This window comes from Botryllus schlosseri, chromosome 11 (genome assembly GCF_051294905.1).
Source record: "Botryllus schlosseri isolate E-star chromosome 11, Bs_hap1, whole genome shotgun sequence".
Classification (NCBI taxonomy): Eukaryota; Metazoa; Chordata; class Ascidiacea; order Stolidobranchia; family Styelidae; genus Botryllus; species Botryllus schlosseri.
The window spans coordinates 16,280,355-16,829,338 of record NC_137246.1 but is presented as its reverse complement, the minus strand read 5'-3'; the positions used below and the strand labels follow the sequence as shown (position 1 = coordinate 16,829,338).

The 548,984-nt window shown below is 40.9% G+C and overlaps 39 protein-coding genes and 8 long non-coding RNA genes across 53 annotated transcripts; 34 read left to right on the top strand and 13 right to left on the bottom strand.

Moving 5' to 3' along the window:
• Positions 1 to 17,539: 17,539 nt before the first annotated feature.
• On the top strand, positions 17,540 to 34,211 carry LOC145449565 (uncharacterized). The gene is made up of 8 exons (XM_080327957.1): positions 17,540 to 19,598; positions 21,468 to 21,608; positions 21,670 to 21,907; positions 21,965 to 22,115; positions 22,181 to 22,341; positions 23,539 to 24,163; positions 24,841 to 25,112; positions 30,813 to 34,211. Exons 1-8 carry the CDS (start codon positions 19,365 to 19,367, stop codon positions 32,198 to 32,200), a joined length of 3,210 nt encoding a protein of 1,069 aa, XP_080184083.1. The 5' UTR covers positions 17,540 to 19,364; the 3' UTR covers positions 32,201 to 34,211.
• A 2,092-nt stretch (positions 34,212 to 36,303) lies between these two features.
• On the bottom strand, positions 36,304 to 39,417 carry LOC145450273 (uncharacterized). The gene is made up of 9 exons (XM_080328784.1): positions 39,277 to 39,417; positions 39,109 to 39,209; positions 38,946 to 39,037; positions 38,702 to 38,886; positions 38,458 to 38,601; positions 38,327 to 38,397; positions 38,128 to 38,254; positions 37,747 to 37,859; positions 36,304 to 37,046 (listed from the first exon to the last, which is right to left on the bottom strand). Exons 1-9 carry the CDS (start codon positions 39,415 to 39,417, stop codon positions 36,596 to 36,598), a joined length of 1,425 nt encoding a protein of 474 aa, XP_080184910.1. The 3' UTR covers positions 36,304 to 36,595.
• LOC145450274 (isocitrate dehydrogenase [NAD] subunit gamma, mitochondrial-like) lies at positions 39,371 to 40,699 on the bottom strand. The gene has a single exon (XM_080328785.1). It carries the CDS (start codon positions 40,697 to 40,699, stop codon positions 39,584 to 39,586), a length of 1,116 nt encoding a protein of 371 aa, XP_080184911.1. The 3' UTR covers positions 39,371 to 39,583.
• A 45-nt stretch (positions 40,700 to 40,744) lies between these two features.
• LOC145450275 (pyruvate dehydrogenase E1 component subunit beta, mitochondrial-like) lies at positions 40,745 to 42,574 on the bottom strand. The gene has a single exon (XM_080328786.1). It carries the CDS (start codon positions 42,487 to 42,489, stop codon positions 41,383 to 41,385), a length of 1,107 nt encoding a protein of 368 aa, XP_080184912.1. The 5' UTR covers positions 42,490 to 42,574; the 3' UTR covers positions 40,745 to 41,382.
• Positions 42,575 to 45,815: 3,241 nt separating this feature from the next.
• Positions 45,816 to 48,425, top strand: LOC145450698 (MAP kinase-activated protein kinase 2-like). The gene has a single exon (XM_080329200.1). The coding sequence runs from the start codon at positions 46,038 to 46,040 to the stop codon at positions 47,079 to 47,081; it is 1,044 nt and encodes a 347-aa protein (XP_080185326.1). The 5' UTR covers positions 45,816 to 46,037; the 3' UTR covers positions 47,082 to 48,425.
• Position 48,426: 1 nt separating this feature from the next.
• LOC145450696 (WD repeat and HMG-box DNA-binding protein 1-like) lies at positions 48,427 to 75,417 on the top strand. The gene is made up of 26 exons (XM_080329199.1): positions 48,427 to 48,567; positions 49,188 to 49,302; positions 49,363 to 49,514; positions 49,934 to 50,042; positions 50,102 to 50,152; positions 50,216 to 50,283; positions 50,899 to 51,013; positions 51,094 to 51,200; positions 53,344 to 53,476; positions 53,560 to 53,667; positions 54,134 to 54,191; positions 56,139 to 56,368; positions 56,738 to 56,937; positions 57,002 to 57,096; positions 57,528 to 57,680; positions 60,065 to 60,306; positions 60,410 to 60,586; positions 62,849 to 62,980; positions 63,042 to 63,176; positions 64,395 to 64,528; positions 65,046 to 65,158; positions 68,789 to 68,850; positions 68,922 to 69,122; positions 69,946 to 70,055; positions 70,454 to 70,595; positions 74,966 to 75,417. The coding sequence occupies exons 1-26, from the start codon at positions 48,491 to 48,493 to the stop codon at positions 75,140 to 75,142; spliced, it is 3,396 nt and encodes a 1,131-aa protein (XP_080185325.1). The 5' UTR covers positions 48,427 to 48,490; the 3' UTR covers positions 75,143 to 75,417.
• A 17,576-nt stretch (positions 75,418 to 92,993) lies between these two features.
• On the top strand, positions 92,994 to 100,173 carry LOC145450699 (uncharacterized). The gene is made up of 4 exons (XM_080329201.1): positions 92,994 to 93,657; positions 98,284 to 98,561; positions 99,150 to 99,286; positions 99,351 to 100,173. Exons 1-4 carry the CDS (start codon positions 93,444 to 93,446, stop codon positions 99,520 to 99,522), a joined length of 801 nt encoding a protein of 266 aa, XP_080185327.1. The 5' UTR covers positions 92,994 to 93,443; the 3' UTR covers positions 99,523 to 100,173.
• LOC145450700 (uncharacterized) lies at positions 98,424 to 99,006 on the bottom strand. The gene is made up of 2 exons (XR_013918568.1): positions 98,821 to 99,006; positions 98,424 to 98,680 (listed from the first exon to the last, which is right to left on the bottom strand). It is a non-coding gene; the product is annotated as an uncharacterized LOC145450700 (long non-coding RNA).
• Positions 100,174 to 114,995: 14,822 nt separating the features above from the next.
• Positions 114,996 to 123,461, top strand: LOC145449979 (uncharacterized). Its single transcript, XR_013918390.1, has 2 exons — positions 114,996 to 116,396; positions 116,590 to 123,461. It is a non-coding gene; the product is annotated as an uncharacterized LOC145449979 (long non-coding RNA).
• A 10,752-nt stretch (positions 123,462 to 134,213) lies between these two features.
• On the top strand, positions 134,214 to 137,539 carry LOC145449980 (uncharacterized). Its single transcript, XR_013918391.1, has 3 exons — positions 134,214 to 135,042; positions 135,113 to 135,291; positions 137,207 to 137,539. It is a non-coding gene; the product is annotated as an uncharacterized LOC145449980 (long non-coding RNA).
• LOC145449981 (uncharacterized) lies at positions 135,364 to 138,831 on the bottom strand. Its single transcript, XR_013918392.1, has 2 exons — positions 137,549 to 138,831; positions 135,364 to 137,173 (listed from the first exon to the last, which is right to left on the bottom strand). It is a non-coding gene; the product is annotated as an uncharacterized LOC145449981 (long non-coding RNA).
• Positions 138,832 to 139,936: 1,105 nt separating this feature from the next.
• LOC145449982 (uncharacterized) lies at positions 139,937 to 477,502 on the bottom strand. The gene is made up of 2 exons (XR_013918393.1): positions 477,449 to 477,502; positions 139,937 to 140,080 (listed from the first exon to the last, which is right to left on the bottom strand). It is a non-coding gene; the product is annotated as an uncharacterized LOC145449982 (long non-coding RNA).
• LOC145451017 (NAD(P)H oxidoreductase RTN4IP1, mitochondrial-like) lies at positions 150,985 to 154,521 on the top strand. The gene has a single exon (XM_080329504.1). The coding sequence runs from the start codon at positions 153,061 to 153,063 to the stop codon at positions 154,399 to 154,401; it is 1,341 nt and encodes a 446-aa protein (XP_080185630.1). The 5' UTR covers positions 150,985 to 153,060; the 3' UTR covers positions 154,402 to 154,521.
• LOC145451021 (uncharacterized) lies at positions 154,809 to 244,114 on the bottom strand. The gene is made up of 2 exons (XR_013918673.1): positions 243,068 to 244,114; positions 154,809 to 155,264 (listed from the first exon to the last, which is right to left on the bottom strand). It is a non-coding gene; the product is annotated as an uncharacterized LOC145451021 (long non-coding RNA).
• Positions 157,655 to 158,939, top strand: LOC145451018 (lysophosphatidylserine lipase ABHD12-like). Its single transcript, XM_080329505.1, has one exon. It carries the CDS (start codon positions 157,655 to 157,657, stop codon positions 158,807 to 158,809), a length of 1,155 nt encoding a protein of 384 aa, XP_080185631.1. The 3' UTR covers positions 158,810 to 158,939.
• On the top strand, positions 159,062 to 163,054 carry LOC145451016 (GATOR1 complex protein NPRL3-like). Its single transcript, XM_080329503.1, has 2 exons — positions 159,062 to 160,769; positions 162,786 to 163,054. The coding sequence occupies exon 1, from the start codon at positions 159,062 to 159,064 to the stop codon at positions 160,763 to 160,765; it is 1,704 nt and encodes a 567-aa protein (XP_080185629.1). The 3' UTR covers positions 160,766 to 160,769; positions 162,786 to 163,054.
• LOC145451020 (uncharacterized) lies at positions 161,256 to 162,916 on the bottom strand. The gene has a single exon (XM_080329506.1). It carries the CDS (start codon positions 162,914 to 162,916, stop codon positions 162,068 to 162,070), a length of 849 nt encoding a protein of 282 aa, XP_080185632.1. The 3' UTR covers positions 161,256 to 162,067.
• On the top strand, positions 165,732 to 170,542 carry LOC145450159 (uncharacterized). Its single transcript, XM_080328658.1, has 8 exons — positions 165,732 to 165,936; positions 166,061 to 166,199; positions 168,116 to 168,231; positions 168,290 to 168,411; positions 169,622 to 169,709; positions 169,771 to 170,030; positions 170,108 to 170,202; positions 170,266 to 170,542. Exons 1-8 carry the CDS (start codon positions 165,853 to 165,855, stop codon positions 170,343 to 170,345), a joined length of 984 nt encoding a protein of 327 aa, XP_080184784.1. The 5' UTR covers positions 165,732 to 165,852; the 3' UTR covers positions 170,346 to 170,542.
• LOC145450160 (ras-related protein Rab-4B-like) lies at positions 170,551 to 172,684 on the bottom strand. The gene is made up of 8 exons (XM_080328659.1): positions 172,535 to 172,684; positions 172,394 to 172,474; positions 172,217 to 172,331; positions 171,441 to 171,503; positions 171,230 to 171,384; positions 171,070 to 171,165; positions 170,726 to 170,929; positions 170,551 to 170,670 (listed from the first exon to the last, which is right to left on the bottom strand). The coding sequence occupies exons 1-7, from the start codon at positions 172,548 to 172,550 to the stop codon at positions 170,814 to 170,816; spliced, it is 642 nt and encodes a 213-aa protein (XP_080184785.1). The 5' UTR covers positions 172,551 to 172,684; the 3' UTR covers positions 170,551 to 170,670; positions 170,726 to 170,813.
• On the top strand, positions 180,075 to 186,744 carry LOC145451188 (cytochrome P450 4V2-like). Its single transcript, XM_080329681.1, has 7 exons — positions 180,075 to 181,720; positions 181,797 to 182,003; positions 182,066 to 182,361; positions 183,021 to 183,068; positions 183,229 to 183,418; positions 184,164 to 184,256; positions 184,313 to 186,744. The coding sequence occupies exons 1-7, from the start codon at positions 181,233 to 181,235 to the stop codon at positions 184,560 to 184,562; spliced, it is 1,572 nt and encodes a 523-aa protein (XP_080185807.1). The 5' UTR covers positions 180,075 to 181,232; the 3' UTR covers positions 184,563 to 186,744.
• LOC145451190 (uncharacterized) lies at positions 186,688 to 188,684 on the bottom strand. The gene is made up of 2 exons (XR_013918713.1): positions 187,869 to 188,684; positions 186,688 to 187,322 (listed from the first exon to the last, which is right to left on the bottom strand). It is a non-coding gene; the product is annotated as an uncharacterized LOC145451190 (long non-coding RNA).
• LOC145451199 (mitochondrial disaggregase-like) lies at positions 214,755 to 217,573 on the top strand. Its single transcript, XM_080329689.1, has one exon. The coding sequence runs from the start codon at positions 215,457 to 215,459 to the stop codon at positions 217,371 to 217,373; it is 1,917 nt and encodes a 638-aa protein (XP_080185815.1). The 5' UTR covers positions 214,755 to 215,456; the 3' UTR covers positions 217,374 to 217,573.
• On the top strand, positions 217,631 to 220,078 carry LOC145451200 (uncharacterized). The gene has a single exon (XM_080329690.1). The coding sequence runs from the start codon at positions 217,631 to 217,633 to the stop codon at positions 219,374 to 219,376; it is 1,746 nt and encodes a 581-aa protein (XP_080185816.1). The 3' UTR covers positions 219,377 to 220,078.
• Positions 220,136 to 226,516, top strand: LOC145451198 (uncharacterized). Of its 2 annotated transcripts, XM_080329687.1 has the most exons (9): positions 220,136 to 220,476; positions 220,660 to 221,897; positions 221,966 to 222,117; positions 223,859 to 223,982; positions 224,425 to 224,481; positions 224,553 to 224,648; positions 224,715 to 224,763; positions 224,972 to 225,151; positions 225,427 to 226,516. In XM_080329687.1, the coding sequence occupies exons 1-9, from the start codon at positions 220,143 to 220,145 to the stop codon at positions 225,735 to 225,737; spliced, it is 2,541 nt and encodes an 846-aa protein (XP_080185813.1). In that variant the 5' UTR covers positions 220,136 to 220,142; the 3' UTR covers positions 225,738 to 226,516. The 2 variants fall into 2 exon arrangements, with proteins under 2 accessions (XP_080185813.1, XP_080185814.1); XM_080329688.1 differs by lacking the exon at positions 224,972 to 225,151.
• On the top strand, positions 228,758 to 235,816 carry LOC145451195 (trehalase-like). The gene is made up of 15 exons (XM_080329686.1): positions 228,758 to 229,046; positions 229,270 to 229,406; positions 229,674 to 229,774; positions 230,566 to 230,710; positions 230,771 to 230,959; positions 231,335 to 231,525; positions 231,586 to 231,786; positions 231,857 to 231,931; positions 232,328 to 232,453; positions 233,003 to 233,132; positions 234,368 to 234,482; positions 234,540 to 234,635; positions 235,051 to 235,188; positions 235,263 to 235,386; positions 235,445 to 235,816. The coding sequence occupies exons 1-15, from the start codon at positions 228,897 to 228,899 to the stop codon at positions 235,564 to 235,566; spliced, it is 2,040 nt and encodes a 679-aa protein (XP_080185812.1). The 5' UTR covers positions 228,758 to 228,896; the 3' UTR covers positions 235,567 to 235,816.
• On the top strand, positions 251,344 to 252,506 carry LOC145450593 (uncharacterized). The gene is made up of 2 exons (XR_013918536.1): positions 251,344 to 251,689; positions 251,750 to 252,506. It is a non-coding gene; the product is annotated as an uncharacterized LOC145450593 (long non-coding RNA).
• LOC145449657 (bcl-2-like protein 2) lies at positions 259,467 to 262,231 on the top strand. The gene has a single exon (XM_080328055.1). It carries the CDS (start codon positions 259,583 to 259,585, stop codon positions 260,345 to 260,347), a length of 765 nt encoding a protein of 254 aa, XP_080184181.1. The 5' UTR covers positions 259,467 to 259,582; the 3' UTR covers positions 260,348 to 262,231.
• LOC145449656 (transmembrane protein 177-like) lies at positions 262,259 to 263,544 on the top strand. The gene has a single exon (XM_080328054.1). The coding sequence runs from the start codon at positions 262,259 to 262,261 to the stop codon at positions 263,255 to 263,257; it is 999 nt and encodes a 332-aa protein (XP_080184180.1). The 3' UTR covers positions 263,258 to 263,544.
• LOC145449655 (endoplasmic reticulum membrane-associated RNA degradation protein-like) lies at positions 263,539 to 275,163 on the top strand. Of its 3 annotated transcripts, none has more exons than XM_080328051.1 (9): positions 263,539 to 263,913; positions 263,971 to 264,158; positions 264,954 to 265,078; positions 265,637 to 265,736; positions 267,279 to 267,411; positions 268,493 to 268,558; positions 270,016 to 270,599; positions 271,539 to 271,649; positions 274,958 to 275,163. In XM_080328051.1, the coding sequence occupies exons 1-9, from the start codon at positions 263,539 to 263,541 to the stop codon at positions 275,046 to 275,048; spliced, it is 1,773 nt and encodes a 590-aa protein (XP_080184177.1). In that variant the 3' UTR covers positions 275,049 to 275,163. The 3 variants fall into 3 exon arrangements, with proteins under 3 accessions (XP_080184177.1, XP_080184176.1, XP_080184178.1); XM_080328050.1 differs by having other exon boundaries at positions 265,634 to 265,736; XM_080328052.1 differs by lacking the exon at positions 274,958 to 275,163 and adding an exon at positions 271,946 to 274,947 and having other exon boundaries at positions 265,634 to 265,736; positions 271,539 to 271,653.
• Positions 282,087 to 284,031, bottom strand: LOC145450616 (uncharacterized). Of its 2 annotated transcripts, none has more exons than XM_080329127.1 (6): positions 283,832 to 284,031; positions 283,621 to 283,717; positions 283,431 to 283,553; positions 283,146 to 283,255; positions 282,908 to 283,073; positions 282,087 to 282,319 (listed from the first exon to the last, which is right to left on the bottom strand). In XM_080329127.1, the coding sequence occupies exons 1-6, from the start codon at positions 283,908 to 283,910 to the stop codon at positions 282,187 to 282,189; spliced, it is 708 nt and encodes a 235-aa protein (XP_080185253.1). In that variant the 5' UTR covers positions 283,911 to 284,031; the 3' UTR covers positions 282,087 to 282,186. The 2 variants fall into 2 exon arrangements, with proteins under 2 accessions (XP_080185253.1, XP_080185254.1); XM_080329128.1 differs by having other exon boundaries at positions 283,146 to 283,252.
• Positions 297,954 to 317,100, top strand: LOC145449977 (uncharacterized). Its single transcript, XM_080328419.1, has 7 exons — positions 297,954 to 298,109; positions 298,183 to 298,282; positions 298,354 to 298,476; positions 301,084 to 301,196; positions 314,003 to 314,180; positions 316,752 to 316,829; positions 316,886 to 317,100. The coding sequence occupies exons 1-7, from the start codon at positions 298,019 to 298,021 to the stop codon at positions 316,926 to 316,928; spliced, it is 726 nt and encodes a 241-aa protein (XP_080184545.1). The 5' UTR covers positions 297,954 to 298,018; the 3' UTR covers positions 316,929 to 317,100.
• On the top strand, positions 322,272 to 324,595 carry LOC145449978 (zinc finger CCHC-type and RNA-binding motif-containing protein 1-like). The gene is made up of 2 exons (XM_080328420.1): positions 322,272 to 322,571; positions 323,510 to 324,595. Exon 2 carries the CDS (start codon positions 323,529 to 323,531, stop codon positions 324,165 to 324,167), a length of 639 nt encoding a protein of 212 aa, XP_080184546.1. The 5' UTR covers positions 322,272 to 322,571; positions 323,510 to 323,528; the 3' UTR covers positions 324,168 to 324,595.
• On the top strand, positions 324,198 to 346,747 carry LOC145449969 (uncharacterized). Of its 2 annotated transcripts, XM_080328409.1 has the most exons (17): positions 324,199 to 324,898; positions 325,296 to 325,408; positions 325,467 to 326,292; positions 326,356 to 326,407; positions 326,470 to 326,612; positions 328,160 to 328,409; positions 329,541 to 329,706; positions 335,002 to 336,201; positions 337,445 to 337,582; positions 338,107 to 338,205; positions 338,274 to 338,471; positions 339,334 to 339,447; positions 340,226 to 340,401; positions 340,896 to 341,034; positions 342,890 to 343,127; positions 344,022 to 344,275; positions 345,527 to 346,747. In XM_080328409.1, the coding sequence occupies exons 1-17, from the start codon at positions 324,661 to 324,663 to the stop codon at positions 345,602 to 345,604; spliced, it is 4,422 nt and encodes a 1,473-aa protein (XP_080184535.1). In that variant the 5' UTR covers positions 324,199 to 324,660; the 3' UTR covers positions 345,605 to 346,747. The 2 variants fall into 2 exon arrangements, with proteins under 2 accessions (XP_080184536.1, XP_080184535.1); XM_080328410.1 differs by lacking the exon at positions 339,334 to 339,447 and having other exon boundaries at positions 324,198 to 324,898.
• Positions 347,370 to 374,207, top strand: LOC145449970 (inositol hexakisphosphate and diphosphoinositol-pentakisphosphate kinase 2-like). 2 transcript variants are annotated; one of them, XM_080328411.1, is made up of 31 exons: positions 347,370 to 347,476; positions 348,491 to 348,731; positions 350,391 to 350,586; positions 351,679 to 351,849; positions 351,912 to 352,069; positions 352,862 to 352,963; positions 354,209 to 354,370; positions 355,350 to 355,471; positions 355,555 to 355,653; positions 356,198 to 356,284; positions 356,352 to 356,525; positions 356,590 to 356,681; positions 357,575 to 357,703; positions 357,773 to 357,790; positions 358,856 to 358,977; positions 360,547 to 360,662; positions 360,784 to 360,843; positions 362,897 to 362,954; positions 365,798 to 365,939; positions 366,021 to 366,150; positions 366,704 to 366,797; positions 366,886 to 367,010; positions 367,403 to 367,517; positions 367,592 to 367,666; positions 368,608 to 368,769; positions 368,834 to 368,878; positions 370,537 to 370,780; positions 373,139 to 373,255; positions 373,324 to 373,427; positions 373,938 to 374,037; positions 374,092 to 374,207. In XM_080328411.1, the coding sequence occupies exons 2-31, from the start codon at positions 348,585 to 348,587 to the stop codon at positions 374,109 to 374,111; spliced, it is 3,486 nt and encodes a 1,161-aa protein (XP_080184537.1). In that variant the 5' UTR covers positions 347,370 to 347,476; positions 348,491 to 348,584; the 3' UTR covers positions 374,112 to 374,207. The 2 variants fall into 2 exon arrangements, with proteins under 2 accessions (XP_080184537.1, XP_080184538.1); XM_080328412.1 differs by lacking the exon at positions 357,773 to 357,790.
• Positions 381,764 to 391,612, top strand: LOC145449445 (organic cation transporter protein-like). Its single transcript, XM_080327803.1, has 12 exons — positions 381,764 to 382,133; positions 382,500 to 382,549; positions 383,861 to 383,950; positions 384,619 to 384,722; positions 384,782 to 384,936; positions 385,608 to 385,776; positions 386,007 to 386,148; positions 386,314 to 386,468; positions 387,616 to 387,830; positions 388,999 to 389,181; positions 389,556 to 389,682; positions 390,685 to 391,612. Exons 1-12 carry the CDS (start codon positions 381,923 to 381,925, stop codon positions 390,779 to 390,781), a joined length of 1,698 nt encoding a protein of 565 aa, XP_080183929.1. The 5' UTR covers positions 381,764 to 381,922; the 3' UTR covers positions 390,782 to 391,612.
• LOC145449447 (uncharacterized) lies at positions 402,720 to 408,010 on the top strand. Its single transcript, XM_080327805.1, has 2 exons — positions 402,720 to 403,289; positions 406,353 to 408,010. The coding sequence occupies exon 2, from the start codon at positions 406,618 to 406,620 to the stop codon at positions 407,323 to 407,325; it is 708 nt and encodes a 235-aa protein (XP_080183931.1). The 5' UTR covers positions 402,720 to 403,289; positions 406,353 to 406,617; the 3' UTR covers positions 407,326 to 408,010.
• Positions 408,012 to 410,385, top strand: LOC145449446 (E2F-associated phosphoprotein-like). Its single transcript, XM_080327804.1, has 7 exons — positions 408,012 to 408,157; positions 408,508 to 408,593; positions 408,738 to 408,845; positions 408,900 to 408,998; positions 409,690 to 409,786; positions 409,858 to 409,965; positions 410,033 to 410,385. The coding sequence occupies exons 1-7, from the start codon at positions 408,081 to 408,083 to the stop codon at positions 410,328 to 410,330; spliced, it is 873 nt and encodes a 290-aa protein (XP_080183930.1). The 5' UTR covers positions 408,012 to 408,080; the 3' UTR covers positions 410,331 to 410,385.
• Positions 413,303 to 414,398, top strand: LOC145449398 (uncharacterized). Its single transcript, XM_080327747.1, has one exon. It carries the CDS (start codon positions 413,424 to 413,426, stop codon positions 414,000 to 414,002), a length of 579 nt encoding a protein of 192 aa, XP_080183873.1. The 5' UTR covers positions 413,303 to 413,423; the 3' UTR covers positions 414,003 to 414,398.
• On the bottom strand, positions 414,868 to 415,791 carry LOC145449399 (coatomer subunit zeta-1-like). Its single transcript, XM_080327748.1, has one exon. It carries the CDS (start codon positions 415,650 to 415,652, stop codon positions 415,122 to 415,124), a length of 531 nt encoding a protein of 176 aa, XP_080183874.1. The 5' UTR covers positions 415,653 to 415,791; the 3' UTR covers positions 414,868 to 415,121.
• On the top strand, positions 421,802 to 423,159 carry LOC145449397 (dehydrodolichyl diphosphate synthase complex subunit DHDDS-like). Its single transcript, XM_080327746.1, has one exon. It carries the CDS (start codon positions 421,954 to 421,956, stop codon positions 422,863 to 422,865), a length of 912 nt encoding a protein of 303 aa, XP_080183872.1. The 5' UTR covers positions 421,802 to 421,953; the 3' UTR covers positions 422,866 to 423,159.
• On the top strand, positions 423,169 to 425,108 carry LOC145449396 (elongator complex protein 3). Its single transcript, XM_080327744.1, has one exon. The coding sequence runs from the start codon at positions 423,173 to 423,175 to the stop codon at positions 424,814 to 424,816; it is 1,644 nt and encodes a 547-aa protein (XP_080183870.1). The 5' UTR covers positions 423,169 to 423,172; the 3' UTR covers positions 424,817 to 425,108.
• LOC145449976 (arylsulfatase-like) lies at positions 430,671 to 446,316 on the top strand. The gene is made up of 7 exons (XM_080328418.1): positions 430,671 to 432,116; positions 437,340 to 437,489; positions 438,783 to 438,895; positions 439,223 to 439,442; positions 442,378 to 442,680; positions 442,750 to 442,935; positions 445,918 to 446,316. The coding sequence occupies exons 1-7, from the start codon at positions 431,807 to 431,809 to the stop codon at positions 446,235 to 446,237; spliced, it is 1,602 nt and encodes a 533-aa protein (XP_080184544.1). The 5' UTR covers positions 430,671 to 431,806; the 3' UTR covers positions 446,238 to 446,316.
• Positions 468,999 to 476,455, top strand: LOC145450900 (arylsulfatase-like). Its single transcript, XM_080329398.1, has 7 exons — positions 468,999 to 469,378; positions 470,340 to 470,492; positions 470,562 to 470,674; positions 470,736 to 470,955; positions 475,115 to 475,417; positions 475,491 to 475,679; positions 475,772 to 476,455. The coding sequence occupies exons 1-7, from the start codon at positions 469,000 to 469,002 to the stop codon at positions 476,098 to 476,100; spliced, it is 1,686 nt and encodes a 561-aa protein (XP_080185524.1). The 5' UTR covers position 468,999; the 3' UTR covers positions 476,101 to 476,455.
• A 7,890-nt stretch (positions 477,503 to 485,392) lies between the features above and the next one.
• Positions 485,393 to 486,474, top strand: LOC145449478 (uncharacterized). Its single transcript, XM_080327837.1, has 2 exons — positions 485,393 to 485,545; positions 485,639 to 486,474. The coding sequence occupies exon 2, from the start codon at positions 485,662 to 485,664 to the stop codon at positions 485,965 to 485,967; it is 306 nt and encodes a 101-aa protein (XP_080183963.1). The 5' UTR covers positions 485,393 to 485,545; positions 485,639 to 485,661; the 3' UTR covers positions 485,968 to 486,474.
• A 4,425-nt stretch (positions 486,475 to 490,899) lies between these two features.
• Positions 490,900 to 504,050, top strand: LOC145450609 (arylsulfatase-like). Its single transcript, XM_080329123.1, has 7 exons — positions 490,900 to 494,764; positions 499,509 to 499,661; positions 499,892 to 500,004; positions 500,068 to 500,287; positions 502,198 to 502,500; positions 502,569 to 502,760; positions 502,850 to 504,050. The coding sequence occupies exons 1-7, from the start codon at positions 494,419 to 494,421 to the stop codon at positions 503,176 to 503,178; spliced, it is 1,656 nt and encodes a 551-aa protein (XP_080185249.1). The 5' UTR covers positions 490,900 to 494,418; the 3' UTR covers positions 503,179 to 504,050.
• A 6,596-nt stretch (positions 504,051 to 510,646) lies between these two features.
• Positions 510,647 to 520,163, top strand: LOC145449974 (arylsulfatase-like). Its single transcript, XM_080328415.1, has 7 exons — positions 510,647 to 511,124; positions 512,004 to 512,153; positions 512,227 to 512,339; positions 512,407 to 512,626; positions 517,358 to 517,660; positions 518,295 to 518,480; positions 518,540 to 520,163. Exons 1-7 carry the CDS (start codon positions 510,788 to 510,790, stop codon positions 518,866 to 518,868), a joined length of 1,638 nt encoding a protein of 545 aa, XP_080184541.1. The 5' UTR covers positions 510,647 to 510,787; the 3' UTR covers positions 518,869 to 520,163.
• A 2,645-nt stretch (positions 520,164 to 522,808) lies between these two features.
• On the bottom strand, positions 522,809 to 541,015 carry LOC145449973 (arylsulfatase-like). Its single transcript, XM_080328414.1, has 7 exons — positions 540,409 to 541,015; positions 536,341 to 536,490; positions 536,154 to 536,266; positions 535,864 to 536,083; positions 529,750 to 530,052; positions 525,765 to 525,947; positions 522,809 to 524,527 (listed from the first exon to the last, which is right to left on the bottom strand). The coding sequence occupies exons 1-7, from the start codon at positions 540,764 to 540,766 to the stop codon at positions 524,199 to 524,201; spliced, it is 1,656 nt and encodes a 551-aa protein (XP_080184540.1). The 5' UTR covers positions 540,767 to 541,015; the 3' UTR covers positions 522,809 to 524,198.
• Positions 541,016 to 548,984: the final 7,969 nt, after the last annotated feature.

The following is a 548,984-nucleotide window of genomic DNA, read 5'->3' as shown; positions in this document are numbered from 1 at the left end:
GTATATTTCAGTGCCACATATCTGTTTTAGTTATAAGAATTTGAAGTTCAACCTAAAACTGCTATAGAAACACTGAAATTCCAACAAACTACACTATCACATCACTTTTAAAAGCTACCATGCGGTAGAAGATCAGCTATGACGTCACATTTCTAGTTCATGATGATAAAACATGACCCGTTGATTATTCGTGACTGAAAATATTGTGATTTAGTTTGGTGCGATCTTTCGTGAAATTACTCGATTTCGGATTGACTGGGTGATTAAATGAAAATGACTCGAGTTGAATCGACTCAAACGTTAAAATCGGAGAAGGACTTGCGATGCGGAACGGTGACTTGGCAATCCTACGGACGTAACAATCTATGAAACTGTCATGAGGAATAGCAATATATCACAAGGTGGTAGGTTGCGTTGCCTAGAGTATATATATAGCTATCTAATCAGGTCAGTATGGCATCCATTGGCATTATGTGACCCCCGTGACGTATAGTTGGTTACATGCTAGGTGTTGTCTGATCTCTTTATCCATGTTATTATCGGTGGCGAGTAAGGTATACTAGTACGCTGCACAGCTGTAACACCAATGAATTCCTCGGCGATTGGACATTTCTATTCTTAACCAGGGTCCGTAGACCCCTTCGGGGTACGGAGCACCACATCACGGGCAATGTTCCCTCTAAGCTGCGCACGTGCGCAAATGCGCAGTGCTTTCACGGTCTCTGCGCACAGAAAATCTACGTTGCGCACGAAAAATCCGTAGTGATGACCTTTTTTTTAGTCGTTACGCACTGTTTTCCAAGGATCTGCGCAGTGAGTTGGTCAGTGTGCGTAGACCCGTCACAAATTAGAGGGAACATTGATCACGGGGTGCGAGATGCATTGTGGAATTAGACCTATATGCTGGGGAATATTTTCTTGACCAATTTACTCAACTGGAAAATGGTCTTTGCACTACGCGCGATTTAACGTGTAGTGGCTTTCTAATTTTAATAGGTAGTCAGAAATTGTGTTGAAAATGAACAGGGGCCACAAGAAATCTTATTGAAAGCACGAGGGGTACGATCGCTAAAGTCAAGAAACAATGCTATTACTATGGCTCAATAATGATTATATTCAAGTTGTTATTGATATGTTCCAATAATAATCGAAGGCAAAATCTGATGCTGATTTAATTTGACTTTGGCAATGACATAGTAACAATAGCCTACTTATCACGACTATATCAAAATCCGAATTAGGCTACACCGCTCAAATGCTCTGATATCAGATCAATCTTCAGTAGATTTTAAAATATTATAGGCTACATAAAATTGTGGCACGTCAAAGGTCCACTAGCTGCAATATTATAACCCGGCAGTTTGGCGATGTCATGATCAATGCTCCCTCTAATTTTTGACACATCTGCCCAGACTCATCAACTCACTGCGCAGACCCTGGGACTACAGTGCGTAACGACTAAAAAAAAAGGTCATCACTTCGGATTTTTTGTGCGCAACTTAGATTTTCTGTGCGCAGAGACCTTGTCAGCACTGGGCATTTGTGAACGTGCGCAGTTTAGAGGGAGCATTGGTCATGATGCATCCTCTCGCATGATGTCTATTACTCGCATTATTTGAACAAATAATGCCCGGCATAAAATCAATTTTATTCAAATATTTGAAAATATGATTTTTTCCGTGTCAAGCGTGAATAGTACAATAGTAAATTACATATTCATGATGTTTCTGGAATGGCTGCTGTCTTCAAGCTCCCGTCAAATAAGGCCTACTTGGAAATTCTGCGTTGAACATCCCTATTATTAGTGGTGCGGCCCGCGGCGTCATCCAAACTAAGAAATTGGCCCGCGCGCCCGTTTGAGTTTAAGACCTCTGGCCTAGGCGATGTAAAGAGGAGGCATGCACACTGAATGAAAGTAAAGAAGATAGTATAGAAAATGGAAGCGACAAGAAATAGGGCGGCACGTCAGGGGAAGCGAGATCGATAGGTCAGTCGTGGTCCGGTAATCTTGACGATGGACTGTATTTATTTAGTAGTAATTGCTTGTATTTCACCATCATCATCATTGGTTTATTATTATTATTTCGACTTGAATGTGGACATGCTCGTCGACTGCCTGATGGCCGGCGGGACATGGACACTTTAACCTGGGTATTTGGCGTCCAGCTCGTTCATTACGACTACGCCCTGGAATGCGGCCGTAGGCTACACGAGTAGTCGAAATGTGAATGGCAAAAAGGTTGGCCACCCCTGCTTTAGTCATAATCTGGCGTTATCGCTGCGTATGCGTTGTGATGAATACAAGATATTAAACTGCGAACGCGGACTTGGTAATTTGGTTTATTACTGTGGATGTGATGGATAATATAATCTTTGTTCAATGTACTCAGTATTGCTATGCGGGCCGGATCCGGCCCACGGGCCGTATGTTTGACATCCCTGGCCTAGTTTGACATCCCTGGCCTAGGCCTCGCATAGGTCAAATACGTGAGTATGATGTCATAAATGGTGGAAACGCGCGTAACTTATATACGTGGTACGCGAGCACTGCACAAAACCTCAAAATGGTACGTGGGTGGGAAAAGGTTGGGAACCACTGCACTAGTGGTACTCGTACCACAGGTTGGGAACCACCGGGCTAGAGGGACTTCAGGGTACAAACAGGCAAGAGTAGCGTGTTTGATCATAGAATATTAACCTACGGTAGGTTAGTATTAATAGGTAGGTTGGTAATCTACAGTTCGATGAGAATGCCGACTTGCACTATAGATATAAGATAACTAACCTCCGTATGCACAGTTGCACACCTGTAACGACATCATGTGGTCAAATTATAGCTTGTTGCATGAAATTTATGGCTCGCTTACCTTAATCCAGAATCCTACAGTCATTTCCCATTCCAATTCCAATCGTAACTAACGAGGAGGGTTGGTTCGATTATGTTCACAATAAGAGCAATTCTGTTCACAATAAGAGCAGTCTCATGTTCACAATAAGAGCAGTCATGTTCACAATAAGAGCAGTCTCATGTTCACAATAAGAGCAGTCGTTGTATTCACAATAACATCAGCCGCAGCACCACCATATCCCCCGGACACGATATCCGAGTGGCAACATAGTCCGAACACAACCCAGACAGGATGTCCGAACACCCCCAGACACGATGTCCGAGTGTCAACGCAGTTCGAACACACTCCTGACATGATGCCCGAACACCCGCAGACACGATGTCCGAGTGTCAACGCAGTCCGAACACACCCCAGACACGATGTCCGAACCCCCCCAGACACGATGTCCGGGTGTACACGCAGTCCGAACACACCCCAGACACGATGTCCGAACGCCCCTTCCCCAGACACACCCCAGACATGATGTCCGAATACCCCCCAGACATCCTCCAGACACGATGTCCGAACTCGCCACGCCCCAGACATGATGTCCGAGTGTCAACGCAGTCCGAAGACACCCCAAACATGATTTTATGAACACACCCTAGACTTGATATTTGAACACAGGCCGCGGGGCGTGATGTCCGAACACGATTTCCGATTGGCAACGCAGTGCGGACACACCTCAGTCATGATATCCAAACACCCCCAGACATTTTGTCCAGAGTGTCAATGCAGTCCGAAGATACCCCAGACATGATGATACAATAAGAACAGCCATGTTCACAATAAGAACAGTCTCATGTTCACAATAAGAGCAGTCATGTTCACAATAAGAACAGTCTCATGTTCACAATAAGAGCAGTCATGTTCACAATAAGAACAGTCTCATGTTCACAATAAGAGCAGTCATGTTCACAATAAGAACAGTCTCACGTTCACAATAAGAACAGTCATGTTCACAATAAGAACAGTCTCATGTTCACAATAAGAGCAGTCATGTTCACAATAAGAGCAGTCTCATGTTCACAATAAGAGCAGTCGTTGTATTCACAATAACATCAGTCGCAGCACCACCATATCCCCCGGACACGATGTCCGAGTGGCAACATAGTCCGAACACAACCCAGACATGATGTCCGAACACCCCCAGACACGATGTCCGAGTGTCAACGCAGTCCGAACACACTCCTGACACGATGCCCGAACACCCCCAGACACGATGTCCGAGTGTCAACGCAGTCCGAACACACCCCAGACACGATGTCCGAGTGTCAACGCAGTCCGAATACACTCCTGACATGATGTCCGAACATCCCCAGACACGATGTCCGAGTGTCAACGCAGTCCGAACACACCCCAGACACGATGTCCGAGTGTCAACGCAGTCCGAATACACTCCTGACATGATGTCCGAACATCCCCCCCAGACACGATGTCCGAGTGTCAACGCAGTCCGAACACACCCCAGACACGATGTCCGAGTGTCAACGCAGTCCGACAACACTCCTGACATGATGTCCGAACACCCCCAGACACGATGTCCGAGTGTCAGCGCAGTCCGAACACAACCCAGACAGTCCGCTTCTCGCCATTGAAAGGTAATTTATCCCTGAGAATTATAGTTTCTATACTAATTTTCACTGTTGAAGCCTTGAAACCTTGATTGACTGTATTTTTACATACGAATCATATAGTGCAAAGCTACGAACGTTACTGGAAATAGCACATTGCCGAAGTCATGATCATCTCACAACATCGTGAACAAGTCTAAGGAAATCGGTATGGTCAAAAAATTCCAACGCATCATTAATGTGATGGAAAACAGGCATTATATTATTTCTGGGTGCATAAAAGGCACATATTTGAACTTTGACATATTGCATTCTGTTATGACGTCATAATGAGTGTTACTCGATTACTCGACTCGACTCAAAGCTTAATACGTGATTCAGAATCGAATCACTCAGGTACTCGATTTTGCCCAGCCCTATTTATAACTCCGCTGGGTGGCGACCAGAGGTGGTCAGTAACGAAGTACTCCTACTTTTTCGAAGTACTCAAGTAGTTTTCCTCTACTTCTGGTACTTACTCAAGTAGATCTGATTTTAGCTACTTCTACTTCTACTTCTTAATTTTCTGTGATCTACTTACTTACTTTTCGCTATTTTCAGTTTGTCAAGTAGAAGTAGTTCAATCTTCCAATCAGGAAGATAGCCTGAGGAATTTCGGAGCTGTTTTCACGGAGTATTAAAATTTAATTTTCATAAAAATTTAGTAAAGCCCAGAATTTTCGTCGCGCTTCGCGCGCAGTGCATACGGAGTGACCAGTATGGTTTCACGAAAGTATTGGTGAATATAATTTAGGTGGAGGGTTGGCGTGGTTCCGTTCACGCCACATTGTCGCCCTTCGCCCATATGAAATAATTAATCACAGTATATATTGGGCTACTCATCATAATGTCTGAAACTGATGTTTCGCAATCTAGCATTTTCTTGTCATATCGTAATTTAGCATGTCCATGGCGTGTCCTAATCTGGAAGAGTGGACTTTGACTTTTTTTAGCTTTAGAGCTGATTTAGCATACCACCTTTGAAACTTTCTGGACTAAAAACATTAAATACATATTCTGCTTTTAGAAGTAGTATTTATGTTTCACTTTCAATTCCCAGTATCATATACTTTGAGTTATAATTTTTATCAGTTCTTTTGTCTGGATAACATACATGTTGAAGTATAAAAGCAAGTGCAGTAATGCCTTTAATTTCTGGAAATAAAGTTACACAATATGGCATTTTACGGTCCACCATATTTTTTATTAACGTTTACTAATCGCGCAAAGTGTTTACACCGTATCCTATACAACTTCTCCGTATTGCTCTTCGACTAAACTACGGGCCTTATGAAATGGGGGATAGCGCCATACCATGCTATTTTCCAAAACGTGCTGTTCGAGAAAACAGAGGATTAGCATCGCATTTCCTTATCAATACTATCATTGTCATTCCATGATGTGGACGAATGCCTATGCTATCGAAAATTGGATACCGACTGGTATGCATCAATATGAATCAAGCTCGTCACCTATCATATAGCTCAATTTGCACCTTTTTATAATCCATCCAATCAAGATCGTTTTCACAACTACTTACTTACTTGAGTACTTTTAAACTCAGCTAATTCTACTTCTACTTCAAGTAGTTTCAGGTTGCTCATGAAAGAAGTACTTCTACTTGTACCTGAGTAGATGTTTTCGTCGCTACTTCTACTTCTACTTGAGTAGCTTTCTTGACTACTTTGACCACCTCTGGTGGCGACTGAATCTAAGACCTCCCGGTCCCCCGTCGTCTCCCAATCCATACCAATTTACACGTTGTGTTTGTTGGTGAGATGAATAAGAGCATATTGACTGACTGCATGACTGACACCACAAGTATTAGCTTTGCTCTCATTGAGTAACGAATTATCTACACTACACGTAGTAAATAGATCCGAGGTTCTTGACCGGTGTTTCAACTCAAAACTAATAATATAATCCTTCACGACACCCGGTACGTGTGGTGTGGTACATCGTGTGCAGTGCATACGCAGCGGAGGATGGAAATGGAAATCGAAACCCAATTCTTATGAAATGCACCCCATACATAAGCTCATTTGCAATTCGATAATTGATATCAAGCTGTTGCGCTTCGACCGATCAACCCCTTGACACGATGTCCGAGTGGAAACGTCCCACATTATGCCACGTTCACAAAAGTGTCTCATGTCAGTCTTAAGTTTACAATGACGTTAGTCATGTTTAAAATATTTGAAAGGTTTTCCTTGCTTTAATCGTGATGCGTCTTTGACCCCGCGCATTAGTGGTGAGGAATGAATTAATTAAGAGATTGTAAACGAGGGCGCTGGAACTTTGTTCATCATTTTTATATCAACAATTCATCATTCGATTTCTATGGAAACCGGGGCTTTGCGCCTTTTGGGTCAGAGTAATATAAGCAGCAGTGCGGCCAGATATATTTAAATTCTATTATTTTGGTAGCTATTCCTCCATGTATAGAGAGAGAGAGAGAGAGAGAGAGAGATGATATTATTTTTCGCCTGCACCATCGAGATGCTTTGACGACGGAGTTGCGATACGGCCCCATGAGGTCATCTAATCTGCGCCCCCGTTTTTTTTCTCCTCCATGCTATCCGTGATTGCTGAGCGCCTATAGCAGGATAGCTGCGGATACCAATTTTCGAGGATCGAACCCACGACCTACCGCTCGAGAAGCCTATTATATCGCAATCTAGCAGCCCATGACGTGTCCTAATCTGGAAAAGAGGACTCTGGCTCTATTGAACGTTACACCTGTTTTAGCAGACCATCTTTCTGGACAAAAGACGGGAAATAATTTCAACTTTTTTGTATTTCTCTTTCAATTCCAGGTATCATACTTTGAGTTTTAATAAATGTCAGTTCTTTTGTCTTCAGAACATACATGTTGAAGAATAAAAGAAAGTTTAGTAATGCCTCAATTTTCCGATAATAAATCTTCACAATATGGCATTTTAACGATCAGCCATATTTTTTATTTACGTCTACTAATCGTGTGAAGTGTTATTACCGTATCCGACACAACGTCTCCGTATTGCTCTTCGACCAACCATGCGCCACACCATGATATTCTTGAAGTCAGGGTTTTCGCGTAAACAGCTGAACTAGTATCGCATTACCATATCAATGCAGACACTTTATTCCCATGATACGGACTAATGCTTTTGCATTTGCTTTTGCAACTTATGCTGTTGAAAATTTAAACCTCCTGTGATGCATCAATATGAATCAAGCTCTACACCTTTCGCATAGCTCAATTTGTAGCTTTTAACCATGCGAACGAATTACGACCGTTTTCAAAACTACTTACTTACTTGAGTAGATTTAAAATCATTCAATTCTACTTATACTGCGAGTAGTTTTAGGTTGCTTATAACAGTTCTTCTACTCGAATTTGAGTAGATTTTTTTCGTCGCTACTTTTACTTCTACTTGAGTAGCGTTCTTGACTACTTTGACCACCCCTGAATTTTAACCTAATTTGGAGATAAACTGTGTAGCTTTAATTCTAATTCTAATCTATAATTAGGAAAAGCTGGAAATTTTCTAGTTGTTTCTACAGCTGCGACTTACTTATAGCTGATTGCACACAACCGACTCAACAAGCAGGCTTTTCTTCAAAATTTTAACGAAACAAAAGGTGAGATAACTTATTTACAATGTGTATAGGAACAAAATGCATGAAGTTAATGTTACAGCAGCTGATAAGAATGTGATGGTTATGATAAGGCACTTGAAACATTGCAGGTGAGCAAGTTTTTCATTAAAATTTCAACGAAGCAAAAAGTCAGATATAACGGTTAAAGAATAGGTATGTACATCGGGTACAGGCACACAAAGTTAATGTTAAAGCAACTGATAAGAATGTGATGGTTATGATAAGGCACTTGAAACATTGCAGGTGAGCAAGTTTTTCATTAAAATTTCAACGAAGCAAAAAGTCAGATATAACGGTTAAAGAATAGTTATGTACATCGGGTACAGGCACACAAAGTTAATGTTAAAGCAACTGATAAGACTCCAAAGGTTATGAAATACTTGAAACATTGCAGGTTAGATTAAAAAATAAAACCAAGAGCAAGGCGACTTCTCCAAAATGTAATATGCTCAGTGAAAATAATGTTTGAAAAATCACACGCATTTTGCAGTTAATACTAGCCTTTTGTTTATTTCCAATTTTGCAAAAGCTGTTGGAAGGAGATGTCTATTTTTAGACACTAAGCTGATGACGCGTCTGCCAATTTTTTTGAAGCCACTGCCGTGGGACGTTCCATAGTCCTTCTCCACATGCTGAATGACATGTGATAACTCATGCAAGAATGTGGAGAGTAGAGTAGATGTGTCACTGCAAGATTCCGAGAACACAATGAGAAAACACATACGGAACTTGGGATGCCGGTGAGTGATTCCCATTAAATTCCTTTTTTTGTGGCTATCAATATTTCTCCAGTATTCCTCCAGCGACAGAATTCCCACTGAAATAGCATCATCACTTGGCAATGATAACTTTGGTGTCATCTTTCGTACAGCTTGGTAAAGTTCAGCAATACGATTGTCTGCTGAGTTTTTCAACAACTCGCATACAGTCTGGATTTCTTCGTATTCCTTACGTACCGCGTACGTCACCGATCGTGGGCCTACTATCTTTTTCAAGCAAAGGTCGCATATCCATTTCGGATGGTGGACATTGCCTGACACACAGCGAAAATGATACCAGTCTTTGCATATCGTACATAATGCCATGGGGGACCCATCATCAACTTTCTTGCACGCGCAATATATTCGAAAGCGCCAAGACGTTAAAGACGTTGTATTTGTATCATTCACTGTCCAGGTGGCAGTTTGTAGAAACATACCGATGTCAACGTTTTCCAGCGATTGCAATAACGCCAATCTTAAAGAACTTTGCTGAAAGTTCATCGTTGTTGGACAGATGCCTGAACAAAGGCACACAGCATTAGCAATGGCAAATAGGCCACAATCATTCCCTCCCTCTTGCTGTTGAACTTTTGCAATTTCAATATTGGCAATATCGTCACTCTCCTGAAGCTGAAAAGCCGCTTCATCCACTGTTGTTTCATAAGATACAATTCCCTTTGAATTTTGTTTCACCATAGAGTCATACACTATAGTATTTCCACATGATGAAAAACGATTGGAAATCGTAACCCAGTGACTATGTCTAAGGTTCATAATTTGTACAAAGAAACCCAATGTACGCTGGTATCCGGTGGCGGCAGCAATGATGACGTCCTGTAAGCCTCCGATGTCCGGATGTTTTTTTTTCATCAATTGCATTGATGCATTCACATGCCTGTCGGACAGCCATCCATCACCTGACAGTATGTGTCGGTCATCTGCAGTTAAATCCAATTCCTCCAGCCAAGTGTCATGATCGACTTCTTCGTTAACATTGTCTTCAACTTCAGAATCAATATTTATTGTAACGACAGGAGATCCCACATCAGGCAAATCGACACTGACAGCAGCTGCATCTCCTTCAATCGAAAGAGAGCATCTCTCGTTCTGGCTCGTGTTATTTATTGTAACGACAGGAGATCCAACATCAGGCAAATCGGCACTGACTGCAGTGACATCTTCTTCATTCGCAAGAGAACATCTCTCGTCCTGGCTCGTGTTATTTATTGTAACGACAGGAGATCCAACATCAGGCAAATCGGCGGTGACTGCAGCGGCATCTCCTTCATTCGCAAGAGAGCATCTCTCGTCCTGGCTCGTGTTATTTATTGTAACGACAGGAGATCCAACATCAGGCAAATCGGCGGTGACTGCAGCGGCATCTCCTTCATTCGCAAGAGAGCATCTCTCGTCCTGGCTCGTGTTATTTATTGTAACGACAGGAGATTCAACATCAGGCAAATCGGCACTGACTGTAGCGGCATCTCCTTCATTCGAAAGAGAGCATCTCTCGTCTTGGTTAGTAGACCAGGAAGAGTGTCTCGCTCGCAGTCTTCCAGTCTCATCGTAATAAAGGTCGATACCTTTGTTGACCGAAAATCTGGCCCTGACAGCAGAGTTCAATTCTATGTTGTAGTAGTCCATATTTGACCTGAAGAGGTATACATGATTGACTGGAATCATTTGATTGAGAAAACGATCAGATCTTTTATAATATCCATTCAATTGTTCAGCCACCTGGGTGTTGATGTTGTTCCTGAGCTCCTTTATATTACAGACGCGGCGTAACACCTCCTTCTTTTTGGTCACATTCCTTTCGTGAAAACGGTCATACAAGCAAAGACGGATGCTCTGTTGACTTACTGGATGTGCTTCGCCACTGGATAGACTGTCTGGGTTTGAACTGCTTTCATTCAGTATCCAAGGCATCGATATGGACAATTTTTGTTTAGAGGCATTCTCGATATTTTCTTCAGTCGGTGCACAAACCATCCCAGAGTGCGGAGAGAACATTCCGTGACATCTTTTGTTGCCATGAGCAACTACCATATTTGCCATGTCCACAATTACTATGTTCGGAAGATGCTTGAAAGACAACAATAAATCGACAAAATCTCTTGGGCTCTCAGCCCTCAAAACAAATTTCATCGCATATACCACACCGTGAGGACAGATGCATGACGCCCAGCCACCTGAGCAACCCGCTAATTTGGAGAATGCTTTCTTGAACTTCTCATGACTTGTTGAAATCGCGTCTCTGACAGCCATCAATTTATCAAGTTTACAAGTCAATTTTGACGCGGCCTTCCCAAGAATTGATTTGACCAGTTGATCAAATTCTTTTGCATTCAAATTATTCATAGCTTCCACCAGTCGCTCTTCTGTCATCTCACGACAGTCTTCTTCCAACGACCCATCAATTTTCGAGACCTTGCGGTGCTCAGTGTTGTACAGATTTGGTCCCCGTCTTGTGTTTTTACCAACGAAGGGTGACCACTGTGATAGCCTTGGAGTGATTTCCCATTCAGGAATTGATCTTTGTGGAAATCCGCGTAATATCATGTTGTTTTCAACTTTTCCCCAATATTCATCACTATCCACTTCATCCACCTCCTCTAATTGAGAAGGGCTTAAGTATGATGCCTTACACCGGAAATGAATCTTCTTACAAAGGTCCATGATCACAATTGTTGGGAAATGTCCACAAATATCACAATTGAATGAATAATCGTGTGCGTCAAAAAGTGTATCGAAATGCAGATAAGCATTTACCAATTGTTGTTCTTGAACACTTTTGCCAATACGCTGAGAGAGCACTTTAGCAGTACTTCCTATCGGGATAAAAAGCCTCAGAGAGTCTTTGATGTGGCAACATAAATCAATAGAAACCAGGAAGACATCAGAGAAGTTGTGAATTCCTAAATCATGTTCTTGATACCGATAACATATGTTGCAGTTTGGACACTTTCGATAAAACGTGGATATGTTTTCTATCATCATATCCATTGTGAGAATCTTTGCGTTGCGGGTAATCAATAAAGAACCTGAAAGTTTGGTGTTACACTCTGCACATTCAGTTTCGGTAGGATGAAGTTCATTAGGAATGTGCTTTGCCAATGTCCTGATCTGTGACGAATTGGGAATACGCTTCTTTGACGAAATGTAGGTGCACATTTTCTTCAATACTGCAGACTCTTTCGGTGGATATACCAATTGCTGGCCAATGTTCTCTTGCTCGCGTTGATAAGGTACGGAAAAGATTTCTCCTTGCTGTTCATCGAGTTCATCTATGACTATCTCCTGTCGATAAAAACAGTCGATAAGTCCCTTTTCGGCCAAGTACCACAGGGTAATGCACTTATGTATGCAATACAACTTTGCATCACAGCAACGACAGGATAAATGTCCTACCTTCATATCCACCGTAACCAATATCCTTCCAAGACGGGAGTAATAATGCTCTTCAGTAGTAAACACCGAAATGAATATGTATCTACCATGGTGAATGGCTTGAACAAGTGGAGATAGTGCATTGCTTGATTTTTGGGCCAATTCCCGACAGCCATCGATTTTGCTATCCTTCAGAATTTTGTGAGAACCACTCGACGAAATACTTATCAAACTGGCATCTGTTAACTCCACACTACTGGGATACACGATATTTGTTGGCACTGTACATAGGTGCTTGCACTGAGCTGCAGGAAAGCCGCTTAGCCACATAATCCGCATGTAATCCATGCAGTATAAAGTATAGAATGCATTTCCCTTCTGTTGTAAGTGTTATATTTCGTTAACTACTTCACGCGGAAGGGTAAATACTGGACAGGACAGTCGCCAAACGGAGGCTTCGTCCTGTGATCTTTCCCCCACTAATTCAATTCATGTCGTGGTAGATTTTCATTGCGTTACGCGCTTTCTGACAGATTATTAAACGTCTATGTGAGTAGCAACGGATTTAGAATCTTCCTTGAAAACGTGTTCACAGAACTCAATTAGTAAAATGTTGACTTCACGCTCAATATATCTGGGAATAGGCCTACTTTGACGCGTAACGTCAACTTTATATTGTTTCCCGATTAATTTCAAATAATTCAACTAGCTAGATACCTTCTAAATATTGATAAATCGTATATATATGCTGTGTGAGAGAGCACATAGTTACGATAACATCTGCCCTTTCGTTTTATTGATTCTTTTCAAAATCAAGTGTGTGGCCAATGATAAAGCTCCATCTTGATGAAGTAACCTATCATGATGCATTTTTGTTTTGAAATTTACTGGAGTTGTGTATAATCTTCAAACGCGTGTACTGTGCATGGAGTTAATAATTTGGCATTAGATCGCTGCCTTGTTTTTCAGCCACTGCAAACAATCGAGACGTCAAGATAGCTGGGAAGACACTCAAATGAATTTGCCGTCAAGCAATAATGCGTGACCGATAAGTGCCTGCGTATAGGCTCCATTATAACCAGACGCAAATGTGAATATCACTCCCTAGTCTGCCATAATGATCAACGATGATGACGTTACGCTCTGATCACTTAAACATCAGACTGTCAACGTCAATTGTAATTGTGACATTAACCTGAAGACAATGTCCCCTCTAAGCTGCGCATGTGCGCAAATGCGCAGTGCTGACACGGTCTCTGCGCACAGAAAATGTAAGTTGCGCAGAGAAAATTCGAAGTGATGACCTTTTTTTTAGTCGTTACGCACTGTTGTCCAAGGGTGTGCGCAGTAAGTTGGTGAGTGTGCGCAGACACGTCAAAAATTAGAGGGAACATTGTCTGGAGGCCATAGGAAAGACCGTTATTGCAACTCACATTGATACCCCAAAACATGAGAAGTGTGTCATATAATGATTGATTCGAGCCAGCCGATTAATAATCTTTTCACAAGTCGATCATTACCAACGACCAAAGACTATGGCAGCTGCTGCTGAGGGTACCTGGGCATTTCATACTGTCAAACACCTGCAATCATTCCTCTACAACGATTGCACATCACAATTGTTCAAAGCAATATTCCCCGATTCCAACATCGCCAAGAAGTTTGCTTCGGACAGGACCAAGACTACAAGCATCGTTGTTGGAATTCTTGCTCCATACGCTCAAAAAACGATTTTGTCTAAACTGGATGTAGCCTACAGCCTTTTCCCGTCTGGGTTGACGCCTCTAATCAGAACGAGGTGAAGAAGTTTGGTTCATCACCCTATGGGGGACCCAAGACCCCCGTGCTTTTCGGGGGTGGGGCTGATGGACGAAGCGCTGTTTCGGCCCTAAGTAAAGGTAAACCTAGACCTGCGCTATCGTGAGATCTATGAAGCATTTTCCAATAACAAGGAGTTGTAAGAGCAGGTTGTATATTGCGAAAAGTATGTAATGTGATATGCGACGGCTCACATAAATTCAAAGTAGGCCTATCTACAAAATAGCTGTTAATGGTAATCTAATTTTTCGACTGTCCTTATTTTTGGGTATATGTCGATGGCAACCCTGACTATACCACTACACGTTTCAATACTAACAACTATATTTTTACGAAATTTTCACTAAAGCCAAACTTAGACGCCCTTATTGTTGTCTTTCAATTTGCCAGTATGCGCAACGCAATATATGATCCGCACTACTACAAAATAAATGGGACTTGCCTAGCACTATACTAAACTACATTCGGCTCTGTTATTCATAATCACTAATGGTTACCATGATATCACAGTAGGGATGGTGTGTTTTAAGTGAAACGAAATATATATACAATTTCGCAAAAATATATGTTAGCCTAAATTCATATTTACGTTTGAAAATACTTCAGTTCACCTTTATAACTATATAATAAACGTCAATATTGAATTACCCGCTAAAAATCGGCAAATTACCCCTTTGGGGGTCATTACATCCGGTTAAGAACCACTGAACTAAAGCGCTAATAGAGAAGGGAGGCACAGACGAGGCACAGACGGGTCCAGTATCACCTGTCATTGCGCAATTCATGATGATGATGATGATGATGATAATTCATCATAATCTGCTGAGAATTTAAAATGACTGGAAATTTATCGATCGCTATTGTCGCACCGATTCCGAATATTTAAAAATAAATATGTCAGATCACCAGAACCCCTTTAAATCGCAAAGTAGTGTGAAATTTGGCTTTGTTGCGTAAAATGACCACGAGAAACAATATCAAGGTGATACAATATGCATCAATATTTATCCAATAATAAAACATGCCCTCTTACAGTTGCTCATCATCATCATTGGTTTGTTAGCAATTTCTATCAGTTCGATACGCCACAAAATGCGATACAATGAAAAGATAGGAAGTAGGTGTCGAAGCTATACTTGGAGTAGTCTAAGGAATCAGGCACCCACAATGGCCTGAGCGATGTAAAGACGAGGCATGCACAGTGCACACTCAATGAGAAGTAAATAAGATAGTATAGTGTGTAGTTTAGATTTTTTTGTAGCGTTACGTCGAAAAATGTCAAAATTGTTCATTTTTGCAACCTGCATTTCGTTTGTCGTAGATTTTGTACTGTCTGTGAACGTGACATTTTACAGCTTGTACCCTACTTAATAGGCTTGCCGTTGTAGACGGCCCATATTGTCTGCAAGTCATAAACAACAAATATTGGTTGACATGATGTTATATGCTCAACGTACCGCAATATCCCAACTTAAGCAAGACTGCGTCGGCATATTGCGTGGTTCTTATATCAAGACGCGCATGAGGAAAAATTGTGATGTAGACTCAATTGCCAGAACGAAGCAACACAGTTTGTCACCAGCAGTGTATACGCACAACTTCAGTGCCTTCCGTCAACAGCTGCTGCTGTTGAACGTTCTGTCTCCATTCTTCATAAGCTACTTAGTAAGGACAGAATTGTCTACCCGAGAATGTAAGAACGTATCCCTCGCTGCACCAGTGTTGGGTTGACTCGAGTCACCTTTTTCGTATGACTTGACTTGACTCGAGTCATACTTTGCTTAAAATGACTTGACTTGACTTGACTATCGGCGTATCAGAAATGTGGATTGACTCGTGACTCGAAGCAAAATTCACGAGTCAATTTCAAGTCATCAAGCAATCGATGTCGACAAAAATCACTGTATCTTGCATATGGTCGAATTGTTCGCGAAACGATGGTGTCACCCGTGAGAGCGACCGATCATTTATTGATCGCGTGCGTTTTACTGAGCCTCCATTGTTCTCTCACAAATAAATCGACCGCAAACGAAGTGATCGAAGCTTGCAGCTTCCGCTGTAGTAAACTAGTATTGTGAAGTAATTTACTAGCAAAATGTCTATTTCTGTTCCCTATTCTTACCTTAACCAAATCTCTTATATCTTATTGAAATTTAATTCGAAAATCGAGTGCCTTGACTTGACTCGAATCACCTTCGAATATAGATTGACTTGACTTGACTCGATGAGTCTAAAGGTGCAATAACTCGAAATGACTCGTGACTCGAAGGTAGTGACTTGATTCCAACACTGCGTTGCACTACGAACATTTTGAATTATTTATACCATGATGCGTGATGTAACCTCCAGAATTCCTCATCGTGCCAGATTTCGTTAAAATATAGTTTTTTCATGTAAAAATTTGTCAGTTTTTGGTGATCATGTCTGGGTGTGTTTGGAGTTTCGGACAGCGATGACTCTCGGACATCGTGTCTTATTCGGACACACCATGTCTGGTAGGCTATGTGTATTGTGAATACTATTGTGAACATGACTGCTCTTATTGTGAACATGAGACTGTTCTTATTGTGAACATGACTGCTCTTATTGTGAACATGAGACTGTTCTTATTGTGAACATGACTGCTCTTATTGTGAACATGAGACTGCTCTTATTGTGAACATGAGACTGTTCTTATTGTGAACATGAGACTGTTCTTATTGTGAACATGACTGCTCTTATTGTGAACATGAGACTGTTCTTATTGTGAACATGACTGCTCTTATTGTGAACATGAGACTGTTCTTATTGTGAACATGACTGCTCTTATTGTGAACATGAGACTGTTCTTATTGTGAACATGACTGCTCTTATTGTGAACATGAGACTGTTCTTATTGTGAACATGACTGCTCTTATTGTGAACATGAGACTGTTCTTATTGTGAACATGACTGCTCTTATTGTGAACATGAGACTGTTCTTATTGTGAACATGGCTGTTCTTATTGTATTATCATGTTTGGGGTGTCTTCGGACTGCGTTGACACTCGGACATCATGTCTGGGGCGTTCGGACATCGTGTCTGGGGTGTGTTCGGACTGCGTTGACACTCGGACATCGTGTCTGCGGGTGTTCGGGCATCATGTCAGGAGTGTGTTCGAACTGCGTTGACACTCGGACATCGTGTCTGGGGGTGTTCGGACATCATGTCTGGGTTGTGTTCGGACTATGTTGCCACTCGGACATCGTGTCCGGGGGATATGGTGGTGCTGCGGCTGATGTTATTGTGAATACAACGACTGCTCTTATTGTGAACATGAGACTGCTCTTATTGTGAACATGACTGCTCTTATTGTGAACATGAGACTGCTCTTATTGTGAACAGAATTGCTCTTATTGTGAACATAATCGAACCAACCCTGTAGTAACTAACTGCAGTGGCCCGAGGCGTCGCGTTACGTTACCGTTGTTAGATTGCGTATGTGTTAATTGTTCTATTCCATGTAGTAGAAATTGAGCGAAGACAAATTTGCAGCATTGAACCAAAAGCCTGTACAAAAGTTACGGTTTGCGTGTAGTTTGTACAGCCGTACTCGTATACTGGTACGGTCTCTATACGATATAGTGGTGACTGGTGTGAGTATTAATTGTATAGCAAGAGCAGTCTCTAGCTGTGTAAAGGTGTCCAGGCTCAGTTGAGAACGAACGGTAGGGTAGCTGACGATGATAGACGGAATCCAATGCTCCATCCCAATGTTGTATTTCGCGATTGTACGTTGATTTTGAATAATAACTCATAAAGCCAATCTTTGAATGGGTGCTACACTGCTTCCTATATATAGGCTCTACGTGCATGTATGCTATGTGTTGATGTGCTTACGAACTTCATAACCGGTCCCAGCTACTACATTTAGATGGAAAGTGAAATGATCCCAGACGTTGAAAAATATGTTCAGGGTTAACACAGATTCCTTGATTTCATTTGAGTAATGTCATATTGTTCTAATACCGTAATATTATTTTAGAGTGGTGACTCGGCAAATATGTTAGTTTTAAAATCATGAATGACGAAAAGCCAATGCTCCAGTGTTCTGACCCAATTGGAAATGTTCTAGTTCATTACTTAATAATGACTTTATCATCAGTGTGAACTTCTGTAAGCTCGTTTGAAATTTGAGAAATTAATATTTCTATAGGTAACTGTAACAAGGCAATAAATCAGTAATATGTGATATATAGGGCTATTTTTTACCTAAAAAATCAAAATTTTGATCAAATTGCGACCTAGCGTATGTAAATTACGTGTTTCCCACAAAATCTTAGAATTTTACTACTTATTTTAATTTCTGGTTGGAAATGTCTGTCAGTATGAAGTAGTTAGGCCTGAGCAAACTTTTTGACTTGAAAACTGTCAAATTTTTACATGAAAAAACTTTATTTCAACTAAATCTGGACCTATGAAGAATTACAGTAAGTTACATCATCCATTGTGGGAGAACTAATTGAAATTCATTGTAGTACAGCGAAAGATACTTTCCTACATTCTCGGGCCTGTCGTGTCCTGTAGATTGCCAAGAATGGAGAAAGAACGTCCAACAGTGCAGTTGTTGACTGGCAACACTGAAGTTGTGTGTACAGTACACGGCTGGTGACACACGGTATTGCTTCATTCTGTCAATTTTGTCTATTATGTCCATTGCCCACTCAGACTAGCTTCAGTTGGGATATTGCGGTACGTTGCGCATAACTCCATGCCAACCTATTTGTTTCATTAGGGCGTTTATGATTAATACTGAGCAGGCAATGGACCGTCTACAACGGTAGGTCAATAAGCTTATTGAATATCAATAAGTTCACCCACAGTGCAAACATCTACGATACAAACGAAATGCAGGTTGCCGAAATATTTTAACTTTTACCTAAAGCTACAATTTTGACAAAATTTTGACAGGTTAAAAAAAATGATATATGATATGCAATCGGTATGGCGTACGTGGCTTTAACAGTTTTGAACGTAAATCGAATTTAATGTTCAGCTGGACTGTATTTGAAGTTGTTTAGCATTTATAACAATTTAGAAATTTCTATTGTGACATTGCGTTCAATTTTAGTTTGATAAAGAAATTGAAATTGAAGTGTGTTAATCGCAATGCTTGATTTACAAGATACAATTCATGACTTTATTTTTTCCGTAGGGTGTTTGCAATATATTTATTATGGCAGAGTGGTAGTGGCATGACCACATGCACTCAAAACTATAGACATAAAAAAACATGGCAGATCGATCATGGCTACATTCCAGTAGCCACCACAAGCTTGCAGGATTATACGAGTTGAAAAAGACCCTCGGCCGGGGTCACTTTGCTGTCGTTCGCCTGGCGCAGCATGTCTTCACAGGAGAAAATGTTGCGATTAAAGTCATCGACAAAACAAAGCTGGATAAAACCTCCATGGATCATCTTTATCATGAAGTAACGTGTATGAAGCTGGTGCAGCATCCAAACGTTGTAAGTTGGTTTGGAAATGTGTTACTAGCGGGTCACGAGTAGGGCTGGGCAAAATCGAGTACCTGAGTGATTCGATTCTGAATCACGCAATATGCTTCGAGTCGAGTAATCGAGTATCACTCATTATGACGTCATAACAGAGTGCAATACGTTAATGTTCAAATATGTACCGTATATGCCACCACAAAGAATACAGTGCCTGTTATCCATCCCATAAAAGATACTTCGGTATTTTTTCGACCATACCGATTTCATTCCACTTGGTGACAATGTTGAGGGATCATCATGACTTCGGAAATGTGCCACGTCCAGTACCCTTCGTAGCTTGTACGATGTGTTTCGTATGCTGCGATACCGCCAAGCAAGGTTTCAAGGCTTCAACGGTGAAAATTAGTATCGAAACTATAATTCTCGTTGATAAATTAACTTTCGGGGGTAAGAAGCGTATAATTTCAGTACTCGAAAAAATCGCCTTTTACTACTCGACTCGAATCATTGAAATTAATACTCGATTCAGATTCGAGTACTCGAATCATTGTGCCCAGCCCTAGTCACGAGACTTGTTTCTTGAATAACGTTTAGTTTCCTTGCAGTTGTATCACTAAGTATTATTTTATATAATATCATCGTAATGTTCTTGAACACTTCACGCTTGGCTTAGATACGGGATTATTAAAAAGGTACCGACTACATAGCTATATAAAGTAAATAATTGCTGTGCTTTCAAGCCACTTTTAGCTGATAGGCATAGATTTACGTGTGCTAAAGCCACTGAAGATAGGTCACATCAGTCAGATTAGCTGTTTGATATGCATTACTACCATGCTATACTTACAAGCAATGAAGAAAGTCATTGAGAACCGAAAATTTACTCCCTCACTCCATTACGGGCTACAGAATTTATATAATTTTTTGCAAATATATATATGTATCACAAATAGCTACTTACTCTGAGACTTACAATCTGTTTCAATACTCTTTATTGATATGTTGGAATTCCGATTGCTTTTTATGATGCGATATAAAGTTTATGGTCTGGTATGATTTGTCTTCTCTATGTGATAACTCCATGCAAAGAAACCAAGTAAAACTATGAGTACCATTCGTACTTTTTTACCTGCAACTTTTAAACTGATCCCCAGATTCCCCACATTTTCCTTATGTTTTTGAGAATTTGTAATGTACATTGTACATGAAAGATGATTTCATATATGTTTACGTTAAGTCATTGCATTTTAGTATACACAATGCAGTCTGGTCCTACTTGCTGTCGGGCTATGAGTTGACATTTAGGTTGAACCTATAATGCGGTACCTACCGTAGTTGAAAGTTTTTAGTAAATGCTATCCCTTATCCGAGCCCGGAGTGCTTTTTCCATCTTGTAACTATTCAAATTCACAATTTGTATGTACCGTAACTTTTATTCAGGTTTAATTTGACTCTTGTCAATATTTGTAAAGATTACTCTCATTGACTTTTGACTATGTTATCAACTTCATGCGTAGTAAGCAGCTAAATGGAGTGTCTGGCCATTACTGTAAGATGTGATGTGGTTTGAATTTGTAGTGGCAGACTGTTTCTGCGTCGTTACTTACAGTCATGACGATTGAATGTAGGATATATCGATTCACTCAAATACCTGTGTAACGCGAGTAGACACTGTGTCTAATATGACATCTCTGTTTTCGAATTTGCGTGAATCACTGAACTATTTTTATCACGCGAATGTTTACAGTCAACTTGTCTGTAAACACAATCCCCTTTTGTCAAAAGTAGAGATTCCGATCTCACATCGAGCTTATTCTTTGTTGAGGTATTTTTCACTTGACCTCCTTCCATATTGACGATGACCTTTTTGAATTCTTTCAGGTACGTCTTTACGAAGTGATTGAAACCTCTTCAAAGCTCTACCTAATCCTAGAACTGGGCGATGGGGGTGATATGTACGATTACATCATGAAACACGAACAAGGACTTGATGATGATCAGGCTAAGGAATATTTTGCTCAAGTATGCTGTGCCGTTTTAAATTTCACAAAATCACTTCTTCAATTAGGCGCCCTTGTTTCAGATCTTATGTGCAATATCATATTGCCATAAAATGCATGTCGTACACAGAGATTTGAAACCGGAGAATATAGTGTTTTTCGAGAGTCAGGGCCTCGTGAAACTAACAGACTTCGGATTCAGCAATAAGTATGACCCGGGAAAGAAATTGTCCACATCGTGTGGATCGCTGGCTTATTCCGCTCCGGAAATTCTTCTTGGCGAAGACTATGACGCGCAAGCCGTGGATGTATGGAGCCTAGGTAGGTGCGATTAGTTGATGTAAGTGATGATGTTTATCAATTTTGCGTTCTTTTCAGGGGTCATTCTGTACATGCTCGTGTGTGGCGATGCTCCGTTCAATGAAGCCAACGATAGTGAAACGCTCACTAAAATCATGGACTGCAAGTACAAGGTGCTTGATCACGTCAATCGAGATTGCAGTGATTTGATAAGGCGCATGATAATCAGGTAAGTCCAGCTTGTCCGTGGTTTTTAGGACCAATTATTATCAATCGTTTCGTTAAAAAATTCAGGGAACCCAGCGAGAGGTTGGAACTCGAAGATATTCGAAGTCATCCCTGGCTGGCGGACTGCACCACGCTACGCGACGATGTTTATAACTACACTCCAGTTTTAACGCGAGACTTGATATCCGACTCGTTGCATACGGATATCGTTCGAAGGATGACGATTGGTCAGTAGTGCTCGCGTATTTGCCAGTGTCGCACTGAACTGAACGAGATAAGCAAATGATTATTTCAGCTGAATTATTAATAATTGAATACGAAGCAGCTCTAGATGTTAAGATATTGTTTTGATTGGAGATTTCTCTATGGTAATAACTAGGTCGATTTTTTTAACCTTTAAACGGAAGGTTTTGACCTAAAAAAACTAAATTTCGACATTTTTTGACCTTGAAAAAACTTAATGTTGACAAAATTTTGCCCTGTATATAAATTAGGTGTTTTTACACATAATATTAGAATTGTAATACATATTTTCATTTCTACTTGGAATTGTCTGTCATTCAGAAGTAGTCAGGCATGAAAAAACTTTTTTAACTTGAAAACTGACAAATTTTTACATAAAAAACTTGATTGTACCGAAATCTGGACCTTTGAAGACTTCAAGTATAGTTACATCACGCATTATGGTAGCTAAGTAGCTTGCCAAGAATGGAGAAAGAAAGTTCAACAGAAGCAGTTGTTGGCGGGCAACACTGAAGTTGCACGTACACTGCTGGTGACACACCGTGCTACTTCATTCCGACAATGTTGTCTGCATCACAATCATCATGCACATCTTGATATAAGAACCAATGCCCACGCAGTCTTGCTTCAGTTGATACGTTGCGGCACGTTGAGCATAACACCATGTCAACCATATGTTTCATTTGACCGTTTTTTATTTGCAATGAGCAGACAATGTGCCGTCTACGATGGTAGGCCTATAAAGTAGGCTAAAAGCTGTAAAATATCAACTGATAAGTTCACCGACAGTGCAAACATCTACGATAATAACGAAATGCAGGTTACAAAAAATGTTGACTCTGTAAACAATTTTGACAATGATGGAATGGCAAGTATTACATGATATGAAATAGCTTCCTTCAATCGTTCAATACGTCTCGCTAGTTAGCTATAACTGTCGGCATATTTGACACATAAATTCCGTCTCACAATTATTAAACCAGCGTGCACTTTTTCTTGTGGTAATTTCAGTATAGTTCCCGCGACATAAAGTACGCTTAAACATCCGTGTTTATTATAATAACCTCGCGTTATCATCGGCATACAATAAACCCGATCATTTCGCACGCCGGTTTTCGGGAACTTATCCAATCATGTCATTAGTTGATATACATTATGAGTGATTATGTTTTGCGTTCTAGGTAAATTAGCGGATCACGGAGAGATCGAGGAGGCCATCAACGAAAATAAGTACAACCACATCACGTCGACGTATTACCTGCTGGCACACCGCGGCCTGCAAGCGCAACGCAAGCTCTCTGACGCCAGCCAGGCGGACGCGCAAATGGACGCGACGCCCGTCGAATTCGCGTCTAACGCGCCGCCTGCAAGCAACACACGCCTACCTCAAATACCTATCGAATGTTTACATGCGAAGACCAAAGTGGAGTATTCTTCGTCACCACCCGGTCATGCTAATATAATACCTGTCTCGCAAACCGGTCTCTTGACTCATGTAGAGGAAATGAATGAAGACTCGTCGCCAGCGTCTTCCAACTCTAGTCTGTACTTCTCTTCGCACAATATGGCCCACTTGAAGGGCGACAGGAAGATGAGCCCGCCTTTTCCAAGGGAACATCTCACCATCACGCCCAGGCATGGGTTTAGTGTAGCCGCCAAGGGCGGGATCGATACCTTGATTGAAGAAGAGGAAAGGTGTAGGTCACAGACCACCACCGACGATGAGGACGATACGATGATGGCGGGGCAAACAGAAGAGGATATTACAAGCGCAAGAATCATCAATCCGGCGCAGCTGGCCTCGCAGTAAGTATCCGAGTCTGTGATCTATATAGGGGGGTTAAAGTAGTCATCGTTGGAGACCGAGAGGGAGTAAAAGGTACGCTGTATATTTCTACTCTATTACAAGTAGAATTAAGTCTTATTAAGTCTTGTGCCGAGCGGGGAAGTCGTGGATACCCGTGTTACTAATCAGGTCTTTGGTCTGTCCCGGCCAGTGATTTATATTGGTTTTGTTGTGTCGTGCGAGAGAGTCGGAGGTATTCCATCGCACGTTCTTGGTTGTGACTGCCTAAATTGATATTTGAAACGCTGTAAGATAAGCCATTACGATGTCTCATCTAGATTTTAAGGATTCGCGTTGGGACACGGAAATCGCGTTGGTTTATTTTTAGAAATTCGCGATCGATAACGTTTTTAAAAATTTTGGATCAATAACACGCATTTGGTCCCTGATATCCGTTGTGTAATGCCTGCGTTCCCGCAGAATTGAATCCATATTCTACAAACATTTATGTTTTACCAGGCTCGCAGCTTGTCGTGTATTTCTGCGTTGAAGTTTTTTGATGTCTTTGCGGCGTTATCATGAAATCATGAAACAGCATTGCGTCTCGAATGTATTTGATTATTTTCTAACAGCAAGAAGTTCTGCTTCCCATATAGATTCAAAGTCATCATACCCTCATAAGTCGTGTCGTTCACAGATTGCAACGAACTACTATTCAAAAACGGCTGAAAAAGCGTAAAAGCGCGCCGGTGTTGAACGAAATATGTGAGGAAAACGAGAACGAAGGTGTCGACGCGGCGCAGCGGCCCCACGTGTACCGTGGGGCACGCGGCGCTGCTAGATCGACCGAGGCACGAGAAGTGGACATGATGGACGCCGATGTTTTCCGATCGTCTGGAGCGGCTTCGATGCGAGACACCTTGTCCGAATTGGATATGGACGCGGTTTCGAATTTTGCAGCCCTTACAGGTGAGAAGCATTGTTATCACGGTGCGGACTGGTATTTTGTATTTGAGTATGCCTTGCGCTTAATATTTTGACTTGAATTTAAAATCCTCTAACATTGATTCATGGAGGTTACGCACACAACAGATTGATGCCTGACCTAAAGTAGAGATGTTTCGTAGAATGCTTATGGGGCACTTGAAAGGCATTCCTGTTCGACTTCTCTGCTGAGATCTTGCTATTAAATAGGGCTGCCTTCTGGGAACAATTGTAATTTATGTTTAGCTGCTTCGTCTGTAATGTTAGCCAAGTTGCTGTAGAAACATGGTGTTGACTCGACGCTTTCAGGTCATGGCTGGATTCATTGCCATTTTAAAATCTCCGAAGCGTATGTTCTCAACAAAGGAATCTGCTGTAATAAGTTGAATAGTTTGTATTTCTTGTTGTGGAATGACGCGTGTGTGTATGTGTGTTTCGATCTTGCGAGCACTTACCTTGTGTACACTTGCTTGTGTGGCGACGCTAGGGAATTATTACAAATTGCGTGACAGAGAGTGACGTTTACACCACGGTGTCCTGACGCTATGTCAATATTGGATAGGATGATCTGCCGTTTCGCGAAAATTCATTTCTCGACCGTCGTTACTGTAATATTTCCGCGGCGAATGATTTTGACCCGGGTGTATTTCAAATATTATCTCTCAAAGTAATCCCTCGTTATCTCCCCCTTCATAGGCATTGGGTTTTCTGTAAATATTTGTGTAGGCACTTGTCGATCAGCTGGTGTTTGGAATTTTTCTCTTGTTACTGAAATTTTGCTTGCGATATTACACCTCTCATTAGTTGTGTAAAGTTAGATTGCGTCATCCCACAAAGCTAATAGAAAATGCTGGTTTTATCGAGTTTGTATCGACTGAAAATTCCAATGATTGCAAAATTGTCGTCTTGACGCACCACAATCTAATAAAGCTTCATGCCCATTTTCAATCATATTTTGAGACCAATCTCTCCGAACTAAGGCGTCGTAACCTTTCTTTCTACGTATATTTCGTAATATCACCATAAATCTTGGTTACATGTCAAAATCTCTGAATATAACCCATCGGCTTCTCATTGACACCAGGCGAATATTGCTGCATAAAGTGGTTACCTATATATTCAGGGTAATTCAGCATAGCGCCAAGGTTCCTCACAAGTCACAGGTGTTGTTCATTGATGTATACCATTATTTTCTGAAGGCAACGGAACATTACAATAATAACTGCATACTTTAGGCTTAAGTTTGGTCGAAGTGGAATGCAGCTGGGTATCTCCTTGAAAAATTGACAGCTTATATTGATCAACTCGGCTCACAGGTGTCTAGGGTTGTTTGTTATTCACCAAGTAGTACAATACTGTATACAACCAAACCAACGGCCATCCATAGTGCTTGGATGTGGACAGGGTGATTACAGTGGGGTTCGGCTTATTCTTGCAATTCCTTCAAGTTCTGGTGAAGATTTGCAGTCGAAGACATTGTTAGAAATTCCTCGGTGTTACAATCATGGTTTTATATGTTGTAGTTGATAGCTCGTCCGTGAGCTACAATAGTGAATTTACTACAGGCATCAGGTTAATATCTGCGAACACGTTTTATTAATGAGCATTAATTTCCTTTCAAAATGTGGCCTCGGGTTATACAAATCACTTATCTGTTTTGGGCTTTCAATCCTATCGCAGAACCAAATACTAGGAAATGAGCAGTGTGTAGCAACTGAAATAGCAGCCCGGCACTACCCAGTTTTTTACCGTGTATAAGTGTGATTGGGAAAAATTTCGTTAAAAAAATGTGTAGGTTGTAAACATATCAAGATGTTATCATCACCTCAGCTACTTTGAATGTACTCTGCCTACCTATTCCAATTGTTGCATTTAAGGGTATGACTCGATCTGTGATATTCTAATTCAGTCATATGCATCAATGCTTTTATGTATAGACCTAATGACCGTCATCAAATGCGAATCCATTATTAAGATTTAAACACCCTGCTGCATTAACGTCATTTGTGTCATCGTCGGTGAATCATAATGTGGGAGGAGGCATGAAATGATTGTGCAAAATGTGTCTGAAGATTGTTGGTAGTGTATTAAATTCCTTCATGTGCTTTGGATTTCTGCGTTTACAAATGTTTTTCACAGCAGCTCATAAGTTCTGCTCTCATAGTGCCGTCTTACAAACGAATCATTGTAGACACCTAATATTCTATTCATGGCTGACAGGCCTGGGGCATTTTTTGCTGAAAAAATCTCAAATCTATCTCTGACATTACTATAATTCAGGGAAATGATAATTTGTTCAGTTTCAAAGGCAATCCCCGGCTCGCTAAGCTTGTTTGAAGCAACCAACTCAGGCCCAGTGCTGATGTATGTTGTTTCGAGTATATAGGGCCCAGAGCAGCGGAGCATGCTCTCACTGATATGAGTGAATTGTCTTCTAGTAGGCTATGTGTAAGTTCTCTTAACACAATCATGACGAAAAGCACATTTTTATTGACTGACGTGACTGAGAGTTGTCTCAGTAGTAAACCTGATGCTATTTTTTTAATCACTTATCTTATAGCTGGTAGCCTATATTGTTAACGAAATAGGTAAATTCTTTGATGGCAGTAGGTTCAGTGAATCATGATGATTATCATACATTGACAAATGTGGAGTGCAGTCCTATTGAATCTCCTATCGAACACAGTTAATTCAATTTTCAGATTATGAGCATATATTAGAATATTCATGAGAAGGTGCTTTGATGTGACCATAAAAAATGACCAATTTTGAAGTAATATGCCAAAATCCTGGCGGCTGAAAAATGTCCTAATCACAACCTTACACTTATTCAACCTCTCTTAGTGAATTTTGAAGCAGTATCTTTTGTACAAAGCCGGTGATAGCAGAATGTTAGGAACAGTAAAATTATCAATATTATCAATGAAAATCACGGGTGCATGGTCCCAACCGTAGGCCGACTTTTTTTCTCTGTCCTAGACAATGCCCGTCGCGTTTTTGAACAAAGTGGTTTCTTCGCACTTTGTTTCGAGATGCCAGCAAACCATAACATGTGATGTGATTCTTTATGTGTCTGATCGCGCGTACGTCCTCCGTTTCAAACGCCACCGATTGTATTGAAATTTAATCCCTTGGGTTGAACAACTATTTGAAACACTTGTTGGATATACTATGAATAGGGTATGGTATGTAGCTTTCTCTTTGATCTCGCTCTAATGTTGTAATTAGCGGCTAAACAATTTGGAGGTTGTAAAGTAACAACTGTATAGAGGTGTGAATTGGTGTGTGGTTACTATTTATTTTCTATATAACTAACGTCATATCTTGATATTTGTAATAATCCCGTATTTGTGACTCAATCATTCGGTTTTTGCAATAGCTCAGTTTGTCACCAAATTAGCCGTGTCGAATTGTAGAGTCATAGCTTCCAAATGTCATGTTGGTATTGATTGAAAGTATTTCTATCCGAAGTCCACATGTTTTGCTTCACCTGTCGTGCCATTTTATGTCTGGTCATTGGCGTGACCTTGCGCTGAAAATAGCGCCAGTACCATACTTTGAATGGAGTGTATGATAGCCCAGCAGGTATAATCCCAGAAGCACATTCTCTTTTCATACATGGGTACAATGGATGTTGTACTTGTCAGCTCAAGGGCTATTATGTGAATGACCTTAAAGGATAACTATTACAAGAGTCGGTGAAACGTGAAATGGCATTATTGCTCTTGACTGTGATTTGCTCAACTCTTACCGAGGAATTTTATTGTTAACACTGTGTTCTGCGATATTGTTGTCCTTTATATGCTATGTTTCCTGGTAAAGAATGTCAAATTTTGATGAATGAATGCGAATTTCTATGCTCAATCATTGAATTATGTTCGCACATACAAACATATGGTTATTTTGCCTACATTCAATTGGTGAATTGGGCTAAGTGTATAGAGCAGCATGGTACTAGGGATAATGGTATCACTAGTGCTGGGATGGCAGCGGGGATCTATTTTCTTCTAAATGCCCACAATGAGCCTTAGATGTAGGAATTTGGCAGAGTTTTGAAAATAATCAATAACGCCATGTCCCGTCACAATTGTAAGATGTCGGAACTTGGAAGATCGATTTTGACATTGCCTAGCAGATTTGGGTGAACGTACGAAAAAGTTACTTATTGAATTAATGTAATCTTTATCCGTATTCGAATTGAACGGAAATGAGGGTGGATAAGAAATTCTATCTCGAATTCCTACTTATAGATATTGAACTGACCTCAAAACTTTGCTGGCATTAAGTTGGCTAATGTTTCTTTTTTCGTTTCATTTGACGTTCTCACAGCATCCCAAACATTTCAGAATTTGTGATTGAAATACCATTTGAGCAGATGTGACACAGGTGAAATTACATTATTCCCATGTGTGTATATTTGATTTAGCAGTTATCTTAGTATGACATGGAATTCATTAATTTCAACATGCATCTGGTTGATCCTTGCGTGCTACTGCATTATTCATAATGTGTGCTCCTATAATTGCGCCATTTACGACTGCGGTTTCTCTGGCAATATTCCTCATTGGTTTCGTAGTGCGAAATTCATAGTTTAAGTCTCGTAAACGTAATTGGCCGATATTGGCACATAATTCCAAGCATTTATAGATACTTCCTGGATGCTTCGTGCTATGATTATTACTTCATAGCTAGTTGAGTCGGATAATTAAGGTTTGAAATATAACGCAACATGAAAGGCATTCGATGGCGGCCTGCAGGCTAACTTTCGCTGTAGTAAATCCATTTTGCTTTAAGATGCAACAATTCAGCCGCCGCTGATATTGTACAAGCATGAAATGGTCATCCGTATGTTTGTTTTTACCATCTGCAAGTTTGATTTTATTACCTCATCAGCTGATGTTGAGTCAAAACACATAGATATATATGTGCTTGAAAAATTGCGGTACCTCTAACCTGTGTAGGGCGCGAATATATAGGCAGCATACAAATTATTTTGACACAATACAGTCGTGCTCCTGTATATTTCTAGCCCTTGGAAATAGTTTCCTGCTGCTGGACATTATCCCTGCCATCAGTCATTTTGATAATACATGTAAGTTGCCGACTGACTTTTTCTAGAGAATTTGAGCTGAAATATGTGAAAGAATTGCGGGCTTGAATTCAATCGAGCAACATATCGGAAGCTCATGCTTATAAAACGCAGATCCGACGACTCCTAGCAGCTATATCACGCGATTACTGTGCCTAGGCGCTAGGCACATATCAGTGGTGTTCAATATTTTTCTATCACAACCAAATTTTCCCATTCGAAACTCCCCCTCCGATTACACTAAAGAAGGTCAGCGCCTATGCCTAAACGTGCTTACAGCTTATTTGGGTGAAATAAAATAGATCAGCACTAATTCACAGCCTCTTTATTTCGTAATCAAATTACTAGAGAAAAAGGTCAGCCTCGAAGACCTATCTTTGCGAACCATAGGTTGAAAGCCGGTGGTGTGTGTCTACCAATATTAATTTTATATCACAATAGTTTTATTTGCCGCATTTTGCGTACTGCATCCCATCAATCTCTCCATGTTTAAATTTTGATGCGATGATCAATAAATTATCTGTCTCGCTCAATTTAACATCTTCGCAGCTCTGGTTATCAAAGGCCACGCTTACTATGATCTTTGACGTTTCCAGGTTTGGGCGCGCGGAAAAGCAGTTTGAAATCCAGCGGTTCGGAAACCAGCGACGATGAGAACGAAAATCGGCGTGCAGGTCGATCCGGTCCCGGAACGGCCACGTGCAATTTAAACAGACCTCGTCGGGACTCGAGTGGCGATCGTGACCCGAGCAATGGCAACGGGGGCGGAGGCTTTCGGTTTTGTAACAGGGAACTCGGCAGTTTAGGCCCGAGCGGCTCGAACGAGGCTAATGCTTCGCAGACCCAAGCGAGCCAAAACTCAAACGGCAGCGCTCAGGATGGCGGCACCGGGCCGGACAACGATAATTTCAACAATACGGTCCGGCGTGAGTCGGCGCACGGGGAGAAGGTGTTCGGGTGGAACACCTCATCCCGCACGGCGCCCGTTGAAAAAGTGTTCGAACGAAACGCCTCGTCGCACTCGCCAGGATATTTCGTCTGCGGCATTCCCGAGAAAAGAAGCAGGAGCGCGGAATCTCACTGCTGCGGTAGCCGGTCGAGCAGCGCACGGAGCAGCTGTTCCAGCCTGGGATATCGCCGGGGCAGGGTCGCGACCGGGCGGCGCGCGCGCAGGAACAGCCGTTCCACAGCGTCGGACACCAGACTTGTGCTGAGACTGAGTACCTTGCGCAATGTCTCGGTGGCGACCACTTTAGCGTCGTCATGTTCCTCGTCGTCGATGGCGACTCGACGATTTTGCCGGAATATTACAGCCCGTAGCGAGGGTAACGTGTCTGAAAAAACGCGGGACCCGGTCCGGAAGAAACCCGCCCGGCGTCAGTACAGGTCCACGTCGCTGCCCAGGCCGAGTTGGTATGCTTGCGGGAATTTGAACGGGCCTAGAGCGGCTTCCTGCGGTCCCGGGGTGAAAAGGCAGTGGTCCGCTACGCACTTGTCCACAGTGTCAATACAGCCGCGCATTCCTGAGTCGGGACCGGTGTCGCGCGAAAACTCAGAGTCCAACGTGAAACGCAGCAACGTGAGCCTGGCGTCTTCGACGTGCAGCGCTAGCAAGTACGCGGTCGAGCCTGTCAACGACACGTTGTCTCCTATGGAAGAAGAGGACTCGTGGTATGATGCGAGAGAAAAATCGAAAATCCGCGCGGGCTCGCTGTCGTCCGACGGCTTTGGGCGCGTCGGCGACAGCGACCCGCCGACTCCGGATAAAGTCGAACGGATCAAAATGACCTTTTTCTCGCACGTTACGCCGGACGGAATATTCCGGCGTAAATCTGCTCGGAAAAACTCGTCCGGAGGCGGAAAACATTGGTTCGGCGAGGGTAACGCGAAAACAAAATCGTTTCCCGGTGACGCCGGTGTCTACGCGATGGACCGGCCTTTGCTGATGCGTAAAACGAAGCCCGATTGTTGTGTCCTGATGTAGAGAAGGATTAGATTCACGATTGTAATCGACGAGACCGTGGGTCTGCCGCGTTGTGTGTTAGTCGCCGGATGCGGTCGAGTGAGCCGCGTGTTGCAAACTGGTTAATGTTGTCCCGTAACTTTGCATCGAGCGGAATATAGTGCGTTCGGTACTTGATTTCCAGTGGCGCTTGATTCCGAATCGTACTTCGGCATTCGAGTATTCATCCAAACACACTGACGGTGTCTTCGAAACTGGGTTTTTACGCCTCGTTAACCCCCATACGGAGAAAATTATACCTTAATTTCTTGCCAGAAAAATTACCATTGTAGGCATATTGCTGTCGATATCATATGCATATGCGCTATGTGGTAGCGCTAAATTGGCACAGCCGAAATAAATTGTAGGTCCCAAAGCGCACACTCCTAGTAGATTTCAATGAATCGATGCCAATTTGTACTCGGCTCAGTTTCAAATGCTAGGGTCACTGCACCTGGCCCGTCTCTAAATATTGGGATACCGATACCATTTTTCCAAGATCGATATGTTTTGTAAGCAACCGTGTCACCCGTGCCATTACGGTCTTCAAATCCATTCAGATAGCCTATTCGCATATTTGGAACCCTTAAAGATGACATTCTTATCAAAAGTAAACTCCTAGATTACTTGTATATCGCCTCTTCATCAAATCTATTCACATTGAAGACGCGTGCTTCTCGCACGCATGAAATGGTGGTATGGAAAATACTCGCCGTCATCCAAGCCGCAAATCCTGGATGAGAACTTGTACACAACCTTCTGTTCTGATGATGAAGGCCAAATATGTTTTCGTCGCCACTGTACTGAGTGTTGTGAATTACCTTTACTTGGATTATGAATTCATATAGTTTTTTTGCGAAAAGAATAGCCATCTATTGAATGAGCTACAAAGTCGGCTTACAGCTGTTTTGGTTTGGATCTTGGAAGGCTGTGTTCAGGCTTGAAATTTGCTTTATTTATTGGGAAATGTCCCGTGATTTGGAATGTCTTTTGTAAAGATAAAGCAATATTAGTTATATCACTGACGTGGTAAAGTGAAATTTATTCAATAAGCTGCAGTTGGCACTAATTTCGTGATTTATCGACTCTATGTTGGCATAATAATAACAATCCCAGCGGTAAAATAAATTACAGTATTGCCCAATGTTGCTGTTATTTGTGCTTTTCATTGTGATTTTCAAACATGTTGATGCAACCGGCAAAATGTGATCAGAATTTTCGGTCCGCTACATCCAGTTACCACATCCGTGTTGCAAAACCTTGATTCGGTTGGGAAGGGGTATCGACGAAACCAGTATGGTTGAACTATGTGTTGCGTGTCTGGGTACGTTTAACTCATTAATTGTCTGTTGCAAATGTTACGTTCAATATACTGTTCACCTTGTACATAAAAAACATATATAACCGTGTCTTGTCATTTGTTTCCTATGGAGCATTTTACTTTTTACGAGCGTGTGAAAGATTTTTCGTGCATATCGTGTTTTTTTGCCACTAGATGGAGTTCCGCGGCTACTTCTGTGATTCCTATTCGCTTCCTATCATTTCAATTTTAGTCTGTTGTCGATTGCGGTTTTCGCGTTCTACGCATATTTGTATAATATTATTTTTGTATGAATATCCGGGAGCGGCTGTGGCTGTCCGCCTGTCCCTGTCATTGATGTAAGGTGTGATTTGAACTTGTAATGTTTTCGCGAGTGCCCCGCCGTATGCTGGTACATCCCCGCGTGTGACGGTAGTGTGTAGAACCGTATTTACCGATATTTTCATCTGCGTTTAGCATCGTTAACTTGTGTCAGACCAAAGTAATTCTGTATTGAGAAAACTTGGATGTAACCTTTCGGTAAAGATATGCTCTTCTCACACCTTTGGTGTAAGTACAAACGGTTGGGAACTGCTTACGATCGAACTACTGCCTTAGATATGATTCTCAATTCCTCATTGTAACCTTCTTTCACGATACATATTGGTAACAATACACTCCTGTATATCATGAGCTTTGGTGGTGGATCGGTCAAGTCATGAAAGTGTCTCGACATAATTGTGTGGTTTTGAGATTGGAGACATAGAACTGGGGTCGCAATTTGAAACTACATGGAGCCAGACTCGTGATGGTAAATCCTACAGCAATCGGGACCTGCCTCTTATCAAACTTTGCATACCTCTGGTTCTGGGAAAGAGTTAGCCAGTCGAGCACATCTTGAAGCAGCTCTTCAAGCAACTAGGACTATGATTTGGCTTACGTGACTTATGACTGGAAAGGATAGAATACTTTGACATGGTTCAGATTTAGGACCTGGTCGGGTTTGGTATTGTCATGTGAGTTCCAACAAATTTGAGTCATTTCTACAACAACAATAAATCCGTTCACCATTAGTATTAGTTTTTCACTGAAAGTATAATATCTGTTTACGAAGGCTGATGTGATCTGTCAGCACGCTGGGTTCAAAATAGCGTTTGCACGATTGCAATTTGAAGGTCAGTGATCTAAGTAAGTACACAAACGTAGCCTACGTGTCACTGTCATAAATATTATATTCCACCAGTTTACCTAGTATTTTAGCATTTCCGACTCCTGCTTACCGTGTGACACCACCTAGCTATATTGCATCTGGTGATAGTACTCACCGTTGCTACTTCAATGAATGTAATTTCTACTCAATTACAAGTAGAAGTGATGATTTCCGAGACATTCCATGACTATTTCAAGAGGAAGTAGAAAATGGGAGGCCGATAAGTGCAATTTACTAAAAAACATTCAGTTTCCATGACACAGGTGATATTTCAACTGGTTTCTAAGACAATTTTATTGAGAAAAGGGATCTGGACATAAAAAATGGAGTCTAAAAGCAACGACTTGAATAAGTAGTGGAAATAGACAAGACCTAGTTGAGTACTCCGAAAAAGTATTGGCGACGATAAGCGCCTGGTGACCCGGGCCCGATTCCACGAGGAAGGTTATTCTGGGCTCCTCTTACCCCGCGTCGCTGTTTTTACGGCTACAAAAAAGTCCAGAAAAATACCCGATGAACGCACTTACAAGGAATGGAAAGAGTCACGGAAAAAAGACTGAACATCGAAGAAAAAACTGCGACATCGGGCACTAGGCGGAGGCCAGTTTCAGACACCACAACTGAGTGATCGTTCGGCATCCTCCTATCACTGTCTCTTCAGTAGGCCTACATCACATTGTGTTTCATCGGATCGCATTGTACATTGTGTGTCTTGTTCAGATACAATATAATCTGACCATTATCTTATCTTAATTAATGACCTGCTCTTATGTAACGGCACTGTCATATCGGTTGCTATGTTAATAAGGTTGCAATTTGTAGGCTACTACGACCGCATTTAGAGCAAAGCAATTAAGAGATACCATCCCAAACAGATACCGCTTGAAGATGTTGGCTATAGGGCTACCATACGTCCTCTTTTGAGAGGATTTGTCCTCTTTTTTACTTTTTTGAAAGTGTCCTCGGAGGACGCCCAAATGTCCTCTTTTTGAGATTTTGTCCCTTTTTTAAAAAAAATTAGTGAAATTTACGGTCAAATACGACTGAAATACCGTAAATGAGTACCGAAGTAACGCTCTTGCGGGTATTTCAGGAGCTGATCCGGAAAGCTGACCTTTTTTTAGTCAACCACCTAATAAAGTGAAAGAAAAAAATGAATTTTGGGCGCTGACGGAGAAAGTTGACCTTTTTACATTTTTTAGTCAACCACCTCATGATATGAAAGAAGAGTCTTTTTCGGGAGATGAGTCAGAAAGTTGACCTTTTTTTTCTCCGGTTTTGCAAGTTTGAAAATTTTGAAGAAGTGTCCTATTTTCAGATTTCCAGAATATGGTAACCATAACATTGGCACCCAAGCCATCTGCAACCAGCATGTAACGCGGCCTAGTAGTTCTATATCTTTTTACTTTTCGTCGGGCCTACCAACCGGCTTTTATATAATAAAATTTCATCTCACCTAAGGCTAACCTGAGTGCCTCTGTAGTCTGTATTCAAGACTTATATACAATATACATCACAGACATCGTCTGTTCAGTGTTCACTCATTCAAATCCTCGTCCAATGAGACACCCACCATAGTTCAATTAAATGTTATATTACACAATTCGATGATCATGCTGATAATATGAAAGTGCATGCGGGAGATGTACAAACGAGGTAAAATACTGCAGAAATAAAAGCCATGCAAGGGCACGCACCGATCTAAAGAAGCAATGTATAATACGCACGAATAGCCGAGAATATGAAAAATATATGATTGTTTATAAAATCGGGGCAAACCACCGACTAATTGGGAATGCTGATTTTGTAAACATCATTTGATTGGTCTCAATACTTCAAAATCAATCTGCAAGACACAATTTGTGGCCTACCCAGTGAACACGTTTTTCTTTTTGCTGCTATCAATCTGGGCATACGGAGGCACTGGCATTTTTGCTACATTACTGCCTTCGGACGCAGCTACCATTTCCTTTTCCATTCGGTCATTATCAGGTTGATTTGAAGCGCCGAGGTTCTCATTACCCGCTACATTTCCTTTGCTCGATTTCGCCCCACCTTCCAAGTTGCTCAAGAGCTTGTCAAGTTCATATATGCAACGATCCTTTGGCTTGCCTTTCACCTCATTGCTTCCGGGAGGGTTTTTACTTTTAGCAGGTAAAATCGGAGATTCGTCAAACGACATTTGCGATACCGGCCCTCTCGACACTGGTAGCGGCGGCTTTTTGGGGGGATCGTCGTATTCCGAGCTGGCGCCTGGAGATAGAGGTATCAGAGGCAATCGGTCCGAGTCTTGTCTGGCGACGTCCTTCTGGCCTTTTCTGTCATGAAAAAATAACAAGTTATTTCACGGCTAATGTCAAAAGCAGCAATTATCTTATGATGATAGCAACATTATTGCAATTAACTACTGCACGAACCAAGAAATAAGTTCAAATGTTTAAAGTAGTCGGTGTTGCTACTCAAGTAGAAGTAATGTATTTACTATACATTTCTATTCAATTACGGGTACGAGCAGCCATTTCCAAGACACGCCAAAACTATTTTGAGTGGAATTAAAAACCGAACGATGTGCAAAGTAGTTTAAACAAAAATATTTGGTCACGTTGTCGAATTGAGTAGTTAACCGTAGGTGACCACTTTCAAAATTGTCGTGCACGTCTTCCAGACCATGATACAATAGTTGTTTTGCATAATTGTCATGACAATTTCACCCTCATAAATGATGCAATTACAAATCCCAAAACTAGTTTGTACTACTACTACAAAAACAAAGTCCAGAAAGTAATTTTGTTTATAAAACTGTCAAGTAGAAGTGATAATCTAAGACCACAACCTACTTGAGTACTCTGTTCACAACTGAGTACCTTTGCTCTGCAGCTATATGTGATGCTATTAGTCTGGAAGCATTTGTTTTGACAAGTCCAGTTGAAACTAACACAAACATACAAAAAAGGTTCGCAAAGACCGAAAATTTAATATGAATCTGCATAGCCTATTATCTTTCAGCTACAGCCATACCTTGGGCCGGGTGTCGTTTTACGTTGACGAGAGATCGGCTCCGATACAGTCTGAGAGGTCAAGTCCCCAGTCCCAAATGAGCCTTCTCTGGTGCCTGCACTGAATTTCGGAGGCTGTGGGAGCAGAAATAAAGAACTTTACTTCAAGCGTCAATATCCATTACCCACGGAGAATGACATCTTCCGGCGATGGGCCATCTAATTTCAAAGCATTAAGCTCAAGTCAGGTTTCGTTAGAAGCCCATTATAATTCATCTCAGCAATTCGTCAAATGCGATCGAGAGCTGAAGAGATCGTGACACTTTGATATGTAAAAAACTGAATCTAGCCTTGCAAAATGAAAAGCGATATTGATACTATTGATCACATAGGATTTACATACCTCCACAGTTGCGGTAGTCGTGTAATGATCGAACAAATCGAACAGCACATTGTCGTCGTTTTCTCTTGTCCTGAATGAATAAACACCTTCTCCCAGCGGCGCGCATCTGCCCGCCTCGATGACAAGTCTAAAATTTGAAGTGACAATCATCCCAAGTCAAGGACACACGAATAAACCCAGATTAAACCCAACAAGATACCTTCTATCGTCGTCGCTTGCATAGCTTCTAATTGTTTCAAAAGGCCACACACAAACCACAGATCGATCCGTCTAAAAATCGGTACTGACAATATATCACATATTGTAGATCTACAATGGTAATACACGAACTTTGTGAGCAAGGATAACCTGCGAAGGACTCACAAACAGCAAGCAATGCTTCCCGGCGACCCCTATGCGCGCAGTGGCAGAACATTCTTCAGCAACCACACCAAAACTGTGTCCTTGTATTCCAGATGTTAGTTTTGTTTGATTCTGGAAAATCAAATTGTTCCCGAACATTACTCAATGTGTGTACTATGGTTATTTATGCTTCAACACGGTACTTTCACAACATTGAAATCCACGAGGATACCTGAATACACCTCATCCAAGCCGTGGCTTCCTCCGAAGACTGGTAGGCAATTTGCAGTTGGAAATGCTGCCCGGACACCACGCTTTCCGGGAGTAATCGCAGCCTCAACACGTGCGGCCTTCCCTTGTCCACAATCCAGCTGGGAATATCGACGATGTACTGCCACGGTTGAAGTTTGATGATATCTAACAGTGAAAAGTTCTAATGCTGTCTCTATTCAATTCTTAAATCAGAAATGCCGTACCATCCGTTATTTCCGTACACGACCTTGGTTTCTTCTGATAGAACCTAACCTCACTTAGCTTTGTCTCTGAAGAAACCACAAGCATGGCGTATCTACATGCAAATACAGATGAGATCCGATTGTTACTAATTCTTCAAGAGAGAAATCGTTACTGAAAACAGACCTGGTTTTCCATTTTACAGTATGCTTTGAGGAAGATGTACCGTGCACGGTGACATAATTGACTTCCGGACGCTTTTCAATCCAACTTTCACACAGAAGCCTCTGCTCAAACCACAAATGATTCAAAATTGAAACCAACGCTAATTCACAACGATTAGGCTATACTTACATGCGTTTTATTCATAATGATGAGGCTTCGTCTATACGGGGCGGACGGAATTCCCAGACTCAAGCCATTTATGGATGCGCGGAATATTATCAAACTATGCACAGTGAAAGAAAAATAAAATTGGATTATGATGTGTAACATGCGACAGTCAGAATGAATATATACTGCATCCTTTAGTATGTATATGAATTTAGGCTACCACAGAGGCCTAAATATTAAGCAGCGGGTGTACGACGATCAGTTATATTAGTAATTATCATCAACGAGTTCGATCGCGTCATACATCGGAACACCTTACGCAATGGTATTATGAAGAGCATGCGACTCTAGACCTACTCACTAATTTTTCACAAATCGAATCCGTAACCTGTTCTGTGGTAGAGCTACCACCAATGTCCGGAGTTCGAATTCTATCCGTAAGGATCGTATCGATAATTGCATGATTAATATCACTAGAAAAAGATTTCAGACCGATGTATTTCAACATCAAAGTGCTCGCGAACAGCATCGCAGTTGGGTTGGCCACACCAAGCCCGGCGATTTGACTGCCGGTGTTTCTCGTGGCAGTCTCAAAAACACGATATTCGTGCCCTATGTTAGATCCCGCGACCATACCAGGTCCGCCTACCAGTCCACAGCATATGTTACCGACGATATTGCCGTACAAATTCGGCAGCACCATCACATCAAACTGTTCCGGACGAGATACCAACTGCATCGTCGTATTGTCGATGATCATGTCGTTGAATTCAATGTCAGGAAATTCTTTGGCGGTCTCACGGCAACACTCGAGAAAAAGCCCGTCCGCCAATTTCATGATATTCGCCTTGTGAATGGCAGTGACTCTCTTGCGCTTATTCCTTCTCGCGTATTCGAAAGCGAATTTAGCGATTCGAAGGGACTTCTCGGCCGTGATCACTTTCAAGCTTTCGACCACCCCCGGCACACCTTCGTGCTCTAAATTAGTGTACTCTCCTTCTGTATTCTCTCGTATGATGCGAATGTCCACTTTGTGATCCCGCGGAGATATAGTCGGAACAGACTTGACTTTGAGAACGTTGGCGAATAAATCGAGGCTGGTTCTGATAACGACATTGGCCGATTTCTGATCAATATCCATCTTTTCAAACTTGGTATCGATATTTCCTTTGATAGCCACCCCGTTTCTTTTGATAGCCGTTATCGCTTCGTTTGTTTCTTCCTCTGTTCCGTTGGTGGAAACGTAGACTTTTTCAAAATCGACCGGGACACAAGCCGCTTTGAACACCCTTTCAACGGACTTCATCAAATCAGGACCGATACCGTCCCCTGGAATCATAGCGACAGTGTGTCGACCACCATACTTTGAATATTTCCGACCGCTACCTGGAGCAGTACAAGGCAGATAGAGTATTCTCCGAGCGGACAAGCTCCGCGCCAGCATGATGAAATTATATCAAGCAACTAATTACGTTAAAACCTGAATAAATCTAAGGTAGAACATTAAACAATATGCAATACATTTTAAGACGCCTCAAAAGACCATGCTAGATGTTAGCATATATGTAAATGGTACCATAAACAAAATCACCTTCACTTCAAAAATATTGATCGTTAGGCAACTCCGGGCAGTCAATGAAAATGAATAATAGTCATTACGGAAGGAGTAGTATTTTAGCAATGCCTCAAGACTTCTGTAAAGACGTGCAATCATTTCAAAACTCAACTATAGGTCATTTGGTGTGTGGACCTGCTATACTGAGCAGATGAGATGAAAAGTCGACGGGTCACTTGTAAATGAAATGCAACCAAGTAAGTCTACTATAAGAACAGGAGATCAAGAAAAGTCAATAATATTAGTGTATAGTGTTCACCAATTCACCATGTAAAAGCACACAGTCACCAATTGCTACTTAATATTCAAGAGAATTAGAACTGTCAAAATCACCCTGTTGACAACGTGCGCAAAGCATCCCAATGATACATACCATAAATGGAACTCGGCCAAGTGAACATGGTTTGAAAAATAAAATATTGTCGAGCTATTGGAATAGTGTAAACGAAACTATTTCATAGGCTAGTTATAATTTAGCATTGAAAGAAGGTGCAAAGATACACGGGCCAAACTTACATTGATGCAACTTTATCGGATAAATGCAAAGACTTCCTAACAGAAATAACAACATCATTCACATTAGGCAAAGTATTGTCTTCAAGGACTTTGGCGTACGGCATGGGGATATCGGCACCAGTTACTCTGATCACAGGCGCGTCCAAATAATCAAACGCTGGACTTTCCATCACTTGGGCTGATATCTCGGCTCCAACACCAAACATTGGCCATCCAGATTCCACCGTGATCAAATGATTGGTTTTCATGACACTGTTTTGTACTGTTTCAATATCCAAGGGACGTATGCTTCTCAGGTTAATCACTTCACATTCGATTCCTTGCGATGCAAGCTGCTCTGCTGCCTCGAGACACAGTCCGACCGGTTTTGAGTGAGCGACTAGTGTGATGTGTTTGCCTTCGCGTTCCACTTTCGCTTTGCCAATAGGAATAGTGAAGTCTTCCGAAAGCGCTTCATCAGATACAGGAAATGATACACCGTACATCAACTCATTTTCAAGAAAAACAACAGGATTTGGATCACGGATAGCTGCTTTCAATAGACCACGGCAATCTTCAGAGCTGAATGGCGAAACCACTTTCAATCCAGGACAGTGACCGTACCAGGCGGCAAAACATTGTGAATGCTGGGCTGCCACACCTGCTGCAGACCCATTTGGGCCACGGAAAACCATGGACACCGGAACAGCGCCTCCAGACATGTACAACGTCTTGGCTGCTGAATTTATCACGTGATCTATAGCTTGCATCGAGAAATTGAAGGTCATGAACTCACAAATCGGTTTTAGTCCAGCCATGGCCGCCCCCACAGCTATACCGGCAAATCCTGATTCCGTGATAGGCGTATCAATGACTCGTTTGTCCCCGTGTTCCCTCCAAAGGCCTCGACTCACTTTGTAGGCGCCATCGTACTGTGCAACTTCTTCCCCCATCAAAAAGACTTTATCATCCCGTTTCATTTCTTCGTTCATCGCTGAATTTAGGGCATCACGCACGTACATTTCGCTGGCCGACCTTTGTGATAATTTCACCATATTTCCTCTGCTACCGACAAGCAGTTTTGCAAACCTAGTTCTGCTCATTGCAACACAACGGGATGCCATATTGCTCACTTTCTTCCACACGTATAAAGAAGGGCAGACTTTCAGAGACAACTGAGTCAATGACGGGAAATGAACAACAAGAGCATCGTAACGCTCGTACGACAGCTAGTGATGACTGCATTCACACTTCACTACTTCGGCTCATCAGTATTCACAAACAATCACAGATGAAACATATATGCGTAAATCTAAATATCATTAGCCACTAGTTCGAAAACATTTTAGAGTTCCGTTCAGTTCACTTTATTCACCATTGCATCATTTCAAAGCATCACAAGCTCGCGATGACGCGACCTAAATCTAAAAGTCGCACGACCCGGGGGAGTTAGCGTACTGGCGACGACAAGCACCCGGGCGGCCCGGGTTTGATTGCACGGCGGAAGTTTATCTGGGCCGCGCTCGCCGTTCCCCCTCGCCGTTCCCCCGCCTCGCCGTTCTTGTGGCGACAAAAAGCCCAGAAAAGGGCCGATGAAAGAATGCACTCACAAGAAACGGAAAAATAGTATATATTTTATCCATTTGTAGTTAGTATAACTTCGGGAGGAGGCAATGGTGCCATTAGTTTTAAACTTCCCGACAAAAGACCTCAGACTAATTACAGAAGATCTATCTGTAACGATACCGTGCATGAAGAGATATACAACTATAATTTTTTAAAGTAGGGCATATGTTTCATGTATTTTGTCCATACATGAGTTTCAGCGGTGGTTGACGCTCAACGGTCTAAGGCTTAAAAGTCAAGCAGGCTATATCACTTTCTCCATATTTGAATACACCCTGTGCGGCAAGAATGCTAGATTACGATGAGCGATAGTTAAAGGCAAGATTGCGATACGATAGTTCCGAACATTCTGAGTCATATTGGCTGTGATAAACATATGTCATATGGAGCGGCAATACCGTATGAGGAACCACGCAACCAGCAACCCAAATATATCGACAGATCATCATCATCATTGGTTTATTAGCAATTTTATCAGTTCAATATACCACAAAATGTGATACAATGAAAAGATAGGAAGGTGTATAGAAGCGACTTGGAGTAGTCTATGAAATCAGACACCCACCTTGGCCCAGGCGATGTAAAGAGGAGGCATGCACCGGGGCCTACGATAACTTATCGTAGGCCCCGCATGCACACAGAATGAAAAGTAAGGAAGATAGTATAGGGTAGGCTTACCATACGTCCTCTTTTAAGAGGATTTGTCCTCTTTTTTGACTTTTTTGAAAGTGTCCTCGGAGGACGCCCTTTTGTCCTCTTTTTTGAGATTTTGTCTTCTTTTTTGAAAATTTAGGTCAGATTTAGAGCAAATTGCGAGTGATATGCCACAAATTAGCACAGAAGTGAAGCTCCGGCGGGTATTTAGGAGTGAAAAAGGGTGATTTTAGCTCTGAGCGGAAAGATTACCTTTTTTTTTTAGTCATCTACCTGGCATAGCGGGGAGAAAAACGGTATTTTGAGCTCTGAGCGGAAAGATGACCTTTTTTTTTTAGTCAGCGATCACAAAGTGGGAAAAATTTACCAGTTTTTGAGAATTCTTGTCCGGTTTTGCAAGTCTGAAATTTCTGAAAAAGTGTCCTCTTTTTAGATTTCCAAAATATGGTGAGCCTAGTATAGGGAAAAAGAAAGCAACAAGAAATGGGGTGGCATGTCATGGAAGGCGAGATCGATAGGTCAGGGTACGTGTTGATTGAGAGTCATTTCGACTCCTTCTTATATTTTCATTGTGCCGCAATCTTGTGGTGTTTTGGAATGATAAAGTTGCTAAAGTGAGCTGAACTGAACGGCCGTCTTTCAATATCTTTTTCGGATTTTATTTCTCTCTATAGACAAGATGAGTGGTTGTTGGATTGATACACTTCAGATTCGTATCGTATCGCAAGCGTGCATTCTTTCAATCGATGACAATCTGATATTAATCACCAGCTCCACGCTTCTCTGCTTCTGGAAATGTGTGACGTCATTGGACGAAAGAACGCCTAGCGCGGTTGTAGCTGGTTTATTTGTGTTCCTTTTCCCCTATTCGCGCCGTTGCTCTTGGTGAGCTTGGTACATATCAAGGGTCGCATGACGAAATCTTACTGTAGTGATATGAAAATGTCTCTAATGAAGTAAGGACTGACAAGGCAGAATGTAGGAATTTTATCTTGATTAATTAATATATTAGAGTGAAAACGTACCGTACGGTAACGTGCATATTAACTTGTGGGTATTTGTATTTTACGTACCGACGTACGCCAGTTGCTAAATTGTAGCCTACAGTACATACTTGACTACTTATTTCGTACTATTGTTGTAGGAAGTATTGTACGGTATCGTTGTGAAACTTGAACTTTTTTCATGTTCACACTGTGTTTTATTTTTTATTAATTTTTATTTAATTACTTTAACTTGGAAATCATCGCTGCTCACCTGATATATCAGGCAAAACGGCCAGCGATTCCAGTTAGGGCAGGCGATAAGCTTACCACGCAGAGTGCTTGATTTTGTTCTGTGTACAGCTGATTGTCAACATAATCGGACATTGGTTTAAAGTTTAGGCTCTTAATTTATATATGTACCGACTAGTGGAATAGAAAATAGTCGCAGTTGCACCCAGAGGCCAGAACTCTGCCAGGGAAGATTTTAAGGATTGCGTTTCTTACCATTACCACACCACACAATGTTTGTTATTGATGTTCCGAGTATTTCCTAGGCGATGTAATCATTGATATAGCTAGGGGCACTAGTCCTAGTGTTTATCAGTTTTTTATATAGTAGTTTTTTTGTATAATCGGCAAATATATTGCGTTAATGTTATTTAGGGGGGGGGGGGGGTCGGGTCGAAAACTCCTTGAAAAATGGTGAAATTACGCAATCTTCTGTGCGATGGTGAATTATATCGCCGATGTGGCAATGTATAGTGAAAAAACAATCCTTGAGTGAAAGTAGTGACGCGCACCTCAAAGTCAATATTTCGACGTCATCAGGACAAAATTTGTTACCCTAGTTGAACCCCCCCCTTTGATCTCGGTTGGATACACCATTGGTTACGGTATGCTATGAGTATCAAATTTGTGTATGAATGGCTTTGAAAGTGTGAATAAAAATATTTGGTTGCTATTATCCATCATATCAAATATATATAAGTTATTAATGAACCATCTGTGGATTGTTGGTCTATCTTTTAAGGAATCTGATCTTAACGGAAACATTGACCAGTGTTCATCTGGAAAATTTATGAAATCATCTTAACTTTCTCGTAACCAATGGCGGGATTGCAATGTTGATAGATTTATCTTTCATATTTTATTGATATTATATAAACATTAATATTTTATTCACATTATCATGTTATACAATCAGACTAAGTCCTGTTTCTATTCAGTCCCGGACATCTTGAGCATGCATCAGACTTTTATTACTCTTTCTACCAACGTTAAAACTGAGACCTGTATATTTTCAGCACGAGTAAAATCAACTGATTGTCGATAGTGACAGCGTGTCCGGGTTGCCATAAGCATCCTTAGGTACATTTACTTCGGTGAATTATCCTTGAACTATAGTCATGACTGCAATACTGGATATCAAGAAGTATTCTTTGGACCAAGAGTATGAACTCATCCCGGGAGAGGTCCTGGGTATGGGCATAAATGGAAAGGTTTTCGCTTGCAAACACAAAGTCACCGGTCAGAAGCGTGCCATGAAGATTCTCCAGGACTCGCCCAAAGCCAGAAGAGAAGTGGAGATACACTACAGGGCATCCCAATGCAAACACATCGTTAAGATTGTCGATGTGTTCGAAAATATATATCGTGAAAAATTCTGCTTGCTAATCATCATGGAATGCATGACCGGTGGTGAACTGTTCAACCGTATTCAACAACGGGCTGAAACTGCGTTCACCGAGCGCGAAGCCGCTATTATCATGTGCGATATTGGAAAAGCCATTGAGTTTCTGCACAAATTCAACATTGCCCACCGAGACGTGAAACCAGAGAACCTGCTATATACCTCGCCCAAGGATACAGCTGTGTTGAAGCTGACTGATTTTGGATTCGCGAAAGTCGTAAGCACAACCAATTCCCTCGCTACGCCTTGCTATACGCCGTATTACGTTGCTCCTGAGGTTCTCGGCAGTGAAAATTACGACAAGTCGTGTGATATGTGGTCTTTAGGAGTGATCATGTACATTTTGCTGTGCGGGTTTCCGCCATTCTACAGCTACAGAGGACTGGCCTTGTCGCCGGGAATGAAGAAAAGGATAAGGAGCGGACAGTACACGTTTCCTTCACCCGAATGGAGCGCAGTATCCGAGAAAGCAAAGACTCTGATCCGCAAATTGCTGACCACAGATCCGGCGAAACGATTGAGCATAACCGAATTCATGTCGGACCCTTGGATACAAACCGTCGACACTGTACCGCAGACGCCGTTGTATTCGGCCAGGGTACTGAAGGAGGAAGAGGAACAGTGGGTGGAGGTTCAAAACGAAATGGCCCACGCTCTCAGCGAGATGAGAGTGGAACACGTCAAACAGATTAAGACTTTGGATCATGTTAACAATAAGCTGTTGAAAAAAAGGAAGAAAAGGCAGCAATCCCAAGAGTAGGGCTGCCTCTTGCTGGACATTTTTTGACTGTATTCTGTTTAGTGCCTTTTCGTAAAATGGAATTTTGTGATTTGTTTAATTCTTGATAATTCCACAGTGAATTTCATTTTATTATTCAAGACAAATTCTATCCTTCATTGCAAGTGAGTGCGTTACGCCTTACGTTTTCAGATGCCTCAGTTAGACGGTATGGAATGAGATCTGTTCTGATAGATTCTGTTGCCTGATATGATGTTGAGTTACAGTCAGTTGACTAGTGTGATTCCTACTAGCAAAGATGCTATTCTCTACGTCGTGAATTTTTTCTTACTTATTCCTAGTACCTAGATCTGGTTGAAGACGCATAACTTCATCCTGTTGGCAATCCAGCGGTAGCTCCCTGTGATTCAAAGTTACACTGACACTGGTATATAGGGCATAGGCTATGTCATCATTTAAAATCTGTACATGGATGTAAAATGTACGTTTTCACTAATCTTGTCTTTAAAACTTTACGATTCCACAACCCAAAGGAGGGATTCTACCCAGGTCTTTGTTACAATGTCATGTATGTCAACTTGATAAGATTTTACTTTCTCCCAGTTTGAAGGCCCTCCTGCAGAATATTGTGCTGCACTGCCAACTGAAATACTGTGCAATCAGTAACCCAAATGTCTCTCCCAACATTCAATCGAATCTTTGAACAAGATTATGCATGGTGTGGGGGCAAATATTTTGTATATTCAGGTTATATATCATCCACTCTAAGATCCGCTAACTATGCTGTACTAGTGCATCGCAACTTATTGGCAACTGATTCGATTTAGTGACATTCATTACTTACCACAAGCACTAACCCGCGAAATAACTGGATTTTCCTTACTGAACGTGAAAACATTTCGCGGAAATAAATTGCTGATATTGTGATAAGTATGCGATAACAAATCCTCCAATATCATTTTAAAATATTGTAGTTCGTCTTGTTTCAGTTGTTTTCTGGTGGGAATTGGTACAGTCCATGTAACTAAATTTAGGTTACAGTAAGCTAATTCTACTCCACCAATGACATAATTAGCAATTTACTATGATCTCCCCTTTTCCAATGACATAAATCGGTGTCAGCCCTCAGCCGTATTTGCATTCCATATTATTTAGTCCAGTTAAATTTGATTGACATCGTGTATGTTATGCTTTCAATCAAGTCCAGACATGTTAGTGTTGCGGTCTTTTAGAATTATAGCGTTATACTATTTCTTCTTCCTTTTAGAATCATTTCTGTCCGACCGCATTGGTGTAGATCTGTAGAAACGCGTGGTCCTATAATTTGAAATTTTCGCTTTGACGTTATTATGATTTTATTGCAGATGTAATATATTGCCGAGTTTGCTAGAATTTATTATTATTAGCACAGGGAGTCGATTGTTAATGTGATGGCATTGGAGAATTTATCCATCTGGGATGCAAACGGAGATGGAATAGCAGATGTATGTTTTAATGCACCTGGAGAGTAAGATTTCACATTATTAGCTATTGTATTAATATCGATGTTTGTGTGTGGATGTTGAGCGTCTTCATCTCGGAGATTAGAGAGGGTTGAATTGAACATGGACATTTCTTCGGACCAGAAACATCGCAATGTATATTCTGTCATACGAACCCAAACCCACCTGACTAGTCACACATATAGATACATATTATTTCCAATAGATAATTTTGTATCTTGTTGGTACGTTATATTGGCTGATATTTAACGTTATTCTAATACGAAAGTATTAAGCAACGATGATTTTCCATAGGATCATTAGGCGATAAATCTCACATGACTCGTAGATACTTCACATCTTTTTTGCTGGGATGATGGTGGCTACTGGCTGTGTCTGAGCCAATTAAAGGCTTGGGTGTCGTGATAGAACGTGTTTGCAATGACAAATGGATATAGTATTCGGATTCTGTGTGGAACTAATTTTATTTTTGTCCATCGAACTGCAATTGATATTTCGAATATTATGTTTTTGCCCAAGAAAGCATTGCCTGTAGAGAAATATATATGGTCCAATATATTATTTACCAGACATCTTGCCGTAATACAAAATTCCTATTGCTGAATTAGTAAATTAACTATTTCAGCACCTTTTTCACGGCTGGCGCAGATGGTAATATCAAAACATGGTCTAATTTGAAGGAGACTTCAACTCCCAAGACCATCAAAGTCGGTGAAACCATTTATGGTCTTGTTGTGAAAGTATGTAGACATTATCATTCCTGTGCCTAAATTTCTAATGATATTTTCTGGGTGTTACAGGATGAATCTGTCTATGTGGCATCGGACAATAATGCCGTTGACGAATACTCGTTATCGGACAGTTCTCACAGTGGCGTATTATTCAGATTCACTGCAAACCCTACCCATGTAGCACTGTCTGAATCTCAAAACTTGATAGCTGCTGGTTCAAGGTATTGATCCTATCATGGTTTTTGAGCTTTTGTCATGGTTGTATTTGCTGTGATCAGACGATGCAATTGATAGATACCGGTAGCTATTTTCCCTGGTGGCAAAATCATATAATTCCAAATCTATGTCTTCATGAAGGTGAAGAAGGTGGTATGTTCATGTATATTTTGTTACTACAGATACAGATACTCGCTTTCAATAAACTTTAGGTCTGCATTATAACAGGCTTAGTATTATAATGGTTGATAGGTTATTGCATGCTGTTCCTCCGATTTTGGAATATATTATAGACTTTCTGATCTTCCTTACTGTCAAAACAATACCTGTCTTTCGTTATGGTGATTAGATACACATAATGCATTTGGGAGAATTTCCTTCTGGAGGTGTTGTGTTTGGTTTATACGCTTGAATTACTTTCCAGCGATTTCACAGCGAAACTTGTCGATTTGGATACAAATGAACAGAAAGATTTTGTCGGTCACAAAGCCCCTATCCTATCTGTGGCCATTGATCCTGTTAATGAGTACCTGGTATGTGCTGTATGTTTTAAACGTTGTGTTATTCCTAAATTAATTGTTCTCTTTCTCAGGCTACGACCAGCTGTGACGGAAATTTTCGCTTATGGAATCTAATGGACTCCGTTAGTATCTATAATTATGTTGTGACGTTGGTTTGGTGTGAAATTTGATATGTTTCCTTTCAGTCTGTGGTTGAAACCATTGGCATTGTGAAACCGTCTAATGATATTGGCAATTCCGAATCTCTATGTAGGTGAGATATTATGCACATTTTTCTTTAGAATTTCTTGGCATCGATGTCGCCTGTTGCTTTGGCAGATCACTAGAATCTGTTATCACGATAACTGAGAAGATTTGTTATACAACATAAAAACAAGCTACCATAATCATCGAAAACATGTATTACTTGCAGTTTCTAGTCATTGAATGTGTGCTTACTATTATATTACATTTTTATTTCTACCTTGAAGTGAAGTGACTAGTATGATATATCCTGCTTGCTCACCGGTGGCATTTCCTTGCTATTGAACTGTTTACCTTTAGTGACCTAACCACGATATATGATTTGAGAATGCTATGTCATGCCTTTGTATACCACATTCACAGTCGCATATGAAACAGAATTTGGTTATCTCAAAAGGGTTCAAATCAAATGTTTTTCGACTTTTGATTTCAGTCCGTCCACTTGAGCAGCAAAATTTATATCTGTGCATCGGAGAATGTCACCAGAAAGTTTACCTGCATCTTATGCATGCTCGCATCTGACAGGAAAATAATTACAGAATTTGTGTTATTATTTTTCTTCCTTGTCAACGATGTACATTTCAGGGTGTGTTTCCATAATTTTAAAATGGCTCAATATATTCAGGATGTCATGGCGGCCAGCGACTGGCGAGGATATTGCAGTTCCAAGCGGCAATTGCATAAATGTTTATTCGAGAGATACATGGATTCTGACACACTCCTTTCAAACTCCCAGCAAGGTAATACCTCGAGTGGATCACGATTGTTGGTGTATTTTGTACGTTTGGATTATTGTAATAAATATATATATTCTTTTTAGCCATTCAACTGTTGCAATTACTCTCCTTGTGGTCGCTTCCTTGCCGGCGCCACTGTTGACGGTTTTATTTGCATTTGGGACACAGAAACACAAGAGTGTTTGCAAACGTATGTACTCATTTCCTTTCGGTACATAGTTGAATAACGCGCAAGCTGTTGTGAAGGACGCGTCGTGAAACTAGTCACTAATTTGCGGAGAGCCGCAAAACCAATGTCATAATACTGCATTAGGGGATATTGGACATGTCTTGCTGGTCTGGTGACAAGGAATAGAAGGCTTGTTATTGCTTGATAGGGCCTACTACCTGCATGTAACTAATCGTTTTTGTGCTGCCTTAATACAGTAGTTCACTAAAAGCTACTTTGTAAACAGCATCTAAACATTGTAAAGAACAATTCTGATGTCATTTTGTTACAGCAAATTATGTTCAATTTTACTGTTAAACTTTGCCTTTACCGGAAAAATCCGAAATTACTATCAATAGTACCGTACGGTGTTGGACCTGAACGAAAGTTGAAGTAATTCTTCGAAATTCTGCAAGTACACGTAGAAACCAGTTCACTTATAACTACAAATGAACACAATGAATGCTGCTATTTAGTTTAAGGCAGGATTCCAGTACGATGATTTTGTAAGTTTTGAACAATGTGCGTTATGTACTATGAGTATTTTCTTGAGTATCCCTTGGCTAGGTACTAGGATAACTTTTGGAATTGCTAATTCTCCGTCATTGCTAATCAAAAATGGTTGACATCTTGACAATGGTAAGGTGTAATTTCAGAGCAAATTTCTATGAATATGATATGATGTATGGTCTCAAGTGCCCAGCTATTATCACGAATCCACACCTTAAATTGATGCAAATCCATAAGTGTTGTTGACTTGCTGTATAAGTAAAGAGACAGACGATGAAGTCGTTACTTTGTTGTCAGAATTTTCATTATCGGCAAAGAAACCTCATCGTTTATCGCCAACACCCCACTGCTTCTAATCTATTACCTGCACTGGCTGCACATATGTACAGCATAACGAACAAACAATTTTTGGCATATAACCAGTAATATCCCACCAACAGGCCACCAACCCTACTTTCTCTTACGAATACCCCCAATTTTTGTACTGAATCTACTTGTCACTTGCTAGCTAGCATTGCAGAAATGTTGATAATTAGAGCTGGAAAATCATGAATTATAAATATCTAAAATGTTTGTTTTATTAGCGGATGCACTTGGTTACAATTGACCGCATTGTGTTTGTCAATAAATGGTGACTTGACTTAACACTTTCGGCGTATGGCATTTGTTTATCCAGCTTCAATCATAATCTGGAACTCGCAATTGTTTTATAAAGTTAACTTTGCTCAAAGGGGAATACCATGCCTCTTTCCTCCAGACTTGATTCCCTATTATGAAACACTACTCTGTATTGATTGGGAAGAATAAATGTGGCGATACCAATAAACCATGTCTGTTGCGGGTTTTGGTGTTTCTTTGTTTGCTTACGACATTCACCTGTTGACCTTGCGAAAATTCTTAAGAATTAGCAGTGTTTTACATGATATACTCCTCTCGAAGCTAATTGTATTGTCACTCAAAAAATAAACATGACATTCAGCGAATTACAAGCTGATCCCTTTGTAGACAGATTGTGAATATTAATGACCAGGATTAGCTGCTTTACTCTTGCGTCGACAGATTTAGGATATGAATAATAACTGAGTATGACATCAGCCTGTACAGCAACATGGTAGTTGCAACATAATAGATCATTGTTAAAGATCTGACTCCTTTATTTATCATTATTTCGTCAACTATGAATTAAGACTGCTTCTTGCGCGTGGAGTCACCTGATCTTTCATTTGTGTTTTATAAAAAGGCTCGGGGCTATGACGCATCCCAATGCCTAATGCTATTCTAAGGTAATCGTTACAGACATGGTGTTAATAAACTTTTCAAGAGCACATTTTGTAGTTGTACTGAGGATTTGTGTCAAGACACTTGTCTAACAAGTATCATTTTGACCTGCGGTATTGATAATTCCCCTAATTTATTTATTAGTCATATCAGTGTGTTCTGCGATGCAATATGCTTGATCATTTGGTCATCAGTAAACCTACCAAAATGAGTCAATGGCCTGTTTCAGACACGATTACTAGTTCTAAATTGTTTTGTCCATGTATTTTTAGCGTATTTTTATAACCTAACATGATAAACCGCTATAAATACAATGCCGCTTATTTCTTTCTTACAGATTGCAACACAGCTCAAAGGCGAGCATATGCTCCGTAGTTTGGAATCCAAAAGAAGACAACACGCTAGCGATTACTAACGTCAAAGGACAAGTCGGTTTGCTTCAAAACGCAGTTCCTGCAAACCCAGTACAGGTTGACTAAACGGACACTCGTGCTGACAGTGTCTAACATGGGCGTTGTGTAAGCTAACATCTGAAAGATGTTTTGCTCTATAGAAATCGGTTCCCGACGATTTGGAAGCGCTATTTGAAAATGAGGATGGAAAGTTGGATGAATTCTTCGACGATGACGCCGTTGAAAGTAATACCAGCCAGCCAAGCCAGGTGATTTATACCCTGTATGCATTAAGGCTGAGCTCGAGATCGTTTACGGATCTTGAAATCCAGATATAGTAACATAAATATCCGTCCTACTAATGATGTATTGTATGCTTGATGACAAAATGTTAATTACCCGATAGCTATCTCCAGGGTGATTTAAGCACGATGCTTGATCAACTTTGATGCTTTAAAAATTCAAACATGCGGAATCTATCAATGGTCGCACTAGTCTCCCTCTCATTGGCTCAACTAGGTATGGTGGACCATCCTTTTGTTTTTTCGTTGGATTTTTGTTTGGAAATATTGATGTCATTTGAAATGCCACTCTGTCTGCTTATTAGTGTGTCTTCTGTTCGATTTGCATCAGCTATGAATTTTGTGGAAGCATATGCAATAGATCAAACTCGGAATGGTTTAATTTGTGTTATTTTGATTTCTATAAATAATGCTCATTTTATAACATACACAGCCGAATGCAGAACCTGCACCAGATGCGCCGCAAGAAAATCCATTCGATGATGATTTCGGTAAGGGTTGTTCCATGTACTTTAGGCCTTTCTGTGTCAGCTTATTTCGCTGTCTATAAATTCCCCTTCATACACTTGGTTTATGGTAGTAGCGCCTCAATTAATTGCCACGTGAATAGCGCGAAATACAAATAGCATTTGCTTTCACTTTTTAACGACATACGTTATCGTGAGTCGGCTCATCTGTGATTGTCATATTGTAGAAGTAAGATATATTTATAAAACTTGGCAATATATCTTCATCTTGGCATGTGAATTGATGTCTGACATTGATAATCGAAATTTGACTTCCCCAGGCGCTGTTGTGTTCAATAAAAACAATGCCTATTCAATTTCACTCATGTTGCCTGCTGTTTGCCATTGTGACTAGGACTTTCGTCAACAATTCATTCACCAACGCCCGGGTACGTTTCACCATAGCGTGCATTGTACCATGCATTCAATTATATCGATAAGATATTTCCACCGGCCGGCTGCTGTTTTGGAAATTTTTGTTATTTAGTTTCATTGAACCGCTTGTTGCGCGTGGCTGCACTTGATCTCTTGAATTATTAATATACTTTTGTTCATGAAGCCGGATATGTCACAGATTTCCGATTGCACCACTAACTGCGCGGGTTGTCAGTTGTTGCATTATGAATGGGGGCTTTTTCCACTGTAAAATTGATTGCGGTAGTCAAAAACTATCTTGTGCAATGGCGTATGGAGTTGGAGCCTGTGGTGGTGATTGATTATCCTCCGTATTTGATCAGTTCATTGTAGCAATGTTTTCAGGGCAATAAACATAGTGGTTATGACTCATTTTGTGGTTTCAGGTCTGGCATGAGTGCAATCTGAATAAGCTGCCCTGCTGTTATTTACATCATGCTATTTCTCCAGCCTTGGTTTCCATTCTCCTCACATGACATAGAGCAATGGTTCTCATCCTTTTTACACTTGACACAATTTCAAAACAAACTTTGCTGAGCAGTGAATCTTTAAAAATCAAAATCACCCAAAAATGTAATTACGACAACTCAAAAGCAAGTATATTGGAAATTTCATATGATGCTGCCTTTTTGTTATTTAGGATTTTATTGAAGTGTAATTCTACTGCCAAATGTTGCTAAATTGTACCGTCGAAACCTAACTCATTCTGTTTGAAAAGTTTAAACTTTTGGTGTTTCACTTCTAATCAACGGACAAGCATCCAATTTTTTACATTCCAGAATTGAGATGTAAAATTATTATATAATTGGCAGACCCTGCCCAGAAATCTGACACTTATGCCGCTTGTGGCAGAAACAGTTATTTTTCTGTCACGCTCGAGTCATCTGCACAAACAGTGATTATGTCATTTTTTATTAATACCAATGTGACATCACAGATGCCTGGATTATTTCACATGTCAAATAGCTGATAGGAAAGCAGACTGGAAGACACAAAGTCATCTGCCACCATGCAATTCATGACGGAATTATGACAAATTGTCAATCTATTATTACAGATTACTAACCTATAGATAGATAAGCTACTCCTTACGTTATGCTTGGTCAATCATAAAGCAGCATAATTGGTAGTCCTATAGCTGGTGACCCGAAACAGTCTGAAAATCTGCATTGTGCCGAACATGCACAATGGTCATTGTGTTGTGGTGCCTCTATTGTTGGAACCGTGCCTATTTTCAGACTTTGAGGACTGTTTTGGGGTGGTTGCATTGCCCTGGCCGGATTTTAATTTGTATTTTCGGAATCAGTGCGAAACTAGCTTTCGATTAAGACCTGTTATATTAGCTGCTAGCTTCCAGGTCGCCAGCTATAGCACTACCGACTACCCTGCTTTTAGATTGCTCAGCAGTAAAAGACACTTCTTGACCAAGCTTAACGACGAGAGTTGCGTATCTATCCGTAGGTTAGTTATCTATACCATCGCTGGCTCACTACATCTAGTTCCTGTTTCCATCGACAGATATCCCAAGCACAAATCAATTACTGGCAGCTAACGACGATTTGGCCCCACCCACGATCCCTACTATCGCCAAACTACAAGAAGACGACGCCACGTCATCGGTTTCGGAATTGCTGGGCGACAAACCCGCTCAGGACCCCAAACGAGTTTACGAAGGACCGGCCCCCACTCCCATGCAACCCCCTTTTCAGTCTAGCGCGACGCCGGAGCATTTGTCGCATCGATTTATGGTGAGTCTGGGTACTGTCGTATGTAGATGTGGCTGGTGAAGGAGTACTTCTATTTTTCACAAGCACTCTACTAACTTCTACTTGACAGTTTTCGATTTCCTAAGCTAAACCAGGCCTAAAAATTTACATTGGATTCTACTTTTACTGAGTACCAATGATGATTACTTTGACCATCTCTGGAATACTTGGTTGGAAATCATTAACTGCACTCGAATGGAAATTTACGATGATACTTCTTCTGCTCGAGTACTTGGAGATGTACTCGAGTAGAAATATATATGTCGATACTCAGTACCAATGATGATTAGTCTGACCGCCTCTGGTCCTATGTGCTGCTATATCGGTATATCACCACCGGTTGTGTTACAGGTGTGGAACTCAGTCGGTGTTATTCGTTCGTATACCGACGAGACGGAAAGCGCTATCGACGTTGAATTTCACGACAAGCAGCACCATTACGCCTTGCACTTCAACAACGAGTCGCCCGAGGGTGGGTCGTACCATACTCTGGCAGACTTATCGATGAACGCAGTCGCGTTTGCGGCCGAATCGCTGGAAGATGTGCCGAGGTTTGTGTGCCCGCTTCGATATTTTGATTCGATTCCGTACCATACTGCTTTCTGTCTCTTATAGTAAACTGACCGTTACGTACTATGCAACTTGGGAAGGGAATAAAGAGTGGAACATTTACATGCCTGACGGCGAAGAGATCAAAGCTATTACGATAGGTGAACTATATTTTATGTATTTCGCTATCTCTGTCTCCTTTATACAGAAATGGTCACTGTGCCTTTTGTAGTATCAATTCCTCACCGATCTAATGACTGGTACTAATGAAGGTACTAATGGACAAAATAGATTTATCTTTTTGCTGCCGCCTAGAAAATAACTCGTCAGACTTCGTCAGAATTATTTAATAGCATATTGTGGTCATAGTATGCTGCAGAAATGTCGTTACATGAATGTTTGTAAGCTCGTGCAAGATGTTTTTTGCGTCCGATTGATGTTTAGAGACTCTAACGCTGAGAAGGAAGTTTCGAAACTATATTCCAGATACCTATATAACTCATAGTGTGAAGGGTTTGAATGATTTCAATTGATACTTAACTCTGAGTCGAGCGCTCGAACTGTTTTCATAATTTGCATCACATTTTATCAGGAGAAAGCTGGGTGGCGGTCTGCACCGACGCTAGGCTCGTTCGAATGTTTTCTTTGGCCGGAATGCAACGATTTATATTCAGCATCCCGGGCCCGGTCGTGTCAATGGCGGCGCACACCGACCAACTCATGGTGGTGTACCATTCGTCACAAGGTATGAAACACGTCCCGTTTTGATTATATTCTATTATAAACTAAGTCTTGAAGGGTTGTCTCGTTAGTCGATGTACTGTAATTTTCCATGTGTAATGCGCAAAATTTTACTGATTTGTTGTCCTAAAATCGGGGGTGCGCATTATGCATGGCTACAGCAAGTTTTGAAAAAAATCTCCATTGAAATAAAACTTTAAATCGTACCTTTCTTCATGTTTGTTTTCAATCGCGCATCACATTCAGCCATCGTGCCCAATAATTCGTATTATCAGTGTTAGGCTCTGCCAATTAGCGAGAAGCGCGTATTGTTGCGGTCGCTGAACTGCCTATATGATTCTGTGTAAGCTGTCTTCCCTTCAACTTACAGCGCCGCAAAGTCCTATAAGTTTCCCGATGTAAATATGCGCGATCTTGAAGTACGGTAGAAACCAGAGGTGGTCAAAGTAGTCACCGTCGCTACTCAAGTAGAAGTAACGCCGGAATTTCTACTCAAGTAGAAGTAGGAGTGGTGGTTCACAAGTAAGTAAGTAAGTAGGGATTCTGCGCTTATTTTTGCCTACAAAACTGAAAACTGTCAAGTAGAAGTAGAAGTAGTCTAAAATCATAACTACTTAGTAGGAAGTGTGAGTAGGCAAAATCTACTTCAAGTACTTCAAGAAGTAGGATTACTTCGTTACTGACCACCTCTGGTAGAAACAGTATATTGCTTGAAGTTCCAATTGATCGAATTTCCTTATATCCAAATTATAATACGTCACAGTTGTAGCACGAATAAGATCGGTAGATACAGTGGGGGAACGTCTGGTGGGCCGATTACTATTGACAAATTGTACCCTTGTCACAGCTATATCCAGAATATTCCCTTAGACCAGACCAGGAAGTGTCGTCAAGCATACGCCATCTAGCGAATACAAGTATGGCTCCTAAATTATTGAACCCCTTAAAATTAATATGAAATGCCCACAGTAACACGTATTCCCAATTTGCGAGAGTCGTCTGCGCTGCACAACGGCAAGCGATCTCCTGCTGAGTTGGTTTGCCGTGTGTATGCGAGTGAAATTAGGTCATTGATTGCTGCACTCGCGCTCAGCAATCCTCGCTAATGGTAATTTATCTCGTCAACGACAGGCCTGAACAATCGCATGTACAAGAGGCTATATGCGCAAGATATAGTCGCTGGCCCAAACAGCCGCATCTCCAACAGGCCTGATGCGCACGATATAATCGTTGGCCTTAGCAATCGCATCTGTAATAGGCCTCGTGCGCAAGATATCGTCGCTGGCTTGAACTATCGCATCACGGGCCTCACAGGCTTTGTCTGCTATCTACAATCGTTTAGAGACAATGCCGTTGGGTGTATAACAATAACATCATTTGATTAGCGATCGCTATGTCATGATTGTTCAACAGTGACATCGCAAAACAGAATGAAATCAAATACTAAAACATAACTATTCATGTACTGCCAATGCAGGGTGCGTACTATACATGGGTACAGGCTTTTTCCCAGAATTCACATGCCATTTTAAGGGTGCGTATTATACTTGGAAAATTACGGTAGTCTGTGATAATGTGTTTGAGAAGAAGAAGGCGATTAAATTCTCTAACGTTTTGCGAGTAAAATAGTTGCAACCACCATGCAGTATACCCAAATGAAGCCAGTAATGTACTTTTTGAAACTTCTGGAGTACTTTCAAATTTTCATTTTCTACTTCCCTTGAAGTAGTATTGGACTGTATTGGAAATTGTTATTTCTGCTTGTGTGCTACCGATGACTGTTCACCCCTGTTTTGGTCGATGGAAACCCGAAAGTGTCAAGTCGTTTAGGGTTGTAAGTCACAAGGCTCCGAGTCACAAGTTAATTTCGTAGTTTTGACTCGAGTAGAGCCATTTTCACTTCCTCAAAGAGTCGAGTCCGAGTCCAAGTCAGGAAGCAACCGGTTGAGTCCGAGTCCTCGTGTTTGACTGCAGTCCAAGTCGAATCCATCATTGAGATCAAGATGGGTTCAACTCACTTCTGTGACACTCTCGGGTGATATTGAAGGCCTTGCATTCAGAAGATACTCATTTTTCTCACTCTCTACATGTTTATTCAAAAAGATAAAATATGGTTTATCAACTATTGTTCAAGTATTGGTCCTGATATGCGAGTATTGAATCAAGGAATATTGAATGTCTTAAGTCATATGACTTAGTCGAGTCGTGCACAATGACTCGAGTACAAGTCGAGTCAATGCGCAAATCGACTCGGAAAGTCGAATCGAGTAATTTTTTATTTTTAACAAAATGACTCGAGTGAACAAAAAAACGGGACTTAAGCCAAGTCAACAAGCAGGAATGTTTATAAATATTCTCGTTCGTTTACATGACCGTTTTCATTATCAGGTTTCAACGGGAATCAGAGCCTCGGCTATATGCTGTTGGAGGTCGGGCTGGGCACCGGTGCAAACCGTGCCAGGAAGATAGTCGGCGGCGAACCGCTGTCCGTCAGTAAGAAGTCCACGTTGCAGTGGCTGGGTTTCTCGGCGGAAGGCACGCCGGTCACCGTGGACTCGTCGGGAGTGGTCAGGATGATGAATAGAGGGTTTTGTAACTCCTGGATTCCGGTGCTCTACCTCGATAAATTAGTGAGTATGCTGACCCAACATCGCCAAGTAGTTTACAGTTCACACTCATGCTAATCAGCAGCTTCCGATACGTGATTGATGAAATTGCGATGATGTATTTCAGACTAAAAGCCGATACGACCATTATTGGGTTATCGCTTTGCACGAAAACCCGCAGGATGTACGAGCGGTCCTGTGCAAAGGGTCGCGCTATCCTTCTACAATACCGAGGCCGTTTCCGTCGGTGTTGCAGTACAAGCTGCCGTTATGTGAAGACGATTCGGAAAAATCAAAATTGGAGGTCAGTATTTTTCGTGGTAACCCTTCTCGGTAAACGATGTTGCCACTTCGTGGATGTACGCTTTTGAGTTGGTTAGTCGCTTGGAATTTGATTCCATTTTTGTTTACTCGAGCACATCGGTATGCAATCTTTATTCATGAGTTGTAATCCGCCCGTTTTCTAATCTCCTGATGTAGTCAAAGAATTCATCTTTATTAATCAAGTAGAAGTAGAAATAAATTTAATTTCTGACGGAGTAGATGTTGTAAGTAAAGAGTAAATGTAAGTATTCTAGGCCTATTTTGCCAACTAGAGTAACGCGGTGTTGTGATTGTCGAAATTTAAGCGTATACTTATGGCAATGCCATCAAAATTGACGGTCTACAGCTACTGGATTGAAGTAAAAGTCATCAACAAATGCAGACTGTCTGATCTGCTTTGTCGTACTTTGAGAAGTCGGTTGTGCTATGTGTTTCAGTGTTGCATTTTTTGGGTTGTTGGTATTGAGCCCATGACGTATTCACACGTTTAACACAGTGATTTTTGTTTGATTTGCGGTCACTTGACTTGTTTGATGTTGAGCAAGCGGTTCTTATCGAAAATCTCTGAGCACGGATGGCTTTGATTATATCGATTCGCACTAAGAACGATTGTTTGTCTTCTCTGTCTACGATATTTGCCTGCTCTGTTATCTATCGCACGATTTTTATCAGTTTCAATAAGGTTTTACGGGAACAGAGTGACACTACGTAATTCTGTAATCGAAAACATTTTGGCTTAGAAGGTTGTTCGGTTGAATTCGATTAACTGTAGTGAGGATGGATGATTCGTGCGGCTATGGTTACTTTTGTTGTTTGCCTTTGACTACCACTATCCCGTCATCGTAAAATCGGAACAGATTAGTTTATTTCATTCGAATATAGAGTATGTCACGCGGTGTGGTCTGATTAGGAGTGAACCCTGCAGAGTTAGCTGCAAGCTGGACTTGAAAGGGAGTTTCCTAAATTTTTTACATATTACCACGGGTCTAAGTATGAAATATTAGCTGAAGAGCTTTTTGGAGGCACAGAACTTCAATATACAATTGAATAGTATATTCATATTGAAATGAACCCGAATATTTTCGGCTGACACTCGTCACGATTACCCCTGACGAGTGTCAGCCGAAAATATTCGGGTTCATTTCAATATGAATATACTATTCAAATATTAGCTGGTGTAAGGCCACCGCTTTGAATCATGTTTATGTTTCGGTGGTGTCTTTTTTACTGAACTCTGGAAACCGTGCATTAGGGCTCTTCAAAAATGACTTTTTTTCTCAAATCGTGCTGGCTACTTGATAAAACTGTTAGGTTACCTAATTTAAGCCTACACACAAAATTTGGTTCAATTCCAGCCAGTAACCGCTTTGCTACAGGAGACGAAAGTTTCTATTTATTATATAAAAATAAATAATAAAAAAAATTGAAAATTTTCTGTTCACCTCACGGAAGTGTTAGGCTGTCTATAGAAACGATGCTCACCAAATTTGGTTCAATTCCAACCAGTGGAAGCGGAGTTATTGCCGTCAGAAAATTTAGATTTGAATAAAACAGTGTTTACGGTGACCGATTCTTTGTTTATTTATTATAGCTGTGCTCACCGTAAATACTATTTTATTCAAATCAAAATTTTTCGACGGCAATAACTTCGCTTCCACTGGTTGGAATTGAATCAAATTTGGTGAGGATCGTTTCTATAGACAGCCTAACACTTTCATAGGGTGAACAGAAAATTTTCAAATTTTCTATTATTTATTTTTATATAATAAATAGAAACGTTCTTCTGTAGCAAAGCGGTTACTGGGTGGAATTGAACCAAATTTTGTGTGTATGCTTAAATTAGGTAACCTAACAATTTTATCAAGTAGCCAGTACGATTTGAGAAAAAAAGTCATTTTTGAAGAGCCCTACTGTGCATTCATGCAGTTAATAACTTGTCCACTGTTATTGGTTTGTTTTCCTTCGATATTGGAGGGAAATTCCAATCGTAGCAAGATTGTGTAATGCCATTTTGTTCACGACAATCATAAGCGGTCTATCGTTATGCCTTTCGACTCATGATACGCTACTACATCATCTCACCAATTATTATCACCGTACCGGATATCAAAATATAATATTCCGTAGTCATCGAGTAGTAACACACAATCTACAAAACCAAATCTTAAGAATTGAAATAACTGACTTATGTCCGCCGCGGGGGCATTGAACGTGTCTGAATTAACATGAATCTCGTTCTCAGGAAGAATATTGGAGAACCCGCCTTTTCTCTTCGCACACCGATTTTCTAGAGGCTCACGGCTTCGAGATGGACGAAGCGCACAAACGCGAGGCCAAAGTTCTTATGCAACACTCTCTCATGAAGATGTTCGCCGTGAGTCGCTCGAAGTCTACGGCGTCTCGTAATCTCTCGTTACCTTTTTCGCTCGTCGCAGCTGGCGTGCAAATCCGACAAAGAATCCCGGGCGTTGGAGATCGGGGATTTGATGCCGACGTCGTCCGCGGTCAATCTCACCATCAAGTACGCTTCCAGGGTGAAGAAAATGGTGCTAGCCCAGAAACTTGGGGAGGTAATCTGATTTTCGCGAAAGTTGAAAAGATTCGACGTGCCAACTTCTGTCGAATGCCCCGGTATTTCGGTTTTGGTCAAAGTAATTGTGTGTTACGAACTGATCTAATAAGGAATGTTGGCAGCTGCTATCGGGTGCGGAGAGGTCGTCAAAGTACTCGAATGGGTTTTCTCTACTCGCACCACTTACTCTTAAACTGAAGTTTTTAGATCACTATTGATGCCTCAAATTAGTTGCTTTTTACGTTTTCAAAGTGCTCATGGAAGGCACTTGAGATCAAGTAGAAGTAATGCCATAATTTTCTAGTCAATTACAAATAGGCATGCTTTAACGAAGAGTAAAACTATCTGCAATAGTCTCCGAAATCATCGGAGAAGATGGGACTAACAGTGGCGGTTATCGGCAAAATCCTCCGCTATGTTCATGACAATCAAGGTTTCCTAAACCTTTTTGCCTGTCGCATGGACTTGATGTGTTGATCTAATTCATTGGCTGCACGGCATTCGTTATGTACGCAAGTTCGGCAACACAATTTTGTACGACTTCTAGGACAGACACAATCAGTGAAAACTATCGTACAGGGCAATTTCTCTTCCACATCATCGAACTGCAATTTGGTGCTAGACGCGCGTAAGAGCCTCACTGCCCCTGTTGTAAATGCGCTTGAATGCGTGCTCATAACTTATGCTCAATGAGTGCCGCGAACGACATGACCACATATTCATAAATTGGATTTTACTGCACAGAGAGAGCTATTAATTTAAGGATTCTGTCAAACGGTTACCCATAGTCGATAGTCCATAGCGCCCACGTTTACTCTCAGCGCCCCCCAGATCACAAACGCCCCCAGGGGGATTACTTTGGGAACCACTGCTGATGTGATTTGTTGTCTACATTTCATATTTTATGTTGCTACATGAGCACCAGAAAATAAGGTAGTGGCAGTGATATTTTACGATAATCTTTCTGTCAGTATGGTATATGTTTGAACTGGAATTACTTTTATGCGTCAATGTATGTAACCTGATGGTGTAATTATGTGATAAAAACATGAGGCATGGAAACTGCAGAGTATCGGTAAAACTCTCTACGAGGAAATTAAAGAATGTGCTTGGTCAGTGTAGATTGGTCGTACCAATCTCTGACGACCTGACACAACGAAGTGTGATTTAGTCGCTATTGTTTACGTTGTGAATAAATTTGACGCCTTTCTCGCAGATCGCGCAGGAGAAAACGCAAGAAGAAATGCTGGCCGTTATGAAAATGCAAAGGTCACAGCAACAAATCGACAGCGACGACGGCGAGGAAGAAGACCAGGACGTCGACGACTTCAGACAAAAAATTCAAGCGGGGTGAGTTGCGATAAGTGTGTAGAATGCATTTTGTGCTCTGGGACGGCTTCCAATTCCGTATTTTTCCCCTCTCCTGCCCATGTTTTTCATTCTCAATGGAAAAGACTGGGACGTATTTCATCATAACGTAACCCAGGGGTGTGTGTGTCCAGTTTGAGGAGCGCACGTGGTGTGAATAACCCAGTGAAGTTCCGTGTCGTACTGCACTTACTATTCGTAGATAGCTGAAGGAAATTCGTTTCATATGCCCAAAATGTTTTCAGGTTGTTGAACAAATTTTGTCAAAAGCAATTGCACTCCAAGCCTGCATTTGTGCACTTCAGTGTTTTTATGCCTTTCTGTCAGTCCGCTCGAAGGTGTCAGGTCCAAATTAGAAGAACGTAAGACGATAGATTAGAAACCCAGTTCACTGGCCATGGCCATATACCGTTCAATATCCATGGCACAAGCCATGAGATTTATCTACGTGCTGCACGCTGCACACCCCCCAAGTCACACCGAGTTTGGTATGTGACAGCTACAGCCACACAAGCACAGAATGGGCCGACCACAAAAAAGCAACTGCAAGCACTCAGCAGCAAGATGCGAATGCGGTCTCGAGCACGTCAACCCAAGCAACCGATGCAGACGGTGAGAATTTTTCGCGGGCCGTAGCACCGTTTTTCAAATTATTCCACACTTCTCACTCGCTTCTGACTGTTGGCGCATTCAGTATTTGCGTTTCTCGGCATTCTCCACCCAAACTTGATCTGATTACTAGGGTTGGTTTCTACTCGTGCTGCTTCATTTGTATTTCCTTCTCGTCGTGTTACTGGAATGCTCACTGCCGATGAGCTCTTCGCTATTTCCTCAAAGTTTTAACCTTTTGTAGGAATATTCAGCCTCGTACCTTTAGAGGACAGATTTCGTTAAATTCGTCATGTTACCGGAAAAAATGCGGCCGTGGTACGCACGGTTGCGAACCACTCATTCACGCCAGACATGGGGTAATCGCGATTAGTAATCGTAATCGATTACGACGATTACAGCATTTTGAAGTAATCGTAATCGTAATCGACTACTTCCCATATTTAATCGATTTTTTTTGTGAAAGAACGATTACTTTTTGTTTGTACAAGGACTATGACATAAACTGAATATTCGTGAACAAGAATGAGATAATATACCAGGCTAGCGGTAGCACAAACGTCTGTTTTCAAACGCCACTGACTCATTATTACGTCAGAAGTATTAGCTCCGCTCGCCGAGCGAGATAGTGTAATGGGTATGCGTCCGGCTTCTCGAGCGGTAGGTCGTGGGTTCGATCCCCGGCCGGGTCATACCAAAGACTCGAAAATTGGTATTCGCAGTTATCCTGCTCGGCGCTCAGCAATCACGGATAGCATGGAGGAGAAAAAAAAACGGGGGCGCAGACTAGATGACCTCATGGGGCCGTATCGCAACTCCGTCGCCAAACCATCTCGATAGTGCAGGCGAGAAAGAATATCGTATCTCTCTCTCTCTCTCATTGCGTAAGAAGTATCCACACATAGTAAACAGACATGCGATGGACATTGTAATGTGATTGTAAGAACAACCCCCGTGGTGTATATCAGGTTATCAATACACTAGAGAAGCCCCTACCTCGCAGCAGGATATTGATCACCACTCTGCCTATAGTTTCAAATAGTAACTTATATATTGATGTTTGGTTGTGCTTAGTTAAACGCAGTGTACCGTTGCTTGGCGAGCAGGAGGCCTACGTACGCACGTGCACCTGACGAAGATTCGGAATTTTGTACTCGTCGAATAAAACATTGCAGTTTCCACAACGAAGCATTACAAATAAACAGCTGCTGATATATATCATAACCGAGCCGTGATTAGCCGTTTCTCGTAATGGCAGCTCGCTGTATATGTATTAAGTTGAAGGCAGAATTTTTATGTTCACTATATCTTATTCTCATATAACTACTTGAAACGGGCGTAAATCGTTATTTCACAGTTCATTACTCAGCATTTGGACCTGCCGCCATAACCATCCGCTTAAATAGCTTGACATGTTAGCGTGGGTTTTAGCTAGAATCAGCAATTCAGCCAATTCAGCCACAACAGCAATTCGTCCCCCTGTCCAACCGTTGGTCAATTTTCAAAACTGAATTTCGTCAATAATATTGGTAATTGCATTATATTAATATTCATTTATAACCTCTCTCAGCCCCGAGTGTCAGATTTACCTGCGTAGAGCTGAGGCACGTAATTCATAATCATAGCATCTGGTATGTTGTTATAATTACTTTATTGTATGTTGCTAATTCGCGACCTCCAGTCTGTTGTATAATCAAAAGATATTGTACTCGCCCAAACGTAGCAGACTAAAAGAATATCTCTCGTGAGACGCACACAAAAATTGTCATGACTTTATTCCTTTGTGGGTGCGCCGGGTGGCATTTGCATTTTGGGCCCAGATTGGAAGGACAGGAGTTATAAGTCACGCCCACCCCGCGCGACTATTGCCAATGGACGAATACCCTAAGTTTCGGCCATGGTATTTCTTTGGTATCACATCCCGTGGAGTTGCGTGTTGGCCAAAACCGCATATGTCTTTTGGTGTGTTGTGGGATCGTGGCGCGGTAATAACCGGATCCGAAATGCCTGTTCCCATAAAATAGCCCATGCATGTTTTTCTTGAGGGGAAGAGGTATGCATTTCAAACCCAGCTATCTACTGGAGCAGGGGTCACCAACCGTTTTGAAACGAAAAGCTACTTATTGTGTAGTGTGTAGGCCTACTGATTATTGCGACGACCGATGGGTTACCACTTAGTCCTGCCGTTTATCCGGGTTCAGTTAGATTTCTTCACTTAGAGTAAGACAATCAGAGCACTGGGCCGGGTTTCCGCCCCTTACCAAGAACAAAAAATCTCACTCGCCGGGACTCACACCAGCTCCTGCGGGTTCAGTTGCGTTGCTGCAGTGCGCGCCGAAGCGCCAATCTCCGCGCCGAGACTCGGGAATATTAACTATAGATTCCCGTTGAGCCGCCGCGTGGGCGAAGACAAGCAATGCCCCGAGTGACTGCGATCGTATGTTCCTTGGGGTCGGCCGACCCATGTTCAACTGCTGCTCATATGAAATCAGCTTCAACTTTCAAATCTCTTATTTGGATATTTGCTACAGCGACCGCGGGCGACTCATTTGGTCCGCGTTGGTGACCCCTGTACAAGAGACATTTGAATCGCAAAGCTCGAAGAACATTTTCAAAAATTAATTAAATTCTCGAAAATACTTTATAATTTATGTTGGTTTACGAAAAACGTTTGAGTCCCCTTCGAGCACGCTCCCCACCCTATTAAGGAATTTGGGATGCGGCAGGTAAAGACCTGGCAATAATGCAAATCGTTGGGTGCAATAAATCATCCACTATAAAGTTGGGCATCAATTGGTATATTATGACGTAATAAGCAAATGACGCATGATGTATGAAGAGAGTTGATATCTCATTAGGCTTTTTCATCGCAATCCTTGTATTGTCTACCAATATATCATTTAAGAAGCAAAACAAATGTAATCGTGAGTAATCGTGATTACTTTTCTAATGTAATCGTAATCGTAATCGACTACTTCCTGATTTTGCTGTAATCGTAATCGTAATCGCGTGATTCCGAAGTAATCGTAATCGCAATCGATTACATTCATGAAGTAATCACCCCATGTCTGATTCACGCTACCTAATTTCGCCGCAATTTTTACCTCACAAAGCGAAATCGTTAACAGTCAACCTTTAACTATGCCGACATCGTGTGAATCTATGAAAATGTGCGTCCTAAATTAACAAACATAAGGCTGCCATTGCAGTCCATCGTAGGTGCTTAAAGCCGTCATCGTTAGTACTCAAATAGAAGTAATATAAATTTTTACTCGACGATATCCAAGAAAAGTAAAAAAGTAAGTACCTTAGGCCTAGTGTTGCCTAAAAAACCGAACTACAAGCAGTCTGGACTCATAACCACTCAAGTACGTAGTGCGAGTACGCAAAATCTACTTGGGTACTCTAAACAGGTAGAAGTAGTTCCTCACTGACCACCTCTGGTGAAAACACATTGTGGGCACGGACATTTGACTCAGTCATTCGCGTTCAAATTAATAGTCCAACTTTATAAGCTAAATACTTTTGCGCCAAAGACTGTCAACTAGAAGTGGCAGTAGTCTAAAATTAAAGCAACTTGGTTAAGAGTGGTGACGTCGAAAAAATTGCAACCCCGGCTTGATTTTTTTGCAGATCTGCCCGATCTACCGAGAAAACCTTCGCTGGGTACGGCGACGACCAGAAATCCGTTCAAAGTGCGTGAAATCTTGTGCAATTTCGTTCATTTAGTTTCATTCATTTCACCTTGTCATTTCATCTCGCGCAGGCGGTCAAACCCAGTACCTCAGCCGCGACAACGTCATCGTCACCAGGAAGCGCTAAAAGTGATTCTGCCTCTGGGTCAAAGGTCACCAGCGTGCTCGACAGCATACCTAGAAAATCGGCGGTGCCGAAGCAGAGAGGCGTTATTCCGAAGTCGCACTCGGTATCGAAGAAACCGCGTCCAAAAGACGGTAAAAAGCAACAGGTCAGTCGGCCGAAATGCTTCCATGATTCTCTCGTAAAGTGTGATATGAATACTCAGTGACTGGATTCGACTGCTGCAAATGTGTGGCGTTCTCGCATCCGAAATTGTACAGTCGTAATGAGATAGGATGTCGGCATGGTGCACACGCCACAGACAGCTTGATCCATCCTTCATATTTGAAGGCGAGCTTGCTTCAAAATTGCTCTTCCCTGTGATGCAAGCGCAGTTTGCGTTTCTGCAGTGTTTTATAATTTTAGTTCATCTTTCTGAAAGAGGTCGACGTTTGAATGTACTGTGTCTAAAAGCGCTGCTTGCTTAGTTCCTTTGTCCCGCTGTAAAAATTTAGAATCTCGTGTTTAGATGGCATGATCATTGCTCGTGTGTGGTGCATTCCATACAGCTGACAAATTACCGATTCAGCAGGACAGCAGCGAGCACTGTAGCCAAGCGAAATACTTTGGAAATCCAGACGACTTGTGGCTTTCCTTACTAATTATTTTTTCACTTTAAATTTTAAAGATTGTCATTAATCATTTCACGTTAGTTGCGTGCATGTATCTCGCAATTTTGAAAGTAGCCATCTCCGATGAACTGCTAAAAGTATGCGACCGCTCCACCAAACCTACTTTTCGAAGGTACTCACTTGAGTGCTTTTCATACCTTCCATTTTCTACATCAGCTCAAATTAGTTTCAACATATCTTGGAAATCGCTGCTTCTTGTAATTGTGCGGATATTTACGGCGTTACTTTTGCTTTTGTGCCCTCCACTCTCAAGCTCAATCCTGAAATTGCTGTTACTGTAAACACGCGCATCGATTTCAGACTTTGCTCGGAAGCAAATCAAAGTTTCGACTGACTTCCACCCCGAAAGGCAAAGCGACCACTGTTGAAGATCCGCCCTCCGTCAACCAGCAGGTTTTAAAAGACATCAGGTGACGCTGGAGTTTAACCATTATATAATTTTTAGCTTTTACGAATTAGATTAGAACTATAGTATCGCTGAATTCGCAAATACTTGGAAATAGAATTAAATTCCGTATAAGAAATTCAACAAAAAGTAAGTTCGGCCCATATCAAATCATAAGCATAAGAATGGCATATGTCTGAACACCATGCTTGGCTCATTTCGGACTATATAGTTTTCCTGTAGAATTTTCAGGAAAACCAGAAATTGGATTAGAACAAAAATTAGAAACATAGAAATATCTAACAGATTGCGAGAATTAGATTACCGAAATTTCGCTCTTACTAGAATTATATAATTGTCCGATTCTGGGTGACGCCACCATACCGCGCAACTTTACGACGTACTAACCGCGGTTTCGCGCAGGAATGAGTTTTCAAGCGGCGTCATGCTCTACGTCTCCGAAACGCGGGAGGGCCTGGCCGATGAAAATCCAGATCTCGACGGCATGGAAGTGCGGAAATTAGCGATATCCAACTTCAAGAAATTGACTCCTGATGAACGGCAGGTGAGATTCTTACGAGATGAAGAGACGAGGTATCTTTTTTGCGTACGTATGGGACATCAGCTTCGTTACATCGCGATTCATCGTTGACATCACCCCAGTGTTGACAAAATTTTCGACTGCCTCCCCTACCTTTTCATCCTTCCGCCAAAGTATCAGCCAAGTCCTTGAATCCTTTGTATCTAGATACATATGATTAATTCTATATTCATGTGGTTGCGTGAACAACGCATAATATACATCGTTAAATGCTATCCTGATTTGTTGTCCTAGTGCAGGGATTCTTACCTCCTATTTGCCGCGGACCCCCTAAAAATTTGGGAAACTGACGACTAAAAACGGATCATCATTTGTCACCGCTTGATTGGCGCCAAAAAACTAACTGATGACTGAAAAACTGTCATAAAAGGTCGTCACTTTCTCTCGGCCCCCGTAGCAGATCTTATAAATATGGACAAAGGAGTTTTATAGTTGTAATTTGAACATTGGCCTTCTATGAACCCCTTTAGAGTAGTCCGACGAACCCCATGAACCCCTGTCCTAGTGGGAAGGAAGCAAAATTGACTATTTCAATATTGCAGTGTCCACGACTCATACGGGTTTAACTTATGTTGCAATCAGAGAAAGGGTATCCAACGTGACCGTAACGGCATTCAACTCGTTAATAGTTAAAAAAGCTAAAAGAAGCTGTTCTATTTCAATTATTTCGAAAAGGCAATTGGACTGTAGAAGGTCCTACGGACGATAACAACATGTGACGTTTGAAACAGACATTCTCTACCGATTCCATTACAGTCAACGCAAGACTGTGCCGTAACTTGATACCGTCTATTGTTGGTTTATATTTGTCGCGAGTTTCGTATTCGTGATCACGCTTAACAATTAAGTATGAGATATAGGAATCCGACGGATTTGAATAAACTATTTCTTATTTCTTAACAATTTCTAATTTTACTCGGAAAGCCACCGGATTTGATAGGCGGGATTGCTCTAGTGCTGTTTTTCTGTCAAACGGCCGGTACCAACTTGAGAAGCGTTAAGCAGTAAAGTTATAATTAACATCGTTGTTCGGTGATGTCATAGTAAACTAATACCGTTATTCAATTACTGGAAATCACGTCATACCCAGGCTTGTTCAATTCTATAAAATTTCCATCTTTTCCAAATTAAATTAGAACTAGAATTGCCGCTACAAAGTTTTTTCCAGACTAGAGTAGAATTATCGCAACACTGTCATTTCCAAATTAGATTATAATTAGAATGGCTGAATTCGCGAAAACTTGGTACATTGAATCAAGTTCCGTTACCGTCTAAATCAGGGCTGGCCAACCTTTTCAGCCAAAGGGCCACATTCGATTGACGAAATATTGCGCGGGCCACCTGCCGCGCGAAGCGCGAAAATTTTTTGAAGTTCATAGGTCAATAATATTGTCACTTGACTATATTGCGGGCCTGCCGTATATCGCTGGGCTAAGTTTGCGAGGACTGGGCTATTCGGCGCATGGACATATCGATATCGAAAGCTGCGACCAACATGCGTCAATCTTTCCGTGCCTAGGTTTCATAGTCAACGATCTTACTGCGAGCGCAAACGCAAGGTCGCATATGTTGAATGACACTTTGTCCCGTAATCGCGAATATAGTTAGACTCAATCTGATACATAAGGCGTTCTTCCATTTTCACAAAAAGGGCAACAATATTAAAAACAAGGAATCGAGTGACAACATGTTGCGCTAAGCTTGTAGAAAATTTTTTACTTTTGATAAATCTATCGCAAATTATTCTGCTTTATTGTAGTGTATGAAGATATACCAATATGTGACTGGCTGATGGATCTGTCAATGCGTCGGAACTGATATTTTAGTCATCACATCTCAAGTGTTGCGGCCAAACTAATCAAATTTTTGGTTGGTCTTGCAAGTTCACAATCTGTGCAATCCATTTTTGATATTAGAAATTTCGGAAATTACCTCGCGAGCCACTCAAAACCTTCTCGCGGGCCACGGGTTGGCCGGCCCTGGTCTAAATATAGTTCATTCTTATGAGCGTGAGAATAGCAAATGGCTGTTCAGCAAGCTTGGCTCGTTTCACATTATGCGGTTCTCTTGTAGCGTTTACACTGGAAAACCAGGGCTTCGATTAGAAAGATTTGTGTGTATCGTCCCGTTGTGCGTCATGCACGTAAAATTTGGTCAAGCCGGCGTGGCGAACTCATGTCGAAGCATGTTTGAATGCTGCTTGCAAAATTTGTAATCTGTTTCCGTTGTGTTAAAACGATGTGCCTTTTTCATATATGCTCATTGCTCATGCTCAGCCGACCTTCGTCCGAGTTTTTCACGGCGTGTTTATTATTACAAATTAACCCACGGCGTAACTGTCTATACGGTTGAGGTTGTCTATCTCACCGGCTCGTTATTACCTTTATTGCCTAGATTTGCTGCAATTGCTTCTCGATTCGGTCAACTATAGTGGATCCAAACGGCATCAACTAGTGAAATAGCGCGAACTGAAATTGCGATATGACGTCAGCGTAAATGCATTCACGTATCGCTGCGCGTCGCGCGAAAGTGCCCGATTTAATCCGCGTCGATATCAGAATAGCTATTTCGTCCACGGCTTTGGCTCTGCTTGTTACGTCGTAAACAGCACGCAATTCCAAACTGATACCTGAGCTTTGCGCGTCTTGCATTTTCCCGGGTCGCGTTGTGTACGGAGGAGCTTCCAATCTCCGCGACTAACGAAAAATAACGAACTACACCGCGAATACGTGCAATGTTCGAAAATCGCTTCAATTACGACGATTCGTGGTTATTTCTCGCTGTTCTTATGGCAATATCACGTGTAAGGGTAATGCAAACATATCACAGATCTGAAATTCTGAAATTTGCAATATCCATAAGTAAATAGTTTTGCGTCAAAAGTTGTTTTGAGTAGAAGCGGGAGCAGTCGAGAAATACACTTGAGTAAGTAATGAAAATAGGCAAAATCTTATTGATTGTTACGAAAAAGTAGAACTGCTTCGTTACTGACCACGTCAGGGGCAAGGTTACGTCATACGCGATATGACGTTTTCCACAAAAGCCGGTAATGGATCGGTTTGTAAACTCAATCTCTATATATTGCGATGGTCGTAAATGTCTGGGGGTCGTGATGGAGCGAGGCTCGCCCACCCATGCTAGCACGCCAACACTCATCGCTCGCCGCGCTTTTATCCCGAACAAACCGATTTTTTTCGCGCTGCGCATCCAGCCTAGTAACGGATACCTCCATCGCAACGCATCGAACGCACGGCCGCCCCAGTAATACCGGAGTTAATGCGATTAGTCGGCGGTGATATTCGGCTATCTCGCGCTGCCGCCCTAATCCGCGGCCTTTTCCCGGGCGGCGGGCGCTCGTTTGTAGGCGGCGCATCAAAGGCCGGGGCCGCGCGTTGCGCGATTGAAATTGGTTTATCGCGCTAATCACGTTCGGCGTTACATTAAAAAGATGCGAGCGCCCGATAACCGTGACTAGTTATGTTCTAATGCGGCACGGCGCGATTGTTTTACGGAGGTGAAGTGAGCTCTCGATGATCGTACACGTACGAGTACATAGTGTACACGGCCTCGCCTTAGTTTATCGTTGGTGTTTATCGCTCTCTTTTGATACAGGCAGAGGTTAATGACTTTGCGCGGTGTTTAATCCCTGCGTTCCGTCCTGAGAGAGATAGAGAGAGAGACTTGTATTTTCATCCAACTTAATACACAAGCACATAACAAATAAACAGAGATGGCCATCAGTAACGTGGATAACTTCTACCTTTTCGAAGTACTGGAGTGGGTTTCGCCTACTCTGCTTTTAAACTTACTTTGAAATCGCTAATTCTACATGAACTCGAGTAGAAGTTTACGACGTGTAGCGTCTACTTCTACTGCCAACAGAGACCAAACAGGCAACGGTAATGATACACAAAAACAACCGGAAGTACGGCATCCGGTATCGAATAGGAATGACCGAAACGACCCTAAGGTGTCAACTAGTCTGATCGCGCCCGTATCAAACAAGTATACGGTACATTGTCTCGAAGTAATAGTAATTTACGAATTGAATGATACATTCATATCGAAGTATACTCTAATATTTTCGGAGGTAATCGTCGGCAACTAGCAGAGAATTCAGGAGTACTTTGTAAATCAACAGCCGTGTGATCACGTGTCACGTCAGAAGCATAAGAATTCGGATTCTAGATAACAAAGTCAAGGATGGTAACAGTGTTACTATGGCAGCAGCACATGATCGATTAAATCTTCTTTAAATCTATCACGCGACTAATCACGAATGTGTCGTGATATTTCGATATCGACGACATTGACGCGGCTTTTGTTTTGCGTAGGCGTGGAACGCGCGCGCTAAAACCGCGCCCGCGGGCGGCGCGAAACGCAAGCTGCAGGACGAGGAGAACGGCGAGGAAGCGGAAAACTTCCCGGCCGCGAAATCCAAGAAGTCCGAGTCCCAGGCCGCGGACCCGTCGGCGAGATTAGCGGCTTTCGCCTACGAGAGCGAGGGATGAACGTCGACGGCGAAGAACGCGGATCCGTTCCGGTGCTGTGTGACGTCATGCGTTTCCGGATTCTCCGGTTTGCCGCCGATATCGCGACAAGAGCTTCGCGCCTTTGATTTACGACTTTGCGTGTTTGTAGTTTGTCTCGCTGTGTAGATAACGACATTACAGTTAGCGATAGTGTGCTGCCTACTTTTGATACGATTCAATCATACCGCAAAGCTGCCAATAAATACTCGCAACTGTTTTTTTACTGCAAAACTGCCAATAAAGGTTTCCGACTAGTTTTGTTTTACTGCAATGCTGCATATGAAGGCTTCCGAATAGGGAGCGATGATTTTTTTCGAGTAATGATATTATACGGTACTTGTCACTAAGAGTTAATTTATCAGCAAGAATTATAGTTGCGACACTTTTTTCCTCTGCAAGACTGTAAACCTCGACTTATCGTAACGTAGCGCACGAACCAATTAGGACAAAGCGTTAGTGGAAATGACATATCCGTGGAGTGATCAAAAAGCAGCTTGTCATAAAGGGCAATGATATAGAACGGGCTCGATTCAGATTCAAATCATTCCTATAGCCTAGCTACTCTGTTTTGCGCAGCCCTATTTCCGAGTAGTTTTTTTTTGCTGCAATGTGTGTTCCGATGAAAGCTGATTCATTTCTAGGTGGTCCTAGTGCGCGTTGCCTGTGTTTACACAAACGATTTGGCGAGACGAGATGTTTATTTTCCAAGATTGGCGAAAGTTAGAGAAACACGAGATTGAGACGGAGGATTTGGCGGTCGGTTGTGCGCGCCGAGGCTTGGGCTTGTCGAATTACGATATTACACCGCTGCTAATCTTCGCGGCGAGGCTTAGCCGTGCGGGATTTCGACCAATTAGAAAGTTGTTATCTGAAGACGTGATCCGTTTTGTACGGCGGAAAGACAGCTCTTCCCACGACCTTTGTAGAGCGGAGATACCGCGATTTGAGTTTGGACTAAAATGTCGGCTTGCACGCTGGACTGACGCAGGCTGCTTTTTTTGCCGGCGGTGGGTTTTCTCCTATCGACCTCAAGTTACGACTGCACTGCGTTGGCGATTTCGGATTCCGCTGCCGAAATGTCACCGACTGCTCTTTCGGCTCTGTGTTATAACCTCTTCGATATGCTGATGGCGCTTAGCTGTCGAATATTATGGGACTGCTGAAGATGGCCCGAGTATATCGATTCATTTTGCGGCTAACCCAACTTGGCTGATGACACTGGGATTGTGGTTCATAATCTGGCGAACCCTTACGCTCATCTGCGAGCCTCCGACGAACCCCGCATCTTCGCCTTGTCACGAAAACAAAAGTCGACCACATTACAAATCTAATTCATTAGCCTGCTATAGAGTACGGCTGCACAAAATTATTGGAGTGGTGGTCATCAAAAAGAGTAAGCTTTGTGTCATTTGAACCATGTCAGGCTACTGGGGCGAAATTTACTATCCTAATGTTATCATTATCCTCATGACGTCCTATCATTGACCTTGTTGGTTAAAATTCTATTGAGATCCAGGGCTGGTATTCTGTCCACAAATCTCACTTATTAGCACGTAATATTGCTGAGCTGCTAGAAGTACCTTCTGTTCCCGGGAAAAGTTTTGCACGGTGGGTCCGAAATATCATTTGTAGATTCACCAGGAATTACTAACCCATCCACTGCGCGGGAATAAAAGCTCATGATCGCTTGCTCGTCCGTTTTCAGGTCAAGCACGTAGTGGTGGCGGAAGCGTGTCATATTATTTACAAATCACAAATTGTGAAATCCCGAGAATCAATAAAATTTTCGACTATGCTAGGTATCGTATTCATGTTCTATTGTAGCACCCACCGTCATGCAGAGGGCGATATGAAGTATTACAATTCAAGGAATTTCGATAAAAAATTAATATATTACTGTTATATTATGCTATTTCCCAGAAAAATGTTCACAGTGTAGGACTGTAGGTGTGGAACCTCGTTCGTTCGCGTACATAAATCTCTGAAAGAGACTGAAACCTCGAGACGACCCATCCCAGGATCATATTTGTCAGTCATCCGTGAAAAGACTCCTAATTGCAAGATCTGTCTCAATGATTAACTCGGAAACCATATACGGTACTACAAATATCACATGCGCTACTTCTAAGACATTTTCATTCAGCAAAGTGACTTTTCAAAGACAGATATTCACGGCCGCATTTGGATTACACATGTAGCAAGGGCTGGATTTAAAACAAATGGTGCTTCAAAATACTCTGTTTAATGCATGTTTTAAATATTGCTGCAAAAATTAGGCCTTTTAAAAAAAATTCGTAGTTCTTATGGAACACATCATTTTCCGCTGCGGTTTGTATTTGCATTTGTATAATGGGGCTAGTTTGGAAGTACACTAGTATATTAAAAAAAATAAAAAAATAAATAGAGGCACCCTTAATCGGGCGAAGCGCGAAGAAAATTTTCAAGTTGAGTTGAAATCTCTCAGAATTTGTGATCCAATTCTTTAATTCAAATTGCATGATGACGGCCGCCAACACGCTACATTATTTATGTGTCGACGGCTGCATAATTTTGATCTACGTCCGCAGGTTGGCAACCCCCTACCCTAGGTAGACGATGCTTAGTAGAAGGAAAAAACTATTGTACATAGTAGGCGCTATAAGTAATAGTAACAAAACTTCTCCCTGATTCGAGAAGGAAAATTGTTGCTTTTCAACGACACACTATGTGTACCGATATGAAAATTTTTCTACACCTACAGCTACGCAAGTATAGATTTCATTAAAAAAACGTGTTTGAAACAAACCTGACCTGGTAATAGAAGGCGTGTATGATATGGAGCCCATGACGTCCTTAGCGGCAATTGCATCACTGAGAATCAATGCAACCGAGAATCCCAACTTCTGGTTGATGTGGATAAATGAAGTATTTGACGGACTGGATCACTGGGCGTAATGTTCTTTTTTAAACAATGACGCGGCATCACGGTTTCATTTTACGTAGCGGGTACTCGTGACATCATAAGATACATTTGAGGGATGTGGGTAGTTTCAACTGAGCCAGCTAAATACAGTCATGTATTATGGAATAGAATGTGGGAAAGATCAAGCGCTAGTTAGTATAGGTATACTACTATATTGGGCAGATCAGTCTGCCCTGGACTCCCGTTAGTGATTTTGTCGTGCTAAACTATTTGTTGACAACTAGTACAAAAGAAATTGTTTATATGCAGGTAGTACCTTTAAAGCATTTTAAGTCGTGTTCTCTAGTGCATCTAAATATCGCAATCTCATATTTGTTATTTCCATCGGTAGGATAAAGGCCTTGTTTTAAACATCCGTGTTTTAAATTTATTTTCATTTTAAACACAGGCCTAAGTATTGTGTAATACTTTATCTACCCGATCGGGTCACCGCTTCAGTGTTGTGATTGCGATCTCACACGAAAAAAATCAGGATATATTTGGCAATCTTTTTCTTTTCGATTTTCTTTGGATTGACAGAAAATTGGGGACAATTTTCTTACTGGTATGAAATTTCCCTTACTAGTAATAATCTTTCATATCTTATTGGTTACTACGTCAAAGGATCAAAGTCTTTACATGCGTGTCGAACACGATGAAATGATGTGGAAAATACTCCAATACCAATTTGAACCAATGTAATGTACAATTATGTCAGAGCGGCAATTACTAAAATGAAATCGTGTTGTTTCGGTAAGGACATAAATATTTGATGCCTCTTTATGTAGGGGTTTGAACGATATATTTCATAAGATAGGGTCACTTGAGGATTATTACACAACTTTCAATGGATGATGCAGCGAATCGTGATTGCGGCGTATTGAGTTAAAAGACGGCATTGCACTTTGGAGTTTCTATACATATTGTTTCGATATATATTGTTTCGTGCACTTCATGCCAAGACGAAAAACTGCGTGTGTGAATATCTATATTACCTTCACTTTCCTTTTACTGTTGTGTCCGGTGTCATGCGTATCATATTTTCATCGTAGAGCATGCTATGCAGGAAATGTTGACCTTACGCAGCCTTTAACCGTGACTTTTAAGGTTTGAAAACCGAATTTTTATGGTTGTAGCGCAAATGCACTTTACAGAATTTTTAATATTTTCGCTTATAAAAGTGATGCAATCCACGTAAGAACGGCTACGTAAAGAGCTGAGTCATCGAAAACTGTAGAAGTAGAAGTGGAACTAGCATGAAAACACATTTTCTTGGGTAATTAGTACAAGTAAACAAGGCTACTTGAGTAACCCAAAAAAGAAGAAGTAAGTAATGATATCCTTTGGGAAAGCGATACACCGATAAGCACGTGTCGAGTTTGAAAGGGGGATAAGACCAAAAAAATTGGGAACCATTGTAGTCTTAGTGGCGATATAAGGTGACATGTGATGCCGGATAATTAAACCGATGGATGTAACTGATAAACTAGATTTTGTTCCGTTAACTTTGTAGGCAAAAATATTTGTGATAAACATCACGTCCTGACGCGTCCAAATTTCGTCGTGACAATTTAAAATATAGAAAATTGCATCACCTGCCTTAAATGTGATCACATATTGCATTTAATTGTGAAAGTATTCAAAGGATATCCCAAAATGCACCGCGTGTTTATTGGTCAATCATTTCGTGGTATGATAAGACCTGAGTTATCTCCGTGAACACGTTTCCGAATAGAGGCTTGAATGGATCGAGTCGAGAGCCTTCCGTGTACTGCATTCCAAGGCAAGTAAGCTAAGCGCGACCTTTCTGTGGTTATAAACTGCTTTAAGGCGGTTCCACCCAGTGATTAAATAGTGCATGCAGGTGCGGCGGACAGGAATTTCCGGATTAAGACGTAATCCAGCACTTCAGCACATTGAACACGATAGGCAACGGGCACTAAAGAAACAAGGGTTGCTTGCTAGGATCATACCAACTCGGGTTGGGGTAGGTTTCCTGTTATTCAGTTACGGACCGGGTCAAATTAACAAAAATCCAAACCCTGTATATACTAATCATGAATATTGGATTACCTCATGGAGTATTCGTAGGATGATTCAAAGATTCTAAGGATTAAAGACTTAACGGTCGCTCGCCGTTGTATAGAGTGATGAAAGCAAAGGAGAATCACGCTCGGTCGCAAACGACAGAAAACAGCGGTAAGCGATAAAGAACCCGTGACGCGACGGACCGTTGATATATTTGCATCGTTTGACGTAAAACGAATTAATTACGGACATCTAGCGAGCTCATCCGTCAACTTTCTCATGTAATCTGTATGAAGTGCTCGGGAATTCTGATCCCGATTAAATTGACCAGAACTGTCAAAAACACAATTCAATACTATACACGAAAGTCGTCGTCATTCTTTTGGCCTTGAAATTAGAGACTTCGAAATGATATCTTGAATGACTGGCTAATAGAATTTGCCTTTCTGCTCAGGTTGGCAGATCATGGGCTACACAACCTTGTGGGACATTGACAGGACAGTCAAATGATATCGCGACATATCAATATCATTGTGGATCCATGTATATCGAGTTCTGTTGCAATAAATTCATGGATTTGTCAAAGCGTACGCTAGATTGTCATATCATAAATGTATCATGAATTAGTAATTGTGTATAATGAGCCTGTAAGTCATACAAAACTTGTAGATCTCAATAAGCCGAAGAATATATTTATGATTCATAAATCGACCTAAACGCTCATTCTGGAAACATTGTCATTATGCAGCTTACGTCCGAGTTTACATAGAGATCCGATGTCACGATATTTAATTGATATTACAAGGTATTACACTTAGCTTATCTTGTTTCGCTAATTATACTGCGAACTGCCGTTCATACCACGGACAATTATTGACAAGGACAGACTACAATGGAAATAGAAAATCATGATGTTTTATGTCCATTACCTATATGTTGCATAAACCAAATGCCTGACACTTTGTGTTGAGTGAAGGCGATTAAAGCACAACCTTTTCTCCGCATGATTTATAATATATAACACATATGGACTATATAGTATAGGCGCCCCGAGCAGATACGTGTATGCTACATGTTGTTTTTTCATCATCCTACGCCGTAATTACAATATCCGCTTGAATCATGACCAGGGCTAGTTTTTGCAACTTTTGCAACTATTTTACAGCTTCCGGCAACTTCCTCAATACTCAGAAGTTATGTAGTATGATGTTTTAAGCTGTTTGTACTAGTATTCTTATACTCCAACTTTTTGCAATTTTTCATGCAACTAACTTTTTACTGGAAATATTTGGCACTATATGTAAATAGATCGCTTGATTATTGCATTGCCGTTAAAATATGAGGTCCTTTCTGATTCGACGTACATTCAGGCTAGACCGCTGAAAATTATATTTTCGCTGGATCAATTTTTTCAGGCTATTGAATTTGTTGAAGTCGCCAACACTGAGTTTAGCTGCAGTACCTTGGATATGCACCTATTCTAGTATCTCAGACCTTAATAATTTCAACGAACTTGTCCATAAATGCAACATTTTACTGCAACTTTGTCATAAAATAAATGCAACTTTTTACTGCAACTTTTGTGAAAAATAAATGTAACTTTCCACTGATTTTGCTGCAACAAAAACTTGCCCATATCATGATCTATGCAAGAAAAGCACCACCAAACGTTTCACATCACATTCAGGGCACGATTATTACCGTAGGGTCGTGATGAAAAATTGACTGCGACCGCTTTCTATCCACGATTATTCCTCGATACTATTCGACGATTTCATTCTCCTCAAGGTGCTTACAGCATTCATGGAGGCCGTTGTCATGTTCGCTACGAAAGTTTCTGCAGTTAACAGGTTTCGGAAACATTACTTCCTTTCAATCTTGCGGCAGGCCTGTCCACTTATATAGTTTCCGACATTACGTAATGATGTGAGTGCTGACAATATTTGTATCCTAATGAAACATGCTCGAAATGATGCATCAACATCCCAAAACTGCCTCTCTCCCGCAAGAATGCAATGGCGGAACATTTGTGAACGTGCCTCTGTGGTCGGTATCCACATAAATTTCGAAAATCACCGGGCTTGGGCCGGATCAATGAAGATAACGGAAATCGACATGATCGAATCGGCTCTATTGACGGCCAAGTTATCATTTATTCTCGTCAGGGTATCGTTTCTAAACTCAAATAATATTACTATCAAATTAATCAATTGTATTGAAAAATAATAATTCATGTTCTGGTCTAACACACACTATATGTGTCAATTTTTAAAATTTAATTTTGGGGACTAACCAATAAAATCCATTTAGAGATCTATATTCATAATAGTGAAGTTTTGATAATGTTGAAAAAAAGACTCGCTTTTCGGCTAGAAATAATAAAATGAGTCCAGGCATATAGATTTCACCAAATGATCATTTTGTGTCGATAGGTTATATAAGAAGTTGATGTTGAAATTATTTTATCATAGATTTGAAAACAAGTGAGATTCATTTGTCTCTTCATTCATTCATTGACATCATTCGGAATTCTTGCGAGGAGCAGTCTTTTGACACTGTTTTGTTGTTTACGCCCTTTTGATTCCTAAACCAGGCGCCAAGCTGACATTGACTTATCGGCCATTATCTTCATTTATCCAATCTTTTGTTTTTTTTTATATTTATGGTGTTTCGACTACATCGGTCATTTTACACGAGGCCGATACTCTTTATTTTTTATTCCGTATTTACCGACTTTTAGCACGGCCCACTGATAGGATTTCTATAAGACACCGCTTACGCTGATCCGAGGCGGGGCCTAGAAAAACCTCCAACATTTAGGCAGGAATTCTGGAGTCGGCCTCGAACCCGCAACCTATTAGTGTTGCAGCTGTGGATCATACCACTATACTACGCTGTATCTCTCCACTGTCGGTAGTGGTTCATGACCGTTGAATTACTATACACGATTATTCGTTGCATCTCAAAATGCAATCGCTCAGCTTTTTCAAATCAAGAAAATATACACGGCCTTTGTGATAATACATATGTAGTATACCAACAGGTCGTGTAACTTGGGATTTCCAGTCGTGATGAGATAATCAGTTTCAGTGGAATCACTAGCATTTCAGTGCCCCCGGCACCGCTCAGGGAAAATTCAGGTCATTCCCACCAGTGACATAACGCTTTAGAATAGAAAGGCTCTATCGATAATTGCGCATTTCGATACCCTTATTGCAAAAGCGAAACTGCATCCCAACTAACATCTCAAAGTATGCTACGTGTTCGACTGTTCGTTAATTGACATATGAGTAAATAAGTTTCAACGATTTCGAGCGTCCTATACTTACTCAGTTACTACGTTTGTGTTTAATTTCTTGCGAAAAGCAAAACTATGCATCGGTGATCATAAATATGAGTTATAAATACTCAACTACTATATTCAGAGTTTTGCGTGAAAGCACTCTAAACCAATGTTTTAAAAATCGACTGGCACCAACATTAACCCGATGGGACCTCGTGAATCGTTATTCTAGACACATTCACCCTAGCCCACGACCTAAATTGATCATTTTTCAAGTAACTGAATGGTAGGTTGATCGTATGAGCCAATCAGCAGCGACTGGAGAATAATGAGACCGTAATACAATTGTACTGATGATAATGGATATGATACGTTTCCATAATTTCCGCCGTACACTGCATTCCTTACTAGCCTATTATAACTTACACTGGAAACTGTGAGAATAATACATCTCAAACCTATCAATCAGTTGAGCTTTCATTACATATCGTTATCAGTAGGGCAAGTTGCTGCAACTTTAGCAACTTTTTTACAGCTTCCGACAGCTTTCTAAATACTCAGAATACATAGCATGATATTTTAAGCCGTTTGTAGGAATTTTATATTACAACTTTTGCAACTTTTCTCTATTTTCCCTGCAAGTTTTATCAAGTAATGCTCAAAATGTGAATAAGTGAATTGAAAAACATGCTATAAAACTATTTCTGATATGGTTCTATTCTCTATGATTTACATAACTAAGAGCTATGTGATGGATTAGTTACATCTCAATGTTATCTATGACGCAGTGCCCGAACTAAATTAGAAGTACATGGACGTATGACTTGGCTTTTGGTCAACCCCGCACAAACGGAAACTAATGTGTTTATGAAAGTACATTCATCATTTTGCAAGAAAGAAGCGATAACCTTGATATCAGTTAAGGCGACAGTCTAGGGTAGAGATGTCCGTCCAACCTGTGGCTCACCTGAGATTTTTGTGCGGCCAGCTGGTCATTTTCCCTCTAAATAGCATTTGAAACTTTGAATTTTTGCCTAATTAAAGTGTTCCAGCCAGCTTTAAGGGGCGATGCCGCTGCTGCTGGGTTATACAACGGAACCTTTCGAATAGCTCATACCCTATTAATTGCGAATAAATGCAACTTTTTACTGCAACTTTTGTTAAAATTAAGTGCAACTTTCCCACGATTTTAGTGCAACAAATACTTGGCCTACTTATCAGACATCCTATATTATCGAGTATGCAAAGAAAACTGAGAATTGTTATTATTTATGACACGATATGGTAGAATCGAAAAGCTCCTCACCTCGCATGTAAGCTACTATATATAGATGTCTTCAATTAATGCCATCAATAACAAAATGAGTTTAGGTACCATCATCATGGGTCCGGTCAAGGTCAACGAAAGACACTTTATTTTATGGTATGGTGTCACTTTCAATTACCGTACTTCGACTTCATCGTCATTATGACGTCACGGCTGCATTTTATATGTGCTTGTTACGAAATTATCTGCGACCGCTAGATCACAATCCTAATGAATTGTAACTCATTTCGTTGGGCGCGTGATCGTTGCGCGCATCACCTCCCGTTACAATGTTTGCCTGCCCTAATCCGGACGCTTGAACCAGACAATAGTAAGAATATTGCGTTCCATTAGTTGAAAACCGTTCAAAACATCACGCGATATCTTAATATAATCCTAGAAGTGGTCATCCCAATTTTCGTCTTAGCGAGAATAATTTGTTTTAATGTAGCCTGACAAATTCTCATAGATGTTTCCAACGACCTTTCAAACGCACATCTCGACGTAACCGATATGTCATCATTATCGTATTTCATACGTTATTTATTATATGATCCTAATAACTTCGAAAATATGACGAAACTGTTGGTTTGGTGTAGCCCACTAATCTGGGTAAGCTACGGAAGATGAAATTCATTTTAACAATCGATGAGGTCATGGAAGTTAAACTATATTGCGGGTGTCACTGCAAAGCCCGATTCAGGAATGCAAATATGCGGAATGGTGCACTAAATTCCCCCTCTTTTCCAATTATCATTACCTCCCATATCAACGGATACATTATTTGATCTTAGTATGACTTTTCATTTAATTCTAGATCAACTGTAGCATTTCGCTATCCAAGTACATGGAAGTATTTTGTGCAGCTATAGTTCCCGTTCCCGATGTTTAAGGATATGGTATATTATCGATAAGCATTCACGCAATTACAAATTTTATTGATGCAATCTGTCTATGGCACCATTGACACGCGACCAAACCACTCCCATAATCAGATGCCATCAGTATGAATGCCACACAATCACGACATTTACTGTCGTTCTGAAGATCCGGGTACACTAGACGGTAGAGTCGAGTTGAACATTTTGAAGCTATAATAACTTGAAATATACCCGATCGACGCTGGGCAGAAAGAAAGGGTAAGGAAAATGAAGCCCCGGTAATAGTTGAGTGCCTGCGAAATGTCCATAACATGTACATTCTAATTTCCAAATACAAACTTTACATGCTATGCTAATTTAAAACTATCTACCGTTGCAGTGGATGATAGCAATGTATCGCGTAAAAAGACTTCAATGTCCGTCCGTTCGATCTGCCCTTATTGCGGTATCTCGCTATCCAAACAAGCATTTTCTTCTTACGATATCATCACAGCATCTCTCAAGAGGCTGGGGTCAATAGTATTCACGTATTTTGTGTCATTCCTGTCCAAAACGGTGGCGCTACACTATCAGGTGCACTGAAAGTGGATGTAGGTTGCGTGTGATCATAATGTTGTTTGCTCATGCCATATATTATCTTCAGATTAAATGAATAGTGTATTAAGTCGCGGTGACTCAAGAGCATACAACTCTTCACGAGATATTAAATTTGTGTCTAAAGCAACAAATCTCACCTAATTTTCTCACTCGTCAGGACCACCCGCTTCTACGTTAATTCTCCAAATCTGGAATTTTGTTTAAATCAGTAATCCAAATCACCCGACGAAATAGACCGAGGATAACTTTTTGTTCCTTACTGAAGATGTCACTTGATTTCAGCAAATACGCTTTTCGATTGGAAGAAGTATTGTTGGATTTATTTCAAAATTACTGGAATAGCCACCCCAATATCCCGTTGTGCCGTAGAAGTAGAGTGCTTTTCCCCGGTAAGTGGCTCTTTAAGTATTGTTATGCCGTGAGTTCCCAGGCGCGAAGATAGTCTTTGGTGATTTTACAGCTGGTGTAGCTTCGAAACCTCAAGTTGACGGAATCACAACACAAGAACCATTGAAAAGGTTTGTATTATACGTGCAGAACAGTTTCAAGAGATTGAAAAATATTATGCCCGGATGGTGTGCTTCCATCGATAACTTCACATCTTGGGATAATTCGATTATTCCACTTGTAGGGCAACTCCCATCTCCTTTTCATTGAATCGTGGATGGGTAATATGTATCGATACGTATTATTAGCTATTCTGTCGTGAAGAGACGGGTCGCTCGCGTTGTTTTCAGCTATCAATTGGAATAAAAGGGATTGTGTATTGTATTGGTCGGTTCAGGACTGTCCTTACATCAAACCGGTTGTCACTACAAACGTTCGGTACGTGAAAATGTAAGTCTCCTTAATGTGTTAAGCATCGAGGCCTCATTTAGGAGTGTCGGGTTTCCCGTGTGCATTTATGACAATGTATCTTTACCATTATTAACTGTTCGGTTGTAATTCCAACCTTTTCACACGCTAATGTCCCTAAGGTAGCACTGGCTTGAGACTCCAATTCAAATTTCAACGTCGGAACGTAGAAGGACGGCGTTACGAAAGATATAGCAGCATTTTAGCATTTTTCCGTCATCATGGTATTTCCACGCATCTGCAAAATGATGTGGTGCTGGGGAGACGGTATATGCGACGGCAGTAATGCAAGCAATTACCATCATAAAAAGCATCGAAAACCACAGTGAAACAGACGTCGAGTGCACCATTATACGTAAAGAAGAAAGATAACTAAGTGCAAAGATTTATTGGATATATTAATACAAATACCAATTGAAGAACTCCAAATATTCCGGTCCCATCACTATAGGCATGATTCATTTTGCTCGATTTTAGACCGATATTGTACAATGTACTGTACATATGTCGATTATAATGTTATTATAATCAGGGCTTATGAATTTTCATGCGCACGATTGCTATTGCACGATTATACGATGATGACGAATATTTTCTACGATATTATATGTCCAAATTGGTTTATCGTTTCAATAAAAATGGTTTTAACGAATTATATATATAATATACGGTTAATTTCAAAAACAGCATTTTGGCGACTTTAGACAATTGAGAAAACCTCTATGTCAAGATCAGATCATTCGAAATCTTAGAATGCACTTTAGTAGTTTGCATATATAAAATATACTGATGTATGCCACATTGTATTGGCTACTTGAAACTGATGTAGAATAAGTTTATAGTTTTCGTCATGTTTAGATTCTAAAACTCTGCGGTAATACATTCATTTTCGACCGTGGGATATTGTTGCCCGAGAGGCTGGCCAATGGTCATGGTCATGCTCAAAGTGCAGCCACTGACGCTGCTCTCACGAAAGTTGAAATGACGTAGGAAATTATAATGAAGAACATGTAGAAGTTGTTACTGTTATGCATATACATACGATAAAACAATCAGCGACAATATAATTCCATTATGCATATTCCGAAATGACCAGTTAAGCTATATACACTATACAGGTGCGAGTGATTACGGAATTGCTTTGTGATCACATAGTACATACGCACATCTTATCAGGTGGTTGTGCTGCATGTAGAGAAAACCGACATGTATACACGAGTATCCAAAACAGTATAATTACTTCGTTACTGATATGACCACCCTAACCACCAGGCAGATTATGTTCAGCTTGGTCATTGAATATGAGGATTGCAATGTCCTATTTTTAGTCGCAAACATCCTCTCGATCACGTCGTTCCAAATGAGCATGGACCTGTAAGTCGATAACCTAGTAACATGCCCCACTTTTTCATCAGGTGGTGTTCATATGTATTTCAAGGGATACGAATTCGGCAAAGTCTCCGATTGGTGCTAATCTTATACCTTAGGAACTATAGAGATAGATATTTTGCAGACAGTAACAATATAGATCGTTCCAAAACCGCAGATCGTAAAAAATATATAGATAATTGCATGTTTCTATGACTAACTTTCGAGCGTTTAGGCTAATCAAAGAAATGTTTCGTAAATCGAATTTTTAACGTTTCATTATTCACTCCATGCTCCATATTAGGAAAGAATGGGTCAAGCACGAGAACGAAGCCTTAATGAGTCACATAAACCCAATACACCCACATTGTCACTGATATAAGTTTTTATTCGTCTGCGGTACATAATCTCAAATCACCAGTCAGGTATAAATTGCAGATATATTATTCATGACGTGCCTGCCATTTAGTCGGCACGCTATACTCATGTTTGTCCCGTATTAATTTTGGGCTTCGCGCGTGGGGTGTAACTAAATCGTACGTCCTCAAAACAGACATTCATTTACTAGTTCCTTTCGTCGATCAGGCATCAGTATCGGAAAGATACACCATGCACCTGCCGCTTCTTGTCAGGATATACATTCATTTACAAATAATTATATCCACAAAATTCCGGCTAGTTATGGTCACCTTTATATAGCCCCGTGCCGTTGCATTCGATCAATTACCGTATGCACTGCAATTTCATTGATGTAATTGGTCCAGAACAGGGATATTGAATCTGAATATATGTTGTATTTGTATCCCAGTATTAGTGCAAGCTGGACTTCGCAACATTTTGCTGTGTACGACCATGGCCATTGCACGATCCGAAACATATACATATACACCTGGTTCGAATGATTGATCATGATCAAGCATGATATAGGTTCTCGTAACACATTATAATCGACACGAGATTACGGCACCTGTCTCTAGAATTTATAGAATGATAGCAACCCGCCAATATGCATACTGCATAGGCATATGTGCTATAGTTATGTTATAATTGAACAAATGACACGTCATTGCATTGCATGCGTTCCATCCTGCAATACTAACTAGAATTTATGCCATTTATGACTTCCAATCCCGAAATTCCAAATTCTAGGATTTCCAGCGAAATGCTGTTTTCCATGTGCAGAGTCATCTCAACATGTCATTTGCAATATCCATCAAGCGACTGTACAGTACAGTGTACAGTAACTTCCGTCTTAACGGGGCTTAGATATAGTGTGTTGGAGATGAAATCAACCGCTTATAATAATCGTAACATTTCACATTTCAAATGTTAAGACATTCCACATAAGCGTTAGTGCATCGATTTATGGTAATGTGACCTTCTGTAGCGTCAATGGGGGCTGCAGTCGCGTCATCGTGATAGGTTACTCCCTGGAATCGTAAGTCGGTCAATTCGGTCATGCATACACGTATACTTCAACAATTTCTGGATCGATAATGAAGTGTATGCTATTTCGAAAAGATGTCGATCGTGTTTTTGAGCTTGCTGATAATCCAAACTGGTACCTATCTAAACTCAACTTATACTGATATTCGATTTTTTTATACTTCACATCGGGACTGCGGTTATTTCGTTCGCTGAGTCATGAAAAATACGTAAATTCGCTCCAAAGGCATGGTTCTGCATCGTCGGTTCTTCTGATCTCAATGTGTGCATGAGGTGATGCATATCAGTGGTTGATGCAAACATCATGCTAGACCGTGCATTTAAATACCTCAAAATCAATTCCGTGAAGTAATGTGATGATGGTATACTCATTTAATGGAGGTACCCATACACCAACGTATAAGGACACAGGAATTACATCGTACATACACGATAATCGACATTATACGGAAATGGCACGTTAACGAATCTGACCAGATTTCCAGGAAGATACACCCATTTGTGTGTAATAATTACTCTCCTGGATCAATGATATACTGCACACCGCGCAGTCGGAAGTACCTATACTCGTGTGAACACAATGGTCTTAAAAATAGAACTTTCGGCGCACAGTAATTGCATCTGAAGACTACACCGCTGTGCGTCGTCTTCGGTATTTATCAGTAAAGATATGAGTCAACTGACCAATCTGACCATGTTATAAACATCTGTGTTAAATATGAAAGATTTTCAGTGGACAAATGTATACATGCCACCATTCCACTTATCCTGTCCAGCATATGGTGTATCCTCTAACTCATTACACGGCAATATAATGTATCATTCAAAACAATCATGTCTAGGGTTGCATTCAAAACAAAGAATCAAATTAAAACATGTTTTTTTAAGCTATGACGTCGCGAACATTCGATTGTGACGTCATAGTAAATTACCATTGACAATTGAAAATATAGGGTAAATATAGCTCCTCTGACGAAATATCTGCACTATTGCTGTTGGACCGACTATTTTGAGGGTTCCAACCACCCTATATAGATATACGTCGGCTATATCGGGTGGTAATTGTCCGTAGGCTCATACAACATGTTTTTTAATGCCTTTGTTTGAAACACTGTTTAAAACACGTTTTCAACAAAGCGTTTTAAAACACCGGTTGTTTTAAATGCAAGCCTAATCATGTCGATACCGGTAATTATATTTCTACGAGTGTCAGGCCCACAGCGCAACGACAAACCAACATTGTCGATTATACCGCAATCGATAGCGTAATATAGGTGAACTGTTTTCAGCAAGATTGATCAGATGTTTCAAAATATCTGTATGAAACTGTGCATTTAGCTTGACAAAACTTGAATCTTGGATTATGTTTCAAGCAAGCCTGCGTTTGTGTTGGTGCTATTCAATCATTAGTGATATAATAGTCGTGAGACTATATGCGGTTGTGTAAATTAGACGCTATGAGGGACGTCAGAAATTATGGTGCAAATGGAAAATATCAGTGTCATCCCAACCCGTATTACTTCGGTCAATAATGAGATCGCATCACATAATTACGGAGAACGCGCGCGCATTCATCGCATTTTCCACTCACTTAGCTACCAAGCTAGAATATCCTCCATTGGTTAATCCACCTGATCTGGTAAATACTATTAGCATTGTGTACATCGTTTTACTTCGTTGTACGGACTAAAAGTTCTGCTGCGTAGACATTAATGGCTCACCTTGTTTATTATTTGTAAGGTGGTTAACCGATACGGTGTCTCAAAGAACAAAACGGTTTTCATTAAGGGACTTCAAAATAAACAGTAAATCAATATGCCCCTTTGTCGTTACGGTGTAGAGTCCCCACCCTGAGTAACAAATCGCCAAAACACCAGAAGAATTACACAATGTTAACTAATCAGCGCCGTTGGTATTGAATAGTTCGGATTAGGGGCATTTTCTTTTATAGCCGCTGTTCGCTTCCAATTACTCTTGACTTTTTGGTGTTACAAGACGTCTATCTACAATAGATTTCTATTCCAGCAATTTATGTCCCTCTATACGCCCGTCGTATGATGTAGCAAACGGGTTTGTGATCACTTATATGTTTTGCTACTAATTATCGAATTAGGCAGCTGTCTCGATTTTGTCAGACAACCTATAACTTACGGATTCAATCCGATAAATAGCATGTGGGATTATACGCGGAACACGGCTTTCCGAAAGAGTACTTTGTTTGCGCCGACTTGGAATTTGGCTAATCGCCCGTTCCCAGGCTTTCTGTGTCAAACAGTCATTCGCTTTTTGTGACGTAAACCTTGTAAATGAAAACACCGGAATTTATCTAATCCTATGATCCAGTTCATTCAGCGGGATTATCTCGTAATGGTCAGTGTCTTATATTGTATTGGCTGTGCCCTCTACGAAATGGAATTACATTATGAACTCGCTCCGTGCTATAGCAAAGATCGCTGTCCACCGTCTTGGCGGTCGTACTGGATTTTTGTTATCCTAATATTCTTAGGATCGCACTGTCTCGCTATTCGACTGGCAGACACATAACAATCTCTCTATCAACGACCTGGCCGAGACGATTATGTTTACCGAATGCTACCTTTTGACCGGCTGCTATTTACCGGGTTCGTTCCTGTGAAGTAGCATACAATCAACCGACGAAAAGTAAAAAATACCCAATATGCTAAATATCTGAGGTTCTGAACATGCCGTGGTCATTATCTACTTATTTCATTTCTGCTGCAGATATGCAAGCACAAGAAAAAGAGTATGCAAATAGTGTTAACCGCAATCTTAATTGTGTGATTCACGATATGCGATTCTCCAATATTCTCGATTTCTGCAGTTTGTTGTCTTCTGTGTTTATCACCACGGTTTTTCGCATTCAGCGTTTTTCCATATTAGGAGAAATGACAAAACCCTGAACTATATCCAGTGCCGTTTTCATCAGTCGGAACAATACCATTCCGATGAATGCATTAAAGTGGAAAAGACTTCTTGTATCTCGATCCATTTCGCGAAAAAAGCGCACAATAAAGAATTCACTGCGAAAAGACAATTTCTCCCACTTCGCATAACGTGAACGGCCACGCTTGGGTAGATTCTCTCTCCGCGGTATATTGTAGACGGACCGGACCTCGTGGATTTCATTCGTGAAAGATATGAGCTGCAGATAGCAGGCGAGTAAAGAGCGTTCCGTTCCCTTCCGTACTTTCAGAGCAGGACTCTCCCCCGCGTATATTATTTCAGTGGCTGGTTCACTGGAAGCGGGTAAAATCAGTGATAAAAAATTTCTAACTACGTGAAGAAACCTAAACCATCAAGCTGATAACTTCATCGTCCGAGACGACATCTCTACTACCATCGGCGGGCCGACACATTGACGTTGTAGAACAACGCTTTGCCGAATTTTGATAAAAGAACTACAATTACGAGACCCGGAGTCTTGACTATCGACCTGGTTGTCGAATATTGAGTACCTACGATTTCGAATACAATCTGTTCTACTGTGACCCACAGTCAAGATACGCCGAAAACAAAGATAAGAAGCAAGCACTGCCATTGAAAGAAGCGAAATTATGTCTCTCCAGTTCAGCATCGACAACATATTGTCCAAGCACACACCGGCCGTAACAGCGAGCCCGGAGCAATTGGGCCTAACGTCAACTTCAGCGCCAATGACGCCATACCTACGTGCCACTCTCACGGCAGCTGCGGCCGCGGCGTGCGCCCCTTACCAGTCAGCCTATTCCTACTTGTATCCGTACGGAGCTGGGATTTACTCTTCCAACGGTAAGATTGCATGAAATCTTTAATATTAATTCCTATTCCCATGGTTGCGCGCTACCCGACATTTTCGACAACCGTTAGCGCCATATCGTAACCTGATAACGCGTGACTCATTGTGAGTGTGCCCATCTAAAGGAATGTCGAGCGATTTTCTAGTGATTGGAAACACTTGAGACGCATTGTTGGCTGGACGATTCACTTCATACGGGTTCACTTCTGCTTGGTGGTCGAATAAGGAAATGCCAACGGTCGGATAAGTCTTCTCGAATTGGCATAAAAGAGCTCATACTGCCCCATAATTTTGGCTCTTAATATTGAATCGATAAGCAACTAATGAGAAACATATTCGATTTGTTTCGCGATCATCATCTGAGTTAGCACATTCGTCCGTTACATACGTCCGTTCTGGAGTTAATCGTGATTTTCAAAGTATTTTACAAACACTGTGGAAGTCTGTCAAAATACTCTCTTCTAAACGCAGCCCCGGGGCAATAAAACGGTAATTTCGATTGCGATAAGGCGAAGTTTATTTGAAAAGCTTTTGAAAAGATCTTCGTGCCGCCCATAACTTCTAAGCCGATTACGATTGCGGATTTATGAAAGAGTGCATGATGATAATCTTTTCAAAACGTTTTCATATTCACATGAGAATTTCGCTACGATATACATGATTCATACTTAATCCCCTTCATACCATCGAACGACGAACTCGTTCGTAAGCTGAAGTTAATACTTGAAAGAACTTTACGCCTCCGCTTTTGTTACGTCATTCTCATTTTCTTACGGCTGAGAACACAAAGGAGAATAACAAATAAAAAGCTTAGCCGAGTTGAAGTTGACTACTCAGCACGAGTGATTTGGTGAAAAAAGGCATTGTTAAGACTCGGAGAGTGTTAAGAATAGATTTATGGTGATACGTGTGATACTGAGTAACTCATCGCTATGCGTGATAATAAGATGACCGAATTTATACCTGACTTGATTTATGCGCACACCTACAGAGTGAGATCACAAATACCCATTTAAGCCAAATTGAATACTTTTCGGTTAAAACTTTATAACTTTTACACGATATGCGGTAATTGGGGCTAATCTGAGAAACGACTGTCTTAATATATAGGTTTTCCACTAATAATGTTGATACCAAAGTTATCTTCCGCGTAGCAAGGGATTTATCTTGACCCTTTCGAAACCGATTATATCATACCTCTTATTGATTTTAACTTCTGATGTAGAAAATTTTCGTGGGAACGTGTGTACTGTGTAAACTCAACCGGTTTTGAGTAATTTCACTCCACTAAAATCGAAGAATTACTGATAAAAAGTCGTGCCAATAGTATTTGTCATAGTTCCTTTGCAAATATTTACACGTACGCTTTCCTAACGCTGGCTCGTCGCGCGAAACATCACGACCAGAAGTGGCAGTGCGTTCTGGGGTCTATTTTTCATCGTTATGGCGAGCGTGGCGTAACATACTTCCCGGTATGGCTCCGTACTACGTGTTAGGAATCAGTCAGAACTATATACAATGGTGACAGTGCCGCTGAGTTTGGATAATGAAATTAAAATTTGTTAACCTAATGTATATGGTGGTATTTTCCGGAATCACGGAGCGCCATTTTGTTTTCGTTTTATTTAGTTCTCGAAATGCGACTCATCCGTAATGCCTTTATTTTGTTATTGACCTCACTGCTCGCGTCCGGACGCTCTGCGCATCTTTAATCATAATCACAAAATCGTGGTGTTTGCGCGTTGCAATTAATAGCTGTAGCGTATCTCCCATCAGTTGATATCGGGGATTTAAAATATTTTGCGCAAAATTTTAATCGTTCGCTTTCAACCGCCGGCAAAGATACTCATCAAGGTTCACAGTACCGCTAATGTTGTCTATTTTGAAATCATATAATTTCCACGAGATTATGTCAATTGCTCCGTTTATGTCACGAGCCTTTGACCGAAATACCCGGACAAATACCGCGTAGTTTATTTTTCTACGGCTATTAACCGTACTTACTATTAAAAAGTCTCTTCCCGTTCAGACATCGAAGGGTAAAATCGGTGCCGTCATCAATCGTATAATACCTTCTTACCAATCTTGATTGAAAACTTTGTTTTATTATATTTCACGGCGGGGATTTAGTTATCTCCGCTTTTCTTGTATTGCGTTCTACCGTGACCCGAGCAGACGGGGCGGCGCCACTTCGCTTGTTAACCACGTTTTTTAGGGTAAAGCACCCGGAAATGATGCCATAACCCCTTAAAAAGTGCAGGAATGCCTGCTAGATTTTTCCTCCTCCATTGTTAACATTTCCTGTGGAAAAATAACTCGGCAATGGTAATGATTCTCAAAGACGTCGGCCAAGTTCTTAATCCTTTATCACTTCACGGCGTACTTTCGTTGTAGCGACTTCTCCTTGTAGCTAGAAGATGTCCTGCGTTCTCTTTATTAATTCGCGAAAAATCTTGCGTTTAGAATTCTGATCGCCTTTGCTCGCTCATTGTTGACAAGTAGGCTTAAATAAGCTCTGTTGGTGGTTCTGGATGAACCTCCTATCGGGATACGTGTTGAAACGTATTAACCATGAGTAATACATTTATCGTTGTGTATTTTAGCGTCTGTCAGCTAAAGGCCTGTGCGAAACCGCACGAATCCAGGCAGGCGTTTTTCCGATTCTGTTTATTGTCGCCAATTTTCGATTCGTACCAAGCGATACCTCATTCCCGGGAGATAATCCACAACAGATACTTAACGCGATAATAAAGCACGATAATAAAGCACGATAATACGGCTAAGTCACTTGCGCATGCTCTAACGCAGTGAATTAACAGGTTTTGTGCGAAACCGTTATGGTTCAACTAGTTCAAGTCCGATGCAGAATCGTGATCTCGACTGTTTAACCATAGTTATAAATAAATATAACTAAATTAAGTCATCCGGCACAACGCTGTAGAAAGCTCCGGGCCAAGATATTCAATTCGTAATATGTTAAACAAACATCGCATTGAGGACCAATCCGCGTACGGAAAGAGGCTTTATCGCGCGATCATAATTTCGGAAGTTGATGATGGTCTAAAACCACAGAAATCCCATCAGTACTTCCTGAATTTTGTCAATGCGTGATTCAATTTAGAGATAGCTAACGCCTTGTTTAGGTAATCAAACCGTTCAATTACCAATTTTAATTGGTGATTATCCATTCAGTTTTCCGTTTAGCCTTTCATTGGCAAGACATCGCACGCAGTTCGATGGAATTATAGCGGCATAGACTGTTCTTGGTCAAGCGCGAATTTCCACCGACTTTTGTCACGAGCAGATAGTTTAATCCGGGGTCGACTGATCGTGAAGGCCTTTAGTTAACGTGGGAAACTGTCCGTCTTTGAATCATCCGGTGAATGTAATTGGATAGCTTTGTTTCTTTTACAATTTCATCGCAATGTCAGACGGCATGTTGCGAGCGTATTTACAGCACTCCGCGCGTTATCTCGCGCATGTCTGTTGGTGATAGGGTCACTTTTACCATATTAGTATGAATCCAAAGTGGGATATTTCAATGTATACGTGACGCGTTCCAGGCTATTTGTCTTATCGTAACACCACATACGGCTATATTCCATTGAATTACGATCTCAAAACGCACAATCAGCCGTCTTCTTAAGCTGCAAGATATACCCCAGTCTCGAAGCCGTCTTCGGCATTCTATGACGTCATCGATAAGGTGCAATCTTTCGTAGTGTACACCAAGTGACCCTCGCAAGTATAATATCAACACGCCGGAATCTCTGAAACCATACGAAACTCCGTGTAGTATTACTTCCAATATTTCCTCAATTCGTTGTTATCGTCAAAATCAGCGGACCGCGTTAATTCGTGATATTTTAATCCACAAGTCGCATCGCGACATTACGACATTATTTTGCGGGCTTGGAAGCGTAATCTGGCCTGTCGATCGAAATGATATTGTGTTCTGTCGGTTTTCTCGTAGCGGCACACCTCGCCAGGAACATGGTCGATCCGTACGCGCCACTAATAAATGTTTATAGAACATCTTAACGATTGCCGTGCTAAATGTCAGTAATCGCTGGTCGTGGTGATTTGCAGTGAAATCAGAGGCGACGAGCAATAAATTACTTAGCAACACTGGTATTCCAGCTAGTAACCGCTCAAGCTGATCTGAACTTGGTTTCCGTTGCGCGACTGTTTTTCTCTCGTTTCTGTCTCTGATTACGAGACGTCTGCTGCGGGATTATAAATAAGACGGGCGTCTCGATTGCAGGTGCCGCTCTTGAATACGTTTTTAGCGGATTTTCAAGCCCGTCCGAACCTCTCGAGTGGCGCTATATTATCGTTTTCTTTTCCCGCAATAGTGACACTGTAAACCTGGAAATAAAGAGCGGGTCGTTTGCGAGAGCTTGCCGCTCGTCATCACAACAGCTTTACTGATATCGTGTTTGCAGTACGTAGTGCGTGAAACGAATTCCAGTACCATTCTTTTCTGCGCCTTTTCGAACGATGTCTGGATAGGACTGCTGTCATAAGTTTCAGTCTGCTATCCTACCGTTTCTATCGTCCTGAATGATATAATCGTGTAGGCGTGTCAATAGTATTTCATTCATCCACTTTATTTTCAGTGGTCCCACCGACCTTCCTGAATCCATACGCTTTCGCGGCGGCGGCAGCGGCCGCTACGGGATCCACGGTGACCCCGGCCGGAGTCGCGCCGATGACCGCAGGACCTCCCGGGTTTTTCTACCGGCTTCCCGCCAAGCGCAAGCGCAGGCATCGCACCATATTCTCGGAGGAGCAGCTGGAGTCTCTGGAGAATATGTTCCAGAAGACGCACTACCCGGATGTTGTGATGAGGGAGCAGCTCGCGGAGAAGGTGGATCTGAAAGAGGAGCGTGTTGAGGTGATTACTGATCATTTACATATACACTAAACTGAATGGATAATCTAAGTTATCCACGAAAGATAATGTGTACGACCCGGTATAGATGAAGGATATTTATAAATCCTTTTGTAGAGTTTCTTGGAGGTACAGAACTTCAATATATATAGTATATTCATATTGAAATGAACCCGAATATTTTCGGCTGACACTCGTCAGGGGTAATCGTCAGCAACTAGTAGAGAATTGGAAAGAACATTGATATCCTTTTGTAGTCAACCTGCCAATTATATGAATTGCGTAGCATCTTGACCGAAACTTCAACTTGAAATTGTTACGTTTCATGTTGATATCGCATTCACACCGGCCTGTAACTACAGATAACTTACCTACATTGTAACGAGCTAATAACGGAGTTTGCTTCAAAAGCATGGAATTGGCAAAGTGCAGTAACGATCGCTGGAAGTCATTTCAAGAAAACCTATTTGATTCCTAACAATCTAATATCCAATGCTCTGATATTGTGTATGTATAGTGTATACAGTACCCGCGACATTACGTGTTTTGAGTGCTAGTTTGCATTTGTTAACGATAACACGTTCGCCGCAGGTCTGGTTCAAGAACCGTCGGGCAAAGTGGCGCAAGCAGAAACGCGAACGCGAGCTGATGTCCGCCGAGACTGCGAGCAACGGGTCGGCTGGAAACGACCACCCGCCTTCCAGCCCAGAAGACCACCACGACAAAAGGTAACCATTCACACTTAACTTCGCGCGCATACTTCGTGAAAATCAACCCGATTTCGATGTTTAGATCGCATTCTCCGTCTGAAAGATCCGACGCCAGCTTCAGCCCCGGACCGCACTACCACAGCCCGTCTAGTATGTGCGAGGGAAGCAGCGCCGACGAGTTGGATTACGTTTCCCACGGCCACGCCGCGAGATCGGTCATAGTGTCAGCCCCCGAAGTGCGTGTGGCGGAGTAGAGGGATAAATGTGGACTTTACACCATCGATTTGGAGAAGTGATGACTTGGCGCGAACATTTGTTGCTAGACTGCAACAGCTTGAAACGTAAAACCGAAGCATCGTTAATACCACCGTGTTGCGCACCGGCCTGATACATCTCGCGGGTTAAAGCGTTTCATTTTGTGGTCTCGATTCATCTGTATATATATAGCCATCGCACTGCCGGCCGTGGGTCTTCTGACTACTTTCACAGGAAGCTCCGTGCTGCTTGGCGCGTTCGCGCTATATGAAAACTGTTGTTACCATCTGAAAATGTAGTACTAACTTTGTTACTGTTGATCGTGCGCCAAATCGCATTGTAATTTGCTTTTCCATTGGTGGCATTGAATGCCGCGTTTTTATCCCTTTTTTTATAAAGTCTATACATACTCCCCGCTGGTAGGGTAAATTAGATGACGCGTCCGGGTTGACGCTTTTTTCTACTTTCTTCACGCAGTACAGAAAATCATCCGAATGGCTGCAGGCTCGATACGAGATGTCGAACATCATCTACACAGCGTTGGGGAACCGCGGTTGAATCATTGTATTTTGATTATCGCCCATTTGCCATCCGTTTAATAACATTTGTGTATGATATCCAAGAATGCGAATAAATCGGCTTGAGTTCCATTGAGCGGTCTGATTCGAATTTCTGGAGGAACGGGTTTAGTCTGTTGAGAGCCTTATACGATGAAAACAGTGTTGTAATTTGCTTTTTTATATCGAAGTCAAACTGTAACGGCCATTGTGATAAACGAGCTCGATAAGTGGCCGCGGTGCGTCCTTTTATAGCTATTACAGTGATTCGTCCATTTTCCCTGTATTGAGACAGTAAATAATTTAGTCTAAGGGGAATAGCGCTGATCTGGTGGATTTGCGTATATGCCTCGCCAAACTGTTGAATCAATCAAAGGGCTCCATCGGTTTCGGTAGAGAATGATAGATCCAGTCAGATGAATCCATGGCTCTGGAGCGATGTCCAGCATATATAATACATATAGTATTGTTGAACACTTTTTGAAATGCATTCATCATCTATAAGATTTCAGTGCACAGCAAAAAATGGGATGATGTTGGTAACGATGATGCATAGATATTCATTATTCGTACATCCTTTTTCATAGAGTCTATATATCGTGTATTCTGCTCAAATTCTTAAAATGGTGTTGTACTAAATCCAAGATATTGGGATTAGGTATATTTCCAACCGCGTCAATCCGACACTTTTCATAGCATACATCAAAAAATAAGCTCGCTTTACACATCGTCGTACTAGTGCAAGCTAAATACTATTTTAGCAGCGAATCTGGTGATCCATAAAACGTACTTGCTCGCACAGATCGGATGAGAGAGTTACTGTTTCTTTATGTTACTGTACGAGAATAAGCTATAGCACGCACATAGCTTTAATCTCTTGTCTAAACCTATTTAGCTGGTGAGGAATTCCCGAAATCCTACCGCGAAGCTTTTTCGGGAGTGGCGGCTTCGTAGAACATTCTGGATTGAGCCAGCTTTACGTTAGCAACATGCTTGGTTAAAATGAATCATCCGGGCTGATGATGGACTATACTAGCCCAAAACCCGTAGATTCTAATCGCATCTGTGCGGTAACAACTATTGCGAATGGCTTAATATTCTTCACAAATCTACACTCCCACGCGTTTTCGAATGGTCACCGACAACCTTTCAAATATTTACTCGTCATATTTATGGTTATGTCATTCTCGTGGAACGCTAAATGGAGATTTTCCTGTCGACATAGATAACATATTACCTACGATGGCGTGATATGACTTGCCCACTTAGCGGAGAAGGAAATATTGCTTCGTCGATTCACATACTTCCCTATGACCATACATAGTAAAGATTACCATTATTTGTAACTTCTCCAAGTTATTCGAGAATATGTCAAGTTTGTGTTACTTGTCGTAAGTAAAACACGTCTAATAAACTTGGCGAAACTCACATCTGCATTAAATTATAATCATAATCAGCGGTGCGATTATTTTTATCTGCTCAAGACGCACAATTAATGTACAATAAATATGATACACAAGACACAATAAGATGTAATGAACATATAGAAGAAGATCGAAACGACTATGTGTCCGACGTAGCCTACATTGTACACTCTCTCAATCTAACATCCACCTCGGCCTATCACCCCATGTAATAGTGTTCTATTTCAATACCCGTGCATTGTGTTATACCGCGCTGGACTGAATTCAGAAGTACAACTGGTACATCCTATATACAACATGAAATAATGTAGGGAAAGTGAATTGAAATACCCTCCCTAACGAGATTCTCTGCTGAATTTGTGATGGGATATGGTAAATCGCTTATGTCGGTATTGCGAAGGGGAGTTAGATGTTATGCCCCTTACAATTTCGATAAACTTATTTCCACATATAATAAAACTACTGTAAAAATTAATCCTGAATATTTTACTTCATAAGTATGCCAAATGATAACAGTGTTAATATGACGATACCAATAAGGGATCAATAAAGTCTCTTTGCAATCTATCACGTATATATGCTAAAAATGTCCACTCCCATTACACGAGATCCTCGTCTAAAGGAAATATCTACTTACCCCCACCCAATAGCAACTTAACTAAGAGGTCCATCGACTACTCGGGACCTATCATCTGGAATGCATTGCCACCACATATCCGTGAATTGCCCTATAATAGATTCAAAAAAGCCCTACTTGATCACCTCTTATCGTTACACTAACACTGTTGCCCTACCTCGCCCAGACATTGCTTCATTGATCATTTGCTACCATCGTTTAATTTTTCTTCTATTTTATTTTTTTAACTACTGTAACTTTTTTTTACAGCCAGACTGTTTAGAGTCAAGTGTACCTGTTTGATGCTGGTGTGATCAGACTAGATGACCCTCACGGTCTTATCGATCATTCCTATCTAATACCGAATACTGTGCATGCATATTTTCTGTACCACCACCACTGCCGTGTGTTATGTATTTTGGTTTGATGAAAAATAAAGACTCTCTCTCTCTCTATGTTGCGGTAATACATTCCAAATGTTAGGTCACTGCAGATCTGACTTTATAAACCCAAAACCTGCCCTAACCCCAACCGTAATCCCAACCTAACCCGAAATTCAACCCACGTGTTCACTGTTCATGTGTCGCATGCCCATTGCCCAGTTGTCGCATGTTATTATGTCGAATGCCCATTTGTTCACCGACCATGTCCTAAGTATAGTTAATAAATCTCTAATGTTACTATTTGGCGAGAGAGAGAGAGAGAGAGAGAGAGAGAGTAAGCAAGCAGATATTTCCCTTGGGCGAGGTTTTGGTATCACTATATAGTGAACATTTTTAACAGGTATCAAAATAAGCTAGGACAAACTATTCGAACAATACTTGTGCATATATTCTGATAAGTCGAAGCGTTATAGATGGTCATTGGTCAACTTTCAAACGGCGGCGTTCGTGATACTCGTCGGTGATGAACTAACAACGCTACAAAAGTGATTCTGAAATTTCCATTTAACAGACTCAACTTGACACAAGTCATCGTCAAAGGTGTGATTAGATTTGCCCATACATTATATGTCTTCTAAGCTTAATCCTGATGAATAATAGCCTCGGCGGTGATATGAGTTCATACATCCAAACTGATAATTTCAAGACCTTCATTGCGATAACGATGCGATGTATAACGTTGTAATCTCAACATCGCACTGTGATTTTCGCTTACCGGGTTACGGAGGAAAATGCAGTTTATAACATTTTACAAAGTGTGATTTTGTCGCGATTTTGACGGTAACGATTTGACATTTAAAAAATCAAAAACATTAATCACTTTTCGTACATCTATGCGTGGATTGGAATCTATGTTCATAAACTTCCAATGAGCCATATTTGCTATAACTGACACGACTACCATCATATACCAGCTTAAATTCACAAGTTCATCGCTGCGATTTTCTATAGACCAATCTACCCCGTCCTTTTCACAAAATATTTCCGGTCAATGGTCTGGTCATAGACGCGGAATAAGCCTAATCATTTTACGAACGCAGGTTACACAGGAAATACGAGAATTTAGAGTGTTTTCACGGTGCAATCTTAGCTCCCATATCTTGTTTCTGGAATCTTTGATTAGGCGGCCAGTTCTCTGTGTTGTTTTCGCGCGATCGATTGCGCAACCAAAGCGACAGAATCAATCTGAATTATTTCCAATAAAACTTCCTTGGCACCTGCAGCAATAGCTCCGAACACGCAATAGAGTTGGCATTGTAATGTTAAAGTTTTAGTCATTTTATCACTCGTGTCGTCATGTTATGATCATGATAATTATGATTAAGGCATAATTATGCCGAACCTATATCTTACTAATATTATGGGCCATTTGGGTTGGTAGGCCTTTACATATACCCTTGTCCTTTCCCATTAATGAAGCTATGACCAAGATTACACGCATCGCCAACTAACGTCTAGACTCTAGACTCTATAGACCAGTGATTCCCAACCGCGGCCCTGAGGGCCGCATGCGGCCCCCAACTAGTCTTCTTGCGGCCCCCACAAAAATATTGAGAAATCGATTTATGAAAAAAAATTATATTGATAAAATACTCTTGCTTGGCTTGGAGTCTGGAGCTTTGAATTAGGATTGCAGGAAAGTTGTGAGTAGACTGCTAAGATTACGTCACTGCTGTTTCAATGCAATGTGCCCTAACTTTCCAGTTGAACGGGCAGTACCTATAGATATAGGTATAGACATAGGTATTGACAGGAACGTAACTCCCGCACCCCAAGCCCCCCAATTGGGGGGAGCGAGCACGAATGGGGCCCAAAATTATTTAGTGAATTAGCATAAATTATAGAGTATTTTATGAAATTTTATGCAACTTTTTCAAAGATTTTTCGCGCTGCGCGCGATTTCAAGTTTTCAAGTACCTTACTTATTGGGTACTCTTCGACCAAATTAAATACGCAAGATTTATAGAAGTGGGCATATCGGCGTTGGCCATTACCGCGCCGCGACGCACGAAGACATATAAAGTTTTAGGCCATGTAACATATTACTCCACGAAGTGTGCCAGAACAATCGGCAGCGAGAAAAACTTGGCCGAAAAGGACTGCTCTTACGCTGACCGAAAACTTCGTTATGTATATTCAAAATTCATACAGGTATAATTGACCATAGGCGCCTAAATGACTGGCGCCGAATGTTCCTGTGTTGGCAATCTGAACGTCACGAGACAAATAGGCTACCATCCCGCAGGGAAGAATTATATGCCAGTGAAGAACTACCAATTTGAAATCGTGTGCATCTTTTAGTTTAGTATGCTTGGGCGATTCTATATTTCTTGATATAGCAGACTGGAGGTCACGAAATAACAAATAACATCATGTAACGAAGTCGTACCAACGGATCCACCCGTCTGAATATGTTTAATTATTATTTACGGGCCCTACAGTTTCCAAGACACCTCACTCAGCTCTACCGGTAAATCTGATTACGTGAGCAGAGAGGACAAGTAATCGATAGCAATATATATGCAATTCCCGATCTTATTGGCAGATTTTATTTTGAATTATCGAAAATTTTCGCGCTCCACGCTGGCTCACTAAACGGGGATCCTGATTTCGTGGCAGAAGCGAGCAACGGCACGGGGGGTCGGTTTATCACCCCATGGGAGCTCAAGACCTAAGTGTTTTGGGGGCCGGACGAAGTGCTGTTTCGTTCCTGCCAACGGGTATACGCCCGAAGATGTTTAATTATTATTGAGTGGTCCTATCTTTTCAAACACAACTCGCTCGGCTCAACCGGTCAATCTGATTACGTGAGCAGAGAGGGGATAAAAATTGATACCAATATATCTGCAATTCCCGATTATATTGACCGATTCAGTCATGAATTATAGAAAATTTTGCGCGATCGTGCGATTAGTCGAGAGAAGCTGCCTAAAACGGACACCCGAATTAGATGATAAATAACGGTAAACAGCCATCTAGCCTGGGGGGTTTGGGGGCTTCGAAGTTCTGTTTATCACCCTATGGGGGGCCCAAGAGAAACGAAGTGCTGTTACGGCCCTGGGTATTAATAACTAATTTACGGATAGATGTGCAACAAGTGACTCGCGATTGAATACGCCGAGATGCGTATTGCTTAGCCGCCAAAAAGCAGCATAATTGGTAGTCCTACAGCTCGCAACCCAAGCGTCCGAATAATTTGATATGTCGGTGTTTATCGAAAGCAAGTGTCGCACTGATTCCAAAAATACGAATTGAAATCTCGCCAGGGCAATAAAACTACTCTGAAATAGCCAGCAAAGGCAACACAATGGCCAATGGCGTCAAGCGAATGATCGGATTCGGAACAATGCCAATTTTCATATTTTGGTGACTATTTTGGGTTCCTTTCATTGCCTTGGTATTCGTGCGGCCCCGGCCGTACTCTGAAATTCTAAATTTGGCCCTGACCCCGATAAAGTTTGGGAACCACTGCTATAGACTGTATCGCTAGTGGAGCCCGATCGGTCATTATCGATTCGCCGATAATATCGAGTCGAAATCATATTTTACAGGAAGTATCGGCCATTGGAGGTGAAAATATATCGGCAATTCTTGTGACGTCACAACATGGTGATAGGAAGTCAAAAAACTATAATCCTTTACCGATAGACTGGAAATATTGCTGTATTACATACAGATTACACTTTCACGGTGTCCTGATGATGCAGCCTTTCTAGTATATTTCATGTTCAAGTATGACAATGGCTGTAAAGCTGCTGAATTAAATGCTCTGGAGTTTTGAAAACGCGCCGTTTTGGGTAGATTCCACCGTATTTGAACATCGGCTGAATATATCGGTGTTATCGGTGAAGGTGTTAGATATCGGTCTTATCGGTACCGGCCCAAAAATCCAATATCGGTCGGACTCTAATCACGAGTAGAAGGCAATGATTTTTTTTCTTGTATAGTTGACTAATCTACTATAAGATCATAACAATTATATGATATTGCTTTGATCGCAATATCCAGTCTTAAAATACATTTATTCTTTATTTTCGTGAACTGCGCATCACCAGAGGATTTTCAAGTTCTGCGCCAATAACAACCTATCAAATTATATAATCTTGATTTGAAGTTGAATATTTCACTACAGCAGTGGTTCCTAACTGGTTTTCCACGGAACAGCAAGGGAACCGCAAGTGGTCAAGACACATAAAATTCATATATGTGATTTGTGACGACAATCCATTATTTGCTGCATGCAATTATAGGCGCGATCAGTAGCCGAATTTTGAATGCCGTGGTTTCAGGTCGTTTGCAGTGCCGTACGCAGGGGGGTTTGAATTCAAAACCGAAACCGTGTCCTTTTGTAATGCCAATTGTATCTCCAATATTTATTGCACTGGTTCTTGATCGATGTTTTATGAAACACTAGACGCTGCCTGAAACAGTCTCAGGGTTTCCCTGTAGGTCAACACACGCACTCGACTCATACATATGATCTGAGATGATACGTCGGTCTTGGCCATCGTTGGTTGCAGGCAATTGGACCCGATAACTAATCGAATCGCGACTGTTGTTTTTGTACGTAGTGTGCAATATGGTGTACGTAAGGGATGTCGGGATTTGAAATCGTAGCCCAGTCTTTCTGAAATGCCAGATCAATCTTCAATATTTACAAGATCTCTGTAGTCAATCAATTGGTATGACGCTTAGGTACGATAACATTTTCCATTTTCCTGCCATTTCTGAACTGGTATCTGATATGGATCAGCAGATTTGCAACGAATATTTATCATAATGTTTTGTTTTGTGTTGAAATCATATTTTAATGGTTTTGTTCTTTTTAACAGTATGTTGATGGACAGTTTATGTTGTGCAACAGCAATCTATAGTAATGTTTTAGATGTGAAGTTAAATGCGTAGTGGGGTAGATTTTTGCTTTTATGACTCAGGTAAAATTTTGGGTTCCGCAAATGCTCCCTGATTAGCGTAAGTGTTCCGCGGGTTAGTTAAGGTTAAGAAGCACTGCACTAGAGACAGCCTATATTATCTTCCCTTTGCTGGAGCGCCTTGGTGTGAACTATGTATTGTGATGTCATTTTAAAATGGAAATACAGACATCACTTGATTGCTCGAAGGCGATAGTAAACTGTATGGTAAAATGGTCTTTCGTTAGGTTACAAGTGTATATATCAGACCTGGGCAAAGTGCGGCCCGCGAAAGGTTGCTTGGAATTCAAAACATAAAACTTGACTAAAACCATATAGGCTGTATCAACTCGACAGAAAATTCGTTTACTTTGAAGTCTGTTCATGAATATGCCACTATTACGCTGCCTACGTACCTCGCATGCGTAATCCATATTCAAAATAAAGGCAATGTGGTGAAGTATGAGTAGCAATTAAAGTTACAAGAAATCACTCTTTCCGTATAGTTTAGTTCAAACCTTCTTTGTTGACATTGTCACATTACGCATTATACGTTATGTGTCTCAAATTGCTACGTGAGACCTTGATATAGCTTTCACACTCTGTTTAACGTCCACTTGCGAATGAATATTACTTTATTAGATACATGAGCTTTCGGAGCGGCGCTACCAAGGTCTATCGACAAAGCATTCAAATTGTTACGTGATACGTTTCCAAATCCCTAATTCGTAAAACAAGTCAATCAATGCTCGCGATTGCTATACGACTCATCATATCTATCACCCATAAAGGTTTAACGGGCATGACAAAAAAAAAGAAAGCCGAATACTGAAATTCAAAGAAGATTTATATATCGGAGTCAGGGGTAAACCCGTCCTTGGTTATCGTAGGCCCCGCTAGAGCCCAGCCGATAATATCGAGACGATATCACACTTTGAAAGAATCATCGGTATCGGCCATTGGAGCTGAAAAATTATCGACAATTTTCGTGACGTCACAACATGGCGGTAGGAAGTCAGAAAACTATAATCTTTGACCGCTAGACTGAGAATATTGATATATTTCATATAGCTTGCACTTTACAGGTGTCCAGATGCAGCCTTTCTAGTTTATTTCATGTTCAAGTATAATGATGGCTGTAAATATGTTCAAATAAATGCCCTGAAGCTTTGAAAATGTTCTTATCTATATCCAACTTCTTTTGAATATCGGCTGAATGTATTGGGATTATCGGACAAGGTGTGAGATATCGGTTTTCAATCGTTATCGACCCAAAAATCCAATATCGGTCGGGCTCTAGAATATAATAAAGATTATATTGCTGCTATCTTTGCGCTCGAATGTCCTGCAGCGATAAAGTGCCGTAAAACCCCATTGGAAGTCGGATATGTCTGTTACAGTTATCCCTGGCACTAACATAATAACAGAAAGGGAAGTCAAATTGATGGATGAATTTTACCAGAAGTGCAAAAGGACATATATTTGAAGATTAAATTTGTAGCAAAGAATACCATTGAATTGTATTTTTTTCTATATTTGGACCAATGTCGAAAATTGAAGTTAGTTTGTGCGGGATATTTTTATCGATTTGAACAAAATGATTATAATTTTATTAATTTATACCAAAATGCTCATTAATTCCAGCTACAGGCAATTTTTTTTCAAGTCATAACCCTGTGCACGAGGCTCTGAAGGCAGCGATCTAGAAAATACGCTCTGTACTATTGCATAGACATTTAAGTGCAGTGGTTCTCGAACTGGAGGCGTGAAAGCATCAGAAAAGAGGCGCGAAGCCCAAGTTAAATGAATTTTTTTTCGCGATCCGCGCGATTTACCCGAAGCTTACAGGTATTGCTCTGTGTATTGTCGGACTGTGATATTTCAGAATTCACTCATTAACAGCCATAAACTTCCATGCCATCAAATTATATCCGCTGGGATTGCTAGCATCAATGTAATTTGGAAGTAAAATTAAAATACGCTGGAGAATATAGCTAAAAGGTTTTACTCGGCCCGCCAATGGATTTTCTACTTCTCATTTGGCCCGCGGAAGAAAATAAATGCCCACCCATATACTCCATATTCACGCTGCCAACAATATGTGCGGTTTTGCGTCGGTGAACTCGTCACGGATTCTGTCTACACGTAGTTTTCTACGGGAAATGGAAATGATAACGCTGTCCGATACAATTTCTCTTACGATCAATCGTTAAATTTGACCCAGAAAAACAAACTTCCCTCTCTCATTATCGCTTTTATAACATCATCAGAAGTTTAAGTTGAAGATATCAGTAGGATCAAACAAAGTTCTTCATCGACGAAACCCCGTCTGATGTCTCCTCTCGACACCAAATTCGGATGTGTTACGATGCATCACAGGTAATCGCTTCGCGATTTCGCTACTGATTGTACAATAAGACTGGAGGTCGTGTTAAAATTGATCACACATGGATGTGATTGATTTCATGTGATCAATATGATACCGGTAAATTTTGTAAAATATCTTGTTAGATTACGCAGCGGGGTTTTTGTGCTTGCGTGCCACTATGTACTCGGCGGTTTAAGCTTCATTTCCATCCGCTTGGGGTGTTGTGTCCAATTGTCAAATTCTTGAACAATTTTTTTTCTACACTTGCGAGTCGTGGCATAGCTATAAATGTTGTTTATATTCTTATTTGTCTTTGTTATTTTTTGAAAAGGCAGATATTCATCGTCGAAATAACAGATAGTGGCGGAGTGTCAGCCTCCCGGTCTGTAGGTCGTGGGTTCAATGCCAGAACCGGTCGGACCAAAGACTTCCTTGTAAAACTACACTCTGATTGTACAGAGGGAAATGATGATGCTGACTCGATAATTAGGGTTACCATATTTTGTGGCTCCAATTACGGACACTCTTTAGCGCCTACTAGCGGGTTTCACAAGGAGGTATGAACACATTGTCTGTCTATATGACGTCACACTAGCAAAGTTTTGCCTATCGACTGTATACAGAAGTAGAGAGAAACATCGGTCTTGAATTGGGCCATCTCTAATGTGAGCTCTGGTGATTGTTAGGGTCTGCAACAGATTTCTTCACGGGTCCGAGGAGATCGTCTGTTTGACAGCTGTACTGTTAGGTCGGTGCGGTTATCTGATTGTGTATTGTAACCAGGTCCCAAACAACATTTTTCAGCCTCTTTCCTCCCAAAAAAACACTGATCTTGGGCCGACCATTGGGTAATCGATGTAAATTCTTGGAGGCTTAGTATATGCATCTGGCTTTTAAATTTTGTGAATGTATTGTGTCAATAATATTAGTTCTTCCATATATTCATATATATATATCGACTTTTCAATTATATAAAAAGGGCAAAAGAAAACAGGAAAGAAAAGAACATCAAGAGAATCAGTTTTCGGCTCTTGTTAAGCGCCTCCAGCCTTCGCGGTCGTGGGCGTCTTAGAGCGACAGTCCGCGTTCGGAGATTTCGATGAGATTTCGATCCGTCCGCATTGAGATTTCGATGCACAGAGGTAGCTGCACTGGCGTAGCCAGCGAGGGGCGAAAGGGGCGATCGCTTCCCCCCCCCCCCCCCCAATTTTTGGAAAATTTTTCGTAAAATCAATAAATATGACATTATTTTAGGGCAGATGAATGCAACCTAAAAAATTTCTTCGCGCTTCGCGCGATTTAGTGTCCATGATCATAACAGTATTGCTTTTAATATCGGTGTCCCGAAAAAAATCTTCCGCAAATACCCACAATTGATTTTAGCTGCATTCTTAATTATGAGAATACAACAGTACCAGTAGACACACGAGAGTAACTCAAGGTCGTTGGGTTGATTGAGTTTAGGGTTGTCAGTTTAGTATGGGGATTGGGGTCTGTTAGCTCCGACAATTCCCGTTACGGGACACACGAAGACATATAAAGTAGGTTTCATGCAACTCCGCAAAGTGCGCTCCCAAAATGATTGACGGCCATAAAACCGACGCATGTATTCGATATAGATTTTCGGGTACTTAAATGGCTGGCGCCTAATGATCCTGTCCCTGCAATCAGACTTCTCCGACATGAATGCGACTGGCACAGGAAAATATCGCCACCTCCCTTTAAAAAGTGCTAATTTGAAATCGCACGAGTCTGATCAAAGGAGTTTTGTAATTTGGTCTGGTATATATATCAGCAATTCCAATCTCTAAACTAGCATCAATCTTTACCAGAGGTCACTAAATATCCGTGCTTCAACGAAGTAATTATTAGGAATGGAATCCACTTGCTCATATACACACACCAATATTATTGATCAAATACTTTCATTTACTCAAAAACATGTACGCTCCGCGCGACTATAGGTCCGAAATGCACACTGCTTTTCAACTGGAAGCAACTGGAAGCTTCCATAGGGTATGTGTGTGCGTGCGTCTAAGAATCGTCTGAATAAAGGGTAGTGATGAAATTGCCCATGGCAGGATGTACGGTCCTGCGAGGTGTTCCCACGGGAGAGCTTTCCTAAACTCATAAAAATCCCCCCCCCCCCCCACAATAAAAAAAAATGTAATTCTGGCTACGACCTTGTGTGTGAGCGATCACTTGAGTGGTGACAGCTTTCTCCGCAAGCCATGAAGTAACAGCAATAAATGACAACTGTCCCGTCCAGCGTCCACCTTATACAAACTCTAAATCAGTGGTTCTAAACCTTTTTGTTGTCGCGGACCCTCTGTGCACCTTCACGTACCCCGGCGGACCCCCAGTTCTTATTTAAAATTTGCCTCTATTATCATGCCACCTCCATCTGTCTTGTGCAATTATTATCTGTAGGCTAGTGATAAACAACAGCGTAATGACCTTTCTTGACAATAACACCGGCTTTTTATTACTTTAAAGCGAATTCTGTAGCTGCATTTCTTGAAATACAGGGCTATGTCTTGAAAATCCACGTCGTCGATTTGATATGAACGAGTGCCGAGAATCCATTTCCACGGAGATAGGTGGTGGCGAATGTAATAATAACGCGTAACCCCTCCGACGACACATTTGGCTATGATGGCAACATTCATGGATCAATATATCCTCCAGCCTAGTCATTTCTATCTAGCAGCTCATCGTGAAGTTATTCTGGAATAGCGGTCGGTGTATTTCATAGGAGAAAATGGATCTCTGCATACAATTATTTCCAAAACCCCCTGCAAAACATCCCTAAACAGCAATGTGTTCGTATATGTAGGCTATTGGCAATTAAAATGACTTTGCACGGTGGAATATTTCATCTCAGACGGCCATTCTCTGTTTATGTGAGTCCTGAACTTTCAGCAGTTATGAAGCGAAAGTGCTTCATCATCTCTCTAATTTAAAACAAACCAAAAATAGTTTATTATTATTAGGTTATCAACCATTTTGCAAATTTGGAGTTTTCGTGGATCCCTTGAAAAGGCTTTGCGGATCACCGGTTGAGAACCACTGCTCTAAATATAGTCTTGCCGTGTGTTATGAACATAGTTCAAGTGTACTTGCCCTGAATGTTCGATGACACCACTTCTATCAGCTTTGCCGGTAAATCTGATAATGAAAACGTATTTGCAATATGCAAGTAACAATATAATGAACAATTTTCATTCTTTAACCAAAAAATTTTCGCGCTTCGCGCGAAAGTATTGACTTCAGAGTTTGCTACAATCACACATCACTTTATATGAGCGGAATATATGCATAAAGATCGCCTCAAATGTTGTGTTAATCATCCAATAAGGGCCCAAGACCATCGTTTAGCCCATTTTCCTTATCTTTAGGTGGGAGGGGCTCATTTACGTCATCGAATTTTTCGCCCCTCCCCCCAAATATTTTTTCTGGCTACGCCCTTGGGTAGCTGTACAAATCCTAGTCGCAACACTCTTTAGTAGAGTATCATTCGGGTATTGTGCAGAGTGAGCCGTGTTCAACTGTTCGTTGATTCGTTGGACTGCTATTCTAGCACTAGTGTCGTTTCATGATTTCGAAACAACGATTACGATACTAATTTTATTTACATAATATCCATCGTAACGTTAAGTAGTTGTTTAGGCTTATGATGTCCCAGTAGCGTTGGGACCCCGGGAAATCCCGATCCCGGGATCCCGGGATTTGAAGCAATTCCGATCCCGTTATTGGTCCCGATGAAATCCCGGGATTTGTGAACAGCATCTACCAAGGCTTATGTAGCGCCATATCTCTTATTTTGGTAATAAAGCAGTGTCACAAACTCGGCTGATTGTCTAGAGCAGTGGCCTCAAACACGCGGCCCGCCAGAACTGTTTTTGCGACCCACGTCGGCGTTTTGACTTTTCAAGCATTCGACAATATTAAACTCGAAAATTTCAGATTTCGGATTGGAGAACTTGAAATTTCATTCTGAAACCACTCCAAAAACCTGAATCGCTATCACACATCAAACGTCCACTAGCTGCTAAATTACAATGCGACAGCTTTTACGATGACACGATGCATTTGTCGTCTCGCATGGTTTCTAACTGTCTATATAACTAGGCTTACCATACGTCCTCTTTTAAGAGGATTTGTCCTCTTTTTTGACTTTTTTGAAAGTGTCCTCGGAGGACGCCCTTTTGTCCTCTTTTTTGAGATTTTGTCCTCTTTTTTAGGATTTAGAGCAGATTTAGAGCAAATTGCGAGTGGTATGCCATATATTAGCACAGACGTGAAGCTCCGACGGGTGAAAAACGGTGAATTTAGCTCTGAGCGAAAAGATGACCTTTTTTTTTTTTTTTTTTTTTAGTCATCCACCTAGCAATGTGGGGAGAAAAACGGTATTTTGAGTTCTGAGCGGAAAAGATGACCTTTTTTTTTTTTTTTAGTTAACCAGTCACAAAGTGGGACAAATTAACCGGTTTTTGAGAATTCTACTCCGGTTTTGAAAGTTGGAAATTTATGAAAAAGTGTCCTCTTTTTAGATTTCCAAAATATGGTAAGCCTATATGTAACCCCTTATGTCGCCAAATTATGCCAAGCACAACAATATTTTTTAAAAATACTGAAAAATATGACTTTTTCGTGGCAACCGTGAATATTACAATAGTGTATTACATTTTCACAATGTGTATGGAATGCCAATCTGCAAGGTCCGACAAAAAAGGCGTACTGGGAAATACATATTATACCCCTATTTGATGCTGCTGCCCGTCGCGTCATCAAAGACTACGAAATTGGCCCGCGATAAAATTGGAGTTTGGGACCCCTGATATAAACGATGATACTCTTGATGCTCCTATGTTTTGCGTCAATTCAATATCACAAGGACTAAATGTTATTTGTGTAACTTGTATGTCTATTTTACTACTTTTCTAATCCCGGGGAATCCCGGGATTGAGGAGCGAAAATCCCGGGAAATCCCGATCCCGGGATTTCAAATTTGATCCCGAAGTCCCAACCCTACGTCCCACCCTTAAAGGCGTTATGTGTCTTTCATACCTAAACTGAAATCTAGTGCATGGAAATAAATAAAAGAGCTTCTTGGAGGTACAGAACTTCAATATACAATTGAATAGTAAATAAATAAAACCATGCGGAAGATATCAATACAAGCACCAGTTATTATCCAATATCGACATCTAGCGGTACGTCTCCGACTAGTCTCCGCACACCGCATCGGCGTATATACCTCCGAAACTATTCAAGCGTAGGTCGTATCGAAATATCTAGGGGCGTGACGCCTACGTACATTGTTATTTCAGTTTATTACGAATGTCAAGTCTAAATACAAACCGTTTCTGCATGATAAATACAGGTCAGGTCGATTTTCCACTCAGCGACTTCGCCTAGGTCTATACCACGTGCACTTGCACTTTTGATAATTCTGAAGGCTATTTCTCGTTGAATGTGCTGAGCAAAAAGTTAAGGCGTCTATCTAACACGTTTATCCGGTTTTGTTACTAACTTTTAGGCCAATATTGAATTCGCCTAGTGTCTTCCTTTCTTCTCAGCTCATCGTGTCCATTCTTGTAGTACTTGAATTGATGAAAACGGGAAAATTATACTGATATTTGCAATCGTCTTTCAATGAACTCCGGCCTTAGCCTATAAATAATAATAAAAATAGAACATGTAGATATGAGGCATGTACTGTACAGTATAGGTACACTGAATTTCGGAAGCTATTGAAGATAACGCCTGTACGAGTGTACGACTGTACGTACAAGAAAAAACGCAACATAGCGACACACCATATGGTCACGATTAAACCCTCAAGACAGCCTCGCTTTCCGTATTCTTACGGAGTGCGTAGCGTGACGATGTAAGCTCTCATCGGTAAAAATAGCAGTAGCGGTTAAAAATACCGCAGTCGTTATAGTGTGCTGCTATTGAATTAGGATGAAAGTAGATCTACATTGATTGTAATCAATGATATATTAATCGATATTTCACGAATTGGCTAATTGAATAATGTATAACGACAGTAGGCCTACTAAACTTCGTACATCGTAGCATCGTTTTGTTTGCCAACCGTTGAATGAAGAATCATTGTGGTGATCGAGTTCCATTGTGTGAACTGTAGCAGTCGGCCTTCGTTGTATAACGAGCTGGCAAAGGAGATCCATTCTATTGTTCCAACTGTATTTTCCGATAAGGCGATGTTTATGAATGGAATGGAAACCACAGAAGAATCGGCGCCCGTTGACTCGCCTATTTATGCCAGTCGATTGCTGATTTTCTAGATCTTGATCACCCAGCTAGACGTAGGCTGTCTTTCTATCAGATTAATTCGATAACCGTGCTTGTTTCAGGCTCGTTGTTGACTTTCTTACCCTCAAGCGTTCTCTGCATTAGTAGTAATGGATTCAATACCAGTAAAAAGGTCTCCGACTACGATAATTGAGTATATTCATTGGATATATTACGTATATTGCTACAGTTTCGGGCTTAACATGCTCAATCCGTGGGAGAGGAAATCGTTCAGTAAGTACCGAACTACATGGTTGTTTCTAATTGCGAGTGGTTTATTTTTCCATATCAGATATTGTGTGTTTTATTGAAGGCCGCTGACGTGACTTACAAATCCTATGTAGGCCGTGTAAACATGCGTGGAAGCAATCCTACGTTTCGTTGTTGATCAATACGGCTAAATGATTAACGAAATTATTATTTGCAGACGTTGCCATGATGATATCATTAGTGATGTCGGGCTACACAACTTATTGGTACCTGCCTGCATTGATAGACTCGACGAGAAGCTACTTCGCTGCAATGCCCAACAGCAATCAATCGCCGTAGGCCACGTTTCTTCTCCAGTTCATTCATATTTTAAAGAGTTGGCCAGGACTATCTTCTGCCAGAAAAGGATGAACAGTAGAGTTTGTTAAACTTCAAGCTTGCAGTGTCATCATTTCCTTTTACCGTAACATGAATATGGAAAGTATAATGTCGATGCAGCACGCTTGAGCTGTTCCCCAATGCAATACGGCCTCGAAAGTATTTCCAATGAGATGACTGACAAGAGTATATCTGGTAGAGAGAGAGACTACTTTAATAACTTCCCCAAAATGTTAGCGTGGTCGTTGAGCCGTGTCTTTATGTGATGTTCGTGATCTTCAGAAGTAAAATTGTTCGTGCAATCAGGGAATTGATATTGTACGTGACAACATTTTTCTCAGCATGTTTTGATACAAATAAATTCATAGAGTCAAAAAGTCTGATTTCTTTTTTAATTATTTACCCTTTTTACGAGAGTCTGAAGTGGTGACTATATAGTAAATATACCCCACACCCGCCCGATAGTAGAAATGAAAAAATATAACGAATCACTTCAGTTTTATTAATTTAATGCGAGTATTGTCATTATTATTGCGCTATAATAGGCCTTTCATCTCCTGGTTGAGTAGTAGATAATGCGCATCTATTGATAGATTCAGTATCGAAGTCGTATTCGTGCAACAATCGAACAAGGTAGCATCAGCTCCGCAACTGGCGCACTTAAAATCCCCCATCACTGGGGAAGTGGGGATCAACATTTGAAGGGCATATTTTTTTAACTTGAAAATTTTTCTTCGCGCTTCACTCGATGTACTGTCACGAGATTATTTGATTTCCGTATGGGGACGCTTGGGATTTCGTTTAAAAAAATAATAATTTAGATTTTCAAAACATGTTTTCCATTGCGTTAAATGCGTTTGCAAGGTTGTAACTGCTACACCCCGAGCCCCAAATTGGAGGGTTGCCGAGGTCGAAGGAGGGCCAAAATTATTCGTAAATCAACATAATTTTAGAATACTTTTGAGAGATTTCTACGTGAATATTTTCTTCGCGCGAATTAATGTCGCTAGATGTATTGAATAATATCGGTATTGACATATTTATTCTTCAAAAATATAGCGTGAAAGGAGAGGTGAGGCACAGGTGAGTTACAGACTGGTCACGCCTCACCTATGATGCACAATTCATCAAAAATACCTCAAAATTTGTAATCTCTGGTATGAATCGAATATTCTTGTCGCATTGATTCCGAAAATCTAAATATTAATAACGTGACACCAGGACCTCTCACAATCGCAAAGAAATGTGAAATTCGGCATTGTCACGTGCAATGACTCCGCAGAGAAACGATGACCAGGTGAGGCTAAGATGAATTTGCCTCACCTACTGTTAGCTAACAATCCGACAATGAAGGGCGTAGCCAGAAAAAATATTTGGGGGGGGGCGATAAATTCGATGACGTAAATGAGCCCCTCCAACCTAAAGATAAGGAAAAATGGGCTAAACGATGGTCTTGGGCCCTTATTGGATGATTAACACAACATCTGAGGCGATCTTTATGCATATATTCCGCTCATATAAAGTGATGTGTGATTGTAGAAAACTCTGACGTCAATACTTTCGCGCTAAGCGCGAAAATTTTTTGGTTGAAGAATGAAAATTGTTCATTATATTGTTACTTGCATATTGCAAATATGTTTTCATTATCAGATTTACCGGCAAAGCTGATTGAAGTGGTGTCATCGAACATTCAGGGCAAGTACACCTTAACTATGTTCATAACACACGGCAAGACTATTTAGAGCAGTGGTTCTCAACTGGTGATCCGCAAAGCCTTTTCAAGGGATCCACGAAAACTCCAAATTTGCAAAATGGTTGATAACCTAATAATAATAAACTATTTTTGGTTTGTTTTAAATTAGAGAGATGATGAAGCACTTTCGCTTCATAACTGCTGAAAGTTCAGGACTCACATAAACAGATAATGGCCGTCTGAGATGAAATATTCCACCGTGCAAAGTCATTTTAATTGCCAATAGCCTACTTATACGAACACATTGCTGTTTGGGGATGTTTTGCAGGGGGTTTTGGAAATAATTGTATGCAGAGATCCATTTTCTCCTATGAAATACACCGACCGCTATTCCAGAATAACTTCACGATGAGCTGCTAGATAGAAATGACTATAGGCTGGAGGATATATTGATCCATGAATGTTGCCATCATAGCCAAATGTGTCGTCGGACGGGTTACGCGTTATTATTACATTCGCCACCACCTATCTCCGTGGAAATGGATTCTCGGCACTCGTTCATATCAAATCGACGACGTGGATTTTCAAGACATAGCCCTGTATTTCAAGAAATGCAGCTACAGAATTCGCTTTAAAATAATAAAAAGTCGGTGTTATTGTCAAGAAAGATCATTACGCTGTTGTTTATCACTAGCCTACAGATAATAATTGCACAAGACAGATGGAGGTTGCATGATAATAGAGGCAAATTTTAAATAAGAACTGGGGGTCCGCCGGGGTACGTGAAGGTGCACAGAGGGTCCGCGACAAAAAAAAGGTTTAGAACCACTGATTTAGAGTTTGTATAGGGTGGACGCTGGACGGGACAGTTGTCATTTATTGCTGTTACTTCATGGCTTGCGGAGAAAGCTGTCACCACTCAAGTGATCGCTCACACACAAGGTCGTAGCCAGAATTACATTTTTTTTATTGTGGGGGAGGGGGATTTTTATGAGTTTAGGAAAGCTCTCCCGTGGGAACACCTCGCAGAACCGTACATCCTGCCATGGGAAATTTCATCACTACCCTTTATTCAGACGATTCTTAGACGCACGCACACACATACCCTATGGAAGCTTCCAGTTGCTTCCAGTTGAAAAGCAGTGTGCATTTCGGACCTATAGTCGCGCGGAGCGTACATGTTTTTGAGTAAATGAAAGTATTTGATCAATAATATTGGTGCGTGTATAATGGCCAACCTTGTCGGCCATAGGACCACATGAGATTTACGAACCATTGCGCGGGCCATTTGAATGTTGATGACCATTTTTAGTCGTCCGGTAGGAGCGAACCGAATTAGGTAACGTTGAAAGCAATAGGCTACTTACTTGAAATTTATAACAATTATGTCATGAAAAGACTGTGTGCAAATGTACAGTGTGCATTCGTGTCCAGGTAGCGTGAAATTATTTCAAAGGTGATGAATGAATTCGATCAATAATATACTTGCATAAATTGGGCGTCGCCTCTGTATACCACTAAGCTCATTTGGCAAGGACAGCATTATTCGGCGTTTAGACATACCAATATCGAAGGTTTCGGTGAACACGCCTCTATCATTTTGTGCAAATGTTTCATCGCTGATGATCTCGCTGAGAGCGCACAAGCGAAGTCGAATGTTGGACGAGGTCAAATCTGTAAATTACGCGTATTTATAATTTTCAGGAGGAACTCTAATACTAAATGCAAAAAATCAAGTGATAATATATCATGCAAAGTGCTAAGAGAAATTTCAAGTCAAATAAATCAGGTACGAAATATTCTACTTCATGGTGGTCATATACGAAAATCTGCGATAAATGTGACTGGACCCTGGTTACGCCAATGTGTCGGAACTGATGCTTTAGTCATCATCAAATTTTGCGGTCAGGCTAATCAAATTTTGGTTGGCCTTGCAATTTTACTTGATGTTATAACTAATTTTGAGAATTACCTCGCGGGTCATACAAAACCTTCTCGCGGGCCACGGGTTTGGCCACCTCTATCCATATCTTTACTATAATACCAGTGATTGGTGGTATAGGGCCTGAATAAAAGTCCTATTTTAGTAATTATTTGTAATTTAAAGGTACCATTGCAAGCAATTGTATCCATAATAAAGAAGTTGGAGTCGAAGTCGAAATCAAGGTCATTTTCACAAACTCCGATTCCGACTCCGACTCCTGTCCCTATAGTTTTCACGACTCCGATTCCGACTCCATTAAGCGAAAATTAGCCAAACTCCGACTCCACAGCCCTGCTGCTAACAGTAGGTGGACACTGGACAGTATTATGACTTCTTGGAGAAACGAAGTATGGGGTGAAGCATTTTTCTTGATCCACAAAAGCGTTTAACGGTATTATCCTCTCGAAGTTGGGATGCTACGGGTTCCGGAGTCCACAACTAGAGCTCATGAAAAGCTATACCTGTCTGGACGACAACAAATGGTTTCGATATCTAACACCTTGTCTTCAACCCACTTTGTATTATGCGGTGTTCGACAATGCTCAGTTCTTGGCCGGTCCTTTTTACTTTATATGTCAACCATATCTTTAAAACCTCCTCCGTGAGTAACACACTGTTCGCTGACGATACTCACCACCTATCCCACGCGTCTACTACCGCAAAATTGAATGCTGTCTCCAGTGACCAAATGCCCGAGGTACATGAGTGGACGAGGATCGACGTCCAATTGCCTCCTCGTTAACGCCGCGACATCCAAATTATTGGTTGCGAACTCCTGGGACAACCTAACCGTTGTAATCGCTAGCCAACCCAAAACAAGTAATTTTTCCAATTTGATTCCCGAAATACAAGCTTTCGCCGTATATAGTCAGTGTTGACTCCCGCGTAATCAGTTGTCTATCTTTTACGCCAAAATTTAACGTCTTTCGTGGTCTTTTGGGCATTGTAGGCTAAAAATGAAGACAAATTGTCAAAAAGGAGGACATTGGGGCGAAGGGAGGCAATTTTTTCAAAAAGGAGGACAAATCCTTCGAAAGGAGAGCGTATGGTAACCTTGCCATATGATCAGGAAGAGGGCTGTGAAGTCGGTAAATTTTACCACCGAATCCAACTATACGACTCCGACTCCAGACATTTTCATTATACCGTGGCAACCCGGGGTTTCTAGAATGTTCTGTATTTGCCGTTTAGAAATTACGTTGCACGTGGTATGGTTGGAGACTTCGTGTTGGGAGTTGGCTGAGAGCGTGGCTGGAGCTGGATGTGAGTGAGTATTAGGCAGAGGTGGTCAAAGTAGTCAAGAGAGCTACTCAAGTAGAAGTAGAAGTAGTGACGAAAAAATCTACTCAAGTACGAGTAGAAGTACTTTTTCCGTAAGCAACCTAAAACTACTTGAAGTAGAAGTAGAATTCACTGACTTCAAATCTACTCAAGTAAGTAAGTAGTTGTGAAAAAGACCGTAATTCGTTCACATGGATTGTCAAAAGGTGCAGATTGAGCTATGCGAAAGGTGCAGAGCTTGATTCATATTGATGCATACCAGGAGGAATCCAATTTTCGACAGCATAAGCATTCGTCCTCATCATGGGATGAAAATGCCAGTATTGATATGGAAATGCGATACTAATCCTCTGTATACTCGAACAGCATGTTTTAGAAAATATCATGGTATCGCGCCCTCCCCCATAAGGCCCGCAGTTTTGTCAAAGAGCAATACGGAGAAGTTGTATAGGATACGGTGTAAACACCATGCGCGATTAGAAAACGTTACTGAAAAATATGATGGATCGTAAAAATGCCATATTGTGTAGCTTTATATCCGGAAATTAAAGGCATTATTACACTTGCTTTTATACTTCAACATGTATGTTATCCAGACAAAAGAACTTAAATTAATTAGAACTAAAAGTATATGATACTGGGAATTGAAAGTGAAATATAAATACTACTTCTAAAAGCGGAAATGTATTTCGTGTCTTTAGTCCAGAAAGTTTCAAAGGTTGTATGCTAAAACAGCTATAAAACTAAAAAAGTCAGAGCTCACTTTTCCAGATTAGGACACGCCATGGACTGCTGTAGATTACGATATGATAAGTAAATGCTAGATTGCGAAACATCAGTTTCAAACGTTATGATGAACCATATATACTGTGATGAAATATTTCATATGGGTGAAGGGCGACAATGCGGTGTGAACGGAACCACGCCAACCCGCTACCTAAATTATATTCACCTATACTTTCGTGAAATCATACTGTTTATTCCATATCCACTGCGCGCCAAGCGCGACAAAAATTCTGGGCTTTACTTTACTTTTATGTAAATTAGATGTTGATACTGCGTGAAAACAGCCCCGAAACTCCTCAGGCTATCTTCCTGATTGCGGGAATAAACTACTTCTACTTGACTAACTGAAAATAGCGAAAAGTAAGTAAGTAGATCACAAAATATTACGAAGTAGAAGTAGAAGTAGTGAAAATCAGATCTACTTGAGTAAGTACCAGAAGTAGAGGAAAACTACTTGAGTACTTCAAAAAAGTAGAAGTACTTCGTTACTGACCACCTCTGGTACTGAGTATGTCTCTGTGTTTGGTAGCGTGAAGTAATGAGTAGTCGGGAACAGCAGCAGGAAGTAGTTGCAGTATTAGACAGTTAGGGTGTGAAGTAGCAGGTAGTTGGCATTGTATTTGTAGGCTTGAGGTGGATGTATCCTGTCGGAATCTATGTTCAGATAGATTGACTGCGGCATGGAAAGATCACGGACGATGCTGTGCTAGCATCTGGGGAGTTATATTGTCCCGTAGTTAGTCCCTCGCCTGTAGATGGAAACGCTGCTGCTGGTGTAGGTTTAGGCCTAGCTGTCGCAATACGGTTTGTGTGAACTTGTGTGCTGTGTAGGCCTGTGTCTCGTCTTGTTAGATCGCATGTTCCGTTATCAGTTTGTATGTGTGCTGTGTATATTGTGTAATATGAGTCTAGTGTGAAACGCTGTTTTGAGTACTGTGTCGTGGAATATAATCTTATTATAACCGTATATGGACTGGTGTACAGTGTTAGGCGTTTCGTGTAGCGAGCGCGCAGCAGGCGGCGATCGCAGAGAGACGAGGTCCGGAGCCCAGGAACACACCGGCTTCCCTGTTAGGTACGTGACGCCGTATCAGGGTCGCTACAATACCGACTCCAACTCCGACTCGCGAGTCTTTAACCGTACCGACTCCGACTCCGGCTATTTTCTTAAGAGAACTCCGCTTCCGACTCAAACAGTATTACCAATTTACTTCGAAAATTCTACACCACATTGACGTTGATCATCATATAACCACTAAACATATGCAAACATGTGATTAACGATGGCATACAAGATTGTTTTATTGAGGCACAGCTCGAATTATTCACTATATAATTAGCTTGAAAGAATAATGCCTTTCTTAATATCCTTCCCTTATATGTTTTTATAACATGGACTCTGTAATATCCGAATACGTATGAATCATTCAAACATGACATATATCAAATCTTATTCAGTTAAAATGTAGATAAAAACAATTGAATTGTAGCTCTTGTGCATGAGTGAGCAACTAATACAGAGATTTTTCTCATTACACACTATAGTAATTACAAGTACACACACTTTCGTAAACATTGGTCAGAAACGAAATTTGAGAAGTAATGAAATAGCATATATTTAATCTACATGCACTTACTCGAGTATTCAAGGATTAGGACAAGCAGTCTTTCTTAATCATTTGTTCCGCCCAAGCAGCTAAGCTGCACTACAAATATTATATTATTTAGACAAGTGTCATCAATTTTACAAAACCAGACGATGCATTTACTGTTACAGTATCATGGTATAATTCCAAAAAATGCATCAACTTGTGACTGCATTGCAAAGATGCATATTGCGATTTTCTTCCTCCATGCAACTGAATGGTAATATGCAAATAATGTCCAATTTTATGTATCTATATTGTTACTAATAACAGTGATTGATGGTACATGAATATCCTATTCTATTTATTATTAGTAATTTAAAGATACCTTTGAAAGCAATTTTGTTCATAGTAAAGAAGTTATAGTCGGAGTCCAAATCAGGTCATTTTCACAAATTCCGACTCCATGCCGCTATAGTGTAGAACAGGGGTGGGCAATTATTTCCTCCGCGGGCCAAATGAGAAATAGAAAACACGTTTGCGGGCCGAGTGAAAAATCTTAGCTATATTTTACAGCGTATTTTAATTTTATTTCGAATCTACATTGCTATTAATGCTGCTCAGTTAATTTGTTGATGTTTCGTAATGAGAAAGTGGCGGTTAATTAAAAAATATCTATTTGTCGTCATGACAAACAACAATGTTGAACATGTTAGATTTTAACTCTATTTAAACCCCTCTCCGCGTTCCTCTATTAAGACACTAAAAATGTGGTTCTCAAACTTTTTTGGGCATGCTTCCCTTTTCTGATAGTGAAAACTTTCGACCCCCTTGTCATGACATCACAAAATATTAAAACGAGCAGCGAGAATGCTAGCAATCCCGGCGGACGGTTTGTTGGCATGGATGGTTATGGCTGATGATGAGAGAATTCTGAAATATCAAGGTGGGACAATGTACAGATCCGAGCCATAACTATAACACCATAATCTCTAATCAAATCGCGCGGAGCGCGAAACACATTTTTATTCAACTTCGGCTTCGCGCCCCTCTTCAGATGCTTTCACGCCCAGTTCGAGAACCACTGCACTGAAATGTATAAGTATATGACATATAGTACAATGTTTATTGTGTCGGTCGCTGCCTTCCGAGCAGTGTTCAGCTCTAATAGATTTGATGTTGATCGAACTTTGCAGTTTTTCTGAAATTCGCCCTCCCTTGACCGAGTGTTTCGTGTTTTGTCGTAATTAAAATCCTTAATCTTGGCGACATGCTCGGCAAAAACTGAAAGAACGCGTCAACCCCTAACTCCAGCATGCAAAACCTTCTTCGAGTTACAGCTATCGGCTATTTTTTTCGACAAGCAATTTCATTCTATATGGGTGATATGCTTGATGAGAGATGAGTCATATCGGTGTCCCAAATGGTGTCGACACAAGCAAATCTCACGGCTCAGTGAAATAGTATCACGTCACAATTTCCATTTGGCTACAGGCAATTTGACGGTCATTTTTGACCGGCTTGCCGAGCATTAAATTTGGTAAAACGGGTATCAATTGAAAGCTGACTCTGCGCTGATTACGAAAATATAAATTTTATTCCTCTCGCGGCCCTGGAACCCCCACAATCAGCCTCGAATTTTTCATTGTTATGGAGATTGGCATTGGGACACAACAATGCTGTCTGGCGAAACGAGAGAGTAGCTCAAGAGAAAAAGAGCGGACAGCATTGTTGCTGTCGGATTCGGCCCGCGACGCACTTTGATCGGCCCGCACAGAGCTTCTACCACGTGAAATCCTAATCTAATAGTATCGACAAATCTTATGTGCCAAAGAATGGAATCAAGTTTTCCGTCCTGAGAAAGACTGTCATGAAACGACTTGTTCTGTTCGGGTTTACATCTATATTTACGAGCAAACAATGTCGACCATGAACAATTGAACATTGACAAGACAAGGCTGCCTGCATACCAATATAACTGGTGATATAAATTTCAGGGTTGGAGCGTAATGGTTTGATAGCAACGAAATACTCCTGCTTCATCAAAATATCAGCTTTGTCGATAGGGCATCCGCAACAAGAATGCGCCAAATCTGATAGCCGAGCTGAGCAGGTATATCATCGTCCGATTTATGACGAGTGTCAGCCGAAAATATTCGGATTCATTTCAATATGAATATACTATTCAATCGTATATTGAAGTTGTGTACCTCCAAGACGCTGTTCAAATAGTGGTTATGTATATCACAGGATAAAGTGGATTTCATGGCGAGGTTTCAATCCCTGCATTGGGACAAATTAAGGAAATACTTCGGAAATGTTTATTTCAAACGACTGTTCACTAATCTGATGAGACTGACAACTTCAAATCGAGAAGACATTACGAAGTCACCCTGATTGATGTTACTATCTCCATATTTTTATTTTATCAACAAACCCCAACAAAACGTCTCTAAACAGTAATATGTTTGTATCAGCAGGTTATTGGAAAATTGGCAATGAAAATGAATTTTCACACTACGATAGTTCATGTCAGACGATTATTATCATGATATGAGTCATGAGGTTTCATCAGTTGTGGTGCGAAATTGCCTCATGCTTTCTCAAATTAAAAAATAAAATAAAAATTACGTTATCAACCATTTAAAAAATTTAGTGGTCTCGCGGACCCCCTGAAATTGCTTCGCGGACCCCTAGGAGAGAACCACTGATCTTTATGGAAAGAGTGACTTCTTGTGACTTTAATTGCTACTCGTACTTTGTTACTTAGCTACATTGTCATTATTTTGAATCTGGATTGTGCATGCGAGATACGTAGGTAGCGTAACAGTGGTTTATTAATGAACAGGCTTCACAAAGTCAACGAATTTCCTGTTCAGTGGATACTGTTATATTCGTGCATTTACGTTTAGTGTTGTTCAACTCCTAATTTCTATAGGACTAGTAATTACCGCCAATCATTATTTCCTCGTGTGTCGCGCTTGTATTTATACCCTGTGTTCTGTTGTCTACTGGTCTTTCGTTTAACTGAACTCTGGGTCGTGTCGCTTGTCTATAGTTATTCTGCTGTACCATATACTGATTTCATATTGCAACCTCGTCGTATGAGTTATTGTTCAAACAAGATCAAGAACATGTATCATCCTATGCTTTTATAGTCCACGCGTCAACGTTCAAAAAGCAGGTTTTATGTTACGAATTCCAAGCAACCTTGCGCGGGCCGCACTTTTCCCAGGTCTGGTGTAGAACCATATTGTCATAAATGGTGTGGACACAGCGAGATTAAACAGCTCACTGCATTTGGGTTACGTCATACTTTCTATTTGGCCAAAGGCAATTTTACGGCTAGATTTTACCGGCTTGCCGAGCACAAAATTTGATAAACGGGCATCAATGGAAAAAGCTTCTGAGGTACTGATTAAGAAAATATAAATTTTATTCGGCTCATGGCCCTGGAACCCCGCAAAATAAGACTCGATTTTCGCATTGGGATGGACTTTTGTATATTTAAATCTGTGCCCAATCCTAATCCGATTCCATCTTGAAATTCAGAAAAAATGCTAATTTATGCAAGGCAGGAATTGGAAATTTTTCTTTGACAACCAACAATTATCTTTTAATTTAAGATAACATAGCATAGGGCCGCATCTCTCATGTTCATTGGCTCCTAGTCGTTGACTATCATCATCATCATTGGTTTATTAGCAATTTTATCAGTTCAATACACCACAAAAATGCGATACAATGAAAAGATATGAAGGCGTCAAAGCGACTTGAAGTAGTCTATGGAATCAGACACCCACCTTTTGGCCTAGGCGATGTAAAGAGGAGGCATGCACACTAAATGAAAAGTAAAGAAGATAGTATAGAAAAAAGCAAGCAACAAGAAATGGATGGCATGTCATGGAAGGCAAGATCGATAGGTCAGTCGTGTTCCGGCAAACTTGAGGATGGACTAATATTCGTTTAGTAGTAATTGCTTGTATTTCGACTTGAATGTGGACATGCTCATCGACTGTCGGATGACCGGCGGGATACTGTCCCACACATCGGGTCCGGCATATTTGATGGAGCGATGATCTTTTCGGTCTAGTGTAAAATTAGGGTTACCATCAGACATGGGGTGATTACATCATGAATGTAATCGATTGCGATTACGATTACTTCGGAATCACGCGATTACGATTACGATTACAGCAAAATCAGGATGTAGTCGATTACGATTACGATTACATTGGAAAACTAATCACGATTACTCCCGATTTTTGCTTCTTAGAACTACTCTTAGAAGCTATATTGGAAGATAATATAAGGATTGCGATGCAAAGACCTAATGAGAAAACAGCTTTCTTTATGAATGATACTTCATTTGATCGTTATGTCATAATGTACCCATTGTCAAACTTTACAGGGGACGATTTATTGCATCCGACAATTTACACTCTTGCCACACCCGTTACTGCCGCAGCCAAACTCCCCAGTAGGGTTGGCAGCGAGCTCGAAGGGGACTGAAAAAAGTATGTCGTAAATCAACATAAATTATAGAGTATTTTCGAGAGATTCGATTAACTTGAAAATTTTCTTCGAGCTTCGCGATTTACTGATCAAGATCAGTGGTTCTTAAACCGGGGGCGTGAAATCCCTCTGAAGGGAGGCGCGAAGCCGCAGTAACCTTTAGAAAATTTCGCGCTGTGAGCTATTTACCCTCATTTCATGGTTATTGCTTGGAATATTGTCTAAATTTCGTATTTAGGAATTCTCTCATCCACGCCCACTGCCTTCAATGCCATCCAACTATCCGTTGGGATTGCTAGCATACTGATTGCTATTTTTATTATTTTTTGATATCACGATTCGGGGGTGCGAAATTTTTGTCTGTCATAAAGGAGGGCGTGTCGAAAAAAGTTTTAGAAACATTGCTCTAGATAGCTTGATTTTGAAATGCATACTTCTCCCCTAAAAAAAGCGTGCATAATTTATAAGAATATAGAATACATTTCGGTGTCGGTCATCACCGCGACATGACACACCAAAAGATATATGCAGTTTCGGCCAACGCGGAACTCCACGAACAGTGCTACTAAAGAATGATCTTGACCGAGACTTTGTGTATGTGTCCGTTGCCAATGCCCGCGCTAGGGGGCGTCACGAATGGTCCTGTCCTTCCAATCTGAGCCGCACAATACAAATTCCACCGGGGGTACCCACAGAGCATTGAAGACAAGACAATTTGTGTGTGCGCCTCATGAAAGTTTTTTTTAGTCTCCTATACGTTTGGCCTCGCCTGACCATTTGGGAGCTGAGAGAATATTAAAAATGAATAGCAATATAATGCAATTATCGATATTCTTGACGAAATTCAGTCATCAACTTGAAAATTGACCACACTATGGTGGCCCTAGCAGGCCTGGGCAAAGTGCGGCCCGCGGGTCAAATGCGGCCCGCCGAGCGATTCTGTGCGGCCCGCGAAAGGCTGCTTGAAATTTAAAATATCAAACCTACTTTTTACTGTTGCTGCGTGGACTAAAACCATACGATGTATAAACTGGACCAGAAGTTCGTTTACTATCAAGCCTGTTCATTAACATACCGTGATTACGCAGCCTATACGTAGGGACTACCTCACATGCCTAATCCAGATTAAAACTAAAGTCAATGTAGCAAGTTATGCCGTTAGAATTAAAGTCACAAAAAATCACCAAACCTTCTTTGGTGTCATTGTCACATTACGCATTACACGGTCTGTGTTTCAAATGGTTAGCCTACGTGATGTGTTTACAAATCCATAATTCACGAAACAAGTGAATCAATGCCCATGATTTCTATGAATATATCACCACCCATAAAAGATGTCAAAAAAAGAAAGCCGTAAGTTGAAATGCAAAGATGATTATTAACTGCAACCTTCGCTGATCAACAAGGCCATTTCGGCAAGCTGCACACTACTCAGAAACCAGCTACCAAGACAATAAGCTATATATTATCCTTAGGACCGTATAGCTACCGCACCTCAAACCCCCCAATTGCGTGGCGAGCTCAACGGGCGCCCAAAATTATTTCATGAGTGGACATAAATTACAGGGTATTTTTTTTGAAAATTTATGCAACTTCATTCAATGGTTTTTATAATGGGCATTTCGGCGTTAGCCATTACCGCGCCACGACACACCAAGATAAATGAACTTTAGGCCAACACGGGATTCCGAGAAGGCACTGCAATTGCAACTGCTGATCAAATTAACTAAGTATAGGGAATAAAGCTCGACAGCGAGAAAACCTTGGCCGAAGGACTGCCCTTATGTTGACCGAAACGTTAAAGTCCAATTGCCCATAGGCAATATTTGCCAGTGAAGAAATACCAATCGGGAATCGAGGTCGTCTTTTCAGTTTGGTACGCTTCGGCGATTTCAATATCTTTTCACATAGCAGATGGCAGGTCACGAAATAACAACATGTAACGAAGTAATTATACCAACGGGCCCTTCCGAATATTTCCAAGACTGTACCTCACTCATCTCTAGCGGTAAAACTGAGTAGGCCACTACGTGGGCTGAGAGAGGTTAAAAAATATAGCAATATATTTGCAATTACCAATATTATTGACCGATTGAACCATGAATCATGAAAAAATTCCGCGCTTCACGCGATCAGGGCACACAAGACGTCTCGTGCATCTCAATGGGGGCTGGTATTGATAGAAAAACGCGGATAGGGGTAAAGAGAGTTCAAAATATATCATGTTTAACATAGTTTCAAAATATGACGGCAATAGATATTTTTTGGGTAATTAACCATCACTTTGTCATTCCTCAATATCAAGACATCCACTGAGCACCAATTCGTGTAATATACACTGCTTCCAATTCAGAAATAAAATCAATACGCTGGATATTCTATAATTCTGACTCGGCCCGCCAACATATTTCTGCTTCTCATTTGGCCCGCGGAGAAAAATAATTGCCCACCCCAGGGATATCTAGAACTAGTTCTAGATATACCTGGCCCACCCCTGCCCTAGACCTAGGCCTACGTTTGGAGTGGGCTATTAATTGCTTTTTTCGTCCTAGTTCAAGGTACAACCCACGCTAGCATGGTGCATAAGCGGTAGGCTTTGGCGACAAGTCCCAGTGTTGAGTAGCCTAAAGAATTGCGATTGGTGCCTGTTTCGAGTCATATGAGAATAAGATACTTGATAGGCCTACACTTGATACATGATACATATACTGCAAGCTGCCGCTTAGATAAACGGCATATAACGGCGCCGTTCTGATATATATCAGCAGCTGTCGATTTTGAATGCTTTGTTGAGGAAATCGTAATGTTTCGTTTGACGAGTAGGCCTACACGCATCTTTGTCCGGAGTACGTAGGTACAACGTACGTATATCGGCCTACTGCTCGACAAGCAGTAACAGTCAAACTACGTTGAACTAAGCATGACCAAACATGAATATATAAGTTAGTATTTGAAACTAGGCAAAGTGGTGATGATTATTATCCTGCTGCGAGGCAGTGGCGTCTGGAGTGTATTGATGACCCGATATATAACACGTCGGGTGTTCTTACAATCCCACTACAATGTTCATCAAATATCTATTTACTTCTTACGCAAGGAACAGCAAAGCTAATACTTCTGACGTAATAATGAGCAGTGGCGTTTGAATATCAGACGTCTGTGCTGTCACTATAAGATGATATTATATCTCTTTCTGGTTCACGAATGTTCATGTTCATTTTATTTCGTAGTCCTTGCACAAATAAAAGTAATCGTTCTTTCACAAAGATATCGATTAAATATATGAAGTAGTCGATTACGATTACTTCGGATTTTTTTCGAATGTAATCGATTGCGATTACGATTACTTGAAAATGCTGTATTCGTCGTAATCGATTGCGATTACGATTACTTGAAAATGCTGTATTCGTCGTAATCGATTACGATTACTAATCGCGATTACCCCATGTCTGGTTACCATACATTAGGGTTGCCAAACGTCCGGAATTTCCCGGACATGTCCGGAATTTCACTGTTCAAAGTAGCGTCCGGGAGGAATTTCTAAAATATGCCAAATGTCCGGAATTTTGAAGACTTCACGTAAGCTCATAATTGTTTCGTAAATCATCATAAAAACATTATTTTGTGGAATGTTTATGCCGATGCATGACATATTTCTTTGCGCTGCGCGCGATTTACTATCGCATTTATTGCTTTTAATTTGGTAACTACCACCCTCGCCAAAACTCCAATTAAATATAAATAAAAACAACCTTCATTTACTGGAATAATTCTAATTGTAATTGCAATTATACGAGAACGGCATATCCTAGAGATCGTTCAGGCCGTTTAAATGCTTTCTTCAAAGATAGTGGCTTCAAACGTGGGGGTCGTTTGCCTTTATTCTGGGGTTCGCGAATATGTTGAACGGAATCAGCTTCCAATATAGCCCGTGAGTAATTCTGGGAAAAGGTGATGACATCCTTTAGTAATCAGCTCGCCAAATTTTGATCTGGGCCCCAGAACATTTTCAAATTGGAGATGGAGTCGCGACCCTAAAAGGTTGGAAACCACTGGATGTGGCGTGTTTATAAAGCTTCGTGGTGCGCACCGGCATAAGGCTGATAAACAATCTTATCGGTGTGACGTGAACATGACTTAACGATCTAGGCTACAATTACGCTCCTTGCATTTTCGAACTCATCATCATCATCCTCCACCATCTCTACCGCTAACTCTGATCATGTGGGCGGAGAGTAGTAACTATATAGTAAGATATGGAACAACCAATATTATTGACGGAATTAATTCAAAAAATTTACCGACCACATGCATATAGAACCCAGATTCATACAGCAACCTCCCCCCCCCCCAGAAGTGGCATCGATTACCCTATGGTGGGCTCAAAATCATTGTTTATTTGGTCGGGAAGAAACTGAAAAAATGTGGTTTCGGTCCCGGTTACACAACACGCAGCCACATACTCCTGAACCGGATCGTGACCGCCTCTGGTCTATGAGGAGCAAAGCATTGTTAGTGTGACGTCACAACTCATTTTGAAATCCGCTAGTGGGCGCTAAAGAGTGTCCGGAATTTGGATCACAGAAATATGGTAACCCTACCATACATCCTCCGACATCCTCCTTTCTTTTCAATGTATCGCATTTTTTGTGGTGTATTGAACTGATAAAATTGCTAATAAACCAATGACATACGTCCTCTTTTAAGAGGATTTGTCCTCTTTTTTGACTTTTTTGAGAGTGTCCTCGGAGGACGCCCTTTTGTCCTCTTTTTTGAAAATCTAGGTCATATTTAGAGCAAAATGCGAGTGATATGCCGTAAATTAGCACAGAAGTGACGCTCCGGCTGGGCGAAAAGTTGACCTTTTTTATTATTAGTCAACCACCCGGCAATGTGGAGGACCTTTTTTTCAGTCAACCGATCACAAAGTGGGAAAAATTCATCGATTTTTGAGAATTCTTCTCCGGTTTTGCAAGTCTCAAATTTTTGAAAAAGTGTCCTCTTCTTAGATTTGCAAAATATGGTAAACCTATGTAAAATAGTGTAGTGTGCCATAAGTTCATTAATAACTTTCCTGAATAAAGTTGTCAACATTCGCCACGCGACATATCAATCTCCCAGAAAATCGGTGAATCCAATCCAAATCTTAATCCATTCAGAAATATATTTAGGATCCTAATCCAATCCAAATCCGACAAAATTTCACAAATCCGTTTTTTTCAAATCCTAATCCATGCTCATCTTTCATAACATCCATGATTTGCTACAGTTCAATGACGGTATGATGTAAAATGCAGAGATGAGCATGGATTAGGATTAGGTTTTGAAAAAACAGGATTTGTGAAATTTTGTCGGATTTGGATTGGATTTGGATTAGACATTTTTTTCGGAACGGATTAGGATTTGGATTGGATTGAACTATTTTCTGGGAGATTGAAATGTCGTGTGGCGAATGGCGACAAACTTTATTCAGATCAGTTATTAATGTACTTATGGTTACTAAGTTATCTTGAATCAACTGAATCGTTGGTTGTGAAACAAAATTTTCGCATTTTGCATTTGCATAAATTAGTATTTTTTCTGAATTTCCAGTTGGAATCGGATTAGGATTGGACATTCTATGAATATGAAAAAGTTATGGATTAGGATTTGGATTTGAAGGTTCGGATTTGGATTGGATTAGGACATAGAAATTTCAAATCCGCTCATCTCTGGTAAAATGGCAAGTAGAACAATAGACACTTACGTGACCTTTGACACGAACCAATCAGGTTGCTGCAGGATGTAAACAAACATCAAGCCCGGGCAAGCTTACTATGAGCTCTTATGGAAAAGGGTTGAAAAATGAAGGTTTTTAGCAAAATTACATTGAATTGGGGATGGCTGGACCTGATGAATAGTAATAGCGCAGAGCTAGTATGTAGATGCAGCGTTTTAATCTAGAATGAACATGAATGGTGGCAAGTACGCATCAGCATGGTGGGTCCAAATGCATGGAGTTTTGACAACTTTTAGGATTAAGCAACGATTGATGTATACTATACTATCGGATTGTGGTAATGCATACTTGACGATTTCATAGGCTCAGGTCACGAGTAAAATCTCCAAGCATAATATCTCCTGTTCAGAAATATATGTTAGAAAAATATAGCCGCTGCCACACAGTACAATTTTGGTATATATTGATTGAAAGCTATGGATATTCTATCGGATTTTCGGATTTGAGTGGGACAGTATTTTCTTCTAACACCGCGGAGAAAGCTACGAAGCTACGTACACGACTTAGGGATAAAGATTGAGGAGACAATCCACTCTTATTGTGGAAGCAATATTCTAGTGAACAGCCAATGTTATCGCAGAAAAAACTTGCAGAAAAGTGAGATACCACACCTGATGGAAATATCTCGGAAAATCTAATATTGATTCGTCTTGCACTTGTAAGACAGGGTAAGTAAGGAAAAAGGCATTTCTTCAGAGACTCATGCAATAGATATTGTAACCATGGTTTTATTTTCAGATTAGGTTCTGATATGCTCTCATGCATATGCAGTTATGCACGGATCAAGACAATCCAACACCTGAAGCTACAAGGGCTGAAAGACATACATTGTGATTTGCGTCAGCATCAGTGAGCTCGATCGTGATTGCCAAGCCATCTCTTGACCGTACTCGCAACCCATCAACTCCTGCGTCTAGGTAGATTTTGGTGTGTCTGGTGTCTTCGATTTTATAACATTACACCAAACACAAATAATCCTACAACATCTGTACCTGGAGAACTGTTTATTCAACAAATTGGGCATCTAAATGAGATTCAATGCACACCACACCACTGGAATATAGTACGGTATGTATAGACATGCACTGTTGGCACACACTGACCATGGCACCATGCAATTAGGATCTGTAGCATGCTATTAGTCATTACGATATTCACAATGGAACTGAATTTGCACAAATGCTGAATACGTTGCGTCATTCATTTCTAATCTTGAATTAGAGTAAGCAATTAGTCCATATTCGGTTAGTTGATAGACAATGCTGCATATTATGACACCGGACAAAATTTCACACTCCTTGATTCTTCCGATCAGTTGTTTAATATGAATATGATGTCTTGTCATCTTTCTTGTTGCGGAACAGTTTGGCCCCGACATTTGACGATGTGCCAAATCATGTGCAGGAATATAAAATCTAGATTTAATTTCTTGATTTCAGGCTCAATTGCGAATCCCTTTTCTGCCATGATAGCATCTCTTAGTGCACCATAGCTCCATGTGAATAGTTCTCGCCAGTGTTGGGATCAAGTCACTACCTTCGAGTCACAAGTCATTTCGAGTCATTGCACATTTTGACTCGAGTCAAGTCGAGCCACGAGTCAAGTCACACACACCAATGAACGAATACAGAGTTATACACACAATAAGGCGCTGTGTCGCTCACGTATACGTAGAACTGCTAAACTACGTGATTGCATAGCCTCAGTTTATAGTTAACATCCAAAATAGAGAATAGAGAAATGAATTGATAAGATGCAATACATTACCCATTTACAAATTGATATGATACAATTCGAGCCTTCGTCAATGGTTAAGGACTATATAAACTAGCCTATATTCCAATCAATTTCAATAAAACAAGACATTTGGTTACGGTAAAAATGTAGAACAGAAATAGACATTTTGCTATTAAATTACTTTACTACGGTATACTAGTTTACGACAACGTAAGCTGTAAGATTCGTTTGCGATAAAAATATATTTGTGAGAGAACAATGAAGGCTCAGTAAAACGCTCGATCATTGAATGGTTGGTCACTCTCACGGGTTGGTTGGTCACTCTCACCAGCGTTTCGTGAACAGTCCGAACATACAGTGTGCAAGATACAGTGGTTTTTATTGACACCGATTGCATGAGGACTTGAAATTGACTCATGAATTTTGCTCCGAGTCACTAGTCAATCCACATTTCTGACATGCCTAGTCAAGTCAAGGCATTTTAGCAAAGTGACTCGAGTCAAGTCATGACTCGAGTCATACCAACACTGGTTCTCGCACAAAAGTTAGTACACCACAATCCATCAATCCTTTCAAAGTTGTATGTGATTTATAGACAGAAAGATATTGTGAGCACGGCGGGGTTTGTCTTCATCAGTTCAGTACAGTCAATAATCATTCTAGATTTTAGAATTCGCGAATGGATGCAAATGCTGCATTTTTAAGAACCACATCTCTACATAGCCAAATCGAAATTTAATGAAGCAGTTACATACGATTCACCTAATGGTTTAATACTATGCTTACTACAATAATAGGAATTTGACGTCAGTAGGATAAGTCGGGCAATTCAGAAAGAATTTAATGTAGTCCAGTATAAAATTTCATCAGCTTCTCCACATCTTTTGACACTATGGTGCTCTGAGAGCTGAACTTCACTAGCAACAATTGTCCGTCAATTTGTAATTTTCCTGGAAGAGTTTCCTGTTTTGTGCTTCTATACTTCTTCCAGAAATTTGATTTTCTTGCGTTTTATCCCTCGACTTCCTCTTTCTGCAGCGTCATAAAGGATATCCATGAAGCCTGCATAAAATATATAATATGTTTATTTTACAGAGCAACAACACTGCTGTACAGGCACCCATCAAGGCGTGCTCGTGCGACTCATGTCGACCCCTACCAATGTCATCAACTATCCATCTTATCATTGAATATATTGCTTTCAACAATTTCAATCCATTTTACACCATCAAGCAACAACACTGGAGCGGAATAATATGAGACACACACCAAGTCGATTGTGGCATCAACAACGAAAGCGGTGTGACTGCATATCAGTTTGGACTCATTGTTCTATCTACTAAATTATGTGACGATTCAATATTTTTGGTACAATAATACATACGTCATTTTATCAATAAAATGAGAATTCAGATGACTATAAAGAAGTCCACATGCCTTTATCCAGATTTTACATTCTTCCATGCATGTTATTGGCTCTGGGAAAGGTAGAAGCGCACACCAGGAACGTTCTGGGTAGCAATATCCAAGTTTCACCCGTAGGTAGGCTATTAGCAGTTTAGCTGCTGTGTTTATCCGGCATTTATCCTGATGGATTCAATACATGAGCTAGAACAAAAAATGGCAATTTCAGCTGTGGTCGGATCATGTTGCCTAACACATATATTATAGTAACATGTTGATTATAGAATATGCAGACAAGTGTCCAGTGTAACCAGGGTTGTAACCAAGTCACAAGTCAATCACACGTTTATAGTTTTGACTCGAGTCATTTTCAATTCACCACCGAATCAAGTCCAAGTCAGCGATCAGAGGGCCGAGTCCACCATGACTCGAGTCGAGTCCAAGTTATTGTGTCGACTGATCAGTTGCTAAATCTTGCTGAATCCACTTTTTATAACTCAGTTTGGTGATATCGAATGGTTCGCATTTATAATACTAATTTTCCTCATTTTTAGCAGTTTCTGGTTGCGTTTTCAAGTATCAGTACCAATAGACGAAATCCCGATAGTGTGGTTACTTTACTATTCTTCGAAATTACAATGAAATGTCGGTCTTGACCGTCAGAGTCTCGAGTCATGCACAATGACTCGAGTCCAAGTCAAGTCAATACACAGATTGATTCGAGTCGAGTCATTTCCGTATTTTAAGAAAATGAGTCGAGTCATCATAAAATCGTGACTCGAGTCGAGTCATGACTCGAGTCATTACAACCCTGAGTGTAACAGTATAATTTGCTAGATAGTGATACAGACTGTTCCGTATATGATTCCCTAAATAGAACGCATATAACACCGAGCACACATAATGAATACCCCACCTATCCTGACTCAAGATTCCTCTAATACATGCTATTCGGTACGACAATCCTATAGTATTGTTTACGACTAATGATAACACCGCAATAGTTGTTTCATCCGAAAAGTTGTCAGAAATCCATTCATTTGGACATACCGTGCTGATGGTTGCTTGCCACCATTCAGGTTTATTCTAGGTTATAACACTGCAAATACGTACTAGCTCAACGTTATTACCATTCACCAAAGCCAGCTATCCCCAATTAAATGTCATTTTGCTAAAAACCTTCATTTTTCAACCCTTTTCCATAAGAGCTCATAGTAAGTTTGCCCGGGCTTGATGTTTGTTTACATCCTGCTGCAACCTGATTGGTTCGTGTCAAAGGTCACGTAAGTGTCTATTCCAGGGGTTCTCAACCCGCGGCCCGCGGGCCGCATGCGGCCCGCAGACGCTTTTTCTGTGGCCCGCGAGATCTTTCAATATGATCGCAATTACTACCGTCACAGTATTGTTGCATACGGTATCAATTTAGCTCTGTTATCGCTCCGTCTCTGTTTCGTTTGATTTATCCTCATTCTTCAATGTTTTCTGGTTTCTTGATATATGATCGAGTTTAGATTCTTATTGTTCTGAATAGGTCTTCGGACAGTTCCATCTCGAGTTACACATATCACCTGATCTTAGTAAAAAGCGTTGCTAGCTATAGGTCTTAGGCTAAGCAATCCATATTTTGAGGCATTGTTGAGATTGCCGGCGACGTTAAAAACGCATGGTTCAAAATTGCTTGGTATATCGCTAAACCCATGAAATCTTAGAAAAGGTGTTTTTCCAACCAAACGTTACTATACTGTGCGAATCTCCGCTGTTTCCGGAATTTAGCAGCAAGGACAACTTCACCTAACAAATTTCGACGCTGCGGTTGTCTGATTCAACCGTGACAAGAGTAACAGCAATGTCAGTTAATCTTTTGTCGCGTGTTTTGAAACACGTTGCCCCGTAGACTACTTTAACCTAGCATTGGACAAAATCTACGGACATTGCAACGCTAATTGTATTGGGGTATTCTATCAGAGTGGATATATTTGTAGACGTAATGCTGACTGGGCAAACGTGGGGAGAGGGGACTAGCAAACAATATCAACTTAACAAAGCTGACTTCTGTAACTATTGGTGCCGGGCATCAGCCATGGAAGGAAATGAGAATGGTTGATTGGTTTGCTCAGAAATAACCCCGGACATGAGACTTCTTCTCATATCACTGAGAGCCCAAAGTGACAATGGTGTCTGTAAAGAAAAAGTAACCGTAGTTTTATACTTGCTCGCTCACGCATTGATACAGAGAGTTCAGTTCTCTGGTGCAAGGGTTTGAAGGTGCACATGCTGACTTGGGAACGACTGCAATGCACGCTTCATGAAGGGATTTACTTGTTCTGTCGGAAGATGACACAATCTCACTAGAAACAGCAACTGAAAGCTTACGAATGCTGTCCATTATGCTGTAGAATGCATACAAACTAAATGCCCATACACGACTGGTAAATAGGCTATATTAGCCTAAATATAATAGTATAGTCCACAAATATACGGTAATAATGTTCTGCGGCCCGCAGCGCTTTTTGCTGTTAAAATGCGGCCCGCAACGCAAGGAAAGTTGAGAACCCCTGGTCTATTCTATTAGAATTTTTGGCGAAAATCGGTGATCGGGTGAATCATGGAAATATACTCGGGTGTCATTACGTTTTGTGCTTTGGAAATTACATCGGCATATTCAAGAACCTCTTGCCATACTATTTCTTGAAAGGAAAGGAAAGGACGTAGTTTATTTTTGTCCTTGATGTTTTTTTTTTTTTTTGCGGCATATACACTGACTCATGATATACATACACACGATCAGCGCATATGCATACCATGAGTGCATGATGTGCATATGCCGCTGGACAAGGAAGTGCAGATATAGCCGTTACGACTTTCTAAGTCATGCACCACCCCTCCATGCTATCCCAGTAATGCATGAGAGGAAGGTTGGTTCGATTGGTTTGAAATAAGGACAAATATGTTAGAAATGAGGTGAGTCTCATGTCAGAAATGAGGATAGTCATGTCAGAAATGAGGATAGTCATGTCAGAAATAAGGATAGTCGCTATATTCACTATAAAGTCAGTTACAGTACCAGGCACGACTTTCTAGTGCTGCTAACCCAGTCCGAACACATCCCAGACATGATGTCCAAACACGCCCCAGACACGATGTCCGGGTATCAACACAGGCCGAACACGCCCAAGACACCATGTCCGAATGGCAACACAGGCCGAAAACACCCCAGACATGATGTCTGAACACGCCCCAGATACGATGTCCGGGTATCAACAGGGGCCGAACACGCCCAAAAGACACCATGTCCGAATGGCAACACGGACCGAACACGCCCCAGACACGATGTCCGAGTGTCAACTCAGATCCGAAAACAACCCAGACACCATGCTTGAATGGCCGAACATGCCCCAGACACGATGTCCGATTGGCAGCACAGGCCGAACACACCACAGACATGATGTCCAAACACGCCCCAGATACGATGTCCGGGTATCAACACAGGCCGAACACGCCCTAGACATCATGTGTGAATGGCAGTACAGGCCGAACACCCCCCCCCCCCAAACATGATGTCCGAACACGCCCCAGATACGTTGTCCGGGTATCAACACGGCCGAACACACCCAAGACACCATGTCCGAATGGCAGCACAGGCCGAACACACCCCAGACATAATGTGTGAATGGCATCATAGGCCGACCACATCCCAGACATGATGTCCAAAGTCGCCGCAGACACAATGTCCGAACACAGCCGAGACACCATGTTTGAATGGCAGTACAGGCCGAACACCCCCCCCCCCCCCAGACATGATGTCCGAACACGCCCCAGATCATCGCACTGATTTGACACTGGCAACAAGGTCACTAATTCACACGCGGAAACTGCATACCATCTCAATCGCTCCACAGCTAAAAGAAATTCACGCTAGCACAGAACATGCAATATCCAGCCATACATCTCCCTAGCGATCGAGAAGCCTCAAGGAGACACAGCACAGAATCGCAACCATGTCGAACGAGCGACCACGAGGATCTCGATGCCACTAGGGGTCAAATGAGTAAAACACGGGTTCGGAACAACGAATGACAGCTCGCAGCAGTTCACTTGACTCTGCGAATGTTATATTGGCGATTGTTGAATTGTTCGACAACAATCGTTGCAGCATATTAATTCGTGCCTCATCTCGTATTGTTTCACTGCGCTGTCATTGTACCTGTACGTATCAGGGATGGTGTGAACGTACGGTTCACGTTCGCGTTCTGCGTGTTAACCTCAAAAATTTAGAGGTTGACGTTCACAAACGAACCTTGGCAGGTTCTGCACCGTGAACCTTCTTTATATATTGCAATTTTTCACATCAGTATAACAGCTTTCGTTGAAATTCTTTTAATTTCAACTTCGGGCCACTCTGTGCATGCCGCTGACAGCATAAATAAATCAACACTCACTAAACGAGCAGGCACCTTGCCGATCGCAAAAAATACTTACTTTGTTAGGCCTACAAAAGTTTGCTCGAAATATCAAGCTTTCCGTTTGTGAATATTTTGTGACTCTCTGCTGTGAGCTTGGCCCGCAATCACACAACATTACGAGCGAAATACGCTATCATGTAAGTAGTGAGCGAATGCGATGTTTATTCAACCAATCAATAAGATATAAAAAGAATACATCTTTGTCTAATGTAAAAAATCCAGCAGGCGTACGGGATCCCTCTTGATTCTATATGTTTATTATATTATAAAAATCAAATCCGTGCGATCGGGGTTATTGTTATGTTGGCTATTGTATAACTTGTTAATGGGGTAATATATAAACCCGTTTAAAACTGTTCAATATCAACGTAGCAATAGTCAGACGCCGAATACATTGTCCGGTCTGGCATAGACCGTTAAGGCGGAAGCTTATATTCCCAAACAAGTTCTCGTCGAAATCTTTGGCAAAGCGACACAAGATCTTGATTTTATGGGATTATTATATCATTTAATTTAATTGCTTTGCTTGATGACACATTTAGTAACGTTCAAATAATCAGCATGTAGGCCTACGTCAGCATTGTGGCATATGTGACCTGAGTCGTCGCCATGTATCGTGTACGACGTACGTACATTAATATATCAATTCACCGAAATGCAGAGTTGCAATTGGCAATATGACGTCACTTGACGGCATAGTTTCACTTTCGCGTTCACACAGAACATTTCAAAAAGGTTCAAGTTCACACGAACCTGAACCTTTTAGAGATTCATCCCATCCCTAGTACGTGGGGAATCCGATTTCTAGTTCCTTGGCGATTTTGAGGGTTTTCTGGTGCCCTGGCTCTTATAAAATATAATACAAATACATGTGTGTTGAATGGCACTGTTTTAGTGCTATAGGTCTATATACCCGATGGCATCAATGTTCTCTAGCTTCTTCGGTATATTCCAGTGATTCTCAACCTTTTTTCCACCGCCGTCTCCTCTCAGACATTCATGGTTGCCGCTTCCATATTTAAGCATTGTACTAAAGACGATGCGGTAAAGGTCGAAGTATGGTCGCTCATGCCGGGTTTTGACTTGACCTAATTGGAATTATTTCGCTCATGAATCGTGCCCAATGACCACTCAACTATTTATCGAACTAATAATTGTATGTACTATTTTCGGGATAAAATCAAGGTTGATATTCCGAGCGCAGGGTAGGGGCCATACCTATCAGATCGAACCCAATGTATAGTCTATATAGCGGCTAGGATATAGCTTAGGTTCTACCCGACAGGTAAAGCCCAGGGGCTCTCAGCCTATTCTTGGCCGTAGGCCTTTTCCGGTTTGAAAATGTGTTGTGGCCCACCTCTTATCTTAGAGTTATAATCCTGTTGATTGCGTGGTAATCGACAGCGCCGATATGCATATTTCTCTAAAATATGCGCATATTTCTTTACTGATGAGTGATGATATTAAAATCTAGGCATAATGGGGCATGAAATCGCGCGAAGCGTGACAGAATTTTCCAAGTTGAATAAATATCCACTAACAAACGACCAACAAAATAATATTGGACCCCTTCGAGCTCCCAATTGGGGGTTTCGGTGTGGCAGTTACAGCCCTCGTAGATCATAGGCTAGAAGTCCTGAATATTATTCTGATCGCCCGCTGCTCCATTCGCATCGCGAAACACGATGATCAGATCCCGGCATCCACTGTGTAATTGGGACTTTAGTTCCACTGTTGTGTGGAATAATGATCATTCTGGACCAGCTTCGAACAATACATTGGTGAATGGGGTACTATACAGCAAAGTATCTGCGATTTCAGCTTTAATCCAATGATAAAATCAATTCATACGACTCTTACACAAATATCAGTGCATGGTCGCGGTGCTGTATCATTTCTGACTCAAAAGGTCCCCGTAATGTAAAGAAACCTGAATCGTGATTTAATAATACAAATAAAATACAACAAATTCAAAAGTCCGCGTTTACAGTTGAATCTCTGGAATTCATCAATCCTCACAACGCATACATACGGTTAACGATATATTACGACTCAAGTAAATGGAGCATAGAAATAAGTGAACTTGTATCGTCGTTACCGCGACTGTTTTAGCAGCGGTTCATAAGTGCATTGAACCAACCAATCATCATCGTCAATTTCATTGTTCGCGATCAAAGTGTTGCTCTACTTATTCTTGCTAGCTTGGTAACAATATGTTCAAGTGAAAAGCAAAGCCGGTGGCCCGCGAGCATTTCGAATGTTTGAATCCGGCCCGCGACGTAATTTTGAGTTTGACAGCCCTGGTTTACAACGCAGGATATTTGTGGCCAGATAGTTATTGTTTTTAGTTGCTTGCTGATGCTGTATAGTAAAGCGATGCAGTGAAGGAATATGAAATTGCTATAGTTGTTGAAATTTACGGACGGGTGATCAGAATAGAACCCCGAGGAAGTATCTGGCAGATGTTCAGTACGTTATCGCAAAGTATTCGAAGAAAGAGTGCGACTGTGATTCCGATTTTTGAAGACACAACTGTCCAGCATTTTGGCATATTAATATTAAATGATGAAGATTATGCTTTTGGAGATGCTGACTATCCACTGAGGACTTACTTATTCACGCCACTATTATGGCCAAGAACATTGACCGAAAAATGTCACTATTGTTTTCATACATAATGTTACCCTTTCTGGCATAGAGCACAGTGCTTTGGGTGTTGAAAAAATATCTCGCGCATTGCCTATATTCAAGGAAGAACCTCAGAATATAATTGTGACAATAGCCTGCCTCTGCCTTCACAATCTATCAATTCAGACGAGGAAGATGGAGCTGAATTTGATGAAATACTTCAAATGGAATCGTTGAACGCACTCGCATGGTGTCGACTCCTACAGACTACACCAGTGGTTCCCAACCTTTTTTGGCTCATCGCCCCCTTTTCAAACTCCACGCCGATCATCGCCCCCCAAATATGGGGAACCGAAGAATGGGCATACAGACTGAAATCACCGGCGAGTTGACTAAGAAAAAAGGTCAGCTTTTCGGCTCGACCGCGAAATTTCACTTTCCCAGCTAAATTTTGGTGAGCTGAGTAACAAAAAAGGCGATTTCTCCGACTTGATTCCAAAAGGACCATAACAGCACTTCGTCAGCCCCCAATACGTTGGTCTTGACCCCCCCCTCCATAGGGCGATAAAGCAAACTTCTGCACCCCTCATACCCAACTCCCCCGATACCTCTTCACCGCTACTTCTCAGCACAAATTGTTGGACTCATTAGTTAGTCGGCTTAATTCGTGCGAAGCGCGAAAAATTTCCATCGGTATGATTGAATCGGTCAATATGATCGGGAATTGCATATATATTTCTATCAATTTCTTATCCTCTCTCTGCTCATGTATTCAGATTTACCGGTAAAGCTGAGTTAGGTGTCTTGGAAAATGTAGGGCCCGTAAATAATAATTTAACATATTCGGGCGAACCCGTGGGTATAATGACTTCGTTACGTAATGACATTTTGTGGCCTGTCTGCTATGCCAAAAGATATTCAAATCGCCCATACGTACTAAACTAAAAGATTCACACGAGTTGAAATTGGTATGTCTGCACAGGCAATTAATTTTTCTCTGCGAGATGGCATAATTTTGTGGGGTTCTGATTGCCAGGACAGGAACATTTGGCGCCAGCCATTTAGGCGCATATATACAATTAAATATATATGTCTATCGTATATATATCGAAGTCGGTCAGCATAAAGGCAGGCCTTTTCCCAAAGGTTTTCGCGTTCTGGCCCACTTCTCGGAGTCGCATGTTACATGGCCTGAGACTATACATATCTCTTGGTGCGACATGGTGTGACTGATGCCGAGATGCCCATTTATATAACTCATGCATATTATTTCTTGGAGGAAGGGTATCCAATAAGTAAGAAATATGAGACCAAGAAAAGGCGCGCAGCGCGGAATTTTTTTGAAAAAGTTGCCTAAATTTCCACAATAATTATTGTTAATTCACGAAAGAATTGTGGGCCTCCTTCGATCTCGGGCCCCCATCCCAATTGGGGTTTGGGTGTGGCAGTTACGGTCATGGACGCCAATATAGCCATTTCAACGCGCCATCGCCCCCTATCGCCCCCTTCGTCCGTTTTCGCCCCCCTATCGCCCCCTTGGCTATTTTCGCCCCCCTGGACCGACAAATCGCCCCCCGGGGGGCGATATCGCCCACGTTGGGAACCACTGGACTACACAAATATTTGCATGACAACGCATGATCTTTAGATTTCTCCTAGCTAGCATTCATGAATATTCTTGTTTGCAATACATTTGATTACATTCCAAAACATACTTGTGCTTTATTGCTTGCGACACGTCAAAATGAGGTAAAATGTGCATTATGGCTGTATTAAGTAAGTTCAACCTTATAAATTTGCGACACGAGATAGCGAAGTTATTGGGGCGTGTTCGGCCTATGATGCCATTCAGACATTATATCTGGGGCGTGTCGGCCTGAGTTGACACTCAGACATCGTGTCTGCGGCGAGTTCGGACATCATGTCTGGGGTGTGTTCGGCCTGTGCTGCCAATCGGACATCGTGTCTGGGGCATGTTCGGCCATTCAAACATGGTGTCTCGGCTGTGTTCGGACATTGTGTCTGCGGCGACTTCGGACATCATGTCTGGGATGTGGTCGGCCTATGATGCCATTCACACATTATGTCTGGGGTGTGTTCGGCCTGTGATGCCATTCGGACATGATGTCTCGGGCGTGTTCGGCCTGTATTGATACCCGGACATCGTATCTGGGGCGTGTTCGGACATCATGTCTGGGATGTGTTCGGACTGGGTTAGCAGCACTAGAAAGTCGTGCCTGGTACTGTAACTGACTTTATAGTGAATATAGCGACTATCCTTATTTCTGACATGACTATCCTCATTTCTGACATGACTATCCTCATTCCAAACATGAGACTATCCTTATTTCAAACATGACTATCCCTATATCAAACATGGCTATCCTTATTTCTAACATGACTATCCTTATTTCAAACACTAGACTGACCTTATTTCAAACACGACCAACCTTATTAACATCGTGTCTGGGGGGTGTTGGGACTGTGTTGCCAATAGCACATCGTGTCTGGGGCGTTCCGACACCATGTATGGGTTGTGTTCGGCCTGTGCTGCCAATCGGACATCGTGTCTGGGGCATGCTCGGCCATTCAAGCATGGTGTCTGGGTTGTTTTCGGATCTGAGTTGACACTCGGACATCGTGTCTGGGGCGTGTTCGGTCCGTGTTGCCATTCGGACATGGTGTCTTGGGCGTGTTCGGCCTGTGTTGATACTTGGACATCGTGTCTGGGGTGTGTTCGGCCTGTGTTGCCATTCGGACATGGTGTCTTGGGCGTGTTCGGCCCGTGTTGATACCCGGACTTCGTATCTGGGGCGCATTCGGACATCATGTCTGGGGTGTTATCGGCCTGTGTTGCCATTCGGACATGGTGTCTTGGGCGTGTTCGGCCTGTGTTGATACCCGGGCATCGTATCTGGGGCGTGTTTGGACATCATGTCTGGGGTGTGTTCGGCCTGTGCTGCCAATCGGACATCGTGTCTGGGGCATGTTCGGCCATTCAAACATGGTGTCTCGGCTGTGTTCGGACATTGTGTCTGCGGCGACTTCGGACATCATGTCTGGGATGTGGTCGGCCTATGATGCCATTCACACATTATGTCTGGGGTGTGTTCGGCCTGTGATGCCATTCGGACATGATGTCTCGGGCGTGTTCGGCCTGTATTGATACCCGGACATCGTATCTGGGGCGTGTTCGGACATCATGTCTGGGATGTGTTCGGACTGGGTTAGCAGCACTAGAAAGTCGTGCCTGGTACTGTAACTGACTTTATAGTGAATATAGCGACTATCCTTATTTCTGACATGACTATCCTCATTTCTGACATGACTATCCTCATTCCAAACATGAGACTATCCTTATTTCTAACATGACTATCCTTATTTCAAACACTAGACTGACCTTATTTCAAACACGACCAACCTTATTAACATCGTGTCTGGGGGGTGTTGGGACTGTGTTGCCAATAGCACATCGTGTCTGGGGCGTTCCGACACCATGTATGGGTTGTGTTCGGCCTGTGCTGCCAATCGGACATCGTGTCTGGGGCATGCTCGGCCATTCAAGCATGGTGTCTGGGTTGTTTTCGGATCTGAGTTGACACTCGGACATCGTGTCTGGGGCGTGTTCGGTCCGTGTTGCCATTCGGACATGGTGTCTTTTGGGCGTGTTCGGCCCGTGTTGATACCCGGACATCGTATCTGGGGCGTGTTCAGACATCATGTCTGGGGTGTTTTCGGCCTGTGTTGCCATTCGGACATGGTGTCTTGGGCGTGTTCGGCCTGTGTTGATACCCGGACATCGTGTCTGGGGCGTGTTTGGACATCATGTCTGGGATGTGTTCGGACTGGGTTAGCAGCACTAGAAAGTCGTGCCTGGTACTGTAACTGACTTTATAGTGAATATAGCGACTATCCTTATTTCTGACATGACTATCCTCATTTCTGACATGACTATCCTCATTCCAAACATGAGACTATCCTTATTTCAAACATGACTATCCCTATATCAAACATGGCTATCCTTATTTCTAACATGACTATCCTTATTTCAAACACTAGACTGACCTTATTTCAAACACGACCAACCTTATTAACATCGTGTCTGGGGGGTGTTGGGACTGTGTTGCCAATAGCACATCGTGTCTGGGGCGTTCCGACACCATGTATGGGTTGTGTTCGGCCTGTGCTGCCAATCGGACATCGTGTCTGGGGCATGCTCGGCCATTCAAGCATGGTGTCTGGGTTGTTTTCGGATCTGAGTTGACACTCGGACATCGTGTCTGGGGCGTGTTCGGTCCGTGTTGCCATTCGGACATGGTGTCTTGGGCGTGTTCGGCCTGTGTTGATACTTGGACATCGTGTCTGGGGTGTGTTCGGCCTGTGTTGCCATTCGGACATGGTGTCTTGGGCGTGTTCGGCCCGTGTTGATACCCGGACTTCGTATCTGGGGCGCATTCGGACATCATGTCTGGGGTGTTATCGGCCTGTGTTGCCATTCGGACATGGTGTCTTGGGCGTGTTCGGCCTGTGTTGATACCCGGGCATCGTATCTGGGGCGTGTTTGGACATCATGTCTGGGGTGTGTTCGGCCTGTGCTGCCAATCGGACATCGTGTCTGGGGCATGTTCGGCCATTCAAACATGGTGTCTCGGCTGTGTTCGGACATTGTGTCTGCGGCGACTTCGGACATCATGTCTGGGATGTGGTCGGCCTATGATGCCATTCACACATTATGCCTGGGGTGTGTTCGGCCTGTGCTGCCATTCGGACATGGTGTCTTGGGTGTGTTCGGCCGTGTTGATACCCGGACAACGTATCTGGGGCGTGTTCGGACATCATGTCTGGGGGGGGGGTGTTCGGCCTGTACTGCCATTCACACATGATGTCTAGGGCGTGTTCGGCCTGTGTTGATACCCGGACATCGTATCTGGGGCGTGTTTGGACATCATGTCTGTGGTGTGTTCGGCCTGTGCTGCCAATCGGACATCGTGTCTGGGGCATGTTCGGCCATTCAAGCATGGTGTCTGGGTTGTTTTCGGATCTGAGCTGCCATTCGGACATGGTGTCTTGGGTGTGTTCGGCCGTGTTGATACCCGGACAACGTATCTGGGGCGTGTTCGGACATCATGTCTGGGGGGGGGGTGTTCGGCCTGTACTGCCATTCACACATGATGTCTAGGGCGTGTTCGGCCTGTGTTGATACCCGGACATCGTATCTGGGGCGTGTTTGGACATCATGTCTGTGGTGTGTTCGGCCTGTGCTGCCAATCGGACATCGTGTCTGGGACATGTTCGGCCATTCAAGCATGGTGTCTGGGTTGTTTTCGGATCTGAGTTGACACTCGGACATCGTGTCTGGGGCGTGTTCGGTCCGTGTTGCCATTCGGACATGGTGTCTTTTGGGCGTGTTCGGCCCGTGTTGATACCCGGACATCGTATCTGGGGCGTGTTCAGACATCATGTCTGGGGTGTTTTCGGCCTGTGTTGCCATTCGGACATGGTGTCTTGGGCGTGTTCGGCCTGTGTTGATACCCGGACATCGTGTCTGGGGCGTGTTTGGACATCATGTCTGGGATGTGTTCGGACTGGGTTAGCAGCACTAGAAAGTCGTGCCTGGTACTGTAACTGACTTTATAGTGAATATAGCGACTATCCTTATTTCTGACATGACTATCCTCATTTCTGACATGACTATCCTCATTTCTGACATGAGACTCACCTCATTTCTAACATATTTGTCCTTATTTCAAACCAATCGAACCAACCCTGTAGATGCATGAGGGGTAACCCTAAAAGGAGGGAACGCGGAAACTGCGGAAAACGCGGAACTCGCGGAAACGGCCCCTAAAACGCGGAAACTGCGGAAAAAGCGGGAAACCTCGATTCCTAAAGCGCTGAAATAGAGGGAAACGCGGAACGCGGAACAGTCGGTCATTGACCTTTATATATCACACAGTAGGCACTAAAACGAGGAAACAGCGGAACGCGGGACAGTCGGTCATCGAGGTGGGATATTAGGGTTGGGGAGGTGGGATATTAGGGCTGGGGGAGGTGGGATATTAGGGTTGGGGGAGGTGGGATATTAGGGTTAGGGGAGGTGGGATATTAGGGTTAGGGGAGGTGGGATATTAGGGTTAGGGGTTAGGGTTAGGTTAGGGTTATGATTAGGGTTAGGTTAGGGGAGGTGGGATATTAGGGTTAGGGGTTAGGGTTAGGTTAGGGTTATGATTAGGGTTAGGGGAGGTGGGATATTAGGGTTAGGGGAGGTGGGATATTAGGGTTGTGGGAGGTGGGATATTAGGGTTGGGGGAGGTGGGATATTAGGGTTAGGGGAGGTGGGATATTAGGGTTAGGGGAGGTGGGATATTAGGGTTAGGGGAGGTGAAATATTAGGGTTAGGGGAGGTGGGATATTAGGGTTAGGGGTTAGGTTAGGGTTATGATTAGGGTTAGGGGAGGTGGGATATTAGGGTTAGGGGACGTGAATATTAGGGTTGAGGGAGAGGGTGATGTTAGGGGAGGCGGGATATAGGGTTGGAGAGAGGGGGATGTTAGGGTTGCGGAGAGGGGTGATATTAGGGTTGGAGAAGAGGGTTAGGGACATGATATCTCACCTCCCCTAACCCTAACCTAACCCTAATCATAACCCTAACCTAACCCTAAGGTAACCCTAATATCCCACCTCCCCTAACCCTAATATCCCACCTCCCCTAATCCTAACCTAACCCTAACCCTAATATCCCACCTCCCCTAACCCTAATATTCCGCCTACCCTAACCCTAATAACCCACCTCCCCTAGCCCTAATCATAACCCTAACCTAATCCTAACCTAACCCTAACCCTCCTAACCCTAACATCCCCCTCTCCCCCAACCCTAATATCTCCCCTCTCCTCAACCCTAATATCCCCCTCACGTAACCCTAATATACCCCCTCCGCCAACCCTAATCCGTCTCTCCCAAGGAAAAAACAATTTATTTTGACGTTTATAAATTTTGTATTGTGAAACGAAGAAGCGCCATCAACAGTTCTCTGCCATTTATGAGTTCTACTTCGCCTCACTCTAACATTGGTGTCCCGCAGCTTCGTCGTTTAGACTTTAGAGTTCCTCTATGAGATCCACAAATGTCAATGACCGACTGTTCCGCGTTCCGCCTTTTCCTCTGTTTCCTCGTTTTAGTGGCTACTTTGTGATCTATAGAGGTCAATGACCGACTGTTCCGCGTTCCGCGTTTTCCTCTTGTTTCAGCGCTTTAGGAATCGAGGTTTCCCGCATTTTCCGCAGTTTCCGCGTTTTAGGGGCCGTTTCCGCGAGTTCCGCGTTTTCCGCAGTTTCCGCGGTCCCTCCTTTTAGGGTTACCCAATGCATGAGCGCCAAGCAGGGAAGCCATGGATACCAGTGTTACTAATCAGGTCTTTGGTCTGACCCGGCCGGGAATCGAACCCACGACCTACCGATCAAGAAGCCGGACGCTTAACCATTACGCTATCTTGATCGCTATCTTGGTGATGTATTCAATGACAAATGAGCGTAAACGACAGTTTTCGGGTGTAATTTCAGGTATTATGACGTAAAAACAATTTTAAGAAGACGAATAGATACCTACTACACAGCCGTTTGACTGAATATTTTGCAGAGAAATCGTCAGAAATGTGTCGATGATAACGCTCAACTGACCATCTCTATCGACAATCCTTAGGTATAAATATATTTGGAAAAGTGCGGGAATGGTTTCACACCGGCAGTGGTGAACAATGGCAATAAATCGAAAATATCAAGTCTCAATATATAAACATAGTGTTATGTTTTGTTTTGTCGAAGGGGTTTTGCGAATTGAGCGGTTACAAAGGGAGTTATAAACGTAGTAGTTCTACAAATTTCTTCTGAATAATTGTTTTTCTAATTTTCTATCCTCGATAGACGAGGGTGTTTGGCCATATTATAATAATAATTAATTAATTACCAGTATTGTGCTCTGCACTGCGGTATCTCTAATAGGCCATACTTAAAACAGTGGTTGTTTCCTCCAATGAGTTACGCATGCCAGAGGGTTTCTTGCACAAAATAATAAAATAAGTTAGCACAAAGTTGTACGTACGTGTATGTGACGTTGCCAGCAATTTCACTATGGTCCGTAGGTGTAGAGAGTGTGTTACACTTATACATTGTGGTGCACGTGTACATTATATTCCATTAAATCTATCAACGACCGGTGCCGTATCTCGTTAGATCTCGTTTGTTGCTATTATTGGATGGGAAGGGTTATTGTAGCTTACCTACCGTATATATGCTTTAAATTTCATGCGAAAGATGAAATCTATTAGCCGCACAGCCCATAGATCGTGTCATGTCCTCGCATCTTTGGATGTTAAAGTGATGGTATTCGGTATCAGGTACCAGCTATATTACAATTCAATCTAAATATTTATTGTGGTATAACTTCCAATCAGGCAAATGCTCAAGCCACGGCTGAAGGTATGGCTTCATCAGTTCAGAAATATCCACAGCTCGTGCTCGATGAGTGGCCTGAAAAAATTATTCGACAGCAAGATTCAACAAGCCAAAAGCGAGAGAAATGACACGTTCCAGAACTGGGCGGAGTTCGAAAATAGAGGCTTCAGAAAGCCTGAATACATGACTTGCTGGCTGATTGAACAGTACGGAAATCCCAACAAAGTCTTGAAGAGAGATACAATTAACGTGGGATATGGGAAAGTCAACAGCATCGATGCAAGGGCGAGTCAATTAAGACAGGCTGTAACAAGACCGAACGAGATATTAGTAAAGGTTCACGCTGCCAGTCTGAATCCAATCGATGTGAAAATGTGCCAGGGATACGGACACAACTTACTGAATTTCCGTAGAAATACAGTATTTGGTACTATTAACAAATTTACAAATCTTGGGCATGAAAATGAATTTCCTCTAGTATTAGGAAGAGATTTTTCCGGCACTGTGTTGGATGTTGGATCAGGTGTATTTGATATAGTCCCCGGGGATGAGGTGTTTGGAGCACAGGACATCCATCGCACTGGGACTCTAGCCGATTATGTTTGTGTGGACTTGCAATCCGTGTCACATAAACCGAGAACTCTCAGTCACGTGGAGGCCGCGTCGGTCCCGTACGTAGCGTTGACTACGTTGTCTGCACTGTCGGGATTTTTAAAGGTAGCAGAAGGAAAACGTGTGCTGCTTCTTGGGGGATCTGGTGGGATTGGGACCTTTGCTATTCAATATCTAAAAGCCAAAGGATCATATGTTGGTGTAACTTGTAACAAAACTGCAAGCAAACTATGCATGTCATTAGGCGCAGATCAGTGCTTTGATTACACCTCCCCTGACTATGAGAAACTCCTACTAGAAGAGCCAAGGTTTGATTTTGTGTTTGATATTGTCGGGGCGCAAAGCCCTGACTGGGCGAGACATTTTTTACAAACAGACGGTTCGTATTCATCTTTGGTACATCCGATTCTAGAAAACACCGATAACATGGGAATAGTCTTGGGGTTATCCGCATCTTTAGGCTCGTATATGAAATCTTGTTTGCTCAATCGTGGAAATAAATTTTCGTGGTCTTATTTTCAAGTTGATCGGATAGGGCTGTTAGAGGTTGCAAAAATGATTGATAACGGGTTGATAAACCCTGTTGTACAGAAAGTGTTTGATTATGACAATGTGCCTGCTGCGTTTGATTTGGTATCTTCCGGAAAATGTAAAGGTAAAGTTGTAATAAATGTGTCTGGTTCACCTGAGGCTACTACAAAAGACTCTGCCGAAACAATTATTCATCTGTGAAACTGTAATGAGGTTGTGACTATGAAGTGTTTCATGCCATGATCAACATTCAGCACTTTATCTGTTGTAGAGTTGCAAGCTCTATTAAATCATCTTTATCGTTTTTACAGTAAACATAAACCCATTTACATTTATGCTGTGGTGAGTTATACTTGAATCAAGCAAGATGCCTATGGACAAGTTTCCAAGCAAACCTAAGACTGTGATTGAATATATATCATGGTTGTACTTCTACTTCTGTGTTAGTACCGGTTTGTGGATGCTTGATGGGTGGGAAAGATGTATTTTCAGTAAGTTTCCTCGTTCTTGACACCGTCAACATTTTGTACACTGTTGCTGTCATTTAGATGTTGGTATGCTGATCATCTTCGCCATGTCAACATACACTGCATATGCCTTCCTACCTGGGCATGTTTACACGATGATTGCCTTCTTCAGTGGAAACTCTGCATGAAGGAATTTTTCCAGCACAATGCTATATTGCTTTTTTACTGTCGATAATATAACCATCAATTCATCCCTCAAATGTATCATCCAAGCACGCTTAGGCAATCCATTGCTATTACATGTTCTCACCTATTTTGCTAAATTATAAAACAGATTGACTGGTTTGCGCCATGTTTCAGCTTTGTTGAATCTTTCATATAATTTTTTTCATGATATTGCCTCTTTATTTCATGTTGGATCCATAATTTCTGCCATTATTTTGACGTGGAATAGATAAAATTGTTGAGGCGATAAGATATTACAATCCATTCTGACTTAGACAAAAAATAGAGGTGTGTAAGATAAATAATTAAGATATATTTGTCTTCAAGTTGTTGCATAATTATCTACGAGCGACATTTTTCGTGTGTCAGAAACTACATGTGCATTGACAGACCAAACTAAAAACATTTGTGAATCACCTGAATATAGAACCCATCCCTATTTTTCCTCATGCATATGATGAAATAAGCTACCAAATTTCATGTGTGATCAAATTCTGAGTTTGATGCTATTTAATATTGTCATGTAAGTAGGTACTGTTCCACTCAAAGCTGCATTCACATTTGGTAGTAATGAATGCAAACAGGAATTTCATGTTGCATTAACTTGCAAACTACTTTTGACATGTAGCAATGATGGGTCATTGGTTTGTTCCCAGCCATAATCTCTTGATGTTCATCACGATTTGTGAATTTGGGTATTATTGTAACCTGCCATTGTGTAATGCTGAAGCATCCAACTATTTTCACATAGCCTGTCAGCCAATTAGTTGCAACAATCTTGAAAGGGCCCTGTGGATATAAAGCTGTATCAGCTGTATCACCCTGTGGATATCAAGCTGTATCAGCTGTATCACCCTGTGGATATAAAGCTGTATCAGCTGTATCATTCTGTGGATATAAAGCTGTATCACCCTGTGGATATAAAGCTGTATCAGCTGTATCACCCTGTGGATATAAAGCTGTATCAGCTGTATCAGCTGTATCACAGCTGTATCTCGATCTTATAGGCCGATTTTATCATGAATTATTGAAAATTTTTGCGCTTCACGCTGGCTTACTAAACATTACAACAATAATTTCGTGGCAATAAAGCGAACAACGTGATGGGGACGTTTTATCACCGTATAAGAGCCCAAGATGCCAGGTTTTTGGGGAGCCTGACGAAGTGCTGTTTCGTTCCTGCCAACGGGTATACACACCCGGAGATGTTCAATTAATTATTATTCGAGGGCTCCTACCTTTTCAAGCACACCTCACTCAGCTCTACCAGCAGCCGGTAGCCTAAATTAGATTACGTGAGCAGAGAGACGTTATAAAAATTGATAGCAATCTATATGCAATTCCCGATCATATATTGACCGACTCAATCAAGAAATATAGAAATTTCTCTTTCTTCGCGCGTGTAGGCGAGTAGAGCTGACTCACTAAACGTGTGACAGCCTATACTAGGCTATTTCGCGCATCCCAGACATAGCATAGACCTGATACTAATTGCAGAGTGATACCTGGGTGAATCTCGGTATGGTTTGTCTATAACAGTGGTTCAAAACCTTTTTTTTGACGCGCCCCCCCTTTTTGATAGTGAAAAATTTCGCGCCCCCCTTATCATCATTCGCGCCCCCCTTATCGTCATATCACAAAATCCAACTGGGATGCTAGCAACCCCAGCAGATTGTTTGGTGGTATGGTCGGTTATGAATGTTGATGAGAGAATAAAAAATATGAAATTGGGTCTATATAGAGAGAAACACGCCTGCATTGGAGGCAAATCGCGCTCCATTTTTCAGGTGACCGCTTCTTCGCGCCCCCTTCAGATGTTTCACACTCCCAAGGGGGGCGCGCCCCCCAGTTCGAGAACTCCTGGTCTATAATATGGGAGCAGCGATGATTCTCAAAGTTAAAAGTAATTAAAAAAATAATAATAAAAAAATCAAAAATTGTTTGAACACAAGACACAGATTCCATACAGGTAGAGTGATACAGCTGATAGAGCCGTGTTACAGCTGATAGCTGATACAGCTTTATATCCACAGGGTGATACAGCTGATACAGCTTTATATCCACAGGGTGATACAGCTTTATATCCACAGGGTGATACAGCTGATACAGCTGGTACAGCTGATACAGCTTTATATCCACAGAGTGATACAGCTGATACAGCTGATACAGCTGGTACAGCTGATACAGCTTTATATCCACAGGGCCTCTTGAAAGCGCTAGTGCTAGGCATCTCGAATATAAACCACTTCTATGTCGCATATCTTTAAAGATGCTGAGAATTTAAGAAACAGCCCTTTTCCTGCTTACTTGCATCACCTACTGATTTGTTGATGCTGCTGTAACAATTCTGCCAAAATGATTGCTTGAACTTCATGCAACAGTAGCGCTGGTGATGTTTGATCTGTGATAACTTAACTTGCAATCGCATGATAGACCAGAATGTATTTCCACATGCCCAATATCCCGCAATATTGCTATACCATTACATATCTTTTTATGTGGTGCAATGACCTACCAGTGAAATATATTGCTATCTTCGCCTAAGTCCTGGATTCATTGATTAGCTCTTGCCACTGTGCATTTCATCGTGATGGTGATATTATTCTCATGTACACGGAATCATCAATAGCACGCTTCATTAATTTCACAAGCTTGTAGTTCCATGTAAATTGCAATGTTTTTTGTTTATTTCAGGTGACTATCTAATTGCTTAACATAGCCTTTAGGCCTACCTCAGTAGGCTATTAGATGTAAGAATTGTTATGAGACGCCGTAAGGCCGAAGAAAAGCAAGAGCTAGGCTCAGATCCGGCCGTTGCGATATCCGATGAGAATGTTAAAAACAAGATTTGCACTGTGCCCTCAATATTCAAGCGGACGTGTCAATTTATTCTATTGCTTTATATACTGATTCCTGCGTCTTTGTTCTTGGTACCGCAAATCTCGGAACAACTAGTATTTATGAACTTGAACCTGGGAAAAAATGAGGTGAAGTCCTTGTCAATGCCAGCAAGAGAATACGGATTACGTGGAACCGGGACATTTTATGTAAACTGCGACAATGTTAAACTCGGAATATGGCATATATTGCCTAAAAATAAAATAGAATTGTATAAAGATGATGACTTTCCAAGTGAAGAAAGTCTTTCGGAAGCTTTGCGTGATGCCGGAGAAGTTATCATCTATTTACATGGCAGCACAATGTCGAGGGCTACAGGGGAAGGAGCACACAGAGCGGATTTATACAGAGTCCTACAAGACAGATACTTTCATACTGTCGCCTTTGACTACAGAGGCTTTGGTGACTCATCAGGCTGGCCAACTGAGATTGGAATGGCAAGGGATTTTCAGTGTGTAGCCGAATGGATAAACAAGAGAACTTCCAGCAATGCCAAAATAATTGCATGGGGTCATTCTTTGGGTACTGCTGTGCTGTCGTTGTCAATGCGTCAATTATGGAATAATTGTGATTCAAATCCAGACGCTTGCTTGAAGATTGATGGTCTAATTTTTGAGGGCGGTTTCACAAATATCATCCAAGGAGCGAAAGACAGTTATCCGGCATATCTTTTCAACCTCGTCTATCCAAGTTCATTGCTTGAGGTAATCCTGAATCACACTCTCAGTGCCAGAAATATCTATATGACGACTGATGAACATGTCATGGAAATACGGGATCCTGTTTTACTGCTGCATGCAGAAGACGACGATATAATACCATTTCAACATGGGATAGAATTGCACGAAAGAATTAAGCGCAGCAAACATACTGTGAAACACAAATTTGTAAAATTTAGAGGTCACCATAAATATTCCCACAACTATATGTACAAGTGTGAACAGCTTTATTCGATAATCAGAGATTTTATGTCCAGTACCGATAGCGAGGAATCCAACGATGATGTGATTTTAGTGTGAGATGAAGTCCTCGTGGGCAGCAATTTTGTTGTAAAATGGTTACCGATGAAGATACACTAGTGTTGTCATTGTCACAATTTTAGCCTGTTGTTGATATTTGATTGTTGGACGAAAATTCCTGTTCTCTAAATGTAAGGTTGAGTGAAACAAGCTATCTGGTAAAATGTCACGGTACATTTTCAAAACCTCGGTCACGAGCCAAAAATTTGACTATTTAGAATCACAATCTTTCAATATCCACTAGTGATCACAATGCGGATACTTGTTAGTCTGTTACAGATCGGTATCGCAACTATGTCGTCGCAGGAGGAGAGGTGGTGCCCAATCAGCATCATGCTGTCGATGTTTGGCAGTAAAGTAAATAGCAAGTTGTTATTTCGGTATCCCTTCGATCGCATAGAAGATGTTTCCGCGATGCTGTCGTACACCCGGATGACTGCGTCCACACTGCAACTCAACAAAAAACAGCCTTCCTCTTTATCTGAGGAGCACGAAGACTGTCTGAAAACGCCGCGAAACGAAGTTGAGCAAATCGAGTCGTTTAGCGACGAGTTACTCGCGCTGACACTAAGCCCCGGAAACACGAACGTATGTGGGAAAAAATTTGATTTGAAAATTAATGGAATCAGATTCGTTGGCTTTCCGATCTCTATGGAACAGGAGCAATTCGTCAGCATCAAAGCCAAATTTGGATTGGATGAAGATGAACAATCACATTGTCAGAGTGACGAGGATTCGACCTTGCGGTCTTTTAACATTGTGTTTGTGTTACGAGCAACATCAGAATACGCGATCGTGGAAATCTATCAGGAACTTTCACTGCAGTTGGGTATCGCGTTGAGATTTGAAGAGAAACGTTGTCAATACGTGAGCGAAGAAACTAGATTGATGCTTTCAGTACACGATGAAGACGAAGTCTCCCTCGAATCGGAAACCATGGCGACTCCGAAAGATGCCTACAACACCATATTGAATAAATCTGGCTTGGCTCGTCAGCTGTCAAAGATATTTGACAGTCTGAGAGACACCGGTATAATTAATACCAGAATTAACGACTCGACACTTGTCAGTTTTTGCCTGCTGCATAAAGTTCACAACAAGAGCGGTGTATCGAATAAAGCAATTTCGATTGATTTGGTCAAAAAAGTCGTCGAAGACATACGACCGTATCACGGAATTTTGATATTCAACATGAAGGACGTTTATTCGTCGTTACTGGACGATTACTCCCCAGCTTTGAGTCGATTTCTATCTATGCACGAGGCGACAAAATCTCTCCAAGTATTGTCATCAGGCACAGATTTACCATTGACTCAAGTATATGAACTTGCCTCAAAATTAGTATATTGGGGAAAGGCAATGGTTATTTATCCGATGTGTGACTCAAACACTTACATGACCGCTCCGTGCGCCGATCTCAGCCCGTTTTCTGAAAAGCTGCGAGCATTTTTCGTCAAATTCAACTGGGATTTAAGAGAGGTTTTGTCACATTTCTCTTTGCCAACACGCTTGAGTGATCTTCACCAGAATCCGCATGAATTTTTTTACGGAAATGAAGAAAAGCTGATTCAAGTCGTATTCTGGCTTCTACAACATCGTTTTTTGATACAGATGCACACCTATGTATTCTTCTCGCCTGACGAAAGCCATTGCGTCAGTGATAGAAATGCTGCAATCCCTCCAGGCTCACTTGATGAGGATCTGGAGTATTCTTTGCTGAGTTTATCAAGCGAACAACGGTGTGCAATATTAGCAACTCAGGCGTCTGGCGCTCCAAAAGATTTAAGACTGTTCCTCAATCTCGTGAAATATTTCAATGGCGATTACCATCTCGAAGAAATAATGTACAATGAAAATATGAGCCGCGCACAATTGCTGAGAGTGCTGGATAAATTTAGTCCATTGCTGGTCACCAATCTAAGAGAAGATGGCACTACCGCCGCATTTTGTATGTGAAGAGGTTAGTGCCGTTTGTTGTTTTTGGTTTGCCTAAAATCATTCACAGAAGTGATTCCACATTGTGTGACCGGCTACTGACGTAAATATCGTTTACCGGTGTCTTTGTTATGTGGCCAAATGACCAAGGCCTACTATATGGAGCACATTTCATTTTATCAGCAAGGTGTGAATAAATACCTCATGTACTGAGTGCTGGCCCGTGACCAATTTTGCTGAGCATTCTGCTTCAGTGATCATGGCATAATTTCGCCGATTGACTTGAATTTGACAGAGAAAACATGCATAGGTACAAGCAATTTAGATAGCGTATACCAGGTTGGCTAACCTTTTCGGCCAAAGGCCCACATGAGATTTATGAGCGGGCTTGAATGTTGAAGACTAATATTAATACGCATCAAAATGGATAACAATTATGACATGAAGACGCAGCATGCATACAGTACCTGGCCGCGCGCGGCGCAAAAACTTTTCAAAGTCGATGAATGAATTTGGTCAATAATAATGTTACTTGCACATATTGCTTGGTACATATTGAGGATTTCGGCGAACATGCGTCTATCATTTTGTGCAACGGTTTCATCGCATACGATCTTTTGGCTAGTGTACACGCGAAGTCTCATGTTTGACGACACTTATAATTGCGACGCGCATACACTTAGATTCAATCTTGTAAATCAAGCGTATGCTTGATTTTTAAGGGGATACAAACACTAAAAGCAAGAAATCGGTGACAATAAAATTGCGCTAAGTGGTAAGAAAAATGCCAAGTCATATAAATCTGCCACAAAATATTAGACTTTATGGTGATATACGATGATCTACCAAAATGTGACTGGTACCTTGACCTTACAAGTTCGCAATAAATTAACTGGGTAACTTAGTTTTTGGATATTATAACTAATTTCGAGAATTACCTCGCGGGCCACTCGAAACCATCTTGCGGGATACGGATCGGCCGCCCCTGCCTCATACACACTCTTGTAGACTGGTTTTGATAATGATCACGCTAGCATTACAAGGAACAAAATATTTCACATCAGTTATGGCGAATCTCATGGTATGGCATATGAAAGTGCTTGCCAGACATGACACTTGGCCCCCAAACCATCCAGGTTGGGCTATGAACGGTACGGTCTGGCTGAGATACGGATGGCAATGAGCTCAACCAACAGTAGGCTATACAATATAAGAATCACATAGACAATAGAACAATTTCAGCACACTATACATTGCGTTGTTTGCATCGATCACAATTTTGTTGACTGATTTAGGGTCATTTTTTTACCTACTGATTAGTGATTACACATTAGGATGAATGCGGTGATATAGTGGTGAGGGTAGTGACGATAACCTTTCGAAAGGTATTATACCATCATCAACTATGACTCCGTTGCGCTTCAAGGCACATAAAGCCTGTTCAGTTATATCGCGGCAATGAGAACAATCAAGCGCCCGTAGTTGGCTACAGTATTCACCCAAAATCGCTATGCCCGTGTCTGTCATCCGCCAACACCCAACTATACTGAGACGCTTCAAATTCTGACTGCGCTTTCCAATTGCATGGAGACTCAAGTCTGAAAGGTTACTTATCTCAGATACATCGAGCGACTCCAAGTGCTGCAAACGTTTGACCATCAATTCGACAACAGTGTCATCAAGGCTGTTGCACTTTCTGATGTGAACAGAACGCAAGTGCTCGTTGTTTGATACAAGCTTGGCAAAACTACTCTTATGTAACCACCCGCACCCGCTCAGATTTACGCTTGTGAGTTGGTTGCAAGTCGCAGCCAATGCGTCGACGCTCACATTTGAAAGCTTGTAACAGTTACGTAAATCTATTACACGCAAACGCCTCCATTTGAGCATTACTGGTATCAGTAGTTCGTCAGTTATCCAAACGCCGATGTGTGGAACCACAAATGTTTTCAGTGACGTGCCGTCTTTCATTATGATTTCGAAAGTAACTTTGTCCAATGATACACCCTGTTCTGATAAATCCATATTTTCCATTCCACAGAAATATCTTTCAACAAGGTAACGAAACAAACGCGACACAGCACGCAATCGGAAAAGGTCCGGCACGGACAAATGACAGAGGATGTGCTTGCACAATACATCGTCAAATGGCAGATCCTCAAGTTCGGCCATGAAATTGTGAAGATGTGGAGAATTATGTTAATGCTGTTAATAGGAAGAAAGAAAGTCGGCTACTTTCATAAATATGACGTACAAAGAAGATTCCGCTGAAATTATACGTTTTCCAAATATCATGTGGTTGACGCAGTACTGAAATGGGATTACATTTTTACATTGTAGCTCCAGGCAGAGCTATAGAAGAATCCGGGTACGAGTGTTGGAGTAGGCGATACTCCGCTTCAATAGTAACAAGGTAGTACAATGCAGTAGTTCTATTAGGACCGAAGTTATTTGAAAGGTTTGCTTCAGCCATTGAAGCATACAGAACACAATCCAAAGGGGGGAGGGCTAATGTGCCTCATTACAGACTGTTAATGCTAACAATAGCGGCCCTGATAGAATCCATTCCGGTAAGCATGATCTACTCCTATAGCGAAGCAACGCAAGACATATCTGGTATGCTTTATTCAAATGACTGGAATCCTTGAACCAATAAGATATATAACCCCCTGTCATGTAGGCCTACAATGCCTGCGCGAGAAATAGTAATGATCAGTTCTTGAATCATGACTACTCGTTTTTGTGCTTGCTCGAACTGCCCTTTTCATATTCTGATTCGGGAGGGGACGAGCCTCCAACACTCCTCCATATTTCTGTGTCATCAACGGGCGGTACTTTAATCTTTGGGGGATGCGTGAACCACTTCATTAGTCTAGAATACGACAGTTCATCAATTGGATTTCTCAACTTGTCCATGTCATCTAGGTATGAATATTTGCCAACGCTGGAAGTAGCGTGGTACCACTTCACCCTTCTCAATGCCGTCACAGCAGAAACTGGCATTTTCCGAATTATGTTCATTTTTCCTCTTTGATATTGAACTGAGTGCTTGGCTTTGAAGTCTCCTTCATTAATTCATGCAGTTGAACCACTTGGTCACTGTTAAAATCCTCTGTCAAAATTTCTTCGGGAATGTTAGCACCGACACTTGGATTCAGGTCGCTTCCTTGTGACAAGTTGTGAGCTATTTGCGACTCGAGTAGATCGGCATATTCTCTCCACTGGGTTAAAAAAGGAGCAACAAATTCAGGGTTAGCAGATTTATGATGCCTGAATTCTGCTTTAACATACTGATCCCCAACAGCTTTAAGGTCAGGTGGTAGGTGGAAGTGCAATTTCAATATCCGCCTGTACAATATTCTCACATTGCGCACGTGAGACATGATATACTAAAGTGACAGCAACGCGATTGCCTATTTTCATTAGAAAGCTGTACTACAATAACTGAGAAAATAGGTAGATTTTAAAGAAAATATCGTCCTTGGACATGATCGTGACTTAATTCCAATGAGATGATGTATCGAGTATCAAACGGCTAGACCGATTTCACGCTCAATTTATGTAGAGTTTCGTAGTCGATAACAAACTGTAGAGAAGTTGCTCAAGGCGAGACACAATAATACTTCACAGAAAATGCGCAAGAATAGGAAACACAAAGAACGGTTTGGAATCCGGCTAAAAATCCACAATCCAGTTAATTCCCAAGGTTTTAAATAACTTTCCATTCGAGCTGACAGGTGGCAGGCTGGCAGCTATAGTTATTAATCCTGTTGAGGCCCCCTATGGAATCTCGGTTCATTTTTTTAAATAAATCCTGCGTGATGAGACCTCTTCTGCATAGAAGAATTAATTGAACAGAAAATTCTGCGTGACGGTGCCACCAATTCCACTCTGGGATGAGGCCATGTACATTTCAACGACCTTACAAATTATTTCAAAATAAGATATGGAACGCCATATCCTCAAAACCCCTTCTATCGCAAATTGATACTCATTTTGTGCTTTCTAAACGTGGTATTCATGTAAATTCAACAACCCTTCTTTTTTGTATCCTTCTTTCGGGGTTATTTACTCTCACCGGCCGACGAAGCCCTTCAGCAAAAGCAGACCGCAGGCGGCTAATATCTGTGCAGCAAAAATCGACCTTCGATCAAAGGTCACTCATCCGTCAAAGATTTCTCGAATGCTATGGTAAAATGCCACTCAAGCAAGTTTTTATTAACATAGAAACATTTATGAGCGTAATACTCAAAGCATAACAATTTACAGCTACGCTACACCGAACGCGGTATGCTCAAAAAGTCCCTACTAAATTTGACCCCCTCTCAACATCGGAATAATTTCAAGAAAATACAATGCACGCCACCGAATTGCCGCAAAATAGTCACGAAGTATTGTAGAAAAAAATGCTATAAGCAGTATTGTATAAATCTAAGCTAAGACCATAGTGGTAAGGTAAAACACATAGGGAGCATGGACCCACGAGACCTTCAAGTGAAAATACAAGCTGTATCTATAGGATAAATTGGACATCGATCTCGCTTCCCATGACATGCCGCCCTATTTCTTGTCGCATTCTTCTTCTATACTATCTTCTTTACTTTCATTCAGTGTGCATGCCTCCTCTTTACATCGCCTAGGCCAAGGTGGGTGTCAGATTCCATAGACTACTCCTTGTCGCTTCGACATCTTCCTGTCTTTTCATTGTATCGCATTTTTGTGGTGTATTGAACTGATAAAATTGCTAATAAACCAATGATGATGATGATGATCGTCCGATTGATTTCAACCAAAACTCCATCCTTTATTTTTACTGTATTGCAGTATAAGTGTTACTATATATTTGTATTGCAATTCTTAATCTAAGATTGAAGTAATGTGAATTTGTAACTCATATAACTTACGGTGATGAGCCATATAGTAAATATGACGTCAGATACGAAGAAAAACAGCAGACAATAAATCCTATCTCGTCACTCGAGGCGCTATCATTTAATTGCGTTTTTCGTCAGTATGTGGTAAAGATACACGTACGATACTTCAACGAACAGAGATCGTATTGCTGAGGATCTGCGTCTGGTATTTGGGTGGGTGGTTTCCTAGCAGCCATGAACTCACAGAGAAACATGTCTAATAACATCAATCAAGGATTGCCGGGTCAGCTTGCTCTTGAACAGCAACAAAGCAGACAGGTATACTTGATCGCATGTTGATTTTGCCAAAATATTTCCAATAATTAGCACTGTTTTATCGTTGAAAATTGCAAAAGTGGAATGGAGGGGTCCATCAGATTACCGTTACTTTTTGAACATTCAGGGAGCAGCTTTGAGTTTACCAAACCCAAGTGGATACAATCCCATGCACACTCAGCAGTCTCTTCAAAGGCCAGTTTACGGCGCCCATTCAATGTATGGTACGCCTTCACAACCAAGAAATACCAATTTACCAGGATCATGTAAGTTATCTATTATTGTTTATGTCAAAATAGAATATGTCTCGGTTGGATGTGGAATATCTGTTGACTGCGGGTATTAAGGCCTCAATTACGTTGTAAGTGTATATAGGGTGACCTGTTTTATAGTTGTAGGTGGCCAATTATTTCGCGAAATAACTATTCTTTGTAAAGTTATACTTGTTGTGTGCCAAGTGGGAAAGTTAGTTAGGAGTCATCGTCTTTTCAACAGTTGATCCAATCCACTAGAACAAGTATATAGATATTCGGCACTTCTTCGTTATTCCCCACACATCCAGAAGTGATCACCATGAAACCAATAAATGATTCCCATGAACATGTGAAATTTTATAGACGTCAAAATGAATTGTTTTTCGCGTTGGGGTGGGATAGACGGATATTAGGGTTGAGGAGAGGGGAGATATTAGGGTTGGGGGAGAGGGGGATGTTAGGGTTAGGAGGGTTAGGGTTAGGTTAGGGTTATGATTAGGGTTAGGGGAGGTGGGATATTAGGGTTAGGGGAGGTGGAATATTAGGGTTAGGGGAGGTGGGATATTAGGGTTGGGGGAGGTGGGATATTAGGGTTAGGGGTTTGGTTAGGGTTATGATTAGGGTTAGGGGAGGTGGAATATTAGGGTTAGTGGAGGTGGGATATTAGGGTTAGGGGTTAGGGTTAGGTTAGGGTTATGATTAGGGTTAGGGGAGGTGGGATATTAGGGTTAGGGGACGTGAATATTAGGGTTGAGGGAGAGGGTGATGTTAGGGGAGGCGGGATTTAGGGTTGGAGAGAGGGGGATGTTAGGGTTGGGGAGATGGGTGATATTAGGGTTGGAGAAGAGGGTTAGGGACATGATATCCCACCTCCCCTAACCCTAATCCTAACCTAACCCTAATATCCCACCTCCCCTAACCCTAATATCCCACCTCCCCTAACCCTAATATTCCACCTCCCCTAACCCTAATATCCCACCTCCCCTAACCCTAATCCTAACCTAACCCTAATATCCCACCTCCCCTAACCCTAATATCCCACCTCCCCTAACCCTAATATTCCACCTCCCCTAACCCTAATATCCCACCTCCCCTAACCCTAATCATAACCCTAACCCTCCTAACCCTAACATCCCCCTCTCCCCCAACCCTAATATCTCCCCTCTCCTCAACCCTAATATCCCCCTCACGTAACCCTAATATCCCCCTCTCCCCCAACCCTAATATCTTCCCTCTCCTCAACCCTAATATCCGTCTATCCCACCCCAACGCGAAAAACAATTCATTTTGACGTTTATAAATTTTTCTGTTTATGTTCATGGGGAAACATTTATTGGTGTCATGGGGATCATTTTTTCGATGTGTGGGGAATAACGAAGAAGTGCCGATATTCTGTATCACCATGTTGTTCTATTTTTGTTTGTATCTTCTTCGTAGCGACTGCTGGTAAATTTGAAGATAAACTAGAAATAACTATCGTAGGCTACTCTACTCCAAAGCAGGGATGGCCAACCTGTGACCCGTGAGCAGTCATCCGTTAGTCGCTTATATTAGGGTTACCATATTTTGGAAATCCGAAAAGAGGACACTTTTTCAGACTTGGAAAACCGGTGGAAAATCCTGAAAAAATATTGAATTTTTCCCACTGCGTGGTCGGTTGACTAAAACTAAAAAAAAGGTCGACTTTCTCGCTCGCCGCTCAAAATACAGTTTTTCCCTGCACATTTTCTAGTGGTTGACTAAAAAAAAAGGTCATCTCTAGCTCAGCTCCTGAAATACCCGAAATACCCACATGACGTATGGTAACCCTACTTTTGGCCATTTGGCCAAATCGGTTGGTCTCTCCTGCTCTGAACTTTGTTCTCACATGTGCGGACTTTCACTGTGATCCCACTAATTTGTTGCTGACATGTATCCCACTATTTCAGCGACTCAATATGTCGCTCTTGACCGAGTACCGCAATCTCAGAACGACGACAACCAAAGAGATATGCAGCAGAGAAACGCTGTAGCCATGAGTCCGGCTCCGTCCTCGCGCTTACCGGTATCTATAAACAATCTTATTTTGCGATTTCATCGTATGCATTGTTGATCCCTCGAAGGTCCCAACTCCTGGTAGCTATCACTCGATGGGAACGCCCGGATATCCGCACAGTGTCAGCGTCCCGACGCCGATGACGCCTCGAACTCCTGCGGACTTTGGTGTGGGACCACCGCAGCTTCAGTAAGTCTTTTTCATATATCATGTGTAACTCGTGACTAAATTGGGCATGTTTGTGAAACCTACTTGTTCTGGAAAATATGCTCCGTTTGAATGAAATGAACAATTTGCAATCTTACTTTGTACATGTTTTACGTTTCTTGGCATCTATTCATGCCAGTGATAATAGGTGATTCTTATATTTTTATCAGCTCGGGACACACAGTGTACAATGCAGTAGAGTACACACAATGTGGTGTTGAACGATCTCTCTTTCATGCTGGTGACGTCATATTTTGTGATACGATTGTTGATATACAAAGTCATTTCCAATTCTCTACTAGTTGCTGACAATTACCCCTGACGAGTGTCAGCCGAAAATATTCGGGTTCATTTCAATATGAATATACTATTCAATTGTATATTGCAGTTCTGTACCTCCAAGAAGCTCTACAATGTGGTGTAATGAACAGAGAAGAATATGTTTAAATGACCGAGTACGGTTCCTCAATCTAACATCGTCCTCGGTCTGCTGGGGCTACTATTATTATCAATGCCCAATGTAACATTGTAGGACATGATCTTTCGGCTGTCATTCTGTTTGACACTTCTCGAACTTTTCATTCTTCCTTCATCTTGTCTTTATCTGGGCGTTAACAATGCATTGCAATAGCATTGCAGTGGAGAATCCAGATCAACCTCCAGCAATTCATTACCGGATGGTTGATAATTCAATTTCATGCACTCTACGGAAATAAACAATTGAACAGTATATTCATATTGAATTGAACCCGAATATTATCAGCTGACACTCGTCAGGGGTAATCGTCAGCAACTAGTAGTGAATTGGAAAAAATCATATCACAAAACATGGCAATCATATCACAAAACATGACGTGACCACCATGAAATTTCGAATAAGAGAGCGTTCAATGTAGGCTACTACTTTTAGATGAAGAGCTTCTTGAAGGTACAGAACTTCAATATACAATTGAATAGTATTTTTAGATGGTACATGAACTCGTTTTGTTGGCGCAGCCTTGACTTGTATATTTTAAGAAACGTCTACTCCAAGGCACACAAATGAAAGTGTGAACGGCCCCTCCAGACGACTCAAAATCTGTCGTCTCGATAATTTTCCGCACAAACGGGATTATGCAACAGATGCTCTCCAATGGCAGAATTACAGAAATCATGATGTAGTCGCCCTTACCGAGGAATATCTTATTTTCAGAAATATTGTATCGACTGTGAATCTAGGATGCAAACTTGACCTTAAAAGAATAGCTTTGCATGCGAGAAACGCCGAATACAACCCCAAGGTTTGTTCAGCAAATTCGATAGTTATATAATATTTGCGATACGATGTAATCTTCCTTCCAGCGTTTCGCAGCTGTGATCATGCGAATTCGGGAGCCGAGAACCACTGCCTTGATCTTCAGCTCTGGAAAAATGGTGTGCACTGGCGCCAAGAGCGAAGAAAAGTCAAAATTGGCCGCTCGAAAATATGCCAGAGTCGTTCAAAAGCTGGGATTTCCCGCTAAGTTTTCCGATTTTCAAATACAGAATATGGTGGGAAGTGTCGACGTCAAATTTCCCATCAGACTTGAGGGGTTGGTACTGACGCATGGGCAATTTTCAAGGTAAGGCCACGAAACAATGGATGGATGTCTTTGATTGCTTTCCAATCCAACGAATGAGTCATTGTGTCGTTTTACAGCTACGAGCCAGAATTATTCCCCGGTTTGATATACCGTATGGTCAAGCCCAGGATTGTGTTACTGATATTTGTTTCCGGAAAGGTGGTGTTGACAGGTAAGTCGATGCAAAACAATTCCATTTCATTCTCCAGATTCTAACTAGCTTTCCGTCGTTCAGGTGCGAAGGTAAGGACGGAAATCGAAGAAGCATTCAACAACATATATCCTATTCTCAAGGGATTCAGAAAATCATCATGATGACATCGAAATTGCTGCAAAATCTTGCGTGGATGGGTTCTGAGCGCAGTGCGTGGGGCGAACTATTGCTTCCCACTGTATAAGTCCTAGCATTTCACATGGAAATAAAATGACTCTTGATATAGGCGGATGCGAACAGCTTATCATCCCTCTCTTACCATGTGGTGGACACTGACAACCCACTATTTTTATTCATGGCAAGCGCTGACAACTGGGTGGTATTTTTATTCATGAACAAAAAACGCCAAGAATGAAATGATTGCACAGAGGACATGACGTAAAGATGTCACCGTGGACTGCTAACTATTAATCTACATCGACACGTCTTACAGTCTTGGCGCGCGCACTGTGTACATATACTGATATGAATGTCGACACGCCTTACAGTCTTGGCGCGCGCACTGTGTACATATACTGATATGAATGTGTTGTACATAGTCAAGTTCAACAAAGTGCAAAAGGGATGCATCATCCGCAGGGACACTTTTCCTGTGTGTTTCTCGGAGGTGTGGTCCTGTGCATTTGCCGTGCTGTGCTGTCTCCGTACTGGATACCGGATCCCATGCGTGTTGGGTCCAGTTCGCCTGAAACAATTTTCAATCTGACCATGTTGCTTGTACGATATTTCATTCATTTGCGATAAATATAACTAAGCACTACACAAGCGGTGTGACATATTTTAACTTTGATAGCTGAGCAGTGAGCACTTTGCAAGGGTACTTACCGCACTCTATTTTGTTCAGTATTGTCTTGGTGCACTTCAAGAAAGCTTCGTCCACATTTAGACCAGAGAGAGCACTGGTTTCCAAGAACATTATTTCTGTACATGTCATGAAGTTCAGAGAGCCATATTAATTCACCATAAATAATGCAGGTACACTGACCATTCTCTTGTGCGAATCGAGACGCCTCGAGAAACGTCACCTCCCTCTCTGCATCCAAGTCAACTTTGTTTCCGCACAATATAATAACAATGTTGGGGCTTGCGAGAGTCTTTGCGTCGCTCAGCCAGTTTGTCAAAGCATTAAAAGATTCCCGACTAAAACAGAAATACCGATCTCTTCCTCCAACAGCATATTAACAGTGAACCAATACCTTGTGATGTCGTACACAAGCAATGCTCCTGCCGCTCCTCTGTAGTAACTTCTAGTAACTGACCTAAAAATGTAAGTTACTGTGTTATGGCATACATTTCCATTGCCACTGCTATTTATGACATCACCTGTACACCTTTTCCAGGAGCATTTATCATTAACTAGAGGACTACAATGAAAAAGTTTTGACATATACACAGTTTCTGACAGACATAGTCATAGGAATAGTAGGCTGATCAAGTAGGTAGTCCCGAAAAAGTATATTAGGTCGGGGAGGGGGGGTGCAGATGCAGATGAGGTTCCTTTTGAGACCGCAAGATGTATCTTGGTGACTAATACGAAATGACTAATGACAAAGTTCGTAAATAGATACAGTGTCTATTCAACACGGTTCTTGATAATTTCACTCAAAAATGATGCAAACTTATCCTATTATAACTACTTTCCAAAATCCTTTGTAAAAAGTTTTGTGTAAAAAAATTTTCAAGTAGAAGTGGAAGCACTATAACAATATACCGTGTTGCAAGAAGGCAAGCCTACTTGGGTTAACTGAAGTAGTATCCTACTTTATTATTGACCATCTTCAGGCATAACATGCGGAGATTGCGAACTGGAACTATAAACACATTAAAATAGACACTTTGGTTCAAATATAAAAGTCAATGCAGAAAGAAATCAGTGATGAAGCTGTAAAATGAGCGAAAATCAAATTGTAATTACAACAATTATGAATTCTTGGTAATTCAGTTACAACATCAATTTCTCAGTCAGCCCGACCTGAATCTCTCTTGACCTGCAGTATCCCATATCTGCAACTTGACAGTCTTCCCAGCAGTGGTCACTACTTTAGATCCAAACTCGACTCCAATAGTGTGCGTGGAATCCCCCTTGACTGAAAGCAGAGAAATTTTAATCGCAAAGAAAAAATGAACTAATAAGCTGGGAGATACTTACATTTGCTCTCCAAGAGATGATGCAGAATGCAAGATTTCCCAGCTCCTGCGCTTCCTATCACCAGGAATTTGAACAAAAAGTCTTGAGAAAACAAGGCAGCATGATTATCAACTCGTTAATGTGATGGGACCATTTACATACCATATGTTTCTGGCATTGTCAATATTTTCCTCAGAGAAATTCCATTATGCGTGAGTATTTTCAATCAATCAAATTTAATAAATATATATATATATCTATATATGTTGTTGCTATAGATTAGGCAGAGTTTAGAAATTAATATTGATTTGATTTTTCCTATATTAATCCCAGTACTAATGAAGGATAGGTTTTTCGATTTCACAAAGATTTAATGATTGAAAAAGATGATTACCGTAAACCGGGGTAACATTGGACAATTCTCAACAATTCCGCTTTGTATCTTGGAAATGCTAGGGTGTAGGGGAGGCAAGTTTTGTGTTTTTTGGAGTCATGGAGCAAAGATTAGAATTAACTAATCCAAAATCTTCATGGTCATAAATAAGTACCTTATTTTTGTAAATTATCCGTGTCCAAAGTTACCCCTGCATGTGGGGTAACTTTGGACAATGTAGTTTTTTGTATGCCTTTACCCTCTATTGTTTATAAAACCTCGTAAATGAGGCTTATTTGGTAAGAGTTGATGAGAGCAGTGACTAAAACTGAAACAAAATAGTATATGTCTGGCCTATTGCATGATTTTTACCTAATCCCCCCCCCCCAAAAAAAAAAAAAAATTGGTAGTTTATAAAGGCTAATGCCACCTTATTCATCCCTTTACTCAATTTTCCCTCATGCCTTCACCAATTTGGACTTATAATAACGTATGGTGACAATGGGGTATCCCACTGGCAGTGTCAGCAATCGACAGCAAACATCAAGTATGTTAGCGTGATTTATTGCCGATTTCGAATATATTACTGTTCTAGAAAAGATATATTTTCCCTTTCCTATGTCTTCTGATGGATATATTTGTCATAATTTACGATATCCCATATTCAGCAGGCGCATCTTTAGGAGTATGTGATCAGTTTTTCAAGTAGCTTACACCTGATTATAATCTCTCAGCTCATTGCCTACCCATTTTTTCATATTTTGGCAAACTCTTAATTTATTAACCTTCTCATTCCATTTTAAGAAGCCATCAGGCCGGTCATAAGGAATATAGTTGACGATACCCTTTGACACAGATGAAGCAGCCACTTTCCAGAGCTCTAAATATCACATTTTTCACTGTCCAAAGTTGCCCCGTTCTGATAAAATTTGACGGGGTAACTTTGGACATCACATTTTCTTGTATTGATCCAAGGGTGAGCCCACTGAGATTTTGGCCATGAATTAAGACTACATAGAGGTATCTGCTGCCAAGTTTTGAATCTATGAATCACATGCTATCTATGTTTGGCTGTAAGAAGTTTATTGGCCATCAATTTTGACGAAATTGACCCCCTCCATTAATTTATCGATGTTGGGTCAAGTTTATCTCGTAGTGAAATGAATCCACCTTTTATAGAGACTACTTGTAGTACTGTTGTCTCATGAAAAAGAATTGGACATCCAGCGGCAACCCTTTTTCATCAATAACCATTCAAATCTTTTACTGCTTAGTGTCCAAAGTTACCCTTAAGTCCAAAGTTACCCCGGTTTACGGTACTTATAAGACGCGCAACAGCATTTCGGTGACGTCTTAAACTGATAGTATTCAAGAAATTAATCAATGAACATCGTAAACGAACTAGAGTTAGACGAAATTGGTGTAACCATTGATGGTGGGATGTATTCAATGCTTTTTCGTCGATTCTAAAACCCGATTTCAAGACGGGGAAACACGAGTGCATGAATGGCTTAATAAATTTGGACTTCGAATTCATGCTTTTTTATAAATGTTCATTGACGGGGATGGCCACATCAGCTGTTATAATATGTTAATTTTAGCTTAACTATCGTCCTTGGCTATTTGCAACGTAAATTCCGTCTGCTCGCCACAAAAGTGCCAGATGCCACCCAGCGATTCTTTTCAGACAGCTGATGAGCTGATCAGAAACAGAAAATCAGGGATAAGGCGAAACATTGTAAAATAACCGTGCATCATGATATTATCGATGACTGAAAATTTTTATCTTTGAGAGATCTACGGCTGTACGGGAATATACGTGCTTCAATCTACCTCTCTATAAAAACATTCGACTTATATATATATATATCGAGTCAAGGCAGGGTTATATAACCACAGGATTACCATATTTTGTAATAGGGAAAGAAGGACACTTTTTCAAAATTTTCAGACTTAGAATACTGGAGTAAGTCCGGAGAAAATGGTAAATTTTCTACGACATTGTGGTTGATTGACTAAAAAAAGGCCAACTGTTCGGCTCAACTCCAGAAATACAGTTTTATTTTCACACTCTGCGCTATTGACTGAAAAAAGTCGTCACTTTCGTTCAATGATATATATACATTGCTTTCGTTCGAACCAATAATTTCCTATTTAGCGCCATCATGCGCATTGCGCATTTTCCCACGAATCTATCCACTATCTTAGCCCTAAAAACTGTAAAGGAGGACGAATTGCCAAAAAGGAGGACTTTTTCAAAAATCATAAAAAGAACGATAAATCCTCCTAAAGGAGGACGTATATGGTAACCTTTTATAACCAAGTCACAAGGTTCCGAGTCACATGTCAATCTCACCAATAGTTTTGACTCGAGTCAAGTCGAGTTTTCATTTTCAATTCACCACCGAGTGAAGTCCGGGTCATTGCGTTTACTGTTCAGTGTTCAGTTTTGAGTTCAATAGGTTCAACCCACTTTTTTAAACTCTTGTAGAGGGATATAAAATTGGTCGCCTTCATAATATCGTAATTTTCCTGAGTCCCAACAGTTTCTGGCCCTTTTACAAGTATCAGGACTGATAGAAGAATATTACTAATTATGTGGGGACTTCACTATTCTTCGAAGTTACAATAAAATCTCTGTCTTGGCCGTCATAGTCTCGAATCATGTACATGCCATAACTCGAGTACGAGTCGAGTCATACGCATTTGAAAAAATAACTCGAGTCAAGACGAGTCACCAAAAAATCATGACTCGCGTCGAGTCATAACTCGAGTCATTACAAGTCCGAATGAAAGTTATATCCACCCGAACAGCTTTAGTGAAGCTGCAGAACACTATTGAAATGAATAATAGTTGGACCAAATTTTACCAACGACAACAGCAAATTTCGACAAGTAGGTTAACGATGATCTCATCAGCTTATATAATTATATTCGTAAACACCTACCTAATTTTAGACCTAGTCCTAGACGATGGGATTTTATCCTATATGCCGATTGCCCAGGCAGAAGTGATGCCAGTGAGAAACAAAGGGTGCTACAGGCAGGACTCCAAAAGCGGCAAAGCGTCGCGTTTTCGCGGAAGCGTGGGTAATTCACACCGGGCGACGCGGCGATTCTTTCGCCCAAAACCCGAATTGCGATTGAATAATAATAAAGGAAATTCATACGTCCGCGTTTGTAGGTATAAATCTCTTGTATTCGTCACAACATATACGCAGGGCTACCGCCAAAGTAAGACTGTACAAAGTCATCATCATCATCATCATTGGTTTATTAGCAATTTTATCAGTTCAATACACCACAAAAAATGCGATACAATGAATAGACAGGAAGATGTCGAAGCGACTTGGATTTGTCTATGGAATCAGACACCCACCTTGGCCTAGGCGATGTAAAGAGGATGCATGCACAGTTGCACACTGAATGAAAGTAAAGAAGTCACTGCATTCACGCACATAACTTATGTGATCAGTAAATGTCGCTGGATAGCCTAATGATTTCATTCGCTGCTTGATTGATTGGTTGATTAGAAAACCTCAATGTTGCGGCAGGTGACGATTTTCCATGGAATGCGCCTACTTCAACAGAGAACGACGTATGGGTGTCTGATTCCAAAGACTACTCCACGCATACTGAACCGAGCCACCACATATGCATAAATCTGACTTTAGTGCTCAATTAGAGTGAGAGATAGCGTAGTGGTGACGCTACCGACAGAAAAATCTATACCCAAGTACGAGAAGAAGTAATACTTTCAAAAGCAACCTGAAGAAGTAGAATTGACTGACTTAAAATCTACTCAAAATTAGGTTGTTAAAACGGTCGTAATTCGTTCGCATGGACTGCCAAAATCTGCAAATTGAGCTATGCGGAGGGTGTAGCTTGATTCATATCGATGCATCCCGGGAGGTATCAATTTTTGATAGAATAAATATTCATTCTCATCATGGGATGCAAATGATAGTATTGATATGAAATGCGATACTAATCCTTTGTTTACCCGAACACCCGGTTTAAAAAATATCATGGGATGGCGCCCTCCACCATATTATAAGGGTCGTAGATTAGTCGGAGAGCAATACGAAAAATGGGATCGGATACGGTGTCAGCATTTTGCGCGATTAGTATGCCTATACGTCAGAGTTGGATCAATTAAAATATTTTAATTTAATTAAAATTACAATTACAATTACTCAATGCTAAAAATATCAAATTACAATTACAATTACTGTTAAACATGTAATAATTATAATTACAATTACTTTTAAACATGTAATTGATTCAGTAAAGAGGTGTTCTTTGACAACCGTAGCGACGTAATTAGCAACAATCTCAAGCTATTCATGTTACATTTCTGATAAGTAGAATACCCTTTAATTAAAAAAAAACTCGAACGTATTCAAACTATTCCTAATCATGAGTACTGGAAACTACAAGCAAAGAAAAATGTTTCAAGCGACTGTTAAGAACCAAAAGTTTGAGCGACTAACAGCGAATAGGCTACAGGACAGTCAATGAAATGTAATCAAACGATTAGGCTATTCAGAGCTGAGTCAGGATAATGAAATGTAATTGGTAAGGCGTCATCGATAAGGATGATACCGATAAGGTGCGTAAAATTAAAATAAATGCAAAAGGAAAGAACCTCTTGATAACTAAGAATTACAATATTTTGGTTCGCATTTACATTTTCACTTACTCGGAAACTGTTGGATTGCATTTGATGAACATCAGGGTGCGAAAAAGATTCTGGCCCCAGTAAATTTGGCCAAGATTGGAGGTAAGATTGGGATAACATCTCTACAAATGCGTGACCAAGTTTGATGAAGACTTGGTTAGAAACTTGAATTTTTTTTTCTATTGTTGCAACAAGCCTCAGTACTGGTCAGAGATTTAAAAAAACTTTGACCGCGGTGTAGGAAATCGTTCAGCACAGGTTTCAGAAGAGATTATTTGCTGTTCAACCATTTTTGAAATATTAAGATTTAGTTTAGCCCACTGGTTCTCTAACTTTTTTAGACACACCCCCCTTTTTGACAGTGAATATTTCGTGCCCCCTTATCGTCATAGCACACAATGAAACCAGAAAGTTAGCATTCCTTCCATATAGTTTGATGGTATGGAAGGTTATGACTGTTGATGAGAGAATTTTCCAATACGAAATTCAGACTATACACCGAGCAATAACCCTAAAACGGAGGTGAATCGGGCCAAGCGCGGAAAAGATTTCAGCTCACTGGAGCGTCGCGCCCCGTTCAGATGCTTTCACGCCGCCCAAGGGGGCACGCCCCCAGTTTGGGAACCCCTGGTTTGGCATATATTGTAATTCACAAAGTTTTCTGTTGCTACTGAAGTATGGGAAACAGTTTAGCGTGACTGAATTATCTAGTCATAACGCAGCACGCATAGAACACCGATGTAAATAGGCTAATTATTTCATGTGGTGACTGTTTAGTTTACTAAGGCCTCAAGGTCCCTCGTCGTCATCCTGGTTCGTACCGAATTTTCACTGGTGCGACGAATAAATGATTGATTAAATAATTTAATTTAAATTATTACTTTATGTTGTGATTGTCAGGTTTCCATGAAAATGTAATTGAGATTGTAATTGAGCAAAATTTTGATCAAATTGCAATTACAATTACAAATACACAAAATAGAAATGCTTCAATTACAATTACAATTACATAAAAAATGTAATTAAGTACATTCAGCTCAATTACAAATTACAATTGATCCAACTCTGCTATACGTTAATAAATAATATGTCGGATCGTAAAAATGCCATAGTGTCGCTGTCACGGTGGCTTTTGTCTGTGTCAATGGTTGGTCACGCTCGAGTCACCTCGCCGCATGCGAGAAGAAACTGTATCAGAAATCATTCTTCCCGAAAGCGGCCGTGCTGTAAACAGGGCTTCCACGCCGCTCTGAATCTGACTCTAATTAATGTTATTTCTCATTTAGAGTATCTGCCAGCGTATTTTTTAACGATATGCTATAGTCTGGGTTGTTTGATCGCCATTCTACAATACACACAAAGGGAAACTTATTGTGTCCGGACTATTATGCAGTCAGTTAGGAATCGAAGTCAGTTATACTCGCAGCGATTGCTCCAGTCCAACTCGCCGTCGAGTTGTATCAGTCTCTGTGAAGGACTGATTGTGTCAATAACAAGGACAGTCGCTATTCCAGGAAAATAGAGGCATTTACTACACTTGCATTTATAGGCCTACTTCAACATGTCAGTTCTCCCGACAAAAGAACTGAAACTAATTAGAACTCAAAGCATGATACTGGGAATTGAAAGAGAAATACAAATACTACTTCTAATAATCGGAAAATATATACTATTTCATTTCTTTTGCCCAGAAAGTTTCAACGGTGGTCTGCTAAGACTGGTCTAACGCTCAATAACGTAAGAGTCCACTTTTCCATATTAGGACACGCCAGGGGCTGCTAGATTACGATATGATAGGTAATTGCTCAATTGCGAAACGGTAGTTTCAAACGTTATGATGTGCCTTTATTTACGGTAATTAAATATTCCATATGGGTGACAATGCGGTGTGAACGGAACCACACAACCCGCCACCTAAATATATTCACCAATACCATCGTGAAAATATATTTGTCACTCCATATCTACTGTGAGCGAAGCGCGACAAAAATTCTGAGCTTTACCTAACTTTATGAAATTTTGGTTCTCCGTGAAAACAGCCCCGAAATTCCTCAGGCTATCTTTCTGAACTGAAAATAGCGAAAAGTACGTAAGTAGATCACAAAATATTATGAAGTAGAAGCAGCGGGAAATTAGATTTACTTGAGTAAGTACCGCAAGTAGCGGAAAACTAACTGATTACTTCGAAAAAGAAGAAGTACTTCACTACTGACCCACCTCTGGATTACTTCGTAGTGGTATCTGCTACCTATACCTATATTCGGGGATACCATCATTTGGGTTGCTGGCACGTCTGGTAGTTCCGGACGAATAGCCTGAGCAATTATAATTGGATGTATCCTATAATACCTATACTCGATGCGACTTTCGGATGAATTTTCAGTTACTACAAGATTCGGACTAGGATTTGGTCACGAGACGTAATGAATTCATACTTTGGATGTGAAGCTGAAATCTGCCATAGAATTTGTACTTTAAAATGTTGAATACCCGCTCATTTTCAAATGCTGGGCGGTGATCAGTATTAAGCGACGCCCACATTGCCCATTCATGCACGACTACTGAATCTCGATCCATTGTCTCGTATACTTCTTGTTTACGTAAAATGATCGCTTTACCAGCATACCTCACCTAGCTATAAAACTATCGTAGAGCCACAGCGTCAGTTGTCGCGGTTGACGAGGCATGTCATATGTGGATTTCAGGAATTTCAAAATATATTGCCTACTCGTGGAATGGGAGCATTTTGCATGGGGTGCCTGAGGTTGCAGTTCAACAAATATCAAGACTCAGTAGATGAGTAACATGTCACGCCGGGCAATTATGATTCGAATGTGATGTGAGGAATGAATTCCACAGGGCTATAGATTTGTATTATTGTTGTTAAAATCGTGATAGTGGCGTACATATGACATCACACGTTTTTTGTGCCACAAGGTTTAGAATTGCCCAAATGCATACACTTGAATATTGGATTCGGAAATCGAATTGCCGTGATAGATTTGTATCATACGCTATAATTCGTCTCACTAAATGCTGCGGCAGTTAAGTTGTTGTGAGGATTAGTCAACAAATGCAAAGGAAATTGATGACGTATTTCTACCCAGTGCTTTTACTCATATTCATTCGCGTATCGTTATGCTTGACTGTATGTATGTATATACATATATATCCGCGGAAGCTATAACAACGTGAAGATGAGGTTACTTATTAACAATTAGGTCCACACTACATTAAATACAGAGAACAAGTTGGGTTCACATCACGCATGTCACGCTAGAACAATTTGCCAACCTTTGTGGGGTATCGCCAATTTTGCGTTTCGCCTACTTAAAAATCTGTGACCAACACTATGTTATATCAATGAAGCATTAAATTTCGATTGTTTCTAAAATTAGACAACGTCGGCAAAGTGCACAACTGCACATGCACAAGCACATGCACAGCGATGTATGTAATACCTTGCTTCAAATGACCCAGTCGTATGATTGATATTAATATTTTAGTATTTATTTGGTGTTTTATTAGATTTAATAAGATTAACCACCACATCAGAACATCTTTGCCCACAACGATATGCGTGCAAGGCTTGAGAGCAAGCAGTATTTATCTGTGAACTCTGCCCATGTGTCCAATTTGGCTTCAAATAAGGGGTTTTTGGGTTATAGGAAGGGAATATATGGCTAATAGCCATTGGCTGTATATCATTCGATTTTAATGCGATTAGCACTGATGTGCAAATTTATCTATGCCAGAAAATGCCGTAATTTTGCAATTTTTACTGGCGACCGGAAATACTGCAACGAATGTTATTTTTAACAGCGCGACACAGTCGAATCCCGAAAAGATATTCCGATATGTATCTCAGCGTCAGCGTGTTATCAATTGTAATCGTATCGATTTTCGTCATCAAATTGCTTTCCCACTTGCAAAATTACGCGAAGAGATGGATGCATTTTCGCGAGATAACGCCCATGGAAAAATGTTTGCCTCTGTTTGGACACGCTCTCACTCTACAAGGTGACTCGTGTCAGTTTTACTTGGCACTGTTACGCATCGTGAAGTGTTCCCAGCAAACAGGCCGGGAGATCGGCTGCTTGTGGTTGGGAACTCATCCTTTATTATTGTTGACCGGGCCAAATGCGGCGGAGGTTTTGCTCAGAAGTTCTGCGCACACAGATAAGTCATCGCTGTATGACTATTTACACCCATGGCTTGGAACTGGACTACTAACATCGAAGGGAGAAAAGTGGAAAACGCGCAGGAGGCTATTGACCCCCGCATTTCACTTCAAGTAATTATTTATGGATATTATCAATATCAACAAATCTATCCTTACTTGAGTCTATATATATTCTTATACACGGCAGCATTCTCAACGAATTTTTGAGTAGTATGAATGAGCAATCGAAAATATTTTCGGATAAATTGGAGAAACATGCGAACTCGGGAAAAGTCTTTGATATATCTAGCGACATCACGCTGTGTGCGCTTGATATCATTTGTCAAACTGCGATGGGTGAGAAACTTCGAGCTCAGACGAATTCAGAATCTGAATACGTCAAGGCTCTATACAGGTGAAATGTTGTTTGACTTTTCTGGATGAACGACAGAATTTAACTCAATTCGTGTTCTTAAGGGTATCCGATATCATTCAAGAGAGGCAGAAGTCACCTTGGCTGTGGAATGACATATTATTTTACGCGACGCCGAAGGGAAGGGAATTCAAAAGATTGATAATTATTTTACACGGTTTTACCAATTCCGTAATAGCCGAAAGGAAGAAATCATTCACTAAAAGCTCGGTAAAGTCGGGGTTCGGTGAAAGAAAAATCAAGCGTGCCTTTTTAGATTTGCTATTAGAAGCAGCTAACGATGGTGAACGATTATCGACGGAAGACATCCGAGAAGAAGTCGACACATTCATGTTCGAAGGTAAATTGACACTGGTTGATGCTGATTGGGAGAGAGAAAGAGATCTCGCGAGGTCCTTATTTGCGGCACGCACCCTAATTTGACGGGAAAATGGCGTGATATTGTAGTACGCCTATATATATGTTTACATGCAGGCATTAAATTTCTATTCAAATTGTTTAGTAATATAGAATATACTATTCAATTGAAGTTGAAAATGTAGTCTACTGTGTTTGTGACGTCATTGATGCGCTGATATCGTATTCTAATCTGGCCATAATACGGGTCGCGTTTGAAACGTCGCGTGCGTCGTGCGCATAGGGAACTGCGATACATACTTCTTGATCTATTAATTATATTCTCGCATCACATCATAAGAAACCCCGTCATGATCATACTGCTGAATCCTGTACCCATGATAACCCAATGTATGAAGATTCGATACATACATTTATCCTTCATGGATTGCGTAGGATTTAAAACTGAAACCACGGATATATATTTAGCTGAGTTCAAATCCCCGTTTCTGCTTGGTTGTAGCTCTACGTACATAAAGTTTGGATTACAAAAAGTCTGAGGAATGCAAATAGGGGGATCATAATTGTTACTATTCCATACAGTATATATGATGGAGCGAATGCATGATATTCTGATTGATATTTTTATCACAATATTACCAGGTCACGACACTACTGCTGCCGCAATGGCATGGGCCGTTCACTTGATAGGTAAGAAGAGATATAATGTTTATCACCGTACAACGCGACCTTAGTCCTTACATATAATTTAGTACAGTTATGACCACGTGTAGTTTGACCTTACCGGCTAAGGCTGTGATAATAATGTCCAACTGCCAATTATACAATTTTATTGCCCAACATATATCAGGTTGTCATCCGTCGGTGCAGCAAAAAATCCAGGACGAGCTCGACTCAATCTTTCCGGATGGTATGGACTGTTCTGAGATATCACCCACCGATCTACGCAAGATGGATTACCTAGAACGGGTAATAAAGGAATCGCTTCGAATATTCCCGTCAGTACCTTTGATGGCAAGGACGACAACGACGGCTTGCAGGTGATAACACTACGTCAAATGTGAAGCGCTCTTTACACGCGAATCATCACACAGAGGTGTGTTTACTGGGTAGAACTTGAAAAATCGTTCCGCTAATAATGACTATCAGGTGATTCGATATACCCAATCGAGTTGAGTCGATATTTCTGGTGTAGCTCGTTATGACGTCATAAGCACAGGAAAAAGTTGAACAGCTGAAATTGTACCTCTCATTCGACAACAAATAGCTGTCGCCTGTTAATTTTGATCAAAAGTCATATCGTATGTGCCTACCAAATATTATATGACATAGCGCATTGTGACAACGCCGCGGGTTGATCACTTCTTCGGATAGGTGTTGTTTTACATACAATGTATATATAACAACATATTATACATGCGTCGCCATTTGCCACGCGTTTTGGATGTTATACTGTAAATGCGTGCGTTAGAAATAGGCGTATCTACCAGATTTCCACAGTAGCGCAGGGTGCAAATGAGGCCTTACTGTGGTAGTTTTTAGTATAAAATATCGAAGAGATAATCCTCAATCACAATAATGAGCGTATAGGCTACTCGGAAAAATTGACTCGTACTGCTTATGACGGCACCAACCGACGTTGTTTGAATTCATAATTTGACTGGATTTGGTCCGCCATGAGGCAATGTCTGTGCAATGTTGTAAAGTATCTGCCAAATGGAATGCAGCGTATCACGTCACCAGTTACCCATACACATACTTAATCAAATGCTTATTAATTCGAAGGATCGAAGGCGTGGACATCCCCCGCGGAACCGAGTGCTTAGCGTTAAATCAAGTGATCAATAATCACCCGAAGTATTGGGAAAATCCTGAGAGGTAATCGCGTTTTTCGATCAAGTCATGAAATTTGTTCAAGGTTTTGTTGTCTGCAGTTTCGACCCAGACCGTTTCGAGATTGAAAGGAGCGTCGGGCGCCACGCTTATGCGTATGTTCCCTTTTCTGCCGGGCCGAGGAACTGCATCGGACAAAAGTTTGCTATGATGGAAGAGAAAGTTATTCTCGCGTACCTTTTCCGCAAGTACCGCGTAAAATCGTGCGACGAAACGGCGGACATTAGCCAAATGAGTGATCTCATCCTGCGACCGGGACAGGGTGTCAAGGTCACGCTTGAGATACGGTAATGTGGATAACGACTCGCAGTCTATATTGTATTATCGAATGTTAACATTCGATAATTTTATACTTATATATCAGAAGCGTTTTACAATTTCCATGGACACGTTTTTTAGAGTCTAGCCGCAATTTTATTGAAAACATCCATCGTCGTTCGTCATAGATTCGGCACTATTTGATATGAACGTATATTTTCATATACGGCGAATCTATCCTATACCTACATTTTGTGCGAGTTGTATCCACGCTAGCCTTTACAGTATTATGAATAGCCTACTAATTCATAGAACTTTCGATTGTCCTGCCTTCTTCCCTGATTGATTTGGTTTCGGCTCAGCCTCGCGTTATGTACAATATAGATTAGAGCAGGGGTCACCAACCTGGTGCCCGCGGGCACCAGGTAGCCCGCGAGGACCAGATGAGTGGCCCGCGAGCCTGCTCTAAAAATAGATCAAATAGCAGCATTTGCCAATATTCGTCAGATTTATCACCGGTGAGCTTTTAAATATATAAATTGAGTGATTTAGCTATTCTTGTTTAAATCAAACTCTAACATGTGACTTAGAAATGACAATACATATATATAAACACTTGAAATGATGAAATAAAATATCCCTAATTAAAATTAGTAATATACCAACACGTAATAGAATAACAAGAGATCGAAGACGTAGAATACGGCGTAGGCTACTGCCCATACATGCGATATGACGGCATGCCATCCACGGTCTTCTTGAAATGGTGGGGGGCTCAGTTATGGTAGCCCGACGTCCCGAACAATGCCAAAGTAGTGAACAACATTACTATCCGGTAGCAGGCAGCGGTGACGTACTAGCAGATGCAGTATGCCCATTACGTATTGCATCTTTTGACACAGCTTGTCTCTCTTATACTCAACGCAGTTTATAGTAACATGTTTCTAACTTTCTGTAATCAATGCTGCTGTCAGTTATAATGAAATCTGTCATGTCTGGATGCTGAACAGTCCGAGATTGAAATTGTACCACTGCAAAATCACCTCCACCTCAAAGCCCACAAGGCTGCAGCAAATTTTTGGTGCCTTGTTGACACGGAAAGTACAGTGGTGAATGCGCACTTGCGCAGCAGCGATGAAGGTTGCAAGCGTGTTTGGTTCAACTTATCGTTGTGTATCAGCCTTTGCGGAGACGACATTGATCAAAAAACAAACACAGAACACGCCTTACTAATGCACATTGCACATCTGCAACACTCACTCAGAGTTGCAGTGTAAGTTACATACCAGAGTACAGCGCACTAGTTGATAGCATTCAATGCCAGGCCTCTCACTGACTGGTATAGAAACAGTTGACACGATGTCCAGTCTAACGTATGACGTGATTTATTTTAAAATCTGAGCTTACAGTTGTTATATAATGATTTATACAAACACGGTGCGAAGTAATTCGTGATTTCTTAAAAAGTCTTTGTGGCTAGCTGGTTGAGATGAGATGTTTTGAATTAAGAGAATCTCTTAGAAGTCTTACCGCTATGCGATACCTGCCCAATGCTATGAATATCAAAGCGGAAATTCCGTCTGATACGGGTAAACGGCGGGAGTAAATGGTAGCCCGTCGCTTCAATCAGTACCCAAAAGTAGCCCTTGGTTGCAAAAAGGTTGGTGACCCCTGGATTAGAGTATTAGACTATATGACACAGAATAGTGATCTCATGTTTTTTGTTTGAATTACGATCGAAAAAAAGGTTTGTGTAATATATATCCATTTGATCACGTTCTCAGTGCTTTATCACATGCGTCTTTATCATCTGCCCACTTTTAGACAGTTGTGTAGGATAGTTCTCAGTGAGTGTGTAATTGTGCAGTGTGCATGCCTCCTTTAATATAAGTCATTCCTTCTTATATTATATCTTTTACCCAGTCAACAAAATGGGAAGCGATCGTCTGGCGAGTTATGCGCATTCGATGTCAAAATGATGCTTCAAAAGAAACAATTTTCGCACTTCTGCCGCAGACTCATTAACCCTTTTGTTGCCGTTCATTAACCATTTCGCTACTGCAGCTTACAACCGCTAGTAACCGTACCGCTACCTGAATCATTGTTGCTTTCTGGCAGATATATTAACCTTATGTTGCAAGACATCACAATTCGACAATATGTTTTCATTGTCGTGTTAGTTATAATAAAATCCAGCAAGAGCATACATTCAAAATACCGGTCAAATACAAACAGACAGTCATATGTAATGCATAAAACGACATAGTGATTTCATTCGAGATACAGAGAGATCTTCTTTCCGGGAGAAGTTTGATACAACTATTCCTGCTCTTAAATTGGAATACAGACAAGATCTGGTTTATCAAACAAGTCTGTGGCTTGGCGGGAAGAATAGGATCAAGGCTACGCGGAGCTACCATCAGCACCCAGTTCACTGCGTGGCACGCTAACTTCATTCAGGGCCCAATTGTGAATGATATATCCCAAGTATAGGCTTGGCCCGGTCTCTGATATCTGGGTAATTCCACTGGCCTCATATTCGTGCGATGTACTGTCAGCCAGATTGCATTAGTAGTGATAGTCGGCTGATCATGAACATTGTCGCTGCAGGCTGAACCAATGCTTAGAGCACGATATTTTATAAAGTGTTGCCTTCGCCAACGCTGCATTCTTTTCAATTCACAATCAGACTTCTACCCACGGATATTTGGGCATATCGCAATCACTTCATGGCTTCAGTCTCCAGTTGCAAAATAAAGGCTAACTATAGCAACAAAATAACTCGTAGATTACCTGAAATGAGTATCACAAATGTTAATCAGAAATTATTACAAGATATAATACATAGCTAAACAGTTGAAATGCCAACCGTTATAGCTAACATCAACGATTGTAAATTCAGTCACAGATATTGCAGACAGAGACAATAGATGGTTTGAGCATATCCCATGTTTCGTTAATATACATAAGCCTACATTAATGAATGCACTAACAAATGATGTCAAAGCCATAACTATAACACGTCAAGATTCGGCGAGGGGTAACGACACACTTCCGCGGTTTAGGATTAAAATATCAACGGACCGGTAGTACGTATTACGTTCAGAGCACTTGACAAGTATCACGCTGTTCACTGCCACCAACCTGACATTTCAGGCCACGGAAAAGTCAAAGTCAGCATTTATATCAAGTCCTATTTTACAAGCCTTACGCAATCAAGCAATTACAGTGTAATATGACTGATCTGCTATTCGAGACACCATTTCACTATCAATACACATCTCAGCAAGCATGTAAAAAAATTCAATAACAACCCGAACTAGCTCTTGCTCAACTTACCTCAACGAAGAACGTCATTCACATTCCCTTCCATCGCTATAATCTCGGAAATACAATTCGCCGGTACGGTACGGACGATATTTCAAACTTCAAGTGCGCAACGGTAAACAACATCCGATGACTTATGACATCACAATCACTCCACGCTCAAGTGCTCACGAACCTGGCAAAGCTAAGCAAAAGAGATGTCACGGTGAAGCCGCGTCATAATCATGCGCAATTTGATTGGTTAATAACGCTGACACCAATCTGCCCGGCTGATCGGTGGAAAGGTGAACAATCGATCTTTTGAATTCGAGAGCGATCAGTTTTTGTACATCAAAGGTGCCGCCTCCCTGTAGTGTCCAAACGGTTGCATTCACTTCTCTCCTGCACTGTCTTCGCCTGGTTCGGCATTGAATACAGACATGGGGTGATTACTTCGTGAATGTAATCGATTGCGATTACGATTACTTCCTAATGACGCGATTACGATTACGATTACGATTACAGCAAAATCAGGAAGTAGTCGATTACGATTACATTGGAAAAGTAATCACGATTACTCACGATTACATTTATTTTACATCTTAGAAGCTATGCTGGAAGACAATATATGGATTGCGCTGAAAAGGCCTAATGAGCTAAAAAACTCCCTTTAAAAAGATGCGTAATTTGCTTGTTACGTCATAATGTACCTATTGCCCATTTTTATAGAGGTCAATTTATCGCGCCCAACGATTTGCATTCTTGCCAGGGCCATAACTGCCGCACCCCAAATTCCCCAATAGGGTGGAGGGCGAGCTCGAAGGGGACTCAAAAAGTATTTCGTAAACCAAAATAGTTATTTATAGAGTATTTTCGAGAGGTCTAATTAACTTGAAAACCCTCTCTAGATCAGTAATTCCCAACCACGGCTCCCAGCTAGCCTACTTGCAGCTCCCATTGACGTTGGAAAATCCAACAAAAATAATAAAAAATAAATCTATAACAAACAAAAAATTGATATTAAAAATTACACTTGCTTGGCTTGGAAACTGGAGTTTATAATTAAGGGTGGAGACCAATTCCTTTGCTGTCGAGTAACGATTCTCTACTCAGCAACGATTTCGTTACTCAACTCACGTCAGAAAGTATGCTCACACTCAAATGCGTTTGGATGGGCTCTCAGATTTAAGTTTGCTTATCATCGGACTTAATTAAGAGCAAGTGGTGTTACAACACATTTTACAACGCTATCTGACCATCAAACCAATGGATCTTTGACTTGATTGTTAAGGTCAACGGCAGCATTGACGGAATGAATGCTTTTTTGCCCATGATGAAATTGTTTTCAAGTCCTGTTGTAGTTAATGTGGCCACTGACCCTAGCAATTTACAACTTGAGTTGCTAGACATGCAGTCATGATATAAGACTTGACAATTTGTTTGTGCGTCTCACGAAAGTTTTTCTTTTAGTCTGCGTGCTACGTTTGAGCCACTACAATATCTTTTGATTATATAACAAATCGGCGGTCACGAATTAACAACATACACTAAAGTAATTATAACAAGATAATATGAATTATGAATTACGTGCCCTCAGCTCTACTGGTAGGTAATTGTGTGGCGAGATAGCGTAGTGGTATAATCCATGGCCGCAACATCAATGGTTCCTACCAAAGTGTTGGAGGTTTACCTAGGCTCCTCCTGGCCGCCTCATCCGCGTAAGCGGTGTCTTACAAAAAGCCTAGAAGAGGGCCGTGCTACAAGTTGGCAGATACGGAATCAAAAATGTAGAAAATCGGCCTGGTGTAAATTACCGTTGTAGTCGACAAACACCATGAATACCTCAAACAAACAAACTCTACAGGTAGATTTGACCATCGGGGGCTGAGAGAGGATTAAAAACTAAGAGTAATATAATGAAATTACTAATATTATTGACGAAATTCAGTCTTCAACTTGAGATTGCCACCCTATGGGGCCAAAGACCAACGTTTGGACTGGGGGACGAATTGCTGTTTTGGTCCTGATTCCAGCTACATCCCACGCTAACATGATGTATAAGCACATGGCCATGGCGGTAGATCCCAATGTTGAGTAAATAATTGTGAAATAACGATTGGCGCCCGTTTCAAGTAGTGTCATATGAGAACAAGAAGAAGCGAACATAAAATTCTGCCTTCAACTTAATCAACTTAATACTGCAAGCTGCAGTTAGGAGAAACGGCAAAAACGGCTCGGTTATGATATATATATTTATATATATATATTTACTAGGGATGGTGTGAACCTCTGAAAGGTTCAGGTTCGTGTGAAGGCGAACCTTTTTGAAAGGTTCTGTGTGAACGCGAACGTGAACCTCATGACGTCACGTGACGTCATATTGATAGTATCAACCCTATATTTCGATGAAGTGACAGTCTATATTAATGTACTTGTACACGATACCTAGCGATGAATCGGGTCACATTAATTCCACCATGCTGAAGTACATATTGACGTTTTAAACGTCGCTAAATGTATCAACTGAGACAATCAAATGATCCCATAAAATCAATATCTTCCGACGTTTTGCCTACAATTTCGACGAGGACTTGCCAGTGAATATAAGCTTACGCCTTAACTGGCTAATCCAGACCAGACAATGTATTCGGCGTCTGGGTATTGAGCAGAGTGCATAACGGGTTACTATACTTGCTACCGATATTACCCCATTAACAAGTTATACAGGTGTAGCCAACACCGCAATCGCACGGATTCGGCTTTTATGATAAGTAAACATATGATGTCATCGCCTGCTAGATTTTTACATCAGAAAATGATATCAATCTCATTGATTGGTTGAATAAGCATCATTCGCTGACTACATGTTAGTACTGTAGAATTTGGTCTAAAAATGGGTCAACCTAGAAAAAATTCTTATAAAGACGTAGGATATACCGTTGGAAAGGTAATTTTATCAGCTTTTCAATGATAGGTTTTGTCACTTTTTTCACTTTGGGGAAAAAAGTTATGACCAAAAACGTGCGAAGGGGTAGAAATTGAAATTAGGGAAAAATTGACATAAACATATGAACAAAAGGCTAGAAACTAATGAATTATCAACAGAAGAGCAGGATATAGATGCAGAAGCTATAAATGAAAATGACAGTAGAATGATATATCTGTTCAGGGAGAAAGAGTGAGCAAGACGGGGTGGGGGGGACGTTGGGGGGGGGCACCAGTAGAGCTGTCGTTGTTCGTTATAACTTCATTGTGGTTATTCTTATAAAGACGTATGATATACCGTTGGAAAGGTAATTTTATCAGCTTTTCAATGATAGGTTTTGTCATTTTTTTACGTTGAGGGAAAAAAGTTATGACCAAAAACGTGCGAAGGGGTAGAAATTGAAATTGGGGAAAAAATTGACATAAACATGAACAAAAGGCTAGAAAGTAATGAATTATCAACAGAAGAGCAGGATATAGATGCAGAAGCTATCAATGAAAATGACAGTAGAATGATATATCTGTTTCAGGGATAAAGAGTGAGCAAGACGGGGGGGGGGGGGGCGTTGGGGGAGGGGGGGCCAGTTGAGCTGTCGTTGTTCGTCATAACTTCATTTTTACCTACTATATTCAGCTTTGTTTACCTTGTGTGGAAACCTGAGGTTTCCAGAATATTCTGTGTTTGCCGTCTAGAAATTATGTTGAGCGTGGTACGGCTGGAGACCGCGTTTCGACTTAGTAGAGCAGGGGTTCTCAACTTCCCTCGTATAACGGGCCGCATTTTGATAGCAAAAGACGCTGCGGGCCGCAGAACATTATCATCATGTGTTTGTTGGCTGCTATAAATTTAGGTTACTGTAGGCTATTTACCAGTCTTATACGGGCATTTAGTATATTTTTTTGCATTCGAAAGCATTGATGGGCATGGACAGCGTTCGTAAGTTTGCATTTGCTGTTTTTTGGGGGAATATCGATTTTCCAGCGGCGCAACTAAATCCCTTCATGAATCGTGCATTGCATTAGTCGCCAAGTCGGTATATGCACCTTCGAACCCTTTCACCAGAGCACCAAACTTTTATGTTTCAATGCGTGAGCGAGCAAGTATAAAATTACGGTAACTTTTTCGTTTCAGAGGCCATTATCACTTTGAACTCTCATTGATATGAGAAGAAGTGAGGCGTTCGAAGTCATTTCTGAGCAAACCAATCAACCTTTCTTCTTTCCTTCCATGGCCGGAGCCCAGCACCAATAGTTACAGAAGTTAGCTTTGTCAAGTTGATGTTTTTCACTGGTCCTGTCCCCACGTTTAACCCGTCAGCATTTCCTCTGGAAATATGTCCACTGTGTAGTCTGGTAAAACGTACCTGGATAATTAGCTATGCAATGTGTGTGAAGTTGATGGATAAGTCCAATGATAGGCTAATGTAGGCTAGTCTACGTGGCAAGGTGTTTCATAACATGCGATCAAAGATCGACTGACATTGCTTTTGCACTTCTGGTGACGGTTGAATCAGACAACTGTAGCTTCGAAATTTGTCAGGTGATGCTGGCCTTGCTGCTAAGTTCCGGAAACAGCGAATATTCGCACAGTACGTTAAAGTTTTATTGAAGTCACGCCTTCTCTAGCAGATTCTTGGTGTAAGCGATATTCCAAGCAATTTTGAACAATCCGTCTGTAACGTCGTTGACAATTTTAACAATGCCTCGAAGTATGGATTGCTTGGCGTGACACCTAGATAGCAACGTTTTCTTCAAGATCAAGCGATATATATAACTCCTGAAGAAACGATCATAGTATCATTTTAAGCTTATACGCTTCGTTACGACAACTGCTCTTCGACAATTATGACACATCGATCTTCCATGACAACACCGTGCCAGTAGCAGTTGCATTCATAATGAAAGGTGTCGCGGGCCGCAAATTAATCGTCTGCGGGCCGCATGCGGCCCGCGGGCCGCGGGTTGAGAACCTCTGTAGTAGAGTAAGGGAGTTGGCTGAGGGCGTGGCTGAAAATGGATGCGAGTGACTATAGTAGTGTAGAATTTGGTCTAAAAATGGCTCAACCTAGAAAACATTCTTATAAAGACGTATTATATACTGTTGGAAAGATAATTTTACCAGCTTTTCAATGATAGGTTTTGTCACTTTTTTTACCTTGGGGAAAAAAAGTTATGACCAAAAACGTGCCAAGGGGTAAAAATTGAAATTAGGGAAAAAATTAATATAAAAATATGAACAAAGTGCAAGAAAGTAATGAATTATCAACAGAAAAGCAGGATATAAAGCAGGATATATATGCAAAAGGAATATATGAAAATAAAATAGGATTATATATCTGTTTCAGGGAGTAAGAGTGAGCAAGACAGGGGAGGGGGGGCGCAAGTAGAGCTGTCGTTGTCCGTTATAACTTCATTATGTTATTGTTTACTTACTATAGTCTGTTTCATTTACCTTGCTTGTTTTTTTAGATAGTGCTTAGTCAAAAAAGAAACCAGCAGTTTGTGTTAAGTGTAGAAAAGGCTATCGTACTGGAGATTCAATGTGTCATTCGGGAGCTCATTTCTGCGAGAGTGATAGTACCACACACCCTTTAGACCAGTGGTTCCCAACCTTTTTTGGTGTCAGGGCCAAATTTAGAATTTCAGAGTACGGTCGGGGCCGCACGAATACCAGGGCAATGAAACGGACCCAAAATAGCCATCAAAATATGAAAATTGGCATTGTTCCGATCAATCGCTTGACGCCATCGGCCATTGTTATGGTCATTGTGTTGCTGCGTTCTCATTGTTCAGAACAATCGACCTTTGGTGGTTATTTCGGAGTAGTTTTATTGCCCTGGCGAGATTTCAATTTGTATTTTTGGAATCAGTGCGACACTAGATTTCGATAAAGACCGGACCTATCAAATTATGCGGACGCTTCGGTCGTGAGCTATAGGACTACCAATTATGCTGCTTTCGGGGCGATTTAGTGAGTCAGGTTATATCGACTAGACGCGCCAAGCGCGAAACTTTTTTGTAATTCATGATTGAATCGGTCAATATCATCGGGAATTGCATATATATTGCCATCAATTTTTATCCTCACTCTGCTCACGTTATCAGTTTTACAGGTAGAGCCGAGGGAGGTGTGTTTGAAAAGGTAGGGCCCCTCATTAATAATTAAACATCTTCGTCCGTATACCCGTAGGCAGGAACGAAACAGCACTTCGTCAGTCCCCCCCCAAAAAAAGTAATTAACTTGGGTCTTGGGCTCCCATGTCACCTACCCGTATCACCTTGTTCGGTTTTGCCCCGAAACTAGTTGTACCGTTGAGTGAGCCAGCGCCAAGCGCAAAAATGTTCGATAATTCGTGATAAAATCGGTCAACATGATCGGGAATTGCATATATATTGCTCTCAATTTCTTGACCTCGCTGCTCACGTAATCAGATTTACCGGTAGAGCTGAGTTAGATGTCTTGGAAACTGTAGGGCTCATTAGTATGATTCCGTAACATGCTATTTCGTGACCTCCTGTCTGCTATATCAAAAAATATAGAATCGCCCAAACGTAGGCTTCTAAACTAAGAGACGCACACGATTTCAAATTGGTATTTCTTCACTGGAATATAATTTTTCTCTGCGATATGGTATTTGTCTAGTGAGGTTCAGATTGCCAAGACAGTATTTTGAACGAAGTTTTTGGTCAGAATAAAGGCAGTCCTGTTCGGTCAAGGTTTTCTCGCTGCCGATCGTTCTGACACACTTCTTGGAGTCGCATGTTACATGGCCTAAAAATATGTCTTGGTGCGTCGTGACGCGGTAATGGCCAACGCCGTACCCAAAAATCAAGATATTTAGCAGCATGAAATCACGCCTAGAGCAAAAAAATTGAAAAAGATGCATAAATTTCCAAAAAATACTCTATAATTTATGCTAATTCACGAAATAACGTTGAGCCCCGTTCGAGCTCGCCTCCCCATTGGGGGTTTGGCGGGCGGAAGTTATGGTCCTGTCTTTACCTAGATCTGCTCGTTCAACTGGAAAGTTATGGCACATTGCATTGAAACAGCAATGACGTAACGATAGCAGTCTACTCAAGACTTTCCTGCAATCCTAATTAAAAACTCCAGACTCCAAGTGTATTTTATAAATAAAAATTTTATTTTTTGTCACAACTAGATTTCTTAATATTTTTGGGGGCCGCAAGAAGGGTAGCTGGGGGCCGCATGCGGCCCTCAGGGCCGCGGTTGGGAATCACTGCTTGAGACTAGGGTTGCATTTAAAACAAAAATCAATTAAAAATAAACATACTTAAAACAAGGCCCTAATTTAAAACATGTTTTTCATTGGTTTTTTGTTTTTAAGCCATGACGTCATGAATATTGAATTGTGACGTCATAATGGATATAAATTGACCATTTAAAATATAGGGTAAATATAGCCCCTTTGACAAAATATCTGTACTACAGCTGTTGAACCGATTATTTTTTAGGGTTCCAACCATCCCAACGATATACGTCGGCTAAATTTGGTGGTAATTGTTCTAGTGCTCATACAACATGTTTTTGGAAAGTATTTACACAATTCACAATTATGGCATAATTTTATAACTTGAAAAAAAATACAATTTTGTTTTTTAATAAGGCTTTCGTTTAAAATATGTTTAAAAAAAGTGTTTCAAAACACCGTTTGTTTTAAATGAAACCCTACTTTAGACACTATAATTGGTCATGCTTTGAAACTGAATTGTGAAACGCTGATCACAACTTTTCAGAAAAATTAAGAAACGGGCCATAAGACCTACAGTACATCCACACACCATGCCGTAATTTATTGAGAAACCATGCGAGATTCAAGAAACGTTTGGGGAGGCTTTATCGAAAATTCGTATTTCTTCTCTGGCAAATAATATCTTTCTGAGGAATGATATTTGACCTGTTGGGTTCAGATTGCCACGATAGAATAATTAGACACGAGCCATCTAGGCAGCTATGGAAAATTAGATAGGCCTATATTTATTTCGAAGATCCCGGTCGACATAAGGGTAATCCTTTTCGGCTAAGGTTTTATCGCAGGCGATCTATTGGCACACTTTTCAGAGTACCATATTGGCAAATACTTCGTATGTTTTCGAGCATCGCGGCGTGGTTATGGTCGACGCCAAAATGCCTATTTTTATTTTCTATAAGCTGCTAGATATAAATTAACAGGCTTGACGTTATATGTTCAATAAAAAAAATTGTTTGTCAATTTTGGTGTCATCATTGTTGCGATCATACCCAAATGTGTTGTCGGAACCGTTATGCCTTATTATTACATTCGCCACCGTCTTTCTTTGTCTAAATCAGGGGTGGGCAAACTACGGCCCGCGGGCCGCATGCGGCCCGCGACACCGTTATGTGCGGCCCGCGAGAGTCTAAAGCAACTTTTTTTCAATATTGATAAAACGCGTACTAAAAATCGAATTAGTGCAGGGACTTGGTTAACTCTTTTTTTAGTATATTTCACCATGATAATTCTAAGACAATGGTTCTCAACGGCTGGGCGTGCGCCCCTTGGGGGCGTGAAAGCATATGAAGGGGGGCGCGAAGCTTAGCTCAACTGAAATTTTTTTCACGCTCCGCGCGATATACATCCAATTGATAGTTATTGCTCTGCATTAAGTCTTAATTACATATTTAAAAATTTCAGTCAAAACACAGTCGTAACCTTCCATGCCATCAAACTACCCGTTAGGTTTGCTAGCATCCTGTTTGCGTTTTGTGATATGACGACAAGGGCGCACGAAATCTTTCACCATCATAAGGGGGCAGTCTTAAAAATTTTGAGAACACCTGATCTAAGGTAAATACTTATTATCACAGCGGGATAGCTACAACGAGATTGACATAATTTGGATCACGAGCGGGATTTCTGATTGACCGTTCCATTTTTAATTATTTCAGTAATGTGCTTAAAAACGATTCGGGCGTGTCTTAGGTAGATTCGTTGTCTGTATGCGTAGAATTGGGGTATTTTTATTTTATCTACACATAGTAGAAGCGTGTTTGAAGCTAGCATGGTTGTGATGCTGTCAGCATTGTGTGTCCTGGAACTGAACCAAAAGTGGAATCAGTAAATCTATGGACAGATCGCTGCTCACAGATTTAAAATTCAAATCTGTTCTAAGAATCGGGACAACCGACTTTCATCTCTATAGTTTTGACAAATTGGTTATTGAGGTCCGCCAGCCTATGAAATCTCGCCACTATATGTTTCTGACGCGCGTCCGATATCATCAAAGCAGTGTTTGGATTGTTTTAAATAAGCATGTATATTATCTCCATGTCATCACCATATAATCAAATATCAATATTGTGTTTCGGTTTAATCCCAATTTTATATAGTGCGGCCCGCGAATGGATTCAGATGTTGAATGCGGCCCGCGAGTTCAAAAGTTTGCCCACCCCTGGTCTAAATGGATTTTCAGCACTCGTTGATATGAAATCGAAGGTGCAGATTTTAAAGACACGGCCACGTATTTCAAAAAATGAATGCAGTTGAATAATTAGCTTTGAAATAATAAAAGTCAACCCAATTTCTACATAAATAGAATGCTGTTATTTTGAAGGAAAGTAATTTTGTTGCTGTTTATCACTAGCATACAGTTATCAGTTGCACAAGACAGATGACGATTGTACGATATTTGAGATCAATTTGAACTAAAACTTGGGGGGGGGCGGGGGGGGGGGTCCAAAAGGGGTCCGCGAATACAAAAAGGTTGAGAACCACTGCTCAAGTTCGTAGTAAAAATATTACGGCAAATCAGAAACCGCTGAAAATGTAAAGCTTTTTAGAACTGGCGTTTAATATTGCAAAATACAAACAAAAAGCCTCGATACCATTTAAAAACATATCTGCCTCATATTCAAGTATGGTATTTGGTATTTGTTCACCAGTGTAAATGTATGGGTCGAAAAGAGCTTCTGATTGGACGATGATAGAGAATCACTGTATTCAAGTTCACCGAAAAACTCACTCATTGTGTATTACAACAACCCAGGTTTCATGATAGATGATTTCAATACCAATATTTGATCTGTTGCTATTGTATGCTTACCGTGATGTCACTAACGAAAGCTGAAATTTGATTAATTTATGAAAATGAGAAAAATTAATACGGAAAAATCTGACGTGACCGAGAAATTATTAGCACAGAATCGGAGTCAGCAACCATAAATTAGCCTAAATCAATCATTAAAATTTTTGACGCTATTTTTTTTTCAAAATTCGTAAATCAGTGTTATCTTCGTCTCGGTCGATTTTTGCCCCCTTAACTTATGATAAATACCTCTTAATAAAGTTATGTTTCATTTTTTTGCTGTTCGATTGTTAGTTTGCTTTACTGAGAGTGATATTCCAAGTTGTGGTGTTGTATTCTGTTACGAAGGTGTCGTGTTTTAGTTTATAATTGTATTTTAATGTCAGGCAAAATAGTGCTTTACCCCCTGGCACGTTTTTGGTCATAACTTTTTTTCCCCAAGGTAAAAAAAATGACAAAACCCATCATTGAAAAGCTGATAAAATTATCTTTCCAACGGTATATAATACGTCTTTATAAGAATTTTTTCTAGGTTGAGCGCAAATTCTACAGGACTGTGTGGTGTATTTCGCTCTTCGTGTTGTGTGATTGCGGGTCAAGCTCACAGCAGAGAGTCACTAATAGATATTCACAAACGGAAAGTTGGATATTTCGAGCAAACTTTTGAGATTGTCAAGGTGCATGCTCGTTTAGTGTTGATCGTTTATGCTGCCAGCACCATGCATATGAAGTGCCCCGCAGTTGAAATGCAATAAATTTGAACCAAAGATGTTATAATGACGTGAAAATTGTAATATATGAAAAAGGTTCACAGTGCAGAACCTATCAAGGTTCTGTTGTGAACGCGAACCTCAAAATTACCGAGGTTCACACACAGAACGCGAACGTGAACCTCACGTTCACACCATCCCTAATATTTACTACTTTGGCGGACAGTCCTGTTTTCGAAGCAGTTGGGCGACAATACGCGCCAACAGAAGGAGACAAGCTAGACGACTAAATATCTCTAGATTAGTTTTGACATATGGATTCCGCGCGTGGTCACTGGAAATTAGCAGTTTATATCGCAGCGTTTAGAATATACATGAAATGTCCGCCAACTGCAGTCGCCCTAATTTTTTGACAATTTTTGCAATACCTAATAGACCACTTCAGCGGACATTGGACACTTAGGGAGACATTTCGCCATTTTGAGTAATCATGACCATATTCGTTACCGATCCAAGATGGGCATTATCGTCGTATTATATGTCAAGGGTTGGGAATCAGTTTCGTCAAAGGAGTAATACCAGCCCCTACATATTCAATTGTACCTCCCAAGAAGTCATACACCAATGGGAATCAATTTTGACGTCACTCTTTGAAATTCACGACGTCATCGTTGAACGATATCGATGATCACTATATAGAATTCGTTGTCTGCGCCATATCTTTTCGTTTAAAAGCGGTTGTTAAAATACGGAACATTTGTCTTTATAGGAAGCTACAATTGTCAACCCTGCAGATTAGATCACCAGTTCTCTACGGCTAGCAGGGTTGTAATGACTCGAGTCACGATTTTTTTGTGACTCGACTTGACTCGAGTCATTTTCTTGAAATGGGAAAATGACTCGACTCGACTCGAGTCAATATTTGGATTGACTCGACTTGTACTCGAGTCATTACGCATGACTCGACTCAAGTCATTGACTCGGCTTATTTTATGTGACTTGAAGGTGAAGAAAGTTGCGAATCACAATGGTTAGATCAACGAATTCTGTTGACATCGCTATTTGTCACCATTGCTTTCGTTGCACTCGTCTGATATCAGATATGCGCCGCCGTAAAATCAAAAGACAATGGTACATAGTAGCAAAGAGCAATGCATTGTAAAAAATCATCCAGTGATGAAAAGGTAATAGATCCTCCGCCTTCAAAGTAATCAAGACATTTCAATTATACAAGCAAACGATCGAAGCAAAGTCCAATTAGAGCCAAAGAAATGACTCAGATGGTCAAGTAGCCTACTTGGAAGAGACTGATAAGCTCATGTGTAGATATGAAGGCGATGATTCTTTGCATTTTTGGCCGACTAGAATGGATGAGTATCTAATGCTCTTCAGTGTGGTTCAAAATTGCTTTTCAATTCCTGCATCTAATGCGCCAGAGAAACGTGTATCCAGTGGATGTGGATTATTCTAAGGCCATGCCGCCTCAACATATATGAGAATCTCCTTTCCACTTTAGTATTTTTCAAGTGTAACTCATTGATTTGATCTGCTGTCTGTGAAAACACACAATACCCTCCGTCCGTTTGACGTTTTGTTTGGTATGTGCATTGTGCACGTGATAATAATGAATGGCTAATGTTGTGTGATATTTGTAAAATAGGGCCGATCAAAAAAACCTTCTTTTTTATTCTACTGGGTGGCTACTTGATAAAATTGCTACGTTGCATAAAAAAAACACTGAATCTGGCCTAATTTGAAAAAGTGGAATCAATGCAATGAGAGGAGAAAATTTTGGATTTGAAAATACATGGAGTATTTTTAGTGAGAAATGATTTCATATAATATAATTACATACTAGCAGTAAGTCGACTATTTTTTCATATCAAAAATATTCCACTCTAATAATTCCGCTTCTTCTAGTGGGAATTGAGCCAAATTTTCTATGAATCATATTCTTACACAATCTAACAATATCATGAGGTAGCCGGTATATTTCGAAAGTCTCTATTTGTAATTAATCCAAAATATTTTCTCTTAGCATTGCTTTCTACTGGTTGGAATTAAGCCAAATTAAAGTTCTTTTAGATAATCTAACAATTTTAAGAAGTAGCCTCTTTTTTGAGATTCTGTCCTCATTTTTGAGAATTTTTTTGGTAAATGTAGGGCAAATTAGACTAAGACAACAGTAAATCAGCACTAAAGTAACGCTTCGGCGACTATTTCGGCAGCTCAGCAGGAAAGTTGACCTTTTTTCTGCTGGTCAACCACCTGATATGATGTGAAAGCAAAACTGTACCTCTACATAAGCATATAAGCAAACATATCCGTTGATTCTTTACCAGCTTGTATCTAGCTAGACGTGAATTCGTAGGTCCTCTATCAGATAGTATGTAGACGTGTGAATTCGTTAAGTCTCTATAAGCTATTTGTGAGCGGTCGTCGATGTGCTCGTAATAAAAACTGAATGCTTTTATTTGTGATATATCAGACTGACAAGACAGATATTTGATTTAAAGTTCTAAGATTAGTAACGTTATCGTATTGGCGGCCTGTCTCGCCTATCTGTACCATCGGTATATGAGGCCAGGAACTGTCTGGTATCTGCCTAACTAAATAAACTTGTGCCAAGACTATGACAGGGACAAAATAAGCATGTTTGACAAGCAAGGAATTCGATATCACCTAAGCAGGATTGAAAACATAAGTTGAACATGACTTCAATACTGTGACTTGGACTCGACTCGAGTCATAACACTGTGACTCGGACTTGACCCGTAAAACGGTGACTTGGACTCGGACTCGAGTCGGTGATGAATTGAAAATGACTCGACTCGACTCGAGTCAAAACCACAAAAGTCAGATTGACTCGTGACTCGGAACCATGTGACTTGGTTACAACCCTGACGGCTAGTATGCAAATAACTACGACATTCAATGGCTACCTTGCTGCGATAGCAGATCTCAGTAACAATAAAATAATAAATATATTCGTTTATTATAATCGGCCCTAATATTCATCGGAAGCTTATCTTGTTTCATGGACTTGGAGAGGATTAGCAGGTATAAGGCAATTTTTGGCTTAACGTAAGGCACACTTTTTGATCCATTATTACAAGTGCTGCAAGGCAGAAACCTTCGAACAAAGACCACTTTAACATGTCTCTACCTCATATCTCAGACTCTCGTCATGTTAAAGCCGCTTCAAATTGTAAGGAGTTAGTTGTTTACCATACAAACTTCGCCACGAATTCATGTTTTCTCCTTAAAAACCCCACAACAGATTACAGAGAGTCTTGATTCGTGATAATCGTGGCACTTGATAATTGCTAACTTAAATTTGTTTAAAAGCCATACGTCAACTTGTTCACTGTTCAGTACAGGGGTGTTCAAAAAAAACTTTTTTCTCAAATTTCATCGACTTAATTGTCAAATCGTCAGGTTACCTAAAAACGTTGTACACCATTCCAGCCAGTAGAAGCCGAGGTCAGTCAAATTGAAATTTCGGCAATTTTAGAAATAATAGTATTTACGGTGACCAATTTCGTCACACGGTGACGACTAAAAATTGGGTTTCATGTATGCCTGAAGAGGCAGGGATGTTTTTCCATTTGTTTTGATCTGGACCTATGGTGTGGAGTTTGGATGAAGACTCGCCAATATACGAAAAAAAGATATGTTACGGATTATCTGGAAATTAGTCCACTTCATTAAAATAACTCCGTTAAAAGGGTGGTGAAATAATTTTTTGAAATTAAGGACGACGAAAATGAAATGAACTGACAAGCAGGTAAAATACGGGTAAATATATTTCTTAAGTGATAGTAACATAGTATTTTTTATCCGATCAATTTAGATTTCATGAAATCCATCCCAGTTATGCAGGGCACACCGATGTCTCTCTGCCTTGATTCGAAGTTTTTACTGATTGCAAAGTCACCATTCCCAAAATCTCATCCACAGAGACATCAATTGCATTCCTCAGCAACTCGGCGTTCGAATATTTCTCTGCTACTTGACATTGACTGATCCAGGGCGTAAAATGATGCCGATTGCAATTGAATGATGCCAATGAATGGTATTTATGAGTTGAAAAAGCATTTATGGTACTTCACATAAGCGTTGATACGAGAGCTTTGTATGTGCTGGAAACTTTGCGAGCTTCAGGGAAACTATAAATGGTAACCCACTGAGCTTATAAAGCACATTAGATATTTTCTGGTCTTTCAATATCACCAGAACCCCCTTCTTGTCATAAAGTAATAAAAAACATTAGTGTTTTAACACGATATATGAATACAATTAGTTATTAGATGGTATACACCAAATGTGGAGGATGACATGAAGAAAGGACGATGATTTTTGATATGAATAAGATCTGTCACGATGCCCATTAGTCTTATAATCCGCCTGTAAGAGTACTATAGGAGTGCGGCTATCAACACGTAATTTAATTAGTATGTGTTGATGGCCGTTGACTTGCAAATTGAATTTGCGAATTGACCAATGTACTCCTGAAATGCTTCGCGAACGTAAATCGGGAAATGCACCAATGCCGCCCAAATCGCTGTTTTAATCAACAAACAATTGTCACGATGCGAGTTGGTCAACGCGAAGCAAGAAACCGCAATAGACAATTACTGATTGGCAGTGCGATTTCGCGCTTGTAATCATCATTACTGTCTGCTTGAAATATTCGAGAGTTGTCGTGTGTTACTTGCAAGGCCAGTGCGTAATGTATTTCGTAAGCATACGATGGTCGTGAATTTCAGTGTGTAAAGTAGTCTATTTGAAAATTATCTCACCATCGTTTCAACGTGTCTATTTCAATGAAGTGGACTAATTTCCAGCTAATCTGTGTCATATCTTTCTTTCATTTATTAGCGATATCTTCATCCAAACTCCACCATAGGCCCTTGTCAATATCAAAACAAGTGAAAAAGACATTCCTGCCTGTTCAGACATAAATGAAACATGATTTTGGTGATGTCGGTGTGACGAATTTGGTCACCGTAAATACTATTATTTCAAAAATTACGGAAATTTCAATTTGATTGACCTGGGCTTCAACGCAGCGCGAAATCCAGCAAACTTAACCCAACATTCGCCCGTATTCAGAGACACGCCTGGATCTCCAATTCCATCTGGAGAGTAAAGGGTTAATGAGAGCATGGCGAGATATCGTAGTAGAATAATCCGCAACCGCAAGACAAGCCGGCTGCGGTTTCGAAGCCGACCGACGTCGACTCCAGAATTAGTACTAAGGTGTCAAAGGTTTATCTCGGCTCCTACGCACCACCTCATTCGCGTTATCGGTGATCTGATGTCGGCCATGTTCAGATATGTGCCTTTCGCAGATGAAACACATTTACTTTGCTTTACCGACTCGAAGTCATGAATCTTCACTAATCTATACTACAACAGTCAGAGTGGGTTGGCTTATCCAGCCACCCATCCAATCTTAGGGCGTACGTACAGGTACACCAGTCAAACCAGATTCGAAATAGCGAAGTCATGTAATATTGACCTTGATACCGACAGCTTTCCTTCAAGTGTAATTTCGTAACTAAAGCTATATTTGTCGCCAATACTACGTTGACTGCGCGTTTTTGTAAGGTATCATAAATGTTACGGGTAATAACCCTGCCCGATCAATTATAATTACAATTATCAACATGGCCAAAGCTCCAAACCCTGTATAAACTAATCCCAACCTATGTTCATTTAGAATTGCGAACCTCCTTGATTACCTTGGCGCTTGATGCGGTCATCATCATTTTAACCGAGGTATTGCATGCGACGTGATATGATTTAATAGGCTTCAGGCTCTAGGCTCCGCCTATGTCTGCAGGCCTGTGCTTCAAATCCCGCACTGATCATAAATGTCATAAAAAAATAATTCCGGATTCCAGCCATTCATTTATTAAATTGTCAAGTTACTCTAAAAAACACTGCACACCAAATTTGGTTCAATTCTAACAAGCATAGGGCTGTATAGATCAAATAAGAATTTTCAATTTATTAGGTAAAATTTAAAAAAAAATCAAATTTTTCTGCCAACCCCATGAAATTGTTGAGCTGTCTTCAAAGACGATGCAAAACAAATTTGACTCAATTCCGACCAGTAGAAGCGGAATTATGTGAGTTTTTCGATTATAATCCTCTAATTATCCTTGATCGGCTAATTATCCGAGAATTTCACGTTTTTCATAGGCGGGCTATCCGAGGTTCCGTCTCGGTCGTTCACGCCACTGAGCGATACGAGGTACCGCTGCGTTCGTCTTCGGGCCCCGCGTAGACCGATACCCGATACGATCGTATCGGACTTTCAGCCGACTCGGGATCGGCCTTCAAAAAACAGTGTATAGCGCATTTTTCACAGTTTTTTAATCACAGATATCTCGCCAACCGAATATCGTAACCGGATAAATTTGGTACCAGCAGACGCGTAATTTGAATACAATTCCAACGATGCCCGGGAAATGGGGCTGGGACGCGTAAAAAAAAATTACTACCAAAACTCCGTGATGGTACGCCGATACGAGTCACGTGTATGGTTTTTTGATCGGTCGATATCAGAACAGAGATTGAAATACCGATCGACAACCGCTGGTCTTAGGGCTTCGACAGAGTTATCCCCGTTTCCGTCTGGTCGAACTGAACGCGATGATATCCGATTCGACGGCGTGGGACCTGGGGTTGGCCCGGTATTGGCGTTCGAAAAGTCGGTTTTTGTCTCCAAAAGGCTACCGAATTCGCAGAATCTACAGATCGATCAGTAGCTTAGGATTAGCCTACTTTTATCACAAAAAATTTAACATGCCGCCTTTCTTACAGAGATAGGCGCAATTCACATTGTTGAATTACGTCGATGACTTTAGTATTGTATACGTACGTGCGACCAATTGCGTGCCATCAACGGGTAAGGTCTCATGTCCGCTGTCACCGAGTGATTGAAAGATTAGTTTCATCGTATTAGCACTTTAGCAGGTTATTGTAAATGGACGTTACTTTGGAAGATGTACTAGCAGATGATGTAGAATGATGCAGATGATGCTATTAGCAGCTCATGGCCCCCAAGTTTCATGACAAGTATATTAGCATGAATCCTATAAACACGAATCTTATAAGAAAAGTTTAAGATGCAAACATGCGTGATGGAGTTACTTCCCAATCAGTATTTTCATCGAACGATTCGTTCTGCGTATTGAAGAGTATTCTACAAAACTGCTGAATTCTGCGTACCATAGCGTGTAAATTTGGATCGCCACGCCGACTCAATTTCCATGACAAAAAGTGAGTATTGAGTATAGAATGCATTTCTCTTTTGTTATAAGTGTTATATTTCACGCTAACTTTATATTTCACGTTAACTTTATATTGTTTCCCGATTAATTTCAAATAATTCAACTAAATACTTTCTAAATATTGATAAATCGTATTTAAACGCTGTTTGAGAGAGCATATAGCTACGATAACATCTGCATTCTGCATTTTCGTTTTATTGATTCTTTTTAAAATCCAGTGTGTGGCCTATGATAAAGCTCAATCTTGATGAAGCAACCTATCATGCTGCATTTTTGTTTTGAAATTTACTGGAGGTGTGTATCATCTCCAAACGTGTGTGTACTGTGCATGTAGTTACCAATTTGGCACTACATCGCGGCATTGTTTTTCAGCCACTACAAACAATCGAGACGTCAAGATAGCTGGGAACTCACTCCAATGAATTTGCCGTCGAGCTGTTCAATGCGTGACCGATAAGTGCATGCGGACTGCCACTCCCGAGTCTGCCATAATGAGCAACGATGATGACGTTATACGCTCTGATCTCTTCAACATCAGTCAGTCAATGTATGTAATGTTGCCCTTGCCTTGGCTTGAACTGACGGGGGTCGTAATTGATACCCGAATCTCACTGCTTCTTACCGTGTTTTATTATAAGGAAACTAAAATATCTGTACTCGTGGAAATTATTTATTAGTGCAACGTATATAATGTAGGATTGTGGGCTGTAAGCCTATACTGAGCGTTGTAGCCGACGCATTGTGCGAATTCGATCCTCTGGGTATTTAAAGCTGATACCATAATATGTTTGATAAGTGTTTGATTTGACGCTCTCCTGCCGCAGCATTGTGACGTTATGAAATGGCAAAACAAGTCAACTAATTTACTACTTGCACTTGGCTGCTTTTCAATCCTATGTTGCCACATTTCAGCCTGATCATCATTATTTGTTTATGTTAGCTTTTGCAGAGTCATTTTATCCGTGTATGTGATGACGAATAAACCAGCTCGATTTTTCGATCAACACTGAGGCATGGTATGAGCGGATGACATGAGGTACTTGGTTGAATTCAATGTTAAACGTACGCTTGATTGATATCACGCGTTTTCAACTCAGAAATGTGTCGTGTGTCTGGTGACGATGATAGGGTGATTACAATAATTTATGGAATTGCAACAAACTTACGAAGGTATGGAAAGCTGTTTGACATCACATGGTTCGTTAGACCTTGCGTATAATTCCAAAATTACGACGAGATATATTGTTATTTATCATGCTAGTTGGTGCTGTTCTCCTCTCTCTAGCAACGAAATTGTTGTGGATGTGGAGAGGGGATGATTACACCCGCGGCCATATTAGGTCACATTTTATATTCATCTGCTTTGACTACTGCGTTCTGAGCAATATATTATTCTTGTATAGGTAGAAGCCATAAATCCAGGGACTGTTACATAGCATCTCGCCTCACATTGATACAATTAAGAATCCCATATCTATTCGGTGATCGCCACTTTCACCGAATGTAGCACTTTTGACCTATGCAGTCTCCATTCAGATGCGACCACGTGGACCTGGTAAAATTTTTGTATAATTAATGATTGATTAGGTCAATAATATTGATAATTGCGTGTATATTGCTATAAATTTTGTATCCTCTCAGTCCGACTTCCTGTGCGGTATGTAATCATAAGATATCGATCTCGCCTATACGCAGGCTACTAAACTAAAAGAAGCGCACGATTCAAAATTGGTATTTCTTCACTGTTAAATAATAATTCGGGATGCGATGTCAGTTGCCCTGTGGGTTCCAGATTGCCACGACATGAATATTCGGTGCCAGCACTTTAGGCACCCGTACAAATACATTTTCATATCGAAGTATACGGTCAACCTAAAGGCAATCCTTTTCGACTAATGTTTTCTCGCTGACGATCTTTTTGGCACACTTCTATGAGACCCATGTTGGCCCAAACTTCATACGTCTTCTTACATCTTGGCGTGGTAATGGCCAACGCTTAGATGCCTACGTTCATAAATGATACGTATTTTTTGTGGAGGAAGGGTGCCTAATAATCAAAACATTTATCTACATGAAATCGCGTACAGTGCGAGCACAATTAAAAAGTTGCAAAAATTTTCAAATAAATAGCGTATAATTATTGTTCATTCACGAAATAATTTTTGGCACACTTAAGAAAAACCGTGCTTCGTAGTTTCATCATTCTCCTCTCTGTTCAATATGTCGCAATGCATCTTTTGTACCGCACTGTACATTGTCTGGCTTGAGCGGAAACGATAATTTGAGCTAAATTAGAAATAAAAGTCGGGTGTCCGCGGAGGCTCGCGACGGTCCAAAGGGGGTCCGCAAGGACATAAAAGGTTGAGAATAACTGACATAAGGTATATTCCTTATGCTCGCAACTGACAGAGCATCTTCAAGCGGCCTTGACACAAGCAAATTAACGACCTATCAGCTCAATATATTGGGTGCAAGAAATACTACAGAATATTTATCATGCTATAACCAATACATATATTTGATGAAGCTGTATTAAGGTAAAGCAGTAATTCTTTTTCACAATGTGTATCACGAGTGTTAAACAACAACATGTAACAATGATGTAGTGCCTTTTCGCCTTTGCTAAGAGCTAATAAGGGTCCAAATATTAGGAGTCGACATTAAAATCGTACTACCCGAGGCGTCTACCAAAATCGCAACTAGAACTTATGTCGAGTCATCACAATGGTGGTCAGCATTTTTTGTGTCGTCATTTTTTAACACAGTGTATAAATGCTTAAAATCCCTATACCGGAATGGTCTAAACTGAGTGAATCCTAAACAAAAACTATCATGTATATGCAAAGCGGTGTCATTTTATACACGCGAAAAGTGGAAGAAAATCCCCCCTATTGGTTGTCGACTTAATGCCACTTTTCAAAATACGGGGTTTATACAGGGGTCAAAATGTCGCCATTGTAACTCGAAATTCCTGCTACTTCATGGCTTGATTTCTTTTGTAAGGGACAAATGAGGGGACCAATGAGCGTGGTCCCAAACGGATTTGCTTAAGAGACGATAACAACTGAGGGAAAAATGTCGCCAAGAATCAGGGGGACACAAAATTGTCTCTCAATTTTTTTCGTCCCCCAATTGCTACAAAAATAAGTACGATTGTCGCCCAAAGTAGCCTAATAGGTAAATATATCATCAGCTGTTGATTTTACTGCTTCGTTGTGGAACCCCAATGTTTTATTTGACGAGTACAAAATATCAAATCTTTGTCCGGTGTCCGTACGTACTAGATAGGCCTACTGCTCGCAAAGCAGCAACGGTCAAACTGCGTTTAACTAAGCATAACTAAACATCAACACATAAGGTACTATTTTAAACTAGGCAGAGCGGAGACAAACTATACTGCTGCAAGGTAGTGGCGTGTGGAACGTGTTGATAACCTGATATAAAGCACGGCAGGTTTTCTAACAATCACACTAGTGTACGACGTACGTACATCGAACATCTATTTACTGTGGATACTTCTTATACGCAATGACGTGCAAAGCTAACTGCGGCTTCTGACGTAATAATGAGCAGTGGCGTTTGAAAATCAGACCCTTGTGCTATCACGAGTCTTGTATAATATCTCTTCCTTGTTCACAAATGTTCACTTGTTCAGTTTGTGTCATAGTCCTTGTACAAATAAAAAGTAATCGTTCTTTCACAGAGAAATCGATTAAATATGGGAAGTAGTCGATTACGATTACGATTACTTCGGATTTTTTTCGAATGTAATCGATTGCGATTACGATTACTTGAAAATGCTGTAATCGTCGTAATCGATTACGATTACTAATCGCGATTACCCCATGTCTGATTGAATATACACACTTTTGTTGACTGCGTAGGCTCGGGTAGGAGTTTGATTGATTGACTTCACCATGTCGTTTCGGCTCCTTCCTATCTTTTAATTTTATCGTAATCTTGTGTTATTTAATCTAATGAAGGTCCTAATGAACTAAAGTGAACTAATAAGTACAGTAGGCTACTTGTAGGTTTCTATGTATCCAATATCCATAATATATATAAATAGCTTGCTCTTTTGCCAAGTACAAATCTGTTTTTCGAGAGAGTTGCATCATTATCAGTGAAATCCACATGGCAACCAGGAGAAAGATCGTGTTATATAAGCCGGGGTTGTAGACTTGTAATTACTCGAGTCCGACTCATGTCGCGATTTTTTGCTGACCCCACTTGAGTCAATTTGTGCATTGGCTCGACTTGCACTCTATATAGTTATTGCGCATGACTCCACCAAGTCATGTGACTCGAGACTAGGACGGCGAAGACCGGTATTTTATTGTAACTTCGAAGAATATCAATGTTACTACAATATTGGTATTTCGTCTATATGAGTGACAGCTCTTGAAAATTAGCGACAGAAACTGTTAAGAGTGAAGAAAAGTACCATATTATGAATTATATATATGCGATATCACTCACTCGAGCAGAGTTGTAATAAGTGGGTTGAACATGACTTTGAACTCGAAACTTAACAATGACTCCGCGGTGAATTGAAAATGACTCGACTTGACTCGATTCAAAACTATAAAAGTAACACATTTACTTGTGACTATGAACCTTGGTTAGAATAGGGTTACCATATTTTTCTGGCGAAAATTTCGAACACTTTTAGCGCTTACTAGCGGATTTAGAAATGAGGTTTAACACATTGTCAGTTAATATGACGTCACACTAGACAAGCATTGCCAATCGACTGTGTACAGCAGTGGTTCCTAACCTTTTTCGACCCACGTACCATTTCGAGGTTTTATGCAGTGCTCGCGTACCACCGACAGAAGTTACTCGCGCCGAAGGTGGTCAAAAATCTCTCCGGCGTGTTGAGCTGCCGAAGGCAGCGAAACAGAAAATAAACCTTCCATTTTAAGGCGCAGTCATGACCGTAACAGCACTTCGTCAGCCCCCAAAACGTTGGTTTGATTGCAGGGGAGATAGTGTAGTGGTTACGATAAACGTTGGTTATGATTGCAGGGGAGATAGTGTAGTGGTTACGATAAGCGCCCAGCACGCTGGCGAACCGTGTTCGATTCCCGTCGGAGGTTTATCTGGGCTCCTCTTCCCCTGCCGTTGCCGTTCTTACGGCGACAAAAAAGCCCAGAAAAAGACCCGACGAAAGAAAGCACTCACAATGAATGGAAAAGAACTAGTAGAAAGGGCCGCAGCTTCAAAGAGATCAACATCGACAAAGAAAATAACATCGGGCACTCTAGGCCGAGGTGGATGTTAGAGTAAAGGATCGCAACTGATGCGTGTCGTTCTACATCCTCCTATCTGTTCATGCCATCGCATTGTGTCTTATCGCATGTACATTGTGTGTGACTTGTTCAGATAAAAATATAACCCAACCATGTTATGTTATGTTAGGTCTGGGGCCCCACATAGGGGGATAAACCCCCTCGGACCCCCTCAGGCCATACGCATTTTGTCGCTTCTTACCATGATCTACATTGGGTGTCCGTTTAGTGAGTAAGCTTGCGTTGCCTAAGCGCGGGAAGTGCGAAAAATTTATATAATTCATGATTGAATCCTTCAATATGATCGGGGATTGCATATATATTGCTATCAATTTGTATCCTCTCACTGCTCACGTAATCAGGTTTACCAGGAGTGCTGAGTGAGGTTTGTCGGACAAGGTAGGACCCCTTCAAATAATTGAACACCTTCGGGCGTACCCGTTGGTATAATGACCTCGTTACATGATGCTATTTCGTCCGCCTACCTGCTATGTCAAAAGCTATTGAAATTACCCAAACGTACTAAACTAAAAGACGTGAAGTATTTCAAATTGGTATTTCTTTACTGGTAAATAATGTTCCCTGAGGGATGACATTTGTCTTGTGGGTCTCAGATCGCCAGGACAGGAATATTCGGCGCTGTTGATCGTTCTGTCACACGTCTTCAAGTTGCATGTGTTGCAATGGCTTGGCTCATACATGGCTCATAAGTCTTGGTGCATCGTGGCGCGGTAACGGCCAACACCGAAGTGCCCAATTCTATAAATCGTGCGTCTTTCTGGTTGGAGGAAGCGTATCCAACGCAAGACATCTGGCATTAAATTGCGCGTAGCGCGAAAAAAATTGCAAAATTGCATAAATTTCCAAGAAAATACTCTATGTTAATTCTCGGAATAATTTTGGGCCCCCTTCGAGCTCGGGCCACCCCAATTAGTTGGGTTTGGGGTGCGGAAGTTACGGTCCTGGACACTGTATGTAATTTCTGTATTGTATCCATTTGGAATTCTTGTGGTCTAATATATTAAAACGTAATTTGGTTAGGTAAGAATCCAAATGCTTTACGACTAGATCACTTCCCTGTAGACCAGGGGTCACCAACACGCGGCCCGCGAAGTCATATTTTGCGGCCCGCGACGTGATTTGAGATCTTGGAAGAAAGCTAAGAAACATTTTGAAATGCTGAAATTGACGCACAATGGATCAAACACTGCCAAGACCAAGACGCTTAGAAAACGGCTTAGGGAAGTGGTTCAGACACTGGGGTGTGCTCCCCCATTGTGGGGGCGTAAAAGCATCTGAAGGAACGCGGAGCTGTGGCCAACTGAAAAATTTTTCGCGCTCCGCGCTATTTACCTCCAATTCATAGTTATAGAAGTTGCTCTGTGTATAATCAAGAATTCCTATTATAGAATTCTCTCATCAACATTCATAACCTTCCATGCCATCAAACTATCCGTTGGGATTGTTAGCATTATGGGTGCATTTTGTGATATGACGATAAGGGGGAGGGAGGAATTTTTCAGTATCATAAAGGGGGCATGTCTAAAAAGGTTTGAAAACCATTCTAGCTTAGGGCTTCACCACAAGATCAAGCCTTATGTGGAGATGGTCTTTCTGCTAGTAGGCCTACCGTATCTCGCTAGCCCCCTAAATCGTTTCCAGGTATCGTGCACAGCTCAGAGCTCAAAATAACATGAAATTGGTGACAGTGATCCTTTTTTGGATTTGTATTCGTTTAATTATAAAATATTACTTAATTCTTCTGTGGTCACTATACCACACCCATCGCCTATGTTAGGTAGCACAAGCGTTGTACTGACGAAGAGTTTTAAAACGTGGTTGCCCACTTTATATCGATTTTGAATTCATGCGGCCCGCGGCTGCTACGAAATTTGAAAAGTGGCCGGCGACCCGTTTTGAATTGGCGACCCCTGCTGTAGACCGTCATTGGTGGGATTGCACCTACCCACGACGACGGCGGCTTCAAAAACCGCAAAATCAAGCCCACCTGAACTAATAATTCCCTTCGGTCGAAAAAAAAACAGAATCTACTCGCGTACCACCTGGAATACCTTCGCGTACCACTAGTGGAACGCGTACCACAGGTTGGGAACCACTGGTGTACAGGAATGAAGTGGAGCATAGGTCATGAATTTGACCATCTGTAATGTGAGCTCTTGTGATTGCTACATGCTAGGGTCTGCAATCGATTTCTCCACTGGTCCGATGAAATCGTCTGGCGGGCCGTGTCTGGCCTGTCGGGATTGTGTTTGACAGCCCTGCTATACTGTTAGGTCGGTGCGGCTATCTGATTGTGCTTTTTTTTAATCAGGTCAGAAACAACATTTTTTCTGCCCCCTTCCCCCCAAAAAGCACTGGGCCCACCATAGGGTAATCGACGTAACTTCTTAGGCAAATACTATATGCATTTGGCTGTTAAACTATATGAATGAATTATGTAAGTATATTGATTCTTTCATTAGGCTACTATAATATGCACCAACAGGTAAATTCTGTCAGTATATTGATTCTTTCATTAGGCTACTATAATATAATAATAAAATTTTTCAGTTGGCCACAGCTCCGCGTTCCTTCAGATGCTTTTACGCCCCCACAATGGGGGAGCACACCCCAGTGTCTGAACCACTTCCCTAAGCACATCCGGTGATTTCCAACCTTTTATGGTTGCGACCTCATTTCAAACTTGAAAATGTTCTGGCGCCCAGCTACAAACTTGATAAGCTGATGCTGTCTGGCGAAACGAGAGAGTAGCTCACTAGAAAAAGAGCCAGACAGCATTGTTCAGCATTGTTGCGTCCCATTCCAATCTCCATAACAATGAAAAATCCGAGGCTGATTATGGGAGTTCCAGAGTCACAAGCGGAATAAAATTTATATTTTCGTAATCAGTGCAGAGTCAGCTTTCCAGTGTGCATGCCTCTTATTGACTTCGCCTAGGCTAAGGTGGGTGTCTGATGTTAATGGCTACTCCAAGTTGTTTCGACACCTTCCTACCTTTTCATTGTATCGCAGTCTTGTGATGTTTTGAAACGATGAACATATTAATAAACCTGATTGATTGATTGATTGATTGATTGCACACTGAATGAAAAGTAATGCAGAGAATATAAGACGCAAGCGACAAAATGAGGTGGCTTGTGGCGGAGGGCGAGGTCGATGTTAGGTCGTGGTCCGGTAATCCTGAAGACTGGCTAGTAATGATTTAGAAGAAATTGCTTGTATTTCGACTTGAATGTGGACATGCTCGACGATTGTCGGATAGCCGGCGAGATGCTGTTCCACAATTGGGGTCCGGCATACTTGATTGATGTCCTGTGGCGAACGGCGACAAAATTTTACGCCGTACCAAAGTTTTTTCATGTACTTTGGCACTCCTTCAGCGTTTTATTTCTTTTTACGGAATTTTAGGCATAAGACGTAGGCTTTCTTGGTGGAATTCCAAGTTTGAATCGGATTAGGATTAGGATTTGAAATTTCGGATTTGGATTGCATTTGAATATGAAAATTGCAAATCCGCTTATCTCTGCTACTTACGACAGGTAGGTACTGGGTATTGGCGGTGGTAACGGTGATCAGATACTTCATACTTATACTTGAGGAACTAACGGTCGAAGAATTTAGTGGGAAGGTTACTTGGGCAGTCGCATAGCGATGGCTGTTTGTGTAGCTGTCATAGCAAAGGAGAACTACCCACTCTTGATAAAATGCCGCAACGAAGAAGGAAATGACCTAAAGTTCCATTACATCGTCCATACATCTCTGGACGTCGTCGATGAAAAGATATCACACGTCAGTAAAGGCTCTGGGACAGCTACGGACATTCGCGAATTTTATCTTGGTTTGCTGTATCCCACAGAAGATTACAAAGTTTATGGCTACGTAACCAACACGAAAATTAAGTTCGTAATTGTGGTAGATCCCTCAAATACGCAGAAAAGAGACAATGAGATACGAAGCATGTTTAGAAAACTCCACAATGCTTACACTGAAGTGGTTTGTAACCCATTTTATGTACCTGGAGAAACTATCAAATCAAAAATGTTTGATTCGGTTATATCATCAATGCTGGCAAATTAGTGTTCAAGTTTAAATCTGAAATCGAATCATAAGCTTTCCAGCGTTTGCATACAAAATAATTATTTTAATTGTGTATGCTATTTAACATGCAGGTTATAATCGCAAAATTCTAATATAGTGATTATGCTTTTTGTACCATCGGCTTGGAAAATTTGTTGAAATCACATTATGAATGGGCATTTGATGAGAATAATCCGTACTGCGACCTTATGGAAGTCATGCAACAAAAATACATTACCTTTCTCAAACTTCAGTAAACGAATGCCATGCATCACGCACTTCACACCAACACAGAGACTACAGTTGGTAAATGACAAGCGCCGAAGTGAAGAAGGCACCAGGTCAAGGTTATGGATCCCACTGTTATCACCAATAATCGCTTCTAGTGTATATAATATTAGCAGCAGTGAAGACGAAAAGCAACATCTTAAGAATTCGTTGCTAAAAAACTGTGCTGATGGCGATATATATCAAGTCAAGAGAATCATCAACAAACTTGATCCGAAGATGATTGAAGAAATTGTCAACAGCAGGCATGAATATGGTTGGACTCCACTGATGGCTGCTGCAGTAAATGGAAATGTGGAGATCGTATCGGTATTGCTGAAGGTGGGGGCGAATCCAAATATTGCTGACAAATTCACAACTTCCAGACACATTTCACGCGTTCTCCGCGTGCATGAACTGGAGGTTCGTCAAGAGCGTGAAACAAAATTTAATCATCGTTTAAATCCATATTCCAACTTTCTCGGTTTCACACCGTTACATTACGCAGCAATTTCTGATAATGCAAATTGTGTTAAAGTTCTTATTGATAGCGGAGCTGATCCTTTGGTAAGAAATCATCTCGGACATCGAGCAAGTGCATACGTCGGCCAAGATAATGATGCGCTTTACGATTTTCTTATCAAATGCGAAGAAGAGCAAGATAAAAGAAACAAAGAAGAGATGATACAAGAACGACTCAAATTCCCATTGGAGAAGAGATTGAAAGAGTTTATTGTGGGTCAAGAGGGTCCAATAGCGACTGTGTCTTCGTGCATAAGGCGTAAGCAAAATGGTTGGTATGATGAAAACCACCCGTTAGTCTTTCTCTTCCTTGGGTCATCGGGAGTAGGAAAAACTGAACTAGCAAAGCAGGTTGCTCATTATTTACACAAGGGAGATAAGAAAGCTTTTATAAGACTTGATATGTCCGAATATCAAGAAAAGCATGAAGTCGCGAAGTTGATTGGCGCCCCTCCTGGATATATTGGGCATGATGAAGGTGGACAGCTCACTAAAAAGCTACGTGAGAAGCCGGACGCTGTAGTGCTTTTTGATGAAGTCGACAAAGCTCATCCTGATGTTCTCACGGTTTTACTGCAGTTATTTGATGAAGGACGCCTTACCGACGGCAGAGGCAAAACTATCGAATGCAAAGACGCGATATTTGTTATGACCTCGAATCTAGCATCTGATGAAATAGCACGTTACGGAGCTCAGTTACGAAGCGAGGCAAGTTCGCGAAGGAAAGATGAACTCGACTGTCGGGATAAAGTTGCCGTGGAAGTTTCCACAGATATATCACGTGATGCAAATGTGTCGCGTACTTTCAAGGAAAACGTCGTGCAACCGATATTGAAGAAACACTTCGGAAGGGATGAATTTTTAGGCAGAATAAATGAATTTGTGTATTTTCTCCCCTTTTCCGATGACGAGCTCATGCAGCTTGTGGAGAGAGAGTTGGATATGTGGAAGGGTATCGCTAGTAAAAAGCATAAAGTATCTATTTCATGGCAGAGACCGTCCATACCCACTATCCTTGCGGATGGCTACAATATATATTATGGTGCCCGGTCTGTGAAATATGAAGTTGATCGCAGGGTTGTAAGTCTTTTGGCAAGTGCGCATGAAAGAGGCTTGCTGAAGGATGGCTCGGAGGTATTTGTGTCTACTCCGTTATCTGCTGATGAATTAGCGAGAATTGATAATCTGTGTAGTGCACCGATCCAGCTTGACATTCGAGCTGTTGGGACTGGAAAGTCTATATCTGTGAGTGAGAAGGATGTTTGGAATTGGCATCATAAGACTTCGTCAGAGTGATGGACTTATACAATATACATTGCGTTGTGTGATTCCTTGGTTTTTGTGGTTTACCCTGCATGTGTGGCATTTATTAAAAGAGTGCGTTGTGGTGAAAGTTCTTCTAGTCGTTTCGAATAGATTGTGGTGTGTTTACATTGCAGAGCTGCTGATTATTCGCTTTTATTTATGTGCATTAAAACTTGTCTTCTTTACAGCAATACCTAATTAGGCACAGGCCGCGATATGTAGCATGCAGCAGGATACTTATTATCTCTATGGCTGAAAGTGAAGACAGTAGCAAGATGTCATTGCCAAACATTACTCCAGAAATCGAGTGGTCAACTCGTGAAAAGCTTGCTATTGCCTCGTATGTGCAACGTAGTGGGGAACAGCATTGGTCGGGGGCTGGGCGGCTATTGAGACCCTTGGGAGAGGTGGACCGACCGTCGGAATGGTTCAGCCCCAAGTTCTGCGCGCAACAGTACACGGCATTGTTGGAACAAGCCTCTGCGCCTAGACGGAAGAGATCGGAACGTACCGAATCTTCGGAGGTGGCCCCTCTCAATCTGCCGCCTGAGGAAGCAATCTTGAATCGTTTGACCAAAGAGAGGATTGAAGAGCTGAAAAAGCATGTCCGAAATGAAAGGATGGAATATCGCAAATTGAAACGCGAAATAGAAATGATTGAAAACGGAGAATTAGATGACAAGTTGGACGAACTCTTGCAAGATATCGATAGGTTCGAAGCATCAGAAGCAGACACAATGACAGCAGTGGAAGAACCACCGTCTACTGAATCGTCTTCAATTCCAACCATGCAAGAACTGCCAGAGCCTGCTGCCGCTGAGGCTTCCGATGTTATGGAGATCGAAAACCAAGACACCGTAACTGATATTTCCGTGTCACAAACCCAAAATAATGAGCAGACGAGTCAAGATAACACACCGTCAGATTGCAAAGAAGACCCGCCTTTAAAGACCGAATCTGCGGACGATGATGTCAGCGATGAAAAGCACCCGTTGCCGGTTTTGGAAAAAATAGCACAGGAGGAAAGTCCTCCAATTCCAGACGATCAACATCTTGAAATATCGCCTGAAAGGACATCCCCAGACCTGACGCCAGAGGCAAAGGAGGAAGTCAAAGATCCAGAGTCTGAAATTGTGGAAGTAGAAAAGAACTTGCCGGAGCCTGATAATGTGCCGGTTGAGGAAAATATCAAAGAAAAAGCGGATAATGTTGAACCCGAGACAGTGGAAGAAATGCCATGCAAATCCGAAACGGAAAATGTAATGGAGGTGGAACCAAGTGTAGATATTCCTCCCCCGAAGAAAACTGATTCTGAACCAGTTGAAGTAACCGATGTCACTGTGTCGGAAACGTCCAACGCTGAAAGCAAGACTTCTGAAACCGTCGCAGAAGAGGAAGAGCCGAAGAACCCTCCGAGCGCGCCGGTCACGCCGGGACATTCCGGACATTTCGCCTACGACAGCCACTTCCCCAGCAGCCCCGCCTTATCCCACAGCAGCGACTTGGATCCGGAAAGCAGCGCGAGCAGCAAGGCTTGGAAGAAATCCATAATGATTCTGTACAAGCAAGTGGCCAGTCATCGTTACGCGAGCCTGTTTTTGCAACCGGTCACAGACGAAATCGCGCCAAACTATTCCTCCACTGTGTACAGGAGCATCGACCTTCTCACGATCAAGCGGCACATCGAGAGCGGTGTCATCAGAACCACCGCGGAGTTCCGCCGGGACATAATGCTGATGTTTCAAAACGCTCTCATGTACAACAACGCCGAGCACGACGTCTACAAGTGGACTCTGGAAATGCAGAAAGAGTTTTTAGATCAGATCGCGCAATTTATAGCGACTCAAATGATGGTCGAGACAGCGCAGCCGCCCGAGAATAAAAGCTTGAGGAGAAGTACAATGCGGCGTTCCGTTCTGCTGGAGAAATCCAGTCAGAACACGCGTTCCCGGCGCTCGGCTGTTTCCGACACCGACTCTAAATCGAGTCATTGATAATGTTGCTCACTGCCAGATGTGTTCTGTGTTGTCTTCGCCTAATGAATTGAAGTATAGCGTATCCTTGTGATATGCGCGGCAAGACCAACATCTTTACATTGTGTCTCGTGTAAACCAACCGCCACTGCCACTGATGATTAGTGAGGTATCACTACTACGCGCATTACCGTTTCCCTTCGTGACTGATCAGCATCTCACATTGAACATTCTGATTCGATTGTGTTACTCGGGGCTGCTTTAGACAAGTTCTCATATCACCTCGATCTTTGTTCTATATATTCCGGTCACTTGCATATTCTCAACACTGACATCACTTCACTTGAAGGATTTTGTCACGACACAAGGATCAGTAAACTTTTGATGTATTTTCTCTTCACTTTTACATTTATTACTGCTTTTTCTGGCTTCTCAAATGTCCATGAGTCCTATATGCGAGTAATTATGGTGTACCACTCTCAAGTAAAATTTCAGTACACTCGTCACACCAGTTTCACTTCGGGTATTACCCAGACGGAATTAAGGAGTCCTATGTCCCACACCAATTACATTCTCTAGCTTGTCTGAGTGATTGTTCAATGTCCAACGTAGGATTTTTGATCGGAAAATGTGCGTCATATTTCAAACTTTATGTGATACTTAACAACGTTTTATTGCTGCACGATTTCATCCCGTTCTTAATAAATTGTGCTTCTTTTTCAGCCTTGGTAAATCATGACTTGATTTGTGCACCTTAAATTGCCCGACCGCTGCTTAATCTTTCGCGATGTCGGGGTTCATACCGATGGTGTCCACGACCCCACCACCCATAGATGATGACGATGATGATTTTGGAGATTTCACGGATAGTAAGCAGATGCCGGGTTTCATACCGATGGTGTCTACTACCCCGCCACCCATCGACGAGGGTGATGATGACGATTATGGACATTTCATGGATAGCAACGGAACCGGGAATGATGACTTTGCGGATTTTTCCTCTCCAAAATATGACGATGAATTTTCGTATCCCAAATCGGAAAGTATCCCCTCCATCGACCAAGACAGCGACAGCGAGGAACGCAAGCCTGATCTTCCTTCCTTGGCTGCTGATTTAAGAGGTAAAATTTTTGAGTAAGATTCGTGAGGCTGTCATTTAGGCTACCATTGCGGGCACAAAAGTGCAGTATACGAGGTTTTGTCTGAACGTTGATTTTCAATAAAGTTTTTATTACTGAATTGCTTGTGTGGAAACACTTTGAACGCAGCTTGTGTAAATATAGAATCTTAAACTCTGTTTGCAGAAGCTAAAGAGCCGTCTTTTAATGAAAGTGCCGATGCGTTATCGCCAAACGATGGTGCTGGCAATAGTACTGATGATAACCCTGCTCCGTGCAACGGAATTGCCAATAAAGAACAGACTGATTGTAATAGTTATAATGAACGTGATCCAAGAAATGGTGCATCCGATGACGCAGACAGGGATTTGAAAAATTCCGTTTCGGATTTTTTTCCGTCAGGAGACTCCAGTAGCGATTGTGATAAAGCTGCTACTATTTCTCCGTGTGCTACACACGGCAAAAGTGAGTTTGAGCGAATCGAATTCGATGAAAATCCCGATATTGCCGAGAAAAATGTTGATCGAATCGTGGAAAAATATGATGCGACAGAGTTTGAATCTGCGGAACGTATTTCGGACAATAATGAAGATCGAGATATTTCCGATGAAAATTCGGATAGTGTCAAGAATGGTGTTGATGAAGTCGCGGAAAAACGTAGCGAATTGGAATTTGACCCCGCGGAACGTATTTCAGACACTGCCGTTACAAGCTCTCAAGAAACTAGAGAGATCTCAGACGATATTCAGCATCCTAGTGTTGATGTCTCAACAGAGATGGCTGACAAGACTTCAGAGGATTCTCCTTCCGCCATGGCTGGTGACAAAAATCGAGAGGTTTCTGATGAAACACTTGAAAAGCCCGGGTCACACCCGCATAATGATGGTGACGATTTGGATCTGGACAGCTCTACGAACAAGCAAGATTACGCGGAAGCGATTTCCTCCGATGACTTCGCGGACTTTGGTTCTTTTGACAAATCCGAGGACAGCATCTCAAATGACGATAATCGATATGTCGCGACCACTGGTGTCGACGACAGATTAAAATCTGACAACAGCGCCGGCGACGCATCGCCGCATATTGCAGATAAAACTCAGACCTCAGTGAGTCAAGATGACGATTTTGATGACTTTGGCGATTTTGGATCCTTCGATACGCCCGAGGTCGCGGGCTCGATGACTGTTGACGCAAATAACAAAGACGATTTTAGTGCCTTTGAAAATCATAGCGCAGACACTCGTGATGCGGGTTTCGGCGATTTTACCGAATCTAAACCCAGTGAGCCGGTCAATGACGGCGATGACTTTGGAGATTTCTCGAGCGATGTTAAGAATGACGATTTCAGCAAATTCAACTCTGGATCCTCGAATTGGGCGGCATTTTCCAACACTGTGACGAAAAAATTAACGCTCGAGGAGAAGGTTGGGAATATCGGGTCCATCTCTCTCATGATCAGACTTGGATGTGGTGTTGATTTTCCATTTTCCAGGTCGATTCGTTGATTTCCAAACAAAAATCGCGTGAAGACGCGATGGTACCTGACGAAAAAATCGCTCATTTAGACGAGCATTTGGTGTCGGAATCGTTGACGAAAGATGTGGGATCGCCCACTGCTAGCATCGATTCGTTGGGAATAATATGGTGAGTGAGCTGTGGTGTGATTTGTTGGTCGAAAGATGTAGTAGAAGTAGTCTGCAATCATAGCCGCTTGACAGCTTGAATAACGGACTGGTGGTACGGAACTTAAATACAGATTTCAACGGGACGTTCGTATAAGAATTTAGTGGCTCAAAGAAGTTATAGCGGTTCACTCTTCCACTTATCAAGAGCAACTGGCGAATAAAACAAAGTTGGATTAAAAACCGAATGGTGAATTGCAACGAAATGATATAGAATTTAATAACATCATGAATGGAAACTGAACCATAGCAACAAGCAGCGTAAAAAAGTGGTGCGCACGTGAGGAATCAAAATACAAATACAAATACATCTGGACAATGTATTAATGCGGAAATGGCTTGAGCAAGTAGTATATGTACTATGTAGGCAAGGCAAGCATACTTAAGTACTCTGAATAACTGAACAGCTTCTTTGAGGTACAGAACTTCAATATACAAGTGAATAGTATATTCAAATTGAAATGAACCCGAATATTTTCGGCTGACACTCGTCAGGGGTAATCGATTTCAGTATGAATATACTATTCAATTGTATACTCTGAATAAGTGGAAGCACTTTGTTACCGACCAGCTCTGCAACCGAGTCTTGTACGATTACTATTTTAACTTGAATTGACTCACTTGTCAACTGAATTCTAGCTTGGTGATAAATTTCTGGGTGAACCGACAAGATAGCGTAATGGTAAAGCGTCCGGCTTCTTGATCGGTAGGTCGTGGGTTCGATCCCCGGCCGGGTCAAACCAAAGACCTGATTAGTAACACTTGTATCCATGGCTTCCCTGCTTGGCGCTCATGCATTACTGGGGATAGCATGGAGGGGTGGTGCATGACTTAGAAAGCCGTAAAGGCTATATCTGCACTTCTTTGTCCAGTGGCATATGCACATCATGCGCTCATGGTATGCATATGCACAGATCCTGTGTATGTGTATCATGAGTCGGTGTATGTGCCGCAAAAACTTCAAGGACAAAAATAAACTATGTCAGGCAATTAGTCAGGCAATTTTGAGGTTGTCGGATTAACATCTCTAATGGGGAAAGGATCGATCGCCTCATCTAAGCTGGTTGTGCTGCATATCTCGCAACATTATTTTCAATAGACTTTGCATTCACATGGCACTAGGGTTACCACACGTCCTCTTTCAAGAGGATTTGTCTTCTTTCTTGACTTTTCTTGAAAGTGTCCCGGAGGACGCCTAAATATCTTTTTTGAGAATTTGTCCCTTTTTTTTAAAATTTTGGCTAAATGTATGTGAAAATTGGACCGAGATATAGGAAACCAGCTCTGAAGTAACGGTCCGGCGGACTTTCGGGAGTTGAGCCAGACAGTCGACCTTTCTTTTTAGTCCTCCAACGGAAAACGTCATAGAAAGTGGGTATTTCAGGAGTCGAACCGGAAAGATGACTTATTTTTTTAGTTAACGAACTCGGAGTAAATCTACTACTTTTCCAGTCTGAAAATTTTGAAAAAGTGTCCTCTTTTCAGATTTCCAAAATATGTTAACCCCACACGGTATCGACCAAAATGTCGGTTGAAGTTACATTATTTACGATTGCACACCAACCACTATCAACTGTTGTAGTCCTGCGCTTTTAAACATGACTGCAAAATTCTTCTGTGACCCGGTTTCTGATTCTGCTATGTTTAAACTGAAAAACTCGTAAACCTGTGCAACTTGATGCATTATTTCTTGGCTCTTTCAGGCCGGGCGAATTATGGGATCAGTTGGAGGACATCGATAACACAATCGCCTTGAGCTTTGTGTGGAATGGCTCCCATCACAACAAGTTTTTGCTGGACTCGCTCGGCATGCACACTCAAAATATTGTGAGTCCTGGTTTAATTTCTGTAACACGTGATATTGACATTTCAATTCTACGCATGATTTATCGGAACCGCTTGAACTATTGCTTGAGAGGCCGTTTCTATTAGACAATGGTGATTTATGGTGACAAGTGTTGGAATGCTGATAATTGCGATAGTTGGTTGATGATATGTGAAGTGGTTAGGCCTGTGTATTTTTATTCATTGTCGATTCTTTGAAATCTCGTTGCTGGTATTGAAAGATATTGGCCGATCGAAATTTGCATTGTTCTTTTAATCATTTTGTAACACAATAATTTCACAAAGTAGGCTACTCTTCAAAGTACGACGGATCATGCATCTTCAATCGTCACTCTTCAAGTTCACTGCTTTCTAACTATTTTCGTTGTTCATTTTGCTTTCTCTCACATGATCGCTGTCGGTTAGAATTTGTTCTATAATTCAGTTATTCAGTGGGAGCAGACAAGCCTACTACGTTCCGACTTACTATGCTGCTGCTTTGGTTAGTATTATAACACGCGAGGTGTGAAATAACCGGCCGGCGCTAAATCCTACATTTTTACTCAATTGTAGGGAATGATAGATCCCACTAAAGGAATAATGAAGCCTATGTCTGCTGCAGAAAAAATCACCGCTATGTCGCCAACCGATAAAAACTTTCCAACTCCGGTAACTTGACTAAACTGTATGGTCTGTAATATGGTGATAACACGGCTTGTTAAATTTCCATTTTAGGAGGATGTGTCTGATGAAGAATCACACCCCGAATGGAATACCATAGCAGGTATTGGGATTCATTTTCCCAGTCTGTAATTGTGACAAGCGAATCTCGTAGCTCGGATGATAGTAAATCCTTTAATTCTGCATATCAACGCCAATTCTTGAAACATAATCCCCTATGATTATTGAATACTTGATTTGTGGTTGCAATCAACCTCATAGAGGCTGGCTTTAGCTTTGAATATAACTTGCGTAAATTTGTTTCTGTGTAGATGATACTAGTGGACAAGGCATGACTGTAGCCGGTAGTTGGTTAAACGGTGATCAGAACTCGTGTAATCAAAACGGTGTAGATAGCAAGGCTCTGCCAATATTATCGCCGGCTATGGACTTGGATTATTTTGATAATCTTCCGGCTGCTCCAGCGCTCACAAGGCCACCGGGTGGTACAGGTAGACGATGTGGTGACGGGAATTGTAGCATGATGTTTGTGTCCGGTGTCTTAAACTTGCATGTGCTCGAATGTAATGTTTTTAGTGAATGGCCGATTGTTTGCTTTCACGCTACACGTGTGAATGTGTGTTGAAATAAGGATTGAGGTGCTTGCCTTTTGTTGTTTGGAAACTGATGAACGTCGCATTGCCACGTTCATCTAATTTCACAATTCTTGCTTGTGTTGTCAATATTTCCTTGATTCCTTAATTGAGAGATGTTTTTTCCGTGCTAGATCTGATCGATCCCGAGTTGTTTGAAGTGACATCGGCACCATCTACAGAGCCCCCACCACCCAAGGACTCTGGAAGTGCTACCCTGTCCAAGATATTGGCATCGATAAAGGGTGACGCCAACAGTAATTCATCTGTATCCACGATGCCTCATACTCAAAGTCAGGATGACTCAAAATGGGCTGAAGAAGAGAGCAAGCTTAGCGTAGAGGCGAGATCGGTGCTTCGAAAACTGCCTGATCTCACCTATATGAGATCGAAAATTCTCATTTTTCCAATGAATATGTCCAGGGTAACTATTGCGGAAGATTGATGGTGTCTATGTTATTCCTAGTCTTTTCCAGTCATACTACTGGCTGTATTTAGTATCTTGTGGGGCATCCAGTGTGTTGCTTGAAACGTACTGTGACTTTCTGTGCCGATTATTGACAGTCGCGGGGCTGTGGAACATTGCATTCGTCTAGTAAGTTGGTGTTTTAGTCAACTACAAAATTTGTGGCTCCATTCAAACTTCACCATGAGTCAGTTTAGGATGTATAAATTTTCATGCTTCTGTGTAGTTGCGCAGTAAAGCAACGAACACATGAAGATGTTCAAATGCTGACATTGTAGAATATTGGTGGGCAAAATTTATAGTTTCGGTGTTTGCATTCCAGTTTATGCGTGATTGGGTGAAGTAGATAATATTATCTCAATTCAAGTGATTCTACAATCTGCATAACACCTCTACCGATGTAGCACATCGAAAGTAGAGATCTCGTTTCTCATATATCTTCCAATTGTATAGTAGCCTATATGTTGTATTTTAGTTGGATATTCTGTAGTATGTTTTCGCGCTATGATGTTATTTATAGATTTGTAAGTGTATTCTACGATAACTTGTTTATGAATTGAATAATTTGACGGTGAATTGTAAGCAAACTAGTCTCACAAACATGTAAAAGCACCGCTCACCACTGTTGCTGCCTGTTCAACACTTGAATTCCATTCATTTCATTGCTTTATCGGCATGATATGATGCATTGTTGGTGAGAGAAATACCACCGTGCAATCCGATTTTATGAAGATGAACATGAATTTTTTGGTGCCTGATATATTAGTTATGCATTATTTTGCATGCATCTGAGGAGTTCAACTTCAGAAGTGCATATACAAGTTGGCAGGGCTGTTAAGGGTTGAGTCCTAATAGTGTTATGACTCGAGTCTGAGTCCAAGCCAAGTTGTTGTGTGGACTGCTGTTCAGTTTCGGGTTAAAGTCTTGTTTAACCAAATTTTAAAAACTCTGCTTGAAAAACTTGCTAAATTGAAGTTGCATTGCTTGTTCACTTCTAACAGTTTGTGGTCCCATTTCCAAGCACCAGTACTAATAGACGAATACCAATAGTGTGGTACCTTAACTATTCTTTTAAATGACAATGAAATGTCAGTCTTGGCCAATCGAGCATCAAGTCGTGTGACTTGGTCCGAGTCGTGCACGATGTCTCGAGTACAAGTTGAGTCCAGACACAAGTAGAGTCTTTTCCGTAGGATGACTCTGGTCATCAAAAAATCGCAAGTTGAGTTATTACAAACCTGCAATTTGGACTCTATCTGGCCAGAAAGTGTGCAGTGGTGGTGCTCGTCCATTCCCATCATGCATTTCGGATCTTTCTAGGGAAGTTGCGTCGGATATGGAATGATGCAGGAACGTAATTTCGGTATGGCGAAAAATTCTAACAAACGGGGCTAGTAGTAAGGCGCATAGCATCTTAATGGTGCAAAAAGTAAAATTTGAGGTGCTGTATCAAGTTGAAAATTTTTAGCCTCTGGAGATCACGCGCAGGCTACATCACGTCAACGTTGCCGAATAAAATTCCTAGGGGAGATCGGACTGACACCGCGGTGAGCATGCATATAGCCTGTAAACGCTACGCTCGATGGATGTGGCTGTAGGCCGTGTCAGTGATGAGCGGATATTGATTTCTAAGAATTCGGATCCATCCGACAGCTCGATTATCCGAACAATCTCAACCAAAAATTCACCCTAATTGTACAAGTACATCTCCGCATAGTATGGTCTTTACAAAGGTTAGGGTTAGCTGATTTATATTTGGTTGTAATTTTGACAGAACGACTTTACAGTGCTACTATAGAGATGCTACAATCTCTATAGTGCTACCAGTCCTATCAGAACGTGTTTGTTTACTGTCGTGTTTGGTTGTCGAGCGCACGCTTTTTTCTTTTAACTTGAAATCAAAAGTCACGTTTGGTCGGAACAATCCAAGAATATCCGAAACAAAAGTTACAGCTATCCGAATCAAAATTCGTAATAGAATCCGAATCCGATCCCACTGTCTCAAAATTCTGCAAAATCCGGTCCGAACCCTATCCGAGTCCGTCCGATGCTCATCACTGTGCCGTGTGGGGGATTGTTGATTGAGCAAAGGGGTTCCGGATTTTTGTCGCTACATATTCCAAAGCACTGGTACATATAAAGATTTATGTTATATTTTCTATCTGTAATATTCAATTAAATAGTATATTCATATTGAAATGAACCCGAATATTTTCGGCTGACACTCGTCAGGGGTAATCGTCAGCAACTAGTAGAGAATTGGAAAGAACATTGTATATCAACAATCGTATCACAAAATATGACGTCACCAGCATGAAGTTTCGAATGAGAGAGCGTTCAATGTACTATTTTTAGGTGATACACGAACTCCTAATTATTATTATTCTGCCATCGGCAAACATCTGTTGGATAATCCGATTTGTGCGAATAATTATCGAGACGACCGATTCCGAATCGTAGGTCGAGGCCGTTCACAATTCCATTTGTGTGCCTTGGAATCAACTTTTATCAAAATACACCAACCAAAACTCTGTCAACAAAAGGAGTTCGTGTATCACCTAAAAATAGTACATTGAACGCTCTCTCATTCGAAATTTCATGCTGGTGACGTCATATTTTGTGATACGATTGGTGATATACAATGTTCTTTCCAATTCTCTACTAGTTGCTGACGATTACCCCTGACGAGTGTCAGCCGAAAATATTCGGGTTCATTTCAATATGAATATACTATTTAATTGTATATTGAAGTTCTGTACCTCCAAGAAGATCTGTAATATTGCTATATAATATTGCCACTATGATATGTAAAGGCTATGGTAATATCATAGCCTTTATAAGACTTATAAAGACTATGGTAATATATACTGCGTTCGACTCCGGCGGACTCAAAGCACGATGGATCTGGATCCGGACCTCATTTTGTTTTCTTTGGTGCCGTGTGAATTTGTTGTTGTTGTTCGAGCTGATGTCGACTTGGCATTGTCAAGCATCCAATCGGCTGCCAACTGTGCACACCATTGTGAGGGAAACGTGAACGTACGGGACAGCCCAGTCCAGCCCAGATACACGGGAATGGCGAAAGGAAAATGAGAGCTTATGAGTTACATAGATAACAAATAGTGCAATCACTGCATCATGTCCTACTATGAGCGTAACGACATGGAGTCTCCGTCTGACGAAAGACTATTGCCACCGTCTCATCAGCAGGAATGTCAACATCAGTATCGGCGAAGACTCAAAATGAGATCGGCAATTGGATTTGCCGTATTCTTCCTCTTACTCACAGTAAGTACCCGTAAATATACCGTACAAATATTTGTCAAAGAGGACTAAATGCATAAAGCGCATACAGTGACATGCTTAAGTACACATAATTCAATTTTGATATCAGTCCGTCAGATCAAGCAATTCTTTTCAGTCGACTGAGTAGTGTAACTGTGTTGAAGATTATAAAATATTGCGGTTACCAAGTAAACCAACTGATTCTACCGTTTTGTTTTGGAAACAGATATTTCTGTTATCGTACACGGTCATGTGGACAACTGGAATGCACGGACAGCCTGCGTACCACTTCTTACATTGTCTAGTGCTGGGAACAGCTATTCTCCGCTCAGGAAATACACAAGAGTATTTCCCATGTGAAAGGTATACATTTGTTGTTTTTTGTTTGGTATTTCTCAGTTCATTGAGGTTCATTTTTTTCTGTATGACTTTATGAATTCGATTGAAGGTGATGTACTTTTCATCTGACATTTTCGGTCTGCACTAATAAATAATATAGAGACCTGCTTTAAAAATGCTTACAATAAGTCTACCAGTGACACATTGAGATGTTTTGTGCTAGATCACCACTCAATAGTTAGGCTTACACCACATACCATCAAACATTCTCTTCACTGACTTTCTTTCTAGCGGAATATATTGTTACGGACCATTGCTGCATGCTGCGCAATTCGCCTATATTTACAATGATTCAAAGTCCTTTGTAGACATGCACATGAATTACGATGAAGGTACGTGGATTTCTGACCTCTTCTCACTTGTTACCATATATAGGCCTATTTATTATCGCAAGATTTGTTATGTATCTTAAATGGTCTTCTTAAAATCTAAGTTAGGCCTATTCATCAACAGTCAATTGCAGATTACAGCAATAATATATCAATATGAAATAAAGTGATTCAAATATAATTGGTATTGACTGCTTAACCCGATATGACAAAGTCTTCGTGCCGATGCGAGTCATGCGTTCGGAAGTAAAAGTTGAATGTCAATATATGCACATGCATTAGGCTCAAGTCAATGGCGATGAGCAAACAACTAAATGAATATTATAGCAATAAACGTTTCAAGGAGTGATTATTTGATTAGTAAATTTAATATACATCGAGAGTGCTCTTTGGAACATGAACCTGATGCACGTTTGAATTACTGCCTTATTATTCCTTATACCTTGTAATTATAATATCTTGGTAGAAACATTTCAATTGTTTGTTGGGCAACATATATTACAACAAGCCAGTTTTAAATTTCTCTTCATGAGATTAGATTTACATTCAAGTCAAATCTGTAATTTAGGCCTACAGTAGATTGAAAACCTTTAATTAAAGACTTATTTATGCGTGCTGGGTGCTAATGAATTGTATTTCATAGTTGGATATTGTAATGTTCAGCAATAGACTACTCCATGGTCAAAATGCTTTGAATCAATATCTGTAGTGGACCTGGACACAATACCGCGTTCTAAGCGGAAAATTAAAGTTGACGTGTTGCATTCCCAAAATACATTTCAAAAATAATTTAGGAAAAGTCGTTGCCGATTTTAATTCTCTTCTCAACGAAACTGATAACAACCCATCGAATGAGCAAGTTCGGGGTTTTGTTGACGAGTATTTCACTGAGCCGGATTCAGAATTTGAACATTGGACGCCAAGTGATTGGAAGGAAACGTAGGTCAGGTTAGTTTGTTGTCAAGAACCAGAGTAAAGCGCGTTGTTATTGCATTTCAGACCTGAATTTCTAAGCCGGATCAAAGACCCAACTTTCAGGTCTTGGGCTAATGATTTGAACGTTAGATGGAAAGATTTGGGGAGGAAGATCAAGGATGACGTGAAAGTAAACACAAACCGATACAGTATTATCTACTCGCCGAATCCTGTAGTTGTTCCAGGGGGCCGGTTCCGGGAGTTTTATTATTGGTGAGTATTGCTTGACAATCACAGGGTAGATCTTACTGGCACCTAGTTCAATAGTTTCAGCAGAGCTCGACAAAGCAGTTGCTGGACTATTCTCAGTTTAAAATGCACATTCAATGATCCGTTTAATCCGGTACCGAATTGCTGTTTAAATTATAATTGGTTGGTCATTCCTACCTACAACAGTAGGCCTACCTTATTTCAAACTCCTGCTCTCAACTCTTGCAAGATGTGTCAATTGAACGCAACAGAAACTGTGTTGGTATTGTGTTCCTAATAGGGATGTGTACTTTCAAACCTTTTACCAGACTGATATTGATTTGCATTTCGGAGTAAGTCATGTTTTTTTACCAACTGACTGAATTAGTATCCTTTCAGGGATAATTACTGGATCATTCGCGGGCTTCTTTTGAGCGAAATGTACGAGACGGCCAAAGGCACGATCAGAAACTTTCTAGAAATGGTGAAGACATTCGGATTTGTGCCTAACGGCGGACGTCTCTATTATACACGTCGTAGTCAACCTCCTTTCTTGACATTAATGGTCCGAGATTACGTAAATCATTCGGGTATCGTTATTCTTGGCTTGTTTCGGCTTGTACCGGTGTTGTCATGAGGTATATTTACAGGTGATGCTGAATTTCTTGAAGAAGCCTTACCGACTCTTGAAATGGAACATTCCTTCTGGGAACGTAACCGCACCGTAAATCTCCTAGACTCCGACGGCAATTCCTACTCACTGAGCCGGTACGCTTCAGATGTTAATCAGCCGCGTCCCGAATCTTATCGAGAGGACTACGAGCTTGTCCACGAACACAATTTAGACCGAGGTAACAGTCAACACGATTGTTTTTCGCACTAACGCAAAAAATCTCACAATTGTTGTCTGCACCGAAACAGCCGCTCAACTGGAATTGATGACTCATGTAACGTCAGCTTGCGAATCCGGCTGGGACTTCTCGTCGAGGTGGATGGGTGAGTTTATTGCCCCATTTGACATTGATCGGTACAGTTGTCGGTATATGTTGGTACAGTGCGCATCAGCCGTCCAATGAGTTATTTTTTAACGATGTATGATGTTCGGTAATGAGCATTGTTCACAGTAGCATGTGAACTGGAACCGATTATGGTAATATAAACTGACTTGTGCTCAAGCATTGGATTTCCGTAATTTCTTTCAAACCAACGTTACAAACATTTTACCAACTTCTACGTGTGCAATTTCTGTCTTGTTACTGTATTCTGGTGTAAGCTGACAATGTCCACAAGAATTGCCTTTCCTGGTGGGGTATGAGCAGATCTTGGAATATGTAAGATCAAATTGACTTGAAATTTCTTCATTTGTTTATGCCCTAATGGATTTTTTTTCAGGTCCGTGTCAGTCGGAAGATTCAGAATTACTTCTTTCTCTCAGGACACGAGATCTTGTGCCTGTGGATCTGAATAGCATTTTGGCGGCAGTCGAAAAAACGCTGGCAGACTTCAACACCAACTTAGGTAAGTGCTGCATCATTTCACTATATCATATCTGTATTATCTGGACTTGGACACAATCAGTTGTTGCGAATAACAAATTAGGATACTAGATCATCGTGATCGGTCAGGATACTAACATAATGATTTTCACGTTGTCAACTCCTTACTTATGAATTGTAAGTAAATTCGTCAATGAATATGGTTTCATCTTCGCCAAGCTGTTAGTCGTTCTGCATTAATTATGGAGACACCTAGTCGTCCAATTACCACAAAATAGACGTGAATTATTGTCAAATTAAACGCTCAAATCATGGTGGATTGGTCCAAAATATGAAACCATATTCCGTCGGATATGAGGGCGTCCTCGAGTATGTTCACCTTGAGCAGTTTCGTGTGTGGATACATTAAGATTCGAGTGTTGACATACTCACTTTGCATGTACCCATTGCTGTAACACACACGCCTCTTCATCACTTGCTCCAATTTTTGATAATTCTGTAGGCAGGCGCTTATTGATTCGATTGTGAAATTAAATTTTGCAACACTAACTTGGATGGTGCAAAATTCTAGGATATAACGAAAAGGCGGACACCTACCGTGAGAAATACAACCAACGCGTGGACGCAATTGAAAAGTTTTTGTGGCATGAAGAGGACGGAACTTACTACGATTATGCAATATCGCACGAATTACAAAATAGGTTTGTAGCAGGGTTGTAACCAAGTCACAAGGCTCCGAGTCACAAGTCAATCTCACTTTTATATTTTTGACTCGAGTCAAGTCGAGTCATTTTCAATTCCCACCGAGTCAAGTCCGAGTCCAAGTCAGCGAACAGAGGATTGAGTCCGAGTCATGGTATTATGACTCGAGTCCGAGTCCAAGTCATTGTGTTGACTGCTCAGTTTCCAGTTAAAGTCATCCAAAACCCACTTTTTAAAACTCCGTATGGTGATATTTAATGGTTCGCATTTATAATATATCAATTTTCGTCACTTTTAGCAGTTTCTGTTCCCATTTTCAAGCACCAGTACCAACAAATGAAATCGCAATAGTGTGTTGGCTTCGAAATTACAATGAAATGTCGGTCTTGGCCGTCTGAATCTCGAGTCAATGACTTGCTTCGAGTCATGCGCAATGACTCGAGTCCAAGTCGAGTCAATACACAGAAGTCGAGTCAATACACAGATTGACTCGAGTCGAGACGAGTCATTTCCGTATTTTGATAAAAATGACTCGAGTCGAGTCATCCGAGAATCGTGACTCGAGTCGAGTCATTACAACCCTGGTTTGTAGTAGCATACCCATATTACTCACATGAAACAGTTGATATGGCCAAGCGTCTGTCATTATAGACCGGCAAGATTGTCATTAACCAAGATTTTTTAAGAGATAGATCTTTCTCTCTTTGCACTTTTTGAACGTTTGTTGTTTTGTAGCTAAGAATGTTAATATCTTAGTTCTTTTAGACGTAGTTAATACACTAGAACTATTTCGCAGAGGTCCAACCGTCCAGTGGTAGGAAATGAATTAGTAACGGTGGTTGATACTCTAACGCAGTGCTGCTTAACCGGTGTTCCATGGACCACTACAGGTTCCATGAGCTAGTCTCAGGGGCTCATTGTGGAAGGCAATTGGACCCGATTAGTACTCAAATTGTGACTGTCGCATGCAGTGGTTGCAGTTGTGGCAGTGGTTGGTGTTCGAAATCGTGACTCCATCATTCTGAAATGAAAATTCTATGTCCGTTATTTGTACGCTCATTTGTAATTAAGCAATTGGTAGCTCACTGTTGCGGCTCGACCAAACAGTACAGCGTGAATATAAGTAAAGATTAAGAACCGCTGCTCTAGCATATCTCATGCTCCGTTCTTGTATCAATTAAAAAATTTGAACACACTTGTTTTCGACTTTGCAGTGATCCTGTTTTTTTTGCAGACAATTCTTCTTGTCGAATGTGAACCTATTGTGGACTAAAGCGTACCCAGCAAATTTGAACGTTGATGAAAGAGAAAAGAAAATGTACGACTATTTGAAAACGCAATCATATGAGGTATCACCCTTCTTCTGTGTTCGTTTTGTTTAAATTGTGATGATTTGGTTTTGGTAGGGCGTAGGAGTACTAGATTTTCCTGGAGGTTTGCCGACTTCCCTCAATAATTCTGGAGAACAATGGGACTTTCCAAACGCTTGGCCACCCATTGCAGTAAGTATGTTTCGTTTGTCTTCAAATCTTTCACATGAGGTTTCGTTCAATTTTTTAATGTAGTCTTTACCTCGTATATCGTGCAATGAATTGCGCAGACCTTCGTCATAATGTCAATAGTCTTCCGGTGTTAGTGGATCTAGTTTGTGATTTACAAATGTGCAATTGCACATTTAGAAATGCTTTACAAACACATTTTACTTCACAACCACTAAGAGCATACTCCGAGATTAGGAGTATGCGAAGTGGAAACTTTGATAGCTTGAAATTTTAATTCCTAGTCTGAAGTCATTCCATATTTCTTTTACATCAAATTGAGTCAACTATTGACCGCAGTCAGTCCAAGGCTGATTCAGTCTATAAAACACCATTAATTGAATGTTATGACCAAAGAATGAAACCATTTATTTTGCAGCATATGACGATTGAAGGTATGATGCTGAGTGACGCCACCGAATTGAAAGATGAGGCTTTCCGGCAATCGCAAAAATGGGTAAACAATGGTTGGCGAGGATACTCGAACCCCTTGTATGGCAACGCGATGTTTGAAAAAGTATGTATCTCCCATGGGGTAGTTCAGCCTCTCCTGACTCCAGTGAAGACCTGATATTTTTTAACAACTTCCAGTATAACGTGTTACGAGACGATGGATTACCCGGAAGTGGTGGTGAATATGAAGTGCAAGAAGGCTTTGGGTGGACAAACGGCGTTGCGATGATACTGTTGGATGCCTATGGACAGTCACTAACCCGTAACATTTCAAATTTCCGATGAAGTAACGTTCTTTTCACCCACCATATGCTTTCCAGTTGATGACGATTCAAGGACAACAATGGTTTCTACGACAAGCGGCTTTTTGGAAGCGAGAAATTTCAATATGCCAGTTATTTTTATTTGCATTGTCATTGGGTGCATGTTCCCCACGACATAACTGCATGTTCCATCCTGTTTGGCTGGTGTAGCAAGTTACTGTAATCTTTTTACAAGAATATACCATGGAACATGCTTTTTACTAAAATCAGTGCAATAATGAATTCCATCTATAAGCATGTGTTATTGTGGTATTTTTTCCGATATGTTGTATTTTCTGTTTTCAGTATGATGAACTTACGTGTGCGGCGGTTCCGCCGATCATTTCAGATGCGCGATTTGAACTTAATATTATTATTTTTATCATTGTAGTCGTACGTTGAATGATTAACATTTTTGACAGTTCAAAACGCCGCAACATGTCAACGAATAAATACGAAGGCTCTTAAGCAAACAGACACCCATTTTGGCCTACGTTTCTTTATAAAATATGTTAACAGCTTGACGCATATTGACTACTGAAGTCAGATGGCGCTTCTCAACCTTGCTCATGGCTATCGATCTGAAACCCCAAGCTGTTACCGTTATTTTATAAAGACATGTAGGCCAAGGTGTGTGTTTGCTTGATAGCCTTCGTTTTCGCTCGTTGAATTATTAACATTTTTGTCCGTTCAAAACGCAATATATCAACGGTAATTGGTATGGTAACGGTAACAGCTTGAGATTTCAGACCGAGAGTGATGAAGGTTGAGAAGCGCTATTTGACATCAGCGTGCATGACAGCGGTAGGACAGGAGAAATACCCGACGGTTTGTCATTGCACTATTAGTTTTGTGTAGATGCTCCTGGTCAGTGACGAGACACTTCTAGTTTGGCATGCTCTGCCGAAGTATGTATTCTCTACTTGCATTACTTTTTCAAGTCGTTGGATTAGAAGTGACCTCACGACAGCTTTGTATTTTGGCAGATATGATGTCTTTTTTTCTATAGTGGCATTGCTATGAGCGAAATCTTCACAGCTACCCGCCGATGCTATATAGATATATCCATTTGCCATTGTTATTACTTGAGTAGGAGTAGTGCTGTAAATTTCGACATTACACGTAGACGTAGCGATATTCAAAACGTACTAAAAGTAGAATTTATTGATGTCAATACACTAGGGTTACCATACGTCCTCTTTTAAGAGGATTTGTCCTCTTTTTTGAAAGTGTCCTCGGAGGACGCCCTTTTGTCTTCTTTTTTTGAGATTTGTCCTCCTTTTTGAGAATTTAGGTCGTATTTACTGCAAAATTGGACTGATTTGTTTTGTGAACCCCCTGACAATGTGGAGTAAAACACGTTTTTTTGGGGCGCTGTGCAAGAAAGTTGACCTTTTTTTTTAGTCAACCGACCGCAAAGTGGGAAAAATTTACCGTTTTTTGAGAATTCTCCTCCGGTTTTGCAAGTCTGAAAATTCTGAAAAAGTGTCCTCTTTTCAGATTTCCAAAATATGGTAACCCTACAATACAGGTACATGGGAAATTCAGTGGATGAGAATTTAACTGAAGAAAGTGCCGACGAAACCCCTATGTAAACTAGTTTACTTGACAATGTCAACAGCGAGTAGTCCAACTTCAACAGAGGTGATCAAAAGAGTCGAATAAGCTACTCAAGTAGAAGTGGCACCACAGAATATTCTACTCAAGCACGAGTAGAAGTTGTACTTTTTAAAGCAACTTCAAGTAGAATTTACTGACTTTAAAATATGTTCAAGTATGTAAGTATCCTAGCTGTGAAAACGGTCGTAGGCTAATTCGTTCTCATGGGATGGACTGTCGAAAGCTGCAAATTTAGCTATGCGGTCCTGCGGAAGGTGTAGAGCAGGGGTGTCAAACTCAACTTGCGTCGCGGGCCGGATTCAAACCTTCAATTCACTCGCGGGTCGGACCAGTCAAATGGTTTCAATATATTACCTCAAAATGCACGCCCTTTTTTTTCGCTTCAATACTTTAGTATCAATGCGGTATACATAATAATATATTATCATTACATTGCGGATCATGGGGTTATATTCCAGCAACACCTTTATTCGCAAACAACGGAGTTCTGGCAACAAATCGAAGGTTAGTCGTTTGAATTCAAACGCTAAAAAACTGACTCTCGGCGGAATATGCTCCCTTTGTTTTAGTCGTAAACTTGTAATATGGCGTTAACTCTGCGTATATGCGTTGTGAGGAATACAAGAGATTTAATTGTAAACGCGGACGTTTGAATTTCGCACATTGTCATTAATCGTGATTCGGATTTCTCTGTCTGGGACCTTATTAGTCAGAATTGATACAGCAGTGTGACCAAATATATTTGAATTATACTTTTTTGTAACTATTATATTCTCCATGTGGCCAGCATATAATAGTTTCACTTTGACTTTTTCGCTTTGTGGCTCCTTTATCCGAACTCATTGTGTACTTTTTTGAGTTTTGGGAATTGGATGTCAGTTTCACCAATTTATTCCTAATGGTGACTATAGTGAAACCGTAACACCTCTGTCGGATGTTTATAATGTGGCCTATTATCTTGATATTTGCTGCTGCCTTGTGGGAAAAGTATTTCTTAAACTATAATATCTAAATATTTGTTAGAAATGTATTTGATATTACGGGGATTTTTCAATCTACTCAGAATTGCTTAGCGGGCGTGATGAAATCGCCTGGCGGACCGGATGCGGCCCGTATGTTTGACACCCCTAGTCCAGAGAGAGTGATTCATATTGATACATCCCAGCAAGCATTAACGTTCGACAGAATAAGCATCCGTCCGCATCATGGGATGCATATGATAGTATTTGCAGGACCGTAACTGCCGCACTCCAAATCCCCCAATTGGGGAGGGGGAGACGAGCTCGAAGAGGACCCAAAATTATTTCGTGAATCAACATAAATCATAGAGCATTTTTGGAAATGCAACTTTTTCAAATTTTCTTTCGCACTGCGTGCGATTTAATGTTGTCAAATATCTTGATTATTGGGTAGTATATAGGCTACCAAATGGGTATACTCTTCCCCCCCCAAAAAATACGCATGATTTATAGAAATGGGCACTTCGGCGCCGGCCATTACCGCGCCACGACGAACCTAGCCATATGCAACATGCGACTCTGAGTAGTGTGCCAGAACGATCAGCAGCGAGAAGACCTTGGCCGAAAAGGACTGCCCTTGTGCTGACCGAAAACTTCGATAGATATACATATATATTTAATTGTCCATAGGCGCCTAAATGGCTGGCGCCGAATGTTCCTGTCCTGGCGATTTGCGACCCTCAAGACAAATGCCATCCCGAGGGAATGTTATTTGCCCCCAAAGAAATACCAATATGAAATCGTGTACGTCTTTTAGTTTAGTACAGTGGTTCTTAACCTTGCCACCAGCGCCCCCCAAGGGGCGCTGGCGATTTTGAAGGGGGCGATAACGCTCAGGGGGCGGTAACGCTCAGGGGGCAATATGGGGGGGCGCTTGGCTCAGGGGGGCGATGTGGGGTCGCTGAAGAAAAATGGATTCGCATTAGATGATGCGGTCGTATGACATATCCTTAATGAGTATTCAGAGCAAATTAACATTCCACAGAACACGTCAAATTCGGAAATTTTTGGTCGCGCTACGCGGCGATGTTTGCTACATATGTTTTCATTAATGTAGTGGGTTTATTATAATTCATGTAAAACGAATTGCGTGTACTTTGAAATCGTCAATTTCCCGTTAAAACACTGCCGTCACGCTTGCTAGGGTTATTTTCAACAAAATGTTTCGAATTAGGTATTGTATCTCGCAGCGAACAGCGTGTGAAAATCGAAGATGGAGGCACTGTATAGCCTACCTCTTTTAAGAGTGAGAGCCCCCTTGTACATAAAATAAGTTTTGAAGCTTTGTGCACGAAATGAATAACTAAATAAACTTGTATTTGAGAGCTACAATATTAAATCGTCTGAATATTTCTTCATCGTATCATAAAAGAATGATAGCCTACTATCTAGTGTTGTGGATCACAACCTCACATGAACGTTATAATCTACATGAGTTGCTTTGTTTGGAATAGCCTACATTCATGTTAAAATTATTAACTATGCTGGGTACAGTACTAAATTCAATGTGAGCAGATATATGCATCCCATTCTCAATTGACTTACTTGTAGGTACACAAAGCACTAAGACAAAATCCAATATCATTAATTTCCCCGTATTGCCAATCGCAGATGTGAATTCGATGTTTCGAACCCCAGGGTATGAGACCGTGCCAGATTGTTGTTATAACAACCTTGATTTGGCCCTGAATATACCACACACAATCATTATATGGTTTATTATAGTCGAGTGGTCCTCGAGCGCGATTAAAGCGCGAAATATTTCCAATACCAAAGTTCCGAAAATATCGACGGGACTTTGACCTCTTACCAGGACCGATATTGCTGCAACCCAAACCCCCAATCGGTGAGCTCGAAGGGTGCACTAAATTATTATGGTGATTGAACATAAATTACACATAATGGTTTGACGACTCCCCCACGGAAGGATACGCATAATTATACAAAATAGAAATAGTCATTCCGGCGTCGGCAATTACCACGCCACGATGTACGAAGACATATGAAGTTCCGGTAGATATGGGACTCCGAGAAAGTGTGTCAAAAACATCGTCAGCGAGAAAATCTTAGCCAAAGAGGATTGCCCGTATGTTGACAGAAACTTCGATGAATAAAGTCTAATTTTCCATAGGTGCTTGAATCGCTCGTGCCGAATTATCATGTCGTCGCAATCTGCACCCCACAGGACAAATAAGATCCATCAGAGAAAATTATGTACCAGTGAAGAAATACCAATTTTGAATCGTGTGCTTAATTTAGTTTAATACGTTTATGCGTTTCAACATCTTTTTACTATATAGCGGATAAGGGGTAGCAAAATAACAACATGTATCGAATTAATTGTACCAACGGGCACGCCCGAATATGTTCAATTATTAATTACGCGGCCTTCATTTTCCAATACAACAGCTCCCTTAGCGCTATTAGTAAATCTGATTACGTGGGCTGAGAGGATAAAAAGTTTATAGCGACATACATATGCAATTACCACCTATTCTTTCATGCATTACAGAAAATTTTGGCGCCTAGGGCGACCAGGCCACACAAACTTTGCTGACCATCGAAATTACGTGACGGGGTTCTTGGGGGCGAAGCCTTCAGAAGTTTGGTTTATCACGCTATGGGTGCGCAAGACAATCGTTTTTTAGGGGCCTGACGAAGTGCTGTTACGGCCCTCCCGGTGTCCGGCCAATACCGAGAATGCTATTACCAAGAATGCTATTACCGAGAAGGACAATACCGAGAATGGACAATACCGAGAATGGACACCACCGAGAATGGACATTACCGAGAATGCAATATACGCAATGCAGGCATGTTATGCATATGGCGGGCGTGTGTGTGCAATTACGACGTTGCCACATTCGGTATCGATTCTCAGGTATAAAATTCTCGACAACGTTCGTTACATTAAACTAGATTTTTGGCATTGGCCATTCTCGGTAATGTCCGTTCTCGGTAATGTTCGTTCTTGGTAATGTCAATTCTCGGTAATGTCCATTCTCGGTAATGGCATTCTTAGTAAAGTCCATCTCGGTAATAGCATTCTCGGTAATAGTATGGAACCGGCCCTCCCTCTTACCCATTGTTTTCATTACTGCAGGGTTGTATAATGACTCGAGTCAGACTCGAGTCACGATTTTTTTATGACTCGACTTGACTCGAGTCATTTTCTTGAAATGGGAAAATGACTCGATTCGACTCGAGTCAATATTTGGATTGACTCAACTTGTACTCGAGTCATTACGCATGACTCATCTCAAGTCATTGCCTCGGCTTATTCTTTATGACTTGAAGATGAAGAAATTTGCGAATCGTAATGGCTAGATCAACGCATCTGACCAATTTTGCCGACATCGCTATTTGCCACCACTGCTTTCGTTGCATTCGTCTGATATCAGATATGCCGCCAAAAAACAACAGACAATTGTACATGTACATATACTAGCAATGCATTGTACAAAATCATCCAGTGATGAAGAGGTAATAGATCCTCCGCTATCAAAGTACTCAAGACTTTTCAATTATACAAGCAAACAATCGAAGCAAAGTTCAATTAGAGCCAATGAAATGACTCAGATGGTCAAGTACTGGGAAGATACAGATAAGCTCATCTGTAGATTTGAAGGCGATGATTATTTGCATTTTAGGCGACTAGAAAGAATGAGTATCCAATGCTCTTCAGTGTGGTTCAAAAATGCTTGTAAATTCGTGAATCTAGTGCACCAGTGGAACGTGTATTCAGTAGATGTGGATGTAGCCTATCCTAACGCCATGCCGCTTTGACATAGCTGAGGATTTCCTTTCCCCTTTAGTATTTTTGAAATGTAAATCATTGATTTCATCTGCTGTCTGTGAAAACACACAATACCCTCCGTCCATTTGGCGTTCTGTTAGGTATGTGCATTGTGCACTGTGCACGTGAGTAATAATGAATAGCTAATGTTGTGTGTTGTTTGTACAATAGGGCCGTTCAGAAATAACTTCTCTTTTATTCTACTGGATGGCTACTTGATAAAATTGTTATGTTGCATAAAAAGAACAATGAATCTGGCTTAATTTTAAAAAGTAGAATCAATGATACGAGAGGAGAAAATTTTGGATTGGAAAATAAATGGGAGTATTTTTAGTGAGAAATTCTTTCATATAATATAATTACATAGGCCTACTAGTAGTAAGCCGACTATTTCTTCATATCCAAAATATTCCACTCTTATAAGTTCGCTTCTTCTAGTTGGAATTGAGCCAAATTTGCTATGAATCATATTTTTACACAATCTAACAATATCATGAAGTAGCCGTTAAAATTCGAAAGTCCCTATTTGTAATTAATCCAAAATTTTCTCTCGTAGCATTGCCATTCACTGGTTGGAATTGAGCCAAATTTAAGTTCTTTTAGTCAATCTAACAGTTTAAAGTAGCATTCTTTTTTGAGATTCTGTCCTTTTTTTGACAATTTTTGGTAAATGTAGCGCAAATTCTACTAAGATACAGTAAATCAGCACTGAAGTAACCCTCCGGCGGCTATTTCGCGAGCTGAGCAGGAAAGTTGACTTTTTTTAGTCAACCACACGATAATGTGAAAAAACGACCTCTACATAAACATGCAACTGCTGATTCTCCATCAGCTGCTATCTAGACATGAATTCGTTGGTTCTCTATCAGATAGTAGGCTCTATGCCTCTATGTAAACGTGAATTCCATGGTTCTCTATAAGCTATTTGTCAGCTGTCGTCGATGTGCTTGTAATAAAAACTGAATGCTTGTATTTGTGATGTATCAGACTGACAAGACAGATATTTGATTTAAAGTTCTAAGATTAGAAAAGTTATCATATTGGCTGCCTGTCTTGTCTATCTGTAGCATCGGTAACTGAGGCCAGGTACTGTCCATTATCTGCCTAAATAAACATATGACAAGACTCTGATAAGGTCAAAATAATTATGTTTGGCAAGCAAGTAATTTGATATCACCCAAGCAGGATTGAAAACATAGGTTGAACCAGAGTTGGATCAATTACATTATTTCAGTTCAATTACAATTACAATTACAATTACTTTCATGAATGTTTCAATTACATTACAATTACAATTACTCCATGCTAAAAATATCAAATTACAATTACAATTACAATTACTCCTTGCATGCATCAATTACATTACAATTACAATTACAATTACTCCTTGCATGCATCAATTACATTACAATTACAATTACAATTGCTGCTGTTGAACATTTAATTGAATAGTCATAAATTCAACCGTGGTCCTTGACAACCGTAGCGTCGTATTTAACAACAATTCAAGTCTAGTTCAGATTGTGTAGTAATAATTGCGTTGATGTGCGTACATAGTATGCTATGTAAGATGTCACTGTGACATAATGTAAGCGTGTTTTGTATGCTAGGTAATTATGGCTCACGTAATTGGAAATGTAAAATGTTATTTACCTAATTTCCTATGGGTTAGGATTGAGGATAGGGTGCAGTATGTCGTTGAAAAAGTATTATAATATATGCATGTGTTGGATTTGCGTATATAGTATATAATTAAAGAAACAATATTATTTTTATCGAGGGACGTAGGAATTAGGATGAGGAGTAAAAACAAAACCGTGCTTTGTCAGATAAGACGTTATATAATATCCAGTGGTCTGGTTAGTTAGCCAGACGAAATAACGATGCATCATCGTGATCTGAAATCGTATTGTAGATTGCCAACCCACGAATAGATGAGCAATATGTGAGTCACGGATGAATGTACCGACAAACGTACTGAAAAAACGGCTAAAACCAGCAAACTTTATAGTCCTAGAGCTGGCGATCCATGCGTCCAAATTTGATGCATCTGGTCTTCATCGTAAGCTATTGATGTACTAATTCCGAAAATACAAAATAAAATCTCGGCAGGGCAATGTAACTGCTCCAAAATAGCCGTTTAAGGCCGACTGTTCTGAAAAGTGAGAGCGCTGCAGCAGCATGACTACAACAATTACCAGTTACGCCCATAGCGATTGTTCAGAACAATGCCGATTCCCAGACTTTCACGACTATTTTCGGATGGTACCATTGCCTGGAAATATACTTTTATTGCGGAATCAGTGCGAGACTAGCTTTCGATTACGACCATACATATCAAATTTCGACTCTTGGATCGCCAGCTATGGGACTATCAATTCTGTGCTTTTAGCCGGCTCAGCAGTTCGCTTCTCGGCGTATTCAATCGTGAGCCACGTGTTGCGAATCCATCGGTTGGTTAGTAATTTAAAAATTGTATGGAATGGCAGCCGAGGCCAGCATAGCGGTAAAAATAAAAATAAACTCCGCCCGCAAGGGCGCGGTCAATGGCCTTCGCGAATGGATCCACAAAATTCCTTGTCGTTCGTTTAAAGAGAATGCATTATAAGTCAATTGTTTTGTTGTGCTTGTCAGGTCTCAATAGCAATTTAATGTAATTGAAATTGTAATTGAGCAAAATTTTTGTCAAATTACAATTACAATTACAATTACACAAAATAAAAATGCTTCAATTACAATTACATTACAATTACATTGAAAAATGTAATTAATTACATTCAATTACAATTACAAATTACAATTGATCCAACTCTGGGTTGAACATGACTTCATTACTGTGACTTGGACTCGGACTCGAGTCATAACACTATGACTCGGACTTGACCCTTTAAACGGTGACTTGGACTCGGACTCGACTCGGTGATGAATTGAAAATGACTCGACTTGACTCGAGTCAAAACCATAAAAGTAAGATTGACTCGTGACTCGATACCATGTGACTTGGTTACAACCCTGCATTACTGTCCTTACAATATGAGGTGGGGGGCGCCGGAGCACAATAATTTTTGAAAGGGGGAGCTGGAGGAAAAAAGGTTAAGAACCACTTGTTTAGTACGTTTGGACGATTTCAATATCTTATTTTGACATAGCAGATGATAAGAAGTCACGAAATAGCATCATGTAACGAAGTCATTATACCAACGGGTACGCCGAAGATGTTTAATTATAATTTAGGGATCCTACCTTTTCCAACACACCTCACTCGATCAGCTCTACCGGTAAATCTATCTATCTATCTATCTATCTATCTATCTATCTATCTATCTATCTATCTATCTATCTATCTATCTATCTATCTATCTATCTATCTATCTATCTATCTATCTATCTGTCTGTCTGTCTGTCTGTCTATCTGTCTGTCTGTCTGTCTGTCTGTCTGTCTGTCTGTCTGTCTGTCTGTCTGTCTGTCTGTCTGTCTGTCTGTCTGTCTGTCTGTCTGTCTGTCTGTCTGTCTGTCTGTCTGTCTGTCTGTCTGTCTGTCTGTCTGTCTGTCTGTCTGTCTGTCTGTCTGTCTGTCTGTCTGTCTGTCTGTCTGTCTGTCTGTCTGTCTGTCTGTCTGTCTGTCTGTCTGTCTGTCTGTCTGTCTGTCTGTCTGTCTGTCGGTCTGTCTGTCTGTCTGTCTGTCTGTCTGTCTGTCTGTCTGTCTGTCTGTCTGTCTGTCTGTCTGTCTGTCTGTCTGTCTGTCCCGCATCGGACGGGTAAACGGCGGGAGCAATGGGTAGCTATTCTCAATAATATATACCCAAGGAACAGGTCTTGGCTTCAAATAGGTTGTTGGAAATTGACATATAGTCTTCAGGGGTTGTGATGAATATAAGTTGAGCTTAACAAGGTGTGTTGAGCAGAGGTGGTCAGTATAACGAAGTACTTATACTTTTTCGAAGTACTCAAGTAGTTTCCTCTACTTCTGGTACTTACTCAAGTAGGTCTGATTTTCACTACGTCTACTTCTACTTCGTAATATTTTGTAATCTACTTACTTACTTTTCGCTATTTTAAGTTTGTCAAATAGAAGTAGTTCAATCTTCCAATCAGGAAGATAGCCTGAGAAATTTCAGGGCTGTTTTAACTGCTTATCAACATTTAAGTTTCATAAAAGTCGAATAAAGCCCTGAATTTTCGTCGCGCTTCGCGCGAAGTGGATACGGAGGGACCGGTATGATTTCACGAAAGTATCGGTGAATATAATTTAGGTAGCGGGTTGGCGTGGGTCCGTTCACACCACATTATCGCCCTTCGCCCATATGAAATAATTCATCACAGTATATATGGCTCATCATAATGTTTGAAACTGATGTTTCGCAATCTAGCATTTACTTGTCAGGTCGTAATCTAGCACGTCCATGGCGTGTCCTAATCTGGAAAAGTGGACTAAGACTTTTATTTAGTTTTAGAGCTGTTTTAGCATACCACCTTTGAAAATGTCTGTACTAAAGGCATGAAATACATGTTCTGTAAGATCCGTCCCAGCAGGGTGCCAGTAATCTTCCCTCATTTCCCACGACCTTAATCTCTTGATAAAGTAGTCTGCGAAGCACAAGCCACGTGCTTTGAGAGAATGCCAGTGTAGCACCGTAGCGCGCGTGCTCGCGAGTCAGTCGCAGAGTCGTACACATACAATTAGATACATCTAACTTTGTTCTTTCTATATTCGTTAATATGTTGCAGTATGATTTGAACCTGGTAAATCTACAAGTTTCTGACCACTAATTACTACTATTTGGCTGTTCTGTGCTAGTAAAGAAAGCTCCTTGGATCTGCGTGTGTGATCAGGATTGCAAGTGTACTCAGAGCGGTCATTAGTCAGTGACTAGTGCGTACAACAGGAACTGTAAGCTGTGGCGTCGACTCCAATCAAGCACTATACCAGCGTGTCTTGCAACAAGTCGTTGCAGCGACCGCTACAGTCAGAAACTTTACCAGTCATAAAGTTGAAAGTCGGAAAAGTTGAAAATAATGGAAGCTGCAGCAACGTCAGGGATAGCTGACTGCTCAGCCGTACAAAGTAAAACTGTGGCAACGTCAGAGAGTGCTGACTGCCCAGTTCCCCCAAGTCCAGAGAATGTTGAAGATGAACGTGGAAGTGTCAAGAAAGAAATTGTGGACCAGATCCCCGCGAAGAGCAAGTCAGTGGGTTCTGATGTTCCAACCAGTAGTGACGGCACTTTCCATGGATTCGATCAGAGATTGGTTGAACTTGAACGTCAGTTCCGTGAAACGAAAAGAGAAGTTGAAAGTCGCATCGAATCGGTTGAGGATATTATGACGCAATCCGCAAATAAAGAAGAATTACGGGAAGCAATGAAAGGCGTTTCTCGCTGCAGAGACGAATTGCGCAAAATTACGGAAGAAATTATTTCAAATCACGCTGAAAATACGGAAACAAAAGATTTCACCAACAGTCTGAGGTTGGTGGAAATAGATATTAAAAAAGTCCGGCAAGAAGTAAAAGATTTCATGATGCTTCCATCTGAAAATGGATCCGTATGCAGTCGAGCGAGATCTGGAGCCGGCTCGAGATCGAGTCGCCATACACAACACAGTCGCACCAGCCTCGCCAGCAACAAAGAGCTACGTCATACGAGAATAAGGGAAGCAGCCGCTCTGGAAGCGAAACTGGAATTTTCAGAGCAAGAAGCTGAAATGAAAAGAAAGTTAGTTGAAGATGAAGCAAAGTTGTCGCAATTGGCTCTGAAGAGTCAAATTGCTGAAAAACGAGCCGAGATCAAGGCTTGTGAGCAAATTGAAAGGGAGGAAAACCCCTTTGGTTCTGATGACGATGAAGATGTCATACGTGAAGAACAAAGTTATTCAGATATACGGTGTAAGGTTCCCGTATTGAATTCGGAAAAAAAGGTACAAAACTTCGTTATTAGCAACCCACATGTGTTCCCTGAAGTAAGGCAATGTAATGTCAAATCTAGTGAACCCGTATCCTACGGCCCAGTTATTTATAAAACTCCCGTGCAAATGAACAATGTCCCACGTGTTGAACCGGAAGAAACCGGCCGAAACACGGTTGTAATGATGCCCGTTAATCAATCTATCGATATACCAATTGATCGTCAATACAACATGAAACAGTTGACGCGAATACCTGATATAAAAGTTTGGGTTTTTGATGGCGATGAAACTAATTATATGGAATGGGAAAATTCGTTTAAAGCGTTAGTTGAAGATAGAGTGTATTGTGTTCATGAAAAGATGAATTTGTTGAAACAACATCTTGGTCCGGGCCCGCTGAAAGTTGTGAAATGTTATTTTCTGCGTGGTTCTGAGGAATCCTATCAAAAAGCAATAAGTGACTTGCGAAGTAGGTATGGAAGCCCTGTCGTTGTTGGGCTGGCCTTCCTAGATAAATTGAAAGGTTGGCGTCATATAAAGGAAAATGATAGACTTGGGCTGCAAGAATTCTCTGATTTCTTGGAGCAAGTTTTTGTGAACAGAAGGTTTGTGCCAGAGTTAGGCATTCTTGATTACTCGTCAAGTCATATGTATGTGGTGAAGAAGCTACCTCCGTCACTGGTCGAGAAGTGGCGCGTTAAAGTGTTTCAATACAAGGTGGAGACCAATGATCAAAATTGCTACCCACCCTTTGAGTATTTCGTGTCATTTGTAAGAGATCAGTCAGAGCTTCAAAATATGCCGGAATTCAGAATGTTGAACGAAAACCGGAATAGTAATATCACGGAATCTGCTCAAAAGTATGGCCGTGATAGGCCATGTGTTTCATTTGGAACTAATGTTATGTCAGGCGAATATAATTGCATGTTTTGTGGAAAAAATGACCACCATATCCCAGATTGTGTGAATTTTGAGAATTTACCGTATCCTGAACGAATATCGTTTATGCGTGACAAGTTTTTATGTTACGGATGTGGGGAAAGATGTACTAGAACGCACCATGGTAAAAATTGTCCAAAACGCGTAGTTTGTGTGAAATGTGAAAAGTTACATTTAACTAGCCTGCATCCGTGCTCTGCTCCCGCTGTTTCGAATAGTATTGAAGTGTCCGAGTATAAAACTGTGGGTGATTGATGATAGTATACCTTGTGATTTGGTCTCATATTATCCCTGTCTGTTTTGTATAATCGCTATATGTTGTATGTGATTACTGATTAGCATTTGTTTTTGTTTGTTACCTGTTGCCTGTTAGGGTCTACTTCTCCTTTTGTGTTCGATGTAATGTTTGTAAAAGTCCGATACCCCGACGTGGAGCCACATTGTTTACGAAAATAGTTGTTAAGACATTTTGTGTTGCACAAAAATGTCCTTAAAGGGGGGAATGTAAGATCCGTCCCAGCAGGGTGCCAGTAATCTTCCCTCATTTCCCACGACCTTAATCTCTTATTGATAAAGTAGTCTGCGAAGCACAAGCCACGTGCTTTGAGAGAATGCCAGTGTAGCACCGTAGCGCGCGTGCTCGCGAGTCAGTCGCAGAGTCGTACACATACAATTAGATACATCTAACTTTGTTCTTTCTATATTCGTTAATATGTTGCAGTATGATTTGAACCTGGTAAATCTACAAGTTTCTGACCACTAATTACTACTATTTGGCTGTTCTGTGCTAGTAAAGAAAGCTCCTTGGATCTGCGTGTGTGATCAGGATTGCAAGTGTACTCAGAGCGGTCATTAGTCAGTGACTAGTGCGTACAACAGGAACTGTAAGCTGTGGCGTCGACTCCAATCAAGCACTATACCAGCGTGTCTTGCAACAAGTCGTTGCAGCGACCGCTACATGTTCCACTTTTAGACGTAGTATTTATATTTCACTTTTAATTCCCATCAGTATCATATACTTTGAGTTATAATTAAAGGGGCACTGCGCTCTAAATATGATGTGGTCTCAAATTGAAGGGCAAAACGAAAAAAAATTTTTGGCCGCAGCCGTTTTCTTCAGAACGCCACCGTAATGGAGCTGCAATTTATTGAAATTTCCAGAAACGCACCCGGCTGCAGCTGTCGCGGCTCCGGGTAATTTCTTAACCCGTTACATGGCACGATGACTTCATCGTCGCACTTGCTGGACGCGATTACGCAGGCACGCAGTGGACGAACTGTAGATAGTTGTCAGCCGATGTTATGAAGCAAATATGTCTTACACGCCTAGGTGGTGTAGATACGGCGTTCCACGGACGATATTCAGTCAGCAGATTTTTCTCCTAATTGGGCCTAGTGTATTCTATTTCTTGAGGGCAGGAATAGATCATGTCCTATTCTTATGTTATGTATAAAACATTACCATCACCAATCAGTGTGCCCTCTGAACATTTCAAAATTCAGAGCGGTCATAATTGGTTTTGCATTCAGGTTGGAGAATCATAAGATGATGGCTTGGGGATTAGTAAGATTATAATATAATGAATAATATGTTTTAGGGTCAGCTGCGGAGTTGTGGGTTCAGGTTAGGTTTGCGTACCGTTGGATTTTGGTTAGGGATGATGAATTTTCCTACAGTAGCCTACCCGAACCACCAATTTTGAATGTCATGAATTTTGTCATGTTCATGGGGAACCCTGACTGGTGGTATTCGTGTTGTGGATAAGAAATTACTGTTACCCTGAAAAACGGCTACAGCAGAAAGTGCTTCTCAACCTGTGTGACGGTTCGTACTTGTGCGAATGAAAAGAATTTCAACCAAATAGTCAACCAATGTTGAGTGTGAAAGAAAAACTGTATTTCCGGAGTTGAGCTGGAAAGTTATCCCTTTTTTAGTCGACCGACCACGGAGTCTGAAAAATTTACTATTTTTTCAGGATTCTATACTTGATCCACTATTCTATTTCTGAAAATTTTGAATAAGTGTCCTCCTTTCTCGAAGTCATCGTGCCATGTAACGGATTAAGAAATTACCCGGAGCCGCGGCAGCTGCAGCCGGATGCGTTTCTGGAAATTTCAATAAATTGCAGCTCCATTACGGTGGCGTCCTGAAGAAAACGGCTGCGGCCAAAATTTTTTTTTCGTTTTGCCCTTCAATTTGAGACCACATCATATTTAGAGCGCAGTGCCCCTTTAAACCGTTACATGGCACGATGACTTCATCGTCGCACTTGCTCGACGCGATTACGCAGAGGACGAACTTTAGATAGTTGTCATTCGATGTTATGAAGGACTCATGTCTTGCACACCAAGGCGGCGCTCAACGTACGGTGTTAAGTCAGGATTATTTGTGTCTGGAGCTTGTCATGACTCTATAGTATTTGCCAGTTGACTGATACTGAGATGCCGTTACAGTTGTATATTGATGCAGATACAGCTGTCATTTTCAAGATGTATTAACGACAGCACAGTGCACAACCTTTGGAGTAGTGGTCTTGTGGAATAGACAGACACCAGATATTTTGCATCATTTACCCATGACATAGCAACTATCTTGATACGGTCCAGTTTACTTGTTCAAGACACAGATGTATAGATAGTCAACACAAAGATATCATTATTTCATTCTCATCAAAGTTCCAATATTGTTGTAGAAATTTTTATCGTAACATTGTTGTTCTCAGTTTCACAAACGAATCTTCTGTCTCCATCAGTTCATTCATGCAATTCCTTTGACACGTAGATAACGTAAAATTTGTTAAAATTATTAATGGTATGGAACAAGATCTTGTTGATGACGTAACTTCTGATGAAGATACAGATGTAGAAGATTTCGATGATATCACGATATTTGGTGAGAGCCTGCCGTATCAATTCGAGCCACAATATTCAGAGGAGGAATTCGCCCGTCTTGTTGCAACTCTAGAAGCACAAACTCATGTCTCTGTAAGTATTGTACCTGTGTTTCTTGAATGCAATTTATCAATCTCATTGTATTGGTCAAAGGAATCGTCAGAAAACCAGAGTCAACTTCGGACACTAGACAATGAATGGTGCAGTTGCTTGAACTGTGCATCCATGACAAACCAGAATGAGCGCGTCTGCTGCAGGGAAATACAACAAATAATGGAGCTTCTTGGGAATGGAGGGTCGACTTGCATAACAGAACATGACGATTTTCTCCTACATATACATCCCTCCATTCTTGAAACGTTTTTCAAAGTGAACAGAAAAAACTGGAATAATAACAATCAACCACATGGTCCTGGCAGAAGGCTTTCTAGCAAGTGGGTCCTAGAACATTTTGTGTTGTTTAGTATTGGACCTATGACAGGGTCTTGGACTTATGACATGGTTCCTGGATATAAACGACAATTTCCTGCATTCTTCACCTTTTCTCGCATGCTTTTATATATATGCCTACACTTTATAAATTGGGAGCATTATACTCTCCGTCGTATAAATGCTGGTATTAGTTTTCAGCATTTTTTTATTGCTGCAATATCCTTTGATGTTTTCCCTAGTACCCTAGTGATGATGGACTGTATGTCGGTTTCAAATGGCCGATAGAAAACGAACTGTGATTGATAACACTGCAGCTCTGCTATATATGTCGAAATCAGTTCTGTTACTGTATCATTAGACAGTGACCTGGAACTGTTTGCATTCTATATTCCACCAATGGCTGCTGTGCCTGATACATCCACTACTTTGCGTACTCGTTTATTAAAATAAATAATAAAAGAAACATCCGAGGACTACATAGCCAGGGTATTACAACGGGGCAGTCAGGCAGTGGAAGAATAACATTGCTAGTAAGCTACGCAGCATCGCACCACATGCCATACAACTCGAAGATGTACGATAGAGATGTTTTGTATCTAAGTCACGTTCTAGAACGACGTTTTGAAAGTAATTCCTCTTTAGAGGGGGCTGGTTCTGGTGCATTGCTGACTGGATGCACACTTCTTGAAATGTTACTGGGGAAGTTGATGCCGGTGCGATTCTCAGCAGTTCGCCTCAAAAGCTCTCTCGCATAGTGGTTCGTCTTCTTTTCATACATGCTTTTCAAGATCCACTCTTTTGCTGACCGAGAGTAACTTTTTGTATCGTAGAACACCTGCTTAAACAAATATAGAGTAAGTAACTGAGTACCTTGACTTGCAAACATCTGCACAGCAAACCTTCTTGTGTCACCGCAGGAAATCTGCCAACATTCTCATTGTGGTCCAGGACAGCCAGTTTGGTTCGTGCAAGCATTGTGTCTAGGGTTAGTTCGGATATCAATAATTTTCACTATCCGGATAACGGATATATCCGGATATTTTGGAATTTATCTAACCGGTTAACCGGATAATAACTGCTAAGTGAGACAATCGATTTCATTAGGTCTGCATGTAAAACGGATCGCAAAATCATTACACAGTGTTATTGTAGAGTACCTACCTACGCGCGCAGTATGAGCGAATACGAGAAAAACCACGCAAATTTAATGTTCACTGCTTCTGCAATGCCCTCTTTTTAAAGCACAGATGCATCAATTGTGGGATCCTGTAGCCGGGACCGGAATTTTGTAACAAAGAGTCCACGTTCATTGAATGCTTTTTCAGCTTCCACAGAAGTGGGCTGAATAGAAAGCAGCGCTTCGTAGAGAGTCAAAAGGTTGGCAGGTCGTACGCCGGAAACTTCAACGGCTTTACATCCTTTTGACCATCCTTATGTTTAGGTTTGGAGTACTAGAAGGACGACTAGCTGATACTGGAATTGATGCTGATACTGGAATTGATGCCGACATGATACCTCGCTCTAATTCACGTGATCAGGCACGCAGCCAGCCGAAAATGTAGGGGGATTGAAATAAAATCAGGGGGTTTCGATTTTTTTTTCGAATTAATCATCAGCGGAAATCAATTACGCTTGCACGCACGCACATTTTTGCGAACATTCCATGTCATTCAGTTTCGCGGTGTCACTCTCAGAATCACTAATTAGAATACACTTAACGGCGTATCGTCAACAAGCCATCGAGAGATAGGAGCCAATGCATGCTGGGTCCGAGATGGTTAGGCCAGCGATTATATCGTTCGCAGGCCTATGGCAGATGCGATTGTGTAGGTCAACGATAATATCGTGAGCACCAAGCCAATGAAGATGCGATTGTGCAGGCCAGCGATGGAATAGTGTGTACACTGCACATGGCCATTGCAGATGCGATTCTTCAATCCAGTGGAACTATCGGCTTGTTGAAGACGCGATAAATCAGGCCAGAGACGATAGCCGAGCGCGCGGCAATCAATGACCTAATTGAACGATCTTCTCAGCAGGAGATCGCGTCACATTACATTGTGCAATGTGTACAGACGCATCTCGCTAATTGGCAACACGCTTCTCGTTAATCGGCCGCGCCAACACTGAATACGACTTATTGAAGCTTACTAAAACGTGTAAAATGCACAAGCAACGATTCTTTTTTATCCGGTTAACCGGCAGAAAAATATCCGGATATCAGATAGTGAAAATACCTGCGGTTAACCGGTTAACCGTTATCCGGATAATCCAACCCTAATTGTGTCATAAGTAAAATGAAGACGTTTAGGTGCAAATTTCAATATCGTCCGTGGAACGCCGTATCTACACCACCTTGGCGTGTAAGACATATTTGCTTCATAACATCGGCTGACAACTATCTACAGTTCGTCCACTGCGTACCTGCGTAATCGCTTCCAGCAAGTGCGACGATGAAGTCATCGTGCCATGTAACGGGTTAAGAAATTACCCGGAGCCGCGACAGCTGCAGCCGGGTGCGTTTCTGGAAATTTCAATAAATTGCAGCTCCATTACGGTGGCGTTCTGAAGAAAACGGCTGCGGCCAAAAATTTTTTTTCGTTTTGCCCTTCAATTTGAGACCACATCATATTTAGAGCGCAGTGCCCCTTTAATATCAGTGCTTTGGTGTGCAGAGGTGGTCAAAGTAGTCAAGAAAGCTACTCAAGTAGAAGTAGAAGTAGCGAAGAAAAAATCTACTCAAGTACGAGTAGAAGTACTTCTCCCATAAGCCACCTAAAACTACTTGAAGTAGAAGTAGAATTGACTAACTTTAAATCTACTCAAGTAAGTTAGTAGTTTTGAAAACAGTCTTAATTCGTTCGCATGGACTGTAAAAAGCTGCAAATTGAGCTATGCGGAAGATGTAGAGAGCTTGATTCGTGTTGATGCATCCCAGGAGGGAGGTATCAATTTTCGACAGAATAAGCATTCTTTCGCATCATGGGATGCAAGTTATAGTATTGATATGAAAATGCGATACTCTTTGTTTATTAGAAGACCCAGTTGCGAATATCATGGCATGGCGCCCTATACCCCATATTATAAGGCCCCAAGTTTAGGCGAAGAGCAATACCGGGAAGTTGTATCGAATATGGTTTCAACACTTTGCGCGATTATAGTATACGTCCATAAAGCTTCAAAGGTGATCTGCTAAAACAGGTGTAACGTTCAAAAAAGTCGGATTTTCCAGATTAGCAGGACATGTCGTGGGCTACTAGATTACGATATGATAGGGCAGTGGTTCCCAACGTGGGCGATTTGGCGGTCTAGGGGGGCGAAAATGACGAAGGGGGCGACAGGGGGGCGAAAATGGACAAAGGGGGCGATGACGCGTCAAAACGGCTGACCTTTTTTGTTTAGTCAACCCACGGAAATTTAGTTACAAAAGTGTGTCAAATTGGACATCGAGCCGAAAATTTGACCTTTTTTTTAGTCAACCCGCCGGTGATCACAGTTTGTATGCCCAATTATCGGTACACAAAATTTGGGGGGCGATGATCGGTGTTGACCTTGAAAAGGGGGCGATGGGTCGAAAAAGGTTGGGAACCACTGTGATAGGGAATTGCTAGATTGTGAAACAGTCGTTATGGGGGCCATATTTACTAGGATGAGATATTCGATATGGGCGACAATGCAGTGTGAGCGGAACCAAGCAATGCGGTACCTAAATTATATTCACTGATACTTTCGTGAAATCATATTTGTCACTCCATAACTACTGTGCGCGAAGCGCAACAAAATTTTTGTGCTTTACTTGACTTTTATGAATATTAAATGTTGGTACTTCGTGAAAACAGCCCTGAAATTCCTCAGGCTATCTTTCGTATTGGGGGATTAAACTACTTCTAATTGACAAACTGAAAATAGTGAAAAGTAAGTAAGTAGATCACAAAATATTACGAAGTAGAAGTAGAGAAAATCAGATCTACTTGAGTAAGTACCAGAAGTAGAGGAATGCTACTTGAGTACTTCCAAAAAGTATAGGTGTACTTCGTTACTGACCACCTCTGGGTGTGGATAACATACATGCTGAAGCATAAAGCAAGTGTAGTAATGCCTTTAATTTCTGGAAATAAAGCTACACAATATGGCATTTTTACGGTCCGCCATATTTTTTATTAACATTTACAAATCACGCAAAGTGTTTGCACCGTATCCTATACAACTTCTCCATATTGCTCTTCGACTAAACTACAGGCCTTATAATATGGGGGATGGGGCCATACCATGCTATTCGAGAAAACAGAGGATTAGTATCGCATTTCCATATCAATACTATCACTTTCATCCCATGATGTGGACGAATGCTTATGCTATCGAAAATTGGATACCTGGAGCTGCTGGTATGCATCAATATGAATCAAGGTCGTCATCACCTTCGCATAGCTCAATTTGCACCTTTTTACAATCCATGTGAACGAATTAGGATCGTTTTCACTACTACTTACTTACTTGAGTACTTTTAAATTGAGTCAATTCTACTTCTACTTCAAGTAGTTTTAGGTTTCTCAAGGAAGAAGTACTTCTACTCGTACCTGAGTAGATTTTTTCATCACTACTTCTACTTCTACTTGAGTAGCTTTCTTGGCTACTTTGACCACCTCTGGTGTTGAGTTAAAAAAGTATTGAAACCATCGATCTACCATATTCCAGATTTAAGCATTTCCATGAGACTACGATTTCACCACCTTACAGTCAAAAAACCAAAATGAAAAAAGATATGGAAAATGGTCTTTGTAACCAGCTTTCATATCATACCCTACTCGCTTGAATATTTTTATAAGGTTTTGCTCAATTCGCATTCTGAATTGTGTAACGCTTGATCGATTTCAGACCATCGATCAAGTTTCGCCCTAATTTATCCTTTAACACTACACCGCATGGGAATATAGACCAATAGACTAGCTACTCAGAAAACCTAGTGCCAAATCTCATCTGTAATCCAACATGTGTTTACACCTTTTAGAATTTTACATTGATAAAACTGAATGCTGCAGAGCCATGAAGAGCAGAAAATCGACAATTTTTCAAAATGACGTTAATTTTAACCCCGAGGATCAATTTTCCTCAAATAAACCTTACTGTGTTCGAAATTAACTCATCTATTCATGTACCAAATTTCAGAAGATTTGGGAATGTGGTGGTTCCAACTTTTGTTGTCCAGGTTGGGAATGACCCATGAGCGACAATGCGGCGTGAACAGATCGAACCACACAACTCACTACATAACTTATATTCACCGATACTTTCGTGAAAACATATTTGTCACTCCATATTTACTGTGCGCGAAGCGCGACGGAAATTCCGGGCTTAACTTAAACTTATTTTATGTGTTGGTACTCTGTGAAAACAGCCTGGAAATTCCCACGCTGGGATTATCAAATTATTTAAACTTGACAAACTGGAAATAGCGAAAAGTAAGTGAGTATAGATCACAAAATATTACGAAGTAAAAGTAGAAATAGCCGAAATTTCATTTACTTGAGTAGGTACCGTAAGTAACGGAAAACTACTTCAGTACTTCGAAAAAGTAGAAGTACTTTAAAAGTAGAAGTACTACTTCGTCACTGACAACCTCTCGATCTTCATAGACAGTTGGAGCGGAGAGAAGTTGAGAGGCAGTCCATAAGACATAACGACAGGGATATATAGAGTCTAGAATAGCAGAAGTACACCGTCCGCGCTATGTATTCATAAGTGTACTGTACCAATTTGCAGGAAAGTTCCGTATGCTGGTGACTCACCACACTGGGGTGCTATCAGTAGGGCCATGTAAATGCAAAATGCTGCATTAAAATTGATTAGCCATTGAATTATCGTGTTCCCTGTCAGTGTCCAATCTGACTGTTGAGTGTTGAGTTGGTTGAGCTGGTTGCTGTTGTTCGATATCGTAGGGTAGAGCTCAGTGGTGTAGCACCGCAGTGTGCTCAAGCACACTATATACAAGCACAGCAGTGTTTATATTATAGAATGTAACCTAGTATAGTTTATATAGATATAAACGTAGCACGAAGACGACCCATAATCTTCGGTCACGGTTTGGTGTTTAGTATGTTCTCGTTGTCTCGTTTGGTCGTAGTCAAGTCACTCACTGCAGTCACTGCCGCCTCTAATCGGTATTCGAGAAAATGGTTGGGGAACACGGGTTAGACATGGAGATTGGGGACGCGTCCCATTGGTAGAGTCGTTGCTTGAGGATCTCGATGCTTGATCATCAGCATCGTTAAGAAATGAACAAACCGTTTGAACAGTGATTTCTAGAAGTTCTAGAATCCCTGCATGTGACTATGTAGAGTATGTACTCAATCATCAGGAGGAATAGACGTTGTATAAATCTTGATATCGGTAAACCTGCACGGCAGAGACAAAGATTTGATTGATCAGATCACGAAGAAGAACTATAGAAGAATAGAATAGCTTGAATACATACCGTAGCTGAATAACCAATTATCGTTTAACCGTTCAGACCTGTTATGCTGTTGCATTTAGCGTAAGTCTCTGTTAAACTCAATCGGATTACTTTGCTGAGATACGATGTTTATGGAATAGTTGAATTGATGGCCTTTCTGTCGGCAGTAATAGTGTTTTCGATCAGCAACAGCTTTCACTATCACTTTATTAACAAATTCATCATTTAAAAACCACTTGTCACATTTTCATTAAGAGTAGAATCGCATACCGTACAACATTTTTTACAACAAATTTTTTATATCACTGAAAAAATTATTTTCTATCAAAATTGACAGTCAACATAGATCCAAGTTTCTATTCTGAAATATGTAATTCAACGAATTTAAATATCATTATAAAAAGCACCTCTTGCAATCATAACCAAATTGCTATTGTTTTGCTTCTTCATTCTCATATCATTGGTACCATTTGTACTGTTTACTTGTTATTTTATCGTCTGTTTAGTTACTGGTTCTATATAGCTAGATTGACAGCAATGATATGACAGATCATAAAATTATGAATATAGGGCTACACATATAGCCTATGGGATATATGTAATTGGTGTTGCATATAGATAGGCATAGGCCTATATATGACTGTATAATGTACAAGATGACCAGCTGAGTTGATAACCTGATGGTCATACCGCTGGCCGCCATTTCACCACGATATTTTCTCGCATATTGAAATAAACTTGTGTTTGTCACTCTATAATATGCCTAATTTGTAGCGATTATATTAGAAATGCCTGATCTCATATGGGTATTCCAGTTATTTAAATCTCACCAAACCTGCAGAATCTATGTCCAAAAAGAATGTTTAAAGTAGCCTACCACTGACATGCTTCAAGCCAGCGATCTGTAATCAAATGTTCCTCAATTGCAGTGATTTCTTGTCATTTTGTTGTCATGTTGCCTATATTGTGTCACAAAATATAAAATTTCGACTCTACCAGCAACATCTTTTTGGATTTTTCCAGGCCGTCTTGCCGTTGCTAAGTTAAGCGACTGTCTCTCAGGATTTCTGGATGCATATGCAAGATGGTTGAATGTGTACAACATGGTGTACGAAACAAGGAAGGTTGTTGAAGATTACGTTCTCTATAAAATCAAGAATTACATTACCTCTTCTCAACGCGGTGACTCCAATATAGATGGTGGAGCTCATCCAGGCGCCGACATGCAAAACTTCCCCCATTTCCCGCAACCGCAAGATCCACCAAGCAATATAAATCGGACTGTTAGAGCGCTCGGTCATGATTACGAGGAATTGTACCGAACTCGATTTCCGGACTTACTCGGACAAGTTCGAGCTCACCACTTTGCAACACTAGACGTCGACAAAGTCTTCACCATAATAACAAAGGAATTATTTGTAATCAAGTACAGAAACAATAATGGTGCGTCTGCTTCGTCTGGCACTGCCAGTCCGTTGGGCGGCAGAAAGAGTAGAACTCCATCGCCCGCTCTTCACGATTCGGATCGAAGCGAATCTCGGTTTACAATTGATGACAGCAACGTGAAGTGGGGTCACATTATGGGACTACTCGTGTTCACCGGCGATTTAGCTGTTCGCTGTGTGGAAATTAACCGTAACGGACAAGTTGATGAAATTGTCAACTGGGTCACGAAATTTCTTGATACAAAGTTAGGCGGGTGGCTTACACGTCACGGTGGTTGGGATGGTCTAGTCACATGGCATAGTCAAAGCAGAGGCAGTCGGTCTCTTGAAGGACGCACAGGCAGTCATATCACAAGCGCCCTTCGAATTACTGGCGCTGTAGCTGCTGTAGCGCTGGGGGCATTTGTTATAACAAGAAAGTAACTTCAGAAAATATCTCCCCTTCAATTCATTCTGGATACATTTACGAGCGCTTCCAACGATATCTGTGATTTTAATTTTCTTCGAGGAAAAAAGATTATTATCTTTTTTTCTGTGTTTTATGGGCAGGTGCATTTTATAAAATTAACTCTGCCTGGAATTTCACCAAGTGACCATCACATGTTCTTAAAGTGAGGAGAAAGTCCCTGCTTTTGTTAAATACATGGAATGTTTGGTATGCGTTTGTCTAGTGACCTCCCGCGGAGTTCAATACGATTTACAAGTCTATTGTTTTGCAAATCGGAACTAGGTTCGTCTATTATTTCGATGATGTGTATTTTCTTGTGTACTGCAATTACTCCACATAAGGCACGCCCATACTCTCTTCAATTTATAGCAGGAGTTTCGAATAATTGATCATGTTTGTGGATGCCAATGCCAGTGTCTTATTTTTATCAGGTAACGTGTCAGTGTCCTATCTTGATACCTTTCGTCTGTGGGTGATGTACAATCAATCAACACACTGCTGGCATGCCCGTGTTTGACTTGTGACATTTCAACAGTGATGCAATGCATACTGTAGTTAAGCCATTGACATTGAGTAAACATCTTAAGTTTGGTAAAACTTGGCAGTAGGACTCTAATGGCTTGCCACTGATCTTGAGTTTTGTGTAGTGCTTTATTGGTTTCATTGAGCTCTGCATGATAATTGTACCACCTAAAACTTGCTGTTTGGTAATCGACGCATTGGTTTGAAGTGTTATTTGTGCATTCTTTCCTTACCATATTGACGTCTGTTGCGACACTTTTCTCCATCTTTTTTACCTTAAATTATCCGCGACAGTATTTGTTTATTTATTTGTTACTTTGTCTGTGCGTTCCCGAATATCATTTCTTCAATTTTCTGATCTAACACTGCACAAAAACGCACCTCATGATAATTTGGTGACAGATAATTGTGTGAACCGAATTCGACATGATCAGTTCGAGAAATCTTGAGCTTGTTTTTGAAATTTTAGGAAAAATGGGTTTATCAAGACTGATAAAAAGCAATTGAGTCTTTGGATGTTATAGTATAAATCACCCTAGCCTGTGTTGCTACCAATCAATTGTCAGATTATCCCTACCCTATGTTGCGCAGTGTATTTAACTTCAATGTGACATAACACTTGCTGACGTTGTTACAAGATAAACCTCAGTAACCTTCCGTCTCTGTCTAAAATAGTTGAATCCAACAATTTTGTAACCTATAAATATTTCAAGTAACCAATCCTTCAATTCGCATCCACTGCCAGATTTATGGAGTAAATAATTCATATCATCACAGGTCCAGCTATCTGTGTGTGTGTATTCATGCCTTATCAACAGTACACCAATTACGATCAAGCTGACTCTGTTGTTGAGTCATGCAATACTAACTGAAATGATCATATATGGAATTGTACTACTGCCGTCGTTGAATTCAGCCCAATTGGTCATCTATTTCACTATGGGTTATCTTTATCATTTTTTTGCCTCGGGAGTGCACACAATTGAATCTGTACGTAATATTTTGTTCCATCATGGCAATGTAAGGGTGTTTAGATACTTTTGGTTGTGATTCATCACGGCCGGTAAAATATTGCGATACAATAGCATCAATTGCTTCACTGAAGAAACTCTGGTACGCATCTTGCAAGGGGCCTAGGTTTACCATTGTGGGAACAGTTATTACCCACTTGCACTTTGCAATCGCATTGCTTGTTACTGTAGATTGAAATGTCTGTTCTGTTTTCTCCTCATACCATACATTATTCGAAATTATTTTTGTATGTAACTGCTTTCTGTCAATGATGATCTAATGATTCAATTCGTTTGTTGTCAACAAAGTTCTATAATTTTATTGAATGAGTAGTGTTCTTGTAAGGGACAGAGATGTCTCAGGGAATAGCGCATAAATTTGTCAAGATATTGTACAAAAGGAGTTATCGAAGAGTAGCCGTCGGAGTGATCTTCACCGGAGTTCTTATGAAAAAAACCTTGAAACATGTATTGCCCGAAGACTTCTTTTTGCCGTTTTACGCATACGACGTGCACAGGCCAAAGGTCATAGAAGCGATGAAAATATTGAACCGCTGCAAAAGAGACATGGGAATCGAACCGAATTCATTTAAAGTCACAGCTTTTGTTTCTAAAACATCTGACGTTTGCAGCGCGGGTTTCTCGGCGTTTGACATGGGCCAATCCCACGTTGGAATTCCTGCGTTGTATTTCTGTAATGGCGTTGAAGATGAGGAAATGAAGCATGCGCTTTCACGTTTGAATCCTCGAGCCAAAAGCGAACTGTACGAGTCATTGGATCCTAATGAAATTAAACTAGCGGAGAGTTTGCTGTTATCGACAGAGGCGAAAAAATTCGCGATCGCCAGACACCTGTATTACTTGCGTACGAACTGGGCGTTATATGAAGCCATAGTACCTCCCGTGTATGTTATATTAGGGTACGTCTTGATGTTTCGACTTCCGCGAATTCTATTTCAATTCGGTAATCAGTCTGTATCCGTCCAAAAAATTGCAGGCGTAGCTTTGTTAGCTGCTGGTTTTGCGTATATCATTTGTAAATTAACCACGTCTGCCATGATGCGAAAAATATCGGTGCTGGCTGACAAAGAAGCGGCAAGCATATCGCCCGAGTACGCACGTGGCGGTGTAGAACTGTACAGTAAATTATCTCAGACTGGTTCCGCACTTAGAGTGCTGTTTGGTAAACGAGGGGAGCGTATTTACACCGATGAAGGGAATATTAAGGATGGGTTTTTTCCATTTTTCAGCACTGTTGCCCCAAATTTTTCTGAACGTATAAGGTATCTCCAAGATCACTTAGAGTTGACATCTGACTCGGGTTGTAGTTTGGGTTATGCGGATGGTAGATAATGCATGGAGGCAATACTGGGGTTTTTGCTGTCATTTTGAAGTGTAGCCTCTCCCCTGGGACACTTGTTCCATTACTCGGCTTCAGTGCTCTTCCGAATCAACTGTTGCAAAGTAATTACTCAATATTGCATAGCTGATGATTCATCATAAACGTAGGAAGTACTAACGCCCTAATTCGGCATATGCTCAATTTCCTATTTCATTTTAAATCGTGTCTGTGGTTGAATCTGTGACGTTTGGGCAATGAATTGGTAATTTTTTATTTTACATTATACTTGAGAATGCAGCCTCAATCATTTCTATCGCCAATTGTATATAATCTGATATGTCAAGTCCCCCAGCACACATGCCAAGGCCCTGAAGATAGTACATGTTTGGAGGATGAATGGCGCACAGTCATCAGTCGATTGTCCAAAATCCATCTCGAAACAACAGATGATTTCGTTAACGCAGTGGAGACTCTGCTTCCGCTAGCAAAATGTGCACATCAAAGATTTGCAGCTCAAACTGCGTTGTGGACAGAGGAACCTCGTATTTACACATGGCTGTCAAGATATGATACATTCCCAAAGAAAATGAATTTCTTGATTGGATCAACAGAGAAAATGATCGATCTTCTGAAATTTTTGTCGACGCTTGAAAGAGCGTTAGGAGATGTAATATTGAACCGTTTTCGTAGTTGTCTTCCTGTTTTGATATCATTGCAATTGCAGATATGTAGCACTCACGGGGAGCCATGTCCGTTCTTATTGAGGGATCTACTTCAACTGGATGTACTTACAAGATATTTTGGTGTTGAAATCATGAAAGTTCTCCAAGTCTTAATCGGAAATCCTCATGGGATTAATCTCAGGAATTTGGTGTGGCATGGATTTCTGCAGCCTGATGAGATTCCAGATATGTGAGTCACGAACTTTGTCCTTGTCATTTTTTCTGTTACTGTATAGCAGGAGTGGCTAACCTTTTCGGCCAAAGGGCCACATGCAATCGACGAGCTAGCCGCTCGAAGCGCGAATTTTTTTTATAGTTTATAGGTCAATAATATCGTTACTTGAGTAGCCTATATTGCGAATCTGCTGTATATCGCTGGGCTCAGTTTGCAAGGACAGGACTATTGGGCTCCGGGACATATCGCTTTCGAAAGCTTCGGCTGACGTGCGTTAATCATTTTGTGACTAGGTTTCATCGTTGACGGTCTTTCTGCGAGCGCAAACACAAGGTCGCCTGTTGGACGATAGTTTCTCTCGTAATTGCGAACATAGTTAGACTCAATCTAGTACATTTAGGCGTTTTTTTCATTCTCTGGGGGGGTAATTAACAATATTAAAAGCAAGAAATCGAGTGACAACATATTGATCAAAGCGTGAAGAAAAATTTTTCTTCAGATAAATCTACCGCAAAATATTCTACTTAACCGTAATGTACGAAGATGGCCCATGGATCGGCTAATGCGTCAGAACTGATATTTTAGTCATCAACATCCCAAGTGTTGCGGCCAGACTAACCAAATTTTTGGTTGGCCTTGCAAGTTCGCAATCTGGGGTATCCATTTTTCACAATACAACTTAATTTGGAAAATTACCTCGCGGGCCACGGGTTGGCCGCCCCTGCTGCATAGGCTACTTTGAAACGAGTTAGAGGCTGCCTCTATACGGATTCTTGCTGCTGAGTAAATTTTCGTGTTTTAATTCATTAGATACACATCATTATTACTGTTTGCTGTGGAGAAAATGGCTGTTCAAGTGTGTAATCAACCATTACGCCTACGACCCATTATTCGGAATTCACCATGCTTGAAGATTTTGAATGAAGAACTAGTTGGTAAGTATAAGCTCTAGGTCAGTAGTTCCCAACCTTTTTTCACCCGCGTACCATTTCGAGGTTTTATGCAGTGTACACGTACCGCTTACGTAAGTTACGCACGCCGAAGGCTGTCAAAAATGTTTCCACCGTGTTGAGCAGAAAATAAACTACCCATTTTAAGGCCCAGTATACGATTTCTGTCTACAGTGGATCCATTTCGAACTCTTATGGGTCTAATATAATAAAACGGAATTTGGTTAGGTAAGAATCCCCATTCTTTACGACTTGATCTCTTCTCTGTAGACCGTCAGTCGTGGGATTGCCCCTACCCACGACGACGACGGCGGCTTCAAAAAACTCAAAATCAGCCCTGCACGTGAACTAATAGTCCCTTCGGTCGAAAAAAATACAGAATCTACTCGCGTATCACCTGGAAGACCTTCACGTACCACTAGTGGTACGCATACCACAGGTTGGGAACCACTGCTCTAGGCTATAGCACATTGTTAATTGCAGTACGATCCCCATGGTGTCAATTCTGAAGGGCGCATGTGTGATATTAATCCTTTTTAGAAGACTTGGTATGTACCGGGGCAAGTGATGTCAGTTTGCCTTGCTCTGGATTTCCCATGGCACTATATTTGAATGAAGGACTGCGTGTGTATCAGAACCAAAGGTTCGGCCGTTTTTTGCTCTGCATGTAGGCCTAAACGAATTTGGTGTCAATAGAATTTAGGATTATTCAATGGCATTTAGTTTGATGTTGATGTCCTACGGTACTAACTTCAGGAGCAAACATTCTTTAAAAAAATATTGGAAATATTTTAGTTGAACAGTATATTCATATTGAAATGAACCCGAATATTTTCAGCTGACACTCGTCAGGGGTAGACTATTCAATTGTATATTGAAGTTCTGTACCTCCAAGAAGAGGTAAAAATATTTTGATATGAACAGAATTTATTCGAATTTTGAACTCCTGGAAGGACATGTGTTGGTTCTTATGCCTGTACTCTGATGGTGATTCAATACTAATATGGGTAGTGTATTAGAAACGTACGTTTATTGTATATGTCTCATAATGTAGCCTACTTGAGTAGTGCTGGGCTGCTGGGAACAATGTTTCGAGTGGACTAGTGAAAGTCAATTATGTAGGCTACACCACGTCTTCCGACTAAGAATTATTTTTCAAGGAGAAGTATTCGGTCGAAACTTTTTCCCTACCATTGCACATGCACAGTATGGCTCTTCAAAAATGACTTTTTTTCTCAAATCGTACTGGCTACTTGATAAAATTGTTAGGTTACCTAATTTAAGCCTACACACAAAATTTGGTTCACTCCCAGCCAGTAGCCGCTTTGCTACAGGAGAAGAAAGTTTCTATTTATTGTATAAAAATAAATAATAAAAAATTTTCTGTTCACCCCATGAAAGTGTTAGGCTGTCTATAGAAACGATGCTCACCAAATTTGGTTCAATTCCAACCAGTGGAAGTGGAGTTATTGCCGTCGAAAAATTTGGATTTGAATAAAATAGTATTTACGGTGAACGATTCTTTGTTTATTTATTATAGTTGCGCTCACCGTAAATACTATTTTATTCAGATCAAAATTTCTCGACGGCAATAACTCCACTTCCACTGGTTGGAATTGAACCAAATTTGGTGAGGATCGGTTCTATAAACAGCCCAACACTTTCATGGGGTGAACAGAAAATTTTCAAATTTTTATTATTTATTTTTATATAGTAAATAGAAACTTTCTTCTCCTGTAGCAAAGCGGCTACTGGCTGGAATTGAACCAAATTTTGTGTGTAGGCTTAAATTAGGTAACCTAACAATTTTATGAAGTAGCCAGTACGATTTGAGAAAAAAAGTCATTTTTGAAGAGCCCTAATGCACACAGAACATGTGGAAAAGGTGTAGACATGTTAATAAAAACGACATTTCTTTTAAGTAAGGATCAGCTGGTGGCGTGTTGATAATGCGATATGTCATATTTACGGCATGCGCATACCAAATTATTTCTGAATAAGTTCAACTGGCAATGTTTTATTTCTGGTCGGATCAAAGTTAGATATTTCAGCTGTTCAAATTTCCACTGGTGTATGACGGCACAATGAGTGATGCTTGAAAACTCGACTGGGAGCCTCACCACTCGATTCGCAACCGATTGACTCAGGTGAAAATGGGAACTTGATTTTTTCATGGAATTTTCAGGTATGGCGACTGCGTGGTTTTACTTCTGCCCAGTTTGGAGGCGTACATGAGAGTGGTTTACTGCATCGTCAATAACTGCGATAACCGTTTACTAACCGCCGAGTCATCTAGCCTATACACCACGATGGATGAGGTAATATTCCGTACATCATTTTCGATGGGTGTGTTCTGCAGTCGCCCTTGACTCATCGCTTGATGGCCATGCAGTATCACGCTAATGCTAACATGATGTCATATCAAGTTATAAATATTTTAGAAAGTCCAGGCCTTGTGTCACTGTAAGGTGGGAAGATTCGGTGTAATTTGCACGTGCACCAATCACGCTAACGGGCATTGTTTTTCCCACTTGACTAGCACCGTGGAATTGCGTTGACAATGACTTTGTCCTAAGTACTTGATGTCACGCTTTAACAGCGATTGACCTCCTTGAGGTGTTTACGCCTTACGGACAACTTGTTATTGAAAAATCGTATTGTGTTCACGTTTTCCAATTGAGTGTCCGTAATCTGATACCGCCCTTTGAATCGATAGCACTGCGTTATTGATTTGACCCAAGTTTCGAAAGCCGTATTGCGAAAATTGCTTGCGCAGCATCGCTAGAGCTCTGCAAAATATAATACCGCCTATTATGACGTCACGACAGTAATAAGGACCATAAAGGCGAAAATACGCATCTTTTTCTACGGCCGTAAAGAAAATGGAGGCCAGTTACGCGTCGTGTAAAATTATTTTGTGTTTCTGGACCATGGTTATTACCCAGCACTTTGTGACCATCGTGAGTGTCGATCACTGCCTGACAGAAATGTAATTCCGTGATTATAAGTAGCCTTGTGCAACATGTTGCAACAACTACGGCCAGCCGATATTTCCAGGAAATACAGTATTGAAACTAATTGAAACTTGATGGGTTGGACTAGGAGTACATTTTTGTTACCGGATGAAAAAAAATCGACTCAAGTCATCGCAATCGATACTCTCCGCGGAACGACAGGAAACGGCCGAAAGTCCATTAATCCCTTGTCCAACGGTCATTGTGCGTCGCGATATGAAAATTACGCAATCGCGCATCGAATAGGGAAATGCAGAGTTGATCGCATAACATTAACCGGACGGCCGAACGCGCTGAAATCAAGTTATAGAGGATAAAGGGGTTCGTGTCGGGTCGAATCGATACGATACCGTGCATATTCCAAGATTCGGTTTTCTCTTGGCAGATATTGGCGCCCTGCGTTCACACCAAAGAAAATCGATTCGCCCACCACGTCGGAGATGACATCATGGTAATGCAACGTTACTAGGGCTGAGTATGTTAGGGATTGAATTCTGAATCGAGTTTATCACTCATGATGTCGTCATAGAGTATGGATTATGTGGAGAGTTCACATGTGTACCTGTTACGCGGCCACAAAGAAAACAATGCGAGTTCAACACCACGTAACCATAATCGTTTGGTGTTCTTCGACAATATTTCATTGAACTTGGTGACAATTATGTGGGTTGATCACGGCATCACATGAATGCCATTTCCACTAACTAGCTTTGGAATATATGTTTTCGACGCTACGCTACCAACAATTGAGGTTTCAAGTAGGGATGGTGTGAACGTGAGGTTCACGTTCGCGTTCTGTGTGTGAACCTCAGAAATTTAGAGGTTCAGGTTCACAAACGAACCTTGGTAGGTGCTGCACCGTGAACCTTTCTCCTATATTACACTTGTCACTTCATTATAGCATCTTTGGTTGAAATTTATTGCATTTCAACTGCGGGCCACTCTATGCATGGCGCTGGCAGTATAAAAAATCAATCAGCACTAAATGAGCATGCAGCACCTTGACAATGACAAAAATTTTACTTGCTTTGTTACAAGAGTTTGCTCGAAATATCTAGCTTTCCGTTTGTGACTATTTAGTGACTTTCTGCTGTGAGCTTGACCCGCAATAACACAACATCAAGAACGAAATACAAAAATGTAGGTAGTCACCGAATGATGCTTATGCAACCAATCAATGAAATTGACATCGTTGTCTGATGTATAAGATCTGGCAGGCGAACGGATTTAATCTTGATTTCATATCATTATTGTATCATAAAAACCAAATCCGTGCCATTGAGGTATCGGATACTGCTGTATATCTTGACAATGGGGTAATATCGGTAGCAAGTATAGAAACGCGTTTTACACTGCTCACTATCAATGTAGCAATACTCGGACGCCGAATACATTTTCCGGTCTGGCTTAAACCGATGAGCGTATGCTTATTATATCTTGCAAGTCATCGTCGAAATTGTTGACGAAGCGATGGAAGACATTTGTTTTATGGGATTATTATTATATCATTAGATTGCCCCAGTTGATACATTTGGCAACGTTTAAAACGTACCTGTATACTTCAGCATGGTGGCATTATGTGGCACGATTCGTCGCAAGGCATCGCGTACATAATTTAAGCTACGTCTTCACTGAAATGCAGGGTTGGAATTAGCAATTTGACGTCTCGTGACGTCATGGGGTTCACGTTCGCGTTCACACAGAACCTTTCAAAAAGGTTCGTGTTCACACCATCCCTAGTTTGAAGGCTTCCACGTCGGGGAAAGGTATTGGCACTATAACTCTCGCTGATGATACTGTATGCCTCTCATGTTCAGGGGAAAGGATCGTGTGATTTCAATGCTTGAAAAAAAATCATCTCTCAGATTTACATATACATCTATAGCACCCGTTTCACTTTCGTTTTAGGCGATAATGTTCGACCTGTTTCAATTCCAAGACGGCCCGCGCCTGCGGGATAAATTATCTCACGGTGAGATGGCGCTAGAAGCATTATCGCCGTCGCTGGCCGGATTTGTGTTGGCGCTCGCCTTGAAATTCTACGCGCTGGCGCACTCTTTGACGAAATGGTGCGGATGCGATTTTCATACCCGGACGGACTCTGACGCGTTTTACGCTACGCTAATCGCGTTTGACGCGTTTGCCGCGCGCTATCGGACGCTGTTTCACGCGCTAAGCGTGGCGTCACGGTCGTACGAAGTTGCGAAATCGAATTTGACTTTGATTGAAGAACTGCCGTATCCTGTCGATTTCAAGAGAGGCCTGGCTGATGAAGTACGGCGCTCGAGTAAGGAAATTCCGACGCCACGTATTGGAATATCCCTTTACCGGAAAGGATGTTGCGAATTGACAAGTCTGCTGAGACTGGTTGCCAAAGAAACCGAAACGGCGTCGTGCAACGTCGTCACGTTTATGAGGCTGAGGTGGCGGATGTACAACGAACGACTTTTGAGGTCCAGGCAAAGATCGAATTACTGCAGGCTGATAGAAAGGTATAGCCGCACGCGAAATTTGGTCGGCTATCGTGTTGTTATTTAATGCGTAGTTAATGACGCGCTTATCGGAAGTAATGCTCACACTTCACACATGCCCTTGTGACATCGATTCCTGTTTTCTGCGCGCTTAAGTTAGTGTCGCAATCCTTTCTATTTCTATCCGGTTGAAGCTATGTTTATTTCGAGATGACTGATTCTATTCCAAGTCTAGTGTTGAGGCTCGAATCGAATAACTGTGGCGTCATGCATACCAACAACGAAATACGGAGTTTATAGGGTCGCAAACAAAATAATATCAGGTACATTTATCGATGTAAATATTTTCTCATCTGTTGACCATAACTATCACAGAGCGCTTCGATAATACTGTGGGTTCATACCTACACAACAAAATCGCCCCATTGAGCACCATTCTACATAATTTGGATGCTACATGAAATATGATGAAGCAAATCGAAGTTTCGAGGCTTCAATGGCAGGATGAAAGTGTCTGACAAAATAATTATTATTAGTAAATCTTTTCATAGCTGCTAAACATAACTATGATATAGCGGTCCGTTAATATACTGTGAGTTCGTATCTGCACAAAAATATCGCCTCATTGATCACCGGTCTATATGGTTTAGTTTGATGCTATAATGATGAATCCAATTGAAGTTTCGAGGCTTCAATGACAGGGGGAAAGTATCGAAAAATAATTATAATCACCACTGATGAAATAGTTATTCATTTCGGTACTGGAAAAAAACTTGACTCTAATACTCTAATCATTACAAACGACACTGGACAAGGATCCGAGTGTGCCAATCGTTGTACCCAGGCCTAGCGATCGGCGAAGCATTTCAACAATGCGCGTCGTCATTGTGTCGCCTCTCCGAATCGGCCAGTTATCAGATGCGACGCGAGGCCTTGAAAGTCTGCATTTGCATACCGCAGGTCGCTGGAGATACGAGAGCTCTTTCGGAATGTGTTGCTGAAAGCCTTCGGATATTTTCAATTGATCGACGATAACAAACCCGATGACGGCTATCGTGCAACGGCGCTGAAGTAAGTCATCGCGCGAGAATTCGTTCCCGCGAGATGTAGCAATGGCGAAATATATATATATGTATTCGGTGTCGCGATACAATCTGTATGTATATAGACAGTCGCTACGTCTGTGACGGTGTAGCGACAGTCACGAAAATATCGATGTGATTAACTCAAACATGCTTGTGGCCATAGTTTTGGTTCGTTGCTATAGTTTACCATGCTGATACCCATAGAGGCATAGATGATCGAAGTAGTCAGCGTTGGTACTCTGGTAAAAGTAAAACCCTAACTTTCTACTCAATTACTAGTAGAAGTGTCGATTGCCGAGACGTGTTCAAATTGCTTCAAATGGAAGTGGAAAAGGAAAGTGTGCAATGTACTTTGGTAAAAGTTACGAGTAGTATATTTGGTCGAGGGGTCTCGTATACTTTTAGCGGTTGAACGGAGGTGGATAGGGTTAGGCCGCAGGGGTGGGCAGCCTGCGGCCGTAGCGGGGAATTTGTGCGGCCGTTGACACGTAATTCAATTAGTATGTGTTGGCGACCGTCGAGATACAAATTCAAATCACGAATTCACTCCCGAATTTTTGAGAGAATTTAATTGATCTTGAAATTATATTCGGGCCTCGCGTGATTCAATGCGACTTCCTTATCTCGATTTTAATCTAGTAGGGTCCAATCTGATCCGGTGTTGGAATCGTGTGCTCCTCGCGGAAGAAATTTGTTTCTGGCACATTTGGGCTATTCCAATATATTTCCACCATACCGGAATGACAATATATTTCCACCATGACGGAATCCATTCGTGATCTGAAAAACTTTCCGCGCCTCACGCGACCATAACTAATCTCAGTGACTTCATAACATTACCACTCGCGATTTCGGTGCGTATGATCGGTCGATATGAAAAGTAGAATAGTCCGAAGTTCACCAGAAGTGGATATGGACAGTTTGATATGGTTATTTTGCGTCCAGTTAGTTCATTACGGCTGTGCCCTGGAATGCGGCCGTGATTAGCAAAAAGGTTGCCCACCTCTGGGTTAGGGTTTCGAAATTGAAAGATGTAACTTCGCGACCAACTCGAAGCTTCTGATGACACTACACATATAGGTGCAACCTCGAAAATATTTCCCGTTAACGTTATAGGGGCTACATCACGCAGTTCTTATGACGCTTTCACTGCAAAGTGATACAAATTAATTACAAAACTACGTAATTTTCACAATCCTAAATGGCTAAATTGCGTAATTTTGCCTTGAAAACTGAGTAGATAGCGCAAGTGGGCAAAACATATACTTGAGTACGCCTTGTCGGCAAAGGTAAAAGTACTTCTTTTCCGACCACCTCTTCGGATATCAACCTTTGAATCAGCATCTGCACGGAAAGATAAGACGTCACCGCTCAGTCACGAGATGTTCCCTTCGCGTAACGCGACATCATGCTTACCATGTCGTCACGATGTCGTATTCTCCTTGTTTTATTAAGCGAACGCGTCGTACTGTTACGTGGGCGATAATAGCGCGTTTAATGTAAGTCGGTGTTTTGATTTGTGCGGTCGTGATAAAATGGATCGGATTGTACCGTTCGCTCTTGCGCCTCGATCTAGATAATGATCGTGTGCTGGTCCGGTATTTCTTTACCGGAATCTAAATATTTGACTATGTTTACTTTCTGATTTTAATCGGGAGGTTTACACAAAGCATCTTGAATCGTTACAAAAATTTTTTCTTGAATATATATGGAACTGGGCCTTTTTTTAAACTGGAGCTGTGTTCGTTATGGTGAGCAGGTGTGATATTCTAAGAAATCTGAAAGGGTTAGTGTGTCGTGTCAATCAACTCTAAACAGCGCCACATAACTCCATCCTAAACGCAACCGCAAAATCAGTGACTCCGCGTGTCACAGAGAAGCCACTCAAACCCGCGAGTGAAATTGGTCTCAATATCGATTGGAAATCATTTCGACATTCCCGGGCGTCTGACATACGACTGTTTCACGTCTGGAACTAGATTCGTAATTGGTAATCGGAAATGTGATTCGACGAAGTTGACTTTCATAATCTCTTTGTCGAAATATGCAAGTGTTTAGCATGTCCCGCGGCTAACGATTGCGGCATTAGTTATAGAAACGGCATGATTTATCGACTATTCCGCCTACCTGAACCTTTTCCGAACGGGAAGAGTGGTCGAGAGGCGACTATGGAAATATCAGATAAACACGCGATCGCGTTCATTACAGAAGGAACAATATCGAGCGACTATGCCCGCAACTACGTCATGAAGTCCCGAGGCTTTTAAGATATTTTTTTGCTTTTGTCGCAACGCTGCCTGCATAGTTGCGGTTTGAGAGTGTACCAACGCTTTTCTTGTATAAATAGAACTTTGGATTATGTTGCAAGATGTAGCGGCGAACGGCCGACCTTGTTTTAGATATAGATGCATCTAATATTCACGTTCTTGCCGATGCACTGCTGTCTGGTATCCTGCAGACGCGGTTAAAGTAGTCAGCGTTGTTACTCAAGTAGAAGTAAAGTCGATTACAACTAGAAGTAGCGATTTCTAAGCTCTGTCAAAACTACTTCTATAGTGGAAGTTGAAAATGAAATACCTGAAATGTACTAAAATGAGTCTGTTTTAAATTTAAAAGGTAGATTCGATCGAGTGGTATCATACTTATAACAGTTAATCAGCGGTGGCTACTTCCAAAATCTTCGCGACTAACACACAATGACTAATTTCACTTCACAAGTGGGTGCAATCTTCGAATATGTATTCAGTTACGGTTACCGTTATACAGAAGCTATCTCACTCGGTTTTTATGACAATTCGCTCGAAAAAGTGTTGCAAACATGTAGATTCGTAAAAATTTAGTACTTTTGCTTAAAAACTGTTGATTAGAAGTAGCAATAGTCGAAAAAAAATCCACTGCTGTAAGTTTAGGGCGAGCAGGAAAAATCTACGTGGGTGCGCAGAAATAGTAGAAGTACTTGGTTGCAGATCACCTATGCTTTCCTGTCCGATTGGAATGCTCCCTTTTCGTTTATGACGCGGCTAATCGTCATCTCTTTTTGTGCTAAAACATCATTGATTGTGGGTAGTGCGCCTAATGCCTGCTTGTCTAATTCGACTTTCCAGCTCGTCATGTTCACGATTTATGGGTGTCGAGATGGATTCTCGTGCGAAGCTCAAATTGAACTCGCAAAATCTGCGATATCCTATATCGCATTACACCACGTCGATAAAACAGACATCGAGCATTTCTTGTCGAAGACCGCGATCCCGAATACAAGTATTAAGTTCACATTCTTGAACTCTCTTACTCTAGGGATCTGCGCCGCTTGCTGAAGACTGCTGAAAATCTTCGTACGTTGACGTTGCAAAATAAATGGGACGAGGTGTGCTTGTTGGAGCCGTGAGCGGTTGAGTACGTTTTGGAGCCAATGATGCAGCGTCGGAATCGTTAACCAATAGTTTGCTAATTTTGTATACAATTTTCGCAGCCCCATTAAAAACCTGATCTTCTGGAAGCAACATTCCGCGTCTTGTGTTATCATTCACTGGTCTGACTTTGTGGTACAGGCTTGCGTTATAAAGGTATTTCACGGTAATTTCTAATAACACATGCTTTCTATCTATTTCGATGCTTATCGTTGTACCGCGGCGGCCTGAAGTTCGCGAAATTTTGAGTGACCAACTAATCCCGTGATTGTCTCGGATGCCGTAAACACATCACTGTGATATCACAAATTGTTTGTTGTGACTAGGGATTGGCAAAATCAAATCATAATCCGAATATCTGGCTCGAAACGTATCACCTCTATATGATTTTACTGAACGAAATTTCCAACGGGACACCGGCCAATCGAAACGTAATTTAGAGGGACAGGTGCAGTAAAAAGCATTGGACTGTTGCGTAACGAAATAACATAACAATCACGGGTATGGCTCCTAACTGATCAAATGGGACAGACCTGGGCATAATACTCTCCGAGACGCGATTCTGACCTGCCCGCATAAGTTGCTTGGAATTTAGAACAAAACATATACACATTTGAATGAAAATGCGCTAATGCCATTGGCTGTATTAACTTCACCTCAAATGCGTTTAATTGAAATCTATTTATTTATATACCGTGGTTACGTAGCCTAGGTACGTCGTATGCATAATCTAGATTCAAAATATAACTGATATTGCATAGTATTCCGCAACAATTAAAGTCACAAGTCACTGTTCCTATATAATATAATCCGAAACTTGTTTGTTGCAAGTGTTACATTACGAATTACACGGTAAGTGCCTCAGATTGTTTTATGTCTATCATTGTTTTGAATAATTAGGCTGGCTAAATATGTATTTTTATAAATTGACCCTGACTTCCTCCCAGTGACGTGCGGTGAGGTTCATGACTGGTGGAGCATTGACCCCCCCCCACACACACACACAGATACAGATACTCAAGGATGAGAAAAACAACATTAGCAAGAGAAGGTGGGTCGCCAAGAGCATTTTCTCAGCACCTTGTTAGCCGATACCATTCTACATTCCACAATACATATATCATTTTTCCCTTAGTGTATTCAGTTATTTCAATTGATTTGATATAGAATGCTCAACGAAAAAGATGAACGGAAAATTGGCATTTCAGTGACGGTCATTGCCGTTTCGCGACACACCAAGACTTCTGAAGTTTCGGCCAACATGCGACTTCGCAGTGTGTTACCAAAATAAAACGGGAAAAAATGACCGCATGTTGACAGAAACCATCAATGTATAATTGTATATATTGCCAATATCCATAGGTGCAGAATAGTCCTGCGCTTGCTATCTGAATTCCGAAGTCACCAACTCCTTCGGCTCTGTCAGTAAATTTTTTCGCGTTGACTGAGAGAGGATGACTAATTGATAGCGTAATATGCAATTACCAATATTATAGACAAAATTCCATCCTGAATATCACAACTACATACACTTATACACAGAATCCATATAATATAAAATGGGGCTTATAGGCTACTTGTAGTCGTAAGAAGGCCCGTCGTGAAGGGGGTCTGGGGCGGCTTAGCCCCCAGAAGTATGATGCATGATCCTATGGGGGCCCAACACCAACGTTTGAGGGGGGGGGTGACGAAGTTTCGGCCCTGCGAGCACCGAGACGAAAGGCGCCTTCTTACACCTCCAGTGGTCGGGAACCTTTTTCGTCTGAAGAGCCATGTTAGCCCAATATTTTCCATTTTAACTCCAAAAGAGCCATACATTTCAATCAATTGTTACGTCACAATTGAAAAATCGTGACGTCATGGTAGTACTAATTCTAACTCACTACATGGGATTCGCCGTGGACGCCATATTTTCTCTGTGAAAACTCGTTGCCTACTAATCACCAGTGATAGCGCAATTCATCATAAATATGGCTCAGAATTTATAATCACTGATATTAATCTAAATAACAGCTTCTTGGAGGTACAGAACTTCAATACACAATTGAATAGTAGATTCATTATGAAATGAACCCGAATATTTCCGACTGACGCTTGTCAGGGGTAATCGTGAGCAACTAGTAGAGAATTCAAAATAACATCGTATATCAACAACTAAATAACTATAGCACTGATTCCGAAAATCTAAATATTGGCCGACTTCTCCATTCGGCGGTAACATAAACCTTGCACTCAGGGCCGTAACTGCCGCACCCGAAACCCCCCAATGGGGGGGGGGGCGAGCTCGAAAGGGGGCCCCATATTTTTTGGTGAATTAGCATAAATTATAGGGTATTTTTTAAAACTTTATGCAACTTTTTCAAAATTTTTTCGCGCTGCACGCGATTTCAAGTTGCCAAATGTTATGATTATTGGGTACTCTTCCCCCAAGACAAAATACGCAAGATTTATAGAAATGGGCATATCGGGGTTGGCCATTACCGCGCCACGACGCATCAAGACATATACAGTATTAGGCCATGTATCACGCGACTCCAAGAAGCGTGCCAGAACGATCGGCAGCGAGAAACCTTGGCCGAAAAGGACTGCCCTTGTGGTGACCGAAAACTTCGTTATATATACGAAATACATATAGGTTTATTTGTTCATAGGCGCCTAAATGACTGGCGCCGAATGTTCCTGTCTTGGTAGTCTGAACCTCACAAGACAAATACAACCCCGCAGGGAAAAATTAGATGCCAGTGAAGAAATACCAATTTGAAATCGTGTGATCTATTAGTTTAGTACGTTTGGTCGATCCTATATTTTTTGATATAGCTGACAGGAGGTCACGAAGTAACATCATGTAACGAAGTCATACCAATAACGAGTCCACCCGTCAGAAGATGTTTAATTATTATTTACGGGCTCTACAGTTTCAAAGACACCTTACTCAGCTCCGCCGGTAAATCTGATTACGTGAGTAGAGAAGACAAGAAATTGATAGCAATATATATGCAATTCCGGATCTTATTGACCGATTTTATCATCAATTATCAAAAGTTTTCGCGCTTGGCGCTGGCTAACTGAACAATACAGTACAACTGTAATTTCGTGGCAAAAGCGAACAACGTGATTGGCAGGGGGGGGTCGGTTTATCACCCTATGGAAGCCCAAGACTCACGTTTTTGGGGGGCCTGACGAAGTGCTGTTTCGTTCCTGCCAACGGGTATACACACGGAGATGTACAATTATTATTGAGGGGTCCTACTTTTTGAAGCACACCTTACTTAGCTCTACCGGTAAATTAGATTACGGAAGCAGAGAGAGGATATAAATTGATAGCAATAATAAGCTATACCGATCATATTGACCGATTGAGTCACGAATTATAGAAATTTTTCGCGTTTCGCGCGATTAAGCTGGCAAAGCTGACTCAGTAAACGGATACCCATTGAAGAAACAGCGTAGATCCAATGTAAACAGCGTATAGTCGGAGGAGGGTCGCCCTCCAGAAGTCCGGTTTACCACCCTATGAGGGGCCCAAAACCAACGTTTTTTTTTGGGGGGGGGGGGCTGACGAAGTGCTGTTACGGCCCTTTGCACTACGCGCCTACATTCTAACGGCGCGCAGTACTAGAAAGCTACTTATCACTGTGGAATTGGATAGCGAAGCGTTGTTAGTAATTTGGATTTGTAATTGGAATCTCACTTCAAAGACAGTTCATTTCTCGGCGTTGATCAGGAAGACAATGTGTATTTGAAAACAAGATTGTCATATATAGGCGTCCCCATGTCTGCTATTCTCTTATGATCAGCACCGTAACTTCCGCACCCCAAACCCCCCAATTGGGGGGGCCGAGCTCGATGGGGGGCCCAAAATTATTTCGTGAATTAGCATAAATCATAAAGTATTTTTTGAAAATTCATGCAATTTTTTAAAATTTTTTCGCGCTGTGCGCGAATTCAAGTAGCCATTTATCTTTATTATTGGGTATTGGGCCATTACCGCGCCACGACCCACCAAGACATACAATATAGTTTTAGGCCATATAACACGCGACTCCAAGAAGTGTGCCAGAACGATTGGCAGCGAGAAAAGCTTGGCCGAAAAGGTCTATGCCCTTATACAGATCAAAGACTTCGCTATATATACAAAATACATGTAGGTTTAATAGTCCATAGGCGCCTAAATGACTGGCGCCGAATGTTCCTGTCTTTGCAATCTGAACCTCACAAGACAAATACCATCCCGCTGGGAAAAATTTTACGCCAGTGAAGAAATACCAATTTGAAATCGTGTGCGTCTCTTAGTTTAGAAGCCTACGTTTGGGCGGTTCTATATTTTTTGATATAGCAGACTGGAAGTCACGAAATAACATCATGTAACGAAGTCATATCAACGGTTCCGCCCGCCCGAAGATGTTTAATCCTTATTTACGGGTCCTCCCGTTTTCAAGACACTTCACTCAGCTCCACCGGTAAATCTAATTACGTGAGTAGAGAAGACAATAAATTGATAGCATATTATATATGCTATCGCCGATCTGATTGACCGATTTTATCATAAATTATCGAAAATTTTCGCGCGTTGCGCTGGCTCGCAATACAGTACAGGTAATTTCGTGACAAACGCGAACAGCATGATCGGGGGGGGGTGGTCGTTTTATCACCATATGGGAGCCCAAGACCCACGTTTTGGGGGCCTGACGAGGTGCTGTTCTGTTCCTGCCAACGGGTATACGCCCGAAGATGTTTAATTATTATTGAGTGGTCCTACCTTTTCAAACACACCTCACTCAGCTCTACCGGCAAATCTGATTACGTGAGCAGAGAGAATATAAAAAGTGATAACAATGTATGCAATTCCCGATCATACTGAGCTATGTAATCATGAATTCTAGAAATTTTGCGTGCTTCGCGCGCTTAGGCAACAAAAGCTGATTCCCTAAAGAAACTCCCAAAAAATATGATGAATAGTGGTAAACAGTGGATCACCGGAGGGGGGTCTGGGGGGCCTGGGGGGCGAAGCCCCCCAGACGTTCGGTCTATAACCCTATGGGGAGCCCAAGACCAAAGTTTTTTTGGGGGGGGGCTGACGAAGTGCTGTTACGGCCCTGCTTATGATCAACCAGCGTATGGCGCCATCCAAGATTACGCAGCGCGCGATGCCAGCGGGTACATCGAATTCGCGACGAGAGGGATATTGGTCGCTGGCGCTACAGAAACTCAAATTTGAGGATTTTGTAAAGCGGTCGGAGCCCTTAACCCTGGATACGACCCTACCTTGACCTTTCAAATACATGTTTATGCTGCCACGTGAATAATTATTCTGGTCGTTAAGAAAATTTACTAACAAGTTGCTGCAATATCGATAAAATTAAATACAAAATTAAAAATATGTCAAAGAGCCATATCTTATGCCCAAAAGAGCTATATATGGCTCGCGAGCCATAGGTTCCCGACCACTGTACCTAGCCTATACACTGACATAGGTGTATCGACCCACGGACAATGGCCTCAGATCGCCTTTCTTGGTAGCTACGCCATGATGGTGGCGTGTTTACCACGGCTTAGCATGACGCTAGTCAGCTAGTTGTGCCGTGATTCACGCGAAGCATCGCCGTTATTGGTAAGGAATACGTGTTAAAAGCCTACTATAATCGAGCCAACTGATGGTGTGGTGAGGTGCGGGTAGATTCGCGTTGGTTCTGCGGTAAATTTGTTTTCGTACTTTCGAGGTTATGTATAGCTAGTAATGTGAAGTTGAGACGCAAATTCTGACGCAAATAGTGGTAAGGTTTCTGTCGAATTTGTTGCTTTTCATGGATAATAATGCTTTTTGAACGCGAAGCGCCGTAATCTATGACGCGAATAGCTACTATTAGATTAAACAGTAGCCTATTTCATTAGTTATATCGGAGGGGAGCAGTCTCTTTTAAGCTAAATGTCTTACCACACGCAGTTCTAACACATCGCTACATGCGATACGTACTTATTAGACAAATCTATAACACTTCTTAAGTCAGTGGTTACCAAATGCGATAACGCAAAGGTTGTGTCGATACCACGATCTTGAGGCAATCATGCATTTGGTTAGTGAAATTCATGAGTCTTTTCTTCAGATTTTAATTAAAATGCATCAACTAGAATCCTACTTATTCCGATTCACATGGCAGGCACTGTATAGTATCTCAATCACTTGAATAGTAAATGAGATCAGCTGGGATAAGCGGGTGCCATAAATATATTCCAAATGCGCCTGCTACTACTGAACAATAAAAATTGTACTTATGTTGTAAAACGTACGACTTGCTGATCATCCAGCCTAGTCCTACAACGAAAATTCCACGAGGAAATAATCTGCACCGGAATAAGGGGGCCTACGATTCCCTGCGAAGTTTGCGTTCGATGCCAAAATCGTAACAACTAACTAGCGAAAAGCGTTGGCCAATGGCCATCACACAGCGTAGGCCCTGCTATGGTTGCGAATGAATGATTTGAATTCTATATTATAGCGTTTACTTCAATAGACTGTGTCATGTAGAAGAAAAAAAATCGTTGATCACCTCGCCACTCAGCGGGGTCGCGAGATATTCAAACTTACCGAACGGCGTCATTAACCAAAACAGCATGGGAACCACTTCTAGCCTTTTGACTGATTCTCATCATGAGTTAAAGCCAAAAATGTGACTGATGGCCAATGGATCTGCCAAAGCGTCGGAACTGATATTTTAGTCGTCACATCCCCAGTGTTGCGGCCAGACTAATAAAATTTTTGGTTGGCCTTGCAAGTTCACAATCGAAAATTACCTCGCGGGCCACTCAAAACCTACTCGCGGGCCACGGGTTGGCCGGCCCTGACCTATGCCGTTCACGAGAATGTAATTGTGATGCAATAAGGCCAAGTATACAAAGTTCTAACACAGCGGCTGGCCAATATGCTTCGTGTTGCTAGAATTGCCTATAATGAACTTGCGGTCTAACCTGAGTGCTGCAAACACAGGTATATTTATGCTGCAATCATTATACATATATATATATAGTATACATATATTTGGTTCAAATAGAATATCGCCCACGTAAAATATTGCGAGTTTGAAGTAAATATTTGGCGTCATAAATGGGTTGAAACGGTTAATTTTTTGCGCCGGTTTTCAGCGAAACCAGCGTCTCCGATATCCCAGGACAAGTCTCCATTTCGAGAAGTTGGCAGAGCCGACCCTGCAACGCTCTCACGATGGCAGCTTCTGAGCCTTGAGCTAGAACTCTAGATGGAAACAAATGGAGATGTAAGTAAGTAAACCGCAACACTATAAAGGTAGGCTTGAACACAAAATTAAGTGGCTCTGATGTAATTACCAAACGTCAATAAGTCCGATGAGAGGGAGAAGTCGGGTCGAACTTTTCAGGTTCGGAGTGGACATCATAAAATATTTCGCGCAACTCGACCATACAATATATTTCACTCGACTATATAATCGTAATCAACCATTAAACTTGTACTGGTTGTCAGGTTGAATTCAGACTGCAATATCAACTTTCGGGCTCGGGCCCAGTGTATTCGGCCCCGCAGTCCACCTCTGAATCACGCATTTCTCGCGCATTGACCTATCCAGTTCAGAATATCGATAAAACGTTACTTGAACTACAATGCTTTGTGGACCATGGAAAATGGACGTAGAAAGAGAGTCGGATAATATTGTCTAACGCCTGCGTCTTAATACGGCGCTACACGTCGATACTTTGGTCTCTATAGACTTGTTCCAAACTAGGAATATCTCTCGTGAAATGGTTTGGAGGGGATGATATTTAGGTACGAACATTCAACCTATACCTTATAACTCGAATTACATACCTCTCCATTGACTCGCAGAATAACTCGGAGAAACTAGGGAGCATAGCGTTTCGAAGCCAGAATCTCAATTTCTTCAGCGATTTGTTGTCTTCGCTATTGTTAGCGTCGAGGTCGAGTTCAAGCTGCAGCACGTCCGCGATGCATGCATGCAATGTCATGTTCTGTCCTGGGCAATATCATTCCGACTGTGATACTGACACCTTGTGAATAATAATCCATGGTGTATAATGAAACTCACGTGGATCTTTCGGTAAGTTTATGCTGAAGGTCAACGTCGCGTTAGCCAATTTCGCAAAATATGCCCCGTCAGCGTAAATTGGGAGAGTCAACGATTTTTTGAAAGTTCTTCTGAGATGAAAGAGGGGCATAAGGTATATAAGAAGCCTATATGTAATATTTTTAGGTTATTTCGGTGATAATGGCTAGTCCTACAACGGCACACGCTTCAACCTGACGAAAGCGACAAACATGCATGTCTAAGTCTAATTGTCTAGCCTACTAATAAAAATCTGACGCGCCCAACCTTCGGATGGAAGTGTGAAATCGCCCGGTTATCACCCCGTTCGTTTGAAGCAGTTGAACATGGAGCTGTCCGTTTTCAAACTTGAAAAGGCCGTATTTCGCCGAAACCTTCTCAATTTGATTTCTGTTAAATGAGAAATTGGGTTGCTCGTAAATCAATACAGGACTTGCCGCGGAGTATAGGCTCTTACCCGAGTAGGATGTAATGCATGAAAATGCTTTCTTGAGAATGATTGCCTTTCAACGGCTTCAGGCTCGTCCCGTCCAAGCTTGCGAATACTCTCGGGTCTAAAAATACACAAGCTCCGCGTTACAGCATCGGGCATCTCTGTCAGTAAGTTGCGTGGACGCCAGACATTAAACCACAGCATGATCAAGGAACCTTTATTACCAAACGCTCACCGAGTGGGGTTAGACCAGACTCTCTCGAATACGCGAAACCCAAAACTGCGAAGAATAAGGCAACATTTGCTGCTATCATCGTGAAATATTTTGTTGATGCTCCGTCTCAGACGAGTATTGCGTGCTGTTGAATGTGCGCGGAGGAACGTCAGCAAACGCTATTATCGCAGCTAACTTTGACAGATTAATTCTTATTTCGTAAATTTAGTTTCTTATAAAGCGTCGACAGACATACTTTTTCTTGTGTGATCCAGATACCAGATCCCTGCGGGGGAATCAGTATGCGCTTATCATAATACCTCATCAGTAAACGGAGCAAGTTGACATTTCGATGTTGTTGAGCCATCGACCGTTTGTTGTGAATGCATGCAAGACCAGTGCATTCTCCTGTATACTGGAATTGGGTCAATTTTTTCTGGTAGTATGAAATTGGCCTTTATCGCCCGCCCAAAGTGCGAACCTCGCAGTTTTCATACAATAACATAAGCTGTTAAGTAGAAGTGGTCTAATATAACATACCCATACCCATATAGGAAATACCACGAATAGTGTACTTTAATATACTGCTGGACAGACATGCAGAAAATGTGTGGTGACTATCAATACCAGGAATTTGATACACAACAGGTCATTAGTATCGAATTTCCAAGTGGTAAATTGACTGTCTGATGCTCGTATAGTCTAAAGGTGTAGCAATTAGCAAATATTAGGCACGCTTCATTTTGTTCGAATGCACAGTATTTTTGTCAAACATTGTTTAATTGTTGAGTCGTCTGTTATCAATAGATGAGATAGCTTAGTAGCAGAGACACCAGCTTTATGGGAGCTATCCGTAGGGTTGCATTTGAAGAAATGCGATTTAAAAAAAATTCAAAAGTTGTATAGTTATGTCATAATTGTGTAAATATTTTCGAAAAAGACGTGTATAGAATGAACCTTTCGAGCGACTAGCACTAATATAGTCGACGCATACGATGTACGGAATGGTTGGAACCCTCGACATCTACATCGGTTCAATAGTTATCGCACGTACAGCTAAATTTATAAATCACTGGAACGGAATGAATGTTTTGATGATGATGTAAAAATGCTGCATGACGATGTAGTCCTGGTCAAAGATATTTTTGAAGATATGGGTCGGAAACCTTTGTCCATTCCCAATAAAATTGCCACATAACAATGGATTATTAGTGACGTCACGAATAAAAACAAAAGAACCACGTTTGTGAACATGTCTGTTTGAAATAATTTTTAATGCAACCCTATAGGTATTTACGTTCGCCCGGCAGATCACACCTCAGACTTATTACAAAATTGGTATCTACACGGTTTCCACACTTGCGGTTCCTTCGATGGCTCAGATGGAAACAAACTATTCAGAGCCCGATAATCCGAAGTTCATTAAATTTAACGACTGCTGTTGTTTGCGTTAGTCGATTGTATCGTGAAATGGCGACGTCACTTGAGCAACTCATCACTTGTACTCTACACTATCTCTGTCGTCGGTCCCCAATTTGCGGAGAGCGTGTTTATTGGAACAAGTCAGAAGTTTGGCCTGGGTTTATCGTGATGACAGAGGTTATTAATCTGATATGAAATTATGTTATCATTTATCATGTGCATATCTTCTGAGTAATGATCCCACTTAACTACAATGACTAGGAATAGAATTTTGACCAATCTTGAAATTCTGTAACGCTTGGTACACATCGCGAACTTATCATCACTTTACGATCTAGGAAAGATGTCCTAACTGACAAACATAAATTACTGTTATGATAACCGATGGATAATGACAATATAATGAGATTGCAAGGGTTTTTACTTATAATCAGGTACAGTGAACCTATTTGAGAATTGCAATAAGATATGGATACACGCTGTTGCCTTCATTCGATTCAAGTTTTCGAACCGACTCAACAATCGACAATAAACTCATATAAGCAGTGCCATCAGCTGTATTGGCCTACTTTTATTATGTGAAAATACCGTTTCAACCCTTGCTACATGGTTTAGTATTGTATTTGAAGAATTACTGTACTATTTCAACCCTATATGTGTGTGTTACCGGCCGCACTATAGTAAAAATGGGGTTATAAGCCAAAACGCAACCTTTTATCGGATTATATTTAAAGCAAATCCAATATTGATTTGATGATGATAACGCACATGCGTCAGAAACATTGGCGAGATTTTCATACAGGTTTTCTTCAATAACCAACTTGTCAAAATTAGGAAAGAAAGTCAGTTGTGCCGATTCTTAGAACAGAATGGAAATTTGAATCTGTGAGCAGCGTTTTGGTCGTAGATTTGCTGATTCTACTTTTGGTTTAAAACTTCGCGACAACACACAATGTTGATATCGTCAACCTGCTAACGCGTCAGCAACTGTCTTATGTACTGTGTAAAACAGAGGTGCTAGGCCTGGGCAATTATTTTTCTCCGTGGGTCAAAGGAGAAGCAGAAAATACGTTGGCGGGCCAAGAATTTTAGCTGTATTCTCCAGCGTATTAATTTTATTATACTGTTTATTACACTGTTAATAAATGTGGGGATATTTGGGAATGAGAATGTCACGATTAAGTAATTAATTAGTTGCCGTCATATTTGATAACAATGTTGAAAATGAGACATTTTGAACTCACTTTGAGTCCCAACATAGGGCCAGATTTCGTTAAAATATAAATAAATTAATAAAATTGGTACGTTGCAAGTGGACGCTGAATAAGGTGTGATAGCAACCAAGAGGTTAAAATACTATTTTTTTCATTAAAAACTTTGTCAGTTTGGAAGTCAAAAACGTTTTGTTCAGGCCAAACTACTTCGTAAGGACAGACAGTTCCAACCAGAAATGAAGATAAGAAGTACAATTTTAACATTATGTGCGAAAACACCTAATTTGCATACGTGAGGTCAAATTTGGTCAAAATTAAGTTTTTTTAGGTCAAAAAAGTCACAATTTTGATTTTTGACGTCAACATCTTATGTTTTATAGGTAAAAAAATCGTCCTACTCATTATGAATTAGTGTTAACCGAAGTCATGGGTTGTACCTATAACCGCACATATGGGCGACTCCTTCTCGCCATCTGATTTGCGTAAGCGGTGTCTAGAAGTGGGCCGCGCTACAAGCCCGCAGCTGCGGATTCATAATAAAGAATATCTGGTGTAAATGACCATTGCAGGCGAAAAACACCGTCAATACCACAAACAACAACATATGGAGGACGAACCTACCTCACACGTATGAATCATTTTTCGCAAGTACTGGACTGAAAGGAAAAAACATGTTCGAATTGTCAATCTAAAATTACACTCGTTATCAGAATTAAGCATTTTCTCTTTTGATGTTCCGGGGTGTTTATAGCCCCCGAAATTTTTCAAAATACGTGAACCCAGAGGTTGGGCTATTGCGTCAGCAAGGAAATAAAAAATACTATTATAAGACTATAACTTATCAATATCATAGTAAAATATGTCGGAATCGACTGTATATTAGTCTGGTAACCGACAACGGAAATGCCACTACTAGGACCGTAACTGCCGCACCCCAAAACCCCCAATTGGGGGGGGACGAGCTCGAAGGGGGTCCAAAATTATTTCGTGAATTAGCATAAATTATAGAGTATTTTTTGAAAATTCATGCAACCTTTTCAAAAGTTTTTCGCGCTACGCGCGATTTCAAGTTGCCAAATGTCTTGAATTTTGAGTACTCTTCCCCCAACAAAAAATACGCAAGATTTATAGAAATGCGCATGTCGGCATTGGCCATTACCGCGCCACGATTTACCAAGACATATAAAGTTTTAGGCCATGTAACATGTGACTCCAAAAAGTGGGCCAGGACGATCGGCAGTGAGAAAATCTTGACCGAAAACGACCGCCCTTATGTTGACCGAAAACTTCGTTATATACAAAATACAAATAGGTTTAATCGTCCACAGGCGCCTGACTGGCGCCGAATATTCCTGTCTTGGCAATCTGAACCTCGCAAGACAAATACCATCCCGCAGGGAAAAATTATATGCCAGTGAAGAAATACCAATTTGAAATCGTGTGCGTCTTTTACTTTAGTAGCCTACGTTTGGGCGATTCTATATATTTTGATACAGGGATATATAGAACTATATATCCCTGTTTTGATATAGCAGACAGGAGGTCACTAAATAACATCATGTTACGGAGTCATATCAAAGGGTCCAACAGTTTCCAAGACACCTCACCCAACTCTACCGGTAAATCTGATTACGTGAGCAGAGAGGACATGAAATTGATAGCAATAGATATGCAATTCCCTACCTTTTTGACCGATTTTATCATGATTTATCGAAAATTTTCGCGCTTCGCGCTGCCCCACTGCACAGTACGGCTAATTTCGTGGCAAAAGCGAACAACGTGATTGGGTGTAGGTTTATCACCCTATGGTAGTCCAAGACCCAAGTTATTTTGGGGGAGCTGACGAAGTGCTGTTTTGTTCCTGCCAACGGGTATACGCCCGAAGGTGTTTAATTTTTATTGAGGGGTACTACCTTTTCAAACACCCCCCCCTGTAAATCTGATTGCGTGAGCAGTGAGAGGATAAAAATGATAGCAATATATGTGCAATTCCCGATCATATTGGCCGATTCAATCATGAATTATATAATTTTTTCGGCCTTCGCACGTCTAGGCTTGAAAAGCTGGCACAATCAAAGGCGCCCAATGTAGATGACAAGTAGCCTATCACGGTACACAGCGGATAGCGTGAGGGGGGTCTTGGGGGCGAAGCCCCCCAGATGTTCGGTTCATCATCATGTGAGGGGCCCAAGACCAACGTTTGGGGGGGGGGCTGACGAAGTGCTGTTACGGCCCTGGCCACTAGGGCTTGGAAGAAAGAGGGTCTGCATGAATAATAATTTGTGATAAGTGGTATAACTGACACTAACTATGATGATCAACCCGTCTCGGCTCGGTGGTTTCAGATGTGAGGAGGTAGTGCAAATGTATAAATGGCGGAAATGTACCAATACGTACATTCCTGAAACAAGTTTCCAATCACTATAGATCAGATATTGCACAAAAGTTACGATACATCGCGATGGCAAAAGAGGGTCGCAGCTCAGCTCTCGTCAACAATTAGCACAAGTCAGTAAAAATTCTACCGATATAGTTCCATCGCCAGCGTGCTAATGACCTAACGGCAGTTCTTCTTTAGTCGTGAAGGAAAATGCTGCTGATCATGCTTGCAATGTGGTGATCTGAGCTGATGAAGAAATCACCTTTTGTAAATATGCTATAGCCGAATACACAGTACTGCTCATCATTTCGAGTTTGACTCTTACGGCAACAAAAACTCCAGAAAAAGATTCGATGAAGAACGTACTAAAAAAGAAGCGAATGGAAAGGGTAAAAAAGACCGTCTATTACAGTGGTTCTCAACCGCCGGTCCGCGGACCGGTGCCACCGCGACGACTTTTCTATCGGTCCGCCAGGTATATTTTAAAAGCTTGTACCTTAATTTCAAGATGCAAAATGTTGAAGACTTATCAATTGATGAAATAGATAATACATCAACATTAACATATTTAGAACTTCGTGAGGTAACATCAGGCCTGGAAACATATTAAATCTAGCTTGAAGTTCAAGCAGTCTCCTTAGATGACATGCGAGCGACAAGTACGAGCCAACTCGCTAAATCGTGCAGTTTGCACGATCATTCGTTTTCGATTCATTCATTTTGTGGATCAGCCCGTGCGTATAGGTGTTGGCAGGTGTTCACGTGCGGCGTATTGCATTCATAGCACGTCTGGTGGTATAACGGGAAATGAGCAAGTTAGTACGACAAGGTGCTTGGTCCACTACCTTTGAGTCACAAGTCAATTCGAGTCATTCCACATTCTGACTCGAGTCAAGTCAAGTCATGTCACTCGATTTTTGAAGGTGAATCAAGTCAAGTCACTCGATATTTGGAGGTGACTCGAGTCAAATCGAGTCAAGTCACAAAGTCATGTCGAATTTTTGAAGTTCGAAGCATGCTTCAAGCCATTGCATTTTGCAAGATGATTGAAGTACAGATTCATTTATTATGAATTATGAATCTAGCAGTAACAAATATCGAGGTAATTAGTGGGTGTTGTATTGCTCACATATACACAGAATTATGAGGCCACGTCGGTAACTGTTCGCCAAATAGATGACAGAATATGAAATCTCAGAAGTTGAAACAAATTGATATCATCCAATACACAATACACCAACATACATACGATACAATTGAAGCCTGTGCCAATTGCTGACCACTGACCAGTAATATAAATGTATAAACTAATATATCAGTCCGATTTAAACTATGCAATAGGTTCGTTAAGATTAGTACTGAGCAGAAAGACACTGCTACGGATAGAATAATGGTAGTCTACGACAACGTAAGCTCTAATCACTACGTTTGCGGTCAATTTATTTGTGAGTTGCCGACGGAGGCTGAGTAGAACCCGGTTGCGCAATCGTTGAATGACTGGTTGCTCACATTTCATATCAGCGTGTCGATAGCATGTACGTGCAGGCACAGCGAGTTAGTCGAAATCAATTATTTGATGACTTGAAATTGACTCGAACATTTTTGCTTCGAGTCGCGAAGAAATCCACACATTATAGACGCCGAGTGAAGTCAAGTCATTTTTCCAAGGTGACTCGAGTCAAATCAAGTCCAGTCATCTGAAAAAGTTGATTCGAGTCAAGTCAAGAATTCGAAACGCTTCTTCTCTAGAAATGGTCGACGAGAAAAATATTATTCGAGTTGGCGTAGTTGGTTACAATCCACGGTCTTCATCGCGAAAGACTGTAGTCGACTCTCGGCGCTAGCACATTTATCTGGGAAAAAGAATTTTAACTCGACTCAGCAGACTAACTACGATAAAATTACATAAATACTATCATGAACAAAACCCTCAAAATGTCTCTCTGTATTGTCACGCATGCACAAAAACGGATTCATGCTTTACATTTCGGGTTGATATATATTTTTGAAGGTCCACCGAGCCGCCAAATATTTTTTGAAATTTTACAGGTCCGCAAGGTGAAAAAGGTCGAGAACGACTTGTCTAAAGGACCGCCGAATAAAGATTACCATCGTAAAACTGTGGTATCTGGCACTAGGGCGAGGTGGATGTCATTAAGAGACCGCAACTGGTCGTTTGGGCATCCTCCTACCTGTTCATTACATCGCATTGTGCATCGCATTGTGCACTGTATGTCTTTATTCTGATCGGATGAAATTATAATTTGACTATTATTTATTAATATTATTCTTTATCATTATTCGTGGGGTAGCTGAGACAAGTATTGGAGAGGTCAAGACCAGCGTGTATCCAGGGGCTCGGAACTCCTCTTTCAAAATCTTAATTGCTCATTTAGGCCTATCAGTCCAATATGTTAGTTTTCTCTATGATCGAGTTCGGTACGAAGTTTGTACAATTACACCACCGCATTCATAATATAACTCGCCAATTAACCGTAGCCTATGCCCGACATCGCACGGCTCGAAATATTGGATTACACGACGCGTTAATGATTTGTTTTTAGATTATTGCTTATTTTATTTTGTTCAAAATCTTCATTGTCTTCCTGATGATCGTCGGTGAGAAATGTACTCCCCGGGAAGAGACATTCCCGATAGCAAATTCATATTACAAGCATAACCAATAACCATCCACATTTCCGATTGCTAGGTAGGTTGCTTAAACTGCCGTTAAAATGTGCGCTTAGCGCAACGTTATGTTAGCGCCGCAGAATTTGAGAATTAAGTAGTAAAGTCAGTAAGTTTTAAAGTACTGACTCGAGCCACGACTTGAGTCGAGTCCGACGATTTTTTGGTGACTCGGCCTGACTCGAGTCATTTTTTCAAATGCGTTAAAATGACTCGACTCAAGTCAATTTTTGTATTGAACCGACTTGTACTCGAGTCACTGTGTGTATGACTCGAACCAAGTATCATGACTGGAGACTAATAGGACGGCCAAGACAGGCATTTCATTGTAACTTCGAAGAATAGTAGAGTTACCACATTATTGGTATTTCGTTTATCAGTCCTGATACTTAGGAAATAAGGGCCGGAAACTGTTAAGACTGAGGAAAATTACTATATTAGGAAGGCGAGCCATTCTATATCACTAGAGCAGAGTTGAAAAAAGTGGGTTGAGCCGGATTGAACTGAAAACTGATCGGTGAACATATGGACTTGACTCGACTAAAACACTAGGACTCGGACTCGACCCTCTACTACTATACTTTCATAGTTTTGACTCGAGTCAAGTCGACTCATTTTCAATTCAACACCGAGTCAAGCTCGAGTCCAAGCCAGGCAGCGACGGGTCGAGTCCGAGACATACTGTTAAGACTTGAGTCCGAGTCTAAGATAGAGATTTTCGAGCTTAAGTCGGTTTCAATTCACTTCTGTTAAACTATTCGGTGATATCGAAGGCGTCGAACTCATAATGCACCCATTTTCTCCCTTTTAAGATATGTATTCAAATATATAAAAGAGTGCTTCCTTACCTATTTTTCAGGTATCGCTTCTGATACACGAGACATGATTCAAATCAAATCATATAGAATATCTCGAGTCATATGACTTGGTCGAGTCATGCGTAATATGACTAGGGCTGTGCACAATGATTCGAGTACTCGAATCTGAATCGAGTAATAATTTTAATGATTCGAGTCGAGTAGTAAAAGACGATTTTTTCGAGTACTGGAATTATGCGCTACTCGCCACTGAAGGTTAATTTGTCAACGAGAATTATAGTTTCGATACTAATTTTCACTGTTGAAGCCTTGAAACCTTGTTTGGTGGTATCGTAGCATACAAAACATATAGTACAAAGCTACGTGGTTACTTGACGTAGCACATTTTCGGAGTCATGATTATCCCACAACATTGTCACCAAGTGGAGTGAAATCAATATGGTCACAAATATACCAAAGTATCAGTTATGAGATGGGTAACATGCATTATATTCCTTGTGGTGGCATTAACGATACATATTTGGACTTTGACGTATTACATTCTGTTATGACGTCATTATGGGTTATACTCGATTACTCGACTCGACTCGAAGCATATTACGTGATTCAGAATCGAATCACTCAAGTACTCGATTTTGCCAAGCCCTAAATTCGAATCGTCTTGAGTTATTTAGTGTGTCATATTAATATGACACACTAATCAACTCAAGACGATTCGAATCACTTTCCATTTTTAGGAAAATGACACGAGTCAAGTCAACTCAACTTAAAACATGTTTAAAATATGACCCTTGTATTTATTATTTCTTGCCATGAAGTCACAAACCTTCAGTTGTGACAAGGGCCGTAACAGCACTTCGTCAGCCCCCCCAAAAAACGTTGGTCTTGGGCCCCAATATGGTGATAAACCAAACTTCTGGGGGGCCTCGCCCTCCAGACTCCCCTCAGGCTGTTCGCTATTTACCGCTACTTATCTGCTACATTGGGTGTCCGTTTAGTGAGTCAGCTTTTCTCGCCTAAACGCGCGAACCTCGAGAAATTTCTGTAATTCGTTACTGAATCGGGAAATATGATCGGGAATTGCATATACATTGCTATCAATTTATATCCTCTCTCCGCACACGTAATCTGATTTACTGGTACAGTCGAGTGTGGTGTGTTTGAAAAGATAGGACCCCTCAATAATAATTAAACATCTCTGGGTGTATACCCGTTGGCAGGAACGAAACAGCACTTCGTCAGCTCCCCCTCCAAAAAAAAAATTTGAGTCTTGGGCTCCCATAGGGTGATAAACTGACCCCCATCACGTTGTTCCTCTTTGCCACGAAATTATAGCTGTACTGTTTAGTGAGCCAGAGCGAAGCGCGAAAATTTTCGATAATTCGTGATAAAATCGGTCAATAAGATCGGGAATTGCATATATATTGCTATCAATTTTTTGTCCTCTCTGCTCACGTAATCAGATTTACCGGTAGAGCTGAGTGAGGTGTCTTTGAAACTCTAGAGCTCGTAAATAATAATTGAACATCTTCGGGCGGCCGGACCCGTTGGTTTGACTTCGTTACATGATGTTATTTCGTGACCTCCTGTTTCAGGGGTTCTCAACCTGGGGGGCGCCGGAGGCTCTCAGGGGGGGGCGCGAGAAATTGACGAAGTCAGTGTAGGGGGGGGGGGGGGGGGGGCGCGGGAAATTGACAAAGTCAGTATAAATTGTACGTGTCTGAACATGTGTTTCACATCCATTATGAGAAGACGATTAATGAATATGAAAGTTATTCCATATTCAAGAAAGCTTGCAAAATACAAACTCTAGCAACGGCACTTAACGGAGTATAGTCTGATTTCAACTTCATTTGAGCAAATTTGTGAAATTCTTTGGAGATATAGAGAGCAATTCCCACGTGTAAGTCTATCATTGCTTCATAGCTTTGACAGTAGCCTAAAGCTTGTCGCGCTGGGCAGCTCTTGTTAGTAGCTTGCGAACTGCACTGCATACGACAGACTTAGATGCAACATCGGTTGCCCGGTTTCGCCCTCAATTAGGCTATAAATCAACACAATTTAATTAATTTCCAAAACTGATCAAATTTAGCCTGGCAGGACGGAACGACGCCTTGCTCTCTGTACTCACTACCAGCATCAGAATTAGTCTCAGGGTGACCTACCTTGAAATTAATTAATGGATGTCTTGTTCAATGTTTTTTTTTGTTATTTTCAAACCAGTTTGGAGAAATTTGTCAGCAATGTAAAAGACTCAGCAACTGGAATGCAGATTCAAAATTGGCGTAAGATATACCTTATGTATACTATTAGATCAGGGGTGGGCACTGGGCAGCCTGCGGCCGTAGAAGGGAACTTGAGCGGCCGTCGACGCCTAATTCAATTAGTATGTGTTGGCGGCCGTAGACATTCAAATTGCAATTACGAATTCACTACCGCATTTTCGAGAGATTTTAATTATTCTTCAAATTTTCTTCGCCCTCCGCGCAATTCAACAAGACTTCATTTTTCGATTTTAATCCAGTAGCGCCCTTCTTAATCTGAGCCGGAATGGGAATTGGCAAGAAATAACAATTCGTTCGTGGCCCTGAAAAATTTTCGCGCCCAGCGCGACAATATGCACCACCCGGCAACTATTCATAACATTGCCACTCGCGATTTCGGTGCGTACAATAGGCCATTGGGAAAAGTAGAATAGTCCGGAGTTCACCGGGAATGGATATGGACAGTTTACCGTAGGAATTTTGCGTCCAGATCGTTCATTGCGGCTATGCCCTTGAATGCGGCCTTACGCTACATAAGCAATCGAAATGCGGCCATGATTATCAAAAACGTTGCCCACCTCTGTATTAGATGATGTTCTCTTTTTGACATGACGATAAATGCAAGGGGGATCAGGGGGGCGCGATTTTTTTGACCATCTCCAAGGGGGGCGCGTGTCAAAAAAGGTTGAGAACCACTGTCCTGTTTGCTATATCAAAAAATATAGAATCGCCCAAACGTACTAAACTGAAGGATCACACGATTTCAGATTGGTATTTCTTCACTGGCATATAATTTCTTTCCTGCGGTGAGGTATTTGTCTTGTGAGGTTCAGATTGCCAAGACGGGAACATTCGGCGACAGTCATTTAGGCGTTTATATGGACAATTAAACCTATTTGTATTTTGTATATATAACGAAGTTTTCGATGCGTCGTAGCTAGGGCTAGGCAAAATCGAGCACCTGAGTGATTCGATTCTGAATCATGTGATGTGCTTCGGGTCGAGTCGAGTATCACTCATTATGACGTCATAACATAACTAATATGTCAAAGTTTCAAATTTATACCTTTTATCCGACCACAATCCCTCACATTAAAGATGTTTTGTTTTTTTTTCGACCATACCGATGTAATTGCACTTCGTGACAATGTTGTGGGATGATCATGACTTCGGAAATGTGTTATTTCCAGTAACGTTTGTACTTTCTACTATATGTTTCTTATGCTGCGATACGGCCAATCAAGGTTTCAAGGCTTCAACAGTGAAAATAGTATCAAAGCTGTAATCCTCGTTAATAAGTTAAAACTTTCAGTGGCGACGAGCGTATAGTTTCAGTACTCAAAAAATCGTCTTTTACTACACAACTCGAATCATTAAGTCGTAGCGCGGTAATGGCCAACGCCGATATGCACATTTTTATAAATCTTGCGTATTTTTTCTTGGAGTACGAGTATACCCAATAATCTAGATATTTGGCGACTTGAAATCGCGCCGAGCGCGATAATTTTTTTGAAAAAGTTGCATAAATTTTCACAAAATACTCTATAATTTATACTAATTCACGAAATAATTTTGGGCCCCTTCGATTTCGCCCCCCCCCCCAATTGGGGGGTTTGAGGTGCGGCAGTTACGGCCCTGGTTGTGACGTCACATTGGATTGACAATTGAAAAGATAGGGTAAATATGACTCCCTTGACGAAAAAGGCATCCGAACCCTGTCATAAACGGACAGAAAATATCTTTAACCAGCACTACATCGCTATGCAGCATTTTTGCGGTCGGCGGTCTTCCTCATCAGAACATCCATTCCGTACCAATGATCTCTATATCTATACGTGCTATAATAGTTAAACCGACTGCGATTTCGAGGGTTCTAAGCATTCCATTATGTATATGTAGATTAGATAGGGAGCAAATCGTCTGTATAGGCTCATACTACATGTTTTGTTGAAAAAATTTACACAATTATGGCATAATTATGCATCTTTTGAAAATAACGCAATTATTTTAAATGTATTTTTTAAAAGCCCTGTTTGAAACATGTGTGAAGCAAAGTGTTTTAAAACTCCGTTTGTTTTAAATGCAACACTAGTCACATTCGATTAACTGCTAAAGTATGCCACCCATCAACCTAATCAACTTATTGAAACTATAGCGACTTGAGTACTTTTCAAACTTCATTTTCTACGTTTACTGGAAGTATTGTGTATAGTTTATATAGGCCTTATCACGTTAAGTTACTACATGGTCTATTGATTTCACAAGTCGTTTCGATTCCTTTCTAGCAGATCTTGTAGTACCTTTAATTGACAAAAACGATAAGTTGATGTAGGGATTATAGTAGGCTTACCATATTTCGGAAATGAAAAAAGAGGACACTTTTTCAGAAATTTCAGTCAAGCATAACTGGAGAAGAATTCTCAAAAACAGGTAAATTTCACCCGCTTCATGATCGGTTGACTGAAAAAAAAAAAAAAAAAAAAAAAAAAGGTCATCACTTCCACTCAGAGCTCAAAAACACGTTTTTCACTCCACATTACCGGGTGGATGACTAAAAAAAAAAAAAAAAGGTCTTCTTTTCGCTCAGAGCTGAAATCACCACTTTTCCCTCCGAAATACCCGCCGGAGCTTCACTTCTGCGCTAATTTGCGGCATATTACTCGCAATTTCCTCTAAATCTGACCTAAATTTTCAAAAAAGAGGACAAAATCTCAAAAAAGAGGACAAAAGGGCGTCCTCCGAGGACACTTTCAAAAAAGTCAAAAAAGAGGACAAATCCTCTTAAAAGAGGACGTATGGTAAGCCTAGATTATAGTGACTTTATAAGACAAATGTAGACTACTAGATCCTTATTTCATATTCATAACTATAATTCGATGAAAGATGAATAATGACAAACATCGTGTAAGATATACTCAACTCTCGGAATACATCAGTCCTACGAGAATGCTCATGCTCAGAGAGGGACTACTTTTCGAAAACGGCGTTGACATAATTTTGTAATCTTCAATCTATTAGATATCTGTCGAGTGTTAAAACCTACTTATATGCTTTTCGAATGAACTTCCGCTCACGGGCCTCACACCCACGCAGAATCGTGACTATATCGGAGATTACATGTGCTTAAATTTTGCCGATTAATAACAACTATTTTGATTTTTGACCAAGGAAATGCATGAAATATAGGCGTGATCTCAATGCCGTGACACGTTCAGCAAAATAAGAATTTAAACACTTTCTTGTAATCGCCTGATTAAATTGATGAACATAAATTTGCAGAGTGACAATCGAAATATGAGTATCCCAACCGCAAGGAGAATTTTTTCTGTGACTTCATACTTTGTTTCGGTTGCAATTTAATTCTTGGTTTTTCATCTCAACACATATATAGACTAGCGGTGCCGCCGGTAGAACACTGCAAAATGATGGGGAGCCTACTGACTGCTACTTTTCTTGTCGGTTTTGTGTTTTGCTGCTGCGACGGTAGAAAGGTGTCGGATGAAATTGTAACTGGTGACAATATTTTTAATATTATGTTAAGCTATATAACACCAATTTTACATTGTTTCAATTCTTTTGTATGAAGAACTTCTGAAGGATTTTAATGAAGAATTTTACTCGCTTCCGGATTTTGAAGACACCTTTGAAATAAAGCCGTTTCTTTCAATCACGTACTATCTGACGAAGTACGGCCTCTTGCGATGCTTTAATAGTGGCTCATAGTTTCTTTATTGCCTAACCGTGACGCTTTATATAGCAACCGGGGTACTCGTTTCGACATGGATACATGGACGTTTGATGTGCCTGGAAAGCACGCAGAACTCCAGTCATGGAACACAACTGCCTCTGTTTACGGAGTATTCGATGCCGATATCAAGATGTGAGTTTCGTACTTATTATTTTGCTTTGCGCACGAAGATGCCTGCTGTAATACGACACTAAATATTCATGGGTACCAAATTTTGATCAGGAAAGCTTAGTTTTGTAGTTTCTATTTCAGTAGAGAGGTAGAGTATTGCCAAGCCTATATACCAGAGATGAGCGGAGCGGATTTGGATTTCCTATGTCCTAATCCAATCCAAATCCGAAGATTCAAATCCTAATCCACATCCCCATCCTTATCCAACATTTTTGTATATTTAAATCCGTGTCCAATCATAATCCGATTCTTACTTGGAATTCAGAAAAAATGCTAATTTATGCAAGGGAGGAATTGGATTTTTTTCTTTCACAACCAACAATCCTGTTGATTTAGATAATTTAGCATAGGGATGCATCTCTTATGGCGTAGCCAGAAAAAATATTTGGGGGAAGGGGTGAAAAATTCGATGACGTAAATGAGCCCATCCCCCTTAAAGATAAGGAAAAAAACAGGTTAAAAACGATTGTCTTGGGCCCTTATTGGATGATTAACACAACATCTAGGGCAAATATTCCACTCATACATAAAGTGATGTGATAATAAAATGATTGTTGATAAGTCGGGGGTGAACACTTTCGCGCGAAGCGCGCAAATTTTTCATAGTTAATGAATGAAATGGGTTCATTATATTGTAACTTGCATATTGAAAATACGTTTACCGGTAGAGCTGATAGGGGTGTTGTCATCGAACATTCAGGGGGCACACTTGAACTTTATGTTCATACCATGCGGCAAGACTATTTAGAGCAGTGGTTCTCAACCGGGAGTCCGCAAATCATTTGCAAGGGGTCCGCGAAACCTTCAAATTTGCAAAATGGTTCATAACCTAATTTTTAGTTTTGTTTTAAATTGGAAAAATCACGAAGCACTTTTGCTTCATAACTGCTAAAACTTCAGGACTCACATAAACATAGAATGGTCGTCTGAGATGAAATAGTCCACTGTGCAAGTCATTTTAATTGCCAAATTGCCAATAGCCTACTCAAACTAACATATTGCAGTTCAGGGATGTTTTATTGGGGTTTTGGAAAAAATTGTTTGCGGGGATCCATTTTCTCCTATGATATACACGACCGCTATTCCAGAATAACTTCACGATGAGCTGTTAGATAGAAATGACTAGGCTGGAGGTTAAATTGGTCCATGTATGTTGCCATCATAGCCGCAAAGGTGTCGTCGGAAGCGTTTCATTCGCCACCACCTATTTTTGTGGAAATGGATTTTCGGCACCCGTTCATATCAAATCGCTAATATTAAGTGATGAACAATCAGTGTGAATTTTCGACCTAATAACGCGGATCGTAAAATGTTTTTGGATAAATGAAAGAATTTGATGAATAATATTGGTGCGTTAGCAAGTGGATTCTGGTCTTATTAATTACTTCGTTGAAGCACGGTTATTTAGCAACCTCTGGTAAAGATTGACGCTATACTTTAAAGATTGGAATTGCTGATACATACCAGACCAAATTAAAAAACTCTTTTGATCAGACTCGTGCGATTCCAAATTAGCATTTTTTAACGGTAGGTGTGCCAGTCTCATTTATGTCGGAAGGGGTCTGCTGATTGCAGGGGCAGGATCATTAGGTGCCAGCCATTTAAGCACCCGAAAATCATTATCGAAGGCTTCGGAATACATGCGCCGGTTTTATAGTTGTCAATCATTTTGAGAGCGAACTTTGAGGAGTCTCATGTAGCCTACTTTAAATGTCTTTGTGTGTCCCGGTACGGCAATTGCCTGAACTCACAGTCACCAACCCCCTACTGAACTGACACCCCTAGACTCAATCAACCCAATGACCTCGGGCTACTCTCGTGAATGTACTGGTACTGTTGTATTCTCATGAGAATGCAGCTAAATTAAATTATGGGTATTTGCAGAATAATTTTTTTTTCGGGATTCCGATAATAAACACAAGACGTGAATGGACATTCAATCGCGCAAAGCGCCAAGAAATTTTTTAGGTTGCATTCATCTGCCTCAAAATGCTGTTATATTTATTGATTTTAGGAAAAGTTTCCAAAAATTTGTGGGGAGCGATCGCCCCTTTCGCCCCTCTCTGGCTACGCCAGTGCTCTCATGTTCATTGGCACCGAGTGTATCATAGTGTAGTGTACAATAAGTACATTAATAACTGATCTGGATAAATTTTGTAACCGTTTGCCACACGACATATCAATCTCCCTGAAAATCGATAAATCCAATTCTAATCCGACAAAATTTCACAAATCCGTTTTTTTTTCAAATTCTAATCCTAATCCATGCTCATCTCTGTAGCATACATGGTTTAAAACAAATTGACACATTCTTTCAGGAATTTGGGTTAATGCTGTAGTGTAAATCCAATGTGGCCACCTTCCACATATGACTCGACATTATTAGTATGTATATTTCTTACACTGGTTGATGGCAGGTATGGTTTCGAGACAAGGAGTACTCTTTTTCTCGACAGTGGTAGCCTACTTCACTCCCATTCTCATAGGAAACCTGCGCAACAACGCAATACCCTTCATCAGAATATATAGTGACTTCGCTATCACCCATATTGACGTGTCATCTTACAGATCACGTCAGAATGTGAATGAAGGCCAGTCCAAATTGGTGAAGCTCACTGTAACTGGATTGTATAATCTCAACATGTCGCAGATCAACATGAACCATACTCTCGAAAGGCCGAGTAAGAATAATGTTATGTCGACTTCTCTTATTTATCAGTCCATTATACGCAGGGATTCGATTTCTGGTCCTGTATATTTCAGGCTTACGCGCTCACCTCACACTCACCGGTCATGGATATCTATAGACATAGGCGCCGAGTTACGGGGTGGCGGGGTGGCGCAGCCACCCCTACCCCATGGCACATTTATGGGGTGGCGGCCACCCCGTACAAAATGCTTAACGCTCGCCGTCGTTTAATCCGTGATTAGTAATCAATCATAATCATACAATCGAAGCGACCTTGTTTACGACGGCGATTTCGACATGTCTGCGACCAGACGAGCGAATTCCCGTTCTACTAATTGAATTCTATTTGCGCGCTTATTCGTTTACAAAATAATTCTTGAGTTAGTTTCGTGATAGCCTCTTTACTTGGAACGCGAAATAGGGCAGTGTGTTTGTGAGTGACTTGAAAGTCATTCCTGCGCAAAATGCGCATATTTATTTCTCTAACAAGGATTTGCTAACTTTTATCGGAAATGCAGCAATGCAGCTCAAACGTCGTTATAATGAGCAAACAATTGTCGCGATGTCAGACTCGGAACCCCATTGTGCTGTAAGCAAGTTGAGGAATTACTGATTAGTAGGGCGGTTTTTTTGACATGTCAAAATTTGTCAAAATTTTGTCAAAATTGTAGCGTTAGGTCAAAATTTGTCTAAATTTTTCATAAAGTCAAAATAATTTTGACTTCTACATTTTGTTTGTATCGTAGATTTTGCACTGTCGGTGAACTTATAATTTCATATTTTACCGCTTTTAGCCTATTTTATAGGCCTACCGTTGTAAACGGCTAATCGTCTGCGCATTCTGAATCATAAACGGTCAAATAAAACAAATAATAGGTAGACATGGTGTTATGGTCAACGTACCGCAATATCCTAACTGAAGAAAGACTTCTTGTGCATTGCATCATTCTTATATTAAGAAGCGCATGATGGAAAATCGTGATGTAGACAACATTGTCAGAATGAAGCAACACGGTGTCACCAGCACCAGCACTGTACTCACAACTTGAGTGTTGTCAGCCAACAACTCCAGCTGTTGAACGTCCTTGGCAAGCTTCTTAGTAAGGACGTGCACTTTCTACCCAAGAATGTAGGAAAGTATCTCTCTTTGTACTACAAAATATTATTGTAACTGATAGGGCCAGATTTCGTTAAAATAATGTTTTTTCACGTAAAAAGTTGCCTGTTGCTAAGCCAAAAACGTTTTTTCAGGCCAAACTACTTCGTTAGGACAGTCAGTTCCAACCAGAAATGAAGATAAGTGGTACAATTTTAACATTATGTGGGAAAACACCTAATTTGCATACGTTAGGTCAGAATTTGGTCAAAATTCAGTTTTTTTAGGTCAAAAAGAGTCAAAATTTTGATTTTTTTAGGTCAAAATTTTCATTTTTTAGGTAAAAAAAAACGCCCTACTGATTAGATGCGCGCATCCTCGTTTGCTATCATTTGTAGGCTACTAATTCTTGTCTGCTTTATACCCTCGTATTTCCTCGATATCACTTGACAATGTTGATTTGTTTTTAATATTGCACGGCGTTGAATTACTTTGTCAAACAGTGACGCAACACGATATTCTCGGTGGCGCAAATTCTGATTTTATTCGATTAGTTTGAGGTTGAGCGGCAACAGGGTTGTAACCAAGTCACATGGTTCCGAGTCACGAGTCAATCTTACTTTTGTGGTTTTGACTCGAGTCAAGTCGAGTCATTTTCAATTCATCACCGAGTCGAGTCCGAGTCCAAGTCACCGTTTAAACTTTAAAGGGTCAAGTCCGAGTCATAGTATTATGACTCGAGTCCAAGTCACAGCATTGATGTCATGTTCAACCCATGTTTTCAATCTCTCTTGCGTGATATCGAATTCTCCGCTTGCCAAACATGCTTATTTTGTCCGTATCAGAGTCTTGGCAGGTGTTCATTTAGGCTGATTACGGACAGTTCCTGGCCTCATTTACTGATGCTGCAGATAGACGGGACAAGCCGCTAATCTTAAAACTTAAAATCAAATATCGGTATTGTCAGTCTGATACATCACAAGTACAAGCATTCAGTTTTTATTACGAGCACATCGACGACAGCTCACAAATAGCTGATAGAGAACCAACTAATTCAAGTCTACATGCTATTGGACAGAGAACCTAAGAATTCACGTCTAGATACCAGGTGATAGAAAATCAACAGATGCATGTTTATGTAGAGGTATTTTCACCAGGCCAGCATGCTGTAAAAGCGTGCATGCAGCGATGTGCAGTGACAAAAGAACATATACATTTTGATATTACTAAAGGTTTTCCCAATTGCATTACAGACTACATCGCAGCTACACCATTGTAGAAATAATTGTACAATGGGGCTGTTAAAAAATATTTTTTCAAATTTTCCGGCTACTTAAGATTGTTAGATTGCCTAAAAAAAAACTCAAATTTGGCTCAATTCCAACCGGTAGGAAGCAATGCTATCAGAGAAAATTTTGGATTAATTACGAATAGAGATTTTTGAATTTTACCGGCTACCTCATGATATTGTTCGATGTGTGAAAATATGATTCATAGCAAATTTGGCTCCATTCCAACTATAAGATTCGAAGTTATTAGAGTAGAATGTTTTGGATTTAAAAAAATAGTCGGCTTATTACTACTAGTATGTAATTATATTATATGAAAGAATTTCTCACTAAAAATACTCCATTAATTTTCAAATCCAAAATTTTCTCCTCTCATATCAGTGATTCTACTTTTTAAAATTTGGCCTGATTCAGTGTTCTTTTAATGCAACATATCAATTCCATCAAGTTGCCACCCAGTAAAATAAAAAAGAAGTTATTTTTGAACAGCCCTATTGTACAAACATCACACAGCATTAGCCATTCATTAATACTCACGTGCACAATGCACATACCTAACAAAACGTCAAATGAACGGAGGCTATTGTGTGTTTTCACAGACGGCAGATCAAATCAATGATGGGTTACACTTCAAAAATTCCAACGTGGACAGGAGATCCTCAGATATATATATTAAAACGGCATGGCCTTGGAATAAATCCACATCTACCGAATACACATTCCACTGATGCACTAGGTGCAGGAATTGACAAGCATTTTTCACTGAAGAGCATGGGATACTCATTCTTTCTAGTCGCCCAAAAATGCAAAAAGTCATCGCCTTGAAATCTACCCATGAGCTTATCAGTCTCTTCCAAGTCCTTGACCATCTGAGTCATTGCATCGGCTCTAATTGAATTTTGCTTCGATTGTTTGCTTGTATAATTGAAAAGTCTTGACTCTACTTTGATTGCGGAGGATTTATTACCACTTCATCACTGGATGATATTTTACAATGCATTGCTAGTGTGCTACTATATACCATTGTCTGTTGTTTTTATGGCGGCATATTTGATATCAGGCGAGTGCAACGAAAGCAGTGGTGACAAATAGCGATGTCGGCAGAATTCGTCAGATGCGTTGATCTAGTCATTACGATTCGCAAATTTCTTCATATTCAAGTCATATAAAATAAACCAAGTCAATGACTTGGGTCAAGTCATGCATAATGACTCGAGTACAAGTCGAGTCAATCCAAATATTGACTCGAGTCGAGTCGAGTCATTTTCCCATTTCAAGAAAATGACTCGAGTCAAGTCGAGTCACAAAAAAATCGTGACTCGAGTCTGACTCGAGTCGAGTCATGACTCGAGTCATTACAACCCTGAGCGGCAACCTTCTATGTTCCAATAAACGTTATTGCTACACTGACTCCATCGGACGCAAGCATATCACGGATCCAATTTCAAACCATCAGGATTTGTGTCGCGACATGCGTCCATATTGCTCTTGCTGCAATAACACTTGGATAATTAAAATCGCACCATTTCACGATCAAATTCGACTGGCTGATCGGGCTGATATTAACCAGCGCGTTATCGGTAATAAAACCCATGTGCGTAGCCAGGGAGATTCCCATTTAAAACTGGAAATCTCGTCCTTTTGAAATGCCAATTCACTACTTTGTATTATCGATGCCGCGTACTGCAAATTAGCGAGAATTATTTGTATGCGAAATGGGTCATTGACATCTGATGTGCGCTATCGTCGCTGGTTTTAGTTAGCGCGTCCGCATGCAGGTCTGCGCGTAATAATCGCTGGCATGAACTATCACGAGCACCAGGCTAGGCCTGATATCGTTACCAGCCAGAACTATCTAGTCTATAACAGCAGGACAGGCGCGTGTGATAACTTCGCTGGCCTAAAAAAAACCGTCGGTTCAGGAATATCTAGAATCTAGGTATCCCAGCGTCCGCTACAGGCCTCCCATGATTTGCCTGCTATCTCTCCTTGTGCGATTGTTTTGTCATACTGGCTTAAGACTGACAGCGTAAAATTGATTTACTTCGAATCTGCGCAATTGGCTACGAACAGACTCGAACGGACGTAATTGATTAGCGCTAATAATAAAACATCAGACGATGTGTGTTAAGGTCAAGTTATCAAAAGATGCGACCGGCCTGAAATACCTAAAATCGGTGCCATTACAGAACAGATTCCACAGCAGACATCAATCGTATCAAATTGTGAAATAGTTCGTCCTCACCGAGGTTGCATAGTCAATTATTCGCGCGCGTGTTGGCGAATAGGGACCAGACATGGGATGATTACTTCAAGAATGTAATCGATTGCGATTACGATTACTCATGAATCACGCGATTACGATTACGATTACGATTACAGCAAAATCCGCGTGTAGTCGATTACGATTACTTTGGAAAAGTAATCACGATTACTCACGATACATTCATTTTGCTTCTGAGAATTTATCTTTGGAAGACAACAATGCGATGAAAAGACCTCATGAGAGAAGGTCTTTATTTTAAATGAGACATAATGACGTCATTTCCAGTGTATGACATAATATGCCATTGCATGATTCACACAGAAATAGGCATTTCGGTGCCAGCCAATACCGCGCCGCAACACCCCAAGGGCCCAAGACATGCTACATTGGCCGAAACATTGTGTATTTGTCCATTGTCCATAGCCGCGCTGGATGGTCGCGAAGAATAGTCTTCTCACTCTCAGCCCCACAATACAAATGTCACCGGAGGCACTCACTGAGGAAAATGATGAGTCACGTGCATAAATGACAATTTTTGGGTGCGTCTCACGACAGTTTTTCGTTTAGTTTTCTTTTCGTCTGCTACTTTTGGGCGACTCCAATATCTGTTGACTATATGGCAGACAGGAGGTCACGAGTTAACAGCATACAACAAAGTTTTGGTCGTAAATTATGTGCCTAAATATTCGCGCTTGGCGCGACTTGACAGCAAATGCACAGCGGATCCATCGCATCAAATCGTGTTTTCCAGTTCTTGTGAAAAGCCCGGCCCTTAAGGGGGGTCTGGGGACTTCGCCTGCCACAAGTTTCATTGATCGCCTTATGGGGAGCCCAAGATCACCATTTGTGAGAATGGCGGTGGTGAAGTGCTGATTCAGTACTGATTCTAGCTGAAATCCACGCTAGCATGGTGTGTAAGCGGATGGCTAGAGGCATATCCGAATGATGAGCATAAAATTGCGAAAGAACAATTGTTGCCCGTTTTAAGTAGGGCCGTATGAGAATATGATAAGGTAAACATCAACTTCTGACTGCAATCCACTTAATACAGATATTTCGATCTGCCGTTATACGAGTAACGGAAAATAACGGCTCGGTTATGATTTTTTTTATCAGCAGCCTGGTTTTTAATGCTTCGATGTAGAAATTGTCATGTTTAATTTGACAGGTACAAAATTTCAAATCGTTGTCCATTGTATACAGGCCTACCGCTAGCCAATCAGCTACGGTCAGATTGCGTTTACCTAAGCATAACAAAACATCAATACATTGTACATTTGTACAATGCACATGCACAATTTGTACGTACATATACGTTACTATTCGAAACTAGGCCGAGTGGTGATTATTATCCTGCTGCGAGGTAGTGGCGTGTGCAGTGTAATAATCAGTGCAGTGGCATAATCCACAGCGGGTGTTATTACAATCACAGTACTACATTATTTACATCGAATATCTATTTACTACATGCGGATAATTCGTTACGCAATCAAGAACCATGCTTATACTTGTGACGCAATAATGAGTATAGAGGCGTTTGAAAACCCGACATTTCTGCTATCCAAAACATGTTTTAAATCACACTCTTCGTTGCTCATGAATGTTCATTGTTCGGTTTATGTCATGGGCATTGCACAAATGAAAAGTAATCGTTCTTTCACTAAGAAATCGATTAGATATGTGAAGTAGTCGATTACGATTACGATTACTTCGGATTTTTTTCGAATGTAATCGATTGCGATTACGATTACTAATCACGATTACCCCATGTCTGATAGGGACTATAGTTGATATTGAAGCGGGAACGAGGAATAGCTAATTAGCCGCTGAACTCGCGGGCAAGCTTACGCGCGTACTTATACGCGTAAATTCGCCAACACGATAAAGCTTGTCCAGTCCAGGGTTGCCATATGTCCAGACACGTCCGGAATTTCACTGTTCAAACTTGCGTCCGGGAGGAATTTCTAAAATATGTCTAATTGTCCGGAATTTTGAAGGCTTGTCGTGGGCTCATAATTTTTTCGTAAAACAACATAATAACATTGTTTTTGGCAATATTTATGCTACATGATATTTTTCTTCGCGCTGCGCGCGATTTACTATCACATTTGTTGATTTTAATATGGGGACTACCACCTTCGCAAAAACTGCAATAAAATATAAATAAAAATAACCTTCATTTACTGAAATACGATGAATTGTAATCGCAATTATAGGAGAACGGTATATTCCTAGAGATGATTAAGACCGATTAAATGCTTTATTCAAAGATAGTGGTTCCAAACGCGGAGGGTCGTTTGCCTTTATTCAGGGGTACCGAAGATGTTGAACGTAATCAGCTTCCAAAATAGCCCGTGAGTAAGTTTGGGAAAAGGTACTGACTTTTTTTAGTAATCAGCTCGTCAAATTTTGATCTGGCCACGGAACATTTTGAAATTGGAAATGCAGTCACGACCATAAAAAGTTGGACACCACTGGATGTGGGGTGCTTATGTAGCTCCGTGGTGCGCACCGGCATAAGGCTGATCAAAAATCTTATCGGTGTGACATTAACATGACTTAACGATGTACAATGTACATTGCGGTACAATTACGCTCCCTGCATTTTCGAAGTCATCATCATGTACCAGCTCCACCGCTAACTCTGATCTTGTGGGCGGAGAGAGGATCACACTATATAGTAATATATGGAAGAACCAACGTTATTGACAGAATTCATTCAAAATATTTAACGAATAGATGCATATAGAAACCAGATGCATACAGCCAGCCCCCCATAAGTTGCATCTATTACCCTGTGGTGGGCCCGAAACATTGTTTATTTGGGCGGAAAGAGGCTGAAAAATGTGGTTCCGGTCCCGGTTACACAACACACAGCCACATACTCCTGAACCGGATCGTGAACACTTGTGGTCTATAAGCAAAGCTTTGCTAGTGTGACGTCATATTGGCAGACAATGTTCTCATAACTCATTTTGAAATCCATTAGTGGGCGCTAAAGAGTGTCCGGAATTTAAGTCACAGAAATATGGTAACCCTAGTCCAGTTGTCTTATCCATGTGTTATTGGCAATGTCCATTTACGCATGTACTTAACCGTAATAAATTGATGCTAACTTGGTAAATTTAATACAATTTCGAACCCCTTCCTTTTTTCATCTCGCCACCCATGTAAAAATAAAAGTAGGCGCCTATGTCTATAGATATCTAGTTCTATACATCCCTGTCACAGGTATATGTAGAATATAGATATTGCAGCATGCGCGGATTGGTGACAAATACATATTTAAAAAGCCGCTATATCGACACGCTCACTATTGGATTCTCTGGTTTATGAACTTGAGTTCGTTGGCTTGATTAGCTTCAACGCGCAAGCTTGCTCGTCACGTTTTAGGACAAATCTGAACCAAAGTTGATTCATCGCGTTTCTGTTGTTTATTTTCCATATTTATGTTACTTCATCCCATTGTATACATTAGTTCAGTGGTTCCCAACGTGGGCGATTTGCAGAGGTGGTCAGTAACGAAGTACTTCTACTTTTTAGAAGTACTCAAGTAGTTTTCCTCTACTTCTGGTACTTACTCAAGTAGATCTGATTTTCGCTACTTCTACTTCATAATATTTTGTGATCTACTTACTTACTTTTCGCTATTTTCAGTTTGTCAAGTAGAAGTAGTTCAATCTTCCGATCAGGAAGATAGCCTGAGGAATTTCGGGGCTGTTTTTACGGAGTATCAACATTTAATTTTCATAAAAGTGTAGTAAAACCCAGAATTTTCGTCGCGCTTCGCGCGCAGTGGATATGGAGTAATCGGTATGATTTCACGAAAGTATCGGTGAATATAACTTAGGATAGTTGGTGGGCGTATGGTTCCATTCACACCACATTGTCGCCCATCACCCATATGAAATAATTCATCACATTATATATGGCTCATCATAATGTTTGAAACTGATGTTTCGCAATCTAGCATTTACTTGTCATATCGTAATCTGGCATGTCCATGGCGTGTCCTAATCTGGAAAAGTGGACTCTGACTTTTTTTTAGTTTTGGAGCTGTTTTAGCAGACTAACTTAGAAGTTTTCTGGACTAAAAACATGAAATACATGTTCTGATTTTAGAAGTAGTATTTATATTTCACTTTCAATTCCCATTATCATATACTTTGAGATATAATTAATATCAGTTCTTTTGTCTAAATAACATACATGTTAAAGTACAAAATCAAGTGTAGTAATGCCTTTAATTTCTGGAAATAAAGCTACACAATATGGCATTTTTACGGTCCACCATATTTTTTATTAACGTTTACTAATCGCGCAAAGTGATTACACCGTATCCTATGCAACTTCTCCGTATTGCTCTTCGACTAAACTACGGCCCTTATAGTATGGGGGATGGCGCCATACCATGCTATTTTCTAAAACATGCTGTTCGAGAAAACAGAGGATTAGCATCGCATTTCCATATCAATACTATCATTTCCATCACATGATGTGGACGAATACTTATTGCTTATGCTATCGAAAATTGGATACCTGCTAGTATGCATCAATATGAATCAAGCTCGGCACCTATCGCATAGCTCAATTTGCACCTTTTTACAATCCATGTGAACGAATTAGGATCGTTTTCAAAACTACTTACTTACTTGAGTGCTTTTGAAGTCAATAAATTCTACTTCTACTTCAAGTAGTTTTAGGTTGCTTATGGAAGAAGTACTTCTACTCGTACTTGAGTAGATTTTTTCGTCGCTACTTCTACTTCTACTTGAGTAGCTTTCTTGACTACTTTGACCACCTCTGGCGATTCGTCGGTCCAGGGGGGAGAAAATAGCCAAGGGGGCGATAGGGGGGCGAAAACGGACGAAGGGGGCGATAGGGGGGCGACGGCGCGTTGAAATGGCTATATTGGCGTCCATGACCGTAACTGCCACACCCAAACCCTCAATTGGGATGGGGGGCTCGAGCTCGAAGGGGGCCCACAATTTTTTCGTGAATTAACATTAATTATAGAGTATTATTTTGGAAATTTAGGCAACTTTTTCAAAAAAATTTCGCGGTCACGTATTTCTTGCTTATTGGATACCCGTCCTCCAAGAAATAATACGCTTGAGTTATAGAAATGGGCATCTCGGCGTCAGCCATCATCACACTATGACATATGAAGTTTCAGGCCATGTAACATGCGACTGCGAGAAGTGTGCCAGAACGAGAAAACCTTGGCGGAAAAGGACTGCCTTTATGCTGACTGATTTCGATATATATACGATATACATATATATTTAATTGTCCATAGGCGCCTAAAAGACTGGCGCCAAATGTTCCTGTCCTGGCAATCAGAACCCCACAAAAAATGCCATCTCGCAGAGAAAAATTAATTGCCAGTGCAGAAATACCAATTTGAAATCGTGTTCGTCTTTTAGTTTAGTACGTATGGGCGATTTGAATATCTTTTGACATAGCATACAGGCCACGAAATGTCATTACGTAACGAAGTCATTACACCCACGGGTCCGCCCGAATATGTTCAATTATTATTTACGGGCGCTACATTTTACAAGACACCTCACTCAGCTTTACCGGTAAGTCTGAATGCATGAGCAGAGAGAGAATAAAAATTGACAGCATTATATATGCAATTCCAGATCATATTGACCGATTCAAACATAAATGATAGAAATTTTTGTAAAGAGTCCAACAATTTGCGCTGAGAAGTAGCGGTAAAGAGGTATCGGGGGAGTTTGGTCTGAGGGGTGCAGAAGTTTGCTTTATCGCCCTATGGAGGGGGGGGGTCAAGACCACCGTATTGGGGGGGGCTGACGAAGTGATGTTACGGTCCTTTTGGAATCAAGTCGGAGGAAATCACCTTTTTTGTTAGTCAACTCTCCAAAATTTAGCTGGAAAAGTGAAATTTCGAGGTCGAGCCGAAAAGTTGACCTTTTTCTTAGTCAACTCGCCGGTGATTTCAGTCTGTATGCCCATTTTTCGGTTCCCAATATTTTGGGGGGCGATGATCGGTGTGGAGTTTGAAAAGGGGGCGATGAGTCGAAAAAGGTTGGGAACCACTGCATTAGTTCGTCCCTTTGTAAAACTCAATGATCAAAAGATGATTTCGGTAATTCTTGTCGATGACCAATGACCATATGATCAGTGATCACTTTCACTTTTACCTATTAGGGTTATATTTTGGAATCGGGAAAGGAGGACACTCTTTCAGCATTTTCAAACTTTGAATACCGGAGGAATAATGGTAAAATTTTCCCACATCGTAGTCGGTTGACTAAAAAAAGGTCAACTTTCCGGCTCAGCTCCCGAAATATAGCCGCCGGAGCGTTACTTCGGTGCTGATTTACTGTATCCCAGTCGAATTTTCCCTACATGTAACAAAAATTCTCAAAAATGAGGACAAAACATCAAAAATTAGGATATTTAGGCGTCCTCGGAGGACATTTTCAAAAACCCGAAAAAGGAGGAAAAATCCTCCTAAGGAGGACGTATGGTATAACCCAGTGGTTCTTAACCTTGCCCCCAGCGCCCCCCAGGGGGCGCTGGCGATGTTGAAGGGGGGCGGAAACGCTCAGGGGGCGATATGGGGGGCGCTGGGCTCAGGGGGGCGGTATGGGGGGCGCTGGAGAAAAATAGCTTCGCAGTAGATGATGTGGTGATAGGACATATCCTTAATGAGTATTCAGAGCATATTAACACCGAAAACTTTGTTACATATAACCTTCAAAATACATATAGGTTTAATTGTCCATGGGCGCCTAAATGACTGACACCGAATGTTCCTGTCTTGGAAATCTGAACCCCAGAAGACGAATTCCATCAGGCAGGGAAAAATTATATGTCAGTGAAGAAATACCAATCTGAAATCGTGTGCGTCTTTTAGTTTAGTACGATTGGGCGACAGGGATATTCCTGTTGGGCGATATCCCCGTTGAGCGATTCTATATTTTTTGATATTGCAGACAGGGGGTCACGAAATAACATCATGCAACGAGGTCATACCAACGGGTTCGCCTGCCCGAATATATTTAATTATTGGTAACGGGCCCGTTTTGATGAGTCTGCGCACACTCAACAACTCACTGCGCTGACCCTTGGACAACAGTGCGTACCGACTAAAAAAAGGTAATAACTCCGGATTGGTTGTGCGCAACGTAGATTTTCTGTGCGAAGAGACCGTGTCAGCACTGCGCACGTGCGCAGCTTAGAGGGAACATTGCACCTAACTCAGCTCTACGGTAAATGTGTTTACGTGAGCAGAGAGAGAATAAAAATTGATCTCAATTTACATGCAATTCCCGATGATATTGGCCAATTCAATCATTAATTAGTGAAATTTTTCGCACTTCGCGCGACTAGGCGAGAATAGCTCCCTCAGTAAATGTACACCCAATGTAGATACCTAATAGGCTATCAGCAAATAGCGGACAGCCTAATGGGGGTCTGGGAGCGAAGTCCCCCGGAAGTTTGGTTCATCACCCGATGGGGGCCCAGGACCAACGTTTTATGTTTGAGGAGGGGGGCTGACGAAGTGCTGTTACGGCCCTGGTAACGAATATTTGTACCTGCGGGAACGCCCGAATATGTTTAATTATTAATTACGTGCCCATTATTTTCCTATAAAACAGCTCACTCAGTGCTACTGGTAAATCTGATTACGTGGGCTGAGAGGATAAAAAGTTTATAGCGACTTATAAATGTAATTACCATGCATTATAGCAAATTTTGGTACCTAGGGCGACCAGGCCACACAAACTTTGCTGACCATCAAAATCACGATATGGGGTTTGTGGGGGCGAAGCCATTAGAAGTTCGGTTTATCACGCTATGGGTGCGCAAGGCAATCGTTTTTAGGGGGGTTGACGAAGTGCTGTTACGGCCCTCCCTCTTACTTATTGTCTTTATTACATTCCTTACAATATGAAGTTGAGGGGGGCGCTGGAGCACGATAATTTTTGAAAGGGGGCGCTGGACGAAAAAAGGTTAAGAACCACTGGTATAACCCTACGTTTACCGAATAGAGTCGTTGCACAGTGCGCACACACAAGCATAGAAATATGATAAATATACGATCAAATGATAAAAAGATTTCACTGTGGCTAATTGCGGTGTATTTATTGATTTATGTTCTGGTTTAGAGCCTGGCGTTGGATTACTCACTCCGCTGGAATGTAAGCTTCAAGCGGAAGTGACAACAGTCGCCATTTCTCGAACCATCCAGTCATATCCGTCGTCCTTTTTGGAAGAATTCTCAGACTGGATGTCCCGTGCGCTGAAGGAAGATCTGGAAAGATTCGTTTGTAACGGGATATCTGCGTAAGATCCAGTGATAGCTAGAGCTATGGGCACTCTACTTCAGGGTGACCAATAGCAGCGCAACGCTGCGGAAGTCATGTATCGGTATAAGACTTTCTAACATGTATATTAGAAAACAACATAGGAAATTTTGAAGGGCAAAAATTCACGTATCGTATTGTGACGTCACCATCGTGGCAGCTGACATTGCAAGCAAAGTATTGGTGACTTTGCAATGGCTAATGCAGGGGCCAGCAACCCTTTGTACGCAGCGTGCCAGAATGTCAAAAATGTGGAATTATTACCAACTGGTGTGCTAATCATTTTTAATTTGTCATATTTAGCGTTTCAAGCAAGGAATCCCACCAACCGCTTATCTGCAGCTGGCAACGGCATCGGTTACACCGGTGATCCTTAAATTGTATTGGTCGCTACCACACTAGACATATCGCTTAATGTAGCCTGCGGTACGTAATATTTGCACCATTTATTTTTAGTCGCGCAATGATCGATCTTCTGTGGTTTCATTGGTCGTTTCCAAGCCAACTGTATTCGGTGCTATATCTAATCAGTGACTGGCCAATCAATGCTGTTACGATGATATGGCATATTTTTGAAAAATGTGTCATAAAAGTCGGTTTGAAGTGACATTAAGGTTCGTCTGACACTACATTTGTCTGCTAAGCTCAAAAGGTAGCGGTAAAGCGGTAAAGGTTTTCGTTGCTCCTGATTACACGTACCAGACGAAACATAAAGCAGCAGTTAACAAGTAGGCCTATGCCAGCGGTTCTCAACCGCGGGTCCGCGAAGCATTTTCAGGGGGTCCGCGAAGCCTCAAAATATTTGATAACCTAATTTGTAATTCGGAAAATCACGAAGCAGAGTCGCTTCATTACTAGTAAAACTCCAGAGCTCACATCGACAGAATGGCCGTCTGAGACGAAATATCCTACTGTGCGGACTCATTTTAATTGCTAAATTGCCAATAGTCCACTGATACAAACAGTTTGCTGTTTGGAAATGTTTCATTGGGGATTGTGAGAAAGAAAAATTGGAGGAGTAAGGTCAATCACGGTGACTTCGAAATGTTTACAAAAATCCGTTTTCTCCTGTGATACATAACCATTTTTTCCGTAATAACTTTAAGATAAGCTGCTAGATAAAAATGACCAGGCTTGTTTGTCAATTTGTTGCGATCGTACCCAAATGTGCCGTCGGAAGCGTTCCGCGTTATTATTACATTCGCCACCATCTATATTTGTGGAAATGGATTTTTGGCACTCGTTCATCTCAAATCGAAGGCGCGGATTTTCAAGACACGACCACTTATTTCAAGAAATGGAGTTGCGGAATTCACTTTGAAATAATAGAAGCAGGCCCGTAACTGCCGCACCCCAAACCCTCAAATTGGGAGGGGGGGCGAGCTCGAAGGGGGCCCAGAATTATTTCGTGAATTAGCATAAATTAGCATTTCTTTAAGCTTTATGCAACTTTTTCAAAAAATTTTTCGCGCTATTCGCGATTTCAAGTTGCCAATTATCTTCATTTTTGGGTTCTCTTCCTCCAAGAAAAGATACGCAAGATTTATAGAAATGGGCATATTGGCGTTGGCCATTACTGCGCCACGACGCACCAAGACATATAAAGTAAGCCATGTAACATGCGACTCCAAGAAGGGTGCCAGAACGACTGGTAGCGAGAAAACCTTGGCCGAAAAGGACTGCCCTAATGCTGGCCGAAAACTTCGTTATATACAAAATACTGTCTTGGCAATCTGAACCTCACAAGACAAATACCATCCCGCAGGGAAAAATTATATGCCAGTGTAGAAATACCAATTTGAAATCGTGTGCGTCTTTTAGTTTCGTAGCCTACGTTATGGCGATTTTATATTTCTTATATGGACAGAAGGTCACGAAGTAACATCATGATAAGGAGTAATACCGACGGGCCCTACAGCAGTGTCCAAGATACCTCACTCAGCTCTACCGGTAAATCTGATTACGTGAGCAGAGAGGATAATAAGTTGATAGCAATATACATGCAATTCCCGATCTTATCGACCGATTGAATCATGAATTATAGAAATTTTTCGTGCTTGGCGCGTTTAGGCGAGAAAAGCTGACCCACTAAACGGCCCCCAATATAGAGGATAAGTAAGTAGCAGTAATACGCGAACGGGCTGAGGGGGATCTGGTAGGTTATTGTATGTATTATGATGATGCTTCCCTGTGCTTGACCGCTTTTTCTCTCATCTCATCTCTGTTTGATGGCACAGGGATGCCATAATAAATGTACAGCATGAAAAATTTATCACTAAGGCGACAGGTATCAATGGCACATGATAGATGACGATTGCACGATAATTGAGCTAAATTTGAACTAAAACTTTGTGGGGATCCGCGGGGTCCGTGACGGTCCGAAAGGGGTCCGCGAAGACATAAAGGTTTAGAACCACTGGCCTATGCGTTAGGTGCACTTCGAATCGTTACGAAAATATTCAACGAAGGCTATATTTAGTATTGATTCAGTATGAACCTGCTTGAATTTCGCTGAAAGTGGATTAACAGTGACAATGCTGTCATTTTCCAGTGAGCTGCGTAAAGGTGCCGAGTCCAACCTAGTCCGAGATTTGATGAGAAATATCGAATGTGCGGAAAAAAAGAGACGGTATAATGTTTGAGTTTGGGGTTGTATGCATTGTGATAGAAGTGTTCTATATTTAGGAGACTTCATTTGCGAAGACAAGAGGTTGAAGAAGGATGCTAATTAACTTTGCCAAATGGTCAACGCTATATTTGTTTTCGATGGCTAACAGGCTATCATCATGATGGAAATAACATCCAGAGTGGGTGAAATCCTTGCGTCCATATTTTTCGTGACATTTGAACACAGTACATTTTTGTGAATCATAAATACAATTACGTCATGCTTGACCTTACATTGTTGCATCTCTATTCAGTGCCGCGTTTCTACACAAGATGCACTGAAGTGTGCCGAACCTTTAGGAAATGTTCGCCCGACTCGATGTAGTGGGGTACAGCGATTGAAGCGCGTAGTGTAGCCAAAGTAGGGACTCATCTTCAAGGCAACGTCCCTTTAGTCATCAGAATTCTATACCGAGCAGTGCGTCCAGAGGTGCTCAGTAACGAAGTACTTCTATTTTTTCGAAGTACTCAAGTAGGTTTCTTCTACTTGCAGTACTTTGTCAAGTAGACCTAATATTCAGCTTCACATCTACTTGTACTTGGTAATATTTTGTTGTATACTTACCTACTTCGATATTCACATTTTGTCAAGTAGAAGTATTAGATTCTTCCCAAGAGAGAGAAGGAGAGAGATCTAGTCATTGCACATTTTGGCTCGAGTCAAGTCAAGGCGAGGCGAGTCAAGTCGACTATGACTCAAATATACGTACAACTGCAAAACTATACGTCGATAACTGTCAGCCAAATATATGATAGAATATGAAACCCCATTAAGTTGAAACAAATTGATATCATGCAATACACCTGCACTTATACACGATGCAATTTAAGCCTGCACCAAACTATATCAGTTCAATTTCAGTCATATATAGGTTCGTTAAGGTGAGCACTGAGCAGTCTATAGAACAGAAATATACGACTATAGATATATTCAAATATTCCTACTAGTCTACGACAACGTAAGCTCCAATACACGCGTGGCCAACTGGCCAACCTATGGCCCGCGCGATAATTTCATTAATAAATTTATATTCTCAAAAAATTAATTCTACGTGTAATATATTGCGAATTTGAAAGCAGGGGTCAACTAAAAATTTTATTAGCCTGACTTCGAAATTTAGAACGTTCATTGTTCATGTCTAGGGTTGCATTTAAAACAAATATGAATTTAAAACAAACATGTTTAAAACAAGTTTTTATGTTTTTTTTAAGTCATGGCGTCATCAATATTCGATTGTGACGTCATAGTGGATTGCCATGGACAATTGAAATTATGGGGTAAATATAGCTCCTTTGACGAGATATCTGTATAGGCCTACTATTAATGTTGAATTGACTATTTTGCTGGTTCCAACCATCCCAAATCGATGTACGTCGGCTATATCGGGTGGTAATTATCCGTAGGCTCATACAACATGTTTTTTGGCAAGTAATTACACAATTATAGCATAATTTTACAACGTAAAAAAACACAATTTTGTTTTTTATTTAAAACACTCTTTAAAACATGTTTTAAACAAAGTGTTTCAAAACACCGTTTGTTTTAAATGCAACCCTATTCATGACTCTAATAAAACATTTCCTACGCATTGTCGTGGCCAGGGGAGGAAAAAGTGGCCATGCCCTTATTCTCTCGGCCAATATGCGATCCGCGAGTGAGCTCCCAAGCGGACGGATCGTTGGCTATGAAACATTAGCCCAAACTGTCCGACGGGTGTTGGCCGAAACCTTTGATACTGATATGTGCAGGAGCCCGCTATCCTTGCAATCTGAGCATCGTGATTGAAATGCAACCCGCAATATATGCAAGTACCGGTATTATAGACTGAATTTATTAGTTAACTTTGACATATTTTCGTGCCTAGCGCGGCATAGGCTAAATGTCAACGTTTTTTTGTGCGTAGTAATAATAGTCTTGCAGTAACCGTTCCTTCATCCGGCTCACCCATATCGGACGACTTTATGGTCATCAACGCTAAAGTGGTCCGCACAATGGTCCGAAAAACAGAATGTCGCACTTCTGACCAAAAGGTAGGGTTATCGTACGTTCTCCGTTATAGGAGGATTTGTCCTCCATTTTCAGGAAATCGAAAATGCCCACAGAGGACGCCCAAATGACCTCCATTTTGGCAATTCGTTCTCCTTTATAGCTTTGAGAGCCAGGCGATTGTATAGTTGTACTCGGACAACTAAAAAATGTCACAAATGACGCGAAATCTGGATTTCGACGGCAGTGCCGGTAATGTTCACTAAAAACAAGTCAACGCCAACATAAACGGGTCTTTCGGGAGTTGAGTTTAAAAAATCACCTTTTTCTAGTCAACCCAATAATTTTTCCCGTAAAATTTTTCAAATCACCCGTTATTTCGTCCGCTTATAAAGGCGATGATATTACCATATAAGGCCGGAAACTGTTTGCGGGCTGGTTCACGCGTTAGCGTTACCCTCTTATTATAAAACTTCTAAAATCACGGTGTTTGCTTGACGTGCGGCAAGTAAAAGAGGCGGTGTAGCATTGGTTCGCCAACAACACCACGTAGAGTCCAGATACACGCGCACGCGCATCCACGTCGTCCAATTATCATATGATAAACCTATAAATACATCGCTCTATCAAATATGCCGGACCTGACGTGTGGAACAGTATCCCGTTGGCTATCCGACAGTCGACGAACATGTCCACATTCAAGCCGAAATACAAGCAATTTCTACTAAATGAATGCTAGTCCGTCCTCAAGATTCCCGGACCACGACCTGATCTATCGATCTTCTCTTCCGTGACATGTCACCTCGTTTTTGTCGCTGACTTTTTTTATTATCTTCTTTTACTTTTCATTCAGCGTGCATGCCTATTCTTTACATCGCCGAGGTCAAGGTGGGTGCCTGATTTCAAAGACTACTCCAAGTCGTTTCGACACCTTCCTATCGTTCCATTGTATCGCAATTTTTGAGGTGTAGGCCTATTGAACCGAACCGAACACGAGGGTATTCAGTCAACAATCAACGAATCATGTAAGCGGTACGCTACAGTATTCATGCAGCACAAGCAACATTGTCCGTATCCCCCTTTGCAATAATTGCAGTAATTGCATTGCAATTTTCGGAAGTAAAATTTAATATATATGGCATTTTTATTATCACAATGCATTTGTGCCAATTCATAACATTTTCTGAAAGAAGGCGCTTGGGTAAACAATAGGCCTAGTTACAAGAACCACTGCTCCATTACAAAACTCTCATTTGCATCCGATGATCCAGTCGAGTTCTTATGCTATGGCAAATCTCTCCTAGAATGGTTGTTGCACGAGCCCGGATATTCTGCGGCTTTCGCGTAGCTCGGTGCAGTGGCGTAGCAGCCACTTGGCGGTTCTGGCTCTGCGCCAGGGGCGGCAGGCTCCAAGGGGGCGGCAAAATGAGGCTGCATAGTGAGAGAGAGAGATATGGTATTCTTTTTCGCCTGCACCATCGAGATGCTTTGACGACGGAGATGCGATACGCAGGACCGTAACTGCCGCACCCCAAACCCCCCAATTGGGGGGGGGGGCGAGCTCGAAGGGGACCCAAAATTATTTCGTGAATTAGCATAAATTATAGAGCATTTTTGAGCCGATTTTATATCGGTCATTACCACGAAAATGGGGGATGTGGGTAAAAATAGCCCCATGGGTTATCTCCACTATAAGAGCCAATTTGGAAAAACTAAGGTCATATTCGGAATCAGTGCCATTCAGAACCCCCAAAACCACTCTTACTTTGTCTGCCTAAAAATATGTGTTGACCAGTGTTATTATTTACCGGGCCTACAGTTTCCAAGACACCTCACTCAGCTCTACCGGTAAATCTGATAAAGTGAGCAGAGAGGACAAGAAAATGATAGCAATATATGCAGTTCCCGATCTTATTGACCGATTTTATCATTAATTATGGAAAAATTTCGCGCTTAGCGCTGGCTCACTAAAACAGCACGGCTAATTTCGTGGGAAAAGCGATCAACACGATGGGGGAGGGGGGGTTATCACCCTATGGGAGTCCAAGACCCAAGTTTTTGGGGACCTGGCGAAGTGCTGTTTCGTTCCTGTCAACGGGTGTGCGCCCGAAGATGTTTAATTATTATTGAGGGGCTCTACCTTTTCAAATACATCTCACTCAGCTCTACCGGTAAATCTGATTACGTCAGCAGAAGGGGATAAAAATTTATAGAAATATATATGCAATCCCCGATGATACTGACCGATTCAATCATGAATTCTTGAAATTTTTCGCGCTTAGCGCGTAGGCGAGTGTGGACACAGTGGTTAGTTAATGCAAAGCTACTTGATTCGACACCATATTTATGCCCGTGTCTGAAACTTTATCTGACCATTGGTGTTTCAATTGCGAGCTGTGTGAGGAGCTTCTTCTCAAAGCTTAAACTGATTAAATCTTATTTACGTTCTACCAGGAATGATGATCGGCTATCGGCTCTATGCATTCTGTCTATATGGAAAGAGACTACTTTCAAAAACTTGAATTTGGGGATATTATCGCTGATTTTGCTTTGAAGCGGCAATTGATTTTCTATTTTCACAATACATTCGTTCGCTATTTCTTGTCTCTATTATATTTTTGGCTTAAATAACGTCGAGGCGGCGAGGCTGAGACGCGGCATTTTATTTGTAATTATTTTTATTGACAAGATTGTTTGAACATGAATCTATGTCGAAATTTGTTGCGGTCTAGCTAGGGGGGCGGCATTTTAAGCGAGAGCTAGGGGCGGCAGCACATACTGCTACACCAGTGGCTCGGTGTCCAGCTTTTGACTGTCCAGTGTCTATGCGAATCGCACATTTCTGACATCTTTTCAAAACTAGTTGTTTAGTCGCGCAGATTTAAATCCAGTAAAACTACTTCTACTTGAAGTAGTTTTGGGTTACTTTCAAAAGCAATAATGTGGTTTAAAGAAAATATTGTTTCAAATTGAAGTTTTAAGTGTGAAAATATTTTGGGGTGCAGCAATGAATTTTAGATAGTCGTCATCCAATATTATGAAGAAAATGCGCCTTATGATCTACGGCGGTTTAGTTCCGGTAGGTAGGCTTATGGCACCGGCGCTCAACGAATGTAAGATTCAGCAGCCAGGAATATTAGGGAATCAGCAACCGACGACAACTGAAAAAGGGTTGGTTCAGGCATTGCAATTTACAGCTAGGGTTCAGGTAACTAGGTTTATACCAAATTATATTTTTATGGATGTCGGTCAGTTAATAATCTATAGTCCAATCAAGAGACTGGGGGTCGTGTGGGACAATCTATAGTGGAACTGTAATCAATCCAATGCATTCGTGCCAAAACAATCCGAAATATGCACGTGCTCTCTAGCGTTTCAGTGAGCAGACCACAAAAGCATCGGTGCTCTGCACAACAATCATTTTAGCAGAGCCAATGAAGAAGTGCAAAAGGTAAGCCACAAAGTTATTATACAGCAAGCAAGCGAATCTAAGCAATGAGCTGTAAGCGTGAGTATGAAGAGATATAACTGGAAACGATGTTACCCTCCGTAGTCCGTCAAATGCAGCAACAGGTCTCTAAGCTCTATGATAAAGTATGACTCGTCATTGCAACATTATGTGCTCTGTGTGATGAAGTATAAACCAAGCAGTAACGCTGAGAGTATGGACAGTGTTTCATACGGTCGGTTACTTGCACTTGCACGATTGCAGAAGTAGTAAGTGGTGCACGCGCCGTGATACAGATAATGTATGTATGTTGCCTATAACACAACTGATAATTGTTTGGCCTCTATCTCTATCGCTATTTTAAAACGGATATCATACCAATTACCAAAGGCCTATACCAGTCATGTATATTTGAAATTTATTGTTATGAATTTCTACACCAAGTAGAGCTTTAGCACTCCATAATTACGGTACATCTCTAAATACATCCAATTTGCTGTTTGTGCCTGTCTTCGTTTCTAGAGGTAATCAGGCAATCGATTTGGCTTTTTGCTGTGACTCCTGTGGGTAACCAGTATACTATACCAATACTACCAGTATTCTAAAAATAGAACCTGTATGAATCGTGAACTATAGGTTGATTGTTGAATGCTTCCGTTGTGATGACGAAGCGGACGATTATTACTTTTTGCCAGTCGTAAAAAAAACCGATGGCACTGAAATGATGGGGATGTCAGATTAAGCTGCGATGACCTGAACAAAATATTGTTGGACAATTCATGAGACATTGTGACATACGTGAATTTTTTTTATCTATCCAAGCATCGAACCTAGTACGGACGATTTTGGTAACTGTCCCCTAATAGTTATAGGCTATTTGTTCAATTCTTTTGAATGTTGTATTGTAACGGCATAAACTTATCTTCTCTCTCTTTCTCTCTGACATTCATCCAATTAGGCTGTGTGATGATTAGTAAAATGAGAAATTCCACCTAAGACAAAAAGTTAACAAGTACAGATGATTAGCAGTTTCCAGGCTTACTTTTCATTTGCTAGTAACATGGTCCAAAGTAAGAAATAGAAATACCATTACGTTGATTCGCCTTGTGATTTATTGTCATAAATGGTAGAATATGTGTATGATGCTCTTTTCTGTTGATTTCTCAATCACAATTAAATAGTGTTCATGATATTCTTATCCATACAGAATTCACTGCACTGATAAAATGAGCGGTGGACTTGCACCAAGCAAGAGCACAGTGTATGTGAGCAATTTGCCTTATCAATTGACGAATAACGACCTCCATCAAATATTTGGCAAGATGGGGAAAGTGGTGAAAGTCACCATAGTACGTGACAAGGAAACTCGCAAAAGCAAAGGACTTGCATTTGTCTTGTATATGAAAAAAGAAGACGCACTAAAAGCATCCCAAATCATAAACGGCAAAACGCTGTTTGGAAGGACGATAAAGTGTAGCATCGCCAAGGACAACGGAAGGGCCAGAGAATTTATACGCCGAAAAGAATACAAGGATAAATCACGGTGCTATGAATGTGGGGATGTACACCATTTGAGTTACAAATGCCCGAAAAATGTGCTGGGAGATCGCCAGCCCCCACGGTCCAAGAAAAGGAAAATTAAGAACCAAAGTGTTGCATCATCTAAACAAATGAAGTTCATTCCACAGAACGACTCGGACAGTGATATTGATGGTGCTCAACTTGAAAATGCTGCCTTTGAAAATTTAAGTTCAATAATTGCGGAAAGTGCACACACGAGAGAATTGACCAGTGTGTCACAACCTAGATCTAAAAAATTCAAGCGGAACTCATACTTCAGCGACGAGGAAGAGTTGGATGATTGATTTCATGATCATGGCCTATTGAAAACGGCCTTTATGCGGTTATGAAACAAAGAGTTAATCCGGATCGCCAATGATCAATTCATGTCAATCTGAATCACTGCTTATGATTCACCAATCTCCCTTCCGCACATCTTGATTTTATTGTTGACAGTTGTTTGCATGGGATTTACAATCTGCTCAAATCCAGCTCTGCGATAGTTGGCGCGACGAGTGTTTCAGGCCAAGCCATTTTGGAAACGACTTGGTAATATTGGACTACACTTCCTGCTGGAATGTCCTCTTTCATTTCACAAATCCGTACATGCAGATGCACCATTGATTAGATTTGACAGTTTGAGTTATTATGCGTGCTGTGTAGCTTCACTGTGACTGATGCACTTGGTTGATTGAATATTGATTAAATCCTTTACCATTTTGTTTTATGCAGAGTAGCATTTTGTAATACTCAACGCCATGACTTGATAAGTCGATATTGTCAACTTGCTTCTGTGGAATGGAAAGTGCTGAAAGCGATTTGTTAGTAGATATTGCGTCTTCAGAATTTTTTGATGACCCCGATCCTTTGAGCAATGAAAACTCGTACGACGATGGGAAATTGAAAATCTGTTTGGTGCAGGATGTAAAACACGCCTCATCCCCCGAGCACGAGGGGAATATCAACTGTGCAATGGATATATTTGCTCCGGATCAGAATTTTGTGACAAATTTGAATGGTTCGACAGCATCACCTGGTAAGACAGAATTGTCCTGCTTTTCTCACGAAGATAACATTGCGATGTTACTTCTTGCTTCTTAGAATATAACCGACTTCTTACAGAACAGAAAAATGAAAATATATGCCTTGAACGAGAGTGATTTCGAGTACTTTGATAACATTCAACCTAAATTTTGATTCTCGAAATAACCGTTTTTGATTGATTTACATAGGCCTATTCCGCAGATACCCCAGCTTCTTGTAGTTACACTTTTTCGGGCTGGGCAAGGTATGGCCACGTCCTGCGTTGCGTTATGCATGTAAAACACTATTTGCAGGTCCTTTGCGCACATTCGAATGCCTTTTGCCAATCTACTTTCTTGTAGTCCAACATTCATTTGTGGTTTTCAGTCTCTTTTGAAAAAAATTTGCAGGACATCAAGTGTCTTTGGATTCGAAACAGTCTTCGGATACCGAAAGATTGTGTCAAGACAAAATCAATATCGGAGGGCATTACGAGTCATTGAATAACGGGTTCGATCAATTGGTGTGTAGCTTGACTATATTTTCGTTATTCCTGCCGGTAAAAAATCCAATCTTTTCAGGACGCCGCGAGTGTGGCGAGCGACAGCATGAGCAGTGAACCGAGTCGGGATATCGTCCAAACGGGTTCTTCAACTCCTACGGACCCTATCTTGAAGCGTTCGCAATGTACATCGCCGCATTTCCCCAAATCCAATATAAGCTTTCCGTCAGTAAGCAGTCGTAGTTCCCCAACCCCTAAAAATTGGAGCGCGTTCGGTGACAACAAAGAGAACACACTTCCGAGTTCTAACAAGCCAAGATATTTTCCAGTACGGGCACCGCCCGCTATTCCAGAAAGGAAATCTTTCATTCCCAATACGCCCATTGCCAGATCATCTCCTATTCAAACGCATACTATCGCTCCGAGTCCGGTCGCGGACCTCTTAAGCATGGGTACTGACGATCTGCAAAATCACTTGTCCGACACCGACTCTCCCATTATTAGTCGATCGTTTGCCAAACCCGCGATACCTCCGAGGAAAAGTCTCTTTTCCACAAGCAGTACATCGAGCAAGACTCTTAACGATATGGAGATTGACCTTATATCTTCTCCCTCCCCGGAAGGACACATTAACCAGGCGCATTCGTCCAGTGCGTCATCGTCTCCGTTGCCTGTGAAATCTCCGGCGAATAAAGGTCCTCCTGTACCGCCAAGAAAATACGCACCCAAGAGAGAATTGGATGCCGGCATCGGTATTTCTTTCAATGACGTCACTGACTGTTCGAAAATACGCACAGATTCAAATTATGAAAATGGAGTAGTCACTCCAAGTATGTGCTCTTCGTCTTGGGCAAATTTTGACGATAACCTTCAAAATACTAATGATGCCCAGTCAACGCTGTCAGGTAGGTCGGTTAGTTATGAACAGTGGTAAAGCTGAAGGGAACAATGTATGTTTTCCATTGCAGGAAATGATAAAAGTGTCATATCGAAGCCAGCAGACGGTTTGCTAGATGGAACGTATGTCTTACAAAAAGGCATGTGTTCTGACGCAAAAAACTGACATCTTGTATTCCGTTCAGAACTGAGACTTTTGATGAGGATTCACATTGGTCGAAACATCAAGTGTCGCCTGAAGCGCGGCCCACTGTTAAAAAGAAGGGAGCGGGCGGTATTGGTTACCTTTCGTTGGAAAATGATGACTTTGACACTGCTGAGAATTTCGGTAGGATATTGTGTTAGTGTTTACCTCTCTACTATTGCCGAGCATACATAGTAAGGGCAGTAGTTAGCAGGTGTCTATAAACATTTAATTACAACTGTAGTAAGCCATTCATGACGAATATTTGTTTGTTGAGGTAACTCGTTTCTGACATTCTTTGCCGGAATTTTCTTGCTTGTGAGTAATATGTAGCAGGAAAAGTTGCAGCTGATGTGTCTTCCTGCCCAGTATTTAATGATGAAATAACTCGATGAAGGGATCTTTCGATTTTTACTATATTACAGTATCAAGGATTCAGTCGGGCTGGTGCCATCAGATCAGGCACTGCGTCATTCTTGACCCAATGCGAATGCAAATTTTCATTTGCTGATTCTCTTCGTTACCACGTTAGGGCTTAGCTATACAATAAATTTTAATACATGTTCACACCCGCAAAATCATATTTATCTCTAGCGTATCTAGTGCATGTTATGATTCAGAGCTTGAACCAGTACTGTAACTGAGGCACGGAAATGGTGCAGTCTTGCACACGAAACATTATCCGGCATAAGATTGTGTTGGATATTAGGCCATTGAATTTGCCACAAAAATGCATGCAGTTCCACTTCGTGACAATGATATGGCAAATTCTGGCTTATATGTTGTTTTTGTAAGACAGGGTCGTGATATGTGCATTGTCTTTCGATACTTATATCTGGCTTGTGCGTGCACACCGTGCGGTCTTCCAGTTTCTGAGAAGTCACAGGCCTAATCTTCTAACAACTGTTGCATACGGCCCTGGCTTGTGCAATCAATACTCCCATTACTTCATTGGGCACATTTCGCAGAATGTCTTCCTCCTGAAAATCAATAATGAAACCATTCATCCGCTCTCCCTGAATAAACTGGCCAGATGATTTGATTTATCCTACAGCACCTGCCTTATCAAATTTTGCTGATTTGGTGCTTTATCTGGATTGGAAGCACTTCATTTAGAGGATTGTGAGTTTTCAACTAAAAACAACTGAAAATGCGTTGGCCTTACCTTTAGTAAATAGCATTTTTTTGATGCCTCGTGGTACACACTCTTTGACATACATAATATAGTTGCTAGATCAGTTTGCATTAGATCTTTTCTGTTGGTTGAAAACTGTTATGCTTTCATAAGGGATTGGATCGGTTACATGAATAGTTGGCAATAATTTGAATTATACAATGAGCTGTATCTTGAATGGTGACTCTCAAACACAAACCATGCTAATGAGTGACAACCACCATCTTGGTATAAGGGTGCTAGATGTGACTTCTTTATGATCATCAATAAAGATATAGCGTGCTGCAAGTAGCCTATAGCTTCCGAGTATTGTTTTTCGATTTGCATATCATAGGAAGTCCTTTGTTCGAGCGTGAGTGATGGTGATGCATTTTCTTCTGATTTTACAATACTACTGTACTGTACTAGTTTCGTGCAGGATTGTCTTTCCATAAAAGTACTGTAATTATATTATTATATTGATAAAATAGTTATATTTCGCTATATTCCAATCAAGCAATGCAATATTTTCGCACAGAGCCGTGCAGCTCAGTAATGAACGATATGATCACCGTCTCTCCGCCCGTGAACGATCTATCTCCGGTGAAGCCGCTTTCACAGTGGACTGCATTGAAAAACGAGTGCGACGATGATGAAGCGAACAATGATAACGCTTCGTGCGGCGCCATGTCGCTACCGTCGACAGGAAGGAATAGCAGCGGGTTTGCGGGGAGCTTCAACGATGTCGACGTAGCAGACTTGGAGGATTTCGTTGTCAATCCAAACAGGTATGGTGCCCCTACTGAGTGGGGGTTTTAGTAGGGCTTGGCGAAGTCCCGTGTTAGGCTTCCAGTTGAGTATTCGAGTATCAATAATTGTTACGTGTATGGACATAAATTTGTGTGATCACAAAGAAAATGGTCCCGGTTCTCCGCAGCATTAGATAAGGTAGTTTATTCGGCCAGACCTATTTCATTGCACAATGTGGCAATCCCTGTGTTGACTTCACGGAAATGTCATTTCTACGAACGTACATAGCCTTGTACTAAATGCTTTGGATGGTGTGATGTGGCCACTCGAGTGTTTCTGGGCTTCTACAGCGGGAAGAAGTATATGAACTATATTTCTCATTTATAATATATATAGCCAATAGTAGAAAAAGGCGTGCGATTTTATTACCGGTACTCAAAAAATTCTTAACTCACCACTTGACTCAAATCATGACAATTAATACTCGAACCCTTGTACCTAGCCCAGCCCTAGTATTTGTTGATTCATTATTTTTCACTATCCCAACCTAGTCAGCTGCATGTGCAACATGAAAGTGTTGTCCTGTTTTACAGTGGCCAAATCACAGGTGGTCAAAGTGGTCGTTGCTAGGCCTACTCGAGTTGAAGTAGAAAATATATGCTCAATTTCAAGTTGAAGTTGTAATTTTAAAGTCAAGTCAGAACTACATCTCAAGTAGAAGTAGGAAATGAGGATTTGAAAAGTAGCCTACTCGAGTAAGCTGTTCCAAAAGTAGATTTGGTCGAAAGGTTGCATAATTTTAGCCGTTAATCGGAGGTGACCACTTCTGTCGTTTAGGGACAATTAGGGTCTATCTTGTTCACAACTAATGTTACTGTGATCGTGCTCAGTGTGGCAATTTCACTCGTTATAGTGCTGTGTAGTTATCCCAAAACTGTTTTCTACGTGCAGTCCAAAGATAGCAGTATATACAAGTGGGCGAAACCTGCTTCAGTACAAGCAAGTGGAAGCACTCGTCTCTGCCCACCTCTGCATATAATGTCAGAAGAGGGTGCATGATAAGTTACTAGAAACAACTACAGTCCTACGCTTTCGATTACCTCTGTCTAACGAGCATGGCGTCAATCTGTCAGCGATCGATCTGTAAAATTTCGATTTCACGGGTGCAGGCTATCGACCGAAATGCCCAACCTCAAGGGATTCAACCGAGCTGATAGGGGATCTCAGAATAACCTGGTGGACTTCTCGGATGATCGAGGAAGCGCCGTCATTAGCATGGGCAGCCATGAGGATGCTGAGGAAGACGTGGAGACAATATTCGATCTCACGGCGCAGGTAATGAGATATATCTATTTATGACCACAGAACACGTGTGCCCGATATCAGAGGCAGTCGCTAACTAGTAATCGTTCGTACTTCAATAGAAGTAGAATAGAAACATAAATTTCTCATCAAAGTGTCGATTTCCAAGTAAGCAAAACTAAATATTCTAGGTCTAGTTTTGCCTTTATACGAGTACCAGATATGAGCAATGAGCATGGATTAGGCTTCAAAATGATTGGACTTCTGTATTTGATGTGGACATAGAATTTACAGTATTTATAATTTTCATGCGCTTTTTTGAGAAGAAAAGTATTTATTACTGGTTATGGACTTGAATTTGAATTTGATACAAAATTATTTCTGGATTTAGCTTTGCAAATATTGTGCCGTCTCATTTCTGACGAGTAATAGCTGTGAGGCACTACTTCAAGGTAGAACGTCATTGGTTCAGCATCCTTTAAGTGGAGCGAGTAACCAATAACCTGTCACCACTTTCATGATTCATCTGTCTTAGTAATGCTATTTCAAGACTATATTCTGTAGTTGGTAATTGTGATACAAGCGTATGCGATTTCTCGTGGAGATGATTCGAATCTAATTATAGAATCCTTTCGATTACTCTGATTTTAAAGTTCAAAACAAGATTTCTGCTTAGTGAACCCGTGTGGTAGAGGCAATTAGTCACTGCCCAACCATTTCAAGTTGTGGAAAATAGAAACGATGTCTACCAGAGATTTAGAAGCGTCCAATTTGCAACTAAAATAGGTCCCCCCAAGGGGTGCTGGCAATTTCGAAGGGGGTGGGAACGATCAGGGGGCGATATCGGGGCGCTGGGCTCAGGGGGGCGGTATGGCGGGTGTTGGAGAGAAATGGCTTCGCAGTAGATGATGTGGTGATAGGACATATCCTTAATGAGTAGTCAGAGCAAATTAACACCGAAAACTTTGTTATATATAGCCTTCAAAATGCATATAGGTTTAATTGTCCATGGGTGCCTAAATGACTGGAACCTACTGTTCCTGTCTTGGCAATCTGAACCCCAGAAGACGAATTCCATCTGGCAGGGAAAAATTATATGCCAGTGAAGAATTACCAATTTGAAATCGTGTGCGTCTTTTAGTAGGGTGGAGTGAAGAATGGAAAATTTTGAATTTCAAAACGGACACTTGATTTGTGGTGCCAAATTAAAAAAAATAATTTCTATAATAATTTTGGGCTCATGCACCCTCTAGTGGTCGTGCAATTGCACCGAACGTGCCAAAAATAGCTAATTTTGCTATATATTGATTACCGCTTATGCTAGAAAGCTGCTTTTGGGCTTAAAAGATGCGGAAGCAACAAGTTTCTATCTCACTTCCACAGGACTTTGTATTAAAAATGAACAGAAAAAAGTTACAAGCAAATTATTGATTTTTAGGCTGTTTTTAGGTAAAATTAGGCACTGAATCAGGCGCTATTATGCGACAAGCTTGTAGTGATTGATCTTATGACTGACAACTCTACATTAAAAGCACATAAATTGCAAATCCATATTGAAAACACAAAAACATCAATTCTATATTGAAAAAAGATATATTTCGAATATGGTTTCACTACCAGAGTATTAGTATGCACAAACTTTAAAATCTTGTTTCGTAGTAAAGGATTTCATCTGCTTTCGAGATTTCAGTTTTTGTGTGATGAGGCCATCTCTACGTTCAAATCCGGACACATGGGCAATCGGCATATGCTTCGGTCACCACTTTAACGTCTCTTTCCACTGCCTAGTTGTGCCAAGGATGATTGATCCTTAATGGTGATGACCTTAGATTTTCCAGCTCGACATATGAAAATTTTTTGATTGCTGGTGGCTGTTCCGCATCTTTTAGATGCAAGTTGACAATTTGGTGGTATGATTTGGCCTTGATGTTTATAATTGGGATTTTTAACAATCTGATTCTAGTGTCAACGATGTTTTTAGGTTTCGGTTCATTAACATATCCTCCTTCTAAGTTGTCAATTGGAATCTGATATTCTGTTTGATCTGCTCATAGTTGTAGTCTTGCAAGTCTTCTGAGGCCTTCATCATCATCACCGAGCATTCCCAGATGTGCAAAACATGCCTTTTGTTGTAGCAAAGATAGTGCACGGTTACGAATTGTGTGTTAGAAAGCTTTTGTAACATGGAAAACTATGTTGCACAAGTTTTAGCACCATCAACAATTGTGACTTTTTATTTCAAACCATGACAGAAAATAAACCTCAATGCAGAATTGAGCAAGATAGTTCAGATTGCTTGATGGATGACTCTGTCGCACATAGCAACTCAATATTCGGCATGTTCTATGCGGGACAGAATCATCCATAATTGTGCCTTTTTATTTCAAACCATGACAGAAAATAAACCTCCATGCAGAATTGAGTAAGATAGTTCAGATTACCTGATGGATGACTCTGTCCCACATAGAACATGCCAAATTTTGAGGTTCTATACATAGCATACATGTGCGACAGAGTCATCCAACAAGCAATCTGAACTATCTTGCTTAATTCTGCATGGAGTTTTATTTTCCGTCATGGTTTGAAATAAAAAGTCACAATTGTTGATGGTGCTAAAACTTGTGCAACATAGTTTCCCATATTACAAAGCTTTCTAATACACGAATTCGCAACCTGGCACTACCTTTGCTACAACGAAAAGCATATTTTGCACATCTGGATAATGTTTTTTGGGAATGCTCGGTGATGATGATGAAGGCCTCGGAAGACTTGCAAGATTACAACTATGAGCAGATCAAACAGAATACCAGATTCCAATTAGCGACTTTGAAGGAGGATATGTTAAACGAAACCTAAAAACAACGTTGACACTAGAATCAGATTGTCTAAAATCCCAATTATAAACATCAAGGCAAAATCATACCACTAAATTGTCAACTTGAATCTAAAAGATATGGAACAGCCACCAGCAATCAAAAACTCGTCATGTCTCGAGATGGAAAATCTAAGGTCATCTCCTCAAACATCCCCGGCACAACCAGGCAGTGGAAAGAGGCGTTAAAGTGGTGACCAAATCATCTGCCCACGTGTCGGGATTTAACCGTAGAGATGGCTTAATCAGCGAAAAACTGAAGTCTCAAAAACAGATGAAATTCTTAGATACGAAACAAGATTTCCAAGTTTGTGCAGACTAGTAGGCCTACTCTATTTGTGAAACCATCTTCGAAATATATCTTTTTTCAATATAGAATTGATGGTTTTGTGTTTTCAGTATGAATTACCAATTAATGTGTTTCCAATATGGAGCTGTCAGTCATAAGATCGATCACTACACGCTTTTGGCCTCGTACCCTGCTTCAGTGCGTAATTTTACCGAAAAATGGTCTAAAAATCAATAATTTGCTCGTAACTTTTTTTCTGTTCATTTTTAAGACGAAGTTCTGTGGAAGTGAGATAGAAACTTGTTGCTTCCGCATCTTTTGAGCCCAAAATCAGACTTCTAGCGGAAGCGGTCATCAATATATAGCGAAATTAGCTATTTTTGGCTCGTTCGGTGCAATTGCACGACCACTCGAGGGTGCACGAACCCAAAATTATTATAGAAATTATTTTTTAAAAATTTGGCACCACATATCAAGTGTCCGTTTGGAAATTCAAAATTTTCCATTTTTCACTCCACCCTAGTCTTTTAGTTTAGTACGATTGGGCGACAGGGATATTCCTGTTGGGCGATATCCCTGTTGGGCGATTCTATATTTTTTGATATTGCAGACAGAAGGTCACGAAATAACATCATGCAACGAAGTCATGCCAACGGGTTCGCCCGCCCAAATATGTTTAATTATTTGTTACGGGCCCTACAGTTTCCAAGACACCTCATAATGTTCGCTTTAAGTTTTGATGAGTCTGCGCACACTCAACAACTCACTGCGCTGACCCTTGGACAACAGTGCGTAACGACTAAAAAAAGGTCATAACTTCGGATTTGTTGTGCGCAACGTAGATTTTCTGTGCGCAGAGACCGTGTCAGCGCTGCGCACGTGCGCAGCTTAGAGGGAACATTGCACCTCACTCAGCTTTACCGGTAAATCTGGTAACGTGAGCAGAGAGGACAAGAAATTGATAGCAATATATATGCAATCCCCGATCTTACTGACCGATTTTAGCATGAATTATTGAAATTTTCGCGCTTCGCACTGGCTCGCTAAACAGTACAGCTGATTCCGTGGCAAAAGCGAACAACGTGAGGGGGGCGGTCGGTTTATCCCCCTATGGAAGCCCAAGACCCAAGTTTTTTCGGGGGCCTGACGAAGTGACGTTTCGTTCCTGCCAACGGGTATACACCCGAAGATGTATAATTATTATTCAGGGGTCCTTTTCAATCACACATCACTCAGCTTTACCGGAGAGAGGATAAAAATCGATCTTAATTTACATGCAATTCCCGATCATATTGACCAATTCAATCAGTAATTAGTGAAATTTTTCGCGCTTCGCGCGTCTAGGCGAGGATAGCTGCCTCAGTAAATGGACACCCAATGTAGATACCTAGTATCAGCAAATAGCGGACAGCCGAATGGGGGTCTGGGGGTGAAGTCCCCCGGAAGTTTGGTTTATCACCCGATGGGGGCCCAGGACCAACGTTTTTTGTTTGGGGGGGGGGGGCTGACGAAGTGCTGTTACGGCCCTGGTAACGAATAATTGTACCTACGGGCACGCCCGAATATGTTTAATTAATAATTACGTGCCCTTTATTTCCCTATACAACAGCTCACTCAGCGCTACTGGTAAATCTGATTACGTGGACTGAGAGGATAAAAAGTTTATAGCGACTTATATATGTAATTACCACCTATTCATCCATGCATTATAGAAAATTGTTGTACCTAGGGCTACCAGGCCACACAAACTTTGCTGATCATCGAAATCACGCTATGGGGTTCGTGGGGGCGAAGTTCGATTCTCCCTCCCCTTTGATTGGCCGCGTTAGAAATTTAACATAAACTGGCCTGCTGGGATGAAAAGCAGAGTCGGTCAGTAGCGAAGTACCTCTACTTTCAAGTACTCAAATAGATCTTACACAACCCTTTACTTCACAGTTTTCAGTACTTGGGCAAACCAGACCTGGAGCACTTACTTTTTTACTCACTTTGAAATCGCTACTTCTGCTCGTATCTGAGCAAAAATTTATAATGTCGCTTCCACCTCTACTGGAGTGCTGACGACGACCACTTTGATCCGTATTCGTTGAAGACTATTGTCATAGTTTCCAAATCCAAATTTTTATTTTGTGAATTTCTCACGGTCAAAATTCCTACAAACTTACAGGGCGACAGCCTAAAACGAAAACGTCCCAAGGGATCGACGATGGTAGCAAATACCGCGGAAAGCCAAACCGACCCACCGGACTGTACCGACTCGGGAAATACTATCGATGCCAAGGCATCTTTTCAAGTCTCCCCCGCTGCACTAGAAGACTCTGTTTTTACGGATGAAATCGATCTGTTCGACAGACGTACGGACAAGATGGCGGACAGCGACGTCCACTCTTCGTGCTCGAGTCGGGCCATGACTCCTTTGACTTACCCCCATGAACAAAGCTACACCACGAGCCACTCGTCAGTGTCCACGAACCCGTTCTGGTCACCGTCGCCCAAAACTGCACCATCTCCCGGGTCAGCATCGACCGACACCCCTTTCGACAATGTCACTTTCGCTTCTTCAAAAACCAGGGTGACCCCCATTCGTATCAACCCAACCCCTTCCTCCGCAAGCCCCGCGCCGCTGATACGCATTCCGCCACCCCCGTCGTCCGGGTCTAGGTCCTCAAGCAGGCAGAGGCGGTCGTCTCGGGCCAGCGAGAGAACGAGACATTTGTCGCGCGACTCGAATCGCGACTCGCGAAAACGCCTGGACCTCGATTCCGTGTCCGATTTCGATCAGAGTGTGTCCACTTTGTCATTGTCGCGTGCCGAGACGCCGGTGCACGCCGCGGTTTTTGCAGACGCGCCGCACATGTCGGGTAATAACGACAGCGCGTTTGAGCCATTTCCAACAGAATCTTGGCACAGCACGTTAGACACTAATAAAGACGACCCGTTCAGTTGGCTTGATGATAAGGCATTTTCCGAAGTCGACAGCGCCACGAATAAATCAGCTGATAGCGTGGAACGTGCAAACGACGCCCGCGATATCCGCGGATTAGACGATGCGCCGTCGCAAAATTCCAATACAAACGCTCATACGCATCCTCCAGAAGACACTTTGATATCCGGTATCGGTCAAGATATTGCTGACGAACTTTCGGATCAAATCCCTCTCGCGTCAGATTTGTTGAAGTCGACCGAGGGAGTACTTGTGGAAAGTACTGTCGATAGCCTGCCTGTTGAGAAACAGTCGGTGACGCCCGAAATCGATCTCGTGGAGGATAGAAGCAGTTGGGACGTGTTCATGAGGTTCCCGCCTACGAAACGTGCGATGAGCAATCGGAAATGGGTCCCGATTCACGTGAAGCTGGCTGTCGATAAGGTGACTGTTTCGTTTTGTGGCCTTTTCATGACATTTTACGATTTTCGTCTATATTTGGTGTGGAGTGGTGAATTTGTTCTGCGGGCCTGCTAGATATGAGAGGCCGTGTGTGGTGCCTTTTATGGTTTGTTTGATGGCAGGTTATTCAAATACTCTTTAATCTTGATTACATTTGTGGCTGACAGGGCAGCACTTCTGATTCTGGGAAATTTACCGCATTTAGTATTTGATTAAATCAGGAGAGTGAATCGAAAGGCATCATTACGTGGCTCGCGATGGTGGCTTCCTGGTTTACGTATCATTAGCTTGAAGTCGTTTTGCATTAATGTCGTGAGTCTGCGTTCGGTGACGTGATTAAAGCAAGCCATTTTACACGCAGGATTCGCTTCTCAAACTTAATCTCGTTGCGTGCCATTTGCATTCTTAAAGTCATCATTTCAGCCAGGGTTGTAACCAAGTCACAAGGTTCCGAGTCACAATTCAATCTCAGTTTTATCGTTTTGACTTGAGTCAAGTCGAGTCATTTTTGATTTACCACCGAGACAAATAAGTCGAGTCATTTTTGATTTACCACCGAGACAAATCTGAGTCCAAGTCAGCTAGTAGAGGGTCGAGTCCTAGTGGTAGTATTTTGACTCGAGCTCAGGTCATTATGTTCACTGTTCAGTTTTCAGTTCAGTCCGGTTCAATCAAATTTTTCCAACTGTGTTTGAGTGTGATAGAATGGCTCACATTCCTAAAATAGTTATTACCTCAGTTTTAATCGTTTCTAGCCCTATTTTCAAGCATCAGGACTGATAGATGAAATACCAATAATGTGGTAACTTTACTATTCTTTGAAGTTATAATGAAATGCCCGTCTTGGCCGTCCTGGTGTCGAGTCATATGACTTGGCTTGAGTCATTCATAATTACTTGAGTCGAGTCATCACAAAATCACGACTGGAGTCATTAAAGCCCTGATTTCAGCCCAATAATTTTCGGTCTAAAATCTTGCATTAGACATCATTATCGATTGCAAATACCCACGCGATAACTTGAACGCGGTAATTCGATCTTACTCTGTGTAGGACTGTCGATGTGAATCGTGATTGGTCACAGATTACACGGCCTTAAATCTAATTTTCGAAGATATCTTTATAATGAGTAATGCCATGTCGTTTTGAATTAGTTGCATCGTTACATTTCTGTTCCATAGCCCTGATCTGTGTGCTTAGCACATTCTTCTTTTTCGTATTCCGCAGGTCGACGTTCCCAGACTAAAACTGTATTACACTTCGGAAGCGAGGGAAGCGTTTCGCACAATATCGCTTGCCGACCAACATATCCAGATCACGAAACCAAAGCTACAGCCGCACTATTCGGATGACGGACAGCTCCTGGTAATTGTCAACAATCACTTTATATACAGAGTGTCATTGATCTGCGCGATTCGTTTGTGTCCTAATTTTCGCAATTTGTAATTTTTGACAATTGTAGTTTTGAAAATCACCGATGATTAGGCCGGTTTTTATCACGCGGAAGATAATTATAATGAAACACTAATTCAACATATTTCATTGGATTTTATCAAAGTATGGACAGAGGCGGTCAAAGGAGTCATTGTCAAGTAAAAGTGGAAGTAATGTCATTTTTACGCATGTGTAAGCCGAAGTAGCAATTCCCAAGTAAGCAAAAAATTTAAATTTTCTCTGCCTAGTTTTTCATAAAAAACAGTACTCCAATACTCTGTTACCGAGTGTGGGTACTAGTCAGCGGTCACATTTACTTCGTAAATTGGATACAAAAAGTATCTGAGCGCCATGTAGTGTCATTGCCGTACTTATAATTTACTAATATATCATAATTATCTGTTATTTTTATTTTGGCCCATCAAAATTTCAAGGCGTACTTTTCCACTTTCAAGGGAAAACTCCACTCTTTGAAGCTTCTCGTCGTTCAATACAAGGAAAAACAAACGTTCAGCCCCGGAAAGAGCTTAACGAGAAACGCCGCCGGCTTCAAAGTGCGTTCCGTCTGTTTTTTTCACGTGTAATCCTATTCATGTTTCCTCTATTCCATTCCGTGGCGTAGCATGCCAGCAAAGGAAAACAAACGGTCAAGTTGGGATTCTCTTTGCACTACGACGTGATGTCGTTCGTGAAAGTTACGGGCGATGCGATGTTCTACGCGCACAAGTTGAAGCCAAAGTTGAACGTCGACGAGCACACTGCCACTGTGAAGTATCATTCCCGCGACGAGTTTCTTGTCGATGTTTTAGATGAAGTTCAGGTACTGTCAATTTTATAAGCACTAGCGATATGGTCTACGATGCATATTGATTGAGCAAAAATTCTGAATTCTCCCTCTTTACAAATTAACTGCATTTATTTATCCGATTTGGTGCCAGAAAGTAGAAAAGAATTCTATTCTCTTTTGCATTTCTTTCGAGATGGACTTCTGCCGCAGCTCTTGGTCAAATTCTTATAAAACTAACAATACAAAATATACAGGCCGAGGCATTTTGATGATTTTAAAGCTTGTTATTCTCTTTTCTATATCATGCATGTTGTTTTTTCTTACCATCACAATAAGGGATTAGTTGTAGGAGTCATGGCGCCAGCATTTGGCTGTAGCTCAAAAGTAGTGTGGACAGAGGGTAATATTTTATGAGTCATATTTTACAATCATTCTGCTTTCTGTGTCACGCTTCTGACAGGTAGGGTGACATGACTCTGATGTCTAGACTTCAGAACGCCTTGTGGAGTCATCCTATCTGACCGAATTTGTTAAAGAATGTCATCACATGTTTCGTCTGTACTATTTCGAATACCGCACAGTAGCACCCAAATCTGCAATCTGCCATCAATTGCCAAAATAATCATCTCTTGCATTCCGCTGGGTCATTAGCAGTCTACATTTTGATGTAATCCTACTGTAATCTGGGTGAAAGCTTGACTATTTCGATTCCTAGAAATTGCTTCAGTCATTTTGTTGGCCAACGCGAGGCAAACATTCTGTAATGTGAAATTTGAATGTTGACATATTAGCCACCACCTATTATATTACAGTCAACTTTACATTTGAATACACTGCCGGATGCTTGCCGCTTATTTCCCGACTCATATTTCATCTCTTTCCTTTCTCTTCCCAGGCCGCGGTAAGCGAGTCTGGCGCGATGGACGCATGCAAAGTACGAGTTCGTTTCTTTGTGGGCTCCTTTCTCTCTGGTGATCCGATGGCAAAAATTACAATCAACGATCGAAAGGTGGATATTGAAAGCGCGTACTCGGTGCTAGGCAATTATTCTCTACCTTGTGAAATATTAATGCTCCTCCGGGGACGGGTGATTTGTGTTTCTGGGGCGCTTTGACGTCCGAAATTCCATCAAAACATCGTAAGGACGTTCGTTTTTAGCCGTTTGCCATGAAATTGCCGTCAGTGTGTAATGCACATAGATTTTTCAGGATGTTTTAAAAGTATATTCGTTTCGACAATGCAGTGTGTCTCTAATCTGATTATGCCCGTGGATTTCTTGCTACGCTTCGCTGTAGTTTTTGTAGTTTAGTACATGTCGGGAGTGATTCGCGATGCATCTGTTGCGATGTTTGATTATAATGCTGGCTAATCTTCGTCAATTTCACTCGATACCTTAATAGAGATACCCCGGGGCTAGCGGGATTGGAATATAATTGGGTTTCTTTGAAAGTCTGTTTTGAATTTGGCGATAGAATTATGTCCAATGATGTGCTTAACCTCAATTAAGATTCATTCCGATGTCATTTTATAGAAAGGCAATGAGTTTGTTGTGCTTGTAAATTCCTAGTTTTTTCTCCTTGAAGCTATTCTACTAGCAATGGCGCTGCACCAGTGCTTTGAATCAAAATAAAAAAGGATATTTATTTTATTTTATCAGCTCACGCTCGTTACTCAGATAATATCTCTTTGGCAGCTTGATTATAACTAACCAACTTCATCATTCACATGACCCATGTAGTCCTGTATCATGTTTTTTTCTGCTGATTAACACATCACGCCAATGACAGCTCGAAGGTAAGGAGGTGGTTCGCAGGAAAGACATAATTCCCACGAGCCTCGACGGTTGGATCGATGTACGGGATCCGGAATTGCACGAATGCTGCACGTCGAATAGTCTGGACGGAGATAACGTCGGAACCTGCACTCTTTACCCGCCCGACGCCTGTAGGTTTGAACTATTGAGGTGAGCTCTCGCGACAAATATTTCACATGTAAGGCACTTGCTGAGGTCTCTCTAATCACACTACTAGCTACATGCTACTTTTCTCCCTTCTACTTTAAACCAGAGATGATCGCTAACTAAGTATTTCTAGTTTTTCAGAGTACCGTACTCAGTAGGTTTTGCCTTCTTGTGCAATTAGTTTAGACTAGTTCTATTGCTACGATTCTTCAGCAACAGTACCAAGTTTATGCATCTTGGACTTCCCTCTGTTGTGGTAAATTGCATCTGGTTGTAATGTCGTTAGTCATTTTGCACCAGTTGCGAAGACTCATCGTGTAATTCCAGAAGTAGTCGCCTGGTAAACTGGTAAAAGCATCTTGACCAAATCTTCTTTTTCAAACTACTTCTAATTGTAATCTAGTAGATATTTATGATGTCACTTCTACTGCAATAGCGGCAGTGACCACTGCTGCTTATAGCTTGTAAATCTGAAATGATGATTTTCATTTTTTCAGATTTGCCACAAACTACACTGAATCGGAGCTCCCGGTCATTGTCAAGTCCAATGTCACGGTAAAAGGGGCGAGGCTACAGCTACGGTGTTTGTTACGCATCCGTGGAAGTATCACCGCCAGCAAAGACCCTCTGAAACAGGTGCTGTCTTCCACTTCCTGTCTGCTCTGCTGTCTGTTAATCGTAATAATCAGCGGTTCCGTTATTTTCATCTGGTCAAGACACACAATATACATAGGCTTACCATGATAGTCCCGCTTTATAACGTCTTGTCCCGGCGTCCCGATCAGTCAGCCAAACGTCCTGCTTTTTAAGGCCGTAAGGTACTGCTGAACTAACAAAATTTTCCAAATTTATTTCATTGCAGAATCCTTAAGTATGAAACTAGCGGCGGGTATTTCGGAGTGAAAAACGGTGATTTTAGCTCTGAGCGGAAAGTTGACTTTTTTTTTTTTTTTAGTCATCCACCCAGCAATGTGGAGAGAAAAACGGTATTTTGAGCTCTGAGCGCAAAAGATGACCTTTTTTTTTAGTCAACCGATCACAAAGTGGGAAAAATTCACCGGTTTTTGAGAATACTTCTCCGGTTTTGCAGGTCACAAATTTCTGAAAAAGTGTCCCCTTTTTAGATTTCCAAAATATGGTAAGCCTAAATATACAACGCGATACGCGAGACAATATGCGATGTAATGAATAGATAGGGAGATGTAGTACCACCGACCCAGCAGAGGTGGTCAAACTAGTCATCGTTGGTACTCAAGTAGAAATCGAAGCGACGTCTTAAATTTCCACTCGTGTACTAGTTACAGTAATGATTTCCAAGAAAGTAAAAAAAACTAAGAACTGAAGTAGAAATAATCTAAAATCATAACCACTTGAGTAAGTAGTGCACGTAGGCAACTTGAGTACTCTAAAAAAGTAGTACTTCGTAACAGACCACCCCTGTGACCAAGTACGGTTTAACAATCTAACTCCTACCATGGCCTACTGGTATTAATGCACGACGTAAGAGTGCTCGATATTGATCCGTCTGACTTTAATTCTTTTGGCGATTCCTCGCTATTTTCATTCTCTTGTATTCTCCGAGACAATATTGAATATTCATATTGAAATGAACCCAAATATTTTCGGCGGACACTAGTGAATTGTGTATTTGTCGAATGTCAACATGGAATGGCAGGGGCCTGTTTTGCAGGTTCGTTCCGCTTCGCTGAGGCTTTATTCAGAATTGTTTTGCGGCAGCGTCTGTAGGATTTTTGGCAACCCAAAAGTTATCTTCCAGGGCGCTGAATTTACTGAATCGAAAGCTACTGACGCACCGATTCCGAAAACATAAATTGAACTAGGATCAGGCCCTGAACCACCCAGAATTCGCCTTCCAAGTCTGAAATATCGGCATTGTCCGTACAATCGGAGAGCCGCAATGGCTCGTTGTTATGTTCATTGTTTTGCGGTTCTGAACAATGCAGATTTCAGATGTTTAGGGTGATTTTTCGTCAAAGTCCGGATCCTGACCATATTTCAATTCATATTTTCGGAATCAGTGTGATAGTACCTTCCGATCAAGACCAGATTCATTAAAATCTGCGCCCTGGAAGACCTTTGGATTGCCAGAAATCCTACAGTCGCTGACACAAAACAATTCTGAATAAAGCCGCAGCGAAGCGGAACCAAGCTGCAAAATCGGTCGTTGCCCTTCTATGTTTATATCCAATAGTGTGTTTTACTAAATTTCGAATAATGTTCGCATAGATTCTTCGAATTGTTATGCTAGTGATTTTATGTATGACGATACGACAGTTGGTGTACTGTACACAGTTCTTTGGAAATCTCTGATAGTTGTTGACGATTACCCATTCCTCCTTCATCGAGTTAGTCTCTGGACTTTTTTAAAGTCGCAAGCGAGAATGGGCTCAGATAACCTCTTACACTTCAAAACTCGCTACTGCCGAGACTGGCACTGCGGTTTGTACGTTTAAAATTGTTAATAATTCAGATTTCTTGCGACGACGTCATGGTGAGATTCCCGGTGCCCGAAGAATGGGGGGTGTTTTTTCGTGTGGAGGGGAAATTTCGGCATCACTCGGTTCGCGCAAGGAGAGCCGCAAAACCAACCAGCAAAGCGCCTACCGAGGCCGGAGTCGCTATGGAGGCGTCGGTGGGCGTGGCAAAGTATGAAAAAGCGTACCAGGCTATCGTGTGGAGAATTCCGCGTTTGCCGGAAAAAGGCGCAGGTATGTCAGACATGAGATGTTCCTCGTCCCTCATGTTTATTGGGGCGGGAATTTTGATCTTGTCGTGTGAATAAGTGAATATATTTTCGAAGATACTACCTACATGAGTTGTGAAAATCCATCTTTCAATTTTTCATGTAGCCGCTTCCGATTAACTGTTATAACTATGCGAGCCTTCGGCCGAATGTACAACCGACAAGACAGCGCAGTGGTAGAGCGTCCGGCTTTTTGATCGGTAGTTCGTGGGTTCAATCCCTGACCGGGTCGTACCAAAGACCTGATCAGTAAAACTGGTATGTGTGGCTTCCGCGTTTTGGCACTCAGCATTTCTGGGATAGAATGGAGGGGTGGGGCAAGACTTAGAAAGCGTTACAAGGCTATATCTGCACCTCCCTTGTCCAGCGGCGTATGCACACCATGCACTTATGGTTTGCATATTCATAAATTGTGTGTATGTAATATCGTGAGTCGGTGTATATGCCCAAAAAACATCAAGTAGAAAAGTATATTACATCTTTTCTTTTTGAAACTACTTACTCGAGTAATTTCAGTCTTTTTGTTTTTTACTTCCTCCTGAAGTAGTTTTGACGTGTCTAGGAAATTGCTTCTTCTACTTGTAATTGAGTTGAAATTTACAGCGATAGTTATACTCGAGTAACGACGCCGACTACTTTGGCCACCTCTATATACAAGTTTCCAATCATGCTTCTGTCGAGTAGTGCCAGTTGCCTATTTGGGTGTCTGACCTAAAGACCACTCCAAGTCATTACGACACCATGTCATTGTGTCGCAATCTTCTGGTGTCTTGAAATGATGGAGCCATAATGAAACGAACCTGCCTCGAAAGCTACTGCGGCGCGAAACGATTCTACGACAACAATTCTACTTTGACAGCTCAAAACACTCCACATGTCTTCACGTGCCGCATGGAGCTTGTGTCCGATCAAGAACTCGGCAGGTTACGTGAAGTTAACGCGAGCAGCGACAGTCCAGACGAAAGAGGGTTGGATCCGAAATTCAAGAATTGCGAAGTCGAGTATACGATGGTCGGCCCGACGGCGTCGAAAGTGTGCGTGCGATCCGTATGCCTGCCGAATACGGACAGGGCCGAAAAATTTGTGTCGTATCAATCGCATTATTTTTACAAGGTGAGTGTTACGCTGGCTTGCGTCGACTTTGGTAGTGATGCTTCTTCAGTTTACATCTCAGACTGTGTCTTGTGTTGCGGAATAAGTTTGATTATTGAGTATGAAAGCAAGTTCAGCTTCTTAAAAGCAGCTTGTTTACCGGAGCACAATGTTACAAATATTTTAAAGTTGTGAAAAGTTCACGCAGCGAGACTTCAGCCCCTTCATTTTTACATTTTTATTTAAAGAAATCAGGTCCCGAGTCCTGACCCTTCCAAGAATGTAATTAGACAGTGTCTGGTGAGACACCCTTGCGGTACTTAACGGTATTTTTGAAATTTTAATCCAAATTTCGAAGTTGATATCTGGTGCGATATTGATCCATACATGAGAGTGTGTCAAAGATTTCATATCGGTATGTTATTGGAACATTTGTGTTAGAGATCGACCGATATTGATTTTTACAGGCCGATACCGATACATCGGCTCACTCACAAGGCCGATACCGATATCATAGGCCGATATTAATATGGAAGGAGCAGAGAAAAATTTCACCAAAAATATTATATATTAGGCAAGATGGCACTTGTACATGTCACAGAAAGGTAAATAACAAACGAGAAATCTGAAATTGAAAAGAATTATTGCTTAATTGTGCACATTCGATGAAATTTGGGATAACCCAAAAAGCAAAATATGATACAGAATTGCAGATCAGTCCAGAAAACGTAGATTGTAATGCAGGAAGCATTGTTTCTATGCATGCTCAGTGCTCACCCAGCTAAACTCGTCCTGCAAGGGTAAATCTGTCATATATCGCCATTTGCGTCGTCGATTTCTTGAGATTGAGAACACGGAACATTGCATTTCCGAAATTTTTGAATTTTTTTCAAATATAATATATCGGCCTTCGTAGGCCGATATCGATAACCGGGAAAGCTCTAAATATCGGCGTCGATAATCGGCCATGTCGATAATCGGTCGACCTCTAATTAGTTTAATATGTAGTATATCTATATGTGTATATTAATTTGAAGAGTTTCTTGGAGGTACATATAAATTTGAGCATAAATAGTTCTACACTAGGATATAAATATTTTAATGAATACGATAGTCATGCCCTACAAAACCACAATATTGGTTTGAATTTATACCCGTAATTTCTGTCATCTTATGTATTATTCCACCAATCCCACTGTTGACCGAGTAGACTTTGTGAGAGCCGCGTCTCGACCTAAATAAGTTTGATGAGCTCGCGTTTTTAATCCATAGGTCGGCATCGGCGTTTCTCTCGAAAGAATTTGCGCCGAAGATCAAGTGGACCCGGCCGACTTTTGTGTTTCGCAATAACGGCCATCCGTGTGGACATTCTCTGTTGCGAAGTAGCGGAAATCGATGACGGATATTCCTCACTTCGAATTCGTTTATTCATATTTGGTCGCCGTGTTCCTTCGTATTGCTTGCCGTCGTATCGGAATACTTTATTTTCAGAAATTAGTCGCTAAGTCAAGCGTTATATTCTTGTACGCCGTTATCAGCAGCATTATTTCTAACTCGTTGCGTGTGTTTGTTTAAAGTTCCTCTGTTGGACTCCTTACTGTTTTATACACCGAGACGTGAAATATTGCATCAGTTATGGCAGGCTTCCAATCATAACAACCGTTCTGGTTTCGTCACAAAGGTATTCGTGCGGGAACCTATACTGTATTTGCATAAGATGATCTGTCGTGGGCCATTGTTTTCCGGATTGCGATCTCCCCTGTATAGAGTGTGATCTTGTTTTGAATGACTTCAAACTCCTGCTGGCCGGGTTGCTTGGTAGTTTGTAATGAAAAATCTTGTGTGAGAGAATGCGGTACCGGTACCTGGCTTGTCGTCAGCATCGCAGGTGTTTCTATTCAACATGACAGTTGCGTTTATCCATGTCGAATTTAGCTACTGATTTTGGACTCCCATCATTGCATGTACGCTATGAAATTTTTGAAGACGACTACTGCAGCTGATTTGTATTCATTAGGCTCCGTGTTACTCAATTTTCATTGGATTTTCGTTACGGTTTGCCATATTTTTGTCACTAGCATATTTACTCTACTATTCTGCCTCGTAACAGTTGTTTTCGGTGGTGGCACGTCTGCGATGTTTCATTGTTCGTTTCAATACCTTTACTTCATTTGTTTTAGCGAAATGTTAGGCACTGTGATCTCAACTGCGTTTGCTCACGTCTTTCCTGTTTTTGTAACTGAGAAAGAATTTACGATAAGTGCATGGTGCTGCGAGTACTGCATATCAAAATCTGTCCTCAAAGCATGATGAAGCTTGGTGAAATTAGTGCTGTTGTCGTACACTGGTAAAACTATATTCGACAATGTAAAATTATGTGGTTATTAATCGCAATCTCTCTTGGTGTAATTCGTGCAATGCATGCGCACAGATCCTGGTGTATGGTATTAACTTGAGAAAAATTCTACCAAGAATATATTGTTCCATCTGCAACTGCTGCCTTTTGCTTATGTCAGAGAAACGAGTAGTAGGCTATGCGTCGGCGAGGCAAAAGCCTGCCTAAGATATCTTCAATTCAAAAACCGTTTGGATAGCAATATACTATTAGCATCTATTCGATGCCTTCGACACTACGGTATCTATCGCTTCCACACTGCGGTAGAGGATGTGACGGATTGGGTGCGTAAGGCACAGCGAGGAAAATCTGTAGACGGTTGGACGCTAATGACTCTAGTCTGGACCTTGCTCCCCAATCGGCGTTGCTAAAAATCTCAGAAGATGTGACACGACATTCCATACTATCCGATCATAGCAATTTACATCGTAGCTACACTATAAATTGCTATGATCCAATATTCGTACTCTCAGTATTCCTTACTTGCCCAAGTGATAAATGTAATCATTCTTATGACACTGATGGAGTTTGGTCATGTGAGAATTACGATCACGTCGATCAATAACTCACGAGGACTGGAGAATTAATCCGTCCGATGTGGTACAGTGCCGGCAACTAGATTCTTGGAGGATGGTGCGGAATGCGGATGTGACATAGGCATCGTCATGATAAATGTGAAGTTGCTGTTGGTGGAGTCCGGCAGGTGGTGCTCGCAGGTTCTAAGTGCAGTGGATTTGTTATTGTACGTACAATGTACATTAGTGGAGAGACCAAAGTCATTCAACTCATGCCATGAGTGGCTTTGCTAGAGTAGAGGCACTTCGAAGGTATGTAATAAATATATCGGCGGTTGTCGAAACGACCTAGTTGATCTAATATCCTCCTCGGCCTAGTAGTACTATGACCCAAATGAGACATTTGGATATGACGCAAGTGAAAACACATAACGATACGATGGCTATATTTACAATAACAGACCGTGATTTCCGAGCTTCATTTCCCAACGCAGATGCTGCGGTAGTCGTATTCGTATATTATATGCTCCTATCAGGAAACGCTGAATAGCTCTCCGTATCGTCTTGGTGGCTTTGCAATTTGCAACAGTTGCTATTCAGGTGCTGTATGAAACTTATAACGATAACGAACATTTGTATTTTGAACAATCAACAATGTATGTTCTAATCTGAAATGGCCACATAGGCCTACTCCAGTCACTGTCAGTCATGAGTAAAAGTCGTCCTCCTAACACACTGCGGCAAAGTGTTGATAAAGTATTTGATTGATACGACAGTCATAATTTATTTTGTTTTTTGAACTTAGTATCAAATGAGCTGTAACAGTTGTAGCCAGTTTAAACTGTCGTTACTCAAGTAGAAGTAGAAGTAAAATAAAATGAACTACTTGAAGTATAAAATAACAGGCTTGGTACTCTGTTTAGTAGTTTTGTAAAGTATAGATTCAGGTCAACCATCAATTGCTAGTCACATTTTCACTTCTACAATTGGTTCATTCTATTTTTACTGACTCAAGATATATGCAGTCAGTTTTAAGAAACTTCAAATTATTTTGGTAATCATACAGTATTGATCTGCATTGAGTTATAACTGTAATCTGTAACTTCTCGGAGTAGTGTAGGTATGCAATTACGATGTTGCACTATTGTTATTAACTTACTATAGGCTTACATTGCAGCGCTGATTGCAGTATTCAGAATAAGGTATCATTGAGTTTTATTCAAGGTATTGCCTGGTAGACGAATGCGTCAGTACGGTGCAGTTGGATATTTAGGAGGTGGAAATCCAGTGAATGACACTGAATAATTATCAACTCTCTTATCTCAGCAATGCCACAGCCATGTAAGAACACCATAATGTGACTTGAAGCCTGGCCTCTTCTGCCATGAATCATTGAAATTGAGAGTGATCTGAAAGAACAATGAGTGATAAAGTGAATAAACATGAAGCAGCCTTCTTCATTGGCGAAGATGAAAGTGAAACAAACTATGCAATGCCTCAGGCTAACACAGCTTCTCAGCAATTCCTGCATCAACAATCCTACTATGATGATGAGGACATGTGTATGGTGAGTACTTTCTAATTCCTATTAGACCTATTAAAGCCTGTTTCCATTTCCTACTGGATAGTCATCTGGGATTTAGGCTATTACTGAAAGCAGTAGGCTTAATTGTATCATGTGTGTGCTGGAGAGTTGAAAGGGATTGTTTGTTAGATTTATATTGCAGAATAATTAAAGCAGTGAATTGCCTTCTGTATCCGGATAGTTGTTAACTGCTATCACAAGTGCTAGCAGCTAAATTATGTAACCAGTCGAAAGTAGTTGGTGAAAGTAATGTCTAGCTTACAGCTCATTTTTACGGATCAATTTTAGCAACTGCTAAGCCTATTACTTGTGAAATACATTTAAACTTTTATGTCTTCTGTAGGGCTGGGCAAAATCGAGTACCTGGGTGATTCGATTCTGAATCACGTAAAATGCTCCGAGTCGAGTCGAGTATTCGAGTATCACTCATTATGACGTCACAACCGAATGTACTATGTCAAAGTTAAAATATGTACCTTTTATGCCACCACGAAGAACATAATGCCTCTTATCCGTCACATTGAAGATACTTTGGTATTTTTTCGACCATACCGATTTCATTGCACTTCTTGACAATGTGGTGGGATGATCATGACTTCGGAAATGTGTTATTTCCAGTAACGTTCCTAGCTTTGTACTATGTCTCGTATGCTGAGATGCCGCCAATCAAGGTTTTAATGCTTCCTCATTGTAAAATATTACCAAAACTATAACTCTCGTTAGTAAATTAACTTTCAGTTGCGAGGAGCGTATAATTTCAGTACTCGAAAAAATCATCTTTTACTACTCGACTCGAATCATCAAAATTAATACTCGATTCAGATTCGAGTACTCGAATCATTGTGCCCAGCCCTAGTCTTCTGTTATCAAGCAACATTGCCAGCCATAGTCATACATGTAGATCAGTAAAATTACTAAAGAACTATACTTTGATTCTTCACCAGGTTGAATGGTAATATTTTCCACAAGTTAACTAATACCTGGGCATGCCTATCATTGCTGTAGTGACACCATGAAATATAGCTGCGATGAATTACCGATAATCTCTAGCCTTAAAATGTCACTTGTGAGTATGATGTCGCAAGTAATTTGTTCGCTGCTCATATCTAACCTTTCTGAAGTAGCTTGCTATCCTGCTGCAATTGATGCTTTTAGTGACTGAGCAATAGCAGTAAATGACTATCAGATCGATAGCCGTATGTCATATTGATTTCTCCATCAGCTCGTAAGTTGTTGAAAGCATATAAGGCTACTGCATTCTCTTGTTAGTTTCAACGGTAGCATCACCCTCAATGTAATGCTACTAGTTTATGCTAAGATACGAGGCAATAATAGCAATTGGCTGGAGAAGAAATACTATTAGGCCCATGCTAAAGATCCTTGCATGAGATATCAGTCTCCAGTGGTAATCCTGCATTTGGTGCGTATGGTCATTCTGAACGTTCCATGATGAGACGGTCATCGGTGAGCCTATTTGTTGTGTGAATTTGGTTCTATTGATTTTGACGATCTGCATGAGTTGTTTGTTATATTGCCCAGAGCTTTTGTCGGTAGGGGGATATTGTATATGTAACATCGGTTTACATTGTATTTGAGCGTTGGGTTAACGTTAGTGATGTAGTCTGGTATATCTATGTACAGGGCAATCGTAAAAAGATTGTGGTTGGAATATGTGCCATGGACAAGAAAGTTGCCGCTCGGCCGATGAGAGAAATCCTGAGCAGACTCGGTTTATTTGAGTATCTTACAATTGAAGTTTTCAGTCAAGATACGATACTCGACTGTCCAGTCGAAGAATGGCCGCTGTGCGACTGCTTGATTTCTTTTCACTCGTCAGGTACATATTTTCGGTTGATTTCTTCTTTGTTCAGCTGTTACTGATGTTTTTGCTGTTAGTAGATTGACCATGTGTCACGCTGGTTATGTTGCTCCGATACTTTTTTTTTCTCGCTTGGTTTACTGAGAGTTATTGGCCTACAGTCTGAAACTTCACGTTGATATTCTTTGAAGAACCACTGATGATATTTTTGAAAAATAAATGACATTTCACTATATTAGGGCTACCATATTTCAGATTCCAAAATTATTGTTTTGTAGATAATTTTTGTTACTTTGATTACCAAATCAAAAATTTTTTGTTTGCCTTGTCTTTGTATGTCGTAGTTTCCATGTTCATCCAGCTTGACTGACAACAGTAAGTAGGTCTCGTCAAATATATATAATACTATTATAAATATCCACATTTGTTAATCAGTCAATAATCGTCATTTTATATTTTCATCTGCCCAGACACACACACAATGTAGCCTACAATGCGATATACAAGACACACAATGTCATATAATGAACAAATAGGGGGATGCCGAACGAATGACCAGTTGGGGTCTCTTAAACTGGCATTCACGTTGACCTATCGCCCGAAGTCACAGTGTTCTTCGAAGATGATCTTTCTTCGTCGGTGCTTTTTTAAGCTATTTCTTGCTTTTTTTCTTACTTTATCGGGACTTTTTTGTCGCCGTGACAACAGTGACACGGGGTAGGAGGGGCCCAGAATAACCGTCGACAACGAGACTTGAACCAGGGTCGCGTGGGTAGATGCTGTTAATATTGCATTCTTGCAACTTAGGCCTACGAATCTGAGAAGATGATAAGTCATTGTAGGCCAAGGCCCCATTACATGTATCTATATTTCTTACATATCATCTACCTTTATAATAATTATCATAATTATATTTGTTACCTAGTGACTTGATGATCCAGCAGTTGTATCGTTGATCACCATTTCACAAAAAAATTATTTACTCTTTGTTTTAAAAATATTGTGGTCTTCTTGTGGAACTAGATTTCAGCTTGATTTTTTTTATGCTACTCGATTTGGATGTAGTTTTTGTCTTGGACTCCCACTACATCATAACTAATGCATTCGCAGGCTTTCCACTTGATAAGGCTGTTGAATATGCGAAACTCCGGAAGCCTTTCTTAATCAACGACCTCGACATACAATTTTCGATTCAAGACCGCAGGAAAGTCTATCAAATTCTGAAAGAGAATGGTATTGAAACTCCAAGGTATGCAGTCTGCAATAGGAACGGAGATGAAGGTATGGAGGATGTTGTCATGCAACTTCGTCCAACAATTAATGAATGACGTTTTGAATTTAAGCTGAACAAAACTTCGAGGAATTTGATGACCATATTGTGATTGGTGACGAAACGTTTCATAAACCTTTTGTTGAGAAGCCGATAGACGCTGAGGATCATAACATTCACATTTATTACCCTTCATCAGCTGGTGGTGGATGCCAAAAGTTATTCCGAAAAGTACGCCTTGAATTTACTTCTGTAGGCTATTGAACTAAATTGATACATTGGCCATGATGAAATGTCATCAATAACTGAGAATGATATTCGATGATGATTGAGTGAAGACTGCTTTTCTCTAAATCATGGGTTCATAGCCATGGGTCCCTGAACTTCTTGGGGCATGAAGCACCAAATCAGTGGGTACGCGATGCACTTTTGAATTAGCCCTATACGCTATCTTGAGCCCTAAATTATTTTGTGAACCCGCAAACAGTGGAATATTTTTTGGGCAAATTTAGTCAATGGTGTTTGTGATTTCAATATAAGTACCATCAGAGGTTGTGTTGGAAAGGAACAGATAAATTTTATTTAAACCTCAAGCGGTTACGAATCGCTAAAAATGTTAAGAAACAGTGCTCTAAAGCAATTACTGAATCCAAATATGCAAACTGCAACCATGAAACAAATCGGAATTCCTTTTACGAATCCAACAAACATTCGTAGTGTTTTTAGTTGCTCAATTGGTCAATTGAATTCGCCAGCGATGCCCTTTGTTGCCTAGTTTGTATATTGAAAATCAGTTTCTTTGGTGCAGCTTGGTTCTGTTTCTGTCATCAGCTAAGTTATTTTAATATAGGGCCTACGTTTCAATAATATATTCATCATGTAAATATATTAGAACCCGACGCTTTTCAATCTGACACTCTTCACGGGCAATCGTCAGCTAAGTAAGTAAGTGTTTCGTATAGATAAAATATGTTTATTACTGAATATTTATATCCATGTAACCTGCTTCTCTTTGCTTTTCAGGTAGGAAATCGTAGCAGTCAATATTCCTCTCACAGTTCTATAAGAAAATCCGGGTCATATATTTTTGAAGAATTCATGCCCACGGACGGTACCGATGTAAAGGTAATAACGTCTAGTCTTGTATGCAGCCAGTGGTGGTCAAGAGGGTTGTCCAAAATTTCAAAAATGCTGTGCTGCAATGTCGCATTCGATAGATTATTGACAGGAAGCATTGACAAGCCAGCAAGAAGCTCGCATTTTCTGCAAGGCGTTTGATAGTAGCTGCCGAAGAGAGGACGTGACTAGCAAACACGGAATCACGGCTCTTGATTGGCTAATGGCCTATGCTTCAATGATCACGACGGAGACTTGCTGTTTAGTTCTTTGAGTGACAGCTCACTTTCCTAGGAATTAACTTCTTGTGAGAATCTGATAAGTGCCAGACATCTAACGGCTGTTACAGCCAATCCCCAGAGCATTCAAAAACTCAATGACATACCAGGGCTTAGACTGAATAAGATCAGACAAAGTACCGCCTTGTTAAGCTTTATCTTTGTATTCAATGATTATGGACCAGCTCTGAATTATGAAATTTGCTCGCCACTTGTATAAGGGCCTTTGCAATATTCTCTGGTTTCCTTGCTTTCCCGGTGAACGCAAGGCATGTACAGCTGTTTCCTTCGCATTATCCGGTCATTCTTTAAAGGCATTTATGAAGCAGGTGTTAAACTTGTTCATCATGTACCTTGCAACTCAACATGTATCGAATGAATCATAAATCATTACCTGTTAGATCACAACGAATGCTTGCTAGGAGGGATATAAAACAAATAGAAAGAAATTGAAGCCGTGCAGTAGTTCCATTGAACCATAATCGATTATCCAATCAAGACCCGTGATTCCGTGTTCCTTGGTCAGCTATTTTCAAACGTTTCTTGCGAAAGGAAAAGACGTTCCCATGAGCTTCTTGCCGGGTCATTGATGCTTTTTATTGATAATCTACATACAGAATGATACTTAACAATGCAGAATTTTTTAAATTTCACGAATTTTGGACAAGACCTTAGTAGTCAAAGTACTCAATGAAAGTAGAAGTTACGCTCTGAATTCCGCTCAATTACAAGCGAGTAGTGTTAGCTGAAAAACTGTGAAGTGGAAGTAGTAATCAGTGTTAAAATGGATCAACTTGAGTCAGTTGCAAGTTGGCAAAACCTATTTGAGCACCTTGAAATGGTAGAAGTACTTCGTTACTGAACACTTCTCTGTGTGAGTGTATGCCACTGTCTTTTAATTACGATGATTTACCTGCCTTTTTCTACTTGGTGCTGTTTGCAGCGGAGCTACATAAATCTCTATTCTATCCTTCAGGTTTACACTGTCGGGCCCGAGTACGCTCACGCGGAAGCCAGAAAATCGCCGGCCCTCGATGGAAAGGTTGAACGGGATAAGGACGGGAAGGAAGTTCGCTTTCCCGTCATTCTGTCGGCGAAGGAAAAATTGATAGCGCGAAAAGTCTGTTTGGCTTTCAAGGTAGAATTGACAGATCCCCTTTTTCTTGATACGTTCCGCGTTCATATCGGACGAACTCCAGCCGACGAAGTCATCTCTAGCGGTGGTCAAGGTGCAAAGTAGTCAGCGTTGATATTGAACGAGAACCATCGCAGTAAATTCATTCTCAATTACAGATAGAAATAGCCATTCCCAAGTCCTGCCAAATCTGCTCTGAGTGGAAGTAAAAATTAGTGGTATGAAGACTTCTCATGATTAGGCCATGGCATCGCGTACTTTTAATTGTTAATCGGAGGTGGTTACTTTCGTATCACTGACTCAAAAAGACTGATAAATGACATTGCAAGTTTGCGCAATTTTCAAACATATTCAGGGCTGTTTCACTCATAGGGGTAATGCAAACATATCCCAAAATTGCTTTCTGCTTTAAACAACCATAAGTAGGCCTTACGAAGTACAGAACTTCAATATAGCAGCAAACGATATGTTCATATTGTTAAATTTATTCCACTGGAAGCTTTTCGACTGGCTCTCTTCAGCATTGAACGCCAGTAAATGAGGTTAACCAGGTTCGGAATATAGAAAGAATTTTGTCGTTGTGACGTAATAATGTCAAGTACACAATAATGACGTAATAATGACAAGTACTGTCGTTCGCGACTTGTGTACTTGTCATTATTACGTCACAACGACAAAATTCTTTCTATATTCCGAACTTGGTTAACCTCATTTACTGGCGTTCACTGCTGAAGAGAGCCAGTCGAAAAGCTTCCAGTGGAATAAATTTAACAATATGAACGTATTGTTTGCTGCAATAACCATAAGTGCAAAATGTAGCTAATCTTGATGGATAAGTTGTCAAGAAATGCGAGCAGTCTGAAAACATCACCACTTGAGTATGCAGTGCAAGTAGAAAACACTTATTGTTTTGTCTGAAAACGTGTTGTACTGAAAAGTACTTCTTTACTGACCAACTCCGATCATTTCTTTTGTCTTGCAGCAAACCGTGTGCGGATTCGATTTCTTGCGGGCTCACGGAAAGTCATACGTGTGCGACGTGAATGGTTTTAGTTTTGTGAAGAACGCCAGAAAATATTATGACGACTGTGCGAAAGTTCTCGGGTAAGCGTTGCGATCGTTTTATCTTTTTTTGGTTCCGCTGGAATTGGTGCAAGTGCTTATAACCACGGCCGATTCTGTTTCAGAAATATAATAATACGAAATCTAGCGCCGCAATTTCATATTCCGTGGTCCATACCCACCGACGATGAAATACCGATCGTGCCTACGACGTCAGGAACGATGTGAGTACGGTTTGCAGGCTGTTATTTGTCTGACGGATGATGACGCTTGAAAACGTTCAAACATATAATTGTTGACCTTGAACTTGCATTAAAACTTTCAAATGTGTGCACTTTCTAGATACCGGTATTGATTCTACGGACGATATGTCACGCTGATCAAAGTAAAGAGCGACAGGGTTGAAAAGAATTCTCCGTTGTTTGCTTTATATAATATAATTGATGTAGCCATATCCAAAAGTTGCTCTGTAAACGCGAAGGTTCAAAAAGTATCGTAGTATGTATTTCCACTTCAATACTATCACAAATATCAACATTGCTCTAATAAATAATCTAATGTCTTTTGAGTTATCTGAAAAAGCAGATGTACTTTATTACCGACCACCTTTGTGCTTTTGGATAAATAATAACTTTTGAGTATCACACAGCAAAGGAGTGTGCCTTGGATTTTTCATTTGCAGTTCAAGAAGGGAATTTATTGATTTATATGTGGAAACAATCACCGAGCCAATTGCTGGTATTATATCAGAGTTGTAATTTCTTGTAGGATGGAACTCCGATGTGTGATAGCAGTCATTCGACACGGCGACCGTACTCCGAAGCAGAAGCTCAAAATGGAAGTTCAGCATCTCAAGTAAGCTCTGTTCAGTGTACAATGCGTCAGGCTTTGGCATCATCGCTATCTGTACGCGTTGTCGCAGATTTTTCGATGTTTTTCACAAATACAACGGCCAACAAAGTGGATGCTTAAAACTGAAGCGTCCGAAACAACTGCAAGAAGTATTGGACGTTGCGAGATATCTACTGGCGGAGCCGAACGAAATTTTGTGCGAAAGGCATCAGAAACTCGAGCAGTTGAAGACCGTTCTTGAAATGTGGGTTTGATGAATTGTGATATGTACCAAAATATACATTTGAAACTTGCGCCAATGCCGTTAGGTATGGACATTTCTCCGGTATCAATCGGAAAGTTCAGTTCAAAGAAGTGACCGGCGGTAAAAGCATCACTTCTAGTTCCGACGATAGCGATCGTAAGTATTTTGCATTAGCGCTTACTGCCTCAGTGCTGTTCAAATGTGTGAGATGTCTAATTTGAAAACACTAATGGATAATAATAAGAATTAGTTGTTACTGATCAGACCATCAAAAGTCTTTATAAGATTAGAATACGCTTTGGATTAACATCCCACATTTATTGCCAATTGGGATATAATAAGAATTAGTTGTTACTGATCAGACCATCAAAAATCTATATAAGATTAGAATACGCCTTGAATTAACATCCCGCATTTATTGCCAATTGGCAACATTTTAGTCTGACCTTGTTGCTTAGCGAGATTTTATTTCTTCATCCTACTGAAATGCATAATAAGCAGACAGTATCTATGATGATGCAAAAGAATACTCATTCACAGTATTCGGATAGGAAAGATCGATATGACCCAAAGGGTCAACTAGTCTGATCACACCTGTATCAAACAAATACACTCTATCTACATCAGCGGTTTTCAACTATTTTATGTTTCGATTTCTGATTTGAAATGTTTTGAGGCCCAACTCTAAATTTGGTAAGCTGATTTCTAAAAAAACTTTGATCACACCCTTGGAGACTTACTCTCACCCCGTTTCGGAAGCTGATTGAGAAAAAAATACAAGGTCAGCACTTTTCCCAGACATACTTATGGTGTATTTGGGAAGCTGATTACTTAATATGAAATAAGGTCAGACCAGACTCACTCATGACCTGATTGGGAAACAGGTTTTGTGACCCACAGGTTGAAAACCACAGCTCTAAACGATCTGGTTGTAATGAATGTGAAATCAAAAGACGAAAAATTGAATCTAGGATCATCTGCTATTCTTACAAATCGTTATTTCCGATGTGTTTTCACTATTATCATAACTCAATAATTCCGTGCCACAGACACAAGGACTCTGAAAAGGCCAACGCTATTGCTGATTTTGAAATGGGGCGGAGAGCTGACGCCGGCGGGCCGCAAGCAAGCGGAAGACCTGGGCCGTGCGTTTCGGTGCATGTATCCGGGCGGCAAAGGTAAAAGTTCTTCGTGTAGTTTGTGTTCTGACAGTCGAAATTCAACTGATTCTTTCGGTATTTGTCTAGTGGAAGGACATTTCACAGGTAATTGATAAATAGTTCGGGCTTTGTGCTTTGAATTCCGGATCTGCATTTGTGGCATGATTTTGTGATGGATCCTTCTATAAGCATGCTATCGATTTCAGTTAGCAATCAGATTTCTGTCCCTGTACTGTAAATGTGATGTAGCGGTACTAGCGATAGAACACTTACAATTGAACAATTGAGAAGTGTTAGTTCATCACTTGACAACACTTTGTGTTTCTTAACTGTTTAGTGTTTATATAAATATATAAATAAAAGAAATATAGTAATAAATACATTAATAAACACATGCATATCTAGTGGTAACTGCTTCATTAATTTGTACCTATGTGTAACGCACTAACACAAACCATCAGTGTCTTTGTCTACAACCGATATTTTATGTAATAGATTATATAAAGCCAGCCCTCGAAATTCTGGATATATTTTGACCAGTACTGAATAACTAACATTCTTCGAAAGATTTAAGTAAATATCAAAAGTGGCCACTTTCATAAATTAAAGATTTAAAAACATGTTGGATAGCCTATTTGTAGTGAAGCTAATAGTGCATCGCATTTCCTGAAGGATATTGGCCGATTTTTCAGTCTTCTACGGCTTTGATATCACCTTTTACCATTGTAGATGCGAGCTGCTGATGGAACATGTTAGGTAGCAGTACGAGTATGTTAGCACACCACTCTGTTCTTATTAGTTTTGAAAAACTAACAGGGGCATGCTGGAACATTAACCATGCGTTCCGAAGGGTTCTCTTTGGAAATTCCAAGCTTGTAGTATCTTGCCAATGCCCCAGTAAACGAGGCTCCGTTGTAAATAACACTATATCGTGTTCAAAATTACTGTTAACACTATATTGTGTTCAAAATTACCGTTATTTTGCTGTAACGCATCATGTCTGTGCATGAATTTGATCGTGAGCAATCGTGCATTCCCGAATTATTCCGATTGTCAGAATCGACGTGACATCACTGATTTGAATCAGGCTTATGACACGTGTGACGTGGCGGCGTTACATTATGACGTTGTTTCACGCTTAGTTGTCGATAAGTACGTTGTTTGTTGCAGGAGACTATGCTGGATATCCCGGATGCGGTTTGCTGCGGCTACACAGCACGTACCGGCATGATTTGAAGATTTATGCCTCCGATGAGGGCCGGGTACAGATGACTGCTGCTGCTTTTGCCAAGGTATGTCGTGTCAAAATTTCCCACCACAAATATTCTACTCACCAGTCAGGTCAGTAACGCAGTTCCATTTTTTTGGAGCGGTTTGGACTGCTTTTTGAAAATTCTGAGTACTTTTAAAACCTGATTTTCTACTTCCATCTGAAGTAGTATTGGAAATTGTTACTTCTACTTCTACTTCAGAACCAATGATGAATACTTAACCAGCTCTGATGCATTGCATAATTAGTAGAGATGGTTGAATATTTAGGAGGTATTTTTTCATTATCAATCATTAACAAGATGTTCCAATCAGTTTCGACTTTATCAGTAGACGAGGATGTGCCAAAACAGATTTTGGGATATTAGATTTGTTGGTGACTCGACTTGACGCTATAGTCATTTTTTCAAATTTGTAAAATGACTCGACTCTCGAGTCAATTTGTGTATTGACTCGTCTTGTACTCGAGTCATTCTGCATGACCCCAATCAAGTCATATGACTCGAGTCCAGGACGACCAATAAATTTCGGTGTAACTTCGAAGAATAGTAAAGTCACCACGTCATCGGTATTTTGTCTATCGATCCTGATACTTGGAAAATAGGGCCAGAAACTTTTGGGACTGAGGAAAATTACGATAGTTGTGAATGCGAGCCATTCTATGTCACTTGAGCAGAGTTATAAAAAGTGGGTCGAACCGGATTGAACTCAAAACTGAACGGTGAACACAACAACTTGGACTCGGACTCGAGTCACGTCACTGTGACTTCAATCGACCCTCTACTCCAGTGGTTCCCAACCGGGGAGGAATTCCCCCCTTGGGGGGAATTTTGAAAGTTTTAGGGGGGAATCTGGCTTAAATTTTTTAGGGGGAATATGGCTTTGACAATGTATCGGAAGATACACTGGGTTCCCAAGGTTTTTAGATTTTTATGTTATAGAACTGTTAAGTAGATATTAGCTCTTTACAGTTATATGTTTCTTTGGCGGATTTCAAGCTAGGTGTATGTTTAAATGCCTTCCGTAGATATTTCACCCACTGATAAAGTGAGACTCACGAGACGATTTCGTTGGGCCCGGGACAGCCTCTCGACCAAATTGCTACTAGGCAGGAAAACGTCAAACCGAATTCAGCACAAGGCCGCTAGTGTAATTTTTTAACTTTTCAAGCCAACATATGAGCTAACGTGAAAAACATACCAAATTCATCGATTCAACTCAAGTCCATAGCAAGCAGACTTGATGATTTATTATTCGTCAGCGGCCAAAGTTTAGTGCGGTCCGCATTCGACATAATTCGGACATACCTGAATATGTTTGGCCTTTAATTGCTCAGTCAACAAATGGTTGCGCGTTAAAAAGCACATTTTTTAGTCACAGGCGACTTTTTCATAGAGGGGGAATTTTAGCTCAAATATCGGCCAAGGGGGGAACGAGACCAAAAAGGTTGGGAACCACTGCTCTACTCACTGACTTGGACTTGGACTTGAGTCATTCACTCGAGTAAAAGTGAGATTGACTTGTGACTCGAAACCTTATGACTTGGTTACAATTCTGCCGCACACCGTTCAACTGCCGCATTCGTACCGCAGGGCCTGCTGGCGTTGGAAGGGGAGCTGACGCCAATTCTCGTGCAGATGGTGAAAAGCGCCAACATGAACGGCCTTCTCGATAGCGAAGGCGACAGCTTAAGCGAGTGCCAGCAGAAGTGAGTCTCGGTCAGAGAACCAGGCGGCCCGTGTGGCTGGAACTGCGGATTGAAGCGCATTTTTTGTTATTTTGCGTCGCGTTTTCGGTTTCTTTGCCTTTACGCCGCTTTACATGTCTAGCTTCCTTCACTATGACCTGGACGGTGAAAACGATCATCGTCTGCGGGGGATGCAGTCTGCGTACGTACCACCGCTCTCGTGATTTCTTCCTGCCTGCTCTCTTCGTAATCGGGCCTCGTTTATGTCGTACAAGTGCGAATCAATTCGCGTCGATTGGCACGTTTTTGACATCCGCGTAATTTGCAGGGCTGAGCAAAATTGAGTGCCAGAGCGATTTGATCCTGAATCAAGTATTAGGCTTTGAATTGGGTCGAGTATTCGAGTATTAATCGTTATGTCGGCATAAAGTGTATGGAGGATATGTAAAAATATGTATTTTATTTTTAATGCGAATGCAAAGAAATTAATGCCAGTCTGACACCACATAAAGATAATTTGGCACTTTTTCGAGCTTTGATACAATACTGAAGGTTGATCACGATACCCTAACTTGGCGTAGCAGGGTTGTGACCAAGTCACAAGGTTCCGAGTCACAAGTCAATCTCACTGTTATAGTTTTGACTTGAGTCATGTCTAGTCATTTTCAATTCACCACCGAGTCATAGTGTTGTGACTCGAGTCGAGTCCAAGTCATTTCCGTGCACTGTTCAGTTTTGAGTTCAAACTGGTTCCAATCAATTTTTTCAACTCTGCTTGAGTGATATGGAATGGCTCACATTCATAATATCATAATTTTCCTCGGTCCTAACAGTTTCTGTCCCTATTCTCTAAGTAGCAGGACTGATAAACGAAATACCAATAATGTGGTGGCTTTACTATTTTTCGAAGTTACAGTGAAATGTCTGTCTTGGCCGCCCTAGTCTCGGGTCATATGACTTGGTTCGAGTCTAAGCGCAATGACTCGGAGTCCAAGTCGAGTCAATACACAAATTGAGTGTAGTCATTACCACCCTGGTGTGTAGCTTCATCCTGCATGATTTGGTTGCTGTGATAAGACCTATTGAGGGTTTCAAGGCTTGCATCTTGGGAAATAAATAGAAAGTACACTTCTCGTTGAAATAACTCTTATTGAAAAGGCTTTTTAGTTTCAGTACTCGAAAATATCGTCTCTGTATGCTCGACTCGATTTGTTACAATTAATACTCGATTCAGATTCGAGTGCTCGAATCATTGCGCTCAGCCCTAGTAATTTGGACGTAGCGTCGGCACAATTATGTAGATGGAAGGCGCGGTAGTAATTTTAAAATGTGGTAGGTCTGTGGATGAAAACCTTTAGGTTTTTGGCCGCGTAGCGTTAATTCCTAGTTCACTATATGCTGTATTGGTGACATGGTGTATTGGTGACACTAGTGACGCATAGTAGACATCGTAGTGCTAATTCAAGGTATGACTTCATGGGACTCGGGTTAATAATTCTGTTAATTGCTTTGAATCGCGAATCCGAAACTATTATATGTAAATCCTTAGGGGGTAACTTTGATGAGTCGTCACACAAATATTCAGATTTGACGTATAGCCTTACTGCCGGCTTCAGCTGGCATTGGTTGAAGATCATTGCAGGTTTATTGTGAAGTATTGAATTTTAGTGTCAGTACCAATTTTTTTCAATTATCGAAGTCTATTCAAAATGTTAAACTGTTAGTCTGACACCGACTCGAAAGGTTTGTTGCAACACAGTAATACAGAAAATTTGAGGTCGCAAACTTCGTTGCAGGAAAGGTTCAGGTAACTCTGGCTGTATTCTGCAAAAATGCATGTTCAACTACAATCACGTACCATCCAAAAAATCGAAATTCACACACATGTAAGCTTCAGGTTCTACACTGCAAATCTGGTTCCGATATACGGTATGGGATTTTCGCGTTCAATCATAGAGTAATAGTTTGGTTGAAGAAATTTTCTAGCTTGTCAGGCACACGGTACAAAGCAACATGTAATTGTCGTCAGCGAGTGTAATTGCGTTAACGCATCAATTATCGAAACCGCGTAGTCGAAGATTTTCGAAACATCTGTGCACAGACACGCATGTGTGTGATACTGCATGATCATAAACGGGGCCTTTCATTAATTTCTTCACGATTTTAGCGCCGATTGCAATCTTGCATGACGATTCTATTCTCGTCATCCTGCGCTTTCGATGGTGAGATATTATTCTTTGTCGTCCTATTTTCAGTGTTAAGCAGCGGCTGCAATCGATACTGAATCAGGAAAAAATCGATGATCCTGTTACGGTGAGTTGCTTGTTATTTTGTGGCATGAATGACACGTAACATACCATGTCGCACACTACTGGAGGGTTATGACGTGTTGCAAGTTCACTGATGAAAAAGGTGGAGACACGTTGATAGATATATTCTGTGTGACAAAACTCAAACATTTTGAGATGCAACTATGTCAACTCCGAAAAACTGGATGATCAAAAACCATTTCAAGCATGCAAGTAGAGAAAGACCACCTGGGTATTTGGAAGCAGTTGAAATCTAATTCCGAGTTAAAATCCGATTCCCTTACCGTTGGAAAGTATACAAAAAGAGCAGTGTTACCCTCATATCGTGGTATGGAAAGCCATATGTGTGTCATCCCAGATTACCCATAACGAATGTCAGCCGAAAATATTGGGGTTCATTTCAATATGAATACACTATTCAATTGTATCTTCGCAGATACCACATGACTGCCATCTGAATCAAATCGCTTCGTCTTCGATAGGGGTGTTCACTGTTCAAAGTACTCAGCACTGCTACTCAATTAGAAGCAACTCCGTGAATTTCTACTCCAATCAATCAATCAATCATTTATTTGTCACACCAGTGAAAATCCGGTACGGACCAGGATGACGACGAGGGGCCGCAAGGCCTTAGTACACAGTCGCCACCTGAAGGAGTATACACATTATATTCAATGGCACAAAACAAATGACAATAAATATACAAAACTACAAGAAAAGCAAGTAGAAGTAACAATTTCCAATCAGAACTGCTTAAAATAGTAAATGGAATATGAAAGTTGTGCAAATACTTGGATAAGTAGTTTCAAAACGTGGGTTTGGTCAGGAAGTTATTCGTTCGTTAGCAGTTCATAGAAGGTGGCGACTTTCAAAATTGGTGTCATCCTCGAAGATATATCCAGTCGTGATGATTAAGTGATGCAAACTCATCACAAGCCTAATATCCACTTTTCAAAACCAGGAGTGTAAATTTGAGTAGTTCTAGTAGAAGTATAATAGTGAGTAGTAATCGCAATCGATTACGACGATTACAGCATTTTCGAGTAATCGTAATCGCAATCGATTACACTCGAAAAAAATCACAAGTAATCGTAATCGCAATCAATTATTTTACATATCTGATCAATTTCTTTGTGAAAAAACGATTAGTTTTTATTTGTAAAAGAACTAGGAAAGAAACTGAACATTCGTGAACAAGGAAGAGTACGACATTATACCACATTATTGACAAAACGTCGTATTTACAAGCGTCACTGCTCATTATTACGTCACAAGTACCGTATTAGCTTTCTTCGTCATTGCGTGACGAATTATTCGCACATTGTAAATAGATATTCGATGTATAATTGTAAGAACCACCGTCATGCCGTATATCAGCAACAGCAAGTTATCAATACACTCCATACACCATGACTTCGGCGCATGATAATAATCACCACTCTGCTAGTTTCAAATAGTAGCGTTTGTATTGGTCTTTGGCTATGCTTAGTCCAACGCAGTTTGAACGTTGATGCTTGGCGGGGAGTGGGCCCGCGAGCTGGGGCTGCCGTAACTCGTAACGGCAAAGAACAACTCGGTTATGATTTATATCAGCAGCCGTTGATTTTTATTGCAGAGATCGTAATTTTTCATTTGACGAGTACAAAATTACAAATATGTGTCCGGTGTACGCACATAGACCTATACGTCTCGCCAAGCAGCAAAGTTCAAACAGCGCTATTTTAAAACATCTTCGGGCAGGCTTGTTGTCATTATTACTTTTGAATGTTATTAAATTGGTGACCCGTTGTCTGTTATATGGTCAAAAGATATTGACGTCGCCCAAACGTAGCAGACTGAACTAAAATTTCTTTTGTGAGGCATATACACGAATTGTCATTTCTTCGCATCAATTTCCTCTATTGGGGTCATTTGTAAGCTGAGCTCACATTGGTAGGACAGGACCATTCGTAGCGCCCATTAAGCGTGACTATTATGGACACTGCACAGTGCACCCATATGCATAGAAAGTCTGGGCCAATGTTTTTCTTTGGTAGCACACTTTTGTGGAGTAGAATGTTGGCACCGACTGCATATTGGTGTGTCGTGGAGCGATAATGGCCAGTACCGCAATGTATATTTCTATAAATTATGCATATTTTTTCCTGAGGGGGAGGGGTATGCATATTAAAATGAAGATATCTAGCGTCATGAAATGGTGAAGCGTGAAGAAAGTCTCCAAGTGAATTTAATTTCTCAAAGTTACTCTATCATTTTTGATTTACAATATAATTATGAGCCCCCATGGAGCTCGCCCCCACTGAATTGGGGGTTTGGTGTACGGCAGTTACGCTCATGTCTCGAATGCAAATCGTTGGGTGTGAGGAATCGTCAGTTATAAAGTTGTGCAATGGTATATTGCGACGTAACAATCAAATGATGTCACATTCAAAAAATAAAATTATTCTCATGACATGAGGCCTGAGGCATGACAGGAGGCCCTCGTGAATGTAGTCGTGAGTATTCATGATTACTTTACCAATGTAATCGTAATCGAGTACTTCCAGATTTTGCTGTAATTGTAATCGCGTGATTCAGAAGTAATCGTAATCGCAATCGATTACATTCATGAAATAATCATCCCATGTCTGGTGGAAAGTAGTCCATAACCGCTTGAGCACGTAATGCTAGTTGCCAAACCTATTAGAGTACTCTGGTAATCATCAACGGTGTACTTCTACTTTTTCTCTTAACTTGGAAATCTCTGCTTCTACTGCGACTGCTACTCCTAAAATGTAGAAATACTCCGTTACTGACTACCTCTGGTAATTGGATCATGCCACAACCATTTCGCCTTGATTTCCCTAGCTCGTACCGCTACACACTTCGTCGATTGTATCGGCACTGAAAATGTCCGAAGCGCCTCTACAAATGATGGAGCGGATGCACATTTTAATCAAAGAACTGACGAGAGAGATCAAGAAGAGGCTCTTGGATCCTACTCAGGAAGGTGCCGCGTTTGTCGATATCAATCGAGCCGTTAATAATACTCCGTGTTTTGTACCGACTCGACTTTTCCCGCTTTGAACAGACGTCGTGCTCTATCACAACGAGAGTCTGAGCCTGATGCTGCAGAGATGGAGCAAGCTGGAGAAGGACTTCAAGCTATCGAAATCGAAATTCGACATCAGCAAGATACCGGACATTTACGATTGTATAAAGTGAGATAAAGTTCTGTCCGTCCCCTAGTGCCGAATAATGGCAATCGGTTATTGAGGTTAGAACTGGGCACAAAGGTTTGATCACTCATATCCTAGTCAAGTATCAATTGCAATGATCAGTAGGGTCAGTAGGCAATTATTTTGAGTAACGGTAAGTCAGGTTTCGATACTTTGTTACCACTGTGGGAGCCTCGAAAACTGAAGTGAAACTGAAACTATCTCAACTTCTAAACACGCAGCGTAAGGCCACGAATATTCTATGATCATCTCGCAATATTGTTGCAAAGAGCGATCATAAGCATAGTATGAAACTATTATTGATATCGTATAAGTGACATTCTTTTCCTTGCTGTTGCAAATACGCAGATGTAAGGTTACCAAGTTTACCGTTGTGAAGTCTTGATGAGTGTTAGTCCATAAGCCCAATACTCAAGGCGATTCATAGCTTGATGCTAGACCTGGAATCGAAGATCTACCCAGCCCTAATTTCAGTGTAACCACTTCTGTAAATCTGTTGCTGATGTCCGTGTTTTTGTTATCGAATTTGTAACAGATACGACATGCAACACAACGACAAACTGCAGCTGGAGAAATTTGTCGAACTCTACAGTCTGGCGAAAACTCTTGCCGATATTGTTATCCCGCAGGTGCGTGCGTTGTTGCTGCATTTGCTGAGTCGTTACTCTGTCAAATCTGCCGATGCTTTGGGGGTATAAATTTTCGTTTTCCTCGTAGGAGTACGGAATTTCGAAAAGTCAGAAACTGGACATCGCCATGGGATATTGTATTCCGCTTCTCAGAAAAATCAAAGTCGACTTGGAAAGAAACCTCGAGGACGACACTTATCGATTGAATCCCAGGTAGTTGTGGCTCTACAGGAGTCTGCGTCGCAATCACGAATTCGTTTCATAATCTAAAAGTTGAGCAGCTTGTGTGCGATCTCAAAGCTTACATCAATGAATAAAACTGTTCGTCAATCCCTGAACATTTCCGATTTTAAGCCCTACCTGGAAGTAATCTTAGGGATAATTTGGGGATTGCTTTGGCGAATGCAGCAAATAGTCTTGCGTCCTCGTCTGATATAAATAAAGGCCAAGTTTAGTTTCGTTCGTTTTGGTACGTTTGTGCATTTATTCATTTCCTCGTGCACAGATTTTTTCATTTGAACACCTATTTTATTGATAACAGTAATATCTGACACAACTGAGTATATTCTGTGGAGAATGTTGAAGATTCTAAAATGTTTCCACAGGTATTCCAAAGGCGTCCTGTCGCCGGGAAGGCGCGTCCGGACACGTTTGTACTTTACCAGCGAAAGCCACATTCATTCTCTTCTGACTATTTTACGTTATGGAGGACTATGCAACGTGAGTGCGCCAACTTCTTTTCGTGGTGAGCTAATATCTTGGATGATATGTCACGACTCGTGTTACCGTGACAGGAAGACAATGATGACCAGTGGAAGCGCGCAATGGATTATGTGAATGCTGTATCGGAATTGAATTACATGACACAGGTTGGCATTTTGATCCATTAGTACAGAGTAGTTCTTGCCTTCCTACCTCACCCCCGTCACGTGCCTCCGTTTAAATGAAAACTGAAGGAAAAGGTATTTCCTGTAGATATATTGATAGCGTTAAAACACTTCGGCCGTATAACCTGCAATTAGGATCCAACCAGTTCCATTTTACTGCTTGGTCTACCGGCAGCAATTGCAGAGACAGAGACAGAGGTAGACAAAAGTCGTCAGAGTTGACACTCCAGTAGAAGTAATTCTGTAAATTCTACTCAGTTCAAAGTAGAAGTGACAATTTCCAATGTCAAAACTACTTCAAGGGGAAGTTAATGCAGGTGTGAAAAGTTGTGGGGTAAGTGGTTTCAAAAATTTAATTTGCTCAGAGTTCGCACACTTATATCGGAAGGGCTTCTTGCAGGTACAGAACTTTAATATACAATTGAATAGTGTATTCATATTGAAATGAACCCGAATATTTTCGGCTGATACTCGTCAGGGGTAATCGTCAGCTACTAGAGAAGTGGAAAGAACATTGTATATTAACAATCGTATCACAAAATATTACGTTAATCAGCAGTTAACAGGCTTCTTCCAAAATTACGGGTGACATTTTCGTGACCGACGCAAAATGACCAATGCCACTACAAATGGGCGCAATTTTTCAAAATATGTTCTCTTACAGCGATACATAGCCTACTTCGCAACAATTGTTACAATTTAACTCAGAAAATCGATGCAGGTATATCCGAAAACTAATTTACATTTCGCAAAATACAGTGTAAATGTGTAAATAGAAGTGGAAGTAGGTAAAAGCCATTTGATTAATCTGAAAAAGTAAAAGTGTTATTGAGCACCTCTGTTCAGAGAACAAGCGCCCCCCCATATGGTTTAAAATTATAGCTTTATTATCGTATTTGATTGCATCGCCGCTTGTGTTTCAGATCGTTATCATGCTATACGAAGATCCCAACGAAGACCCTCAGTCCGACAAAAGGTTCCGAGTGGAGCTGCATTTCAGCCCCGGCGCTCGGGGCACGTTTCCCGACGTGGACTTCCCGCAAGGGGGCGGCTTCCGTCCTGCTTCGAGACCCACGTCTCGTGGGGTTAGAGTCCATTGGCGTTTTAGTGTGTGGCGTGTGTTTTGATCTGTCTCCCTTTTCTTGCCAGCAATCACCATTGCCGGATGTGCCGGAAAGAACACGGGGTTCAACTGTAAGTTATATTTGCGATTGTGTTGAGTGAAGTTGTGTAGCACGATACCTGTGCTTTTTCTGAGTCTACAATGATGTTTTCTCTAATTTGCAAATTGAATCAAGTTTCGTCAGTATCAAATCATGGCTCTGCAAATTAGAGTAGAAATAAAATTAGAGCATTGAAAGTTTTCGCAAATTAGATCAGAATTAGATTAACGGCATGTCGCTGACATTAAACAACTAGAATTACCTAGTTGTCTAAGCCTGCTCTCAAGGAGCCTGGTAATAGTAATTACTAGGGCGAGTTTTTTTACCTAAAAAATGGAAGATTTTGACATAAAAAATCAAATTTTGACATTTTTTTACTCAGAAAAACTTAATTTTGACCTCATGTATGCAAATTAGGCGTTTTCGCACGTAATGTTAAAATTGTACTACTTATCTTCATTTCGGGTTGGAACTGTCTGTCATTATGAAGTAGTTTGGCCTGAAAAAACTTTTTCGACTTGGAAACTGACAAATTTTTTCATGAAGAATTCCAGTCGTTACATCTCGTATTGTGGTAGAAATAACTAAAATTTGTTGTAGTGCAACAAAAGATACTTTCCTACATTCTCGGGTAGAAAGTGTCTGTCCTTACCAAGTAACTTGTCAAGAATGGAGAAAGAACGATCAGCAGCAGCAGTTGTTGGCTGACAGCACTGAAGTTGTGCGTACACTGCTGGTGACACACTGTGTTGCTTCATTCTGACAATGTTGTCCACATCACTATCTTTCATCATGCGCATCTTGATATAAAAACCACGCAATGCCCTAGCAGGCTTGGTGCAGTTAGGCTGTTGCGGCACGTTGACCATAACACCATGTCAACCTATTTGTTTCATTTCACTGCTTATGATTCACAATGAGCAGAAAATGGCCGTCTGCAATGTACAGTGCTTATAAAGTAGGCTACAAGCTGTAAAATATAAAATGATAAGTTCACCGACAGTGCAAAATCTACGATACAAACGAAATGCAGGGGTAAAAAAATTTTTGGCAAAAATTACTAACGCTACAATATTGACAAAATTTTGACTTATTTTGGCATGTCAAAAAGTAGCCCTAGTTTTACATTACTATCACCAAAGTCACTGGTAACCCGTGGAACTTACCTGAGAAACCACACCACTTGAGTGAGTCGACAAACTAGTCATCGTTACAACGACAAGATAGCGCAACGGTGAAGCGTTCGGCTTCTTGATCGGTAAGTCGTGGGTTCGATCCACAGCCGGGTCATACCAAAGACCTGATTAGTAACACTGGTATCCATTACTGGGATTGCATGGAGGGGCGGTGCAAGATTTAGAAAACCGAATAAGGCTACATCTGCACCTTGTCCAGCGGCATATGCGCATCATTCACTCATGTGTGCATATGTGTATATCAAGAGTCGGTGTATATGCCGCAAAAACATCAAGGACAAAACTAACTACTTCCTTTCACTCAAACTGGGAGACTTTGTGGTTTGCTTTCAAAATTCCAGAATGTTCTAAACAATAGTTCCAGTAGACAACAATCGTAGAACATGCACCGTGAGCAATATAATATCAACAACTGTGACGTGCGATTGAATAGCGATAGGATTTATGCAGGGAATTCGCGTGCTTCTCTTACGCCATTCACGTTCAATATAAGGATTCGCTCTCTGTACCTGATGACATCGACGCCAACTCCGACAGCCGGTCCGAGTCGTCCGACGACGAAAACGAGCAATCGGAAGCTGTCCGCGCTTTCCTACGCGATTCTAAACCGCATCGAAGCGCGCCTTCGGCTCCCGTGGATCACAGCTCACGGAAAGAATCCGTGCCTGTGCGCAAGACTTCGGCCGGCGAACGACCTCCCGTCGTGTCAAGGTCTTACGAGAATCAGGGAGGCTTGGGTGAGTGGTCGAGCTTCACAACGTGAATTAGAGTCCGACCGATATCGGTTTTGAGTCGATGCTGTTAAAACCTTCACCGGCGGGGCAAAGTCGAGTACCCAAGTGAGTGATTCGAGCATTAGGCGTCGAGTAATCGAGTGACGTCATAGCTGCATGAATGATGTGGAAGGTTCAATTATATACCATTTTATGCGACCTCAAGGAATGCAACTCCTGTTCTGCATCGCACTCGAGATAATGATTGGTAATTTTTTTGAGAATTTCATTGCGCTTTGTGAAAATGGTGCGGGCTGATCACAATTTCTCGAATACCTCATTTTCACGAACGTGAGTAGCTTTGCTCTACACATTCCGCATGCTGCAATGCAGTCAATCGAGGTATCAGGGCTTCTGCAGTGGAAAATAGTATCGGAACAATACTTCTCGTTAATAAATTTGATAAATTACCTCTTAGTGACACGAAGCGTATAATTTCAATACTTGAAAAAAAACATCTCTCAACTCGCGACTCTGATCATTAGACCCAGTGGTGGCCTACAATCAATACCTTTGACAAGCTTGAGTTTCATGGTAGGTAGCGATTGGGAAGTTGGCGACAAAGTGGTTTCGTAATCTCGCATAAAACACGATTAAAATTTTCAAGGAGTAGCTGACTTCATCTATGAATTTGCTAATTATTCTGCGCCGTCTTGCCCGTAAATTCGAAGTACGTTTTGGCCGCCACCAACACGTGCTTATTGAATTACGTATAACTTTCAATCGACAGCCGCATGTTGGCCACTGCTAGATTAAAAAGATCAACTTATTGAAATTTTCATCAGTAAACTTAACCACTGTAATTCTGAACCTTTAGTATAGGAACTCCTCAAGGACTGCAGGTTGCCGTTCACTGCTGCTCGGCATCGTGCTGCCGTGAGCCACTAAACCGAAAATTCCTAATCTACTGCTGTAATATTAACGAGTGATTTTCGGCACAAAGGTTTACTAACGACACCATTAATCGCTTGAAGTCACTTTCAACTGATCAGAAGTCATTTATATTAGCTAATCAGTACGGCAAGTTTTTGCAACTTTTTTTTACAGCTTCCGACGGCTTCCTGGATGCTCAGAATCTATGTATTATGATGTTTCACGCAAAATTTATCAAATATTGCACAAAATGTAAAGGAGTGATTTAAAAACGTGCTATTTCTATTATGGTTCTATATTCTATTCTCTTTGAATAAAAAAGAGCTATATGATATATTAGCTGTAACTCAAACGTATCTATGACACAATGGCTTGCAAGCTAGAAGCTCAACTACCTCAGCCAAGCATGACCGTGCCCGAACAATATGTAAATAGTTCGCTTTATTAATTCTGTCGTTTGAATTTGAGGTAGTCTCCGATTTCATGGGCGCCCAGGCGAGACCCCCGAAAATTACATTTTCACTGGGTCACCTTTTTTAGACCATTGATTTTGTTAAAGTCGTCAAGACTGAGTTCTTCTGCAATGTCGTGGGTCAAGTTTGCAGACCTGGGGGGTTTGGGGTGTGGTATTGTACTTGTTTTAGGAGGAGGGGAAGGGTGGGTTATCGCTATGCTGTTTGGCTATGCTCTTAGGTTATACAGCGGAACCCTTCGAGTATCTCACACCCTAAAAATGAAAAATAGATTACTAATGCAACTTTTTTAATGCATCTTCTGTTAAAATTAAGTGCAATTTTCTCGCGATTTTAATGCAACAAAAACTTGCTCTACTAATCAGGTTTGACTGTGGCAGCATTCATGGGATAGTACTGCTGTAGCGACCGACTAGGTATTTCCAGGCATATGGGAAGAATGTGATCTTATGAAATAAACCGTGAACGTTGCACGGCAGCAGGCACACGGCCCGCCGCACGTGTTCATTCTTATGCAAACAATGAGTTTCACATTCTATACTACTTGGCTTTTGATTATTTTCACCATCTTGCAGTTTATTGACAATATTTTGTAAACACTTCCTCCTTTATCACCATGTAAACGCGAGAGCACAGGTTAATTTCGGTTGAGTTTGCCGGTTTCTCTAGAATACATAATGCATGTGTTTACCGGAGTAGTAATAGGATAACCGGGTTCTCTCCTTGTGTACACAGCTGCGGTAGGGATATGTGTAAAGCCTCCCTGATCCCTTCATAATACGTGTATTGTTCGAATTAGCACGCCTTCAAATATTGGATCATGTTATCCGAGTTCAACAAATGTTTGGTTATCTGTCGTGCAATATTGATGCGCAAACCTGCACGGCACTTCAGCTGGGTAAAGGCCAATTCCTCATTATAGCCCTTTGTTAAATCCTGAGTCATTGAGACGGTAGCAAGCATTTCTTATTCACAGGATCCCAAAGTAGTTTATTCAGCACAAAAGTTCTGGCCGGCGGCAAGGCGTCGTCATCTTCACCGAACTTGCAGAAGCAATTTAATCATGCCTTCACTGTCACCGACTTGCCTGCAAGTAAGCATAGTGGTCTTTACGCTACTGCAAGCCTGTGTGACTGGGCTTTGTTACCATACTGCCATCAGTTTCAGATAGGTTGACGTTAGTTCCGGCCATCCGACCTTTGGAGACCTTGCACAATTCGTTGTCGCTCAAGCAAGTCAACGATTTTCTGGACGGCGTGATGCAGGTATCTCACAGGCTGCCTCGCAACGTCTTCATGCGGCCAAGGCCTCAAAAGATGCATTTTACTGGATTTCTAATGCGTTTTCATCCAGTTGCAAGCATCAACATGAATCCAGGCGTTGACCGAGAACTTATTTCATTTCGTTTTTTTAATATTCATGATCTTTTGACTACACTCTCATTAGAAGCAGCGTGTAATCACACCTTGAAGGTGGCCGATATTTCTTTTTTACGATTCCTGATCGGTTTACTTGTAGCATAGCCAGCCCACTTTCGCTCCAGGCTCTTTGTAGATATGTCTGTTCTGATATGACGGATTTGTCACAAAACGCGTTTTTAAGATTAGGGGAAGGTTCGCATCAGCCAAAGACCTCGCGATGCAAAGTTATAAATGGCAGCAGACGCCCAACTTTTTCATCTACCCCTCATCTAAGTCGACGAAGTGTGTTTGCAGTTGGAAACTATTTCCAGGGCATGGTTCTGACTGACAGTGACTGTCTGCTTCCTCTTCCAGAAATCGGGAAGTCTATCGGTACCCAGCGTGCCTATACCCGTCGAGGATATACCTTTCAATGCCTTCATCCCTTTGAAAATTCCTCCCAACGAATACGACGGTGAGCGAAATTTGGAGCTGTTCGTATAGCTTGACGAGAAAGGTTCTCTTACAGATCCAAATGACATGGACTAGCGATACTACGTGTTCTCCACTGCGACCGGTGTTTTTGCCTGACATTTCTTCACGGAATATATATGAAATTTTATTGAAATATACGCGATGAAATCACGTTCGGTAGATTTTGTGAATGCGTGCCACTGAGAATTTATTAGATTTCAATATTAATGAATGATATTGACGAATAATAATCGACTTTGTTGCCCAACTAAGGTTGGCATATTCGAGATAGAAAAGCATGTAAACAAGGGTTGATTGAACTTCGTTGGTCGCGGACCACTTCTCGTTTTGTTCAGGCGGATCCGCGTACTGACGTAACTGGAAAGTCATCAATTTCGTCTCTATTTAGGACAGTGCTTCCCAACCTTTTTCGACTCATCGCCCCCCATCAGGCTTGACACGAATTTTCGCCCCCCACAATTCCGAAACCGAAAAAGAGGACGTGTAAACAGGAAATTTATTCACGTGACTTTGATCGCTAGTGAATAGACTAATGAAGGGTCATTTTTCCTAGTAGGTGCTCGGGAAACCGATTTTCGCGTCTGCTTTCCGTTGAGTTGACGTTTTTTTGCGTCATATGCAGAATAGGCCGTCTTCACGTGCATATTTTGGCCTTGTTGATAAATGTATCTCGTTGGACGTTCCAACATTGTCGACCCCGTTGGGAACCACTGATTCAGGCGATTCCTAGCCTAAATTATGTGAAATAATGACTTGGCAAGTCTCATTCACGGCGTCATTCTCAAAGGATGATCTGGTGTCGTTTGATGAAGTATTGAAAATTCATGCGATGCATAGCATTTGTAAAACATATTGTGAGGAGAATTTTCGTTGGAGGACGGTAAGTATGTGTAGTGTGACTTCTTGTGCTGATTAGGGTTAGGCTACCATATTTTGAGATCGGAGAAAGAGGACACTTTTAACAAGGAACATTAACAAACATTAAAACTGGATGTCTTCAAGAATATGGTAATCGCTCGTTGGTTGATTAAAACAAGGTCATTTTCCCGACTGGGCAGGGCACCTGAAAACCGTTTTCCACGACCAATTTAGGCTTGGTTGACCTTCATTTTAGTCAACCGTCGGATCAATTAGGCCTACATTGCCACCTATTTCACGAGTATTTTTGCGCGATATAACCTTTTTTGGTTGTCTGTATGCACTCGCCGAACAATCAACGTAATAAAAAAGGACAATAGTGCGTCCTCGGAGGGCAAGTGGTCAATTCTCCTGATATTGTAGATGCAAAGGCTGTCGTGAGGACATGTCTTCTGACACTACGAAACATAAAGCATTCGAAAAGGCCAGTGAATATATTTCGATTAAAATCACATAGTCGAGTGGGTTACCACTCATTTGTCTCACGTTGCAATACCGTGGCAGTAAATATGGATCGCGTAGTGTAGTTTAAATATCATGCGATCACAATGAAAATAACGACAGTTACCCACATCACCGAAACTTATTCTGTGAGTTTCTTTGACCACGTGGTTAGCTCTTTATCGTGACCACGCTGCGACTGCGAGTCGATCAACAATTCAGCATGCACCAACAGAATTTCCCTAGAGATAGGCTTATATTTGTTAAATTTGTACCTTGTAACAAATAAGCAATTGTTTTGTATGCTGTGGTACCAGAACCGTAACTACCAAACCCCTCAATTGGGGTGGCCCGACCTCGAAGGGGCCCCAAAATTGTTTCGTGAATTAATATTAGTGATAGAGTATTTTTTGACAATTTATGCAAATTTTTCAAAAACGTATCGCAGGCAGGATATCACGAAATAACATCATGTAACAAAGTCATTATATCAACGTTTTTTTTTAAATTTGTTTAATTACACTTTGCTGCGTTCATTATAAGGTCACTAAAGTATTGACGGTTGTTAGTGTACTTTTTGATGCCGAATCCAAAACTGTTATCCGTTTTATTCAATCAGGTCTAGATTTTTAGAATTTACAAAAACTGCAGCTTTCAGCGTTATGCGATTAAGATTTGTGACGTCATGAACAGGATTAAGCAATGATGTTTTGATGAAAAGTTTAGAAAATACTTCAATTATGACAAAGACCATTCCCTAAAGCAGTGGTTCTCAAAGTGGTGGGGGGGGGGTGCGAAAGCATCTGAAGGGGGTCGCGAGGCCGCTGTTTCCAGCAGCTCATGGTATTTCTATTGTCTATTGTCCGAAGTTCATATTTGAGAATTATCTCATCAATAGCCATAACCTTCAATGCCATCAAACTATCCGTTGGGATTGCTACCAATCTTATTTCTCCCTTTAATATTTCGTAATATCACTAGAAGGGGCGCGAAATTTTTCACTTTAAAAAGGGGGCGTGTCTAAAAAAGTTTGAGAACCACCGCCCTATAGTATAGGCTACTGTAAAGACGTTTAAGGATTTATATCAGCTTTGGGCATAGGCCACATCTGTGAACTGATCAAAGACGAAGGTTTCACTGCACACATGGGTGCAGTAGAAAAATGACCAAGGGCAGCTTTTCGAGTAGTCATTTTAAAATTCCCAGGAACGCATATAGAAGCCCTGATTACGAACCACAGGTCAAAGAACTGCTTGGAAGCTTTCAATCCCTTGGAAGTTGGAACCCTGATGTCTGTGAAAATGCACTTTCTGAGTTCTCATTAGGATTGTTTTCCAGTCAACTGTGGTGATTACACCGAACACCAAGGAGAGAGATTCCACCAAGACCTTCGCCGAATGGAAGAAGGGTATCAAGGATACAGGGACGTGAACATGTTTGCAGATAACCATTGGTGCTTAAAAAGAGATCCGCACGTAACTCCAAACATGTAAGATAATCTTTGAAGCGACATTTATGATCAGCATAAATCATTTGTATCTTATATTGTTATTGTATTTGTCGTCGGAATATCAGCATCAGTTTCTTATGTCATCTGGTTCCGCACGACGCTTTCTTTGTTAAGCTATTTTGATACTTCGTTTTCATTTCACACTTCACACATTGATGTTGGCAATGGTTTCGCATTTAAAACGCATTTTTGATGTTTACGTGTTTACGTATCTATAGTGTAACATATTAACTTTTACCTTTTTCTGTTAGGTTGAGCGCCATTGAACAAAATTATGATTTCTTGGTCAGTTGTAATTGCCTTTATTTCAATTTTGTTATTATATTTTAGTAGTATTTAAAACGGCTGTCATTGCAAAACCTTGAATTCAAATATAAATAGGCCTACCATCTTGCAAAAATTGACAACATGCATGAGCAATTAAGCTACCACCGGGGCCTACGATAACTTAAGTTAATAATAATAACTTAGTTATCGTAGGCCCCGCTACCACATAAATTAGTTTCTTTGTGTATAATAATGAACAAAAGCTGGCATAATTGAATATGCCGTAGAGAAAAAACTTGACCTGATTGAGAAAAACTGGTTTCATTTTTGAGTTCAGCGCAAAAAAATAATCCAAAAAAAGTTAAAACATCTTTGACCTTTGAAAATTAATTTTCAAACGCATCACAGTGTTATTATTTACGGGCACTACATTTTCCAAGACACCTGACTCAGCTCTACCGGTAAATCTGATTACGTCAGCAGAGAGAGGATAAAAATCTCATACCAATATATATGCAATTCCCGATCATATTAACCAATTCAATCATGAATTATGGAAAGTTCTCGCGCATCTCGCGGTTAGACTATTAACTAAAGTTACTATAAACAGAACAACAAATGTCGCCGATAAAAGTAACAGTAAAACATACAGTGTGATGGGGGGTCTGGGGACGCAGCCCCCCAGAAGTTTGGGTTTGGGCCCAAGATCACCGTTTGTTTGGGGGGGAGCTGACGAAGTGCTGTTTTGGTCCTGTGTGGTACCGTCATTTAAGGTTTCAAGGCATTGGATAGACATGTCTTTGTGCACATGGAATACGAGTCCCAACAGTAGGCTACATCTTAATTACAGTCATATCGTTCCCTTCCTTGACTATGCCACTTATGTCACTAATAAATTGGTTTATTATAATAAATATCACCAACTAATAGGCTGGAAATGCTCGACAACCGGTTCACCCGATTCGCAAAAACGCACGCCCTCAATGAAGGGTAGAATTACGAGCCTATAACAGCGTACGCAAGACTTGTATATAGCGTTGTATTTGAAACAAATAATTTAGAAAAATGCCTTTCAAAATAATCGTGTCATAATTCTGTAAATACTTTCTAAGAACTTGTAGAATGAGGTTACGGACGATTTGCACCCAATATAATCGACGTATAAGATGTGGAGTGAATCGGCTGAAACCCTCGAAATCGTCGTCGGTTCAACAGTTATAGCATAGATATAGATCGTTGGTACGGAGTGGCTATTCTGATGATGATGACAGCCGACCTGAAAAGTGCTACTGGAGTCCCAGTTAAAGATATTTTTGGTCTGTTTATGACAGTGGTCGGGAGGCTGTTTCGTCGAAGGAGGCATATTTACCCGATACATTTTATTGGCTAAAAAAAACAGTAAAAAACATGTTTTAAACAATAGGGCCATATGTTTTAAACATGTTTTGTTTCAAATTGATTTTTGATTTTAATGCAGCCCTAACTTGTATATGTCTTTCTATCGGTTTAGTTCGCACCCAAATCGCCTGTACTAGTGTTACGGAACGCAGTGCGCATTTCTTTCTTGTCACACCAAGCGCGAAATTTATCAATAATGGTATGTGCCATACTATCAATTTTGGATCCTCTCTCAGCCAACGTGATCAAATTTACCGGTGGAAGTGGTGTCTTGAGAAATTTATGGCACGTAATTATACATCAGCCATACCACACATACAATGCATGAGGTTATATCCGACTTAATCTCTGTTATTAACTATTTTGATGAAGCATGTTGCAATTATTCGTGACCTCCGGGAATGACTGCAGTGTGGGCACTCGAAAGATATTGGAATCGCCCACACGTACGATATGCGCTGAACTCTAATTTTCTGAGGGTATGCGGGATCGATGACGTCATAAAGAGGCGGCGTCATAATATGTCAGAATTGACACGTGAGCCGACAAGTGAGCGCTCAATAGTCGCTTGTGTACAGTGACAAAGTTACGATACTAGCAGTTACGATACTAGCAGGCGCGCACCCAGCCGGCATCCTGTTGAATTTATTAAATTTATTTCAAATTTACCAAGATAATAGCAGAAATTTATGGTTAATTACATGTGACAATGCCGATAATACATCGATCGGATCAGCTTCCTGCGCTAATGAACTCGGACGTACGTACATGCACCTTTCTACGTGCATGCATAATTTGGATTAAAATGTAGTACTCGATTTGTACCGCGGTACAAGTCTGGGTTGCCCGACATATGAGCATGCATATGAGCATGCACAATGGAAAACGACAGTTGAGCATGTGACACATTAGCATGCGTCACTTTAGCATGTGACTTTGTAATCCAAAAACTAACCCTAACCCGAAACATAGCCCTGAGATTATCTCCTATATATCCTAACGCCAGCCTTACCCTAACCCAACCATTACTACCCCTAACCCGTGACCTAAGCCACAAGCTCATGTGTAGCATGCCCGATTGTCGCATGCTTTAATGTCGCCTGCTCAGTGCTCACTGCTCATATGTCCACAGACCATAAGTCTGAGAGAGGTTCTGGTTTCGTGTGCCATGGGTGTACAGTGTACACTGTACATTGTACACTGTGCACTGACTGCACTGTACATTAACACCTGTATATCAGAGGTGGTGCACGGGTGGAAATACGCACTCTTTTCGATAAGAGTATATATATATATATATAGGCTTACAATATTTTGGAAATGTAAAAAGAGGACACTTTTTCAGAAATTTCAGACATGCAAAACTGGAGAAGAATTCTCAAAAACCGGTAAATTTTTCCCACTTCGTGATCGGTTGACTAAAAAAAAAGGTCATCACTTCCACTCAGAGCTCAAAATAACGAATAACGTTTTTCTCTCTACATTGCCAGGTGGTTGACTAAAAAAAAAAAAAAAAAAGGTCTTCTTTTCGCTCGGGGCTTAAATCACCACTTTTCCCTCCGTATTACCCGCCGGAGCTTCACTTCTGCGCTAATTTACGGCATATCACTCGCGATTTCCTCTAAATCTGACCTAAATTTTCAAAACAGACGACAAAATCTCAAAAAAGAGGACAAAAGGGCGTCCTCCGAGGACACTTTCAAAAAAGTCAAAAAAGAGGACAAATCCTCTTAAAAGAGGACGTATGGTAAGCCTATGATAACATGACACATATATACTCGACATCTCACTCTACCATAAGATTACTAGCGAGCCCGACTCTGCAGCTAGACTTGTACAAACTATTGGATTTTCAAAAAGCGCAACTAGAACTACTCAATTATATAAACTAGCAACTAGCACTAGAACTACCCAATTTTCAAAATCTGCAACTAGAACCATGGAAGAGCTGAAGTAAATTCACTCTTCCTAGCATCTTGCATCTCGCAAGATTTATTTTACCCGCGAGCCGCCCAGCTTATCAGCTAATGAAAACATCGGGCGAGATAGCGTAATGGTGATACGGCCTGCTTATTGATCAGTAGGCCGTGGATTCAATCCCCGGCCGGTTCAGACCAAAGACCCGAGAACTGGTATTCACGGACCGCGGCTATCCAGCTATGGGCTCAGCAAGTCAGCATTCACGGATAGCATGGAGAAGAAAATTGGTAGTGCAGAGACTGCAGACTAGACCAAGTTGTATCGTATATCGCCATCCTCGAGACATCTCAACGGTGCAGGCGAAAATCTGATCCTTCTCTTGAACCATTTTGTGAGTGGCAGCTATATATTTGTAGGCCAAGGGGGGAGTTTGATAATTGACTTCACCAATTCATTTCGACTCCTTCGTTTCGTCTCATTGTATTGCGTTTCGTAAAGTATACTTTGAATTCATAAAAATGATCATAAACATGATACTAACCATTGTAAATCCAGCAGTCAACACGCTGGTTGGCGACACAAGACGAGTAGAACTTGTGTTCATTCAACCTTGGCGAATTCGCCTGTACCCGCCCAATGTGATAAAATAATGAGTCATGCACGGTTTACAAAATTCAAACCACACATTCACGTCTCGCGTCTAGCTATATCGTTATTGGCCCGCATGATTTCTCGCCTTATGCCCCATAGAACGTAGAGATATCGCCCGAATCATTATGTTCATTATTTATTTATTTGCATATCGTCATTGAAATGATGAAAATATAAATAAACTCATACTGATACTGATTGAATCGAACTTGATGTATGTGTAATTGTGTATATAAGCCAGCATAGTTTACATCAACAATAGTTTAAACTGTCGCTTCCGAACTCCCATGTAAAACAATGTCATATCGGATCACCCAGGCAATCATTTAATCTTATTTACTTCGCCTAGGCTACGGTGGGTGTCTGATCTTAAAGGCTACTCGACACCTTCCTATCTTTTCATTGTATCGCAGTCTTGTGGTGTTTTGAAACGATGAAAATATTAATAAACCTGATTGATTGATTGATTGAATTTAATATATTTTGCATTGTTCTATTAGTGCGATATCGTAGTTTGTATTGAACGTCCGACGAAATATTTTGCTCTCTCGTTACCTTTCAACTTGAAATGTTCTCTCTCGTTTCGTGTGAATAACGCTGCCCATAAGTATTCTGCAGCCAAATTCTCATTTGAATAGAGTGTGGTCTGTTGTCGAGTGATTCGCCATTTTCAGACTACACCACAGCAGAGGCAAAGCGTCGATGTTGGACAGTTGGAGTGTATTCCTGTCCTTGGAACTGTATCTATACTCAAAAGCTGATGGGTCTGGAACGTGATCCACGCAGTCTGCGTTATGATAATCTCATGAGGGAAATAGGAGAATTCGGGAAATTTCAAAAGTTACTTTGCGTTCTGCTGACTTTGAGTGCGGCACCGAACGGCTACTTCGCCTTATGTATAGTATTTGTTGGGAGATCGCCGAAGTTCGCTTGTTTCGAACCTTCTGGAAATGAATATCGTGATCAATCTGGTAAGCATTCAACCCCTGTCCAAGTATGTTTAGATTATAGGCGCAGTGTCTAAAAGGGGGTTCGGACTACGTAGTACTTTACAACCCTTTTCTCGTAAATACGAAATCTCTTCATAACAAGGGTACTCTACTCAACTCCTATCCCGTGTCTCAAAAACAGAATTTCGTTACCATTTAATATTAATCCAGGTCATCGATGGATAACATATACGATATGATGAATTGCTGTCGAAAACGTAGAAGTACAAGTGTAGCTTATTATACTGCGATGACTCGACAAGCAAAACGATTGCTTAGAAGAATATAGCCTATCTACAGGATAATAGTATGTCGATCTGTTTGACTAGAGTGGTGTATATTTTTCAGTTTATATCGAAAGCCATACTCCAAATAACTCCACTCAGCATTCACCACAAGTAAGTATATGTAGATTAAGGACTGCGCTTATTAGTGGGAATTCTTACTTACAATCTGTCTGCTCTATGCGGGCGCTTGGAATCGATTTTCTGTCGGTGTCCCATCGGCCTGTAGCCGTCCCGTTGCATTGTAGTTATTGTCCCGCATATAGGAATATTATTGCCGTTATTGCCTCCATATTGACGTTAGCAGTGACTCAGCGAGTATGTACGTTTTAGACATTGCTTCTTGTCAGACTATAGGATTGGGCGGCATAGTTGATAATCATCAATTGCGACTATTAGCCGGTGTTTTAAGTATCAGCGATGACATCACGCTTCACCGCCGGCGATATCATGTTTCATGGTTCCTTTGTTATTTATGATTCGGTCATCGCATCCGATTTGGTAATGTGAAACTAAGACCACTGTTTGCATTTCACAGAATCAGTGCGTGCATAGGAATCTCTGCATTTTACTTGTCCTCTTTTCGAAACGTCGTAGTTTGAAGTTGTGAAATCGTTATATATTGACGTCAAGTTGGGTCGGTGACGCTGAAATATTTCCGTCACAAAAACAATTTCTCTTCTGGCTAAATACGATCCTTACAACAGGTATACTCATCATCACCATCATCATTCTAATATACATATTCGGCCAATCTATGGTCATTGGTCATCACAACCCACCCGACTTGTCCATAGACGACACGACTCCATATATAATGCAACTGCCTAGATCAGTGGTTCTCAAATTAGGGGCGCGTGAAAGCATCTGAAGGTGAGGCGCAAAGCTGCGGTCAACTGAAAATCTTTTTCGTGCTCCGCGCGATTTAACTCCAAAGTTCAATTCATAGTTCTTGCTCTGTGTATAGTTCTAATTGCGTATTTAAGAATTCGCCCATCATCACACATAACCTTCCATGCCATCAAACTATCCGTTGGGATCTCTCGCATTCTGGTTGCATTTTGTGGTATGACGACTAGCGGGCGCGAAATTGTTCACTATCATAAAAGGGGGCGTGTCTTAAAAGTTTTAGAATCACTGGTCTAGATTATATGTGACTTACCGTGTATGATGTTTTCAAAAATCCCGAATCACCATCATTTCAATATTTATAGCCGAACTATACGGAATCACGTTACTCTGACGCAGGAAATATCAGAATCTTTCAGAAAAGTCATCAATTTTAAAGTATTGCTTTGTAAAGCCTCGAAGTACGCTATGAAGTTCTTCAATGCCGAAGATCTTTATAATTTTTCAACGTTGCGACAATTGCGACGAACGTAGGCCTACCTGTACAACGAGGTGACAGTTTGATTGATTTTTCAGTCTGTTTTTAATGATACGTGCAACGACTTCGGCTGCCCGTACGGATACCTTTATGAGGTGGAAGAAGGACGCACAAGTATCGTTACGGAGGTAATTGCCTAACGTATTTCATTGAAGTTATCACTTGACAAAAATATTATATGCACAATTGCACATATTTATAGTGCTATTCCCGACATGTTTATGGAGTGGTAATCGACGAATGGCTACAAATGAAAGTCCGCTCTACTTGAGCGGCTCAGGTAGGCTATTCCTTCACCATAAGATTTCAGGGTTCAAATCCAACAGAGGCCTCTAGAATTTTTGCTACTCTCCGCGCCACATCAGCAGTGCATAAACCCTAACCACGCGCGGTAGGACGTATACTGGGAGTCGGCAGCGAGTTCTTAGCAGCACCGTGAAAACCGAAGAAAAATCCCATAAGTCGTTATTAATCGTAATCAGCATACTCGTAGCTAATTCATGTTTAATGGCGTCATTATAATATTATTAATAATATTAATAATAATAAATTAATTACAATTCCTTTACGATGCACAATTTCCCCATCAATACCAACTTTCAGAGAAGACCTAATGCAAAATGATGCTATCTTGGTCTCGGGGCATACCTACAACACTGGCATAGTGTAAGTCCTGGGGCCTAGGGAATAATATGCCTACTGCGCAGCTCCCGAGAGTACAAAACGGAACCATTGATAAAAGTTCTGTTCGAGTAACGAGTGATGAAATATTTATTCTACCGTTCGTGTTTTACAGTGGAATTTGGTATGCGAGAGAAAATGGATAAATCCACTTATAACGTCACTATATATGGGCGGAGTACTCATTGGTTCATTGTTGACTGGAGCATTTTCTGACAAGTCAGTAATTTTCAAGTTTGCATAAGAAATATGCTAATGTTGCGTTATAAATATTCCAGATTCGGCCGCTATCCCACGTTCATGACCGGAACAGTACTTATGTTCATATCTTTTGGGTTATGCGGAACAGCCCCGTCTCCTACTGTATTTGCCATTTTCTTTTCAGTGGCCGGACTTGTCACAATGGTGAACTACATCACCGCTTTCATTATGGGTACGAAATAAATGAATTGTAATTTCGAATTTCGTTTTATGGAGATGATAAATGAACAATGAACTTGAACATGGATTTGGATTTGAAAAAGACGGAATCGCTGATCTCGCTCGTATTTGGAAGTGCGACATTTGATAAACTGAATGATTGTTTAACTGTTAGTTTTCGACCTGGGAATTAATGCGAATGTGACTTTTTAATGAGTTTTGGACATTGCTAATGGGTGTATAGTTGGATTTTCAATTTGCACAATAGGAATTTCGGATTCACTGCCGCATAGATTAACTAGGCTACTAGTTATCTATAGTTACGAATTACGATGATAATCGTGACTAGCAGCAATAAAGTGTTAACCGAGAAGTATATACAACTTTAACCAATTTACCCCCTTTTCAATATGTATATTATATATATAGTCAGACTAGTGAAGCGACTCTTTTGCTTGTATAGCTTTGTGAATGCTGTTGCAGATAGTTATGCAAAATATCTAAATGTCACCATGTAACAAATTAACTATAGATGCTCCACGATGGCATGGTGGTATTAAAACGCTCAATAAAGTAGTCGCGACTGGGATGATTTAATCTTGTTTCCGTGAACGATGACTCAATTTATAGATGTTGTATGTGTAGTTTTTATCATGATCAATCAAATATTCTCTGTTCATAAAGCGGCCGAGATGATCAATACCAAAGATCGAGCTATGACTGGCACTCTGGTTGTTGGCGGATTCGCAATGGGATACATGCTTCTACCCTTGTTCGCATATTTAGTTGGTGATTGGAGACATCTTTGCTTTGTTCTGGCGTCTACTGGAATTTGTTTTATCCCATATTTTTGGTGAGGACACTGTTTTTTTTTTGAAATATCATGTTACTCAATAGACTGGCCTTGCTCAATGCTCATGCACCCTTATGATAATATTACATATCCTGCATATCTATATTGAATTTTACGCTTGTTATTGTCAATTTGTCATATATTTATATTTATATTGTCGGATCCGGCAAGCTATACCGCACTCAGTCTCCTTAAACGTAGGCTATTATGGTTAGGATGTATTTTTTTAGGTTAATGACGGAATCTCCACGGTGGTTGTACACCAAGAACAAAACCGATGAATTCAACAAATTATTCCATAAGATTGCCAAAACCAATGGTGTAACGAAGGCGAGAACGGAGCAGCTTTTGAAAGCATTTCACCAAGAGTCGGTCAGTTGGAAACACGTAATGAGTGGCTATAGGGAAGCCGGCGCGGTGTAGCGTATTTGCGAGACCTGGTGAAGTCCGTAGGCTTAACAACACATAACATAACACTTGTCTTGTTACGATTCCGGTCAAAACTTGCGATGGACAACAATGTTTTGACCCCTGTAGGATCATATTCCGGAGAACAAATCAATGATCGCTGATGATGCAAGCACGATAGTAGCTGACGCGGCGACAAGATTTCACGACCGTCGTTATTCTTTTCTCGATCTATTCCTAATCAAATCTGTTCTGCCTCGAACGCTATGCATGTGGTGTGTCTGGTAAGCGAAGTGTTTGTAATACATTAATGTATTGATACTATATGAATCAGAATTCTTCTCTGAACCTTAGTACGTTCTATTTTGCACAGTCCAAAGTTTCAGAAATATAGTATGAATTATATTTTACGTATCCAAGTTAGTTAGTATTCTAGTTAGGGTTGCATTTAAAACAAACGGTGTTTTAAACAACGGTGTTTTAAACAAATGCCTTTTTGAAAAAAACAAAATTGTGCTTTTTTTCAAACGCTGTCTAATTATGCCATAATTGTGTGAATACGTCCGAAAAAGCATGTAGTGTAGTATAAGCGTGCGGACGACTTGCACTCAAAATATTCGACGTATACGATGTGGGGTGGCTGGAGCCCTCGAAATCGTCGTCGATTCAACAGTTTTTGCTCGTAGATATAGATCAGTGGTAATAAATGGGTGTTCTGATTATGATGACCGCCAACTGTAAAAATGCTGCCTAACGATGTAGTCTTGCATGAAGATATTTTTGCTCTGTTTATGACAGTGATCGGAAGCCCTTTTTGTCGAAGGAGCCATATTTAGCCAACATTTTCAATTGTCATTGTCAATCCACTGTGACGTCACAGTTAAATATTCGTGACGTCATGAATGAAAAAACAAAAAAACAAAAAAAATACGTTTTAAACAAGGGCCTTGATCTAAACATGTTTGTTGTAAATTGATTTTTGTTTTAAATGCAACCCTAATTCTAGTTAATGATTAGTTATATTTCAACAAACAATTGGAAAGAAACCTGTCGTAGATACACCAATATCGGCTATTTTGAATACATATCTTGCAGGGCTTTTAGGCCCATATATTATTTATATCGTAGTTGAAATATACTGACACGTGTGTAGCTAACAATTTACGGTACTATTTGCCTATGTTATGCAGGATTGTACATTTAACATATTGTACATGCACAATGCACATTGCACATATTCCATTACTTGTTCTTATTAGGCGTGAGTTAGGCCTACGATAAGAATTCCAAGGGGTGATAAAGGTCTTGTATTTCTTTCGCAAGTCGCGATGTCGTTGAGGTGTCAAAACTATACTCCACTCCGTGACTATTACGCAGGAAGTTTAAATACTGTTTCAAATCTGTGGCCGTGCTTCAACCATCCCTTTTCAGGTTCGTGTGTTCCGTTATCTATTACGGTGTGGCATTTAACACATCAAACATGGGACGAAACCCTTACATCAACTGCTTTATAGCGGCGGCCGTGGAGATACCTGCCTACGCTGCGGTTGTATTGCTTCTGAAACGGCACGGTCGAAAGCCAATTCTCATCTCAACGTTACTTGGGTCAGGCTTGACTTGCGCAGCGGTGCCGTTTCTCGAGACGAGTAGGCCTATACATTACATTATAATTATTTTTACGTTGCAAATGCGCCTGAGCGTAGGACAGTTGAAGTATGATGAAAATAATCGACTGAAATACTGAACGCAGAGGGGAATAAAAGTTTCATAAAATAATACATAATACTATACATGGCGCTCAAGGCTCACTTGGAATTTTCAGGATGTAAAATTGTGATTTCACTTGACTTCGTTCCGAAGTACAAAACACAGCCACCAAAATATTTTTGTGACGATCCGCAAAGCCCGCTTGTACAGAATAGCGAGTGATTTGAATCGATATCTTTCGAAATTTCTGAAGATTAGCCAAGTCATTGTTGAACTGGTTTCCCTTCATAATAGATCTCTCGCTAAGCCATATTTGGATAGTAGCCTACAGCTATCAGAAATAGGACGTGTTGACAGAAAGTTTTGAAATGATTGTTTACATTCTTAACAGTGGAAATTTCCGCATTATTCTGTTCAGCGGAATAATTACTCAGTAGTCTGGTGCAACAATTTGAATTCGAACACATATTTCAATGTTTTTTTTTTGTTACGAAAATAGAGTATCTTATATGCGTTACTCGATAACGACAATGATGAATATATGTCATAGCCACATTAATTTACTCCTATAGGCCAATACTATAGTCAGCCCTCAAGATTACCGGACCGCAATATGACGTATATCGACCTCGCCTACCGTCACTTGCAGCATTCATTTTCGTCGCTTCCATTTATGTTATCATTTCTTAAATCCAGTGTGCATGCTTCATTTACATGCTGATGGCCAAGGTGGTTGCCTGATTAAAAGACTACTCCAAGGCGTTTCCGCACCCTCATATCTTTTCATTATATCGCAATCTTGTGGTGGATTTCATAAATAATAGTTTAATAAAACGATGATGATGAGGCCACTTTAGCAATTTGTAATGGCTAAACCACAGTTAAATACAGAAAACAGTTGAATTCTTTGGATGAATCAAATCTTCTTGTAATAGGTCTACTCATATGTAACCCATTGATCCCAAACATACACAAAATCAAGCCAGTAAACGTGCAGCCGAAATATGGTCTCCGGGAAATTTTGTATCGGCAGATTAGTCACCGATGCCCGACATAATACCTGGCCTTCGTATTGAACTTGAGGTCAGCGTGTTTACTAATTTACAGGAAGCACAACAGCTGCTGTTGTGGCTGCCATGATCGGAAAGTTTGCGGTGTCAGCGGCATTTAACGTGGCGTTTATCGTATGTTCGGAGCTATTTCCCACGCTCATGCGAAGCATGGGAGTTGGTTCGAGCTCTATGGCCGCCAGAGTGGGAGGAATGGTAGCTCCATATCTGCTGTACATGGGTATGTATTTGTAAATCAATTGTAAATCTATTCATAATCATTTAACAACACGTAACACGTAGGCTAACAGTATAGTATGGTATTATAAGGCATGAGGATCTCAATATTTTTAGAGCGCTCCCGTAACCTGAGGTTTATTAATATCTCGCGACCTAACCTCAAATATCGAATAACGAAATGCATTTCGAATGTTTGTGGCCTATAATATAACACATCTTATAGGCTTAAGCAGTCGCTCTGGTGCGTTGCGACCCATAATTATATCCTTAGCGACCTATAGTTTGAGAACCACTGGTATTCCCAACGCATGGCTTTTGTATTGATTCATTGCCAACAACATGTAACCGCTCTAATCGTGCATTTTTCGAACACAGGTGACTCATACCCATCAATCCCATATTTGATGATGGGATCACTTGGGGTTGCTGCATCATTACTATGTGTTGGCTTGCCGGAAACCAAGTCGAGAGCAATTCCAGAGACTGTCGGTGATTTAGAGCCGTGAGTAATAATCGCTGATAGGGCTAGGTATGAAGTTGAGATTGGTTCGAATTCCTCTCGGTGGTCGATAATTTAGGTACCACCACAATGACGCTGTAGCACACATACATATCGCGATTATCTTTCCATAACAGCGCCAAAGAAAACTATAACGATTAGTACACTTTGTCAATAAGCCATTCAAAATAATGCATACAGTGTGTATCGGTTTGTGTTTCCGTTAACATCTGAGGGCAAGGTATGTGAAATTGTCATTGTCACCCTAGCCGTAGTAGGTACCACCGTAGTAAGTACAAAAACGAATTTTATATGCACAATGCACATTGTACATTATATATATATATCGACTTTTCAATTAGATAAAATAAAAAAGGGCAAAAGAAAACAGGAGACAAAAGAACATCGAGAAAATCAGTTTTGGGCTCGTGTTAAGCGTCTCCAACGTAGGCGGTCGTGGGCGTCTTCAAGCGACAGCCCGCGTTGCGCTAGATCAGTCTCCATTGTCGAACGCCATGTTCTCCGATTCCAGCCACCTCTGCGCCATGGCTCCGTGGGAATGTGATTGATGATGGCGGCGGCTGGTTGCTCGTCTTGATGCCGCACTAGATAGCCGATTAGGCGGAAGCGTCGTTCAGCTGCCAGTAGACGGCATTGTACATTAGTGATCCCCAAGCTGAATGCCGCGATTCTTTTTGGAATTTAGAGTTTTTCTAGTGTGTGCCACTTGAAAACCACTTGGAATCACTGTTGTACAACGTACAGTCTCGGAAATAATATTTCCCATGGAAAAATTGTCGGACTAGAATTACTCAAGAATAAAATATATAAAATAGGCCATGAACCAACTTTTCTCAACTGGTATCTGTTTTCTTCCCAGCATTTTCAAATTGTTCATCATGCTTTGCAGCATGTAAGCCTACGAAGATTTCTTTTATATGGCATGAAAGTAAAGTGGAAAACAACAGAGTTCAATACGTATTAATCTGATCCATTCTTTTTCAGCATGACTTGTATTTGTTGTCAAATTACGAAGATGAAAAAATCGCCATCGCTGCCGGAACACATCGATGTTGAGCATGAGCATGCGCTTTTAGATTGAACTGCGGGCTAATTGCACTACGAAAGTCTATTCGAATGGCCGAGGAAACCAGAACGGTCTCCTGCACAAATAGTTGTTGTTGTGTTATTGTTATATTCAATGTGTTTGCCATTTTATACCAGGTCGATAATCTTCATATAATTCCAGAGCTGCCACCTTACAGCGCGGCCCACTATTGCTCTGGCCTAGGCATTTTGCAAGACATCGCTTATGCGGATTTGGATTTTATTTTTCAGGGAAATATTTACATTCGCGAATACACACTTATGAGCTTAGCCTCTCAAACGATGTACAATTAGCCCAAACTCATCGCAATAGTATCACAGACGTGTGGACGTGGCCATCTATACATATACAAACATTACGTTATTGTTTAGTGTTTCGTAGACTCACAAACAGATCCATGAGATTATTATCATATATTAAAATTGTGTACAATATATTTTATACATTATATTGCACGAAGTGCAGTCAATGTGGTTACCATTGAATTGAATTTCAATCATGTGACAGAAAAGATTATGTTATTTGACGCCCTAGTTGTGTCAAATTATAGATAACTAATACCTTATAGTTATCTATAGTAAAATTCCGCTATCCGATATCGTTTTGTGTACCCAGACATTCATTCAATTGGAGCGTCCGCGGTTACTATACGCTTCTTATATTGCATTTGAGTATCGTTCAAGCCATCCAAGTCTAAGTAATTATGCAATTCATGTATTTCCAAACCGCATGCGCGTTTCGAAATCGTTTCAACTCTGATCCGTACTGTCTTATGCTTTGTCCGCATGAAATCCGCACAACAATCTAAAATTTGTTTCCTGGAAATCTTGCGATTACTTGGTATTGTTAGGGAGTGAGATCTGACGATACTAATTTGCTTCCTAAGTGAAGTTAAAATTGTTTTTACCAGAGGTGATAAGTAACGAAGTAGGGTACTTATACTTTTTAATAGCGTACTCAAGTAGGTTTTGTCTACTTGAACTATACTTAATCAAGTAGTCCTGCTTTAAAACTACTTATACTAAGCAATTGTTGTAGCTAAACTCGTCACATTCTACTTCCTCGAAACCCTTATTTACTGCTCAGTGTTTAGGCATTTCATTTGAAGCAGTTTAGGCATGTATCAAAAATCGCGACTTCCACTGGCAATTGAATAGATTCAGCAGGTATTACTTCTACTTGATTATCAACAACGATTGCTTTGATATAACTGGTTTCTAATAGTTTCAACCATAGAGAGGGTGCCACATGAAATATATCGATAAAATCAACTTTAAATCAATAACCTCAGTATAAGAAACACATGGAGATTGGAGCCACGCTACTGATGAGTCGGTCTGGCAATCAGTTCTAGAAATCATTGCTGGCAATAAACTTGATACAATTCAACAACGCAGCAGCAGCTGAATGACAAAAATGTTGCCATTGTTTACGTTTTGGAGATGGGTCAGGAACAGAATTTGATATGTTTTGGGCGTAGCCCGATGGGATCTCAGAAATAATTCTTCAGCATCATTATTTTTCAATGCAATTTCTGAAAATGTCAGAATTCTTTGTTACAACTGCATTTTCGGACGAATATTCGGGATAAATGCATTTTGATATGAACTAATACCAGCGGTAGTTAGTGTTCCTTGGTGCTACCGCTGTCAGTAGTCGTTTCTGATTTTATATTCTATTCTACTTTTCTTTGTCAACTTTAAAATTCTATATCGAATTATGGATTTAAATCAGTGATTCTTAAACTTTGGTAACTTCGCGGAATCCCAAATTTTCGCCGAGTGATAAAAGCAAACATTTACCGTTATACGCAATCTAACGTATGTATAGATTGGTGTTCAAAATGAGCTCTTCGCCAACACTGTTAGAATAACAAAACCGTTAAAATATAGTTTTCGCAAAAAAAAAACGAAAACATATGGATATCTATTTGGAGGTACAGAACTTCAATATATACTTTTCAATTGAATGCAAAGAAATGTGGCTTCTGCTGTTCCCTTTCAGATACCATATGCAGCACCAGGTCAGAAATGCGAGGCTTCAGCTTGGAAGCTGCCACGTTATATTGTATACGTACAATAAGGGCAGTAGTGCGTGCACAATGATGTTAGGGTTGGAGGTACAATCCTTAAGGTCTGTGTTATAGGGTCATTAGGGCTTAGCATTGGGGTTTAGTGAAGGGTTGTACTGACTCGAGTCACGATTTGTTGATGACTCGATTCGAGTCGTTGAGCATGACTCGAACCAAGTCATATGACGCGAGACTCAGGCGGCCAAGCCTTTGTGGAAACGGTGCCCTGTGCTCACACAATTCTTAATTTTTTTATTGAATTACTTTGACTTGGAGAATCATTGCTGCTCATCTGTTATATTAGGCAAAACGTACCGAGACTCCAGTAGGGCGGCCAAGATCGACATTTCATTGTAATTTCGAAAAATATAAAAGTAACCAGACTATATTGGGATTTCGTCTATTGGTTCTGGTTTGAAAATGCGACCAGAAACTGCTGAAAGTGAGGAAAATTAGTATATTATAAATGCGAACCATTAGATATCACCAACTAGAGTTATAAAAAAGGGGTTTAACAAGACTTTAACAGGAAACTGAGCAGTCAACACAATGGCTTGGACGCAGACTCGACCCTCTGCTATAGCTGACTTGGACTTGGACGTGACTCGGTGGTGAATTGAAAATGACTCCTCCTCGCCACCTCATCCGCGTAAGTGGTGTCTTACAAAAAGTCTATAAGTCGGCCGTGCTATAAGTCGGCAGTTACGGAATAAAAATGAAGTCTGGTGTAAATGACTATAGTAGTCGAGAAACACCATGAATACCTCAAAAAACAAACAAACAAACTAATTTGTAATCACTAATACGGAAACAGACGAAGCGAAACCATCTCTTTTTGTAGAAAATGCATTGAAATGCAACAAAAAAAAACTAGAGTCCGACCGCGCAGTGAGTTGGTGAGTTTGCGTAGACTCGTGAAAAATTAGAGGGGACATTGGTCATAAGGGTCATGGTATTTAGCAGACGTAAATGCGACTCAGGCCCAAATTAGATCAAACATGGGGTGATTACTTCATGAATGTAATCGACTGCGATTACAATTACGATTACTGCAAAAGTAGTCGATTGCGATTGCGATTACTTGGGAAAAGTAATCACGATTAGCCTACATTTATTTTGCTTCTTAAAGTTTATCTTTTATTTTAAGACATATGAAAGACGATACAACGATTGCGATGAAAATGCCTCATGAGAGACCAATTTTTTAAATTCGACGTCATTGGGTTGTTACGTCACGGTATAGGTATACCCATGAACCAACTTTATAGCTGACGATTTCTCGCACCCATTGATTTTCATTCCAGCCAGAGTCGGACCCCAAACACTCCTATTGGGTGGAAGCGAGTTTGAAGGTGGTCAAAAATTACTTCGTAAATCGACATAAATTATAGAGTACTTTTGATTGATTTAATAAACTTGGAATTTTCTTCGCGCGTCGCGATTTAATGTCCGTAGATCGCCTGATTTGAATATGCATACCTCTCCCCTCAATGAAGATATGTATAATTTATAAAAACAGGCATTTCACTGCCAGCCAATATCGCGGCAGCACACATCAAGCCGTTTCGGCCAACATGCGACTCCCCGACGTGTGCTAGCAAAAAGGATTTTGGCCAAGTCTTTCAATGCACGTGTGCCACTGTGCATTATCCATTAGGGATGGTGTGAACGTGAGGTTTACGTTCGCGTTCTGTGTGTGAACGTCGGAAATTTAGAGGTTCACGTTCACAAACGAACCTTGGTAGGTTCTGCACTGTGAACCTTTTTCATATATTACAATTTCCACTTCATTATAACATCTTCGGTTGAAATTTATTGCATTTAAACTGCAGAGACTCTATGCATGGTGCTGGCAGCATAGAAAAATCAAGACTAAACGTGCATGCACCTTGACAATCTCAAAAATTTTACTTGCTTTGTTACAAAAGTTTGCTCGCAATACCCAGCTTCCCGCCTGTGAATATCTAGTGACTCTCTGCTGTGAGCGTGATCCGCAATCACACAACATCAAGAGCGAAAATCCTGTTCAGAGAAGAATTCATACAAGTGGACCTGGAATCGCAATACCGAAGAATTTTCTCAGCCAATGGGGAAGCTTACCAAACGTATCCCAGCGAAGAAACAACAAGAAGAGCTCCCTCTGTCCTATATTCCGATTAAGGACCGGACATTGCAAACTTAATTATCACTTGCGCAAATTGCATTGTCACCCAACTGGATTATGCGAAGATTGCCAAGTACCAGAGATGAGCATGGATTAGGATTAGGTTTTGAAAAAACAGGATTTGTGAAATTTTGACGGATTTGGATTGGATTTGGATTAGACATTTTTTTCGGAACGGATTAGGATTTGGATTGGATTTACCTATTTTCTGGGAGATTGAAATGTCGTGTGGCGAATGGCGACAAACTTTCTTCAGATCAGTTATTAATGTACTTATGGTTACTAAGTTATCTTGAATCAAGTGAATCGTTGGTTGTGAAAGAAAATTTTCGAATCCCTCCATTGCATAAATTAGTATTTTTTCTGAATTTTCAGTTGGAATCGGATTAGGATTGGACATGGACTTGAATATGAAAAAGTTATGGATTAGGATGTGGATTTGGATTTGAAGGTTCGGATTTGGATTGGATTAGGACATAGAAATTTCAAATCCGCTCATCTCTACCAAGTACCCGAGACGGTAGCACCATAGTGTCCTATATGGTGTCGACACAAGAAAATCGCACGGTTCAATGAAATTGTATCACGTCACAGTTTCCATTTGGCTACAGGCAATTTGACGGCGATTTTTGACCGGCTTGCCGAGCATTAAATTTGATGAATCGGATATCAATCGAAAGCTGACTCTGCACTAATTATGAAAATATAAATTTTATTCCGCTCGCGGCCCTGGAACCCCCACAATCAGCCCCCAATTATTCATTGTCGAGTAGATTGGCAGTGTGACGCAACAATGCTGTCTGGCGAAACGAGATACTAGCTCAAGAGCAAGGATGCGGCCGAGCGGCGAGAGTGGGATCAGCTGACGTCGCGGCAATAGCGATGTGCAAACGCGCCACAGAGAAACGCTGCGCTGTTGATACTTTTTCTATGCGTTTCGGTACAAGCGAGCACACACCAGCCTTTTCTTGACTTGTAAGGGTAGAACTGGGTCCACAGAATGTATTTGCTCCCTACCAATTTTCGCGCAATATCCTTCAGCTGATAAAGATATGTAGGCTACGTCTAAGTAGTCTACATTGGATATGTCAGATTATTATGATATCGATTGCCTTAGCCCGCTTGTTGCGTAGGGCTCCAGAGACACGTCACGCTGTTGATGGCGGGTGTCGATACTTTCTATAGTCGCTTTTATGGTTAAGTGTGAGCAAGGAGCATTGAGCATGAGCATACATTACAAGCTTTTATTTGATCCGTATGGGTAGGACTTGGTCCGCGAATGCAGCAGGTAAAATGTTGATTGTTGAATAAAGTTCAACAACAGGAGTGTCGAATTAAACTGGTATTGCTGTCCGGATTCAATCCGTTACTAGAAAGCTTGCGGGCCATACCTGCCAAATGATTCCAAAATGTTACCACCAAATTCATACCTTTGTTTTTCACTGGAATATATCTGATATCACTATAAACGTAGACGTTGGAATTTGGTTTAGCATTTTTCAATCACCAAATAGTTTTTTTGAATGCCGGGGACCTTTTGCGTCAAAAGTAATACGTACAGTGGTATCACAGATATTTGAATTATATTCATTCTGTAGCCTGTATATATATTCCTAATGTAACTTACGTAAAACGGATTTGCCGTATTTTTTTCGCATCTGTGAATAACTGATTGTCCATTCGGCCCAACAGAGTTTGCACTTTTTCGCCTGCTCGGAATTTGGCAAGGTCACCGACGTGGTGCTTATGGGGACTAGAGTGAAAACTCAACACTGTAGTTGTATTACTACAATATGATATATTTACATTATCTAAATTTGCTGTCTTGAGTGAATCTTATTACTTGAAAGTATATTCTTCTTACTAGAAATATCTCTAACAGCTGAAGGATTGCGCGAAAATCGGTAGGGACCAAATACATTCTGTGGACCCAGTTCTACCATTACAAGTCAAGGAAAGGCTGGTGTGTGCTCGCTTTTAGTGAAGCGCATAGAAAAAGTATCAACAGCGCCACGCATCTCTGGAGCCCTACGCAACAAGCGGGCTAAGGCAATCGATATCATAATAATCTGACATATCCAATGTAGACTACTTAGACCTAGCCTACATATCTTTATCAGCTGAAGGATATTGCGCGAAAATTGGTAGGGCCCTAATACATTCTGTGGACCCAGTTCTACCCTTACAAGTCAAGGAAAGGCTGGTGTGTGCTCGCTTGTACCGAAGCGCATAGAAAAAGTATCAACAGCGCAGCGTTTCTCTGTGGCGCGTTTTCACATTGCTATTGCCGCGACGTCAGCTGATCCCACTCTCGCCGCTCGGCCGCATCCTTGCTCTTGAACTAGTCTCTCGTTTCGCCAGACATCATTGTTGCGTCACACTGCCAATCTACTCGACAATGAATAATTGGGGGCAGATTGTGGGGGTTCTAGGGCCATGAGTGGAATAAAATTTATATTTTCGCAAGCAGTACAGCGTCAGCTTTCGATTGATACCGATTCATCAAATTTGATGCTCGGCAAGTTGGTCAAAAATCACCGTCAAATTGCCTGTAGCCAAATGGAAACTGTGACGTGATACAATTTCATTGAACCGTGCGATTTGCTTGTGTCGACACCATATAGGACACTATGATAAAAGGATGGAAACCAGTGGATGTGGGGTGTTTATAAAGCTCCGTGGTGCGCACCGGCATAAGGCTGATGAACAATCTTATAGGTAGAACATGAACAATTGAACATGACTAAACGATGTGCAATTACGCTCCCTGTATTTTCGAACTCATCATCCTCCACCAGCACTACCGCTAACTCTGATCGTGAGGGCGGAGAGTAGTAGGCTTATCTATATAGTAATATATGGAACGACCAATATTATTGACAGAATTTATTCACATAATTTAACGACCAGATGCATATAGAAACCAGATTCATATAGCAAGCACCCCCCGCCCAGAATTTGCATCGATTACCCCATAGTGTGGGCTCAGATCATTGTTTATTTGGGCGGAAGGGGGCTGAAAACATGTGCTTTCGGGCCCGGTTACACAACACACAGCCACATACTCTTGAACCGGACCGTGACCACCTCTGGTCTATGAGCAAAGCTTTGCTAGTGTGACGTCATAACTCATTTTATTTCCACTAGTGGGCGCTAAAGAGTGTCCGGAATTTGGGTTGCTGAAATATGGTAACCCTATACTAATATAACCACACTGTTCGCTGATGATACTCACCTCCTCTCTTCCGCATCTTCGACGGCAGAGCTGGATGCCCTGACTGGTGACCAAATGCCCAAAGTCCATGAGTGGACGGCCCAGAACAACCTTTGCATAAACGCCTCGAAATCGCAATTGCTGACAGTAGGCTTACCATACGTCCTCTTTTAAGAGGATTTGTCCTCTTTTTTGACTTTTTTGAAAGTGTCCTCGGAGGACGCCCTTTTGTCCTCTTTTTTGAGATTTTGTCCTCTTTTTTGAAAATTTAGGTCAGATTTAGAGGAAATTGCGAGTGATATGCCGCAAATTAGCGCAGAAGTGAAGCTCCGGTGGGTATTTCGGAGAGAAAAGTGGTGATTTCAGCTCTGAGCGAAAAGAAGACCTTTTTTTTTTTGAGCTCTGAGTGGAAGTGATGACCTTTTTTTTTTTAGTCAACCGATCATGAAGCGGGTGAAATTTACCTGTTTTTGAGAATTCTTCTCCAGTTATGCTTGACTGAAATTTCTGAAAAAGTGTCCTCTTTTTTCATTTCCGAAATATGGTAAGCCTAGCTGACAGTCAATTCAAAAAATAACCTAACCGTTAATATCGCTGGTCAGCCCGTTTCCAACACAGATAATGCCAAATGTCTCGGAGTTTTACTGGACTCGAACATGTCCTGGAAGAGTCATATTCAGTCCCTAGAAACTAAATTATCACCGAAGTGCGGCCTGTTCTACAGCCTTGGGCGCTTCATGCCAGCATGGGTTCTCCTGATACTCTTTAAATCCTTAATCCAATCGAAGTTACATTATGGCATCCTCTGTTGGGGGGCTGCCAGTAAAACTGCACTCAAGCCACTGCAGAAACTACAGCATAAAGTGCTCCGAATCATAGCTAGGGCCCCAAAGGGGCCTGGCTGCCCATCCAATAAGTCGCTGCTGAAGAGATTCGGCGTCCTAAACATAGAAGATATGCGGAAACTAGAAATCGCCAAGTTTATGTACGAGTTTCACTGCGGTCGTTGCCCCGAATATTTCAATGACTTCTTTACCTCTGAATCAAAAGCGCACAAGTACAACACACGCGCGTCCACGTCGTCCAAATATCATATGATCGACCGAAAAGATCATCGCTCCATCAAATATGCCGGACCTGATGTGTGGAACAGTATCCCGCCGGCCATCCGACAGTCGACGAGCATGTCCACATTCAAGTCGAAATACAAGCAATTACTACTAAATAAATACAGTCCATCCTCAAGATTACCGGACCACGACTGACCTATCGATCTCGCTTCCCATGACATATGCCGCCCTATTTCTTGTCGCTTTCATTTTCTATACTGTATTCTTTACTTTCATTCAGTGTGCATGCCTCCTCTTTACTACGCCTAGGCCAAGGTGGGTGTCCGATTCCATTGACAAATCCAAGTCGCTTCGACATCTTCCTGTCTATTCATTGTATCGCATTTTTGTGGTGTATTGAACTGATAAAATTGCTAATAAACCAATGATGAACTGACTGATTGATTGATTCTATTTCAGTGTTGCGCGCTTGCAGATATCACAACAAATCCATCAAGATCACGGAATTGCATAATTCTTCACCATCAAATATTTTCAGAGCCTACTGAGTCCAGGTTTACTCACAATTCGAAACGGAAGTCTGCGTGTATAGACAGTTATTTGATGTCGACACGCGCGTATAGGAATATACCTAACTTTTAACCTCGTATTTCAAAGTCTTGCGCGACTTTAAATACAACAATTAAGCCATCACAGAGTCGGCATTGGATGGTTCTTCGAAATAAAATGAATTTCAGAGTCTACTGAGTCCAGATTTACTCACAATTCGAGGCGAAAGCCTGCGCGGGTATAGACACTTATTTGATGCCGGCACGAGTCTATAGGAATATACTCAACTTTCAACCGCCTATTTAAAAGTCTTGCGCGACTTTAAATACAACGATTAAGCCATCACAGAGTCGGCATTGGATAGTTCTTCGAAATAAAATGAATTTCAGAGTCTACTGAGTCCAGGTTTACTCACAATTCGAGGCGAAGCCATCACCAGGGCCATTTAAAGTCATTAAGCCAAGTCACGACGATGATTATTTTTCCGGGATAATCCCCGTCGATAAAAAGCAAGAGATACAGTCTCCATTTTATAGTTGATATCGCAATCTGGAGAAATAGTGGATGTCAACTACAGCAATCGATTCCGATCCGGAAAGTCAACATGACGACAACGTCTATTACTCTACGTCATTTTACATCAAATTCGTCGAAGTAATCGCTAGTCGATTAGGGGCAACTTCGCGACTTATGCTCGGAGACCTATCAAGGCACAGTCACACTGAAATTCTTCCAAACCAATATATGAAATTTGCAAACATGCAGGTGGAAACAGCTGAAGAAATATCTGGGACGCTCAGTCTGCGATGGTATAAGAACACAAGGTTCAATTGAGCATTTTTTCTTGCAGCTGAAGCGAAATTTTCTAAACAACAAGCGTGCATCAAATATACCGAAGTTTGTATGGGAATACGAAGATGCAACGAGAGTGACTGGCAAATTGTTCGCTGATGATTTGGTGAAAGGTAAGTACGGCTCGCGGCCCGCGTCGAAACGGAAATTTCAATTATATCATCAAGGAGAGCAGCCAGCAAATAAAAAGCCAAAATTTTTGGAGTCAAAATTCAAGAAACGAACCACAAGAGAGGGATTACGGAACTCTCATGGCCGCCGAAAAAATCAAGAATCGTTACCCAAAATTATTGACGCCAGAGAAAACATTTGCAGAAAAATTATGGAAATCGATAGAAGAACACGCTTTGTGGACTGTCGGTCTGAAATTGACAGACACTGCGATCAGTTCGAAATTCCACGCCGATGTTACGTATGCAGATATACTGTCTGTCTGCCCCAATCCATCGGAGAAAATCGTTCAAGATCTGAATGAAATCATGGCAAATGACACTAGATCAGGATGGCTGACAGACAGTATCGTTAATGCCTTTGTAATCCAGTGTGCGCGCAATGGAAATTGTCGGGTGAAGGATGATCATTTTGCGTATCTGGATATGGACACGTGTCATTTGATAATTTCTGGAAGGAAGCCTCAAACAGTTCCAACCACTATTCTCGATCACAATCGGCACTTATGCCGCTTCATACTACTATCAATTCTCATTCGTCGGGATTTTAATCGTTTTGTTCTTCTCTGTTTTCAAAAACAAACAAAAAAAAAACAATCAGTTTTTACGATTCCTCTGGTACCCGTGATACAGAGGAGCAATACAGGATTTTATCGTCCATTACAGAATACCTCACCAATATTTCTGGGATAAATGCGAGCAACGTAAAGAAGGAATTTTGTTGCGACTTCCTTCAATCCGATTCTTTGTCGTGTGGTGTCTGTACATGTATGGCAGCGTGGAACTTATGCATGCAAGACAAACACCGAACAAAATTTTTGCAAAACGACTTCCGCGACGACACGTGTCGGCATCAAATAAGTGTCTATACGCGCAGATTTTCGTTTCGAATTGTGAGTAAACCAGGACTCAGTAGACCCTGAAATTCATTTTATGTGAAAGAACTATCCAATACTAAATCCGTGATGGCTTAATTGTTGTATTTGAAGTCGCGCAAGACTTTTAAACATGAGGCTGAAAGTTAGGTATATTCCTATAGGCGCGTGTCGACACCAAAAAAGTGTCTATACGCGCAAAGTTTCGTTTCAAATTGTGAGTAAACCCGGACTCAGTAGACTCCGAAATTCATTTTATGTTGAAGGACTATCCAATACCGATTCCGTGATGGCGTAATTGTTGTATTTGTAGTCACGCAAGACTTTTAAATATGAGGTAGAAAGTTAGGTATATTCCTATAGGCGCGTGTCGGCATCAAATAAGTGTCTATACGTGCAGACTTTCATTTCGAATTGTGAGTAAACCTGGACTGAGTAAGCTCTGAAAATATTTGATGGTGAAGAATTATGCAATCCCGTGATCTTGATGGCTTTGTTGTGATATCTGCAAGCGCTCAACACTGAAATAGAATCAATCAATCAGTCAGTTATATTAGTATTCATCAAATATATTGGTTGAACGTATATTACTCGATAAATTTGTGAAAATAATGTGCCAAATAACGATATTGTATCACCTTTGGTCCCAAAGTTCGCAGACTCTTTCCAAAATCCCACCCTCGAAGTCGAAATTCCATGTCACTTGACTGTTGACACGCACAGGGTTAATCTCCACAATTCGTTCTCAACAATGTTTCACTTGATCGTTCGAGGTGTTTCACGTGTGTGCAAAGATTCCGCTGAGATTCCGCCAGGATGACTGCAGTGTCTGTCTATAAATTACTAACCTACGGTTAGAGATACGCAGGTCACGTGGTCACGCTCCGGCAAGCAGTTACACTTACTGCTGAGCAATCTAGAAGCAGCATAATTGGTGGTGTTATAACTTGCGACCCGAGGGGTGAAATTTAATGAAACTGGTCGTAATCGAGAGCTACTGTCGCACTGCTTCTGAGAATACAAATTAGAATCTTGTCGGGGATATGGAACCACCTCAAAACAGCCCTCAAAATCTGAAAATCGGCATTGTTCCAACAATGGCATCACCGCAAAACGATGAACATAACAATGGCAATTTCGTGAAGCGATTGTTCAAAACAATGCCGATTTTCAGACTTTGAGGGATGTTTTGACGTGGTTCCATTTCCCTGACAAGATTTTAATTCGTATTCTCAGAATTAGTGCGACAGTAGCTCTCGATTAAGACCAGTTTCATTAAATTTCACCCCTCGGGTCGCAAGTTATAACACAACCAATTATGCTGCTTTTAGATTGCTCAGCAGTAAGTGTAACTGCTTGCCGGAGCGTAACGACGAGACCTGCGTATCTATCCGTAGGTTAGCAATCTATAGTCTGTCCGACCCATATCGGTTCACTTTCATTATGATCGCCTGTGGCGTGTCCAATATAGGTGATCTTCGGTTGCTTTCATTCAGTCTGTATCCCTCTTACTGAATTCCCATGTTCTAGGACAGAGGTTCTCAAAGGGTGGGCCATGGCCCACTGGTGGGCCACAGAGCATTTTGAGGTGGGCCACAGAGCTCTTTAGTAAATTTCAGAATTAATTTAAGTTTAGTTATATTTCTTATGTTATTCGCTAAAAATATATTCGTATTATCTAATTATACGTAGGCTACATGAAGCTTTTCATCCGACTCTGATTAGACGTAGTAGCACGTATGAAGTCAGCATGTACAATTTGAAAACGTTACGGAGAAACGGTGACTTTTTCTATACTGGCTATGACAACCTACGGCTAACAGCAACTAAAATAATTTCAAGCCTATAACACTGGTCTACACAAAATTTCAGGTTTGGGTTTTGACAACTGAATTTGGATAATTTTGGGGCGCTGAATCCGAAAATGGCCTCAGATTTTCTCCATCACATCACGTTTTTGAGATATGAAATATCCCTAATTTTTTGAAAAATTCAATTTTTGACCCCCCTCTTTTGTCAAAACAAGGAATTCTGATGAAATAAACACTGTTTTACCTGCACTAATCTAGCTTTAATTAGCAAACAAGCATTCCATGTTTCATTCATACAAATTTGAGTTGTCTTGTGCCCCGGTACTAAAAATAGGCGTGCAAAAGAGCAACCATAATAAAATTAAATGCTACATTATTGCTGACGAACATGTGGATAGGACAGTAACAAGGTATTATCTGAATTACAGCCTAGAGTTCACACAATACGCACATAGACATTACAATGAAGTGCAGAAATTCTGAAGACAGGGACTTGGGCACGCCCAGTTCAGAAACAGTAAAAAAAAGAGCTTTCATAAAATATGAAGTCTTCACTTATAAGCTTCAAAATTCTCTTTTGAGGGACTTTCTTTTACGAACAGCATCTGGAATTTCTCTTTACCAACTCCATCAATAGTCGGCTATCATACGAAATTCCAGGTATACAGGTGGCGACTGTGTCCTTGTCCTTGCTCGTACCGGATTTTTACTGGTGTGGAAAATAAATGAATCTATTAATCCCACCGACCTTGATAACGTGCCTCCATAATTTGAATATCTTGGCTGAAACGTTCACCCTGTTCTTCATTATCTTTCCCAAGGTTTTGTCTAAACTCATCCGCATGGCTCGTCATCGTTGACTTTGATGCTCATCCTGCATTCCAAATCTCCATAACTAAGCAGTAGCTCCCTTGAGAGATCTTTATTATTTTCTGCTTTTCTGTTTCCAAAAAAAAACAGCACCGAAAGCATTCCAAGCTTTAGCCTCGAATGGCAACATTGATTATACAAGATTTTAATCCTTCAACAATTGCCTAATTTGAGTTACATTGATAATCCCAGTTCTTTTGTCCCTTCACTGAGACCAGAAAAAGCATAACATATATCCTTCAAAACACCCCCCTTCACAATCCAAAGCTTTTACATATTGTTTCATGAGACCAAGTTTGATGTGAAGAGGAGGCAAGAGGATCTTTTTTATATCAACAAACTGATCACGTATGATATTTTTGTCTCCAGGCGTCAATGTGAACCTCGGAGGCCACTCATCTATGTTCCAGTGGTGATCCTTGACCCTGCTGTCCCGGTAGCATAGGAAACAGGTATTAACAGGTAGGCCTATTCGGTGTAGCCACTTTGTTGCCCCAGCATAAAGTTCACCATTTTCAAATCTAGACAGATGAGCCAGCCATGGTCATGCTACTACAACTTTTCGAGGACGATTGTGATGTTCTAATAATCTTCTTTCATTGTTCATTGCGATATAATGTCACGTTTGTACCAGCTTTGTTAGTTGCTCTTTTGCCTGCATATTTTTTACTCCAAAGCATGAAATTTTATTAAATACAATGCAAATTTGTTTGAATATAATATAGAATGCTTGTTTGCTAATTAAAGCTGGATTATTGCAGATAAAACAGTGTTTATTGCATCAGATTTCCTTGTTTTGAAAACAGAGGGGGGTCAAAAATTGATTTTTTCTTCAAATTAGGGATATTTCATATCTCAAAAACGTGATGTGGTGGAGAAAATCTGAGGTCATTTTTGAAATCAGCGCCCCAAAATTAGCCAAAATCAGTTGTCAATACCCAAACCTGAAAAAAAAAGTTGAAATTTGTAGACCAGTGTAATAACTGAGATAATGCTTAATTAACCAAGTATTCCGGCAGGGTCATATGTCGTATGCCGTTGAGGGGCATGCAATGAACTCGCAATGAAGTGAAATTTATGTACAGATTTACTGTACTTCGGCAGGCCGTATTATTGTAAGCTAAACGTAGCCATAATTGCAAATTATTAGCAACTTCTGGCGGAGGTATACTGCACCACCGCAACGAATCTTAATGGATTGAGGATTTATCGGAGCGCATTAATCTTTGAAGTCGGTTTAAAATGTCCGGCCTGAAAATCATTGTACATAATGAAAGAGTCACAGGAATTGATTGTATCATTGGATTGAATATTCTGACATCGCAACTTCAGTATAGTTTTGGTACAAGACATACAAAGTACATCATGCATATTGAAAAATCTTTCTTCACTTCTCTGTAGTACCCCATTCACCAATGAATTGTTCGATGCTGGCCCAGAATGATTATAATATTCCCCACAATAGTATCACTAAAGTCCCAATCACACAGTGCGGGGATCTGATCATTGTGTTTCGCGACGCGAATGGAGCAGCGCACGAAAATAATCTATATACTTGAAGGAGTTTTTGCTTATGATCTACCAGGGCCGTAACTGCCGCACCCACACCCTCAATTGGAGGAACTCGAAGAGGCCCAAGATTATTTCGTTGGTCGTTTGTTGGAGGATATTTATTCAACTTGAATTTTTTTCGCGCTTCGCGCGATTTTATATCCCGGAAGATCGAGATTTAAATATCATCAGTTAGAGAAAAATGCGCATATTTTAGAGAAATAGGCATATCGGCGCTGTCCATGACCAGTGACCACGCATTAAACAGGAATATGACTATAAGATATCAGGTGGGCCACAGCACATTTTTAAACCGGAAAATGGGCCACGGCCAAGAAAGGGCTGAGAACCCCTGTTCTAGGACCTAGGTCAACTTCTAAGGCGGTTATTGATTGAAAGACTGCTTCAAGTCGTTTTGACTCTTTCCAATTGTTTCATTTTATCACTATCTGGCGACGTTTTGAAATGATGAAATTATTATCAAACTTATATCTGAGGAAAATACCTACCACCTCCTACCGCTATGATGTTTATGACGGTTGTCTTTTTGTGGAAATGCTTTTCTTGAGCTTTCTACACTCTAATACATATTTAGCTTAGTTTGTTTTATTCCCATATCCTCAAATCACTTCAATGACTCGCTGGACAAGACTTAAAGAGAAAAAGCTTCCAACTCGTGGCTCGAAATGGGAGCATCTGAAGAACGACGTTGGAAAAGCATCGAGCAGCAATTCAAGTGAGAAGCACAATCGTCCGTTCTTAGGAGCAAAATCAGCCGACCGCAGCAGACAACGGGAAGAGGCTCGGAAACTGGCAGTAAAGAAGGACAAGAGATCTGAGAACAGAAAGGTAAAGAGACAGAGGCGAAAAATCGATGGGATGGTTTGTTTTCATTGCCGTATGCCAGGCCATGGCATGGCCGATTGCCCTCGAATTTTACATGACAACGAACAAGGCACCGGGGTTTGCTTCAAGTGCGGATCAACCGAACATACTTCGCATTCATGTTCCGCAAAAGTCCCCATAGGAAAGGAATTCGCCTTTGCCAAGTGTTTCGTATGCGGCGAGCAAGGACATCTTTCAAAAAGCTGTCCGGATAACCCACGTGGACTATATCCCAGTGGGGGATGTTGCAGACTTTGTGGTTCCGTTGATCACTTTCAGAAAGACTGTCCTGAAAGACGGATAAAGGGTGAAGTGACGGCATATAGACTCGCGTCTAATGGCATTGGCTCGTACGTTAGTTTGGATGATGAGGTGACTTTATATGAGAGTGATGAAGAAAAGAAGAAGTCTGCCTCTAGTACAGTTGTGAAAAAGCCTAAAGTAGTGACTTTTTGAAGATAATTTATTCTTATGCTTGAAAAATCGTATTCCAAGTGCGAAATTGATTCTTATTAATGCATCAAAGTGCTAGCTTAGGTTATTGCTATGTTTTCTGTGTGTTTCTGAGTTGCTCACATGCCCTTGTTCTTGGAATTTCCTTTTCAAATTTTGGGAAGTGTCAAAGCATGTGGGGACGCATCATTATACACATTTCAATGTTTACCATAGCTATGAATATGCGGAAAAACAATAGAATTAGGATCATTAGGCTCCTGAAGTAACCTGGTTCTTGAATGAATTGTGTTCCTAATAACAACCAACCCCTAGATTGTCGTTCAATTATACCCTCATCTTATAGTGTAACAATATATTAAGATCTCTTCTATTTGTTAATTATTACTAGTACAAATAGAAGTAGCAGCAATAAAAGTAAATTATTATGGACAAGACGTAAATTTTCCATCGTATTATGCTTTTCAAACAGAATGTTTGCCACAAACCAATATGAATGAAAATAAATTGATAAGAAATTACTTAAGAAGGTTAACCTGATCAATGTGTGAGAATAATATCCCGGTTAACCACATCTTTGGGCTGTGATGTTAGCCTTTTACTGGCAATGCGCTGTTCTTTTTCAAGATTTTGGTAGTGTCCGGGTTTAAAATGTAAGATGTTTACTCATGAATTTTCTGCAACAGAATTTTGGCTAGAGCCTTGTAACCAACCATTGTATTATTGTGGTAGAAGCTTTTGTCACAAGAAAGAAGAGCATGACTTTACCGAACATCGATGGATATGACTATTATATCAGTAATGATTCAGACGATGAAAGGTTTTGTAGAAGCAGGTAATGAGTAACATTTTTCACTGATTTTCATTTGTTTTTGTTTACTTGTGGTTTTCTTGTCTGCTTTTCTCTTGAACTGCAGTCATGTCTGTGCTGCGTTGCTTTTTTGCAAAATATGTTGGTCAGCAATGAAGTTCAAATAACTTTCACTGTGCAACGGAATCTTGTGGTTGAATTGAATTTGTCTGCTTGTTTCGTCTGATCATTGGAAGACTCGCGTAAGATCATCCACTCCTGTAGCTCGAGACCAAGCATTTATTATAATAAAACAATATAATACAATAATTATTGAAGTCATAACCATTTCAATTATTCATCGTTCTAGTCTTCATTGCAACATTCTTGTTTAGTTCCGAGGAAGAGGTTCTGGATGAAATTGATGTCTTTCTATACGGCACACCGAAGCAAAAGCGGAAAGCCCTTAAAAATCTAACAGGTACAGTAGGGTAAGTGTGATCATTAATGTGGTTGATCGTCCCCAGATGCGAGATTGTGTTCAGACTGTTTGCTCAGAACTTTGTGCCAGTCTTAAATGTTTGTGATGTCAAACAACGCTTTAAGCTGCTAATTTTGTGCACAGGTGATGAAGCGTCGTCTTCAGACGAAGATTTTGAGCAAGTAATGAAGACAGAGCTTGATCAGAAAGTGAAGGACATAGAAAATAAGTGGAAATCGTTGCCACCATCAGGTATATTGATGTTGCTTTTTGCAATCGTGCGATATTAACATTACAATTTTCCAGAAAAGTCTGCAATCCCTGGACAACCATGCACTTCACAAACGGCTGATGCCTCCAAACCTAAATATTATGATGAGATCTACTTTGATTCTGATGAAGAAGGTTAGTGAATAATCTTTGCAAATGCTCCCACAACATGACGATATTATCCAGATGCCAAATTATTTCCCTAAAAGGTCCGAGTGAATTACATCAATGTCAAAGCTGTGATCATTGTAGACATGTAGTCATCTTATATATCGTATTACGTCATCTGTCTATAGTCTTACCATGCGTCCTCTTTTAAGAGGATTCGTCCTCTCTTTTGACCCATTTGAAAGTGTCGTCCGTAGACGCCCAAATGTCCTCTTTTTTATGAATTTGTCCTCCTTTTTGAAAATTTTGGCAAAATGTATGTTAAAATTCAACTGAGATATAGGAAATTAGAACTCTAATAACGTTCCGACGGGTATTTTGGGAGTTGAGCCAGAAAGTTTACCTTTTTTTTAGTCAACCAACATAGAATGCAATAAAAGTGTATATTTCTGGAGTGAATTCGAAAATATGACCTTTTTTAGTCTACCGACTATAAACTCGAAATAAATTGACCAATTTTTCCGGAATTTACTCCGGTATTTTAATCTGAAAATTTTGAAAAAGTGACCTCTTCAGATTTTCAAAACATGGTTACCCTATCTTACTATATCATATTAAACTGAAATACTCTACTAGCATATGTGATGTCAAGCTGCTATGGGGGCACTGATTCATATTTGTAGTTGTAGGGGATCAATCCTAGGATTTTTGTTCGTAGGCTGTTCAAAGAGGCAGCGGTTAACTGATGACGAGCTGTTGTATGATCCTAAAGCTGATGACGAAGATCAAAAGTGGGCCGACAGGCAACGCAGAAGGTAGTTATCTGATTAATGTTGGAAGTCATATATTGGCCTGTTACGGTAAATAAATGTGCTTTATTCTTTAGGCGGCCAAAGAAAGGCAAGAAAAAGAATAATCGAGCTGCGGCGGACGATAGCGATGCTGTTTTAACTTGTCCAGCCTGTATGACCGTCCTATGCATGGACTGTCAAAGGTCGGTACATTAATCGCGCAATTTCCACTAGGTAATTGCATATCTAACACAGATTACTGTATTGTAGGCATGCAGTGTATCCAAATCAGTTTCGCGCAATGTTCGTATTGAATTGCACGGTTCAATATGAAGAAGTACTGCATTATAAAGAGAAACGCAAAAGGGAGTTCAAACGGCACAAGAGACGTGGCCCTTCCTCTGGTCAGGCTGTGGTGACTGCACTGGAGAACGACAATGGAAAGACTGGTTCAGTGTCACAATCTCGATACCATCCAGTGAAATGTACTGTGTGTCAGACTGAAGTTGCAGTTTATGATGATGATGAAATTTACCATTTTTTCAATGTTCTCTCTGGACATGCTTGAAAACAAAGTGAATTTACGTTCCGTTGTCATGAGATACACCACACGTGGTTTGTGATATCGTTGTGATTATTATGACGAAAGTATCAGAAGCATTGGCTGGTGTCAGTGGCGTAGCCATGGTTCAAAAGCGCGAATACCCCTCCGAAATTCCGACTCTGGCATTCTGCCATCAATCGTTAGGCAGGATATTCGTGACGTCATCCTATTGTTTGAAAACTTTGGTCCCAGTCAAATTTTTATGTTAGCTACGCATATGATGGTGGAATGTAAAACCCTTGGTTCTTGTTGATTTAAACAAGCAAGCCGCCCTGTGAACTTGATGTTCATCGACAAAAGCTGCCGAGGTAATACGTGATAGGATCCACACAAGATGACAGGCACACAAAGTCAGAAAAGTTTTGTCGGGAATTATTGGGGAATACCGTAAGTTAATCTTTTTAACTCATTGAAGGCGAACTGGGGCGTAGCCAGTTGAAAAAGGGAGGGGGTAGCATTTTTTTCGAATTTACTATTATAGCATAAATTCATTAGGGTTAGGTACATGCGTAAATGACGATTATGCAATATCCTCGTGTTGAGAAACTTATGTGTATGATAAGCTTGCCAACGAGTACGGAAGTGTTGTCAATTAGCGAGTCCCTGATCTCTCGTGGACAATTAAATACGCACACTTATCAACCCGTATTGCATAGCCTCGGCAACGATATGCGCGAGTCAAAATGTCCGAGTTGTTAATGGAATCTGTTCTACAATAGCAGCGGTTTCAGATGGTTCAAACCTTTTTCCTCTTATAACTACAGCCTTGACACGTACGCACATGTTTGGGGACATTCGATGTCAGTCCGTTTCGCGATGTCGCTCTTTACTCGCAATCGCTAATCAGCATACACTGTCTCCAAGCCATCGATAGATAAGAGCCAAAGCATGCTCGACCCGAGGCGCGATTGTTCAGCGACGTTCGTTATCTTTTCATTCCAGGCCTGTTACCAGAGGTGGTCAGTTACGTCAGTAACGAAATACTTCTACTTTTTTGAAGTACTCAAAGTAGTTTTGCGCTACTTGAACACTTACTCAAGTAGATCTAATTTCCCGCTACTTCTACTTCGTGATATTTTGCGATCTACTTACTTACTTTTGGCTATTTTCAGTTTGTCATGTAGAAGTAGGTTAGTCCTCCGATCAGAAAGATAGTCTGAGTAATTTCGGGGCTTTTTTTCGGAGTATCAACATTAAATTGGTTAATTGCAAAATCTAAGTCAACAAGTTTTTCGTTCAAAATCGTTGCCCAGTTTTATGGTAGAAATAATTAAAATTTTTTGTAGTACAACCAGAGTACAACAAAATATACTTTCCTACATTTTCGGGTAGAAAGTGTGTGTCCTTAGTAGCTTATTGCCAAGAATGAAGAAAAAACGTTAATATGGCTGACGCAGAAATGCCTATTTTATATAAATGATGCGTATTTCCTGGAGGAAGGGCACCCAATAATAAAGACACTAAATCGCGAAAATCCCACTTCGTGGTCACTTGACAATAAAGGTCAACTCCGGTTCAGCTCCCGAAATAGCCGTCGGGGCGTTACTTCAGTGCTGATTTACTGTATCTCAGTCGAATTTGCCCTACATTTAACAAAAATTCTCAAAAAAGAGGAGAAAACCTCAAAAAGTAGGTCATTTTCAAAAAACCTGCAAAGGGAGGACGTATGGTAACCCTATATATAGGTGTCTGATCCGGGAATACTAACATTTAGGGTGGCTGACAGATCTGCCGGACGAATAGCCTGAGAAAGGGCCTACGTCTATTCGTCCGGTACCGGACGAGTAGACACTTCTTTACAAAAGCTATGCTTCGACACCACAATCTTTATACCGCTATACCCTCTGTTGCCACCTGTGGTAAAACTATTTTCGCGGGTAGCTCCTGATCCACTAGCTTGACGAGCGTCGAGCTTGGCAGGCCAGCAACATATCGGTCAATCGGTCATCATAATTCCCAATCTGAATTAGCCATTGTTCACAGTGACAAGAGTTCTTTGCATATTTCGTATATATGGTTAACCGCACTTACTGACGTTAGTTCCTAGTGAGAGTCTGTTGAAATGCTCAGAGAGGAATGCTTTGTATATGTTGCAATGCTGTTACAGTTCTGTGCGTTACGGTACTACCCGAATTTAACGCTTATACACAATTGATCACACATAATAAACTGAATAATAGGGGGTGCTATCTTATTATTTACTTCTACAACGTGTATCCCTTTAAAGCAGACTATTGACCACCAGTACGTACTTGCTATCTAGAAATACTTCACAATAATGGAGAACCCTATACTGCAACTACTGTCGATCCTTCATGCAGAACACAGAATGAAAATAACTCTCTGTCACTTTGGCTCAAGATCTTGTTGACATCTATTAGAATCATACTTCATAGGCACAGAATAAGTACGCTACATTCGTCATCACAAATGACATTAAGTCGCACCGTAGCCTAAATATTAGGGTTACCATACGTCCTCTTTTTTGAAAGTGTCCTCGGAGGACGCCCTTTTGTCCTCTTTTTTGAAAATTGATGTCAGATTTAGAGCAAATTGCGAGTGATATGCCGTAAATTAGCACAGAAGTGACGCTCCGGCGGGCCTGTTTAAAATCGGTGTCCTGTGCTCACACTATATTTCATTTTTGAATTATTTTTTATTGAATTACTTTAACTTGGAAAATCATCGCTGCTAATCTGATATATCAGGCAAAAAGGCCAGCGATTCCAATCGGGCCGGCGGGTGTTTCGGAGCGAAAAACGGTGATTTTAGCGAAAAGATGACCTTTTTTTTAGTCATCCACCTAGGAATGCGGTGAGAAAAACGGTATTTTGAGCTCTGAGCGAAAAGATGACCTTTTTTTTTATGTTTAGTCAACCGATCACTAAGTGGGAAAAATTCACCTATTTTTGAGAATTCTTCCCCGGTTTTGCAAGTCTGAAATTTCTGAAAGTGTCCTCTTTTTAGATTTCCAAAATATGGTAAGCCTACCAAATATGCACAATTTACAGCGTATTTTGAAAAGATTGTGTTTTCTCAAGAATCTATAAATTCAATATGGAATCTAGAATTACCAATGCTGAGAGAGAAGTAGCAGCAGTTGATGAATCTTTGAATTCCTTGCTCCAATCGGCTATTGGTGCCAATCGTGAGGATATCGGAAGCTGTGCAAATGTGGCCAAATACAGTGAAGTCGCGGATACATTCTCTGTGAAATGTCAGAAGCTGGAGGAGCGTGTGAATTCAAGCGGACAAGTTATAGAGGAATTATCAAAGGAGCGAGATAATTTGAAAAAGGAGCTGGAAGATCTTGTTATCGCAAAAGATGCCATTAAAGGGAAAATCAAGGAAAACCTCATCAAGAGTTCCGTTACATCAGACGAGGAAAAATCAGAAAACTCTTCGAAGTCACATAAGATACAAATTTCAAATTTACTCAGCCTCATCACCGACATAGAATGGAAAACAGCTGATTGTAACGAGTCGCATATTGAAGGTTTTGTTGTCGGAAAATCGCTAAGGCAACCATTCAATTTCAATTTGCGAAGTCGAACTCCAACTCCACATGAGGTGCAAGATGAACTGTGGAATATGATGGAGGAAAACGAAGAGTTTGCAGAATTTCTAAATTTGTGATTATTAGGTGCGATTTTGTCATGATGCATACTATTCATCGTGATCTCAAGGCAACTGCGCCTACTTAGGACTATTGCCCTGGAGTTCGAAAAGGTGCAATGATTGTGGCGTTCAGATCGAAGCTGGTCAACTCAAGCAAACACTAACTGTCTACATAGGAAAATTTCTAGAAGAATAAGCAGTTCGAGTTGGATCCTCCTTCCAGTTTGCGATGTGCAAATCGAGTAGCTGAATGATTCGATTCTGGAAAAGTATTACGCCTCGAGTTGAGTATCTGTATCACTCATAATATGAGCTTATAACAGCATAGAAGATGTGAAAAGTATCTTTTATGCGACCACAAAGAATATAAAGTTGGTTCTACATCACATTGAAGATATTCGTATTTTGACCATGCTCATTTTATTGCACTGCATGACAATGGTTTGGATTTGTCACGATTTCACAGAAATGTCATTTCCACTAACGTACGTAGCTTTGTAAAACATGTTCCATAGCTGCGATACAACAAATCTCTTCAAGGCTTCTACCTTCAGTGGAAAATATAATTTTCATTGAAAAATGAACTCTTAGTGGCATGGAGCAAAGGCTATAATATCAGTATAAAATCATCTCCCAGTGTGCCCAGCCCGACTGCCAGCATAATCCACTCTACAAGGGTCCTCCTGATGGCACGATCTACTCTCTATCACTGCCATCGATTTGCTCTGGCTTTATCATCGTCAAAATATATTCAACGACTGTCCACATGAAATTCTGACATTGGGAATTGCCGTCATGCTTAGTAATTAAGGTGAACAATATGAGATAATGACTCTCCATCTACCAATCGGCTGTTTTATACAGCAAATTGCAAGTTGCACAATTTTATGCGCTTATAATCAATAAATGTATTTACTGTTTCAGACGTACATTACATTAGCACTGGTCACTTCACCATAATAATAGCTACATGAACACATATTGAGAGCAAATCCAGATAAAGAAGCCGTAGTTACCACCGTTCGCTCAAAAATGCACATCTTGTCCTACGAGCTGAGACAGGGTCCGAAACTGTTGGCATAGCGTCCACGTCATTGATGGGGAATATCAGTTTAGGTACCTTTGGACATATTAGTACTATTTTAGAAGAGACCACTTTATTTGATCCTTGGCCGATTGAAGAACTTGTGCAACAGTCTGCTCGGTCAAAGGAATGTCTTCACCCCGCATCACAATTCTGTCTGCTACAGACGTGGGATCAACTGCCATTATAACACCGCCATCAATTATTTCGTCCACAACTAGGAATCCGCTATCAAGATGCCTCAGCAGTATTCTTCGCTCAACGTTTTTACGAAAGATGATATTCATGGTATCGAAGAGGCAGTTGAGAACAGCCATGAGCATGAGCTCGTTTTCCTGCGAGCTCCCGACAACATAGAAAAACAGATCGACATTGTTCTTGTAAACTACAGTGAGTCCTTCCAATAATGCGATCTCCGAGTCAGATTTGTATGTCTTCTTGAAAAGGTTCTTTTCGAAGGCTTTTTGTTCCCTTACTGTCGGGTAGGTGTCATCGTAATACTTTGAAATGATCCGCTCTCCGTCGTTGTCCAGTATTATGATTGCTTTGACGGTATAGAGTGACGGTTGTAACATTGCCTCCATAATGCTCCTCTAGTTGGTCTTGTGTGATTTTGATCCAAGAGGCATTCGAGTTGTAGCTGCCAGAGTCAATATCTTATTACTGCAAATGATCACTTGTCTAATACTGTCAGATAAACAAGGTTAACAATAGTGAAAACTCACACATTCAACTGTGACGTGCTATGCCAATTAAGTCAACATCTGTACTTATTGAGAGTGCACAGCTTGATGCACGGTTAAAGAAAAATATGAAAAGTGGTAAATATATGCAACATTGATGCTAAGAATTGCCCATTCGGTGCTTACAGTTCAGTGCAAAGGGGGCAATTGTAAAATGTATAATTAATGGGTTATGTGAAGCAGATAAATAAGAATATGTTGTCCACAATGTATGTAGAGCAACTAGGAACTCACTGTTAACTTACTGTTCCAGATACAAAATATGGTGGTTGGTTAGGGATCCTTTTGAAGGGTGCCTTTATTTTGTACATGCAAGCTAATGAAAAGCTAATGCAGCTAATTAAGCTAAGGAAAAGCTAATTAAGCTAATGAAAGGCTAATTAAGCTAATGAAAAGCTAAGTAAGCTAATGAAAAGATAATGAAAAGCTAATTAAGCTAATGAAAAAGTAAGCTTATGAAAAGTAAGCTAATGAAAAGCTAATGAAGCTAATTAAGCTAATGAAAAGCTAAGTAAGCTAATGAAAAGCTAATGAAAAGCTAAGTAAGCTAATGAAAAGCTATTGAAAAGCTAATGAAGCGAAGGAAAAAGTAAGCTAATAAAAAGTAAGCTAATGAAAAGTTAATGAAGCTAATTAAAAGCTAAGGAAAAGCTAATTAAGCTAATGAAAGGCTAATTAAGCTAATGAAAAGCTAAGTAAGCTAATGAAAAGCTAATGAAAAGCTAATTAAGCTAATGAAAAAGTAAGCTTATGAAAAGTAAGCTAATGAAAAGCTAATGAAGCTAATTAAGCTAATGAAAAGCTAAGTAAGCTAATGAAAAGCTAATGAAAAGCTAAGTAAGCTAATGAAAAGCTATTGAAAAGCTAATGAAGCGAAGGAAAAAGTAAGCTAATAAAAAGTAAGCCAATGAAAAGTTAATGAAGCTAATTAAAAGCTAATTAAGGTAATGAGAAGTAAGCTAATCAAAAGCTAATGAAAACCTAATGAAACAAGGCAATGAAAAACTAATGAAGCTAATGTAACAAGGAAGCTAATTGAACACCACGCATCGAAAAACTTCGCTGATTGCAATTGCGAAATGTGTGCGTTAGCACAAGAACAGTGAGAGTATCTGTTGCATTCGTAGCATTCGACGAACTCGTCGGACTTTAAACAATCAAGTCCGCAAACAGTACAAGGATGAGACATAATCCAAGACGAAAACGCAACGATGTTGCGGAAAAACAATGAGAATTGCTATCCTTTCCACTGTCCTTCGCTACCTCAACTGATGACCCCAATGGGATTACTACGAGCGCTGTCGCGCGGGGAAAGTTGCAAATTTTGCACAATTTCTGAAGCGAGGGGACGTCACAATCAGGTTCTTTGATAAACACATGTTAACTCTGTGGTGACGTGGTGACGTTGCAACTCTACCTCAAGTACACGTACAAATGATGTATCTATATGTGAATTACAAAATTAATGTTAGAGACAGTTAGTCACACTTATCAGTGGTCACACTAACGTAGTAGGTTGGTATTAATGGTGTTTCTATGACTATAGGATGGTCATTGGTCATTTTACCCCAGGCTGGTATTCGTTATTACGGTTCCTGATCCACCGACTATTATGGGTCGGGGCCTTTGCAAGACACCGTCTACGCGGATCGTACGAGCAGTACAAGCCCACACCCTACATAAACCAGAAACACTTGGGTAGGAATACTGGAACCGACTTGGGCCTGATTCGAACTCCCAACCAATTCGTTTTGCAGCTGCGGAGCTGTGAATATATTCAAGCGAACTAAAGCGGAACTAGTCAAGTATATTCCGCGCTAAGCATTATTCTTGTCGGATACTATAATAAAAGATCACGAGCGTGAATGCGTTACGACTCGCTAGTCGATAGGCTATACCTTGCCCCTCCCTGTGAAATATTATAAAGCAGAAATGATACGTGAATATCCCAATTCAGCGCAGCAAATATATGCAATTACAAAGTAGTACATATCCGGACGTTTTCAACGTTAGTTTACTCATTGCTCATTATCAGGATGACAATGGTGCCGATGTCTCACTTACGTCATTTAAGTTTCGCAAAGGTAACGAAAAAGAAGTCTTCCCAATTTTGAAATTATGCGCAGAATGATTCAGTTCTAAAGAAAACGATCAATAATCTAAATTATTATCTGTCGATCATGATGTGAAGTTTATTTGTAAAATAAAAATTACTGTCAAGCCCGCAACCAATATCCACGCGAATTCGGTTTACCAGACATATCGCGTGCCGAAACGGGTTAATCCAGTTTTGTATGATGCGTTGATTAATAGCAGGTAGGGATGGTGTGAACCTCTGAAAGGTTCAGGTTCGTGTGAACGCGAACCTTTTTGAAATGTTCTGTGTGAACACGAACGTGAACCTCATGACGTCACGTGACGTCATATTGCTAATTCCAACCCTATCTTTCGATGATGTGATAGCCTATATTAATGTACACGATACCTACCGACGACTCGGGCCACATAATACCACATTTCCGAAGTAGGCCTACATATTGGTGTTTTATATGTCCCCGAGGGTGGAGATAATAAAGTTGGCTGATCCAAAAGAATGCTAATCGTGTGATTAAATACTGCTAATCGCGACGCATGAAGTTGGAGAAGGTTACGCGCGATGGTTAGTCGCGGTGTCCCGAGTTTTCAATCAAGTGACGTTATCTGTTGCATCATAATCCGAAAATGCGTTATACATAGGCTGCTAGTTGGTGAATGAAACTTAGAGATCCCACAATCTCCGTAATGAAGCAGCAGCCTGCTAATGACGATACTGCCACTTTAACAGGTAGAATTATCATCATCGCGAAATGAAAGTCGTGTCCAATTCGTACGGTACAGCTAAGAAACGGATATCGCTTTGCAATGGCGGGTAGGAATACATAATTCGTTGATTGTTTAGTGAAGCCATAACCTAGGAGACAATAGGCACGGTCTTTATCCGGAATAATTAGACGTAGGAATGGTACGCAGTTTCTATAGATAACTAGAAATCTACAGTTGTTCCAGTTTGTTAAATCATGAGATTAACACTAACTTTATGCGCCGCGATCAACCGGTTTCCTTAATCCTGGGTAGATAAATCCTGACGAACGCGCTAATCAACTTTATTGCTAATCCAACTTTATTATCTTCACCCTAAATGTATCAACTGAGGCAATTAAAGGATATAATACTCTCATAAAATCCATATCTTCCGTCGCTTTGCCAACAATTTCGAGGAGGACTTACCAGGGAACATAAACTTACGCCTTAACGGTCGAGACCAGACCGGACAATGTATTCGGCGTCTGAGTATCGCTACATTGATATTGAGCTGAGTGTAAAACAGGTTTCTATACTCGCTACAAATATTACGCCATTAACAAGTTATACACTACACAGCAGTGGCCAACACCTCAATCGTATGGATTTGGTTTTATTGATGCAGTAAAGATATGAAGTCAAGATTGACCCCGTACGCCTGCTAGATTTTTTTTCATCAGAAAACGGTATCAACTTCATTGATTGGTTGAATAAGCATAATTCGCTGACTACGCAAGTACGCATATTGCTCGTGATGTTTTTGAATGCGGGTCAAACTCACAACAGAGAGTCACTCAATATTCACAAACGGAAACCTGGATATTTCGAGCAAACTTTTGTTACAAAGCAAGTAAAACATTTGAGATTGTCAAGGTGCATGCTTGTTTAGTGTTGATTTTTAATGCTGCCAGCGCCATGTATAGAGTGGCCCGCAGTTGAAATGCAATAAATATGAACCAAAGATGTTGTAATGAAGTGAAAATTGTAATATATGAAAAAGGTTCACAGTGTAGAACCTACCAAGGTTCTGTTGTGAACGCGAACCTCTAAATTTCCGAGGTTCACACACAGAACGCGAACGTGAACCTCACGTTCACACCATCCCTAATAGCAGGCATGCTGGAGCTTGTGAGACAATGCTGTTTTCAAATCCTCCTTGCCTTCCTAACTAATTACCATCAAGAAATGAACTCCCTTTGAAATGTCGTTGATGTTCATGTTCGTTCACGCTATCAAATTCAGTTTGCAAACATAACCGGCCACATTATCATGTTAGGCGTGCTGGCACTTTAGCACCGAGTAGGCAGAAAAACTTCGTCAGAGATCACCGCTGTATGTAGTGGCGAGATAACGTAGTGGTATAATCCACAGCTGCAACACCAATGGGTTGTGGGTTCGAGTCCGACCGAGGTCGACTCCAGAATTCCTACCTAGGTGCCATCTCATCCGTGTAAGCGGTGTCTTATAAAAGCCAAGAATGTGGGCCGTTGTACAAGTCGGCCGCTACGGAATAGAAATGTAGAAAATTGCCTGGTGTAAATGACCATGACCATGACCATAGTAGTCGAGACACACCATGAACGCCTCAAAACAAACCTGTCGGTGCCGTCAAATCTTCCGGTTTACAGGGTGCAGTTAGGTCTGAATTGGCACTATTGCAATCATAATTCAAAAATCCCTATTGAGAATCGAATATCCAGATTCTAAACTTGGATTTAAAATTTCGGATTTGATACATCCAGAATCATATGAGCAAAATACTAACCTGGACTTACTTCCTTGCTTCATTGGCTTCATTTTTACATTCGCTGGTTTCATTAGCTTTTCATTAGCTTACTTTTCATTAGCTTACTTTTTCATTAGCGTAATTAGCTTTTCATTAGCTTAATTAGCTTCATTAGCTTTTCATTAGCTTTTCATTAGCTTACTTAGCTTTTCCTTAGCTTAATTAGCTTCATTAGCTTTTCATTAGCTTACTTTTCATTAGCTTACTTTTTCATTAGCTTAATTAGCTTTTCATTAGCTTTTCATTAGCTTACTTAGCTTTTCATTAGCTTAATTAGCCTTTCATTAGCTTAATTAGCTTTTCCTTAGCTTAATTAGCTGCATTAGCTTTTCATTAGCTTGCATGTACAAAATAAAGGCACCCCTTTTGAATCAGTCAATTAGAATTAGATGGTACCATAATTTGACCATGCTGCAATTTACATGCTTAGTGTTACTGTATTTAGTCTTTTATTCTCGGCTCTATGCTCATTGGCTATACCGTATATGACCAGTGAGTAAAAGACAAAATTGACGTACGTCGTACACTTGCACCAACAATTCATAACCTATACAACAAATGATGTTATTATATACCTACAACAAACACTCTGATGGCGTCAGGCAAACTGCTTACTATTTCAAGAACCTTGCCATATTAACTGTAGCATGCATTCCAGACATTGTTCATCAAACGCCAAACCAATAGCTACACTCCCCTCGTCCCCTGTTACTAGGGTGTCAGGCCACTCAAGTGTAAATCGAAGGAATTTCTTCATGGACTGTGACTGCAAAGGTAGCTATCAACCAAATTTTGATGCAGATGTGGAGCTGACACAATCCCGAATTCGGGTTATCAGTATATGAGAAATGAATCTTGCAGATCATCAACAAAATTTCAAGTAACGATGCTCAATGAGCAATGCTCATTGCTCTACTTGCTGATATCACTCAGAAAATTGCAAGAGTTCTGTATATTATTTAGTGCATCAAGATATCGTAGTACCATGAAACGAAAAATAATGTATGGGAAGCGATACCCTTCCTGTTAGAGGAGCCTACGATCCAATCTCAATGACAGTGAACCTCAATCACCACGGAAATAACGCTAAGATAACAGTAAATCTAAACCAGACCAAAGCTTGAAGAACTGCCCATAGAGGTAAAAATGACGTGTCGACGATCTACTCTCTACAGCCATCTCGCGATTTAAATAAATGTGCTATTTCGGAATCCGATTGTAAATTTTGTTCGGACATTAAATTTATCGTTTAATGAAATAATGAATATGGAGACAGGCCGGTTATTCTATTTTACGATGGATACGGAATTCGCAACATATCAACGGCTTTAATGATAGGGTTGATTGATTGCGAATGTTTACATCATCGCATGTCATGTGTCAGTCACTCACAATTATCGAAACTCCGTATTCACAATAAATACGGTGAGGTACGGCAGTTGACTTGAATATTTATTCTTTTCCATAGCACTCAGATAAGGACAGGAACTAGCGAAGAGAGGGCCAAGCCATATTATGTCTCTGATAAGGGATGATGGTAGCCTTGAACCGTCTTGGGCCCAAAGCCTATTTGCTCGAATTATAAAACGGGGTAAGATACCGCGTCACGTTGCTTTTATAATGGACGGTAACCGAAGATATGCCGCAAAGAAGCAAGTTGTGAAACTGGAAGGTCATTCCAAAGGGTTTGATAAGCTGGCAGAAGCATTAAAGTGGTGTCAAGATCTGGGAGTCGAAGAAGTAACTGTGTATGCCTTCAGTGCGGAAAATTTCAAAAGATCCAAAGACGAGGTTGATGGATTGATGGAACTTGCAAGGCAGAAGTTTGAGAGAATCATGTCTGAAAAAGAGAAACTCGAAGAACACGGTGTCTGCATCAAAATTGTTGGTGAAATGAAACTTCTTGCATCGGATATTCAAGAAATTGCTGCCAAGATTGAAAATGTAACTAAGTTGAACCATAAATGTCGGCTTAACATTTGCTTGGCGTACACATCTAGGCTGGAGATTTCTGCTGCTATCAGAGAAATTGCCACTGGCGTGGAGCAAGGTATCTTGCTACCTGAGGACATAACGGAAGACTTGATTACTAAGACACTTGAAATTCCAACTGTAGATTTGCTAATCAGAACGTCCGGCGAGGTTCGATTGAGCGATTTTTTGCTTTGGCAAAGTTCTTTCTCATATTTGTCCTTCTTGAAACCACTCTGGCCAGAATTCTCTATTTGGGATTTTTACGGCTCGGTTCTTCAGTACCAGAGAGCTTTTGACAAAATTGAAAATGCCAAAGAATATTCTAACATCAATACATTAGAACCTGCTGACGGAGAAAATGATGTTTCTGCCAATTATGCTCGTGTCGATGCATTTTTAAAGAATTTGAAGCTAGAAAGAGGTGGTATCAATACCGATATTCTGAGTACTTGATCCACTGCACCTCCATATCTTTTTTGTAATATTTTTATCATGCTTTATTCGTTAATACTGTTATTTGCAATGTCAACTTTGCCAGGGCTACTGTCAGGATTGAAAAAAATCAGTAAACATGTTTTACTTTATTCTAAAAGGCCATATTATTTTTGTTATGAACTATTAACCTAAGTATGTTCATAATTACAGCTTGTGACATGATGCATTGTATATTTTGAATGTGCTAGTCATTGCCAGCAAAGATTTTTGGAAATAATGATTGTATTCTAATTGTTCCTAAAATCTTGCAAGGTTAAAATTTATTATGGGAAAAGAGCAGCTATCTTCTGCGACGCAGGCTGAAATGATGGCCGTCACGATTGCTGACATCATCAACCAGCTCATCGAAGCACACGAGAAAAAACGGGACGTAAATCTAAACAAATTGAAATGCAAGATCTCCAGCAAGTACGGACTCTCTTCTCAGCCTCGGTTAACCGATATTATTGCTGCAGTGCCGCACAGATACAAAAAAGTATTACTCCCCAAACTACGCGCAAAGCCAGTCCGAACTGCCAGTGGTGTTGCGATTGTGGCTGTAATGTGCAAACCTCATCGATGTCCACACATTAACATGACTGGGAATATATGTGTGTATTGCCCTGGCGGCCCGGACTCTGATTTTGAATATTCAACGCAATCTTATACCGGTTATGAGCCGACCTCAATGAGAGCTATCCGAGCTCGCTACGACCCTTATCTGCAGACGCGTCACAGAGTGGAACAACTGAAGCAGCTCGGTCATAACGTAGACAAAGTTGAATTCATAGTAATGGGTGGCACTTTCATGTCTCTACCGGAAACATACAGAGATTACTTTATTCGAAATCTGCACGATGCATTGTCGGGTCACACAAGCAACGATGTAAAAGAAGCTGTGAAATATTCTGAAAGGAGCAACACAAAATGTATTGGAATTACGATCGAGACACGGCCAGACTACTGTCTTAAGAAACATCTTAGCGATATGCTTCTTTATGGATGCACTCGACTTGAAATCGGAGTGCAGAGTGTGTATGAAGATGTTGCACGCGACACTAACCGTGGTCACACGGTGAAAGCAGTCACTGAGAGCTTTCAATTGTCAAAAGACGCGGGCTTCAAAGTTGTTGCACATATGATGCCCGATCTGCCTAATGTCGACCTCGAGAGAGACATCGAACAGTTTGTCGAGTTCTTTGAAAATCCTCAATTTCGGCCGGATGGCATGAAATTATACCCTACTTTAGTGATACGCGGCACTGGTCTTTATGAGCTATGGAAAACAGGTCGATATAGGAGCTATCCTCCGTCTACGTTGGTAGACTTGGTGGCACGTATCCTCGCGCTAGTACCGCCTTGGACCAGAGTATACAGAGTACAACGTGACATCCCAATGCCGCTAGTTACGTCCGGTGTGGAGCATGGAAATTTACGAGAACTCGCCTTGGCGAGGATGCAAGACTTCGGCACAAAGTGTCGGGACGTGCGAACGCGAGAAGTTGGCATTCAAGAAATTCACCAAAAAGTACAGCCGTATGAGGTGGAACTGATCAGAAGAGACTACGTCGCGAACGGCGGATGGGAAGTGTTTCTGAGTTACGAGGATCCGCAACAGGACATACTAATCGGACTTCTCAGACTTCGTAAATGCTCTGACGACTCTTCCAGACCCGAGGTGAAGGGTAGAGGCGTGTCGATCGTCCGAGAGTTGCATGTATACGGCAGCGTTGTGCCGGTAAGCTCACGGGACCCCGGAAAATTTCAGCACCAAGGATTTGGAACTTTGTTGATGGAAGAGGCGGAAAGAATCGCGAGCGAAGAGCACGGCTCCTCAAAAATTCTTGTAATTTCCGGCGTGGGGACTAGAAACTATTACCGAAAACTTGGGTATGAACTGGATGGGCCTTATATGGCAAAAAATTTATGATGTCTGAGAGTAGTCGATGATGAAGAATGTAAACCCGATGTCAGCTATGTGCACTTCTCTAGCTGCTGCAAGATTGGGGATTGATGCTAATCGCAATTGCGGTTTGCCGTGGAGCATACAACAGTTGACTTTGTTTTTTCTTACTATACACATGGTATATGTAGGCCAGAGCTCTTCAACCTTGACTGGTTTGATGTATCCTTAAGGTTGTGTCGAACCTGCACAGTGCACACCACTGCAACCTGTTCACTCACGTCAGGATCTTGGGAATATCAATATTTGTATACCGGTATTTGAAAACGATTGGCCGTAGAACCATGATACTTGACTTTTTGGCCTTGACCCTATGATTTTTTTATCCTTTGACCTTAGAACTATTCTGTGGCGTGGAGTGGTTGATCGCAGCGCGTAAACTTAGACTTAAATCTCAGGATTTAGTAAACCGGAACAAACTACAGATAACTTGTTATCGGCCCTTTGGATATACAGCTGTATCTGCTGTATCACAGCTGGCTAATTCCATTATAACTTAACAGGGGCTGTAATGCATACCCTCAGAATTGTCCAATATTTACAAATGTTGTTATTTTATGAATTCTGGGTTCATTAAAAAAATTAGATTTAAAAATTTCCAGCGGTTCAAAAGATAATGAGATTCAAAATTCTCATGTCACTAGGTGGCGCTGCATGCAAAAATCTTTAAAATCCATATTTTTTCTGTAATGATAGTGGAGAATCAATTAAAATGTCTAATTATAGAATTTTGAGGCCAAGGAATTGAAAAAAATCAACATTTTCGCTCTGAACTCGAGGAAAAAAAAGTTACGGACGAAACAAAATGGGGGGGGAGCGGACTTGAAAATCCATGTAGGATTCCGTTAACACACAAAAAAATTATTGCAAAATGTACTTTGAAGCAGTATGATTGATAAAAAATTGGATTTTTAAATTAATCTCTATTTCTCAAGGAAATCACGAAAAAAATTTATCTTTGCATTAAGTAATTGGTCATAATAGTAGTTGTGGTGGGCAGCAGTGCAAAGCCGATACCCGAGTTATACAGCTGATACAGCTGATACCTGAGTGATCAGCTGATACCTGAGTGATACAGCTGATACCTGAGTGATACAGCTGGCACAGCAGTATATCCACAGGGCCCTTGTTATCTATAAACGAACTGTACGGTGTACACTGCATAACATTCGCGCAAATATTTTCGATAATGACCGTGACGATATATGGCTTCACACAACAACCAACCAATTATTATGCACGCACAATTGCGGAGTGATGTATCTATATTCTGTAATCCATTTCATCGCTGCATACTGTACTGATGTAACAGACATCATCCAGGATATCTAGACTAGTCTGGTACAAGACCAGTCTAGATATCTCTGACATCATCGCATGCACCACTTGATTACAACCTCGGGATTATCATCGCGAGTAACGTTATCAAACATTTTGCGTGGTGCGGATTAGCGGTTTTTAATCAACCGATTAGCGTTCTTCCGGATCTGCTAACTTTATTATCTCGGCCCAAAATGCGTCACGATTAGCAGTCTTTAATCACACGATTAGCATTCTACGCAATCATCTAACTTAAATATCTCCGCCATAAGAACCCTGGCTTAGTTCGACAAGCTTGTGATGCACCACTGGATGTCTTTTTGTACTGGTGCACCCCGAGTATATTTAGGTACACCCTACCTACACCCTATGGTGCACCATGCATAATTGCACATATACATTTTGTGCCATTGAATAACGTGCGCCTTAGCCCGTTTGGATCCATTTTTAACTAAAACTAATTGCAAATCACAAAAATGTCACACCAGATGGTGGGTGCTCCTGCCTGCAAGTCATTAAAATTGGTATGTTACATATGTGTGGACTGCAGAATCGTTTCATGAGTTAATAAAAGACAAAATTCGTATATATGCGCACAGGTTATTTAACATAACATTAGGGTTACCATGTCCTCCTTCAGGAAATCGGAAATGTCCTAAGGACGCCGAAAATGTCCTGCTTATTGGGAATTCGTCCTCCTTTATAGCTTTGACAGGCAGGCTAATGGACACTGGACAGGTACAACTAATAAAAACCATAAATGACTCGAAATGTGCATTGCAGAGCGCTGGAAAAGTGACATTTTTGTCAACTGCAGCATAGAATATAAAAAGCAAGAGACAAAATGAGGTGGCATTTGGCGGAAGGTGAGATCGATACGCTAGGTCGTGATCCGGTAACATGGAGGGCTGACTAGTATTATTACGTGCATCACTGCAAGCGCATGTTGTGAGACGGGGAAGGACACTTTAACGGCCAATTTCTTATTACTGAAAACAAATAATCCTGCTGCTAGCGAGTTAGTGACTTCAGGTCAAAGTTAAATTCGTATGACAGATATTTGAGAATACCCATCCACATAAACCCAGGTGTTTTCATTCTGCTTCTTGGTATATAGTTGAGAAGATATTACGTCACTCACAACGACAGACGCAAGAAGAGCGAATTATAGGCGTTGGTACCTTTTGGCTACCCACCCTGTAAAGACAGATCAAAGACGTGTCTGGATTTATTTGTTGGTGAGGTGCCAGGCTACTTTTTGGTAGTGATCAAATGGATCACGTCGTGTGAATCAGGTTTAGTGCTCAGACGCTAGGGTCCCATCACCAGTACCAAGGATTTGAGTTGCTTCGACTCTAATGATTCGAGTTGGCATAGCTGGTTAATCCATAATGCAGTACGGACAGGTTCGTCTCTCAACAGGCCTATCAACTAGGCTAGAATGACCACTGACCAGGTAATACTTGCTGATACAGTGAGACGCATCATCAGATTACTCTGTTCATGGTGGTGATTAGAACTAGGCAAAACCGAGTACCTGTCTACCAGATTAATCTGCTGTGACTTTGAGTCAAGTGGAGTCTATATTCGACTACCAATCAATATGAAGTTACATCAAAATTATAATTGATATTTTCCGAAAATAGTTATTCCCAATCCCTGACCATCGCTTATTTAATAGTGACAATGGGTAGATCACTATTTCACGGAGTCGCGTTTTTACGAACTTGAACATTGGAGGTGTTCAAATTTTTTTTTCAAATTTCATCGGCTTAGTTCACCTAAAAACGGGAACCTAAAAAAAAGCGTTGCACACCAAATTGACTCAATTCCAACCGGTAGATGCCGAGGTCAGTAAAATTGAAATTTCGGTCATTTTTGAAATAATGGTATTTACGGTGACCAATTTCGTCACGCCGACATCATCAAAAATCGTGTTCTAGGTATGCCTTATGAGGCAGGGATGTCTTTCCACTTGTTTCGATCTTGACAAGGGTCTATGGTGGAGTTTGAAGACATCGCCAGTAATCGAAAAAAAAAGATGCGACACGGATTCGCTGGAAATTAGTTCACTTCATTGAAATAGCCATGTTAAAAGGGTGGTGAGATAATTTTGAAATAGTAATACTTTACGCACTGAAATTAACGACCACGAAAAGGAAATGAACTGACAAAGCAAGTAAAATACGGGTAATAGTGATAGTTCTATCTAGAACAGTGATTCCCAACCTTTTTCGACTCATCGCCCCCTTTTCAAGCTCAACGCCGATCATCGCCCCCCAGATATTGTGAACTGAAAATTCGGTATACAATCTGTAATCATCGGCGGGTTGACTAAAAAAAGGTCAACTTTTCGGCTCGATGTCGAATTTTACACTTTTGCAACTAAATTTCCGTGGGTCATTTCTCCGACGTGACTCCTATATAGCCGTTTTAACGCGTCATCGCCCCCTTCGCTATTTTCGCCCCCTGTCGCCCCCTTTGTCCATTTTCGCCCCCCTATCGCCCCCTTCGTCATTTTCGCCCCCTAGGCCGCTAAATCGCCCACGTTGGGAACCACTGATCTAGAAGTATTTTTTGTCGGATCAATTTAGATTTCATCAAATCTATCCCGATTATGCAGGGCATACCGATGTCTCTCTGCCTTGATTCGAAGTTTTTACTGATTGCAAGTCGCCATTCCCAAATTCTCATCTACAGAGACATCAGTTGCATTCCTCAGCAGCTCAGTTTTCGAATATTTCTCTGCTACTGGACATTGACTGATCCAGACGTCAAAAATGATGTTGATTGCAATTGACAATGGGCTATGCCAATGAATGGTATTTATGAGTTGAAAAAGCATTTCTGGTACTTCAGATAAGCCAGAGGGCCCAAACTCAAATGTGCTCGCGGGCAAATTTCCTAATTTTTGATGACGCCGCGGGCCGCAGCGTCAATAGGGATATTCAAGGTATAATATCCAACTGGGCCTTATTTGACGGCACGTTGCAGACCTGCATTCCACAAACATCGGGAAATGTAATTTACTATTATACTATTCACGCTTGGCACGAAAAAATCACATTTTCAAATACTTGAATAAACTCGTTATGTACCTATGGTAAATGAGTTTGTTCATCATTGTTCCATAGTAACAGCATTGTTTCTATATACTTTTCTTGCTGTGTAATATAATCAAAGCGACGGCAAGCCAAAGAAGTATGCTATGGTAGCAAATAAAAAATAAAAAAACAATTATAACAACAACTCAAATTTTACTATAACATCACGTTTCGATTTACACATTGCGAATTTGAGGGCATATACCCCTATTTCCCGTAAATCAGTGGCTCTCAACCTTTTTGTGTTCGCGGACCTCGTTTGAACCGTCACAGACCCCCGTGGACCCCACAAGTTTTAGATCAAATTTAGCTAAATTATCGTGCAACCGCCATCTATCCTGTGCAAATATTAATTGTAGGCCACCGATAAACAACCGAAAATGACTTTTTTGAAAATGATATCATACTATATGTGAAAATTGGGTACACTTTTATTAATTTAAATCAGTGTTGGGATGACTCGAGTCACTTTGCAAAAATGACTTGACTTGACTCGACATTTCAGAAATGCGTATTGACTCGTGACTCGAAGCAAAATTTACCAGTCAATCTCAAGTCATTAAGTGATCAGTCTCGACTTAATCGTTGTATCTTCTATAAGTCCGTATTGTTAACGATACTCGTGTGAACTATGAGTGCAACCAATCACTCAATGATTGTGCGTTTTATCGAGCACCCATTGTTATATCAGAAATAGAATTACCCCAAACGCAATGATCGGAGCTCACAACGTCGTTGTCGTAAGCTAGTTGTATAGTAATCTAATAGGAATGTATTTCTCTTCTATAAACTTCTGACAGTGCCCAGTGCTGATAAAACCAACCCCCTTGCATGATTTATCGAACGAATATCGTCTATGTTACTAATCAACAACTGCAGCAGGCTTGAACTGTATATCATGGATGTGTAGGTTGGTAGTGTATTGTATCGTATCCTATCCATTTTCTTCAGCTTTCTGTTGGTTTCGTATTCTATCCCGTATCTTGGGTGATAATTACAGACTGGGGCTATGCCGTTACTTGCGAAGTTTAGCAGTTATACGTATGCGCGAGCTAGCGCAACGCGGGCTATCGCTCGAAGACGCCCACGACCGCCCACGCTGGAGGCGCTTGATAAGGGCCCAAAACTGATATCTTGATGTTCCTTTGTTTCCTGTTTTCTTTTGCCCTTTTATTTAATTGAAAGCCGATATATATATATATGCGCGAGCGTTACAACGCCTTTTTGCTTGTATATTCAACTCTATTTTCGTTCCTCGATTCAGAATAAATGGGACTCAATCTGTATTGAAAACAGATAGCAAAATGCAATGAGTTTGAATTATGCCTCGTGCTTGGAAAAATCAACTTGACTATTGGCTGGACTCGTGACTTGGCTTGACTCGAGTCACCTCCAAAATCGAGTGACTTGACTCGACTCGAGTCAAAAAGCGCAATGACTCGAGATGACTGGTGACGAGAAGGTAGTGACATGATCCCAACACTGGTGCTTAGAACTGACCTTTACTCTACTCCTAACTACGAAGCATTTGTACCGACTGGTACGCCACGCCACATGTAGCCTACTATGTAAATATAACTGCATTGTATTCGAATTCATAAATGTTAACGATCTAACAATATATTTTGGCGATAGCATAAAAGCTTTGGCGAGGGCTAGGTAAAAATTGGTTTAGGCTGCGGAGCGAGATTGGTTAGTTTAGTTAAACTTTTGGATGGGTTAGTCAGGAGTTTTTTTGCATCAAGTAGTCTACTGGATAGGTTAGGCTCACCCGGGTATATTATTTTATCATATGGAATAGGTTGGGACAGGATCGTGACAGCACTTCGTCAGCGCCCCTCCAAAGCACTGGTCTTGGGGCCCCCATAGTGTGATAAACCTAACTTCTGGGGGGCGAAGCCCCCAGACCCCCTTCTGTTATACGTTTGTAGCAGCTACTTATCACCTACATTTGGTGTATTGTTTAGTGTGTCAGCCCCTATCGCCTAAACGCGCTAGGCGCGAAAATTTCTATAATTCGTGATTGAATCGGTCAATATGATCGGGAATCGCATATATAGTGCTATCCATTTTTGTCCTCTCTGTTCACGTAAACAGATTTATCGGTAATAGAGCTGAATGAGGTGTGTTGGAGAAGGTGGGACCTTTAAATAATAAATTAAACAGCTTCGGGCGGACCCGTTGATATAATGAATTCGTTACATGATGCTATTTCGTGACCTCCTACCTGCTATGTCAAAACTCAAAAGACATTGAAATCGCTCAAACCAGTGATTCCCAGCCGCGGCTCTCAGAGCCGCATGCGGGTGGGGGTCACACCTAAACCTAACCTAGCATAACAAAACCCGTAACATTATCTGACCTTATAGCTCAGCCCATAACCTATAACCCCTAAATGCCTAAATCAATCCAATTCCTTCTATATCCAGACGTGACATTGCCGAAATGTGTAGTGCCATGTCTTACATATAGTCAATTTATATTCCATCATCCCATGTGACAGTCGGCCTATATTGAAGATTGGGATAGACCTATGGCAGAACCAGCACTTGGAACCACGTTGAAAACGATATGTCTCGCGACAGTGGCAATCATCATCATGGGACTATTCGAGGTTGGTCAGGAAAACAATTCGAAGACTCAAAATTCACAATCGACCAAGTCCAGGCCAAACTTCATTATATTCTTGGCCGATGATGTTGGATACGGAGACTTTCATGTGTACGGAGATCCCACCCAAGAATGGTCGGGAGTTGATAGGATGGCTAAAGAAGGGAAGCAATTTACGCATGTATATACCCCAGTTCCTGTTTGTTCTCCAAGCAGAGCTGCTCTTTTAACAGGTATATCAAATTTTAATTGGATATAGTTTATAACAGATCTTCGGTGTCGTCTATCGAAATTAAAATACTAAGATTTCGCTACTGCGCTAACCCATCGTGTTCGTGAGAATACAATCTGAACCACCGTAACTCTTTCTTCTAAGATAACTCTTTCATGGGTCTGTGACTCATATGGTTTCATCTGAGTTGCAAAATATGTACTGTACAACACAAATACCATCTTCTAATACTTCCATAAAAAGCAACTTGGACGATTCGCAAATGAGCATGCGAAAAAAAAACATTCATCATGAATAGCTGAAACAATTTGTAGGGCAGCCAATGCGCGAGCGTTTCACACACCCTGTTTTGGTAATTGTGGCAGCTATTTCAAGCGCCAAGCACGCGAACCTTAGGTTTATTGCATACACACCCAACTTTTAGCTAAAAGAGTGTGATTTCCACCCGTGTTACCACCCCTGTTATACGGGTGTGAATATATACAGTTATACACCCATGTCATAAGAAATCAGAACATAGGCTACCTCCAACTTATACCGCGGCATAAATCGAGTACAACATTTTAATCCAGGGTATGCCTGCACGTAGGCACGTAGGATTTATGACCGCGATATAATTCTGAGTTAGGTTTTGTTTCCGTGTACCACACTCTTTTCGCTAAAAGTTTACGTTAGTGTGGTCAACTCAATTATTGCCTGGGTACAGCATCAAAAGAGCCAGAGTGACAGCAGTTCAGAATTTGTCTTAGGAGCGCAGGTAAGAAAATTTTAGTGGTAAGGTGATATTTATCACAAAAAGTGGTTTAAAACACCTTGTTGAAAACATTCATTCAGTGTGCATGCCGCCTCTTTACATCGCCTAGGCCAAGGTGGGTGTCCGATTCCATAGACAACTCCTAGTCGCTTCGACATCTTCCTTTCTCTTCATTGTATCGCATTTTTTGTGGTGTATTGAACTGATAAAATTGCTAATAAACCAATGATGATGATGATGATGTTTTAAACGGTGTTTTAATTGTTTATTTAAGTGGTGTAATTTTGTCATAATCGTGTAAATAGTTTCGAAAAAAACACATTTAGCACGACCCTTCGGGTGACTTGTACTGGATGTACTTGACGTATTCGATATGGAATGTTTGCAACTGAGGCATATAGGCACCGACTTTTATTTTTGCATGGGGTGGCGCCAGGCGCGTAGCCAGAGGGTGTCGAAACCTCCTCCTTTTGAAACGCAAAACCCCGTCCTTTTAAAACAGTGGTTCTTAACCTTGCCTCCAGCGCCCCCAAGGGGCGATTTGGATTTTGAAGGGGGCAGAAACGCTCAAGGGCCGATATTGGGGGCGCTGGGCTCAGGTGGGAGGTAAGGGGGGCGCTGAAGCAAAATGGCTTCGCAGTAGATGGTGTAGTATAGCAAAACATATCAATAACGAGTTTTCGGAACAAATTAACATTCGACAAAACATGTCAAATCTCATAATTTTTCGTCGATGGTTGCTACATATGTTCTCTTAAAAATTACACTACAATTTTTGACGATTTATACAAGTTATTTACAATTTTTCGCACTGCGCGCGAATTACAGTTGCCAAATTTTTGATCATTGGGTACCTTTCCCCCACGAAAAAATACGCACTATTTATCGAAAATAGAAATTGGCATTTCGGCGTCGGCCATTACCACGCCGCGATACACGAAGACATATGAAGTTTCGGCCAATATGGGACTCTGAGAGTGTGTCAAAACATCATCAGTGAGAAAACCTTCGCTGAAAACAATCGCCCTCATGTTTACCGTAAATTTCGATATAAATATATCTAATTGTCCATAGGTGCTTAAATAGCTCGTGCCGAATTATCAGGTATTGACAATCTGAACCCCTCAGGACAAATAACATCCATCAAAGAAAAATTATTTGCCCTTGAAAAAATACCAATTTTGAATCGTGTGCCTATTTTAGTTTAGATACCTTTATGCAATTCCAGTATCTTTAAACTATATAGCCAGCGGATAGAAGGTCACGAAATATTAACATTCAACGAAGTAATTGTACTAATGGGCCTGCCTGAATCTGCTTAATTATTATAATTACGTGCCATACATTTTCCAAGACAACAGCTCATTCAACGCTACCGATGAATCTTGTTACGAGGGCTGAGAGGATAAAACAAATCATAGCGATGCATATATCCATATGCAATTACCAATATTCGTGACCGATTCGTTCATCGATTATGAAAAGTTTCGTGTCTAGGCGACCAGGCCACTTAAAACTTTGTTCAACAGAGAAATCACGCGAAGCGGGGTCTTGGGGGAAGCCCCTCAGAAGTTTGATCACCCTATCGGGGCCAAGGACCAACGTTTTCGAGGGGGATGAGGAAGTGCTGTTACGACCCGTCCTCGTATCCATTGTTTTTATTACAGTCCGTGAAATATGGGTTGGGGGGTGTTAGAACACGGAAAGTTTGGAAAGGGGCGCTGGAGGAAAAAAGGTTAAGAACCACTGTTTTAAAATGACCATTCTGACGCTAATATTCAGTTGCAGTTCAACCAGTCGTATTATCAGTGCTACGCGAGGCCGCGACCAATCAGCGAGATTCGTCTGTGCACTGCACGTAATGGCATCGCACAATGCGGCGCGACGCGATCTCCCGCTGAGATGATTACGATAGTAGGTCATTGATAGCCGCGCACTCGACATTCGTCGCTGGACTGAGCAGTAACACGACGCGACAATCCTGGAACACGAAACGATGACAGGAATTATGATCACAAACGCGCGCGGCCAATCAGTAATTATCCCTTACCGCCAACGCAATGGGTTTTTACTTAGTATTGAGTAGCTCGCATCGCGACAATTGATTGCTGAATAAAAAATTTTTGACTGCATTGCTGCATTTCCCGATTTACGTTCGTTAAGTATAATTGGACTAATATTATGGGCACTGGAATAAATTCCAACTAGTAGGCACACACAATAAAACACTGTTCAACTTTGCGCTCCGAGGATATTTGTCACAAAAATGGTTCACAAAATATTTTAAACGCGGCTTGCGGCTCTCATCGATGCAAATATAATGCACTTTAATTTGTAGAAGGTGGACGTATATCTGGTCGTCAAATCGCGATAGAAGATGGTGTTTCTCAGAGATCGCGATGAAATCTACGTTTCGAACGATGATGTCGAATTTGAACGGTACATCTAATAAGGATCGTTAGTTTGCTGAAATCAGCATCAGTACGCTGTACGAAATACAGTAATCAATTTTAACGGACTGTACAATCGGCCGGCAAAGTTGCGCTGATGACGAAATTGCAGACATGCCGCAAACCTGCTATAATTACAATTACAGGGTGCGCTAGTCATACCCAGATTCAACAATGGCAACGCGCACAATTTGTTCAGACGCGGGCATAAGTTTTAATCAAAAAGATACATAAACACAAACAATATTAAACTTAGAGATTGTTACTGTTTGGCGAAAGTGTCTATGCGGTAGGTAGCAGGCCTGCATGCGGACGCGCTAAATCAAACCACCGACGACAGTGCACATGAGATATCGATGGCCCATTTCGCATACAAATGATTCTCGCTGATTTGCAGTACGCAGCATCGATAATACGAATTAGTGGATTGGCATTTCAAAAAGGATGGGATTTCTAGTTATAAATGAGAAACTCCCTGGCTACGCACCTGGGGTTTTTATGCCGACAACGCTCTGGTTAATATCAGCCCGGGGCCTACGGCTCATTTACGCCCCCATCAGCCAGTCGAATTTGATCGTAAAATGGTGCGCTTTCGATTATCCACGCGTTATAGCAGTAAGAGCAATATGGGCGCATGCCGCGACCTTATCAATAGAAATACATATCCCAAACGTTTGAAATTCGATCCGCGATATGGCGGCGCCGCTGTGCTCGATAGAGTCCGTCCAGCGATGAAGTATATTGTAACATAGAAGGTTCCCGTTAATACCAGTTCGTCGTAACCAACGAAGCCGCGTATTAAATTATTCGCGCGCGTATCAGTTAATGGTAAATAGTTGGCATTTACGCGCTATTACGGACTCGCTAATTGACAGCGCTGATGATTTGAAATCGCAGACGGCGGGCGTTTAATCTTATTGTATGGGGTGGCCGCCACCCCGTAACTCGGCGCCTATGGTTGCAAGCCTCGATATCGTTGTCGGTTCAACAATTGTAGCACGAAGTTATATTACGGTTACCATATTTTGGGAATCAGAAAAGAGCGCACTTTTTCAAAATTTTCAGACTGATAATTGTAGAGTAAAATCCGGAAAAAATGGTCGATTTTTCCCACGTTTGTGGTTGTTTGACTAAAAAAAGGCCAGCTTTCCGGCTCAACTCCTGAAATACCGGCTATCTATGATATTTTCCGTTGGTTGACTAAATATATAAAAAAGGTCATTTTTCTGGCTCAAGTCCCGAAAAACCCGCCGGACCGTTAGTAGAGCGCTAATTACCTATATATATTGTATGCCCAATTACCCATATGTAATAATAGAATCAGAAGATAGCTTTACTAGAGATCTAATTATTGTCCATCCGTCTACTTTTTAAACTTTTCAAAAGGCGGTGTGGAACGTTCCCGTTAAAACGATGAATGTTGAGATATAATCCTGATGATACATACATACATACATACATACATACATACATACATACATACATACATACATACATACATACATACACACATACACACATACACACATACACACATACACACATACACACATACACACATACACACATACACACATACACACATACACACATACACACATACATACATACATACATACATACATACATACATACATACATACATACATACATACATACATACATACATACATACATACATACATACATACATACATACATACATACATACATACATACATACATACATACATACATACATACATACATACATACATACATACATACATACATACATACATACATACATACATACATACATACATACATACATACATACATACATACATACATACATACATACATACATACATACATACATACAATCTTATGACAGTAAACGTCGCAGGTATAGCAAATTTACTGGATAGTGGACGGCGTAATTTAAATACAATCAATGTACTTCTTCCTGAATCCTATCGTACCATTGGCTATCTCACTATATCATCAATTATTATGCCGATCTTCTATATTTTCGAAGGTCGCTATCCAATACGTTCGGGGATATTTGGAAAGAGCCAAGTATTCAGACCAACGTCACCCGGGGGACTCCCACGAAGCCAATTCACTATAGCTGAGGCATTGCAGCAAGAGGGATACATAACAGGGATCTCGGGAAAATGGCATCTTGGTATGAATATGATTGTTCGAAAAAGCAAAATTTTATCCATATGAAGCAATGTTGGTATTTGAGTTTGGTTGAGTTCGGAGTAGAATTAATTATGAGGGCTGAATCGGGTCATCATTTTCGAAAGTCGTTTGTATACGTCGTCCTTCAGCCATGTTGGTGGTTTCGGAGCATGCATCCGAATAAAATTTGCCATACGGGTCAAAACCAGTGTTGGGATGACTCGAGTCATGACTTGACTCGAGTCAGACTCGAGTCACCTTTTTCGTATGACTTGACTTGACTCGAGTCACTTTGCTAAAATGACTTGACTTGACTTGACTCGGCGTATCAGAAATGAGGATTGACTCGTGACTCGGGGCAAAATTCACGAGTCAATTTCAAGTCATCAAATAAGATTCAACTTATCTTGCACCTTGTTCGGATTGCTCGCCAAACTTTTGTGAAACCCATGAGAGCGACCGATCATTAAATCATCGTGCGTTTTACTGAGCCCCCAATATTCTCTCACAAATATATTGACCACAAACGAAGTGATCGAAGCTACAGCTTACGTAGTTGTCGTTAACTAGTAGTAAAGTAATTTAATAGCAAAATATATATTTGTGTTCTCTGTTCTTACCTTAACCGAACCTCTTGTTTTATTGAAATTACAATCGAATATAGTTTATATACTCCTCAACCATTGCAGCAGACTCAAATTGTATCACAGCAATATGTATAAATGGCCAAATGGGTACTGTATTGCATCTTCTCAATTCGTTTCTCGATTCTTTATCTTGACTGGTAACTATAAAATGAGGCAGTTCTACGTTTATGTGAGCGATACAGCCCCTTATTGCATGTATATTCAACTCTATATTCGTTCATCGGTCAATAATGACCAATCAATCTGTTATTCAGAGACCTAGCGAAATGCAATAACGTCATCATGCTTCATACTTCTAAAAGGCAACTTGACTTGAATTTTTACTTGACTCGTGACTTGACTTGACTTGACTCGACTTGACTCGAGTCACCTCCAAAAATTGACTGACTTGACTTGACTCGAGTCACCTTCGAAAATCGACTGACTTGATTTGACTCGAGTCAAAATGTGCAATGACTCGAAATGACTCGTGACTCGAGTGACTAGTGACTTGATCCCAACACTGGTCAAAACCGGTAGGAAGTATATGTTAACTGTCTGGTATGGGCTCAAATGGTTATGGTCATTGTTCAGGTTCAGTTCAGGCACCGCTACGATATATCATGTGTATATTGTACATACTGTGATATTGTACTTATACAATACAGGGATAAACAAGTATAACAATACTGACGGTTTTCATCTTCCGGGAAATCATGGATTTGAAGTCGTGAACACAATCCTTCCTCTATCTCAACACTGGCTTTGCGAACAGGATAAAGTTAGTATTCGTATGGTTACAATAATTGTTCCCGTATACTGAACAATTCCGGATAACGCATTAATACGCAACAACGACAAAAATTATTTCCGTATTTCGAATTTAGCTAACCGAATTAACTAACATTCGCTATTGTTGAGAGTCAGTCGAAGAGAAGCTTCGAGTGGAATAAATTTGGCACTAAGAACTAATTGTTTGTTGTAATTTTTAGGCTATCTGAAAATAACTATATGAAAACGGGATGAGAATATTTAACACGTGGAAAAATTCCTGTTTGAGACCGAAATAGATGTCTTCATGGTTAGGACACTGATTTATGCTTTCCAGGTACATTCCAAGAAGATGTCGGAATTTTGCTTTCTATACAGAGATAACAAAATAATTGAACAGCCGATAAATCTGGCAAACCTGACCACACGCCTCGTTCATGACACCACAGAATTCATCAGCAAATACCGAGACGACAGCTTCTTCTATCTGTTGTCTTTTCCTCAAACTCACGCTTCTCTCTTCTCTGATCCGAGATTTGCTGGAAAATCTAAACGAGGTCAGTAAAACTTTCCGCTCAAACGCTGTGTCGTGACATTTTTCGAGATGCGATTGTTGATATACGACGTTCTTTTTTGCTGCCGATTACTCCTGACCAGCGTCAGCTGAATATAATCGGGTTTACTTCAATATGAATATATTAATTATTCAATTGTATGCTGCTGTACCAGGCACTCATGGTATGCATATGCACACATCGTGTGTGTATGTATATTATGAGTCGGTGTATATGCCGCAAAAAATCATCAAGTACAAAAAAAATTACGGTATTTCCTTGAAGTTCTGCACATACAAGAGCGTCTACAAAGTGAAAATACTTCCGCAGAAACTTGCATATAGTGAAATTACTGTGCATGAACTCTCTATATTCCACAACAGGGGTTAAACCCGCTCAGACGCCAGCCCGCCACAAGCCAAACGCCACCCTGCGGCTGAGTCTCTACGTGGCGTCTGGCGTGTGAGAGAATTGAAACGCAGACTGGCGACTGAATTGTTACATGGCGTCTGGCGTGTGAATGGGTTGAAACGCAGAGTGGCAGAGTGGTGGCTGCCTCTCTTTACACTCGCAGCTATCTCATACACAAGACTGCATATACACATGGAAATGAATGACAATGAGTAACTTTATTGAGATTAATCTACAGTGCGATGAGCACAATAACAATGACCAGGTGGTAGCTCTTGCCCTGGGTAGCAACAATCCTTGAATATCCGCCGGTCGATCACTGCCGTCACCGATACAATACTGGACAAATCAACTTTGCAATTCTATACCCAATCCGTGATCATCGCATTTGGCTTTTTACTGTTGCATTTGTTGCAATAATTTCCTGATTCCTGGCTCGTCCGTGAAAAGATCGCCCAATACAAGCTATAGTTGGCAACTGAGAGCTTCCATAGGGTGTGTGCAGGGCCGTAACGGCACTTCGTCAGCCCCCCCAAACTTTCTCATATTCCAGCTGTCTCATTGAAACTCATCAAAGCTTTCAGAAGTACACGTATTTTCCGGAAAGTCGACTATAAACCATTTGTTTATTATGTTTGACGAGATTTGCTCATTCGTAGTCGAGCAGTTTCGTGTGGTAAATTTCTCGCAGCGCACGCAATGATTATCGCAGGATTTTTTTCTGGCCGTGGCCCGATCGGATCCAGATTCATACTTTTTCTGATACAGTTGGAGTCGGATCGGAACCGGATTCCATTTCGAAGAAAGGAGAATTTGAGACTTTATGGAGAGTTTGTATTAGTTATTGGCGGCTTGCGGGATATCAGTCCTTTGAAGTGGCCTGGATATTTTGGGTATCCCGTATATTCCAACGGTCAGATATCATACATTTTCAATCGAAATTCAGAGCATCGAAACAAAATTACGTCAGAATTGCAACATGCAATCCGCGAATTTCTTTAACAGGACCACTACGGAATAAGAATTAAGATAAATCGCCATGGTGTAATTGACCATAGTAGTCGACAAACCCTATGATTACAAAAACAAACAAACAAATAAACAATAAGAGAGGGAATTGGGTATTCGGTAAAAATTTCGAGCAATGCTTAGTTTTTAGTCTTTACTCAACAGTAGGGGTGTTCAAAAATGACTTTTTCTTTCAAATTGTACTAGCTACTTTATAAAATTGTTAGTTTACCTAAAAAACGCAGCACACCAATTTTGATTCATTTCCAATCAATAGCCGCATTGCTACGAGATTTATTATCTAAAAATGAACATAAAAAATTTCAAAATTTTCTGCTCACCCTATGAAATTGTTAGGTTGTCTGTCTATAGAAACGATGCTCATTTTTTTGGATGCGGTCCTGGAGGGCCGCAGACGACTCCCTCTCAGGCTTTTAAAATTTGGGTTCGGGTTCCCAAGTGGCCGAAAGTATCAAATATTCCCCCTATTTTTTGTGCCTTCTCGTGTTTTCTCTGTGTTTCCTCTGCGTTTTCTCTTTTGTTTCTGTAAGCCATCTATTTTGCTCGTTCCATTTTTGCATTGGGGAAACCGGAGTACCCGGAGTAAAACCCCTGCCTAGGAATCTGGTGGTGCAGTGAGCACAGATCAGGCACTTCGGACCTGGTTGCTCAATGAATCACACTCGCAATTAAACAACCATCTCGGCCATCACTTGGCCTGGTCGTACTAGAGTGCCTGGGTTTGCCGACTCTAACTCGACTCCCCGCAGTATATACGAGGCGAGACTTGCAGGTAGCTGACTGAGGGACGACTACGGCCGTATCTCCCAGCTGCTATCCCACAACCTCTTGTTTTGAACAGACAGTTTGACTCAATTCGAACCAGTAGAAACGAAGTTATTGATTTTCCAAATTTGAGATTTCAATTCATAGTATTTATGGCGGGCAGAACAATAATGTATAATTAAAGAATTTGCCACCGTAAATACTATTTTATTCAAACCTAAATTTTTCGACGGCCATAACTCCGCTTCCACTGGTTGGAATTGAGCCAAATTTGGTGAGCATCGTTTCTATAGACAACCTATCAATTTCATGGGGTGAAATTTTTTATTCATTTTTATATAATAAATAAATACCTTTCTTCTGTCGTAGCAATGCGGCTATTGGCTGGAATCGGACCAAATTTGGTGTGCAGCCTTTAATTAGGTAACCTAATCATTCGGTTACGGTCATAACCGAAAGGAACGGCCATATATACCTGATATACGTCCCCGACCCGCGTTGTTGGGTAACAGTCATAAAGAAGACAAAGCTAAGTTAGAAGTGACCTTACTTTGGGAGGGGTACTCAGGAATGTAATTCCACTGTCTTGCATGCAGGTTGCGTCTTATCAATCAATACATGAACGGCCCTAAATTCGTTACTGGTCAGAGGTCATAGTCATTGGTCATGTCGGCATTATGTGTCATGAAACTCATGTTTGATCTCGAACGGCATCGACGATTTATTTCGTTAGGTAGATATGGAGACAGCATCAATGAGATGGGCTGGGCTATCGAAGAGGTTCTCAATCATCTAGTAAAGCTTGGCATTGACAGTAAGACATTCGTACTGTTCTTATCCGATCATGGCGCTTCTCGAGATGGTTGTGGCCAAGAAGGGTCGAACGGCCCGTTTCGAGGAGGAAAGTTTTCGTCGTGGGAAGGTGGCATCCGCATCCCAACAGTCGCTTGGTGGCCAGGCGTTATCTCGCCAAGTAAAGTTAGCCACAGTGTTTTGAGTACACTCGACGTATTCCCCACTATAATGGAATTAGCAAGTAAATATGCATTGACTTCCACTTCAGTGTGTGTGACTGTGTATTTATCATTGCTATGAATTATTTCAGATCTTACCGGCCATTTGGCGAATATAAAAATCGACGGAAGATCGTTCGGTGGCGAGATCATTGAGAGAGAGGAAAGTGATCTGGCGATGGCAAAGGACAGACCACTCTTCTTTTATTGTTCCAAGTTGCTAACGGCAGCGCGTTTGCGAAACTACAAGATACATTACTATACTAGTACTTATTCGGGCAAGTTCTATACACTTTCGATTCTCAAAGGCTGGTAGTTGTTTAGGACGCGTATGTGGGGGTTGGAATGTTTGGTACAATTGGCTCCCACTGTATAATGGCTCGAAAAATGATTCATCCATCATTAGATAGTTGGTGATAATTAAACCTGGGGCTTTCTGGTGGGCTCAAGCCGCGTTCTGGGCTGCTTTTTTCGCAAATTACAATGGTAATTAAAAAGTTGTAATTGCAATTGTAATTCTACATTCTCGTCTAAATTATTTTTCAATTCAACTTGATGTCGTAAAATTTCGAATTTCGTTCTTGATGCGAAACGAACGACTCGCGTTTTAGGTCCAAACGACATATCATACGGCGCCTGTGTTTAGACCAGTGGTTCCCAAACTTTTTCGGTGTGAGGGCCAAATTTAGAATTTCAGAGTACGGTCGGGGCCGCACGAATACTACGGCTATGAAACGGACCCAAACAGTCATCATGGGTATTTCGGAGTAGTTTTATTGCCCTGGCGAGATTTCAAAACTGTACACTGTTTACCGCTACTTATCTGCTGCATTGGGTGTCCGTTGAGTGAATTAGCTTTTCTCGTCTAAACGCGCGAAGCGCGAGAAATTTCTTTAGTTTCATGACTGAATCGGTCAATATGATCGGGATTGTATGCATTGCTATAAATTTTCATCTTGTCTCTGTTCACGTAATCTGATTTACCGGTAGAGCTGAGTGAGGTGTGTTTGTAAAGGTATCCGCACCCTCAATAGGAATTAAACATATCCGGGGGTATACCCGTTGGCAGGAACGTAACGGGACTTCGTCAGGACCCCGGGCTCCCACAGGGTGATAAACTGACCCCGCATGACGTTGTTCGCTTTTGCCACGAAATTAAAGTTGTACTGTTTATTGGCACAGCGCGACGCCCGAATATTTCGATAATTTACGATAAAATCGGTGAATAAGATCGGGAATTGCGTGGTTGTCCCCTTTGCCCACGTAATCCGATTTACCGGTGGAGCTGAGTGAGAGGTGTATTGAAACTGCAGACCCCGTAAAATTAAACATCTTCGGGCGGGCAGACCCCTAGGTATGACTTCGTCACATGATGTTATATTTCGTGACATCCTGATATCTGCTATATCAAAAAATGTAGAATTGCCCAAACCTACTAAACTGGAAGATCACACGATTTCAGATTGGTATTTCTTCACTGGCATATAATTTTCTTTCCTGCAGGATGGTATTTATTTATCTTGTGAGTTTCAGATTGCCAATACAAGAACATTCGGCGCCAGTCATTTAGGTGCCTATATGGACAAATAAACCTATATGTATTTTGTATATATAACGAAGTTTTTGGTATTTCGAAGTTTTTGGTCACCATAAAAGCAGTCCTTTACGGCCAAGGCGTTCTCGCTGCCGATCGCTCACACTTCTTGGAGTCAAATGTTACATGGCCTAAAACTTTATTTGTCTTGGTGCGTTGTGGTGCGGTTATGACCAACGCTGATATGCCCATTTCTATAAAATCTTGCGTATTTTTTCTTGGGGGAGAGTACCCAATAATCAAGATATGCGGTGAATTGAAATCGCGCCCAGCGCGAAAAATTTTTGAAGAAGTTGCATAAATTTTCCAAAAATACTGATTTCATGATTTATGCCATTTCACGAAATAATTTTGGGCCCCTTCGAACTCGGCACCCTCAATTGGGGGGTTTGGGGTGCGGCAGTTACGGCCCTGAATATAGGACCACCAATTATGCTGCTTTCAGCCGACTAAGCAGTATGCATCTCGGCGTATTCAACCGTGAGTCACGAGATGCACATCTAGTTATCATAGGGTTACCATACGTCCTCTTTAAAGATGATTTGTCCTCTTTTTTGGTTGTTTTCAAAGTGTCCTCGGAGGACGCCAAAATGTCTTATTTTTTGAGATTTTGTCATCTTTTTTGAGGATTTTGGTTACATATATGGCCAAATTCGACTGATATACATTAAGTCAGCACTGTAGGAACGCTACGGCGGCTACTTCGGAGCTGGACCGGGAAGTTTTTTTTTCAGTCAACCACCTGTTAATGTGAAAGAAAAACTGTATTTTCCGGGAGTTGAGCCTCTGTTTCTTTTTTAGTCAAGCGACCACGAGGGAGAGATTTTCCTCCGGTTTTGAAAGTTATAAATACCTATTTATATCTATAGCTACTGCTCGTTCAACTGGAAAGTTAGGACACAGTGCATTGAAACAGCAGTGACATAACGTTAGCAGTCTATATACTCACAACTTTCCTGCAATTCTATAATTAAAAACCACAGAGGTCAAGTCAAGCAAGAGTATTTTATAAATATATATTTTATTTTTGTCATTAATCGATTTCCTAATATATTTTGGGGGCCGCAAGAAGGCTATCTGGGGGCCGCATGCGGCCCTCAGGGCCGCACTTGGGAATCACTGGTTTAGACCATGGGAGCTGGCGAGAGCGTTTCATCCGACCCGCGAGATGCGAGATATTTATGAATATGCGAAAAAAGATACTTCCTCAGTTTTTGCAAAGGTTTTAATTTTCTATAAAGAACTCCAGCAGTAGCAGTAATACCCAGGCAGTGTTATTTTTGGCATATGCGGCATATACCAAAAATACTAAAAATATCTTATTTTTGGCATTTTAAAGATTTTATTTTTGGCAGTTTTGGCATCGCCAGGAATTCGTATTTGTATACTCGAATTACCTATGAAACACTGTATAGTTTAATCCTTCATATCAAACGAAAATCACAAAACGTGCAGAGTATCCACTTTGTGTTATCAAACAGTGAGAGTAAAAACCGAATTGATAACGGTGTTGGACAGTCAATTCACCCAAATACAAAACCGTCCGACTGCTTCTGCAATATCTTTATACAAATCGGTAAATATAGAGTGCATATCGCCAGACACATATTTCGGACGTGGCGTTGCTATATGTCGGCTTACATTCACGGCATATTCCATACAACAGGCGATGAGCGTATTGTTCAAGAAAAGCTCCCTCAATGCAGTCCTGAGAATGTAAATCGTGTAAGGAATGCAACGTGCGAACATAATTTCCGCAAACAAGTTCCACCGCTGGTGTTTGACGTCGAATCGGACAACCGGGAACACGTCTATTTGGATTCGAAGAGTGAGAGGTACTTGGGAATAGTGGATGAATTTACGGAGCTGATAAGGAGCCATCAGTCGTCCTTGGAGGTAGTTGAATCGGAGATCGACAAGCCTCCTCTGTCCACTTTACAACCTTGTTGCAATCCACTCTCGTGCATATGTCATTATGAGGCTTAATTGCGAGTCGGATGACAAACATTACTCATTCAGGTATCGGAATAATTGCTGTGAGAAATTTCATACATCACGCGAAGGATAATCAACAAATGTTTCTTTCATAATATACCTGCTTTATTTGCATCGGCGATAGTGTAGCGGCTGTACAGTGTACCCTTATAACTTTGGTTCGTGGTAACGCCCTGGTGTGACCTCTGGAGGCAAGATGGACCATGTGTATTGTGTAGCATGTGTAAGCTACTTACGTACTTAGAAATGTATATTAGGGTTATGACTAAAAAAATTAATGTGTGTCCTGTAGTCACAAAGGATGAGCTGTTGTGTCCTAATTTCAAAATTCACAAAAGTCAAGACTGTTTAAACAAAAACCACCCGCACACAAATTTTCCAGTTTTCACTGTATGAGGGATAGGCTTTTTTTGTAGATACAGACTATATAATATATATACCGGCTGGTTTGATTTTAACTGATACAATTCAAATTGCGAATATTTAAAATAGTATTTTGGTGAATTGTGATTGCCCAGATTGAATTAATCTTACCGTGTTCTTGTATAGGCCTACAGTCAAAATTAAATAATCAATAAATAATTATTAATTTAAATTTTTTAGATGTAGACTGTATAAATCGTATAATTTCATTTTGTCTGACACAAATCAAACTGAGTGTTCGAAAAGGCGTAAGTAGAACAGCTCAAGATATTTTCAGCGGTCTAGAAAACCGGTTAGAGGCATATGATGCAGAGGAAAATTTGAAAATGTCACATCATAGGTGACACAGCATCTGTTGATAGTGGACGGCGGAATTGCGTTGTTGTGAAACTGCAAAATGGAATGATGAGCGAGGGTTTTCATGAACCATAACATATATTGGTTGCCAACATCACTCTCATCAACAAATTTGGAGATAATGTGGTAAAACACAACGAAAACATGGTACAGTCCACCACCAAGCCAGAATTTCAGGTGAAAATATTAGAAAACCGAGGATGGCGGGAAGATTGTAAGTTTATCTATGAGCTTTGCAGAGCATGCTGCTCTTTCAAAGAAAATAGTACATTACTACTAATCAAATGGCATAAACTTCCGTCTCTACGCAATGCGAGATGGAGCTCAAGGGCCATGATTGCGCACTTCCAAATCCCCAGATGCGTGGAGTAACTCTGGAGATATCATGCTTATTCATCGCAAATGCGTGTCAGAAAGCCTGTGGTATTCCAACCAGATGTCTAAAGATGCAATATGCTAGAGCCTTACCGATTATCGGCAAGCCGATATTATCGAGACGATATCACACTCAAGAAGAATTCTCGGTATCGGCCATTGGAGCTGAAAAATTATCGGCAATTTTCGTGACGTCACAACTTGGCGGTAGGAAGTCAGAAAACGATCATCTTTGACCGCTAGACTTAGAATATTGATATATTTCATATAGCTTACACTTTACAAGTGTCCAGATGCAGCCTTTCTAGTTTATTTCATGTTCAAGTATAATGATGGCTGTAAAGATGTTCAAATAAATGCTCTGAAGCTTTGAAAATGTGCTTATCTATGTCTAAAGTCTTTTGAATATCGGCTGAATGTATTGGGGTTATCGGTCAAGGTGTGGAATATCCGTTTTTATCGGTATCGACCCAAAATTCCAATATCGCTCGGGCTCTAGAATATACCCAAGATTAATTGCTGGTATCTTTGCGCTCGAATGTCCTGCAGCGATAAAGTGGCTTAAAACGCCATTGGAAGTCGGATATGTCCGTTGTAGTTGTCCCTGGCACTAACATAATAACAGAAAGGGAAGTCAAATTGATGGATGAACTTTACCAGAAGTGAAAAGGACATATATTTCAAGATCAAATGTGTAGCAAAGAACACCATTAAATGGTATTTTTTTTATATATTTGGACCAATGTCGAAAATTGAAGTTGGTTTGTGCGGAAAATTTTTTATAAGTTACCTAATTTATACCAAAATGTTCATTAATTCCTTCTACAAGCAATTTTTTTCAAGTCATAACCCTAATGTACATATCATAGTTATTTGAGGTCAGGAGCCGATTCTGTTCGATGAAGTGGAATCCTAATCCATTCCGAATCCTGTTCCAAGCTTTAATGTAAATATCCGGGTCCAAATAATTCCGAGGCAAGACCGAGCATCTATTGCCCATGTAATCGATATTTTTCTAATGATACCGAGGCAATGTATTGATGTTTATTATTAAGCATATTTCTGAATTGTGGTGCGATGCAGAAATAAGCCGAGCTATCAAACACTAAAGAAAGTCACTTTTATGGACTAGCTTTTAAAATCCTGTCCTGATACGGATCCAACACTCTTATCGAAAATCTGAATCCGGATCCAATCCTATTTCGGAAATAATTGTCTGTCTGGTTAGAACCCACAATGCTGATCCTGTACAGTGTACGTACATCTATAGTGTACGTACAGTTTATAGCATGCTGATGACAAAAGTAAGTGAATGAGTTTCGTATTGCCTTTGTGTGAAGAAGTTGATGTATTAATTGTTCGCTGTAATATTTCCGTGGAACCTGCAATGTCTCTGGGTCAGTAGTTCCCGGGTGATAGTAGCCATCCTCATCTGAAAGTTAGACAGATCGACGACGGAACGGCTGCAGCATAGTGTCCTACAATGGTGTCGTTTAAGCACAAGATAATCTAACGACTCACTGCGATTGGGTTGCGTCATTCTTTCCATTGGACTAAAGACAATTTACGGCACTATTTAGACTCGCATTGCGAGCGGGAAAGTTGATACAATTGATATCAATCGAAAGCTACTGCGGTACTGATTGCGAAAATATAAATTTTATTCTGTTCTTGGTCCTGGATCCACCAAAATCAGCCTTGAATTTTCCAGTGAAACGGAGTTTGCTATTGTGACGCAACAATACCAACTGCAAGCAAGTGAGGAGCAGCGCAGCGTATTGGCCATTGTTGCGCAAGCAATTGATCATTTACACTCTCACTCTCACTGTGCACTTGCTTCTGAGCTGCAGCATACTATGCTCCGTGGGTTAGTAATTAAATCTATAGTGCAGGGGTCGGGAACCTTTTTCGACCGAAGAGCCGTATTTGCCCAATATTTTTAATTGTAACTCTCGAAGAGCCATATTCATGTCGATCAATTGCTACGTCACAATTTAAAATTAGTGACGTATTGGTAGCACTAATATATGGGATTCATACTACTATAGTTTGCGCCATATCTTTCTTCCCACATGCGTCGGTGGAGCCTAACTTAATCACTACAGCAGTACCACTGCAGGTTGTCATACGTCAGTGGCGTGGGGTTATGGGAAGCAAGTGAGACAGTGCGTCAGGGACAGAGGTGGTCAAAGTAGTCAAGAAAGCTACTCAAGTAGAAGTAGAAGTAGCGACGAAAAAATCTACTCAAGTACTTCTTCCATAAGCAACCTAAAACTACTTGAAGTAGAAGTGGAATTGACTGACTTTAAATCTACTCAAGTAAGTAAGAAGTTGTGAAAACAATCGTAATTCGTTCGCACGGATTGTCAAAAGGTACAAATTGAGCTATTCGAAAGGTGCCAAGCTTGATTCATATTGATGAATACCTGGAGGTATTCAATTTTCGACAGCATAAGCATACGTCCGCATCATGGGATGAAAATGATAGTATTGATATGGAAATGCGATACTAATCCTCTGTTTAATCGAACAGCACGTTTTAGAAAAAAATCACGGTATGGCGCACTCCCCCATATTATAAGGCCCGTAGTTTAGTCGAAGAGCAATACGGAGAAGTTGTATAGGATACGGTGTAAACGCTTTGCAATCAATCTATCAGTTTTATTAATATTTTCATCATTTCAAAACATCACAAGACTGCGATACAATGAAAAGATAGGAAGGTGTCGAAACAACTTGGAGTATAGCCTTTAAGATCAGACACTCATCTTAGCCTAGGCGAAGACAGGAAGAGGCATGCACACTGAATGAAAAGTAATGCAGATAATATAACATGCTCGACGACTGTCGGATAGCCGGTGAAAGTAAATGCTAGATTGCGAAACATCAGTTTCAAACGTTATGATGAACCATATACGCTGTGATGAAATATTTCATTGGGCGAAGGGCGACAATGCGGTGTGAACGGAACCACGCCAACACGCCACCTAAATTATATTCACCGATACTTTCGTGAAATCAATACTGATTACTCTGTATCCAGAGCGCGAAGGGCGACCAAAATTCTGGGCTTGAAAACAGCCCCGAAATTCCTCAGGCTCTCTTCCTGATTGGAGGATTAAACTACTTTTACTTGACAAACTGAAAATAGCGAAAAGTAAGTAAGTAGATCTCAAAATATTACGAAGTAGAAGTAGCGAAAATCAGATCTACTTGAGTAAGTACCAGAAGTAGAGGGAAACTATTTAAGTACTTCTAAAAAGTCGAAGTACTTCGTTTCTGACCACCTTTGGTCAGGGATGAGTGAAGGAAAATTGTGAACCATCCAATTATTATAGTTATTGATATATTCTATCAATGCTTATGCATCACTAGGCCGCGCGTGTGGCGAGATAGTGCAGTGGTATAATCCGCTGCTGCAGCACCAATTGGTGCGGGTTCGAGTCCGACCGAGGTCGACTTCTGAATCCCGATACCTAAGTGTTGAAGGTTTACCTAGGCTCCTCCTCGCCACCTCATCCGCGTCAGCGGTGTCTTACAAAAGGCCTAGAGGTGGGCCGTGCTATAAGTCGGCAGTTACGGAAAATAAGAAGAATATGGTCCTGGTGTGAATGACCATAGTAGTCGACAAGCACCATGAATACCCAAAAAACAAACAAACACTAGGCCGCGCGATTCAAAACATCAGGCGCGGAATGGCGAAGTAAATTCACGTAATCGGAGCGTTTCACTCGTTTTAGACTATCGTCAAGATAATAATTTAAGATACTCACTCACTGCGAATAGATTGGTCGCCTGGCCGGTATACTCTCGGGCGGTATAATAACTTGATTACTTGATGTTGTTTCGCAATCCCCTGTTTTCAATGTCAAAAGATATTGAAATCGCCCAAACCTACCAAACTAAAACACGCACACGATTTCAAATTGGTATTTCGTCACTGGCAATAAAACTTTTCCTGTGGGGTTCAGATTGCCAGGACATGAACATTCGACGCCAGCCATTTAGGCGCCTATTGACAATTAAACATATAGGCCTATGTAAATATATCGAAGTTTTCGGTCAGCATAAGGGCAGTCCTTTTCAGCCAAGGTTTTCTCGCCGTCGATCGTTCTGGCACACTTCTTGGAGTCGCATGTTACATGGCCTAAAACCGTATATGTCTTGGTGCGTCATGGCGCGGTAATGGCCGACGCCCAAATTCCCATTTGTATAAATCATGCGCAATTTTTCTTTTTTGAGAGAGGGGAGAGTACCTAATAACATAGGCGCCGACTTTTATTTTGCATGGGGTGGCGGCAGACGTGTAGCCAGGGGAGTGTCGAAACCCCCTCCTTTTGAAACCAAAACCAAGTCCTTGGAAATGGCCATTTTGACGCTAGTATTCAGTTGCAATTCAACAAGTCGTATTATCAGTATTACGCGGGGCCGCAACCAATTAATGAGATTCGTCTGTGCACGCATATCACATCGCACAATGCAACGCGACGCGATCTCCCGATGAGATGATTGCCGCGCGCTCGGCATTCGTCGCTGGACTGAGCAATAACACGGCGCGACAATTCAGGAACACGGAAGACTGACAAAAATTATGATTACAGACGCGCGCGGTCAATCAGTAATTATCCCTTACCGCCAACACCATGGCACATGGGTTTTTAATTGGTATGAGTAGCTCGCATCGCGACAATTGGTTGCTGATTAAACATCGATTTTGACTGCGTTGCTGCATTTCCCGATTTACGTTCGCAAATGATAATTGGATTAATATCATGCGCACTGGAATAAATTCTAACTAGCAGGCACACAAAATAAAACACTATTCAACTTTGCGCTCCGAGAATATTTATCACAAAAATGGTTCTCAAAATATTTTGAACGCGGATTGCGGCCCTCATCGATGCAAATAATGCACTTTAATTTATAGAAGGTGAACGTTTATTTGGTCGTCAAATCGCGATAGGAGATGGTTTTCTCGGAGCTCGCGGCGAAATCTACGTTTCTAACGATGAGGTCGAATTACTACATGTAACAAGGGTCGTTAGTTTGCAGAAATCAGCATAAGTGCGCTGAGCGAAATGCACAGTAGTGATCAATTTTATCGGACTGTAGTGTACAACCGGCCGGCAGAATTACGCTGATAACGAAATTGAAGACATGCCGCAAACCTGCAATAATCACAATTACAGGGTGCGCTAGTCATACCTAAATACCCAGATTCGGCAATGGCAACGAGCACAATTTGTTCAGACGCGGGCATAAGTTATAATCTAAAAGATACATAAACACAAACAATATTACACTCAGAGATTGTTACTGTTTGGCGAAAGTGTTTCTGCAGACGGTAGCAGGCCTATGCGGACGCGCTAAATCAAACCACCGACGATAGTGCACTTGAGATATCGATGACCCATCTCGTATACAAATGATTCTCGCTAATTTGAAGTACGCAGCATCTATAATACGAATTAGTGAATTGGCATTTTAGAAGGACGGGATTTCTAGTTATAAATTAGAAACTCCTGGCTACGCATCTGGGGTTTTTATGCCGACAACGCGCTGGTTATTATCAGCCCGGAGCATACGGCCTACGTATAGGCCCCGATCAGCCAGTCGAATTTGATCGTAAAAGGGTACGCTTTAATTGTCCACGTGTTATTGCAGTAAAAGCAATATGGGCGCATGCCGCGACCTTATCAATAGAAATACATATCCCAAACGTTTGAAATTAGATCCGCGATATGATTGCGCTCGATAGAGTCCGTCCAGCAGTGAAGTTTACTGGAACATAGAAGGTTCCCGTTCAAACTATTCGAATAAATTCAGAATTTGCGCCACCGAGAATCTCGTGTTGCATCAATTTTGTCAACGTATTTCAACGCCGTGCACTGCACAATGCGCATTATTAATAACAAGTCAAACACTGACGAGTGCGACCGAGGGAATACGAGTGTATAAAGCAGACATGACTTAGTAGCCTACAGCAGATGATAGCAAACAAGACAGCGCGCATCTAATCAGTAATTCCTAAACTTGCGTTTAGCACAATGGGGTTCCAAGCAGACATGGGGTAATCGCGATTAGTAATCGTAATCGATTACGACGATTACAGCATTTTCAAGTAATCGTAATCGCAATCGATTACATTCGAAAAAAATCCAAAGTAATCGTAATCGTGATCGACTACTTCACATATATAATCGATTTCTTTGTGAAAGAACGATTACTTTTTATTTGTACAATGAATATGACATAACCGAACATACGTGAACAAGGAAGAGATATTATACCAGGTTATTGATAGCGCCAACGGCTGATTTTCAAACGCCGCTGCTCATTATTACGTCACAAGTAATCACTTTGCTCGGCCTTGCGTAAGAAGTATTCACACGTAGCAAATATATATTCGATGTACATTGTTGTGTGATTGTTAGAACAGCGTAAACCATGCTGTATATCAGGTTATCAATATGCTCCAGACGCCACTACCTCGCAGAAAGATAATAATCATCACTCTGCCTAGTTTCTAATAGTAACTCATGTATTGATGTTCGGTTATGCTTAGTTAAACGCAGTTTGACCGTTGCTGCTTGGCGAGCAGTAGGCCTATCTATGTAGTATACGTATGTATTGTACGTATACCGGACAAAGATTTGAAATTTCGTACTCGTCAAATAAAACATTACGATGGTTAAAATCAACAGCTGCTGATATAGGCTATATCATAACCGAGCCGTTCTTTGCCGTTTCTCGTAACGGCAGCTTGCAGTATCTGTATTAATTGATAGGTCGAATTTTAAGTTCCCTTTATTTCATTCTCATAGGACTTCTACTTGAAACGCGCGCCAATCGTTATTTCACAATTCTTCACTCGACATTTAGACCTGTCGCCATAGCCATCCGCTTATACGCCATGTTAGCGTGGGTTGTTGGTACAATCAGGACCAAAACAGCAATTCATCCTCCACTCCAAACGTTGGTATTGGTACGGTTGTAACCAAGTCACAATGTTCCGACTCACAAGTCGAGTTATTTTCAATTCACCCCCGAGTCAAGTCCGAGTCCAAGTCAGCTAGTATAGGGTCGAGTCCGAGTCATAGTGTTTGACTCGATTACGAGTCAAAGTCATAGACCAGTTCATAGACCAGTTTTCAGATCAATCCGGTTCAACCCACTTTTTCAACTCTGCTCGAGTGATATAGAATGGCTCGTATTCATAATATCGTAATTTTCATCAGTTTTCACAGTTTACGGCCCTATTTATAAGTATCAGGACTGATAGGCGAAATATAGATAATGTGGTAACTTTACTATTCTTCGAAGTTACATGGAATGTCTGTCTTGGTCGTTCTAGTCTCAAGTCACATGACTTGGTTCGAGTCGAGTCAATTTCGCATTTGAAAAAATGACTTGAGTCGAATCTAATCACCAAAAAATTGCGACTAGAGTCGAGTCATAAGTCGAGTCATTACAACCCTGGGTATTGGGGCCCCATAGGGTGGTCAGTTTTCAAGTTGATGACTGAATTTCGTCAATATTATTATTATAATATTATATTGCTATTCATTCTGATTTACCGATAGAGCTGGGGGCACGTAATTCATAATTATAGCATCTGGTATGTTGTTATAATTGCTTTATTGTATGTTGGTAATTCGTGACCTCCCGTGTTTTATATAATCAAAAGATACTGTAGTCGCCCAAACGTAGCAGACTAAAAGAAAAAAACTTTCGTGAGGTGCGACGAATAGTCCTCTATAGAGTTGGGCAATGGGTAGATTGTGACGTAACAAGCAAATGACGTATGATTTATATGGAAAGTTGATATCTCATTAGACCTTTTCGTCGCAAGCCTTATATTGTATTCCAACATCTCTTCTGAAATTATTTCTAAGAAGCAAAACAAATGTAATCGTGAGTAATCGTGATTACTTTTGAAATGTAATCGTAATCGTAATCGACTACTTCCTGATTTTGCTGTAATCGTAATCGTAATCATAATCGCGGGATTCACAAGTAATCGTAATCGCAATCGATTACATTCGTGAAGTAATCACCCCATGTCTGGTTCCAAGTGACAAGTCTGACATCGCGACAATTGATTGCTCATTATAACGACGTTTGAGCTGCATCGTTGCATTACCCAATAAAAGTTGGCAAAGCCTTGTTAGAGTAATGAATATGCGCACTTTGCGCAGGAATAACTTTCAATTCGCAGGCATACACAAACACACTGTCCTATTTCGCGCTCCAAGCCTCCTATTAAAGAGACTATCACGAAACTAACTCAAGAATTATTTTGTTAACGAATATGGGCGCAAATAGAATTTAATTAAGTGTGTCGAAATCGACGTCGTAAACGAGGTTGCTTCGATTGTCTGGTTACTAATCACGGATTACAATTTATTGGGGCGTTTTAAGCACTAGCTCGTCGCTAGCAACGAAGCTGCGTATTCGCGCGCGTATCGGTTAAAGGTAAATAGTTTATACGCGCTATCACGGACTCGCTAATTGACAGAGCTGATGATTTGAAATCGCAGACGACGAGCGTTCAATCTTATTGTATGGGGTGGCCGCCACCCTATAAATGTGTCACCCCGCCATCCCGTAACTCGGCACATATGCCCAATAACACAAATATTTGGCAACATTCAATCAATTATTTACAATATGTAACAAAATTTTGCATTTTTTTTATATTTTGTGTTTAAGTATTCCAAACAAATTACAAAATTATCAAAATTTTTCCTGAAGTGTCCCAAATTTTAAAGAATGTCCATTTCTTTAATTTTTTATTTTGCTCACAATTGCTCCGCATTAATCACAATAATTCTTTATTGGACGTAAGAAAACGCTAGTGAAAATGATAATATGAACAAATATAGATTACTCATGCGCATCAAGCAACAATGCAAACACTTTAAAAATTGTCAGAAGTGGTTTTGTTTGCGTGACTTGCATCTGTGGAATGAGAAATTTTCTCTTTCTTTGAACCATAAATAACACCACGTAACAAAATTTTTGTAAAATTTTACCTGAGTAAAATAATTCATGTATTTCGTTTTGCTATTCCAACCCAATCACTAAAATACAAAATTTTCGTCTGAAGTGTCCCTAGTCTTTGAGGAATGTCACTTTTTCTTATTTCTCGTTTTACTCAAAATTGCTCTGTAATAATACGCATAATTCCTTATTGGACATACAAACACACTAACAAAAAGAAGTAATATACACAAAATGGTGGCTATCACTGATTATAAAACTATGGAAACACTTCAAAAAATCTCTGAGGTCGTTTTGTTTGCATGATTTTGGTCTATAAACTGAGAAATCTGCTGGTATTATGGACCGCGAATAATCCCCCATCATGAAGCAACTACCCTTAGTATCTTCTTTCCAAATAATATCCTACTGAAACATGTTACTATGTTCCTCGCTTACATCACCCATATTTGAATTATTAAAATCAAGGTAAAACTGCGGTAATGCGTTTTTAAGGACATACCCCATATTACTTTTATCATATATCTCGATCATGTTGTTTTTCAGTTACCTCTCGAAATGCCTTTAATGCTCCTACTTCTCTCGCAGTCATTTTTATTGTCAAGACCTTTACAAAAGATTGCCAATATACCCGCATAAGCAAGGAGAACCCGCCACATAAAAATAACTTGAAAATCGTTCATGCCCTCTTCTCGACGAAGGACATCGACACGATGAATGCAACAAGTTCCTTATAGATTTATATCTATACGAGAGATGTTGAAATCGTCATTGGAGTCATTTTCTGCATCCTTAAGCCCTGTCGAGTCTTCTGGAGCTTTTTTGCCTGAGAGTTTGGGCGGTGAAAACTTACCGCACTACGGAACAGGTGCTTAAGAGGAGATGGCATAGAAGGATGTGCAATGTCAAGTCATTTTTTAGATATTCTGAATCTTTGAATGTAACCGATGCAGAAATAACAGTCATCTGTAAGGTTTTGAATTTCACTTCAGCAGATTTGTTAATGGCAAAGACATTGAATGGCGAGCTCCCGATAGCAATTCATCCATATTTCATCGGCATGTTTCGCAGATTACATAAAATGCCTAGTTCTTATATTTGTCTTCAATTTTCATCCCAAAGTAAAGTTAATTAGTATAAAAAACCTTACATCAATCTACAATTTGTACTTATCTTGTTTCAAACTGACATACAGACTACAGATATAGGAAAATCAGCCAGCAGGCAGATTACATTTGTGATGTTGATATCAATGTTCCCTCTAAGCTACGCGCGTGCGTAATTGCGCAGTGCTGACACGGTCTCTGCGCACAGGAAATTGAAGCTGCGCACTAAAAAGCCGAAGTGAAGACCGTTTTTAGTCTTTACGCACTGCTGTCCAAGGGACCGCGCAGAGAGTTGGTGAGTGCGTGCAGATCTCGTGAAAAATTAGAGAAAACATTGGTTGATATTAACGATGAGACTATACTCACTAGTTCCACAATCCGTGCATTAACTGAACAAAACGAAAAGGAATTTGAGATTGCTTTCTGCAGCCAATACCGACTATAAGTGTGACTGAGATGATGATTGTAACCAACAACCAACTATCATGGATTGAATGATGGATCAATGTGACGTCACAGTTAATAGGCAATTCAATAAAGTCGGTTGTTAATTTCTTTTTCCGACGTGAATTGCAATGCTGAATGTAATTTGTTCAAATTTTCCAGGAAACTATCACAGGAAGATTCATTATTGAAGATCACGAACGTGTCATCGACATAGCGATGGTATGATAAGGGCGGTTTACTACAAGAAGAGAAGAGCTTATCTTCATGAAATCCTACAAATATATTGGCTAGAATAGGACCCAATGGTGACCCCATTGCTAAACCATCAGTTTGTCGGAACATGATATTGTTGAAACTAAATTGAACAGAACACACAGCGTTTCTCATCAATTCGATGAAAGTAGCTCTCGTGAAAGGAGGGGGTATTAGCATACCATTATATAGAGCATCAGCGCAAATATTCAACGTCTCATTTAGTGGCACGTTGGTGAAAAGGCTCTTTATGTCGAAAGAACATAGGAAATTATCGCGCGCGGATAGCCGTGAGCGATGCATCTCATCAGCGAATAATAAATAATATAATAAATAAATAATAATAAATAAATAATAATAATAAAGGAGCTTGAAAATCATGGTGCGGGAATTTTAAAAAGCTTAAAATGACATTTTTAAACGACACTTGTGGCAAAAATGCCGGAAACATGTTTTACCGAAGAATATCAACAAATCGACTCAACTATATTTTTGTTACATGGCGATTAGTGTGAGGCTCGTGAAGTTGGATTATAAATCAAACATTTTAAAACCGCAGTTTGGCACGCTCAATCGAATGATACGATCGGTTTATGTGATTCGTAACCGGCGAAAGCATGACGTAAGAGTATGACCAGATGGAGAATGAAATAAAATGTACTTTCTTCCGAGTTCAGTTGTCTATTAATGTTATTACGAAAATTACTAAAATTACGAGAGAAAATATATTACGAAAAATGAAACGATCAGAAAAGGTGTTACATATCTAGGGAAACAGTCTACTATATAACTGGGATAGTTGAACGATGGAGGTTTCAACGATCTTCTAAAGAGAAAACAACGTTTTCATCTGCACAATTCTCAAACTAAAAGCGGAGATGATACTTAGATTTCTAGCATCTCATTAGTGTTGCCGAAGACGGCATAATATGTAGTCACAGTGACGACTTCTCGTTTCATGCAGTCATTTAAAGAAAAATTCGGGACCATTTGTAGTGGGATCCTTTCTGTTCACAAGCGTATTCATTGCTTCAAGGTTATCGGAAATGCTCGAAAATCAAATACTCGCGTGTCTTTTTCCGGTGTGTCTAGATCGCATTCCGAACCAGACGATTAATCGCTTATCGACTGGTTTGCGCATACGTCTGCGATTTCATTTCCCGGAATTCCCACACGAGACGCATACTTTCGCCAATGGGGAAGCGAGTGGCGCAGTGTGGTAAGCGACACGGTCACGACACAAATGGTTCTTGGTCCGAGTCTCGGCTCCACCATGTTTCTCTGTGTCGGAGGTTATCTGGGCTCCTCATCGCCGATCCCGCTGTACTAACAGTGTGTTGAAAAACCCGGACACAGAGCAAGACACGCTCTCATAAAGTCGGCAGCTGAGACCCGAAGACGGACGTATGCAAGAGAATGAGTGAAGAGTTAATGCGCTGATTGAAAGTCGTCCAACGAGGAAGCAATTCATGATGTTGAAGATACTGACTGTACGATGAACCTGAACTGTACTATGAAACTGAACTGTACCTGTTTATCTGTGTCGTGACGCACAAGGCCTAAACGGCGATAAGCGTCACTGTAATACCCGTGTAATAATAATAATAATATTCTCGCCAAGGTTGTACGCTTTGGCGATGTAATGAAATTATCAGGCGTAGAATGTGAGTTGACACGAATGCGATCCGATACCGATAAGCTGGAGGCCATGCACTCAAGAAATATGAAATAATAACGTGTACTTCCCGCTACCCACCATCCACCTCGAGGCAGATATTGACGCAGTTCTGGTATGAAGCTGGATAATAGATTTGAGCTAGGCCACTGAGCAATAGTTTTATGATCAGGGATATACACTGCTACGTGTCAGTGCAGTCGGAGAGCATATAGAGTAGGGCTCTTCAAAAATGACTTTTTCTCTCAAATCGTACTGGCTACTTGATAAAATTGTTAGGTTACCTAATTTAAGCCTACACAACAAATTTGGTTCAATTACAACCAGTAGCCGCATTGCTACAGGAGAAGAAAGTTTCTATTTATTATATAAAAATAAATAACAAAAAATTTAAAAATTGTCTGTTCGCCCCATGAATGTGTTAGGTTATCTATAGAAACGATGTTCTCCAAATTTGGTTCAATTCCAAACAGTGGAAGCGGAGTTATAACCGTCGAAAAATTTGGATTTGAATAAAATAATATTTACGGTGGGCACCAGTATAATAAATAATTAAAGAATCGGTCAGCGTAAATACTATTTTCTTCAAATCCAAATTTTTCGACGGCAAAATGTAATCCCACTTGACCAGCAATTGATGTGTCATCCATCAGAGCGATATTATTGAGCGTGATAATTGCTTCTGGAGCTGAGCCACCAGACATGCAATCTGATTCAGGGAGAAACATATTTTTTTCCAGCCCTTTGGTTTTGCCGATAGCATGGTCCGCCTGTAGTCAGCGTGTAATTTGTTGATAATAACATGATTCAAGCAGAGAATTGTCTTTAATTTTGTGCAGCTCTTTTGCACTGTATCACTCGATTACATTATACATCCCCCAAGGATGTAAAAAGAGACCAACAATTTCGAACATCCGACAACCGTCATGATTATGAAACATTAAATTCATCCACTAAGTCAGGGGCGGGCAACTTCTCCAGTCGGCGGGCCGGATATAGGAAAATTAATTACTTGGTAGGCCGGATTGCTGAATCGATACATTTATCTACAATTCTACATTTACAAGGAATAAATCGTATTTAATGAATGTATTTTAACGAGAGCAATGTCACTTCAAAGCCTTTTCTCGCCGATTATGGCGAAGACAGTGTGGATTTAAGAACAGCGCCGCCATCTCTGCTTCTCTCTGATCAGTCAACACACGAAGCTATAGAATTCTATACACGGAGAGATCCTTAATTAAGATTTCAAGGCGTTCGATAAGCCCGTTACCCTAAATTTACCAATATATCAATTCATTAGGGTTGAGTAGGTGACGAGATAGCGTCGTTGTTCAACTGTGTTGCCTATTTTATCTCGATATTGAATTCATGCGGCCCGCGGCCTCTACGATATTTGTAAAGCGGCCTGCGACCCCTGGCATAAGCTGTCTTACAAGACCCTAGAAGTGTGCCGTGCTACAAGTCGGTGATTACGGACTCAAAAATAATAAGTATCGGCCTGGCTCAAATCACCATTGTAGTCGACAAACACCATGATTACCACAAACGACATTATGGTTGAGTACATGGTAAATGCCGATAATGCAAGTCTTCTCGCTTCGACGAACTTACGCGTGAGCTCCACTCTCGTATGCTGCGCAATCTCACGTACATAACAGCATACAGTCACTAAGAATTGACGTAGTAAGCAAGTAGTTGGAAATATCGGCAGACTTGGGCCGCGAGCCACATTATCACGAAGACGGAAAACTGTCCGCGGGCCGGACAAAATTCCTTCGCGGGCTGCATAGGCTATATAGCATACGGTCGCATTCCAGCGGAAAGTCGTCAAGGCCCATCTGGACGACAATACTCATGTTAAATTGGCTATCCGCAACTATACGCAAGACATAGAGATCTTGTGGTGTTATGTGCCTTGACTGAATGCCTGAGATATACTTTGCTCATAAAAGTTGCGAGTTGTAGAAGCAGAACGTCCCCGCAGGCATACTATATATGCGCCAGAATCACGAGTATGAATGTTAAGAAAAGTTATTGGGATTCAGTTACTAGTCGCGAGGAGCGCGAAAATTTTCTCCGCCTCTTGAATGAATTTCGTCGATATATTGTCAGTTTCACATATTACTGTAAAATATTTGTCAATTCTCAGCCTACATGATCAGATTAACCGGTAGAGAGGGGAAGTTCCCGAAAGTTTTGGGCACAAAATCAATGATGATGCATCCCTCCGGTTTTTAATATTTACTTGTTGCATATAGTTATTTTATGACCCTCCGTCAAGGCTGTCAGATAATCAAAATATACCATAAATCGATAAAACGTACAAGCTAAATCTTCTTTCGTGGGACGCATACGATTCCAACCTGGTGTTTTTTGATGAGGCGCATCAGTTTCCTCTGTGGTTCATTATTTGTACAGTGGAGCTCAGGTTGAAAGGACGCCAACATATTAAAAACAAAAATCCAGTCGCCCCGAATCGCGCCAAGCCCGAAGAAAATTTTCGATTTGAGTTAAAATCGTTCAAAGATTTGGGAACCAATTCGTTAATTCAAATTGTGTATTGACGGCGGCAAACAAACGCTAATTTAGTTATGTGTAGACGGCTACATGATCATTGTTTACGGTAGCCTGCAGCTGTACGTACACAGGTTGGCCACACTGGCCTAATCGAAATAACACTGCAACGTATAGAAAATGCTCTAAATACTAATAAGGGCTCGAGGTTGCCGGACCACCATCTAACACAGTGGCTCTTAAACTCGACCGACCCCAAAATCTCATGGTTACGCCCCTATGTAATTGTGTGGACTGCGCTATTTATAAGGATCTCGCGGGAAGTACCAATTCAAAATCTGTGAGCTATCGAGCGGGGTCGGGAACCTATGGCTCGCTAGCCATTTATGTCCCTTTTGATGATATAGTGTGGCTCTTTGATCAATTCCTAATTTTTCCAATTGATTCGCATCTTTTTTTTATCAATATCGATGAATATTTTTGAAAAATTTCATAGCGACTGAAAATATTATGCCTATGCTATCAATCAATCAATCAGTTTATTATTATTTTCATCGTTTCAAAACATCACAAGACTGCGATACAATGAAAGGATAGGAAGGTGTCGAAACAACTTGGAGTAGCCTTTAAGATCAGACACCCACCTTAGCCTATATAGGCGAAGGAAAGAAGAGGCATGCCCGCAGAATGAAAAGTAATGCAGAGAATATAAGACGCAAGCGACAAAATGAGGTGGCATGTGGCGGAGGGTGAGATCGATGTTAGGTCGTGGTCCTTTAATCCTGAAGGCTGGCTAGTGGAGACGGCGTCTTTGTAGGGCCCAACAGTGGAATGTGCAGCGATAGAATCCCTCCTTTTCAAAATATTAAATTTTATTCCGGCTGATAATCATAAATTTACCAGTGCTATAGGCTATAATAGATCTTTTCTATAATGGTTAAAGTGCTTTCACATGTTTTTCGGGATATGCATCAGACAAATCATATCCGTCAGCTGGATGCAAATTTGGCATAGTTGCAGACACAGAGATGATATCGTGCACGTGACCATCAGACATGGGGTGATTATACTTCATGAATGTAATGGATTGCGATTACGATTACTTCTGAATCCCGCGATTATACGATAACGATTACAGCAAAATCAGGAAGTAGTCGATTACGATTAAGATTACATTGTAAAAGTAATCAATATTATTCTCGATTACATTTATTTTACTTCTTACTTTTAGAACTAATCTCAGATGATAGATGGGAAGACAATATAAGGATTACGATGAAAAGGCTTTAATGACATAACAACTTGCTTTATTATACATTTTAATAATATATTCATATTATTTTTTCCGGAAGGTACAGTGTCGCTCAGATGAACAAATATTCATATTACAAATATATTAAAACCCGAAGCTTTTCGAGCCAACACTCTTCAGGGGTAATCGTCGGCAAAAAGAGAATTTCAAAAACTTGCATATAACTACATTGCATATAGCCAATTGTGACGTCATAGAAACAAAACAACATCAAGTGCAGACAAACCGCGAGCGCAGCTAGTGGCCAATTTTTAGCTGAAGCAAACGTTCCTTCTGCTGGCATAAGCGTGGTTGATGGATTTTAATGAATGTCGATTCCAGCGCGGACAAGTGGAAAAGTGTGCGGCCTCTACCCAAAGTTGAGAATCTGTCGTCACTATAGTTATTGGTGCAAGTAGTATGCTCAGCTAAATGTCTGCCAATGGCAGAGTTCATTGCAACGGCCTGATTGTGTTCCAATACCCTTAGGTCAGTTTCAGTTTCAGAGGCCTGTTCCTGGGAATTTAATGTACTTAGTCTGATAACGCGCGGTACATGTTGTTTGATACGTTCCTGCAAGCACTGCGTTGTTCTTCCTACGTACCGACAATCACAGTGGCACTTAAATTCGTAAACGTATGCTTCAGCTAAAAATTGACCACTAGCTGCGCTCGCGGTTTGTCTGCACTTGATGTTGTTCTGTTTCTATGACGTCACAATTGGCTATATGCCATGTAGTTATATGCAAGTTTTTGAAATTCTCTTTATGCCGACGATTACCCCTGAAGAGTGTGGGCTCGAAAAGCTTCGGGTTTTAATATATTTGTAATATGAATATATTATTAAAATGTATATTAAAGTTCTGTACCCCAAAAAGTCTCTTTAAACTTGCTTTATAAATGATGGTTAATTTGCGTGTTACGTCATAATGTACCTATTGCTGAAATTTATAGGGGACGATTTGCCGCACCCAACGATTTGTATTCTTGCCAGGTCCGTAACTGCCGCACCCCAAACTCCCCAATAGGGCGGGAATAAGCGAGCTCGAAGGGGACTCAGAAGTATTTCGTTAACCAACATAAATAAATTATAGAGTATTTTTAAGAGATTTAATTAACTTGAAAATTTTGTCCGAGCTTCGCTATTAAAATGTCTCTAGATTGCTTGACTTTGAAATGCATACTTCAACCCATCAAGAAAGAAACACATGCAACCATGCGGCTCCACGGATGTGCTACTAAAGAAAGACCTTAGCCGTAACTAAGGGTATTTGTCCATTGTCAATAACCTCGTTGGGTGAGCCGTGACTAATAGTCCTGACCTTACTATCTGCGCCCACAATGCAAATGCCACCCGGGGCACCCACAGAAGAATAAAAACATGCCGGTTTGTGTGTGCGCCTCACGAAAGTTTTTCATTTAGTCTGCTGTAAATATGTAAATATGGCTATCGGGGACTGAGAGAGGATTGAAAATGAACAGGAATATGATACCAATATTATTCACGAAATTCAGTCTTCACCTTGAAAATTGACTAGTCTATGGGGGCCCAAGACCAACGTTTCGAGTAGAGGGGTCGAATTGCTGTTATGGTTCTGATTTTAGCAATATGGCATTTAATAAGTGAATTGTGAGAATAAGTAAACATGAGTAGTATATTAGATCGGTCGTGAGGTGCGTTGGGCCCGTTCTTATGGGCCCGCTCGACCGGTGCCTCGAAACTCGCGTTGAACCGGTGACCCTTTTGACTCCCCCCCCCCATATCGCTGAACCGGTGCCTGGGCTAGTATAGGTATCTCTCGCACGGTAATCCTTTTCGGTATAGGGATCGCTCAACCGGTGCCGCGAAACTCGTGGTGGTGGATTCGTACTTTCCAGACCCCCTATCGCTCAACCGGTGCCATTGTGTCCTATGTGTGCGCTGGCATGTCGTACTCTGAGGTATAAGTTATGGTGGTGAAGTGGTGTTGGTTATGCATCAAGTATATTGATCACGTGACTGAACCTGACATAATATGTATATTCAAAATTATTAAATATGACCGATTCGAGTTAATCCTAACGTTTACGGTGAGTGTGACAGCAAGATATCGTTATTCTTATGGCCGCGGCGGCATGTCGTACTTTCAGGTATAGACAATCGTTACTCTTATGGACGCGGTCGTATGCTAACGTTTTCGGGTATAGGTGTGAAATATTTTGCAAAATCTCTAATGGTTTGGTGTTACAGAGGTCGGAATCACTCACAAGGTAATATTTCAGTAATTAGTTTTTCACAGAGCCGGCGTAGACGGCGATTCGAATACCAACAATAACCAATTAACCACGCACACAAACTAACACTTCACAAAGGTGTGAAATATTTGTAAAATCCTACGATCGCTCACAAGATAACACCTCACTGCCTCACTTGCCTCATTTGACCGCACGTTACTGTTTGGGGTGCAGCAGTTACGGCCCTCTTAGATCGTATAACTCTTGTGTACATTAGGACCTTCGTTTAAAGTAATGATATAAATCCCGCATACACTGCGGGATTGGGGTTTCAGTTCCACCAGAATGGGAATAATACGACCATTCTGGACCAGCTTCAAACAATTCTTTGGTGAATGTGATACTGCGAAGAAGTGGAGAAAGAATTATTTTTAATATGCAAGCTGTAAAATTTACATGTTAGGCTGTGTCTTGAACATAATGAAGTTGCGATGTCAGAACATTCAATCGAATGGTACAATCAATTCATGTGACTCTTACATTATGTACAATGATTACAACGCCTGACATTCAAAACCGAGTCCGAAGATTAAAATGTGCTGCGCTAAATCCTCAATTCGTTGCGGTGCCGTATACTTCCACATCAAGTTGATAATAATTGATATGTTGCAACAATATGACCTGCGAAGTGTCGTAAATCTAAATCAAATACACTTCAGTCCGAGTGTTGGACATTTTTTTAACGGCATACGGACGGAATATTTGGTTACTTCATCCTCAACTTTCAGTTATTATATCATCGAAATTAGTTTCATTGCTGTTAGCCGCAAAGCTTTTCACAGCCGTGGGACATAAGCAGCCGTTTCCTATCCCATTTTCGACTTTTAAGTTGTGACTCCAAGCGTACCATTACGTCTCATCAGAGTCGGATGAGAAGCTTTATGTAGCATACGTATCATTCGATAATATGAATGTATGTTTTGAGCAAATATAACTGAACGTTCACCATATCTACAATTTTCCAAATAGATCTGTATAGCTCACTATTGGGCCATGGCCCACTGGTTAAGAACCCCTGGTATAAACAGATATCCCAAGCTGAACACATTTTAAGTCTACGTTGTTCTGCTCGAAAAGGAACCAATCAGTCCATTGCGCATTTGTGAGTCATGCGAGGAGAAACATTTGCTTATGACATCACACGATGTCAATAATTTTTTGGAACCTGCATGTCGTTTGTATCGTAGATGTTTGCACTGTCGGAGAAGTTATCATTTGACGGTTTACATCTTGTGCCTACTTTACAGGCTTACCGTTGTAAACTGTCCATTCTCTGCTAATTATGAATCATAAACTGTCAAATGAAACAAATATGTTGACATGATGTTATCATAGTGTCCTATATGGTGTGGACACAGCGAGATTGAACGGCTAACTGCACTTGGGTAACGTCATACTCTCCATTTGGCCAGAGGCAATTTTACGGTAATTTTTGACCGGCTTGTCGAGTGGTAAATTTGATAAACGAGTAACAATGGAAAGCTACTACCGAACTGATTACGAATTCTACTGAGCTGCATTCTCGTTTTGCCAGACAGCATTTCTGCGTTACATTGCCAACTTCCATCCACCAAAAATTGAAAATTCAACGCTGAATTTTTTGTGGTGAGAGAGGGGGTAGGGCTATGGGAAATATAAAATTCATATTTTCCTAATCAGTACAGCATCAGCTTTCCATTGAGAACCGTTTTTCTTGAAATTTACCACATCGGCAAGCTGGTCCAAAATGACCGTAAAATTGCCGTTGGCCAAATGGAAAGTATGACGTTACCCAAATGCAGTGAGCCGCTCAATCTCGCTGTGTCCTCGCCATAAAGAACACTATGGTGTTATGCTCAACGTATCACAATGTCCTGACTGAAGCAAGACTGCGTGGGCATTGGTTCTTACATCAAGAAGCGCATGAAGAAAAATTGTTGTGTCGACAACATTGTCAGAATGAAGCATCACGGTGTGCCACCAGCAGTCCACGCACAACTTCAGTGTTGCCAGCCAGCCACGGCTGCTGTTGAATGTTATTTTTCCATTCGTAGAAAGCTACTTAGTAAGGACAGACGCTTTCTACCCGAGAATGTAGGAAAGTATCTTTCGTTGCACTACAACAAATTTTAATTTTTCTACCATAATACGTGATGTAACTACTGGAATTCTTCATAGGTCCAGATTTCGTTGAAATAAGGTATGTTATGCCTAAATTTGTGAGTTTCTAAGTCAAAAAGTATTTTCAGCCAAACTACTTCGTAAGGACAGACCAGAAATGAAGATAAGTAGTACAATTGTAACATTATGTGCGAAAAAACCTTATTTACATACATGATAGCAACATTTTGTCAAGTTTATTTTTAGGTCAAAAAAATGTAATATTTGTACGGTACGTTGTACGGTATTCAAATTATCCAGCACTGAATTCGTTTGGTTGGTATCAAATATTCGACTTCAACCATCGCGTCAAGGAAAGAACAGGTGTAAAAAGAGATATCGATCAAGAAAACCAACGAATAGAATTCGCGTAATTTGTAATCACGTACAGGGTAAAATTTTGTCCGCTCCGCAAGACTCACGTTAATTATATATTTCAGTGTGAAACTTTATCAGTTTGCCTCCGGCATATCACAATTCAAGCAATTTTCAGCAAAAAAATGAGAATTGCAGACACGATTTTGGAAATCATAGTAAAGATATCTTTGATTGTCACAGTCAATATGGCGTGCGTTAACAAGAGAATATATTTTTATGGGGAATCTATATACGTTGGATACTTATCCAATTGTACATGGTGATTAATGATTTTCATCCTGGCAATTGAAATATATATAGGCGTCTCTAATCAGAATGCGAGTGAAATATCGGCTCATGTGTGTCATGAAACGCATAATTCACTCGTGAAGTACCAGAACCAGTTGTTGGTATATTAGTGTACCCGTAGAAATGGCAAAGCTTACCAGAAATGCGGATACATCTGCCTAATTGTAAAATATTGCTTTGACGGGGACTCCTTGCATAGCATATCACCAAAATATGGACGGCAGATTCTATGGTGACTACTAAAAGTATAATAGAAATGACTGAACCGAACAGTCGGAGCGATTCTCACAATAGCAAGTGTTCTTCAAAGACGATCCTGTTACTCATTTGTGGCGCAATTTCTGGATTAATTGTCGGATGTGTTGCTACATGGCTGTGGCATTACTATGCTCCCACCATTCCGACTCAGACACCTGAGAAGCGCAAGGGGAAGCCGAACATCATCATTTTTTTAGCCGATGATGTCGGTTTTGGGGACTTTCAATCGTTCGGAAACCCAAACCAAGAATGGACAGGAGTGGATAGGATGGCCAAAGAAGGAAAAAAATTTACTCACTTTTATTCTCCGGTTTCTGTATGCTCACCAAGTAGAGCGGCAATTTTGACTGGTAAATAGAATTTAATATATTTATAGATAGGTATTTGGGACCGATGTCAGTCTGTAGGCTAGTGATATGCAACCGAGGGTCGCGACTCCCGCGGTGGTCGTTGAGCTTCCCGTGCATGATCAACTTCTCACGTCGGTTGTGAGTGGGTTTGGGTGAATGTAATAACCTTTTTTAGTAATCAGACTAATGGGCTTGTGATGATTAATTGTAATGCGGATCTGAGACATCCCCGTAGGCTACACCCCATTCGAGCGGTAGGCCCTTTGGCAATTAACCAAATACAGAGGCGGGTCGCGGAACATTGTAAAATCGAAAATTGGGCCAGTGCCTTAGACGAATACCATAATATGTAGGTTGATATTGAGTATATAGTGGCATTTAACATGTTTGCAACAGATCATTTTGAGGTGAACACTGGCCTACCGGGTAAAATATATGATCTTCGGGATATGTTTGTTCGTCTTTGTGTTACAGCAGAAGTATATTCATACTGCCAAATTAATTTGACTTCAAGTTTCCAGCTGACCCTCAAAAGGATATAGTTAACAAAGGCGGTGGGCCAAATTCGGAATATTCGATGAATTTAGTTCCTATGACGCAATCATGACAAATAGACGATATACGACAACCGACGTTAGATAGCGGCGGGTAAGTATTTGGTTATGAAATTACCATATACTAACACGTCAAGGATGGCATATATCCAGGGTCACATATAATATACCAATCGAAGGTCTCGCTGTTATGCTACAAGGACAGAAGTATATTTCGAGAACGTTGAGAGGGGTACACTCAATAGAAGTGTTGAGTTGATCAGAACTGGTCTAAGGAGCATGGTAACGGTGTTTTCCGAACGTCTCACTCTTGGAAATCCCGACATCAAGATATTTTAAAATTTTTCACTGTCGTCGGAATGTTCTGTATGATTTAATGAGTAATTCTGACAGTTATACCTTTACAGGCCGCTATCCCGTGAGAACCGGAATATTTGGGCATAGCCAAGTGTTTAAGGAGCCTACGTCGTCGGGTGGCTTACCCAGAACAGAAGTCACAATCGCAGAAGCTTTAAAGGAAAATGGATACCGAACGGGAATGGCTGGAAAATGGCATCTCGGTAAATGCAGTTTTCAATTTAACACCTCGTTGACAGTAGGCTATGCACTAATTCGTGAAATAAATTAAGGAATAAATAAATATAATGACACCGATGGATTCTATCTACCGATCCATCAAGGCTTTGACGAGGTGAAAACAATTCTTCCGTATTCAATTCACTGGCTATGTCAACAGGACAAAGTAAGACGCTGAATTTTCAATTTTCAATAGCACTACAGCTTCCCAAATTCATTTTTTCTAGTCGTTCCTGCCTGGAATGTCAGGGCATTGCTTTCTGTACAAAAACAAGAAGATAATTGAGCAGCCGATCAATCTCGGCTCTCTCACGTCACGAATTTTGAAAGACACGATCGATTTTATCAGTGAATATCAGGACGATCAGTTTTTCTTCATGCTCTCCTTCTCTCAGGCTCACGTTCCTCTCTTCGCTGATCGCAGATTCGCTGGAAAGTCAAGACGAGGTTCGTAAAAGTAACGATCATGAAATCAAGACGATGTCTCCGTAACCAACTGATCCGTAGGGATTCAAAATGTTCATCACTGATGGTCAACTTAATTAACCACAGCTACAAAAGTGGAAAGTCGAAATATCGGTCTGGTACCATGACTATATATTGTGACTTGTGACTGTCGATCAGACATGGGGTAATCGCGATTAGTAATCGTAATCGATTACGACGATTACAGCATTTTCAAGTAATCGTAATCGCAATCGATTACATTCGAGAAAATTCCGAAGTAATCGTAATCGTAATCGACTACTTCCCATATTTAATCGATTTCTTTGCAAAAGAACGATTACTTGTTATTTGTACAGGACTAAATGAGATAAACTGAACATTCGTGAACAAGGAAGAGGTATTATACCAGTTAGTGATGGCGCAAACGTCAGATTTTCAAATACCACTGCTCATTATTACGTCAGAAGGGGACTATTAGCTTTGCCCGTCATTGCGTAAGAAGTATCCAGCTATCCACACATAGTGAATAGATATTCGATGTACATTAGTGTGATTGTAAGAACACTCACCGTACTGCATATCAGGTTATCAATACATTGCAGACGCCACTACCTCGCGGCAGAATAATTAACCACCACTCTGCCTAGTTTCAAATAGTAACTTTTGTATTGATGTTTGGTTATGCTTAGTTAAACGCGGTTTGACCGTTGCTGCTTGGCGAGCAGTAGGCCTATGTAGTACGAACGTACACCGGACAAAGGTTTGAAATTTTGTGGCCTACTCGTCAAATAACACATTAAGGTTTCCACGACGAAGCATTAAAATCAACAGCTGTTGATATATATCATAACTGAGCTGGTTCTCGTAATGGCCGCTTGCATTACATTATCTGTATTAAGTTGTAGGCAGAATTTTATGTTTACTTTCTCTTATTCTCATATGATTCTACTGAAACGGGCGCTAATCGTTATTTCACAATTCTTTACGCAACATTTGGGCCTGCCGCCATAGCCATCGGCTTGTTAGCGTGGCATGTAGCTGAAATCAGGACGAACACAGCAAATCGTCCCCCACTCCAAACGCTGCTCTTGGGCCCCCATAGGGTAGTAAATTTTCAAGTTGAAGATTTAATTTCGTCAATAATATTGGTAATTGCATTATATAACTATTCATTTTTAATCCTCTCTCAGCCCCCGATGGTCAGGTTTACCTGAAGAGCGGGAGGCACGTAATTCATAATTATAAAATCTGGTATCTTGCAATAATTAGTTACTTTAGGGTATGTTGTTAATTCGTGACCTCCGGTCTGTTGTATAATCAAAAGATATTATTGTGGCCCAAACGTAGCAGACTAAAAGAAATACTTGCGTGAGACGCACACACTAATTGCCATGTCTTTAATGCTCTGTGGGTGCCCGGGTGGCATTTGCATCGTGTGCTCAGATTGGAAGGACCGGACTATTAGTCACGCCCACCCAGCGCGGCTATTGACAATGGACACATACCCCAAGTTTTGGCCTATGTCTTTCATTAGTAGCACACTTCGTGGATTCGCATGTTGGCCGAAACTGCATATGTGTTTTGGTGTGACGTGTCGCGGTATTGACTAGCACCGAAATGCCTATTACTACAAATTATGCATGTTCCTCACCATATTAGGAAATTTGGGGTGCGACAGTTGTGGACCTGGCAAGAATGCAAATCGTTGGGTGCGACAAATCGTCCTCTATAAAATAGGCAATGGGTACTTTATGACATAACAAGCAATTATCGCGTCTTTTTTTAAAGAAAGTTGTTATCTCATTAGGCCTTTTCAGCGCAATCCATATATTGTCTTCCAATATAACTTCTAAGATGCAAAATAAATGTAATCGTGAGTAATCGTGATTACTTTTCCAATGTAATCGTAATCGTAATCGACTACTTCCTGATTTTGCTGTAATCGTAATCGTAATCGCGTCATTCAAAAGTAATCGTAATTGCAATCGATTACATTCACGGAGTAATCACCCCATGTCTGCTGTCGATTATGGGCATATGAACAGTGATTGCAATATTAAATTCGACAAGATAGCAGTAATGAACATAGCTCTGACATTCTAGTGTTGGGAAGACTCGAGGTACATTTGAGTCATAACTTTTCTCTATGACTTGACTTGACTCGAGGAGTTAATTTTCAGAATTGAGTTGACTTGACTCAGCGTTTCCGAAATGCAGATTCATTCGTGATTTGGAACAAAGTTTACGACTCAATTTCAAGTCATTGAGTAATTGGCTTCAACTAGATCAAGGTGTCTTGTATATTTTCGGTTTGTTATAGCTGGTGTGACCTGTTGGGGAGAGCAATCAGTCAGTCGATGATGGTGCGTTTTACTGAGCCTCGATTGTTATGTGACAAATGAATTGGCCGCAAGCGAAGTGATCAGAGCTTACAGTTACACTATCGAATGTGACATTCGATAGTTACACCATAAGTTATCGTAAACTAGTAGCAACGCAATTTGATGGCAATGTATCTCTTTTCCATGGACTGTTCATAGTGCTCAGTACCTTAACCAGCCCTCTTGTATGATTTAAATTTCAATTCAAACGAAGATAGTTTGTAAATACTCGTCGACAATTGAAGCTGACTTATATTATACCTGATTGACATGTAGGTGGGTAGTGTATTGCAACATACGAATTTGCTTCAACATTCTGTAGTCTCGTATTCTATTCGCTAATTTGTCTGATTTATAGACTGTGGCTATACAGTTACTTTACGATTGTTTAGCAGCTCTACGTGTTCACTGTTCATGAGCGATACAAGGTCTCTTTGAATTGCATATTTAACTTCATATTTGAAGAGATTCTTGGAGGTACAGAACTTCAATATACAATTGCATAGTATATATTCATATTAAAATGAACCCAAATATTCTTGGCTGACACTGGTCTGGGGTAATCGTCAGCAACTAATAGTGAACTGGAAAGAACATTGTATGTCAAAAATCGTATCAGAGATGAGCATGGATTAGGATTAGGATTCGGGAAAAACCGGATTTGGGGAATTTTGTCGGATTAGGATGGGATTGAGATTTCAATTTTTTTCAATGGAATAGGTGGAGGATTGGAGTTTGGAGATTGAGGTTCCGTGGCGAATGGCGACAAAGTTTTTTGTCCCACCATAGTTACTTCATGTACTCTGGTACTCAATATGCGTTTTATGTCTTTTTGCGGAATCATAGGCATAACATGAACGCTTTCTAAGAGGAATTCAAAGTTTATATCGGATTAGGATTAGGATTGGAATATACAAAATGTATGGATTAGGACTAGGATTTGGATTTGAAGCTTCTGATTTGGATTTGATTACGACATGGAAATGTCTAATCCTAGAAATGCCTACAAATAACGGGTAATTGATTACATTGCTGTGAGGTTATACCGTGAATCCCCAGTTGGCCGGCGAGACGTTTTAAATTAGGTTGATGATGTGATATCACCGTTTGTCAAAACAAAACTGCGAGCGGTGCTATGAATTCATGAATTTCATCGCACAATGACATAGGCCTTCCTCAAAACACTATGTTATCCTGAAATTTAAAATCATGCAGCCGGATGCCCGTTTTCTTCGGATTCGGGTTAAGGTTAGGGACTTGTTCTAGAACTCGGCTCTGCAGTTATCGCGAGCGTTAGCCTACAATACGGGATCGTGTAAGCACTATAGACCGCCTGGGGCTGAACGTGGATAACAAGATTAATTATTTAATTATCAAGTTAATTGTACATCAGTAGGCTACTTATGATTGGCATCATCGAACGAGAGTTCAATCGCTCAATTATAAACTTATATGGCAGCACTCGCTTGAATTTCCTAATTGTAGGAATGAAATAATACGAATAAGCTTACATAACGCATATCGTTAATACGTCTTGTTTATAATCAGGTTAAACCTTTTGTCCACGTGCTGAAATGCCTGTGCATTTAGAAATCATTCAAGATCCGCACTTTGCCATCCCTGGTATAGAATAATAACAGAAAGTGTATGTCAGCATCGCTTAACCACACAGACTTGAACACGATGTGTATGTAGTAAAGTTTACATAGGTATATAACGTCGATACACTTTATTTATACGCACTGTTTCACTACTGACAAAATTTAAATTTCCCACAGGGAAATTCGGTGACAGTCTCAACGAAATGGGCTGGGCGATTGACGAGGTTCTCGATCATCTGGCGAAGCTCGGTATTGACTCAAATACTTTCACACTGTTTTTACCGGACCAAGGCGCCTCACAAGACGGGTGCGGAGAATCAGGCTCCATCGGACCATTTCGCGGCGGCAAACTTTCCACATGGGAGGGTGGTGTCCGCATACCGGTTGTAGCTCGGTGGCCTGGCGTTATAGAGGCAGATAGCGTTGGCCATGCTATTTTAAGCACGATGGATATTTTCCCTACTGTATTGGGACTTGCCGGTGAGCAATTTTAGCATAAAGCGATTATCATAATTGCACCAGATAAAAACGGTAGGCGTTCTGTTATTGCCAGGCATTAATGTCACGAATGATTTTGGTAATGTTACCATCGATGGGAATTCATTTCAAAATGAACTCACTTCCGGGGAAGAAACTTCGTCGCAAAGTATGGACAGGCCTATCTTCTTCTACTGTTCCAATTTGCTTACAGCAGCACGCTTCGGGAACTACAAAGTGCATTATTATGCAAATACCCATCCAGGTATCTGACCCTATATTGACATAAGTTATTTTGGTTACCCCCTAAACTTGCAGATCGAACTTCAATTCATCTTTGCTATGAATTTTATTTAGATAAACCATTAGTAAGAGAACACATGCTGGGATGTAATATCGAGAGTCCAAGTCAGTGGGAAAAGTTGGCCGCAAATTTCACTTGCGAGCATAATTTCGTCAAGCAGGATCCTCCGTTGCTATTCGACGTGGAGCTTGACAGCAGAGAGTACATCTTCATGGATCCTGAAAGTGAAAGATATCAGGAAATTGTTACAAAGATTTCGAGACTTGTGCGAGATCACGAAACGTCAATAGACGTCGTCGAATCTGAACTCGATAAGCCAGATATACCCGAATTACAACCGTGCTGCAACCCACCAACGTGTACATGCAGTTACGAAGGATAAGGTTAAAATTGAAAACACATTAAGGCAATGCGCATCGAATAAACCCTCATGTTTTGTCTGTATGTAAGATATTGCTGGAGAAGTATATAGTCAATGAATCATAGTAACCTTGGTGTTCCTTTTGAGATATTACTGTCGCGGTGGATTTTTTCTTTATGGCTCATCGTTCACCGCCTTGATTATTTCGTAGTGCACCCTGCACATGGTATGACGCAGGGCTCAATATGTCGAGTGACGCGGTGGCCGTCGCCTGTTTTGTTTTGTCGTAGTTCTGCTTTGTCTATCGTTTATGTTTTGTCCTTTCAGGAAAACGAGTGATTTTTTAACGTCACAAATAAGATATTGATCCACTTGGTGTTCTTGTTTGATGTCAGTTGAAAATCAGAAGAAGTCAGCTTGATACAATACGGTAGTCGCCATTTTTGGAGACGACAATTACTATCGTGATCTTATCACAAGTTAAGGAGCTCTGTAATAGATCTTGGGGTAGATTTCCACTCAAGGACTCCTCATTTACTCACAATCAATTTCATCGCAATATTCTCGTCAGAAAGATAAACAGAAAGGTAAACAACAGAAAGGTCAACAGAAAGGTAAATACAAATGATAAAATTGAACGAGGCAGTGAGATATAAGATATTTTAATGTCATATTAAAATATCAGATGACAAAGTGGAGGCCAAGCCTGTCATAGCAATAGTGAAATAAGTGTAGCTGAGTGACATGATTGGTCAACTTAGAGTACATCATGGAATGCCGGAGGACATATTGACAAAATCGAATATTAATAAAAATATCAACCAGAATCTGATTGTTCTGTCGCGAGGGTATTGTGCCAAAGATTTATCATTAGGACGATATTTTTACCTATAAACGAAAAATTTTGCATTAAAAATGAGAATTTTGAGGTTTTTTGACGGTAAATAAATTAGTTTTAACAAAAGTTTGCCCTCATGTGTGTAAATACGGCGTATTCGCGCATAATGTTAGAATTGTTCTACATGTTAGCTACGCTCAAACGTAGCAATGGGTGTTATGCTTAAGTGATTTTCTGCGCACAATATTATGATGTTTATTTCCTTCGGCCTCATGTTATTCACGCGATGCGTGTAGTGTAAGTAATTTGTCAGGCTTAAATTGGTTGCATTGAGACCTCATACCTTTATGTAGTTAGTAAATGATCGAATGTTTGTTTGTTTCTGCATTATGTTATAGTGTAGCGATATTTGGTGTACCTCTTGAACTTATTGCTTTTTATAGGCTAGGGCCATCTACATTAAACAGTTACCCTGGGGGAATGCATAGTGCCGAGTAATTGATATGTATACTACCACACCATCGCAAATACTTCATACTACTTTTCTTCATTTCTGGCTGGAACTGTCTGTCCTTACGAAGCAGTAAGTAGCTTGGCCTGAAAAAACTTTTTGGCTACGAATTTGCCGTTATATAGTCTGATACAAGCCCTACACTTCACATTAAAAATTATTGCAGGTTTGTTCGTGTTGAATGTTACAAAGAAAAATGAATTCGTCGATCGAAGTATTTTACACCCCCTAAAACAGAAACATCTGTCAGAGACCCCATAACTCATGCATGTCGAAGTTTTTTGCATGTGAGGAAGGATTCTGCCATCTTGCAATTGTAGACAAATTCACGGAGTGTAATCATAGGATTATCATAGAGAATTTTTCAAATATTTTCGATTCTAGTGTCTCATCTGTACCCAATCTCCCCCTATTTCATTACCACGGCCAAAATGCACCCGAAGACTGCTTATTCTGCATATGACGTGAAATATTACTAAAAAACGTCAACGCAACGAAAAGTAGACGCAGAAACCAGTTTTCTGAGTGCCTACTCGGATAAATGACCTTTTTTAGTCAATTCTCCAGCGATCAGAGTTAATTGAATTACCCGTAGATATATGTCCTCTTTTTCGAATCCGTAAATATTGGGGCGGGGGAGGCGAAAATTTGTGACGAGCTTGATAAGGGGCGATGAGTCGAAAAGGTTGGGAACCCCCGTTTATATTCCTCGTGAAAATTGCAGCATTGCAACAGACAGTAATTGTTTCTCATTTATATGTGTAGGTTGGTAGATGGCAGTGTATTGGATCATATCGATGTCTTTCACCTTTCTGCAGTTTAATATACGCACGCTCTATTTCGGCTTAATAGACTGCGGGCCGAGGCTATACAAGTGGTTCTTGACCTTTACTACCCTTAACTACCCTTACCAGCGGACCAGTTACGTTGATCTGCAAGCCGTCACGAAACCCCAAATTTAGGCTGTGTAATAAAGACAAAGTCATACCATAATACTCATGTAACCAGTTGTAAATGAGTGTGACTTCAGCTGTTCCTTTTTAATACCAGTTTACAAATTCGAGGACTCACCCTGGAAAGTGTCATCCTCTTGTTCGGTCGAAACGCAACAGCCTGATACTAGTTCGTTAATTGTAAATAAGCTTATAAATATTGGAGATAGAATTGGTATTTCAGAAGGAACGATTTCGAAGCAAATCCTTCCCCGAACGAGATAGTGTAATGGTGATGCGTCCGGCTCCTTAATCGGTAGGTCGTGGGTTCGTTCCCCGGTCGGGTCAGACCAAAAACTCGAAAACTGTTGACCGCGGCTATCCTGTTACGCGCTCAGCAATCACGGATAGCATGGAGGAGGAAAGAAAACGGGGGTGTAGACTAGATGACCTTGCTATAAAGGCCGTATCGCATCTCGATGGTGCAATCGGAAAAATAATACCATATCTCTCTCTCTCTCTCTCTCTCTCCCGCGTACGACGTACTACGATCGCAGTCATAATTTGGCTACTGATCGGGCCTAATCGACTTCAATCAATGGTGGCCAAGATGGGAGTGCCATCACAAATCACATGTATGAGCTGAGTGTTTGTATTGACCTCCAAGGATCCCCGGAGACTGACTCAGGGAACGTCTGGGGTTCCAGTGAGCACCAGTTAAGTACAACGGGTCTAACCGTATTAAAATTGTGAGAGAAAGATATATATGTGTAGGAGGAGTGTGCAGCCCAAAATGACCGAAATGGCGGCCGTGAAAAGCCATTTCATTGCAATCTGATCCCCACCCGCGATGCAAACGGGATACGCAGGAAGATATTGCACCTTGCTAATTTGAAATCGCGTAAATCCACTTCGTGCGTCTCACAAAATTAGTTTTTAATTTTGGTATGGTGCCTGTGACGATTCCGTTACATTCAATTACCGACAATCTTGATAGAAGGTCACGAAATAACAGCATGCTTTACCAAAGTAATTAATAAATGGATCCACCCGAAGCTAACTCGCGAGATATTTATGAATATTTTAACCGTGTGGTATTGGGTACCTCTAAGGATGGTGTGAACGTGAGGTTCACGTTCGCGTTCTGTGTGTGAACCTCGGAAATTTAGAGGTTCGCGTTCACAACAGAACCTTGGTAGGTTCTGCACTGTGAACCTTTTGGTAAATTGTAATTTTCACTCCATTATAAGATCGTTGGCTCAAATTTATTGCATTTCAACTGCGGGCCACTCCATGCATGGTGCTGGCAGCATAAAAAATCAACACTAAACGAGCATGCACCATGCACCTCGACAACCTTAAAAGTTTTACTTGCTTTGTTGCAAAAATTTTCTCGGAATACCCGGCTTTCCGTTTGTGAATATTTAGTGACTCTCTGCTGTGAGCTTGACCCGCAATCACACAACATCACGAGCGATATACGTAGTCAGCGAATGTTGCTTATTCAACCAATCAATGACATTGATATCGTCTTCTGATGTAAAAAATCTAACGGGCGTACGGGGTCAATCTTGACTGTATCAATAAAACCAAATCCGTGCGATTAAGGTGCTTGCTACTGCTGCATAAGTTGTTGTTGTTTGTGGTATCGGTAGCTAGTATAGAAACCCGTTGTACACTCTGCTCAATATCAATGTAGCAATACTCAGACTCCGAACACATTGTCCGGTCTGGCTAAGACCGTTAAGGCGTAAGCTTATATTCCTTGGTAAGTCCTTGTCGAAATTATTATATCCTTTGATTACCGCGGTTGATACATTTAGCGACGTTTAAAACGCCGATATGTACTTCAGCATTGTGGCATTATGTGGGCCGAGTCTTCGCTAGGTATCGTGTACACTGTACATTAATATAGGGCATAGGCTATCACTTCATTGAAAGATAGGGTTGGAATTAGCACTATGACGTCACGAGGTTCACGTTCGTGTTCACACAGAACCTTTCAAAAAGGTTCACGTTCACACGAACCTGAACCTTTCAGAGGTTCACACCATCCCTACTACCTACATTTTCGAAAATACGTATATGCAATATATGCAATATGCCAGTACCAATATTATTGACTATGGTCGAGCGACTAGTCAATTCGCGGTGATTTTTCATAGCCCTAATACCGATAGATATAAACAGATGCGTATTGCGGAAAAGTCTAGCAGTGATGCAGAAATAAGGTTCGATATCTATAGTCATGCATAACGTACTACAATACAGCGTGAAATACCTCATCCTCTGTATTCTGAAATGGATGCTTAAGGGTGCCTTGTTAATAAAAATATCAACCTGTCCGAATAATCCGATGAGTAAACTTATAGTTAATGATATTAGTAGGTAGCCTACAGTTGCTTTCTTTGGAGACTGCAGTATCACAGTGCTTTGGAATTGCCCTTGATTTATTGTGTCAGTCAGTGTGGGATTTTCTTTGTGTAGACGTATAGCAGTGCTTGGCATTGATGTCTATTATTACCTACCTAACCGTCGCCAAGGTATTGTATGCCATCTTCAAAATATATTGCTACATGGTTAACATTTATGAATTCGAATACAATGCATTTACATTCACAATGCATTGTATTCGAATTCATGCATGTTAACCAAATAACAATATATATTGACAATGGCATAAGATACTTTGATGGGGGTTAGGTATAAGATGATTTTGTTGGATTACGCAAGCAGCTGGATTGGCTAGGTAAGACTTTTGGATGACTTAGGTAAGGGGTTTAGGATGTTCTTCTATTAAGTCAGTAGTTTTTTTGCATCAGGGATAGGATGTTTTGGCCTGGCCAATGGAGGTTACTTTAGGGTTACCGAGAGCAGGTCACCTCGAACGACCAAAATGAGCAGTTCGGTTTGATTAGATCAATCTCATTCTTTCTTATCCAGGTAAAAAACATGTTTTAAGCAGTGTTTTAAAGAAAAACCTTTAAAAAAAATATAAGTCGTATAATTATGCCATAATTGTGTAAATACTTTCCAAACATGTTGTATGAGCCTACGGACGACGATTACCACCCGATACAGCCCACCTATACAACATGGGATGGTTGGAACCCTCGAAATAGTCGGCTCAACAGCTATATAGTACGTAGAATCTACGTCTATGTCGTAGATATATATATATATCTCATTGGTCCGCAATGAATGTTCTGATGATGATGACCGCCGACCGTAAAAATGCTGCAAGACGATGTAGTTATGGTTGAAGATATTTTTGGTCCGTATATATGACAGTGGTTGGAAGACTATTACGTCAAATGAGCCATATTTACCGTATATTTTCATTTGTGAATATCAATCTACTATGATGTCACAATTGAATATGCGTGAAAAGCATGGCTTAGATAAAAACAAAAAAAAAAAACTCAATAAAAACATGTTTTAAACAAGGGCATTGTTTTAAACATGTTTGTTTTAAATTGATTTTTGTTTTAAACACGACCCTATAATATTTCTTCTGAACATGAGTGAAATCCAAACCTATTTACTCCATGAAAAATACACCTACTTCTCTGGTAAAGTACCAGAATGAATTGGTGGTAGCCTATATACATCCGTGTGTCGGTAGAAGTGGAAAAGCTCACCGGAACTGCGGATACATCTGCCTTATGACGAAATATTTCTTGCATGTGGACTACTTACATTGCGTATGACACAAATATATGTTACTATAAGCGCGTGGCAGATTTTGGCAGTATCATAAAAAATGACTGAACAGAACAGCCGGAGCGGTTCTCACAATCGCAAGTGCCCTTCAAAGTCCTTCAAGCTGATCATTTGTGTTGTATTATTGGGACTAATTGCCGGATGCGTTGCAACATGGCTGTGGCATTACTACGCTTCACCCATTCCAAATGAAACTTCTAAGAAGCGCACGGGGAAACCGAACTTCATCATATTTTTGGCTGATGATGTTGGCTACGGCGACTTTCAAGCGTTCGCTAATCCAAACCAAGAATGAACAGGAGTGGATAGGATGGCCAAAGAAGGAAGAAAATTACTCATTTTTATACACCAGTTTCTGTATGTTCACCAAGTAGAGCGGCAATTCTGACATTGTACACAACGAAGCCGAATTTCACGTCCGTTGGCAATGTTGAGCGCGCTCTGGTTCTCTTCCATTATAACTATTCGGATTAGCGGAATCAGTGAGACTATTGCATCCAATTTCTAAATTGCAAATGAGTTATAAATATTGGATATGGAATTGGCATTTCACAAGAACGGGGTTTCGATTTTGAACCCCAATTCCCACTGCGTACGCCGCTGCCGACGACGTACCACCACAGCAGTTAGAATTGATTCCGCTAGAATTCTTGATTTGATAATGGGTATACCCAAAAAACAAAATACGCATCATTTTTAGAGATAAGGATTTCGAAGCCTGTGATTACCACGTCACGACAGACCAAGACATATGATATTTCCTCCTAAAATATGACTCCGCGAAGTGTACTGCCAAAAAGATCGGCGATTAGAAAAATTGGTGATAAAGGACCGGCGCCGAGTAGCCCTGTGCTTGTAATCCGAGTCCCCTTGTACAAATGACACCCAAAGAAGAAAATGAAGCGCCCCTTAAAGATATTCTAACTTGGAATCGTGTGTGTCTCATGAATGAAGTTTTTATTTTAGATTAGTCTGATACATTTGGTGGATTCTAATACCTTTTTACTATAGCAGACGGTATGTCATGGAAACTTGCAACATTATCTCTACCGCGGTCCATCTGATCACCTGCGTTGCAAGACGCCCAGGAATTAATAGTAGCCTAATATACGCAAGACGCAACTACCAATATTATTGACCATCATATTTTTTCCCGTGAGGCGAGACCAGACATCATATACACACTGAAGCTCGCGCTTTCGACTTGGTGAAAAACCCATCGTAGAAGGGAGTCTGGGGGCGAAGACGAGATAATCACCATATGGGGGCCCAAAACCAACGTCCTTTGAGGGGCTGACAAAGTTCTGTTTCATTCTTGGTATACTCGCTCAACTGCACACCATAACGGGGGCTTTGAACCCTTTTTCGAGTCGAGGTATGAATTTTGGCAACATGTAGGTACTTGTACTTGCATATTCTACAATGAATGTCTTATCCTCTCTTAGATCTCGTGATCTGATGAATATAAATGTGTTAAACCAGAATATTATTCCGCAACATCCAGGAATGATAGTTGCTACTCAAATTAAGTTAGTGTCGCTCACACCCCTACGAGACCAAACTAAATGAAAAACTTTCTTGAAAATTACGCTATTTCAAATTCACATTTCTTCACGAGCTGCATTATCTACCTTTACCGTCTGCAATTGTACCGCGAGCTCAGACTGGTGGGAAAAGGCTATTTCGATCCGGCCATTTCGGGGCCCTGTACATTAGGGGTCTTCAAAAATGACTTTTTTATCAAATCGTACTGGCTACTTGATAAAATTGTTAGGTTACCTAATTTAGGCCTACACACCAAATTTGGTTTAATTCCAACCAGTAGCCACATTGCTACAGAAGAAGAAAGTTTCTATTTATTATTCAAAAATTATTACCAACAAATTTGAAAATTTTCTGTTCACCCCATGACAATGTTGGGTAGTCTATAGAAACGATGTTCACCAAATTTGGTTCAATTCCAACCAGTTAAATAGTATATTCATATTGAAATGAACCCGAATATTTTCGGCTGACACTCGTCAGGGGTAATCGTCAGCAACTAGTAGAGAATTGGAAAGAACATTGTATATCAACAATCGTATCACAAAATATGACGTCACCAGCATGAAATTTCGAATGAGAGAGCGTTCAATGTACTATTTTTAGGTGATACAATTGTGTGCCTTGGAATCAACTTTTATCAAAATACACCAACCAAAACTATGTCAACAAAAGGAGTTCGTGTATCACCTAAAAATAGTACATTGAACGCTCTCTCATTCGAAATTTCATGCTGGTGACGTCATATTTTGTGATACGATTGTTGATATACAATGTTCTTTCCAATTCTCTACTAGTTGCTGACGATTACCCCTGACGAGTGTCAGCCGAAAATATTCGGGTTCATTTCAATATGAATATACTATTTAATTGTATAATGAAGTTCTGTACCTCCAAGAAGCTCTTCAATTCCAACCAGTGGAAGCGGAGTTAGAGCCGTCGAAAAATTATGATTATGAATGAAATAGTATTTACGGTGACCAATTCCTTAATTATTTCTTATAGTGCTGCCCACCGTAAATACTATGATATTCAAATCCAAATTTTTCGAAGACAATAGCTCCGCTTCCACTGGTTGGAATTGAACCAAATTTGATACCATAAAGACCCCGAGTTGGAAGCGACCCCATTGAGAGGGCGAAGTAAAACCGGCGGATACGGATGGCCGTCAAAACATGATACCATATTGCTGTAATTAGTCTAATTATAATAGACAAGCGTCCAACTTCCTGCATTTTGAAATTGAGATATAACATTCTAATATATTTCGCTGACTGACAGGTAGCCTACAATTGCCAAGGACCAGCGGTTAAGAACCACCGCTAGACCTAGGCGATATTACAACACTGAGCAAAGTTTAACTTCCCGGCACGACCATTCGGCGACAGCGTGAATGAAATGGGGTGGGCGATTGGCGAGGTTCTCGATTATCTGATGAAGCTCGGTACTGACTCAAATACCTTCGCACTGTTCTTACCTGACCAAGGCGCCCTACAAGACGGGTGTGGAAAATCGGGCTCTATCGGACCATTTCGAGGCGGAAAATTTGCTACATGGGAGGGGGTGTCCGCATACCAGTTGTAGCGCGGTGGCCTGGAGTTATAGAGGCGGATAGCGCCAGCCATGGTATCTTGAGCACGATGGATATTTTCCCAACTGTATTGGGACTTGCCGGTGAGCAATGAGCATGTTCAGTTTTGATCATAATTAGACCAGATAAAAGTGACAGTCATTTTGTTTGTCAGGTGTCAATGTCACGAATCACCATCGACGGGAAGTCATTTCAAAATGAACTCACTTCCGGAGAAGAAACTTCGACGCAAAGTTTGGACAGGCCCATCTTCTTCTATTGTTCAAATTTGCTTACAGCAGCACGCTTCGGGATCTACAAAGTGCATTATTATGCAAATACCCATCCAGGTACCTATCCCTGTATTGACATAATGTTATTTTGCTTATCCCTTAAACATGCAGGTTGAACTTCAATTCATCTTTGCTTTTAATTTTATTTAGATAATCCATTAGTAAGGGAACACATGCCTGGATGCAATATCAATAGTGTAAGTCAGTGGCAAGATATGGCGGCAAATCTCACGTGCAAGCGTAATTTCGTCAGACAGGATCCTCCATTGCTATTCAATATGGAGCTTGACAGCCGAGAGTACATCTTCATGGATCCTGAAAGTGAAAGATATCAGGAAATTGTTACGCAGATATCGAAACTTGTGCGAGATCACGAATCGTCGATAGACGTCGTCGAATCCGAGCTCGATAAGCCAGATATACCCGAATTGCAACCCTGCTGCAACCCTCCAACGTGTTCGTGGGTTTATGACAAATAAGAGTACATTTGACTACACACAAAGAGGAAATGTATTATTAAACGTTCTCGCAAATACGCAGCGAATAAAGACTCATGTCTTGTCTGTATATAGACAAAAGATATTGTTGGAGACTCATGGATATCATTAATGATAATAATAATAATAAATAGCACACAGTTCATTATCGCGCGAAGTATAGCCTAGTATATGTTTAGGGCAATATTTCTTTGTCGTCTAAATTTGGGATGGTGATAACTGATAACCCCTAACTCCTAAAAGGTTATGATTCTTGTGAACCTGAACTTAGAGAAGCACGAGCACGGACATCGGAGATCGAGTTACGTGAGAATACTAATTCAAGCACAAATCGTTTTTTGCCTCATTTTCTATATTTCCTTGTCTAAAAATAAGGTGTTGCTGTCACTTTTGACATTGTGACGGGAGCGAAATGTCGTATCGCGTTCTTATCACTACTTGATAGGAACATTGTTATAGATTTTGAGTCAGATTTCAACCCACAAAAATTCCATATATTTACTCGTAGTAAAGTTCATCGCAAAATTCTCGCCTGATAGAATCATCAATAGAAAAGTATACACAACTGATAAAATTAAAAGGAGCGGTTAGATGTAAGATATTTTAACGTTGATAAATTAGGTCAAATACCTTGGAATGGAATGCCGGGAGACGTGTTGACAAATGGAATAATTCGAAGATTTCTAACAGGTATTGTTCTATTGCGGAGGTATGCGTCAACGACTCATCATATTCGACGTAGCTACGCAACGCGAAAATGTTGTTGCAATATCTCGATGATCTTGTTTTGATTCGCGTCAGTTGCGAAAATACGAAGGGAATCGGAGTGCTACTTGATAATGTCCTGCGTTGAGATGTGCGTCCGACGTATCTACTATAGCAGATGCGGGCAGCTTCTTTAGTCGGCGGGCGTGATCTGGGAAAATGAACTATTACGCGGGCCAGATTCCTGAATCGATACATTAACCGAGTAATAGCCGCCTATACGAATAATAAATCGCATTTAATGTAAAGTCATTGATTGTAAAGTCATTGATATAACCATAGTCGTTTACAGCACAGACTATGATATAACCGTTCTTGCATGCATGTATACTGATCAATGAACATGAGCAAGAACACTTGTCTATGATTAATTTCCATTCTGGTGCCACCAATTTAGCGAAAGCGTCATGTCATACTGGTATTGCTGGATGCGTTTGTGACGCCATAATTGGTTATCCAGGGCGAAATGAATTTTTGTGAACAACACGCAATATAATTTTCGACACATATATTCCAGAGCAGTTAAATGGTAACGGTAATCGCGCATGTGTCTGAGTAAATATGTAGAGACTATCCTGTATATAATGTTCAACAAATGCGTCTATTCCCCACCAAAAACCATTGAATTCCCTACTAGTGGGGAATTACCCATCGGTTGGGACCCACTGATCTAGTGAGTCAGGCAATATGATAAAGGCTGGAAGATTGTTCCACAGAAAGGCTGCTGGAGTATAAAAAAGATTCGAACAATGGCAATCGTATCGTATCACAAAATATTACGTCACCAGCATGAAAATTCGAGTACTGGATGTCAGTGTTGGGACTAAGTCACTACCTTGGAGTCACGAGTCATCTCGAGTGATTGCGCATTTTGACTCGACTCAAGTCAAGTCACTCGATATTTGGCGGTGACTCGAGTCAAGTCAAGTCATTGATTTTTGGAGGTGACTCGAGTCGAGGAAGGTCACGAGTCAAGTCGCTAGTCGAGTCAAGCTGATTTTTCAAAGTATGATACATGATTAAAAGTCCTTGCAGTTTGCTAACTGTTTTAAATACAGACGGAGTCCCCATTTATTCTGAATCGAGGAGCGAAAAAAGAGTTGATCATACACGCAAATAGGTGCTGTATCGCCCACGCATGCGCAGAACTGCTAAGCTACGCAAGTAGCGGTATCACCCCAGTATTATCAGCCAGAATACAGGATAAAATACGAAACCTCATAAAGTTGAAAATTGATATGGTGCAACACCCAACCCACCTAGTATCCATGATATACACTTATAAAGGTATGATCGATATTCGTTCGATTTTAAATCACACAAGCGGGTGGGTTAAAGTGAGCACTGGGCAATCTGAGCAGTTTATAGAACAGAGATACATAGCTAGTATATTACTTTACTACTGGTTAACGACAACATAAGCTGTAAGCTCCGATCACTGACTTTGCGATCAATTTATTTGTGATATAACAATGGAGGCTTGGTAAAATGCACAATCATTGAGTGATTGGTTGCCCTTACAGGTTACATCAGCGTATGTTTAACAATCCGAACTTCACAAGATACAGCGAATTAGTCGTCATCGATTACTTGATGACTTGAAATTGACTCGTAAATTTTGCTTCGAGTCACGAGTCAATCCGCATTTCTGAAACGTCGAGTCAAGTCAAGTCACACGAAAAAGGTGACTCGAGTCATCTCAACACTGCGGGCTGTACGCCCCTAGTACTAGGATTTGATAAAATTGTTAGAAAAAAATATCTAACTGATTAAGTTATAATTAAATCTTACTATCGTATTTTTTGATTTTGTAGCTGGTGCTATAACCCGGCCTCGAATGGTTTCGATTACTAATGGTCTGCATAAGCGGTGTCTTAAAAACGCCTAGAAGTGGCTACTACAAGTATAGGCAGATACTTAATCACAGTGAAGAATATCGGCCTAGCTAGGGTGTATATGACCATGAGCATTGTAGTCAAAAATCACCGTGAATACTAAAAATAACAACAACTCGTTCTCTATATGCGCAGTTAGGTAAAAATAATTCATAACTTCGGCCACAACTCATTTATAATTTCTACAAAGCGAAAAGTTCAAGATGAAAGTTTTTCTATGAATTTTTCAATGAAGAATCGACGGAAAGGTCATTCTGTTTCGGTCTCCAAGGTAACGCAATATACATGAGTTGTCAGATAAGATTCGTTGCTGGAGTTGGAAACACCACTAGAAACCGAACATCCAAATTATAGGCACAATATTTTATCTAATAATGAGGTGCAAACTAAATCAACCGAATCGGGGCCGAACAAGTTAATAAAATATTTAAGATCATTTTGAAAGTTGCGGCCAAAGTGTGTTGTCATTTTGGGCCAAGGCTTTATCGCCGCCAATCTTTCTAGTAGCGCACATCGCGGAGTCACATATTGGCCGGAACTTTATATCTCTTTCTGTATCCTGGCGCAGAGATGGATGAGGCAGAAATGTCGTTTCCTTCCGAAATGCCTTTCCCGAATCCACGGGCTGCACACTCCTACATTGAAGCATATCAACGGCCTCAAGCGATACTAGGAATACATCATTCTCTCACAATCTCGCAATTGTAATAAAGATAGACCGGTTGTTCTTATACCTGGTGCTCCCGGGAACCCCAGAGGTTCCCTGGTGGCCAAGACACACATACTCAACTCCCGTCTTGGCCATCATTTGTCGCAGTCGATTAGGCCCGATCAATATTCGAGTTGTGGCTGTAGTGGTGGTATGTCGTGCGCAGTGGTGTGCGCAAGAAAGGCTGCTGGTTCGAAATCGAAACTTTGTCCTTCTGAAATGCCAAATATTTCTCCAATTTATATAAGCTCATTTACAATTATGCAATTGGTAGCACGCTGTTGCGTTTCGACCGAACAATACGATGACACTTTCCAAGGCGAATCCTCGCATTTCGGGGCTGCATGGTATCTGGAAGGGAGCAGTAGAAGTCACATTATGCAATATTCATTATACTGATTGTACTGTTTACGTTTTGTTTGAAAATCATATTTTAATGGCCTTTTTCTTTTAATACTCAGCTGATGTACAATTCCTCTTGTGCACCAGTCATCTGTAGTAATATATTGGTTGTGTAGTTTGGTTGTTCAAAAATATTATTTATTTTTCCAAAATTTTGTGGCTATTTAATAAAATAGTAGGTTGGCTAAAAACTAGTAGTTTTTGTATACAACTCAACAACAACAACAACAGCAACAACAACAACAACAACAACAACAACAACTAAAAAAACATATTTTATTCTTTTAATATTAAATTCAGAATTTTCTAACTCCTGTAGCTTCACATCTTTCTGTAGGAATTGAGTCAAACCAACTTAACAATTTTATCAAATTGCCGCAGAAAGTTAAAAAAAATGTCGTTTTCGAACAATCTTATTGTTTAGTTAGATATATATTGTGATATATTTTGTTGCTCAGCGAAAATTTGTTGTTCCCGAAGGCTTGCATATTAGCGTAAGTGTTCCCCAGGTTACTAAAGGTTTAGAACCGCTGGACTATATATAAAGACACGGTAATGCTGTGATACCTGCGGTCATTTTACACCAATCCGATAATCTTGAACCACCTTACGAGAAGTCAACACTGTTGGATTAACACGCCCATACGAAGAATTCTGAATGAATCAGGACCACGATGCGGTGGATTACTTTCGGCCGCGATCTTGGGAATTCGACAGCCATTGTATTCATCTGAAATTGCAACAAATGTGCAATTATATAAAGATGGAATTTCATGAGCGGCTATCGAAGCTAGGATTTTTATCATTAAAAAAAAATCAGGATCTGCTATGTATTAGATTGATGAACCGCATATGGTCGATACCCTCCTACCCATTCGTTGCGTTGCGTTGTGTATGGGTTATCAAACTTAATCCGACAATGTAGCCTATATTGTGAGTGTCTCAAGAAGCAGACGAGAATTAGCAGCATCACTGGTTTATTTTAATGAATCATCTACGCGTCGCACACAGGCAATTATTATATATTATATATATATCAATGTCTTCCTGAACAATGATGAATGACAAGTCCAGATAATCCTGATTATTTTAAGTGCGTACTTGCTTGCAGGCTCGTTCGAACGCCTCAACTTTTATTCGGCAGAATGGTCTCGTAGAGAAGAGGACGTTGATAATTTATATGTGGCGGTTGCTACTTTGTTGAATGTGACTTAGTTTTGCAATGTTATTCTAATCAGATTGGATCTTGAGATCAATGGTACGCAAGAATGATCGTTGAATGCGCAACTGCGTAGCAGTGTACATTGTGCTGTATTTAGCAGTAAGAGTTGTTCTTGTGTGTAACGTAATGGCAGAAATCCAGGTCTTTCGCACTAACAGTGACCCCGTAGTTAAGTTACTAGACCAGTGGTTCCCAAAGTGGGCGCCAGCGCACCCCTGGGGGCGTTCACGCGCGTGAAGGTGGCGCTGACCATGAAATGGGCGATTGGGCGGTGCTGGCTATAAAATTAGGAGGCAGGGGGCAGTGAGAGCAAATGGGGGCGGTGTGGCTTCAGAAGGCAACTGCTCCGTAGTGTTGAAACGATTGATGAATAAAGCCGGTAAATATGCAGTAAAATGCAAAATCGATTCATTCAGGGCAATTTTATATCGTCTGTCTATTTAATCAGCTGTATCGGACAAAACCATTGTTACTTGACAATGTTGATCCTGCCCATCAATGGACTAATTTAGCAGTCGGCAGAATCCCTAGAATGCGTGGTTCATTGTGTGCTGTGAGAACTAGGGTCTACGAAGTATTTGAGCAGTTATTGCACACTGTAGGGTGTGATGACTTTTTGAGAGGTACTGTCTTGTGTGGTTTTAATCTCTGCTTCAACCGATCGTGGATTATCAACAGTGCTGCGACCAAGGCCTTCGACACGAAGTTCTGGTTGCGAGAAACAATATCCCTTCTAGGCCTACTTGACGGGCATATTCTCCAAAATTTATGAGTATAATATACTCCGTTCTTAGTAATACTGAAACATGATAAAGGCGAAAATGGCCCTGTCCGGATTCAGTGATACGCCCGTGATATTTCACCGAAATTATGCGAGACTGTTCCAATTCTCAAGCCTGCATGAGCTACCGTTTCAGCTCGTTTACCCGATTTTGACGGAGAAGCATAAATCAATCATCTTAGAAAACTGGATATGTTGATTTGATTCCAGGATATATTCCAATTAGAAATTCCGTTACCGGATTATTATCAATCCATTCTGTAAAGTTTCCCAGCATGAAATGATTGAGGAGCTGATTAGGCTACATTGTAGTGTAGGTAGAACAATTGAACTGAAGTTCAATATCTGCAATCAATCGTTCTGGATACGCCATTAAATCAAATAGAAATACTCTCACTGGAGTCGGGTTGACTTTTTTGTCGTTGCCCGCAGCCCTTTCCCACTCATATTTGATAGAACGTGTTTTTAGTGCCGTGAGAAGGTTTCTGACTCAGCAGAAACCGACTTGACGGTACGGGACGTGGAGACCGGAGATTTTAGAATGATTTATGAATGTTCTTATCAAAACTCAAACCCAATATGGCGAGGATGATGATAATATTACACCAGCTTGATCCGTATCATTATTAACTGTAATAAATGCAGAAAAGCTTTCGTACGATTTAGGCATGGTTAGGGGGAGTCGGGGGCCCTGACAATTTATTCGTTGTCCAGGGGGCGGTAACTCAAAAAAGTTTGGTGAACACTGTACTAGACAATAAAAGCACGCCAACATCAATAAATCGATAAGTCGTATAATAGCTTCTGTGCGGGGAGTATCTAGGATTGAATCAAGAAACAAGTGTTCCTATAATTTGTTGGTGTACGTCTCACTCTTGCCAAGACGAAACGATTCGCAAATAAATATCAGTCTACAGGTCAAGATAAGTTGGATTACAAATTGTCCAGCAATCAAGTACTGTGCACTGTCCAGTGATGAGCAACATTCGGATTCGGATAGGATTATAGGACTGTGGTTTGCACAATGTCGTGGCAGTCGCTTGGGATAAGGATTATCTTTCGGATTTTGCTTTGGATATTTCTGGATAGTTGCAATTTATGTTTCCTATGTTTTGGGATAGTTGTAACCAGAAGAAAATTATGATTGCAATCCCAAAGAAAAATCTTCAGGCCAATAACCAAAGACGGACAGTAGACACCTTGGAATAGGACTTGTAGCACTTTACAGTTGTGCTGCGAACATTCAACACAAATATAAATCGGTTAACCCTGACCATAGCCTTTGTAAAGGCTAAGCCTTAACTGTATCTCAGCTCCAACTTCGAGTTGTTGGACGAGAGTCTGTGAATGTATTTGAAATTGAACATGGCGATTGACATCATTCATTAGTTTCGAATTCATATTTCCGTATCCTCAGAATAGCTTTTGTACATCTGAAGGATTTTGAATTTTACATCGTTAATTGCTGAAACGAGGGCATCAACTAAAATGAAATAAGCCATCTAAACAATATTCAGGATATGGATTTGAAGATCATATACGAGCACACGATCCATGTATAGTTCGAAGTATTTGTCGCTTTAAATGTGTAGATATCCTTCTTTAGTCAGTCATTCATTCAAGCCTATGTCGAATTCTTAGGAGTATAAGCTCATTATAAAACGCCATCTGATTAACTTTATATTTTTGCAAACAGTGTCAAACTGCGATTGCGAAACCATCTACAATCGGTAGACCGCAGATGCAGCCATTTCCAATTAAAGGCTATAGTAATTACATTTAGTTAAGATGAGCTATATACTTTCATGGATTATAGTTACCTATAGCTACCAAAACAATTGCAGAGCCGTGAAACAACGAGGCATTGATACTGCTGGACGACATTGTTTTTAAGAGAAGATCTCAGGAGCGCTTGATTTCAAATTGGTAAATACCACTCTCATGTCATATTGCAAGGACGTCCAAAGATACTTGTATAGGACCAATGACCATACATCATGTAGCAAACTGCGTTAGTATCTCGAAGTCGTGACCTTCGCTGAACCCCTGAGACTGTCAGATTGAGAACCACCGGTATAACGCCATGTGGTGGATGTGTATTGTGTATATATTAGGGTTACCATATTTTGGAAATCTGAAAAGAGGACACTTTTTCAAAATTTTCAAACTTGCGATACTGGATAAAAATCCTGAAAAAATTGTAACTTTACCATTCGTGGTCGGTTGACTAAAAAAAAGGTCAACTTTACGGCTCAACTCCCGAAATAGCCGCCGAAGCGTCACTTCAGTGCTGATTTATCGTATCTCAGTCGGATTTTGCCCTCTATTTAACCGAAATTCTCAAAAAAGATGATAAAATCTCAAAAAAGAGGACAGTTGGGCGTCCTCCGAGGACACTATCAAAAAGTCAAAAAAGAGGACAAATCCTCTTAAAAGAGGACGTATGTTTTTGTTAACCCTTGTATATATGGTGGTTTGGAGAAAGGAAAGCAAGGAGATATCTTTTTCTTGCATTTTTTTGTCTTAAAACTATAATACAAACAACTGGGATATTCTAGAGGCCCGGCCGTATTACTTATTTAAGGCATATACTACAATTTTAACCAATTTCAAATCTAGATTTAGCTACAGTCGGAAACTAGGTAGGAATAAAGACACAATGTCACGCGAAGTTGAAGGTAGAGGGAAGAGGCACGGCTTTCATCGTATATTATTATACATCATTTGTTCTGGAGCTGTTGGAGCCGCTATTGGATGTTTCGCAATGTGGTTCGGCTTTCGCTACTCATCTGACTTCTTGAGTAAAACTCGTAAATCGCCGACCAAAAAACCAAACTTTGTAATTCTCTTAGCGGATGACGTTGGCTATGGAGATTTCCAGGTATTTGGACATCCCAGCCAAGAATGGACAGGCGTCGATCGTATGGCTAAAGAAGGCAAGAGGTTCACTCACTTTTATTCGCCTGTCGCTGTTTGTTCCCCTAGCAGGGCTGCAATTCTAACAGGTGAAAGATAACGTACCACGCGAATATCTACCTATATCAGGGTTACGATATTTTCGTGACTGAAATTCCAAACACTCTTTAGCGCCGACTAGTTGACTTTAAAATAATGTAGGATCAAATTGTCTTTCAGTATGACGTCACACTGGCAATGATTTGTCTATCAATTGCATACGGGGGTGGATTTTTGGCATCTGGTTCCGTCACGCCAGGCGCGAAAAATTGTAAAACTTCATAAATGAATTTTGTCAATAATATTGTTTTATTCCTGTATTACTATTGAATAGTATATTCAATTGTGTATTGAAGTTCTGTACCTCCAAGAAGCTCTTCCTGTATTACAGTTAAAGTTTTATCCCATCCCACCCACGTGACCAGAGTTGACGGTAGAGTGGCGGTGGCGGCGGTGATGAGTTCGAAAATGCAGGGTACGTAGGCCTATATGTACAAGTACATCAATGTCACACGTAAACCCAACCTTTCATGGTCGCGACTCCATTTCCGCTGATTACGTTCAACATATCTCCACGATCCCCAGAAAAAGTGTAATAAACAGCCCTCAGGTTCAGAACCTCTTTTTTTTATAACACTATAGCCAGAACCGTAACTGCACTTCGTCTGACCCTCCAAACCACTGGTCTTGGGTCCCCAATAGGGTGGTAAACCGAACTTCAAGGGGGCTTCGCTCCCCAGACCTCCCTCGGACTCGTATGGTATCACAAAGATGGTGTTCTTGTTCTTGGTGTTCAGCGGACTATGTTGTATATTCGCGCAGAGTCAAAGTCTTGGTTGAATTCTGTCAATGAAATTCGAATTGCATAATGCATATATTACGGTCAAATATTAACTAGTATAGCCCACGTGCTCAGATTTACCGTTACTACCGACTTAATTGGTGTCTTTGAAAATTTAGGGCCCGTAATTAATACTTGTACATCTGCGGCCGGGCCCGTTGTTATCAATTACTTTGTTGTGTGTGTCGTGACTCCCCATCTGCTATATCGTCAGAAGATTTCGGAATCGCTGAAACGTACCAGAACTTCCGTGTGACGCACAGCACCGTAACTGCCGCACCCCAAACCCCCCAATTGGAGGGGGCCCGAGCTCGAAGGGGGCCCACAATTATTTCGTGAATTATCATAAATTATAGAGTATTTTTTGAAAATTTATGCAACTTTTTCAAAAATTTTTCGCGCTGCGCGCGATGTCAAGCTGCCAAACATCTGCATCCAAGACAAACACACGCAAGATTTATAGAAATAGACATATCGGCGTTGGCCATTACCGCGCCACGAAGCACCAAGACATAAAAAGATTTAGGACATATTACATGCGTCTCCAAGAAGTGTGCCGGAACGATCGGCAGCGCGAAAACTTGGGCCGAAAAGGACTGCCCTCACGCTGTCCGAAAGCTTCGCTATATATACAAAATACAGATAGGTTTAATTGTCAATAGGAGCCTAAATGACTGGCGCCAAATGTTCCTGTCTTGGCAATCTGAACCTGAGAAGACAAATACCATCCCGCAGGGAAAAATTATATGCCAGTGAAGAAATACCAATTTGAAATCGTCTGCGTCTTTTAGTTTAGTACGTTTGGGCTATTCTATATTTTTTGATATAGCAGACAGGAGGTCACGTCACGTCACATCATGTAACGAAGTCATACCAACGGGTCCGCCCGCCCGAAGATGTTTAATTATTATTTACGGGCCCTACAGTTTCCGGTAAATCTGATAACGTGACCAGAGAGGACAAGAAATTGATAGCAATATATATGCAATTCCCGATCTTATTGGCCACTTTTATCATGAATAGGGCTGGGTACAATGATTCGAGTACTCGAATCAGAATCGAGTATTAATTTTATTGATTCGAGTCGAGTAGCAAAGGACGATTTTTTCGAGTACTGAAATTGTACGCTTCTCGTCACTGAATGTTAATTTATCAACGAGAATTATAGTTTCGATACTCATTTTCACTGTAGAAGCCTTGGAACCTTGATTGGCTGTACCGCAGCATACGAAACATATGGTACAAAGCTACGAAGGTTACTGGATGTAGCACATTTCCGAAGTCATGATTATCCCACAACATCATCACCAAGTGAAATGAAATCGGTATGGTCGAAAAAAATACCAAGGTATCATTTGAGAGGGATAACAGGCATTAAATTATTTGTGGTGACATAAGATTTAGATATTATAACTTTGACTTATTATATTATGTCATGGCGTCATAATGGGTGATACTCGATTACTCGACTCGAAGCATATAACGTGATTCAGAATCGAATCACTCAGGTACTCGATTTTGCCCAGCCCTAATCATGAATTATCGAAAATTTTCGCGCTTAGCGCTGGCTGACTAGACAGTACGACTAATTTCGTGACAAAAGCGAACAACGTGATGGGGGAGGGGGCGGGTTATAACCCTATCGGAGCCAAAGACCCATTTTTTTTTATTTTTTTGGGGGGGACGAAGTGCTGTTTCATTTCTGCCAACGGGTGTACGCCCGATAATATTGACCGATTCAATCATGAATTATATAAATTTTTCGAGCTTCGCGCGTCCATGCGGGAATATCTGACTCAGTAAACGGAGACCCAATGTAGATGACAAGTAGAGGCAAAGATCGGATTCCGAATGGGGGGGCTGGGGGGCGAAGCCCCCCATAAGTTCGGTCTATCACCGTATGGGGGGCCCAAGACCAACGTTTTGGGGGGGGGGCTGACGAAGTGCTGTTACGGCCCTGGTGACGCACATAACTGAAAGTGGCATTTCTTCACGGGGCGCATAATCATTCTCTACGGGTGGCATTTGTAATGTAGGGCTCTGATTGCCAGGACAAGAATATTAGACGCCATCCATTCAGGCGCCTATATGGACAAGGGGAAATTCGAGATATATATCGGTTTCGGCCAACAGTAGGCTTACTCGCCGCCGAGCTGTTTGGCAGCGCACTGCGCAGAGTAGTTAGCCGAAACGTCATTGTCAACGTTTTGGTGTATCGTGACGCGGTGAGGACCGGCGCTGATATGGCTATCTCCATAAATTATGCGTTTTTTTTTCTTGTGGTGAGGGGTGCCCGTGCCCAAGTCAAAATCAAGACAGATAACGATAATAAATCGCGCAATGCGCGAAGAAAATTTGAAAAAAGCTCTATAAATATTCAAAAAAGACTCTATAATCTATGTTAATTTACGAAATAATTGTGGGCCCCCTTCGATCTCGCCCCCACCAATTGGGGTGTTTGGGGTACGCCAGTTACGGTCCTGACTATAGCATCGAAATGGCCGTAGCTGTCACAAGGAATGTACCGTTCTCTTATAATTGCGATTACAATTAGACTTATTTCGGAAAGCGATGGCCATTTTTATTTTATTTTTTTGCGAGGGATGGACAGTGGACACCCATATTGAAATCAATATGGACTAATGCTTGACACGAAATCACGCGTAGCGCGAAGAAAATTTCAAGTATCATAATTTTGAACCAAAAATGTTATTGTATGTTTTGATTCACGAAATAATTTTGAACCGTCTTAGCGCCGTCAAAATTCCGGACATTTAGGCATATTTTAGGATTTCCTCCCGGACGCTAGTTTGAACTCTGAAATTCCAGACATGCCCGAAAAATTCTGGACGTATGGCAACCCTAACCTATATCATCATTTGCCATTTATAGAATACAACTTCTACAAGTCTGAAGGGAAATAAATAGCAACTTCATCCAAAACCTCTTACTTACAAATGGTTGCCGAATTCCACTGCTTTAACCAAATAATTATGATGTAGCATAAGAGCTCACATTTTGCTGTCGAATATTTCACGGTATAATCATTTATGATATAAAAGACAAATCTGTCGATGCCTTGAAAATTCCTCTTTTCCTTATTATGTAGCACAGAGATTCCCAAATTTTGTGATGCGAAACTTTAGGAATTTAGGAAAAGAACTGCGTGAATATTTAAAATAAGGCGCGCTGACAAGCATATGCAACTTCAAGTTTTATACTGCCTCAATACCTTGATAAATAGGCACATGTGACCAACACCATGATTCATTCAATCATATCACTGTCGATAAGTACTAACGTTAAGTTGTTGAGGATTTAGTTCGTTTGTCTTTATCAGGATATTACCAGCTAATTTTCAACAGTAATTAAATACCAAGATATAATTCCATTGCCGTCTTGATATATCACCAGTTGGGAACTGATATTGAGAGCCAGCAATTTTCCGTGCGGTGGTTTAACCTAATAGCTAGCTGATCAATCAGCCTACAAAAACTATGCATGAAAGATCAGGCTTAATTTTGTACATAAAAATGCGATATGGTATATAGTATATATCGCAAGGCCATGCATCTCTCTATTCTATTATGCTCTTACCCATTCTATACATGTTCTAGGACGTGTCAATAGGAAGTTATATATGTTTGTCCTTGATGTTTTGCGGGATATAAACGGACTGTCAGATCTGTGCATATAGGCCTACATACCATAAGTCCATGATGTGGGTATGCTGTTGGACAAGGCAGGTGCCGAAATAGCCTTGCAAACCATATTTACCAGTTTTACTGATCAGGTCGGATCCGGCAAGGGCTTGAACTGACGACCTGCTTGAACTAACGACCTGCTTACCAAGAAGCCTGACGCTCCACCATTACGCGCTCTCGTCGGCGATACCGCTATTGCGTCGGATTTTGATGCGGGCTCAATATCTGACTTATTTCATGGATTGTCAGGTCGATATCCGGTTCGCTCGGGAATATTTGGAAACAGAGGACGAGTATTTTCTCAGACATCGCCCGGCGGTTTGCCAAGGAGTGAAGTAACAATTGCGGAAGCATTGAAAAAAGGCGGATATACGACTGGCATCGGTGGAAAATGGCACCTAGGTATCTGGTATACGGTTTAAATCCGTTATCTTCCGTTCCTAACACTACGAAATCCAATACGATTGGATGCAGGCAAGATCATATTCGCATGTGGCCAACGGCAATTCATGTCACTCGTTAAGCCACAGCATCTCACGGTTTATGGCACCTGTTTCTACAACGCCGTAATCGGAATTGTGTCACACCGCTACCTAACTTTTGTGCGTAACACGAAATGTAATCCATTATAGGTATAAACAAGGATAACAATTCTGACGGGTATCATTTGCCGATGCATCATGGATTCGATGTGGTGAACACAATACTACCGTTATCCCAGCATTGGTTGTGCAATCAACATAAGGTGAGTTTATAGAGTTTTAATCAGGTCATATTTGAATTTTCATCGAAATTTATTAAATGCAAGTCCTACTTCCCGGCTATGTCAAAGAGCTGCTTTCTATATAAGAACAATGACATCATAGAACAGCCAATCAATCTTGGGTCGCTGACCTCACGACTGTTGAATGAGACGGTGGAGTTCATCAACACATATAAAGACGACAGCTTCTTCTATTTACTGTCTTTCCCGCAAGCACATTCATCGCTATTCGCAAGTCGCCGATTTTCCGGGTCGTCAAAACGAGGTTCGTATATTGGCTTATACCGAATGCCTTGTTGCTGTTACAAATGTTGAGCGTATGCTCAAGCGGTATCGACCATGAGCATTTGACTAATAATATAATTCGCATCTATTAGCGAGTTCTAACTGATTTTTCCTCGTTCTTATTTGATTCGTAGTTGGTTTACATTACCTTGTGGAAAGTCTAAATTTGAACCTTGTGGGTTGTGTGTTGGTCACGACTTCACAGTAACGTCATTTCCACCAACGTGTGCAGTAAGGTTGTTCAAAAATAACTTTTTTCCAGAATCCGGTGATTCACTGATTAAATTGTTAGGTTGCCTCAAAAAACGCTGCACACCAAATTTGGGTCAATTCCATTAAGTAGAAGCCGCCGCAGAGCTAATTTAATTAAAAAAAATATGAAGTAAAATTTTCAAATTTTACTGTCAACCCCATGAAATGGTTAAGTTGCCAAAAATCACGATGTTTAACAATTTTTTCTCACTTCCGGCCGCTAGAAGTGAAGTTATTGCAGTTGAAACTTGTGGATATGCAAAACTAGCATTGACGGTTGGAAGTCCCAGAATTTTGAATGAAAAACTCAAATAACTTCGCTTCTACGGGTGGGAATTGCGTCAAATTTGTTTTGCATCGTTTTTGCAGACAACTCGACAATTTGATGGGGTTGAGGGTAAAATTTGAAAAACTGTATTGTTTTTTTTAAATAATAGATTCAAACATTTTAATTGGCTCTGCGGCGGCTTCTACTGGTTGGAACTAAGCTAAATTTGGTGTACAGCGTTTTTTTAGGCAACCTAACAATTTATTAAGTGAATCCCCGGAATCTGAAAAAAAACTTATTTTTGAACAATCTGTGCAGTGTAGTACAAATTCAAGATGCTGTGATACGACCAGTCAAGACGCCAATAACAATCAATAATAATCAGAATATATTTTCATCTGAACAAGACACACAAAATGTATAATGCGATAAGACACAACGAGATGTAAATTACATGAAAGAGCGATGAAAGAGCGCACTCACAAAGAATGGACAGAGCAAGAAAGGGCCGCTGAATAGAGTCAAACATCGAAAAAAGGAACTGTGGGCACTGTGCCGAGGTGGATGCCAGTTTAAGAGACCGCAAATGTTCGTTCGGCATATGTTCAATGTCGCAGTGGAATCAAAGTATCTTATGTCCATTTTACAGATTTTGGGAAAATTAACTTTGAGTGAAGTTTTCATCTTCTTTCAGCCGTATATCGACCCCGATTAACTTTGATACACTGAAACAGACATAACCATGGCTAAGATATGACCGAAAGAAATACAAAAATTTTCGCAAAGTCTATTTCTTTCAAGTTTAAAAAAGGGAGCTTCAAAATTTGAAAACTGGATACTTTGATTCCACTGCGACGTAATGAACATATGCCGAACGAACATCTGCGGTCTCTTAAACTGGCATCCACCTCGGCACAGTGCCCACAGTTCCTTTTTTCGATGTTTGACTCTATTCAGCGGCCCTTTCTTGCTCTGTCCATTCTTTGTGAGTGCGCTCTTTCATCGGGTCTTTTCCTGGGCGTTTTTGTCGCCGTAAGAACAGCGACGCGTGGGAAGAGGAGCCCGGAATAATCTCTAACGCGGAATCGAACCTGGGCCGCCTGGGCGGTAGGCGCTTGTCGTCACCACTACGCCATTTACGATAGGTAGAGAAGTAGCGGAACAACAATTCTCGTTGATAATATAGGTCTTAGTGCATGTAAAGGGCCGTATAATTTCAGTTTTTCTCACTATTCGACTCGAATCATTATAATTGATGCTCGATTCGGATTGGGGTCTTCGAGTCTTCGAATCACTGTCCCCAGCTCTAGTTAAAGGCCATTAATAGTAACTTACTCAATACCCATTCATCTACTTCGTATTGATCGCAGGCCCGTACGGCGACAGCATCAATGAAATGGGGTGGGGTATCAACGAAGTTCTGGACCATTTAGTAAAACTAGGACTCGATTCCAAAACGTTCGTACTGTTTTTGTCCGACCACGGACCTTTACAAAACGGATGCGGTGAAGAGGGTTCTAGCGGAATATTTCGAGGAGGAAAATGCTCTACATGGGAAGGAGGCGTCCGAGTACCAGTGGTTGCTTGGTGGCCTGGAACTATGGATGCGAACACCATGAATCACGATGTTGCGAGCACTCTCGACATATTTCCAACTCTGATGAGATTGTCGAGTGAGTAGGCCTATTTGCACAAAATCTCAATTCGAAGTAAATGAGTTGTTCTGTGTGAATCTCGGCAGATCTCAGTGAACACACCGAAAACCTCGTGATTGATGGAATATCGTTTGAGCATGAAATCATCGGCAATGAATTAACTTCATCAGAGTCGTCGAATACAGTAGATCGACCTCTTTTCTTTTACTGCGGGAATACCGTGACAGCAGTGCGCTACAAAAATTACAAAATACACTATCATACTTCAATCGCACAAGGTAGGTGTTGGTCGAATATATCATGCTATAAATCCAATCTTTAAATCTACGCGACTTTTCCCCCCTTTTGCTCCTGCATGCGCGCATAGACGATCCACTCGTAAAGGACGGCATGCCACGATGTGATGTTAGAGATGTTCATCACTTCAAGAAATATAATATGACCATCTCCTGTGAGAAAACCTACGTGAAGCGAGACCCACCACTTCTTTTCGATGTGGAACTTGACATGAGGGAGCACATCTTCTTGGATCCAACATCGCAGAAATACAAGAAGACTGTGGAGGAAATCAACAAACTGGTTAAGATTCACGAAACGTCGATAAATGACGTGGAATCGGAAATTGACAGACCCCGAATACCGGATTTACAGCCTTGCTGCCATCCACCAACGTGCATGTGCAATTTCGAAGAATAGTGTATAGGCCGGTAGCTACCAGTAATGAGCTTCAGTCGGATCGTATACGGATTTCATTTCTGAATTTGTTTCGGATATTTTCGAATAGCTGTAAGCAGAAGAGAAGAGATTCTTCGGATCCGGAAGGATTGTTCCTCAGATGCTAAAGTTGTCGGACAGATTTGGATTCTCAAAAATCAAAATCCGCACATCACTGGTTACCTACGCACTACGGGAATCCGGCTATTAAATGAGGCGATTCCGTGATCCGTCGACTTCCAATGAGAGCACTAAGCATCAACAAGTGCGCCGGTGGTTAGCACCCCGTTTTGCTCCGTGCCCCCCTCGACCTGTTTTGGAGCCCCATAACCCGCCGGACAGGATACTTTTGTGACTGTGGTTTCCTGGTCTTACAGCTGATCATTTTTCTGATCCCATTTGAAATCTGCCATTCCCATTTGCAAATATAGTACGCTGAACATATAGTGGTAATAAATAATACTGAATTATTTTCCAGTAATTGTCCTCGGCCTGTTTTCACATTTGGTAAATTTAGTGCAAATATACTGTTACTGCGGTTATTCCGCAGTATTGTAATTATTATCAATTGATTAGGCTCCGCAATGATTGTTCTTTTTGCAAATTTAGATTGGGCGTCGTCGCCCTTAGTCCAGTCGATTTGCTGCTGGCATACGTTGTTTTATTAGTTGCGTTGTTTTATGTTTTGTTTCTAGGTATTAACTTGTGTTCCTTCTGTGTACAGGCTTTCCTCCGTAATCACAGGCGACCACTATTTAAAAATCTTATTGCACGACCTACTTTAATTCGCTCTAATTTCGACGTTCCTACGGTACTACGTTTATTTGAATACATATTATTTCAACATTCATCAACGGATCATCATTTGTGGGGATCGGTCGTGTCGTTGAGTTCAGTTTAAAAAGTGGGATCGAAAACTGTCCTTAACTACGGAGTATTTGCATATACTCTGATCCTCTTTATGGATCATTTTTCGTCAGTTGACTCGCGACTGTTGATTTTGTAATTTTGATTGAATAGCACGCGATGCCATACCTAGGGTTGCATTTAAAACAAGAGGTGTTTTATAACATGTTTCAAACAGTGTTTTAAACAAATTCTATTTCCCAAAAATATTGCTCCAAGTTGTATATAGACATAGTTGTGCCATAATTGTGTAAATACTTTCAGAAAAGCATGTATGGTATGGGCCGGGGCCTACGTAGGACCCGTATGGGCCTTGGGACGACTTGCACTATAGTCGAAAAGTCGACGTATACGATATATGTCAGGGGCGGGCAACATACGGCCCGCAACGGGATTTTGTCCGCCCCGCGGACAGTTTCCCGTCTTATATGGTAATTTGGCCCCCGGTCCAAGTCTGCCGAGATTCTCCACTACTTGCTTAAACGTCAAATTTTAGTGACTGTATGTTATTATATAAGTGTGTAGTGTGCACACAGCGTGCAAGAGTAGAGCTTACGCGTAACTTGAAGCGAGAAGACTTGCATTATCGGCATTAACCATGTACTCAACCCTAATCAATTGATATCTTGGTAAATTTTGGGTACCGGGCTCATCGAACGCCGTTAAATCTAAATTAAGATTGGACCGTAGTGTCCCAATATGGCGTGGACACAAGCAAGTCGCAAGGCTCAGTGAAATTGGTCTACGTCACACCTTCCATTTGGTTAAAGGCAATTTGACGGTAATTTTTGACCGGCTTGCTGAGCAATAAATTTGATAAAACTGGTATCAATCGAAAGTTACCGCGGTACTGATTGCGGAGATATAAATTATATTCTGCTCGTGGCCCTGGAACCCCCAAAATGAGCCTCGAATGTTGCATTGTAACGGAGTTGGGTATTGTGACGCAAACATGCCGTTAGAGCAGCTCAGGAGCAAGTGTACACGAAAGTGAGAGTGTGAATGCTCAATCGTTTGAGCAACAATGGCCAACGCTTGCGGTTTGCGCTGCTCTCACTAGCTCCCAGACGGCATCGTTGCGTCACAAATCAAACTCCGTTACAATGCAACATTAATTCGAGGCTGATTTTGGGGGGTTCCAGGGCCACGAGCAGAATAAAATTTATATTTTCGCAATCAGTAATGCGGTAGCTTTCGATTGATACCCGTTTTATCAAATTTTGCGGTCGGCAAGCGGGTCACTATAGGACACTACGGTTGCACCGTGTGTTAATTGATCGTAGAAAAGCAGACATGGCGGCGCCTGTATGACAATGGTGTTCTCAAATCCACATTGTCTTCGTCATTATCGGCGAGAAATGGCTTTGAAGTGACAATGCGGTCGTTAAAATACATTTAATAAATACGATTTATTCCGTGTATATGTGGATAAATGGGCGAATAATGTATCGATTCAGCAATCCGGCCCGCCAAGTACCTAATTTTCCTATATCCGGCCCGCCGACAGGAGAACTTGCCCGCCCCTGATATATGTAATGGACGGAATCCTCGAAATCATCGTCGGTTCAGAAGTTATAGCACGTACTTATATGTGACTGGAATGCAATGGGTATATTGATGATGGTGACCATCGACCGAGTGTAGGCCTGTTCAAAAAGACTTTTAGTCCGTTTAAGACAGGGGTTGGAAACTGTTTTCGACAATGTACCCTTTTATTTTCAAGTAAATAATTCGTAAAGAACCATAAGACAACGCCACCCCACTGTGACGTTACCATCTAATTTCCGTGACGTCATGGCGAACAAATAAATAAATACGTGGACCACGGGTCATGTTTAAAGCACGCAACCATGGCCCCACCGTGTCATCTCGTAAAATATATCGTAAAATTTTCAAGACGGATTGTATCGGTACGTTGAGCAAACATACTGAAATAGGCGGCGCTTCATGAAGTATTTTTATAGTGAAGTGTGAAAAAGGACAGCTAAGAAAGTCTAATGAATAGACGCTGGGAGCCACGCAAAGAGCTGCATGCCGCGTAATTGATAGCGCCTGGCCTGGATGACGCATTTCGTATGTGATTACGGTGAGTGCATTGGCCTCCGGCATATATTCCTGGTTAGTCATGAATTACCACAACGACTTATTGCGTACTAGAATTGTGTAAACTGAACGGTAAACGTGAGCTGAATTACATTTTCGTTCTTATATTTGCTACAAAACGAGAATATAAAGCAAGCTATAATTACTCATCTTTTTCATAGCAAGCACACGAAGTGGTATATTGTTTTATCAGGTGTTATTTTAGTTCAGAATCTGTGAACCTGGGCATATATATGCTCATTTCGCCGATAATTTGTTCTATTGCCCAAACACAAACTTTGCTTGGATCTTCATAAAACAGCCAAATTCTGCAATCATAATTCCAGATACTTACAATTAATCATTTACTTTACTAGTAATAACCCCTTCTACTTCAGGGCCAATGTGTAACACTTCATCGCTAATTTACAACGCGGTATGCAGTAGACATCGTGATTTGTAATCGTAATCGATTATATTTTAACTAATTTAAAAGAACCATAATCGTAATCGATATTCGATGTGCTGCAGTATGATTGAGACAGAAACCATTCTGCCATTTATATCTGGTCGCAAAGAGTTCCTGATCACTGGTAGGATAAGTTATAGGCACCAAATCAGCGTTTCAAATCATTGCATGTCGGCACTGTTTACTCGATTATACTCGATAATTACTCGAATTAGTCTTTATTCTTGTCTTAAACAAAAACAAAAAGACAGTATTCATTCACACCCTAAGGGTGGTTCACAAAAATACAGCCTAACTCAGAATTATGTCACGGCTATAAATCCTATACGTGCCTACGTGCCTACGTAACGTCGGCTCCCAATATTCGCAATATGTATAGATTGTATGTGTGTTGCGTTAGATCAGTGATTCTCAAACTGTGGTATGAGAGGCCTTTCTAGCCGTAGGCAGATAGTTCGGTGGATTTAATTCTATTTAGTCAACAATTTGTTGTCATTTCCAGTAGCTAAACCACTGGAAATACACATGTTACTGTTGCATCAGCGGCGAAACAATTTCACGTTGTTGTTATTGCGTCAAGACAGATTCATACCAAAGAAAATCAAGCATTTGGGGAGATTGGCTAACTTCCATGTAGGGTTTAACAGACTATCTAATCCAGGGGTTCTCAAAGGGTGGGCCATGGCCCACTGGTGGGCCACAGGAGCATTCGAGGTGGGCCACAGAGCTATTTAGAAAATCGAAGAGTTAATGTAAGTCAAGTTACATTTGTTATGTTAATCGCTAAAAAATATATTATCTAATTATACGTAGGCTACCTAAATCATCCGACTGTAATTAGATGTAGTGGCACGTATACGGAGTCAGCATGTACAAGTCGAAAACGTTAAAAAGAAACGGCAGCTTTTCCCACTGGCTATGACAACCTACGGCTAACCACAACTAAAATAATTGTGAGTATATAATAACTGGGAGGTAATGCTGAAGTAAACAGGTATTTTGGCAGGTTCATATGTCATATGCCGTTGAAAGGGGTATGAAATGAGGTGTAATTGATGCATAGATTTACTGTACTTAGGCAGGTCGTATTATTTTAAGATGAAAATTTCCATAATCGCAAATTCTGGTGGAGGTTTACTGCACCACTGCGACATAATCGTAATTGATCAGGGATTTAACGGAGCGCATTATTCTTTGGAGTCGGTTTAAAATGGCATGCCTTCTTTAATGTAAGAGTCACATAAATTGATTGTATCATTTGATTGAATATTCTGATATCGTAACTTCAGTTGTTTTGGTACAAGACATAATATATTATATTGTACATTGTACAGCATGCATATTAAAAAAATATTTCTGCACTTATCTGTACGAACCCATTCACCAATGAAATATTTGAAGCTGGCCCAGAATGATTATAATATTCCCCACAATAGTGGAACTAAAATTCCAGACACACAGTGGATGCAGGGATTTGATCATTGTGTTTCGCGACGCGAATGGAGCAGCGGACGATCATAATATACTCAGGAGATTTAGCCTATGACCTGCCAGGGTGTAACTGCTGTACCCGGACCCACAATTATGGAGCTCGAAGGGGGCCAAGATTATTTCGTTGCTCGTTTTTAATCGCATATTTATTTAGGTTGAAAATTTCGTCGCGCTTTGCGCGATTTAGTGTCCCGGGATGTGTAGATTCAAATATCATCAGTAAATTAGATGAAAATGCGCATATTTTACAGGAATAGGCATATCGCCGCTGTTGATTACCACGCATTGAACAGTATCATGACTACAAGATGAGAGGTGGGCCACAGCACATTTTCAAATCGGAAAATGGGCCACGGTCCAAAAGGGGCTGAGAACCCCTGATCTAATCGGTATTGAAAGCAGGATAAGATTTAACCACGTCGAAACGAATCCAGAATACATGGCGTATATGGATTCAGCGCTTTCGCATACGATGGATAATGTTTGATTCCAGGCAGAAAAGAGAATATAGATCCCTGACTCGACATAAAAGTGTGAGTAGTGTTATGGTACAAAAATCGCTGATAAATACCGGTGAATTTGAGTATATTCTGCCGTTCAGGATCCAAGTGTTGCGCTGTGCAGTAAAAAAGTGAAACTAGAACTATATTGACTTTTTAAAATCTGCAAAACAAGAACTAGCACTAATCACTTTTGAAAATCCGAAACTAAAGATCGAGCTAGAACTACTCAAAAACCGTGTGTCCTGTCCACTAACTAAATTGGTAGTTTGTACATATCTGATGTTAGCTATTGCGGTAAACATATTTCTTTAATCCCTCACTTTCTTTGGAGTGGTGAGTCTGTTCAGTGCTGCAGTTCAACAACCTTTTTGTGCCGTTACCTAGAATCGTATCCGTGGAAACTCGAATGGTACTTTATTTAATAGGATTGAGCCGAATTTGAACATTCCGTCATTAATTTAAATATATTGTATTCCTCACAACGCATATGTTGGGCCAACGCTGCATCACGACTAAAACAAAGCGAGCATATAAAATATAAATATATACGCTGGACAGAGCCACTGTGGTTTACAACTGTAATCAATCGGGAAATCATTGTACATTTGTAAAGCCAATTGTTTGCGAATAAAGAAATTGTCAGAATTGAGCCCCTGTGCTCTGTAACATTGTTTATTAAATATAGGGATGATAATGAGGTTTTTCACTGGAAAACAAAGGTATAAAATTGAAAGTAACATTTTGGCATGATTTCACTGGCCTCCCCAGAACGCGACCGTAGAGTATGACTGTAAACTCATCGCAATCGTTATATTGTCTTCGGATATGTGTTTAGGTATGGTTACCATATGTCCTCCTTTAGGGCGTAGGATTGAAAAAAATGCACCACAGCAGTATTATTATAAAGTGAGTCATTCGGCAGTCGAATATAAACGACCATTTTTTAGTCAGTACGACATGATTTCCCGTAATCGAATAATCCGTAATCCATAATCCCGTAATCGAACTTGTGAAATTGTAAAAAGTGTCCCTCTTTACGGACCCCAAAATATGATAACTCCATAGTTTAGGGCTAGAGTTTGCGGAAGCAAAATTCGTGTAGGCCTACTCATGGATAGTCGTGATTTCTTTTCCGTGTAACCGTCATAATCGGAATCGATTGCATTGATGCGGTAATCGACTATGTCTGGCATACAGTACCCTATCTAGATAGCCGCACCCTATCTGGAAGATCATGCAGCATATACTCATGTCAAAACATATAGTCATCCTAGTATCTTGGTCCGCGATGCCGAAGATTTCTCCATATGCAAAGGGAGTTCTTGACCAGCACACATGTAATCGCGTGCAGCGACTCTATTGTTGTCGCTATTTAAAGAACACAAACATTCTCTTGAAGCAAAACCCTCAATTGATTTTTGACGTGAATCTTGCCACGAGGGGGCTCATCGTCTTGAATTCCATATCACAGAAATAAAGGGGGAAGTTGGATGAGATAAAGAAAAATTACAATTCACGAATCATAGATTTATGTACAGGAATCAGAATTCGACGAAGCCGCGCTACATAAAGCAACCTTCGCCTGCGTGGATGTTTAAAGTATGTTTAGACACTCGATAAATCTTATCAGATCACGAGTCATTCAGAAAATATTGCGACAATTACCGATGAAAGCCTTAAACATCGAAGAACCGGTCGATATCAGGCGCGCGATTTATCAGTCAATGATGTCATACATTACTGAGCGATCAACATCTTTCTGCAATTGAATATTATCAATTTGTTCTATTTGTAGTATACATAGTTTATATAGACAAGATTCGTCCTGTGATAGCGGCAAACTTGTAAATGGCTGAAGAGGCAAAATAATTTGTTATTCACATTTCCAAATTCCTCGATATTTTGCGAATGCTTCGTGATTTGAATGTGACTGGGACAAGCATTTGTTATATCCTCTCGCTAGAGAAACAATTGTGTAGTATAGGAGAAGGCGACACGGCCAATTGGGCAACAGGTGCGTGCTTGTGTGGGCAGGGCATTTTGTTGATTGATACACAACTTCCATAGTAAGAGTAAGACATCATGTGTATGTTTTCAAGATAGAGCTAAGCCCTTTAGTGGCGTATACGCTGTTATCAGCATGAGGGAAAAGAAAGTTGCCACGCATTGCCCAGTGGGTAGGACCGTCCTTCTAATAACATTTGCTGGATTGGCGGGAATCGGCATTGGATGTCTTGCAATGTGGAGTGGAATTCACTTCTTTCACAATCGAACGTCTCCGTCCAGAGCAACTACCTCCAGCCCCAATTTCGTCATATTTCTTGCGGATGACGTCGGATATGGCGACTTTCAAGTGTACGGACATCCCACTCAAGAATGGACAGGCGTTGATCGGATGGCGAAAGAAGGCAAGCGGTTCACTCATTTTTACACACCTGTGTCCGTTTGCACCCCAAGTCGGACTGCTATTCTCACAGGTATACTGAGTACTGACACATTTGGCAGAAAATTCCTTATTAGTTGCCGAAAACTGAGCACAACTACTTGGGTATGCGGGCAGCATGTCATTTATTATTATTGACATAATTACCGATGAAGAAGATGTGATAGACTCACGTGTGCCGTCGGTAGTCCAATTATTGAGAATAAAATAATCTGGCAATCAGCAGTTGTTCATTCGATTGAAATCTACGACGACAAAGTCCAAGTCAATAGAAAAATCAATAGCCATAAAATAATTTGGTGACAGTGACAGTGAATCTCGATTGATTTGGACATCAGATTCGAAATTTCATTTTCCCGTCAGAGAGCTAATGTGGCTAGTCTCGACGTAAAAATCTTCTATATATCCATATAATTGAAGGTATATGTATAGATGGAAAATACATAATATGCAACGCCTCACATTATGGCCGTCGCAACTCCACCATTCATGCTACACCGTCGGTTCGGATTGCTAGTTAACAATTGAGGCAGATTGATCGGTGCTTCATCTGGCCGCTGTTTCTCTGCACAGTCATTGTACGTAACAATGCCGAATCGCGCTATCACAGGTGAGACTTGACTCCCCTGTGACACACATGTACGCTACCTTACCTCTATTTTGCGGTATAATATTTTAGAACAATAGATATACAAATTGCGCGAGGTTTTGAAAAGATAAAATTACAATAAGCTGATGATGATGGTACACGATTACACGACTTTGCTATCCTGAACCATTTGGTGAGCAAAAGAATATAGCGTAAACCAATACTTCAAGTTGGCATGTGACTATAAAATAGCAATTTAATAAATAAGCCAAACATTTTCTATTTAAATGAATATGGCATTGACTCGTTTGGCGAACACTTAAGGTCGCTATCCTGTTCGCACCGGAGTTTACGGTGAAGATCGAGTATTTATCCCTGCCTCATCCGGGGGACTGCCAAGACGGGAAGTGACGATTGCAGAAGCACTAAAGGAAGAGGGTTATGTCACTGGAATGACGGGGAAATGGCATCTAGGTGACTATATTTTAATCGCGTGCTTGAGTTCCGCGATTTTCCATGTACTTCATTCAAAGTGTTCATAATATAGGTATAAACAAGTTCAACAGCACCGACGGATACCACTTGCCCATGCATCATGGGTTTGATTCTGTGAAAACAATTCTTCCGTTTACTCAAAACTGGTTTTGCCGACAGCATGAAGTGAGTAGAATCAACCCTGTAAAAATGAATAGCATCACAAACTAACAAGTGGAGTATTCTCTTACAGTCATACATTCCGGGAATGTCAGACAGCTGTTTTCTTTACGAAAATGACAAGATAATCGAGCAGCCGATCAATTTGGGCTCTTTGACGTCGAAAATATTGAAGAACACAATTAATTTCATTACAACCCATAAAGACGATCGCTTCTTCTATCTAGTGTCGTTCCCGCAAACTCACGAAGATCTTTTCGCGAATCCGTACTTTTCTGGAAAGTCTAAGCGAGGTTGGTACAACGTACAGTATAGCGAATAGCAATTAGACATAGAGGATGTTTCCAGCAGAAAATGCACTTTGATGATCGAATCACAAATACTAAAAGAGACGTCTCTCAAGTCTCTCCTGTTCTTGATTTGACTTATAACTTTCAAGCGGACGAATGTAAATCTGTACCTTGCAAGATTATTTAAACGACAGGTGCATGCACTAATGTGCGTTGAACTGTGGGTCGGGTGCAATATGATTTATATTTTGGCGATGTCAAACGCATTGTCAAAGGTTTATTAATGTCGCATTTAAGCAACCCTGGATTTTTTAAAACTCAAGTTGAAGTTCAAGTACTTCGGTGAACGGCTTAATATAGACCAGACGAAATGGTAAGATCAAATCTAAAGTCTCTATTTACATTTACTAATTAACGATCCTATTCTATTGATGTGACTTGCTGACCCAGAGGGCCTTTGATTAGCGATGAGGATACGACACTGATGCATAACGACAAATCTGTGCGCCTAATATGATCTTGAGGTGTGCATTAGCCTAAAATATGCGGTACGAGGAGAGGTCACGCCCCAATTCTATTTTTAATAACCTAAAATATTGATATTCCTCAAACCTACATCTGTCATCCGGAAATTCGTTTACTTTGAAGTCTGGTTTATTTATGTACTTGTACAGCGATTACGTAACCTACGCACGTCGTGTGAGCAACCCAGATTCAAAATGAAGCCAATATAGCAAATTATGCCGTAACAATGAAAGTTACAAGTCACTGTTTCCATATTCGAGTTCAAATCTGGTTTGTTGCCAGGTCTGTGCTTGAGCTGTTACGTCATACGTTTCGAAATCCTAATTAGTAAAATATTGCCATCAATGCACGGGATTAGCGGACATCCTCACTCACGAACGAATGAAACGATGTTATGTCCTGTCCAGCAATGAGAGACGCGGCTAAAGGCCCACATACCTACAAGATTTGAACCATCCAGTACAGTTATTTGTTCACAGAAGTCTGTCGTAAATAGGGTTGGATTATCCGGATAACGGTTAACCGATTAACCGCAGGTGTTGTATTATCTGATATCCGGATATAATTCTGCCGGTTAACCGCATAAAAGAGTATCGCCGTTGCTAATGCGTTTTACTCTTTTTAGTAAGCTTCAATAAGTCGTATATCAGTGTTGCGCGCGGCCAATTAGCGAGAAGCGTGTTGCCGATTAGCGAGAAGCGTGTTGCCAATTAACGAGAACGTCTATGAACTGAACAATATAACGCGACGCGATCCCCCGCTGAGAAGATCGCGAAAATAGGTCTTTGATTGCCGCGCGCTCGGCTGTCGTCGCTGGCCTGATTTATCACGTCTGCATTGGCTTGGTGTTCACGATATTATAACTGGCCTAGACAATCGCATCTTCAATAGGCCTGGTACAAAGGATATCATCGCTGGCCTAACGATCCCATCTCGGGCCTAGCATGCGTTGGCTCCTATCTCTCTATGGCTCGGAGACAATATGCCGTTAAGTGTATTCTGATTAGCGATTGTGATTAAAGAGTGACATCGCGGAACTGAATGACATCGAATGTTCGCAAACATGCGCGTGCAAGCGTAATTGACTTCCGCTGATACTTATTTCGAAAAAAATCGAAACCCCCTCATTAAATTTCAAACACCCCCCCCCCTTTATTTTTCGGCTGACTACGCTCCTGATCACGTGAATTTCTCAAGGAGGAATTAGAGCGAGATATCATGTCAGCATCAATTCCAGTATCAACTACTCGGCCTCCCAGTACTCCAAACCTAAACAGAAGAATGGTCAAAAGGGAATGTAAAGTCTTTGAAGCTTCCGGAAAACGACCTGCCAACCTTGAAACTCTCTACGATGCGCTCCTTACTATTCAGCCCACTTCTGTGGAAGCAGAATAGAGCATTCAATGAATGTGGACTCTTTGTTACAAAAGTCCGGTCCCGGCTACAGGATGCCACAATTGATGCATTGTGCTTTATAAGGAGGGCGTTGCAGATGCAGTGAACTTTAAATTTGCGTGATTCTTCTCGTATTCGCTCGTACTGTGCGTGTACGACTACGTATAGATCTACAATAACAATGTGTAATGATTTTGCAATCCATTTTTCATGCAGACCGCGTGAAATCGATTGTCTCACTTCGCAATTATTATCCGGTTAACCGGTTAGATAAACTCCAACTATACGGATATATCCGTTATCCGGATAGTGAAAATTATTGATTTCCAAACTAACCCTAGTCGTAAACCGGCCTATTTTGTTTATAGTGAGCACCGAGCCGGTCTCCGTGTTTAATGAATATAATTTAAAATATAATTTATAAATTTATAATATAATACATACACTTGGCTGATGCGGACTTGCTAGTGAAGCTAGTAAAACAGCAATGCTATTTTACTTAGCCAACAGAGCAAGAGACGCAGTCTAATAATGCATTGACCTGGCAACTTGTGTTAACAATGTAATTCACTGCTTTCAATTTATAAATAAATCTGCACGCCGCAGAAGGCAGAACATAATCTGAAGCTAAACTTTTGTCTTGACCAGCCAACGTATTTTCTGCTTCACATTTGGCCGGTCAGGAAAAAGAATAATTGCCCAGTGCCCACCACTGATCTTGAGGAAGGAAGGTATTTGCTTCTACATTCTATATGCGTTAGGGCTCTTCAAAAATGACTTTTTTCCCAAATCGTACTGGCTACTTGATAACATTGTTAGGTTACCTAATTTAAGCCTACACACCAAATTTGGTTCAATTCCAACCAGTAGCCGCATTGCTACAGGAGAAGAAAGTTTCTATTTATTATGTAAAAATGAATAACAAATAATTTGAAAATTTTCTGTTCACCCCATGATAGTGTTAGGTTGTCTATAGAAATGATGATAACCAAATTTGGTTCAATTCCAACCGGTGAAAGTGGAGTTATTGCCGTCGAAAAATTTGGATTGAATAAAATAGTATTCACGGTGACCAATTCTTTAATTATTTATTATAGTGGCACCGTAAATACTATTTTATTCAAATCCAAATTTTTCGGACCCTAAAGCCGTGGTTCTTAACCTTTTTTTTCCAGCGCCCCTTTGAAAAATTGCCCGAGTCTGGCGCCCCCCTATTTTAAGGACTGTAGTAAAAACAATGGGTAAGTGGTCGAAGTCCGCTTTCGTATTGGGACTTCACTATCAGATAACTCGAGTAATTAACGGTATAATTGTATGTGCTATTTTCGGGATCAAATCCAGGTTGTTATAACAACCATCAGGTGAGGCCTTCGGGCTCATAGCATTTGGTTCGAGATCGATGTACACATCCCGAATTCTCCTCTGCGATTGGCGATACGGGGAAGTTAATTGTATTGGGTTCTGTTTTATTGCTTTGTGTGACTACTAATCAATTGAGAATGTGGTAGAGATTTGCTCACATTAAATTTAGTCTGAACCAATCTCTTAACTTTAACATGAATGGGGGTAACAACACTAAGCCGTGTCATCAATTATGATACGATGAAGAAATATTCTGACGATTTAATTTTTTAGCTTTCAAATACAAGTATATTTAGTTGATTGTTTGGCCAAAAAGCTTCAAAATATCTTTAATGTACAAAGGGCATCACTCTCAAAAGTTGTACAGTAGCCTACAGTGCCTTGTCGATTTCGATACGCTGTGCCCTGCAGGATAAAATACCTAGTTCAAAACATTTTGTGGAAAATAACCCGAACTTTCAGTATAAGTATCCGTTTATTAATATTTTCATCATTTCAAAACAGCATAAAACTGCCATACAATGAAAAGATATAGGCAGGTGTCGAAACGACTTGGAATAGCTAGGGTGACGGGAGTGTTATAACGGGGAATTGGCAATCCAAAAGTACGCCAAATTCATTTTACATGAATTAAAATAAACCACTGGATTCATGGAAACACGATCGGTGGATATTTCGCGATGAGCGCAACGAAAAACGTGATTCGACAGATTTTGTCGAATGTTAGTTTGCAATGAGAACTCGGGGATATATATGAAACTATTATTCTAGTCTATAATCATATATCCTTAGTACACCATACAAAGCGATGCTATTTTTCTTCAGCGCCCCCCATACCGCCCCCTGAGCGTTTCCGCCCCCTTCAAAATCTAAATCGCCCCTGGGGGGCGCTGGAGACAAGGTTAAGAACCACTGCCCTATAGCAAGTAGCAATCACCAGAGCTCACATTACAGATGGCCCATTTCATGACCTATGTTCCACTCCATTCCTGTATAGTGTATACAGTCGATGGGCAATGCTTTGCTAGTGTGACGTCATAATAACAGACAATGGGTTATACCTCATTTTTAAATCCGCTAGTGGACGCTAAAGCGTGTTCGGCATTTGCTTCGCAAAATATGGTTACCCTATACTACATCAAGGCTGCAACATGAATACTAATCTTTAATATCATTACGAAGTAGTATCATAGCATCAATTTAAAATCAATTTACGTGTATCTAAGATCTAATGCTATGTCTCGACATGAAGATTACGAAGTTACGATCGTGGTATATAGGCTGTAAGGCGTCAACAGGTGATAAACAACACTGTTGCGTAACCATGACAATAGATATAATAATTTTCTTATCATGATCAGATCTCCGTAGAGAAATCACGAGGTAAATGAAGGAATTGCAGCAAGAAGTATCGCGCGTAAAAGCTTTAGCCTCTGTGTCATGTATTTATAGGTCCATACGGTGACAGCATCAACGAAATGGGCTGGTCTATAAATGAAGTATTGGATCATCTAGTGAAGCTGGGAATTGATTCGAAAACTTTCGCATTATTCCTATCTGATCACGGGGCTGTGCGACGAGGCTGTGGCGAGGATGGCTCAAACGGACCGTTTCGAGGAGGAAAGTTGACAACGTGGGAGGGAGGTGTACGGGTTCCAGCAGTCGCATGGTGGCCAGGTGTTATAGAGCCAAATAGCGTCAGCAATGCTGTATTGAGCACTCTGGACATCTTACCGACTTTCACAAAGCTCGCACGTGAGTAGTTTTTGACACAGTCATCAGGAATTTGAAATGCATAGTCCGTGTCCTTCCGAATGCTGAGATTCGAATACGGCCCACATGTCTGTATCCACACGGCCGTAAAACAGAGCTAATCCCTGAAATAAGTCATCTTGCAGGCTTGTTGTTGGTAGGCAGTATAGGCACTATGTGGAACTTGAAATTTTAAAATTTTACACTATGAAGTTATATTGCGGAATTGTCAAGTACCAAGTGTCAAAATAGCGAGGTAATTAAAACATGAAGCTATTACAAAGAGAAACTTAAGTATTGGGTTGGTTAGGGCCGGGTTGGTTGTTTTTGGTTAGCACTTAGCATGGCACCAAGTTTGAAACGATCTAACGCTTGCCTCGATAGTACATGCACTCTAGCGAATCATAGGGACATGTATCCGTTAATAACAATCAAATGATTGAAAGGGAAGATATTTAATGACTTCAAGAAATTTTCTCGAAACGGTAGAATTCAATAGGACATCGCTTGACTTGAATCAAAATTTGCATTGATTCGAAGTAACTTGCGACTCGAAGGTATTGACTGCATTTCAACACTGCCTTTGGCTATCTGCAGATGTAGACATACAAATCAACTCACCTTGTCACGTCATCAGATAGCGAGATGCCTATCACATCTCCCCCCATCGACGGAGAGTCATTCGAAGACCAAATTGTCGTGAAGGAGACTGTAACTGCTTCTGATGGGTCGGATAGACCTCTATTCTTTTATTGTTCTGACTTGATGACTGCCGTTCGTTTTCGAAACTACAAGATACACTATTACACAAGCAATCGATCAGGTGGGTAGGCAACAATGCCATACTTCGGTACGCGTTTCGTAATCACTATTTGTGTACAGGTGACGGACTTGTTAACGAAGGCCACGCAAGTTGTTTTTTTAATACCCCCGAGCGCTTGCACGAGTACGCAATTCAACAACGGTGCGAGCATAACTTCGTCAAGCAAGATCCTCCATTGATGTTTAATTTAGAATCTGACATTGAGGAACACATTTTCCTAGATCCAGAAAGTCAACAATATCAAAAAATGCTTACTGAGTTCACAAAGCAAGCGCACATTCACACTATGTCCATCGAAGATGTCGAATCCGAAATCGACAAGCCGATCCTGTCAAGGTTGAAGCCTTGCTGCGATCCGCCTTTATGCATGTGCAATTACGAGGAGTAAGCGTCGGATTTACAGAGGCAGTGTCGGAATTAAGCTATACTGGATTACTGACGAAGATTTACTATGAGGCCCGCCTTGCAAAATCGAGGAAAATGGAATATAGAAATTCTTTGACTGAAATAACAATTATATTCAATATTTACAACAACATATTTACCATTACTAAATTCTTGCAAACAATAAATTAGGGTTACCGAACTTGAAAGTCAAAGCAACCAATATAGTTACTAATGATATCAATTTTCTATACTTCCCGGTACCAGCTATACACCGGTAAATTCGGCCGTAGGTCACTTCGGCCCTCGGTAAATTCGGCCCTCCGAGAATATTGTATTAAAATGTAATACCAACCGTCAACATGAATAATTACATAATTATACTATTATCAAGTGATTTGGAGGTCAGGGTATGCGTAGATCGCGTAATCGCGGGAGATAGCGCGGATATTCACGGGGCCGAATTTACCGATGGCCGAATTAACCTGGTAAATTCGGCCCTCGGAGAATTTTGTATAAAAACGTATTACCAACTATTAATGTGAATTAATTACATAATAATATCATTATCAAGTGATTTGGAGGACAGGGTGTGCGTATATCACGCAGTCACCGCAGATAGCGCGTATATTTACGGGGCCGGATTTACCGAGGGCCGAAGTGACCGAGGGCCGAAGTGACTGAAGGCCGAATTTACAGGCCGAATTTACCGGTGGCCGAATTTACTGGAAATCCTTCACTACAAGCACCGCATTTACATGTTGTTGTTGTTGTTGTTGTTGTTGTTGTTATTGTTATTATTATTGTTGTTGTTGTTGTTATAGTTATTGTTGTTGTTGTTGAAATTCTTTGACCAAAAAAAAACTTAATTTTTACCTCACGTATGCAAATTAGGTGTTTTCGCAAATAATGTTAAAATTGTACTACTTATCTTCATTTAAAGAGCTTCTTGGAGGTACAGAGCTTCAATATTCAATTGAATATTATATTCATATTGACATGAGCCCAACTATTTTCGGCTGACACTCGTCAGGGGTAATCGTCAGCAGCTAGTAAAGAATTGGAAAGAACATTGTATATCATCAATCGTATCACAAAATATGACGTCACCAGCATGAAATGAGATCTCAAATAAGAGAGCGTTCAATGTACTATTTTAAGATGGTACACTACCCTGAAAGTGAGATTCTAATCTGAAAGACGTGAAAGTAATGACAAATTTTATGCGTCACAGAATGAATCCAAGTTTGCCAAGCTGAGAATGATGGTCATGAAGCTACTTGTTCTGTTCGGGTCAACATACATTTACGACCATGAACATTAACAAGACAAGGCTGCGTTTCAATATAACTGATGTTCAGTTAGCTCAGTTAAATACGATGTATTCCTTAGGTGGATTATTACGCGATTAATGTATCGATTCTGTGATCCGGCCCTCTAAGAATACTTTATTTTTCCGTACAGGCCCGCAGACCGTAGAAGTTTCTCGCCGCTGCTATACAGGCTAGCGCTACATTATTTTCACTAAGAGTGTAGTGCAGTGGTTTTGAACCTTTTTTACCCTTCCGAACCCTTGAGCTAATTTGCAAGCCGTCGGCGAAACCCAAATTTTCGCCTATAGTCACGAAACCAAAATCTATCACTTTACTAATCTAATAGGACTACATTAATATAGAACACTGGTTCACGAAATGAATTGTACATCAACAACAGTGTTAGAAGAACGAAACCATTAAAACATGCTTTTCACTTAAAAATAAATATTAAATAATGAATATTGAGTGCTGTGTGAGTTCTGCTGTATGAGTTTGATGTGTGTGTTGGTCACCAGTAAACCCCTGAGACTGGCTCAGCGAACCTCTGGGGTTGACGTGAACCCCGATTAAAAACTAGTGTATAGTATGATACCATGAGTCACGTTAGCCACGAAGATGCACCCTGCAATTTGGAATGTATAGCCACCTATTTTTGCTACTTTTTCTCGTAATTGAATAGAAACTTACGAGTTACGACATCACTTCTACTAGTTAAGTGGCAACGCCATCTATTTTGACCACATCTGCATCACTACACAGTCGCCAACTTTAGGAGTACGCACAGTGTTCTCTACTCTCTACAACGAAAATAAATAAATCGGAGGACTTGACTACAAGTAAAGTACGGGAAAATAGTTGAATTAGGATAAAACACGTGATATATGCAACTAAGACACGATAGAATATTCGCAATATGGTACAAAAGGCACGTGGAACAAGTTTCATCAATACAATACAATGCTATGAGTATCAAGTGCGGTAGATAGGCTTGTATATAGACCTCCTCCTGGGTCAGTGGTTCCTAACATTTTTCGACTGATCGCCCCCTTATCAAGCTCGACACAAATTTTCGCCCCCTGTATTAACGGATCCGAAAAAATAACACCTAGACGGGCAATTTATTCACCTAACTCTGTTCGCTGGTGAATTGACTAAGAAAGGGGTCATTTTTTCTATAGACGGTGCTCGGAAAACCGGTTTCCCAGACTACTTTCCGTTGGGTCGACCTTTTTTGATCAATTTTCGCGTCATATACAAAATAAGCTGTATTCATGTGAATTTTTTTGGCTGTGTTAATTAAATATATCTCACTGAACGTTCTACCATATTCGCCCCCCATCGCCCCGCAATCGCCCTTTGGTATTTTCGGTTCCATGCAGCATGGCTGGTTCAGATATCACGTTTGAAGCATGAATGATTTCATTCAGCGCGTTGTGTTTATTTGCACTAAGCAGGATGGAGATATCAGTCTCAGACCTGGTGAGATCATTCCTAAATTCCTATAAACGTCTTCACATGATATGAGTTCACGACAAACATGATTAATGATTTGATGTGCTATATTTTACGATAGTGTCCGGAAAACCTGGTTCAAATCATTCTGATGTCAACGCTGTCACTGAAGATAGTTGGCGGCAAACAGGTTAAGCACCTTGATAGAATTGTGACAGGTGTTTGTTATAATGGACAATTGACTAGTTTGAAAGCTGCGTGGAAACACTGAAAGGTCGTAATTGGTTATTCGGTTCGCTAACACATTTGTTTTCCACTAAAGTACCAGCTGATATTTGCATTGGCAGGCATATTTGCTAACAATTTCATCGGCGATAAATGTCAATTGTATATGCTCGGGATAAATTATAATTTAAATGTATTTATCTATCGTGAGGTCAGGTCGAAATTAGTCTTGCTTCCGGACGCAGATCGACTAGCTTTGTGAAACTCCGCTCTTGTCTAATCGATGATTCCAGTGGCGGCTCGTCCTATAGGGCAACTGGGGCATTGCCCCACCTAAAATTCTGTTCAATAACAATTCTTTACCATTTATAGACGCACACCTATCTATATAAACCGAAATCACAGCGAAAATCGTATACTTCTTGTCCTTTCGCTTGTAAATGCCCATATATAGCGAAGTCTATGCGAAAATCGAATTCTCTTCTGTGTTTTCGCTTTGCGAATGCCTAGCCGGGGCTTGCCCCGGTAGCGCTCATAACAAGCTTTCACTGTCTATTCTCTCAAAACCGCGCACAATAAAGAAACGGTGATTTACTCTCTCCTATTCATAAAATTACCGAGCAACCGGGGCACGATAGCTCTGTGCCCTTAAGGTGTGATGTAACAATCGTATCTATAGCTGAACTCTGTTACCGTCATATGCGTTTAGTCGACCTTTGCTGGTATAGGTCGATTTTAATGGGGTTTCACACCATGAAAACTCTTGAAACTTGTTATGTCATGTCGTGATGGTGGTATTTAACACTGCCCCAAGTTTCAGGGTTTCTACTTAAAGTTTAGGGTAGTAATTCCGTTTCCGAAGTTGAGTGTGTGCTGATCCGTCATGTATCGCAAACAGATTTTACTCAAAAGCCGGTATTGGTATCCATTGGTTTTGACGGTGTTCAATACTGAGATCGGTTATGACATTTGGCACGGTAAGTCTTAATGTTAGTATCGAACGCTGTACCAAGTTTTAAGTTTGTCACTGAACTGTGTTAGTGGTAATTTCGTTTCCTAATTCGAGTGAGAGCTGACTCGTCATTTATCGCTAACAGATTATACGCAAAGCCGGTATTGGTCTCTATTGATTTTAACGATGCTCCTTACCTAGATCCGTCATAAGCTTTTGCACGGTATGTCTTGATTTTAGTATCGAACGCTGTGCCAAGTCTCAAGGTTGACACTCAATGATTAGGGCAGTAATTTCGTTATCAAGGTCGAGTATGGTAAAGATGTGCTCCGATCTGACACTTTAGCCTACAACACATTGCGGATTTCACGCAAAAGCCGGTGTATCTGCGGTAACGTTAAGTGAGATGATGATATCATTCTCAGTTTGCATTCAAATATTTACTTTGATCGTATATTCTCCAATGTCAATTTCACCGTGAAATTGTGGCCTTCAAGCCATTTGCGTACAACCCCCCCGTCACTTGATCAGCCTATTCCTCAGTAAATTTTACGCAAAATTCGGTGTTGGTCTGTTCGCATTAATTTTGACAGTGTACCATACCGAAAAGGGCCATGAGGCCACTTCTCGATAATGTCATGTAACAGTGTACCAAGTTTAGGGCTTTCATCCACGTATTTATTCGGTAATATATTTTTCAAAGGCGATTTCGCAGCAGACCTATAAGACAGTAATAAAAACGTATGTGTCGTGTTACAGTCTCCAGTTTCAAGGCCAAAATCTCTTATGCTGTACCGAGACCAAATTTCCGAGTCTGCTATTCTTAGTCCTTTACAATGATGTTTTGGATTCAATAGGACAGGCCCAATCTATGAGATAACAATTGCGTATCTGTCCGAATTCGTTGACCTTTCCAATTAGGCTTACGCTATCTCTCGAGTTATAGTCCTTTCCATTTCTGCAGATAATTAGTCAGGTCTAATGCGAACATGAACCGTGTTGAATCTTTGTTCCGTACGCCGTTTACGCGGTTACCACACTTCAAGTCACAGCTCACCAGCGGACCTCTCGTGGCACATACGTTAAAATCACTGTTGCCGGGAAATTCATGTTACCGTACCATCATTAAGTTACTTGTTTACGTTGGAAAACGCCATTGTGACGTCATCTTGATAAAAAGTCGCTTGCAGCCCTTGCCCCACCACCCGATATTGTCACGAGCCGCCACTGGATGATTCGATTCTATTTCAGTAATGATAAAGATCGTTGGTTCGCTGAAGAACAGCATAGACTGAGAATAATCGCATCCCCAGATTGCGCACTTTGCACATTCGGATGTGTCATAAATGGGGAAGGGTTAGCCTGTGGTCTCCATTGGGCAGTCAGTGCTTATTCCTCGTAATTGCACATGCACAGAGGAGGATCGCAGCATGGCTGCAACTTTGGCAAAAAAGGCTTGTTGATTTCGGATTCGACATCTTCAATGGATGTGGCGTGAATGTTCACCTGCTTTGTTAGCTCTGTCAAAATCTTTTTATATCGTCGACTTTTGGGATTTAAGGCAATGTGTTCCTCGATATCATATTCCAAATTGAACATCAATGGAGGGTCTTGCTTGACGAAGTTATTCTCACACGATTGCTGGATTCCATACTCACGAATACGTCGGGGAGTATCCATTAAACATTTTGCATGACCTTCGTTGACAAGTTCGTTGCCTGTTCAGAGATAGCGATCGTGAAATATGAAACAGAACATATTTTTTTATCAGTTATATCGCATGGTCTAGCCCAGTGGTTCCCAACCTTTTTCGGTGTCAGGGCCAAATTTAGATTTTCAGAGTACGGTTGGGGCCGTACGAATACACTCATCAAGTACAGCAAAAATTATACAGCATCAAAGTTGACCCAATATTTAACACTACTTATCGTTACAGGACAAAGAAGGCAATGGGCTTTGTTGTTTACCTCAATATGAAAATACTTTTCTTCCCAATCACTTTGAAGAACACGATTTTCCTGCTGAATTGTACGCACTGTCTTTGAAGGCTGTTCTGACATCATTCAAAACTTTAATATAGGCCTACCCAAAACTTGACCAAATGACCGATTAACCTACTTCAGCTTTATAGAATTTGTGACTGCTTTAGATCAGTTAAAAGTTCACAAAATAGAGTAAAATCGAGGAGAACTGGACAGCTGCTGCCGGGTTTTGCCTTAAACAATGATTTCTAACATACGGATTGATGCGCAGCACTTGGCACGCGGTTTAAACGCCGAGAGGCCTACTGCTGAGTCCGGTAAAAGCAGCATAATTAGTTGTCCTATAACTGGCGATCCGAGCGTCCAAATTTAATATGTCTAATATGTCTGGTCTTAAACGAAAGCAAGTGTCGCACTGATTCTGAAAATACAAATTTGAAGATGACCGAGGCCCTGGCGAGATTTCAATTCGTATTTTTGGAATCAGTGCGGCACTATAGCTTTCGATGAAGACCGACATATCAAATTATTCGGACGCTTGGGTCGCGAGCTATAGGACTACCAATTATGCTGCTTTTAGCCGGCTCAGCAGTACGCCTGTCGGCGTATTCAACCGTGAGTCACGTGTCGTACATCTATTCGTAGATTAGTTATCAATACCTAGGCTACATCTATGGCTACTGCTCGTTCTACTGGACAGTTAGGGCAGTGGCAGACTGCATTGAAACAGCAGTGACTTAACGTTAGTAGTCTACTCACAACTTTCATGCAATCCTAATTAAAAACTCCAGACTCCAAGCAAACAAGAGTATTTCATAAATATAAATTTTATTTTATGTCATAAATCGATTTCTTAATATTTTTGTGGGGGCCGCAAGAACGCCGGCCGGGGGCCGCGGTTGGGAACCACTGGTCTAGCCAGTGTACAGTAAAGGCTTCACAGTGAGTATAGTAGGCCATCACCGCAACTTACTTGACTGATTGCTTGCATAATAATGGATCTTGTAGTTTCGAAAACGAGCTGCAGTCAGCAAGTTGGAACAATAAAAGAATAAAGGTCTGTCTGCTGCCTTGGAATGAATGTCCTCTCTCTTGGTAATTACATCTACGAATGACTTGCCGTCGATGATGCGAGATGAGATGCGCCTTCGCTTGTCTGATAAAATGATGCTGAGTGACTCGACATGTTTTGTTAAAGTGTACATAGATATGTGAAATTTCCAATGACCATGCATAAACCGAAAGAGGCGGTGAAAGTAGTCAGTGTTACACTACTGAAGTATAAGTAGACTTACCTACTTCATCTGGAAAGAGTAAATGAAAGGTTTCATTAGTACTCAAGTGAGTAGTTTCAAGGATCGTATACTTCTAGCTGTTTGTTTGTTTGTGTTGGGGGTATTAATGGTGTTTGTCGACTGCTATGGTCATTTACACCAGACCGGTATTTTGCTTATTTTTCGTGACTGCCGACTTATAGCACGGCCCACCTCTAGGCTTTTGTAAGACACCGCTGACGCGGATGAGGTGGCGAGGAGGAGCCTAGGTAAACCTCCAACACTTAGGTATCGGAATTCGGATGTCGACCTCGATCGGACTCGAACCCGCACCCATTGGTGTTGCAGCCGCGGATTATACCACTGCGCTATCTCGCCACAACACTTCTAGCTGTTATTCGGATGTGGATAATGTCCAAATTGCAAGACTATCTTCGCGACGAATGCAAAATGACTAATGACACTTAAAAGAGGTAGAATGATTGAAAATATAATCACTTAGCGTGATACAGGGGCTATATGGTGCGGTTCTCTAGAAAATATCAGTTACAAATGGAGTGCATACTAACCTCAAAACAACTATCAACATTACAATATCCAAACTGTTCATAGGATGTATTCAAGGATACTTGAAAGTAGTCTAAAACATAACCACTTGATTAAGTAGGCAAAAATTACTGGAGTACTCCAGAATATTAGAAGTACATGGCTACTGACCACCTCTGTACCCAAGTGACGGGCAGTCAGGGGAGGCAAGTGATACAGTGTCTCAGCCGCCGCCAGGATGAATAAAACAAATTTGTGTAAACCTTCAATGATTTTAATACCGATTGGATGACTAAATTTTGGACATTTTACACCCAAAATCGTGGAATCTGCATAGGGGAGATGTGGTACCGATGGATCACTGGGACCGAAAATACTTGAAAAATTCTCCATGATAATTCCATGATTACACTCCGTGATTTTGTCTACAAGTAGCCTACATGCTGACAGAATCTTTCCTCACATGCAAAAATATTCGACCTGCATGAGTTATGGGGTCTGTGACGAATGATTTACGTTTTAGGGGGTGTAAAGTAAATATGGATCGACATTTGCATTTTTCTATATCACCTTTTTGACTAACCAACCAGCCATGATTTTTGATGTGAGGTATAGGGCTTGTATCAGGGTATATAATGGCACATATTTTTTGAATCAATACCATCCTCGAGTGGACTATTTTCAAGTCAATTACAATATTTATGGGGTGGGGGACATATGGTACCATAGCCGAATCAAGTAAAATAGTTGGACCGACTAATCACTCAACAACAGAAACTCGCCTACATATATATTGGCTGTAAATCATAGTTACCTGCGGTGTTTTGTCGCTATTACGAGGTATTTGAAAGTCAAAATGTCGATTTTCGGGTAATATGTATGTGGCATTAATTTTGTAAGTTTAGGCATAAATCAAAACATGATTTTATGCCAACATTTGAGTTGATATAATCTATTTTATTCTTGAAGGTCGCAAAGAAACATTCTTCATTGGCTTGCTGTAGCTTAGCTTATAGTACACAACAAAACAAGTTAACAAATTTGCGATTTTGAGCGTATGTCTCATAGGTCCCATGGTCGTGTGTCTTTGGACCCACCGGGTGGGGACCGAAGACACGTCCGAGCAACAAATTTTAAACGTTTATAAATATTTTTTGAAAAGGCGGATATTCATGTAAATGTCCGCGATAGGTAGAGCTTGTGTCGAAGTGTTAGGCCAGCAAAAGATCTGCTATTCTCGGCTGAAGATTTAAGGGCCAGAGATCATTTTGTAATTTGTGATCCATCGGTACCACATCTCCCCTAGTTATTGTTCAAAATATAGCACGAAAGGGGAGGTGGGGCACAGATGATGCACAGACGGGCCAAGCCTCACTTATGATTGAGCAATTCGTCATAAGCACCACAGAAACTATAATAACTGGTATGGAAAGAATGTTATTGTCGCACTGAATCCGAAAGAATAAATATTGTCGGATCATCAGAAATGCATGCCTTTTCTGATGTCGCTGTAATGTATTTTCCTCCATACCTATTTTCAGTTGTGGACATGCATTGTAGCTTCTTACGTAACTTCCGGGCGATAAATGCTAATGTGATAAAAAAAATAGTCATTAACTGAATCAGCTACCAAATTCGGTTTATATATTTGTGAATCTGACTCTAAAGACGTCATTACCTCGCCGCACGTCACTGATGTGCTGTAAACCAATTGTAAAATAACCTAATGTAAAAAAACGCCATGAAAACTCGGGCCGCTCATACGCTTTTTGGTAGTTGCAAAGACCAGCATCTCATTAAGAATTGACAAAGGTGATAGCGAAACTAGACAATAAAACCGGGTATCGGTCTGCTCACAACAATCGTGCACACCTTATCGCGAAGCCAATCATGCGAAGCGCGTAATCAAATTTCAGGTTACAGAATCAATTTTGTTAAGACATTAAAATGCATAGTCAGCATGTCTATATTTTAATGATACAGTTGTGTTTTAGCCATCCCCTCAGTCCCTATTGAGTTTAGCGAAAATTTCTTGCGGACTTATACCATATTAAAAATTGCTACATCTGCGCGGGCCGCAATATAGGGGAGATGTGGTACCGATGGATCAAAAATTGGAAAATGATCGCTGGCCCCAAAATGTTCAGCCAAAAACATCAGATCTTTTGCTGGCTCAGCACTTTGATACAAGCTCTACCTATCGCGCACATATACATGAATATCCGTCTTTTCAAAAAATATTTATGGACGTTCAAAATTTGATGCTCGAACGTATCATCGGTCCCCACCCGGTGGGTCCAATGGCACACGACCCGGGGACCTATGACACATATACCCTAAAAAACTCAAACGTGACAACTTTTCTTGCTCAGTATTATAATCTAAGCTACAGCAAGCCAAAGAACAATGTTTGGTCGCAACCGTCAAAAAATAGAATGAATATTAACTCAAACGTTGTCACAAAATCACGTTTCGATTCAGGCTCGAACTTATAAATTCGAGGGTACATACATATTGCCCGAAAATCGACAGTGTGACTTCCAAATACCTCGTTATAGCGATAAAACATCATATGTAAATATTACATAAAGATTTTCTGTACGTAGGCATGTTTCATTTGTTTCATGATTAGTATGCTTGATTATTGTGCTTGATTTGGCTATTGTATCATCGGTCCCCACCCTACGAATTTTATACATGAATCGAAAAAATTCCACCCAAGGAAGGTACTGAATAAAATCATAGGTGCCATTATATAGCCTGATACAAGCCCTACACTTCACAAAAAAATGATTGCTGGTTTGTTCGTGTTGAAGGTTTCAAAGAAAAATGTATATGTCGATTTAAATTTAGTTTACACCCCCCAAAACAAAAAACATCTGTGAGAGACCCCATAGCTCGCGCACGTCGAATTTTTTTGTATGTGAGGAAAGATGTTGCCAGCATGCAACTTTAGACAAGTTCACGGAGTATAATCATGGAATTATCATAGAGAATTTTCAAAGTATTTTCGGTCCCAGTGATCCATCGGTACCACATCTCCCCTACATGCTATATGCGGGCAGCATATGGCTCGACTTGCCGCTGGTTGCACAGCGCACAGTGCATAGTGCACACCCATACTATATAATTACTTACTTGCAAGCTTCATAACTGTAGGTAAAATGTCTAGGGTGCTCAACACATCGTGGCTAACGGTGTTTGGCTCTATGACGCCTGGCCACCAAGAGACCGCTGGCACCCGCACACCTCCTTCCCACGTGGTAAACTTTTCTCCTCGAAACGGTCTGTTTGAGCCATCTTCGCCACAACCGCGTCGCACTGCTCCGTGATCAGATAGGAATAGCGCAAAAGTCTTCGAATCAATCCCAAGCTTAACAAGGTGATCCAGTACTTCATTGATCGCCCAGCCCATCTCGTTGATGCTGTCCCCGTAGGGTCCTATAACGCAATATGATATGATGGAGCATATATGACGCAAGTCTTTCATCTGTTTATTCCATGGCTACACGAAAGAACAGTTCCACGATTGAGATTTTAGATCTTAGATCTGAGACTGATCATGTTTGACGAAAAATCAAATCGATTTTTGAAACGGCATATTTGGTGATACGATTGCTGATTTACTATACACAGTGTTATTTCCAATTCTCTACTATAGTTGCTACGGTGGCGGCTGAGTGGCAATATCACGTGGTAGGACAAAGGCTGCACCCACGTCATAATGGCATATTCCGATTTGAAAATGGGACTTCATGGTGGTCACACTTGTCACATGTCTTTTATTTGATTTGAAAAGTTCACTCTAAAATTCCTCCTAAAACCTGCAACTCGCATCAAACAACAGTTATGCCTATACTCTCTACCACAGTGTTTCCCAAAAATTCTTGAGCTACCACCCCCCTGGACAACGAATAAAGTGGTAGCGCCTACCGACCCCGTCACCACGCCTAAATCATAAAACGAAAGCTGTTCAGCATTTATTACAGCTAATACTGAGACGGATGAAGCTGGTGCATTATTATCGTCATCCTCCTCATATGGAGTCTGAGTTTTGATAAGAACAATCTCATTCTAAAATCTCCAGCCTCCGCGTCTCGTAATGTTAAGTCCGATTTTGCCGTGCGTTAGGAACTTTTTCACGGCACTGAAAACGCGACAACGACGAAAATGTCAACCCGACTCCATAGTGAGAGTATTTTGATTCTATTTGATTTAATTGTGTATCCAAAACGATTGATTGGATATAATGAGTTTGGGGTTGAACTCCAAATTGTTCTACACTACAATGTAATCACCTCCTCAATCATTTCATGCTCGGAAACTTTACAGAATGGATTGATAATCCGGTAAGGAATTTCTAATTGGAATATATTCTGGAATCAAATCACCACATCTACATGCAGTGTTCTGATATGATTGATTTATGTTTCTCCATCAAAATCGGGTATTCGAGCTGGACAGGTAGCTCATGCAAGCTTGAGAACTGGAACAGTTCACGTGTCGCAAAATTTCGAATCAAATATCACGGACTTAATCTGGACACTGCAATTTTCACCTTTATCAGGTTTCATCATCACTTAAACGGATATATTCTACTCATCAATTTTAGAAAATATGCCCGTCAATTAGGTTATGGTTTCTCGCAACCGGAACTCCGTGTCGAAGGTCACGGTCGCAGCACTGTTTGAAACAGAGATTAAATTCTCGAAGGACGGTTTCATTTGAAAAGCCATCACACCTTGCACACAATGAACCATCGGATTCTGCCTACTGCTAAATTAGTCCACAGATAGGCAGGATCAAAATTGTCAAGTAACAATGAAATTTTCCGGTACGCCCCCAGGGGGCACTGGCACCCACTTTGGGGACCACTGCTCCACCAAATACAACATTTCTATTCAAATAGTTATAATTGTGATTTCTTCTGTGCCAGGCCTGAATTGCTTCAATATGGCAAATCACATTGTGACAATATGTTTATGGACAATCGCACAATTTCATCCCGATAAATAAGGCCCACTTGAAAATACATTGAACACCCCTATTGATTTCGCAGCCCGCGGCGTCATCACAAACCTGGTAATTCACCCGCGAGCACATTTAATTTTGAGACCTCTGCTCTAAACTAAAGTCAACTGCGTAAACGGTGCACGGAGCAAAGATTCAGCACGATCCATGTTCGCACTTAACCTGAACAACAATCTATAGCAGGAGTGGGCAATTACTAGGGATGGTGTGAACCTCTGAAAGGTTCGGGTTCGTGTGAACGCGAACCTTTTTGAAAGGTTCTGTGTGAACACGAACGTGAACCTCATGACGTCACGTGACGTCATATTGCTAATTCCAACGCTACATTTCAGTGAAGTGAGAGCCTATATTGTTGAACACGATACCTAGCGACGACTCGTGCCACACAATGCCACAATGCTGAAGTACATATTGACGTTTTAGAGGTCGTCAAATGTATCAACTGGGGCAATCAAATGATATAATAATCCCATAAAATCAATATCCTCCGTCGCTTTGCCGACAATTTCGACGAGTGTTTGCATGGGAATATAAGCTTCCGCCTTTACGGTCCAGGCCAGACCGGACAACTTATTCGGCGTCTGAGTATTGCCCTGTTGATACTGAGCTATTGAGCAAGAGTGTAAAGCGGGTTTCTATACTTGCTACCGATATCACCCCGTTAACAAGTTATACAGCCGTAGTCAATACAATACAATAAACATACAATAAACATATGAATTCAAGATTGACGCAGTACGCCTGCTAGATTTCTTATACACAATGATATCAATTTCATTGATTGGTTGAATAAGCATCCGTCGCGGACTACCTACCTACATGTAGTTTATTTCTGTACTGATGTTGTGTGATTGCGGGTCAAGCTCGCAGCGTCATTAAATATTCAAACATACGTTTGTATAAAGCAACTAATTTTTTTGAGATTGTCAAAGGTGCATGCTCGTTTAGTGTTGATTTTTATGCTGCCAGCGCCATGCATATAGTGACCCGCAGTTGAAACGCAATATATTTCAACCAAATATGTTATAATAAAGTGAAAATTTTAATATATGAAAAAGGTTCACAGTGCAGAACCTACTAAGGTTCGTTTGTGAGCGTGAACCTCTAAATTTCTGAGGTTCACACACAGAACGCGAACGTGAACCTCACGTTCACACCATCCCTAGCAATTACGATTCGTATCAAAATCGGGTTAAAAAGTTTTGGCTTGATTTTTTAATTGTTCTTGGCTAATTTTTGGGCGCTAATTCCTAATATGTCATCATTGTCCTTTGCCATTCTAGATTGGAGAAAAAATGTTTATGACAAGTGTTATTACTTCTGCATGATAAACATAGCCCAGTATCGAAAGGTAAAGGAAGGAAAAGTACCGATTTATCCAACTCACCATCATCCGGTGCCCTCTTTCGTAATAGCCAATTTTGCCAGTGCGAACCCGCCACAAACCGTAGGTTATAATCATTGGAGCTAACATTACTCGGACATTTTGATCAACTTCTATGCGTCATACTTTTCCCCTACCATTGCAGTTGGAACTTGATGCTGAATGTAAAAACTCCACAGTAATATGGATACGTCTGTCCTCTTTTAGGGAGATTTATCCTCTTTTTCAATAAAACAAAATTGTCCTCCGAGGACGCTCAATCGTCCACTTTTTTGCAATCAGTACTCTCTTTTTGTTTTGAGTGTTCGGCGATTATACAGAGGCGACTGAATATATCAATTCGCCACAAAATACACGTAAAAACCGGCTTTTACTATATAACTGCCGTCGAGATTGTCTAAAAAAGGCAAACTCAGCGGAAACTGTCCATGGAAACCGGGATTTAAGGTACCGACGTGGCATGTTGACCTTTTTTGTGATTTAAATTCCAGACACCAAACCAAAATTTGGAAGTCATCGGCAAGAATCGGTGATCAGTGCTTCAGGGATGCGACATGTCTCTTAGTGGAACTCCATCAACTGCTCAAAGTGTTCATTTCATTGCGTTTTTAAAAGATCTTGAATGTCGTCAAACCCCGACGCCTGATTATCGATTTGAGCAGTCATTTCCTTTCAGCTAATTTTCGTTTCTTCATTGTAATGGATTGAGGAACATCGACGTCTTGAGAGCTAGTAGGCCTACTAACCAAGATATTACAGCAAGAGTGAAGTGTGGAGAGATTATACCCAGATATATGAGACACTGGATTTGCCAAATGCAATAATTGCTATTTTCAAGTGAAACAACACAAGTTTTCAAGTGGTACATCGCACCTTCCAATCCATGTCCGAAAGGTCAAGGATACAGCACAGTTGAGGATAAGTCTCTTCTCTTTCCAATAAACAAGTCGGCGAGACAACTAGCGACCAGCTACTGGGGAGGCAATTAGGACATCTTTTGTGGGACTTAACTTCAGCATGGTGCTGTAGCATTTAACCGACAAGATAGTGTAATGGTTAAGCGTCCGGCTTTTTGATCGGTAGGTCGTGGGTTCGATTCCCGGCCGGGTCAGACCAAAGACCTGTTTAGTCACACTGGTATCCATGGCTTCCCTGCTTGGCGCTCATGCATTACTGGGATAGCATGGAGGGGTGGTGCATGACCTAGAAAGCCCTAAAGGCTATATCTGCACTTCCTTGTCCAGCGGCATATGCACATCATGCACTCATGGTATGCATATGCGCAGATCGTGTGTATGCGTATGATGAGTCGGTGTATATGCCGCAAAATCATCAAGGACAAAAATAAACTACGTCCTTTCCTTTATGTATATTGACATTTTGTGTGACTAAACTGTAAGCATTGTGCCCCAAAATTTTAGCTGATTGACCAATGGTATTATAAGCATAACCAAGTTGCTACTGAACAAGCTTTCAGGCTTTCCAGCATTTGTTGGCAAATGCAGATTATTATTGCATCCGCTATGTTGACCTCTCATCATAGTAAAATTGCATGGTAACAATTGGCCTCTATTACCTATTAATATTTATTGGGAAATATGATTCAATGCTTGGTTGTTTTACATGTTCATTGCCCAAAAATTGCAGTCCTTTTTAATTTACTTTCGATCCGAGATGCAACTTTCATCCGCACACCTACTTCAAATTAGTGGCGTTGTCTCTTTGTGTAAACCTTCCAATAATTAAGAGTTCAATTTTTGTTTAATTTGTTTCTACTCATTCCATCGATACTATTAGTGCTCTTTTAGTGCATAACTGTATCTAAGCTTAGTTGTAGCGTACAATTGATAGTCTGCGACGTTTTTTTGATATGGAATTTTTGATTCTTGGACGAGATTTTCGGATATAGTCGGATAGTTGGATGAGATTCTTCGGATTCGGGCGGATATTTTCACAGACACTCAACCTGTCGGACGGATTCGGATTCTCAAAAATCAATATCAGCTCATCACTGATTAGCACATGTTCACCGTGCAGTCTTTGCGTAGCCGTCGCGCTGTAAACAGAGCTCTACGCTGCTCTTTGTTTCAACCGGCATTAATGTATTTTTTTATTTAGTGTATTGCCAGCGTGTTTTTGTGTATATGTTATTAGGCCGGATTGGTTTATCCTCATCTACAATACACGCAACGGGAGATTTACTGTGTCTGGATTATAGCAGTCAGGTAAGAATACACGAAGTCGGTTAGTTATTGCTCACAACGATACTTCAATCCAACTCACTTACGAGTTGTGTCAGTTCTGCGAGGAATTGATTGCGCTGTTCCACGGGACAATCATTATCACAAAGGTGCGGTGGAAAGGATGACGATTTCTAGTATTCCTGTGGCGTGATGGAATTCATATTTATATGTTCGTTTTTATGTAGGCTACGGGTTTAAAGCGAACCTTACGCAACACAGCCGTAAAGTAAGCTTGACGCAGATTCGTTGAGAAAAAATGGCCTTGGCGGTGGTGTAGGAACGGTTGATACTGCCAAGCTGCCATTCCAACCAGACAGCCTTTTAGGGGTTTGCACCGTGCCTCTACTGCCGAGCTTGATCGAACGTGAGATCACCCAACTTAAGACAATAGGTGGAAAAAGTCTCTTGTAATCTAGATTATAGTATAGAGAATATTGTGTAGGCGTTTTGCGACGCCAGCAAGATCACGAGATACCTTTATGATGATAATACCTTGCGCCTACCTGTTTTTGTATTCTGGGCATCATTCTGATCCCTACTGATAAAATATGTACGACTGTTCGTTCAATCGTCCATTGTACGTATTCCACCAACCTCGTTTAGACTTCCCTCGAAATCGTCGATTCGAGAAAAGCGCTTCGTGTGTTTGTGGAAACGACATCAAATACAAAAAGCGATCGTCCTTGTGGCTTGTAATGAAACTAATCGTATCATTCAAAAGTTTCGAAGTCAGAGAACCCAAATTGATCGGCTGCTCGACAATTTGGTCATTTTCGTAAAGAAAGCAAGCATCCGACGTACCGGGCAGGTATGACTGCAAGAGAATAGCCCACATGTTATAGTTTTGTGATAACATTCATTTCAACAGGATTGAATCAACTGACCTTATCCTGTCGGCAAAACCAATGTTGAGTGAACGGTAGGATTGTCTTCATGGCATCAAACCCATGATGCGATGGCAAGTGATATCCGTCGGTGTTGTTATACTTGTTTATGCCTTTAGTATGGACAATTTTTCTACTACGGACAATAAAATCTATTTATTCAATACCGTGTGATCAATATAATTACCAAGATGCCATTTCCCCGTTATTCCACTCACATAGCCATCTTCTTTTAGAGCTTCTGCTATCGTCACTTCTCGTCTTGGTAGTCCACCGGATGATACATGGGCAAATACTTGACCCTGACCGTATACTCCGGTACGAACAGGATAGCGACCTTATATTTCCAGAAAACACCCGATTTATATATATGTATATATTTATTTAAATAGTAATTGGGTGAATTATTCATTGACTGACTACTTGGAAAATATGTTTATATATAGTAACAACTTTACTCATATGCCACCAAATGGTTCAGGGTTGCAAAATCGTTTACCACATATAGGCGATACTTCGCGTAGTTTTGATGTAGTGGGAAACATGGTTTTCAAATGTGATGACAGAATCAAGAGAGATTTTACGTCAATCATTTTACTAAATATTGCAGTACGAACAGGAATACGACCTTAAATTTCCACGAAACCGAAATAAAATACACATAATACGTGGCGACTCGAATATGGTGTCTAACATCGATATCCTTAAAACAGCTTTCGTCAAATTCTAGAGATTACCTTAATTCGAATAATCAAACAGGCTCTGCAACCCCATATATTTATGATAAGCCGGTTTGTGCAATTTTGTGTGTGATTGACCGATACTTTCCTGCGAACATATTCCTGTCACCACATATCTCTCTCTCTCTCTCTCCCTCTCATATGAAGAATATAATACTTCTACTTAACGAACTGTAAATAGAAAAAAGAAAAAGTAAGTATGTTATTCACAAAATATTGCGAAGTAGAAGTAGCGGAACATTGAATTTACTTGAGTAAGTACTGCAAACAGCGGTAATCTACTTGAGTACTTCAAAAAAGTGGAAGTATTTCATTACTGACCACCTCTGCTCATTTGTGATACACTACTGCTGTCGTAGGACGTAGGTGAGAGCTGCAGTATTGTCTTTTGGGTTTCCCTCGTTCATACGCGCTGGATTTAATCTAACCCAATATTTCGTAACCGCAGCATATCAGATTTTACCTGTCTTATCATGCACTTTTGGATGCGGACTTATTTGTCCTCAATTTTTCGCCTCCCGTAACGAGAATTGGAAAACTAAATTGGCTGCTCATGTCGACCCACAATATTCGAAGCACTGTATACTACAGTGTATAGTTTCAGGGCACTGACTCTCAACTAAATATGGTGCCAATAAATATTATTTATTACTCTACTAAATCTTGACAAAATCGATGTGATGCGAAGGGCAATTAAATTACTTTCACTACGTCTTATTTTATAATCTAGATGAGTGGTTCTCAACTTTTTGTCTTCGTGGACCCCTTTTGGACCGGCTCGGACTCCCGCGGACCCCCACGAAGTTTTAGTTCAAATTTAGCTCAATTATCGTTCAATCGTCACCTGTCTTGCGCAAATGACGACTGTAGGCTTAGTGATAAACAGCAACTAAACGACTTTTCTTGAAAATAAGATCATATTATTTCATGTAGAAATTGGGTTGACTTCTATTTCAAAGCGAATTCTGCAACTGCATTTCTTAAAATACATGGTCGTGTCTTGAAAATCTGCGTCTTCGATTTGATATGGACGAGTGCCGAAAATCCAATTCCACAAATATAGGTGGTGGCGAATGTGTTAATAATAACACGTAACGATTCCGACGACACATTTGGGTATGATCGCAACAAATATGGCAACAAAATTGACAAACAATTTTTTTTTAATGACAAACAATTTTTTTTTAATGAACATCTAACCTGATCATTTCTATCTAGCAGCTTATCTTGAAGTTATTATGGAAAAATGGTTGTGTATAGCATTGGAGAAACGGATTTTTGTAAACATCTCAGATGTAAGCTCTAGACTTTTATTAATAATGAAGCGAAACTGCCTCGTGAGTTTCCGATTTTGAAAAAATAAAAATTTTATTATCAACTATTTTGAGGCTTCGCGGGCCCCCTGAAAATGCTTCGCGGACCCCCGATAGATCCACTTATTTAGATCATTTGTATTTATAAATGCTTCCTCGCCTGTCAGAAAATTACCGATAGCTTACGTCAGTGGTTCCTAACCGGGGAGGAATTCCCCCCTTAAAGGAAATTTTGCAATTTTTAGGAAGGAATTCCACTTTAGAATTGTAACGGATTTCCCAAATTGTTCATGTCAGAACTGTCACGTAGTCAATCAGTTATATCGGAACGTATGCTCCTTATGGCTGTTTTTTTTTGCTGGGAGTATGTTCAAATGCTATTTGAAATCTCTTTTTCACATATAAATTCCCCCTTGTTTTTTTAAACTAGTTCAGATGTGCTGCAGTTCGCAAGACAATTTTGTAGGCCAGCGACGGCCTCTCAATGAAATATATCCTAAGCGAGCAAATGTCGTGCCGAATCTATCACAACAAGGCCTCTAGTGAAAGTATTTTTCTTATATTTTCAAGTCAACATTTTCAGACAGTGACAAAATATTTCAACGTCATCGATTCAAGTCAAAGAGATCGCTAGCCTTGCTCTGTTTCTAGTGAACAGCTACCCGATCGAAAAAAGACATGTTAAACTTTGGGGAATGTTGCCGAAACGGAATGGGTGTCCTAAATTTCCATGACCTCCAGCAGGAAATCTGATAACGTGTATGTTATATATCAGGGCTGTAACCTAGTCACGAGGCTCCGAGTCACAGGTCAATCTCGCTTTCATTGTTTTGTTTTAACTAGAGTCAAGTCAAGTCATTTTCAATTCACCATTGAGTCAAGTCACCGAGCAGAGGGTCGAGTCCGAGTCATGGTCTTATGACTCGAGTCCGAGTCCAAGCCATTGTGTTGACTGCTCAGTTTCCAGTTGAAGTCTTATTAAGCCCACTTCTTATAACTCTGCTTGGTGATATTGAATGATTTGGATTTATAATATACGAATTTTCCTCACTTTGAGCAGTTTCTGGTCGCATTTTCAAGTACCAGCACCAATAGACGAAATTCCAATAGGGTGGTCACTTTACTGTTCTTCGAAATTACAATGAAATGTCGGTCTTGGTCGTCTTATAGTTTCGAGTCATGCACAATGACTCGAGTCCAAGTCGAGTCAATACACAGATTGTCTCGAGTCGAGTCGAGTCGTGTCCGTATTTTGAGAAAATGACTCGAGTCAAGTCGAGTCATCAGAAAATGGTGACTCGAGTCGGACTCGAGTCTGGTCTACCCTACTATATATGAAAGTACCAATATTATTGGCCAAATGCATACGTAAACTTGAGGGAAAAATCGCGAGACCAGTAAATTTATGCATACTGATTTTTCACTGCAGTTATGTTAGCGAATTGTGCATGGTAAGCCGAAAACACAAATGGAAGTGTGGGGGTCTGTTGAGTCAAGCCTTCCAGACTTTTTTTGATTGGGACCAATCATATTGTTTTTGGAGGTCTACAAAGTGCTAATACAGCCCTGCTGTAACAAACACTCGGTACCGCCCGTCTTATTCTTCAGTCAACAGGTGTTTGCGCGGTAAAAATGACCTTTTTCAATCATCGGGCAGATTTCTCCTAAGGGGGGAATCTTGGCTCAAATTTCGGCCAAGGGGGGCATGAGATGAAAAAGGCTGGGAACCACTGGCTTAGGTGATCAGCTCTATATCATAGCCATTTAACGGGTGTTCTGAAGGGGTCCACGGATCACTTGGGACCCCCGTACTAGTCTCAGGAGGTATGTGAAAGGGAAATGTTGGAATTCAGAAAATACAAAACTACAGCGTCCTTCGGTAATGAGGCCGTGAATGGAATGTGAAAATGACAACATCATTTTTAGTCATTAGTAAGCTTTTTAGGCATTAAATAGTTAAAATTCAGATTGGATGAAAGTTATGACCCCTTGTTTTCGTCTTCGGCTTCAGAAATGTCGGTGGTTCACGCACGAAAACGAACAAAAAACCAAAAGGGCTCCGTGCTAAACCAGTTCAATAATCCCTGCTACCTGATAATATGTTACTTGTCGGGTAATTAATTTTTCGTCGTACCATTTTGGGGAGGTGGTAAATTCTCCCGCCCAAAATCCTCCCGCCTAAGAAATATGATGTCAGCATACCTGTGAGAATAGCAGCCCTACTGGGTGAGCAAACGGCCGCAGGTGTGTAGAAATGCGTAAACCGCTTTCCTTCCTTCGCCATCCTATCAACACCAGTCCATTCTTGAGTGGGATGTCCGTACACTTGAAAGTCGCCATATCCTACATCATCGGCCAAAAACAGGATGAAATTAGGGCCGGAGATAGTTTCTCGCGACAAGGACGATCGAGTGGAGATAGGAAAGTGAATTCCACTCCACATTGCAAGGCACCCAATGCCAACTCCAGCCAATCCAGCAATTGTCATTAGAAGGACGATCCTGCCGACAGGGCATTTCTTGGAGACTTCATTTTTTTCCCTGATTTTGGACACGTCCATGCAAGCGCAACCTAATGCCCCAGATTTACACCACAATATATGATTCTGTAGAACTGAAATTTTTTTCTGTCCTCGATATTCCTGGGAACTGTTTCGTTAGTCAATATTGCAATAACAAATGCCTGTCACATTCAAATCTTCGACACACAATTAGCTTGCCTCCGGCGCCCCTGAAGTAATTAATCTCAAACATGAATATTTAGGCTTATGTAACAATGGCAGAGAAATGAGTTTCTGGAGATACAAAACCTCAATCTCGCTACCAACCATATGTAAACAAACAAAATTTATGTTTGTCGAACTATAGGCTACTGCGCATGGTGACTTCAGACGTCTAACTCAGTTTAAAAACTACGTGCAAGGAAAATGATGGCGTTGCCATGGAATCTGCTCTCGACTCCTTAGTCCTTACCGGCTAACATTTTCTAGGCTATAAGGGTTTCACTAAAATAGATCGTTTGCTAGTGCAAATTGGCCATTCATGTACTATCGCTACTCAGACGACACGTTTCTCGTGTTCAATAATGAGGATCAATTTATGACATTACTGATGCAACTGAAATTATTCATACAATTTAGACTGCTATTTCCATGTTGCGAAATTGCCTTTGTATGGATGGATGTACGACGGTCCATTTACGTGGCGCACAAATAGCGTTTATTGCCAAGTCATCATCAAAAGAATTTGCGACATTTTCAGGAATCACAAGATGACGCTCGGGTTATCGCGCGCCGCGTTGAGATATCATTGGCAGTGACAGTCACCTTCGGAATTTCCCATTTCATGCTGACGAGTTGGGAGAATATATAATAGTATGTATCAGTGGTTCCCAGCCTTTTTGGATGTCGGAGGCGCATTTCAAAGTTCAGAGTACATATGGAGCCGCATGAAAACACTCAATTAGGTTAGTTATAACGAAAAATTGTAAGGGTATATAGCTACTAGCTAGCCTACCTCTTAATCTCACCACCCAGCTAATTCAAAAACATGCACATATAGACATAGACATTCTATATCGGTTATGTTCAGAGGTGGTCAGTAACGAAGTACTTCTACTTTTCGGAAGTACTCAAGTAAGTAGTTTTCCTCTACTTCTGTTACTTACTCAAGTTACTCGAGTTACTCAAGTTACTATTCATAAAAGTCAAGTAAAAGCACAGAAATTTTGTTGCATTTCGCGCACAGTAGTTATGTAGTGACAAGTATGTTTTCACGAAAGTATCAGTGAATATAATTTAGGTATCGGATTGCTTGGTTCCGCTCACACCGCATTGTCGCCCATATCAAATATATCATCACAGTAAATATGACCCACCAAAACGTTTGAAACTACTGTTTCACAATCTAGCAATTACCTATCTTTTCGTAATCTAGCAGCCCATGGCTTTTACTGCTAATCTGGAAAATACGGCTTTTTTGAACGTTACAACTGTTTTAGCAGATCACCTTCGAATCTTTATGGACAAAAGACATGAAATATATTTTCCGCTTTTTAGAAGTGGTATTCGTATTTTACTTTCAATTCCGAGTATCATACTTAGAGTTCTAATTACTTTCAGTTCTTTTGTCTGCAGAACAGACATGTTGAAGCACAAAAAGAAGTGTAGTAAATGCCTCTAATTTCCGAAAATAAAGCTACATTAAATACAACTTTTACGATCCACAATATTTGTTATTAACGTATACTAATCGCGAAAAGTGTTGAAACCGTATCCGATACATTTTCTCCGTATTCCTCTTCGCCTAAACTTGGCGCGTTATAATATGGGGTAGGGCGCCATGTCATGATATTCTCTAAAACGGGGTCTTCAAGTAAACAAAGGGTTAGTATCGCATTTTCATATCAATACTATAATTTGCATCCCATGATGCGAAAGAATGCTTATTCTGTCGAACATTGATACCTCATGGGATGCATCAATACGAATCAAGCTCTCTGCACCTTCCGTATAGCTCAATATGCAGCTTTTGACAGTCCATGCGAACGAATTAATACTGTTTTCAAAACTACTTACTTGCTTGAGTAGATTTAAAGTTAGTAAATTCTACTTCTACTTCAAGTAGTTTTAGGTGACTTATAGAAAAAGTACTTCTACTCGTACTTGAGTAGATTTTTTTCGTCGCTTCTTCTACTTCTACTTGAGTAGCTTTCTTGACTACTTTGACCACCTCTGGTTATTTTAGCATTGATAGACGCAGATTGGCGAGTGCTATTAGACTTAACTGATATCCTTTATTTTAGCATTCACATACAGGAATTGACCATACCTATAATTCGTAGAAATAAACAACTGTCGTCTATTATATTTTGCGGCATACCTAGAGGTCAATCAGAGCCACAAGAAGATTACCTTGGAGTCGGATGCGGCTCCGAGAGTCGAGGTTGAGAATCGGTGGTATAGATAGCGTAGGGTTGTCACACGTCCGGAATTTCACTGTTTAAACTGCGTCCGGGAGGAAATGCTGAAATATGCCTAAACGTCCGGAATTGTGTAGACTTGAAGGGAGCTGAAAACTTTTTCGCAAATCGACATAAGCAACATCTTATTTTGGTAGGATTTATGGAATCGGAATATTTCTTCGCGATGTGCGTCATTTAGTTTCGCATATATTAATTTTAGTATGAGTGGGTACCCATGCCCTCGCAAAACTACAATAAAAACAAACCAAAATAACTATCATTTATTGCAGGGGTTCTCAACCCGCGGACCGCAGACGTATGTTTTGCGGCCCGCGACATCTTTCATTATATGATGATGAACGCAATTACTACAGGCACAGTATTGTTGCATATTAATTTATCTACTTATCTCTCTTATCGGGCCGTCTCTGTTTCGTTTTAATACTCATTCTTTGATGTTTTCTATGTTTCTTGATATGCTCTAGTTCAGATTGTTATTGTTTTGAATCGGTATTCGTCTGGACTCTGGGAGAATTCCGCTGCGTAGTACATTTTTAAAGAGTGTTTCACTCACCGTGAATGGTTTGAACAGAAATAAGAACAAGGAACGGGAAATAAAACGGTGAAAACTGGGTTTGTAACTCTGCGTGGAACAATGAATTTTCTTTCCCAGATATAGATGGAAAACCGATATTTGTCGAAGAACAATTGTCGTGAGCGTAAGCTTAAATCATACCACGAAAGTTTTCTCTGGAGTTATATACATATCGCCTGATCTTAGAAAAACATTGCTATGCCTAGGTGTCAAGCCCAGCAATCCATATTTCGAGGCATTGTCAAAATTGCCGACGACGTTAAAGATTATCACTAAACTCAAGAAATCTGCTAGCGAAGGTGTGATTTCAATAAAGCTTTAACATACTGTGCGAATAATCGCTGTTTCCGCGGAACTTAGCAGCAAGGACAACATCACCTGACAATTGTCGATGCTGCAGTTGTCTGATTCAACCGTGACCAGAAAAGTAGCAGCTTTTTTCGCATGTTCTGAAACACGTTGCCGCGTAGAATATGCTTTAGCCTAGCATTGGACGAATCCACCGACTCCACAGACATTGCATAGATAATAGCCTGGGTGCATATTAGCAGAGTGGACGTATTTGCAGAGGATATGCTGGTAAGGCAAGTGTGGGAAGGGGACCAGTGAAAAACATCAACTTTTTTTATTATTATTAATGACTAGTTTTGAGTGGGGCGTGTCGCCGTTTCCGGCCTTGTGTGCGCCACGGACAAAATATGTTATCAAGGATCAAATTTTCGTGCTTTGGGACATAGGTTTATAATAAATTCAAACTTTATGTACAAGTTACATGACGGTTGCCCGACATATAAGCATTCGACACAATGGAAAACGACAGTTGAGCATGGGACACTTTGACATGCGTCACTTCAGCATGTGACTTTATACCCCCAAAACTAAACCTAACCCGAAACACGACCATGAAATTAACCGCTATATACATCCTAACCCAAAGCCTTACAATAACCCAAGCCTAAATTCAACCCTAGCCCACCCCTAACCCGTAATTTAACCCACATGCTCAAGTGTCGCATGCCCAAATTGCCGCATGCCAAAGTCTCGCATGCTATAATGTCGCATGCTTATATGTTCACGGACCGTGAAAAACATCAACTTGAAAGCTGAATTCTGTAACTATTGGTACAGGGCTCCGGTCATTGAAGGAGAGGAGAAGGGTTAGTTGGTTTGCTTAGGAATAGCCCCGAAACGCCAGACTTCAATCAATCAATCAGTTTTTATTAATATTTTCATCATTTCAAAACACCACAAAACTGCGATACAATGAAAAGATGGGAAGGTGTCGAAACGACTTGGAGTAATCTTTGAAATCAGACACACACCTTGGCCTAGGCGAAGTGAAGAAGAGGCATGCACACTGAATGAAAAGTAAAGCAGAGAATATAAAAGGCAAGCGACAAAAAGAGGTGGCATGTGGCGGAAGGCGAGATCAATGTTAGGTCGTGGTCAGGTAATCCTGAAGGCTGACTAGTATTGATTTAGAAGAAATAGTTTGTATTTCGGCTTGAATGCGGACATGCTCGACGACTGTCGGATAGCCGGCAAGATGCTATTCCATAGTTGGGGTGCGGTATACTTGATAGAGCAATGTGTATTCTTGTATTTTGTCCTGATCATATAGGTATAGTTGTTCTTCGATGACGCGCGTGTGCCGTACTTGTGCGCTTTTGAATCCGAGGTGAAGTAGTTGGAATTTGAGAGATATTGACCGCAATGGAACTGATACATAAACTTGGCAATTTCTAGCTTCCTCAAATCTTCTATGTTTAGAACACCAAATCTTTGGAGTAGCGATTTATTAGTTGCGCCTGGCCTACGATAACTTAAGTTATCGTAGGCCCCGGTTGCACATTCAGGCCGCCGTGGGGCTTTGGCAATGATACGGATGATCCGATGTTGTAGTTTTTGCAGTGGGTCAATCGTAACCTTGCATGCAGCACCCCAACGAAGAATTCCGTATTGTAACTTTGATAGGAATAGAGTGTTGAAGAGTATCAACAGAACCCTAATTGGCAGAGTGTAACTAAGGCGGCGCAACAGATCACATACCTTCGATAGTTGCGGTTTGAGGGATTTTATGTGACTCTTCCAAGACATGCCCAAATCCAGTAAAACACCAAGATATTTGGCATTTTTAGCGTTGGAAATTGGTTGGCCAGCGATGTCAACGGTTAAGTTATCGCAAGAGCGCACGACCAATAATTGGGATTTCGCAGCGTTAACCCGAAAGCTATTATTGGACGTCCACTCATGCACGTTGGGGATTTGATCACGAGTGACGGCATTCGAGCTTGCAGTAGCAGGTACGTGAGATAGGAGGTGAGTATCGTCAGCGAAAAGTGTGGTATTCAATGATGAAATTTCAAAGATATGATTGACATATAAAGTAAAAAGGACCGGTCCAAGAACTGAGCCTTGCGGAACACCACAGGTAACAAGGTTTGGGGAGGACAAGGTGTCGGATATCGAAACCATTTGATATCTCCCAGTCTGTTAGCTTTCATGAGCTCTAGTTGTTGACCGTGGAACCCGTAACGCGCCAATTTCTTCTCATATCACTGAGAGCTCAAAGTGATAATGGCCTCTGTAACGACAAAGTTACCATAATTTTATACTTGCTCGCTCACGCATTGGAACAGAGTGTTCCGTTCTCTGGTGGAAGGACTGGAAGATGCATATACCGACTTGGCAATGAATGCAATGCACGTTCCATGAAGGGATTTTCTTGCGCCGCTGGAACATACATATTATCACGAAAAAACAGCGACTGCAAACTTACCAACGCTGTCCAATATTTCTTTAGAATGCAAAAAACGTGCTAAATGCCCGTATGCGACTGTAGGCCTACTATAGTCTAAATTTAAAAATAGCCCACAAATACACAATAATAAATTTCTGCGGCCCGCAGCATCTTTCGCGGTTGAAATGCGGTCCGTTGTACATGGGAAGTTAAGGACCCTTGATTTATTGTAATAAGACTAATTGTAATCGCAATTTAATGAGAACCATCTATTCCCAGTATCGGTATAAAACCGTTTGGGTGCTTTAGTCAAAGATAGTGGTTCTCAAATTTAGGTTCGTTTGCCCTCTTCTAGGGATAGCGAAGATGTTAAACCTAATCAGCTTCCAACATAGGCCGTGAGTCAGTCCGCTCTAAGGTGCTGACCATCATTGTAGTAATCAGCTTACCGAACGGAACATTTACAAATCGGAAATGCAGTCGCGATCACAAAAGTTTGGAAACCACTGGATGTACAATCTGCTCATGCTGACCGTGTGATATGAACATGACTTAGCGATGTCCAATTACGCTCCCTGCATTTTTGAAGTCATCATCGCCGCCAGCTCTACCGCTAAATTTGATCACGTGAGTCCAGAGAGGATAACAATTTATTAGTCATTTATGAAAGAACCAATATTATGGATAAAATACATTCACAAAATTGAACAACCAGATGCACATAGAAACCAGATGCATATAGTAAGCCCACCAGAGGTTGCATCGATCACCTTATGGTGGACCCTAGACCGGTATTTTTGAGGCGGGAGTTGGCTTAAAATTGCTGTTTCGGTCCTGGTTATAAGACACAGCCACATATCTGCACCGGAGGGCCAGACGATTTCATCCGACCGTGAAGAGGTCTGTTGCAGACCAAATGACAATAGCGACTCTGGCAATCACAAGAGCTTAAATTCGAGATGGCCCAATAGTCAATAGTCTTGTTGATTCACGACCTATGTTTAAAAAATCCACTCCTGTATACAATCGATAGGCAACGGATTGCCAGTGTGGCGTCATAGAAGGCGCTGATAAATGTCCAGAATCTGGACCACGAAAATATCGTAATCCTAAGATAGTGTAGTGATATGATCCACAGCTGCAACACCAATCGGTTGCGGGTACGAGTCCGACCATTCCTATCTAGGCTCCTCCTCGCCATATCATCCGTGTAAGAGGTATCTTATAACAGCCTAGAAGTGGGCCGTGCTACAAGTTGGCAACTACGTAATTAAAATGAAGGGAATTGGCCTGGTGTAAATGACCATAGTAGTCGACAAACACTATGAATACCACAAACAACAACAACAGCAACAACAACAACAACACCAACAACATAGAATTTACGATTCGGCGTCCTCAGAACAATTCTCTTTTTTGTATTGCCGACTTGTGCTCTGTTCAAAATGTTCACTGAGTATAGAATTTAGACCGCGCTATATGCAGGTCGTAAAAATCGACAGCGACTTTCATCAGAACCTGTATGCTTCAACGTAAAACGATAATGTCTTTCGATAACGTCATTCGAATGCCTGTAAATCATATGAAACGTGTAAAGAAGTTGCTCGTAACGATGATATCCATCATCCTTAGATCGGTCCGGTTTCTCATCGATTTGACAAACCGATGACTGCAGCCGTCTACGGTTATCAAATGAAGAAAACCAATACCATTCTCACTGCGACACCAATGTTCCCTAAAGCTCTATAATGTACTCTCCCTGTATCACAAAAAAGTAGCGTAATAGGCCTATATACAGTGGCGGCTCGTCCTATAGGGCAACTGGGGCATTGCCCCACCTAAAATTCTGTTCAATAACAATTCTTCACCATTTATAGACGCACACCTATCTATATAAACCGAAATCACAGCGAAAATCGTATACTTCTTGTCCTTTCGCTTGTAAATGCCCATATATAGCGAAGTCTCTGCGAAAATCGAATTCTCTTCTGTGTTTTCGCTTTGCGAATGCCTAGCCGGGGCTTGCCCCGGTAGCGCTCATAACAAGCTTTCACTGTCTATTCTCTCAAAGCCGCGCACAATAAAGAAACGGTGATTTACTCTCTCCTATTCATAAAATTACCGAGCAACCGGGGCACGATAGCTCTGTGCCCTTAAGGTGTGATGTAACAATCGTATCTATAGCTGAACTCTGTTACCGTCATCTGCGTTTAGTCGACCTTTGCTGGTATAGGTCGATTTTAATGGGGTTTCACACCATGAAAACTCTTGAAACTTGTTCTGTCATGTCGTGATGGTGGTATTTAACACTGCCCCAAGTTTCAGGGTTTCTACTTAAAGTTTAGGGTAGTAATTCCGTTTCCGAAGTTGAGTGTGTGCTGATCCGTCATGTATCGCAAACAGATTTTACTCAAAAGCCGGTATTGGTATCCATTGGTTTTGACGATGTTCAATACCGAGATCGGTTATGACATTTGGCAC

Excerpts from the sequence above, each read along its gene's own strand:
- LOC145449976 (XM_080328418.1), top strand. The coding sequence starts at position 431,807 with ATGGCAGAACCAGCACTTGGAACCACGTTGAAAACGATATGTCTCGCG. Across the intron at positions 439,443-442,377 it reads TGCTGGAAAATCTAAACGAG|GTAGATATGGAGACAGCATC; the intron begins GTCAGTAAAACT and ends TTATTTCGTTAG. Across the intron at positions 442,681-442,749 it reads CACTATAATGGAATTAGCAA|ATCTTACCGGCCATTTGGCG; the intron begins GTAAATATGCAT and ends GAATTATTTCAG.
- LOC145449969 (XM_080328409.1), top strand. The coding sequence starts at position 324,661 with ATGGAAAGTGCTGAAAGCGATTTGTTAGTAGATATTGCGTCTTCAGAA. Across the intron at positions 329,707-335,001 it reads TATTCGATCTCACGGCGCAG|GGCGACAGCCTAAAACGAAA; the intron begins GTAATGAGATAT and ends ACAAACTTACAG. Across the intron at positions 336,202-337,444 it reads TGAAGCTGGCTGTCGATAAG|GTCGACGTTCCCAGACTAAA; the intron begins GTGACTGTTTCG and ends CGTATTCCGCAG.
- LOC145449445 (XM_080327803.1), top strand. The coding sequence starts at position 381,923 with ATGGGTCTGGAACGTGATCCACGCAGTCTGCGTTATGATAATCTCATG. Across the intron at positions 384,937-385,607 it reads CATCACCGCTTTCATTATGG|CGGCCGAGATGATCAATACC; the intron begins GTACGAAATAAA and ends CTGTTCATAAAG. Across the intron at positions 389,182-389,555 it reads TCCATATCTGCTGTACATGG|GTGACTCATACCCATCAATC; the intron begins GTATGTATTTGT and ends TTTCGAACACAG.
- LOC145450273 (XM_080328784.1), bottom strand. The coding sequence starts at position 39,417 with ATGTTACACATCATAATCCAATTTTATTTTTCTTTCACTGTGCATAGT. Across the intron at positions 39,210-39,276 it reads TCATTATGAATAAAACGCAT|AGGCTTCTGTGTGAAAGTTG; the intron begins GTAAGTATAGCC and ends TGGTTTGAGCAG. Across the intron at positions 38,255-38,326 it reads GCAAGCGACGACGATAGAAG|ACTTGTCATCGAGGCGGGCA; the intron begins GTATCTTGTTGG and ends TTCAAATTTTAG.
- LOC145451188 (XM_080329681.1), top strand. The coding sequence starts at position 181,233 with ATGTTATTTTTAACAGCGCGACACAGTCGAATCCCGAAAAGATATTCC. Across the intron at positions 182,362-183,020 it reads CGACACATTCATGTTCGAAG|GTCACGACACTACTGCTGCC; the intron begins GTAAATTGACAC and ends CAATATTACCAG. Across the intron at positions 183,419-184,163 it reads ACGACAACGACGGCTTGCAG|GATCGAAGGCGTGGACATCC; the intron begins GTGATAACACTA and ends ATTAATTCGAAG.
- LOC145451017 (XM_080329504.1), top strand. The coding sequence starts at position 153,061 with ATGCTCAAGCCACGGCTGAAGGTATGGCTTCATCAGTTCAGAAATATC.
- LOC145449478 (XM_080327837.1), top strand. The coding sequence starts at position 485,662 with ATGCCTGGATGCAATATCAATAGTGTAAGTCAGTGGCAAGATATGGCG.
- LOC145451200 (XM_080329690.1), top strand. The coding sequence starts at position 217,631 with ATGGCTGAAAGTGAAGACAGTAGCAAGATGTCATTGCCAAACATTACT.
- LOC145450696 (XM_080329199.1), top strand. The coding sequence starts at position 48,491 with ATGGCATTGGAGAATTTATCCATCTGGGATGCAAACGGAGATGGAATA. Across the intron at positions 50,043-50,101 it reads ATCCTGTTAATGAGTACCTG|GCTACGACCAGCTGTGACGG; the intron begins GTATGTGCTGTA and ends TCTCTTTCTCAG. Across the intron at positions 57,681-60,064 it reads GGTGTACCATTCGTCACAAG|GTTTCAACGGGAATCAGAGC; the intron begins GTATGAAACACG and ends TTTCATTATCAG.
- LOC145449977 (XM_080328419.1), top strand. The coding sequence starts at position 298,019 with ATGATGGGGAGCCTACTGACTGCTACTTTTCTTGTCGGTTTTGTGTTT. Across the intron at positions 298,110-298,182 it reads GTCGGATGAAATTGTAACTG|AACTTCTGAAGGATTTTAAT; the intron begins GTGACAATATTT and ends TTTTGTATGAAG. Across the intron at positions 298,477-301,083 it reads TTCGATGCCGATATCAAGAT|ATCACGTCAGAATGTGAATG; the intron begins GTGAGTTTCGTA and ends GTCATCTTACAG.
- LOC145450159 (XM_080328658.1), top strand. The coding sequence starts at position 165,853 with ATGAACTCACAGAGAAACATGTCTAATAACATCAATCAAGGATTGCCG. Across the intron at positions 169,710-169,770 it reads ACGCCGAATACAACCCCAAG|CGTTTCGCAGCTGTGATCAT; the intron begins GTTTGTTCAGCA and ends TCTTCCTTCCAG. Across the intron at positions 170,203-170,265 it reads CGGAAAGGTGGTGTTGACAG|GTGCGAAGGTAAGGACGGAA; the intron begins GTAAGTCGATGC and ends TCCGTCGTTCAG.
- LOC145449398 (XM_080327747.1), top strand. The coding sequence starts at position 413,424 with ATGGAATCTAGAATTACCAATGCTGAGAGAGAAGTAGCAGCAGTTGAT.
- LOC145450698 (XM_080329200.1), top strand. The coding sequence starts at position 46,038 with ATGACTGCAATACTGGATATCAAGAAGTATTCTTTGGACCAAGAGTAT.
- LOC145450609 (XM_080329123.1), top strand. The coding sequence starts at position 494,419 with ATGTCACGCGAAGTTGAAGGTAGAGGGAAGAGGCACGGCTTTCATCGT. Across the intron at positions 499,662-499,891 it reads CGGTGGAAAATGGCACCTAG|GTATAAACAAGGATAACAAT; the intron begins GTATCTGGTATA and ends AATCCATTATAG. Across the intron at positions 502,501-502,568 it reads AACTCTGATGAGATTGTCGA|ATCTCAGTGAACACACCGAA; the intron begins GTGAGTAGGCCT and ends GAATCTCGGCAG.
- LOC145450616 (XM_080329127.1), bottom strand. The coding sequence starts at position 283,910 with ATGATAGCAGCAAATGTTGCCTTATTCTTCGCAGTTTTGGGTTTCGCG. Across the intron at positions 283,554-283,620 it reads ATGCATTACATCCTACTCGG|AAATCAAATTGAGAAGGTTT; the intron begins GTAAGAGCCTAT and ends CTCATTTAACAG. Across the intron at positions 283,256-283,430 it reads TTTCACACTTCCATCCGAAG|AAGAACTTTCAAAAAATCGT; the intron begins GTTGGGCGCGTC and ends CTTTCATCTCAG.
- LOC145451198 (XM_080329687.1), top strand. The coding sequence starts at position 220,143 with ATGTCGGGGTTCATACCGATGGTGTCCACGACCCCACCACCCATAGAT. Across the intron at positions 222,118-223,858 it reads GATTCGTTGGGAATAATATG|GCCGGGCGAATTATGGGATC; the intron begins GTGAGTGAGCTG and ends TGGCTCTTTCAG. Across the intron at positions 223,983-224,424 it reads GCATGCACACTCAAAATATT|TTATTCAGTGGGAGCAGACA; the intron begins GTGAGTCCTGGT and ends TCTATAATTCAG.
- LOC145450900 (XM_080329398.1), top strand. The coding sequence starts at position 469,000 with ATGGTGACTACTAAAAGTATAATAGAAATGACTGAACCGAACAGTCGG. Across the intron at positions 469,379-470,339 it reads TAGAGCGGCAATTTTGACTG|GCCGCTATCCCGTGAGAACC; the intron begins GTAAATAGAATT and ends ATACCTTTACAG. Across the intron at positions 470,956-475,114 it reads CGCTGGAAAGTCAAGACGAG|GGAAATTCGGTGACAGTCTC; the intron begins GTTCGTAAAAGT and ends AATTTCCCACAG.
- LOC145451016 (XM_080329503.1), top strand. The coding sequence starts at position 159,062 with ATGCGGATACTTGTTAGTCTGTTACAGATCGGTATCGCAACTATGTCG.
- LOC145449565 (XM_080327957.1), top strand. The coding sequence starts at position 19,365 with ATGGCAGATCGATCATGGCTACATTCCAGTAGCCACCACAAGCTTGCA. Across the intron at positions 21,609-21,669 it reads CTAAGGAATATTTTGCTCAA|ATCTTATGTGCAATATCATA; the intron begins GTATGCTGTGCC and ends CCCTTGTTTCAG. Across the intron at positions 24,164-24,840 it reads CCGGCGCAGCTGGCCTCGCA|ATTGCAACGAACTACTATTC; the intron begins GTAAGTATCCGA and ends TGTCGTTCACAG.
- LOC145451020 (XM_080329506.1), bottom strand. The coding sequence starts at position 162,916 with ATGGCCGAACTTGAGGATCTGCCATTTGACGATGTATTGTGCAAGCAC.
- LOC145449447 (XM_080327805.1), top strand. The coding sequence starts at position 406,618 with ATGACTCGCTGGACAAGACTTAAAGAGAAAAAGCTTCCAACTCGTGGC.
- LOC145450699 (XM_080329201.1), top strand. The coding sequence starts at position 93,444 with ATGTCTCTCCAGTTCAGCATCGACAACATATTGTCCAAGCACACACCG. Across the intron at positions 93,658-98,283 it reads TGGGATTTACTCTTCCAACG|TGGTCCCACCGACCTTCCTG; the intron begins GTAAGATTGCAT and ends CTTTATTTTCAG. Across the intron at positions 98,562-99,149 it reads TGAAAGAGGAGCGTGTTGAG|GTCTGGTTCAAGAACCGTCG; the intron begins GTGATTACTGAT and ends CGTTCGCCGCAG.
- LOC145450275 (XM_080328786.1), bottom strand. The coding sequence starts at position 42,489 with ATGGCATCCCGTTGTGTTGCAATGAGCAGAACTAGGTTTGCAAAACTG.
- LOC145450160 (XM_080328659.1), bottom strand. Across the intron at positions 171,385-171,440 it reads CTTGTGTACGACATCACAAG|TCGGGAATCTTTTAATGCTT; the intron begins GTATTGGTTCAC and ends TTTCTGTTTTAG. Across the intron at positions 170,930-171,069 it reads ACTGAACAAAATAGAGTGCG|GCGAACTGGACCCAACACGC; the intron begins GTAAGTACCCTT and ends AAATTGTTTCAG.
- LOC145449656 (XM_080328054.1), top strand. The coding sequence starts at position 262,259 with ATGTCTCAGGGAATAGCGCATAAATTTGTCAAGATATTGTACAAAAGG.
- LOC145451195 (XM_080329686.1), top strand. The coding sequence starts at position 228,897 with ATGTCCTACTATGAGCGTAACGACATGGAGTCTCCGTCTGACGAAAGA. Across the intron at positions 234,483-234,539 it reads TGAAAACGCAATCATATGAG|GGCGTAGGAGTACTAGATTT; the intron begins GTATCACCCTTC and ends TGGTTTTGGTAG. Across the intron at positions 234,636-235,050 it reads ACGCTTGGCCACCCATTGCA|CATATGACGATTGAAGGTAT; the intron begins GTAAGTATGTTT and ends TTTATTTTGCAG.
- LOC145449655 (XM_080328050.1), top strand. The coding sequence starts at position 263,539 with ATGCAGCCTCAATCATTTCTATCGCCAATTGTATATAATCTGATATGT. Across the intron at positions 263,914-263,970 it reads TTGAAAGAGCGTTAGGAGAT|ATATGTAGCACTCACGGGGA; the intron begins GTAATATTGAAC and ends TTGCAATTGCAG. Across the intron at positions 264,159-264,953 it reads CCTGATGAGATTCCAGATAT|ATACACATCATTATTACTGT; the intron begins GTGAGTCACGAA and ends TTAATTCATTAG.
- LOC145449446 (XM_080327804.1), top strand. The coding sequence starts at position 408,081 with ATGACTTTACCGAACATCGATGGATATGACTATTATATCAGTAATGAT. Across the intron at positions 408,158-408,507 it reads GAAAGGTTTTGTAGAAGCAG|TTCCGAGGAAGAGGTTCTGG; the intron begins GTAATGAGTAAC and ends ATTCTTGTTTAG. Across the intron at positions 408,999-409,689 it reads CTTTGATTCTGATGAAGAAG|GCTGTTCAAAGAGGCAGCGG; the intron begins GTTAGTGAATAA and ends TTTTGTTCGTAG.
- LOC145449396 (XM_080327744.1), top strand. The coding sequence starts at position 423,173 with ATGGGAAAAGAGCAGCTATCTTCTGCGACGCAGGCTGAAATGATGGCC.
- LOC145450274 (XM_080328785.1), bottom strand. The coding sequence starts at position 40,699 with ATGCTGGCGCGGAGCTTGTCCGCTCGGAGAATACTCTATCTGCCTTGT.
- LOC145449978 (XM_080328420.1), top strand. The coding sequence starts at position 323,529 with ATGAGCGGTGGACTTGCACCAAGCAAGAGCACAGTGTATGTGAGCAAT.
- LOC145451199 (XM_080329689.1), top strand. The coding sequence starts at position 215,457 with ATGAATGGGCATTTGATGAGAATAATCCGTACTGCGACCTTATGGAAG.
- LOC145449970 (XM_080328411.1), top strand. The coding sequence starts at position 348,585 with ATGAGTGATAAAGTGAATAAACATGAAGCAGCCTTCTTCATTGGCGAA. Across the intron at positions 356,526-356,589 it reads TTGAAGACCGTTCTTGAAAT|GTATGGACATTTCTCCGGTA; the intron begins GTGGGTTTGATG and ends CAATGCCGTTAG. Across the intron at positions 373,256-373,323 it reads TGTCACCGACTTGCCTGCAA|TTTCAGATAGGTTGACGTTA; the intron begins GTAAGCATAGTG and ends TACTGCCATCAG.
- LOC145449657 (XM_080328055.1), top strand. The coding sequence starts at position 259,583 with ATGGTGTACGAAACAAGGAAGGTTGTTGAAGATTACGTTCTCTATAAA.
- LOC145449399 (XM_080327748.1), bottom strand. The coding sequence starts at position 415,652 with ATGGAGGCAATGTTACAACCGTCACTCTATACCGTCAAAGCAATCATA.
- LOC145449397 (XM_080327746.1), top strand. The coding sequence starts at position 421,954 with ATGTCTCTGATAAGGGATGATGGTAGCCTTGAACCGTCTTGGGCCCAA.
- LOC145449973 (XM_080328414.1), bottom strand. The coding sequence starts at position 540,766 with ATGGACGTGTCCAAAATCAGGGAAAAAAATGAAGTCTCCAAGAAATGC. Across the intron at positions 536,084-536,153 it reads GGTTTTGCCGACAGGATAAG|TCATACCTGCCCGGTACGTC; the intron begins GTCAGTTGATTC and ends ATTCTCTTGCAG. Across the intron at positions 525,948-529,749 it reads TACAGTTATGAAGCTTGCAA|ACAAGCGAAGGCGCATCTCA; the intron begins GTAAGTAATTAT and ends TCATTTTATCAG.
- LOC145451018 (XM_080329505.1), top strand. The coding sequence starts at position 157,655 with ATGAGACGCCGTAAGGCCGAAGAAAAGCAAGAGCTAGGCTCAGATCCG.
- LOC145449974 (XM_080328415.1), top strand. The coding sequence starts at position 510,788 with ATGAGGGAAAAGAAAGTTGCCACGCATTGCCCAGTGGGTAGGACCGTC. Across the intron at positions 512,154-512,226 it reads GACGGGGAAATGGCATCTAG|GTATAAACAAGTTCAACAGC; the intron begins GTGACTATATTT and ends TTCATAATATAG. Across the intron at positions 512,627-517,357 it reads TTCTGGAAAGTCTAAGCGAG|GTCCATACGGTGACAGCATC; the intron begins GTTGGTACAACG and ends ATGTATTTATAG.